The sequence below is a fragment of the Calonectris borealis genome, chromosome 2, assembly GCF_964195595.1.
Source record: "Calonectris borealis chromosome 2, bCalBor7.hap1.2, whole genome shotgun sequence".
Taxonomy (NCBI): Eukaryota; Metazoa; Chordata; class Aves; order Procellariiformes; family Procellariidae; genus Calonectris; species Calonectris borealis.
In genome coordinates, this window is record NC_134313.1 from 101,122,171 (window position 1) to 101,578,601 (window position 456,431).

At 40.3% G+C, this 456,431-nt stretch overlaps 11 protein-coding genes and 2 long non-coding RNA genes across 26 annotated transcripts; 5 read left to right on the forward strand and 8 right to left on the reverse strand.

Annotated features, from left to right (window-relative positions):
• Positions 1-1,002: 1,002 nt before the first annotated feature.
• On the reverse strand, positions 1,003-15,665 carry CD83 (CD83 molecule). The gene is made up of 5 exons (XM_075140709.1): positions 15,568-15,665; positions 15,309-15,439; positions 4,863-5,079; positions 4,646-4,749; positions 1,003-2,829 (listed from the first exon to the last, which is right to left on the reverse strand). The coding sequence occupies exons 1-5, from the start codon at positions 15,608-15,610 to the stop codon at positions 2,671-2,673; spliced, it is 654 nt and encodes a 217-aa protein (XP_074996810.1). The 5' UTR covers positions 15,611-15,665; the 3' UTR covers positions 1,003-2,670.
• Positions 15,666-69,879: 54,214 nt separating this feature from the next.
• Positions 69,880-71,934, forward strand: RNF182 (ring finger protein 182). Its single transcript, XM_075140710.1, has one exon. It carries the CDS (start codon positions 69,880-69,882, stop codon positions 70,615-70,617), a length of 738 nt encoding a protein of 245 aa, XP_074996811.1. The 3' UTR covers positions 70,618-71,934.
• Positions 71,935-104,329: 32,395 nt separating this feature from the next.
• On the forward strand, positions 104,330-121,973 carry MCUR1 (mitochondrial calcium uniporter regulator 1). Of its 6 annotated transcripts, none has more exons than XM_075142790.1 (9): positions 104,330-104,589; positions 105,632-105,745; positions 107,224-107,327; positions 110,143-110,244; positions 111,936-111,977; positions 114,238-114,309; positions 117,867-117,920; positions 119,039-119,153; positions 120,454-121,973. In XM_075142790.1, the coding sequence occupies exons 1-9, from the start codon at positions 104,475-104,477 to the stop codon at positions 120,507-120,509; spliced, it is 774 nt and encodes a 257-aa protein (XP_074998891.1). In that variant the 5' UTR covers positions 104,330-104,474; the 3' UTR covers positions 120,510-121,973. The 6 variants fall into 6 exon arrangements, 5 of the variants coding, with proteins under 5 accessions (XP_074998891.1, XP_074998886.1, XP_074998887.1 ...); XR_012672514.1 differs by lacking the exon at positions 120,454-121,973 and adding an exon at positions 115,434-117,205 and having other exon boundaries at positions 104,348-104,760; positions 119,039-119,155; XM_075142785.1 differs by having other exon boundaries at positions 104,348-104,760.
• Positions 121,974-125,066: 3,093 nt separating this feature from the next.
• On the forward strand, positions 125,067-146,302 carry LOC142079129 (uncharacterized). The gene is made up of 6 exons (XR_012672515.1): positions 125,067-125,210; positions 126,403-126,574; positions 130,023-130,134; positions 140,910-141,088; positions 142,784-144,042; positions 144,729-146,302. It is a non-coding gene; the product is annotated as an uncharacterized LOC142079129 (long non-coding RNA).
• Positions 142,360-155,457, reverse strand: LOC142079130 (uncharacterized). 2 transcript variants are annotated; one of them, XR_012672516.1, is made up of 6 exons: positions 155,377-155,457; positions 152,761-153,186; positions 152,529-152,639; positions 147,730-149,390; positions 146,716-146,874; positions 142,360-143,524 (listed from the first exon to the last, which is right to left on the reverse strand). It is a non-coding gene; the product is annotated as an uncharacterized LOC142079130 (long non-coding RNA). The 2 variants fall into 2 exon arrangements; XR_012672517.1 differs by lacking the exon at positions 152,529-152,639 and having other exon boundaries at positions 152,901-153,186.
• A 384-nt stretch (positions 155,458-155,841) lies between these two features.
• On the forward strand, positions 155,842-197,846 carry RANBP9 (RAN binding protein 9). The gene is made up of 15 exons (XM_075142792.1): positions 155,842-156,414; positions 164,981-165,092; positions 177,513-177,565; positions 179,595-179,762; positions 182,883-182,905; positions 184,908-185,092; positions 185,864-185,976; positions 187,299-187,407; positions 188,823-189,013; positions 190,798-190,945; positions 192,647-192,768; positions 194,786-194,937; positions 195,651-195,762; positions 196,200-196,344; positions 197,652-197,846. The coding sequence occupies exons 1-14, from the start codon at positions 155,958-155,960 to the stop codon at positions 196,328-196,330; spliced, it is 2,076 nt and encodes a 691-aa protein (XP_074998893.1). The 5' UTR covers positions 155,842-155,957; the 3' UTR covers positions 196,331-196,344; positions 197,652-197,846.
• Positions 197,622-201,664, reverse strand: NOL7 (nucleolar protein 7). The gene is made up of 8 exons (XM_075142795.1): positions 201,459-201,664; positions 201,281-201,341; positions 201,134-201,192; positions 200,931-200,962; positions 199,783-199,864; positions 198,976-199,097; positions 198,818-198,895; positions 197,622-198,011 (listed from the first exon to the last, which is right to left on the reverse strand). The coding sequence occupies exons 1-8, from the start codon at positions 201,629-201,631 to the stop codon at positions 197,938-197,940; spliced, it is 681 nt and encodes a 226-aa protein (XP_074998896.1). The 5' UTR covers positions 201,632-201,664; the 3' UTR covers positions 197,622-197,937.
• Positions 201,665-201,796: 132 nt separating this feature from the next.
• Positions 201,797-212,126, reverse strand: SIRT5 (sirtuin 5). Of its 2 annotated transcripts, XM_075142793.1 has the most exons (9): positions 212,053-212,126; positions 211,552-211,690; positions 208,898-209,031; positions 207,093-207,318; positions 205,425-205,512; positions 204,423-204,476; positions 203,370-203,493; positions 202,439-202,554; positions 201,798-202,053 (listed from the first exon to the last, which is right to left on the reverse strand). In XM_075142793.1, the coding sequence occupies exons 2-9, from the start codon at positions 211,664-211,666 to the stop codon at positions 201,978-201,980; spliced, it is 933 nt and encodes a 310-aa protein (XP_074998894.1). In that variant the 5' UTR covers positions 211,667-211,690; positions 212,053-212,126; the 3' UTR covers positions 201,798-201,977. The 2 variants fall into 2 exon arrangements, with proteins under 2 accessions (XP_074998895.1, XP_074998894.1); XM_075142794.1 differs by lacking the exons at positions 208,898-209,031; positions 212,053-212,126 and having other exon boundaries at positions 201,797-202,053; positions 211,552-211,635.
• Positions 212,127-214,885: 2,759 nt separating this feature from the next.
• Positions 214,886-333,118, reverse strand: KIF13A (kinesin family member 13A). Its single transcript, XM_075142791.1, has 40 exons — positions 332,541-333,118; positions 332,120-332,210; positions 288,395-288,407; positions 280,965-281,025; positions 270,603-270,695; positions 269,914-270,094; positions 268,804-268,891; positions 267,349-267,483; positions 266,698-266,810; positions 261,383-261,494; positions 260,770-260,982; positions 259,024-259,134; positions 257,760-257,894; positions 256,417-256,547; positions 254,538-254,624; positions 254,264-254,430; positions 248,607-248,817; positions 243,089-243,251; positions 242,287-242,427; positions 240,463-240,612; positions 239,779-239,943; positions 238,963-239,136; positions 238,259-238,410; positions 238,010-238,142; positions 237,740-237,886; positions 236,719-236,757; positions 235,299-235,398; positions 235,081-235,207; positions 233,994-234,049; positions 232,811-232,935; positions 231,624-231,800; positions 230,269-230,361; positions 229,260-229,412; positions 228,776-228,853; positions 228,181-228,228; positions 227,631-227,742; positions 226,536-226,687; positions 225,890-225,994; positions 217,385-218,489; positions 214,886-216,483 (listed from the first exon to the last, which is right to left on the reverse strand). The coding sequence occupies exons 1-40, from the start codon at positions 332,593-332,595 to the stop codon at positions 216,197-216,199; spliced, it is 5,979 nt and encodes a 1,992-aa protein (XP_074998892.1). The 5' UTR covers positions 332,596-333,118; the 3' UTR covers positions 214,886-216,196.
• A 16,621-nt stretch (positions 333,119-349,739) lies between these two features.
• On the reverse strand, positions 349,740-351,657 carry NHLRC1 (NHL repeat containing E3 ubiquitin protein ligase 1; the record flags this gene model as incomplete). Its single annotated transcript, XM_075140840.1, has 1 exon — positions 349,740-351,657. A coding segment is annotated over one exon (1,215 nt), but the record flags the coding sequence as incomplete, so codon positions are not given.
• Positions 351,658-352,871: 1,214 nt separating this feature from the next.
• Positions 352,872-362,571, reverse strand: TPMT (thiopurine S-methyltransferase). 3 transcript variants are annotated; one of them, XM_075142804.1, is made up of 9 exons: positions 361,974-362,571; positions 359,896-360,057; positions 358,992-359,084; positions 357,756-357,888; positions 357,219-357,271; positions 355,701-355,775; positions 354,864-354,949; positions 353,809-353,853; positions 352,872-353,016 (listed from the first exon to the last, which is right to left on the reverse strand). In XM_075142804.1, the coding sequence occupies exons 2-9, from the start codon at positions 360,033-360,035 to the stop codon at positions 352,901-352,903; spliced, it is 741 nt and encodes a 246-aa protein (XP_074998905.1). In that variant the 5' UTR covers positions 360,036-360,057; positions 361,974-362,571; the 3' UTR covers positions 352,872-352,900. The 3 variants fall into 3 exon arrangements, with proteins under 3 accessions (XP_074998905.1, XP_074998904.1, XP_074998906.1); XM_075142803.1 differs by lacking the exon at positions 361,974-362,571 and adding an exon at positions 360,586-360,672; XM_075142805.1 differs by lacking the exons at positions 355,701-355,775; positions 361,974-362,571 and adding an exon at positions 360,586-360,658 and having other exon boundaries at positions 352,880-353,016.
• On the forward strand, positions 360,670-390,918 carry KDM1B (lysine demethylase 1B). Of its 2 annotated transcripts, XM_075142796.1 has the most exons (23): positions 360,670-360,756; positions 360,946-361,012; positions 363,632-363,734; positions 364,563-364,687; positions 366,547-366,636; positions 367,398-367,509; positions 368,228-368,344; positions 369,352-369,390; positions 370,491-370,695; positions 371,801-371,985; positions 372,845-373,021; positions 373,941-374,015; positions 375,396-375,533; positions 377,027-377,198; positions 378,209-378,336; positions 379,771-379,902; positions 380,300-380,374; positions 381,290-381,406; positions 382,255-382,380; positions 383,894-384,016; positions 386,020-386,172; positions 386,761-386,844; positions 388,680-390,918. In XM_075142796.1, the coding sequence occupies exons 1-22, from the start codon at positions 360,726-360,728 to the stop codon at positions 386,842-386,844; spliced, it is 2,574 nt and encodes an 857-aa protein (XP_074998897.1). In that variant the 5' UTR covers positions 360,670-360,725; the 3' UTR covers positions 388,680-390,918. The 2 variants fall into 2 exon arrangements, with proteins under 2 accessions (XP_074998897.1, XP_074998899.1); XM_075142798.1 differs by having other exon boundaries at positions 360,712-360,752; positions 386,761-390,918.
• DEK (DEK proto-oncogene) lies at positions 362,597-414,121 on the reverse strand. 4 transcript variants are annotated; one of them, XM_075142799.1, is made up of 13 exons: positions 413,825-414,119; positions 411,757-411,903; positions 409,913-410,014; positions 409,303-409,412; positions 406,528-406,622; positions 403,597-403,717; positions 402,239-402,421; positions 399,386-399,518; positions 396,961-397,109; positions 395,700-395,768; positions 391,142-391,233; positions 384,978-385,418; positions 362,597-362,662 (listed from the first exon to the last, which is right to left on the reverse strand). In XM_075142799.1, the coding sequence occupies exons 2-12, from the start codon at positions 411,890-411,892 to the stop codon at positions 385,358-385,360; spliced, it is 1,251 nt and encodes a 416-aa protein (XP_074998900.1). In that variant the 5' UTR covers positions 411,893-411,903; positions 413,825-414,119; the 3' UTR covers positions 362,597-362,662; positions 384,978-385,357. The 4 variants fall into 4 exon arrangements, with proteins under 4 accessions (XP_074998900.1, XP_074998901.1, XP_074998902.1 ...); XM_075142800.1 differs by lacking the exon at positions 391,142-391,233 and having other exon boundaries at positions 362,599-362,662; positions 413,825-414,116; XM_075142801.1 differs by lacking the exons at positions 362,597-362,662; positions 384,978-385,418; positions 391,142-391,233 and adding an exon at positions 393,124-394,771 and having other exon boundaries at positions 413,825-414,114.
• Positions 414,122-456,431: the final 42,310 nt, after the last annotated feature.

The window sequence follows — 456,431 nt, forward strand, 5'->3', positions numbered from 1 at the left end:
TTTATCCTTCAGTTGTCTGGTTCTCATTCATAATATTTCTAGCTAATGTTAGTTTTTGGCCTACAATGCCACAACAGTTTCTTTACATCCTTTACACCCCAGATGTGCAGGCACCTTCATCACTTTAGGACGTTGCCTGTTTCTCTCAGCTCTGCGATTCAGTCAAGCATCTTGGCATAAGACTTTCTCACTGCTTACCCCTTCTGAACTCTTTAATGCATTTAAGTGGCCTTGAACATGATCACTTCTACTGCACAGCTGGGCCTACAGCAAATCCCCAGAATCAACCAGCCTGAAACTTCTGAGCCTGAAATTTGACTCCCAGTGCTGTTGCGTCAGGCCCAATCTTCTGTACTGCAGACAGTTTGGCTCGGGGAAAAAATAATGGGCATAGTTGTTTACACAAAGTCCCCTTTTTTGTTCTGTCCTATCTGATCTGATCCTATTTATACATCTGAAGAAATAATTTTGATTTAAAAGTGTTTCAGCCCTGGCTGCTGATTAATTATCAACCCCTTCCAACTGATTTTTCCCTTCCTTCCTCCTGTCCGCTTTCCTAAAAAAAAATTTAGTAATAGTAAAAGAATAAACAAAAAACTATGACTGCCAGATATTACGCCTTTCTGACCAAATGGAGGAACTCGATGTACCCTAGGTCAGTTATTATACATGCACGTTTAGTTCGTATTATTGCCACCTAAATGCACAGGTCACCTGTGATGGTATGCCATGTTTAAAAGTGACCATGGGCAGACTGAAACACCCTTGTATTTTCCTTAATGACTTGCTTGTCAGTAGGAAGCAAGTCTTTAGAATGTACTTTGGACAGAAAGTGAAATTTTGAGGAAAATCTAAATTATCTGAGTTCCTTAGAAATGCATAAAATTATCCATTGCTTAATCAATTATACACACATACATGCCCTCTTCCGCAGAAGAGGCTGGATCAGGCATCTACATTATTTCACGTAATTATGTCAGTTGTAAAATAAAATGCAATTGATACGGAGTATTTCTGGGTTTATTTGCCATATGTGGCACACAAAAACAAATGGTAGGTTACCTCTGAATTTTTATTTCAAGTATGTTACACTCATTTATATGTAAAAATTGATTATAAAGAAGCAAATGTGGCATTAATTTACCATGCTCTAAGTAAATTGCATATCCCTTGTAACCATTCTTCTGGTCAGGAGCTCCTCGGACTCCATCAATGGAGACATCTACCCTGCTCACTGCTACTGAGTCATGCACAGTGCTTTCCTCCCATCAGCACTTCAAAATTAGTCAAAGGATTACAGAAAGTGTATCCATGTCACAGCCTGGAATTCCAAACTGCATTAAAAATCCTAATGTTGCAGTTTAACTCTTGAAGGAATTTTTTTTTTTTTTTAGATTTCGTTCTTCAGTGCTTGCAAATTCTCATGTTTTGGCTCAAATTCTCATGTTGTGGCACAAACACCCACAGTCACTCTAGACTTCTCTTGTTTCACCTTCTGCACCAGCAGCCTGATAAGGGAGGTTCCTTGACTTCAGACATGAGAATCTGTCTTGCTTTCCTTGTCCAAGAGGACAAGCCTTCTCTCCCTTATATTGTGTGCCTGCGTTCAGCTTTTCTCATGTCCTTGTTTCACAAATACTACACACTGTCAACACCAAAAGCAGGTGGTCATATGCCCCATCTTCCATTCCTATGTCTCACAGCTGACTTACTACATCCCAAAGATACAGAAAGTTGATTTCTTCCAAGTCATAGCTTTGGTCATCACTTGTGTAACTTGACTGTCATGGTGTTGCATACATTTGGCTTCATGTTTTATAAACCACAAAATAAGTCATCTTTACATGCCCTTAATATCACAGGCTGCTTCATTCTTACTTTCGTTGCTTTAAGGTTAACAGTCTCGTTGAAACTTCCTATGGATTGACCCATGGATTCCTACGGAGATGCCTCTGGGAAATTACTGATGTTACGCAAATGCATCCCTACTTCTCTTGCAGAGATAGAAAGTTCCTTTTGGTCCAGAAAGATTTTCAGAATATTTTCTCCCTTCTTAGATTTCAGCCCGCCTGTCACTCTCAGATTTAAAAATGAATGTTGATTTGATTCATCCAGGACAAGAGCATGACGTTACCTCTTCAGCTTACTTGAACATCAAGTTACATCCCGCTTGCAGCAAAGGAACTCCATCCAGAATCAGGCTCAGAGCACGGAGCAGAGGCAGCCCCGCACACTTATCTTTCCATACAGCAGCACCTGTTGTGTTTGCTTTTGAAAGATGAGAGCTATTAGTTTACTGAAGAGCTTAATCCCCCGGCTTTGTGCTGCTGTGGCCTCCCTATAAGTTGTATCACAGGCATGTTCGTGCTCAGAACAAGAGGGCTGCACAGCAGAGTGAAAAAAAGTTGATGCCAGCTTCATAACAGCATCGTAACACCGTTGTATAGCTGTAATGGTATTTCTTAGCCGCCTAACTCCCAAAAGTTACTGTAGTGCATAACAGTGCGTTTCCAAAGGCTTGTCCAGCGCAAGCAGATCACTGACAGGTTACCTATACTGTCAGGCTGGTCTGAAGAGGCCATATATCAGCGTTTATTTCCTCTCCGTACCACTCGGCCATCCAGCTCGTGTCGTGTTTACTGATGAGCCCATGGTGCCGTCAACATCAACTTAGACAGAACTTGAAGTAAGCTCATTTTTGCAAGTGCTGTTGCTGTTTAAATCCTGGAAAGTTGTCATTTCATGTACATTGATGAGGGTGAGCATGTGTTTCATATCTGCTGTGTTTTTTTGATAATTGGAAGACAGACTCTCTTTTCTTAGACATGTCTAAAAGAGAAAACACAAAGGAAAGCTTAAAACTGAGAATTCCTATGAAAGGCAATTTTTGTTAACGTTTGAAAGTTTTGCTTTTTCTCCTTGCTAACCATAGCTCATTATGCCTTCTCCATTTGTTTGTCACCAGAAGCACCCAGTACAAAGAGAAGCTGCTGCTTCTTGCTCAATGAAGGAGCTTTATGGGACAAAAGCCTTCGTCACAAAAGGAAATTTATATTTAATTCAAGTTTTCATAGGAACAGGCCTTGCATCAAGCTCTTGCAAGTGTGTTTCCACCTGCCTTCCATGCAGGCCAGTGCCTGAAATATTTTCATCAAGTTGTCAAAGTAAAGTCCCAGTCCTGCCAACCAGTCTTAAACTTAATGTCGCTGTTGAGTTTAGTAGAGATAAGGCACAATCAGCTCCACTAAAGGAGAGGACGAGGCAACCTGTAAGAACTTAACAGGCATTTTGAATAATGAAGCTCACTTGTGAGATCAGGGCAACATTAAATTTTGATGAAAGCTAGGTTGATATTTGAGACTGGACCTCACCCAAGAGTAAGATACATGTAATTCCACCAGAGTGGTTATCTTCACTACACGGCTCTGCTTTTTTTTAACTGCACCACTAAAACTGGGACTTTTTTTTACGTATGGGAAGGAGAGGTTTCTGTAGAGATCTGAAATTCTTTCAGGACACTGAGCAGAACAGGGGCATCTGTCTCTTCTGAGTGATATCCTTGCTTTCATACTTTCATCCTAACAAATTCCTACAAGATTTATCTTGTCAAACTTCAGTCTGAATGGCACAAATTACTGGCAGGATTGTCAATCTAAAAAAGAGACAGGCATAAATTTAATTGCTCCCTGAAGATACATGAAAAGCTACATTTAGCTGCAGCTAATTAGATATTCTCCAATCAACAGTTATGATTCATCTGCTGAGGAGCAAAACAAGAAGGCAAATATGAAATAGGCAGCAAAAGTTAAATTTGACCTCCCAAAATGCTGGGGTTGGTTTTGTTTTTAATTAGAAATGCAGCCAGTGTTGCACTGTACTGAGACCCAAGGCTCAGGCTGCCTTTAAGCCAGGAGGCGCAGACCTCCTGGTTTTTCTGCCCGAGGGGGTGACTTCACCACTACCGCAGAAAAAACATACTTTTGCTTCTGTGAACTGAGCTTCCTAAATACCTCCTCTCCCCACCTTTCCCAGAACTACCTGCCAGCATTAAGGGTATGGATAAAAACCCGAGGAGCTTCTTTTCCAAGGATTTTTAAATGTTTACCAAGAAAGACGGAGCTTCACAAAAATGCCCGTCTGAAATGAGGTTGTCACCAATTTACAGGTCTGGAAACTGAGGCAAAAAATAGGTGGACTTGAACTTGTCCATCATGCTGCCACACAAAGCAATGCCATAGGTGGGGAGGGATCCCAGGGGCCTGTGCCTCCATCTCAGGCAAATGCTGTTCCCAAGTACCAAACCAGAAGAGCTGTTGATGTGCCCTTAAACTGAAGAGCAGCTTGCACTCAGAGTAACTGGAAGCAGAAATGGGCAACGGGGTGCAGGAAAACAACTGTCTGGTTTGAGTCAGATCAGGGTGCAGTGAAATGTTTTATCTCTTTGGGACTCCATCCTGTGTTCCCCGTGCACCTGAGTTTCCTCTGACTTTGAAAATACTGTGTGAGTATTTAAAGGATCTGACCATAAATTAAGTATGAACACCAACTTCTGACCACTGTGTTAAAGTGGTGCTAACAGAGAAAATGAGTGGGGGGTTTTTTGTTGGTTTTGGTTGGTTTGTTTATGAGAAAGGGAATTACTTACACAGGTAAAAAAGATGAGCAGCAAGTAAAAAATCCCAAGGCAAGTCAGCATGAAAAGCTCGGCTTTGTATTTTTTTAATTTTTCATCTTCTATTCCAGGGCAACCTAAAATGTAAAGCAAAGTGTTACATTGTGCTGGTGTTTGTAAAGTATTTTTAAACTGTTGCCTTCATGAAATGCCACGCGGAGCATGGGACAGTCAAGAGTCTCTACTGTACCTGTTACTTTTAATGTGACTGTGCCACTCAGATTGCGTTCTCCACTCTGTTCCCCCAAAGTGCACTTATATGTCCCACTGTTTCGGCTGGTCGCGTTTTTGATCCTCAGTGAAAAGAAGGTGTCGTTGGAGAGCTCCAGGGACCCCCCAAGTTCTTTTGGATAATGAGATTCCACATCAAGGACTTTCCATGCTATTCCTTCGCCATCTCCAGCCATCTGGAAAACACAAATGTATTTCTCGTCTTGGGTAACAGTGTCATCCTGAGTTTTAGGGGAAAGAGAGTTTTAAAGCCAGCTTACGGCTGAAAATGCAGAGGCTTAAGAGAGGCAGGGGAGGAACCTCAAAGGCGTCTAATATGTTCATGCTCCAATCAAAAAGTACTTGCTTTTTTGCTTAAATAGACACTATATTTATAGATAGATATTATAGAGCTATTCTGCAATAGCTTCTTAATCTGCCTCACCTGGACACAATCCTGGAAGAGATGTAACATGATGAAAGGCAGCAGTAGAGTTTGCTCTCAAAGTGTCTACCCAGAGGCCCCAAAAGAGTTCAGAGAGCGACCGTCCAAGGGGATGGAGCTGAGGCAGCAAGAGGCAGCCCTACCCAGCCGCTTAGTGGTGGCTCTGGGGACCAGAGGTCCCCAGCAGAGCGTGGCAGCAGGCAGGTAGGCTCCACCGCTGCCTGCGCTCGCCCTGCCAGCACACTTTCTGCTATGCGGTGGTGGGAATTAAAACTGCCTACCGGCAGACGTGCCGCGGCGCGCCGGCTCTGCCAGCGCGGGCTGGCATCCTCCCAGCGACCCCGCAGCCCAGAGCTCCTTGTGGGAACGCAGCCCTGGAAACTGCGCTTCCCTGTGCCAGTTTCTGTGCAGCTGACCCCTGAAACCACCGTGCCTCGCTGGAGGAATGGGGGTTTCCCCCCTCCCTCCCCTCCCCTTTTTGTTGGAACCAAAGAACAAAAAATTGCTCCGACTCTTTTAGATTCAGTTGCGTGAAGGTCACAAGCAGGTTCTGGTGCACTTGGGGAGCATTTGTATGTTGAATTTCTTAATTGTAACCAGAAGAGCTACATTCCTTGGCATTGCTGAGAGGCTGCTGGAGGAATGAAGTGTATTCCCAGAACAGTTTGTACTGCAGGGCGATAGGATGCACTGAAAATGACAATTGGCTGGGAACCACAAAGAAGAGAGAAATCACTAACTTGATTTGAAAGGTGGGAGAAGGGTTTGAATTAGCCCGTGTCCATTCTTATTCATCGATGTTGCTCCCTGGGTTTCGAGGCAGTGTGCCCTCCATGAAGGTTTCCCGAGTAATGAATTCAGTCTTTCTGTGGACCAGCAGAGCCAGAGCCACCTCATACAGTCCAGGGCTCAGCTTTTCAGCCAAACATATAACTAATGTAAACCAAGGCTTTTTTATTATTATTATTTTATTTTAATAGACACATTTTGAGGTTGCATGTTGGTGCTTACTTTCTATCAGCTACTGCATCAGAGTATAACAGTTTTACACTGTAAGTTATTAAAATTAACACAATTTTCTCATACTGAGGCTATGAGTATCTGGTTTCCCTTTCATGCACTTGCATGAGGAAAGTGTACTCGGGAGTTTGGAGAGAAATGTGGGCCTGATGCTCCATTATACTTTGCTACTTTTGCAGTCCTAAAATGGTGGGCTGCAGCCCTAAAACAAGCTGCAATTTGGGGAACTGTTCAGGAACTGGGGAATCAGACTAAAGCACAAGATTTTCATAATTGTAAAGATCCTTTCTCAGAAAGGTTTGGGTTTTTTTAGTGCATCAACTGAAACACAGAGCAGTAATTCCCTGGGGCTTTCCACACTTTACCCAGCAAGAGGGAAGAAAGTACCTTCTTCCTCTTAATCCCCCAGTAAATGTACTCCAGCTTCTCATTCTTACTATGCTCAGCCCCAGGCAGCTATGAGACAAGCAGTATCTATGGCAGTTTTCAGGCTGTAGGGACTTCACTCTGCGACAGGGATTTAGGTATTTTCAGGCCCTGCACATTGTCAGAGATGTGGCCGGAGGAATTCCAATACCCAGGCTGGGCTCAGCTCTGGTTACAAGTGGGTCAATAGCAGTTAAGTGGATAGAGTTGACCTCCCTCAGATCTAATTTTTGCCACTCTCCCTTCCCTTACCAACCCCTTCCTCAGTGAAATTTAAAACTGCCCACAGGGCAGTAAAGAGAACCAGCCTGGCTGCCCTTCACATTGCCCTAAAATGCAGATAGGAGGTCGGAGCTACACACAGAAAATTAGTTTTGTTTTTTTCTTTGTTTTTTAATTCACTGGCAGCATAAATAATTGCTGTCTTGGGTGGTAAATGGTGCTGTGATTCTTGTGGCTGAGACCTGGGAATCAGAAAACACTTTGATCTTTCTGTATGCAATTGTAATCATCACTGCTAATATAAGGGAGAAATAAATTAAGTCCATGTATCCTATGCCTGGCCATGCACTTATTCCCAGTGAGATTTTTGGTAAATTATTTAACTTCCGTGTTTTATGGGGACACTGAAGGATAGGATTGTTTATTGCCTCCAAAGCTTTTCGAGGTGCTCAGTTGCTGTCACAAGTACAGTGATGGTGACCCTGGAGACAAGCAAGTCCGAACTTTGCCTTGCGTAGACCTGGTCTGTGTAAGGCAAAGCACTGTCCGTGAAGCTGCACGAACAGCCTTTCCCCAAAACAGAAGAAAAAGTTACTTTATGGCCTAATCTGGCTCCCTCCCTTGGGGAGAAACCAATCGCGATCTGGATGGGGGTCGCCAGCCTTTGCATTTGGGGAGGAGGAGGAGGAACGGTTCATGTGGGGGGGTTTAATTCGGGGTTTGCATGCCTCTCTTTCTCCATTAAATCTCCCCTTTACTGAAGAGCAAAGGCAGGCGCGGCAGTCCGTGGTGGTGCTGGTGTGCCCAGCAGCCTCCCTACATCCTTTAGGCTACAGAGACATCTGGTGGCATTTTTCCAGCCTCTACACGCAGCGCATCCATCTCTACTCAGAGGTCACAGCAACCCTTTCTCTGATGCCTGAACCAAACCTTTTTCCACCACAATCTTATCTCCTATTATCTTATCAAAAAACAACAACCCCTCCCTTTTTAAATTCTCTAAGTAGCGAGGAAACATCTGAGCAAATTTGCAGAGTGTGTCCCCATATCCCAGCCGTGCAAAAGGAAGTCCATGAGATGTTTGGTAAGGTCATCATTCTGCCTCTTGCTCTATTCAAGCTAACCTTTTTTCCCCCCAAACCTAATTAAAATTATGAAAATGCCACTTTGTTTGCCACCTCCTGTGAATTACTTGGCAGACTCTCACTAGACAGATCATTTCGCAGCGCAAGCTCCTATGATAATCCAGTGCTAATTCATGCCAAGTCTCCTCCAGGTGATACCACAGCCCAAGGTAAATGCTAGGGGTTTTACCTAATTAATTCCACACAAGCTTAGAGGAATCGAAGCGAGTGCTGTTGGTGGCAGCAATCCACTCGTGTAGGGACCATCCTCTTCTTTAATCAGCAACAAAATATTTTCCGCCTGCGTTTTGTTTGCGTTTCATTTCCCTTCCACCTCGCTGGTGAGCAAGCTGCAGCACGCCGGCTCCCCCTGCTCCCCACCTCCAAAGGGAGGAGAAAAGGGAGATGGTCTTTTCCCGCTCCCACGTTTGCTGTTAATGGCTTTACCAAAATTCAAAAGGCAAATCATGACTCGTGCGGGGACCGGTAGAAATGCTGCTGAATCTATTTGCATAAAAAGGGTCTCGTTGCCATGCTGGCTGCTGGGGGTTACTGAAGCAAGAATTTTGCTGGGAAACGGGGACCTGCAGGCTGGCAGCATCATTCCACCTATCTGCATAAAGCTACCCATTAAGAAAATTAAACAACAAAAGAAATGTGGGTTTATGTTTATTGTCACATATACATTGGCCAGCAGCAATGTCTGTGACAGGCTTTTTCAGAAATCAGCTGGGCAGCTAAGTCTGTTGTTTTCCATCACCTCCATAGCAATGAGAGGAAATGCTACTCCCAGGGGCCGATACTGTCCAACACCTTCATTAACGACCTGGACACTGGGACAGAGCATGTGCTCAGCAAGTTTGCAGATGACACGAAGCTGGGAGGAGTGGCTGATACGCCAGAGGGTCGTGCTGCCATCCAGAGGGACCTCGACAGGCTGGGGACATGGGCTGAGAGGAACTTCATGAAGTTCAGCAAATGGAAATGCCAAATCCTGCCCCTGGGGAGGAATAACCCCAGGCACCACAACAGGCTGGGACCAACCTGCTGGAAAGACCGTGGTGTCCTGGTGGACACCAAGTTGACCATGAGCCAGCAATGAGCCCTTGTGGCAAAGGCGGCCACAGCCTCCTGGGCTGCACTCGGCAGAACATTTCCAGCAGATGTAGGGAGGTGGTCCTTCCCCTCTGCTCAGCACTGGTGAGACACACCTGGAGTGCTGCATCCAGTGCTGGGCTTCCCACTACAAGAGAGATATGGACTTACCGGAGAGAGTCCAGCCAAGGGCCACAAAGACGATTAAAGATTTGGAGCCTCTGACATATGAGAAGAGGCTGAAAGAGGTGGAACTGTTCAGCTTGGAGGAGACAAGGCTCAGGGGCATCTTATCAATATATACCTGATTGCCAGGGGGATAAAGAAGCTGAAACCGGACTTTTCTCAGTGGCCTCCAGAGACAAGACAAGAGGCAATGGGCACAAACTGAAATTCAGGAAATTCCATTTAAACAGAAGAAAAACCTTTTTTACAGTGGGGGTGGTTGAACACTGGAATGGGCTGCCCAGAGAGGGTGGGGGTCTCCATCCTTGGAGATATTCAAAACCCAACTGAACACAGCCCTGAGCAACCAGCTCTAGTTGCCTTATTTTAGTGAGTTTAATTGAAAGTTATTCTAGTTCCCAAAAGCTTGGTAACACTTGGTCTAAAGAGGTTGCGATTTTCCCACATGTATTCTCTAATCAATTGACTGATTCCTGTTAAGTTTCTCCTAGCTTGGAGCTTTTTGGTAAGAATAGTGGTGGTGATACAGTGGACGTTAAAATGGGATAGGTTTGACTGAAAATACCGCTGAGCTGATACATTTCTGTTCTCTAACTGGATGAATTATGAGAAATAGGTAGAATAATTAGGCCTCCAAAATTTAAGTGCTCTTCAGCAAATACTTCTTTTTCAGAGAACTAAAAACAAGGTGGAAGAAGGAGGAGGAACACTTTTGTCCGTCCTCACTGGCTGGGTTTTAGTTGCAGTTTTGAAAACTGCTACAGCATTACATGATAGGGCCACTAAACAACGGCAATTCACGCATGCTGTAGTACTTACACCCAACTAATCAATTAAAACTTAATTTTATCATGTACATGTGAGAGCAAGCAGTTGTTAAGTTAACTCGTGTTCTCTGCTCTCATTAAATACCTTTTCTCATCGAACTTTTCCCAGACTAAGGCAGTATGTTGGCTCCCAGGTAAATCAAAGTGCCAATATAATCCACTTTTCCCATAAAAGCGAATTTTTATTTCAGACAAAATGGTTCAGGTCCAAAACTGATGTCAATTTAAAGGTGGAATGTATTAACATTAATTTATTTTCTTCTGAGGGTGGGATGATTGTAAAAGTGGTTTTGTTTAAAATTATACCAGGAATAATGGCCAAGTTGAAATTTCTGACTGCTAAAGAGATCTAAAAACTATATACAGCCAGAAGGAATTTATTTTCCGAAGCAAAATATCTAGAATTCTGGCAATGCACGATAGCCAACGTATAATGAATCACAACTGAGCTGAAACCGCTTAATAGGTGTATTTTTCAGCACAAAAGCACTTTCACATTTGATTAGTGCTGAAGGTGCATCCATATGGTTCCTATACAGTGTCATGTAGATATTCCAATGTTAAATTTGAAAAAACCAGACATAAATTGTGGGCACGTGTGAGTGAACTCTGTGCTTTAGAGGGGAAACAAAAAAGAAGAAAAGAAAAACCAAAACCCAACCCCAAAACAACAGCAAAGGAACTGCATGTGACACGAGCCAGCTGGAAAAGCCCTCTGACTCAGTCCCACAGCCTCTTCATTGTTTCTTTTTTAGCTAAGGGCACCCAGCGCTAGCTTATGTCAGGCAAAAGAATTGTTTTGGTCATGAAATCATTTCCACTGCTCCCTTCCTGTCTGAATCATCAATGTGTTGGAGCTACTTGGAGCTGAATAGACGTCTGAGGAGCGTTTGACTGCATTTCTTCAGGTATGTTAGAAATTAGACTGAAGTAATTTAGCAACTATTTACCTATGCTAATAGATAATAGGCATGCACATTTAGCAAAAGTCACTTCCTTTGAAGGAAGATGCGATTAATACTTTTCAATTATTTTGTAGTATGACTTTCCCCTCTAATTCTGCCACAATTTTACATTTTTCAAGGAAGTGTTATAAAGTTAACAATCTTCTCTCCACTGAAGTACAGCCTTCTTTCCTCTTCCCCAAGATTTATTTTAGATTAAGACTTTTCTGGCTATCACATGAACAAAATAACGAAATATCCACTGGGACTTCATTTGTGTGTGTTTAAAGTTGGTTTTCAAACTGGATATAAAGTGATAATTATGAGGTTTTATGAAGTGGTTCTCATTTTTAATGTACTACACAAAGAGAAACTGTTCAGTTTTCAATAGCCCTACGAGGCAGAAAGGTAAGTGACGTTTCACTACCCAGATTCTCATTTTGTAGGTGGGCCATAGAGATTCAAACCAATATTTCCATACACAATTCCCAGTGCCTGGGTGCTTATGCAAAAATAACCTAGTTTTCAGTTCTCACTTGGCAAACTTCCACACTGCTTATATATGGTTTTATGGCATGTCGGTTGCCCAGCACTCCTAAAAATGATCTCCTTTAAAGGATACCATCATTATGAAAACTTTTCCCTAATTTTCTCACAGCAATGTAGTGAATGGGATGAGAGCTGCACCAGGCTGGAAGAGGACTTAGTGCTCTACCTTCTCCCCAGCGCGTTAGGCCTGCCTACTTCAAGTATCTCTAAGTAAAAATCATTTTGTCTGAGCTGACTGACTGTGGTCCTGATTCTGCACAGAACTACATACACTACTTACACGTGCAACTTCATGCATGTAAATAACGTAATTAGCTCCAAGGATACTGGGTGCACGACAGGTTAAACACACGCATGCCTTTTTGCAGTACGAGACATTAGCAAAAGTGAAGGAACTGTTGAATGCAATCCTTCATTTTCACATCCAGTTGGATTTTGACACCAGAATATTAACTCCGTTATTACAATTACAAGAAACAATTATTTCTGCATACAAAACTGAAAAAGCAAGTACTTCTAAATAGTATCCTTTTTTTTTTTTAAGCAGATCATAGCAAACTATTTAAAAGTACCCCTTAATCGGTCAGAGCATGCAGAGGTACCAGTAGGAAGGAGGGGGTTGTTCGCCGAGTGTTCACCCTGCACAAACAGCTGCATGTGCAGCACCGTAACGTTGTCGCCATCATTTTTTTAAAGCAGCAGAAGCAAAGGTTAATTGCTTGCATTTACTGCACAGTTCAAAGTGACCTCATACAAAACATTTAGCCTAACAGTTGCTTGAACTTTACAGTCTGAAATTTCATACCATTTGTTGGAATTAGCTTTTAATTAGCCCTTTGGGGGTATACGTGGTGTTTATTGATTAATCCTTCAGTAGTTGTTTTTTAAATAACAGATTAATTGTCTATGTTGGGTAACCCAGTCACGCTCTGCCATTCCCCCACCCTCTTTTTGCAGCGTTGGGTGGGAACAGCAGCACGCAGCCACGGCGAGGAGAGGAGAGGAGAGGAGAGGAGAGGAGAGGAGAGGAGAAGAGAGGAGAGGAGAGGAGAGGAGAGGAGAGGAGAGGAGAGGAGAGGAGAGGAGAGGAGAGGAGAGGAGAGGAGAGGAGAGAGCTTCAAGCTGCTGCCTATTTAGCTAGCCCCACAAGTAGAAGAAGTATTGCTTCTTCAGCACAAAACACTGAGCCTAAATTACTTTTTCCTGCCGAGATTCAGGCTTTTTAGCTTTGGTGCTGTGCTTTTCCTAATATGGCTGTGACTGTGGCTTGGGCTAGCATCAGCAAGACGGGCATTAACTGCTTGTCCCCACTTCCCATCTCTCTCCTGGGATGAGTAACCAGAAGACTGCAGTACCACGGCTGGTGCCATCAGCCCCTGAGGATGGTGGCAAGAGCTGAAGATAGCTAGATTTTGTTACTTCTTGTCGTTTCGGCAGTGCCAGCAGAGAAAAAAAGCATGAGGTTCTGTCATGCTGGGCACTGGAAAAACAGTCTTTTCCTGAGCGAAACGGATGAAGCAGGAAGAGTAAGGAGACCACGGAGGGAGAGGAGATCGGCGGGACAGGGCAGGGGAGGTGCAGTGGCAGTCTGGGCTGTAACAGCCCGACTGCTGCAAAGCCCGACAAGCAGCAGGAGTAAGGGCTGCCGAGGAAGGGGCACACACAAAAGCATCATCAAATATCACCCTCCCCTGCATGTGCAGCCGTTTTGTGCCCAGGGGGAACTGTAAAGAGCTACGAGACAACACAGAATTGGGTCTACAGGGTTTTCTTACACTCTTTCATCAGGGCAATGGCTTTTGGCTCCTGTTTGCTGCCTGGCCTTCCCAGCTGCCACTGAACTCAGAAGGACATGCTTCTGGAGCATCCCCACACTTCAGCCTGCTGAAACTGTTTTCATTTTTGTTGACTTCCAACACTGGTTTGGGGGACAATTTTCAGGGATCCAGTCAACCTCTCTGTTTATTCCTCCCCCACCCCCTACCACTTTTGCTCAACTCCTCCAGGTCCACCAGACTGCATGGTTTGCCTGCAATGAGCTCCCTGCCCTGCCTAGACTCTATGGGAAACATGGGGTCTTAAATAATTAGCACGTATCTGTATGGAAAATATCCTTATCCAGTTTTTGAAACAGAAAGCAAAAAAGCATAAGTTAACACCTATCCTGGCTCCCATAGTAATGTTCAACCAAATGCATTATTCTCTCCTCTCGGTCTCCCACCTGCACTTAGTTCAACATTTTGGAGAAAGGAGACTATAGATGCTGCACTTGCTGATGGGCTGGTAGCCAGATGTTCGAAATAGCTTTTTCAGAGCTAGGTACCTTTGGGTTGCACTTGTCGTCTAGTCAGCAGGCAGCTGCTCATTGTTGTACCAGCACTGAAACTCAGATGCATTGCAAGTTTCCACCACAGAAGCCCTATATAATAACACTGTTTTTTGGTTTACTGTAGGGAATAATTTTAAAACTGTATCTGACCAAACTGCTGGGGAAGCCAAGGCTGTGGCTTTATGTTCTGGCAGAGATAAATTAACAGGTTTTGCCCACCAAAAATAGGGGTTTTTCCCTTCCGCTGCTCTCCCATCACATGGGAAAGTAATTCAACTCCGTAACCCACAAAATCTTTATTTGCAGATTGATTTTCCACTATTACAACAAGCAACAGCGAGTTGACTTAACAGGCAACCAGAGGACCACCAGGACTGACCCATGGTAAGCACCAGGAGTGCATGCCTGGGAGTGAGGAATGGGGGAGAACAAAACCTTCCTTTTTTTCCTGTTAATTTGGCTCACACCATAAGCTGAAACTATGCACTGAGATGCAAATACACGGTGCCATACAGCAAGTCAACAGCCACTTCTTCAACCGCTGTGCAACTCTGCCTCTCTTTCTATGAGACATTTCATCTTGAAAGTGTTGAAAAGGACTTACTGCTCGTTAGCCAATTGATCCTTGTAGCCTTCCTGCAAATAGGTGATCAGCAGGGCTCTCCTGCTTTGGAGATGGGAATTCTGAACTTGGGCAGCCAAGATTAGAGCTTTACTTCGTGACTGCAAAGAGATAACTCAGAATTTCTAGCTCTCCATCAGCCTTCTGCATACCCTGCCCTTATGCCCACCTCCACTAGCCAAATCTTCCTAAAGAATAGCAAGTACTTGTTTAGTTCTTCTATTTCAAAGAAAAAATCAGCTCCTGTTCGGGGGGAGATTAACCAAGGCACAACATCACTGATGTTGCAAGGTTTAAATAAAATTTTTGCTTGGAAGTAAAGTCCTGGAAAGACTCCTCTTTGAAGTGGTATATGTACATGGGGCATCACCTGAATTATGATCCCTGGAAGCCAGTGATAGTTAGACAGAAAAGCAGACCAAGAGCAATTCAGGGATCACGCTCAAATAGTGTGTCTACAATGACATGGAAAATGCCTGTTCTCCATGACCAGCTCAAATGCTTTCATTGCTGCCTTATCTCTGCTGCACTGAGAGGTAGATGCCTCTTCATAAAATAACCCTTTTTGTACAAGACAAGCCAGTATCAGGTAGGAAAGCAAAGCAGACTGCTCAGGTAACTTGGGCTTTTTTCTTACTTTATACCAAGATGCTGTCTGGTAGGTGATTGAGGAGTCCCGAAGAACTTTACAGGGCAGCAGCGCTTCTTCAGCACATCTCACAGCAACATCTGGGACCACCACAGAAGCTCCACCGATCAAGCACCAAACTGCAAAGCACAGGTACACATCACCTTTAAAAGAGATTGCCTAGGTAATCCTCCCTGTCTTCCCAAAACATATCCCCTCAAAATAAATGTGAAAGTCCAGAATGAAAAAGGCAAGGCTCCCCTCTTACCATTCCACAGGATGATGAGCAGAGCGTAGACTACCGAAGACATGGCTTTTGCTGCTTCAAATCACAGAGCAGCAACAGCGTGCCTCTTTGCAGGGCGGACTGTGAGAGCAGAGTGAAACTGCTACTGCTTCCAGAGTGGTATTTCTGGAGGCAGACTGGGGAATCCCCCGGACGCTTATCTTGAAGTTCCCCGTCACAGGGAAAATCCCTACGTGTAGGAGCCAGTGCTCCTCCCATTAAATCTGTTAGGTCACTCCCATTTCTGCACTGCCTGCACTGGTAGCACCTCACCTCCCTTTTTTTCTTCTCTTTTTTTCCCCCTCTGTGTTGATCTGAAGAGAAGTAAGGTTGATCGTGGGGCACTGTGGGTCGGTGTGAAGAGCATCAAAATCAGCACTGAAAGACTCTCTCTCTTGAGTGACAAAATGCAGGCAAAAGGGTTTGTCAGCCTCCCAAAATCCCCTCTCAACCTTCTCTCTGCAACAGAACAGTGTCTGTGCAAAGGTTGGCCACATGAAGCGACATTTCTGAAACCACATTTAAGCCCTCAGGTCGTAACACCACGAGGACACTGTGACGTGGGTCTAAGGGCTAAGCAGGAATTTACAGCATGGCTGAGCAATACAAACTATATTTCTGTAGTGTTACACGTGTAACTCCCCATGTAGGCACTCATGATGTAGAAGCAGCATCTCTTCTTAGTGTATTTTGTCATTTTCAAGACAAGCAAGGGCAGCTGGAGTGACACAATTCTACCAAATTTATGCTGGAAAATTTCCTCATGAAAAAAATATCAAGGCAGCTCCCAGAAGAGGGATCATTTGGACATCCCCTGTAGATATCTGAAAAAGAAAAAAAAAAAAGAAAAAAAGTCCTTTCCTTGTAATCTGTAAGAGCTGTTTCCCCCTGGAGAATTTTTGAGGAAGTCTGAGGTTGATCATAGAAGCATTTACAAATCATGAAACTCAGAAAGTTGCTGACATGTTATTTTTGGAAAACAGTTCTGGCTGCTGTCTTTAGGCTACTGAGATCACAATGGAGAGAAGCCATTTAGGAGGGTTTTTTTTCGAGTTTTGATGGGTGAAGAGTGTATGGTCAGCCCCTTTTGAAAACCAGGTTCCTGGAAGCCACATCAGGCTGGGCACCCTAAAGCCAAATCACCTCTAGAAATTTTTGTGAGGAGAAGTCCTCGGCATGCAACAGTCCAACTCAGGCGGGCAAACGCCGTGGGTAGGTAACACTTTCGGAAACTCCAGTCTGTTCTGTGGGGGAAGTCAGAGAGCAATTTCACTGGGGCCTCACTGTTGAAATAGGCTACTTATTTTTAAAGCTTTTTGCTTCTATCTTCATTGACCGACATAGTAAATATTACAGGCTCTAAGCTTTATTTTTCTCTTAGTGTTTTCCGTTTTCAAGGACCTCAATCCATTACTTAGAAGATAGGTACAAGTAAAATGTAAATCCCAGTGGATCTCTCTAGAGGGAGAGAAAATCCTGAACTCTCACTTCTTTCTCCTGTGTGAAATAAGAGAGTCCTTGAGAAGACAGAAGTGAGGGGAGGTTGCTGAAGGAAATCTTGGAGAGAAGAGGGCTCCAGTTAATATATTTCACATCTGTTCTTCACTAAAATGATGGCTCTCCTGCCCCTATGAGTCAGTCACACATCAAGCCCACCTCCAAGAAGGGCACTCAGCTTTCACCCAAGTGCCTCTTTTTGTGAGTCCTGCAGAGCTATGTATTTACCCTTCATAAACCCGTCAAGAGGCAAAAACCTTCTCTACGTCCCTTTTCATTGTGGGGAAACTGGTTTCCCAGGGAGCAAACCACAGTAAGCTCCTGCCCCTGCTGCGGGTCAGCCCACAGCAATCTTTCCCAAAGCGGCTGACCAGATGTAGTCTGGAGGGGCTGTGGCACGCCTAAGACCAAGCTCACAAGTTTGCCCACACAGAAGTGCACCGAAGGTAAGCATAAAGGGTCAGGCTTCAGTTCGATCTGGGAAACGACATGCCACACACGCTTGCCAAGGTGATGTTAAACAACATTCTTCCTCAGTTAGTTAAAATACAGGAGTTAGGACTCTTAAAAACACAGGGTTTTTCCCTCTAAGACAGGCATAGCTTCAAGCAAAACAGCCCTTTTCCTCCAGAAGTATTCGCAAGCTCAGCTGCTGTTCCACAGCACAGTATGTGAAGCAAGAGGGCAAGATATGAAAAACAAAAACTGAAACTCCCTTTGCTGGGGGAGGAGAAATCATTTTGCTTTTAAACTTTCCCTGGTTGGGATTTTTTCTTTAGGGAAACTTTGAACCGGGCTGTACTTTCCATCATAACTTTTAATACCCTTTATATGGTTTCAAAGAGAAAGCCTATTATCTCCAGAGCCCTGGAAGCTGCTTCGAGTTTCACTCCAGTCCTGAGCAGTGGAAGCAATGGGAGCTCAGCGGGACGGCTTCGGGTGTGGGAGTGAAGAGGCAGTGATTGCCTGCCAGCCTTCTCCGTGAGAAACAGATCCACATCATTGCAGGGCCCTCTGGAACCGCAAGAGCTGCACGGTTATGTGAGTAAGTGGAAGTTTATAGTTAAGCGTGTTGTTCTGTGGACCTAATGAGACCTCCTTTCCTACAGGTGTGTCCTATTGCTTCTCCCTCTCCTTCCCTTCCCTGTACCACTCGCTACACCAACCGTAAGCCCTCGATCTCACTGAGCAAGGAGCACCATCTGCTTTGGTGAGTCCAGAGCCGCACGTGATGACTGACATTAGCAAGCAGCGTGTAAAACGGCTGCGTTCTGCCTACCTTTCCCTTAGCAAGGGCACTCATTTGGATCTCCATTTTTGACCCAGCTGCTGATTTTCATGCATTTCATAGGCACTTAATTCTCTTTGAGCCCTGATCCCTCTGTCAGTTTGATAGAAAGCAGGTTCAGAACATACCGGCTGATAGACAGCCAGATGGCATGATCACAGAAATTTCATTCTCTGTGGGAAATGAGGCTATAAGCACAAGGATGTGGGATGGATTCATGGGTTAAGGTGAAAAAGTCAAGACTGTATATTTTTTGCAGTGTTGATGGAGCCTTGAGAATGCTGTTCATGGAATCATATCCTTTTTCCTTGAACCAGGTAGTACTGGCTCCCTCAGATACTCAGGTAGTGGATTTTTCTTATTTTTTATTCCAGTGTGTGGCTGCAAAAGATACGTAAGATTCTTTCTTATTTCATGTATTTGCCCCTGAGTGCCAGCGTTCATCAGGAAGCACAGAATTTAAAAAAACCCAAAACCTTAGGTCTCTACAAGGAGTACAGAGCTCTCCACAATGAAGAATCAAAGGTTAAGACAGAGGTGTCAAAACAGCATTTAGCATTTCTGGCAAGGCACAGATTTTTCTGTATTGGGATATGATTAACAAATATCCATTGTTCCACTGCATTTAGGTTCCTGCTTTGAACAAGGTCCATCCATGTGCCTCGTGTACTGTGAAGCCGCTGGCGAGGGGGGTGTGTTTATTTATTTTTATTATTATTGATCTCCTGTGCAGCAATAAAAACTGTCTGCTTCAGTTCAACTGACAAAACCAGGAAGGCTTTTGTTTTATGTTTTAATAGACAACCGTTTTTTAAATAATATACTGTGTGCAATGTGGCACTGTCAGCTGAAGGAACAGTGACAGAAGAATCCACAGCCACAAATGCAGAGTAGTCATGTATTTTGAGGGGCCCAGCAGAGCTGCAATCACAGCATTTACTTTCCTGTCATGCTAGGATCTTGACAGTCACCACACCAACAATTAAAAGCAATCGAGAGTTTCCAGATTGCAGCTAATGAGAGGTACATAGATTACTCACAAACTGGAGTTAGGAAAGTTTAAGGACAAAGTTCTCTTCTCTGCCCCTTCATAGCAGATGTTGGGTCAGGGTCTGCCTTTGCTGTTTAAACAGTGGCAATCCAGCAATACTGAGAAACCAATTAATTATAAACAAACAGCCACTCCTCTAAAACGCCTGGACTTTGGAGTGAGCTGTTTGAGATGGGCCAGTGCTGTTTGTCAAAGTAGTGATTAAGCATACTCATGTAGAAATTGAAGTGTGACCCAAAATACAGACTCAAAACTGAGGTATCCAAAATCAGAAGCCTCTTTAGAAACTGTTGGCCTGGAGTTTAGAAATTGCCTTTAAGCAAACGGGAGCAAGAACTTATCCCATGTCTACACATGTGACTGTAAGAATTGGAATAAGGCTGTACTGAAGCTCCAGCTAGTCCAGCATCTTGTCTCCAACAGCAGGCAGGGAGCTATCAGGTAGCCAAGCAGACCAAGGTGCTGCATTCAAACTGCAGCGTCTGCTGGAGGTGCGCATTGAAATCTCATTTTTAACAGGTCCCCGGTTCCTCTTTTATCATCAGCATGCTGGATGGTGCTGGCATCACCAGGACTAGGGACATCTTGGACCGTACTTTGCAGATTTCAGTGGACTCTCCATTGCTCACCCTCCATGTGGGGTTGTTCACGCTGCCTTCTCCAGAAGGTAAGGACCAGATTATTGCCTGTTGTCTCTACTGAATTCTGCAACAGTACTACCCACATAGTCCCAGCCTTGCAGACCTCTTTCTTGGACCTTGCATCTCCTTACCACACCTGGCCAGGCACTGTTTTAGTAGAGATATAACGTTCAGCTGGTCTGCCCCCAAATCATGCTGTGGAAATACTCCTCCTGGTGCTCCTCTCTCTTTTTCTCTTGCCTATACATCCTCCCCAGACACGCATGTTATGGGACTTCTTACATTGGAAGAGAATGAAGGATCTGAGTAGATCACTTTGTACTCCTAGCTGATCCCGTGGCCCACCAGGAATCTAAGTCAGGAAATCCTCCTGGGAGCAGCCTGTGCTAACAGCAGGTCTCACAGGGTGCCCTGACCATTGTGTGCCATCTGAGGACCCGACCATGCACACAGACCAACTGTGCCCAAGCTGCAGCTCCTCTCCTGGTGCCTTCAAGACCTCTTGTGTGGGGTGGGTTTTTTTATACCTTCCCCGTCTGAGGTCCCACTGAGTCATGGGACTTCCTGATCAACTTCCCCCACCATCCCCAGCAACAGAAAGAGGAAGCTGGTGACGGGGTCCTGGTGACTGCGGGGCCTATATCCATTCCCTTTTCCTCTCAGGTCTCCCAGCACGGCATCAGTGGGCACTGTCCACTGGCTCCTCAGATGTCTTCAGGGTGGTGTGCCCCGCATCCACCTCTGGTTCCCTATCTACACATTCCTGACTCTTTGACCTTGATCTTCCTCTCTTCTCTTTGTTGTCCCCCGTGATCATTTGGCTTTCGCCAGGTCTTTCAAAGAGCAAAAGATCAGTGCAGGCATATACTGACACTTCAACACAAAACTTGTCTAACCTGAAAAGAGTTAAGGCAACTCGCCCCTACTATGTGCAATAACTTTGTGCCTTCACCAAATTGTCTTCTCACCATATGCCCTCTTTTCCAGTTCATTTATAAATAGGTTAAACAGCAGGAGCCCAGGAACAAAACCCCCTCAAACATCACTGGAGACCTCCCTCAGATGTGAACACTGGCCATTTATCCTCCTCTTTTAATAGGTTATTCACATGAAGACTTTTTCTCTTGTCCCATGGTGCCTTAATTTCTTTCAGAGACGTTACTGATGGACCTTTATGTCTTTGGAAATTGTTGCTGGGATTCTATATGGCTGACCTTGTTGTGGTTTTCATTTAACTTGCCAGAGTTTATGATCCTTTCTATTTTCCATTCTTGGACACAACTTCTGTTTTCTGAAGAAAGTCGTCTGCTTCTAATAAATTCCTTTATCCTGCTGTTAGCCATGTCAGCTTTCCTTTTGGTCTTTCCAAAGCCTTTGTCCATACACAGAGATTTAGAGCAAATGTACTCCTACACGTTATGTTTAAATAGTCACCATGCAAACATTTTAGCCTTCAGGCATCCATTTTAGTTTCTTCTTAAGGAGGTTTCTTGTTCCTATGTAATTCTATTGTAGTTGGGGTTTTTTTGGCTTTTGTTCCCTAAGCAAGAATGTTGAGCAGGGGCATTTTGAACCAGGTTCTGCGTGTTGCTCAATGCTAATATAAAAGTTTCTTCTTCTTTTGTAGGCTCTTTCATGCAGCAACACTATTTTCTTTTTCTGCAGCATCAATCCCTGATGTGACATTTGCCCAATATGCAGGTGGGAAATTGATATCTGCCGTTACTGTTGAATTTCTTGCCCTGTCAGCAACTCTGATCTCCCTCAGCATGTAATAGATACAGACATTTGATCTAACCCTGATATAGCATATTTCTGACTTAGGCCAAGAATGTCAGGCTACATAGGTTTTGAGCTGCTTGGAAACACAACTAGCTTGTTACTTTGATTTGGCACAAAGCTTTCTCTAATACATGTTACCTCTTCTCTATTGCTGCTGCCTCTTCTGTCTTTTTTTATACTTTGTACCCTGATTCTAGAGCATCTGATCAATTGCCTTCTTCCCACTTCTTCCCAAGTTTCTGATATACATAGTATGAGATCACCCCTGCTTAAAGGCAGGCATTTTTGTTTCCCCATCTTGTTTGCTAGACTTCTAGAATTTTTAAAGCAGCATCTTTTCTTTTTCTCTCTCTATACTATGGGATTCTTTTTGTTTGATTATTCTTCATTCTTTCTTTCTACATTTCACCAAATTATTGTTATTCACTGGAGGATAAAATTTGCCTGACTTCCTGCTCTGAATACGTGCCATCCTGAATCATGTTTTAGCACTTGTCAGCTTCTCCCATCCTTCAATTTAAAAAAATCTAACACGTTTTTAAATGCCATCACTGGTTTCATTTTAGTTTACCTGAATCTGACTACATAAGTTCTGAAAGTTTTCCCATTTTCTAACAAGTTCAAATCCTTTGTCTTCAAGCATTTCCTAGCCACTTGTGGAGAATTTGTCTGTGTTTCTCTCAGTTCAGCCCTGCATTCAGCCCTGGAGGCATTCCAGCTGAAGCTACTGTGGAGCTCCTGGCCTCCAGCTTACCATCTGACCGCATGCATTTTGCGTCCAGAAACCCTGTCCTCCTTTCCCGAGGTCGTTGCTCCATACACTGTGTCCAAAGGCTCCCTCAAGCCTTCCCCAAGCGCCTGCCCAGGTATTCCACACTATCCAGCAAGCAGGTATTGCATCCAGCAGTCTAATCACCGTGCAGTCCTTTCTGGTATCACAAAACTGCATGGATGTATGCCTGATAGAGCATCAGTGTCCCTCTACCACTGTATCTTCCTGAAAACTGGGATCTGAAGAGTAATCTCAGTGCAAAAGCGTATGTGGCCTCAAGCTGTGAGATCTGCCCCCTGCTCAGGATAATACTTCCAGCCACAAAGCCTTCCCCCACCTCAGCAGCATGGAGGCTATACAAGCCCGGAGGTAAGACTGCTCAGTGATGATCCTAAAGAGACTGTCAGTGCATCTGTCTGTTACCCTGACATCTTTTAGTTCAGGTGTCATGGCCTCAAGGACTAGGATGTTGGGCTAATTGCTCTGGATACACATAGTCGTTACCTATGAACTGAGTAGATAATGATTTATAGTGCTCGGTGGAGCAAACTGAGGACTCCTTGCCCGCTCACTCACTATTTAAATAGCCAGCTGCTGCTTTAGTTTGCTTATCATTAGGAGGGCTCTGATGGGCTCTATCCCCAGCTCCAGGCACAGGTCCCTGAAGGAGGATCCATTCAGATACATAAAACAAGGAGACAGGCAAACTTCCCCTCTGGCAGATCACCCAGCACCGCCCCTTCGGACCTGCTGCGATCCCACAGTGAGTCTTTGGTTTCTCTCTTACTCCTTGTCACTCACATCCAGAGAGCGGAAAGTGAGAACAAAAAGCACAGTATAAGCGATGCTGAAATAAATAGCCATTGGTAACTATATGTATGTTACGTTGCTTTGCCCTCAGGTACGCTTTGGATCTTCCTTTTTTTAGATTGAAAGGACATTTTACAAACATTTCAGTTCAGCTGCCCTGAGCAGAGGCATTCCACAGGAGTCAAAAATGGTGACATGGAAACAAGAGACCTTATACTAAAAGCACTGTTGGGGTTGAAATATGTTCAGTCTTTTTGGTTACATTTCTTCTACATACTGACATTTGGTCCTTCATTCTTCTTTAGCTTTCAAAGCAAAGATCTACTGCCTGAGAGCTCCACAGTTGTGGAAGATAACAAGACCCAGGAGGCAACAGCAAAACGGAGAGCAGCAACACCCAAAGGACTGTGAAGCACCAGCTGTGTAATCACCACTGGAACAGCAGCTTCATGGGAGGTAGCCTAGGACGGAGCCCAGCCTGCCTGGAGACGAGGGACCAGGACAACTAGACAAGGGAGCACGCTCATCTCAGTTCCCATAAAGTGCCTGGGAACCACTTTCTTAAAAACAGTAGGATACCGGGCTCTCCCAGACCTCAGCTCCCACAGCCTCCCTCAGTCCTTCAGCCCAGGGCTCTGCACACGAGCTGTTGTCAGCAAAACCTCTGGTAACCATGCTGATGCACATGAGAGATGGAAAGGGGAACCACTGTTTCTCGAGGGGGAGGCTGAGGAAACAGGTGACGCATGGTGGGAGGATGAGCAGTGAGAAATGGAGAAATGAAAAATAGAAAGTTTTCGCTAGAGCTGTGACAAATATAGCTTTTCTAAGTGTAATGGAACTAGACGGCAGAGTGGGCAGAGACAACTTGGTGGCCTTTTAAAAGAGGAAGGAGTGACAAATATGTGAAGATACTAAACTGACCTATGCCCTGAGGGCCCTGACTCTCAAGCTCTGGGGGTTCATGCTGAGGTTGTTTTAAGAAGCTGCTGGTCCAAGTTGCCCACCCATTGCCAGAGGTTATTGCCGCATCACTCACTTGTCAGAAACAGCGGTATGCCCACACCATAGGCACCAAACTGATACATTGACGTAAACTGAGGTGACTGTGGCTAATTCAGTTCACTAGAATGTGGACTGTGGTGGCCAAGGGATCTCCTTCTTGATCCCTATCAGGTTTAGTTGAATAGGTGACCAGCTGAGGTCAGAAACCTCCTGAACCATCACAGCCTAATCTGACAAGCACCAAGACTTGCCAAGAGAGCACCAGGAAAGCCTTGATACCATTTTAGCCAATTTGCTTGTCTTTAGACCTCCTTTTCTCTGCTTTTCACAAACTCCTTTGTTGCCCTAGTTTGCAGAAGGCGTTGGAGAAGGTTTTCAAAAGCCCTGCAAGCTTGTTCTTTTGGTCTGTTGTCTTTCCTCTAGGGAGCTGAGTGCCAGACCGAGTAGCACAGGTGGGATGTAATCCCTTGACATGGTTCAGAGAAGAGCACTGGTGGTTTTATAGCATGGCTGTCAGGCTGCAGTGAGGGCCGGGGAGAAATTCCAGGGTGGCAGGGCAGGACCTGGCAGCCAGGGTAGCCTGGGCAGAGGCAGCCCCAGCTGCTCCATGGGGATGGGGATGGGCCCATGGCCAGGCAGGACAGGGCTGTGAGGAGCCCTGGAGCCCAGGAGACCAGCCCTGCTGTGGTATCAGTGGGGCAGGGATTCACAGCCCCGGCGGGCTGAAATGGGGTCCTGGGCTCTGACCAGGGTGGGGGTGGGGCCCTGGGGAGTTGAAATGGGGTCCTGGTCCCTGCTCTGGGAGGGTGGGGGGAGCCTCAGGGCAGCCCGGGCAGGGACAGGCAGGGCAGGGCCCTGACAATGTCATTGACCAAGACTGACACTTTTGATCATCTCTGTTCATATTAAGGAACTACAGAGAAAAACCTACTCCAGCAAATGAGTTGCAAAACTAAGCTTAATCCACTGTGACCAAAATCCATTATTGTTACCTGGGTCATGTGCTCTGATAACCACAGTGCAAATTACCACTGCAGAGCCAAAAAGATGCCAGCCTTATACTTGGTGCCAGCTTTGCACTGCTTCTAGAGATTTGGTTTAGCTCTGACTACAGTGATCCCTGCACGTGCTAGGAAGAGTTGCTAATAAATGGCAAGTAGCCCCAGGAGAATCACAACTAACGGCTCCTGCTCAGTTAGATAATCAACCATTTAATAAAGGGTGAGCTTCTACCTCTTCCCTTCCATGGGGAGCATTAATGCAGTATTTTTCCCCTCCTTAGCCACTTATTTCCACAAAACTGGTAGGAATTTAATATTTTTGAAACCACTCTTCCTCTACTAATCTTAGTTGAAATTGCCCAATGGATTAAAAAGTTATTAGGAATAGCTAGGTTGTTGTATGGATGTTGACAGAGACAGACGCAAAGCATTATTGTATTAAGAAAGCACTCAAGTTTATAGCAACACAGATTTTTAAATCACATTAACATCCAGCAGATAGCTTCTAGTATGAGGATTATGTTTCATTTCTACACAAGTCTGCCTCACTAACAGCCTGAGAAGCTAAAGGAGCTCAGAAAGAAGTGGCCATTGCTTAGACTTCATGCCTTGATGGTCTTCTCTGGGAAGGAGTGATTGCACGGTCAGAACTTGGCAGGAGGGCTTGCATAAATACTCTGCAGAGACTAAAAGTTTTGCTTTGCACATCCAGTTCCAGATCTTTCAAAGCTGCAGTTATCATCTTTCTCCCCTCCAACATTTTATAAATTAAACCCCCTCTCACTCTGTCCACTTCCCATGTTAGCCTTTCCCTTCTTGTACCTTGAGACTTGAAGGAGCGGAGATTGCTGCTCTTACTGATGCTGAGCTTCTCAATAGCTAAAAAGCCTTATTGCTTCATGTAAGTATTTGTTTTTCAGGGAAGTTCAAGCTTTAGATATAAACATTTGTGAGTAATTTCTCCTTAGGACTATTTAAAATATAGACATCTACATTTTATATTGATTTGAGCTTTGGTTTACTTGTTCATGTATTTTTGAAAAAGAACAGATGCTGCTTGAATGTTTCCTATAAGGCAGATTAAACACACTCTAGAGAGCACACCTGAGCCAAAGGTCAACCTTTTGCAGCAAGCCAGCCAGCGACATGGTTTCTCACGTTTGGTAATGAGGGCTTATAAAGTAGACTGTAAAGAAATTATTTTTATTTATTTTTATTTAAACTTTTACAAACTATTGAAATATATGTTTTGAAAATTTTTGCTTTAGTGGCCTGCAGAGGATAGCATCTGGTTTTCTACCTACAGTATTATTTAATTTGGAAAATTCCAAGTCTTCCAATAAATTGGTCTGGCAGCTTTCACTGCCAGAATTACAAGTTGAGTTGTTTCCACTACCAGCCATGCCTACAGTTCTGCCCGGCTGAGAAGTATATTTCTCGCAAGACTTGAGCTTCTTTCCAATTAAAGTCTGAAATGGCTTTGTCGTATCTGTGGGCCACTGTACTCGTATTGTAAAGCACCTCATTTAACTAATCTTACTGCCATTGGCCTTAAAATGATGGTGTTCATGCCCAGGACAAGCACCCTGTTTCTTCTATGGGAGGCTTGGTTACTTCAGAGAATTGTGCCAATTATGTCAGGGAAAAATCATTTCTTCAAAACTCTCCATGCTGGCCCTAAGCAGAGTAGTAAAAACATGTTGGTGAAATAAAAGCTGTGATCTGTCACCACGTATGGCTAGGAGGAATTATTGAAAAGTTCATTGTGTTCCCTCCTCACCCTCTGAATCGGTCTGAGTATTACAGCTTAGTCTATGTATTTCAAAAGCAGAAGATAAATCGATGTTGCATAAGCGTTCAAAATGCCAAAGCCACCCAAACAAGCAGTGGATGTGTCATCTGTTTGTGATGATGTCTACTTACAGATTATTCTGTAAGCTGTATCTTAAGCTAAAACTCTAGTTTGTTCATTTTCAGAAAGGGACTGGGCAGCTTTTGGGGGAATGAAGGAGAAAGTAATACTTTTTTCAGGAAGAGCTTTTTATTGCTATTCATCCAAAGACAGAGCAACTGTTAGTTGGTCAGTTTGAGTGTTTTTCTTAAATTAAGGTGGGGAATAACAAGTCACAGGAAGCCTGGCCATGTTTCCAGGAGAGAACAGAGCATTTGTCTCCTGTCTACCTAAAGTGGCCAACCAAAATGGCAACTTCCCTCAGCAAAAAAGCAGAATTATATGAATTTAAAAATACCACAAACATTTCAGTACATAGCTACATATGCCGTGGAGACTGAGACATTTCCTACTGACAGTGGAAGCAGAATGTTTATATTATAAATCATTCTTGATGGCTCTGAATGATAAATGTCAAAAACAAGTGATCCTAGAGGGAAATCTATTCTAGCAGACTTCTAAATCTGCTCTGAAAAGCATATTCAGCCTGAAGAAATTGGTGGAACTGATATTTTTCAGAAGCCCTTGCTTTTCTCCTTTCATCTACAGTTTCTAAATACAGATCTGTAATATTTTTCCCATGCATTTGGAAGATTTGAGTTTCTCCTGAGATGACTTCCTAACTTTTTCAACTACCACTTCACCCTCATTTCTTACCTGTCCTGATATTTCACTTTTCTGAAGTTTTGAATCAAGGAATTATCTTTGTGAAATGTCTGCTCAAGCAGTTATAGATTACAAAAGGTGATATTTGGGGCTCTTTATCTTGTAGAGATGGGACATGAGAGGGACCAGGCAGTCAATGAAAAGGGCCTAAGTATCTCTAATCTCCTTTACTCTCCTTTATTCTCTGCCATAGGAATAGTTGCACTTCAGAATAAGTATTACAGAGAAATTTTTTTTTCTTTCTTTTCTGAAGATTTCACTAGTTGTAGTTGCTCTAGGATTCCCCAAGATGATATTTGAGTATAAATAATTTCTAAATTTTTATTAAAAATTGATGCAAGAGAGAGCAGTGAGAACAATATTGGGATCTTAGTCTAAATTCTGCTCAGTTTCTGGTTTTCAGTTACTCTGGGTATAAAATGTGAAAAAATATGGAAGTGGATAAACTGATTTTGTTTCAGAAGTGTTTTATTGTCCAGTGTAGAAGTGGATACTCCACCTACACAAAAGAAGAGCTGTGAATCCACACCAATTGCTGAATCTTCACTGGGATTTTATTTTCCACCAGTTTTCATTTCTACATTTCATTTCCTTCCTGGTTCTCTCTGCCGCGTATCCAAATCACTGTGTGAGCAAAAGCAACGATGCGGGAGCTGTGTCGTTTGAAGAAAGAAAAGGGGAGATGGGGTGGGGGCCCTAGATCCAGGTTATCCACCAGTAAAGCACCCCAGCAGCCACAGCTCAGCCTTGGCACCGCGCCGCACGCACCCGAGTTTGTTGGGTTAGTTGAAGAGGCCAGAGCTGTGCTTCCACCGCCGAAGGTCAAGATCACTAATGGATGCAAGTGGTCCCTCTGCAGACCCTAATGAAAGTAAGGCTACAGGTTGCCTTGCGTTCTCCAGGAATTCACATAGAGGTAGATGGAAATGTGCCTTTGGTCTTTTTGTAGTGGAAAAACCGGCGCTAAGTGACAGGGTGGGAGATGTCTGGGTATGTTGGAGGATTCCTTTTTCTTTAAGTGGAGAGGAAAAAAAGACATGCAGAATTTCTAATTTGATGAACTGACTCTAGGTGGCAACAACACGCTGCGTAGCCTTACCAGAGGCTAGTCAGGCAAAGACTATTCAATGCTGCTTACACAGAGGCAAAAAAAATTATGGCATTTTCAGTACTGCTTCTAGAAAATTTTCCAGCTGATTGCACCAGCTGCACATTGCTAGAAACATTTCCAGATTCTGTCAGTTTTCATTGTAATAGAGGACCTGGTTTTCAACACCTATTTTGAATAAGATGCTGCCTCTTTCATTTTGTAGACATAATACTGCAGGTGTGCAGAGGAAAATTAGCAAACTATTCTCTTTTGGTTATCCTGCTTGGACGGGCAATCTCAGGAAGCGTGTGTATAATCCTTTTTTGTAATTTGTAATGATGCCCGTAAAAGTGCACAGGTGGGTATGTACACTTGCAGCTCTGCAGCATTCACTCAACAATGCCACTTCATCACCTCATCAAAAAAACAGCCACACAGATACCTACCAAATGCTTGCCACATCTTCTGTGTAAAACACTGTCTTATCTGCCAGGAGATTCGTAATGCCCTATTTCATTCCCTCTTCACTACGTATCCAGTTTCCTGGGCTTAGCAGTAGATAAGCAAACGCTTGCATGATATAAAAATTTTTACAAGTATGATGAACTGCAGTGTTTTCGCATTTTTCTCAAAAGTCAGTTTCACTGTTAACTTCACTGACCCTTGAAATATTTAAATCTGTTATTGATGTGTTCATAGGCATAGGGAGAAAGCAGAGAAAAAAATACTAGTTTTGATTACCCGTTGCAGCAAAGAACTGTAACCATACTATATACTAATAATGACCACAGAAAATCTTTCAAGTGTGATGACATCATATTTGTAGCAAGGCCAAAGTGTCTGATGGTATCTACAGGATATAATAAACTTCTTTATTACTCTGTCAAAGTGACAAAGCTGTGAAACCCTGTGATTAAATCAGCTGTTTTGTATAATTGACCCATTCACCTGCATGTTGTCAATTAATCTCCTCTGGGGCTATTTCCAGTATTTCAAACCTCTAAGCTGCTTTCAAAGAGAAGAACTGTCCTTTAAAATTTAAAAATGTATCACCTGGAAGCAATTTCTTCCTTTCTTACTGAAATGCAGAATTTCCCTTTAAATGATACTGAATCAGGTTTCCAGATTTACAGTATTCTAAATCATTATCTTATAATCCGCTATAAAATTGGTAGACTGATTTTTTAAATAAATATGTATAAATGAATCAGGATTTATTCCTACTAGGAATATAAAAACCCCATTTTGGGGATGAGAGTGCCCCAAAAAGGAAAAATAGAATTCACTACCCCTTTAAGGTACTTTGTGTCAAGGTACTTTGTGTAATGCTTATTTATATTAGTTTTTCTTCCTTTCAATCAAGCAGTAGTTTTACTATACATTTTTCAAAAAGTGGGGACACGATGGCAAAAGTAATGGAAACACAGTTGAAAAAATTGGTTGTATCTATGACATGTTGTCCAAATACATATCGTAATATATTGTTCTTCAAGTTTCCTTGTGCTAAAAAGACACATCTGTGTAAAAACAATGCTGCTTATCATGGTGGGTGTTTTCAGTTGTATTCCGAGACACCCACACTTCGTATCGAGGTCCTAGGACCCTTACTCAGAGGCATGTATACCACCCCAGGAGCTGAGGTGTGACAGGTGAGTACACCAGCACTGAAGACTCATTTTGGACAGGCCCTGAGATCCTTCTCAACTTGTCTTCCGCACAGGACACTCTTGATAAAGTATCATCATATATAGCTACCAGAACACCGGTCCCGTACTATCCGCGGTAACCCTCAAATACAAAAAGTGACACTTTCATTACAACTACTGTGGCTATTTTCAGGAGTCATTCACCTTGTGGCATCTGAGGTAGACACGGCTTCTCACATCTGTTTGTCGCCCCACAGGTGTCCCATGTGTCACCTCTGCTTTCAGATGCTAGCAGCCCTCATTTCCCTCATATGCCCTGCATGCTCATAATTTTCTTTCTGCTTCCCATACGAGGTGTCCCATTGTCCCCATTCTCACGCCAGAGTAGGCTCACATCACTCTCTCCTTAGAGGTGGTATTTTCGTGTCACTTTCTGCATCTTTTCCCAAAAAGCTTAGCCTGCACTAACCATCCCTGCACCATTTTTTCACCTACTCGGGCTTGTCCCATCAGGCTGCCACCTGGTTCTGTTCCCTTCCTCCCCTCTCCATACCGCTGTTTCTGTAGATCCTTTCACACGTTGCTTAAGCTGTGGTTTTCTCTTTCTCCTTCATGCCAGATCTGTGTTGCACTGCGGGACTCCATACTAGAAATCCACACTTCCTCCATGCCAGAAGCTTTGTGTGCCCCTTCCAATTTTTGTCCCTTCTCGTATTTCTTAATCCTTTCCTTTCTTTTTTTTCCTCTTTTAAGGTGTCAACATTTTGGACACAACTGTGTTACAGCGCCAAAAAAAAATGAGTAATGTCTTGAGACTAACGTGTTTTTCTGCCATCAACTGGCTCTTTGATCACAGGATTTTAGCAAGTGCATTGCAAATGCTAGCTGTCCCTACTGCAAATGTGGGGAAACGCATTGCTTGCTGAGAGCCCAGTGGGTTTCCAGATACAGCTGGGTAGGACATATGCTAGCAGCTTACCACGGTCTTATCCAGTATTGACATGGGCAAAATCAATGTGACTACAGGCAGCGAGAATTAAAGTTGTAGGGACTGTTAGCTGCTAAATCATGTGTTCTTTAACTCTTCAGTATAAAACTCCGTGGGGGTCTGTATCACCATTCTTTACCCTTTGGGCATCCCTCCACCCTAGTTTTCATCCATGTCAATGAAGTTTTTCCCACTGATGATTGAAATATTTCCTGAAACTTCTGAATCGATCCAGTAATCAAAAGCTACCACATCACACCTAAGCTTAAAGTGCCATGAAGTTGTAAAAAATAGCCTTGTCTGTTCAATCAGCCAGTGAAACATGAAAACCGTAAGTGACATGTCAGATGCCAAGTTATGTTTTAAGATGAGGCATCATGTAATAAAAATAGTTTTCAGAATATTCTGTTATTCATTTTGGGGTTTTTTTTTTTTCTCAAATAGGGTCAGACATTACTTTGTACAGATTAAAGCATCTTATTTTCTAGACAAAACTCACTCACGTTTGCAATGAAACAGTTTGCTGCTGTTTGGGTGCAATATGAAATGTCATTCTTTACAGTATTACCAGCAGTTCCAGAAAATCAATAAGGGAAACAATACAACATTCAAAACAAAACCAAATGTCCATGTTCCCCATAAGTGTAGATTCCGTATTTTTGACCCACCTAAAGGAAGTCACTCCATGCCCTGTTTATACTCCAGAGCTGTATCCATTTCAAACTAAGTTTCATTCGGCAAAATAGTTATCACATTTTCAAGAGCTCTACCTTCTACCAGGTTTACTCAACTTTTCTTTGGCAAAGCACCACCATCATGGAATAGAATAGCTGTCGGTGGCAATGGCACAAGCTCCAGAAGGAGGTCTTTGGCTGTTTGCACGTGATTCTCTTTCAAACAGCTACTCTGTATTTCCTTCCATACTACAAGTCTCCACTGTGATTTACAATTTTAAATACTACCCTAGTTATTACAGATGAGTTGGAAAGTAAAGCCTCTCTATAGTCGATCTACACTATACTCTCTCCACAAGCTGTAGAAGAGTGAAGTTCTAAACCAACCTTATTAGACTTTTATTGATTATACAAATAAGAACAGATTTTACATTTTGTGCTTATCAGGTAAATCTGGAAATGATGAAAAGTGGAGTAAAGGAAGACTCCAAATTAAATGTAGACTGTACCAGTTGACTTCTTTCATTGACAAATTCTATTTCAAAACTGTATTTTTTTTTTCCTAACCAAAGCCTACCTCTCTCAAACTCTTCCTTTGTCCTCAAATTCACTTCAAATCCCAGAGTTACTGCCTCTTCAAAAATTTTGTTCTGTGTTCACTTTTCACTTTGGTTCTCTAATTGACTTTTACCATAAGACAATTTAAGGACTTTTCTTCCACAAGGCAAGCAATATTTAACATAAGAGTTAAATTTATTATATGCAAAACTGCTTTTAGAACAGTAATCGTTAATTAATGACAAATCATTGATTCAGATATTGAAATTAATATTGGGGCTTACAGATCTTAGTGATGCAGGAACATTTATTCAACATTATTCTGCCTGCAGTGGCCTTCTTACTATATGCATCATTAACTCCTTTATGTGCAGTTAACCAAGGAACAAGAAAAGAATATATTCAAAGAAAAGCGGAAGTTGACAGGAAAAGCTGTAGTGCCTTACTTCAACTTCTCGAGTTTAGTTTTTTAAACCTAAAAGCTGCAGGTTTGGGGTTTTTTGGTTTCATTTTTTTAAACCTTAAGAAGCAGCAAACTCTGATTAGACAGGCTGTAAGCATTAGGGCTTCTGATATTCTTTCACAATGTAATTAACATTACCCTAGAAACTCCTTTGTATCACACAGAATATGTATTTCCTCTAGGAAGTAGTATACCTCAAGAAAACTAAGACACTAGCACATAATGTGAATTCTACCAATTTCATGCCACTGATAGACACAGAGTCACATCCCAGGGAAAGTTCAGCTCCCATTAGACTGGTATTTTCTTCCTTACTGTTGTTTGGGGCAGGGGTTGCAGGTGTAAAGGTTCATGAACATTTTTATGGAAATTCATCCCGGGTTAAAAAAAAACAGAAAAAAACATTATATAGGTAGTGTTGATGGCAAATGACTACTGAAATGCAATTGTTACATTTTTCTGCAGTTGCTTTAGCTGTGCCATCATGTTTTGTGATGTGGATGGGAAATGCAAAGGGAAACAGCCACTGCTGGTACCAAATTACTGCGCAGACTCCAGCTGTGAGCCAGTAATTGGTTTTTTTTTGTGTGAGGCAAGAAAAGATGAGCACATTTTGAATCTGTTAAAGTGTAGTACAGGTTGGTCAAACTACGTGAACAATCTCAGGCTGGTTTAACGCACAAATAGCGTGGAAAAATGATGATTCCTGTGAACGGAACAGATAGCTTCAGCCAGAGGACTTGTTTGGGTGATGTAGCTTACAAAAGAGTGAGACGGTAATAGGTGTAGTAGTGCTCTGCACTACTGGCATCATAATTCACCATCAAATTTAAGCATGATTCAAGTTTATATATAAGTAATGGTGTGTGAGGTATAAGTAGTTTTCAGCTGGCTGAACATCTTGAGATATGTGTGGTCTTGTCACATTATTATCTTTCCCAAGACTTATGAAGTCCCTACTTTTTTTGCCAGGCACATTTAGTATGTTGTACTGAATTCCCACTATATGAAAAATGTATATACAAAATGGGTTAAGCTAATTTATTATGGCCAAAAGTAAGAATAATAATAATTTTTTAAAAATCCTAATGCCTCTTTTAAGATTTTAGAGTTTTGTATGACTAATGACTGGAAGGCTTGAGGTGAAAATTTCAAAAGTGACTCATTGACTGGGGATTGTGACATATTAAAAGACTAGAAATAGCTTGTCTCCAAAGTACCTAGCTTCTGTTGGTTTTCACCTAGTAAGTTTGCATCTATTTGAAGAAGCATTAACGGTCACATATTCAACCTACTCCTGAGCTGGGTTAAGTATGAACCACACAGCGGGTCACTAGCTTCAGTAGTCGAGAGGTTTTCAGACAGGGATCAGCTGGTGCTTGGCAGGACTACTTAGAGCACGGACTACGCCTGTCACATGGATGTGTCTTTAGATACCTGAGTCCCTAAAGGCCAGATTTGCAAAGGAGTTTAAAACGGAGGGTTTGCAATTCCCCAGCAACGTAGTCCTTGGTGATCTGTGGAAAGAGAAACACCCAGTGCTGTCCAATTGGAGAGGATGTTCGCTCAGGCACAAATGGGTGTCTGTGGTGGGGGGGCGTGGAGGAGAAAGTGAATCTGCACATCAGATGAGTACCAGTAGCATCTGTTGTCATATCTTCTCCCCCTAATCACCAGCAGCAGACGCCTCAGAAGTTTAAAGAAATTCAATAATTTGCCCAAAGAGGAGTTTCTGTTAATGCTCCTTTCCCTCTCGCTCATTCTATCTCTGGCTTAATGACAGGCTTATGCGCTGAAATATAAAGGTTTCAATCCCTTCACACGTTTTATACAATCTAATCCGTTTTTTTAAACTTTACCTCATGTAACAGTGAATGCTTTCACTCTAATAGCTAATATTTCCTCTCATCACTTTCAAATTTATATCTTTTTAATTCCACTGGATGAACTCTTGTTCTTAAATTATGAAAAAAAGGTGACTAGAAATGCAGGATTTATCTTCTTTGTGCCATTCATTATTTTTTGTAAAGCTCTATCATGTCCTTTCTTCTTGCCATCCCTAAACAGGTCTAATCTTTTCCATTTCTCCAGATACAAAATTTTCTCTCTCAGCCTCTAATCATTTTCATTGCCTGTCTCCAGATACTCTCTGTATCTGCTATATCTATTTTGCAGTCGAGTTCCCAGAACTGAACAAAGTATTCAAGATGTAACAAATAACCCATCTCTGGGAATTACAGTATTTCCAGTCTGATTTTTTCTTTCCCACTAGCATTTTGTTCAACGCTGCTGTCCACCGAGCTTTCCACAGTAATGCCAGGATCTTTTTTTCTAAGCAGTTGCACTCAATTAAGATCCCAGTAGGTTGTGTGAATAACACAAAATACACCATCCAGAGTTATACTTTCCTAGCATTAATCCCTTTGGCCACTGTGGTGTTTATTCAGCTACTTAGGCCAGGCTTCTCTTCACTATCTCTGAGGCTCTTCTACAGTAAGCAAAATTAAATAATGGTATGTGTTTTGTATGTTGCCACATCATTTTACCCCTTTCCAGATCAATAATATTTTTAACGTGCCCTTTTAACACGTGTTTCCTTGAGATGCCATCCTGTCACAGGAGGCCTGTAAGTGTATACACGTGGGATATATCTACGCTGCAGTGAGTACAAACACGGTCAAGCATGTCTGTAATGGTATAGCACCGCACTTCAACTCATATATTGCCTGTTTCTCAGCAGGCTGCTTCACTGCCTTGTTTTGAGTAACTGTGGTATCTCAGCACGGCACTACACGGTGAAGGGCAGGCATGAGCCTGGTTACGTTGAAGTATCAACCACATAGTAGCAATATTTGCTTTCTGACAGCTTTGAATGCTCAGCAGTGCTTTCTCTCCCACCAGAAGTTTGAATAGGAGCCTTTATAAACCTCTGATAATTATTTTGTTAAACGATCAGCTGCAAGTTTGAATTGATACATACTCGATTTTCCTTATGCCAGTGTCTCCCCAACGTGGTAAAAAAAAGGTACAGAAATAAAAAGGCTGGGAATCCAAGAGTGTACCCCAGATACCATGGATCTGGTAACTACAGTGCTCCCTCTCAAGCCCTCCTCCCTTCAACAACCTTTTCGTGTCCTTCACCCCTAAAAACCACTTCCAGCCACTGCCACTGCTGTGGTGGCTCTACCCAGCCGGAGGCGCCTGTGAGAAGCAGCTGGCAGAGCTGGGGAGGGCCGGTGCCCATTTGGCACTCCGGTCCCTTTTGTACTGCTGTAGCTTTGTCTCTGCAGGACATCCAGAAACCTCAAGCAAAGGTTTAAAATACACGTTTCTGCCCAAGGGGGGGAAAAAAAAAAAAAGAAAAAAAAAAAGAGGATATGTCTGAGGAAACGCAATTGAAAGATAGCCCTGGGGAAAGCATATTTTCCTTTTACAAAGCCAGAATCTAGGAGTTCATCCCCTATTTTAGCATATTCATGTTTTATTGCTTCCTTCAATTATCATTTCAACTCATTTTCCGGGTTCCGAAAGGACTGCTAGCCTATAGACGCAGAAAAATGGTTTTGCGCTGTCTCCTGACAGAATTATTATTACAATTATTACATTATTTAAAATTTATATTACACATATCTAAAAGGCTGCAATTAAATTAGGCCCCACTGCGCTCGCCACTACCCAAATGTGTAACTGATGGCATTCCAGGCCCTCAGGAAAAACATTTAATTCTAAGGTAAACTCCTCGGGGCAGAAATTACCTACATTTTTGTTCTGTGGGAAAACAGTGCCTGGCGCTGGTGCAGCCTAGAGGCTGCACCACAATCCTAATAATAACAGTAGTAGTGATAATTAATATTAGTATTAAATACTGTTACTAAAATTTTACCACAGCTTACCCCCCTCTTTTGTTTTAATATGACATGCTAAAAATGTGTTTCATTCCTTCAGTTGAAGCATTCCTTATTTAATGTTTCAGTGCTGTGCTAAGGATACTTTGCTCTGCTTACAGGGAACAAATAATCAGATAGGATAAGTGTTTGGTGGGATGAATGGTGTTTGGAGTAAGGACAAATGGCAAAAGAGAGGGGACACCATCAAAAGCTGTTCTCCTGCTCCACGTGAATGTTAACACTTGTTTAATGTTCCACGATGGACTCCTTCAGTACACTGAGTTACTGGAAAAAATCCTGCACACTGAGAAAGACGCACATGTCACTGCTGAGTCAGAAGCTGACAATGGTCATATCAGCACACGATTTTTTAAATGTTCTTTTTTTTTTGTCACCCTCACCTAAGGAAGTATATGTACCCCAAAAAATGTTGCCAGAAGGCATTCCAGTTCTAGATTTTAGAAGTCTTGTCCTTAACCCAAACTGGGAGAAATAGGGACAAAACGTCAAAACACAAAGGCAGGCTAGCTTAGTGTTAAAATGTTACAAAATGCAATGCTGATTTAATACTGATTTGTTACCGCAATGCGAGAGTTTAATATCTTTTATGTTTCATTCCCCTCACTATAACTGTAGAAATATTGTGACTGCAAACAGCCCGAGCACCAACTTGGCACATTTGCAGTTAGTGCCCTACTTTGTAAATGTTATTACAAAAGTTAGGATCCAAATGACATTAGGCTAGTTAAAATTAAATACATCTCAAGCATTTCAAGCAGAGCTTTAAAGAAAAAAACAGTAAAACACTTTACAAGCACTAGAACGGTGAACTGGCTAAGGCTCTGTCCTAAAGATAGAGGTGATACCCATCTACAAAAATGGCTCATCTCTGTCAGTAAAATATCATCGTAACCTTGACAGGAAAAGTAATCTAGAAGGCACAAATATCTGCACAATACTAAGACACATCTGATTGTGCCTGCCTGCGAGTCATTTAAGATATCACCCAATTGTCTCAACTGCACCTTCTGGAAATGCTATTCTTCACCTTCAGCCTAGAGAGGGAAACGTGTTCAGAAGTCTGTCTGTAAAACTGCATTGAAGATTAAAAGCCCCAGGAACACAGGAAATAATATCAGTACTCAGGTGCTTTTTATCAGTGAAGACTAGATAGTAAGTCTTTCCTATCATTTTTCTAGCCCTTCTTGCACTTCCACCCAGGAGAAAGCGTTATGAAATTCTTTTGTAAGAAAAATGAATAGGCATCATAGCAACAGCATTGTGTTTCTTGCTGTCAAAACAATGACCATTTCTTTTTGCAACATTTGTGTCACTAAACTCCCTCTTTTCTAAATACATCTTAAGTTAAAAAGCATCCTCACTCTTCCAAAAAGTTTTAGAATATGAATTGCTTTCCAGCTTTCAGTTTCTTTAAAGAACTATATTTATTAAGAATATTGTTCTCCATTTGACTAAAAGGATGAAAACATTCTTTTATATACCAGAAAAATGAGAATTTCTCTTATGCTGTAAGATCCAGCATGTGGCAGATCTTTCACTTCTCTAATGATACTCTTCCAACCTCAGAGCAAGCGAATTCTCTATGAGGTAAAACAAAAAAGTTAATTCAGCTCTGCTATGCTCTGACTGGATTTCTCTTTTTTTAACTCTAGAATTACTATTTAGCATGCAAATTAGATAGATAAATACATGGTGACCCCCTGTCTTTCATATCCAACCTTCTGTCTCCCTCATTGGTGCCATCATTGTCATTTGGCTGTATTACGGTCTGCCAGCAGTTCTGCTGTAAGCCACGTTGTTTTGTGAAGAGCTCCTGCGGGGGGTCTTTCTTGTCTTTGGCAAATTCTTCCTAAAGAGTATTTTCTGCAGTGTGCCAGGAGCTCTTGGCACAGACTTGTCAGCTCACAGTGACTTGCAGTGCCGATACTTAATAGTCATCCCCTGTAGCTTAGCAGTGGCAGTAGCTGAGACGGATAATGCAGCCTCTGAGTTGCGCCTTGCACGTTGCGTTTCTTCTGCTTGGCAAACTTGGAAGGCCAATTTAATCAATATAAACCAGGGAAAGAGAAAAGGAGAGATCCATCTTGCATTTTGAAGGTTGTTTTATCAACTTTACTACTATTGAGAGAGAGAATAAGAATGTTTCAGGGAGAGAAATTAGAAGAGAACACATTCAACAAACCAATACCACTGAGCCTTCAGTGGACGAGGAGGAAAGAAGAAAGGAGGGACTGCCTCAGCTTTTGTCAGTTGTGCCAATCAGGAGAAGGACGTGAAGATGGGCATCCGTGACAAGCCGTAGGCTGTTGCTGTAGGAAAACATGCCATCCCCCAGACTCAGGATAACACAAGGGAGACCCTGAATCTCCTAAGCGTCAGGACGCAACGGTATCTCCCACCCACCTGGCCGCTTTACCCTGGTCCATTCTCAACCTTTCCCTCCTCTTCCTTCCCACCACCCGCATTTCCCTTCCCATTTGCTGCCTGCACAGCACCCAGGACAACGGGCCCTACTCCTCCTTGTCCCTTAGGGCCTGCTGCATCAAACAAAATGCACTGCAGCAGGCAAAAAACGCGCCCTTGGATCTCGCTTCAGCGACCACGAGCTGCTGTCCAGAGGGGTCCCAGCAGCAAGTTCCCACACGAAAGCAGTTCCTCACCAGAGGACGTGGAGCTAAATCACTTCTACAAAATGAAACGCTGCTGCTAAAAAAGTTTGGTCCTGGGTTTGTGGGTTTTTTTTGTGGTGATGCTCCAGGACCAAACGGGCTGCAAAAGCAGGGGGGCAGGAGTAGGAGTCCAGGTCAACCCCCGCCATTTCGTGGTGTGGGCACTCCCCCACCACGCTGCCCTGAGGTCCGCTCTCAGAGCGGGCGAGCTAGGGAGTGAGTGGAGTGTATCCCTGTGCGTGTTTTGGGGGGAAGTCTCCCTGAGGAGGCGGCGGCGATGGGCGGCCCCGGGCTCTGAGCGGAGGGCCCGGGGAAGCGGGTTGAGGTGAGGGCGGCGAGGCCGGGCTGGGCGGTGCCGGGGGCTGGCTGCAGGCGGAGGAGGAGGAGGAGGAAGAGGCCGGGATATTCCTGAATGAACGGCTCCCTCCTCACCCCACACCTCCGCCCGGCTCCCGGCTCCCGGCTCCCTCCCGCCACTCGCCGGTGTCGCTTCGAGGCGCAGCCAGTTTCTATAGCGACGGCGCTGCTCCGCGGCTCTTCCGAGTAGTAACAAAGCCGGCTGCCCGCTGCCGGGCCGGGGCTGAGGGGGGACGAGGCTCCCTCTCCCGAAGACACGCCGCCCGCCTGCGGCGCCCCAGAGAGGTACGGAGCGAGGGGCTCCCCGGCGGCCGCCGCCCGCCCCCGCCGCGGCTGGGTGATCGCCATGCGGCTGCGGCGCCCCCGGCCAGGCGGCGGGGCTCGGGGACCTGCCGCCGGGTGTCGGCCGCGGGAGAGGCTCCCCCGCGGGCCAGGCAGCGGCGGGCGTCGCCTGAGGCGCGGCCCGGGGCGGCTGGGGGGCGGCGGGCGTCGCCTGAGGGGCGGCGGCGGGCGGGTTGAGAGGGGGACGCGTCCGTGCCTCCGTGCGCGTCCGTGGCAACTGACGGAAAGCGGGGAGCGGTGCCGCGGGTACGCCCGAGGCGGCCCCTTTCCGAGTTCGCCTCGGCAGGGCCGGGGGCACAGGGGCGGTTCAGCTCCCGGAGAACTCGCCGGGTGGGCCCGGCGGGTCAGCTCGCCTCACCCTCCGGCCGGCGGCGTTAGGGCTGCGCTGGCGGGGGAACGGTACGGGCGGGCTCCGCGCCCTGGGCTGCAACCGGTGGGCTCGGCTTTCCCTCTCCGCCGGGGACAGCGCTTCCCCTCGTCAATTAAGATTACCCTTGGTAATGATAATTTTATTATCATTATTGTTGTTGTTGTTTATAAAAATATTTCCCCCCTGGAAATTTTGGGGTTACAAAGTGTAGTTTGTTCAGCTTTATAAAGTAATGTTGAATAGGATGATAGCTTTAAAATGCGCTACTTATTAAAAAAAAAAAAATTCTAAAGCATTGGTATTGAAGAGTAATCAAGAAATTACTGCTTGTTTTTCGGAGTAAGTGCACCAAAAGGTTTTATGCGAAATGAGTCTGTAGCTTTCAGAGTCAGCCTAGCTCATTAGAAGACGGAGCTAAGATAAGATGGTAGAGATGATAAAACATAACACGTTTGCTTATCTCGGGCAACCAAGGTTAGTCAAGAATTAGCCACCCTCAGCTCTTGAGATACTGGTGTCAGGGGGTCGATGGGAAGGTCATTAGCAGGACAGTTGCCTGGGCATCGTTTGTAGTGGCTGTGTGAATAACGTCTGAATCGTAGTGGCTGTATGAATAACCATGTATTTCAGCAGAAGTTTAAAATTCAGGGCAACTTTCCAATAACAGAACGGCTGACCTTGCATGATGAGGTCCTAAGGAGCAGCCATTACGGTTTGTTGCTGAGTGATTTTGGAAATAAACTAGTTGATGGGCTAGGGCAAAATTGTTCTGTGACATGTATGCAGCCAGCAGGATGCTCTAGATGGGAATCTTCTTGGATGTGAACAGGAAAAAAAAGGGAAGTAGTATGTGAGATGAGAAGAGTGTGGCTATCATCGTTATTGAGTGGGTGGACAATTTTAAGTAATATGTAATCTAAATATCAGATTATTTGAGATTTAAAACACTATACGTAAGGTAATATCAGGGTATCAGAACCCAAAGGCTAAGTATTGACTGGAAGAAGTTTGAAAGGTATATAAGAATAGTGACTGTTAAATGAAAAGTGGAGCTACCAATACCGTTTAAGTAAACAATGTGAAAACATTTTATAGGTTGGAAAGAGAAGATACAGATCTCTTCAGCAATCATGAATACAAGTGGCATATAAAATGGAGACAGGCTTCTCTTGCAAGAGATGTATAACTGAAATTAAGTTTTAAATGAGGGTTAATCAAGGTTAAATATTTCTCAATATACAATTTAAATGAGAATATCATAGCAATAGATGCAGTGGAATTCAGATCTAGTTTGTTAAAAACAACAACAACAAAAAAAGTGGAATTTCTTACTTATGTTGGTTGCAGTGTTTTGCCCAGTGTTTAAAAGTGTTTGTCCTTCGCTTCTTTCAGAAGTGTCACAACAGTTGTTTTGTTGAAAAAGTTATAACCTTCTGAACGACCTCTCTTTTTCATGCAACACTGAAAAGCAAACCCTTGAGTTTACTAAATGTGTAAAAATGGAGACCTCAGATTAGTTTAGCGTGATGGAAAATAGTATTTCAAGACCATACTCTGGGCTATCTGAAATTGAATGCACCTAGCAGGAAATAAAAGGTCAGCTGTGTATAATAAAGACCTGGGGACTTCTATTTCCTTAGCTGCATGGCAGAGAATGAGAAACATCAGAACTCAATATGAACTTGCCCTAAAAGCTAAAGGGATAGGCAAAATATTTATGGTTACGCTGCCATGTGACATTTCAGTCCTGAAATTGTTCCATGTGAAACACTTGATGAGGTTTATCAGAGGAAAAAACAACATAGCAGTTGAGGCAGTACCAGGAAAGCACAAGATAGCTGGCTGTAAATATGTCCCATAATATAGCCTGACATGTATAAGGGCTTCTAATGGCCTAAACAGTTCTAGCACTTAGATCACAGCTTCTCAGACTGTCATTTCACACCTTTCTGATGCTTCTCAGTCCAGACTAGGTTTATAGGAAGCCTATTCTCAAATTGTCATGAAAGCATCCTCTAAAGCTATGCACTCTGTACAGTGATATAAGGCCACTGCAGGAGTCTGCTTGCCAATATTCCTCTTGCTTTAATCAGTCTGAGTTTAACACATTTGTCTATATCCTAGGTTTGATGACTCTGTGTTAAATGTGTTTCTGGAGATGTATGTGTGCTTGCTGTAGCCAACCACCTGCTGTCTAGAGGTTGTGATTTCAGTCCTTCCAGCAAGGTTGCTAAGGAGTGTTAGGGATCCTTGGAGAGCAAACCTCGGGAAATTCTCCTGTGGCCTTTGCACGCGTTGTGTGCTGAGGCGCTTCCTATCCAATGTAAACTGCTGTTCTGACAGTAATATAGTATGGGCAGATGTGTACCTTAGAGTAGTGTAACATGATAGTTGTGACTTTCTAGTATAAAGAAAACATTTGCAAGTGTGAGAGTGCTGTAGAAAGCTGCAAAAAGCTCAGGCCTCCTGAAAACATACCTTAGGTTTCAAATTCATTTGCAAAGACACATAAAGAAGTACAAGATATGCAGCTTTTAACCTACTACAGCTCTACAATTTTTTAAACTCAATCCTCTGTGGTTTCATTCAGCTTGGTTTTCCTGCAGAGATGATGCAGCACAGCAGTTTAGGCACAATAAATGCCATAATTAAGTATACCTTTCCTTTTCCCATTTTATCTTTTTCACTGTAGACAAACAAATCCAATTTTTCAGATCTGATGGTGGCTTACAGCTAAATTATTTTGAAATGCGGGGATGTTCATGTGAGGGCTTAACTTTGGTAAATTTCCAAATAGATGGAAGTCTTTATTAACTCTCCAGACAAACATTCAGTAAAAGTTTAAATTACACAGCAGCAATTTAAGACTAGTCCAGATAGTGTGAAAACCTGACATGCTCCAGCATCTCTAAAGTGTTGAGCAGAGACTTGAAATTCATTAAGGGTTTGCTTGATGTCTCTTGCCATTTCCAGGAAATTTAGCCAAAGTGTAACAAAGTTGTGGTTCTCTGAAAGACTCGGGTTCACAAGTGTTTTGTAGATACGTATTGCATGTTGAAAGTAGCATCTATAAAGATTATTACTGCTGGTGCTGCCATGTTCGGAAACTGGGGGAGGGGTGGGGATGGACTGTCTTATCTCTCAGCTTTCCTGCCTCAAGTAGGAGTTGCCGAAGTTATTAGGAGAAATGGCAGCCTGGCAGAAAGAAAGGGGTGTGACAATCTGGGCTTGAGAATAGCTGTAGGGAAACCTGAAAAAACCTGAAGGTGTATGGGACTGCAGGGAGGAACAAGGTGGGGGTTGATGTGCAGCCCGTGGTGGAGACGTAGCCCTGGAGTCAAGGGGCTCAGTAGGAGAGAGTTACCTGGGACCGGTGTGAGGAGTTAGGTTGAGATGGGGCTGGGACTAGGACAGGCTGGTGGAGACCCGGCCAGGAAAATCTGTAGGTATTAGACTGTGTGCTCCAGTTCCTCCCAGTGGATGGCCCAGTTAGGGGCTGAAGGCTTCTTTTAGGCCCCCTTTTGTAAGCCTTCAAGGCTTCATCAGCAATATCTGTGGCAAAAGGTGTTGGTCAGGAAACTCAAACCTTTCCATAATAGTTTCAGGGCAGGTGGTGTTCCAGGCAGGGGAACTCATCTTGGCAGGCAGTTCATGGCAAAGAAAGAAAACTCCTGTTTCAGATGATAGATGGATAGCCAGTCTGTAAATATCAGGCAGGAGATGTGCTCCTGTGAACAGAAAGGAAATATTCCCCCCTTGGTGACTCACAAGCAGTGACCTGATCAGAGTCTGCTTGAAAAAGCATCTGACCTTGAAGCTTCTACTGTGGAATAGCTTTATGTGAAAGTGTGGCTTGACTTCTGAGGAGCTACCCTGCAGAAGCTATTTGCCTCCTAATACACAATGGGGGACCTGGAGTATCTCCACAGTCGTATTCTGTGGTGGAAACAAACCTACTCAAACCTCAAGCTGATACTGGCCTTTCACTCTTTAAACATTTCCTACAAATAACTCTCAAAAAAGCTTGAAAAGGCCTGCCGGTGCTTCTACCACTATTGAAAATATTTAACTTATTTAACTAGAATTTTATAAACACCTTAAACAGAACTTTTGGGTAGCGTTTGAATTGCCCTTTGTCCAGGTGGAGTGTTGTATAACATGCATGTGTAATGAGGGCTTTTATCCTCCTGTATCTTTTTCGGTTCACAGAATTACACTCATATGCTGTTAAAGTGACAGCCAAATGAAAACCAATGAAGAAAGAAACAGCGCTGTGTTTGGTGCTAGGTTTAAATAGTGTACAATGAGTAAGTTGTGAGGCCACAAATTAAACAATGAGAATAAAACAAAGCATTCACTAAATAACCACCGACTATTCCACATGCTCAATGAAGCTTCCTGTGGAAGAAAATGATGTGTGACTGTGTGACTAAAACTGTATTGTAATACATATATACAATAGAAAGCTGAAGTTTTGTAACTCTCTTGTACTTTGCTTTGCTTTCAGTATATTACAGATATTTTACTGTGTCCACTAAATCAAAGAGCGCTTTTGTACCTGATGCTTTATTCCTGTAATCAAGTTGCCTCTCATTCTCTGATAAACTAAACAGATTGAGCTCTTTAAAGCCTTCACTGGAAGGAGTTTATTCAGCTCCTGAATAAATTTTTTTTGACTGATCTCACTGTTTCTGTGAGAAACTGTCCAATTGTTCAATATCCTTCATAGAATGAGAACATCAGAACTGTACAAAATATCTTAGTTTGACACTCACCAAAGCATAACTGCTAATGGTATCTAGAGGTAAAAACCAGCTGTGTTTTCCTCCTCACCCATCCCATGTTGCTAAATCCATGTTGCTAAGATCTCATACTCAGTGACTTGTCCTCTGTGACTTCTATATTCTTTCAGATTATTTGTTTTCCATTAGGTACTTCCCCATTCTCAAGGACTGGTTTGATAATTCGAGACTCTGTGTCTGGTCGTATTCAGATGCATTCTGTTTGAATGAGCCTGGTTTGCCAAATAATCCTGTCCTCTTAATTATTTACTGTTCTGCCAAATCTTTGTGCAATCCATACAATTTATCAGAAGTTATTTTGTATTTCCTTCAAGTCCACTGGTGAAAACACTTACTAGCCTAGTCCTCAGCCTCCCTCTTTAAAACATGCCTATTTGATGACCCCTTCTGGCAGGCATTAGTGGAAAAATGTCTGTAAATTTTTAATCTACATGCTTCATTCACAGTGTGAGTTAGGTGCCCAGCTTTTGGGAATAGTCATACTTTTCTCTGTAGCAATCTGATACAATAACAATGCAACTAGAAAGTATTTTAATGTTAAAGATTGTTAATTCCTCATTTTGTTTGTATCACTTGAGCAAAGTTGTTGTTAGGTGGAAGCATGCTCTGCGTGTTTGAATATTCTAATGTTTTTCTCCTTTCTGTTCCCTCCATGGAAGACCTGAAGTTGTCTTATCCTCCCTGGAGGTCTCTGAGATAAGTCTTTGATGCTTGTGCTATTAAGTTCAAGGTCAATACCTTGAATAACGCTTGTTAAATAAATGGAAATTAAATATGATCTTATTAGCCAGATCTATCTAAAAAGACCAAAAAGGAGAGCGCCTTCTGACTGTATAGCTTATGTTATTCTTCATTGGCCATTAGGTGGTATTTTACACTTGAAAAGAAAGGCATGGGTACCTGCTCATTTAAAGATCAGCTAACAATGAAAAATTTAATTTCCGTCCCTCTCTGTCTTCTAAAAATTAGGACCAGGTATCTATCCAGTAAGAGAAAAACTGCCCTCTTTATACTGTAAGTTTCTCTTAGCCTGAAATATTAACACCTTAATTGTAAAATACCATGTCTTCCACAGGACGAAGAGAGAACAGAGAACATACCAACAATGAATCATCTGTTTTTGTTATCAGTCATTCAGACACTTCGGTGATGGATGGATGAATAGATCGAGCCCAGAGCTGTAAGTCAGCTTGGCAGCTGGCAGGTAAGTCCCTGGAAGCTCACCAAAATGCTTTCTCAAGCATCATATCTCTATTTTACATGTTGTATTTTGCCAAATCATATCCCGGAATATAAAGTATCTTCTTAAGACAATAGGATCACACTTAAGCATACATCTACTTTCAGTGGAACTTAAGCATGTACATACTTGTATGTGTGCTCAAGTAGCGATCTGAAGAAGGATGCTTTCTTGGATGGGAAAAAAGAGAGACAGCTCTTACAAGACCTAGAGCGAGGCAGAGCTGAAAATTAATGGTGTGCAGGTGATGTAAAAATGAAGTAATAATATTGCATATCGATGTATCCCACAAAAATCCCAAATGAACTAAGTTTCCAGTAAATCTTATGTCATCTGTCTCTTAAGAATAAATGAAACTCTCTTACATGACTGCTTTGCCCGACCATACCATCTGACAGGCAAGTTAAAGCATTTTATAACCCTGGAATGGAGAAACATGGAGTGCGATGGTGTCTTCCTACCTTCCCCTGGTATATCTCCCAAGATAGCCTGTCCCACAGTAGTGTGCTGTGCTTATGGATCTGGCAACATTTGTATTATGAAGCTTCTTTTTATGAATTTGTTGTAACATGGCCAAAACATTTGCTTCATGCTGAAGTATGTTTTTTAGGGACTGAGGATAATTTTCAGTGTGTTCAGTAATGCATGTTGACATAGTCTTAAAATATGAATTCTCATTGACTTTGGGACAGGGAGGAGGGAGGCATGTCACAATAACATGTAGAAAGAAACTTTTTGGGGTTCTTTTTAACGCAGTTTTGTTATTCAGATATGGCTATGACTAAGTTGAACAGCCTTCTGAACTTTGTTCCCTGTTAAAAATTGTCATGTGCCTATTTTTCTGTTACAGTAAAGAAATTATTCATAAAAAGAAATGTCAGTAGTGCCAGTCTTGTAATTTGTTTTCAGTTTTAATAACATTAATATGATGCTTGACTCACTGTTTGTCATGTATATAGATAGATCATATAGTGTGTGTGTATTTGAAATTCTGTAGGTCTCTTGAGAGGATAACAGCTTTTCTGTAGTTCTAGTCCACACACACACACACACACACACACACACGTGTGCACACACATATTTATATATTCTACCCTCTCAAGAGAGCGATAATATTTTAAATTATGCAAATATGCACACATGTATGTTTATATTTGCCAGATAGACCAAGGCTGTAAATTGACATCAGAGATACACGTGTGGAAATTGCCTACATACAGTGCTGTAAATTACCATACAAACAAGTTCATCCCTGTCACCTTTTGTTTGCCTGTTGTTCAAGGAAGAGAAACAATTTCACACAATATGATCAGTAAAGAGCAGCTGTGAACATAATTCTATGCAGGTGTCCAAAAAAGAAGTATCTATCCACTGACTGTAAAATAGTAACTTGGAAAAAACAATCCTGCTGCATATTTGATGCCTCTTCCTTTTTACTGCTTCACTCTGCACCTCTTTCAATAGCAGTGTTGTGTCTTTATGCTTAGTTTTGTCACAGCTTTTTTTCATTTATGGTCTTATCTGTATGGGTACAGAAAAGCCAACCTCATTGGAACACAGATTTTTTTTTAAAAGGTGTTTCAAAGAGTTATCCTAGATGTTTTATTTTGCTGCTAACACACTAGCAATGTTAACCAAGAGCAAAAACAAGCATGAAATAATGTTATGACAAATAATAACTCCTGGGAAACAAAAAAAAATGTACAGTGATCAGCACATGACTGTGTGTATTGAAAAGTAAAGTTAATATTACTCCATTACTTCTGGCCCAGAACTCTTTTGATCATGTTTGAAGAGTTACATTTGTCTTGGGACGTTTGGAGAATTGGAGGAGGAGGCTTGAACCAGCATTTGCTTTGATGTTTGCATATCCATAAAATTAAAATTCAAGTGTGTATGTGTGTGTTATAATAATGCACATAGCTGATGGATTAGATTCATTATTTGTTAAAACGTTAGCAATATCTTTGATGGACAGGGTGCAATACAGCCTTTGCTGTGCGGAATTTAGCGTCTAAACAGACAGAAGTGCAGCGGGAAGGATGTGTCAGAAAATTCCAGAGAAAGAGATTAATATTATTTGGCATAACTTTTTAGTTGAAATGGATTGGAATGGTTTGCTGGACTTTGTGTGGGTTTTTGTTTGGTTTGGTTTGGTTTTTTTACGGTAGGAGAGATGAAAGATACGGGTTTTTGGGGAAGAAATATGAATTAGGAGTGGGATTTCTGGACTGGCGTGTGGATGAGAATGAATTTCTATCCTGACAGTATGCCTGTTAAAATACCTAACTTTGCACTACCAGTACACACTGCAATGTTTAGATCAAATTTTCTAGAGAATACACTGAAGGAGTGTGGAGCACTCAGATAATAGACAAAGTCTGAAAGACTTGTAGAAAAAAAATCAAACTGAACCCATATATCGCAAGATCATATTGTTCTGAGAGAAGAAACAAATCTTGGGAAAGCAATTTCATCAGCATTCATAGCACTAAGCAGTGGCACAGTTCCTGTGAAGCCTGCTCCAGAAATGACGTCATTTTTCCACCGTGACATACTCGGCCACTCAGACTGGCACACAAATACTGCGCAGCTGCCCCACACAAACCCCGTTGCATATCTCTAGCAAAAGAAAGACTCTAGTCAGAGATATGAATGGTTATTCACCCATCTGCAAACAGAAATGCAGTGTGCCAGGCAGCAAACAGCAAGCATCATACATTCACTGATGAGCGAAGTTATAATGGGAAAACCACAGGGAATTGTGTTGATAGGAAATGGGCAAAGATTGGGGGTCTGTTCCGTTAAACCCTCTGGTTCCAGCGAGGACACTGACAAAGCTCACTTCGCGTGTGCAGCTCCAGATGTCCATGAACCTTTTTTTCCCCAATTTTTCTTTCACATAAGCAAAGAATGGCACTGCCACTGACGCACCAGAGATGGTCCTTGGTCTTCTGGAAGTCTGAGAGGAAGGGAACTGAAGCGGTATAGCACTGCTCTGCCTCTCCGCAGTGCCAGCTGCCCTGGAAAGGTTAAAAGTTGTGGGCTTTGCATTCCTGCAGCTGGCTTTTAGGCTCTGGGATATAACAGGCAAGATATGCACAGGTCACACCAGTCTTAGAGTTTCTCTCAATTACATTTGGAACCAAAAAGGGACATTGTTAAGGAATAGAAGAGCATAGAGACATCTTTGATCCCCTGCCTAGACTGAGTGAATTAGCTAAATGATGAATATCTAGCATTGTGCAATCATTATTGTTCATCATTGTGACAGTCCGGAAAGAGCAAACATAATAATTAATACGAGGCAATGTGATAATGGCATTGTGTCCCAGCTTTAAATTGTTTAAACCAAGCTTCTGTTTTATTTAAATAACTCCCTGATAATTCTGTTAAATCTTCAGTCTTGAATCAGCATTTAAAATAGAGACATCTTGTGTCCTCTGGCTGAAGTGGGCTTAGAGGTGGGGAATGGGGAATGTCTGTGTTTGTATGTGTGTGTTACTCTTTCTCCCTCCATCAATATCCCTTTAGAGTACTGTCCTGGTTTCGGCTGATTATAGAGCACAGCTATGACTGAATATTTTTCTTGAAATGTCAGATAAAATCATCTAGCTAAATATTTTTGTACACATATGGTCCTTGTAGATGAAAACATGAATTTATCAATGTAATGTTCAAAGAAATATATTGAGCTACTTTTCTTTTGCATTTTCAGAAATGCAGTGTTTTATTCCAGTTGAACAACAGTCACTAGCAACAGTATTCTATCTGATGTAGCTTCTTTTATGAGGAGATAGTAACGCTCATTTTCAATGTGAAAATTGCGATTTCAGTTTTTATCCTGAAGTATCACATATCTCTGTATTTTCCCCAATATATAGTAATGTGTTTAGAAGCATGGAAGCGTAGTGTGTGAGGCAACACACTCCTTCCTCTGTAACCCTTCCTGGAAAATGCACTGTATGTTAGACCTGCTTTTGAAAATCAGAGTCATCAAAAAAGTAATATATTACAAAGAAAATTATCTGAAAATGTGACCATTCATGTAAAAATATATACATATAAAATTTATCTTTATTTGATAGTGCAGTTCATACATGAATCAAGTAAAAGTAATCAACGGTCAGTCTTGTTTGTATGTTTCTTTTAATGTTTGTTCACAGCGCCATGAATGTGTAATGAATAGAAGCCCATGGATGAAGACAGGCATACGGAAATTGCCTTAAGTGTCTTTGCAAAAACTGAGGACACTCCCTTAATGGCCAGCCTCATGTTAGAGATAGAGGGGAGATTGCCACCCTCAGGGATGACTAGACCCCAAGCTATGACCCAGCTGGCAACTCCATATAGGTAAGGAGTAAAATGTCATCTGCCAAACAGACTCAGGAGAATTTCACAAATCTTATAGCAACAGCCAACATTTCCAAGCAGGTATACTCTTCGTTAGGGATTACAGAAGGTGAGGGGGTATTAAGCTAGCTTTGTTTCTCCAGAGCAGCACTGTGATCTGTACTGACCATAGGAGGTAGATGTCAATGCTTGTCAAACTTCTCATATACTCTACTCAACTTACTGTCCCTTGTGTGGCTGTGAAGACCTTCCTCATCATTTTGTGTTTGCTTTGTGTGTGGGGTAGCAATGTGCATGGTATGAGAGGTTGCCTTGGATCTGCCCCCTGAATTAGTGAAAAAGCCAAGTGGGATATGAGTGAATTCTTCACCGTGAGTCAGGCTTTAAAACAGGTGCCCAGAGGGGGTGTGGACCTTCCATCATCACTGGAGACATTCAAAACTAAAATGGACAAGGCCCTGAGCAAATATAACTTCAGACCTGTCTCTACTTTTGTTGAGAATCGCAATGGGAACCTTGATTGGTGTGAATGGGAAGGGCTATGAGAATGGCTGTTGATGGCACCCAGATTAGGAGGTCATCAAGATAACAGCACACATCTACCTGCAGCTTCTCAGGACACCCGCATCAGGAGACAGCTCAGTGAGGAAATCCTGATGACTCACAGAGGTGGGACAGGATGAAGAGATTGTTTGCTGTTGGTGCAACAGAAGACAACAGAAAGACCCATCCAGCAGCAGTACATGGTTGCCAACCTAAAAAGAAACCAGAAGTTAGGATGAGGACTGGATAGCTGGCATCCCTTGTCCGCCATGTCATTGCAAGGAATGTATCTCCATTATGAATGCTGGACAGACTATTTGGTTATATGTGCCTTGGTGCTTGTGAGTACATGGGTTAGAGTGAGATCAGTACCCTCCCGTTCTGTTAAGATCTCAGATTGAACTCTGTTAAACTGTTGGTACACAGAGTTGCAATATTGTTTTCTAGATTTTTCAGGAAGTGAGGTTTGGACCAGAGGTTCTTACCAATCTAAATTCTGTGATTCTGTCACTTGAATGCAGGAATTAGTGGGGTATGTTCTGTGGTCTCAAACTGCACAGGACGTAAGATTACTATCGTTTTATAGTCCTTTCTTAAATCTTACATTTTTGTCTTCATTTATTCCAACTACCCACATCCTCAGAGGTAAGGATTAAAGTTTTTTGTTTTCTTTTTTAAAAATGGATTTGCGTCACCCAGGTACAAGGAAAAAAAAAAAATGAAGCATTTTCAGAGCATAAAAGTTAGTTTCATATACCCAAGAAAGGTTATTTTGACCATCTGTTAAATAATCTTGCACTTGAAAAAATGCCATTCAGTGTATCTTTTTGATCAGAAGGCTGTAAACCTCTGGACTTCAGGGAGCTGGGATTGAAATGTCATCTCAGTTATTGACTGAGACAGGATCAATCACAAACAATGAGGATTATGTATCCATTTAAAAAAAATTCAGTGCCCAGACTGAACTCCCCAATTTGCAGACCTTGTCTTGTAATGTTCTTCACTGTGCTGAGCTGACTGTATGAGGCTGGAGCCACAAATAATCTCTCTCATTCATGTCTACTGTAATGTTGCTGTATATATAGAATGAAGGCATGTTACTCAAAATCATGCATGTCTGTCCACTGCAGACCAGTAGTTGTGCTTGTTGGTTTGCTTGTTGTCTGAGAAAATACTCCCTCTTCAAAAACACTAAAGGATCTGCTATGAAGCCCATCATCCTTGTCCAGCCTTTACCCTCAACAGAATTTCCTGTTAAAAGAACCAAGCCATTTGTCATGTTGGTGGTCTGACAACTCGGAGTAAATGTTGTGAATGCATCTCTTCCCTGCATCACTCTCCTCCCTCCCCCAATCTCTCCTGTTGTTTGTGTTTTCTTTTTTTTTAATAGCTACTAACACTTGTGATTGCGCTTGATAGTGAGAGAATTTGGTTATACAACAAAACAAAACAGTTTTCACCTGAATTTTGCTTTAGCTGGTTCTCTAACATTTCACTGTAGCTATTTTACTGGTATATCCAGTATCAAAATGAATTCCACGTTTTGTTCCTACATCCTCTCCTGCTTTATCATTCTGTTACTATTTATGATGTTCATTCTCATCAGCGTGGTGGGCAACAGAAGCTATATCTCATTTCTCCATTTCTTCTCATATTCAGATTAGTACCAGATTTTCCTATCATTTATTCTTGTATAACACACAAAATTTTCCTCACCTTCTACCTCTGCCTATGCCTTAATACTTTCTTACTTTGATTCCTGTAATTTGTAACATATAACATGTAACCTACTCTTTCCTAGCTGATTTGACACTTGCATTGCTTCCTTTCCCCTTATCTGAACCCCTTGTATCTTTTTTGGCCATCTTCCTAAAACATATCATTCTGCATCTTTGAAACTCCCCACAAATTCACCTTGTGTATCAACTCAGACTTGTTTTTATTACATTCAAACCTTCTCCCCCTGTATGTGCTTTCTTCTGTGTTCCTTAGCATGCCAATTTAGAAACTTTTTCCTAAATTTTCTTCACTTGCACTTACTTCCCTCTGTCCATGCTATAAATAAATAGATTAAACATACCACTGCCCTCTCTTTTCTCTGTTTCAAAACTGTCTTCTGTAAGGATCCCAAGAATCTGAGATAGCAATCTTGTAAATTGTATTCTGTGCTCAGTTACACTCATGCAACATCAGTAACTCAATTGAGCTCAGTGGCTTTGCACAGGTATAAGCAAGAGTAAGATTTACTGCAGAGTGCTTAGAAAAGGTAGTGGGCATTTACTTTGAAGGTCCTTTTTTGTTCCATTTAAATCTAGTGCTTAATGACGTTGTTATTAAGTGTCACTGCAAGATGTCTTACAGTCTTTAAAGACAATAATAATGCATAGTGCTTAGCTTCCTTTTCTGAGAAATCTTATCAAGTGAAATGATTAAGGATTGCTGTTGATAGTGGAGTAGGATCTAAAGTTCCTTCAGAGCCCCTGGTGTAATAAGCCAGTGGTTCCACCTGGTATGTTCACAGAATATGAGACACATCTGAGGCTGTAATGTCTCATTTGGACATGATACCAAGTCTGTGTGAGTGTATCAAATACTTCATTCACATAACGTTTGATCAGCAAGTCCTTCAGACTTGATATCCTGCCAGTGGGGCTGCCACAATTCATGTATTCACAAACACTGTCCTTGAGATCTTGTCTGCTCCTTTCTGCACAACCCAGTGTATTAAAAGAAGTTTATCTTTTTGGGTAGGGACAGTATCCTGCAGTTTTTATGAATTACTAGATTGCCATCATAGTTCTTTACTGATGATGTTCCCTGGTTGGAGTTACATATTATGAAGCACAGTAGTTTCCAAGATTTAATAATGTGACAATTAAACACAAATATATTTTTTTCCGTAACAGACCCAAGGAGAAATTTATGGTTGGTTGTGTCAGTATCCTAGTCAATTCAATCTGACTTTTGCCTTAGCAGGGATTACAGATTTAGGAACTGAATAAATGAGGCAGTAACAAATTTTAGAAACATCAAAAAGGTTTTTATTCTGAAACAGGAACCAAGAAAAGCATACAGTATTCTTCTGGTGCTTAATTCTACCAGCTTTCTCCCTGTTACTCCAATAAATAGGAACTTTGCCTGAGACAGGCCTGCATGTATGTCCTAAGAAAATGTTTGCATCCAAGATTTAATTTCTGCTGTCATTTTCCAAGCTAATCTCGGTGAGATGATTTGATGAACGAATCCCTCAAGTTAAGTTTTTCTTAACACATCTTTAGAACTACAGGCTATCATAAGGAAAGCAACAGGAAGACTTTTTCCCCAAACAAAGGGCTTTTTTAAAACAAAACCCGATGTGTTTTGTTCACATTATATTTGCAGGCGTTGCATCTCGTTTGGTTGAATCACTCTTGATTTACACAAGAGGATCTAGTTTACAGTATCTTTGTCTAATGAATTATCAATATGCCCTATTGCCATTTTGCTAATCAAAAGGCTTTTAACCACTCTGGCCTAAAAGTAAAGAATACTTTTATTGCTGTACTATACCATAAATTGCATCACTGAAAATGCTGTCTAGAGCTTTTTATTTTACGCAGTTGAGTGGGATCATTGAAAGCTAGAGGTTTGGGCATAGACAGCATGATATTCTATCACCTTTTGCTGTAGAAAAGGAATGCTTCATTAACAAGGCAAAATTGCCACTAGGACTGGCTTAAGTAAGTCAGAAATTTCAGTCTGAATCATTCAGTCAAAAGAATTTCACCAAGGGGTAGGCATGTTCTGGCAGTCCTTTCACAGATACTCTCATTCAGTCCAGTGAGACTACAGAGAATGGCTCTCATTTACCTGAATACACACAGTGTATTTGGTACAAGAAAGCAGCTTTGTCTTTAGAAATCAATCTTGGATGTATATGTAGAATTTTTTGTTTGTTTGTTTAAAGCCGTAACTGTGTCCTGGTTTTGGCTGGGATAGAGTTAATTTTCTTCCTAGTAGCTGGTATAGTGCTGTGTTTTGGATTTAGCATGAGAAGAATGTGATAACACACTGATGTTTTAGTTGTTGCTAAGCAGTGCTTATGCTGAGTCAAGGACTTTTCCCATGCTCTGCCAGCAAGGAGGTGCACAAGAAGCTGGGAGGGAGCATAGCCAGGACAGCTGACCCAAACTGGGCAAAGGGATATTCCATGCCATATAACGTCATGCTCAGTATATAAGCTGGGGGGAGTTGGCCGGGGGGCAGTGATCACTGCTCGGGGACGGGCTGGGCATCAGTCAGCGGGTGGTGAGCGGTTGCATCGCTTGTGGTTTTTTTTTCCCTGGGTTTTGTTCCTCTCGCTCTCTCTCATTTTAATTTTCATTGTAATTTATTATTATTTTTATTATTTTATTCTATTTCAAGTATTAAACTGTTCTTACCTCAACTCACAACTTTTCTTACTTTTGCTCTTCCAATTCTCTCCCCCATCCCATCGGGGGGGAGGGTGAGCGAGCGGCTGTGTGGTGCTTAGTTGCCGACTGGGGTTAAACCACGACAAACTGTGAGCATGTTCAACTAATTCTGCAAACTTCTGTTTCAATTCCATGCTTACAGTTTGGTCATTTGACTTGATCTGGTATGTAAAGCTGTGGTTGTTGCTGCGTGATGGGCTTTTTTGACCAGACCAGTCATTTGGTCTGGTGAATCCACTTAACATAAAATTCACTATCTGAGCAGCTGCTTCTCCCTCAATCCACCTTTGTCTAATGATCTGTCCACATAGCAGTGTTCTGTGAAGGCCCTTCAGAAACAGGAGTCTCTCAGGGGAAAAATCACAAAAGTTAAGATTTTTTCAAACCTTCTACTGCAAGCCTTGTTGCTTCAAACATGCAAGACATTAATGGGCATGACAAAACTTTAGAAGGCATCTGTATGGAGGAACACAGCCAGACATGATGTGAATAGCAACATTTGCATAAAGTTTTGACTAAGTGGAGATGAAAGTCTCCATTTTCTGTGGTTACTGATCCTCTGAGATACCTAGTTCAAACTGAGACGTATCTCAGTTTGGAAACTCTGAGAATGAAAGGTAAAACTTTTACTGTCTTCTAGGATATCTCCTATCACATTTCAAAATGCAGTCTTCTGTAGCTTAACACCGTACAGTGACTGGTTACAGATAGGGAAGATATTGGCACAGGCTGTAGACAAACCTCAGCATATTAGCACAGGATGATGGAGTGGCAAAGGGCACATAAGTTTGGCTGAATCTCCTACGAACCAGCTTAACTTAGCTCATCCAGAACTACATGTTGTTGTAGCTAGGTTGCTTCCAGTACCAGATCTGGCTCGATTATATCAATGCTGCACTGCAAAGTGTAGATGTACTCACTGTTGCAAAATATATCCACCACGATTAATGGGAAATGCCCTTCAGGGTGCACTTTCTGAGAGAGCCCTCCAGAAGCAGAGAAGGACAAATATGAGCTCAGAAGTCCTCAAGGAATACTGTAATCATTTGACTCTGCAGAAGAGACTAGAACTGGATTTTATTGAATTTCACAGAGAGCTCCTTCTGTCAAGAAGCCAAGCCCAAGGAAAAAGGTATATTTTAACTTGTTACAAATTATGTGGTCTGTGTTTGCAGAGATGTGAAAAAGTCATAGATTCACAGTGGATGCTATGCTGCCTTTTGCACTGATTATTAGTGCAATACTTGTAACTTTGTTAGCCTGCTAGACCACAGTTTATAAAGAACACTATGCTGTACTGGTGCTTCAAGCGTGGAGCTTTCCATGGAAAAGTAATAGCATAAGTAAAAACCGATGCTTCTTAGCTTCCGAATAGATAGTACAATTCTATAATCTCTTTTTCTAGATCTTCAGTTCTTTGCAAATTGTATGCATTCAGCACACTGGAAATGAAGCCATAGTGAAATATGTGTTATCCTCTAATGTCTAGTAAATAAGGTCACTTACTAACTCATCTTTCTAGTATCCCTTTTTGGAAAAGAGACTTAAGTAGTAGACCGTTCAGAAGCCTTCTATTCACTTGCTTAAGTAAAAGCAGAGCAGAGGAGATTCATTATTTAAAATATTTTAAAGAAAACTGTCATTTAAAACATCTGGTATTTTAAGATTCTTTTGGTTATATTTCTGTTCTATCAAAAAAAATTTTCTTAGTTAGTAAAAGGCAAGAAATGTTTTTCATTTCCTGCTTTATTCCATAAGCCTCAGCCAAGCTGCTCATTTGTGGTACTGTATAGAAAACCTGATATCCTCGGGAATACTCACTGAAAAGCTGCTGTGTTGATGTTGGGATTTATATTACATTAAGTGAAATCCAAAAATTGTTAGTGTTCTATTTTCTATTTTTTCTAGTCTTGTACAATATGTTGCAAAACACTTAAACTAAAATCCCCATTCATTATTACCAGTTAAGAAGATACTAATACCTGGTCTCAGTTATTAATTTACAGTAAACCAGATAAATAGGCAAGTGTAATGACTCTCTATGGATTTTATTGCTTCTTAAGCCTTTAAAATTTCCTTTTATGTTCTTTCTAGCTGGTTTTGGGGTTTTTGGGTTTGGGTTTTTTTTCTAATTAGTTTAATAGACAAGCCGTGTTTCTGAATATGTCTTGATTACTTCCAAAATTTCTGAAGCAATGCTTTCCTTTCCTGGATTTTGTATTTTAAATATGCTCAACTGGCACACTTCAAACATTTTGTTCTAGTTTAGCTTTTCAACTGTTACAGCTACAAATGACATAAAAATGCTGTAGCTGCTTAAAGCAAAGACAATTTCATACCGTGCATTGAGTTCGTGAGACTTGACCGGTGTAACTCTTTTGGATGATGGAAAATTTGGAAAGTCCAGGTTGTCCTTGCCCCAAAATAGAATTAGGCAACTCTTGCTGAAACACATTTTCCAACTGCTTTCCAGATTCATATTGATTAGATTTAACTTGATTGGATTAGCTGCCATTGTGGCAGTATATTTCTATCAGAAACACATGTGGGGGAGATACACTCTATACTTAACTGCACTTGGTACATGCTATGGATAAATTGCCTGCTTGTTTCTGCTCCTCTCATCCAGTCTGAAGGGCATCCCCGTCTGAACATGCTCCCAGAAGTAGCACTAGTCTCAGGGCAACCCCTGGTGGCCATGGTGCCTTCAGAAATACCCAGAGGATATCCTATTTCAGCTTATCCTCAGCAGATTCCTGTGTATTTTAGGACTGATGTAGGATGGGATGACATATACATAGTAAGTAGAGCCGATTTTTCTTTTGACCGCTGAGGAAAATTTGACCCAAAGTCTGACGACTGGTGAGGGCTACCTCTTCAAAGCTAATTCTCAAGGAGACATTGAGACTACCAATGGAGAGGATTTCTCTTGGGAAAGCAGTCGTACCAAACTGATTCCTTACAGAGTGTAGTCTCTGTATTATTGCTGTATATAGAGTCTCAGCCCCTGAGGATTCTGTCCTTTGCTTGAAGTACTCCATCCAGTAGCACTAAAACTCTCACTGACAGTTCACAATGGGCAAAAAAAAATCACATTTCACTGCTAAATAACATGTTAAAAACAGAGCAATTAATATCAGTCTCCCCGAAGTTTAGGTCCTTTATAAGCATTAATCTGAGTTAAGCAAATGTCGCCATCAGAACACTCCAGCGATTCTGGGTCTAGTGGTGTAGCACCTTATGGAGCTCTGATGGTTCCAGATCATTCACAGTAGTTATAAAGATACCTCCAGACTAGTACTTAAAGCTGCTCTTGTTTAAGAGGATTCCTGTATTCCTTAACGGCATAAAATAAAAGCTGTGCATATCATTTGACACAAATTAATTTAACTCCTTTCATCTATTTTTTAAATATATGCAATTTTATTTCATGTACCCGTGTCTAGAATGAAGGGTTTGCATGCAGTAACTGTTCTTTGTAGTTTTGTAGTTATTTGCATGCAGCAGCCATGCAACTGTGAAGCCCTGCTAGACAGAAGTAGAGTTGCTGTGATGCTTCTTGTGGAGTTATTGTAATGCTGCTTCATTTTCAGCAGAAGCACTCAGATAAAAAAAAATAAAAATTAACCATTAACAGATAACTTTCTTCTGTATTTTCTTAAGACCATAGAGGTCATAGATTGTAATTCGCTTATAGTTAGTATAAAAACCTAACAAGATGGTTTTCTTTTTTATTGTTTGAGGGATCTTTCATTGCCAAAGAAAAATAATTCTGAAAGTTAGCCTAAAAATAAGGCTGTTTGGTGCAGGGTAATAATAACAAGTGCTTGAAAAAAAAATATGCAGTTAAAAATGAATTCTAAAATTATTTCCCTTGTATATAAATCAGGCCAAATGGACTTTTTCCTGCAAATATTTTGTAAGAGGGCAATACACGTTACAGTCAAAGTTAATGTCTCCTCATTGACACTTGTCTGTTGGGATCATTCAGTTCCCATGAATGCAGTTGAAGACATACAACTTAGCTTTACCGCATGTCAACAAGATCTAGTAATATTATTTTTCATCACATCTGGGTTTTTTTGTGTTTACTCTTTTTTAAGTACATCAATAAGATTTTTAAACAAAATTTTTCTTAGTTACATCATTGCAATTCTGCTCATATATAATAATGTCCAGTGAGGAAGGAATATATGCCAACTATTGCTATATTGCCAAAATAAAAATAATTTTGATCCCAGCAGTAACTATTTTTAGATGTGTGCTTTAAGTGAACTAAATTAAATACTAATATACAGTTTAGTATATCCAGGTTAAAGTATTGTTTCCTCAGACCCCTTCCTTTTCTTTTCAAGCTGTTGGGACTATCTGCAACATCGGCTAGATTAGATTTTGGTTGCCAGCTTTTCAAAAAGGGTATGCTGGTGGAAGACCAGGACTGGAAAAGTTGTTTATAAGTGGAAATCTGTATTGGATTTGGATTATTTTCACATATGGTTTTCAAACATTCTGTGACTGAAGTAACTGCAGTTGTTTTTTACTATTTTCCTTTCCGCACAGGATAAACACAAATTCTGAGCAGTAGTTAAAGCAGAAAACAAGAAAACGTTGTTACCAAATATATGTAAACAATACATAAACTTCAGTATCAGTACTGCCCTGTATAATCCTCCACCCCTTTTATTTTCTGTTTGCACTAACCTTGAACTATTGAGATAAAACAGACAATACAGTAAAATCTTTATACATAGTCATGTCCTCAAAAATGTCTGAAAGAGAATGAACCAAGTTAAACATACTTAAGTATTAGATGGATCACTCCTAATGACAATAGAAAAAGCAAGAAGTACAGCTTCATTTCTAGTCTATTCTGGGATTATTTTCAGATCCATTAGGACAAAGCCAATGCAACACTTACTTTCTGTTTAAATCTTATTTTGAAGGTTAATTGGAACTTATTATAATGCATTAAAATGATTCCCCTGTGTGAAGAGTAATTTCTTACTGAATGATGTAATCAAGATTAATTTTCTATAATTTTGTCTCACCTGGTCCCTCCCAAATTATATAAAATAGAAAATACATACAAGGAAAAAGAATTCTGGGGATCTTACATTTTGTGTATGTCACTTAATATCTTCCAGTACAACAGTCATTTTTATTAAAAAAGAAAAAGTTATTTGCTTGTATTTCTGGACTTATTTTGATTACTTACATTCAAGCATACAATAGTGAGCAAAACAAGGAGGTAAATTTCTATGGTATTATCTTCATGTATTCTGACACTTAATACAAAATCATATTGGCTTTTAATAATGCCTAATTTAAAGATAAATGCTAGATGTATCTGTAGGTCATATGATTAAACATTTATGCCTATATTAAGAAACACTGGGAAGCTTTTTATTTATTTATCATTCTGTATCTTTTCAAGACATATTCTAGAATCAATGTCCTGACAGTCTGTTCAATTCTCAGAAGAGCTTCTAAAGGACACAAACACTAAAGCAATGAAACAGAACTCCATCTTATTTGAGAAAGCTGCCAAAAACCACCCCTAGTACCAAAGAGGAGAATGTCTAACCTTTCGCTAAAATAATAGTAAGGTCATGAGTTCTATCGTGAAATATATATTCTTACTGGAGTAGATCATTTCTTGATTTCAGAGTCATAAAGGAAAAGCCATTGGCAGTGAGAAAGCAGTACAAGAGAAAATGCTAAAAACAGCCCAAGTAAGCAGGTTGTGAAAAAATTAAAAATCATTTTAAAAGGAACAAATTCTGTTTAACTAATGTATTTCCAAAATTAAAAGTTACCATTTTAGATACAGATTTCAAGCCATCTCTTTTTACTTATCGAGTTAGTGTAATTAATAGTCTGTTTAAATCAAGACAGCTATTAGAAATCAGATCCTTTGTCCTTTATTAGTTTTATTCTTAAAACAGCTACAAAGCAACCCACAGCCGTATGTCACATTAAATAGTCATTTAGCATATTGCTATATAAATAGCTCATGAATTATATATGAGGGAAAAATCCTTCTTAAGAAATATTGGAAGAGATTTTGCTTGTGTCTACAAGCCTAACTAATAAAACATGTTTTTCTACATCATAGTCAGTTTTAAGATTCATATCAATACTGTAGTAGCCTCTAGCTAAAGAAAGTCATTGAGGATAGTAGGGTTTCAATAAAGCATTCATACCATTTTCCACTACTACCTGACACATAATGTGAGTTATTGGAATAACAAAAAAGTATTGCAAATAATATTGTTAAGAGGAAATGGAGTCTGGTGATATTGAATATGCACATGCAAAGGATGTAGAAAGTACCCTCAGAGCCATGTCACAATATTGAATAAAGTGAACCCTGTGTTAGATGAAAATATCCCTGCTTACTTACCAGGGGGGGAAATAATAATAAAAAAAGAACATTAACTGTTGATTTTTTTTTTTAATATAAGATGGCACATTAATATTACATGACTTCTCATACTAAATGATCAGAGACCCATGAACTCCGCTTTGAATATGAAAAGCTATGATTTTCTGTATTTTGTATTTTTGTGATAGTATTGTAGGGGATTGAGAGAGATCAGGCAAGGACTGTAAATATTGTAACAATAACTTCTGATAAAACTACTTCTATTTGATACTAGTCCCTTGTGAAGCAGTCAATAACACACAAATGTTTGCTGTGTATGTTGCAGGGTTTCTCTTCCGTGCATAGTTACTTGAGAAATAACCTCATTACCTATCCCACTGAAAACCATGTTTTTGTGAAAAGAATTGAGGCATTTTTCATAGCAGTTTATACAGCTGACCATAAACCGAGCATGGATCAGTACGCCACATTCTGCAACTCTTCTGCAAAGTCTCACATTGATTAGAGTCGACAGGGAAATGCCCATTGTTAAAACCCATCCAATGTTAGCAGAAATGTGGCATGAAACAGGTTGAACATGTAATAGCTGCTGGCACTTTGAACGTAGTCTATTCAAATGTCAGATTAGTAAAGCGGTTTGGGGGGTTTTTTGCATTGTGCTTAGCACAAGCTGGAAAAATCTAGTGCGATGGTCATTTCCTGCTGAGTCAGAATGCAGCAAAGCTGCGCGACTGTGAATGCCGTGGTCCACAGGAGATGGTTGCTTTCTGGTCTGGTCTAGAGAAGAGACTGCAGTTTGTTTGGAAAAGTAGAAGTGATCAAAGAGCTTCTATGAGATATGTGGAGGAAAGTATTTTGATACGTTTTTGAAACTCTTCTTTCAAAGCACAGTTTATCTCTTTAGCTGCTTTGCTTTTGGGGTTTTTTTTGAGTGAATTGCTAATATTTGTGAATATGTGGTTGCTAGAAGAGATAGCACTTCAGTGTCTTTAGCGCATAATATTGAAAGAGGCTTAAAATCAACAACAGACCTCTAGAGATAACTCTAGATTATTTTACAGAAATAATTTTAGTAAATGGGATTCACCCAATATATTTATCTAAACAGAAATCTTAACATATGGGTATTTCCATCCAAACTAGAGAAGTTGGACGACTACTTCTCTTTCAGAGAAAACAGACTGAAACGTCTCCTAGCTGTATTCCTGCTCTACTAATTTTGTTTCCCTCCTTTCCACCAGTTTTTGCCCGTGTGGAGAAGAATAGGCATTTCTTGTGTTCCCTGCAAGTGAACCTTTGCAAGTTCTTTTTCTTGGAAAGTAAGTTTCTCTGTGTTTATTTATCTCTATATTTTTTTTTCCTTCTCTTATTCCCTAAATACCCTTGGCTTGCATTTAGAGGAAACTTCAAAAACCTTTGAAAATATCGCATGTTGGGTAGCTCCATGGATGATATCTTATGGAAGTTAATTACTGACCTCATGTATTGTTTTAGCTTATATGTGAAGTATTGGCAAATTCTCTTCACAGAAAAAAAAGTGTGAGATGAATGATAAAAGGTTGGTTTGATAAACTGGGCAAGGATGGTCTTTCATTAGGGAGGAGAAGCACAAATTTCCCATCTACTTTGCCCTGTCAGCATGACTGAGCTCCAATATTGAGAGTTTCATCTACAACTAATTGCTTCTAGCCCCTCATAAGAACACTTTGTCTATGCAGTGTTTGATAGATGAGTGCAAAGAGGGCTGTAACATGTTGTACAACCCATTCACCTTTCTTTCCACGCCTGGGATGAAAGCCTGCAATCTGCAGTCTGCAACCCAGCAGTGATTAGTAGAAAACTGATTAGTAGAAAACAGACAGTGGCCTGTTCAGGCTGGAGTAGTCCATTGCAGTCTGTCTGGCCATGCCTGGGGTCACATGCAAGAGCTTGCTATTATTTATTCAGTTTGGTTCTGTGGGTGGCCTCCTCTTGCTCTCAAGGGAGGATATTCCCTCTGCTTCTGGGTGTACCCTCCAGCAGTCAGCTGGAGCACTGTGGGGACTCTGGCAATCTTCTGCCATCCAGAAGATGCCTCTCTGTCTTCAGCTTTTCTCCCTTTCTAGTAAAAGGGTCAGGTAGAGGAGTCTGCGAGGTACAGGACAGGTGGCACCAGGAAGGGGAAGGGAGGGAGTCAGAGCTCAAGCAGCAGCAGGAACGTGACGTGAACAGGATTCACTCCTGCAGTGCTTTGACAGAACTCTTACAAAAGACAAGTGCTTGTCATAGTATAACAGATGTGCTTGTTCTTGGATAAACTGCAGTGGATGCTGTTATCATTGTATGTGTCTAGTAGTTTATATTTTGTTCAGAAAGCAGCTATGCACTACATAATAGACACAGGAATGAAAAGTTCTGCAATTGGATTATGTTGATCCCATCAGATAGGTTCAGTGGAAGACAGAATAGCAGAAGGTGTCTAGGCTTTCTTGTAAAAAGGAATTCATATATTAAATGAAAGAACTATCATCTAGGAGAGATGTTTAGCTACATAAGCAATTGTCAGCCTGATTCCTTATTCAGTAAGACAAAGCTTCTCAAACAGACCACATAAAGTGAGTTCAGGATACTGAAACATAGAATCATAGAATAATTTGGGTTGGAAGGAATCTCTAGCAAGGGTCCAGTCCCCTTTGCTCAAAGCAGGGCCAAATTCCGATGTAGAGTGGCCTGACCAGGGTTGTATCCAGTCAAGTTTTCAATATCTGTAAGGTTGGACATTTCATTTCCACCTCTCTTGGCACCTATTCCACCTTTTGAAATTTTTTTTTTCCTAATACCTAATTGAAATTTCCCTAGTTACAACTTGTGTCTGTTGGTATCAAACAAGCAGGTGAGACACCTCTATCTAAAAATAAATAAGCTCAAGTGGAAAACTGGACATAAGGAGTAGTTTAAAGTCATGAAAAATATCAGAATTAATAAAAATAAACACGGTGCTTTAAAAATAGACATGGGACCTCACTTTGATCTCAGGTCAATAGCAATTTTGTACTTGAAGTGAAAGAGGTTAGACTCATAGGATTTGCACTCAGGAGTTTTTACTTGACTGCCCTCTGGATGTCAAGGTCAGAAAGAACATGCAGATTGCAGCCCAATTTTTAAAAAAGCCTAAACATTAATGAAGTATTGGAACATATAATAGGGACATACCTTCTCATGGCATCTAAAAAAGTGGCTCAAAGAGAAGAGCACAAAGTGCGAACACACAGACACAATCCCTTTTTTCTACATAGTATTGCAGCTTCTCTTGTGTTCAACACACAGCAAGCAGAGGTATGTGAATTGCCACCTTTTTGGTGGGGAACCAGGATTCAGAGGGGCAGCATTAATCTATTCCCTACTTTAATTCCTTATTCTGCCTGCTTCCAGTAAATACCCACCTGAGAGACATGCAAAAGACAAGCTAGAAAATCTTTGACATAGAGTAGAAGTTGCTTGAAGGAGTAGCTGGCCATATTTCTCAAGAAATGTCTCCTTTTCTCAAGAAATAGGGCTGATTTGAAGTCAAATTTCTTTAAAATCCTCAGTTTTCTTATATTTTTAATAAGTCTCTGATCAGAGAACTTTTAGTATAGGTGGTGTATATAATAGGGGAGCATTAATTAAGCTCAAAAAGGTGTCAGTTCTCAGCAGAGAAAAAATGAGCAGGAAAGTGGGTATTGAGATGGGATAATAGAAAATTCCCTAAGAAATCAGGAGAGCAAAAAAGACAGAGGAAGCATCTAAAACCACCATAGAGCTGAGAAGGTAAAAAATGTATGAATAGCATTAATAGGAATTAGTGATTAAATTTTAATTTTGAAAGGAAAAGATGTATAAATGAAGAACAGTAGTAAGCAGTAATCACACTAGAACACATAAGGAGAAATTCAACATCTAAACTTAGCCAAAGAAAAAACAATCAATGATGTTTTATTACTGGTGGATGTGTTTTGAAGAGGCTCTGTGAAGGGAGAAAGATAATGAAAGTAGCTCTTTCTTGTATAGTACATGAAAAAAAAGTTTGAAAATAATTTGTAGAGTAGCTCATGACAGAAACTACAATAGGAGGATCATTGTGTTCTGGAAATGAAGCTAATGGTCCCAGTTTAGCAACTGGAACATTGCTAGTCCCAGGGACTTGTTACTCCTTGTACTAATGCTAAATTTGGCCACTTAGAGGGGATAGAATCAGGAAAGTTTGAAAACTGATTCAAGCAGAAGTGATCCACGTCTGAATAGAACTGGTTGGAAAGTGGGCTGTTTTTTGTGAAAACCTGGAAATATTCATTAGAAAGATAAATACTAAAATACAAAGATTTTCTAGTTGGGAGTTTTCAGAGAAAGGTCGCAATTTTCCATGAGAAGAATTTTTCCATTTTCTGGAATATTTTTGGTTAATCAGAAATCTAGTTTTATGTCATAGGACAACATTTGCCAGCCTTAGCAGTGAAGCATGAACATGTTAGTAATCCTAATTCACCTCAGGTACAGAAGATGAATGATACTCAAGATGTAAAAGTTCAAAACCGTCGCTTGTTTTGTTTGGCTTCTTAACTTTTCAGCAGTGCTTTGCCTTCCTGTAGGCTGGCATTTCACTTTTTTAGGTCCATTTTGTGGTTTCTTCATCCTTTGGAAAGTTAGCATCTCCTGACATTTATATATGCCTAAAAGTCATCTAGAAGATGATATCTGGAATGAAATAAAAAGAGTAGTAGAAATGAATAAGGAAGCACACAATGTAATGAAGGATAAAGGATAGGTTATAATATCTGTAAAACATGTATTTTTTGTCTCTTTTAAGATGTTTAGCTTGTACACTCTGAAAATTATGGATCAACCTTCTCATGTTTGCCTTGCCTAATGGAACACACCACAAATATAGTCACAGTACAAATAATAAAAATAACAGTTAGGCAGAGATGAAAACTTTTAAAGCACTAAAGAAATAAGTTGGAAAAGGCAAGAAAATTGAATGGGGAGGGAGCCATGTCTGTTTTAAATTCTTAGAGAAATGGGTTTTTTTCTTCACTATTTTCATTACTGCATTGACTGAAGTATTACATCTTTGTTTTAAAATCCAGAAGATGAGTTTTAGAAATTATGTTACTTATAGAAGCTATATTGTGCAGAAAGTTAAGAGAGAGAATGGAAAATCATTAAGGTAGGAACAAGAGGCCCATGAAAGAGACTTTACTGTACCTGATGATTGGCAGGTAAAATGTATTGACAGAAAGAGCACATTGCTTAAAAGAGAGAACTTCCTGCCTTGTTCTCAAAAAAAGGACAAAGATCTGAATGCTAGGAGTGAGTAAAAACTTCCCAAGGAAAAGGGAAAGGAATCAAACATTTACTAAAACTAATAGTCAAGATACAAGTTTATTGAAATAGGCCACTTTTTTCATATTCCGTGTGCCTGATATTTATTGATAATGCAAAAGGCAGCTGGACACAAGTGCTGACCCCCATCATTTGACTCTGAAGCAAGTTCCTTGCTTCACTCTAGCAGTGAAGGGTGAGTTTGAAAGCCTGCAAAATGCAATGCCGCACCCATCTCTGTGAGCAAGCATATGCCTGAATCTGGAAGAAGTTTTTATCTTCTGGCAGATAGAGCTGGTTTTGTAAATGCTGGTAATTATTGGTCCCCAGAGTACATAGTCCTGGTTAATGTTTTGTTTATAATACATGGACTGTTTCCTGAAGTTGTGAAAATGCACGGTTACCGAATATGACCATACATTCATTTAAGCGAGGCTGATGGGTCTGGTGGCAAAAGTGCTGCGCGGAATGGGAATGCAGCAGCACAAGCATGCCAGGGGCCTCTCCTTAGCTGAGGTGTGAAACAGCTGTCGCAGCCATGAAACACTTGAAAGACAGTGCATCTGGTGAATGCCCTTGAGGGATGCATTAGCCTTCACCCTGGCATCCACACATTAAAGGACACATTTGTTGCAAGCTAAAGAAACCTCATTTTTGTCATCTGTGTTTGGCAGCTAGGTGGAGACAGAGAAATGAGCTGTTCCACAAGTAGCAAAATTAATAAAGCCTGATCTGTTCCAAATTTGACCTAGGTCCGCACATAACTCTTTACAATAACCTCAGCCCTCTTCCATACCCACTCCATTCCCCAAAACTCTATTTCCCTAGAGTATCACCAGCTCCCCCCTGTGTTTCCCGCCTCTCTGGCTGAGCAATAGGCAGCATGCTGCCTGTTCAGAGCAGAGGCTGGGTGGGTGTGTGCTGGCTGACCATTGCCTTCCAGGATAAATGGTAGCTATTATAAATACCTCTCCCTCTCCTCTACCCAACTAGTAGTGAATAGTGTTCACTACTTTTTTAGAAACTTAGTTATCTTCAGTACTGCTGCCCCTCTGGCGATTTGTTTGAAATGGGACAGGAGGTTCACAAGTTACCGAGAAAGACGAAAAGCTCCAGGGGTCAGGTCTCATTTCCTTAGGAAACCAGGGTTTAAACAAACGGTCACAGATCAGTGATTAGATTGCAGCTTCTGCTGAGAACTTCATGGGCTGAGCCAGTCAAAGTTACAAGTCTAAAACAAATGCATGCAGCGTGATACTCAGTTTTATCAGCATGACTGCTATATAGGCCCCATATGCCAGAGAAAAAAACTACCTTAGAGGTATTTTTAGCAAAGAAAGCTAAGCTTGTAAAAAGTGGAACTTGCATATTTCACCTGCTACAGCTTTTTCTTTCCTTTTCTTCCAGAAAAATTCCACGTCATCTTTTTCAGATGGATGCCTGGCTCAGAGTAAAGGACGTGCAGTGCACAACCCCTAGCAGAAGCTGAAAATGGATGATGCCTACTGATGCTTTTCGACAACATCATCTCCTCTTTTCCTGTTTGAGATGGGTGATATGATCGTCAGGAAAAAGTTCTAAAATAAGCCTGAGTGACCTCTTCGTCCCTTGACTCCTGTTTCCGCAAGTCTAAAAACCATCAGAAGAAATGACCAGTCAACTACCAGAGGAGTCTGTGGAGACCCAAAGCTCTGATGAGCTTGAGTGCAAGATCTGTTACAACCGCTATAACCTGCGACAGAGAAAACCGAAAGTGCTGGAGTGTTGTCACAGAGTATGTGCCAAATGCCTTTGCAAGATCATAGACTTCGGTGATTCCCCGCAAGGAGTCATAGTATGCCCATTTTGCAGGTTTGAAACATGCCTGCCAGACGATGAGGTTAGTAGTCTTCCTGATGACAACAACATCCTTCTGAATTTAGCTTGTGGGGGAAAGGGAAAGAAGTGCCTACCAGACAACCCAACAGAACTGTTGCTGACTCCCAAAAGATTGGCATCTCTGGTTAGCCCTTCTCACACCTCTTCTAATTGTCTGGTTATAACAATCATGGAAGTACAAAGAGAAAGTCCCCAGACTCTGAACTCAACCCCTGTGGTGGAATTTTACAGGCCTACGAGTTTTGACTCTGTTGCAACCGTGTCCCACAACTGGACGGTGTGGAACTGCACATCTTTGCTCTTCCAGACCTCAATTCGGGTACTAGTGTGGTTGCTAGGGTTGCTGTACTTTAGTTCCTTGCCTTTAGGGATTTATTTACTGGTATCTAAGAAAGTCACCCTTGGGGTTGTCTTTGTAAGCCTTGTTCCTTCGAGCCTTGTTATTCTCATGGTTTATGGCTTTTGCCAGTGTGTTTGCCATGAAGTTCTAGACTGCATGTCATCTTGATAACAAATACAGTAAAGTAAGATGTATTGCCACATGTGTAGCATAGTTGATTTATCCTGTCTTTGTATTCTTATTTATTCTTATTGTTCTCCATCCCACTAAGTAGAAGCAGTGGCCATAGTTATATGGTCCTTTTTTTCTACTTGATTTGATTTCCACCCCCCCTCCTTTTTTTAAGCTAAATAATGGAAATAAAATTTACATGCTGATTTTAGAAAGGGATAAAGCAAAATTGCCAAACTTGGTGCCTGCTGCTGCTGCCACTATTCAAATGAGTAGCCCTTTGCTTTCTATTGGCTTGATCATGTCAGTCAAGGCTGCAGGATCCACCCTAGAAGAAATTAGTATAATAGGCACCTTCCAGGTCAAAGTACAGCATCTCTTCATCCAAAGCATCTCATGCTTTGGAATATCTGTTATTTATCATTCATGATCATTTATAGCAAATGAAATAACTTTGTTAGTTAATATTATAAGAAGAGTAAGACAAGCTACCATTGCTTTTTTCAATTCTTGTTATAGCAAAAATATTTGTGGGAGGCCAATGGTTACAGATATTTTGCATTCTGCGACATGAGGAATCTTCTTTTCACCATGCTAAAAACATGTCTCCAAAACACTTTGCCCAAACAGAAGCCCACTTTACTTGTCATATAGTTGCAGTTCCCTCCGAGATACTTCTGCTAGTGAGTACTTCCAGGGACCCAGCCACACGTTTGCTCTTTTCTAGGTGCACTTATTTCAATGTGCATACACCTTAGGCTTCCCTTTGAGGGTTCAGAGCTCTGCAGACTTCTCTAACTATGTTTTGTTATGCTTACCCTCCCTCCCGCATTTCCACCACCATACCATTAGTCCTCCTAACAAATTGCCTGACCAACTTCATGCACATCTACCTTGTGGTAGTTACACTGGAGAATTTGGCTTATGTGACTTTAACTATCGGGATAGACTTTTATTCCCAACCATTAGGAAATGGACCTTCCATCAACTAATACAAATTTCAGAAAATATCTGAAACGGTTAACTGGGTGGTTTTTTTTTTTGCTTTCTGAGTTCACAGAATGAGCATTGTAAGGAGGTACTATGACTTTGGGAAGGTTTCTGTTTAACGCGTAGTCCTTCAAAATGTTTGATACTCTGAGCTTCCTCTGTCACCATTGTGAGTTGATGACACTCTAGATGTGGCAATTAGCATGTCTTGATTAGTTGAGTTCAGAGGAATTACTGATGATTTATCATTCCACAAATAGAATCAGGCCCTGTAAGGCTTGCTTGTATGTTGCATGATTTAGGCTAGTTTTTGAACTACTGGAAGAGCACAAAAAGAAGAAATATTTAAAGTTTATGTGTATAACTAGGTCTAGTAAACACCACAGTTGCAAACTCATTTTCCTGTGCACAGCAGGGTAAAAACTGAGAAGGGGGAGTTGAGCAGTGCAAGCATGGTTTTTACGTCAGGCACAAGATTTAGTAATTTCAAGGCAGTGTAAGAGGGAGAGGAGTTTGTTGCATGAAGACTGAATGTATGGCCTAACACTATATTCTTAGAGCAAACTGACTTTGGTAAGAATGAAACATGCCGATGGGAAAAGCAGAGCGTAAGTGGTTGTTGGGTCTGTCAAGAGGATTTGAAGTCAAGCTGATCCAATTTTTGTAGATGGCACAGGTGGTATCTACAGTTTCATTCCTATTGCAAACATAGGGAAAAATGTGGAAATGCAAAGGTCCTGCTTTTCTTGACACTCATTTTATAATAGTGCATATATATGTGTGTGTATGTTCATATAGACACATATGTAAGAAGAAAACTTACAGCGAAATTATAGTTTTCAAGTGTATGGAGTTATGGAGCTATGTACTGAATGATTAAAGGAAATGTTTCAGACTTTTCTGTAACAAGTTTATAACAATAATAACTAAAATTTTCAGGATTCCTAGAAATGACTACTCCTAAGTAATTGTTTTTAATGTTTGTGGTAAAGCACATATAGTTAGAAGAGGTATCATCTCCAGTTCTGGTATACTGCAAGGTTTGACTCATCTATGAACTCATAAATTTTAAGTATCCAACAATAATCATGTCAAAAAGCAAGAAAAATAGAAACCTATGTGGTTTTATAGTACTTCATAACTTTGGGAAGAGATGTATTTGTAGTGTTAGGGATTTACATGTTTTAGGATTTGTTCACTTTGTCTGAATATAGTGTCTCTAATAAAGGGCTGGCTAATAGAGGAAGTAGGTTTTGCAAATGTGTGACATACATGTATTACCTCTGCACAACATGTCTACAGTGCTACCTGTTGTCTTTTCCTTTTGATTTTCAGTTGATTAAGATTATTTTAGCTCCAGCACCGGGTATTTTGTACTCTGTTTTAAAACAGAGCCTAGTCTTGCCAGGATTAAAGTGGTGTCAGTTACACATCACAGCACAAATAAGTACACCTGTTATTATACTTCACTACTTTTAAGACTGCCAGCCCGTTAAATTTATGCTGTTATTTTAGACTGTGCTGCAACACTAATCCACTGAAAAATGCAAGCGTGCAAAAACATATTGATTGTATAGCTTATTCTGCTGCTCAGCCAGAGCATGTTATTACAGCTTTGGTCTCATAAAATTCCTATATGACTTATAATATGGCCACTGAGAATTGCTAGGAGGTCTAAATCTCTGTTATTTGTGGAGAAGGTATTTGCTGTGTGACTGAGACTAGAAGAACTTCACATATTACTCTTTCATTATTTTTGTTCTCCACCATCCTTAAGACTTAGAACTGAAAACTCTCGTGTCCTCCACAGTGGAATAACTGCGCTGAAGGCAGTGTAAATGGGGCTAGAATCAAGTCCTGCATACCTGCCTGCCTGCATTTCCTTCCCTTTCTGTGACTTTCTTCTCTCCTTGGAGAGTAATGGCTCCCGTGGTCGTAAAATACTGCCTGCACACCGAGGCAATTCCCTTTCAGTAGGATTTTATTCCTGCTTTGCCCAGACACGTGACTCAACCGGGTACAAAGTGTTATAAATTGGTTACTACAGGATTAATTTAGTCCCAATGAGATTTTTTTGGTTTTGATTCCTGCTTATCCTATGGATGCGGACTGTATCCTCCCCGGCTGCTGGTTTACAGCGTGATATAGTGGTATCCCCTGAGGGCTGGGGCAGGATGATGCAGTCGTAGTTGCTGGGCGCAACTGGAAATGACTGTTCCGAAGTAATTGTTTTTAACCCAGGATGTGCTGAGCGGGACCGTCCTCTGAGCGGGACCCAGCGAGGGATGAAGCTCTCCTGCAAGCGCGGCCTGAGCCCAGAGCCTAAAGGGCAATTAACAGAGAGGGGGTTATGTGGAAAGCAGGGCCTGTGGGTCCATAAACAGGACGTGGGGCCTCGGGGCTGGGGGTGGGCTGCGGCTGAGGAGCTGAGCGAAGCAGAGAGGGGTCTGGGTCTGGGACAAAGGGGCTGTGTTTTAAATAAGGAGTTTGGTGTAGAGCTGCTGCGAATAGAGCTTAATGTTTTTCATACTGACCCTTTTGGGTTTTAAAATTCATTTGGTAATTGAAGGTCATTTGCTACTGCTACCACAGTTGAGTATTTTTACTTTCCAGATGGCAAAGTACTGAACTTTACAATTTAAAGAGATCCTTAGATTTGGGCATACTCCCTCTATTATGTTAACTCTTTAAAGCTGCGATCTTTCAAACAGGATTGACCAAATTAAGGGCTGATGTCTTTGATTTAGCCGCATTGTGAGCTTTGTCCTACTATATTGATTATAAGCCTGCAAAACTGTATAGGCTAATATAAAACACTTAAAACAGGCGAACTCTTGTCCTGATAACACTGTTGGCAAACTTCAGGGTTGCCAGCATTTTACAATGTATCCAAGAATAGACGCTCTTCCCGATGGACTTTATTACCTGAAGATACAGGCAAGTCCAACAGCACACAGCCAAATAGGCAAGTGCAGTACAGGAAAACACAGCTTTCCAGCTACGTGGCTACACGTCACTTCAACCGGAGGAAGGGGAACTGAGGAGGTTCGCAGGAAGGTGGATGATGTTGCATTTGGGGGACTTCCTTGTTATTAGGGTACAGAGCCATTGGTTTTCCTAGTTCTAACCAGTTCCAGGGGTAGATTCAACTCACTTTTCCCCATTACTTTCCTGTCCCCTCTGCTGGGTCAAGGCTACATGGAACTGTGGGTAAACAGTATTTTGAAATAAAACAACCTTTTCTGCTACACTGAGTTTGCAGCTCAGTCCAGCAAAACAAGATTAATACTGAAAAGGTGGCAAATTGCAGTCGGGATGCGAGAGTGAACAGGGTGCAGAGGTGAAATGACAGCAGGTTGTTAAAATAGTTTTGATGTCAAAGCAAGGAAAACGTGGCTACATCCTACCTTGTCTTGGCTGGCTCAAAACTAGTGAGAGGCTGTCCCAAGCCTGAGGACCACCGTGACTCAACACCCTCCCCTGCATTACAGGGGACAGTTCACTTCAGTTGTGCAGCTTGATTTCTTGTACAGCAGTTGTACATCATGGTTTCATCTTCCTGCGTGGATGATGGGTGTAGTGAAAGGTCCACAGTGTTCCGCTCTTAAACAGGCTCCTAAGGTTTCTCAGGGGTTTCTTTCTGGATTTCTTCATGTTTCTACAAAAGCCAGACAGTGCGCTTTATTTTAAATAGAGCAGTGCCTTCAAGGATAAAAAAAAAAATGGGGGGAAGAAGAAGAACTGAGAATTTTGAAATCATTTTAAGATATCCAAAGCGATGGAAAGAGACTGTTCTGAGAGTCTACTTTTACTTTCATACTAGCAGATTAGATGTTATCCTTTGAGTGACATCAGTAAATATTTAGTGCTGGAGATCCCTGAGGGAGTTTATAAGTCTGCCAGACCTTAGGCACAAAGCCCATACTCCAGTGCTTTTCTGTAAAGCACCATTCTGCCTTTTGCATCAGCTCCCCTTGTCAAAAGTCGAACCGTCACAGTTTATAAAGAGTTCTGGCACAGAGAATAAATCCCCAGTCTGGGGACGGTAAATCATCTTTTTAGAGACGTGTGTGGCAGTAGCAAAGCTTTCAGTGCTAGACGTTAAACAAAGAAGTCATCTTGCAGTCTGAATTGCTAGCATAAATTACAGTTTAAATCAAGTTTCATTGTGTTGGGCAACACTACAACTACAAATCCTTTTATTGTATTTCTCTCTCTTTCTTGTGTTATACAAATGTGGTTTGCATTTTTTAAAAATGTATTAAATCATAGATGGGTAGAAAAAAGCCTAATAAGTCATTTTATCCATTTTGTCTGCCCCTGTAGAGATGAATTTGTCTATTCTGGTTTTAAATATCTCAAGTGATGAGGCCTCCACCTCTTCCTACAAGGGACTTTTCAGCCATTTAGTAGGCATCTTGGTTAGGAAACGTTTTCTTCGTACTGATCCCAATTTTTTCTTCTGCATAATGTAATCCCTTTATTCTGCGCCCACTGTTTTGTCTTTTATGAAATCTGGGAAATGTATCATATTTGTCCATTTCATCCCATAGCTGAATAATTCATAATCCTTGTTGTTCAAGTAATGCAAGAGATAAGCAACCAGTTGCTGAACAGCTAATACTCCACTGAGATGGTGTGCCATGTACCAGTAGACATAGTTACTGGCAAGGCCTGGCTGACACTTCTTTCTGCATTAGGGAGTGAAAATGTCAAGTGGAACTGAAGAAACACGTCTTCCCAAGCGCATGCGTGGCAATATTACTGAAATTTCAAGAGGTGCTGAGGCAAACAGCCTACTTCTTTAGATAGAGCTTTTCTTTCTAAAAGTGGATGATTTTAATAAAAGTACGCTTTTAAAAAGCATTTAAATGTCCTTTTCATAAGCAAACCTCTATGTGAGAACAACACTATGTCAAAACTCTTAACTTGTTGAGAGACAAGGCTGGATTGATTGCCACTCACTGCAGAGCAGTTTTTGCTGACAGCTTAGCTCAGAAGAAAAATTTAATCCAGCGTTAAAGAGAAGAGTTTGAAAAGATGCCTTCGCAACTGTGTCGCTGGAATCAGATCTGTGCATGAAAAAATGACTCATCTCTTGACAACAGAGACAGTGCATTGCCGATTTAATTACAACGTATTAGATAATCTTCTGCCTATCTCAAATGACAAGAAGGAGCAGTGTGACTACGGAAACCCTAGGTGGACAGATGGACTTCATATGATTTTGCGTTCAAAAGATACTTTAAAAAGCGGTACTATGCTTTATAAGAGAATGCTGAGCCTGGGAAAGGTGGACGGTCTGCTGGTTCAAGAAGGGTCTCTCTAACAGTGAGTGGTGGTGGGTGCATGTAAAAAAATACATGAACGGCCCACGCGGACGGTGAGCTTCCAATATACCTCCTCATTTACAGCAATCTGCAGTTTGGACACCTCTTGAGATGGAGGTTATGTCTGTATCTGTGGGTTTGATTCTTGCCTATGTCCTTTAAATGTTGTTTTTTAACCCATTTATAGTCTCGGCATCTATAAAATCCCACAGCAGCGAGTTCTGTAATTTAATTATATACTTTGTGGAAAAGGTCTGCTTTGTCTTAAAAACTCCTAAGATACTAGTTACGTGTCCCCTACTTTTTCTGAGAGGAAAATCAGTTCCGAGGTGTGATTGCACATTGTTTCCTCCGCACCTCTGAGAACTTCATCTTTCTCTAGAAATATTAACGTCTGGATTTTATCCCTCATGCTTCTCCTCAGCCGCCTCTTTTCCAAGCTGAAGATCCTAGTCAATTTGATCTCTCCTTAGATGGTAGCCTTTCCGTGCCTGACACCACCCATTGCACTTCCCTGAACCTTTTCTACTGCTACTTCTTTTTTGCGTTGAGGTGGGGCGAAGCACTCGGAAATACATTCTAATTAGTGTCAGTAAGTTGTGTGACGATGTAAGACATCTGTACTCCCACAGCCGCTGAAATCACTTTGTCACTGGTATCACTCCTGACAGCACATCTGAGGTGTTACACTTGACTGTTGTTAGTTTATATATCATGCATTATATGGAGGGCAAAAACATGTGCGTTGATAAACTTGCTAACATGTATTTATCCCATTCTAATCTGTCTGCTTAAATTGTCCAGTTCACCTGGGTGCAGGAGATGGTAGATTCCAGGAGAATATTTAATTTAATCTTGGCATAGACTCTACACATTTTAGCTCTATGAAGCACGTGGCCTGACATTGCTGGACTGAGCAGCTACTCATCAGCAAGCGCTGTAAGATGCCTTCTCTCTCGGCCGTAGCGCTGCGCCTACCTCACCCACTTGCTGTGCCCAGCCCAAACTACAGCCTAGAGCTTTTCATTGCAATAATACTTTTTTTTTTTTACGTCTTTTACTTAATCTTTTATTTCCTCAAGGCTTATGGCCTTTTTCATGTTCTCCTTTCTTCTTTCCAAGAAGAGGAGATGCTGGCAGATAAAAATAATAATAATAACGCTGTTTAGAGGGTGAGCCCTTTACATTTGCTCCTTCACATTGCCAGTTAGGGGTCTCTGCCTTCAGCTCCCAGGGATGTAAGCAGGGGGCTCAGCAGCTCGCTGCCCCGGGCCCCAGCGAAGGCTCCTCGCAGCCTCTGGAGGACTTCTTCACGTTGATGCTCTTTACATCAATGTTCCATCTTCGCTCCTGCTTTTTCTTAGAAAAACTGAGTGACTGTAAAAAGGCATTATTATTGCATTAAAACTAGATAGGGCTCATTTCCTCTCAGCAAAGAATAAAATTCTGGGGCCGAAACTCAGGAATTCTGTGGAGCTTCCAGGGTCAGCTGCAAATCTCTGATGACTTTTTTGTTAGTTTTGGTAATGAAACATGCTAAATAAAACCAGGTCAGTGAGGCTGTGTAAATCATGCAGATACTTAATGAAACTTCGCAAGTAGGTTTTAAAAGTGTGGAAAAAAAGTTTTTAAAAAAAAAAAAGAAAAAGAAAAAAGAGGCTTAATCACACTCTAGGGCTTGGGTGGAGAGGGCAAACAGCTGGATGTAACTTGACAAGACAAGAGATTGCAAAAATGATGTACGAAGACAGGTAGAATGTGAAAAATATGTGTGCCAGATCCAGTGAATTATTGACACATTGTAGTGTGTACTTCTTGATCCAAGAAACTGAAAAAAACAAAAGGTTTAAGCATATATGGCTTTACTTTATACTTTGTCTCCTAAAATCCACTGGTTTCAAATTCCAGATCAGCTTGAGGCTTACCAAATGTAACGTGAGTTTTATGAGAGGAGTTTGACTGCTGTAACTTTGCCTTCTATAGTTGTCTTTTTTAGTTTTATGAAGAAAAGTCATAGTGTGGGGACTTCTTTTTGTTTGTTTTTATTTCAGGAGTGGAACAATGAAATACAACGTAATCTGGCAGACACAGAAACTATAACATGGTAACAAATGGCAGAAGTAAAACTATTCCTGTCTGAAATAATGAAGTACTAATGTAAAAGCAATTGTTTCACTCAATAAAAATTTAATTTTTCAGTAAAGATTTGTCATGATAAGCATATTTCTTAATGCCTGGATTTGGAGGTCTTTCAGATTTCATTCCTGTTATTCCTCGGAACAGTTTAAAAAATAGACTGACGGTGAGTATGTGATAGTATTTCACAGTATTTTAACCAAACAGGACAAAACATTTCTGTTTACTGCATGAGAATGTAAAGTATTTTGTGAAAAGGAAGATTGCAAAAAATTAAAAAAAAAAGCTAGGCAGATTTCTAGATGATCACTCAACCACGTCTTTTTAAGATAAAGGGACAGCATGTATGAGGGAGCGTTCCAGGTAGCAGCCAGAAGGTAATTTGGAGCATGCATTTTGCATTGGATTCCTACATTTGCTGACCTTGCCCACTGGCTGTTATGAAAAACACAGGGCTAATTCCAGGCTTAGAGAGGGATGTTCTTGCCTGGAAACCCTTAGTACAGGCATCTCTAAAACCTGAGCCCACCAGTGTTTGCTTCTTCCGAAGGCTGCAAGCTGCAGGTTGTCCCTCATGTTATCAGAGAGGCGGCAGCGGAGCCTGGTCACGGGTGTCGTGGGCGTGATCTGCACACACGTGCGCGCGGGGAAGTGCAGCTGCCCGGCCAAGGCGTGCTCCCCCAGCATGAGTTACTCCTTCTTTTAGCAGGACTACAAGGAGCGAGTGTGTTGTGTAACTGCTGGCTTCAGGCACAGCTGGACCATACAGGCGCACAACTCACAGGGTTGCAATATGTAATCTTGTAGTAGTGGGTAGAATAGGAAGATTTATTCATATTAGCCAGTAGGTAGCCACTGGTGTAACTTGCATTTTGAATGGATGAGACTTTGGTATAGGGATGGTTGGATATAAAACTCATGCAGTGGCTTCTTTATTTTTTAAATTGCAAAACCTCACCCGCCATGCTTTGCTTCCTTTTTCTCTATTAAACTGAGGAATGGCCCAGAACCAGTACGCTTTCTGATTTCCAGATCTCATCAGCCTCTAAGCTGGTAGATATTTGAACCCTAAGTTGTGGGCTAAACCCACTCTTAGCTGAGAGTAAACCATCCTTGGAAAAAGGTGGAGGTGTACTATCTTTCCCCCTCTCTAGTGTAGAAATAAAAGCTCAAATTAAAATTTAGGCATTTGTTTTTACCACAGGAAATTCAAACATGAAGTTTCTTTTCAGCTTCATTTTTACCACACCAGAATTTCAGATATTTCCTTTGTTTCTTCCCAACACAGCCCAATGCATAGGTTTAGGAAATCAAGTGCAGTACATAAGCAAATGAGAGAGAGCGTGATCTTCGCTTGGAAGTTCTTTGTTTGTTGAACTGTACTGATAAAAGCAGCATTAAAACAACTTTGGGAGAAGAGGCAGCTTTGTTAGGTATCCAAATTGCTGAGCTTTTAGCATCGCTGGAACCTCCAAAGAGGAAAACAAATGAAGTTTAGACCCAGATTCTTGAACGTTAGAGCTAAAAGCTCTCCCCCTCTTTAAATACAGAAAATATCAGGAGCTGCTTACACATCACAAAGGGATGCCAACCTGTTCCTCTTGCCATTGACAAATTGGATCCCCAGTCAATCCCCTCTCATTCAAAAGGCAAATTATTCAGTGGTTAGTTCTGGTAGAGCCATTGGTGTTTTGACCTAGGACTGAGCCTCTGGTAGGAGCAGGGGAACGTGCCTCGGCATCACCTGGTTGTACGCCCCGATAGCAGCCGGGTGGGGAGGACCGGGAAGGCTGCGCCTCCCAGGCCTTGAACCATGACGACATTTAGAGATGCTTCTTGAAAGATGTTACCTGCCGGCTGTGCCTGCTTGCCTGAAACGTGAATTATGGCTGTCTCCTGGAGCCAAGGAGATAACAGCTGAGCCATTCGGTGCCAGACACCTCTGGGAAATCCTATAGAGCAATCTGAGCTGGCCTCAAAGGGAGAATTGGGAGGAAGAGCCTTGTAGGTATCACGGGCTGTACTTTTTACACAGCAGCAAGGGAAGAAGCCCTGTTCCCATTAACGTGAAGAGGAACGGAGCATTTCATTCCCAGCACAGCACTGCGTGCGTTTACCCGGTGTAAGTGGCTCGCGTTGCATGAAGCGTTCTCCCCTGCTGCAGCACTGTGTGCTGGTGGTGTAGCACTAACCTGCAGTCACGAGATCGGGCTCGATGAGAGCTTTCTCCTTAAGAGGCCACATTGCCTGCTGCAGCTTTATCTTCTTCTGTGCTGCACAACTATTAAAGCTGTAGGGCAGTTGCACTCGGGCATCGGCGGCCCCAGCAGCCGCCCGTCCTCTCCCCCGTGCCCTGCACATGCCTGGCACCAAGCGAGCAGCTCCTCCCGGCCCTCCCCGCCACCAGCCCCTTAGCTCTCCTTCCCTGTCCTCCCGCCGGCCACCAGCCCCTTAGCTCTCCTTCCCTGTCCTCCCCCCGGCCACCAGCCCCGTAGCTCCCCTTCCCTGTCCTCCCGCCGGCCACCAGCCCCTTAGCTCTCCTTCCCTGTCCTCCCCCCGGCCACCAGCCCCGTAGCTCCCCTTCCCTGTCCTCCCGCCGGCCACCAGCCCCTTAGCTCTCCTTCCCTGTCCTCCCGCCGGCCACCAGCCCCTTAGCTCCCCTTCCCTGTCCTCCCCCCGGCCACCAGCCCCTTAGCTCCCCTTCCCTGTCCTCCCGCTGGCCACCAGCCCCTTAGCTCCCCTTCCCTGTCCTCCCGCCGGCCACCAGCCCCTTAGCTCCCCTTCCCTGTCCTCCCGCCGGCCACCAGCCCCTTAGCTCCCCTTCCCTGTCCTCCCGCCGGCCACCAGCCCCGTAGCTCCCCTTCCCTGTCCTCCCGCCGGCCACCAGCCCCGTAGCTCCCCTTCCCTGTCCTCCCGCCGGCCACCAGCCCCGTAGCTCCCCTTCCCTGTCCTCCCGCCGGCCACCAGCCCCGTAGCTCCCCTTCCCTGTCCTCCCGCCGGCCACCAGCCCCGTAGCTCCCCTTCCCTGTCCCGCCCCGGCTCCCTCTGCTGCCCCTGCCTGCCTCGCTGCTGGGTTCCTTAAGGAAATGTTGCAGCCAGGTTCCGCTCCTGCCGTTCAACTTCTTGTATTGCTTTTATGTATTTCCTTATGGTTCTGCACAAGGCTCAACCCCCAAATCGCTAGACGAAATACTATACTTAGACTAATTCAAACAGAATACTTGACACAATTAATTTAGACTTTGCCTTTCCCTGCTTGTAGAGCACTGTCACAGAGGTTGCTGTTTCCTGAAAATAATTCGTTTCTTGTTTATTTCTTTAAATTGATATCTCTGAAGATTTTCCTCAGTGGAGTGATGACAGATGCTTGCAATTTGAACAGTGTTGTGGATTGCAATCGCTCAAAAAAGCTGGGGTGGTGTATCTTCGGTAGCGTGTGGCACAAATGCTTGCAATGCCTAAACATTTGTGCATAGAGTTTAGATTTGTTTAAGGATGTGTAGGACTGGGGCAAATTTATCTGAAATGTGAGTGATTATTCTTAGAGAAAAAAAAATTGCAATTTTGACACAGTTGGAGTCCCCAGGTTTCTGGACACCATAAAGTAAGAAGAGTAAGGTATGCATCCCATGCCACCTCTGCGGCTGGCTGTCCCAGCAGCCTGTACCACAAGCGCTGCTCTTCCTCGTGAGCTCACCTCCAGACTACACGACGAACTCTCTCAAACCTCCCTGCATGCTGGTCAGTGGTGGTTTCTAAACCAGGGTAGAGCAAACAGGATAACGTGGATGTTGTTGCTCCAGCGCTTCGCTACTTGGGAAGAGTAGGGCAGCGTCTGCAGGGAAGCAAAGGGAAATGGGGGAGTGGGAGCAGGGGTCCCCAGAGGGGACAGTGATGTGTAATGAGCAGGGAAGGCTGCAGGGTGGGGAGGCAAAACTGGGAGGCTAATGTAAACTCAAGACCCGTCTTGAACTGGAAAGTCTTCTGGAAAGACTCTTTTTGCATCAGTCTTCCTTAAGGAAAGGTTGGCTGTGAGCAAACGGCTCGTAAAATTAATACCAGTGACAGGTAAAATGGGGCAAGAAAAAGTGAGGCGATCATTGGTTAGCTTGCAGGCTTTCCAGTCAGGCATGTCAGATGAGCTTTTCCTAGGCTAAAGATCCTGCTAAAGCTGTCTCAGACCTACCAGCGGTCCTCTTCAAAAATTCAGGAAGGATGGGAGAAATACCAGGAAGAAGGAAAAAAACCCAGGTATGTATGCTTCCTTTTTTAAAGATGGAGTGGGTAGGAGCAGGGAATTACTGACTCATCAGCTGTCTGCAGCTCTCTGCGGTTCCCCTGATCAAGCCACTTGAATGCATGAAGGTCTCAAGGAGTAAGGGAGCAACTTTATCAAGAGCAAATCCTGGCAAGCTAATTTCCTTCTACAGCAAGGTAATGGGTCTTGCCATTAAGGGAGAAACAGTAAATGTCCTACATCTGGGATATTGGTACAGTTTTTGGTACTACCTCATATGAAAAGAAATATATATAATCTCATAAACAAAGAAGACAAATGTGGGAAACTACTGAAGGGTAGCAAAGCTAGATATTTATACTCAAGATCCTCAAAGGATGACTAACCAAATGGAGATCAGAATGGGTACTGAGCAGGGTTACCCAGAGTAATATCCCGGTCCAGGTCAGGATCCAATATTTGCATTAACCAGCCTGGCATTCAGGATGTACATATTGAAGGTGGACGCAGGGCTACCCAGTGCTCCCACCACAATTTTGTCTCTGAATTATTGAAAAATTCCATATTCTTTATGGTAAAGGAAAAAGCCAAGGTGAAGGTAAAAGCATAAATGGAAAAATCTACTAGAAAAAATGTACTGTAGGAGTTGCATGCCTCTGAAAAATCACCTAAGATTTATTTAATAACCAATTGTTTCAGCAGTAAGAGAAATTTCCTATTGACAAGGGTTTTCTTCAACTGCTGCCAAGACAAATCAAACAATGTTTACTTTGGTGCCTTTGTCTGACAGAGAAGGATTGTTTCTGGCAAGTACTTTACGTTGTATTAAGAAATCAGTCAAAACAAACAAGAATGTGAAAATTACATTTTGAAAGTCATTTAAAGCCACCATACAGAGTCTCAAACATTAAAGGACACAGTGAGGGCAGATGTGGTTGGTTTGAAAAAAGTATATTTATAAGGATGGCAATATATTTCCCTCTTTTAAGTTCCTGATATGAGTGACATTCTTCTGGATCCATGGGTCTATTATTTTTTGCATGGGGAATACAGCTCAGTCTTTACAATGGACAACGAGTGCTTCCCCCTGCCCCCAGTACGGACATCCCAACCAGTAATGTGCTTGTGCAAAAAATATTGATAGGTACCTTATCTGCAGGCAAGTCACAATTCACTCCTCTATTTCCACTATCGAATACCAGAGGGAACAGAGAAAAGCAAAAACTGCATATCAAACCAGTGTTGTTAGTGTATTCAAAATCCTTTTGAGTTACCAATTTATCTACTGTGAGTAGCAAACAGTAAGTTAAAAATACTTCAGGTGTGTAATTTTTTCTTTCAACTTTACATAGTCCTTTTAACATACAACTGTTGAAAGAGACTTTCATGAGTATTTTTTCTTCCAGTTGCTTTATTGTACGACTTCGCCTTTGACTTCCCCAAGCTGACAAAAGCTTCAGTAGTTCAGCGTGCCAGAAGCTCCTGCTATTAGTCCCACTACAGCACCTTAATTGCAAACCAGAGATGATAGCTTATGTTCAATGAGCGGAGATACAGGCAGGACCGGTGATCCCTCTGAGTTCTGTTATAGCGTGAAGCCTTCCAGGGAACACTGCAGGGTAACATGGAGAGAATAAAAATCAAAACTAGCATATCAAAAGTGCAGGTATGGGTACCAAAACCACTCCGGTCCCCATCATTGCAGGACTCCCAAATAGAGAAACGCTCCCCAGACCAGTGCGGGGCATAGGGCTTCCTCAAGCGTGGAAAGCTGCACGCTCCCTCTGCTCTCAGGCACACCACCACGCCAAGTCCTGCCTTCCAGTAGTACGTGCAGTGCCTGGTGTTACTGAAGTTGCTGATGGGTTTTTCTCATTTCTTTTCTCTGGGTGGGGGAATGAATGTATCAGATGCCTGCTACATCTAACAGGTGAAAATGAAAACCCACCAGCATGCTCTTAAAACATAAGCATAACATATAAGATTACGAGAAAGTTAAAGATGACAAGTCAAAGAAATGCATCTTGCAGCTGCAGCAGCAAATGGTGAAATACAAAGGCGGTGGATGGGAAGATGCCTTCCCAGATCAGCTTCTTAGATCCCAGAAGGAGGCGCGGGAGAGGGTCTGCTTCCCACCCGGATGAGTCTTGCTCTGGGAAACTTCCATGGTGCTGGAAAAGGGACCTCAACAAACCGGTCTTGGGTAAACTTCCAGTTAGCATAAACCATGGAGTGCATGAATGGTAAATCTGGAAATCCAACATTCAGGATAGTATTTTAGGGAAGGCAGCTGAGGGTTGCAGGAAGGTAAAATTTAGATTCCTGAGGGTTCCTGCTGTATTAGCACAGACCCGTCACAACCTAAGGAGGTTTCCCAAGCACCGATGGCTGCCTCCCCACCTGCATCAGGCGGGTCTCTCAATGGAGAGACGACACAGGTACGATCGGCTGAAGCCAGGTCATTGCCCACCAGAATGGGGCAACCTCTGAGCCAGCAGCAGCGGAAAACAGTAAGTACAAAAGCTGCAGCATAATGCAGCAACGCACACGTACAAGTGCTGCGATGCAAAATGATGCGATTTAGGACCAGTGACTTGTACACTACGAGCTGTTAATCAGTGAAGGCAGCACTGTAGCTGCACGATCCTCCCTGAAAGCTTCACACTGCCCAGTCTCATGGGATCTGTCCTACTCAGGTATTCCTCTCCCATGAGCCGATCCCACACAAGAGCTGAACCTTACTGATAACGGGGATCCACGTATACAATAAATGGTTTTCCTTCTGCTGCCAGCGCTTTAGCCCATGCTGTCTGGCCAGCTCACCCTGAAACTGCGAAGAGAAATGGAAAAGAGAGGGAGACAGATTTGGGTCTTCATGGAGATAGATTTGCGTCCTGTGAGTCTTCACCGGTGAGTTCTCCAGCAGCGGGGATGCAGTTTCTCCTTGTTGAGCACCGCTTTTATCTTTCTAAATTACTTCACTGAATCTGTCCGCATGCCCTGCCACTTCTCTCAGGCAAAACGGTAGTGTGCATTGGTCAGCAGTATTGAAAGCCCACAGCGGGATCTAGAAAAGGGTTGGAAATGAATATCGCTCTTGATGGGAAGAATCCCTCAGAGTCAGCATTTCCCTCTGGAATATTTGTTTGAATTTGGGTTTTGCACAGTCTACTACATTAGATAAGCCTGCAGTTGGCCTCCAGCTGTCTTTGCTTTGATGAGCTTCTCTCTCGCTTCAAATTTATTGTCCAGCTTATACAAGCACAGTGCTCCTCTGTTAAGATTGGTATCCCTTGCCATGGTTTTTTAAATGCAATTAATTAAGAGTTCCATAAAAGGTGTGAAATTCACAACCTTGCAGACACCAGATCAGCCCTGAATCTTCATAGTAATCTCCTCCCCATAGGGCCTGACCACTCGTGAATACGAATTGTCTTCCTTTTATCGGATCTGGTTTGGAGAGAAGTGTGGTTTACATTATAACATTCCTGTAAGTGAGGTGACTCTAACTTGCCGTGATTGGAAGGGTTTAAAATGAGGATTATATCCTTCTGGCTCTAAGTCAGGAAAATATTTGGGTGTGCTGCTGTAAGAAATGTGTTCTTAGCACATGCTACTGTCAAGCATATGTTTAGAGAGAGGTGAGTTTAAGCAGCAGCTTAAGATCTGTCTTGAACTGGGACACAGTAGATAACATTAATCTGGCCAAATTTCCCTACTGGCGTCTAGTTTATCTAAGCCATTTGAACCACTAGTAGAAGGGAGAAAACACATAATATTAAAACCTTGCCAGCAATGGTGTTTGTACATACTCTAAATGTGTCCTCTGTTGCCTTTTGTTCGTGTTTGTAACACTGAACTGTTAATTACAGTTTTGTGTAATCTTGAACTAGTAATCACAGTTTGGTGTAATCTAACTCTTTAAACTGATTTTTTTTTTATTTTATTTTACTAAACTCTCTGATGTTGCATAAGCTTTTCATTAGTACTAGTCGCTGTTGACATCAAAATTAGCAAGTAAATTTAGCACAATACACTAATGTGCAAATAGAATGCTTCTTAATGAATCTTTGGGGGATTTTTTAGATCATCCCTTTTTTCCCCCTTAAGACTACAACAGCAATACGAAGCATCTTTACCTTCCACAGGTACTAACTGCCATCTTACAGCTTTCTGCTGTGTTTCTGCAGTGGCACAATACAATCTTCACAGTTCAAGCAATAAAACGATTAAGTAAACTGTCATAATATTACAACCAGATAAATCTATCTACCTGGCCACAGTTTGTTTGCCTTTTATAATTCATCATCAAATTTTATATGGAACGTGTAAAAACAAAATGCTTTTGACAAGAGATGATCTTGGAGTCTTTTATTAACGTGGATAATGGTAACAGAAGAGGTGTAAATCATCGATGTACTGCTGCTCATTACGGAGATCTTTAAAGATAGTAATAGACACGTTTACAGCACTTTGCATTGTCTAATTCAGCTCCAATAGAAATCAACCCATAGATTTCTGTGACATTCTGTCTTAGGTGCTTAGAATGAAAATGATAGAGAATGAGGATCTGAACAAAAGGCAGTTGCCTAACCTCTCCGAGTCCTGAAAGCCTATAGATTGCAGGTTATTATAGTGCCTAAATGATAGGGATATTTTTGATAAAAAGTTTCCTCTACCTCACTGAAGGGTCACAGATCAAAAAGCAGAGGCTGGAGCACAGGTGATAAAAGCCAATTTAGTCTGTCTGCTTTACTTTATTTTTATGTCTTTGCTTTTTCAAAACAGGTTCTAATTGTTTCTTGAAATGCTCCTGCCTTTAGCTCAATACTTCTGAATTCAGTTTATTTTTAAGAATTTGGTTTGGTTCTTTCACCAGCAAACTCCCGGGATTAAAACAATGCAAGATGCAACAGTGGCTCTTTCTATCTAGAACACATAATCAATGTAATTCTTAGAGCAAGGAGAAGATTGTATTTTCCTTTCTAACACAAATGAGAGAATAATAAACAGGAAAAACACATCAAGCCAGAAGTGAATAAGAAAGGCAGTTTGAGCTGGGTGTTCTTCTGTATTTGCAGCTCCCTCACGAGTGAAGAGGAGGAGATTCATGTTTCCAACAGCAGATTCTGGTCCCGTTTTAATGTACTATTTATAGCAGTTATCACAAATGTTTATAAACACTGATCGCGCAGATTGGTTCAATGACAAAATACAGGATTCAAAGGTACAGGTACTACTGAAATAAATCACAGTGTGTCTGAAGTACATGCATATGTCACTTGGAAGTACTGACTGCAAGATTTCAGTCATTCGGCAAGTTTCTGTGCTCTGTAGCATCTTTGGAGTTGCAGTAGTGTAACTGAGATGAGGTTATGGTTTCTCTTCAGCACTAGGGAGAAAGCCACTGCTGCCACTAACTTAATTTTATTTCATCAGCTTCAGTTTCTTTGTGATGCCAATATTCCTCACCCGCTGACCACCTTCTCAGGAGCTAGACTGATTCTGCCTGCAAGCAGAGCACACACACAGGTTTTCAGGGCCATTAATTATTCAGTGTAAACCGCCAGATGAAAAAACTTGGTATCGATGCACCCTCCGAGAAGACAGCTCATCGGAGTGGTGTGAACCATTCCCAGACACTCTTCCAAGATGGGTTAGTTTGGAGGCAACTTCATCTTGCATTTCAGATTCCCAGTTCTTCTACCTTTATTTTTTTTTTAATTACTGTCTTTTAAAAATCTTACTGAAATAAATCATATTGAAGAGAACCCAAAGTCAACAGAAACTTTCACAGTAACAGAGATGGGACTCATAGGAGGACCTGAGCTCTGCCGGGAGAGGCAGTGCGTGGTGAAAGAGCTGGAACAGAAACACTCTTACCCAAGGAAACGACTGTTAGGAGAAACCAGGGGCGTTATCTCACAACCCTGTGTAAGAAGATGAAATCAAACTCACATAAACAACTGACAAAAAAAAAAAAACACGAGGAAGATGCTACTGATAGGCATGAATTTGAACCGTGGTTATCTGCAGAGCTAACAAAAGCCTCGTTTCTCAAATGGAAAAGAGGAAATGTTTCATATAAAGACCACAGAAAAATCTGTGCAATTAGCTTCTGTGCACAGATGCTACTCAATTGAATTCAAATTAGGGAGTAACAACTCCTGTGCTTGCTAGGATTCATCTGAATTTGAAGTATAAAATTCAAATGTAGATGATCAAACAACGGTATGATTTATCTGTTAGATGTATCGAAAGAACTCAGCCTGGGCCTTGAATGCACACATGGCTTTAAGCCACTTAATGCAACATGGTACTTCTGCTCTCTTTGATCACTTCTTCCTCTTTTTTTCATTTTTTAAGATTTCTATTTGTGTCTTGAGCAATGTACACTACTCCTTCATAAGGGGGATTGCTCAAATCCCAAGTTCTCCTTTATTTCTGATTTCATTGTGTGAATGGGTTACTCAACTCCTTCCCATTCTGGATGAAGAGGGGCAGCGTTCACACTCCTGCTGTCTACTCCAGCTGGCACTTGAGCACCCCATGAGCCAAGCCTTAAACTCTCCCCTCCTGCTCTGCTTTCAACTCGCCAGTCTCAGAAATGGCCACACATCTTCCATAGGGAGGTGAGCCACTTTGATTTCTACTGACTTGACAACTCAGCTTCTTCTCACAAGATTTTGCCTTGGAACAATTCTGGGTATAGAAAGGCATTATGAATGTATTCGTGTTGCAAACTGTTCTTTCTGAGACATCTGCAGAAAGTACTTTTTAAACTTTGTAAGTCTAAAGCTGTATTTCTGACGTGTAGAAAAGAATCGTGTTTTCCCCCTAAGTATTTGATTCTCTGTGTAAAAAATGCTGCTCCTTTTTTTTGATAGTTTTAACGGACAAATACCTTTTCCTCCTGATAATTATTCATTGTCAATAGAACTTCCTAGTGCATTGGAGAAGATGAGAAAACAAACATATACCAGATGTTAGTCACACTATTTAATGCATTTTTGGAAGGTACTTGGATATTGTGGTGATGACTGCAGTACAAAAACCTATGCAGAACAGAAACTAGCAACCAAGAAGCTTTCCAGCTGAAATGAAAATAGGATTACATTGTCCAACTGTGCAGCTCTGGTATTCTATTTTCTTGTACGTAATCTGATAGGCTTTGCATTATTCTCCAGAATACTTCATTGGGACAAATTCATTCTTAGTGTAACTCCATTGACTTTAATAGACTTGTACAAGAGCTTAGTTTGGTCTATTGTATGTCAGATGTTTTATGCAGGCAGCATCATTCCTAGGAGAAGATTACTTAAGGATAAAAATGTTATCTACATTTCAAGTCATGGTCCATCTTCCAGCTGAGACCCAAGAGAGCAAAATAAAAATGTCAACAAATTACAAATTGGCAGTCACCCAGGAAAAGAAGTTAAAATGCTTTTTAAAATAGTAAATTTTTTTTCCATAGTTCCTTGAGAAACATTTTTATGATGTTGGAGGGAAAGCTGTTTCGTGGGGGTTTTTTGTTTATCCCATATTTAATTCATTTCTATCTTCATGATTAAAAAGCTTCAGTCAGCTACAGAGACTAATTACGCTATGCTATAACAAGGATTACTGAACTGTAATTATTATTTATTCAAACCAGTGGAAGAATTACTGAGGTTTACGTTAAAGACAACAGAAGACAATGGAGGAAGAAGCAAAGGAGGCCAGTAGTGATTTCAACTGCATATTGTCATCCACCCCAGCAGTACAAAAGTAGCCATCTAACTGACACCCTGAAATAGGGGCCTGCTGATATTTGCCCGTGAGTCATTCATTTCAACCATATTTTTAAACACGACCTCTTTTTAAAGAAATATCCTTGGGAAAAAATTATATGTAGGCTATGAACACTAGTATTACTAGCTGGTTGATGAAAGAAAGTGCCAGGAAAAAGCTACGGAGATATATTTGCCTGGTATTTTCACTGTATTTAAAATGTGGGGTTTTTTGCTCATTCTCTGAAAGACTCCAGACTGCTTGATTGCTGCAAATGCCCACGGCTTTTCATCTGCAGTTTTAACCCACCAGTTATTTCCAAGCTGCACTTCTAGCATTCAAACAACAATTCCAGCTGCATTTTAATTTCACTGAAAAGTTTCAACACTCCCGAAATGAAACAGTGCCCACCTGAACCGCTGTTCTGCCCAAGGGCCTCATTCCCCTCACCCCCTTCCCTCCGCACACGCTCCAGCTAACGAACTTGTCAGGGCTGGTGCAATCTACAGGCAAATTCTGGTATAGTACCAGGGTTTAATCTAGGCAAAGATCCTGATCTAGAGAGAAACTAGCTGATGCAGAACATCAGTATTAACAGCCCAGATTTGTCTTGCTCTGATCTAGAATGAAATGCTTCGATTCAGTTGAACAAAAAAGTTTTGATTCTGGTCAATCCAAAAATATTTCCATTTTACCCAATTGAGTGAAAATTGAGATTTTGTGGAAACTGTCTTTGCATTTAGCTGTACTCTCTGGAAACGGGGTCTGACACCACTTAGGACTTTAGGTGCTAGTAATGAAAAGAGAAGAGGCAGCCATTTAAAGCTGCAGCTCCCTTTCTAGTCCTTCCTTGCTCTCCAGCCTCCCAGCTCCCAGACTTGTGTCTCTGCCCCTCCGTTAATGTGTTTCCCCCAAACTCAGGGGAGGTAAGGAAAGCAGGGCACAGGGAGGGGGGGAGGTTATTTTCCAGCAGGTACATCCTAGCTGGGTGGCTGTGGGAGCCAATGGCAGGTGTGATTTTGTCATTTTAACAACGCATGTGTGTTGCCAAGGGATAATCAATATGTAAAATCACCTTATAGAGATTTTTTTTGCCTTTTGATACAGAAGAGATGTGCTTATTTTCCTCCTTTGCAGCCTCAGGTCATATGCCTTTCTCTAACTTCATGTTGCGTACATGAGGAAGGGCACGTGGCAGGGCACCATCGCAGCCTGGAAGGATATCAAAATAGACCTGAGGTGCAGACATGGCCAGGGCATGGATGCATGAATAAAGGTTCAACGTATAAGACCCTGAAGTCTCCTGCACTCCTGCAAATTTGAGAGCTGTCACTTGCCACAGGGATCCATGAGCTAAATCCTTTTCTCTTAATGAAAGCACAGCTGTCACTTTTGGACTAGTGAAGCCCAAATACTGCTCATCTGCATCACCACCACTATGAGATTTGAGAGATGAGTCCATTTGCCTTTACCTCCACAAATATGTGTCCATATAGTCCATTTATTGGAACTATGCAGTGTCTTCAATACTAGCCTCACAATCCGTAATGATTTCCTTGCTCCCAGCAGTGTGTCACCTTCAGCTCAAACCTGAAGGTATAGGTGATAAAAGTTAATGTCCAGATGGATGATATGTATTGAAAACACAATTTCCTATTGTTGGTTTCATATAATGTGTCTGATTTTTTGTGTCTGAGTTCCAAAATGCTGCAACAAAGATGCAGTTTTGCTACATAATCTTCTTATTTGTTTTCTAAATCTTTCATTCAGATTTATGCAGATGTTCAGTCTGCAGCTATGCAAAATTTCAGATGGTTGTAGACATAGAAAACATGATCGCAAGTGTTTACATAAGCAAAATCCCTCAGCAATGCTGACTTGAAAACCTGAGCTGACTGTCCCCGCTTCATCTCTGCATAGTCGGCTGATTAGCATTTGGTTTTTAACTTACCTCTTCAAAGTACAGCAAGTGTACAGCTTGGTTCTTCTGAAGCATTTATGAGTTTATACACAGTAGCTGAAATGGAACTTCAGATGTCATCACACCGATCCCATCTGTCCTTGAGCCTGCGTAAAAAGAAAGTGCTGATACACACTTCCACGCTCAGAAAAATGCTGCTGGGTCCTACTGGCAGACATTGCTCTGTTTCGATCACTGCTGTTATAAAAGCCCCTTGGAGCAAAGGCATCCTTTTCATTTTTGTGTGGTACTTAGCATCATAATGTCCTGGTCTGTGAGTAGGACCCTGAGATGCAATGGGAATAGAAATAATATCATAATAAAGGCACTTGGAAAATTCTGCTTAGCTGGCTTTCTCTTGCAGGAATTTGGCTTTGCTCTTAATGAGGTCATGTGAAAGGAGCATTTATTTATTTATTCATTATTTTTGCATATGTACGAAAGGGTTCTGGAAGTGCACCCTCAGCACCTTTTACACAGCTACAAATTATCTTTATAAAAATAACACTAAACCAAAGTGCGGAGCAGCCACTCAAAATAAGTAGTTAAAAATACTCTTGGCAAATGAAAAGCTGGGATGACATTTCTGTACCAGTGAGATTCTGCCCCCATCAGAGTCATGTTCAGGGAAAAATGAGGATCTTTATACTGAATCCACAAGAGTGAACAGAGATGAGCTCTTTCAGACTGTGAGAACTCGATGAGTTCCAGAGTCTGAAGGCCAGACGTAAACTCTGTGAAAGAACTTGGGATTTCAAGCGACTTTCTTGGCACAGCAAAGAGGGGTGGTATCAGTGTGTATGAGATTCCCTATATTGCTCTTCCGTGTTCCTATCAATCAATAAATTATATTTACTCTTCCAGCTATTCGTGTCTCCAATATTATATCAAAAGACTCACACTGGATATGAGATATTGAGATCATTTTCCCATCAACAGCTCTGTATGAAAGTAAAGATTCAGCAAAAATTTTTGGGTCGTTACTAGGTTAGGGTCTCTCCCAAGACAGAAATTATGGCTATCTGTTCCTGTTGCACTTCAAAGTGTTTCTTTGGATTACAGTTATATGAAAAATCTAAATACTTTATGGAATTAGTTCTGCTGAAAGTTTTAAAATCATCTTCTGGGTGATGTTCTTTGTGAACACAGCATTGTACTCTGGAAAGATGTAACGGCTTAGTCATTCAGGCTGATTAGTTTTGTCAGGCACTGCAAATTGAGTGATACTCCTTAGGAGTGGTATTTAGGGCTTTTTTGTTTTGTTTTAGGTATAAAGTACCTTTTTACCTTGTTTTTTTTTAAAAAAATGCATCCACATCTGTCTCACTTACTGGTGTGATTCATAAGATGTCATGAGCTTCAATAAGGATGTGCTCAGCCTGGCTTTCAGAGGAGATGCTCAGCAGGACAACCCAGGCAGAGCCGTTGCTGATGCCAGAGACCCCACTGCATCCCCTCAAGGTCAGCACTGAACAGTTGTGGGTACCACCAGCAGGTATGGTATGGGAGGTGGGGCAACAGGAGCTGGGAGCACTTCACAGCTCCGAAAATCCCACACCTGGAACCTGCGCCGGTACCGAACCAGTGCCCAGAAATGGCATCAAGTCCCATTTCAATGGTAAGAAGGGTGAGTCCAAAGTTTAAAGAACTGAACTGAGGTTTATGAGGTTTAAAGGCTGGGTTTGGCATTCCTTCAGGAGAAAAGCATATAAAGCAAAAAATTTCAAACTTCTTCAGCCATTCACAGTAACCTTAACAAAAGCGAGATAACTTAAACATACAATGAGTTTCTACTTGCCCGGCTGAATTGCAGGGACTTGTCCTTATTAACAAAAATATATCCAAAAAACAGTCACTGACTATAACTTAGGGGCTTTATATCTGTAATATGAGAATTATAATAATATTGCCATTTCTCACAGTGGTGCCAAAAAGAGCATTCATTAATGTTTAGCAGGCAGAGTACATCTCTACATAATAATCTCAATTAAAAGTCTTCAGTGTGTATCAACTAATACAAAACTCTTCCAAAAGCCAGAGCACCTCTCCTCTTCTGATGGCCAAGTCACAACTGAAGTAATTTCATCTTCTTAAATTCTGTTATTTCATTTGGGCACACTGGCAGCATTTCACATCAATTAGGTACTCATTTCAGCAGCTGTACCTTACCTAAATATATTTACATGAATGTACAGACTACTTTTGTAAGATTTTTACAAAATCAACTAGCTTGAGCCTTTCAGCAACAACATGGATATTCTGCATGGTTTCTGCCAGTTCTAGAAAAGGAATTTTCTGCTGACAAGCAATTAGTTTTCTTCTATTATTAAAATTATTCAATGGCATTTTTGCCATCTGTTATGATGTGTACTTTTCTTAAATGCAACAAAATTTGACACTTAAAGAACAGTGCGGGGGAGAAAGGTTTCTACACAAGCAGGACCCATCTCAAAAAACCACAAGAAACTAGGCACCCAGAACTGTAATCTTTTTTCATATATTGCCAAAAATGCAATGTCTTTCACAGATAATTATGGTGGTCCCCAAATTACCTTACTGATGCAAAATCTTTTATTGGACTGCCTTCTTCTATCTGGAAACCTTACGAAATGCTATAAGCTAGACCATTGTTCATTAACAAAAGGAAACCTGTTACATTCTTCTTCCAGCCACGGTATTCATTTATAATCACTTGGGGGTAAAGGGGAGAAGCTGTGTTCTCTGCGAGATGTGCATTTCATTTAAAAAGGAATTGCGGTCTAGTGAAATCTTAAAAAAACGGAGGTTGGTAATATCCTTTCTCTTTCTGAATAGTTAAGCAGTTATCTATCACAATTTAAAGATGCTTCCTTCCAGGTCTTTCGGCTTCACAATATTTATTTTTGGAAAGCTCTAGGTGAGGTTGACATGTTAATGCTTTTCCAATTAAATGGGCATTGCTTTCATGTCATTTTTATGGTTATAAAGTTAATTGTATCTCGGTCCTCCTGTGAGTCACTCCAAGTGTACCCCAGCAGGGATCACTCTGCATGTCAGCTGTAGAGGTGAAAGTCCCCTATTTTTAGATGAGTCTACAGTGCTCTGCAGAGCAACCAGCCTCAGCCCAGATGCTCAGTCAGTTTCTGGCATTTATGTCATCCCCCTGGGGAGTCTATGACGAGATCTCATATTTAAGTGATGATTAGAAGAAACAAAGCATTAGATAACATCTAAGATTTTTTAAAGTAGCTTATGCTTGTGTCTGTCTTGCCTATGCACCACCACTTGGAAGGACTGTCTTCTCTGAGCCCTTGTTAGGTCTGTGTGACTTCTTCACAGGTAACTGACTGTTTCTGAAAGTACACCACAGACCTCCTCAGAGTTTTTCAGATTTTGTAGAGTCATTGGTTATTCCTAGACAAGTAATACCTTCAGGCTCAGAAGGTGTTTGATTGTATGTCCTCAAGGCCATTGGGTTGGCAGTGTCTTTATGGCTTTTCAGTGTCAGTTAACAGGCAGCTGCCTATAAGCTAAAGTTTTCTGAATTGAAACATTGCAGTTGTACAGAAAATATCTCCACAACCAGCTTGGTCAACCTACAGTTCCTATGGAGTGTTACACAAAAGAGAAACCCTTCGCCTCCAGGCTACAGAGTTTGCATTATTTCCCATGGAAGGAAAAAGAATCATTTGGATCAAACAAGAGGTTACATTTAACAGTATCCTACAAGATACTAAAAATTAGCAACCACAAAGCCTTGGGTCCAGAGCCAGCCTCTCATCTAGATGTACTAAAGACATCTGCCACTACTGGAGGCTGCTAGGAGGCAGGTTAGAGTTAAGTTAAGGTCAGCAATTTCCTAAACTGCAACTACAGTCAAAGATATTGATTCATGCCAAGAGGAAAAAAAAAACACACAGCAGTTATGGGAAAGGAAACATGGTTGTTTATCCTTCCTTGCTTACATTTTTGTAAACAAGATGATTGTAATGTGAGTTTTTCTCCCGATTCATGTTGGCAAATTTTCCTCCCCCTCACTACAGCCTTAAAAGGCTTTGAACACTGATTGGTGTTGACAGAGAACAACAGTGTTATATACAATATGTCAGATGTCCCTACAACTCAGACTCCGATGGCAGACACTTAGGACTTTTGCATCCTTGTCTTGAGGTATATACATTACTTTCAGTTTTAAGCATCTTAAATCCTTAGAGGGAATAAGAAACAAAGGGGGTTTACCATTAATATTGCATTAAACCAATAACATGAGATTAAATCCAGCAAAACAGACTCCAAAGATCTAATAGAAGATAATTCTAGGAGGGAAACGTCTGGAAGGAGCAGCAGTGAAAGAAACAAACTAATGGTGTTGAAGGCCTGTTTTGAGAGTAAACAGCCAGTTTGAGCTATTTTGCACAGAGCATGCCACAGGTTTGCCCTACTCCCCAAAACCGACTTTCTGGCTGAAGTGGAAATGTGACTTTTGTGCAGAATAATGAAGTCAGCATGCACTGAAAAATCTTTCTCCCCATCTCATGAAGAAATCTCAAGGGGTGAGGCCTAGAGCGTTGGCAGTCATTAGGAGATAAAAAGAGGAGTGTCTCCAACACTAACTGGGCCTCTGCAAGTTCAGGCAGAACCTGGCAATCTCCTGGAGGTCAGGAGATCCTGGCCATCCCAATGGGGCCCAAATGTCCCTCTGCCTTAGCTGAGAAAGGAGGACCAGGAGGACCTCCCTCAACCTCTTTCTCCTAAGCGTGCCCATCTGAGGGAGATGTAGGCACCGACATGCAACCTCTCAAAGCACATCTTAGCTGGCGCACCTGCCTTCTCCTCAGCTGGAAGGCAACTGGAAAAAAAAGAAACAGGACTGGAAAGGCTGCAGGAACCTTTAAGAAAACCTAGAGACCTGACGAGCCTGATAAAAATTATCTATGTTGGTGCAATGACCAGCATGAAGTGCCTGTGTGACTGACTGAATAATATTGTTTCCAGTTCTCATATCTTAGAGGAAAAAAAAGAAATGTTTAGTTTCCTCTAAACTTTCCTCTATGCTTTGCTTCAGCATAGTCCTCCGAAATAAAAAAAGTACAAGCTGCAGAATAATGCAGATGAAATTGTATCTCTTGCCTTTATAATTTCTGGATATTTTCTGTAGAGAAATTTTTACATTCTTATGTGTATACTATATCTGCATAATTCCCAATTGCATGGCTAGGTCCTCATAAAGGCAGTGCTAACTTCAACAGCCCTGAACCTCAACATAAGGACCTTGTTACATTGCCTTCGTGACTATGTGGTGCAATTAATACTGGCTGCATGTGCTAGGTTTGATTCTGACGTGCTGCACTGAAATGATGACAGAGAGCCACAGATATGAGCAAATACTAAGAGCTGAAGTTAACATTCTCTGTTGTCAGGTGAGTATAGTAGTAGACAGCATTTTTACCATGGCTGAATAGAAAAAAGCTGGCATGGTATCCAACCACATCTCCATGCAGGTTAGATGGCTCCAAAGACTACTTCTACATCCCACTTGTCAGAGCCACAAAGTCATCTCTCGCCTCCACGTCCCCAGTGAAGGAACGCACAGTGGAGAAACAGGCTTCCTCTCCTCTGCTTCTGCAATGGCTTCAGCATCTATGGCAACATGGGTGAGTCTACCCCAAAGAGATAGGGGAGAGGATATCACAGGCAAAGTGACTGAGAACTGGCGCAGGGCTTATGTCGTCATTAGTTTTGCATCTATTTTTATGGTTTTGTTTTGGATTTTTTTTTCCTGTGCGTGAAGCTCCCTCAGACATGCCCCTTATCACAAAGGAAGATTCTGCATAATTAATTCTCATCATAACGGTCCCACTTCCTAATTAATTTATTCATTCTCTTGCTGTATAACTGTTTCTCTACTTAACTGACTGACTTTGGTAACAGTTCTCTGCATAATTGATTCATATGGCTGTTGATTCTCCCCATTTTTATTTAATACCAGAAATGATTTGCTGTATAACTGCTTCATTGCTTATCTCATTATCTACACAATTGCTTGGTATCATAATTGATTCACTGCTTAACTGTCCCACAGGATAATGAAGAGCAAGTAACGGCCATCCACTTTTCACCTCCATTTCCCTTCCCTACATCAGCCTCTTCCTTTCTTTACATGACAACCCGAAGCTTTCCTGACACCCATTTTACTCCCTCAGCCCATTTCAAAATGACACTGCTATCACCAGTCCCCTGGCCCCTATTCTGATGCCTCCAGCCCCCTTTAGTGTCCTTCCCCGTCCCAGCTGCATCACACAGAGCCTGCCAAGCGTCAGCTCCGTCTCTCTTGTATATTCACAATGCCGTCTCCGTATTTTAAACTTTTATGCTCATCCCTTCTGTGCTCCTTTCACCCCTTAGGTTCATGTCTGTCCCCTCCATGGACGTTTTTGCCTACTGACTCTTGTAATCTTTCGCACATTGATGCCTGGAACACCCCCCCGGACTACTCCAGAAAGCCTTTACTCTGCCTCCACGCCCTCTGCACTGCATACAATGGCTGCCACGCCAGAGGCCACTACAGTATTACTACCCCTCATATGGTAGTGGTAAAACTTTAAAACGGCTGGCAACACACCCGGATTGCTTATGTGTCCTCGCACATACCATCACACTGCTCCTGATCCTAATTCTCTTCACAACATATTATGTCCTTCTTAAAAAGCACACATAGGCTGGTGACTTTGACTTGTATATTTGCACTGCCCTGCCTGCGATACCTGGGGAACAATGTAAATAATAAATGCATTTCCAGAAAATTAAAAAGCCAATGCACAACCATCCTTAGCTTCTTTCCTTCCTGTAGAGATGACCCCAAAACTCCAATCTACTCCTCCCCTTTCCTGTTGCTTGGAAATTTGTTCCGAAATTCAGAAATTTTGTTCCAAATCTTCCGTCAGTATGAGTCAGATCTCCAAGGAGTGATTAAAAAGCCACAAGGAAAGTCCTGCCTGACAACCCCACTGCAGGACTTCTTTAGGAAAGAAATAAGACCACGGTTGTGAGGAAATGAAATTCTTGTTTGCAACTTACATGATTCCCTATGTGTAAAGATAAAGAGAAAATAAGGAACTCTTACGGACAATATCCTCCCTTACTTCTGTCTTCCTGCATACAGCAATCAGGAGCAGCTGCTGCTGCTCTATTGTGCCATGAGAATGATTCTTCCTGCCTTTATTCAGTCAAAGGTGGTGAATACATCAATATTTTGTATACAAGGTAATTCTTGGGTTGGCGGGAAGGGATATTGGTCCAAACTGTTCTCCACTGTAAGGCACTCCGTTTTGATAGCTTTAAACACAGATCATATTTATCTGTCCATCTTACAGGTAAAACATGTCTGATGAGAACATAGCAGGATTTAATATTCTAATATAAATGCCATTTCTTATTGCTATCAACCATAGCACTTGAATAAATATTATACTTCCTTCCTTCAAGAAATCACAGTGGGGTTGTTTCTGACAGTTGAACCAGCTTCCACGGAGACACGTTCTGCTGGTGGTTCCTGCAGGGAGCTTGGTGCATGACCCCATTTTAAGATCCCTGAAGTGCCTGTTTAGCAACTTAGGGGACCAGGTCAACTGGTTTAAACCTTGTCTGGGTCCTTTGAACTGGAGTGGCACTGACAGCCAGCACTATTAGCAGTTACTGCCATCTATGGGTAGGATCATTTTAGCTTTATTCCTCAGTGATTGTTTCTTCGTTACAAATAATACCCGTTCTCATACATAAACAAATATAATGGAAGAAATGACACAGTCATTATTGATTTCTCCACTAAAAAGGAAACGAAATAACAGAGGAAGGACTTCACCTACGCATCCACCTGAAAAGAATGGGAGAAGATTTTGAACACTTAAAATTATTATCTGCCGTAGATGAGGAAAACAATGACATCGCTTTATTTTCCTTCTTCAGCATGTTGGGTGCCACCTTCGCTTTAATACCACTGAAACACACTCATCCCTGATATAACAGCATTGAAATGACTCCAAATGCACCTTATCATTTGCATATTCATTTGAATGCTGTTATAGCCTTTTTTTTTTTAAGTCCCTTCAAAGTGGGAAAGCATCCATGCACTGGTGACTCTCATTCTTTTCCAGCCTGGGAGTTTTGTAGCTTTTCCCATTTAGAATTAAGAGCAGTTTGGGGTTTCATCACCCCTGATAGCTGTTAATCCCCCTCAACTCTATACAGTCACTGTGTTAAAACATTTGAAATAAGTAACAGGACTATTCAATGCTATTTTGGATTGCACCTGTGGTCTTTTTAGCTCATCAGTCTTTCTCTGACACTGGCTCATCCCAGATGCTTGAGGGGGAAAGTGAAAAACCTCCACTGTGGAAAATTAATGCAAGGGCACAGGAACCAGTCCCTTGCTATTATAGGTAACTGGATCGTAAAATCCCTTTCACAAGCTAACCACATCCATCTAAAAACTGATTTCAGTTTGTGATCCTTCTTCATTCCTGTTGGAAGCTTTTCACAAGGACTGTTCTGTTGAGTAAAAACCTTTTAATTTCCAATCTACATTTATTTATGGCCACTTTACACCAAATGTTCCTTTATCAGTAATGTTCTTTCACATAAACAGTGGTTCTTTTTTCTTTCTCTGCCTATTTTTACACTCCTATTTTGTTTACAGATGGAAACAAGGTCCCCTCTCAAGCTTTGTTTTGCTAAGCTAAACAAGCCAATCTCTTTTTAATCACCTGCGACAGAAAAGACTCTTTATTCCCCTTAATTATCCTGTTGACACTAGGTTGCCAGTTTGAATATGAATTAATCTTTCCTGTATTGGAGTGACCAGAACTGTAGTTTGTATTTGAAATGACATTATACTGAAAGGTCAATGAAACTTTCCATGTGAACCACTGAAAATACCCTACTTGATACACCTTAAGGTTACATTTGCTTTCCTTGCAGCTGTAGCACATTGGTGGGTCAACGATACCTCTCAGAGCTCATTTCCTCTTCAGTTTTCACCTAAAAGTACAGCAGATATTGTTATTAGTCCTTATTTTGCACTTCGCATTACTTCACTATCTCCGTTACCCCAGTTTTTAAGGTCGTCCACCACTTCTTAATCCTTCTCTACAGATTTCATTGTTACAACCAAGGGGATTATAACTCCGTAGATCAGCGAACACTGTGCGCCTGCAGGGACAAAGTTTTCAGGACACTAAGCATGTAACCTTCAGTGCTTGTTTCAGTTATAGTCTCTAAGTAGGACCTAACGACTTCCATGGGGCAACAGCCAGATTAAAGCCAAGCATTAAGCAACCTAGAATCACGAGATAGCAGAAAGTTGTTCGTCCTGTCCTCTCCCGGCTTGCGACTACACTGCTTATGGCGCTTCGTGCAGGAATTAGTCCCTGACGCCCAGTTAGCAAAACGGATGGCTCTGAAGCTACTGCAGCCTGCTGAAGCTGCCTCCAGAGCTCAGTGAATCTGCCTGCTGGTTAGTATATAGCAATCTTCAAAACGGAGAAGAAACAGGGGATCTGGAAGATGACATTGGAAAGGGAAAAAAATGAACGAGTGGACCTCTGACACAAACAGAGAAAGTTGTGCCAGGAGACCTCTGTAGCTAGCGGTAGTGACTTTGCTTCCCTTAGAGAAGATGAAAATGGGCACTGATAGCCAGCACATGCGGGTGTATTTGACCCCGAATGGGCTGACTCCAGTTGCAATTGCAGCCTCCATCTGTACAGCACTTCTTGCATACATTATCTGCCATCATATCCACGTGCAGAAATCAACTGCAAAATGCAAACCAGCAGCTGATATAAAAGGAGATACTTCAGTAGTCACAATTTTGCCTTTCAATTGCTGTAGTGAGTGCAAGGCTTTGAAAGGGATCATTGAAGAATGAGTATCAAAGAAAATACACTGCACCAATTTCTGAATCATCTGTAGATGAAAAGACAACTGCCTGCATACTCACAAATGTCAGGAATTACTGCCGTGTTAATGCCAGGCAATGTGGATACGACAGCCAAGAAGATGCAATGCACGTCAGGCAAGTTTCTCCTTTTCCTCACAGTGAAAACAAACACGGCAGTGCAAGTGAGCCCACTCGTACAGGGCAAGTGGTTTGAGAAACAGCTATTCGTGTAGGTCTGCGAGTATAGTAATATCTTTCTGATATACGAAATAACCTTTACAGTTTATTTTGTAATAACAGCGATGGCTTCTAGCTTTAGAGGTTCTGCTTTATCATCACAGCAGCTGGAAGGAATTGCTGCTACAGACGCTGGCCTTCTGTACACGCATTGTCTCAGCTGCGGTGACAAGCTCTGCTGCTGTGGCACTGCTACGTGCCATGGTGGTTCACCTGCCTTTGCATTTATATAGATACATCTGAATGATTCCATCTTCATGCTGATATACTGTAATTATTGATTCTGGTAAGAAGAAGAAAAGGTGCTGCATGCTTTTTGTGAACATGTACGCAGCAGAAAAATAGACTTGCTCTGAAATAAGTGCTGCCTGGAGAAAATGACAATGGGCCGAGCCGATTTCGTCTCATATTAATTCCCTACAAATATTAAGCACTTTTGTTTTAGAAACAGAGCAGGTAAAGAAAAAGTACACCCGTATTTTCAGCAGAACTGCAAGCATAGCAGACTTTACCCACCCTAATGGTTACAGCAATTATTTAACGACTAAAGCTCCAGACCCTTAGATCCACCGAGTTGCCTAATTCTGCACATTACTTGGTTAGTAACTTTGAAACCCAACATCTCAGCATCATTACAGAATGACAGCTATGTCTGAAATGCACTTTTTTCCACTAAACGTCTATCTTCGCCCAGAACGAAGAAAAACGTTATTCAGGAAGGGGCCCGAGGTCGGACAGCCGGCACCGGACCGTGCCCGTCCTGCCGCACCGGGGTAAACCTCCCTCCCAAAATACTCTCTTTTTTCACTTAAATAAAGGATGGAAATAGCAGTGCCGCCGCTGCGCGACGCCTGGCAGAGCCTGTGCCACCAACGGCTAACTCCCGGCACCCCAGCACGCCAGGGCCGCCGCCCATGTGGGCCGGGAGGTGCCGATGCCCTCGGTCCCCGGCCCCGGCCCCCGCCGCCCGCCTCCGCCCCGCCCCGCCCCGCCCCGCCCCGCCCCGCCCCGCCCCCGCAGGCACCGCCTCGCAGCCGGCCCGCCCGCGCCGTTCTTCTCGCTGCGACCGCCGCGTGAGCCATAAAATCAACCGCCACCGCTCACGGCGTCACCCGCGTGTTTTGCCACGTGCCGGAGGCGGAAGTGAGACGCCGCCTGTAGCGGAAGAGTAGGCGCCGGGGCGGCGCGTGCTCAGCAATGGCATTCCAGTAGCGGCGGCGGTACCCGCGGTTTCCCTCCTTCCCCCCTCTTCCTTCGTCGGGACCGGGTGGCGCGGCCATGGCCAGGGGTCAGGCGGCCGCCGCCACGGCTGTGAGCGGCGGGAGGCGGGCGCTGCTGCTGCTGCGGCCGCGCGGCGCGGACGGCGCCCTCCCGCCCGCCGCCGCCGCCTCAGGTGACCGCCGCGCGCCCCCCTCCCCCGCGCGCCGCTGCCTCGGCGACTGGCAGCGCCCGGCCGCGCCGCCGGGCTCCGGGACGGCCGTTACGGCCGTTAACGGCAGCGCGGGGTGGGGAAGGCGCGTCGGCGGGACCGGCAGGGAGAGTCGCCGCCGCTGCGGGGAGCGGGGTGAGAGCTGGGAGGGGGAGCGTGGCGCGGAGAGACGCGAGAGTGGGTGAGGGGGTCGGTACCCCTGCCCCCGTCACCTCACCCGCCCCCGGGAGTCCAGTGGCGTGGGGGCCTGCAAGGGCCTGTCAGCAGCAGCTTTGTGACCTGGCCGTAGGGCCAGTCCTAATAAGGACTGTTTCCCCTCCCCCCCCCCCGAAGGCTTAAATTGGTTACCCTTTATTGATCTTTAAGTAAGACAGCTAAGGCATTGTTGTATTTTCTGCCCACCCAAATGTTTTAAAATATAATGTCTTTGAAGACAGAGAATTCTGCCTCCTGACAGTTTACCTCATGTTGCATCTTACATTCTTTCTGTCAGCTAGTTTATGCACTGGTATTAAATTTCCCTGAATGCATGATTTCTGTAGTACTGATATTTGGGGAATGTGTTAGTAATTCTTCTAATAGCAATTTAGTGTCTAAAGGGCAACAATGAAGGTTTGCTTCTCTAATAAAGAATGGAAAGAGTCTGTGGATTTAGTCCTCAAAGCTACAAACTGCTCACAACTTCCACATTTTATGCTGGTAACTGTAAAGGACCAATTTTAAGACCCAGACACTTGGTAGGATTTTTCCAGGACAGGATATTCTTGGAGAGCATCTCGGAAGTGCAGCAGTAGCATTGTATTCTGTTTTAAAGCTCTTGTGCATAGCACTTGTTAGTCAGATACCTTTTCAGTTTCAAGCAAGCTGCGATAATCTCAATGCACAATCTAATATTTTGTCATAAATGGCACATATTTGGGGTAGTAAGGAAACTCCTGGAAAGCAAACATATTGGTTAAATATTCTTTCTTAAAAATAACATATGTTTTGTTTATCTTTTTTTCAGATGTAAGCAGTTCTGCACCATCATCTTTACAAAGCACAGGGAATATTTCCTTATTGGGAAATAGGAAGCTTTTTTTTGACACTCATGCGCTGGTATGCCTCTTGGAAGAAAATGGTAATTTGCTAGAAATGGGTAGCTATTTCTAATGTGATTTCATGGGTGATATTTTAGTTTACAAAGTTTGTTACTTGCTTCTCCTTGACATGTGATGTTACAGCTTCGTTTTTATGGATTTTTTTTTTTTTCATATACTGGCTAAGGACATGTAAGTTTTTTCTAATTCCAAAAGGAGACAGTGAGCTTATATAACTTTGATTGGAATAATTTACTATCGTATTGGTAATTAAAAAATGCTAAAGAGAAATTAGATTTTAAGAATTGAAAGCAAAAAACAGTTGTCAAGGTAGTGATTTAAAATGTATTAACTGGATTCCTACATATTTAGTATATAGCATCTTGAGTATGCAACAATGCGTTGTAATAGGATTGAATATGGACTACTATGTAAAATGTAGTTTTTAGGATATAATGTAGAATACTATATAAAATATGGCTGCTCTTATGCTAAAACATAGATAAGGGAATTGATTATTTTGGATTCATGCTAATGTTGCCGAGGTGGGGAAGGTACCTTAAGGTGAAGTGCAGTACAGCTGAATTGACTTCTGACAGCTCTCCATCCCTGAAAAGAGGAGGTCCCGGTCTCTTTTCCCTGCCATGTGGCTTCATCTCTTTCCATGTGCCAACCTAATTCTCAGAAAACTCTGTAGCTCTTTTGCTTGGTTAGTATTTGGAGACGCTAGTTTAATGAGCTCACAGAGCAGAGCACCAGGACACACACAAACTGGCAGGAGGAGGGATAGGAAAAGAGAGAGGAGGGCTATCTCTTCCTTTTGGTGGTGGCAAACTATTACATGAGCTCAGCTATTGAAAGCGACTCACTCTCAGACCACATGTGTGCTTTCTAACACTTCACTGCTGCTAGTTAGTTTGAAACAATCATGCTTTTGCAAGTATTTCTAAATCTTGTTCATGACATTTTTACTCCTACATTTTGAAAGTGGAAAAGCTGACAAGTATTTCTAGGTACAATGTTTTACGATAGTTTCCAATATATTCAGTTTAAAAGGTTTTTAATAGGGACTCAGAGGCTGGTAGGCCTAAAATCAGAGTGGTTAGCTCTGTTTTCAGTTGTTGAGTTTTGTACATCTTCAGTGGTTCTGAGGATTTATAGTATACTGAAAGTATACCCTGCTTTTCAGGATCAGAATTCTTACTCATAGAAATAACCATGTGTGAGAGATGACATTCCATAATACTTCTAGAAAATTTCCAGGAAAATATCCTGCTGATACTGTAATAGTGCTGTACTACAGAAGCAACTATACTGTGTCAGAGACATAATTTTGGGGTGGAGGAACTTGGATGTACTGACTGGTTGTGCTCTTTTGTTAGTGCTGGATCAAGAGGATTATGTTTATCTTTCATAACGGACATTTGTTTTAACTTGGTGCTGATTAGCAACTGGCATTTCTGTAAACTGTCCAGATTTAGGTCTCTCTCTGAATGTTGTTGCATTTCGTTTTGCTTAGGGTTCACTACTCAGCAGTCGGAGGTCATTGTATCTGCATTAGTGAAAATTATGAACACCAACCTGGATATGATTTACAAGGATATGGTCACCAAAGTGCAGCAGGTTAGCTCAAAGACGACGGTGAGGCTGAAGTAAATCAAAACCTAGTATGCTGCTAATGCAATATATGTTGCTATTTATTACTGTTAGACACTGTATTTTAGAAGTTTGAAGGTGAAGCACAAACATCCCTCTTTATTGGCTAGTGAATCGTCTTGAGTTTATCAAATACTTATCAAAGTGTTGTGGTGGACCTTGAGATTTAGGTACTGTGAGCTGGTACACAAACCACAGGTAGTTTTTGGGTTTCAACCTTATTGTAGCATGAAATAGAATTACTGAGGTGGCTTTTAGACAGACATAGGAGGTATTAATGCATGGATTTGAATAGTTACAGCTCCTTCATATATTCTTTTGTAGACTTGTAACAAGGAAGTACAGATTCCCTCAGTGATTTACCACCCTGTTATGTTGTACCTTTTTATTTATCTCTTTGTGTCACAATGACATCTATATTGGATTAGAATTGAGCTGAATTTCTTATATTATATAATGTTTTTAGGGCATGATTGGTGTGGTTGTATACATTGGTAACATATAGGAACATGTATAGTTTGGATGCTGATCTTGAAATCTATCTCCTTTTCCTTTGATGCATACATTGTTCATGGTATCCTCTAAATCTAGCCAGCATATACATTTTGGTGCGAGGAGGTTAAAAAAAACTTGCTTGGAAATAGACTGATAATGCTGAATATCCACAGAGATCCTTCCTGGCTACCAGGAAATTGCGTACAACTGAGCTGAATAGTTAGCTTTGACTTGTAAGGGAATGATTGTTTTAATGAATAATTGTGTCTGGAGGCAATGGTTCTTGTTCTAATACTGGCTGTGATTTTTTTGGAGGCCCTTTGTCAGGTCATACAAAGGGAGATCCATGTAAGGAATTGGACATGACAGTGTTGAATATTGCCACGTTGAGCTCTTAGGCATCTGGCTCCAGAAATGAAACCGAAATTCAGAGTAAGACATGATTCACTGCATGTGGAACTTAAGCATCTTTGAATGGGATTCACAATATCTGGTATGCTGGAATTCCCTGACACGTAAGCTAATAGACAACGCTGACAAGAAGCATAGCTGAAGTACAACCTCTTGGGCTGCTCTGCGAGGCTGGGATTCATGGCCCCGAGTCACCTTCTGAACACAGGCTTTAACTTATTTCATAGTAATAAGGCTGCTGTCTTAAAACGTGAGAAAACAGCAGCTGCTGTCTCCGTAGTATAATAGTCTTGGCAATAGGGCATCTCGTTAAGAAGCGGAATACCTGGATTTTGCACCACCTTCCATTCAGGGAGACTTCAGCTCATCTTTCCTACCACCTAGATTCCAGGCAAAGCAGATGTGGGTGAGCTTCCTCCCCCTGTGGTGAACTTGTTCCACAGTCAATCAGAGAATGCTATGTTAAAGGGACCCTTTCTCCCATGGTTGGTTATATTTCACAGTAAGCAGTCATTGCATCTCTGCCTCCTTCTATGCTTAGCTTTTTTTGAATGAAAACAGACAGGTTTTTCTTTGTTGCTCCTGATGGTAGATGTTTTCTGAGACTGACTGGTAGATTCCACCTTCAGGTGACTTTCTGTCATTAAGATTGAAATACGCAGGTTTGTATGGCATGCTAAGATAGAAGCAGCTCAGGAGGTGTGTATGCCATGAACTCTGGGCAATATGATAGAACCTGTAGTTCCTTATAGTCTTTGAATACATAAGAGCTTATGCAAAAAGAGAATGATGAGTTGGAAGAGGATTTGAAAAGTTGTGGATGTAGCTATCGCCGTTAGGCCCTGGTTTGGGTATGTAAAAGATGAAATATTAACTGGTTAGATAAAACCTTGGAGGGAGTGGAAAATATGTGTGTGGGTATGTATAGAGATGATGAAGAGAGAGAATATGGAAGAGTCTGTTTTCTGTTTTACTGAGCTCAGTGAAGAGGGGAGAGAACAAAAGCAAGCTGGAGACATCAGGGAGTAAGAGAGGAGGTTTCCATGGCAATACTCTTTCTGTAGACTTTTTGTAACATATCTAGTACACTGAGACATTTTTTTCAGTGTTGTGGTCAGATAGCCTGGTGTGGCGTCTCCAGATGCCACTTAAACATATAGCACTGTAAGTTAGAATAGCATTTCCTGATGAAAGTGGAGTTAGAGTGCTGTGTCAGATTTGTCGGGCTCTTAGTCCAGAATCAAAAGCAAGGGACTACTTATTAGGGGGAGATCTTCAGCGAAGAGGAGGCAGTCCCTGTTTGCATGTGTGGATAGTGTAGGATCTAGAACAACGTCTACAGACTTTTCCATCCTTGAAGGTTGCAGAGAATTCTTGTTTGCCTTCTGTCAACTCAGTATAACAGACTGAGAAGAGCAATTAAAAGTATAAGTATAGTGCATGATTCTGAGTAGTGAAGCAGAGTGAGCCCCCTTGCAGGGGGAGGTAAAAAAGGAGGTAATTACAAAAGAGTATGGTTGCACTGAGGAGTTTTGGTCTGAAAGGCAGCTTTCCTCATTTAGCTCAGAGACCCATCTTCTCTCCCTAATGCTTAAGAATTTGAAGATTTGGAAGAAACTATTTCCTAGGCTATTAATTGAATTGTTCTGATCTGTGTTAGCACTACTAATTTTGTCAAACTTTACCATCGTTTGAGCCTAACTTGCTTATTCTGTCACTTAATTTATCTTACTTTCTGAAACTCAGATAATCGGTCTGAAATTGCTGAATTAAAAATTTCAGGGTACCAAAATAGCCTATCGTATTTGTAGGCATAGATGAGAAAAAGCGTTATAGTTACAGTATGTTCTGAGGGTTTTTTTCCCCTCTTTTAAAGGAAATTGCACTTCAGCAAGTAATGTCCCATATTGGTGGTGTGAAAAAGGACATGATTATTTTGGAAAAAAGTGAATTTTCAGCACTTCGTTCAGAAAATGAGGTAAAAATCACTATCTTGGAAAGTGCTATTCTAGCACTTGCTTATTTTTTCTAACGATGTAAAAACGCATCTTGTACCCAAGAGGTTGGCTGTGGGACCACTATGGTTTAACATCTTCATTAATGACCTTGTTGATGGGGCAGAGTGCACCCTCAGCAAGTCTGCAGATGATACAAAGCTGGGAGCAGTGGCTGATACACCAGGCAGTTGTGCTGCCATTCAGAGGGACATCAACAAGCTGGGGAAATGGGATGACAGGAATCTCAGGAAGTTGAACAAATAGAAATGCCATGTCCTGCCCCTGGGGAGGAATAGCCCTGTGCACCAGGACAGGCTGGGGGCTGACCAGCTGGAAAGCAGCTTGGCAGAAGAGATCCTGAGGGTCCTGGTGGACGCCAAGTTGACTGTGAGCCAGCGATGTGCCCTTGTGGCAAAGAAGGCCAACAGCCTCGTTGGCAGTGTTAGGAAGGCTGCCAGTGGGTGAAGGGAGGTGATCCTTCCCCTCTGCCTGGCACTGGTGAGACTTCATCTGGAGTGCTGGGTCCAGTGCTGGGCTCCCCAGTGCAAGGGAGACGTGGACATGCCAGACATAGTCCGACAAACGTCCACAAAGATCAGTAAGGGACTGGAGCACCTGACATATGAGGAAGGACGGTGAGAGCTGGGACTGTTTAGCCTGGAGAAGAGAAGGCTCAGTGGGGATCTCATCAATGTATACAAATATTTGAAGGGAGGGGATAAAGAAGACCGAGACAGGCTCTTTCCTGGTGTTGTCCTGTGGCAGAGCAATAGTTAATTGGCACAGACCGAAACGCGGGAAATTCTATTTAGGCATAAGAAAACACTTTTTACTGTAAGGGTGGTAGAACACTGGAATAGGATACCCAGAGAGGCTGTGGAGTCCCTATCCTGGAGATATTCAGAACCCAACTGGACATGGCCCTGAGCAACCTGCTCTAGTTGCCCCTGCTTTGAGCAGGGGATAGGACTGGATGATCTCCAGAGAGAAGATGCTACAGCTATACCCATTTCATGTATCTTTTGAAAGAGGTAAAGTAATAGAATAATTTGAGTTAGAAAGAGCCTCTAGAGAACATTAGGTAGTTGCAGGCTGCAGTATCATTGCCATTTAGCCATCTCTTCTTAAAGCTGAACAAACCCAGCTCTGTCTCCTTCTCATCCCCCCACCCCTAACATAGTGTGCTCCAGCCCCCCATCATCTTCATGGCCCTCCCTGGACTTGCTCCAGTATGTCAGCATCTGTCTTCCACCAGGGAGCCTAAAGCTGGACACTGCACTTCCAGTGCAGGCTCACAAGTGCTAAATATGGGGAAATAATCACTTCCCTTGGCCTGCTGGGTTTATTCTTGCTCATACCATTCTATGCATTTGGCCACTTCTACTGCTGTGGGACATTGCCAGCTTCTGTCTTGTGCTGTTATTTGGAAGCGCACAGCATTGAGTAAACATGCATGTGTATACACATGCATATATCTATACATATATGCATATACACATGCATATATCTATACACATACTGAGGACGTAGAGTTAAACCACACTCATTTTGCCTTCTTTTTCACATTATGGATTATAGTCATTGTTACTGATCATGCAAATTCATTAGTATTTCTAGATTATGTGTGTTTATATATACTAATAAAGTGTACAATTTTTTTCTACTCTCCCAGAAAATAAAACTTGAACTCCAGCAGATAAAGAAGCAAGTCATGGTAAGATACCATACCCATATAATTAAGAGTTAACACCTGTCTAGTTTGCTTTAAATAAAAAATAATTGTTGCTTTCAAGACTATTTTAAAAGCTGTGCTTAATTGTTGTGATATATAGGATACTGAGATTGCAGTTGATGGTATGCTGTGGGCTGCAGCAAAAACAATTCCATGCATACTTCATTTATGGTGACAGAGAACTGTGAATGGTACAAGAGTTGAAGAAAAATGTAACTGAAGATTTTTTTACTTGCATGTCCTTAATTTAGATTCAGAAAGTGGCTAACTGCCATGTCATGGTTACGGCTGAGTGAATTTCTGCATTTAGGGCTGCCTGTTACATGTAAAAATGCAACAGTTTGGGTTTTTTTTTTGTTGGGTGGTGGTTTTTTGGTGGTGTGGTTTTTTTTTGTCTGAAGACATATCTGTTAGCTGTCCAGAATTTAAAATAGCTTTTAAATTACTTCTTTAGGCCATTACGTTTGGGACCATTATGTTATGTTTGGTCCCATTTGTTTGGGAGCAAATGACCTTTGCAAGAAAACAGACTCTCTGGAGAAAACGTAGCTCTGTTAATGATCATACAGATTGTTATCCTTATCAGGTTTAAGCATCAGTGCTGTGTTTCTGTTCTTTATGGTTTGCCTGTGTTGAATAACACTCCAAACATCAAAACTACCATCAAAAACAAGATTGTCTCAAAATCTATTATTTCAATGGGTGTGGAGTTATAAGCAGCCTTTGCACAGAAACAAACATTCTTGCAACAGTGATTAAGATTGGAAACTGGGAAATATTAACTGTTTTTTGGAGAGTATGGTCATCTGACTTGAGAACTGCTGTTTCCTGCTGTGATGTCCTTCTTAGCTGGAAAGATGGAGCATTCTTCTTTCTGTCAGGTTTATCCATGAAACTGGCAGAATATTGGACTTGTTGAGCTAGCTGACAATGTGGTCAAACTCAGCCTAGTGCCTCATTGCCATTTCTGTCCTATTCTTTTCAATTTCTTTTTGCACTGTCATCTCCAAAAGGAGAACATAAATTTCTCAAGGCTAATTCTGAATGTTTTATATTGTGTTATGAAATGCTTAATGCATCTGGGTTTTCAGAATACCATTTTAAAATACATTTGGCATCTGATTTTTGAATTGTAACTTATTTTATGGTTTTAGTTGCATATAAAGTTAGTGTAATCCACTGGTAGAGTGGATCTGAGGATCAAGGATCTGAGTCATCTTTTCTTAAAAGCTAGATGTCTTTAAATTTTACTTTTAACTCTAAATATAAAATAACTTGCCCTTGTGAGAATTACGTTTGCTCATACTTGTTCCTCTAAAAGACAAGAAGACACAATGTTATAAAAGTTTAAGAAAAATTTATTTCTAATTTTTTGATTCATTAAACCAGTTAAAGTTCAAAAATTGAAACATAGCAATTGAGTCTAATTATTATTCATACTAACTTAATGAACTCTTGACTAGTTGACATTGGCCTACTTGAGAGATGCTTACTTGTTTTTAATAGTAGAATCTCCCAGAGCATCAGCAATCTTTTGCTTCTCCCACACATTCATCTGATTGGCAGTTTGCCTCATGACAAACTGTCAGCTGGCTGGAATTCCTGCCAGGAGGTTGCATTAAAATGGCAGCTGTCACTGAGAAAAGCAGGAATCACTTACAGCTATTGATGAAGTAAAGTGCAAGTGTACAACTTATGGTCCTTTAAAAAAGTTAGATGTTTAAAAATATAATAAATATTTCCAGACTTCTGAAATGTCTGTAGCTTTTTCTGAAAGCCCTAGATGTAGTCTTTAAAAACAGATTTTCTTTTACATTGGAAGGTTAGAAGCTGCTTTTTAAGTCATCTTGTGGATCAAGATTGCTTCATGGAGGAAGTCCAACTTACATGTGTACCTAGGCATGGATTTCTAGAAATCAGAGAGGGTTATGGGATATATGAAACATTCCCAGCATTTGTAGAAGGATGTGCTCTCAATTAACTGCTGTTCTCAGTGTTCTGGTTTTAAAAGCAATTGTTGTTTTTTGATTCTGAGATCCAATTCATACTATAGAACATGAGTATTTCCCGGGGGAAGAATAGGAATACTTAGACTATTGAAAGTTTTTGAAAGTATATTAATTGGAGAGAAGCTTGATTCCTGAGATATGTAAAGAAAGGCACAATATATTTGTCTAATTTTTTCTGCTTATGATTAAACAGAAAATCTTGCTTGCTGCTTTATCAATTTTTTTCCCATTAGGATGAAATTACCAAAGTTCGTGCAGATAACAAGTTAAACCTAAACCTAGAGAAGAGCAGAGTAAAAGAATTGGTAAGTTTTGGTTACTTTCTTCTAGAAACATCTAAACAGTGAGTAATCTCCAAATTTGGGTAGGAGCATCTTACCCAAAAAGCATTTCCATATTAATTTATAGTATCATTCAGCTTCAAGATGGTATTGATCCAAGTTACTCATCCTTATGCTGTACAAGGTGCCGCCATGTTTGGTTTTGTATGTCTATCTATTTTGATTTGTTTTAATATCAAGATTAACATATTACACTTAAATTTATTAGATATTTAATCTAAATATGCTGACTAGCTGCCTAGAGGTTCTCTATGTTCTTACTGTATCTCTTTCTCTATTTTCACACTTAATTAAGTTTACACATTTCATTAAATTTATCATCATTGAAGATGTTTCATTTCCCTATAGCTAGAGAATTTATCATGTAGCTAGTTTGTTAGGAAATACCTATTGTGAAAATACTTGTAATTTATTTTTATTTTTTTTAAATGTAACTGGTACTGGTTCAGATTGTTTTGAACTTTGAAATATCTGGTAGAACTGAATTGATGTGATCTTAAATTAAATAACGTAGATGAAGAAGTAGATTAACAAGTTTTTGCGTTACATGTAGCACTCTAAATACAGTTCTGTTCCCGTAGATTTTTTTTTTAATAGCTTTTAGGATCTCAAAGAAATTGGATCTTCTAAATGGAAAGATCTTTTAATGACATTTTTCTATTAATTTTATTTCTTATTCAGTCCTTTTTCACAAGTGTGTAATGAAGACTTAATATTTATCTCCAGTCTAGGCAATAAGAACTGTTCAAGTAGATATCATTTATCTTCTGTATGTGCCCCCTTGAAACTTTTCACAATGATTAGTTTAGGTAACAGCTGTGTCAGCTATTTAGTATAATGACTAACAGTCTGTTATCCCATCAAGGGATATCCCGTCAAGGTAGACGCTTGAATAAAGTACAACTTGAGCAGGTAGAATTCTTGTTTAAAGGTTAATACTTTATGCTAATGTTTTAAAAAAGTATCATATGAAGTGTATTAACTGCGTAGATCGTAAGCTTTGCAATACTTTGGGCTTAGAAAACCTATTTAAAACCACTTCACCAGTGATAAATTAGGCACTAGTGTTTTCTTGTATATTTATGTAGGATCCTGGAATCTGGACTCTGTCTGTTGCTCAGAACACTACATTATTTTTACTGCCTCCAAGGAAAAGCAAACTGTGCATGTCAACTTTCTCTTAAGAAAGTCGACCAACTTTGTAGTCTGTTGTGCAACTATAATTTCATAGTTTCTATGAAAATTGCTCTTTTTTTTCCTCCCCCCACTCCCCCACTTTAACTGCCAGCTCTGCCATGCATGAACAGAAAAGGAAAAAGGCAGATGAATGGGGAGCAGGTTGTAGCATATATGCTGAGTTGGGGGTGAGACGTAATCCAGTGTTTTCTATAGTAGGCAGAGCATCATTTACTTGGATTCTAAATGTGACTTAGGACTGAATATCTAGCTTACTGAGAATAAAACTCAGGATAATTGAAGGTTACTGTGCATTCTTACTAAGTTACTATTCAGAAGAGAAATATCCGAAGTTTAAATTGATTTAACTTGAAGCACTAAGTAAAATGTTCTTATCCTTTAGTTTTGCTTGGAATAAGTACCAAAGGAGAATTTCTTAATTTGTCAACACTGCTGTGGGCAGTCTTTAACGTTTCAAACTCTAAATGCTTTATCTTTTAATTAGTTGAATGCAACTTTACATTTCTTGGAGAATCCTACGTCCCTTAGTGCACATCTGTTTATGCTGTGATTTATATCTGCAATGATGTGGATGTGATTTAGAAACTCAAGTATGGTACAAAATTCCATATGTATTCATGTGTTCATGCATCACAGTGCCTTTAAGCTTGCTGTTAAAAATCTCAAGATGCATCTGACAAAACTGAATTTTTTCTGCACTGTGAAAAACATGGACTTAAGGGGAAATCTCCCTGTTGAATTTCAGGGAGGGGGTTTAACCTTTTCTTTCCTCCTTTTTTTTTATGCACTGATGTTATTACAGATGTGTGGTGATGCCTTCCAGTAAAAGGGTGTATTTCACTGTCTTAAACCTAAGTTTAAAATCATTGCGTCTGACCTAGAGAGTTCTAGCCACAAAGCAAAACTTTAACCCAATACAAACATCAAGAAAGAAGCTTGTAGAATAGAAATTATTCAGAAAATGTGTATTTGGCTAACAGCATCTACTTAAAGTAAAGCAGACAAACTATTTCAATCCATAAAATTGTTTATTTTAAGTGTCACGGTTCTTCTGATAGCGATGATCACTTTATTAATGTGAGGTCAAATTCTTACGTGAAATTTCACCTCAAACGTAATTTTAATTAGATTCTTTTATAAATATTCTGCCATCTTACCACTTTCAAAAATATGTATTTATATAAAATGTCTGAATTTCTTTTTTTGTCCTTCTCTTCATTTTGCAGAATCTAGTGACTGTTTCATTAATTGTAGACATGCTGTTATTTGTCTTTGTTATATAATTTTCCACATTTGTAGCAGCCTGCTATCTCTTAACTTCATCTTTAGGTCAGTCAAAAGTCCAAACGGAGCTCTGGATCCTTAAGGAGGGTTTTTCAGTGCTGAGGCATTTATGTAGATTAATCTGAGTTTAATGTTAAAGTGGAATAAGCTTCCAGAGTGGAGGGAAAATAAAGCAACTTTCCTCATGGGAATGTCAACAGATGAGGTTATTGCTGTGTAACTGAGGGTGCCTGATGACCTTAATACTCTGCGCTATAGACTGGCCGTTTAGCAGCGGTCTATGAGTAATTGAATTGCTCCAGTAGTGGGACAGGAACCATTATAGATGTCAAGGTAAATCACGCCTGTTCATGAGTCAGAAAGGTAACCTGCCTTAAAGGTATGCTTCTTTAATTTGGATTTAACTTTCCTTGAACCCAAATAGCTATAACTTAAAAATAAGCCACCATTTCCGATGTTCCACAAATTAATGGCTTAACGTGAGATACAAATGTTCTATATTTAACAAATATATCATGAAATGATGGTCAGAACAATACAAATGCTGAGCGCATGCAATGCTGGCTAAACATTTCTTTGATAGCTGAGTTTGATATGGTGTTTTAAAACTGTACTCCCCTTCCTGAAGAAAGTAGATGGTTCAGTCTTGATTGTGCTTGTATGCTTGATGGATTAGTTAACTGTTCCAGAATTATTTACTGTTTAGAGTCATAGGTCTTTGTTTTTCAGAAATGCAAATCTGTCAACCTTACTTCCAACTGCTTATTAATATGTACATTTTTTGCAGAAGATGAGTGTCTGACGTACTTGTTGCACTTTACAGTTCGGAGGTGTGGATGAACACCTGTCTAAATTGTGCTTTTTCCGAAGGACAGCAATTATCCAACAATACTGTCTCCCAAGTGTTGTCAGACAATAATCTTGTGCAGATTCAGTGTTCTACAGTTCTTTGGAAACAAAGAAATGTGCTTTTAAGTGTGAGGAAGAAGTTTAATGACAATATCATGTTTATCTTTTTTTTTCCCCCCCTTTCCCTCTAGTACTCACTTAATGAAAGAAAACTACTTGAAATGAGGACAGAAATAGTGGAATTGGTAAGAACTTGGTAGCTGATTATAAAGCAGCAAATCTTTTTGTACTTGTGTTATAGACCTGGTATTTTTTTTGGAGTTGTTCATGTCTTTAGGCACTTTAATGTACAAAATGTCGTTGTGCTTTATTATTTCCCTGTGTATTTTCGTATTGGTACAGATAACTGAAGTGTCAATAGAATAAAAAGGCTTTCATATATACATGCAGAAGGTCTAATAATATATATAAACTGTTCAGTGGTCACTCTGTTTTGAAACTTCATGCATATAGTATTTTCTCTAGATGGAATTCTACTCTTAATGTTAGTTTGTGAAATTAATTTCCACACACACCCCCCACTCAGTGAGACTGAAACACATTGCTAGATTGATTTAGCTTCATTTTAGAGGAGGTTTTTACCAAGCACTTCCTCTTCCTTTTGTTTCCTTTCTGTAGTATAGGGAATTATCCCTAGGAAGATGTGTAGCAGTAAATCATTAACTGATTCACAATGTTTCAGAGGTGCTGATTTAAAAATATCAGCAACTCAGCAGCTGTTGTTCTCAGTTTACAAGTTTGATCTTTCAGTCTTTTCTGTGTAATAATTCTATCCCATGTCTTTCACAGAAGTCCTGTCTTCTGTCATAATCAGATTCTGAATTTGTCTGTAGCTGTTCTTGTGGTAGAATTCATTACAAGGTGAAGACATGCTTTTTTACATCAGAAGACCAATTCTCGGTTTTTCTAATGATCCATAAATCTTGATGCTCTGATATGTTTTTGTCACAAGAGACTCTTAGACTTCTCAATAGCTCTTATAATTGAACAGTGACTTTAATATCGGTGAGCCAAACAACAGATTGAAGTTCATGTTTATGCTACTAGATTGAGATAAGAAGGCATCCAGTTCTGCCACTTCCTAGATTACGTGTTAAGGAACGTGTAATCATATAAATTTCCTGAGTTCACCAAATTATTCAATTCCTTGGATATAATCAGATAGGAAGGAACTTGTTCTCTTTGAATTCAAATTAACGTACATTTAAGGAGGAACCAAAAATACAACTTCAAGGGATGGGTTACATTTCTAAATAAACTAGAAACTTTTCAAATTGCATTATTTTGTTGCTTTGTTTTTTAGCATGCGCAACAAGATCGAGCTCTGACCCAAACAGACAGAAAAATAGACACAGAAGTTGCAGATCTGAAAACAATGCTCGAATCGCACAAACTTGATAATATTAAGTACTTAGCAGGTAAGGAATCTGATGGTTGTCTCTGATGGTGAAACTGTTAAACATTGTTAAATGTTTGGCTAACTCTTGATTGAGTGTATTCATAAAGGCCCTGATTAAAAAAAAAAAAACTTTAGATAGTCTCAGTCAGGATTAGCAGCCTTATCTCTGTACTTAAGCCAGATAAAGTTTCCTATGATTTGCAACTTTATTTTGCCTGGGCTATGACTGTATGACTTTTTAGTTTTTTCCCCTGCTTTATGCTGTAATAATAATGTGTATGAGAAATCTAAAAGACTGCCTGTTAACAAGGGCCAAAAAGTTCTTGTATGCCTGACTTAATTTATAAAAGCAGCCTGCTGCATGCATTTCTAGGATTTCTTCATCTGTCTGATGGACATCTATATGCAAAATGGAACATTTCAGCTTTTCTAACTGTTCAGTGCCACATGTTCTTTAAACTTTCATTTTTCAGGCATGTACATTAGAAAAATACTATATGTGTGTGTGCCTACATTATTGCCCTAGGTAACTAATATTTTGACATTTTTCTACTGAGTGTGCACTGCTATTAAATGAGCAGGTTTGCAGTAGAAAATTATTCTTCTGATTTAGATTTTCTGATTATTCTTTCACAATGGATTTTGTCACAAGTACAATCGTTTAGGTCTATTCATAGTACTGTACTTCAGGCATATCCTTTAGAGAGAACCATTACTGGAAAATAAAAGGCAATTTATTAAAATGAGAGGAATTCTTTTCCCCACCATCCCTACTCAAAAACATGTTGAACTCTGCATGGAAAAAAAAATGATTTTCATTGTGTTTGAAGTGGTCCTGTTGCAAAGTGACAAAAATCTTTTGCGTGTATATCTAGAAACCAAAAGTTGATGTCATTTAGATAAAAATTTAAAAAAAAGCAAACTGATAAGCCTCGTTAAAGATAGCTTTCATTTATTTGTTTGCTGAATACTTGACTGTGATTTAATAATCCTGTTATTCATTTCCTCACTTTACAATTTTAACTTGCCATATTGATCTTTTTTGGAATGGTAAGCAACTAAGGGTTTTTCAGCCTTTTGATAGTTTTCTAGCCCAGTTTTCCTGCATTCTTTTTTTCCTTCCTTCTTATTTGTCATTTTTGTGCCCTTCCACCTTGAAATTTTGTTGTAAATTTATGAACTTATTTTCTTAATGGGGAAGGGGTGGTGGTTACACTTCTAGTATTGTAGTAAGACGTGTACATAGCTTTCTGAAGAAATGTTCCAAGAGCTAATGATTTGTTGTCTCCATTTTCCTCCCCATTTTTATTTTCTTTTAGGTTCAGTATTTACATGCCTTACTGTAGCACTGGGATTTTATCGTTTATGGATATAATAAAACATCAGTTTAAAGGGCCTTATATTGTCTTGGTTTCTGGAAAAAAAGAAGTTTTATCTTTGCCTGGACTTTAACCAAGTCTTGACTGTGGTGGGTTTTTTTTTGTAAAGCAGACTGTATTGAGAATGTAACCAAAGACGTGCCTAGAAACAAACTGTACACATATCATGCATATTTTGAAACTTACCTCTGATGAAAGCATGCTATACATATTTCTGCCATTTCCCTCCATTCCGAACTGCAGTACACCTTGCTGCCACAAAGTGTGATATAAGCAAAGACTAGCATTCATACCGATCGTATGGGGCTGCATGCTGTAGAGAAGAATCTATGGAATTATGTTCCATTGCCTATTCAGACATGCTTGCCAGAGTCAGTTGCACGTATCAGACTGAAGTCTTGATTATTAATGTAAAACTGAAACTACACGTTTTGTGGCTTGGAGGCACTCTTGTATAAGTAGAATTTGTGTTAACTGAATCATGTTTAATTCCCTCCTTCTAACACTTGTTCATACAGTGTACATACTATCAAATATTTAGTTTGCTATTTTTATAGCATTACAGTTATCAGCTTGTTTTCCAGATGGCCGTCCAATCAGTCATCTTTCATGGAAGAGTACTGTGTAATGATAGCAGTGTTTGCTGCTAGTTTTGTTTGTAATATATTTGTAGAGATTTTTGTGACTAACTTGCCTTTGGTACATGTAAGTATCTGATACTCATTCCATATGCTAATTGTTAACTTTACCACTGTAACTGGAAGTTTGAAATGCAGCAAAATACTCTAGTTGTGTTAACTTATGGTTAAGTGATACAGTGTCTCCGGTGCTGCCCTCTTGATGGAGGGGAATCGATGCTTCTAGAAAGGAAAGAGATTTTTAAATAGTGGTTATGAAGCAGCGTCTTAGGCGAGGGAACTGCGATACCAACAGTCTTATGGGTTTTTTGTTGTTTTACTTAAAAAAAAAAAATAATTGCTGTTGGTTCTTCAACTGTGGAACTTTGATAGTGATTATAATAATGAAAGCAGTAATAGAGACCTGCAAGGATGTTTAATCCAGTTCTGAGCAAGTCCATGTGAACTAGTAAGTGCAACTGAAAGCAGTGAAGGAAGGCGTCCAGCGTATCCAGATATCTATCATTCTTGCACTGATGAAAAGGCTGCTTTAGTAGCAGAGCTGCCATCTGTGTTCCTTCAGTTAAGGGAAATTTCCCCTTCTTGCTTGCTCTTAGGAAGAGAAAACAATCTATGCACTGGTAATAAATGCTGTTAGAGCACAATCAGGCTTTGCTTAATGAAAGTAAAGCTGTTTGGCTACTTTGTGCCTGTACTGTAATAAACATTTAACTTTTTTGGTGGTTGGGAGTGCCAACTTTGATCACGTGCAAGTGTGGAGGAAGAGATGCATGCCTGTAACAATACTATACCTGAAATAAAGAATTTTGAATATTTCATAGAGCATGCTGAGTTTTCATTATAAATGCAACTTTTTAATTTGAATTTAATCTCTTTGTTTGAAGGTAAGTCACTGCTAACAGGACTTTTAAGCTAAGAATTAGCAAAGTTGACAGCCCTCTAACACACTGAAGAGAAAAGAACAGTCAATAATGTAAGGAAAACTATTATTGCAGAATAACAGCCCCTTTAAATTGAATTAATCTATATTCAACGTCTTCACTCTTTTGTTTAAAAAATATTTTTTGTACTAACTTATAGGACTTGACACTTTCTCAAATTAGACAAGCAATAATTTAACGTTTGGAATGACTTCAGTGTTGGTTCCTATCTTCCCAGGACAGATGATTCTATATATGTCTATGTAATCAGTACATCTTTGCCTGTATGCCTGAGCATCTGATAAATAGTCGCTAAAATAATTATTTAGAACTAATTTTAAATATAGGATCTATCCTGCTAAAAATAGATACTATGCAAATAAATTTCTTTTCAGGGCAGGTGGAGGGAGGAAGTGAAAGATTATAGAGCAGCATTGTCCTGGAATTAGCAAAGTGTCAGGAAAGCTAGCATTTCTTGGTGAGTGTTCTAAACAAGGAATAAAGTTAGTATGTCCTTCAGGAAAAGGACACTATAAATAGAACATTATTATTTCCTAGCCCATAAAGTCTTGAAGTGTGACGTAAAAGCTTGTTACTCCTATCCTATGTGCATATATGCAAAATCTTCTCCCATTTCCTCTGATTTTAAAGATCAGTTTAGCAATCTTTCTAACACAGTCCTGTCATGTGTACCACATGTATTTATTGGCATTCCAAAAAGAGAGAAAATCTCTCCATATATTTCCAAACACAAATTCTTTCAAAGAGAGATTTAAACTCAAAGAATGAACCTTTTGGTGCAGCAAGAAGCAAATACATCAGGACATGCTACTAAATATCTCTTGAAAAGCAACAGTTGAGTGTCAAATGATTGCTAAATTCATAAATAGGAGACCAAGTTGGCAATTCTCCAAATTTTTTTCTGTAAGACTCACTCTGTATAATGCTGTATATTGTCTTTAATTTGAATAGGTAGCAATTTTAAATGTACAGAAATACTTTTCAGGTCTCTAGCTTCAGATTTTGATTTTTAACTTGCAGAGCTCATTCAAAAGATACAAGTGAAAAATAAATGAGACTGTTTCACCTTAAAACCACTTCAGCTGTGGAAAAAATGCAGTAGCTGGCCCTTAATTCAGAAATGTATCTGTTCATTTCCTGCCTGGCAGGAAAAAAGTATAAAAGAAAAAATTCAATCTAGAAATGTTAGATCTCTCAGGCTCTCTCTTTAAGTTAGTTTGCAAGAATAGAGGATGCAGCTAAAGCTGAGCTCCAGCTCTGATTTGCTTTCAGGAAGAGCCCCTCTCTGCTGAGGGTATGTAAGAGTAGCAGTCTGCCTATGTTAAAACTAGTTGTGAGTTTTCCCTGTGAACTTTCATGTTCACACAGCAAAGGCTCCTCCGTAAGGGAGCCGTCTCCTTTTCATGGCATGTATTAGCTAAATTGTTTGCTTCAAGTATTTTATTACTGTTAAATCACATGCTGTCTAGCCCTTTCTCTGTTGGAAGTGTTGGTTGCATCATTCATTTCCCAGAATGTTGTAGAGTTGTATTTAAAACCACGAGCTGACAAATGGAAACATATTTTTAATGTAGGTATGAAATCTGCTTCAATTTTTCTAACAACAAATGTTTTGGTTTACTAAAAAAAGACTTATTCTAGTTGTGAATATTCACTTAACTGACCTTTTCACAAATGGTGAAGTCCTAGCTCCGTGGAGCTATTAACAGTTCCTATTGACTTTGGAGAAGGCGTGCTTTTACCTTGTAGATATTTTGAGTCATGCTGCTTTGGTGGACTTTTCTCTTCTTACTCTTGCTACCATCTGTAGACCTCCCACAGGAAAACTGGTGGGGTTTTTTGTGGGTTTTTGGGTTTTTTTAATCAGCAAAGTTAGCTAAATTCCTGTGACTAGTTCCTTTGAACTACTGGTTGCAAGGTGTGAGCAAGACTTAGTTTAGCATCTCCCACTGAGTTTTCAGGAATCAAGTAAACTGCCTTTATTATAATTTCTGCAAGAAAATTCAATATTTAACAAAACTGCTATGTAAAGTCTCTTTTCAATGAGTAAGTACACTATAAAATTGATATTTTAAATGTTTTAATATATTGGGAAAAGTTGTATTCAGAAAATAAGTATTGATTAGTTTGACAATGGTGGTTTCTTTTTAATCATTTTTTTCCTTCAGTATCTGTAGCTTGAATTTATAGGGCTTTTTGTTGTGGGGTGGGGTTTTTTTTATGGGAGGCTTTTGTTGTTTTTTAGAGTAAAGCTTTCTGTATAAGCAATTCGTTTTCTTCAGCCCCTGAAGAGACAGTTCATTTGCAATCAAATATTGCATGGAATATTGGGGTTTGCTTTAATCAGAAACAAGTGCATATACTCTTTGAGATGGGAGCCTGCTGTGTCTTTGTCAGGAAAGCTCCCTTTGGCTTAAAACATGTTTTTTACCCTTTTACAAAACATTTTAAAGCAGTAGTGTTGATTCTTTATTTTCCACTTAAATTCTGCGTCAGAGCAATTACCTCTTATCCTTAACATGCAGTTTTGTAACTAGATAAAGATCATAGAGGGAAGATATCAGTGTTTGCATAGTGTTCCTTTGAAATCTGTCCATTCCAAGAAAGAAGATTCCAGTTTTCTTGGGAGGATGCCCAGGTGGAATAAAAAACAAAATACTGGAAATGAGTAACAAAGTATTGCGGCAAGTATCAGTCTTGGGCCAATGTTTATCCCCGTAGTGAGGCACGTTAATGTGTTGTAATATTTCAAATACCCTACCTCCCTTTGCTGTTCTGATATGCACCCTATCAAACCCTTAGAAGTTTATTCAGTTCCCCGTTGTATTCTGAAATTGTCTCAGCTTGATTCGAGCCATGAGTAATACTACTCATGCACAGTCTCTCCTTGTTGCACGAGTAAAAATGTAGTGAGGAAAAAAAAGAAGGGTGGTGTGTTGTGGTTTTGGTTGTGTGTTTTTTTTTTTTTCCTGCAGGTGGGTGGCACGTGTTCTCTGAGAACTTTGAACAGAACTACATGGTACATGAACAGAATAAAGGCATACTTAGAGCAGGCAATTGTATTTGGTCAAACCAAGCTTCTATACAGGGCTCCAGCGTTTGCTCCAGAACTGATAGGGTGAGTAATAGTTGTGTTGGCAGGGGGTGGGAAGGGAAGCAGGGCAGGTTTCTCAGCATGAAGGGTAAAACTCAGAGTTTATACTGTTTATACTTTCATCTCCAGCATGCTTTGGTCCTTCTCCATTATCAGAAATCTTGCAGTCCTCTTACGTAGGACTGTCAGCAATGCATGTTACTCCATGAATAGGCAACTATTAAATATGTCACTTTTGTGATTTTGTCCAAAATAATTTGTATCACTCCCAGTCATTCTCCTGTTTTTACCCAGGATCTATTTTCTTGTTGGAAAGGTGTACTATTGTTACATATTTACAAAGTTCTCCCAGTGATGCAAGAAATTAATAAATACAAAGGCCACTTCAGAAGCTCCCTTTAAAGACTACTTTCCACAGCTAGATCCAGATATTGGCTGGAGATTTTGATAATCTTTTATATCTTGGCTTTCAGAGAAGTCAATTCTAATGCCTTGTGATTCAAATGCAGATTTCCCGTGTGTTCCTTAGACGCCAGCTAGGCCAAGGCACTAACCGCCTTCTTGTCTGAGCTACTGAACTCTTCACTGCGCTTTTAAGACCAAATAAAGCTACAGGCATGAGCCTATACTAAAAAATTAACTACTGCTGATGCACAGATGAGACTGAGCATATCTAGTGTGGATGCTGCATGTGGGTTTTACATTTTTCATTCAGTATTTTTTTTCATGTAGTTAGTTACCTTGTCTCACATTGATGTATTCACATTGCAGTACCATTCAGAAGTACTGGGTTCTGGGAAGCTTTTAAGAAGGAGCTGGAATTCTATGAAAGTTGAGGGGAAAAAAGTGCAAAATAAGGCTCACGCTTCCACAAGTCCATAGGAAAATTCTTGCAGAGATTTAGTATTTTTGTTTCTTCTGAAAAGGAGCCTTGTTTAAAAATTAAGCTTTTTTTTAGAAGCTTCTGAGTTTATTTTTTTTTTATTCTCCTCGCTATGTTCCAGTCTATACATTGCAGCATGCTCCTCTGTGTGACTTGTTTCATTTTTAATGAAAATTAAAAATTGGGGATACCCATGACCACAGCTCTCAAAAAAACTATGCTAAGCTATTACTCTTTTTGCTATTCAGTAAAAATGCATCCAAGACTTCAGAAAAGTTAACAGTATATTGTCTGCTAAGCTGTTAAGTGGTTAATTTGTCTTGCTTGAAACAGAGTCCCGGTTTGCCATAAGGTGTCAGACCACGCCTGACAAGTTATAAATTTGATGATTCATAAAGTGCGGTTAACAGGGGGGTTGGGAATGTCAAAGGAAGCTAATCCTGTTTGATAGAGAAAACAGTGGTAGTCATCAGCTAACAAAGCAAAAATGTGCTCACCGTGAAAGGTAAATGTTTAATAGAAACCTCGTCGCCATTTACATAAATGCCCATGTTTTGAAAGATATTTTCTTTTTCTACTGTTACCTAACAGGAAAAAAAATGCATGGTTCTGTACTTGGGCACTCCTAGCTCATTTTCCTTTGCAGTTCCTAACTTCAGATATTCAATATGTCATTTAATCAATACATTTTTGGCCATTTGTACTTTCAACATTGTTTTCAAGCTGCTTTCCCCCCCCACCCCTAAGGTTGTAGAGAGATTTGGAGGAGGGTAGGGTTCGTTTTCAGTTTGTTCTTAATGAGGGATTTAATGTATTTCTTAATGAAACAGTGTTTAATGCATTAAAATATGACCAAAGGCTCTCTTGCAAGCCCTTACTTGTTCACTGAAGTTAAAAGCTTATTTATATGAAGGTTTCATGATCAATCTTCTGATTGATGCTTGTTTAAGTTTTTGTACAAATTGTATTTCAAGTAGCAATTTAAATATTTTTGTACACTAGTCGTGTATCACACATTCAGCAAAACCACAAGACCTTGAGGTACTCAAATATCTCTGAATAAAACAAGCCACAGGATCATGTATAAACAGATACAAATGGGGGGGGGGGGGGGATTGCAAGGTGCTAGAAAACTGTGTACTGTATAAATATCTAAGATACCAAATAGATAAGACTGTAGCAACAGTGAAAGAAAACATAGCAAAGCCGGTTACTTCAGTCCATAAAGGAAGGTTAAGGCATGCAGTTCCTCTTTGCTCCTGGACAAAACCCAGCAATGGAGACAGGCGGTTGGTTAACAACTGCCTTTGCAGCATGTGTAGCTGCCTGTTCCTTTAACTGGTGGTAGCGGTGTGTTAATCCAGAAAATGGAGGCTTATTTTCTGTGCTTTTCTGTTGTCCTGGGATGAAATGCTTTATTGCAAATACGTGAAGTTTTATATAAGCTGAATTAGGCTTAGTGGGAAAATCATAACTTAAATGCAAGTGGTGGGGGTTGGTTTTTTTAGATCTCTGTGTATGTTGCTCTAACGTACTGTGTTTGAGTCCTGATTGCAAACTACCAAAGGATGATTGTTCCTTGATAATTACCCTTACTGAAGTAACAGGGGGGCTGGGTGATGTGGTGATAACTCTAAGTCTGAAGGAGCTGTAGTGATGTTCATGAGATGGAATTACTGTAGAGAGATGGCCAAAACCAAGAAAAGTAAGTTGCTTCTTGAAGCACTGCAAAAGAGAGGGGAAATACTTGAAATATATAATGAAAGGGAAAAGCTCAAGAAGTGGTAACGTTAAAGAGGGCCTATGAGCGATAGCAGGTAGCAAGTTAGTTGCTAAGTTACGAGGCAATTTTGGACAGCAGCTATGGTAGGCAAGGATGGTTTAACGGGTCTGTGCCGAAGTTCCCATGTTCAGAGATTATATGGAAGCATTATGTCAGCGTCAAATCATTGCACGCAGAGTACAGCGACTCTGTTGCTGGGAAAGATATCTGCGCTGCCGGAGAAAGGAGCTGCCTTGCTTTCTGCTCCACGTAGGGCTGGGGGAGGGGGGAGTCCCAGCCTTTGACTCGCTCTGTCCCACTCTCAGATGAGTCCTCCAAATTCCAGCTCCTACTGGGATAATTATACAGGGAAATCCAGCTTTTAAGAGCAGAGGGGTAGTTCCTGCCTATTTTTCATAGCACTTCCTACCAGGGCTGCAAGCACTTAAAAATTCTGCCCTCTCAGAAGAGATCGCAGCCTGCCGGCGGATAGGAAACAATGGGCCCTTGGCATAATTTTTTCTGCAGTGGGGATGAAATAGGACTGTTGAATGATAAAAAGAGACTCTAATCTTTTGCTGGGATCCCAAGGGCTGAAGGGCTTTTTTCCCAGAATGGATTCTAGCCTTTCCAAAGACAAAGAATGGTGAATTCAGTAATGAGTCCCTAGCTAGCCAGCATAATAGATTCGCTCTATTTAAACCTTGTCCCAAGAGGCCTGTATGTGGGTTGCTTTTTTTTATTTGTGGTCTATGCTACTATAGAGCTCAGATCAATAAAACTGCTCATCAAATATGTAACTAGCATTTGTGATGGAGATTGATAAATATGGCTAAGTACAGCTAGGTATTACACAGACTTTGTTTCTTGCACTGATGCATAGGCTGTTGCCAGAATCTTGATTTCATTCTTTTTGGGATGTGATCAGTGTTAGTTAACTAGACAGACTTAAGAAGCCACATTTGATCTTTATGACAATTATGATTCTCTGACCTCTTTCCCTAGTACATCCAACTTAATTGACCGTGGATTGTTACCTCCAGTAGTATGGGGTGCTTTTCAAATAATATAAAAGAAAGAATACTTGGAGATGTAAAAGGAAAATTGCATGAAAAGAAGTATAGTTTTACCACGGGTAGATTGTGGCAGGCTAATTTGGCAGCTTGCTTTGGTAATAACTGTGTAACAGACTTTGTAGGCAAAAGAAACACAATAGATGTAATAGATCGTGACTTCAGGTTCACATAATCTAACTTGAAGAAGATACAAAGATAATGCTGTTAAGAAGTAACCTTATGATGGGAAGACAAAAAGAGTTCCGTTTGCTGGTGTTCAAGAAAGACCAATTCAAACTACAAGTGTTCTGGAGACAGGTTACTAAGATGTTCAGAAACTTGCTTTATTTAGCCTAACAAATGAAAACTGAAGCTAAGCTGACTCTGGGTGTGCTCTCAAGGGTACTATGTTAGTAGCAAACACAAGAAAAAGGAAAGAATTATTTAAGGTGAAGGACACAGACTTGCCATAAGTACACTTAGGATGGAAATTATAAAGATGTTCCTGACCACCAGAGAATTTAGGATTTGGAACAGTGATCCAGTAGAAGCAGCAAGAAGAAATCTGGTTGGAAGACTAGCATGAACCAACATGTTCACATTCTACTGTGTGGTGCTTATGTTAGGAAAGACAGGACTCTGTAGGGAACTTACCTCTGTTTTAGGTTTATATAAACACTGGGGGAAATGCTTTTTACTTTTTTGGCTAGCTGGAAACTTTTACCAGAGTTGTAACTACAACATTATATCCATTGGTTCAAGTGTCAGGTCTATGCCAGCATTTTTTTACAATAATTTCAGTAGATCAAAAAACACATGTCATGCCCTAGTGTTCAATGAATATGAAAAATGTGATTTTTAAAGTTTTTTGGTTTGGGGTTTTTTTTTCAGTCTTCTAATCGCCTGCCAATGCATCTGAGATAATTTACTGTAAAACTCAAGACAGCACTAATGGGCTACTCCCCTCAATATAGCATGAGTTTGAAAGGGGAAACATCTAGATTCTGAAGTGCACTAAGCCTTATTTTCATCTTCAAATAATCTTTTAAATTTCTTTAAAGATATTTTTAATATACGTGAACATCTAATTATAGCTAAAGATAATTTGCACTTCAATTATCCTCCCTTCCTGCTAGGTCCTCGGCAGATGAACAATCCCAGGAAAAGTCTTTGCCATGGGTGCTCTCTACCTCACTACACCTTAATGGATCTTCTGTCCTGCTCCTAGAAGTCCAAAGGTGAAAAAGGGTAAGTGTCTGTATATATGTGTGCGCACGTGCAGGGAGGGCAAGGAAGAACACATCTGCCCTGTTTTACAGTCACTGTGCCCAGCCCTGGTGTTTATGCACACAGTTACGTCTGTACACACAGTCCTGGTATGCACAAAGGAGTTTCTCACACTGTTATGAAAGCCATTTCTTAGAGTGCCAAAATCCTAGGCCCACAAGTAATTTGGTGGTTTTACAGTCTTCTCGACCTACTTCTACGATCTGCACCTTCCCTTCCCTACTCAGCCCCAAACTGCAAAAGCCAACTCATTTCATCACAGCCTTAGCTCCCCTCCAGTCTGGGTACCTCCCAGAGCTACCTCTGCTGCTCCTCACTGTCCTGGGCCTGCAAGACCTCTGGCTGGAGGTCTGGAGCAGTATTTCAACAGCTGGCGTCAGCCCAACTGAGACCGATAGGAAGTTGCAGCCATTTTGAGGGGAAACGGATAAAATGGAAACCTTTCCTGGTATCTTGATGGCACAAGTAACCTCTGCTCCTTTTCCGTTCACCAACTCCAACAGCTGGTCATCATCCAGTTCTCAGATGTTGCAACGCTGCACTGCAAGCCTCTGTTTTCTCATGCTTTGTTCTGTAGCCCCACGCTGCTGGCAATGCTGTGTTTCGCCTTTGAAATGACACACATCTGCTGTTCCCGAAGCGCTGTATCGTGCCCTCCTCAGCCAATGGAAGAGCTGCCGTAACTGAGATGTTAAGGTGTGATGGGGAGAGGAAATTAAGTGATTTGAGAGATGCAAGCTTTCAACTTGCCTGTCCTCAGTCATTTACTTCTTTGTTTCGGTTTGCTGGGGAGAAATAGATAAGGCCCTTTAAAGAAGGTTCTTAATTGGCAGCTTGGTAAAGCGACAGTGGGAGTCTGTATTGAAGAAACTGGAATAAACAACAAAACCAAAACATAAGGTCATGATTCAAGCAAATATGCCAGAGGGAGCACTCAGAGCAGACGATGTTTATTGCTCAATGTAGTCTAAAGTCCAGGCAGCGTGCGGACGCAGTCCAATGGAGCTCTCCTAAAGCTGGGAATGGAGAGGTGCACAGGGAGCAGACCTCAAAGGAGGCAGCATGTTTTCCTTTGGAAAGGGGCAATAATGATGGTGCAGCAGACTGAAAATATTTAACCATATAAAAGGTCTCAGTGTTAGCAGCAGCAATAGAAGCTTTTTGCACATTTCTTTATTAAAAAAATAAATCAGACATTAACTTTTAGCATGAGATAGCAGGTCAGTCACCATTTCTTACACAAACTATTGCAGCTGAAAGTGATTGTGGGAAAACTTCCTAATTAACCCTGTTGGTTTTGTGTTTTTTAAGAAGAGAAAAGTAGCTGAACTTCTGAATCTAGTTTCTTGTGGAAACAAAGCTTACGCAATCAGTGTTTGTCCTGTACCTAATAATTTTGTAACCCTGTGGCAAATCAGATTTTGATGAAAGTTGGAAGAGTGATAATGTTAGACATAATTTTCTTTTAAACATTTCATAAAATCTGGCAGCAGGATAAGGGACAGAGAGTCAGGTTACTGCCTTGACTGAAGAAAAGGCAAGAGGATCTCAGCCATTATATGTTGCTTGCCAGCCAGCTGGCCAGTCAGCACACACGTGCCGACAGCGAGCATTTTTATAGCTCCAGACTAGTCCCAGAGTTTGTTGTCTCTTGGTAGCGACAGTGTCATCGGAGAGCTGGGATTATTGTGGTGAAGGAGAAAAAGATGTGGGACAAAGGACACAAATCCATAGGAAATCAGGCTTCATTAGTTCTGCTGCTCAGGAACCACATGTTTGTCTAACAATAGCTTTCTGCCCAAGCACCTACGTCAGAACCAGATTAGATTTCTATTTGCATACCTCCTTACCTTTCTCAGGAATGCCTCCGGCATAAAACTCCTCAATTTCTTTCTTCCTGAAGGCATGGGTCTTTCCTGGAGTGTAACTGTAAAAGTTGCATCTTATTTCTTAATAGATTTATTACTTTGTTTACTTAAAGTCAGATGAACTGGGTTTAATAACAACGTCAAATGTTTGCTGCTTTTTTTAATCCTCTTGGCTCTTCAGAAACAACATGACAGAGAGAGCAATTGAGCTGGATGCAATTCCATGTTGTGCACACACACTGAGAGCAGAACCTGAAGACAGTATTGTTGTGCAATGTAAACAAGGCATAAATTTATCCTACAGAACCCTCGTAGCTGATGATCTGAGAGGGAAAGAATCCAATGGATTTCTGAAGCATAGGATGAGCCTGTAGCACTGACAGGAAGAACAGGATTTTTTTGTTTTCTTGTAAACTGAGCATATTTTATATGTACTTGTTGAAATAATAAGCATGGAAAAAAGAAAAACCACAAGAAAACTTTACAGCCACTGTTCAGAGGAATGCTGTAGTATCCAAGGGAGTTTTTAATCTGCAAGGAGAGAAAATAGGAGCTGTGCTCTTCTTTCTGTCTTATGTAGTCTAAGGTCTGTATTATGCTCATTACAATGATATCAGTGCTTCTAAATTAAAGTAGCAATGCCCAGATTCCACAGGGATGTGTGTCACAGAAATGCATGTGCTAGTAATTAAAACAGAATTTTCAAGTATTGCTTCGGATTCAGACAAGAACCTTTTTTATGCAGTTGTGTAAGAAAAAAAGGAAGCTAGAGCCAAACTGGGAGGGCAGCATTAATTCGTGACACAGCCACTGACACAACGTGAGACCTTGCACGTTATTGTTGCGGCTAGCCACACCGAAGAAAAGAAGTGTTCTCAAATACTAGGTAGCATTTCAGAAGCTCAGCTTTTATGGAAGTCCATCCAAACCCCAGCTGAATGTTCCCACTGCTAACCACTTTGAAAATACACTCCAAAGAATAACTAGTCACCTAGAAAGAAAATGAGATACAATTACAATGAAACAGATATTACTTTATTAGATCCTACCACTCGTCTACTCAGTATCCAGCCATGAGTATTGTGCCTTTTCAGAAAGGGGCAAGTATTTGATGTTTCAGGGGGAAAAAAAAGGCTCAAAGAGCCAAATAAGCTGCACTGCACTTCGTGGGGGTAGGGGATAGTCCTTCCTGATCCCCCCATGGACAATGGGTTTGTGAAAAGAAATACAGAGCAATTACCCTAATCACAGTCTTAGCAAATACGATTAATGATCAAACAGTTTTCCAACATTTTGGCAAATCCTGTCTTAGTGTTATTTGCCTTGAATTCCTCCCACTGCAATAAGCTGTGTAAGTTGACAAAATGCAAATGCAAAAAGCCTACCTTTTGTGTCCCGGGGTGCTATAACTTGATTATATCCAACCTACTCTTTAGTAGCTGACCTAATTTCTTTTGTTGTTGTAATTTTATAAGGAAGTTTTTACAGGCTCTTTGTACACGATCTTTGTCCAAGGTATCTTGGACAAAAAAAGAGATGAAAAATAGTCTTTTGTTCCTGGTACATTGTTGCTTTAATTTAGTTGGGTGTGTCTGGTAGAGGAACCGAGGAGCCTAATTTTAAGACTTTCTGATTTTGTTCACCTTGCGTTTATGTGTTCTGAGGCTAAAATAAAGCTTGTGTTGCACATGTACGATGGCTAATGAATTAGCTCCAGTCATCAGCTTAACTGCTAAGAAATTTTACACTGGGTCAAACCTAACATATCGGTACACTTACAATCTAGCAGCTCAGATCTACTTTCAAAACAAACACCTCAAATGTGTTATTAAAAGGCTAAAATACACCCACTGGCAAGGCCTGCATCCCAATAATGTGGCCGCGTGAGTCCTAGGCTGAGTCAAGAGGATCCTGCTAAAAGCAACACTTTGCCCAGTGCGGTGGCAAAGGGGATGGGATTTGTCTCACACAATTTTTGCAGTAACTTGCTATAGTCTGTCGATGTTTGCTCAGTCGCACCTAGTCAAACTGGTTTACATTGTTTCCTGCCTCATCATTTGTAAGTACTCCTTTCTTTTTTCTTTTTTCTTTTTTTTTTGAACTTGCTGATGCTCACAATTGTGCTAGCATTGTTATTAGAAGGTATCAAGGTGGAAAAAATAGTGGGCTTCAGAGGCCTTGTCCAGATGTCAGATTTAACTGCTCATTTAAGCAATTAATACATATGATTGAGTGTAGCGCAGTGCTTCAGAGGCTTCCCAGCCCTTCCCTGCGTGGTTCAAGTAACTTTGTTTTGTCATGGCATGTGCCTAGTGAGAAATCAGAAAGTGGTTTTTGAATGGCAGGAGCTGAAACCTTCCCCCCTGCTCACAAGGGGAGAAAGGCTGACTTGCAGCACTTTTTAATCCAGGAATGCAAACTCTGGGGAGATTAAGTCTCTTGAATAGCTGTGACAGCAGTCCTAATTTAGAGTAAAGCATTCTGGGACTAAATAAATGGCACACCAGAGAGAGAAGGAGATCTGGAAGGAGCCTGCAGAAACTATGGATGAGTAACCTAGGTTATTGTGCTAATGAGATTATGTTTTGATTTGAGGTCTACTCCTGGAGGGAGAGACTGAGTCACTTTGTCTTGGCCTGTGTCATGGGGAGGGGGAGGCCAGGATTTATTTTTAATGACCAAAATAGCTGTACAGCTGCCAGGGAGTGCCTTGGTTCCCTGGGCCCCCACCTCACAGCTATCTGGGAGAGTTACAGGGAACTTTTCCTTTTAGCCTCCTCTATGCCACCAGCCACCATTCTCCAGCCAAGCCTCTCCAGACCTGCCTCACGTCCAGGCATCGCCCCACATGCCCTCCAGGCTTTTTAGTTTCTCCACTGATGTTTGGTGAGATTGCTTTCCCCCCCGGGGTCCAGCCTGGAAAGTGGCTGACAGCAGGGGGTCCCCCTGCCTCCCACCCCACTTTCTCTGGGCTGGGGCTTCCTTCCCCGTAGCTGGGGCCTCCCGGAGCCCCCCGGTACTTGGGAACCTCTCTGTGCCGGGACCCCCCTTCTCTGGGGAGCGCAGCTTTCTGCTCCCTGCAGGCATTGCAATGCTATCAGCCCCCGCTGAGGCAGTGTTTGATTTCCCTGTTTTATCTTCAAGCACCAAGTAGAGCATTTCATATCTATAAAAATGTGTATATTATATATCCTGTTACACTGATACAATGTACAATGAGAATAGGCTGGTGTAAGTCCCTTTTATACACCTTATCAGCTTCCCTAATAGGGAATTCATGGTGTTTTAATTATATTGATGTAGTTGCAGCAATACAGAGTTCTCTGTGTAAAAACAGGATGAGAAAAATCCCCTAGGTAAGAGAAATTTTGCTGGCCAGTTTTAGAAAAACCTTCACACGCATAACTTTTGTTTCAGGTGTCCTACTATTTTCTGTACATGAGAGAAGCTCTTGTTTATAATGGGCTGATTAGTCATTTGACAAGTAAGCGTGTTTACTCATAAAGCAACCTATCTAGCTTCATGCGTGACTAAACTGAGTAACTACATAATTATATTTCCATAACTCAGGCCTTCTCTGCTGCGCCCCTTTCCTTGCGTAGGTTTGTTTTATTCTCTCCTGTCTGTCATGTCCATCATTGAGATTATGTACTCCGCTAGCACAAAGCGCAGCGCCCAAGGCGGTGTTTGATCGCAGGTATGTTCTGTATTGATACATTTTACAGCTCACTTGTTCTGCTCAGAATTCAGAGGTGATATTGATTTAAAAATTTGAAGGAGAGAAAACTCATCTTCAAGAGTATCCAAACTTGTATTCAGCCTTACTCATTGCTTTGAGTATTAGGCAGAAGTGTCACTAGAGTTTTTACGGGACTGGTTATCCCCCACAAATATGAGCATTCATATGGCTTATAGTAGAGGTGGCAGAGCTACATCTAGAGTATCAGGCTCTAGGGCTCCAAACCTGCAAAATTGCTCTGTTTAGATTGGCATTAACAGAGCTACATACAACAGCACTGTTCAGAGGATGAAGCTCTAAATTAGAAAGCGCTAGGCAGAAATTCAACCAGACTATGGAATTGCTGGACTGGGCAAAAAAGCTGTTAGCCTGGTAAGTCAGGCTCATCCATTTTCTTCTTTTCTCAGTGCAGTGCAAACACAATTTCTTTCCCACATATTGCCCTTAAAAATATTATAATATTTGTTTCAGTGCAGTTAATAGATTATTTCCTATATTTGTGATTGCTTGACTTTCATCAACTTCTGTTTATTTGTTCATTGTACTTTTTAATCCCTCAGTGGAGAAAAAAACCCCCAACAACTAAAAACATTTTTTTTTTGTTTTATCAAATTGTTCTTTAATCACTGTTGGGCATTTTTTTCTTTCTTTTAGGCTGCTAAATTAGGAGTTAACTCCAGTTTCTTAGTTAGTTTCTTCAAGTTTACCTGAAAGCGGCAGGGTGGAGGGGGAAGACAGCTTGCCCAAGTTTTATGATTTGTAGTACAGGTATTCAAGCAGAATGAAAAGAAGTATGAAACAAGGAGTGTCAACAAATTTCACAAGGATTAATGTTTGCATCACCGATAAAGCAGAAGAAGAAATGCATGGCATGATAAGTAAAAGTGATCAGAAGAGGGTGTGACTGTGAAGGAGGGAGAGAATGAAAAGTTGAATGATGGTAAAAGAGGGAGTCAGGGGAAGGATTTAAACAGGTGAGAAAACAGGCAAGAACAATTGTACTGACTTTTGGTTTGTAATAGGGGGGAAGGTGCAATTACGGATATCTCCCATATGGATATAGGGGAGATGAAAAGGGAGGGAACATACAAGAGTGGAAAGTTTGCAAAGCTTGAACATGGTCTGGCTGCCTTGGGGTAGGACTGGCTTTGATTAGTCCAAGCAACAGGGTAGGAGAAAAGGAAGGACAACGCTTATAAACAGAGCAGAGGGATTGGAGCAGCACTTCAGGGGGCTCTTCAGAAGTTCGGCAGCAGCCATGGGAAAGTCGAATTGGCAAAGACACTTCCCCGAGAAGGCATAGTGGCTAAAATGTAGGACTGGATGGATGAAGAGACCAAGATAAATGCACTCATCACTGACGCAGAATGCTGCCAACATGACTGGGTGCTGATCCACGGGGAGAGGCAGAAAAGAGAAAGCCTGCTGAGATTTGCATGGCGAATAGGAATGGAAAAGGAAGCCTCAGCTGTGAAAAGGGAGAGGTGAGGATGCAGTTGTGAAAGCCAAGGAGAGAAAGTGTTGAGAGAAAAGATAAAGTTGGCAGAGAGATGGCAAAAGTAAGAGACAGGGATCAGTGAAGATATAAATAAAGACAACGTCATTTAAGGAAGCAGAAGTCACGAGACAAATTTCAGTCGTGCAATGAGAGAAGATAGCAGAATGTCAGAAATGCAAGACAGTAGAAAAGAGGCTTGGAAGTACATGCTGTATGTGAGTCGTGGTATTAGTCTTGGTGAGAGATGAGCCAAGGAAATGGGGAAATGTTGTGAATATTGAGAATAACAGTGTGCAGGCTAGAGGAAAGTTAGTGGAGGCTCTGAAGGACAGAGGAACAAGAGAGAGAGAAGTGTTAAGGGCGTGTGAAAGAGAAATTATGTGAGTCTTAATATCTTTAGGAATTGGTCTACGCAGTCTTGCACTGTAAAAGAGAGTTTACAGGAGAAAGAGCTTACCAGCATGGGTGGGGAAGATGTTTTCAGAGACTTTTCTTTCCACTGTCTGAAACTTGATGGATGTACATACGTCCTTTAGCGTCAAAGCTGGTTTTCAGACAAACCAGCAAAATGGAAGGGAAGAATTAACCATAAGGAGAGAGAGTTAAGGGAAAGGAGAGAAAGATTTTGGTAGAGGAATATGGAACTAGCTAATTAGCCTAATTGGCATCATCTGTCATTTCCTACAGCATCACAAATTCTCAGTATCCACTGTACTGAAAGTCTGTGTAATGAAAAGTGGGATTCAGGTCACTTGACAGACAGGCAGAGTACCTGCTGATTTCTAAGTTTATGCCTGCGTCTCTTTTGTCAAGGATGAGAAGCAGGGAAAGAAAAACCAGTTTTCAAAGTCAGGGTCAGCAGAGACAAGCACATCATTTGCATTTCACTTTATTAATGTGGGTTAGCTCAGCAGGCGAAGTCTAGCATACTGATAAATGATTTCATAATGGGAAAAATAGGGTCAGTGACTGCAAATCATTTTTCCCCCTAAAGTAGATGAGGCACTGTTGGATGGGGGGAATTGGGGGGGTCATATTTCATTTCAGTCGGGAAGTACAGATGTAGGCTGGACCAAAAGGGCTCTGAATATTTCACCAAGGAAAAATTATGATGAAAAAGAGGTGGAGCTAGGCCCTGCAATTATCACACAGTCCTGCTCTCAGGGGGTGATGGCTAGCTCCTGCTGTATCGGGTCCACGTGTTCTCCCACTGTGTTTAATCTGAGCAGCTCACAGAGTTGGCTCTATCCTTGGTTTCTTGCACAGAAACCCTCTGTTACCCCTCTGTGGAAATGAGACCTTTTATAGCTTGGCTCCTACAAGCTCCTGAAACATAATTGCCCCTCCCTTTACCCTATGCTCCCCATTAGCTCAAGCACAGGTTTTGTTCCTCCCTTCCTATAAAGTAACACTGAGTTACTGAGTACACAGCATGTCTTCATGGACATATGGTTGTGGAGGCAATTGGGCACCTGCGTTTGAGGAGTGCTAGCATTGATCATGCCCTACTGACACAGCTCCAGGAATATACAGATCTGTGCAAAACAACCAGTGTCTATGTGTTTTTCCTTGCCTGAATCTTCTGAGCTTTCTTTGGACTGGGGTCAGAGACTTTGAAGCCTTCTGCTCTCCTCCAAGTCACAGGAAACTTCTTTAGTTGCGAGTTGGATCTCACAGCTAAACCGACGTGCTATGAAAGGGCAATTGTCTTTTCTGTTCCCCTGCTTAAGCTTTCTGTGCCTCCGAGTGCACCCCCAGCCTGTCAGGCCCACGGTGGGCTGACAGCTCAGCTCACCTGATCCAATAATTACTCTCTGCCAAAAGGGGCGATCCCACTCCACCTCCTTCCTCGCCGCGCACCTCTGCAGCTTCCCTTCCTGTGGCACCGGAGCTCATCTTGTCTCACAGCCAGGACTTCAAGGGCCCTAAACTAGCTGACAACTAGCTCCGCCAAAGAAGGTGAGCAGTATTTTTGCTGGATTAGCTGGTGAGCCATCCCACCACAGGATCCCATGAGCACAGCCTGGGGAGGCAGGACTGCCCTGTTTGGTGTCAGAGAGCTGTCAGAGGGGCTTGGCTGCATCATCACGCCATACCCCACAGCACTGGAGAATCCACCACGCTCAATGCTGGTCCGTGCTCCACACCTGGGGACATTCTTCCATTCCTCACTCCTGACCATCGGGCAACCTCGGTGGGACTGATTCAGCCTCCAGCTATCTGACTTTCCAAAGATTTTTAGTAACTTTCCAAAGAGTTTTAGTAACTCTCAGCTTTCTTGTCTCCGGAAATTGTGTGACACGGGCCTGACAGGTCAGCTCCGCATCCACTGAGACTTTTGGTAACTCAGCAATTTCTTACCTTAAATCAGAATACGAAAATTACACACAGGCACAGTCCCCAAATTGTCACAGTTAGGCATGATGAAGCACCTACAAATTGACCCAGAGCATGTTACTTTTTTCCTGATTTTATTGGCTCTGGTACCAGAACCACAGGACAGGGATAAGCAGGTACTGAATTGAGATGAATTTATGCCTATTTTGAGACTGACATGTTCCAGTTTCCAGCACTATTATTAAAATGCAAATATGTAAGCTATGCCATATTTTGTATTCTGATTTATTACTGTAAATGAAGTGAGGGATTTTTTTTTATCCTTTGAACAAAGTTCCCTCAGAAAACTTTTGGCACTCTCTACTCTGGCTTGCAGTGACCTTACATTGATACATTTTGTGTGTGTGTGTCTTCCTTTTTTCTTTTCCTTCATGCTTTATCTGTTGGCACAGAGCTAAATCCAAATTTCAGCAACTCATTCCCAGGGCTAAACAGCCAACCGACTGTCTTTTAACTGTTATTTTTTAATTTTGTGGACCCTGGCTCTGTAATCTCAGACAAGAAAAGTTAAAAGCAGGGCAGCATTGCTGCTCTAGTCCTTTGCAATATATTTATATCTTGCATGAACATAACCAATTTTTCTTAGATCCAACATATATCTAAGCTAGAAAATCTGATGGAATGTTTGAGAAATGAGAACAACTATTTTGTCTTCAAACCTGGTAATTAAAAACTCACTATTGTGCTACAATACCTGTAACACACAACACAACTACTTCTGTAATCCTTTGATTTTTTTTTTTTTTTGTCTAAACTTTAAATAGTAGAATAAGATTTTCTGGGTAAATAAATGTGCGTATAGAAACCTTGCATTGTTACATAGGTTTCTAAACACAGCACTGAATGTTCATTTTGAAAGGAAAATAGGCAACTATTCTTTAATTCCCACCTTTTAGCTCTCTTTACTTAGAGAAATACTTGTATCTCTAAAGAATGGAGCCTCCTCTTCTTCATCACTGTGTCCTGCAGGAAACCTTGGGCTATGGCGCCTTTGCAGCATGGCAAAGTGGACGTATTTCAGACCAATACAGAAATTTGTTCAGTAACTAATTGTACGTGACTAAATGTGTGTGTTTTTTTTTCCCCAGGACAACAGGAATGTTTAAATAGTGGTCTGCAGAGGAACTGCTGCACATCTTACTGCCTGTGGCCACCTCAGCGGATGCTATGCCGATGTGGTCCAGAGGCAAAAAATGAAAGGTGACCCTTAAAATGACTTCTCTCTCACTTGCAGGAGGGCCCGCGCTTACTGCAGCAGCGCAGGCAGCTTTGAATGAATCACAGGATTCCAAGAATTAGCGACAAACCTCATCACGTGGGCAACCTGCAGCACAGGAGCTGCCAGAACAATGCGGTGACTGAGGAGGCTAATGTGATCCCTGGACGTAGAATACCTTCTGTAGGAGTAAAGAGGTGATATTACGGTAACATGAAGGGAATAGTGTGTCTTGTTCTGGTGCCCACGCTTGAGAAAAATGATGTTGACAATTTAGGCTTCACAAAGGAGCAATAAGAGTTACATGATATCTAAGCAAAGCTGATTTATGGTAAGAGACTTACGATCAGTCTCTTTAGTTTATTGAAAAGAAGACTAAGAGGGAACCGGATGACAAACAGTAGGCACTGCAGGTTCTTGACTGCAAGTGGCTCTGTCATCCTATGGACAAAGACAGAGCCACATCCCATGGCAGGAAGTGAGAGCTAGAAATAAGGTGGATAGAGTAGTTCAGGGTGAAGATTAATTAATTTCATCACAGTATTGTGCTTGGATCATATTCTGGCTTAACAGCCACAGGAGCCCTTTTAATTACTATGGCAAAGGTGTCATGAAATGTGTGCATGAATAATTGAGATTATATGCTACATAAATAGGGCCAAATGCAACTAGCCGAGATCAGAGAACTCAAAAGGGCTGACTGGGACATCTGCATTTGAATAGTTCTTAAGGGAGGATTGTGCAAATCAAGGACTGTTTTGCTGCTATGGGCAATTCCAGGAGACGCTGGTTATGGCCTTCCCAAAAGCGTGATTATCCTGTATTCCTTCCTGTGCCATCTCTGCCACGTTAGCCTCTAAAACAATAAGTCCTCCATCTTCAAATTCCTCCTCCTCAGGCCTGGATTCAGGGGTCATACATGTATTTAAGGAAAAATACTCCTATGCTTCTCTCCTATTGAAATCAGTGGGTTTTCAGGCTGTCTGAAGACAAATGTAGAGTTCAGCCTTCTCTGAATCCAGGCAAGTAGCCTCCTAATTATGTCTAGGTAAAGAGCCAGTAGGGATCTTTCTTTCATTTCTTTGACTTTCACACCAGTTTATTTCACGTTGTCTCTTTAGACGCTAAGTGCTTTAAAGCGCAAACTGTCACTTCTATGGATGTAGTGTTTAGCACAGCTGAAGCCTGTCTTGATTGGGAATTCTAGATGCAGCTTGAATGCAGATAATATAGAAATTTATAATAAGGCTTGAGTTAATGCTTAGTCTCCTGTGCCGTATAGTTTGACATCAGCGCTGCTTTATCACTGCAAGCATTTACAAAAGCTACACTCTTTCTGAGAAGACTCATCAAATGCTGTTGTAGAAGGATTTTGTGCTTTGTCTCATAGCAAATATTTCCAGAACTGGACTGTTTCTTTTCCACAAATTAAGACCACACGCATTTCATGTGCTCAAAGAAGAGCAAAAGAAATCAACATTTGCTAAACAGAAATTAATCTGAATCTAGCTAAGAAGTGGGAGAAAAAAAGACTTTTTAGCATACACGGGCAGTCGCTAGGTCCTTGGGTAACTGCCTGCCTCAGCTCTCTGTACATAGCTCTAGTTGCTAGCAGATCCTGGTTGAAATTCAAATCAGTTTCAGCATTGCTGCTGTCTCTTCTAATTGACTCTGTCGATACACTCAGCTAGTGGGAGGGACAGAGGAGCAAAGCAGGCAGAAAGGACCAAATGATTTCTAACACATGCTAGGCTATTCAGCAAAACGTTATGGACACGGGGGCCTGACACTGCACAAGCGTCGGGATTCCCCGTGCCCTGCCACGGAGCACTGTCAGAAAACAGAGAGCAATTTTCTTTTTTTTTTCTTTTTTTTTTTTTTTTTAATGTTAGAACCATTAGGCCCAGACAGCGGTTGAAAACCACAGTTCAGTTGGCGATGAGCGCTATGCAGCAGCGGAAGCGCGTGGAAAAATTCTGGCTGACTCATCCATAATTCATCTGGCGTCCCGGGGAACGTGCGCACTGGAGCGGGATCCCTGCCACTCCTGCAAGGGGAGACGTGGGCAGCAACCAGCCCTCTTCCACACAGGTAACCCCGCAACCCCCAGGCTTGCTGCAGGGCCGTCCCACTGCCTCTGAGAGGGACTGGTCTCCCTGCTGCAGCACAGGGCAGGGGAGCATAGCCCTGGGAGACTTAACGACTTGCGCTTCATGACGATGCTGCTGTGGGGTAGGGTCAGTGAGGGAGCTGGCCTCATACCCTGACATAACACGTGCAATGATTTGAGGAATCCATCCCAGCCCGTTCAGTCTTCGGATCTTCATACCTGTGTGCGTGTGACGTAAACTCTGCTTTGAGTGACTCTGCTCTTGGCGTACAACCTCCTGCTGGGCTGCGTTTCCAAGGGCTCCTGGCGAAGGGCTGGCCAGGTGTTATTAAACCTTAATGATCTGGGTTCACACTGAACCCAAAAGGTTGACGGCTGCAACCCAGGGCAAAGTAGTTTTCAGCCTGACCTTCAGCTTGGAGGTAGCTAAGCAACATATTCCACGTTGAGGGATTTCAGTCACCTGATGAGGTTATTTTAAAGGTATGACTGGCCTGAAGAGACAAGTAGAAAGTCTTGGAGGCTGTTTGAAAGAAAAACAGAAGAAACAGGATGCATATCAGAGACTGTCTGTGATTTCCAATTGTATGCAATAGCCTAAATTCAGAGGAGTTTGCAAGAGAATCTTATGGAAAAGACTGGTGATAAGTAGTGAGGAAAAAATTACATAGACAAATGAAAGTAGATGTTAATTACTTTATCTTCATCCGTGCATTTCTTCTACTGCCCAGGGCTGACTCCTTCAGGACTGACTGCTTCCACTGATTTTCTGAAGGGATGAATGAAGTTCAGAGTACTCAAAATACCCGCACTGCAAAATAAGCTTGCAGGAAATCTGTCTATCAACCATTAGTCTGAGGACTGTGTGGTCAGCCACGCAGCCTAGGCAAAGCGAAGAGCATGTATACACGGTAGTGCCCAAACACAAGGGCCTAGGGATGTCCAGCTGGATTGTGGCTGCCCCAGGACACCTGTAGATCAAGAGGGCTGTACACCATAATGCTTGCTGCAGTGGTCAACTTCCACCTGAACGCTGTGTTGGTGAGAGCATGGAATAACTTGACAAAACAAGATTCAGAACTCATTAGCTAGCACACACAGGTCAAAACCATCAGTTACATTCAGAGTCTGCAAATGTATATCTATTCTACTTCCAGAAGCTGTGTTTCAGGAAATTATCTTCTCAGGGCTGTAGTCATTGTCGCTACCCTCAATCATTTAAAAAAAAAAAAAAGATATGACAGAGAGACATAATGTAGCATGTTTTAATAATAAAAATTTTGCCTTGCCAAAGCAAAGTTTCTTTACAACATAATGTTTAATCTCACATATACTTCCATGGTTATTTTCTTGTCTTAAATCTAATTACTTCCCAGTATTTCAGTTTGTTGTATCTATTTTCATCTCATGTTCTGCCACTGTTCCCGAGAGTACGCTCCATTGCACAATTCTCTGTATTATTCATTTTGAGGCAGCTTCTGGGATAAAGAATTAGTCCTGGAATTTATCCACAGTTTTGACACTGGCCAGCTGGGTGACTTCTGGCCAAGTCACTGCACCTTTTCACCACCGTTTTCCCAGCAGTAAGAGTGGGGTAATAACCCTTCCTTTTTGCAAGCACATGGAGATCTGCAGATGAAGTGCTAAATAGTTCATAGTCCCTGTTTACAGCAACAATTTCACTGATGTAGTAGACTTACATACTGAATATTTTTTTTTTCCTACAGATTAAAACCTGAAGACCAGCACATGTCAAAGTGCTTATTAACCTCTAACAGAACTGGCAAAAACAGACAATCACTCAATGTTTCTTTTCCTCAGCCTGTTTAAAAGAGGCACAATAGTAATAGAGACAAGCTTTTAAACTAGATGTTTGTGACCTATTTGGAACATGTACAATCAGTGCAGGCTTTGCTCATTGGTTCTGATTTTTTTCTTAAGGCAGCCTCCGAGGGAATAAATGCAACATTTCTTATGCCTGTGACTATGTGCACCCTCGTCCAGCCAGGCAGGGTGCTGCTTGAATTGCAGCAGCCCCAGGACTTGGTAGGGAAGAACTGCCTGAATTTGAGAGGAAGGCCTCACTGTGACGCTTGCTTTTTGGTCCTGCCTGAGAGTTCACTGAACTCCACACAGAAGGTCTGTCAAGTTAGGAAAGTTTCCTATAGTCTCTGCCTCTTCAAAAAATACCCAACAGCCAGATTAAATCTGTCTTGCAGTGACTTTCATGTCCTCAGATAGAGGAGTCTCTAAAGAGACGCAAGCGCAACAGCCAATTGTGCTAGAGATGCACGAGTTCATTTTAAAAGATGTTTCCTGTTTCACCCTTATACATGATCTTCTATTAAAAAAATAAATTCAAATTAGTACTAAATACATTTTCTTGAATAGCATCAACTATGGAAAAGGTTCTTTCAACTCCATAACATGTATAAACATGATACTGTAGTAATCTTGTACAGTAGTGTATCTTATCTCTGATGGTCACATTTGGAGTTCAACTATATATGAATAAAAATCCCCCCAAAAGGGGGATCAGTCAGATTACTACTGGCTTGCCTTTTCTTTATTACCTCAGGTTTATTTCCTCAGTTACACACTGCATAGTTCAAACATTGCATCCCCCTTAGTAGCGAACATCTCCATTCCCGTCCAGATACGGGGCCCTGGCTTTGATACCTGATAAGCTATGGACAAATGTGAAGCTCGACTTACCAGTGAGAATCCAAGAGAGTTGGAAATCCTGCTAGCACAAGTGAGATTGGAGGACTAGGACTAAGACTTTTGGTTTGGAGCTGCTAGTCAGAGATTTTTGCAGTATTAGAGTCGATACTTTGTCCATCATCTGAGCCCCAACAAACAGAGGCAAAACTGTGCAGTGCCTAATATTTTAATATGTATTTTAAGGGTATCATCTTGCAATGCCAAATTCAAGAATTTGTCTCATGCATCCGTTGATTTTGTAACTAAAGCACTGCTGGTCAAATTGTTTTCCTTACTGTTTCATAATTGTGGGAGGAAAACATGTAAGTAGATTGGAATTGTGCGCCACAACAATGAATGTAACTCTCATTTAAGGCACAGGATATGAGAGAGAGGAATCGAACTGGAGCCAGCTAAGGACAGCTCTTCTACCAGGCACTCAAGTTTCCCTAGGAGGCTTTTATCCAACCCTTCAAACTTAGTTGGGATATTTCTTCCAGTAGAGCTACACCTGTAGCGTAGGCAGGGTGCAGACATTTTACCACAGTCAAACCATATGCAGCTTGGTTACACTTTGCTATGTTCTTGGCAGCACTGAAGGAGCATGAGTTAGTGAAATTTTTTTCGTGTATGTGTTTGTAAAAGGCACGGTACTGGATGTTCAACATCACTGAGAAGCCAATATACTGTGGTAATGACCTTCAGGATGTGGAAGAGAATGTTATATCACTTAATGATAAGTAAATAAATAGAATAACAATTCAGGCCTTGTTAATTTGACAATGTCTTTAAATTCAATACAGTAGTAGATACCTGGCCCCTTCCTGCCATGCTTTTTAAGTTCTGCACTAAGCATTGGAGGCTAGATATTATACCTGTACAGTATGTCCTTTCTTCTCAGTTAAAAATTAAAGTAAAAGGTCATTCTTGAACAGGCTTAGAAACTATACATGGTTTTGATAAAATACAGGGCTAATTCTAGTTGTATACAACCCTTCCTCCTCTTCCTACCTTCTCCTGCTTTTAGGACCCATATTAAAAGGAAGAAGAGTTGTCTTTCAGGCATCGTTGATGTCCATCTTCAGTACCACCTCTTGAAAAGATGTTGCTGGATATGTCATCGTTAGCATTCATTTCTTCAGAAATGTAGAGAACCCTGGGTTGCCAGAGCTAGAAAACATAAGCTCAGCTAACCATCACTTGGCACTTCCTGCTGGCCAATTTTTAACTACTGCTGTCACACACATTTGTTACCAGCCGTTCATTAACGAGGAATGATTAGTTCCTTGTTACAGCAGGGAGGTGTCCTAAACTTTTCCTGCACTGTTGCCCCAGCAATGTTTGCTGATTTTGTTTTCCAGTTCAGATCAATCATGCCTGAGCCAATACCAAGCTGTAAGCACATACCTGACCAAGAAACATTTAAAAGGTTTGTGTGGCTGCATTTATATTCTCTGTGGGTAGACGTGGTCATAATACTTCCTTTTCCTGCATTTTTCACCGTGATTCAATATTCCTTCTGTACATAAGACTGTGCCACTTTAATTATGGATCGTGCTTCCATTTAAATTGATAGAGAATTTGTATTAAAAGTTTGAAAGAGAAGTTGCTATCTTCTCTGCTATTAATAGTATTACTGCTTTATATAACTACATGATTCTCATACAGTGGATAAATTATAACAGACAAATAAGCATCTCTGCCCACAAGGAACTTTTACTTCTGCATAAGAAGAGATGAAAGGATACAGAGCAGGAAAGTTCAATGCAGGAAACAGACTGAGGTTTGGAGGGTGGAGAGAAAATGCTGCAAAGAAGCAGCAAGTCTGCAAAAGGTCAAATCTTAGCCTAGAGATGAGGAGCAGTCAACAGAATTAGGGCCAGCATTAATGTCTCATACTACGTACAGCAATTCCTGGATTAGCGGTGAAAATTGAGATGTCAGTAACCAAAGCGAAGAGGCTATTTTTCCTCTGAAGTGTTTAATTTTGCAAGTGTATTTCCTCTTGCCCAAGCTCTGTCTCACCTCTTCCTATGAGCCAGGGATGACATGTCACTGAGTCACATCTCACTTCAGCTGCACCGCATCTTCAGCAGCTTTTGGTCCCACCTCTTCAGCATTTTGCCAGTGCTACCTCCTGTTCTCCTTGCTCAGACATAAAGCTCAGGCAGGGAAGTGGGACGGCAAGCCAGCGCATACCCACTGCTGCCCTTCCTGCTGGGCCACCTGCGTGCCAGGTTGGGCTGCACACACAGCTTGGCTTTGTGCCGACCAGGCGTGTCAGGAGGCTGCTTGGCGGCACCTAACAGCTCATATGGGACCCACAGGGGCCGGGTGAAGATCCTTGTGCTGAATTGCATCAAATAAAGGAATTCATGCTGCAGGCAGAGGCTTTGGAGAGCAAAAGCATGCTTTGAACAATATGCTGTCTCTAGAAGCCAAACATGTACTAAAAGAAATCACTAAAAGCAAACAAAACCCCCACAAATTGTACTAAAATGGCATAGATTTAAATTTCCCATACACATATTTAAATTTCCCATACGTCAACAACATAACATATTCATTAGAAGAAATAAGGAGTCTCTAACACAACGACATAACATATTTACTAGAAGAAATAAGGAGTCTCTAACAAGCAAGTTTATCCTAGAACTCCTAACCACAGACCATTAAAATTAAGCAAACTACTTGTTTATCGAAACCTTCCTTTAATTACCAAGAACTAGCCAAGTGTGACAAATCCATGACAACACTGAATTGTTAGTTTCCTGCAATCTTCATGTTTAAAAATAAATTCCTCTCTACCATGAGACTTAACCTACTAGGGCCTGAGAGTACAGACAGCATTTGCCTATTAACAAGCGTTATTATACATTAATTACCTTAAGAAACAGAAAAGTGAACTGAAGTTAGCAATATACAGTGGGGAGCTTTTTGAGATGGAAAAGATTTGCACTCCACACTTTTCCTCAACCTTTCTCAAAATATATCAAATCCGTATATACAGATTACTCTTTGTTCCTCTGCAAAGCTGTAATATGGGGAAGAATGCTGCCAGGTCAAATTAGGTGTTGCCGATTTTCATTATTTCATTGCAAATCCTTCAATACTTTTTTCAGCTGCCAAAGTCAAGGGACTGCAATAAGAATCCCAGCTTTTGTATTTTTTAAGCAAGTTTTTAATTCTTCTGTATGGCAAAAGCTTGTAAATATGAAAGGAAGGTCTCCTAAAAGCTCAGAAAACAGATGGCAAATAACCAACCACCTACCCATCCTCTCTAAATGTCTTATTTTTAAGAAAATGGGCTTTTAAGCCAACTTCATTTGTGGGTGGGCATTGACTCACGAGTTTTGAACACTTACTGTGGCAATTCAAATCTGGATCAAAACTTAAATTTTCTGTTTCAAAAAGCACGGTTGAAAATTTTTTTAAAGCAACAGAAATGCTTGTATTCCATTTAGTTTTCAGACTATCCAAATTAAATTTTCAAACCACTCAAGCATTCCCTTACATTGTTACTAGTCAAAACTCAAGAGAAACCTGTTAGCGTATCAGTTGCAGGAGGTTTTAAGAAGAGTTTAAGCAAGTGCCTGTCAGGAATGCTCATGGAATAGCTGGTTCAGCCATGGAAGGGAGATGACGTCAGATAGATAACCTCTCAGTCTTTCTCAGCATTTTGATTCCTAGAAAGGAAAACTGACTTTATTATTAAGACACTTCCAAGGGGAGCAGTACCATGCAGCTGTAACAAAATCAGTGACAATACTGCAGCTTTTATATAGTAAAGATGTTCATTTCATACTCTATAGCCTCACACAGGTAAGTTCATAACGTAGGTTAAAAGAAGTTGCCAAGTAGATAAGATTCAGTCATTTTTAAGCTGATCAAACAATATTGTTGATGACAGAGGTTAGCATAGGCGTGGCTTGGCAAACAACAATAATTGCTGATCATAATAATATGTACTAGAACAGGAAGCTACTCTTCCTCCAAGCTTCTGAGCATAGACATTGCAATCATGACAGCATATATAATGGCAAGTTAATCTTAAAAACAATCACCTGCGAAACAATCACCTGCAAAATCATGACCTTGTTTGAAATATTTTAATTGCTTTGTCATGCAAGTATTCTCCAAGGTTACCATGACTGAACAAAGTCAGAAAAATATTTTGCATTTTGTGAGATGATGTGCTTTGTAGATGCATGTTTTTGTACTCTTAAAATAGAAGGAGGCAACTGCCTGTACATCCTACAGGCTTCTGGTATATTTAATATATTCCATAAATCATAACATAATGATCAGTCCTGTACAGTAAAATACTACTATCTAACAAGGGCAACAGATTTTCAGGATTTCAGATTTCAGCAGATATTTGGGATTTCATACTGACTGGTCTCCCTGGAAAGGATTTGAAAGAGGCAAACTACAGATTGGCAGTAGGACTGGGAGCAGCTACAATAACTAAAAATTATTAAAACTCAGTGTTTTCACCTGACAGTTTCACGTTCCTCAAGTCCACTTAAAATCTACTTCTGCCATTAAGATTAGCATGTGGAACATTTGAATTTGTAGGTATGAGAGATGCAGAGAAGAAAAAAATAGTTTCTCATATGTAAACATCTATTTTACTGAAGAGCCAAGTGAGCTAAAGAAAAAAGCACAACGAAACTCCATTTGCGTGCAATTCCTGAAGCCTTACTCATCTCACTTCCTGATTCTCCTTTTTGGCCTCCTTTCCCTTTGGGCCCTCCCACCTCTATAAACACCATAACAATAATTATCTCGTCAGTGGAGAATTAAACATTCTTGACATCCTAACATCTAACAAGTACAGGACATTTCACAAAGGCCTAGCCTAGCTTTCAAGAAGTGGGTCAGCTTGACACATCCCATGTGTTTCTGAAAGCCTGCAGTCTTTGAGCCTGCTCATCTATGGTAATGGGCACCCTACCAATGCACGGACTGGAAACAAAATGCTGCCTGGTTTGCCAGGGGTACTTTAAAATGTTTACCGAAAGTGCGTAACTTGTAAATTTCCATCCTAAACATCATCTAAGAGGATGTCCTATGGTGCCCAGCCCACAGCAGTTTCCAAACTCGGCAGTTTTGTGACCCACCTGCCCCTCGTTAGTTAAAAGGGTTAAATTGGAACTCTTCCAGCCACTCACAGGAGTCAGGCTGCCGATGCACCCAGCCAGGGCAAGGGGAAAAGGAGCACAGTGTGCTTCCGTCCGTTAGTCCAAGGAGGCTGGATGATTAGCTCTTTTCTTCTTTCATTTCATCTTTTCCTGTCCTTCAACCTCACTTCACTTGGTTACATACCGCATCGGGATTTTTTAGTCCAGGCTGATCTGGCCAAACAAACTTTTTTACTGTAGAAATTCTGGCCACTGTGATTTTTTTTCAGTCAGTCTTCAATGGCTTTTCTTATATTTCAACATTTAAAACATGCCAACTTGCTTCCACCCTCAGCAGAAATTCACGATGACTCAGAAATGGATCTCGACCCGCTAGCTAAGAATCACTTCTCTAATAGTGTTATGGTTTGATATCTGTTTTCACAAAAGGAATAAACCAACGTGTCTCCTCATATTTTCTATCCTGCTCCCGCATAAATTTGTCTTTGAATAAAACACATTCTATTCAGCTTGGAGGGCATTTTATTTCTGTGCTCATTTTGACATTTCAGTTAGAATACGATGCTTGTACAGTAGCCCAGACAGTGGAGACTATAAAATCTTCTATTTATGATCTATCCCAATGAACAGATTTTCAGTTGTCCTTAAACTGCCTTTTAATACTCAGCAAAAAAACGCCACCCTATGCAGAAAATGATCAAAAATAATTCTTCAGTGTGGAAAGAGGATATGGTAAAGAGCTATGAATAATACTTTGGAAGAAAAGCATGAAGTTAACTATGAATAAGCTTTAAACTCATTAACAAAATGCAACGAAATTAAAAGAAATTGGACTATAGAGATTAAATTTGGTGAGATTTTGTACAAAGAGTGGATCATACTTCTATAAAACTTGGGGTCCCCATAGATCACGGTGCCCATGTACATATCAGAAAGGTAAGAACAGAATAGAGAACAAGCCTGCTCCCGCTGTGTATACACGCTGGTGTTCAAGTACCAAAACTAAACAGATATATATCTATACCTGTCCCTATATATTGTTTTTCATATATATATATATACACACACACACACATTTATAAAAAAATACCACAACCAAAGATTTGGCAAACGAGAGATTTGTAATCACTCTTGGTCTAAGATAGGCACAGGTATAGTTGACTCATACAACAAAATTATTTCTATTAGCGGATTGCTCAGTTTTATAAAAGCAGAAGCACTGTGTTATATGTGAGCAGCAATATAGTAATACTGTAAATTGCAACTTGATTACCATTTGATTCAACCAAGTTAATAGCTGATGATGGCCTATAATTCATATGTGATTCATTTTGGCAAGTCTTTCATTTGTCAGTTCATCAAGCCTATCCTATATATGAGCAATTAAATTAGCAGGAAAAAAAATAGTCCAAATAGCAAAGGGCTCAGCAAAAAAATCTCCGGGTAGTTTGAAGAGGTCTATCCTTAACACTGTTGAAATATCATAGCCTACTTCTTTGTGGTTTTCTTTTCTTATTAGGACCAGTAATTCAGCACAGTAGGTACAACAATAAATAACACACTGCTGATTTCCAAGCAGCTTCTTGAAGCAGGGAAAATTAATTCCAAAACAGTTACAAAGAAACCATGCATTGGAAAAACTTAACCAGAACTACTAAAAAAAGAACAGCAAACAGTTACCATCACTACAAACAGGAGATAGTACATTTCAGAGAGAAAGTGGCCGGAAATTTGTCAGGCTGGCAGCCGAAGCACACATACTAAGTTCATGTGTGACTGGGAGGCTCGGTCCTACAGAGGAGACAAAGGACACGCACAGAAATAGACTCATAAGGAGAATCCTGCCTCTGTGTCTTGATGACAGCCAGAATGCTATCGGCATCACTGGCACAGATGGCCATAGCCCACTTACCCACTCTTAATGAAAACACAGAGAGCAGCCAACACACAGGATCCAGGAGTTAAATTAACCTCAGCAATGTCGAGGCCATGCAGAACGCGCCGTTGTGAGAAGAGGATGTGCTTGTGCAATCAGGAGAGCTTTATTCTTACCGATGCTGTCTGGAGGGCGTCAGTCAGGGGCTGCTCTCCCCTGTCCTCTGGCTCTAGGTTCCCCGAGGAGAGCCGACAGGCATACCGACAGTGAGCTGATGGCCATGCAGCACGTCTGCCTGGAGGACCTGGGTCCTGGAGTGACCGAGGGAACTGATCACCTGCACTCACATTAAAACCCATGTCCGACATGTTGACACCATGTTGATATGTCCAACGGGAGGCCAAAAAAATACCCTCGCTTGCTGGAATGCTTGGATTGCATTTTATTTGGTTGAAACGGTCACTACAAGTAAACATAAATAAAAAACAAGCATACAGAAGAAAATCTCTGCATATGGAGTTAGGCCTAACTAGGCTTTTCGGCAAAGCAAAATAATTTCTGATTGATCTATCTATTGAAATTCTTTGAAAGTGTCAAAAAAACCCCACCTGAAAACCAAAGAGATTTCGGTGGACTAGTTTACAGTTTACAGTGTTTCAAAAGGCCTTTGACTAAATCCTTAAGCCAGAGACAACTCAAGCAGCTAAGTAATCACTGGGCGAGGAGAAAATTACTATCATGGCTCAAAAACTGGAGATGGAAAACAAAGAGCAGAATTCAACAGTGAGTGTCTGTGATGGCGGAAGGTTAACGACCGGCAGCTTCAGGGCTCTGTAGCAAGTCTCGTATTGTTGCTGTATTTACCACTGATCTAGAAAGAGGACTGTATTGTGAGATATTAAAATTTGCAGCTGTCACAATTATTTCAGTTAACCAAGACAAGAGGGGACTGTGATGATGAGGAAGTCCTAAAGAAATAGAATGGATCATGTAACGGTGAATTAAGTTCAATATTGAAAATGCAAAATAATGCATGTTAGAAAGGAACATGAGTACCGCTTCTAAATCTGACAAGTTCCAATTCATTTACATCAACTGAAAAGCAGAAACTGGGCATTTCTGTAAATATGTGTGCTCTCTCTAATCCTCACAAAGCTGTAGTCAGAAAACAAATAAGCTAATAGAACACAGGAGGAATAAATAACGTACTGGTTAATACTGAGTATTAGAATGCCTCTACATAAAGGAATTTATTTTCTCCTCTGGCGTAGTCTATGGTATATCCTGCCTCAGAAAAAGCAGTGTGGATGAGTCTGTCTGCAGGCATTTTTGGGAGAAAAGGCGTTTATAAAAACCAATGGATTTGGATTATTTATCCTAGGAAGGTGGTACATGACAGGATAAAAGCAATCAGGGTAGGGAATAATGTCAAGAATTAAGCTCGGAAACACCTGCTCTCCTGTCCTACTGTACAAGAAACAGGAAGTTGACGGTGGCAATCTCAAAATGGGTGACATGAAGTATTTTTGCACAAATGCTAAGTGAGCCACGACTCAGGAAGTAGCTATGGCAAAAAAATTTCTTGAAATTCAAAAAAGAGTTAAGACACATCTACACTTATGAACATAACAAATATAGCCCCCAAAGTTTATGTTAGCCAAATACCGTAATTTTTTTAAAATTTAACTCTAAACTACTAAGCTTCATGGTTTACAACAACCTCTAGATATTAGAAAGCAAACTTAGATCTAATGGGAGATAGCATACTAGTGCCAGGGTAATTGACCCTCGGGCACAATTCAGCATGTGTTTTGACATCCATCCTAGGCATTTCTACTCTTGTATAGTTTGCAGCTCCTTTTGATAGGGCATTTTTAGATAATTGCATTTTTTCCAGCCATGGATGCTACTAGACATCATGGAGCAGTCTCATGTGACAGGATATTTTGGTGACTACAGGCAAGAAATGTGTAGCTGCTTACAAGCCTTTGTGAGCGTCACACCTGCATTACGTCACCAGCCATTTCACACAGGTGAAGCATCACTAACCTCCTCTATTTCCTGCTTCTGTACCTGTTCTCCAGCATGCTGGCAGCTGGAAATGGTTTGTGAAGCGCCCAACGTTTCAGGCTCTGGACCTAACTGTAAAATCCCCTTCCTTCTTCCAATGTTTTCGAAGTCATGCTTGCCTGCCTGTAGATGTTTCACTGCTGCCATGTGAAAATATCAGTGCAGGCAATCGCTTACTAATCAATGACATTAAGTATAGGCAAAAATATCCCTCAAAGCACAAAACAAAGGAGGAAAAAAACCCCCGAACAAACCCCCCAGGAAAACTGTCTGCTCCTGCTGTCCTCATCAGCCGAGACATTCACAAGCTTTCCCGCCTCCTGTGGGCCGCCCTGCTCCCGCTGGCACTTCCCCTTGCCCCCGTGCCCTAGCGCGGCCCGCAGGGCCGGACGCGAGGGCGGGCAGCAGAGACGGGCCGGGCCTGACAGGAGGCACCTTCCCAGCCACCCCAGGCGCGAGACCAGCCTGTCGCCATCTATTTTCTCCACCGATGGCGACACAAGCTGCTGCTACTGCTGCCACCGCCGCCGCGACGCCCCTCCAACCCCCCCCTCCCCGTTCCCTCAGCGCTTCACCACCTACCCGCCGCCACCGCCCTCGCGCCTCGGCGGGCGCCCCCCGCCCAACCGCCCAGCCTCGCGCCCGCCGACGGGCGGAGGCTCCGCCTCCTCTCCCCGCCCTCGCGCCGTCGCGAGCGCGGGAGGAGGGGGCGGGAGGGGCAGGGACCCGGGCTCAGCTGACTCGGGGACGCACGGCGGCGCCTCGCGCCGGGGCTGGACAGAGCGCGCGCGCGCGCGCGCCAGCCGGGAGGCGGGGAGCCAGCCCTGCCGCGGCGCCTGGCGCGCGCTCTCCGCCCGCCTCGCTTCCGCCCGGCGCCGCTGCTCTCCCCGCCTCACTCGCTCCCTCGGCCCGGCCCGGCCCGGCCCGGCTCCGCCGCACCCCGCTCCCATCGGGTAGCCCCGCGGGCCGCCGCCGTCGTCATCGCCCCCCCCCCCACCCCGCCCCCTTCCGAGACGCTCCGGTTGGGGGTGACCCGCCGGCCAGAGCCGCCGGCGGCCGCCTCGCTCCGCAGCGCCCGGGCCTGCCCGTCGCTCCGCCCCGGGCCCGTCCGGTGACAGTCGCGATCGCGGGAGGTGGCGGCGGAGGAGGAGGCCGGAGCCGGGATGTCCGGGCAACAGCAGCCGCCGCCGCCGCCGCCGCAACTCCCCTTGGCGGCCGCCGCACCCCCGCCGGCGCCGGGGATCCCCTCTGCCGCCCCCGGCCCCGCACCGGCCGCCGCGCTCCTGCTCCACCCGCCGCCGCCGCCGCCGGCCACCGCTGCGCCGCCGCCACCCGCCGCCGCCGGCAGCGGGCCCGCGGCGACGGGGGGCGGCGGTACCGGCGCGGCGCTGGGCCTGTCGGCGGGGAGCAGCAGCAGCAGCAGCGGCAGTAGTGCCCCGGCGCCGTTCCCGCACGGCGACCCGGCCCTGAACGAGCAGGAGAAGGAACTGAAGCGGCGGCTGAAGAGGCTCTACCCGGCCGTGGACGAGCAGGAGACGCCGTTGCCCCGCTCCTGGAGCCCGAAGGACAAATTCAGTTACATCGGCCTCTCCCAGAACAACCTGCGGGTGCACTACAAAGGTGAGGGCCGGCCCGGGCCGGGCCGCCGCGACCCCCCCCTGCCCCGGCGGAGCGCGGGGGCCCTCCCTGGGCCGGGGGGCTGCGGGCCGGGGAGCAGCGGCCCGACCCCTCCGTCAGGCAGTGGGCACAGGAGTAACAATAACAGGAAATAACACACGCTCCTGTCCCTCTTTCTTCTCCTTCTGTGTTCTCTGATCCCCTGAATTGCCCGCAGCGTGGAGAGCAGGGTCTTGTTTTTCCTTATTTTAGCTTTATTTTCTCTCCTTTCCCCTCCCCCCGTCTCTGTCGCGGTCCGGGGGGGCGAGGGGGGGCAAGGGGCCGCCCTCGCCTCCTTATGCTTCTGGAGTGGGCATTATGTAAACTCTGAGACTTCCTCCGTGGATTCAGGTATCACCAGAAGGTTTGGGTCTGAGGCAGGAGAATAAAGGAGAATCGGCATGACGTGTCCTGTTTATGGTAATGAGCGAGAAAAGAAGTGGCTTGCTTTTTTTTTCCTCTCGAGAAGAGCAAGGGTTAAATGGAGTTAAGAGCAGCAAGCGTTAAGCTATTAAACACGGAAATGACGGGAGGGGAAAGAACAGAGAAAAACACGGTTTATTTTTAAACTGTGAAAAATGGAATTAAAGTCACTGGTAATAGTCTTGCCTAACTATTGTAGAGACTACAGAGTGATTTGAGGGAAGGAATGACAATAGGTCTTACATTAATAAAGGTGACTTTATAACTTTCTGCCTAGACGTTTCATAGTTAAAGTTACTGATTTTCAAAGAAAATGTAAAAATCAGAGTATGCCTTTGTATAAATCAGCAAGAGGCAATAGAAGAAAAACTTGCGTTGTTTGTTATGAGATGTCATAAAACCTGGAAACATAAGTGTACACTCCGACCTGAAAAAACACAGACACATCTGGTGTTCTAGGCCCAAGTCCTAAAGTAGAAGTGGTGTGGATTCAAAACCACTTCTGAGTTGGCTGTGAAGAACTGGATCTTTTGTCAGTCTGTAGTCAAATGAACGTAATGGGAGGGGAAAAAACCAACCTTGCAATTACCCTTTCTCAGAGTTTACAGTGGAGAAATTCAAGTGAAATCTCGATAAACATGTTACTGTTTAATCGGAGGAGGAAAACGGCAGCACAAACACATGGCACGATCTGGCTGCCATGAAAGGATTAAATGTACTCTCAGAGACTTTTTTTTTTAATAGAGAGGCTTTATTATTGCATACAAAATACTCTGTTAAAAATGCTAAGTTTAATACACCATACAAAGAAAATAAAGGAGGTTGACGAATATAGAGCAGGTTTCTGGGAGGCACTGAGTGATTTAAGGACATGTTTTAATACTCAACTCTGAATTTCCTGGCTTTTGTTCAGTGTTTTATGACCTTATATTTTTAGAAGCATTTTGTATTTTCTGGTGCTTAGTGGCTGCGGGTTGTTTTTTTTCTCATAAGATGATCATAGCTTTATGGCGATCAAGTCCTTCTGCTGGTTAGTTTTGTTTTGACCAATTCTTTTTGCTCATGAACTAGAATTTAGAGATGAAACCTGTGTCAGTGTAATTGTAGAAGTATATTTTCAAGCTTTCTTTGCGCTATCCCTGTTTTTCCTCACTTCTCTCCTTTGCCTTAGTGTTTAAAAAAAGAAATTCATTACCTCAAAGAAATTACAAGAGGCTCAGCATGTTTCTGAAGTGTAGGTAACATAGGAGATACTGTGGATACTCTAACAGAAGTCATAAAGCACAGTTAGTAGGTTATAATAATAAAATACCTTTACTCTAGCTCTTAAACAATAGTAAGTGATGAAGGTTGAAGAGTTCCTAGATTAGCCCAGAGGACTGTGAAAACGAGAGGTGCCAATATAACATGTATACACTTTTCTTTCTCCTAACTGCAAATGGAAGTGAATGGCCTCTTAAGTGGCCCATCTTTTCTTCCTGGTAATTTAATGAAGGTGGCTATTAGGGCAGCCCTATGATATGTTACCAGCCTGGCACCTGGAGTTGCTAACTGGGCTAAGCGATGAATGGTATCAGGGCATTCCTGCCTCAGAACTGGGGGAAAAAACCCAAGCCACTAAAACATCTGCTGCCTTTTCTCCCTCCTGGATCCTTCAGCCCTAAGAATACAATAAAAGGGAAGAAAATGAGGAGGTTCAGTGAGGAGAATAAGGGAAGATAGCAAGTAAGAATGTGCTTAGCACTGTGAAATGTTGTTTCTACAAATCAGTTGCAAATAGAGGTTTCAAAAGAAAGCATTCAAAGTATCTTCTTGTGGAATATTGGCTCTTTCAGTGCTTCTGAAGCTATCTAAGTAGTTCTGGAAGAACGGTAGACGTTTTTGTTGAAAGGAAATTTGAATCGCACATTAAGCATGGATAAAGATCTGTTGTATTCTTGACCGAAATACTCAGGGAAGAGAGAGAAGACAGATCGGTCCAAAGAAGCCAGTAATGAAAAGCAATTCTTACTATTTTCTATTACTGTAGTATAGGTACTTTCTACACTTAAGCTTCCTCTGTTGCCTCCGTAGATTTCTGGCTATAGAACTGTTTTTCTGGAGTAATTACCTCCTGTCTGTGACTGATAGGAGGCAGAAAGTGGTAACATCAGTGCTTTCCCTCTACCCTGGATGTGTTGCGGATACTTGCCTCTGAAAAAAATGGTGTGGGGGGGAGGAAACAATCAGAACAGAAGCTTTCAAAGTCATTTTTTCATATAACTAGCTTCATAATTTTAATGTGCTGATGTATTGTGAGCAGTGATATTTTTGTTTCATTGGTTTGTGAGAGGAATGATGGTCCTCTCTATGTAATTTTGAAAATTCCTTTCATTTTCTTGCATACCAATGCACAACTTGTATGGAAACATGAGCTGCAGTACATGTCTCTTTCTACCCATTGCAGCTGTGATGCTTTGTGTACTGCATTTCTGGACCTGAAGCTTTTTGCAAGCATCCTAGAGAGTGCTTAAAAATCAAAGCTGCCACAAAACCAGGCATTGATCAAGCAGTGGAGGTTTAAAGAAAGGAGTACAGTCTAGCATCAGGATAACAGCTCTTTAAATTTTGTTGGGGGTCAACAAAACCTGAGGGTCAATGCTCTTTTGTGTTATCTCTCAGAATCATAGTGTTACTTAAAAAAGAGAAGGAAAACGTACATGGGGAGGTGGTTGAAGGGAAGATGCATTGACTGCTGTGTCGTTTACCAGAACAGGCTGATTTCTTTCTGCAGTGAGCTATTCTGTTATACTTTTAGAAATTCTGACTCTTGATCAGAAAGCTTTGTCAAAATCTGGGTATGAAGTACATATGCGTTGGCATCAGTGATATTGTAATATATTAAAGACTATCCCCAAGGGTATTTCTGTTTTTTAGATGGACAGACGTACATTTGTGTTGCTGCCAGTTAGCTGTGCAAGCTGATAGAAAGCTAACACTGTTCTAGTGATTGTTGTTCATGGTATATCTATGTAAGGGAGACATAAAAAACAGTATCAGAAAAAAAATTACATGATTTCACTTAATTGTAATATTAATAGCTCTGAGCTGTAGGTGAGTAGTAGAGAAAGCATAAGGGTTCAGACAACTGTATGCTACATGTAAAGCAATTACCGCACAAAGCTATTACGGTAAGACATCTTTAAAAATATTCCTACATATTTCTAAAATATTCAGAATTAACACATGGATCTTGTTGAAAAACAGAGATTTTATAAATGCTGTATGTAATATGAACGTTCCACTAGACAGACAAGTTCAGTTTCCAGCAGATAATAATCTATGCTATGTGGTATAAGGAGATAAAAATACATACTCAATGCATATTGTAACCATGAAAGAAACTACATACAGAATTAGGTAAACAGACTAAATCATTAGTGCTAAAATCATGGAAAGTCCTATAGTAACTTCACTTAAGTTAGCCTTGTGACAATTGTCCAAAAAAAGCTGAGGAAAGTTATGCAATTTTGAGTAAGCTGCCATTGCGTGAACTTTTTCTAATGTATCACAGGCCAGGAAATCTTAGCCAGACATTTATTTACAATGCAGTTGCCTTTGAACTGTCTCTAGTGCCAAACTTAAAAAAAAAAAAAAAAATCTATTTTGGTTTTTCAGTGCAAACTATGCATCCCAATTTCTATAATAAACAGAAGAGGATTCTATACTAATAGTTCTTTGTTGTCATTCAGTGATACAAGGATGGTGTCAATTTTTCTGGCAGAAAATACTTGAAGTGCATTCAGTGCACTACAGTATGCCTGTTTTGGACACCTTTGTAGCTCTGAGTTGTCCTGCTTTTTTAAACTGGGGAAAAAGTTGAAGTAAAATCAGTAATTTGCACACATCTTTTTTTTCTTGTCTCAGTGAAACTTTCCTAATGAATTCAACAGAAGATTAGGCCTTGATTATTTTATTTTTGGCAGTGTGAGCAAGTCATTGAACCACCTGTTGGAAATAACTGCAGTTCAGCTTATGTAAACTTCATTTAAGGATTTAAACTGTATAAACACACTTACTTTTGTCTAGGTAGACACTCCCATAGACTTCTTTTGGATTATTTGGTGCATATGCATTACATACTTATATTTAGGTTCAAAGATTATATTTTTGAAAGCTGAAATGGCTTCTCCAAATATGGTTTTATCTGAATTGGCTTTTTTCAGGTAGATGGAATTTAAATTTAGATTAATTTCAATTTAATTTCGCTAAAGGACTGATGATACTACTTTTAGTAAAAAAAAATCAGTGTGAATGCTTAAAGAATAAACTAAAGCTTTACTCCTTAAGCATCGTTGACTCATGATTGTTAAACACTTCTAATGAAAGCCCAATCGAAAACAATTCTGGTAATTGAACTTACCTATGATCTGGTTTACAGTGTAATGTTCAAGCTTTGTACACCTATTTTCCCTTCTCTGCCCTAGTGCATCTGTTTGCAGAACTCTCTTTTTAATACTGAAAATGATTAATTTTTAGTGTTAAATAATACATACTTTAAAAGTATTCTTTTAAATACTTTAACTATAGCTTGCAACAATGAAAGAGGTCTGTTTTAGGGAACATAGGGCAATGTTCATATGATCTACTTCAGGCGTTTGGAACCTCCAATTCAGAAGTTCAGAGTTGGGTGTCAAAGTTCCTTTTTATTCACAAGCAAGGAAGTGGGGATTCAGGTTACCAAAGAATGTGGCAGCAGTATATAATGTCAAGCTAATGGGCCACTCAGCTTGGTATCCCATCAGTGACAGTGGCCATAAGTGAGTGCCTACGGAAAAGTCTAAAAACATGTTGGGCATATATGGTATATCTTTGTTTTACCCTCTCAGTTTCCAGCCATTTTAAGCTGAAGGACATCCTGAGCTAAAGGCAGTTTCTCAGTTAATTTCTGTTCTGTTGCCCGGCGTCCACTTAAACACTAGCATCTATAACATCCTTTGGTAAGAAATTTTGCAGTTCAACTACCTGCTCTGTAAAGAGCCTCTTTCTTGTTTTAAAGCTGGCTGATAACTAGTATCTCTTGACTCTTCATGTAATTCAATGTAGCTTGGTGGTACTGAAAGTCTCAACTAGCGTGTTGAGACAATGTAGAGGTATTTGGAATATTTGAAAGTAGTTAACTTCCGGATGCTGTTGAATTTGCTGTTAGAAATAATAACTGTATGTAACTAAAATAAAAGCAGTAGTAAAATGGGATTCATAGGAGATTATATTAAAAGGACAGCAGTTCTAAATTTAGGGTGTCTTCTGTTTTAATGCGATGAAAGTAGTTTTGGGCACTGACTTCCCCAAGCACGTTGCTTCACCACATGAAATGTTTGGCAATGCTGGTAAGGTATCCTGTTACTTCTGCCCCTGTGTCAACCTCTTATTTGCAATGTGACAGCTGTGTGTGGCTGTGTTGTGAACTGGATCAGGGAACTCATCTGCTGCTTAAAAAAATCTGGTAGGTTTCTTAAAACCCAATCAGCTAATCAATCTGGTTTGTGGTATGTCCTTGCAAATAGCTGCCTGGATTGGGGAGGGGGTGGGAGAAGGGGACTAGTTTCAGGAAGAGGTGCTAAGAATACCTTAAACTGGTATTGTTTCCAAACACTTAGATTGTGATTTCACAAAACAAAGTCTGCTGGGTAATAGATGTACATTTTCAATAATATTTGGCTAGTTCCTACTACTTTAGTCTTCTATGTGGAAGACTTGCCCAAATAAGGAGGCTGACTCAGAATGAAACTACACAGATTGTCAAGTGCATAGAGTAACCAAGGGAACTTCTTTGCAGTCTATTTTAAAAAACCTAAGGACATTTAAAAAGAAAGTATCTTTCCTTCCCTCCTCCGCTCCGCTCCCCCCCCCCCCCCCAATGCATCATTTAATCAGAGATATCTGAATTTAAGGGATCTCTCAGGAGTTTAATGTTCTGCCCGTAAAGTTTTGGGTGCCTTTTAGCTGAAGTATTTCTGCATACTTAGAATGATAATCTAATTTATAGTAGCTAAATAGTGAGCTATCAGCACTTGAAAACCAAGCAAACCTATGGAAGCTCTAAGGTTATGTATTTGGTTATTACCTTGGTTGACACAGCCTGAGGAAATAACTTAAAAGTAATGAACAATAAAACATGCATGCTGTCTGGTGTATGGAGGAGTAAATTACTGTTTTTTCCTCATGTGAGACTTCTGAAAACAACATGCAGAGATAGGTAATACGCTTAATATTGTAAAACCTGTGAGGTGATCAAAGGATCTTTATATAAAATGTTTAGTAGTGACATATGGAAGTGACCAATGCATTTGCACCCAGAAAAGTAAGATAGTTGTCTTAAGGCAGTAACACACAGAGTTGAACTAGTGTAGGTTAAACTTAATCTCACTGAGTGAAGAATTCGTGCTGTGCTAGCAAAGTTTTGGATACAAATGCGGCCGTGGGGAAATGGAGAGTTCTCCTTGGTTGAGTATATGCCATTTGGTAAGAGATGGTTGGTGCTAGCTCTACAGGCAGATAAGCGTTTACTGTTTTATCAACATTTACACTAGAGGGCTCTCTGGACAGAGGTTCAGTAGTGCAGGTCAGCTGTGTCTGATCTTTCTGGCTGGCTATGGGTTACTTTCCTGCAGTTTCTTCCTTGCTGTATGACCTGACTTGCTGCACATGAGACATGATTAATCTGTGCCTGAGCAATAATTCCAGTGTTAATGCCACTGGAAGAAGTGTGTATTTTTTTTTTTGGCATACGCAGATGCCGCAGTTGCTATGCAGGTGCAGTAGGCCTCCCTGTCTGGACTGGAGATGACAGCTGGAATGCTGCAGCCCAAGTGATTTGTACAACACACTCAAAACAGTCATCTCTCTTCATCATGCCTGAGATCCACACGGAGAGTGGGCATGGGATCTGCGTGAATTATTCTTATGGCAACGACAGTCTGTTCCTGGTTGCCATCTTATTGAAATACCTCTTGGCAGGATCCAATATACTTGCCACCTTGCGTTCTCTTTTTTTTTTACCTTTGGTTTTTTACCTTTGGTTTTTTACCTTTGGTTTTTTACCTTTGGTTTTTTACCTTTGGTTTTTACCTTGGTTTTTACCTTGGTTTTTACCTTGGTTTTGCTCTTTTTTTTGGCGCGCTCTTTTGCGCGCTCTTTTGCGCTCTCTTTTTTTTTTACTTTTTTTTTTACCCTTTTTTTTTTTGTTCACTCTATGTCCTGTGATGCTGTGTGTGACTTTCACACAATAATTGAGGGATTTTGGTCTGTTTGGGAGAGATTGAGCTTGCTTGAACAGGTTGCTGCTAAAACAAGTCATCTGGCCAAAAGCCTGCTTCCAGGTTGCCTTTGGAGCAAAGGGCTGTGAAGAGGGTGACACACTCAAGAGAGTTAGTCTTAGTGGAGTGCAAGTGGCTCTCCGGTTTAGGTTGAAAATCCCTAGAGTAGACAAGAGCTGGCATTGGGCATTCTTGTGACAGAGCTGATACATAGTGAGCCTTATTTAAAAAAAAAAAAAAGGGATAGGAGCTGCATTAGCTCAGTTGCAGGCTGTAACACTTAATGCTGTCCTGAAATAACATTCAAAACATGGAAATGAATTATGAGTCGTACGTTCTATATAATGACTGATGTTTATTCTGAAGGACATTAGAATTAAAGTATCTTAAATAACTTGAAGATTCAGAAGCACGAAGCATTAGGTTAAATGCTGTTATATCATGTTTCAGTCTATCCCTGTGCACTTGAGAAATCACACAGTTCTTTCAAACCCAGGTGGGCTTTTGTCAATTATGTTACTTACTCTGGTGAAAGTTTTTTCTAGCTTCCCTTCAAATAGTTGTAGAACCTTTTAGAGTAGTATATCCAGAACTTCTAATAGCATGCTTAGTTGCAGTACAGGTGCCTACAATGAAAACTTAATGTTGGAAGAAAATATTCTAGCATAAAAATGAGGCTGATTAGAATATTGTATATTGTTTGTTCATTACGTAAGCCTTCTGTTCTGAGTAGTTGGTGTGTATACCTTTGAGTCATCTTCTGCAATCTAACATACATTTTTGTTGTTTTGAATGCAATTGTTTTTCAGGTCATGGAAAAACTCCAAAAGATGCTGCTTCTGTTCGAGCTACACATCCTATACCTGCAGCCTGTGGCATATACTATTTCGAAGTTAAAATTGTCAGTAAGGGAAGAGATGGGTAAGCATTGAGTGCATTATTAATTAATTATTACTTGAAATACTGTCTCGCATCATCTTTCTTTCAGTCAACAGATGTCTTAGGTATCAAAACTATTTTCATATTTTACCACTTTTTATATAGCTTAATTCCTTATTAACGAGAAGTTGCACTCTGATACTTGGTTTTTTTAGGGGAGTTGATTGTGGTATTTATTGTCCACAAATCAGTGTACACAATAAATACCATAACAGCATCTTCTCATTTTCTCTTGACAGAGAAGTTAGGGTTTGAATGACCATAGTTTGACCCTGCTCTTACCTTTAAAGGTGTTGGTTTTTGACTATATGGCTTTACAGACTTTCACGTAATTTTTACGAAGTCTTTAGGGTGTGCAGCAGACCAGCTTACCTCCTCAGTGCAGTCTTTTCATGGATGTCGTATCAATTTTAAAACAGAAAGTTATTCTTAAGGCTACCTGTTGGTGAACAGTAATAAGAATAAAGGGGGGTGTTCTGAATAGATATGCTGGCAACTTGTCACCCTATGGAAAGAACAAGAGCTGATGAGTGAGTGCAGCTATTGCTTCCCAGAATCCATCTGAATTATGAATCTGTTGAAGCACAGGTGATACCATGCTTTTAAGTCTTCTGAGGCAGATAGAGTCTCACCTGGGAAAGTCCTGAAGTGCTGATGAAATCTTTGCTAGACCACTTTAATTCCTTTTCATCTTTCACTGCTTTTGGTAGAGGATGTGTTTTGATCCTGAGACACTGATCATGTTGCCTATGTAGGACTACATAAGCAATGCCTTTTTCCAATATGCTGTAGTATATACTGTGGTTCTACTTCAAGGTTCTAGTCAAGATTGAATGTCCTTGTCCTAGGTACTGTACAAGCATGTTGCAGATGCTTATGTCCTGTTGTGAAAATAAATCTTCTGAGAAAAAACTATGTCGTAGCTCTTTGGATGAAATTCAGTACTTTTGTCTTTTCTTTATCTGTCTTGCTGTAGTTTCTATCTTTCATTTTCCCAGTGTTCTGTAAGCCTTCTGTAAGTCAGAAACAGTATTCAAACTTTTTTGTTTTGCTTATAGTATTGTATAGAGATATTCTGAAAGAATAGCCTCTCAGTACTGCTGCTGCCTTGTAGGGGCATTTAGGAGTTTGTTATCGGTTCTGTTCCCAAAAGTTATCCCTGGGAGGTTTCTGTGCTATGAAAAATTTATGTCTGTAGTTGCTTTTGTCACACTAATTATTTTTAAGACCTAATTATTTTTAAATCGAGATGATAGAAATTAGTGTTTCAAGTAACATTTTGCTATCAATTTTAGGAACACCTTTTGTGGGTTTTTTACTCCTTAAACATTTTTAAAAAATTGCCCTGCTGCCATCGGTTGACGAGAGATTCTGATTTTGATTTGCTGCTGAAGCACATGCCTCTTTCTGAAATGTATTTCTGCCTGCTTAGTTTGGAAGCCAGCTTTTTTGAAGTGATGGATTTCAAAAAGTGTCCGTGTGTGTGGATGTCATTTTACACAGCTCCTCTAACACTTTCCCTTAGACCTCCTTCTAATTTCTAATTCAGTAGGCCACTCAGGGCAAAAGTAAAAAACACCTTTGAGTAAAGTGTTTCAAGGTTTTGTCATTTAAATGGTTACTTTTTTTTAAATAAACTCAGCTTAACAGTATTTAGTCCACGTACTATGTTATATGGGCAAGCCTAACAGCATTCTTGCTTGTGTGCTCTACTTAGCATTACTTGCCTCAAATAATCAAAAAACTTTACTAAAAACCTTGGAGATTTATTTGTTGTGCAACTGTAGCACTTGATGGCACTGCTTCTGGAATATGAGCTTGTGTATCTCAAAGTTGCTGGGTGACCACAAAGACTATTCTCCTCCTCTGAAGGCGCACAGCTCTTTTTAGTAGGCATGGATGTGGCATGACTTCCAGTATGGCTTGTCGTAGCTGTCTGTGTGCAAGAACAGCATTGGTTTTGTCACACTAATGACCTAGGTCATTAAATTATCTACGTATTTGGGGGGTAACAGTCTTGAGTAGGAATTTGAAGGTGCATAATATGTTAATTTTGCAGATATTCATGATGATCTACTTCTAGGCATTATGGACACGTTGAAGAAAGCATGAAAGCAGGCTTACTAGGAAGTAAGAAATGGGTATAGAGGTTGGTGTTGCAGAGCAGATGAAGAGTGAAGTTGCTTTTTGATACCTCAATGAGGGCTGATAGGGCCATGCAGCAACTGATGGTAACAGATGAGAAAAAGGGAAGTGAGAATTAAGGTTAATAAAAGTAATAAGGTTGAAATATCATTAAAACAAAAACTGTCTTAGTATTTGTACAGTGTTTGGCATGAAGAGTCCTAAGATCTTTTATGTACTGCTACAGTACAGATATGTGAAATAATTATCTTAAATATTTTAAAATTCTTGTTAAAAGTGCTAACTGGCTGTCATGTTGCTCTGTAAATATTTTCTGTTGTTGTTTATTTCTTCAGTTTTCTTCCTTAATTTCGTGTCTCCTTTTGCAGTCTGAGGACCTCTATTTATTTACATTCTCCTTTTATACTCTCTTTTGCTTTGTTTTGTTTGGCTTCATGTGGAACATTGTGGACAGTGATGTGAGTGATTGGAGATGATAACAGTAGATGAGTAATGGGTGTATGTATGGGGAACAGTACCAAGGTGATGATTAGAAAACATGGTAGGAAGGAGAGTATTAACTGCAAGAAATTACATCTGCATCTCTATGGAAATCTCCGGTTAATTTAAAAATAAATAAATATGTGTGTCAGTTAACACAAAGTATTGCAGCAAGTACTGTCAAAAATTCTGATGTAGTTGGGAAACTAAACATAGTTTTAGCTTTAAATTAAACCTTTGTAAGCTCTTAATGCAGCCCTCATTTGTAAATTGATCTATCAGAGAACCAGAAGTAATGTACGTCGTTTTTGTTCTGTAATTTCTTAATACAATACTCAAGGGAGTGAGATAGGCATGGTGTGCCTTTTGCATACAACTCTATTTTTAGTTTGATCTAAATTTCTAGAATAAGAGCTTAACTAAAGCAAACTACATTAGTGGTCTAGGATGGGAATGAACAAGAGTGTGCTAAGTCCTATGGACCTGTTCTTGTGATTTGGAGATGTAAGCCTTAGTCTCTAAATCTGTTGTAATGCTATACTGTCCCCTCACTTTCCAAAAATGACCACCATGGTGGCCATTCTCTTATCTAGGTAAGTATATCTAAATGAGACTTTTTCCGGTCTCTCTCAAATCTTGATTTCAGTTTTCTTGTGCTGCTTTTTACTGAGTTCAGTTGTGCTAGTCTTCTACATATTTAGGTCCTCTCGCTTTGTGTAAAGCAGTAATGCATCTACCTTACAGCCCCACAGTTAGTATTTTATTTCAGATACCAGTTAATGTTTCCTTCTTTTAGACAACTAAAGATACTTGCATGATACAGTCATAGTTTATGTAAACTACAAGTCCGATACCTTTGTGCTGTTGCTGTGGGCATCCTTCTTTAATGGTGAAGAGTTGTCTATAATCTCTCTCAGTTGAGAGTCTGTGAGCTTTGCTGTAACCTTAGGTTGCACTCTTTGGCATTTCATACTGGGTGTAAGCATACTCCGGCTCCACTTTCCAAGGGGCTGTCTCAAGGGTATCCACTGGCTACCTGGCTTTCAGAAGCAAACTACCTTCCATTATTTACTTTATAAATATCTTATGTGTGTGTGATTTACTGAGTGATCATCCATTTCTATATGAATTTCAGTCTTAGGCTTGTTGGTTCTTGTAATGAATCTCTTCATTTCCAGTCAGGGCAATGGTTTTTGAATGTTTGCAATTCTTACTCTAAACCGTAGTTTGAAGACTTTGTGGTGATTTGGCCATGAGGAGAAGCAGTCTCTGAGCACGCACTGAGTTCACTTCCCTTGCCCCAGTTTGTGACTGTTTGTCTCAGCTTCATGGTAAACCTGACTGGGTAGCTCATTCTCCAACAGTTGACCACAAGAGTGAATTAGTTTTCAGCCAGGTTCGTTCCCCAGTATGGCTGTTTGTATCGCTTCATGAGTAGCTATGGTAGCACAAGAGAGGGGAATTTGGGGCAGAAATGAGCATCTGGGCCCAGGAGGGTAGGAATGCTACTTTTGGTCATGGTACCAGCTTATGCCTACTTAATTTTAGTTTAAATACAGCTTTTTGGTTTTTTTAAATCTTTGACCAGGAGAGACTTTTTGTCTGTTTCTTTCCCGGAGAAAATGCCTTTATTTACCCTTGGTGTCTTGAATTTCTGTCCATTCTTTACCTTATTCATTGATTTGTAAATACAATTACTAGCAATGGGCAATGCCATTTACTTCTAGACAGTTTTTAGTGCTTTTAGAACAGCTGAGGAAGATGTGTGCTTAAGAAGAAATCCTCTAAGCAGATGTGCTTTCTTTTTTTTTTTTTTTTTTTAAAAGAAGAATGAAAACAAGAATTGGAAGTGGTAAGCCATCTAGAAGAACAAATGAAAACTAAGTTTAGAAAGGCTTTAGTCTTTTAGCACGTAGCATTTAGCTTACACTTCTGTCAGCATGGTTGTTTAGTCTGTGGTGTGGTTGTACTGATGCAGATCTTCATGGGCATGCTTTATATTGCATGTGTAAGTTCTGCTAAATATTCTGCACTAAAATAAAATGTTACTACAGCAACTCACGCAAGTAATCAGTATGCTTTTTTGGTAAAGCAGTGTTAATAAGGCTTTAGGCACCTGTTGGATTATGGCTGTTTTTTAACACTGGCCATACAAGCAGTCATCTGTTGTTTTTGCAGTGACTTGTAGTATGTGTTATGTATGCAATGAAGTGGGTGCAGAAATAAAAAAAGAAAAATGATCCAAAACAAAAATACCATGAGAATTAAGTTTGAATTTTCATTACACCCATGCCTGTGGCTTAGCCTGAGCTGGTTTAGTGCGTTTGAGTGATGTTTGTGAAATACAAATGCTTTGTTGTCTTCTAGAGCATGTATGGTGTAACTCTTTAAACAGAAACCATTTTTATTGCAAATTGTATCTGTTGCAGTAAGTTGGCTTTTCCTTTAGCATCCAGTATACCCATTTTCTTGTTCATAACAAAAGCGTAAACCAATAAACAAAATACAGAAGATGGCCAGTTGCTGTTTTGTTTGTATTTGTTTTGTACACTGCTAATCTAATGTAAAAACTTTGTGCAGTCTTAAGACCTATTTTTATAGTTTTGGTATGTCCTCAGCAGTTATTTGTTACAACAACATGCAAACTTCACTCAGTCTCTATTTACATATAAGGATGTCTTGCGGCGTTATTACGCAAGATTCTATAGAGTATAGAATAGAATAGAGTATAGAGTAGAATCTGATAAAGTTTGAAGTAGCTTTCTTGCATTAGTGTCTTCATTTGAATTGCAGCAGCTGCAAGAAAAGATTAGATCATGAATCAGCAAATGTATCTTTTCTTAAACTGTAGCAGTAATTAATTTTTTACCTGAATGTATGAGACCAGACATTTGACAGAAATGAACAGCAACTAAATATGTAAGAGGATTATTTGAGGTTTGTGTTTAACTGGTTAGAAATACGTGGAAGTGGAACAAGAGAGTTTTATTTCTTTGTTGATGTTTTCTAAAAATGAAGATTTCTAATTTTAAAACAAAATCAAGAGAATATATTTAATTTCTTGGTCCCTGCTTCTTGCAAAACCTTCTTATGAGGTTCATTCGCATAAATACATAGATGATAATCTCACTGCAGTCTGGACTTACGTTATATTATTGTCTATGCAACTATTCTTTTCTGACAGTATGGTCCCCAAAAAGGCTTTAGTGCCTAAGGAGAAGTGTCACAAGACGAAATTGTGCAACCTCAGGAAGTGAGAGGGATGTTAGTAAATAAGAATCTTTCTAGGAACATTATAGGAATCACAAGCAAAATGTTACAGGAATAACAGTTTCAAGCACTAGGCAAGATGACTGCCTGACTTGTTTTTTTCCTCTCTGTGTAGAACTGGATTAATCTGAAACCTGGGTTTATCATGTTCAAAATACTGTTTCCTTGGAAACATTCCATAAAATTAAACTTGTTTTCAATTTGAAATGAAAGACTCAAACTGTCTATGGCATATTTTGAAACATTTAAATAGAGAAAAATTTAACAGCTCATTTCTTATTGTGATTGTGCAGACAATAAGAATCTTGGATTAGCATATTCCTACAAAATTTTAATGCAGAGTAACTGTATTAAAGCTGAAATTATAGATACCTTTTTAGTGTGTTGTATTTCTGACCTTACAGAATCTTGGATTAGCATATTCCTACAAAATTTTAATGCAGAGTAACTGTATTAAAGCTGAAATTATAGATACCTTTTTAGTGTGTTGTATTTCTGACCTTACAGTGTAGTGTCAGTAAAGACAGTGTAGAAAACTATAGAAGAACATTATTCAAGCTTTTTACATCCTTGTAAGCCAGTTGTGAAGGTCCTTTAGAAAATCACTTATCTTAAAATTCTTACATATGTTGCAGTTTTTTCTGCTCGTACCCTTTTCTAAGATACAAACTTCATAATAAAACAAACTGCACCTGTTGTATAGCCTATATTTTTTTTCAGAGTGTTAATTCTACTTAGTATCAATGCATTCGAAACATTAGGATGTTTTCAGTTGCCTTATTTATGGGTGTAAACATCTGTTAGTGCTTGGACTTAGGTTCCTTACAGTTATTATGGCAACTTAGGTTTTAACACCGTATGGTTGAAGTTGCTTTCTTTAAATGTATAGCATGTAGGTGATAAGATACCAGGTTGATTATTTACTTTCATCATCACCAAAAGAGCTTGGATTTTGAAGCATGATGTAGCAGTTCCCCAGGTTATACTGTCTTTAATCGAACATGTAGGCACAGTGAAAGTCAGAAGGAATTTTACTTTTTGCAGAGAGCAGGTTGCTAATGAAATCTCTGTAGTAGGGAGGCTATTACGGTTTTTTTCATTACTTAAAGATATGCTGGGTTATTTTACTTGTCTTTACAAATACAGTATGGAATATTTGTTGTTTGTTTTGTTTTTTAACTAGAGAAGTGGTCACTTAAATTTATCTTTAGCCACTAATAAGCTTTCTGAGGTACCTGTGATTTGGTATAGTTTTTGAGATTCTGTATTCCTCTTTATGAAATGGGCAGGATAGGATATAATTAAGCTGAATTCTGATTATTATCAACTTCCATATTGAAAGATCTTCCATACACCTTCAATACAGTGTCTAAAAGATCTAACAGAACAGTTTCAAATAAAAATAAGAATTGTGTATCTTTTGTATGAACTGCTGGGGTTTTTTCTTTTTGCTTATGTTTTAGCAGTCTCCAGTAGTGTATCATCTCTTACTGCTGTTTTTTCCTTCTATTTGGTTCTGGTTTTTTTTATTTCTCACACTTAGTCTATTCAGGCATCCAAGTAGAAACTTCAGTAGAAACTTTAGGCTCCAGCAAAAGTGTCAATTTAGCTCTTTGACTGGAAAGATGCTTGAGGAGAGAGTAGTTATTGTGAGCTTGCTGCTTCTTACACATTCACTGCAGAGAAGCCTAGGCTTTTCAGTCTCTGTTAGTGGAACAAAATAGGTATCATAGTCCCTGTATTTTTGACATTGACTTTTCTTTCGCTTTGTGGCAAAAAGTTGAATCTTGAGCAAATTTTAAACTCTGCAGTTTTGTACTATTCCTAAAAATTTCTATATGACTTGCAGTTGTGAAATGTAAACTAGAAGATGTGCTGAGATACTAAAATGGTAATCTATATCTTTAATGAACTGGAACAGGAATAAATACAATTTGAAATGAAAAATCAAGAGTATGTAAGATGCGCTTGCTTTCTTGGTCTTTAATACCAATTTGGCTGCACTTTAAATCACTTTTCAGCCATAGTCTGTTATTTCAATCTTTCATGCGTTGATTTGATGTATTCCATGAGTGGTTTTACATGTTGTTTGTGATTTTATGAGCTCTTGTAAGACTTGAGCACTTTAATGAGGTGATGAGTAGCAACCGGAGGGACCGAAATGCTGAGAGAGAGGGACTTGTTAGTAAAAAGGGTCCCAGGCCACTTCCTTCCATTTGCCTAGGTAGGTGATCCTCCCACTGCAGCAGCCAGGGATGTTTGTGGGTGTGGAGCTGAGATGGAGGCACCGTTCCGACGGAAGTGATGAGGGAGGCGGCATCAGAACCACACCATTATTCCCTCTCTCCAGTCTCTTAAACCACGCTGTGTCATGTCTGTTTTTAGAAGGTGCTACATGTCGGAGTGAGCGTGCTGCTTCCTGGTGTTGACATCTCTGTTTCCCCAGCGCTGCTGTTATGGTGAGACATAGTCTAGGTGGACCTGTTCTTCCCGTCTGTGGCTATCTCCTAGAACAAACCCATTCATGTGACAGGACAGCAGGAAGCGCATCATGAACTGACTGAGAACAGTCTGGGCCTGCATTGCACCTGGGTGCTAGCATGTCTGCTTGTTGTGCTGCCCTGCATTTTTGTCGTGGACTAAGGGAGGAAAACTTAAATGCATAGCTGTGCCACTGTTCTTCTTCTGATTCTGAGATGCGTGGTATGTGAACCTTAAGGAAGCAAACAGGAGGACAATTTATGTAATTCCTCCCGCTGAAGCAAGTCTTTTTGCAGACAATGACGCTGGATCTAAATATTGGCTAAGCTTCTTTAAAAACCAAACAAAAAAGTCTTTTTAAGCCTATGAAGCTTACAGGTGCCAGGAAAAGAAAAAAAATTTACATGTAGTGGTTTGGCATAAATACAACTCCTGTTGATGAATTTTAGAGCATCTGAAGCCTATCTGTCATTGTACTGCTTTCCCCCTCAATTTATAGTGTGCTGTATCTAGTTGAACATGAGATTAGCTATCCATCAACTATAACGAATAATAAATTAGCTTAATTGATGAGCCTTTAATTTCACTCACTTCCACACCATAAATTGTAGACATTCCTTTTTCCTTTTGAAAGATGTCTATAGTAAATGCATTAATTATTTGAAATGTTTTAATCTAATTTTACTTGAGTTTCTATTAATACCAAGACTCCTGGATGAAATGCTATTAACATTCCAAGTAGTTGTAAGTGAATCCCAGGGAAAAATATATACTGTTAAACATGACCAGGTGACCCGCCTAGTGGATGAGGGAAAGGCAGTGGATGTGGTCTACTTGGACTTCAGTAAGGCCTTTGACACTGTCTCCCACAGCATTCTCCTAGAGAAGCTGGCGGCTCACGGCCTAGACAGGTGCACTCTTCGCTGGGTAAAAAACTGGCTGGCCGGCTGAGCCCAGAGAGCTGTGGTCAACGGAGTTAAATCCAGTTGGCGGCCGGTCACGAGCGGTGTTCCCCAGGGCTCAGTACTGGGGCCGGTCCTGTTCAATATCTTTATCAATGATCTGGACGAGGGGATCGAGTGCTCCCTCAGTCAGTTTGCAGACGACACCAAGCTGGGCGGGAGTGTTGATCTGCTGGAGGGTAGGAAGGCTCTGCAGAGGGACCTGGACAGGCTGGATCGATGGGCCGAGGCCAATGTATGAGGTTCAACAAGGCCAAGTGCCGGGTCCTGCACTTGGGTCACAACAACCCCAGGCAACGCTACAGGCTTGGGGAAGAGTGGCTGGAAAGCTGCCCAGAGGAAAAGGACCTGGGGGTGCTGGTTGACAGCCGGCTGAACATGAGCCGGCAGTGTGCCCAGGTGGCCAAGAAGGCCAACGGCATCCTGGCCTGTATCAGAAATAGTGTGGCCAGCAGGAGGAGGGAGGTGATCGTGCCCCTGTACTCGGCACTGGTGAGGCTGCACCTCGAATACTGTGTTCAGTTTTGGGCCCCTCACTACAAGAAGGACATGGAGGTGCTGGAGCGTGTCCAGAGAAGGGCAACGAAGCTGGTGAAGGGCCTGGAGCACAAGCCTTATGAGGAGCGGCTGAGGGAACTGAGGTTGTTTAGCCTGGAGAAGAGGAGGCTGAGGGGAGACCTTATCGCGCTCTACAACTACCTGAAAGGAGGTTGTAGCGAGGTGGGTGTTGGTCTCTTCTGCCAAGTAACTAGTGATAGGACAAGAGGAAATGGCCTCAAGTTGCACCAAGGGAGGTTTAGATTGAACATTAGGAGAAATTTCTTTACTGAAAGAGTGATCAGGCCTTGGAACAGGCTGCCCAGGGAAGTGGTGGTGTCACCATCCCTGGAGGTATTTAAAAGACGTGTAGATGAGGCCCTTAGGGACATGGTGTAGTGGGCATGGTGTGTTGGGTTGACGGTTGGACTCGATGATCTTAGAGGTCTTTTCCAACCTGTATGATTCTGTGATTCTATGTCTTCTTACTGAGATGGTGTCAGTGCTTAGTGCCTTCTAGTCATTGCCAGTAGGTAAAGAATCCTTGTTCCCAGCTGTGGTAAATACAGTGGGTCCGTTACAATTGTTACTGAGTTAAAGAGGAGCCTCAGAAGATATGATATCTGAGGGAGAAAAAATACGTGATACCAAAATGTTACCTAGATGATGATTTTCTATCTAGCGTTTTACATTTTTGTATAACCTTAATCTTGTTTCTCTAAGAATACTGAAATGAAACTTTGATTGGGATGAAGGGTTTTTTAATATGACTCAAGTTGAAAGGTTTTTTGCAGTCGGTGGAGTTCTTTAAATTATCTGAAAGTATTTTTAAAAATAAATTTCCTTTAATTAATTCTCCTTTAACAGGAGACTTTACAATAACAGATATTCAGTCTTTACATGAGAATCCTTCATGCATCAAACTCTAGACTATGCTAATAACAATTCTGCCTTTATTATTTAAGACAAAATCAAGGGTTTTCCACTTGTTGCTTTCATTTATAATTGTTTCGTTGACTCTGCTGCTGCAGTGGTGCCTCAGTAATGTAATTAGCAATGCAGCAAAGACTAATCCTTTTGTTTGTTGCCATTTGCTTCAGCTCTTCAGTATCTCTAAATCTAATATCTGCTATATATGGTTCTGAGGTTCCATTTCATGCTGGTATGTTGGAGGGTGAGGAAGATGGTATCATACATTAGAAATTATCAGAGGAGGGCTTTGTAAATAGCAAACGTAGAAGCAGGTAAGGTAACTGTTGGAAGTGATCAATAGAAAAAGCAGAAAGCCCAGTATACAATGAAGCATATGACTTCTGAGATTTGCTGCTCAGTTTCATTCTATGTGAAATGTATTTAAAATAGCAGATTAACCTGTACTTTCTAGTAGAATAGTTGCTTAAAAATTGCATTTTATGAGGTGGGAATACAAAGGTCACATTTGTTGACTTAAACTCTTTTCAAATTGGCATGGGTGAATATTTTTTTTTTCATACAGTTTATTATTTCATGACAAATTTATGTTAACTAATTTGAACTAGTGTCAAAACGATTTGAATGTTTTGATAAAACTAGGGAATGTTTGGATGCTTTCTTTAGATGATGTGGGGGGTTTGGTTTATTTTGGGCAGGGGGGAATTGGTGAAAGCCTAGCTTTTCACTATGCTGTTTTTCTTTTTGGATTCCTGTCGTCTTGGTCATGAAATGACCTTTGCTTAAAAAACAGAAGCAAAATTGATTTTACTAACCTCAAATAGTGTGATTTGGGGGTGTGGAGATTATTCATTTCAACTTTCCAGTATGTGCTGTTAAATTGTTAACAATTGTACTGGACACTGACTTTATTAAAACTGCCTCTTGTAAAACTGACTTTTGGACTTCATTGACCTAGCCGTAACTTGTTTAGACTTAAGATTACTGGTTAGTAGAGTAAAAATATTTTTGCTCTTTAGTTTGCCAACAGATTGCCAACAGCTAAGTAACATTGCTGGTAAATTTTGCAAGATAGCATTCTGCTCTAGGATCCAGGCCTTCAATGTTTTAGTGTGATCTTTTCATAAGTGCTGTGCAAGAATGCATTTTGCTGCTGAAATAATGCAGAGTTTTGCATGTATTTTGTAAAATTACTCATTCCAGATTGTCTGCAAAACATGATTAGATATGTTGAAGATGATGAAATTGGTATGTGTATAGCTTTACCCCTACTTTCAAAATAAGGCATGGCCTTTGGCTTTCTTCGTTCATGCTTTAAACTTTATGGCTAGTATCAGTATTCTCCATTGATAACCTGGGATGCCTAAAAATGAAGAACGTTGTCCTTACCTCCTGCAGGGACAGAATCTGTCTGTATTAAACCATATACGCTAGGAATTATTTTTCAGCTCCCTTGCTGTTATGCCACTATTAAATGACTTCTCAGCAGCTTAATTGGTATATGATTAATCATCACAGTGTTTCTCTGCAATATCCCACATATATTTGTGTTTTTGTAGGAGGCAGATCAATTTCTTTTGTTCTTTCATTTTTACAGTTACATGGGAATTGGGCTTTCGGCACAGGGTGTGAACATGAACAGACTACCAGGTATGTTTCAGTATTTATTACGTTTGATAAGTTACTTACATTGGTTAATTGTGTTTTTTAAAATATGCTTGACCTTGATGGGAAGGTTCTGGTAAGCAACAGTGTGTAGCATGACATCTCTGTGTTGTGTCTGTTATCTGAATTATGTGAAGCTTGCAGCTAAAAAGTTTAGCTTTTACTGTACATTTGCTCCTGTACTACTTCCCTCAACTCTTAGTGTTATTTATAACACTATACAGATACTTTTTGGCAAACAAATACGTTTTAAAATTTTCGCCATGTTTCCTGATAAAAATGAAGCTATAGATTTCCTTGCTCTGTAAACTGAATTTCTAGCAATAAAGATGAGATACTATGATAAAAACTTTGTCAAACATGGAGTGAGCTCTCCTGCTGTCAGTTTCTGTACTGTTACCTTTCCAATCTTAATAGTAAGGATGTGAGGCATAGTTTTAATTTTTGACTGTTCCATTGACCTGCATGATCAGGGACACTTCTCTTGTTAACAATTGTCTGCTGTATCTCTGTATAGTATTTAAAGAAGTTCTTTGTGTGTGTGTACATGTTGGTTTTTTAAGAGATCTTTAAATGTTATTAAAAAAACCAAACCCAAAACCCCCTGATTTTTTTAAATTGTTACTATTAGCCAAGTATAAAATCATGTTGAATTGACCTTAGAGTATCTGTATTCTCTTTTGCATTATTACTTTCACACCCGAATGTTCTGGTAGAGATCCTTATGATGATGGCAGGTCCCAGTTACACTGTGAGCCCAACTAAGAGTGATGAATTATTAGTGGGTGGCATTAAGTTTATTCTGAGTATGATTTAGGATGCATTGCAAATAATTATCAAAGATACTACTAATCAATGTAACTGCAGTAATTTGGGGTATTAATTTATTGAGAGATGCTTAATGTGGTGCCAGCTGAAGCTACTGATCATACAGATTAAGGGCCTAAGTATGGAAAATACTTTCAAATTAACCTGTTAGGCAGCAGCTTGACAAAAGAAGAATAAACCCACAACCTTTTACTCCTTAAAAATAATTTGAGTTGTCAGTATAAATTACTGTAGTCAGAATGTCATATATATATATGAAATTTGGTGATTTGTGTTAAAGATCATGCTTTATGTTGTTTTGCGTCAGCATTTAATAGATCTGTTAGGAAGATTTTGTGGTGCCTGAAAGTTTACTCCTTTTCTATGTGTTTTGTTTAGTATTGAATTGCAGAGAGTGTGGACAGGTATTTTTAAATGAGCTCAGACTAAAATTGCTTGCTGTGAATTTCATTGAGTAGTGTAACAATATGAAGCTTCTTAACTGGTTCTGCAGCTTCTTCACCTGCAGAATTAGCACCATATTTGCATACATAATGATTTGCCTGCTGGCTGTGACTTTCATGTGTATTGATAATTTTTTTTTCCTTTTTAAATTTTTTTTTATTTTATTTTTTATCTTTAGGGGCAGCAAAGCTAGTGACATTGTAGTCTGGAGATTCTGCTATAATGCAGAGACTGCTTGCTGCTGAATAGTCATTGAGAATAATCAGGAGTAAAAATGTGTTTCCCCAGAGATGCATGTTTGGGTTTTAGCCAGGAAGAATTTGATTATGACATATGGTAGCAATAGTTTTACAAGATGAAAGGGAGAACAGGAGAATCTTCACTGCTTTATTGAGACATGTCAGATCTGCTTATAGCTTTTCAAATTTCAACATTGTAGCTGATTATATTTTTGGTGTTGATAATTTTGTGTGTTTACTTAAAGAGAAAAATGTGTTATCTGAATTTGCATTACTTGTTATGTACTACAAATGGAATTACCTGTTCAGCCATTTTGATAAAAGAAGTTGTCATTTTTTAAAATGAAACAGATTTGTTGGTTAGATAAGAAATCTTAGAAAGCAGAAAGCTGAGCATAATAATTAACCGTATTAACCTGGTTAGAATCTACTAACTTTGCATAGTCTTTCCATTATTTCATAATAAAGGAAACGAATAAATTGCAAATGCTTTTGTTCTCTAGGTTGGGATAAACATTCATATGGTTACCATGGAGATGATGGACATTCGTTCTGTTCCTCTGGAACTGGACAACCCTACGGCCCAACGTTTACTACGGGTGATGTCATTGGTTGTTGTGTCAACCTTATCAATAATACCTGCTTCTACACAAAGAATGGACACAGCTTGGGTATGGAGAAACGTTATCTTTAATGATAACATTATGTCTGTAAGTCTGTTGTAAATCTGAAACTCTCTTCATGTCAGGAGCAAAGTGTTTGAATAGTTCTTTCGATAGTCTCATAATCTATGAATTAATTAAAGAATTGGGAAGAATAATTTCTTGTGTGCCACTTGCACTAACATTCCTTGTGAATTTGGAAGGATTTGTCATAGCATCTCATTCCACAGGACCTGCATTTATGAACCCTGCCACTAAATCCACAAATAATACTTGATGTTTATAAGGTAATAGATAATAAGAGACTTGGAGAAATGGAAAATGGATATAGCTAAAATTTATTGCTGCTGTACGGGGGACACCTAGCCTTCACTAAAACCTTACATTGGATGGGTGTTATTTTGAACATATGTTGGAGAACAGTGTCTTTTGGATTCCCAGTCTGGAGTCATGCATAGTTGGGCTAAAGCCATGAATTATACAAGTTGTGCTAAAATTAAGTCCATTAAATTCTTGTGGTAAATTGTAGTATTATGCAATGCTGCAAGACGATTTTTGAGTTTGAAGATGTCAGGAGGGGTAGAGTTAAAATTTTTGATGCAATATATATAATAACATAGTTACTTAATGCAATTTAATGAGCAAAGATAGCAGAGTGTAAAGAAAGAAGAAAAAAAAAATCTACTTCCTACATTAAGGAGAGAGCAAGGGCTTGGGAAGAGATCTTGGAATTGTGCTGAGGGGAGTAGGAAGTTTCAAGGGATAAAGCTTAGAAAGGAGAAATAAGGTTTTTGTCATGGGTAGAAATGTGATAAGGAAAAGAGTCTAGCTTGAAATGAAATAAGAGGTTATTGAGAGGGACTATTGAAGTCGCTGTTCTATTTTCTCACATTGCCAAACATGAGGAAGGTTTAAAAAGTAGTAAGGGGAAGGCCATGGTTTAAATTCTTCTTGTCTCTCAGAAGACTGCCTGTTTTGTTTGCTCAGGCCCTGAGCAAACAGATCTAACTTTGGAGTTTTCCTGCCCCTACTCAGAGCATGGCTTAGACGCCTCCAGAGGTCAATTCCAAGTAATCACTGCTGTGATTCTATTCTATCATGATTTAATGTTTCTTCTAAATTCTTCTAAATTGAATGAGCCTATATATCTGGACTTAATACCTTGACGCCTGCGGCAGTGGGACGCTTGAACCATGCACTGTGTAGTTGGGTTTTTTTTGGCCCTGTTTCAGGATATATGTTAAAATGGAAGATAACAGCCTCATGTTCTGTTTACCCTAATCTTTAACTGAGTCAAAGCTGAGAAGGGTAGTCTTACCTTACTCCGTTTTGGAACTAGTAACAGTGTGCCTGCAGGTAAGTTGGACTACCCTTACTGTCACATGCATGGAAGAGCTAAGAAGGGAGGAGCAGAACCTTCTCTTTCAGTGGAAGTCTTAAAGCAGACTGGATTAGGCCAACTGTGAAACAACACTCCAAGTGATTAGAATCTGTTTAAAGAGGAGAACAGAATGGCATAGGTGAGGAGAGGCTAGTAAAATGTCATCTGTCATAGTCAGTCTAACAAACACTTTACAAATTTCAGAAGGAAACCTGACAGCTGTTCTGCTGTCGTGGGCTTTGCTAGCTTGAATTTCTGACAGAGGAAAATTCATTCTGTGTTTAGGGGAAAAAAGAAATTAGAAATTTTGGCTGTCTTGCTGAGTTGTTGTTGCTGCTCGTTGTCCAGAATTCCTATACGATCGTGACTTGGAGGACACTTATGTTTGTCCTCTGGGCCACAGATGCAGTCTAGAGTATTGGAAATCTCTGGATCAGCCTGGGATTTGATGCTACGAAAAGGGCTAAGCAATTATTTCTGCACGTGTGAAATCCTGGGTTGAAAAAAAAAAACAAAACCACCACCACCCCACCCCCCCCCAAAAAAAGAAAACAAACAACCAAAACAAACAAACAATACCTACATGTCACTCAGTCATCATTTATCATTTAGCTATCTTGCCTACTGGCATGGTTATTTTGGAAAAGGGTGAGCTGGATGTCCAAATATGCCAAACAGAGAAAGTTAGGGTGTGAACAAGTAATAAATAAAATGATAGCTTTGAGATGTGATGGGAGGAAACAGATTCACTCTGTGTTATTCTTTTGTGTCAAAGATGCGCGTAAGGAATCCAAATGCTGTTGAGATTTGAAATCTTGATGAAGTATGGAGATGGAAAGCAGGGGTGGATTTTAGGACAAAAGGTTGAAAGCTTTGTTTTAAATTTGAAAAGGCAGTGATACAAAATAAATAAGAGTTTGAAGGGATAAGTGGATTTGAATCATTATGCACTTTAAAAAAAAAATTTGAAGAAATACTTGCAACAGTAAAGGAAATTATGAAATACTGTTATCATTTGGCTGTCAGAAGGAGAATAAGAGATTTCCTGATACTTATTTTTTAACTGAAAGCTTTCTCCTCATCCCACCCCTCCAAATTGTGTGAAGTTCCTGAAGTCTGTAGAGGTCAGATTTTTGTCTAATCCTGAGACAGCAAAATCATTGCCTTGGTCTTATGGGTAGATGGATGCTTGTAATTTTATAACAAGATATTAAGCTATTCGGTTTGAAAACCAAGACTCCCTGGCATGGGTTAGAATGAAACATTTACCAGACTGGTCTGGAGTATTATAGGCATGTGCTGCTCATGTAAAGATAATGCGTACTTACTAAGAAAAGTAATAGCAAACAAGAAAAGACACTGTTAAATCCTGGTGTCGCAGCATCGAGACATGAAAGTAAAAAAAAATCTTGAGATATTCTTATTTTTCCTCCTAATTTTAATCTATAGCCAGAATTCTCATACTTTCTAATCTGCATAGCTGTATGATGTTTGCTAAATCTTATGCTCTATTTTGAAAAATTGAGGGCAAATTGAGGACTTTCAAATGACAATTACTTTTTGCCAAACATTGCCCTTTATTACTCAAGTACCTCAGTTGTGCCTAAGCATCATGGGTGTCACCATACTTAACTACTTATTTCTGGGACGGTTTGGGTGAGTTTTCTGAACATATAATGGTACACTTAAGAAAATGAGGCTAGAATCGAGACACATGGAAATTAACCTTAATTTTCTCTTCATTACAGGCATCGCTTTCACAGATTTACCGGTAAGATAAGTGCATTTTCAAACAGCTTTCCTTCGTATTATAAACAGATGTTTCAGATGTAACTTGCATTTACCTTATGCTTCTTGGAATACAATGACAAATCTTCTTAACCAATTTAATATCAGATACTTCTCACCATTTCAGTGGTGATTTATTAATTGAAGCAAAAAGTTTTTTGGTTTTGCACCGATCCTTACAGGTTGTTTTCAGGTTTTTAACACACAGTTCTAATGGAAGTTTAGCAGAAAATAATACATACAAGTAGTTATTACATACTTTGTTTGACACATGCAGGCCTTGCATCCAAAGTCAAAGCTATATTAAACACCAACACGGTGCATGTGTGTACAGCTGTGTATCCTATGCAGAAAGGCTGGCTGCCTTGACATGGTCACTGTAACTCATGCTTGATGCCTAATTTTCAAAATCTTTCTCTATACAGTTCACTCCATAAGATCAAACATATCAAAGTAATTTTTTTAAAGAAAGCTGCAGATATCTTAAGTCTTCTAGCTTTTCAGGCAATTAAATTGTTTCCTTAAAATCATTATAAATGTGTTCCCTATGCCACTGGTACAGGCATGATACTGCACTTATTTTGGTTTTTTTCTCATCCACTTCATTTCTGATTTAATCTGATTAGGGTGCAGTGTGTGATGCACTTCCATCTGGTCAGCTACTCCATTTGCTGTGGCCTTAGGAGGCAAGGACAGATATTAAGGAAAAATGAAGTCAGTAACTCAGGGCACCTCTCAGCCCCGCCACAGGGTTGGGTACTTTGTGTAGGAAGCCACTGCCACTGTCCCGGACCTGTGGGATGCCAGTGGGGCTCCTTGTAGCACACGGTACCAGCACAGGAAAACTGACACTATAATCTGAAGCTTGAAGCTGGACCCCTCCTCATTAGAATCAATTGTTTTCATCTCATTAAAAGATTTGACGCTTGTGCTTTGTTGATTAGTCTAGACTAGGTAATGCTATGAGCAAGGTTTATTTAAAAAAGGGGGCGGGGGAAGTGGAAATGGGTGCAAGATCGGCTTGGGCATGGTTTTAACAACCAGAGTATTTTTCTTTAATTTCACTGGGCTTCAGTGTTCCTACTGACCTGCATGTTGATAGCATCTTACTGATAGCTTTAATTTATTTAGCATATGGTTCTGTAGATCAGCATACCATTATACCATACTAGCATTGATTGCAATGTAAATATGATGTAGGTATATTTATAAATAAAAAAAACCCAGCAACAAAACCCCACCCACCCAAAACCCCAACTGATTGCATTGCCATTGCTGAGATGCTAGTTGCATTTAAGTAAATTACTTTAATCCCAACAGGCAGATTTTACTTTTCTCATATTTGGCATATTTCAAATTTGCATGGAGACTTAATCTCTAAGCAGAAGATGAAACTGAGACAATAAATGCTTTAAGGTCTTTTTCTAGATACAAGTCCAGGAATTCACAAGAACTTCAATGCACTGTTACAGTTCTTTTTAGGCACTACACTTGGACTTTGAGGCTAATGAGTTCTCTATCCTGTCAGTTCTTACCACTAAAATTCAGCGATGTTTTAAGTATTTCACCCCAAAAGGAAAATGGCCCACTTTGTAAGTTTAATTTTTGTTCTCTCTTTAAAAGCAACTTTAATCCTGGTCTTTAAAAATCATTAAAAAATTAGTATTTAATATTTTGTAAAATTGAAACCAAAAGTTGTAAACTTTAGCACAGTTTAAAAAGTGCATTTTCTGACTAGAAAGAGAATGATCAGTAAGGCTTTCTTATTTCAAAATAAAAAAATTATGACCACTGGGAATAAAATTAATCAGTCATTGTATTGCTGGATTGGTAGAAGTTGCTTTAACTGCTGGACAGATGATCCAGAGGTACTTGCTTCTTCACACTACTAGTAGCAGTGGGGATATTACTACAGAGATGGAAAAAAAAAAGTAAGTGGGGAATTTAGAGTAAGAGGAGAAAACTAATTTAAAAATTTCTTGCAGCCAAACTTGTACCCTACAGTAGGGCTTCAAACACCAGGAGAGGTTGTGGATGCTAATTTTGGACAACACCCATTTGTATTTGATATTGAAGACTATATGCGAGAATGGAGAACCAAAATTCAAGCACAGATTGACAGATTTCCAATAGGAGATCGGGAAGGAGAGTGGCAAACAATGATTCAGAAGTAAGACTTTTAATATTGTTCATTTAAAAAAAAAAGTTAATAATTGCATGATTTCAGAGATGTTTAAACATTGTACCTATTGTCTTGTGCAAAAAATTACAGATAATAGTAAAAACTAGCACAAACAGTTTTGTTAACATAACAAGTTTGATAAACGTATAAAATTGAGCATGAACAGATGTTTGGGCAAGAGTTATCTACATCATTAATGATGAGTGTAAGCCGTCCATTCCGATTTGACCTATCTAATGTGGATTGGGGAGTTTAGAAAAATTGCCATGGTTGTAATGGGCGGTTTCAATACTTGGGGCTCTGCAGATTTCCGTTCGCGTTTTCAGACTTGGGCGTGCCAGGTTAAGTTGTGGCTCGTTAGTGTCTCACTTGGAAAAATGGTGGTTGAGGCGTTGCATTTTTTATTTCTTCAGTGAAAACAAAAAATTAGCATGTAGAAATTTCCACTTCAGTGTATGTAATGAGCAAAAAAAGAAACTTAATTAGCAGGTAATATTTTAATTGAGTCTACCTTTGGGTGATGAATCATTTTTATTAAAATTCATCATAATAAAATGATATATTGATTTTTTAATTGTTTTTATGTGCAGTGTTTTGGAGAAGATGCTGGCTCTTAACTGAATTACTTTTGCCTGACTTGTACAGAAATTTCTGAATATCAAGTAGAATTCTTTAATTCAGTCTGTTTTTTTCAGAAGTTTTTGGTTTCTTACCTGTATTTAATGAGTGTTTCTGGGTTTTGTTTTTGTTTATTTTCAGAATGGTATCATCTTACTTAGTTCACCATGGATACTGTGCAACAGCAGAGGCATTCGCCAGATCCACAGACCAGACTGTGCTAGAAGAATTAGCTTCCATTAAAAATAGACAAAGTAAGGCTGGAAAGCATGTTACATCCTTTTTTTCCTCCCTTAAACAAATACTACATAAAACTTTCTCTTAAGCATCATTGTAGAATTTCCTTTCAACACTACTCCATAGTACAGTTCGTTGCTGTCATGTAAAGTTACATACGTAAGAACAGCTGGTCAAGATGAACTTCCGCACTAACACTTTGGAACTTGTTTGGTGTAGCGGAATGCGGTAAATTGCCTGTTGTCTTTCTCTTGAGTGGAAAATTGTGATCTGTCTTAAACAAATGTGTGTAATGTCTCTAAACGAGTGTTTGTGAGAGCTAATGATCAGTCACAAACAGGAATATAAAACTTAGTCTTGACAAACATTTAGACTTTTAACTGTGAAAAGGGGCAGAATTTGGAGAATGCTTTGTAAGTTAAATCAAATTTGAGTTTTCCTGCTTACAGATGTGAGGGGGAAGAGGACAAGGAGAACTAACAGCAGTTCAGTTCTAACTTGTTGTGGCAGTGCTGTTTGGCAGCCTGATTAAACAGTGCCTTCCCCCTTCATTTAAATCCCTGCTGTATGACCACAAGCATTTGTGTGACTGCATGACATACCACATGGGGAAACTGCTCTGGTTGAAAAATAACCCATTCGTTGGGCTGTTTTTCATTTGGATCAATTTCTCTGTTGGTGGATAGAGCTGTGAGGCTGTTTGCGACTTGTGCCCGGTTACAGCAACAGAAGCATCAACTAAAGCAGGGACTGTTGTGGAAAGGTTTAGTCAACTGTAACCTGACTGGAAGTACATGTTGTAGGTGAGAGAGACTAAATTTTGTTTTCCTTAGTCAAAATTGAACCTGTGGGAGCGGGATGCAATTTGGATGTTCTTGGGTGACGATAGTTTGGTATGTGCTTATTTATAAAGGTGTGAAAATGAGAACTAAACTGCAGAAGAGTGTCTGCAACCTTAATCTAGCTCGAAATGTGCAATCTGAGTACAAAGCAGTTGTATGCTGGCAATAAATACAAATACTGAGTACTCATTTAGGTATATGTAGGTGGAGTGCAGTTCTTAAATTTTCCTATTGAACATTTTAAGGAAGCATGATCTTTCTTTATTTTTTTCTAAGAGGAAAAAACCTTGTTGATTGATGGTTGCAGTGTCTTTTAATCGTTAATTTACATGTATTAATCCGTAAGCTGTCCATTTAACTGATGTTGGTTTTGGTGAACAGAAATTCAGAAATTGGTTTTGGCAGGATGAATGGAGAACCCATTGAAACAACATAACAGCTGTATCCAAGTTTACTAGAAAAAAATCCTAATCTCTTATTTGTTTTTTGGTGAACAGGAATTCAGAAATTGGTTTTAGCAGGAAGAATGGGAGAAGCCATTGAAACAACACAACAGTTGTATCCAAGTTTACTAGAAAGAAATCCTAATCTCTTATTTGCATTAAAGTGAGTCTTCAAATTATACAGATGTGTGTTTATAGATGGCACAGTACCTTCTGAGACAAGACAGTTACTCATTTAAAGCTTTCACAGAAATTTAAACAAAGTTAAGCAGCATTTTTTAGAAAATGTGTGTAGTTCACTTTTTTATGCTATATTATTTGCTACATGTTTAACTAGGTTTTGTCATCAAGGTCCTGTTTTGCAGCATAATTCACATCTCACTGTAGACTTGTTCTCTAGAACTAAGTTTTGTATTTTTTTAAATCAATTTTAATCAGTTTGGGTGTCAAGTAAAACTTCAAATGTAATCTGATACAGTATCATATTCAAGAAGGTTAAGAGTCGTGTTGGCATAAGTTGGTCTGTTCCTCCAAATGGGTGACTGACTTAAAAGACCAGTTTAAATGAGCTGCTTCACTCCATGTCACTTTACTAGAAACCTCTTGCTAATACTGTGGAAATTCTGTAATCCCAAAGAGTTCTCTTGGCTTCCCAGGCACACAGTAGTCACCTTCATTCTGGCATTTTTACTTGCCAGCTGCGCTGATCCTCCAGAATTTTGTATCACGTTGTAGTGTTTGAATGCGGAAAAAAATCTGTTATCTCCTATAAGAACAAAGCACTTCAATTTTTATGTTCAGTTAAGTAACTTGGAATGTGTTTGAAGTCTGTCAAGCTCAAGTGCTGAACAGAATTCACGTGATAGTACTGCAGACTTATTACAGAATTCACAAAATGCAAACATTTTGATGAAAGACTTCACTCGATAACGTCAACTGTATGTTATCTTTTTTCTCAATCTGTCTGTCTAAATTTTGCCTGTGCTATTGAGGCTATCCAGGCCTAAAACATAAAGCAGTAGTTCTGAGCTTCCTTAGAGTCCATAGTAAAACCTCCTTGTCTAAAATAAAATTGACAAAGAGCAACAGTCTCTAAAGGGAAGGTTTGTATATGAGCTTGCTTTTCAAACTGTTTTCTAGTGCAAATGTTTAATGTTAAGAGTTACCGTTTAATGCTTACTGTTCCAGACAGTCAAACTATGTTCTCATTTACTTTGAGAGAAATGACAGACATGACAACGTAACGACATACCCTTCTCAAGAAATAACCTTGCCCCTGCCAATAAAGCAAAACCATTAAAACAAGAAAATATAGTTTAGTTCTCTAAACTTTGAGGACTTATTGACAAAGTCTGTCCTGGAAGGGTAATATTCCTCTTCTCCTCCCTCACGAATTTTGTAATTGTGTATTTTTGGCTGAATACTCCAAAGCTTATTGATGATTGGGTTACTGACATCCAGCATTTTCTTGAGTCAGACTTCTTGTATATTTAACACTAAAATTAACTCGTTGCTGTCGTTGGTAAATTGAAATGTGTAAATTGTTTTATTAGCTTAACTTTTTTGCCTTTTGTTTAGGGTGCGCCAGTTTATAGAGATGGTGAATGGTACAGACAGTGAAGTGCGGTGTTTGGGAGGCCACAGTCCAAAATCTCAAGATAGTTACCCTGTTAGCCCACGATCATTCAGTAGTCCTAGCATGAGTCCCAGCCATGGAATGAATATTCACAATTTGGCAACAGGCAAAGGGAGCAGCACACACTTTTCTGGTAAGTTGATGTGGAGGATATACCATATAGATTTGGATATACCACACCATGTAGACTTTTTTTACATTTATGTATTGGGAAAAGTTACAAATACTCGCAGACTGACAATTTGTTTTATTTAAAAGTTGATACTGGATGCTTTGTAAAAAAGTATAGTTTTAACGATAAAAATACATGATTCTCAGTCACTGGGGAAATGGAAAGTGTAGAAATAGAATCAAATCTTCTTTGCATGTGCCCTTGGTTTTACTAAGGGTTTGCAAAGTAGGTTGCCACTGATTTCTAAGAAATGCTTGCTTCCGGGAGATGGAAGGGTTCTGACACAAATTTCTGTTGTCCTTTCGGTGCTAATTTATGGCTTGGGCAAGGTGGTTTAAATCCAGTAAGTGGTGTATACGATCCATTTCCTATGGTGTTTATGGAGTAGTAGGAACAGCTGCTCTTGTGTAGGAAATACCAGAAGCTAGGTGGTGGACTTAAGTAAAAGACTTTCTGCTGGCAGCCAAATTTCAGTCTGCACAGTTGAAACAGTTCTGAGAGCATCTAGGTGGTGGTAAAGCTTCAGTGGGAAGCCACGAGTGTTCAGAGCAGCCCCGTGCCTATGGGGGGGATCCCTGTGCCTTCCGAAGCACCCCTGCGGAGAAGTTGGGCATGTTAAAATGGTACGTTATTGTGTCATCTTTGAACCCAAGACTCTTACGGTAGCAGAGGCCATCAGCTTTCACTTCTGCTTCATTCTTAAATCCAAACTGGAGCTGATTGGGGACCTTTTTTTTTTTCTTTTTTCTCTCAGTGGGATTGAGTAGGAAGCCAGTGTGGCCTGACCACCAGAATACTTGCTGCCCTTGGAAAGGCAGCAGCTTCGCTTTTCTTCCTTCTGTGTCGAGACAGTGCTATCACGTGTGGGAGTGGAGGTCCACTCAGATTTTCTGTTTGTTCTTCCGGTGGTTATTGGGATGTATTGTAGGAAGTACCTCTAACTTTCTAATTTTGAAAATAGAGGCACCACTTAATAAGCAAGTTGATGAATGTATTATTAGAATGGCGGTTTGGGATTTCCTGAATGGCGGCAACTGTATTGTTTATAATAAGCCCTTTCCTGTGACCTGTTTCTATATTAGAAGATATGAGGGAGCTCCAGCTTTTGGGCTTGATAGAACTGGCAATTATATGTTTGCTTCAAATCGTAGGTTTTTTATTATATTTTGGAAGGGTAAGAAGAGATTTTAGCCAGACATCATAATTTCACAGCATGGTGTAATTTTATTTAGCAAAGCACAATATTAACAGTTAAAATAATTATATGGGGAAGGAGGGAGGTTGTATTTAAGTGTAGCAATATGTAAAGTATTTTCAGTGCTGAATTTTACTGCATGTTTATCAAGAGAATTATGTGATTAAGAATTAGTAAGATGCATGTCTGCTTCCATTCATAATGATAACAGTGGCCTAGAAAAGATTTTCAGATCTTTCAGAAACAATGTATCAGTTCTAAAAAATTATTCTAAGCTGATGCAGTTTTCTGGTTTACTGGTGTATAAGTACAACTGAAAAACCTTCTCATGTGTGTGTTAGTATTTGTTAAATAATGCTTAACTTCTGCACTGTAGAAGCCTTAGAGGTTCAAATACCTGAAACATGGAGGCTAAGTATTTGGGTTTATTTGTCTGGCAAATCCAGCGTTTACTGACCAGGAACAATTGAGCTATACTTATTTCACTTGTATAAATCGGTACTTACAAATAAATTTGTAGATGATTACAATTATTAAAACTTTCTTTCAGGGTTTGAAAGTAGTTGCAGTAATGGAGTAATATCAAATAAAGCGCATCAATCTTACTGTCACAGTAAACACATGACCACCAGCTTGAATGTACCAGAGCTCAACAACATAAATGTATCAAGATCACAGCAGGTTAACAGCTATTCCAGGTGAATAAACTTCAGATGCTTCTAACTTACACTAAGGCTTGTGTTGTCCACGTGCTTGTATTGCAGAGAAGAGTTTTCAGTGGGTTGTGATGTGATTTTTTTTCAAGGACAGTTAAAACATGTAGTGTAAGGGGCCAACAGCCTGTGATCACTCTAGTGCGCTGTGGTTTTGGTTTAACTTCTCAAGCTCAACAGAATGATTTCTCCTGTTTGGTTAAAGAAATGCAATGGTCAAAAACAAATTACCTTGCTTATAGCTATTTATGGTCAGTTTTGAAGTTGTAGAGTGAAGATTAACTAGCTCTCTGGCACTTGGGATTTTAATTCAAGCCACTGACATTGATTTAAGCTTATTGCATGTAGGTAATGAAAAGTTTTCCAGATACTCTCCATTTGTGGCAGTATCTGCAAAGTAAACACAATTGAGATGCATATGAAATGTGGACTCCCTTCCGTTGCATACACAAGAATTGTTTGCCTACTCCAATCACTGTCACTTGCGCAAACACATTCAATTCAGAGAATGAAAATAGAAGTATTAACCGGGGTTAATATGGTTATTCATAACCAGTAATATTAAGATCTGGGTTACACAGATGCAGCAGAACCTAATTTAATGTGAAATACAACAGTACTCGGCCACATTGTCCGAGATGGATTCCCAAAACTATGATGTGATGATGTGGTGGTGATAACAAAGAGTATTTCAGTTGGATAGTGATGATTGGGGGGAAAAAAGTAAGAGTAACAATTTACTTTTTAACTTCATGATTTGTATTTGCATCAGCAATTGCCTTTGCCAAAAAGCCTGGCAGTGTCCAGGCAACTTCGAGATTTTTCTCGAAGGAGGAAGACAGTTCCTTGGCTGCAGTGTTGCCCAGTTAGAGAGGCCTTTTGGTTTCCTTCCTCAAAGGAAGCTGAGTATTTATGGTTGCTTAGAAGCAAGATACTAAACTTTTAAATTGAATCTTTTTGGTCTTGAGAGAGGTTTTAGGCTGTCATTCTCCATGATGAAATAAAACAGATTAGGGTGTAACTGTCAGCAAAGCGCAGTCCCCAGAGCCATGCTGGCGTTTTCTAAAAGTGCTTCTGTGACCTGCTGCGAGCAAAGTGTGGTGGAGTGTTGTATGCTCTGGATTTGCCTCTGAGTATCTCTTCAGTGTCTTGGTTTACTCAGTATTTGCTTTGGGTTTTTCTTCTTTTTCCCTGTCATTCCACTGAGAGTAAATGAGAGATCAAGGCTTTTTTGAAAAAATTATTTACCTAAATATGATATTCTCAAAGTAGGCTGTATATTAAGTTAACTGTGTCTTTAAAAAAAAAGAAGTGGGAATAGTATATTTTCTCAATGCATTTTCTCCAGCTCTGTGTATGTACAGATATATAAAGAAGGTAAGAACTTTTGGTGTGTATTTAGAAAGTGTTATACTACTTACTCCTGAATAATGGTGGACACGTTTAATTTTTCAGCATCTGAAAATGTTACTTTACTGAATGCTAATGTTAGTTGAGAGAGCGTTAAAATTTCCCTGGTGCTCTGGTATCACCAGTTGCTATGGAAAAACCTGTGGTCTAACTTGGCAATATTTAAAAGCAGCTTTTCAGTAGCCAAGATGAGGAAGTACTGTGCTGAAGTTGTGAAGAAGATAACCCTAAGTACTTTCATATGAGTAAAACTTTTATTTGTTACTCTCTTTTCAGCAATGATGTAGACATGGAAACAGATCACTACTCCAATGGGGTTGCAGAGACTTCATCCAATGGCTTCCTAAATGGTAGTTCTAAACATGATCACGAAATGGAAGAATGTGACACAGAAATGGGTCTGCAGTGATATTTCTTACATTTTTATTAAGTGATGGCAACAAGGTTATGTTTTTACTTGCAATGCTTCCCAACTTGAAAATTAGGGATATTTGCTCAAATCTTTTTTTTGTTTGTTTGTTTGTTTTGCTGTTGTTAGATGCAAATCTTATAACCACTGATTTAGGTGGTCCAATGTCAGTGTGAGAACAGGGGAAATTGGTAACTCATGGATATTGAAACTAGCATCAATTTCTAAGGAAGTACCTTTGAGAAGAAACATCCTATTGTGTAGCACGCCTGGGTTAGGGTTGGCAGATTGCTTCTCCCTCTTCCCCGAGTCCTCTTACCACTTATGGTTCTCATGGCATTTTTGCACTCGACAGTAAGAGTAGAAATTCCAAATCACTTGTATTGAAGAATGCAAAATGCTAATATTAAATGCACAAGAAAAGAACTATATTTGGGAACTGAGATTAAAAAAAAAAGTTTTCCACCAAAAAAAATCCTGTTTTACATAGTTGTCTAAAAAATAACTTTGTTTTACTTAACCTGCTTTATACTCAGTCATACCTGTTGACGTTAGTAACAAACGAGTATTTAAATACCCTCTGATTGCCAGCACACCGTATAAAGATACCATTTATTCTGTCAGTTACGGTGCTAACTGTCCCTGTCCAGTAAAGGCAGTCATATCACTTAAGTGTATGCAGGCTGGAGCTTAGACAAGGGTTGCTATTGCTGGCCGTGTCTGAAGAAAGGGAGGAATCCAGCCCAGCCATTTCTGCAGTTGCGGAACTGTCTTCTCAAACAATTGATTTAACCAGACATTAATTAATAGGTAGTTTAAATGAAATGTGAAACTCATCATCGCTGATGACATCGCTGACATAGCTGGTAAACTTTCAGAATGCAGTGGTACTTAGAGATGCCTACGAACGCTTCACAGTTCTGAGGGCGTGTGCTGCTGCTGATCAGGCAGCTTTGCTGGTAAATACTAGGTAACTGTTGAAAGGCAAATACAATTCTGTTACAGCTCTGGAGGGGGGAGATGCAAATTTCCAGGCTGTTTCTCTGCATTATGCTCTGAAACTGGATAACAACAAGGCGTCATTTCTGTGACAGAAAAAACAAAACACTTCTTTACTCTCTTGCAGCCTTTTCCACAGAGGCTTGCTGTGACAGACATGAAGCAGCTGCACAGGGCGCAGAGTTGTTTTGGGTTTTTTTTAACGTAGTTGTTTTCTGCCTTTGGAAAGTGATGTCCTAGACTGGGCTGCAGCTAGCAACGAACAACAGTGCTTGAAGACTTGTGGTGCTTCACCTTTGTAAAAAAGAAATGTGGCTCCTCAACCTACATTGTTTATTCCCCACAGTTTGAGTTTGGTGGTTTTTTTGGTGGTTTTCTGCTTTTTGAAATATGTATATATTCTCCTTAGAGCTGTGTATGTAATGTTAAGTAGGCAGATTTTTTCCCGGAGGTGATATGCTCACATCTTAAAAAAAAAAAAAAAAAAAGTGAACTGGCCACTTACAAATCCTTGTTTGAAATAGTGGTCAAAATACATCACTAGATAGCAATGTTAAAATCAGAAAGAAGAATGGTTTCATAATTAAAATGTTCAAAACTTGATTCCATTAATGAAAAAAGGCAAGGAATAGACAAATGTTTTTGGTTTTTTTTTTTTCCACCAGTTGCTTTAGTTGTAAATTTAAAAAAAGCAGAACTTTCAGAGAAGCCAAGGGTTGATTTACGATTTTGGTTTGTAGTCTAGTTATTTTGCAATGGTTGATTTTAAACTAAACAGCATGTGTAGACAGCCTTTGCCATTAGTTACCTAAGTCTCTCAATGCTCGTAAAGGAGCAATTCAAGAGCGCTCGGTGTAGGAGTACGTTATGCCAAGGTCTCTGGCCCGATGCGCTTTCTCTCTGAGAAGGCAGATGTCTTTTGAGTGAAATCAGTGCAGATTCTCTAGATCCATAGACTGTTATTGTCAGCTCTGTTAGTGGTGATGATGACGGTATCATTTTTGCAGAAGTAGATTCAAGTCAGTTAAGACGTCAGCTATGTGGTGGCAGCCAAGCGGCTATTGAAAGGATGATCCATTTTGGAAGAGAATTGCAAGCAATGAGTGAGCAACTAAGAAGAGAATGTGGCAAAAACACAGCGAATAAGAAAATGCTCAAGGTATGTTTAATCTGGAAATTGTGGTGTTAAGGTGAATAACTGTACGGCCCAGCATAAACTTTCCACAGCATGCGGCATTGCAATACTGTTCTGCTTTAACTTCTGTGATTTTTCTTTTGTTTGTTTGAGAGCAGTATTCTATTCAGCTGTGGTGTAGCACTGTCTCCTGTCTTGTCTGTGTAGCACATTCACAGGGAAGATAATTTCATACTGTAATACAATTAAAACCAGAGAAGAATTTAGCACTTCCCTCTATCTCATTTCTGACCATGTAGCTTGGCCTCTTGAATCAAAGTGCCGTTTTCAGCTCTAATGATAAATGAACCGCCAGAAAGAGGATTGATACAGATGCCTGAAATCGGCTCTCTTTGTTACTCTGTGTGTTAATTGGTTTACCTTGATTTGCGACTGCTCTGGAAAAGAATTCCCCCGCCAAAGACTGGCTGCGTGCAATTTTCAGTCTGTTTTCTCTTTCCCCATCACTTACTAAAATCCTGTTAACTTTTGTCTTTCTGTGGGGAAAAACACTGCTTGCTCAAAATGGAGCAAGTCCTCCATTAAGGAAAGTTACAATTTCTTTTTATCCTTTCATATTGATGAAGGACACTGACAAGCACCTTTGTGATTCTGAATCCAAATAGGTGAAGAAAATAGCCCTCGTTTTCACTAGTAGAGTATAGCTGTCAGATGTAATACAAGTCATCTTTCCGCAGGATGCATTCAGTTTACTTGCGTATTCAGACCCCTGGAGCAGCCCTGTAGGGAAGCAGCTTGACCCGATACAAAGAGAACCTGTGTGCTCTGTACTGAATAGTGCAATACTAGGTAAGTAAGGCCCGGTGGTTTTCACGCGTGGCACAGCATGCCTTCCGTGCCAGACAGGTAGCACTGCTGCTCGCAGGCGTTGTTGCTGGACTCAGTCGTGGGCTGGCTGAGGGATTAACGAAGCATAGCAGTGTTCTGGTATGCTCTTTCAGTAAGAGAGAGGGGTAGTTTTCGGGGCATATTAGTGTAACAGATGTAATTGTTGTCGTGGTGGTGGTGGTGTTCAAAGCAAAAGTGGGCCTGCTCAATAATGGTGCTATGCAGGGAATTTGAAAATGTCCCTTTGTTGCTCCTGCTCTGTCTTGCTGCAAGAGCAAACTTTGCAAGTAAACACGAATTTTGAAATGAATGACTTAAGCAAGCTTAAAAGGCAAGTTTTCAGTGCATTACTATGAAATTAATGGGGTATTTTAAGTGCCACTGTGATTCTTTTTCAGAGACTCACAATCTGCCAAAGCAACCACCGCTTGCCCTAGCAATGGGACAAGCGTCACAGTGTCTGGGATTGATGGCTCGATCAGGAATTGGATCCTGCGCATTCGCCACAGTGGAAGACTACCTACACTAGCTATGCATCTGAAGGTCTGAAAGGTGGTGTGGCATACTCAACATGGAAAGTAGACCAGCTCTGCTGACTGGAATTTGGAATTTTAATTATGTACTAAGGACAAGTCTGTCGCTTTATGTTGCTTCCTAGTTTACAGCATGATGCAAATGATTTCTAACTTAGTGTTAGGAGAAAATTTCCATCTTTAAACCTCTTAGACAACTAAGAGTTGAAAGTATCACTGATAATGCCAGACATGCAAATTGACAAGTATCAATCCTTTAAACGATTGTCCAAAACAAACCAAAAATCCTGCTACCTTGTGGTGGGACGGAAGACTAGAAAAGATGGATGTATTAGCATGTGGGTGATGTAAACGTCAAGCAGGATGACTTGCCAACCTCCACCCCCATTGTTACATAGTTCAATCAGTGTAATTTGCAAAATGCATAAACACCTGATGGTTTGGATATATAGTGTTGATGGGAAGAAATGATATTTTTTAATGTGTACTGTAAAACTTGAATTACTCAGGAGCTGAGTGAATATGTTTGTTGCTACTTACAATCCCAACCTGTTGATCTTAGTAGTTTTTTGTTTTAACATGGTCTTTTCAACTTTGTTTCCTTGTTTAACTACGGACAGCTTCTGTTGTGTAGACTCACCAGTTTAACTGTTGTATTATAACAGTATTACATGTCAACACAGTGTGGTTATGACCTATTTATATAAAAACCAAATATTTAGTCAATTTACAGTCTTAATTTAATCTTTGTACACCTTGCATTTTTAAAGTGCTTAAATAGTACTATATTGCAATAAAATGTAGTGATATCATAATTAACCAGCCATTAAAAACTTACTTCTACATACACGGTAGCATGGACTCGTATGCTACGTTTTCTTGGTTCTAGAGTTCCATCCTAGAACAGTGGTTCTCACATAAACCCACGAATGCAGAACAGCGGCTCAATGGTCAAACTGGGGGTGCCACTTCCCGGCATCAGAGCGCAGCAGCGGTTGGGCTGTCAGAAGTTAAAGGTTTAACTGTGTTCTTGCCATGAAGCAAGTCTAGCTAGCAGGGCAAAGTCAAGGTGCCAATGGAAGCTTATTCGGTACTCCCTGAAGTGAAGATGGGGGGAAAAAACCTTATTCCTTGAAAGTAATCATCAGTCTGGACAGTAGTGTCCCTGCTTTGTGAACTGACTTAACAATTCTGGTATTAGGATACAGCCTCTCTTTAGCGATGCAAATAACTGAGAAAGCAGGAATAGTTGAGTGTTGTAAGAAACACAGCATCCAGAACAGTGAGTACAACATTGTTCATCTTTATTCTCTGCAGAGGAGCTGCCTCATGGAGTAGCACCAGCTCTACAAGCCTGCTCATAACACCAGCTGTTCTGTCATGGCCCTGGCCCAGCTGCTTCTTGCCTTCCCTGACCACCCCTGCAAGGGGGAGGGAAGAGAACAGGGAAGTCAGTTCAGGCACAGCTTTGTGAAGGTTAGTGCTTTCTGGTGGCTGGAGCTGAAAGCAGAGTGATGATGAAGTGGGGAAAAAACATCTTTGTTGTGTCAAGAGACTAACTTTCAGTAAAAGTCTTTAGTAGCATCTTGTGAAAAAGCTGTCTTCATACTCTATTCTTAATCTGTGTTGAGAGCCAGCGTTTTTTAAACCTTGTTGCTCTTTGCTTTTTTTCTTGCCCTTAAAAAAAAAAAAACAAAACAAACAGAAAAGCTGTTAGTTACCATTTTCTTTGCCCATCCACTGGAGAAGCAGCAATCCATTGATTACTGCAGCATTTCAGAACAGAACAACTGACTGGAAAGCTGATAAACTTCCTATCATAGTTCACATACAACAGCTGGCTTCTGCTGCTGGAGGTACCAACTTGTGCCAATCTATCTCCTTGAGCAGGAGGGCGGGGGGGCAGCAGTGCTTTCACTTCTGAAGCACAACTGAAAAGCAGGCTGCCTGCTAAGCATCAGCAACTTTTGCCTTCGGTGTTCGTGAGCCTCACAGACTCTGCTTGTGTCACTCAGTGGCAGAGTGTGGCTACAGCCGATGCATGTGTGAGTCTGTCCCCATTCACTTCTGTAAGGTCATTTTTTTATGAGGAGAAATAGGTGCTATTTCCGTGTGCTCACACAGTTCTGGGACCTTGGCATCCCTGCTTTAAGTTTTACACATATCTGAAGTGGCTTCCAACAGCTGACAGTTTGCAGGCTGAAATAACAATTAGTAACGTATTTATTCCAACACGTAAATATGGCTCTAGGCCCAGATGCTGTTTCTTAATGTAACAAAAATGAGGTGATTTTTTTCAAGTACTGTCCTATACATCCTGCCCAGCAGAGCACTGACTACACCCGTGCAGGCTGTAGCACCCTGTTGTCCTTCCCTTACTGTTGGGTTCTTTGAGTTAGAAGGGAGCAAGATACAGCCCTCCAACATGGGAAAGTTTGCTTTTATTTTTTTAAGTAGTACCTACTTTGACTTTTTATACTCACCCCAAGATTTGTCCACAAACTGAACTGCAGCTTTTTTAACTGGGTTTTTCTTATTTTCAAGGGAAAAAAATTCATTTGCTGAAATGGAGATGAGTGTGAGTTACTAAGCTTAACACAGACAAATCTAGATGCAGACTTGCCTAAGGAAAACTGCTTACCCTGTGCCCGGTTGGTGTCTGGTCCATAGAGATGAGTGTTTAAAAAGTCTTTGGCGAGCTGTTGGTGGAGGCCTGTTAAACTCTGATCTTTTAAGCACAGAGCCGTATAGTTTCCTGTTGACCTAGTTAAATAGAGAGATTTAAATCCCTGTAGCGTAGTTACAGAACCTAGAACAATAGACTAGTCAATGCTTTGCTGCTTGAGCACAACAGCAGCCGGTGCTGGATTCTGATGCTCAGCCAACCTTTGTAGCAGTATTAAAAAGAAAAAATTGGACCAAGGCTCTCAACCTGTCATCACATGCCTTTATGTGCCCCAAGCAGTTCCTTGGGAGCCTTGAACTAGTCCTACCAGAAGCTAGTGCAATTCCTCTGTAGGGACATCAGTGCCAAACAAAAAAAGGGGAAAAAAAAGAAAAAAAGACTGAAATGCAGGAATTCAGTGCTCGGCAACCAGTCCTGTAGCAGCAAATAACAGAACGTCTACTACTGTTCTTATGACTGCCCAGTTTTCTCATAGCAGTTATATATACATAATATATAAAAATTATTTGTATTCTAGATTTTTTTATATATACGTATGTGTATATATTTTACAAGTATACTGTATCAGAACCATATTAAAGGCGCTGTTAACACATAAATAGCGCTTTCAATCAGAGGAAGAGCAGGGGGAACATCAAGCGAAGAAGAGCGCACAGCCATACAGTGACAGAACAGCTGCTGCGGAGCCCGCTCTCCAGGCAGGCAGAAGCAGCGCTGCCGCCACAGGGGACAGACACCCTGGGTCTTCTTCCCGCAGCCTACCTGGCACCCTTTCTTTGCTTGTCTGTCTTCACCTGCCTTTGGCCTTGCCTCTGCTTTGCAGCCCCACCTCCACAGCCTTCACCTGAAGTAGAAAACAGAAAAAACTTCCCAAACATTATGAATCAAGAGCTATAAGTGAAAGAGGAACAGGAATGAAACAACAATTAGGCTGTGAAAAGAAAAAATGTCTTTTGTAACAACTCCAACAAGCATTTTTCAGAAGCTGTAAGAGCTAGAAAGCCCTGCCCTCACAGAAGGGCTGTGAGAGGGAGGGGAGGAAGCACGCCTCAGGGGAGCCACCCGAAGTACCGCTAGCCAGCTTTCCCCCTCCTTAGCATCAATACCACACAACAGGATTCATCACAGGACAAAAATCCAGTGCAACACAACAGCTACGAGTAATGCACAAAGGGGAGTCCAGCCTCGGCTCCATTCTCACCATTAAATAAGTACTAGGGAGACTGAGTATTCAAAGCATCATCCTGAGCTCATCTCTTGTTCATGCCAACAGATTTTTTTAAAACAATAATAAAAGGAAGAAAAAGTAGCAGTTACACCACGCAGCTATATAATTATGTGAGGTATAGATGAGAGAATTGTTTAAAAAAAACCAAACATTTTTGTTTGTAAAGTACTTTGAAGTACAGATGAAGAGGGCTAGAAAACAGCAGTCATGGATACTCTAGATTCTTGATTTTCTAGTTCAGAATTTAAAAAAAAGTTACCTAATTTTTTACAGATGCTATTAAATCATATTATGAGATGTAAAGTATCAAGGTGATTAACAACTCTATCCAGGAATAGTCTTTATAACTTGAACAAATGCTAAGTATTAATCTCCCTCTGGTAATCCTTGCTTTTTCTATTATAACACCTGCCCATTATTTCCTTAAACACCTCGAGCTATTTTAACTGAAATCATTGTAGAGCAAACAACTTTTGTAAAAGGCACGGGAATCAGATTAAATACTTGAGATTTTTCCTCAGATATTTTTCCTTGACAACAGACCATCTGTCCAGTCCATTCAAGTTTGAGACTTTCAAAAGGTCTCCGTACCAGAGCGCTACCCCACTGCAGCTCTAGCACAGGAATGAAATCCTGAGGCACCAGGAAGAGCACCGTGCTAGCAAAACGAGCCGTAGCATACCTTGGTTAGCTGCTGCAGCCTGCCCATCGGCTCTGCGGAGTAAGGAGAAGACAACGGGTTACTCTTCCAATTCACACTCCCTTCGTTTACTGAAAGGCTGCTAAAGCTCCCGTTTCCACTCCGGCCTCCCAACGCCAGGACCCGACGGGGCCGCACCGCGCTCACCCAAACACCCACCCACCCGCCTCGCGACGCCCCCTCACCCTACGGGCGGCGCGGCGGCCAGCTCCTGCAGCACGGCCTCGGGAAGCAGCTTCCGTTTCTGCGGGGGAGAGGGCAGTTAGCGGGGCGGGGGCGCTGCCCGCCCGGCCCCGGGTGCGGACGCGGGGAGGGGGCGAAGGCCGCCGTACCTTCTGCTCCGTGAACAGCTCCTGCCGCCGCCGCCGCTTCTCCTTCAGCAGCTCCCGGTGCCTGCAGGGAGGCGGGAGGCGCCGTCAGGGCGGCCGCGCGGGGCGGGGGAACGACACGCGACGGGGAACGGCTCGCGCGCGAGTGGCCGTTAGGGTAGGTGGAGGGTGGTGTCCGTACCTCCGGGCCGCCTCCCCCACCAGCTTCCGTTCGGTCTCGGCCGCCTCCCTCGCCACGCCAAAGGTCACCTCCTCCGGGGCCTCGTCCGCCTCGTCCTCCGAGGAGGGAGGGCTGAGGAGCGCGGCGGGCGGCCCGCGCTTGCCCGCGCCCGCCGCCTTCTGCCGCCGCGCCATCGCCGTCGCCCCCGCGGCACCCGCCTGACCCCCGCCCCGGAAGCGCTCCCTGCCTTCCGCGGAGAGCCGCATGCGCCCCCCGCCGCGGGGAGCGAGCGCGGCCGCGAGCCACGCCCCCTCGCGCCCAACCGTTTGTAACCGCCCTCCCGCCCCGCGCGCGCAGACAGACGAGGCCCGGGAAGCGGCGGCCGTTTATTGCCGTGGGGAGCAGGGGAGGGGACAGTCCGGCGAGACCCGCCGCCTCCTCTCACCCACCCCCTCCCCAGCCCCTGCGCCCCCGCCGCGCTGGGTCCCGCCGGGCGCCAGGCCGGGCTGCGGCGCTCCCCCGCCGGCCGCTGCGAGGTGCTCAGGAGATGATCTCGGTCTGGTGGCGGGCCAGCGCCGGCGGCAGAGTGGTCCCGCAGGGGCCCGGGAAGTGAAACCTGGAAGGAAGCAACCCGGTGAAAGGGCGGGCAACGACCAGCGCACGCTGCTTTTTTCTGGCAGTGCCCGAGTGCGTTTGACACGGAAGTAGCTAGTTAGTCCTGCTACCGAGAGAGGGGGGATTAGGTCACCTAGGACCTAAGGACAGGCTTCAGCTTCACGCTTAGGAAAAATATAGTTGTGTCTTCAGTGTAAGTTAATTCCACCAAGAAAGAACAATCATCTTTTCTTACTTACTAAAGGAAAATAATATTTCTTAGACATTAGGGAAGAAACTAGATCATGTTTGTTAAAAAATTTTCTAAGCATTTCGGCAATCCAATGGAAAAGATAATGAAGATGGAGGAGACTAAAGCTTGCTAGTTTAAGACCAAACAGCTTTACCTGAATCTATTTGTAGCAGGAGTGGCTTCCATGTTAAATTCTGCAACTGGCACTCCTCTGGCGGATACCTGAGGGGCAAACATAGCAGCAGGATACACCACAGAGGAGGTCCCAACCTGCAGGGACAGGGCAAAAATCACGAGTGTAGCAGGCCCATAGTTAAACACAATGCCAAACCAACCCACACGGTAAGGACCCTTCTCAGAACACTGGATCTGCAAAACCACTGAAGCGTGGAAGATCCCTACAGAAATGAAACCAAATGAATATCTGTATTTAGTGTCACTGCATAGGTAGCTATTTAACATAGCGTAAGAAGCAGGAATTGTTTCTCTGATGCAACCCAAAGAAGCCTGTTTGGGGATTGTAACTGTAGATGAACAAAAATATCGCAGAAACAAAATGGCAGACTTTGCTTTCAGGAAAAAAAAACCACAAGATGTCCCTTCTGTTACTTGAGATTGTTTTCTGAAGGGTACACAATATTCTCAGCAAATGTTTTGGTCAGCAATATAAAACCTACGCGGCATGTAAACAACCTCACAAACAAAGCAGCACATGATAACAGCTAGCTACATTCTTACAACTTTTTGTAACTTTTTTTCTTTAAACTGACCATCAAATAATCCTGTTTTTCACTGTTCGAGAAATTGAAATATTAGCTAACCTCTAACACCTGTCTACACTAAATGAGACTGCAGATGCCAGCTGAGCAAGATGCACACGTACTGAACCTGTTAACTTCTGAGTAGTATACCTAAATTCTCAAACTTCATGGTCTTTTAATGTTTTACCCTTGACACTAGAGAGTTCCTCCGGGGCTTTTAGCTCCCTCAGGAAGTGCAGATGCACCTCCTTTACCCAGGAGGTGCAACCTCTTTAGCGTGGCTTCCCTGCGGTTACGAAGCTAGGTAACAAAAGTGTCACTCACTACCAAGCAGAGGTCGCATATCTCAAGCTCCTTCTCAACCTCTGTGAGAATGTCGGGATCCAGCGTTTCACCAAACCACACAACGTGGGGACGGAGGAGCCCATTGCAGCCGTCCTCCTCACACCTGTTTAAAAATGACAAAGGGACAGCGTTATGCTCCTGACGTGGACGTTTCAACCTGCAAAACAGCAAAGCAGTTTTTCATTCTCATTTGGACATGTCTTATCTGCCCTCGCTCTTTCTTCCTTCTTTTCCACAGTGCTCCCCACACCCTCCTCTACCACGTGCTGGACAGAAGGCAGCTGATGCCGTGCTACACACGTGTTGGAAGTACACACATGCTGCCTGGTCACATAGAACGGGTTGCAGAACAGTTGTTCAACTCAGATACTTAATTGTGTCTTTCCTTTATTCAGCTCCTGAAACGCAGGAAGCACAGTATGTGCTACAGACCTCTGCCTTCATCAACTTTAACAAACTGGCCAACAGGTTTTTAAGGAGAAAGTGAACTGAAAGACAGAAGCATTGCATTAGCCTCTTTTCCTTAGGAACCAGATGAAAAATACAGTGGCTTCTTGCATCTGCAACTAGCTAAGGCAAAGCTTCAGCCGTTACAAGAAAGCACTGTGGCATATTTAATGCCTGCAAGGAGCTACGCAGTGGCTGTACCCCAGCACAGTATTCCAGACCGACTAATAGTAGGTAGCACCTGCAAAGTAACAAAACCTTTACTGTTTCTTACTGCAATTCTCCTACTACTCCACTTACTACAAACCCTATGAATTTAGGCACGTTTCAGCTTGATGCTCAAGTACACAAGCACGCGATCCCTTTAGCATCACAGTAAACTTCTAGCACACGCTCCTGTTGTCTGCTGTCCCCCGTAATGCCAGGTTTAGATTTAGACTCAGTTCTCTGGGGCAAAGTCCCACGTCTTTTTCTCCCATAGAATGTTTCCGTGTCCTTCCAAAACTATGTGAACAGTAACGTAAGCCTTTGAGATGTGCAAAGCATGAAGAGGTAACAGCAAAAAACAAAGCAGTCCATACGTACTGAGGAAGGTCTTCAACTGGAATTGTGGCATCTTCCGTTTCAGGATCTGGAGCCCTGAATTACAAAATTCAATCATCCAAAATGCACTTTATATATTCATAAAAACTTAGTATTCTCTAAAGCACACTCTCCAATCAAGGAATCTTTGCAACTTCAGCCAACTTCAACACCTGCTACAACCCTAAAACACCACACAGAGGGCAGGCAGGCATTTGTCCAGAATTATCCCAGAGCTAAGCAGCTGTAATAAGCTGGTCAAAGTGTCCGTCAAAGGCACAACAAATATTTATAGCTACCTAAAGATCTGGTGAAATGCAAAGGGAAAAAACCCTAAAAATCTATGAGCGTATGCCTGTCCCGTCCCCCCGCTCCCTTTTTTTTAATGGTGAACGAAAGAGGATGGCTAGACAAAGGAGACTGAAGGATTCTTCTGCAACTTTTTATGTTGCAGAAATCCTAGGAGCTGATGCTTCCCTCCTGATTGTTTCACACATCTGTATTTTGAGACCTGTAATCATGAGAATCTTATTGATGAGTTGAAGGACAAAAGCTACTGGGTGCTCAAGAGACGCAGAAGAGGACAATCCATCTATCAAGTGATGACAGTCCAATTTAAGGAATAAGCATCTGATTTAATAAAAAAACCTGGAAGGTGAAGAGGATGGGAGTAAACACACAATTCTCAAAGAGTACAATTAGTTGATGTCCAATATGAGAGTTTCAGACCATCTGAAATTGTTCTAATTAAAACGTATATAATGTTGTGCTAACTTAGAGGTTAACTGTTATTCATTCACAGGACTTACGGTATCACGGGCTCTCACTGAAGTTACGAAACAGTATACTCAGGTTTCAAAACAGTTGTGTAAAATTCAAGCATTAATACTACTAAAGGAAAATGAGGTGTTTGGCTGAAACTCCTGTATGCTCCTAAAATGGTTCCTTTTCTATTGAACAGCAGGCAAAGTAGAAAACAGAGCGTTTACAAGGCAGACGTATTACCCTTTCCCGGCCAATGCAGGGCATATTGGACTCTTGTAATTCGCAGCCACGTTTCCACAGTTGGTGCATCGAGTTTTAAATAAACTACCTGAAATGCACAAAGAGAAAACATTAGGGATCAAGCGATTGCTCTGAGGCATGGCTGCACAAGCAAGTGGTTGTGTTTATCCCGGACGGCCTTTATTTGACTTTGAAGACTATACCTTGTGGGTAACTTACTACATGAACGTAACAGCCAAGTGTTGAGAGCTGGCAGCATTATGAACGAGACGCTATTTACGCAGCGCGTACACACGCTTTTGTTCAGCAACCCGAGGTGACCAGCGTCATAGTTAAGCACTGACCGGGCCCAGCAAAGACAGACACAGCCCTTTCAGCTGCAAGACCGCAGTGAACAACAGCAACAGTCCCTCTAAGCTATGATTTGTCACCTTGTTCTACCTCACACATGAGCAATACACAGCCTCACAACAGTATTTCAGAGGAAAATCATTATTTAAGGTATTACTGAGGGATATGATTTCTGCTTATTGTTTCTCCCCTTAAAATAGAAACGTTTTCTAAAAAAAAAAAAAAAAAAAGGTATTTAATGCTGTTTTGTTTTATGCAAACTCCCCAACCCCAAGGCTTTTGTAGAGTTACTAACGTGCTGTAGAGATGCGCAATATTACCAACAGTTTAAAATTGTTTCTATTTTGTAAAGAATAAGGATAATCAAAATTAAACTACACCCAAGGCTTTACCCTTGGATCCACAACTGCAAAACAATTTGTGCAGGTTTCCTGTGTCCAGATCACAAAGCAGCGGTGGGAAAATTTAAACCTTTTGTGATACTTAACTCTTAAGAAACATCATAGTGCTGCAGAACCAGGATGGGACTTTGTCCTGGGAGACCTTCACTCTGTGGCAGGGCCTGCGGGGTGGAGGAAGGAGGAGTGGGGCACCTCAAAGGATGGAGAAGGGCCTCCTCACCCTCGTTCTCTCCACCCCTGTATATTTCCTCAGATCCTCAGATTCCTGACCCCCGTGCACTGCACCGGCGTTGTGCTCCTCTGGCACTTTGCGGCAGCGAGGAATGTCCCAACTACAGGGAAGAAAAAGGGAGTGCCACTGGGTGTAGGAGAGAAAGGTAAGAGAATCTCAGCTGTTTCCAGCCCCTGCTTCCTCCTGTAGCCGAGGATGGCACAGGTGGGTCTTTGACGGACAGGACAGGACCAAGGGAAAGCGTCAGGTAGCAGAGCTGAAAGCACCAGGGCTGGCGAGACCAGTCTTGCCAATACACCTTTTATTGGCAGCAATACCAGTGTGGCACCACCACTACCACAGAGCAGAAGTCCTCAATGGATTCCTTCCTCCTTTTCTAAGCGAAACCAGCCAAGTGTCCCTACCCACACGTATTCAAGCGGATGTGAGGCAAAACTGAGCAAGTGGGAAGGGAGAACCAGTTCCTGTGTACTGCCAGAAGCCATTAAAAAATAAAGATGACAAATAAAGGGAGGCTATGAAGTACCCGAAACAACTTCCAAAAGAGAACAGGGTGACATTCTGAATAACTTCATGCAAGTTATTATCATTTTAACGACAAATTTCTTTTCTCCCAGTACTTATCCCGCTCTCTCTTCCCTCCAGTTTTGCCGGCCTGTAGCAGACAGGTAAGCTGATTCTTACCATGAATTTCTAAGAGGTGCTTTGTGCCTGCCTTTCTGTGTAGTTCATCAATATTCTGAGTAATGACCACAACGCTCCTTCCTTGCTTGCTCAGTCGCCTTTCGCACTCCGCAATGGCGATATGCGCAGGATTTGGGTGTTTGCTCAACATCACTTCCCGGCGGTAATGGTAAAATTCCCATACACGAGAAGGGTTTCGCGCAAAAGCCTCTGGCGTAGCCAGCTCCTGGAAAAGACAAAACCACTCATTCTACCAACAAAAGGGCAAGAAAATCCCCTCCCCAGGTGAAGCCCGCTAGCATACGGCCACTTACATTGCTACCAGCGTAACAGATAATCAAAAGCAGGTTATTTATAACCAGATGCAGTTGACAGGAATATACTTCAATAGCCCTTACGAGGACGACAGGTCAAAGTATCTTATTAAATGAGGAAATAACTGATACCAGTAGTGTGGTACATGGTTTTACATAGTACACTCAAACCTTATTCTGTGCTGGTCGACCAAACCATTAGGAGTTTAGTATGGCACAAAGGAAGATGAGATACTTCAATGCACACAATTTTTGGCATTCAAAACTCTCTTTTCCACAGCAGCCATAAAACTCAGCATCATGTGGATGTATTTCCTTTGCTAGCAATTTCTTTTCTGCCTTAATTTAAGTGTAACACAAGCCAAATTTTACAGCCATCATCAAAACCAAAGTCTAACATCTTGTCTTTTATGTGCCACTAAAATCTACGCTATATTTTGCCTTATCTTTTCTAAAAACAAGGAGCAGCTCAGTCTAATGCTTCAGTGCACAATTCTACTGATACAAAAACACTGAATGCAAGCTTTCTGGTGCAGAAGGACCAGGCATTCACACACACGCATGCTTTATTTGAACTGATAACCACTGAAAGGAAAAATGCATCTTTAGAGTCAAACCATCTGAAAAACTCATCTCTCTGACCCCTTTTTAACCTCATCAGATCTTTCATGAATGCTGTCATTAAAAACCATAAAGAAAGCAAACGCGATTGCAGTGTTCGGGGTAGCAGTTACTGGCAGTATGACAGTTACTTGAAACATCCGCAGCACCACGCATGATCAGGTTTACGAGGCACCTACACAACTCGCTCGTTTTGGTGCTCGCCGCTGCACCACTCCACCCCGCAGCGTCTGCTTCCACCTCCTCTCCCACCCCAGCGGCTCCCAGCGCTGGCGAGATCACACCGGCAAGAGAGACAGAGCTTGTGGGAGGGTTAGAGACTGTGAGGAACCCTGCCCCTAAACAAAAAAAAAACATCCTAAAACATTTTTAAAGAGTATTATGAGAAACCAAGATTAAAAGAGAACAACTACTTGGTATTGTTGGTTCTGTCCTTTGTTATTTTCATAAAAGGTTCTTAAGAGTTTAAAACAGGAAAGGCCCCAGGACGTAGGAAAAGAGTGAAGGTGTCAAACTTTTAAAAAGCTTTGTTCCTAAAAATAATAATTCTCAGTTTTAAGTCCCTTCAGCAAAGCTGCAAGGCAGCAAGAAATCAAGGACAGTAGAAAGTCGCAGAGCTGCCTGCAAAAACATTGTTTTTCCCAAACAACTGATAAACCGAACAACGGAAGAGAAGTTGCAGCTGCACAAAGCAGCCTCCCCAGGGCATGGGGAAGAGCTGCAGACACAACCGTAGGGACAGCTCTGTCCCCACTATATCGCCACGGGAGCCTCCACCCCTAAGGCACCCAGCTGCTTCTGACTCTTCACGCTCACCTACCCGACGGACCGAGAATCGCGGCTGCGCTGACACCTGCCACCAGTTCGTACCTGGGCTTGCCACTTTCTCCAGAAACCTCCAGCCCCTCTGAAGGTAGGAACTCCACTCTCCGCACTAACACCGGCTCCCGTGATAATGGCGATATGCTTCGCTTTGGCAAACACTTCTCGAAAATCAGCCATATCTATGCGCGGGGAGGAAAAAAAACAGCTGTTCAAACACTTACACTTTCTTATAAGAGGCCATACATACAATGCTGGCAAACTTACGCATCCAGAAATGGCTTCCACATATACCTCCCACGACTTCAACTTCAGAATACTAATTTGTTTCTGAGTTTTTGTATATTGGAATTTGAAGGGCAATTCCCGGAGATCCTCAAAAGTGCATATGAACAAGCCCCATGGGGCAACATGTATTAAACTATGAATATACTCAATATTTGAAAGACAGAGCCTTAAACTAAAACCCCACACTAGATGCTACCACAGTAACAACTGCTGCCACCACCACCCAGGAACAGTTTGCTTCCTAATTGTAAGGTAAGATCCTGAGATGAAAAAAATTTACATTTAGTTACAAAGTATCACCTTCAAAATCAAGGTAATTTGGGAAAACACATTTCCTTCTGAGGCATCTTACCCATTTTCTAGGTTTGCAATTGTATTTTTTATGTTTGAATGTATATTCCCTCTGTTTTTCCCTGCACGGTAAAGTAACTTGAGAAAAAGATGGGAAATTTCCTTTGCATTTTTCTAAAAACAACATTAAAAAGGAACAGGTTAGCTGAAGAGAGCAAAAAAAAAATCTCTTCCAGTTTACTTCAGATACTAATTTTAAAGCAACGTATTTAGAATCACAGAACGGCTGAGGTCAGAAGGGACCTCTGGAGATCATTTAGTCCAACCCCCCCTGCTCAAGCAGGGTCAGCCAGAGCAGATTATCCAGGACTGTGTCCAGTTGGGTGGGTTTTGAGTATCTCCAAGGACTGAGACTCCACCACCTCCCTCTGCACAACCCATTCCAGTGATTGACCACCTTCACAGTAAAAAAGTGTTTTCTTGTGTTCAGATAGAATCTCACGTGTTTTAATTTGCACCCATTGCCTCATGTCCTGTCACGGGGCACCACTGAGAAGAGTCTGCCTTGTCTTCATTCCCTCCCATCAGGTATTTTTATGCACTGATAAGATGCTCCTGAGCCTGGTCTCCTCCAGGCTGAACAGTCCCGGCTTTCCCAGCCTCTCCTCCTATGTCAGATGCTTCAAGCTATTAATCATCTTTGTGGCCCTTCGCTGGACTCTCTCCAGTAAGTCCACATGTCTCTCGTACTGGGGAGCCCAGCACTGGACCCAGCACTCCAGGTGTGTCTCACCAGTGCTGAGCAAAGCGGAAGGACCACCTCCCTCCATCTGCTGGAGATGGTCTGCTAAGTGCAGCCCAGGGCACCCATTAGCCTTTGTTGCCACAAGAGCTCATTGCTGGCTCACGGTCAACTTGGTGTCCACCAGGTCTCTCAGGGCCTCTTTTGCCAAGCTGCTTTCCAGCTGGTCAGCCCCAGCCCATCCCAGTGCATGGGGCTATTCCTCCCCAGGGGCAGGACTTGGCACTTCCACTTGCTGAACTTCATGAGGGTCCTATCAGCCCGTTTCTCCAGCCTATCGAGGTCCCCCTGGATGGCAGCACTACCTTCTGGCGTATCAGCCACTCCTCCCAGCTTTGTGTCACCTAGAAACTTGCTGAGGGTACGCTCTGCCCCATCATCCAGATCATTAATGAAGGTGTTAAACAATATCGGCCCCAGTATTGACTCCTACAATACACCACTAGCGACTGGCCTCCAGCTGGACTTTGAGCTGCTGATCACAACCCTGATCTTCATAATTCACTATGTGGTTCCTTTTTTTTTTTTTTAAACCAAAGGCAAGTAAGTTTTTACAAGGGAGATAGTCACTAGAGAACTCCCAAGACCCACAGCACGAGCGCCACAGAGCTGGGCAGAGAACACTACGATTCTGATGCCCCGTCTGCTGTTGTAAACCAAACCTCACAGAGCCCGTGAATGTGTAAATATCACCCAGAAGTCCTCCTAGTCCAGACCCCCGTCTCTCACAGCAGCCAAACGCTGATGCTCAAGACGGCAGAAAAAACAAGTGCACCTTGGCTACCCAGCTGTTAGGGATTTTCCTATTACACCTGTGAAGTTCTGTGCGCGGTTTTCAAATTAAAACACATCCTCAAATTAAAAAGCAAAACCAAAAAAACCCCAGACAAACAAAAAGAGGATATTTACTATTACGAGACTGAACAAGGTTCCTGGGGTTACCCAATACCCCGCTCCCGAGCCGGTACAAATGCTCGAGGCCCTCCATAATTCTTTTACAAAGAAATGAGGAGTAAGTTTTATTACCCATTAGGACTATGAAAAGGAAATGCAATTAATTAGCATACGTTTATGTGCCTAAATTGTAAATACTAAAAAAAATCACCAGGCAACCACAGTGACTGCAACTGTGTGAGGGTTTTTGGTCTTTCTATCCATAGAAGATAAATTTTAGCAGCTGAAAAAAAAAAATCAACTTCACACTCTTCTAAACATTTTGAATTAAACTATAGATTCTGTCTATTACATGAAACCTTCCAGAACTTCAAATCTAGCTTAAACACCTGTCCGGGGTGCTAAAGAAAACAAAAGGATGTCTTACCTGAACTAGGACGAGCCATTTCCAAGCAAAACTTCTGTTTCTTTGAGGAAGCAGCCTTAAGTCCACAATATGCTTGGGAAACCAACCTTCTAGCGGTAAATCGAAAGAGACTCATCAGCGTCACTCGGAAGTACGTTACCTGAGAAGAAATAAAGGAAGCACAAGCGGCCCGCTTAAGGGAACGTATTTCACGCAAAAGCAACCCCCAGGATACGACCGTCAAATTTTAAGAAGGGAAAAACAAGCCGACAGCCGCTTCACTGGGCAGGGTTCGCGGCGGGACGAAGCTGCGGCACCAAATCCCCGGCGGGCAGCAAAGCGTACGTGCAGCTGCCCGCCTGCAGAAGGGCGAAGGGGAACCGCGCCGGCGGACGGAGCCGCGCCGGGGGGGAGGCGGCGGCGGCGGACGCCACCGCCGCCGCCTCCCCCTCGGCGCGGCTCCCCGTCCCCCGCGGAGGCCCCGGAGCCGCCGGTTCGCGTCCCGCCATGGTGGGGACTTACCTCAGCAGCGGGGACCGGTGACGGCCGCGGCTGTGCGGCGCTGAGGCCGAGGCCGTGCGGGGCCGCACGTCCCGCCCCGGGCTTGCGGCGGGGCCGGCCCTCGCTCCGCTCCGCCCTCGCCTTTCGCTGTTAAGAGCTCGCAGAGTTCCCGGCCGGCACCGGGTGCGTGAGCAGAGGCTGCAGCTGGTGTTAAGGCAGGAGGGGATGGTGAAGGCCGAGACGTCTCACGTAATGCCAGAACGAACACGTATTAGATTAAATAATCTAAGGAACGGGTTGCCCGGAGAAGTGGTAGGTGCCCCATCCCTGGAAACATTCAAGGTCAGGTTGGACGGGGCTCTGAGCAACCCGATCTAGTTGAAGATGTCCCTGCCCATAGCAGGGGAGACTCGATGACCTTTAAAGGTCCCTTCCAACCCAAACTGTTCTATGATTCTATAAATTACACCCAAGTAGGTCTGAAAAGTTGGATGCTTTTCTGGCATCATCAGTTCGAGGTCCACCCTCAGACATTCGCAGTTTACATGTTCACCGAAGAAACTCCTGTACGCTGCTATGCTAACAGGACTTGGACGTTCATAGCGTTAAAAAAACCGTCCTGACAGCTTACTCAGAGTTTCCACGAGGAAAGCTGTTTTCAGCTTGTTTTTCCACAGAAACAAGACAGCAACTGCTTGCATCCAGCCTCTTCCTCTCCACCCTTCCCCGACAACTTTAAATCTCTTTAATCCTTTCCAGTCAAGCTGAGATTTCACTCATTTTTTTTCCAGCTCAACAGATGAAGAGGTCCCTAAAACGTGTACCTGAACATGGGAAAGACTGCAAGGCGAGTCCCACCATACCTCAGAAGTGCTCTTTAAAGTCCACCAGCTGCTGACCAGCCCACGCAGGCAGGGAGCGGCTCCGGCCTTGGAGCATGGGGAGTTACAGGAGGGAAGCACGGGGGACAGGCAACACCAAGGCGGGGGGAGAATACGCAGAGGTTGCTCCCAGGGGCTTACAGCCCACGTTTCATTCATTACGCTGCTTCATGGCACTTCTAATATTCTGCCTCCAGTCGCAAACATGAAGGAAGCCTTTTATGGGGGAACATTTGAGAAAGCCAGCAGTACTGCTTAAACACTCTGCTTTTGCTTGCCGGACTGTAAGAGCTGTTTTCTGAGCGCTCTGGCTGGATCTCCATAAAGGCATGTACGCTTGAAAAAAACAACACATAATAAATTCAGAGAACAAGATACAGGCCAGTGTGATCTCACTCACCACTAGCTCCCCTGATGGTCAAAATCAGATAATTCTATCTGGACTGGGGAAACCACCGAGATGACAGGCATGTTCTGGCGCCTCAGCCGAATGAGGGATTGGCTCTGCCCTACGTTATTCAGTATTATGACCGGGGTTGGTTTGTTTTTTTAAATCATGGTCTTAGTATGGATTGTACATCCTGCTTATTAAGCAGTGTATTTTAGATGCTGGTTAAGGTAATATTTTTAAAAAAAAAAAAAAAGCAATTTGCAGTTGGACTATTGCCACAACATTATTTCACTGATTACAAAGTTCAAGACAGCAACTGCTTTTACCCAGTCTCTTCCTCTCCACCCGTCCCCAACAACTTTAAATCTCTTCAGTCCTTTTCAGTCAAGCTGAGATTTCACTCATTGTGAAAGTTTTTTTTCACTCAAAGTTCAAACATTACTAATAGAAAAACTACCGTGTTTATGTACCAGAGTTTGAAGAGCACATCAATTAAAATCCTTGCATTTCCACATTAGCTCATCATAGTCGTTAGATATCCTCCTCTTAACTTTAAATTAATCCAGGGCAGGGCATGTTAACATGTGAGGTTTGCAAAAGTACAGGTCTGTCAATAATAACAGAAGTCATGACAGCACAGGTTATGCGAAATATATACAGCACAAAATGAGGTTGGCTTGTTTAGGTTTCTCTGGCATGTACAGATTGTATACCTCAAGAAGCAAAATTATTCTGGTGTTTCTTAAGCAATCATGCATTCTGTATTCTCAAAGGTCTGAAACCATGAAGAGCCTAGTTCGGCTGATACTAACCTGGTGTAAATACTGCATCTTTGCCACAGGAAAATGGCCACATTAGCTTTCAGAATTGCTTGTAGTGGCCTTGGACAAATATGTTTATGCAAATGTGTGCACACAAACACCTATGAGAGTGTATTTTCTAAAAAGCATTATAAAAAGATTAAAGTAACATCTAAAATTAACTTGAAGACTGTGGTACCTAGCAGTGTTCTAGGATCACCTGTGCCTGATAAAATACTTCTGCATCAAGCGTTTTTTCTATTATGGTAATTTCCTCCAGCAGCAGTATCATTAACGTCCACTCAGGTGGACACCAGAATGAAATGTTCTGCAAAGATATTCATTCCACCAAAATCAATTAACACGCAAGAATCCTGTCTCAGAGGAGCCAAAAGCTATGTCAAGGGCAAGGACATTGAGCTTTGCAGCCCCTGCTTTCATCACCCCCAGCACATTACCCTCCCGCTGCCAACTGTGTTGTACTCAGCTGAGGCATTTACATATTTAGCAATGAGTCTGTCTTGTCTGTCTTCCAGGAACTCGTCCCATCTCCCCTTGACCCACATAACACCATTCTCTGGCAGGAGCTCCCCAGCTCCGCTCCCCCGCCTGTGAGGGAAGGGGAAAGCAGCAGGTGAGGAACGTGTATCCACAGGGGCTGCTATTCTCCTCTTAACGCTGCACGAACGGGTCAGTGTTAAAACAGGTTAATACCATCCGGTCTTCCACTCCAACCATACTGTCCTCGGGCATTTTTACAAAGTACTTTGCATTGAGCACCGTCAGCTAGAAACAGCTTACTATTTGACCATGAAACCATGAATTGTACCAAATACAAGCAAAACATTTTTTTTTAAATCCCAAGTAAACAGTCTGTATTCTAACACACAATAGGTCTGTACCAATTAAATACAGTATGGCAGTATATAAATTACAGTTCTTTACAGTAAATAGTAAAATACGAGAGTCCGCTTACTGTACACAACAATCAAAGAAAGAACAGCAGCTTTTCAGTAAGGTCCCAGGTATCTCAATCATTCATTTGCTAAGAAACAAAGAAGAACAGATACAGCAGGCCATTCACTTCACTCATTTTTTACCATGTTACTTTACAAATATCCAGAACGCTTGTACAGGCATCTACAGTATCTACATGTGGAACAACCTTCTTAGGAATTCATGAGCACCAGACATAAATCCCTCCATCATTCCCATTATTAAAATAAACTTTACAGATTAAAATTACTTTAGCAGGTTCTATTTCATCTTGATAATAACCAGCAAGTAACAAGTGCAAAGTTTGCAGTCATGATCCATTTACTGCTTCTTTGTTTCCCCATTTCCCCCCCACACCCAAAAAACCAACCCCTTCCCTAAACCCCAAAACGTTGTCCTCTCACGCCCTTGCAGTAATACTGTTTCTGCAGTCAAACTGCCCGGCTGGCTTATGTTAACATATGAAATGCCAGACGTATAGCTTCAGGCATTGTTAGTCATTTCAATCCAATGCCAAGTCAGCACAGTGGCAGGCCTCTAGGAAGACAAAAAATACGAAGCAGTTGGATATTTCAGTGTGCTTAAACACGGAACATAAGGCTGCACGGTGCCCAGTGACTAAAGGAAACATCGCACCAAGTTATCAGTTAAAACATTTACAATAGAAAGATATAAACAGCAAATGTGTCAGTCTAAAACAAGTTCTTTGGTAATTAAGAACAGCAAACCGTAGCTTTTTTTTTTCCCAAATATGGATTTACATCCTGGTTTTTCCACAATAAAATATTTTTCGTTGTTTAAAATATATCTCCCCAGTTGTGGCGTAACAAATAGTCCAGTACCTCAGTTATCTACAGATCAGCTTTAACTGTATTTTAGTGTGCAGCCATATCTGCCCACTGGCAGACAAACTATAGATACACATTCATATATATATATATAATATATATATATTATTTATAAAAAATTAGAGGATTAAGTCAAGGGCTCTAGAGAATACATATTCCGTATGGACAGATTAAAATGTACAATAGCTTCAAAAATCCATAAAGTTTTCTACACAGTGATGCGTGTAGTAAGTGCAAAAATACTGCAATTTAGTTAATCCAAGATTTCCTGTTTTCCTGTTTCCTAGAAAAAGCAGAAGCCGCTGCATCTCCTGAATGGCAGAGGACTTCTCCTCCTGTTTTAGGAGCGGATGATGAGCCTTGAAGCACAGAACTTTTCCGTTTCTCTGAAGTGGAAGATGCCTGAGACCGTGAAGTGCTACTCCATTTCCTTGTAGAAGCTGGCGCTTTGCTGAGGCGCCCAGGACGAACAAAGACACCGTGTCGTGGTTTGCAGTGGAAGTACTCTCTGCCTTTTACAGTTCCGTCATGCTTCCCTTCAACGAAAATAAATGCATAGAATTAATTGTTGGTACTTTCGTTAGCACACACAATTGTACCGTTGAAGTGTAAGTATCTTTGGCTATCTCTCAAATAGCCAAGATTGTTAATGCTGAGTGATGAAGCCAGATGCATACCATACACCAGGGAGAACAAAACCTGGAAAGGTGGGCTTGAAATGTGACCAAAAAGATTATTTCCTAAAATATTACTTTGTTAACTAACAGTTTAAAAAGTCAAACATTTGTTCATTTTACAAAATAAACTATCCTCAAAACCAATTGCTTACAAAGCTTAAAACTTAGCTGCCAGAGAAATTTCTAGTATCAGTGTTAATATCTATTGAACTACTAAAAACGTAATCTTTTTAAAAGATCTGAAGCATTTCTGCAGGAGACTCTTAACACTTGCAGAGCATTGACTTTTTCTGACCCCACCGAATTGAAGTTAAAGAAAACCTGTGCCCTATAATTAAGCTTTCCCCAGCGGGGAGAAAAAAAAAAAAAGAATCTCTGACAGCTACAGACAGCAAACCTATTTGACAAGTGATGTCCATTGTTAGTACTGCCCATGAACACGGATGTTGATTTTAAAAAAATCTGCCAATTTTAGGCTTTGCTTGTTTTTCTGATCTATAAAAACAGATGGGTACCAACGGGAACTACCACAATATGCAAAAGCATTATTCTGCATAAATCAAGAAGAACAGGGCTTTAAGACAGTTAAAAATGAATCACAGCATCCCATAAACAGAAAGCCTAGAACTGGGTGTGTCAGATACCAAGCTTACATGAAATTGGAGGTACTTCCCAGGACTGAACGGCACATGATTGTAGTGCAACTTTAAAAATAGATGATGCTAGCTGCATAGATAACCCAGAGCATATTTAGTCTTACCCAGCTGAACATTTAGTTCAACTCCAACCCAGATTCCAGCTGAAAAATCCACCGTTCCAACGTATCTCACCGTGCCCATCTTATTACTTCCAACACAGACTTGTTCACCCACGGCCACCCAGCTAGGCAAGACGTGGGCTTGATCTGCAGAAGCACCTTCTTCACAATCGGAACCATCCAAGTGGTCCTTCCCAATAAAATCGTCTACGGAAGCATCAGGATAAGTCTCACGGTCTGAAGTCTCTTTTACCAGTGCAGAACAAAAAGGGCTTTCCACAGCGTCCGCAAGCTGTTTGCCCGCTGCTGCTGCAGAGCTCAGCTGGCCCAGGCACGTGCTCCGCTCCTTGTCAGTGCCTCGGGACAACTCTGAGGCGCTCACTCCATTAGAGGACACAAGGGAACACGACTGCGGAGCTGTCGAATGGTCAAAGTCCTTTCCATCTTCGACGCCCATGAACTCTGTAAAGGAGTGATCTTCCAGAATGTCCGTTGTGTGCTCAACTGTTGCTTCGCGTGCTGAAAATTCAATTGTACAACAGGTATTTTTGCCATCTGAGGAACTTAAAGCTGAAAATGATCCAGCTCTGGGTAACTGCTGAGAGTCTCTGTCAGTGGCATCAAGGGACAGTGGTACTTGTTCCATTAAGGCACTGTTTTCTTTCAGTGGTAACACGGGTAACTTTTCTCTCACTAACTCCTTTTCTGACTCTCGACATTCCTTGTTCGAAGATGATCTTAAATCATGTGCAAGAGATGATCCCGAGGGATCACTAGAGTCCAGCTCCTTCGTGTGACTGGCTAGCTGGTCTGTGCTATCACTACAGGGAACAAGCATGTCAGACAGAGTAGCGTTAGAGGCACTGTGGGAGAAGTAGCCACTAGTAATACTGCTAGTGGTGGGGCTGCGGGATACCTCTTTCTCAAGAACACGTGAACTCATGAAGTCTGATTTAGAAGAAAACCATTCCCTGTTCTCCAGGCTAGCATTGTAAACACTGAAGTCAGCAAACTCCTCTGGTACGTAAGGCCGGAAATTTTGAAAACTTTGTGGACTTATAAGCTTCTTATTAATGGCCTCCAACTCACTGTCTTCCTCCTCGGAGTCCTGCAAAAGAAGAGAGAGTTGCATAGGATTAGGAACCTACGACAATGAAGTTTTCAAAACAAACTAACCTTCCTTGACTTTTTCCTTTCTGAACATGGAGAAAAATGTACCCTTAATAGTCTTTAATTCAAGAATGGGAGACACCTCTGAAAAGAGCTGCTGGAAACATACCCTGTCTACACTGAGCTATTCAATTTTTAGAAAATAAAGATAAATTCTAAATAGTTCTGAAAATATAAAGCATAATGTTTGGCATAAGGAAAGCTCACAACATGAAAAAGTTCTGTTTACATATTTTCATCATACTCACTTTTCTAAAGCCATGTATTATAAACTTTTTTCCCTATGATTTAGACTAATTAAACCTATTAAAGGTGTTCTATAGACCACCTAACAAGATAAACATAAATATGAATGGAAGAGGCCTTACAGGGTCTCCACTGCAATACTGATTATTAAAAACTATCCCGCACAATGGGATTTTCTATTAATCTGATACCAGTCAGGCTAAATAATTTTGCTTACCCCTACCTATCACACCTGAACATGTTCACGATGTTTGAAAATAAAGCTAAAAGGATCAAATATCACAGCGAACCTTCAAGGAAGCATTTGCATGCATACATGTACATGTTTGGAGGGAAATAAGTGACATTAATCAACATGGCAGAATTTGGAGGTACCTCCCCAAGTTTGCCTTTGATAACGAGTGGTGATGCACTGTGACCAGCCCACAAACGTGGCTTTCACAGAGCCCATCTGAAGCTGAGGACTTCAGTCTGTCAAGATGCACCTGAGAAAAACCCCAGCAACATGGTTGGGCTACTCCCCCAATATAAAATACTGCACGCAGGACTCCACATGGATGCTTTTTTAAGTACTTAATTTTTCATATAAATATATGTATATATATACACATGTATCTACGTGTACACACACATATCTATTAAAAATGGTTAGTTTACAGGAAATTCCTACTAGAAAGAAGAATATTTTCAGAAAAAAATGAAAACTGCTGAAGTACTTAAAAGTTTAGAGGAACTCAAGCACCAATTATTTCTCAATTCCTTTATCTGCATCATTGATTTCAACTACTGATCAAGGTAGATCCTGTGTGGTATCTAAAGTAGATCAATGCTTTCAGATACCTGCCGTGAATCACCGGTGGAAAAAGAAAAGAACAATACTTAACCAGATGACCAATGCATTGAGAACCAATACATCAAGGTTAAGATAAAAGTCCTCTTGAAAATGTTTCCTATACTTCATAATAGCCAAGACTGCTCAAATAACTTTGTACAACAAAGCTTCAAATACATAGACAGCAAACAGGTTTGTTCAGTTTGCACGTCAGAATAATCACAGAATTGTTTAGGTTGGAAGGCACCTCTTGAGGTCATTTAGTCCAACCCCCCCTGCTGAAGCAGGGTCAGCCAGAACAGATTGTCCAGGACTGTGTCCAGTTGGATGGGTTTTGAGATCTCCAAGGATGGAGACTCTACAACCTCTCCGCACAACCCATTCCAGTGTTTGACCACCCTCACAGTAAAAAAGTGTTTTCTTGTGTTCAGATAGAATCTCACGTGTTTTAATTTGCGTCCATTGCCTCATGTCCTGTCACAGGGCACCACTGAGAAGAGTCTGCCTTGTCTTCATTCCCTCCCATCAGGTATTTTTATGCACTGATAAGATGCTCCTGAGCCTGGTCTCCTCCAGGCTGAACAGTCCCGGCTCTCCCAGCCTCTCCTCGTATGTCAGATGCTTCAAGCTATTAATCATCTTTGTAGCCCTGCACTGGACTCACTTCAGTAATTCCGTATTTTTCTTGTACTGGGGGGCCCAGAACCAGACACAATACTCCAGATATGGCCTCACTACTGCTGAGGAGAGAGCAAGGATCACCTCCTTCAACCTGCTGGCAATGTCCAGTATGCTGTGGGTCTTCTCTGCCGCAAGGGTGCATTGCTGGCTCATGGCCAGCTTGTTGTCCACAAGGACCGCAAGGTACTTCTAGGCAAAGCTGCTCTCCAGCCAGTCAGCCCCCAATACGTACTGGTGCTGGCGTTATTCCTCTCCAGATGCAAGACATTGCCTTTCCCCCTTGTTGAACTTCATGAGATTCCTCTCTGCCCAGTTCTCCAACTTGTCGAGGTTCCTCTGAATAGTTGCACAACCCTCTGGTGTTTCAGCCACTTCTTCCAGTCTTGTACCACCTGCAAACTTGCTGAAGGTGCGCTCTGTCCAATCATCCAGGTCATTAATGAAGGTGTTGAACAGTACTGGCCCCAGTATTGAGCCCTGGAGTACACCGCTTGTTACCGGCCTCCAACAGGACTTTGCACCTCTGATCACAACCCTCTGGGCCCAAGTCGTTCAGCCAGTTTTCAATCCACTTCAGTGTCCATCTATCTAACCTGTACTTTGTCAGCCCATCTATGATGATGTTATAGGAGATAGTGTCAAAAGCTTTACTAAAGCCAAGGTAAACAACATCCTCTCATCCACCAAGCTATTCACTTTATTGTAGAAGGCAACTGAGGTTGGTCAAGCATGATATCCCCTTTGTAAATCCATCCTGACTACTCCCAATCACTTTCTTGTCCTTCATGGGTTTGGAAATGCTTTCTAGGAGGATTTTCTCTGTCAAATTCCCAAAGACAGAAGTGAGGCTGACCAGTCTGGTTAGCTAAATCTTTATTCTTTGTCCCTGAAGACAGGAATGATATTTGCTCTCTTCCAGTCTTCAGGTACCTCTCCCAATTGCTATGACATTCAAAGATAATTGAGAATGGCCTTACAATAACATCAGCCAGCTCCCTCAGCACTCGTGGATATGCTTACTTAAACAAACATGCATTTTTTTTTAAACGCTCCCCAACCTGGTGATCCCCTACCAAGGGTAAGTCTTCTTTGTTCCACGCTTTCCCTTGGGTCTCGGGGGCTTGGGATTCCTGAAGGCTAGTTTTATAGATGAAAATTGAAATAAAGGCAGCACTGAACTTGCTGGCCTTCTCCAAGTCATTTGTGACCAGTTCCCCTGCCCCATTCAGCAGTGCAATTAACTAAAACATCCTCGTAGGTATATATTAGGAAACACATGCTTATGTGACAAGATCTTTCTCCTAACCTGGAGGTGTTTTTTTTCCCAGTTTTTGTTTGTTTGATTTTTTTCAAAAAAAGAACTGTAAAGATGTTCTAAATGACTTCACTTTTCTTTTATCCTGTATTTTTTGAAGTGATCTCTACTCGCTATGGCCCTTATCTGTAACAAGGTTTCATTTTCATTCCTACCATGTTCAAGCTCGTAGCAGATATAATTTAGTCATATTACCCACGCAGAATGGCCTGTTAGCTGAATCAAGATTTCCAGTAACATTAAATTTTTGTTGGCAGAGCAATCAGTATCTGAAGAAGACGCCTCTACTTGTCTAAGTATATCTGACAAATCCAACCAGATTTCAGATTATTAACATTTGCTCAAGTAAAAGCTTGGCATCCTTTGCTTACTAGTTTTTACAGCTCTGATTCAGAGCTATTTCTCATACAGAATTTGGATGAAGGCTTTATTTTGAAATTATTTATTTCTCTGCAGAGGAGTGATAGTGTTACGAAATGTCACATAAGACTATTGAAAATTACTTACATTATTGAAAATCATGTTCTTTACATCTGAAATCTACAGGTAGTCCCTTTAAAAGTAAAGGGCAAAATTCATATCCACTTTACTGAGACTATGAATACGCTTCCAAGCACAAAAGCATTATGCAAAGCATCTTTTTTGCATATTGAAGTATACCTGTTGCTCGTCTCTGAAGGACCTTTTCTCAATTATTCTGCTTACTCCTTCCTTTTCACCCTTATTACTTATGCAAAAGTAAGTTTTGCTCTATGTAGAACCTTGTAGTTTATTGTTTTTAAAATATTACAAACTCTAGCGTTTATCAAATACAGTGGGTTTAAGATATTACATGAACTCCAAACCGATAAGCATTTCATGAAGGAAGTATTTCTAGTCGATACTAGCTAAACATCCACTTGAAGGCAAAAGGCATTTTTATAACCGAGTTCTTTGTTTCTCTTTTGAATCCTGCAAGATTCCTCATTTGATTGAAAAAAATCTTACTACACACAGAGTCCTTGTTCAGAATCAGACTGGGTAAGAGGCGTTGTAACTGAGAAATGGCTCTACAGACACACAGTCATTGGTGACTTGATTAGGAAAAGTCAAACAAGTAACCACATTGCCAGCTGGGTGTCGTTTCAGGGTTATCTAACATTGTAAATACAAAAGCTAAGGTACAGAGAAGCAGTAGAAGCAGTCTTATTACTAGAACATGGGTTGTGAAGAATGCTGCAAATAGGTGATGAGACATCACCTTGTGACAGACAAAAGGTGCCCCTTGTGGGGACAAGAAATATTTCCTTTCAAAGGTCCTCTTGAGCTTCCTGATTGGGAAATACCAGAAACAAAGCAATTTCAGGGTTCTTCAAATTCCTGTGGATGTAGGATGTGGGGAAAAAAGAAGGAAGCCGCCTTGTACTACTCAGGCTATTGGTAGAAATAAAGATAAAATCCTTAAAAAATTGGTAAAGAAACTGCTGCTACTTCCCTGGGAACTAACAGGAAGACTATAATGAAAAACAGATTTAAGAACTGATAACAGTAAGAATGTGCCAAGCAAGAACTAAGGAGACAAGACTATACATCAAGATTTAGCAACAGAAGCAAAGTAAGCAAGAACACAGAGCAGCTTCCCCACACCTACTTTGTAACAAACATACTGTGTAGTTAAAAGTTAAAGTATCTGCGTTTTCAAATCCCTAAATTACACCTCTCAAGTAACCTCAAAGATGCTAGTTCTCATTTTACCAATTTAAAAATCAGTAATCCTTATTTAGTGGTTACACCACTGGTGCTTCAATTTTCATCGCCCGCTAGGAGGATTTGCTCTTAGCCAAACCCCCCTTAGACGTGTTAATTACAGGCAGTATTCAAATACACTCAATATCAAAACATTTAATCTGACCTTAACATATTCCACTGTATTCGCATATTATATAGAACATGCCCTTATGTCATGTTGTTTTGAAATAGTTACAATATTAAACGCCTGTGGAAGCACTGTCTGAAATTTTAGGTTGAATGCTCTATTTCAGGCCAACTGAATAAAAATATTTTTTGTTAACTGCCTTCTTTTCTTTCCTTCCTTTGACAGATGTGTTTTGAATATTCAAGAGAAGTTAAGAACAGATCCCAGAGAAACAGGAGAAAAAGGCCAAACATCATTCTTATGCCTACTTAGATGCAGAACATTAACCTAGTTAATATTACTAGTTTCTAATATTACTAGTTGTATGTTTAGTTTCTTTACTTCTATGGCATTTTTTACATGCTGTAAGATGCAAGTGAGCATCACACCTGAAGAGACTCCAATCATCCAGTGATTAGTTAGGAGTATGAGGCTCTGTACCGTGGAGCGATCATTTACAGTATTGATTAATAATGTGAAAATTTCACTTCAAATCAGATAGAGAGGAGCAGACAGCTGAAGTTTCATGTGGAGCTGTGACGCTGCCCTAGTGTAATCTCTGAACTCACTCTGAGAGCACTATTCAATCCAAATGTGTGAAATATATACTCCAGCCTAGTTAAAATATAGACTTGCTGCCGCTCTGAAAAATGCGGAGTAGCCTTGGCAGCCTACATCTTACAAAGGCTTTAGGAAGGCCTAAAGTGATAAAAAAACCCCAGAAGCCATACTTTGATGAACCCAACACCATACGCTGGCAGGGCTATGGCAAAGTAGCCATCTCCACCTCCTCTATTAGTGGCTGCTAGTTCTTTGCCTGCCTCCCTGGTATCCACTCTAGTGTCTATAAGGTAATCAGACAGGGGAGTAGATCCAAATGAAATACAACTCCATGGTAATCTAGCCATCAGCTGGATGGATCAATTCCCTTGATCTGACTTACTATGCAACCAAACAAAAAGCTATGTTGACGCAAGGGAACAGTCAGTGCAAGGGTAGGAGCAAGCAGCTGAGAACTGAAAGAACAGCTCTTTCCAGGGCCCTGTTGGCTACAGCAGGTTTACAGCGTTCAATGAATTAGTTCCATTCTAATTGGAAAAGCCTGGTGCAGGATGTTGCCCTTTCCCAGCTTCTGCTTATCTTTGGAAAGCAGCACAGGCAAATGCCTGGGTTAATTCAGGGCATGCATGGGGTGGGACGCTGTTTTTACTCAAGGGATTAAAACTGCCCTGAAGTTGCTATGGAAGATTTTGCAACAATTTAATTTCCAAGGGATCTTCCACTAGAAGATTTTGTCTTCCAAACACCTTCATGCTATTTGTATCAGTGACTCAGTGTGAGTCAGCATGTCAGCTACCTTATGGAAAATTAACATCATTGAGAATAAAACAGCTGCTACCCAGAACCAGCAGCCAAGCTTCAAATACATACACCAAACACTCAGGATACTTTGGTATAACAACCTACAAAATAGCATTAGAAATCCAGAACAGATTTTTTTAATGGCTTGGCTATATGGTAGGAATGAAAATAACTGTTGAATAGGAAGAATCCATCACTAGTGCTCTGTGGTAAGAGAGGCCTATAACACTTTTGGGGAATAATATGAAGGCTCTGAATTTTAAATCTAAAGCTCTGATTAAAGCAAGTATTTACAGCCACGTTCCACAGCCCAAGAACCGAGTCCATCATACAGCAGAAATGATGATACACCTTTTGTTGAAGCAGCAGTGAGAAAAGGATTTGGCAAGTGAAGATTAAAATAAAAGCCCTCCACCTCAGTTCACCACCTGAATTATGATGAAGACAGGCTGCAGGTTAATTAAGAGCGGCAATCTTATTTTAGTCATATTACCTCCACACCAGGCTATGAGAAGCTTTTTATAGTGTACCCACACCTAAGTGCACAGTTACTTACACCAAATGGGATCGCTCCATTTACTCTGGGGTATAGTCACAAAATCTGGGTAACATACAAGGTATATTAGAGTGACAACAACACGGTTCACCAAACCACCCTTTACTTCATCATTTGTGCCCTGTAAAAACTAAAGCCTCCCCTCTCTCGCCCACCCCACAAGACAAATCATACATGAATATTAAAAAAAAACAACAAAAAAAATCCCACCCCAAAACAAAACAAAAAAAACCAGAATGCAAAAACCCAGCTGAATTAGTTCCAATGACAGATTGCGTTTGTAAGCCAGGCAAGCAACTGTTCATCATAACCATTAGTTACAACCAATCACAAGTGATTATATCCACATTACACCTTTTTTCTGCTGACATAGCGTAAGTGCTTTAAGCCCACCACCAAATGGCCCTAAGCCCACCACCAGGCCTCATAACAGAAACTGGTACAAAACTTACAATCTTTTCCTCACATATGCTATGGCTTTCTACAGGCATGCTGCTGGCATTACTTCCTGAAGGCACAACACAGCCAGCACAATGCACCTGAGATGAAGGCATGCTCTGCAAAGGTTAAGACACACAACACATCACGCAAACCACAACTCTGACCACAGCGCTAAATGCATGCAAGTTAGAAAGGCGTTAACACATGATGAAAGTGAAACACCCATGCTGGCCATATATACATCAAAATTCAAGTTAATAGGTAGAGAAACTCATGCGCTCCTCCCAATAGAGTTTTAGGTTGAGGAATAAAGGTTAGAACTATAACTTCCCTAGAACACTGTTTCACAGAACTACATTTTATCTATGAAAAAATACACCAACATCTTGCTGGAGAAAAAAAATGCAGGCTATTGTTACTTTAAAATAGAACAGAAGTACCCTGTAAAGGAGAATACTTACCAAGAAGTGAAAAAACCCCCCAGTGTTTCAGGTAAAAAACAAACACCAGAACCCCACCACATATAAAGAACAGCCTGATTAATTCTACCAGAGAATTACAAAATCCTATTGCAACAGATGCATGCTGCAAACAATTTGCCAAGTACACAAAATCACTCCATCTCCTTTAAAAAAACAGGTGGTTTTCAAAGATTACCTCTTGACTAAGCAGAGGTCGGCTTTCAAGTGGGGTCTTCCTTTTATGTTCCTCCTTCACTGGCATTAAGGGCTTGAAAAACTTTGGTGGCTGAGGAGAAAATGCTTTAAAAGGGCTGGCCATTAAAGCATGGGAATTCTCTGCTACAGCACCTAGGTAAAAAAGCAAAAATACTGTATTTCAGTTCTTCATATCATGACTGCAAGAGCATAATTCAAAATAACTGAAGGTTAAGCCATGCATTTGGCAAGTTGCTGGCTATAGAAAAACATTAATATTTTAGTATTCAACCACTGGCCCAGGCATGAGATAACACAGAGCTCAATAAGGGGAGATTATGCCCCTCTGAGAAGTCTGGAAACAGAAGGAAAGCAGAGAATAGCAGTATCTGCCCCCTCCATTCTGTAGCTCCAATATTTCTCCTTTTCATCTCAGTCATAAAAACAGTGGGAAGTGTCCTTGAAACTGGAACTGACAGCTCTTTGCTTCCTGAGCCTCACCTAACCTCTGCCCACAACACCGCAATTCTGCCCTGGAACCAAGCCAGCGATCCTGCACAACCAGGATGATCAAAAAGGACATTATAGGCAAGGAAGCAATGAATAAGCTCTCAGTCCCACTTTATTGCAGAAGTATCTCTACCTGTATTGCCTGATCAAGAAGAGAGTGTTACAATTTGACCTGAAGAAAATAAGGCACCTGTGATACACTGACATGGCACAGCAAATATCCAAATCACGTGAAGAACCTGCAAAAGGACCCTTCCCACTTTAACAAAAGCATCTTTATTTTCAAATTCATAAAATAACAGCAGCTCCTTTTTTTTTTTTTTTTTCCTTCTACTGTTTTGATTCATGTTTAGCTTGTTGTTCTGCTCTCCTCTTGGTTTTTTTGGGCACCCCCAACTTCCCACCCTTTCCTGAATGTCTTCATGCATTTCTCCCTTTCTCCCCTACTTGCAGATTATGTTTAGCTGCTAAAGCAAGAAACTGGAAAATGCATTTAGTAGGAAAAGAGCACTAAGAATTTAATCTTCAGTTTAATGCAGTAATTAAAAAACCACACTGTCATTATGTATATACTTTAAAGTCTCACCACTGCCATCTTTGCTCTTTCGAGGCGACTCCCTGGGCAAAGTACCATAGCATGATATATCTTGGTAACTGGAAGAACAGTCAGATATATCTAGGTGACTTTCGGACCAACCCTAAGAAACAAAAATACACAAATATGCATGCTGATACAGGCAAACATGGAAAAATTAATAGGTAAACTCCAAGGGAGTTTGTTTTTTTTTTAAAAACAAACTGAAGGAATGTCAAGTTACTGACTTAAGACAATTTTCAGTCTACACAAATGGAATGTTTAGAAGCTAATTAGCTTTTCAGTGAAGTATATTAAGTTTTGCTGTAACTTCCCCCTTCTTAAATATCAGTTTCTACAATTCTAATATGAAGAGCAGAGAAGGACAAGAACGTTTAATTCAAAATAATACGTAATTAGTGCAGCATTTTGAATATATATTATGTAAACACACCGTTAAAAATACTGTTCTATTTTTTTTTTCAATTCTCAAATACATTTTGCTTCAAAGAGGGGGAAAAAAATCTGAGAATGTGCGCTGTTTGTTGTCACATTTACATACCTTATCATCTTCATCACAGGCAGAAAGATCTAGTCGGCTACAGGATACCTACAGAACACCAACAGGCAGAATGACAAAATGCCTATCTTTTATTTATAAAATATAATGCCTTGAGGAAACACTATGATCATTTAGTCCTAAGAACTTTTCCGTTATCTCTTTTCAGATAAGATTATTTGTAAGGATAGCTACGTTTGTGCTACGAGTGGGTGATAGGAGAACACATAAAATGCACACAAAATGGAAACTATCCCGTACTCTATAAGAAAAGTTAAAGGGACTTTGAAGTAAAAGTAATCTGAATCAGGGCCGTCATCATCCTAAACTACTTCCAAAACGAATATCCTTATAAAAGGAGAAGCGTTTTGACCAACCCTCCCACTTCCCTGTCAACTTTTTTATTCTCCTAGGATGGACAGTTGTGGGGAGGGATTTCGAGTGACTCATTTTCATTCATGACACCTTTCCTACAGGTTGGTTAGTCCTGGCTCAGAATAATCATTACCATATCACATTGTGCAAGCATTACATCAGCACACAAACAGCACCCCCCTGCCCATTAGTACTAATTTACCAGAGGATAAAGGGTCCTTACGTTGTGGACGTTTGGAGTGCTGATGCTTCTGCGGATGTTCCTCGCTTTGGTGGAGAGTGCCTCTTTGACTGTGACTGCCTGCGTAAAGAAAAGAACACGCTAAAAACAATGCCATGGTCTCCTCATGAGAAATGACCACGCAGGATAGAAACTTTTTTCAGTGTGGCTAATAAAACAGGGCTTCCGTTTACAAATCTTAACTTGCACACACAACCACCAAAATTTGTATCTGAAATTCATTCTTCGGCCTTTGCCTGTTCAGGTTCTGCGTACTACACCACTGCCAGCTATAGTTATTAGACCCATCACTATTGGAATTCTGTATTTCACAGAAGTAACTTAGTCTTACATTTATCCATCCAATGTTCTCTAAAAAAAAGGAAACTAAAAAACAACCAACACTTAATATTTTTAAAATATCGATCATCTCTACTTGAATTCTCACAATCCAGTTCAAAAGGTGCAAGAAGTGCCTTCTCCTTGCCTGTCTTAGTCGTTCAAGGCTCAAAATGTTCTCCACTTGCAGCACACCACGTGTGTATTTTTCAATGTACGTTTCACCATCGGATGTGCCCTCGTTCTCACTCCTTGCGGCCATCAGTGCTAAGGTCTCACGATCCTCAATTTCTTCTGTAGCCTAAATTACAAGTTACACTATTGAAGTTTTTAAAAATTAAAGCCTATTAAAAATTAAAATGTATTAACTCACTTTTTTACACCATCTCAATCCAGAAATTAATTTGAATCGATAATCCTTAACTTAATCAGTAATCCTAATTATAATCAATGATCCAGGACTTTTCAATACAGATGGAAATGATGCTGAACTAAGAAGAGGTCGTGTTTGGGAGAAGTTTTGCACATTTGCTGTAGTCAGTGTATTTCTAGAAATAATGCATATATAATCTGAAATCGCGTATGTTAAGGATTAACTAATGACAACTTCCTAGGCAAGTAAATGCAACTTCTTTCCAAATCTTAGATACCCTGTGTGATTTCCCTAGAGTTTAGATTTTAAGTACTACCACACAAAAGTGACAATTACATGGCGACAAGGCTACTTAAACTTTCATTTGTCCAGTTTGTTTACCTTTAAAATAAATTTGGCAGTAGATTTACAATTTGTACAAGTTTTTTTTATAAAAGGCAATTTATATTCCTGCGAACTCATTTTCCCAGCTCTTCTGTTTTCACTGTCCTGAACATCTCTCTGAGTATCCTCTATATTCTCTCTGTAGACACTAAAATGATTTCAAAAATAGCTCTACTACAAGAACTCAGTTAAACACAGTAGAAGAGAAAATAAAACCCCTACAATTTTCAACTGTTTACAGATAAACATGATCTCAACACTGATATACAGGATATACACTTTGGCAAGCTGCATCCTCTTAGCAAAGCAGGACATGTTACTTCCCAATCAGTATCACCTACTGCAGTAGGTCATTCTGTTCCTTTCAGTGAATTTACCAGAGAAATATGGTATAATTTACCTTTGGTATATTGGATACTATTTCATAGGTCACTCCACAGGCATAATACATATTTTTCAAGGATATTCTCCTTTTCAGGCTCTGGGTAAAACTCTAGAAACAAAGTAATTTTCAATTATTGTTTTGACAATGATTATTTATGACATTCTTAGACATAAAAAGTTGCAATGCAAAAATTTATTTTACCACAAAAGCACATTTTTCAGGATCGTAAGTTCCTTTTTAGCACTAATAATCCTTTAAGTACGCTTTAGAGCCCTGCGCTCAGTATACAATGCTACTAAGTTCAATCAGTAACATTTTCCTCCCATTTTGCATTAATGTTCTATCATTGTGTAGTAACTTGTAACTGAGAAACTGTGGCTGTAAGAAGTGTCTAATGTACAGATACCAACATTTCTTATTTTGTCAGCCACCTGTTCAACAGGTAGAGAATTCCTTTTGCAATAGCAAAACATAACTCTGCTTTCTAGCCATAACTGAAATAGCAACCAGAGTTTCCACTGTTGTATCACAAGCTTAGCGTGCGCTTCATTGTCAGGTTAGTTAGACTTGACATCACTAACTATAAACTTAACTTTCGCCTAATAAGACATTTAGACAAACAAAACTAGCAAAGGACAATACCAAAAATACAAAAAGGCATGGAATTCATGCTTAGTAAGTTCCTTAGTAGTACAACAGCTGTTTTGTGCTCCTCCCCACATTGCACTGCAAAAATTGAAGCAATTCTGAAATATGCTCTTGGTCTCAATCATCTGGGAAACAGAAAGGAACATGATTTCAGAGAGCAGCTCATGGTCTAAACCTGTGAAGCAGCAAAGCAAGGAGAACAGCAACCACTCTTGTCGCCAAAGTATCCAAGATCCTCACATAACAGCAGGTAGAGAATGTATACATTTGGGTAGCGGTAGGAAACAAGCCTAGTTTGTCATTAACAGAGAAAGTAGCAAAGAGAAAGAAAAAAGACATTGTGTTTACACTGAACATTTGAAGGAGCCAAAGATGCTTTCAGGAATAGAGTGGTTACAGTGCCCCTATATTAGATAAGCTACTGCAAACTTCGTTGAGTCAAACAACATTTTGAGTTGTATAGATAAGAAGTTAAACTCCTTTTTTATTACAAAAGTAGCACCTGTTACACTCTGAACCAAATCAGGTCGAAAAATGGACAGTTCAAAGTGATACACCAGAAGTGCACAGCTTCACTTCAACCTATAATAATCTATTTTTCATTTAAGAATTGGAGGGACCAAACTTACACAAAATGAAGCAAGCTGCTAAGAAAACACATTCATAAAACTAAGGATATCAAACAAAATTAGTAATAATGAAATAATACATTAACTTCTTACCTGCTTGTTATAAATATTGGCTGCAATCCTTTTGCGTAATACCAGTTCCATTGCAGCAGGATGGCTGAGCTGCACAGTAGTCTTCACTATCAAGTAAATTCTCTCATTTTGAGGAGTTACCCTATTCAGGTGCACTGAATCATGGACAGAAGAGTCCCATGCAGCAGTGGCTGAAACCTATGCAGACAAAGGAAATGGAGGAAGGAAAGTGAAATCAAAGACTCAATTACTCTAACAAAAGGCATAATTCGCAGTGATTTAACATGAAGCTAAGCAATTCTTTAATGAAAGAAAAATAAGCATCATTGAACAAAATGGGGTCAAACTTCCTTTTCATAGTGAGGAATTTATCAGAAGCATAAAAGAGGTGTTAAGATATTGGGGAACACAATCGTGAGCACAATCCCTGCACTGTGCAAACGCTGCTTCAGAAGGAAGTCTTCACACGGAGGCAGAGAGGAAAGCAGAAGCAAGACTGTATGAAGGAATACAAATCCTATTGCAACTGTATTAAAAGTTTATCAAGTTTAAAGGCATATCTTCAGTCTGTATTGGATTAGGTTATAAAGGCCTATACAGAATAAACATGCTCCCATCCCGCAGAATGTCTTTTTCCTTCCCCCTGCCTCCTCCCCAACTTCGGCATCCCGTTTATTCTGGAAATGGTCTCTTAAGCAATGGCCTGAGTTGGCACACAAGGTGGAAAAAGCAAGTTAAGAAATTCCAAAATGGATTCAGAACTATTCATTTCCAACAATTCCCAAACTTTATATTTAAAAAAATAACTGTGTACTACAAAGGAAAAAGTTTTATTTAAACATTAAGCTTTGCCTAGCGTGCACTATAAATGAAGTAGTTTTCTCTGAAGAATCAAGAGCCTGCAAGAGGAATGATGAAAGGGTGAGGAAAGAAGGGATTTTGAGTAAGGCAGCTGAATTACTCTTTTACCAAGAAGAGCTAAGACTTGTCACCGCCGAATTAAGGAAGAAGGGCTAACAAGTCATCATCCTCTTAAATTTTAAACGAATAGGCCAGAAAATAAAGGCAGCACTAGATATAGATGGTACTTCTAAGACAAAAATATAATAATAATAGTGTTTAAATACATACAAGTAGAAAATAAAACAGACGAAGAAAGCGCTAACATGAGCTGCAGTTGTCAAAAAGGAGGCTTGCTAACAATTTACCTCATCATCACTGTGTTTTATGATCGGCAGATAAAAGAATGGACTCCCATGCTCCTTTGGTAGTATTGAGTTAACTCCTGATGCATGGGGACCTGTAAGTTGTTCATTGGCACTGAGGTCATCAGCTAATGAAACAAATGTGCAAAGAACGAAATAGTTTTATACCAAAGGATATTAATATATAGAGGCAAAGCTGTAATACAAAGTTGTAATAAAGTCCTACCCATATTTCATAATACATTTAATCCTAATTAATCTTATTACTACGCAATATTTTGAAGACAATTTCAGCATACAAAAGAAGGGAAGTAAAACCAGGCTAAAATTCAGCCTGAACACATTCTCACATAACCTAAACGGAATTCAAAACTATTTCTAGGTATTCATAACATTAACTTACCCAGCCAGAAAATTTCTGATTTATCCACCTGTCAGCCTAACCAGTTTATCTCTTAGTTAAATCACTTCTGACGTATCAGGGAATCTTTAAATTCAGAAAAGCAGTTCTGGCTACATTAGGCTTTTAGCTAAACAAAAAAAAGTTGTGCAATGATCCATCAATCTGTTTAAATATCCTGTTTGATCTTCTGTCTGCTAATCTCTGCTGATAATGAAAAAACAAATAAAAACATTTCTTGTGAGCATAAAGGAAAGAGCGTATATCGTTTTCAAAAAGCAGCTTTCTAAAGCAGCTATTAATGTCTTGCCTGTATAAACATCTCTAGTAGCCCACTGAAGTGCTGGATGCGACAAGGCCTGTGGATCCTCCTCTGCTTTATGTCCAAGTTAATATTTACAGACTTGTTTCCTAAACAGTCCTTAAATGTGGTGCTAACTCTGATCTCTTGTTGCTCACAGTGTATCTGTGTCCTAAGAATATATATCAATAGTCGTCTCACATGTAAAACTAAATACCTTCAAGGAAAGAACGTTTAGATTCTCTAACAAAACACTCATTGTAGTCCTAACACACTCTTTATTAAACCAGCTGTTTAAGCCTCTACAGATAATTATTCCAACATATGGAACCAGAACAAAAATAATTTTACAAGCCATACCAGACAGTGCCATTGCCAGGACTTGTTTTGATTTCTTAGACATTTCAGATTCATTCTTCCATTTATCAATTTATTGATCCAAACTAATTTCTCCCCCCGTTTCTTAATCTGCCATTACAACATACCATTCAAATCAAGGAAGAGGACAGGTATATGTGTTTCCATTCCTGCAGGTGGAATCCTGAAACAAAACAAACTACCGTCAACAAGGAAGGCAAACATATATCTAAGCTAATTTGGACAAACAGATCTCCGTGCAAGATTCATACTAACTGTAACCAATGACTAAACCTGTCAACATTTTGATGGCTAATTTGAATGCCTATGTTGCACAGACAATGTTTTGTTTATCTGCACATGCAGCTATATGTAGCACTTTACCAAAACTTAATTCACACCACACAGCACATTTCAGTTGCTGTGAGGATGACAAGTTTTAAACATCCTGTTCTGTTTCTTACAAAGTTAACTGGTTGTAGTCATCTCATACATAAAGGTTAGCAACCTTTCAAACAACTGGACATGTAACTACTGGCAAGGCATAGTCTTTATATCAATAAATACACTTTTCACTGTATGACCACAGCACACTTCAGGTGGGTAAAGGAAAAAAATGGCGAGGAAAGATTATCACTACATCATTCACCCAATGAAGAAGAGACATTAGGTATTATCAGACACATCAATGTACACCTGATTAGAGCTGTATTTCTTGTCCACACTTTGCCAAATCTAATATGTTGCGTTCCTCATTTTTTGCATGTCAGTTCCAATGATCTTAGTTAAAATACAAATTTAAATGAAATTAAATGAGAAAAGAGAACATATCCTTTAAAATCAGAATTTCTTACCTTCCCACCCCTTATCAATGAAATTATCACGTGTTCTATTTTTGAACCACTCCTTTTTTGAAAAGAGTCAAACTACAGGATAACTCTCTCAAAATTTTAAACAAGTGTAAAATACTACATTAAATTCAAAGGTGATTTTGAAACCTTGAAAGCTATTTCAAAGCTACTTTATATGATATGTTAACTAAGCAAGCCTTTCTTACATTCAAACCAGCACCTGACCTTCTATAGCCTTCTGTCAGCTGAGTGTAATTGGTAGCATTGCAGGAGAAAGTAGAAAGCTCTAAAACATCCTCAGATTTTTACCTTGTAGTGTTCATGTAGAAAAAGCTAACCACCAGAATGGTTTTTCTGAACATACCAATTTGCGGGGGCACCAGGAATTCCACTGCCTGGTGCTGGAACAAACACCGCATTCCTCTCTTCTGTCAGCCCTACCCACTGTTCAACCAGCCGGGCTTCTCGTTCTAGATCATCCTCAGACTTTTCTACAGTGAAAGAGATCAGTATTATATATGAGAAACATTTTTTGTGGTATAGGGAATAAAGTACTTATGACAGGGACTTTAAGCTTCAAACCTTGTTTATTGCTGATCTTTTGAATCTGCTCATCCAAGTATTCTCTGCGTTTTGTCAATGCATCGGACCACCTTTCTCGTACAGAGTTTAAATCTTCTTCCTAACATGGAAAGAGAAAAGAAAGTTATTAGGCTATGTGGTTAAGATTAAAGGGCAGTGAATTTTGTGATAATTTCATCAGAATTGATATTAAACAGCTTGCATGATGCAGAAAACTTTTTTCCCCGAATGACATGCACACTGATTAAGTACCTCATCACCCATGAATGGAAGCTTATTTGCTTCCAAGTCTTAAATTCCAGCAGGAGGAAAAGAAAATGTGACTGCCTCAGTTGCTGAACAGAATTATACACCATAGGCTAATTACTCACTGAAGTGGCAATCAAACTTTTTAACAGCATATGGAATAGGAAAAACTGGTATCATCAGTTGATCATAAGTTCTCCTGAAGATTAGATAGGTCAGTACACCCTCAAACCTGCACAAAATTCCATTGCTAGCAGCTGCTATCAGTGCAATTAAAAGATTTCTCATGCAAACAAAACCCATCATGCAATCATGCTTTGTGGTATCACAGAAAATCTGGTTTGTTCTTCTCTGTGATAAGTCAGGAAGCGCATAAACAGCCCGCAAGAAGTTAGTACCTAACTGGTATCTTTGAGGTTGCTGTAAAACCTAATACATTATCTTAAGGGATGTCAGCATTCTCACCTAACTGGTTTTACTTCTGTAAAGCTGCCTACTAGAAATAAGACTTCCGTGTAGAGATCTGTAATGGGTTTTACTTTTTTAGGCACTTCCTCTTTTGCCCTTCGTCACCTTTTAAATGATTCTTCTGTTATGCTTTCTAAACTGTGACTGTCCTATATTTACTTATCACACAAAAAGCCAGGCTCAAGGTTTGTTTTTGTGTAGATAAAAAAATTGCTTCAGTGAAGCTTCTGTATTCCCCACACTCGCATGCTCCCCTCTCTCTCCCACTAGCACTTCAGAAAACTGCACAACTTAAAAGGTTACGATGTTTTCTTTAGAAAACAAACAAAAAACCCTATGCTGTATAACTTGGTAGGGAAAGATGCCTGCAACTGCAGGTGGTTGTTCTTTTCCTATGATATTCACTGGAAACTGTTTTCATTCTAACTTAAAGTTTCTAGGCTTTTATTCACATAGCAATTCATGTAGCCAGTTAGGAGAGCTGACTGCTGAGTACTAGAGAAGAGAGCACACTGCAAGAGTATAAAGTCACAAGGTAAACTGAAATAGCAGTGTTTCAGAGCCCAGGTAGCCTCTTAAATGCACAGCATATATATATTTCAAAGCCGCTTTTGCTTGCTCCAGTATGCTTGTTCATTTGAAAGTTGCTGGCTATTAGCATTAGCTGTGCCCCATGCCACAGGATTGACAGCAACAGCAGCAATACCTGGTAACTATCCATATCACCACCATCATCCTCCTCCTTCTGGTAGGAGAAAATAAATTTTGTAAAACACAAAAGAACATGCATTTCTCTCAACAGAAACTCACAGAAATACCCCAAAACATGAACACAAACATTTCTGCCACAAACTTGTAAAATGTTAAAATTACAACATTCAAATAACCAAAGTCTTATTAATAGGTAGAAACAGATTTTTTTTCATTACAGACTATAGCATCTTATCCATGATTTGAGTATTAGTGAATATATTTATTAAAAAATTATCAGAGAATATAGTGCCAGAAAAAGGACTGAGCAAGCATATCACCAATCTTCACGTTTTACACTTTCATCTGTATTTAAGGCTATAATTACTTGTGGTTCTGAATGCAACCCTTCACCTCGATTCCCTGGGTGGCCCATTCCACTTATTCTTTGCCACTGCTGTTAAAAGCATGCTTTATTTCCAATATGAATTTGTCCAGTATCAGTCTGAAGCCATTTAAACTTCCTAAGAACTTTTTCTCCTAAATGAAAATAGTCCTTTCACATTTAGTGATAGCTATTTCTGATTCTAATCAAATAACAGCTCAGTTCTTTTTGAAAAGATAAACAGTATTTTCACTATAAGACATTTTCTCTATTCATTTTCTTTTTTTTTTTTTTCCTGCTTTTCTCCTCCTCAACTTTCACCATCTTTGTAAAGGTGGGAAGCTAATGGAGCTAGGAATCTACTATTAATCACACAAAGGTAAAAACAACTTCCATATTGCTGCTGTTTTCTGTATACTCAAATACCATAGTTGGCTCTTTATCAGTTATACATCAAGTTATAAGCAAAAAAAGAAGCAGATTTAGCATCACATGCTCACATTATACATATTAGCCTCAAACACATGTAAAACTGCAAAATTACATATCATGTATCAGTGTGCTAAGGTCCTTATGGAACTACGTTGGGCTGGTTCTAGAACAAAACAAAACCAAAAAAATAAATCAAGGCATGAAAAAGTAACTGTCTTACCTGGTAGCTGTCCAAGCCCCTTTGCAGTTTGGTTGATCTGGCAGTCACACCACCTATAGAGACTGAAAGAATTGCTTCTACCATGAGAGGCAACGTTCCCGAATGTTGTACGGGTTTCACTGTCACCTGAACTCTGCGAGAATGACCCTGAACAGGTAATTGAGAGATAGAAAGAAAGATAGAGAGGGAGAGAGAAAAACAGAGAGAAACTAAGAATAAAATTAAGAATCAATTTAAGCACGAATAAGACGACAGGGAAAAGATATGTACCTGCCTGAGCTGGAAAATCCCCCCCGTGTTTACATCTTTTGCCTGATGGAGTTCAACTGCAGTATATTCTCCCATCTCATTCAATTCTTGTATGGAAATCCACATTTCTATTCTTCGAGTTACTTCGTTCCACCTAAAAAGACATTCCCACGAAAACTAATGGTTGCCTCACCAAACTATATTTTGTGCACAAGTATTACAAAGCCTTTGGGAAGCTGATGGAAACATTCATGTGTAATTTATTTGTACCTGTCTCTCAGTGTCCTAGTTTTAGCATGAAGAGAATCAACTTCCCAAACAGAGCTGCCGTTGCCAGTACATCTGTGACCCCACACCTCAATAGCGAGAGCTCCTTCTGAAATGAACTCCAAAAACTCCTCAGTGACATTCACCACATAGTCCTGGCAATGAGAAAAATAAAGCACATCCAATCAAATGAAATAATTGTATCTCCTCAACTAGTTTGTAAGGACACACCAAAAAACTAACTACCTGCATGGTAAAACCATACAGTTCGGATCATAAAGCTCGACTCTGGTCAAGAAAGTTGTGAAACATATCATGTCAGCAATTCCTGCTTCTAAATACTGCATTTCATGCTTTGAAAACTTCCATAAAAACGATGTCACAGCTCCAATGATCTTTTTTAAGTTACTGAGCTTACCAAACAAGTATATCCTAAGATGTCATTATATAAACTATAGTTCCCCCCATGCATTACAGATGACATCTGAATTTAAAAGACCGCTAATTAAAAGATTTTTTCATTTTGCTGCATTTTGAAGAGGTGATGAAGTGAAACGTTATGGCACTCTAAAGTATAGTCAAAAGTTGTTCGTTAAATGACTTGATTCCTTCCTTCTTCCCCCAGTGAAACAAGGCTCAAATTCTAAACAGCTTATCTCAAACATACCATCCTTCCAGTAACACTATTTCATAATAAAAATAGTTACCTTACAGTGAGAGAAGGTCACTGTAAAATGAGCATCCTTGCTCTGAGGTGAAGGCACATCTGGATCTACCACTGGTGCCGCCACTGTTGACTCACATTGATCCCAAAATGTATATTGACAAAAGACAAAGTTGGAGAGATTAGGTGGCAGGCCAGTTGCTTCTTTTATTTTTACCTGAGGAGACAAAACAGATGTTCTCATAAATATAATTGTTTCTACTTCAGTTGTAAATTGTTCAAAAACTAAATATTTAATCCAAAAGTAGCCAACACAAATTTTTAAAGGACACCTCCAATTGCCTTCTAAGGATGTCCCTATTTAGGAAATCTATGTTTTGGATATACAGAAATGCAGATGCAAGGAAAGCAGTTACATGCATCTAACTAGCCCACCCATGTACATGTTTTCTTTGAGGAAGCTAATAAGCTCAAGTGGAGAATGAAGCACTTCATCACAGAAGAAATGAAATCCAGACACCACCCATAGATATTACATTAGATGATCAAACAAACCATAGGAGATAGTTACACAGAAAAACTGTTTCTCCTCCTGCGTCTGCCAAGAAGGACAATCCTTGTAACATGAGTATTTATGATGTAGACCTGCATATACTAGAAACTAATGCGAATTAATTCAGCCACTGGCAACCACAGCCAGTTAGACTGACCTACAATGAACCGGAACAAGAAAAGTCTCTCTTTTCTCTTTGAGAATTTTAAGCAAGCAATAGCCTACATAGCTTAGTAATTTACATCAGACCGACTACATAGTTACAAAGGCCTGAAACTGTTAACTTCATCATGTGTTCTCACTTACCCTGCAGGAGAGCTTTTTTGCTCTATGAATAATTTCTCCATTGTTATCCATGACTTCCAGACTCCCACTCTCACTGGAGTTCTCAGATGAGTCATCTCCTTCTACTACACGTTCTGGGACAGACCCAGTGACTCGCATTACTTCAACATGCAACCGACCTGCAACCTAAGGCAAAGCAAATACTAAGAACCTGTGCACAAGGGACTTAAAGCCATTAAGATGGTAAACATATAGCTCTAGGAGTTGTGCAAAAACAGAACTGAACAGCTCTCAACCACCAAATGAAAAGCAACAATGTCAAAAAAGAGGAGAAAGGAATTTAAAAAAAAAAAAATTGTATGCGGAATTACCAGCCTTTTTAATTCACACACAACAGAAAAGGCATACAGTGTCATGACTACGTCAGAAGCTTGATATGCTGGGTTTTGCTCAGTTACCTACATTGACACTAGGAATTTTATTCTACTATTTTAGTAGCTGGACAATTGTAAACAATTAAACAGAAAACATACATAGCAATTTGCAAAACACTTATTCACGGGGAAACAAGACACTAAGCATCATTTGCTTGTTAAAAAAATGGGTGCACATGAAGTCTCCCCGCAAAAAGCCAGGTTACCCCCGCAGGTACGAGTGCATAGGTATGCCCAGCCCGCTATACATTAGGGCACGATTTGGCTTTACCTCCCCCTGCTGGCTGATGATGGGCACAGCGTACTGCAGCTTAACGTCATAGAAAAGGCACTCCAAAAACACATTTGCGACGCCAATTAAGTTGTGATTCTCTTGCGCTTCGTAAAAAGGATCACCTCTTTTGCCAATGAGCTTCCTTATCTGTTTTAAAGATCATAAAAGTTATGTCAAAACCTGTAAGCATGGGAACACAAAAATCGAATAACCATATAGTATAAGATCACAGCACAAAAATTAAGTCACTACCAATCTTTTCTGTTCCTTCCTGTTACACAAGTAAAAAGAGACTAGAGGCATATCACAAATCTGAAATGAAATCTTTGAGATGAGACATTATACAATCCTTTCTTTACTATGGGATATAGTAATATGATGACCTACATTTTTTAGTGTTGTCAAGACAAAGCAGATGAGCAAGCACAGTAGCCATTGATTTCAAGGAATTTCACCTTACTTTTCTGCTCTGTTTACAATTTTTAAACAAGAGGAGAAATCATCCCCAGGTTGAATAGCTGGTCTGGCTGCTGGGTACCGCTACAAGGGCAAAAGGGACGATGCAGAATGATTCCCACTTAAGCCTACAAGTGTTCTTATGACTCCCACAGCGCTGAGATCACATCTGCAGCATTTTCTACGCCAGTACCCCATACACAGCCACAAAGAATTCATGCAGATTCCTAGCACAATATACTCTCCTCAGTGGACTTGTTAGCTCCTTCCCTTCTACTCCTCCTTTGTCTTCAACACATGCATTTGACCTACGTGTTTCTATGTAGCACATAGAACACATGCATTATGGACGACATAGGTCATGGCAAGGACAATTCTGGCTCAGGCAGACATAATATATTCAAAGGATGTGCTATCAATTCTTACTAAAGTCAGCAGCAAAATCATCGTTGTCTTCAATGGGCACAGATGAAGTGCTTGACCTCCCCTGTGTTATGATTTTAGAGATTCCCATTGTCCCGTCCAAGGCATGTAACAAAGGCACAACAGCTGTTCAAACATATTTGAGAATGATTCTTGATACAAGTAATTTAGGTGTTCCCTATCAGCCACAAGACAGCAAGATATACTTCCTATGCACTTCCACCGGGATACTTAGAGGACGTCTTTTGGAACACCAAATCTCACATCTATCTCTTGCCAGTAAACAAGCAAGCTTTTGACAAGTCTCACAATTATTTCTCAAGGCTGACCTACCACTTAAATTCTCAGGAAACACCACTTAGTTTTGATGGAGATACTGATGTAGACTAAGTATCTTCAATTGATTTCTTCATTGCTTTAAGGTTGGGGGATATACAAATGAAATTACAGAATATTTCACATTTTAAGATAAAGTTCTACCCCACTAACGTGTTCTGCACTTTGACTGTATCTAAGCAGCATCCTTGCTCACTTTGATACTGATCACAATTTAATAATTTTATTTCTAATGCAGTTTGCTGCTTCCATTCAGAGCTGGTGCCTATCTGCATCGCACCTATATTATACTAGGTAAACACAGGCTCTTAGTGGTATCATGAGTCACTACCTCAGCACAATTATATCTGATCTCAGCACACTTACATCTGAGAATACAAGCGAGGATAAGACATAGCTTGTGTTTTATTCTGCATTTTGAATGGGCATTTTGAATATTTAGTACTATTCAGAATTGTGGGGGTTTTTTTGTTGTTTTTTTTTTAAACCACATTATTGTACCCTTTCCTATATGAAGTCATTGCACTTTATCTGTACAACATATTAAAAAGGGTTAAAAGAAAACAAACTCAATCTCTGATCCCTTTCAGAAAATATATACAATACCTCAGGAATTTTCTCCTTCCACTCTTGATAGAGGTCTCTCATGTCAATCAATTTGTTCTCTAGTTTCTCAATAGTCCACACTTGAGTACCTTTTCCTTTTCTTCTCACTTGAATAGCAGGCTCACTTACTATTGCACCCCTCTAAATCAGAGGAAAAAATAATCACTGCAGGAAAGGTGCATGTAAGTAGTTTAACTCTTCACTCAAATTGCATTCCTAAAAAGGAATAAAATACAGAACATACAGCTTCCCTCTGCATGTCAGCCATACTACCTCTGTCCTCAAACACAGCATACCCTGTAGGTCTCTGAGGATCCAGACTACTTTGTCCTTCTCAGGCAACTACCATTCACACAGGAACATTAACACTCCCAGTCAAATCACTTATGACAAGCATATTATCCTAATTGCTATCGTTATATTTACAGCAGCACTACAACTACAAAACCCTTAAGACAAAGAAATTGTAGGCATCTGTAACAAAAAATGGTAATTTTTGCAAACATAACTAAATGCAGGTTTTACAGCAACAGAACACAAATGTCTGTTCACAAACTGCATGCGCATATGGTGATCGTACACTTGAAAGAATAGCAAAAGCCATACCTAATGCTATGTTCCCATTTTTACTTATAATTACTTACTTTCAATATACTAAAGTCAGGTAGCACCCATATTTTGCCTATGCATAATCTAACAAAAGTAACATTTTATTGCCTCAAGTTAGATGAATGTTATATATGTCTACATGTTTTAGATTAACCATAAAACTACATTTTCCGACATTCTTTGCTGTCATTACCTTTTTGTTGGCACTGAGGTTTTCAGCAGGGATCTGAAGTGTTACTTGATAATCTGTTAGTTTACTCATTTCTTCTGCTAAGAAGTTGGCTTCTCTCACCAGTGTATTTGCCTTTACTATCTGCTCTCGAAGTTTAGCCAGGCTCTGTCGAAACAATTCATCCCTGTGGTGCAGTAGGTAACATGAAAAATACACAGAAACCTATTTCTATTATTGGAAAGCTGCAAATAGAGGTGCTAACAAAGACTTTTCTGAAACAAGTTGAAGAAGAAATGCTGTATAGCATTATGTCAGCAAACACAAAACAGTGTCAGACAATTTTATTGAGGAAAAGCAGTGATCACATATTAAACAAACATATTACTGTCGAGATAAGTCTAGCACAGTAATGCCCAAATAAAAGGGCACAGTACTATGGGAGCTGTTACAGTGATGATTTGTTAAAAGCCCTAGGGACATTCCTAATTTTTAAGAAATGAAATAATTGCAGTTGTCTTTGTCTTTCATCTGGAGTCCTGTTCCACAGAAACTACCAGTCCCAACATGTGAGACTTCATCTAGATAAAACCCACTTTTCTTCAGATCGTGATGTTGGAACCTGCAATCACTGCAGGCCACAGCTTTACATCACAGCTAGGGGCTCTGCAGTGCTATAGACCCCCAGACCTCCCTCCATACACTTAAGCCATCTCAAGTGTACACATTAAAAAAAAAAAAAATCCTATACACTCAAAGTACCTTTTAAGTAATAGACGAATGAGCACAGGTTAAAGCTTGCGCACTCTGTACAGTTAACAGTCTCTGGAAAAATTCCAAAAAGGTTTCTAAGGCCTGCCTGAGCAAATCTGTTCTAATATAACACCTGGCAAACCTGCTACGACACATACTATACCTCTACCCGTGATACTAAGATATGCTCTCACCTGGGATTCTCGTCTTTAATACTTTTAAAAGTATCGTGATTATCCTCTGAGCAAATGCGAAGTCCCCCTTTCTGCCTTTCTTTGTAATCCCAACAGCACTTACTGTGTCTCATCATCTTCATAAAACTCATGATCAGACTTCAGATATTTCAATGACCAGCACTCCTCTGTACGATTTTTTAGCTTTTCTAAGTCCTACTGAAATACAGTACACGTTCTGCACATACAATTTCTACAAAATATATTACATTATGGACAAGCATAGGAGGAACAAGTAAATGGGCCTTGCTGTGAATATAGGCAAAGTTTGCCTATTTGCCTTTATTCAGATAAGCTTTGATCTTTTGTATGTCTTTATAGTACAAACCACAAACAACTGTTAGTATGCCTTTCAGACCCCAACAGAATTCTTCTTTAGTGGCTATCTTTTTGCTAAATATCCCGAAGAACAGCCTGGGTAATTCAAATTGCATTCTGCTGGTTCCCTGATACCATACTAAAGTGGTAAACGACCAGCAGTGTTAGAAGCAGCCTTCAACATGCTGAAACATCTCTCCCTGCTATCTGGCCTAAGTTTGCAACAGTGGTGGGTTTTGTTGGATCTTAAATAGCTGCTACTGTCCGCAGATTTTTAGTCCACTTCCTCCATATCTGCTCCCAGCATTATATGGAAAATTCCTTTCCATCTGCCTCTTGCTTCTGTTATCCAGGCCATCAAGATTAAATGAGCAATTCCAGACCATGGGAGTGACACATTCCACAGACAGCTATAATTTTGGATTCACCCAGAAAATGAAGGTAGAGTCAAGAATTACTCACTAAATAGTACTTAATACTGAGAGTGTCTTACACCTGCAACCACTGTGAGGCAGCTGCCTAGCTTAAGAAACAGAAGGCAGCTTTGATCTGCAAGTTCTGTAAGAGCCATGGGATTCAGCTACAGCCAGTCACTTCCTTGATCCAGGAAACTGGCATCTGGCAAGCTTTTTGGGGAGGCTCCCACACCAATCTTGTCCTAGCTAGATTCTTGAGAAAGGAATGGTTTAAGACTATAAGGGGGACTTATGAGTAACTCAACCAATTATTATGAGTAGTGCTCATTCCAGTTGTGTTTTTCTGTGTATAGCTGTGCCAGCACCCTTCCAGAAACTTCAGCAAAAAAAAAATGTTTCAGATAGGATTTCTTAATTCTTACTATACAAAACATATGACAAGCTCTACCAGGATATTAACCAAAGCAAATACCCACTGAACATGAAATCCTGAAACAATCGTTTAAGCCATAACTAGGGAAACTTACATCTGACACTCATGAGGTGTCATTGCAAGTCTCGGGATTCGTAATGCCAGATACTGCCCGGAGGAAAAGGACCTGGGGGTGCTGATTGACAGCCGGCTGAACATGAGCCGGCAGTGTGCCCAGGTGGCCAAGAAGGCCAACGGCATCCTGGCCTGTATTAGGAATAGTGTGGCCAGCAGGACTAGGGAGGTGATCGTGCCCCTGTACTCGGCACTAGTGAGGCCGCACCTCGAATACTGTGTTCAGTTCTGGGCCCCTCACTACAAGAAGGACATGGAGGTGCTGGAGCGTGTCCAGAGAAGGGCAACGAAGCTGGTGAAGGGCCTGGAGCACAAGTCTTATGAGGAGCGGCTGAGGGAACTGGGGTTGTTTAGTCTGGAGAAGAGGAGGCTGAGGGGAGACCTCATTGTGCTCTACAACTACCTGAAAGGAGGTTGTAGCGAGGTGGGTGTTGGTCTCTTCTCCCAAGTAACATGCGATAGGACGAGAGGAAATGGCCTCAAGTTGCGCCAAGGGAGGTTTAGATTGGATATTAGGAGAAATTTCTTTACTGAAAGAGTGATCAGGCCTTGGAACAGGCTGCCCAGGGAAGTGGTGGAGTCACCATCCCTGGAAGTATTTAAAAGACATGTAGATGAGGCCCTTAGGGACATGGTGTAGTGGGCATGGTGTGTTGGGTTGACGGTTGGACACGATGATCTTAGAGGTCTTTTCCAATCTTAATGATTCTATGATTCTATACAGAATATGCTGAACTAAACCTCTGGTCCAGCACATCACCACTGCCCCCTCGCCCCAACAAATTAAGTTTGTTCAAAGTTACAATGGGTTAACTTTACGCCAACAGGTTTTAAGGCCAGGTCAGGTATCACCTGTCCTGACATAGTCAGCATAAAGCCATGCATAATAAACTGCACAATGTGTTCTAGCTGATCTGACAGATACAACCACGTGCCTACATCTGATACCTATCAAATTCATTTTGCTGGCTGACGCAGTAGAGCTCAGCTTCATTTGCAATGGCAACAGAGCAACAGCTAAAACTGCACTAATCCTATCCCATGCAATCCAGGCACTTGGCTCTTTCGCACATTCTTGACATCCAGTTTTCCCATTTTTTCCTGCGTTTCTTGCCCTCTGGCCAGTTGGCTGGTAAACACCTTCTCAGCACCATGTTGCCATGCTTTTACAACAGAAATCCCTCAAAGATTTTTTTCTGGTTTCTTATTTAAGAAGATTCCAATTTTTTGCCCTTTTTTTCCGAAGCCCAAACCTCTTCTAGAACTATAAATAAATAAAAAGTATACCTAAGAGGATCTTCTGGAGGACAGAAAACTGATAATTAGTTCTTCCAGAAACTGCTTATTCAATGGCAGTGCCACCAAAACTTTATCAGACTCCTTACTGATTGCTACAAAGAGCATTCATTCTTCTCTTTTTTACAATGCAGCAAAGTACAGTCTTCGAGTAGTTCAACAGTTACATAGAGTAAAGCATTCACCCATGAAATCCAGAGGCAAAAATGTTTGTTCAAAGCACAGCTCATCCTAAGAAACGTCTAACAACTGAGAAGAGAAGGCTGGCAGAACACTTAGCCTTGATACCACTCCAGATTCTCATTTTTATGTCATTACATGGTTGTGGTGGCTGGTTAATTTTAAATTGATGAATTACAATTTTTTCTTCTCAAGTCTTAAGGACGGGCAAGAAGTTTTTTGCTACTTCCTTTTCCCTTCTGTTGCATCTTTTTAGAGGTATGGCTCCCCTTGCCAGTAAGCCCAGTTCTCATCTCTGCTACTGAAGTGGGTTATCAATGATTTCTTGATGGCCTTGCTGTGCTAGAAGCAGTTCTGAATAGCAATGATTCCAACCAGCATGTTTCTTACTTTGCACTCCTTCTGCAGCCCTAAAAGAGCATGCAAATCCCAACCATGATTCTGCAATGCTTTACATTCAGTTCCCAATGATTCTGTTTTTAGCTCTTACAGGGGCAAAAAATTATTTTAATTAAAGTTGAAACACAGCATTACTTCTCTCTATACTTGCCATGGAAAACATTCTAGTCATCGCTGGTCAACAGTTTGTTATTTGTTTAGTTTTTTTTCCCAGGCCAAACTGGGCAGAAAGTACAAAACAAAACCTTGCACAAAAAATAAACCAAGATCTGTTCTGTTCTAACACTCTGAATTTGAAAGCTGCCACATAATCTTGGCTATCTTTGTTTAGATTCCTCTTGTACATGGATTTTTTTTTTTTTAAATGGTGGAGAATAAAGCAAAAATAATCAAAAGAGGAAAAAGCAATCAAACTCACTACATATAGGAAAAAGGCTGAGCGAATAATGAAGCTTCTGGTTTAAAAGAAAATAGAATAAAAGAAACTTACAAGAAACCTGTCAGTACATGTAGTCATTCTTCCTGCTGAATTAATCCAATGACAGAATACTCATTCATATGCCGAAAACTTAAATCATCTCAGTTGCTGCCCCTAGAACTTCTCTCTATGGAGCTGACATCTTTCTCTCCCCAATGATACTAAGAGCAAGCTTCTCGCATTGTCAAGATGCAAACACGCACTTAAACTCTGCTCACATCTTCCTAGTCCGCTTTTTAAACTCCCCCTGCAAATCTCATGACAATCTTTCACCAAGGCTCCGTTCAGGTGCCATGCTATTCCTTTGTAAAGATGCCTTTTCACCTCATGGCAAGCCTTTTACTTCCTAAACAGCTCAAACATACTCTATTTGACTATTCTGCAGTTCTCTAATACACAGCAATCCTCTTCTAAAGGTGGGCTTACTTTTAGAAACACATACATACAACATCTAAGGACTCCCATTTTCTGTATTTTTTATGGTTTTAGATTGTGAAATACCGTGCTCTCATTGTATACCCTCAATACGCCTTAGTGGACTCAGTCCAAGTTGACAAATTTACCTCTGCACTATCCTTTCCTTTCTTTCCAGAAGTAACTTAAACAATAGTTGCTAAACTAAATATTTCAGAAGCACTTCTCTAGTTAAAAAAAAAAAAAAAACCAATAAAAATGCTATAACGTGGATCAATAAAAGCTAAATTCTTGTTTCATTTGTGTGTTAAATCAAACAGGCAGTTCTTGTACGCACATTACACATCAGAACCTAGTCCTAAATGAAATGCTAACAGTGCTGGCAGATCTTGTACTGCATGTCAACCCTACCAAAAAATATTGTAAGTTTCTGACAGATGGTTCAAGCCCCATGTTCCACCCTTTGTAGTTCTTATTAGTCCCTTTGTTTTAACTCCAGTATCCTCACCTCTCTTCTGTCCAGAGATTTACTTTCTGCTGTGCAGTCTGAGCAGTGTAGGAGAGTCTGTCGCTGCCATGCTGATGCTGTCTTTCTGGAGAGAGCTGCTGCCGCAACAGCTCTAACTCACGTTCATACATCAGCCGCTGCTCCTCAAGAGCACTCCTCTTCTCTTCCAAGTACTGTTTCTCCAAGATCTGGACCACATTTTGTACTGGGTCTAAAAAGAAGCGGGGAGGGTTGGGGGGGGGAGGAAGAGAAAAGAAACGCAGAAAAGTGAGAAAATGCCATTTCAGCGTTACAGAACACTCACTATTTATTTGGTAACAGCAATCAACATATCCCAGAGTCTTTGCAAACACAAGATGGCCATTGTCCCCCAAAACAAAAGCCAAAATAATAAATATTGCATTAAATAAATAAATCCAAACAAGGAAAAAAATATATGGCATGCAAAGAGGCTAGACCAATGGTTAAGACCCTCGTCTACTGCATACTTCAATACTGTGAAGTTATAGTATGTTCCAGAATCCCAGTAGGAAAAAAACCAAATTGTCTGACTAGTCACGCATCGCATTGCACCAATGCGCTTCACAGCACTAAAGCAGACAAAGCACCTACTGGAGGAGACTTCTGCATTTAGCTTTACAAACTGCATTCCATCTCAGTATCAACCCAGAACAAATGTCCATTTGGATGCTCTATCTTGAAAAAACAACTGCTTCTGTCAATCAGCTATGGTTAAAGCTAAACTGCATTCAAATTAAAGAAATATTACTCTGTCCATTCCTGGTTTTAGGTCCAATGCTGGACTGTGCCTCTGGAAGGGCAATTCAATGGAATAAGCTCCTTCTATATACTACCAGTATATATACGCTTCATGTACATACATCTGAAAGCTTAAATACAGCAAAAAAGTGGTTTGCAAGATGCCCAAGCTAGATGAATATCTGAGTGACAGCACATCACCTAACAAATGGCCGATTGTGTACATCAAAAGGGGAAGGGAGAGGAGTTCCATAGTTGAAGTGGTGGATTGTTAGGGGAAGCACATTGCCAGGATTTTCAAATTCAAAAAATTTCAGCTTTAAAATAATTGTTTGTGATATCTCTTCCATTTTGCAAATACAAAAAAAAGAGCTGCTGTGACGTTTAAGGATGCCAGTCTGTCACAAGGGAGGGAGAAAAATAAACCTAGATTTAATTACACTGTCCCACTTTGGAACTAGAGGTGTGCTTCTCAAAAAAAAAACCCAAAACAAAACACCAGAAAACGCATCGGTGTGATTTAGTTATCAACCATCTTGCCCTCAGTACCAAAATCCAGTCCTTGTAAGATTTCGTACAAGTTTTCCTGACACTACAATGCTACATGAAACAAAATTTGGGTTACTATAGCACGCAACAGAGGATTCACATGAAAGGTTCTGTGGGGTTCTCATCATTGGTAGTGTACGTTGGTCACCATTACACGTACATACACTCTCCCAAAGATCACATCCCCTGTATCTTTGCAAACCACGTAGCATTACTGTATTTAGTAATCTATAACAACTTAGTACTAAAACTACTGAGACCAATTTTGCTAAAGATAAACTAGTTCACTGTCTGCGATTTTAACATACATGGCCATTGAGGCAAGTCACTTCATAAAACAAATCCTTCCTATAAATGTCAGAGACGCAAACAGGATCTCCAGGGTTCTGTTGTTAGAGTGGGTTTGTGTTTGCCTCTCAGCATCCTTTTTTGAAATATTAAGATGGATGTAAAGCACATCTTTATTTTCAGCAGACACTACTGCAAGTTGCTACTGTGGCCCTACACTTATCCACGGAAGAAATCACTGGCTTCACACAAAGGCATCATAAAATACCACCACAATGGTAATTATAAAGCACAAAGTTAAAAATCAGTCAGTCTAAATAGCAACCAAATAGCAAAACAGTGATGCATAAAAGTGTCTTAAAATAACCAGAAATATTACTTTTTAGTACATGACATTCTCAGAAAGACAGTTAGCTATTTTTAGCTTTTAAACAGACAGTGCAACGAAAACAATTGACTGAACCAAGTTCTAATATTCTAGACTACAAATCAAGCTATTAATGTTGATCTGCATCATCATTATCCTCCTAACTCCTCCAGATAATACCAGAATTACTTTCACATGCATAGGTTTTACTGCATAATCCCTAAAACAGTTTTAGTTATGTGTAAGAATGGTTGAGAAATCAGGTATTACGCAGAAGATAGAGAAGAGGCATGGAAGAAATTAAAAGCCCTCTATTGTGTTTGTAAACACAGGAAATGAATCTAAGGCTGACTCATTAAGACGAGACTTTCCTAAACTGCTCAAAGACCAGCTCCGAGTTCAGGGAGCAGATTTCCTTAATAAAAGTGATCTTTTCAGCCACCTAGATTTACAGGATCACAACCACCACAGGATCAAATTATACCATGGAAAATATTTGGAACAAGATGCAAGAACCTAGTCTAAAAATTCCCAATTTCAACAAAATTCGCTACGGTTTGGGGAAAGAAAAAGGTGGGTTATGCTTGTATTGAAATGCAAAAGGTAAATTTACACTTTTAGGAAAGTTTTCAATTTAACTTTTGAAAGATTTTACACCAAAAACCGCAAGCCTTTCACAGTGAAAAAGCAAAATATGGTGTGAATTATAAACCATATAGTTAAAAAAAGATGAAAAAATAAACAGTCAAGTTTTTCACAATTCAAAAGAACTACAATAGTGTTTAAGTTAGATTTAAACACCACGTTCCACAATTTTGGATTTCTCATGCAAAGTCAAATAAATTAGGGAAGATTCTACCCAGTGCCTGCCAAATGCACAGCAAATTCCATACAGTGTTAAAAGTCCCAAGTCCCAATCCTTTACATATTTATATGACAAGAGTTCAATGGCCCTGAAAAGACCATTCATATGGAGTTAATCCTCTGCAAAATGTTTGAATATTAACATTGAACCAGAAGAATGTACTTTTTCCATAGGATGAACAGCATTTATTACCTTGCTGCAATGTCACTTAATTCACATCTGGAATCTGTTAATCCAGTAACAACATTGCTGAATAAGTTCCTTAAGATTTCATATAAGTGCATTTTTCTAAGTCAGCTAGAAGAAGGTTATGACACAGGCTGCTTTGCTAAATTTCATCAAAATCCCCACCCTGAGCTGTAACAGCTTTGTTTGCTTAAATGAGAAGCTGCGTAAACTAATCACATCGTTTACTTAATTACTGCACCATATACAAGAATAAAGTAAACGTCTTTGCTGCATTCTGTGTTTGACCAGCATCACAAACTAGCAGTACAAAGCTGATCTGATAGAATCCCCCAAAGAAAGTGAACATGCTGAAGGGAGGAACGAATCTGGGTGTTTTCTTCACAGCTGTTTTCAAAGTTACACATTTTCCTCAGAGCTCCTCTGGAGCCGGATGCAATATGTGACACTGTTGTACTGGTTACATGTGATAAAAACAAATGTGTTTGTGTCCTGGAGAAGCTAGGCTATTTATTTAAAGAGGGTTACTGTTCTCAAAATAGATCAAGGGGGAAAAAAAAAACAAAACAAAGGAAAACCAAAAACTCTAGCTTTGGGCTATATCAAACCACTGATGTGAAAGAAAAATCCCAAACCTATACATGCCTATAAAATAACTACCTAATAAAATTTTTAAGATACCTCTTTATCCCCCCCCTAGGGCTTCTCCACAGAATGCGGATAATAGAATTAGCTGTCTTCAGTTATTTAGTTATTTCTTCTTCTTTACCCATATTTTTTTTTTTCATTTTAAGGAAGAATAAATAAATTGTATTGCAACAAAGCTGCTTTACTTCTTACCCAACAAAATGGAAGCCTGTCAGAAAATACTGTATTTTAGCTATACCATTGAGAAGAACAGAACCTGGAAGCGCTACTGGGCTTTCAATCAAAAGACCAGCCTATGATCCTCAGAGTCACTAGTTTTGTCAGGGTTTTATTGTCACTTACTACTCCAACTTAGTTAAGCAACACCTACGTGGGAGGGAGCAGAAGAGACAAGAAACAGAATAATTGGGTTATGATGCCTCTGAAACTGTGCGACACGTATGACTGCTAACATTTGCTGTGCATTAGGGAGGAAAGAGCTCTAATGGAACAGCAAGGTCTGTACTGTTCTTGAGTAAAGACACAGAAAACAACACAGAAGACAAAAATTGGCCCAGACCACAATCAAAAAAGTCTATTGAACTAAAAAGTAAAGACACTTGAAACACTGTGAAGAATCATTTCCATCAGATAGATAACTACACATGAAAACCAAAAAACGTAACCCTCCGTTCAAAGAACGCTGACTCATTGTAGACTGCTACAGTTTAGTCAAAACCCTGGTTAGTGACACGCAGATCAAGCATCAATTAATGCTTTCAAATTTCTCCAGCAGTCTCATGCATGAGCCAATCGAGTTCAAAACCTTTGTCCCAGTTTTGGCACAGATACGGGATGGTTTGAGGCCTTAAGACAGGCAACAGAATCTTCACAAGGGATGACAACACTGAAGACCACCAGGATGGCAGATTCATCTGAAATTCATCTCCTGGTATGAGTGAACCACAATGAGAATATTTCTGTTATCAAACAGTAATTTCACATCAACTTAAATGACCTGACCCTGTAACTCACTCACACAACCAAACCCATTAAAATCAAACTGCGGAAAAACCTGCAAACTATTGCTAGAGCATCAACCATCATGCTGCACTCAACGGCAAAACAGAGAAAGTTAAACAGGAGACCAAGAAAAAAGTAAATGTTGTATTTCAACAAGTAAACCACAGCAAACAATGGAAATACTGCAAAGATATGAAGAAAGGAGAACAGAAAGCAATGAAACATCATTTACTGTATCGTCTTGGTCAGCGACCAAAAACCAAGGTATTTGCCTCTCAAATTTTGTGTATTAAAAAACCTGTACAAAGCATTCAGTAGTTTACCAAGTTTTTCAGCATTTCTTCATACCATATTAATATGATATGAACTATGACTTGCCTTCTGGAAACCATGAAAACACTATATTGTTTTATGTATACCATACCATTATTTTATATATACTGTATTTTATTATACTGTCCAAAAAAAGGCATCACAATAGGTTATAACAAAGATCAAATAAAATATTGAGAGTGATCAAGCATTAAAAACCATGCTAGCTGACATTTGACTATTGGTTTGTTATCATTTCAGTGTTTTCCTACTAAGGTTAAAATGGTGTCAGTAGTATTTGATACAAAAGGAAGGATGAAACTAACGGAGCCGTACCTGGAGCACCCTTTTGTCTGCAGTAACTTGCAAAAGCAAGAGGTTAGTAGGACTTAGATGATGATTTGACATGTTAACAACTCAGCTGCACTATAAAGGACAGCAGATATACAGACAAAATTGTGTGTCAGGGCACAAACCAACTACTAATTTGTGTTTGTGTCTGTATTTATACCAAGCTGCATATGTGTGTGTATATATATAAGCGCCTAACATTGTTTCTGTAAAATACCTTTTTCTGAAAATGCTCCAAAGGCCCCTGGAGCAAATGTACCACTTGCTTTACCCAGAAATTAAGTTCCATGCTGAATTTGTTAGATAATCCGAAAGAACCAGCTGCCTTACCATTACTATTCAGTGTCTTCATAATAACTTCCATTTGTGCAAACTCATAGTTGTAGTCTGGTTCTGAAGAAGCTTCACTAGCTGCGTCCAGATCATGCTCTCCTAACGAATTTTCTTTCTCAAGGTCTTTCAGCCAATCTCGTCGTTTCCTCTTTGGTAAGTTGATTCTGTGTAAAAATTGAAATTTAGTTTCTAAAAAGTTTATGCAGAACAGTGGAAGACAAAAAAAATAGGCTGAATGTAAAGAGGCTGGAATGTAAATATCAACTATTACCTAAAAAAGTGGTTGTTTCCCCATAATATTCTATCTCCATGCCATAACTGAGTGACAGAACATACCAGTGCACCATTTACACAGGATCTGAAAGAAGAAAATACAACTTCAGTAAAATCCTAAAAATAAAAGGTTGAAAAGTAACAACAAGATCTACTGCTTCTCCCATCTACAGACAGGGATTTGTATCATACAATGCACAAATCTGCTAGGTTCTCACTAAAGAATCAACAGGAAAGTTACTGGTCTGATTTCTACTGTCGGAATTAAACACAAAGCACCCCTCCAGCTTTCACTGATGCATCTCTTCAGTAAACATACAGACAAAGTTGCTTTTAGTTGCACAGTTTTCTTTAAATGCCCATTTCTCAAACTGGGTCACTGCCTGTTTCTTATAAACAGTCTGTAAACTTGGTTGCATGCAAATCCTACTGATAAAGCTCTCCAAGATAAAAGTTAGTCAACACAGTTGTAAAACATACTGTTAACGTACTCGGCATTCAAGCATAAGAAAAGACCTTTAGATCCAAGTTTCATTCTTTCAACAAATGGAGTCTCTATTATTAACAAGGGTCTACTTTTGTGAACATCTGGTATACTGCTATATTTGCATTTAGGTTTCTTTGTATTTAAGTTTCAATCACAAAATGGAAAAAACGGAGCTGTTGAACTTTTGCATATGTGAGTCACAAAGCAGAACATTTTATTTGAAATGGAATAAAAACTTAAGTAAAATGAAAAAAGCCTTTTTAGATGCAGTGTTCTGTATTTAGCTGTCTCTCTCAAGTAAGTCAACACAAACACATAAGCATTTGATTTAAAACCAGATTTTTATTTTATCTTTTTTCAATGAAATTCTGGTAACTAAATTTCTGTTGACACTAGTATCTTAAGAACAGCTACTTAAGCATTGCAGATCAGGCACGAGTAAAACAAAGTATGTTTTTTCCACTGACATGTGCCTTTGTTCTTGCCAGTCAAAATGACTGATTTCCAGTATAGTAACTTTATCACCACATTTTTGAATCCCATCTGTTTGAAATTTTGTACTGTAGGCTGCAGAAGAAAAATGCAAATGCTAAGAGGTATTTTACTGAAGGCAGAACGAAAGAGATCAGATTTTTTAGAAGGTGTCTCTCAAACTTTTGTTCTTCATTCTAATACTAATCTATAAATTATTTAGATATTCAGATTTCAGTCAAGCAGCATGACTATTAACTAGGACAAAGGTACTGCTTATCACACGCCATTGGAGATGAAGCGACAAAGACATTTACAGTTCTACCCAAGAAGCCACAGTGCCCCCCAAAATGAAAAATAATTAAAATACAGAAGTAGAAACAAAAGGAGAAACGTGACTTCACACTGTATTTTACTAGACACAGCAGTAATTAAATATTTACAAAAGAATTTAAAGATCTTCAGATCTTTAAAACACCTCTTCCTCACAAAATACTGACCTTTACAACAGGAACTACTCACGAGGCACTATTTATCCTCCCCCATCAGGACACAGCCTACTATCCCATAGCACAGGTTGGGATAGCCAGCAGCATCTCAGTGATCCTGTTACCACCCAAGATTCAGACAAGCAATGGTCCCTCATTCCTACCAAATACCTTCTTGAGATGATTTATTCTGAGCCAAACCACTGATAGCCTGTTATGCTGCAGAGTGGGTGGGTGTATACACGTGTGGGGAAATCTCAGTTTTATCGCCAAATTTCACTTCTAAGTATGTTTTAAGTCACCTATACTGAAGCTACTCATGGATGAGAATGTAAGATACTTCTGACTATGTAAAACAAAAATGCATGCACGTTATCTTCTGGTAAAGAAAAGCAAACACTTCACTGGAAAGTGCTGCTGATCTTCCTTACCTTGCATTTTCTTTTGGTGTGAGTGTAACTTCTCCATCTAAAGCAATATCAATCTCACAGTGTTCTGGTTGGATTCCTATACCAAAGAGCTGTATATCCTGAGAGGTATCTGCACCAACTCTTGTGTGATCCTAGAAAATAAGCTGTTACTAAGAGACAAGCAAACTATCACTGTTTATATAACTGAGAAAATATTAGCTGAGGCACTGAGAACGCACAATCTATGTGCTCTCCTTTGCTAAGCACTTCTATAGAGCAGAAATAGTGCCACAGCAGATTTGAAGACTGTAAAGAAGTCACACACAAACTGTTCTTCTGCTGTGCACTTTATCTTCATACGGTTTTAGATAAAGCAGTTTTTAGATAAAGGAGTTGACACACAAATTCTGATTTAAAAATATTCTCAGATTATGTTTGCATACAAGCAATAATGCAAATAGTGAAGAAAACCAGCCATGTCATATAGGCATATATAAAAGAGGACAACATGGATAGTAAAACAAGGTGCAAAGAGACGGCTGCTTTTCAGAAAATAGCTATATAGCAACTCAACTAAACATACTAATCTCTACATAATTTCAAGTCGTATTGTAAATTCTGCTGAAATACTTTACTGTTGTTAGAGAAGTTGTGCTTTATCTGCTACTGTTCAAATACAGAAGCCCTATCTCAGCCACTAAAGCAGAAAAGTAACTATAAAAATAGACAGGATAGTCTTTCATATCTTATTGACAAGGAGCTCACGTTTCCTTACAAACTTACTAGGTTTGTATTTGACACTGTTTCACTCTGACACGAGACTGTGCTAAACAGAATGGTATGAAAGCTAGCGGCACTAGGAAAATACATTTCTGTAAATTTTTAACAGTGCTTTTTTTCCCCCCCCCTTTCTCTTTTTCTTAAGCTTTTCTGTCATCGAAGACTATGTTTACTCTTACCGATTACTGCTAAACATCATCTCTTTATGATTAACTCATTGAATATTTAAAGCAATCCTCAGTTCACTAACAAAAAGAAGCATCTAACATGAGGCTGTCGCTTCAAGTTCAGTCTAAAAGGCAATTCTATTCACATACTGTCTGGAAAAGCTAGAATTTATCTCAGCATTGGCACACACTGAGCACTTCTCCCACTGTTGGCAATCAGGAGATCAATTAGGAAAACAATGAAGCTGAACTGCAAAGGGAGAACAAAAGCCTAAACAGTAGGAGGAGGCCTATCCTATTTTGCTGCAACTAGTCTTAAAAATCTAAATACATTCTGAATAACAAATTGAGCCAGAAATTCAAAACGACAAACAGGTGTCCTTTCATTCTGTGTGAACATCCTGTTCACATTCTTACCTTTAAATAGTAAACCAAAAGCTCATTGAGTGCAGGGTCTGCATTCAGGTTCACCAGGTAACACTTGTCATCCCCAACCTTGATACCTGAAGACTCAAGGGAAATTCCCATGCTCTCCAGCTGCCTTTGCCTCTCCTGCAAGCAAAAAAATAGGTTAATCTTGCCTGTTGCAATATGTAGAGACAAGTACAGCAAGTAAATGAAAGGAGAGCAACTAAAGTTGAGGATGCACGTGCTGAACATGCATTCTGCATATCGCTACCAGAAACAGAACTTAAGACATTGGTCAAGTACTATATGTTTAATAGAATTTATTTTTACATACCAACAATAAAAAGTTAGATCTAATCCTCAAACACCTGTTTCCCCAAAGCAGCACTTGCTTACCTAAGCAGCCCTCTTAATTTTATTAGAGATACTCATAAGTAACATAACACGGCTTTGAACCTCTATGTTAGTTAAAAACGAGTCTCAGTTGCAATTACTTCAAAGATAATCACAGTCATAGATAATTTAGAAAATAGCATGCCGGCAGTTTAGGTTTATTCTTTTGCAGTATTATTAATTCAGCTAAAGCATCTACTCAATCACACATCTTTTGCTTTGCTACAGTTTGGGGGTTGGGGTTTTTTGTTTGGCTGGTTGGATTTGGTTTGGTTTTTCCCTCCCACCTTTTTTTTTTTATTTAAACAGTGGTTGCACCAAAGCATGCTTCTCAAACATTAGGACTAGAAAGGGAAACCACCAATATTCATTCTCCATTCTAGATGGTGGAAACGATGGAAAAGTACACTGGAACCCAGAAGTTTTATTTTAAGAATAATGAACAAACATTAGTGAATACATGTATACATTTTCCTTCTATGGTTAAGAAGTCACTAAAAGCAAAAGCAACAAATATTGCCCAAAATTCTGATCCTTTTGTAATTCTTCATTTTCTTAGTCACTTCAGGGGAAACACATACAAGATCCCACTGTGGTCTTATAAATAAATGAGCTGCCCAAACATATTTTGATGTTTTATTTTAAAATCAAGTATTAGCTTTTATCAATGATATCATCACAGAGCTACATTTATCCTAATGAAATTTACCCTTAAAAAAACAAAAAACAAAACAAACAGAAACCATGGGGAAAGACAAAAATCCAGAGGAATTCTAAATAGCTGGTGGAGAAGACAGCACAGTCCACTAAAGCTCATGAAATTCAGCTGACTTGCACTATATAAGTATTTGGCCTTTCCTCCTCAAAATTTCTGAAATACCTGTGCAATTTCTTCTGTTTTCCTTAGCTTTTCTTCCCAGGTGACTGTTAGCTCTTTTATTAGTTTTTCAGATTCTTCCAATTTTTCCTTCAATTCTGGTGCCTTCATGGCCTAAAAGATAGAAATTAGCAAAAACGTTCAGCTACTCTTCCCACTGTAACATCTGCTTGCACAGGGAAACTGAACACCACAACATAATATGAAATGAAACAAGTATAGATTTCAACTACATCCCCAGGTTTTTCATGGCAGAAGATAAAGAAACAGGTCATTTGCAAAGGAAGAGGACAGAATCAATCTATAATGAGTCCAGATCTGAAATAGCTGAAGATTGACATAGCTCCAGAGGCTAATGGAACCAACAAAATCTCTGGGCCTGGCCACTCAAGCTTCAGTGTCTGTATAAAAATATCTGAATATTTAAAAACTTTAAGTCTTAGCTATCTGAAGTTCAACTGCAAAGTCTTTCTTCCAACACTAGTTTCAAACACAAATTCCTCTTGATATTTAGCCTTCCATTCTATCTTGGTTTCGTAAGAGTTCCTAGAGTTGCATTAAAGCTTTCAGACTGACCCTGTTGATTACCTTCGAAGGAAGGCATGCTCTGGAGCTAACACAGGCTTCTCATTTCACAATAGGAAACAAAAGCAAAGGGCTTGAATACGTCCAGTGCCAAGTAACAGTTCAACCGGCCTATAACTCTATATAACAGTTTTTAACAGAAGGTATAAGAGAAAAAACTTTTTAAAAAAATTAGTAAGACTTTGGACACCTTCCTACTGATTGTGTTCAGGCCCAGTCCACCAACATAATTAAGAACATGTTACAATAATATTTTCTGATTTTAAATATGGGATTATAACAGATTTTTATTTATGAAAAAAAGTGAATAGCTCCTTTTTCTTAAAGCAGATTTTCCCATTCCAGCCTGTAAGGAACTGTTCATACAAGGAACACTATTCCTTAAATAAACGTGAAGTTTAAACACCACCCAAATCACAAATTTACCTTCAGACACACTTCTGTTTTTTTTCCACCAGTATTTTGTGCCTTGCCTGAAAAGATCAAAAATGTTTTCCTACAGTGCAGTCCCTAATTTCTCCAGCTATCACCAAGTAAACTATCCTACCTTGATACTTTACTCTCCAATTAGAAGTATAAATCTAAGATAAGCAGCAATCTCACAGTGTTAACTGTTAAGGCAGTAAAGCAAATTGCTGATGGTTTTGGTGTTGCAGTTTTGACAATTTTTTATAGATTTTCACAAATGTCAAGGAGAGAAACATCCCACATATTTTGTGGTCCAATACCAGATTTACAACTTTTCACACTTTTCCATTTGACATCATAAAATTATATAGTTCACCAATGCAAAAAAAATTTCTGCTAATAAGTCTACAGAATGAAGTTGTACTCTAGCTCTTATCTGTGCTGCATCAATTATTGCTCGACATGAAGTTCTTCAAGAACAGTCTATTCTGGCAAGGGTCACTATCAGTACATCGTTGTCCTCATTTAAAAGTTATTAAAAATATGCAAACATTATGTTGGATTTATTTCAGGAAACAAGGTTAATTATTTAAAAACAAACAAACAAACCAACCCCAAAACAAAACACCAAAAAAAACCCACGCTAGACTCTTCCTTTCCTCATTTTGTAAGACTTAAAAAGAAAGCTAGTCTTCCAGCCAGAGTTTGACATTTCCTTGGGAAACTCAGTTTACATTGTACTGTGAATAATGTTACCTCAGCTTGTGAGAGCTGTTCTTTCAGTTTTTCAACTTCTTCACGTAATTCTCTGATGACCCTAGCATTTGGATCTTCATTCACCACAGCATGATTAACTATCCTTTTGGCTCTGTCTGCATATCTCAGAGTAGAGAGTGTTTCTTCATAGTTGTCTGCTGCTGGACTAATTGTGGCTATCATGGCAGTTTGGCTGTTTCCTCCCAAGTTGTCCTGTAGAGTGCACCCACAGAAAGTTTGAGGGTTAAAAATTGTTCTGAGACTATACAATGTCTTTACAAAGATATTTAAAATACAAAGCTGACTATTTAGATGCTGAAAGGTACTCTGGATGTAAACCAACCAGTACGATCCATGAACATTTCTAGCCACCTCCACAAGCTTTGATTCCACTATAATTGAAAATAGCCAAATAGGACTTTACGTAGAATTAACACAAGATATACTTAGCTGTCCATATTACTTGGAACAACTTATAGCTATGAGAGCTCCTTAGGTCATTTCTTTAAAAAAAAAAGATGAGAAGCCCACGCACACAGAGGAATGCTACAATGATCCTACAAACTATTAAGCTGACATCTTGTGAACAGGGTGAACGGAAAATATTAATTACCTTGAGAAGCCAAGTGAGTACAGAGTCTCTGTAAGGCACAAACTTGTTTTTCCCCTTCCCTGCTGCTTGGTCAGCAAGTGATGATATAACCAAGCCCAGCGTTGAAAGTGATCTATAAATGCAACACAATAGAACAGATTTAACACATATTCCAAATATAGATTTAATAAAACACAGAAAAGGGGATTTGCTAAAGAGTTTAATTTATGCTCTGCAGAACTTCACTTCATCCAATTTTTAAAATTTCAGAATAACTTAAGTTAGAAATGACCACAGGAGATCAGCTAGCCCATTGCCCTGCTCCAAACAGGCAATGTATTTATTGAAGTTACGTATCTGGAAGAAAAAAAAAATTACATCTACAGTGTTTCATCTCATCTGGTACTAAGACCAAGTACCAGGAAGACTAAGTTGAAATATTCAGATATTTAAAATAGTTTGAAAAGTGCAAAGCAGACTGCTTCAGTACATGAAGAATCACTGCCTTTGATTAGACATCTACCTTTTCTCAGAGACTAAAAATCTTTCTATCTTGGACACTGCCTCATGACACTGTTACGAGTCAGTGTTGGCAGCACAGTAAGAATCCCGTCTCTAGAAACAACGTTCTAAGAGCACTGGCTCAACAACAGACTAAAACTGAACAATTCTTTAGCCATAAGGAGGCACCCTCAAGACAAAGCCAGCTATGGCCAGGAGAACTAGTCTGCCTGGTGAACCAGTAACTAATCAGCCATCACACGACAATGGAAAACTGATCACCAGAAGAGACCGATTAGGAGGTCTCTTGACAAACAGGTTGACTTATAATTGAGGTGGAGCATCGCTAGCTTCTTGTGGGGGGAGTAGACCAAAGAATCTCCCAGTTACAAAAATGTTGCACAAGCATGAAAGAGAAAAGCCCCCAAATTGCTTAGCAGACAGCCACATCCCAAACACCACTCTAGAATCATGAAGAAAATACAGGTAACTCATTCATTTTGATACATGTACCACTTCTACCAACAGGGATAACTGTATTAGCAACCTGTGCAAAGCAAATGTACATTATATTATCCAATTGTTATACAACCCTGTGTAAATTTTAAGTGACATCGGGACTCTTGGGGTGAGTATGTTTAAGATAATGAGCTGGTTCAGGAGCCTGAGAACATTAAACAGATGCCTAAAGGGTTTTAAAACAGACAGCGCTGAAGCCCAAGAGCATACTCGTCTGTCATACTCATGCCCAATTATCCAGCTACTCTTTATAACTACTAAGGAAAACTTCAGCAGCGTTGCAATTACATAGTCAAATAAATCTTTAATTGTACTGTTCCACTCCATCCTTTTGAGTTTTCTTTTCCAAGAAGTAGTACTATTTTAGTTGACAGGCAGTGTTTGCACAATATTTGTAACAGAGCCTTAGTGCTGCTTGAAACTACCAGTGCTTCAGAAATAACATTTAGAAAATGACAAAAAAGTTGCAGAAGAATAATTCAAGGAAGACATCTAAGGGAAGATAACAAGAACCATTACATGTGTCACAAAAGATGTCCCCTATTGCATACAGCACAAAGTGGTATGAAGAAATAGCATAGACCTGAAAGCAAAATTAAAAGAAAAAGAAATTTAAGGAGAGGCTAGGCAATCTAATCTCCCAAGAGTGCACTCTATTTTGCAATTTGTCTATAGGATAACTTTCCAATTCACCTCTGAAAAAGTCACAGCAAAAAGGAGAGTTAGTTTTAGTTTGTGACCTAAACAAAAGCCTAACAACCTCTGAAAGCTTGTGGGGGGAAAATGGGGGAGGGAGAATTGGTTCTTGCCTCCAATCTCTGGTCTCCACAGACAGAGATGACAGCGTGCTAAACATGCGAGAACAAACAGTAGGATGCTGTGTGCTGCTCCGTAGCAACCTTCCACAGCACAACTGAAAAGCACCACCAGTATATTCCCAATGGAGTCCACTTTCAAGGAGCGTAAAGACAAAAAAAATCACTCTGGCCTATCTTCCTCCGATTCCTCTTTCCCTCTTTAAATGACGGGAAATGTGAAAACCGAAGACAAAAACTGAGGGAGGGGGAAGAAAAGGACAGTCAGAATGGAGATAGGAAGAACAAGGATTCAAAAAGGCCTCTCACTGAAAACTATTTCACAACAGGGCTCCAACACCAATTTGAGTTATGGGCACTACATTTTAATAATAAACAGGAAATTATAAGCTACGGTTTATTAACACAGGATTAAAAGATGTGATAATACTTCTGCTCCTTATAAATGCTGGTTTTATTTTAAGACTGTTAACATCTGCAATAAAAGCCAAACTGGAGTCATTTATGTATTCTGCTTGAGATTTCATAATACAAAGCTGTTTAAAGACTTTAAGGAAAGCAGTAAAAGAAATGGCTGCCCAACAAAGTAATTACAGGACTCATCATCGGCTGCTTTGCTTCATGCTAAATGATGCATCAGAGATCCGTCATTACTTTGATCCTATCTCACACTACTCATACAATGAATCAACCAGAAGGCCTGAGCCCGTAGTGCATGGCAGACTGAGGCAGTTCAGAAGCAGCAGAGTGAACTTACGTGGTGCAAGAGCATGGGAAAGTGCCATTTCTGCACACTTTCTGTTCTCCTTGTCCCTATTCCTCAGGCACGACAGGCTGCCCTTGCCAGCGGGCGGAGGGAAGCTCACATGCTCCCCACCACTGGCCTGAGTCAGCAGCCTTCGAAGGGAAGTTCCTCACCGCAGGGAACAGCTCTGTCCCTGAATGACACCCATTCAAGCTACTTCTGTACCATTTACAATCAAATTCTTCCATGAGCAGAATCCACCTTTCTCTTAGTTAACTCTGAATAGAAAAAACCTCCCTAAAATCAGCTTGGAGCCAGACCTCCCAACCCATTCCTCTCTCCCCTCCCCGCTGACATTTTAAAGGCTTCTTTTTGCATTCTCAAGTTAAAATGACAACAGCTATGATTTTACTAATCAGAGTTAAAATTGCAGACTGCTCACAGAAAGTATTTTTCTTAGCCACTAATTGACAGCTTATTTATTCTGCTTCCTCCTACTATTGTATTCTAGAAATTCTTTGACTACAGCACAAAGTTGTCAAGCACCTGCATTTCTACGCTGGGTATGGGAACTAGCATGTCCTGGGGAGGAACAAGCACATCCAGCTTTCCTGTGAGGTACGGCAAGTCCCCCAAAAACCTCAATAATAAAGAGCAGACACCCAGCACCTTCATCAAGGCAACTCTGCATCAGCTCTGAGAAAAATCAGAAGTAACCTTTATTAGAACTTTATGAAGACGTTAACAAAATGACACAACTCTCCGTTGTTTCAGTGTGTGGGAGAGCGATCCATCGCCTCCCCTCTGCAACATGCTGTCCCGAGATAGGAAAGAGTGTTTACAACAGAATGAGTTGCGGGACGGAAGCAGCAGCTGCCAGAACCCTAGCCAGGTTTCATGCAGAAAACAAAGAGCAGAGAAACCTGCAGAGACTGGCTGAATGTCACACTACGCAGTTTTGATATGCACAGCTGAGTGTACATTTTCCTTGTCTTGTAAATACATAAACAGGTATGTTATTTCCACATTCTTCTTCAAGGCAATAAAACACAGCTCAAGCAGCAAATTTATTTGACAGGTAATTTCAGGAGCTCCATTTTTGATCTCATTAAACATAGCGCATGGTACCAATGTAAGTTACTGCTTTTTTATAAAAGAAGAAAAAAATAATTTAAAAAGGAGCCAACATGGTAAGGTATATGGTTTAAGTATTCTGTATTACTCCAGAAAAGATTATTGCCTTTCCCTAGTAAGTAAGGTGCATCACACCCAAAAGAAGATCGTACACAATGTTCTCTGAAGAATTAGTCTACTAAAACACGTATACCGATTTTGAGGCTCCGAGTAAAAGTCAGACTTCATTAAAGCTCCAAGTAACAGCAAAAGTCTAACCGAAGACACCAAGCACAGCACTAAGAATTCTCTTGCCTATCAGTTCCAAAAGTGATTGCAAATAGAGAATGCTTAACAAATGGACTAAGTAATATAGATTTATACCATATAAAAATTTAATTGATGGGAAAATGTAGAGCTGTCCCCTTTTGTTTTTAAAACATCTTTTAAAGAAAAGTTTGGTGCTTGCTTCTGAAGTCATGTATTGTCAAAGAGGTTCAGCATGGGCAAAACAATCTTCCCTTACTGCATCAATGCCGTAAAAGTTTAAAACTGAGTAAACATCCTAATAGAAAAAAAAGGAAGTCTTTCTGTTATCTATAGCTACACTTGCAATTTGTTAATAGCTGTTGGGAGAGTTGGCATTTGAATTCTTCCCCAAGAATTAGAAAGAAACATTTAACCTCACCTTTGTTTATGCAAAATACAAATACAGTTTCTAGTAAAACCAATCTGAATTTAACTGGTAACCTGTGGGGTAAAGGTACAATGCCTGCCATTAGGCAAACAGAGCCACAGCATTTTGTTTCACAAGGACTACGCCAGCGTGGCTGCCAATATGATGCATTAAACACAAAGTAGATTAGAAATTAAGCTAGAAAAAGCAAACATGTTCAAACTCTAAAAAGAGGTAATTTAAAATCATTTTAAGCATGAATGCTGTTCAAACACACTTTGTGCTGTCACTGTTAACTTAAAATACCAAACCACTTTGTAACATTTTAAAATTAAATGGAAAAAGCAGTAGCTTTTAATGTAACAGTTAAACTCTTTCTTTCCCAGGAAAATTAGTGTATTTAAGACAGCGGTAATAGTGCGTTAAATTCTTGCTTTTGGGCAATAACACAGTAATTACGGTAAAAAAGTGCCTTGAAACTTGTCACTGCTTGAGTAAAAATGCCCAAGGCAATGCTAAACTAACACAGGTTCATTCTGATCTGGTTTTCTTAAACTGTGAATTATACTCTTACATATTTTAATACATGTTGGAACAAAGCCATTCAACTCTGCAACTTTGCATTCTTCCTTGAGCAGATGATGAGACAAACACATGAGCCTGGGGACAGGGTGTATAAATGAATCACAAAAGGTATATGCTTAATTAAAGAGCGCTGCTGTCACTTTTTCCAGATAAAATTCATATAGCCCTCATCTGAGTCAAGTATGAATCAGGGTCCCTACTCCAATGTAAAGAAACACATGGTGTTCAGCACAGAACAGCTGGAAGAGCCATATCGAGCTGCTTCTGACGAGGTCTATCATTTGAACTGACTTGTGACAAGCACACCAAGAGAAGAGGCCAAGGAAACAACAGTCATTCTTACAAGGTTAAGCTTTGCAACCTGCGTATGCCAACATCTTACTTGTTTATGTTGCTGCCTTCCTTCAGACGTTCTCCTGCAGCTCCCGTTTTGGAAACTCTCTCGCTCCCAGCCAAATCCACCAGACTGACCTTGCTGACCTTTTCTCCAGAATTCTGCGCAGGTGTGACATGGAAGAACAACAGCTAAGAAACACCGGCCCAAAATGCTAACCCGTCTTACACTGGCACAATGAAACACTGTTCTTCGTAATAATGTGGGTTAAAGTACCAAATTCAAGATATGAGAGAAAAAGGAATTGTCAGAGTTTTTATAGCTCTTTGAGAGTCGCTCATATATTTTATAGTAAAGGGCTGAAGCACTAATGAACCAGAATCAGCTGTGTGGTAATATCAATAACCTTACTGGCAGAGTAGCCCATTAAAACATACCAACTTCAGCAACAGTTAAGACCTAAGACAGGTTTCATGGTGGCAATATAATCTTAAAAAGATCCAACTGTTTGCTTTAACTGGTGTTCTTTCTCAGTCTTCCAGGGTTCTCTCAATCTTACAGTCTTGCCAATATTACTTTGATTACTAGACCCCATGGCATTAAAGGTAGAAGCACAGCTAAACAGATAATGTATGTGGAAGAGGAGGGAAGAAGAAGAATTCACCACAACCTCATAAATTAATCAACAGAAATACATACACCAGAATGCAGGTCATAAAGTGTCTGAGTCACTATAATATTGAACACAGCATGAGAGCGGCTGCTTTCTTCATTCATGTTGGTTGCAGCAACTGTTCGTGATTTGTTTCCCTCTGACATCAGTGACTCAATATCCTAAAGCAAGAAGAGTAAAAAATGATGCTAGGATAAAACCAAGTATTGTGCTTGCTGAACAAAATCTCCATCCAGATGGAAGGGTGTGTACATGTAGGAGAGAGGAAGAAGGGAACGTAGAAGTAATGAGAAAATTCTTTGAACATTTTGAGATTTATTGGTACAGAGGGTATATAATTTCACAGAACAATGTTAAATCACAACCCTGTTTTAAGTGCTGCGCTTAAAAGCCCAGCAACTACATTCAATGCACCTTCTTTTCATCTGCTGCTGAAGTATGTTGGCAAAATCCACATTACAAATCATATTGTTTAATGCCAGTAATCAGGCCAGCACAGATCTACTTACACAAGTGAACACAATGCATCTTTTTACTGAATTGCACTAATACTATCTTCATTTAATTGGCTCAAGGGTTTACGTCACTTGGAGCCTGTACCTTCCCACATATGTAAAAACAAAGACAACTATGCCGAGTCTTATATATGTGCTTGCTGAGTCTTCCAAGACAGTTTCATAAAAGTCATCAGCCAAAAACTAGGTATGAATAAAATTTCCCAGAATTTGAACAAAGAAGGTGTGCTTTCAAAGTAGGCAATTAACCATAAAAGCTGCAAAAGCAGTTTTTGTAACCCTATAATATGCACAGATGCTTCAGAAAAAATAAAAATCCCCATAAAAAAGCAAAATAGTTCCCACGTACTACACAAAGAATGAATATTTTTTAAAAACCAACATTTTCAAATCAGCTTCCTCATAAAAAGAAAGGCCTATGGAATTCATACAGCTGCACCGCTTTAATTATTTCCATTGTAGCTATAGTAGTTCATTGGCTTCTACAATACTTATTTATTTGAATATGTTTTGGTAACTCAAGTGGGCTCAGATGCTCTCATGATTTAAATTATGAATTACATAAGCCATGTTGTAGCTCCTCATGCTATATACCTGTGTAAAATAAGAGGTCGTATTCAACAACAAAATCAAAGGAATTCATGCTGGAAGACTAATACTTTTATTTTGGAAGCCTCGTATTTCCTGTGTCAAGGAAACATTGTGTTCTTGGTGTATACTATATGCATTGAAAACTGCAAAATAAAGAGATACCACTATTACATTTTTAACCAACATAAAGCCAAATCCAATGCTTTTACGTGAAATAAATACTCCTGAAGCATTAGAGAAGATCTTTTGATTGCCAGAGACCATAAACACTCAAGAATCAAAATGTTTGGATAGACACTAGTTTATCTCTTATAAGATTTCTACTGCTTATGTACATAGGTGTTATTTATAAACTTATCATTGGTTTAGATTTACCTCAAAGTTCGTAACAGCCAGCTGAGACAGGCCATCTACATACGGTCCCAACACTTTGTGCTCTCGAACCTTAAGGGACTGCCGACTCCTATGGAATAAAGTAGACTTCATGCACAATCCACTAGTGTGAACTTTATTGAAAAACAAAAATTGTAGTATGAAATGATAAGAATCTTCCATATAGCAGAAGTCAATTTACGTCTTTTAATTGTAACAGAAGGAAAAAAGTCTTCCAGAATTCTTTTTAACTCAAATTAACAATAAAGACTCAAACCGGTTTTAATCTATATACATGAATTATTTTTAATGCATCCTCCTACCCCAGTATTTGTGGCTGGAACAAAACCTGAAATGCCTTATTTGGCAGAAAGAATGACGAGAAAAAAGGAAACCAAAAAACCTCCCCCATCCCCCCAGCAATTTGCTAAAGCTTCAATTCTTCTTGCATTTTCTATACTTTATTGACATATCAAGTCTCAAATCTACCATTTTAACTAACTTTCTTACTTCTTCACCTAGTGCAATTATGTTCAAGAATCAAAATATACACCACATACATCAACGCTCAGCTGAAACAAACCTACCAGACTACCTCTTGTCTAGACATCTCCAAGCCTGAGAGCCTAACCAGTATTTTTGTGTAGACAAAATGGAAGAAAGAGTGCCATGAGTATATTCTGAGGTGTTACCCTTCCACATTCAAGAAGTTCAACATCTAAACCTGGAGAACCAAGTTGTAAATAAACTTCAAACTCATTCTAGCTGATGAAAATTCTTACCTGAATACAGTCTGGATCATATAGCAAAAATACCCCAGAATTTACTTGTACATAGTCTTGCTTTCTGGTGGTAAACTACTTCATACAGTATTTGTTTGCATCATTATGATGGTATCCTAAGATTTAAACTGATCCACGCCAGTTACTACTTCATGTACAAGCTTTACATGGATATTCTCTTCCTTCTGGTGTTTGGTATCTAATCCTTTCTAAGGAAGTTCTAAAACATACATTCTGAAAAAACCTTCTCAAGGACCTCCAAAAGCGGTTTCTACTTTTATAGCTTCAGACAAAAATAAGGAAGGCTGTGGAGGAAAGTGAAGCTACTCACCCTTTTGGGTCAAGCAGATCTCTGACTTTCTCATTGTAGATTTCCATATAGGACACTTCGACTTTAAAAGTATGAAATTCATTTTCTTCCACAGAGATTCTCTGAAATAAAGCACAACAGAGCCGTGGGATCAGACCCAGCTGCTCTGCATTGCCCATCATTGAAAAGGATTTTCCTGAACCTAAAGGAAAAAATGAGAAGAAAATGCTTTAGAACGTAGTTTCTGAGCTACTTATTTGTTCATGAAGCACGTTTTAATTATCGTTTTATTCCTCCAGAAGCACGTATCAGAACAACATGACATGCTATTCCAGACAAGACAGCTTACTCTTTGGACTACAGGGGACAGGTAAACAAAAAGAGAAATTATCTTAAAGGTTTCTTTCAGCAGAGCCATTACTTGGGACCCCTTTGAACACACTTAAACACAAAAAACTGAATGAGCCTTTGGTATGAACTAGTCCTTTCAGGCTTTGAAAGCAGCCCCAACAGGTAGTAACTAGGAACATATTTACACAGCAGCTTTAAGAACTTTACATTGTCACTGGCTGTGCTAAATGTTTGACATTTAACATTATGATATTTCAAAATACATTTTTTAAATGTTATCTAGATTAATATTTATGTTTTGTTCTTCCCACTTCCCATATGCACAAAAGTGTTCTTCCCCTTTAGCACAGGAGACTCACCTGTCTGTCCATAGGCAAAAATACAAGCGTTATATCCCTGAAAGGCCTTTTCAAGAATTCCTTCTCCAAGGCACTTGAACACCACTTCTTGACCTAGAAAATAATTATTTTTAAGCTTATTTTAAATTGAATAACAGACTAAAATTTAATAAAAACAAGGAAAAAAAAGTTTGCAAATTATTTTTTACTATTGAGTGCATTGATGAACAAACAAATGATTTCATGTACAACTGAGTGACAAGTTCAAAACTGTTGCCTGAAACTAGTATAACAGCTACCTCTGTATTTAAATATACTGCTGATTTTCCTGTGAAGGAAGCAGTTCTTCGAAAGGTGTCATATAAGTTGAATGCTTAAAAAATAACATAGATGTCTAAATTTTGTATTATTTAAGTGTAAATTTTGCCATTAATATATATTCTTTAATCACAAACTATACCCAAAACAGTTCTGTAACAGAATTGCAATGAAACCCATTAGTGAGCTAGGATATTAGATGTACAACAAATATCATGCTAGAAATAGTAGTAGTTGTTCTCTTGGGAACAGGCCTCAAGTTTCACCATAAGCTATTATGATTCACCCCATGGCAAGGTGATGCTGGAACCGAGATAAAAGCATTCCAATGACACTCGGGCAGGAAATGCATATTAGGAGGCTGCGAGACTTCAACAGAGCTGTATGAGGATATATTCTGTCAAATCCATAGGTTGAAACATCAACTGTGGAATTTCATAGTCTGAAAATTGTCTCCCTGTGCCAGGCAGATTTTAGATGCGCTTCAATCTTTTAGGTGTAGAAGATGAAAATGGGTATAGTGGGTGGGTTTTTTTAATAGGAAAGCCCAGAATTTGTACACCACAAAGAGGGTCAATGGGTTGTCTGCTTTGAGTTCTGATCAGAGAATTACACCAGCTGTGTGTATATCCAAAACAAGCAGAGCTGAGCTAAGGATAGTATTTATACACCTTCTGGTGGTTGATTTTAAACTTACATTCACTGCCTGGTGACTTTCTGAAGAGCTGTGAGCAGCTGCATCTCTCATTTAAGTAACTTAGTTTCAGCAGTTATCAGTTATAAGACATTACTTTGTACAGTGGATGCAATAGTGACTTCCATAGTTCTCAAAATATAACATACTGGCATAAAAAAAAAAAATCTAGCTATGCATTTATACACTGCATGAGAATATTTACACTCCATGATCCTTGAGTACTTCGTAGTCCAGAAAATTCCTGCAGAATGATTGTGGAATGATTTACAGGCATGTAAACAGGACTAAAAAGTACTACATTACTTTTATTTTCTTTTAACTTTAACCTAATTTCTCTTCTGCTGTAAAGGAAAAACTAGTGCAGCAATGCCCTATCAAATGGTCTTCGTGTATCTTGAATTCTAACCAGTTGAATTGAACCAGTTGAATTTCTAAAATTCCAAAGTGGTACTGCTCCTTTGATTAACACAGTTCAGAACTGCTGAATACAGGAATTAAAACCAGAGGAGAATCTGCTGTACTCCTTCCCCATGCACATTCATTCAATTCTCATTCGACTTAGGATCATTTGGTCATTTTATGATATCTACGTTGAGAAAGCGCTGTTCAACAACATGGAAATAGCTATAGAGAATGTTAAACTACTGAAGAATGAATGAAGAAAATATATCTGTGGAAGATTTTAATAAGAATGTACAATACACAAAAATTTGCTTTCCAACCAGCTTCTGAGGGCCCATTTTGAAGTTACCAAGTATCAAAGAGGCAGGGAGCCACTTAACTATCTTGCTGAGCAAGAATGCAAAATCAAGCAAAGATTGAAGCCGAGTATAATTATTAAGAGAAAAAAGCATATATATTCCACAATGATTGTGAGTGGAGAATAAAACCTTTTGTCAGAGAAGGAAAAAACTTTTATTACCCACTTCTGACCAGCAATAAAACAGTAATCTCCTCCATGTTTCCCACAAAAAAAGAGATAATCAAAATGTTATAAAACGGTGCACAGTCACGATAACCATAAGATGACCTACAGAATCTCTTACTGCTAAATACCAGGAAAGGAACCCAGTTCGAATCTCACAGGCAAAGCTGGATTTTTTTTTTTCCCAGAAGGGATTTAATTTTCAAATGGTCAACACTAAAACTGAAAGCCAATCAGACACTGATACATAATTCTAAAATAGTGGTTTTATTACAGTTTTTAAGAGCTCAGCAATACAAACATAAACAAATGGGTCATTAAAGAGCGATGTTTATAGTAACCAGTCAAATTATCATGGAAGAAAATAAAATTTGTTTTTAAGTGCACTCATAGAAAAGAACACAAGATATTAAACTTCAATTATGGGTATTTTATTCATTTGCTAAGTAATGCACTGTTGAGGGTAGCAGCATATCAACCATGAGATTTTGATATTTTTCATTAAGCAACCTTACTGCTTCCCACATGAATCTTATTAGTGGCTTTGCAAACTGATTACAAAATCTGTATTATACAGAATTATGTCTACGTGCACTTACGGTCAAAAGAAATAATGCGGTTCCATTGTCTACATTACTGCATTTTTGTTTTGCTGAATAAATGTATACTGCCTGCAATTAATACTTTTGCTTATTTACAGGACTTTTCTTCTACAGATACCTAGTGTTTAAAGAGGTAAGGAGGGGTTTTAACTCAATTCTAACAATTTACAGAAAAAGGGAGAAATACAGGGGGGAAAAAAAAAAAAAATGTATTTAGTTAACAGAAAGATTTCCCCTACACCAAGCTTTATTGTCTTTAAGACAGGGATTCCCAAACTTCCAGCTGGCTAAGACCATATAGCCTCTTACAGAGGCAACTAAAGGCCAGACGCTGAAACACCCGTCCCTTCTCCCATCTTCTCCTCAGAACATGGGCAGGCCTTAGGTGACTGACGGACATGCAGTCAGTCAATCTGGGGAAAGCATACCCAAGGCCATCAGGGAGCCCAGGATGAGCATACGAGCTGCTAATTCTCACAGGCCAGGATCTCCTGTCTGTTCATCCCTTCCAGGAAAAAGGAGCAAAGTGTGGCGAATTTTTCTTGCAGACCACAGTCTAAATAAAACTTGTTTCCTTTACCTTAAGGAGCAAGACTGTTAACCTGGAATCACGCAGTGAGAAAGATTATCAGGCAACGTTGCTGGATGCTCTATAACTCTAGTTACAGCGCATGTGGCAGCGCTCCTAATGCTGCAAGGTGGGAACCCTGTTAACCCAGTGTTAGGGACGCTCTGCTCATCGAAACCTGAGAAGCACTGGTGGATGCCCACTCGGTTCTGGAGACGTACTGGAAAGCAATGTCAAGACAATATGGAAACCTTTTCCACTTTCACCGGACAGCTGTAACTGTATTCATACTTCAAGACATTATCTGTGCATTTCGACAAGCGCAACTGCAAGCCTGATGCCAACAGCAGAAACATCTAAGAAAGACCAAATGAATAAGTCTCAATCCCTCTGAAGGCCACTTCCAGCAGGAGACTAACCCAAGAATCTTTCCATCAGCTTTTAGGACTGAATATTTTCACATGTTCAGCACTCTAACATGCTCTGACGTTCTTCCGTGAATACATAAACCGAGATAATTAACATTTCTTTTTTAGCAATAACCATACTAAAGATACTGAAGATTTCAGCATTCAAAATGGTATCTATGACTTACCTGAAAGCTAAAAACAAATCCATCCTCCTCTCAGATTTACATTTTTAATCTACGTATACTCCTGGAACTTTCAAATGCCATGCTTGTGCTATTACCATGCATCAAGGGCGTTTAGAATGGCACTTTGAAGTTAAAAAGTTTTTTCACATGTTCTCTACCTACTGAAATGGCTGGGTATTTCAATGGCAAAAATATAAAACAAAATAAAGGTAGCAAAGTATTGAAGTGCATGTTAATAGTGGCTATTAAATTATTAACAATTCTAAAATAAAACCTTCACATTATCTACGCACAGAGCTGCATGTGAAAATCTTAGTTGGAATCTCTGAGCCAGCATAAATTACTAGAACATTTAAATTCGGAAAGATAATTAAAAAGTCCCTGAAAATAGAAAGATAAATACATATCCTGACATGCAAGAATACAACACACATCATTTTCAGAATGAGATATTTAAGTATTCTCTCTTATATCTTTATGCTCTTTCCCCTTCTCTTCCACCAAATCATCCCCTTACAGTTTCTGAAGCCCCAATCGGGAGATCCGATTTGACAGTGTTCCCAGGGAAACCTACACGTTGCAGAGGAACCCTAGGACGTGTTCTCACACTCTGCAAAATAAAGCTATTTACAAATAAAGTTTAAACATTCTCAAGTTCGCTATGCTGGTGACAACAGACAGAAGAGAAGAGAGGGAAGAAAAGGGAGGGGAGGAAAAAGGGCCACACCCTTTCCAACAAAACTCCCTTTTAAAAAGGCAGTTAACAGTTATTGTCCTTCCTAAGATCTGCTCATTTAGTGACAAACACATTCAAGATGTACTGTAACAAAAATTAGTTTCAGTGTCTGGTTTTTAGATGTCTAGAATTTCTAGTTCACAACAACTCGTCGAACTGAAATAGGATAACTGTCTCATATTAGCACAGATTCATTCAGCCAGGTCATGACTCAACGTTCCGACACATTGCTTCTGTTACTGAACCCCCCCCTTACACGGCAAAAATGGCTAGAACCAAATAACAACTTGTTACGTACAACGCTGAAAAGTCAAGTTTCTTTATGGCTTAATTTCTAACCCAGAACATTTTAATACGCAAATCTTGTCGGCAATAAATTGCAGTTGGTTCCATGTTCTAATAGTTAAAATAAAACTCGATCTGCAGAGATCAAGAATTATTAAAAGCTCTGCTAGGTAACGGTTTCAAAAGAATCTCTCTAAAATTGGAAAAAAGATGCCTATGGTTCACCTTAACAAGAACCTAAAAGCACAACAGCTAGCATCATCTGACTATTGCAGCCTAACACTACAGTATTGACAAAGCACTGGAGTCTTTAATGTTCAAAGCTTTAATCCACCAAAAGGTCTCAAATGCTTAAAATTAGATGCCGTAACGTCTACATTTGAAGTGTCTGACCCGTACTAAAATCATACTGAATAACTAAGTTTCCCCAAAAAAGTACAGGTCAGGTGTCAGCTGTGTGACACAAAAGTCCTACATACTATGTAGAGTCTCCTCTAAAAAAAAGAAAAAGTCAAGGGAACAGTAAGACAGGGATAGGCTTCTCCCACAAAACAGCTTAAATGGGTAGGCCTGAACTACAAACAGACAGACACTCCTGTCTGCTCAAAATCCACAACTTACAATCTTTCACGAGGGTAGAAGTGTATAGTTCTTTAAGCCACTTGCCCGACTTGTTTCCTTTTAAAACAACCGCTGGAAGAGCAGTAGTCAGCACATATCTACATTTCATATAAAATTATAGCTTAGCCCTAAGTCAGGTGTTTAGCCTCTCAGGACAACGCAGCCTGCAGAAACACAGATCTGAAATTTCAGGCCAAACGTGATGCAGCTTAGGGAGTTTAAGAAAAATCCACAGTCAGGTCAATACAGCGTGGGGTCCTTGGAATGGACCTGCCTAAGTGCTACTGTAATTATTTATACCATCTCTTGAATCCTTCCCAAACTGAAGGGTTTCCTTCCTTCCTCTTAAAAACCCACTTCACTGCACACTTCAATAAGCTCTTACTGTTGTCTAGGCTTGTAAAAAGAATTCTTTGTTCTCGTCTCTGAGAATTTCTCTGTGTCCTCCCCTTCACCAAAATGCCGAGCTGCTACTTGTGTCTGTGAGCTTTTCAAGGCAAGCAGGTGTGTCTTTACCCACAAACTGACTCTTGACCCATTCATGTCAACAAACAAATGGTAATTAGAAGCTATTTTGCATATTCTCAAAATACCTCTCCTATAGCCTACCAGGTAGAGTTCATCCCTTTTCCAGATCAAGGCAAACTCATTCTGTCCTATAACCAAATTCCCCTCCCTCCTCAAAAATCTATTTCATTGACCCATTTTGGTTTTTTTTTTTTTTCCTTCCAGATAAGAGGTTCATATACTCACCAAATACCCAACTATGTCTTTCAGAATTAAATAGTCAGAAAAAAGGCTGAGGAGCTAGCATGTGATGATCAGCACAAACCCAGAGGTTAGCAGCCCTTCCTTGCTTGGAACAATGTAGCCACAAATTGTTCGGAAACACACAGCCTCAGAATTTGGAGTAATCCTCTACCTGTTAACTGGTTGGATTAAAACAAAAACCACTAACATAAACACTTCATTTTCAGTTTTAAGAGCAATTCGGAGGGGGTTCTGCATTTTGCAATCTCTAAGCTCGGATGTCAAGTTACTAAGGAGTCTCCATCTCCTACAGTATCTGAAACCAAAGCACCACTTTCACAAAGATCTTGTGAAAGAGCTTACTCCTCTTCTGTGCTCCAGACTCCCTCCTGTCTTCATGAGAGATACAGTCCTGCAAGGACAGCTGCAAAGATGCCCTCTCTAGATGTTTTTCCTCACATGAAGGTAATCTTCACTATTTATGTTAGTGATATTTAGAACCCAATTTCCACTTCAGTGGAAAAAAAATGGCTAAAAAAGCAATTCTGCTACCAACAGCCTACTTCTGTACCATGATCATTTAAAAAAAAAAAAAGATAGTTTAGTGCTTTGTGCATATGGAGTTACTGAAATGTAAGTTAGAACCTAAATACACAGCATTAGGTCTTCACAGCAATCCCCTTGTTTTCAAATGCTGGAAAGAGAAGGTAACTTTCAAGCTGGAATAAGATCCCTTGTACTACCTGAATATGAGTTCAGAAAGAAAATTAGTACATACAAAATAAGCCTTAGCTTCAGTCAAAAGAAGGTTAAGATACACTAAACTCATTCTGTGAGGTAAGAGAAAAAGATGGCTAATCCCATTTCAGGGTCAGCTCTGCTCCCCCACAGCCTGAGAATTGTTACCAATTACCCACGCGATTAAGTTTATGCAAACAAGAATCGTGCTCTTGTGCAAACAATATTAGTAAGTGCTGGTAATACTGAAGATCAATCAGCAAAGTGAAAAATAAAACCAGCCCATAATCATGTGTGATAGCTTTAAGGATCCTGTAACAAAGGTGCATTTCCAGGAGAGCACAAACTTTGATTTTGTTGACATTAAAAAAAAAAAAACCCACAATATGAAAGAGTTATCCACCTAAGTTAACACGGAATTCAGATGTCTGTTGTCTGTGGCGCACATCATTCTGTGGGTTTTCCGATATCCCACGTCAATTGACAAAATCTTTAATATAGTAAGGTATAAAAACAATAGATCTAGTCAATATAATGCAAGATGAGCATGTTTTGGTTTTGCACAGAGAGCGATTACTGATAAGGTAGCCTAGTACTTGAGAATCTCTTGTTAAACCTTCCACTGTCACATCTTCCACTGTATTTTTGTGATGCAGATAAAAGGGTTTTTCAAGTAATTAAATCTGTCTCACGTATCTCTTTCATTTCAAGAATGTTACTTAAGCTTGAAGCTCATGTATTACTTATATTTACAAGCACTCTGGACTTGCCTTTCAAGATTTATACGTGTTTCCTTTTAATTGTGCAAGTAATCAATGCTCTTGCCAATGACGTTAAACTTACGCATCCACATACAGTTACTTCGCACAGGGAGTATTTAATACGTCTGTCAAGCTTCCAGATCAGCACCCCTTCTGTAGTCCAGCGTCTAACCAAGAAATTACAGTTTAGCTCAAAAACTCAGCCTGTCAGGTGGCTTGTTTGGAGTCTTAAGCTTGTTAATTCTGTAAGTCTCTGGTACAATCTCTGGACATAGACAACAGGTATATTTGCAAGGTGCCTAGAACAACAGAGGTTTGTTCCATGAAGCAAAGGAATTATTAAAAAACCCAACCAAAACCAGCTATGGTATTTTTTTGTTTAGCACAGTAATTTAGGCCAAGCTGTGAAAAAGACTTAAGGCACCTTAATACTACAAATATATAAAAACTGAAATCTTGCCATTTCGGCATTTGGTTTCTTGGCTCTAAAACAAGAAACGCTACTGTAGTACAGGATAGTATCAGTTCATGCACAAGCAACTGAACAAGCCAACAACCTAGTAACTTAGGCCTGAAACAGATTATTTTTTTTTTTTACTTTTATTTTGATATTCTGCCAAATTCATTATGTTCTAGAACATGAAGGCTGGAAGTTACAAAACTTCAAGACCATACCAAAAAAAAAAAAAAAATTCAGTGAAAGCACTGTTTTTTATATGCAAGTCTTGAAGCTTACATTCTTATCATATTTCTGAAAAAAACCCAAGGAAAACAGTTTTGTGGGGTTTTTTCCAGGCAGGAACATTTTCTGGAATGGGCAAAACACCACCTTATAGCTTTCCGGCCAGTAGGAAAATGCAAGAGATGCAGGCAGCAGCTTTCTAGAGTCCAGTCCAACAAGAGGTTCATCTGCATACCGATAATAAAACTTAAGTACTCAGGTAAGAAGAATTCAATGACAACTTCTGAAAGAGGCTAGAGAAATCTAGTTTTGACTCAAATGAAAAATAAATACACCTAGAAACCCACAGAATTCATCTGGAGATGGATTAAACTGAGACAGAAACAAGTTTAACTCGTTAGGGGTGTTTCTCTAGTTTATGAGACCCCACCTGGAATACTGTATTCAGCTCTGGGCCCCAACATAAGGAGGACATGGACCTGTTGGAGTGAGTCCAGACAAGGGCCACAAAGACGATCAGAGGGCTGGAGCACCTCTCCTATCAAGACAGGCTGAGAGAGTTTGGGTTGTTCAGTCCAGAGAAGAGAAGGCTCTGGGGAGACCTTATAACCTCCTGTACCTGAAGGGGGCCTACAAGAAAGCTGGAGAGGAACTTTTTACAAGGGCATGTAGTGATAGGACAAGGGTAATGGCTTTAAACTGAGAGAGATGAGATTTAGATTAGATGTAAGGAAGAAATTCTTCACTATGATGGTGGTGAGGCACTGGAACAGGTTGCCCAGAGAAGTTGTGGATGCCCCATCCCTGGAAGCGTTCAAGGCCAGGTTGGATGGGGCTTTGAGCAACCTGGTCTAGTAGAAGGTGTCCCTGCCCATGGCAGGGAGCTTGGAACGAGACGATCTTTAAGGTCCCTTCCAACCCAAACCACTCTATGACTCTATGATCGCTTCTCTACAAGTGGGTTAGCACCATGGTGCACCCAATAGGTGCAGCTCCCATCTGCACACTCGAGGCATATGGTATCATCACCTCCTTCCTTTAAAAGGAAACGGAGGCATGCAGGCACGCAAGGAGGTGCTGCGTGCTCCAATGGCTCTACCAGCCTGAACTATGCATGCTGGGCAGTGCACCTGTTCAGTGCAAACACAGTTACTGAAAGATGAACCGTCACAGAACTTTTTTCCTGAAGAAACCTATCTTTGCTCAGGCAAGTAAGAAATACAGCAGAATCTATGATCAAGTGCAACCTCTAAGATTTGGGATTTGATACAGGAGGCTACAGCAGATATATTTTAACACAAGTATATGACAGTTCATTTATTAGACCATTGATCTCAAACTTTGAGCTAGTTAACCCTATCGACCTTCAAGATTTCTTATGGGCCACAAAACTTCATAATATGAATATCTAAAATGAACGCTATTTTTTGTTCTCCTTTCCATGGACCACAGCCTTGAAATCCCAATGTTCAGAGCTGTCTCTATCAAAATAAGTCCTCTTATAAAGTATGAATATGCTAATACACAAATCTGGTTATGAGAAAACTAACAACTGGGATTACAATCTTGCCTGGATTATCCAGCTTTTGGGAGGAAGGAGTCACAAAGCTGATCCCTCAAAAACATTAGGGATCTGAACGATCAGACTATGAATGACTTGAAGGACCTGAATAACCACACCATCTGAGGCAAACATGCTTTATTCCTCTCCCGTGCACAGGAACGCAAAGCACTGAAAACACACACATTCATCACTAGCATTAGTCAGAAGTAATTTCTGATGCAGAACTGAAATCTCTTTTAAGTGACAGAAATAATCCTCACAAAAGACTCTTCCAGAGGATAAAAAAAGAACACTGTAGCTTAGATGCTTAAAAGCATCCCTCCTGAGCAGTGTACCAGGCACCTTAAAGCTTGCATTCCTTCTAAACCGAGGTGCTAAAACTCAGATAACTCAATCCCTGTAAAAATGAGAAGTCTGCCTCTCTGAAGAAGTCACTTGAGCATCACAGTACAAAATGCAAAAAACCTCTACAAAATGAAAGTCCAAGCTCTCATATGTTCTCAAATTATTTACACTGTCAACTGTATGGAAAACAGTTTACCTGCATATTTTGTGGTGTTTGATTCATCCATGGACCAGAAGCAGTGATCAAAGGCAAACACCTGTAGAAGCACATAAAAAGAAAAATTAGGAACTCTGGCTACAAGACATTTCTCTTAAAGCAGTACAAATCCATGACTTTCTAGTTGCAGTTAGGCTCTACTGTTTCTATGAATCCTAAATCAGAACTGTAAAAAGGCTTCATCAGCAGGAATACTTTTGGGAAATCTTGAGAGTTGCAGAACTGCAATACTTCTTTTCTATCTGTATTATACACAATACAAAAGAGCGCTTACTCTATCCCTTAATACAGACTTCAAAACACAGCCAAAACCTAATAATTAGCTCCACTCTTCTCCAGGCACTAACGCTGACAAAAGTTTCTGCCAACAGTAATGAAACAGCACCGGAAGGACTCAATATACAGAACTTGGCGTGATGACTATTTAGGAGACATCAATACAAGACGCACAAAAGTTTTACCATGGGTTGGACTTCTAATGCTCAAAGAAGAGCATTACTACTTACAAGCCTTAAGGAGCAAATAAATAGTATCAGATTACCTGCCTAAACTAAGAGTACAGTACTGGATCTCAGTTGAGGAAGCTCAAAAACTACAAATAGAAAATGTATCTCTATTAGACAAACAAGCTATCAGAGCCTGCTCTAATTAAAAGACTTAATATCACTTCAGTCAAGAGTTCCAGCTGGGTAGAAATCGAATGAGATTCAGTATTGTGCTCAGTGGGCTTGTGGACCTGGAACAGTGTCCTGTAAAACCACTTAACATGCTGGGATTTGATCCAAGTTACTTTTTCTGCACATCTGAGAACATCATGATACAGACATTTAACACTGTTGTTTTGACAGCTTTATATTGCCACAAACACAGCTTAAGCTACAGTGTATTTTCCACATTTTACCATGGTAAACTGACTGTGGATGAGTAAATGATATAGATTCTATCTATTTTTTTTTCTTTTGGGATCCCAAGAGGTGGGGAAAAAATCCAAACAACCTTCTTTATTAAAACTTTGCCTGGGCCAAGATTTTCTTTGCCTGGTCTTCCAACAGCTGATCTCCTTAGTGAGACAAATCATGCATCAATGTAAAACAAGAACCACACGCTTGATTAGCAGAAACACCAAATTCCCTGCGAGACAAACCCTGAAGTAAGGAAAAAGATGGATCATTTCCTTTTGGCTTTTGGGGATGAAGAACATCTTGGATTCCCTGCTATTGCAGAATTATTATGCAATCTAACCTACAGATATATTGTAACCTAATTCTTCCCAAAATGACTGTTGCTGCAAATATTTCAGAAGGATAAAACTAGGCAGCACAATAACCTCACCTCCTTCCCTTTCCCCCAACTTAATGCAAAACACATCAAATGGCCTGAGAGAAGACTCGATACTGAGACAACACTTAGTGCACAAGCGTGAAATGAGTTCAGGAATTCCCTTCTGAAGAGAAAACAAACAAAACCCCCCATAATAATAATCTGACAGGGAAGTCTGAGTCACTTACTGCAGCAGAAATCGAAAGACAACTTCATGAGTCAGGACATTCCCTGCTGTGACTGAGTCAAAGGCGTAGTTTTGCCACTGAACTGCAAGCAAAATGCAGCAGTTACCTCACCTTATCTTCTCCACATAAGTAGGGGGCATTTTAAATTACTTTTAAAATTACTTGCATTTGTTCATTGTGCTTCAAATCTAAGCATAACGAACTCTCTGTCATCATTAAGAACGCTGTAACCCTTTTCCTAATTTTACAACCCAAGAAATAGTGTTTTCTCACATTCCACTTCTACTAAAATTTTCCTTGTGGGACTTGGTAACAATACCTAATCTCTCTACAATCAAATGGCAAGCAGTTCAATTACAAGAGAAAATGCAATTGTAAGGATCCAAATCTCCCAGATGCCCATTCTTTCCCCTTGAAACTGAGTATTTTCTGCAGTGGATCACACAGCCCAGTTCAGAAAGGTTACCCAGCTACACATACTGATCTGTAATGACTTAAATGTCAATACAGCAGTACTGTAGGCCAATTTAATCTATTGTTCTACACATTTTCCCCTTTCTTAACATGGAAAATCATGACAGGATTATTCAATGACTCATAATTTAAACAATGATCTTGCAAAGAGACTTTAAAAACTAAAATATGTGCTTGAAGCCAAGTGTTTCTCGTACAAAAGCAGTTTTTATTTGGATTTCTTTTTTAAAAAGTAAAAAGTGGTCAAACTGATTTTTAAAAGCTCCAAAATGATTATGCAATAGGAAGAGAAAAATTCTGTCTTAAAACAAATGTAAATATAGCTTTTTAGTATGTTTTCATACTAATCATAAAAAGCCAGGACATGGACTTAGGCTATTTATAAAATCTGTTCTGGAAAACTGCCAAATCCTTCTAACAGAAGTAACAAGATTGCTTTTAAAAAAAAAAAAAAAAAAAGTCAGGCCAAAAAAGGTGGAAACTGCTGGGGCATGCACTATCTGCAAAACACGTAGAGCAACTGCAGTAAAACTCCTTTCTCCATTAAAACAGGTGGGCAAAACGATCGGTGGTGACGAAACAGGAACCTTGAGCATTCCCGGCAATGATAATTTAAGGAAGCGCCCAACCAAAGCAATTTTCAGGACAACTCAGACCTTTGGGAAAACAGATTCCAAATGCAAGAATTAACAGAGTAAGAAATAAGGCATACAAGAGCAAGAAACTTGGTCCCAATCAGTGAGGCTCTTCTGCACATACATAGCGAAAGCATTTTATCGAAATGCCTGTAGGACAGTGTCCTACCTGAAGAGTGATCCTCTTGACCATCTTTTCTGTACAAAGATGACTCGTTAGTTTATATTTTCCTGACCTCCAGTGCAGGAACTGCAGGACATGCAGTCCCAAGAAGCGTACGCAAGCATATTTGGGGTCAAGATACAGAACCTATGCTATGATGAAGGAGAAAAAAACCCTTTAAGTCTCATCTAAGGTGCTCCCTTCCTTCTCTCATCTTCACTGATTATTTTTTTCTTGAAAAGAAAAATGGTGGGTATTACTTTTTCTTTTGATAGGAGTATGCAGAATAATGATTTTTTTTTCGTATTAATTTTTTCTCCCCAAGATCCATTTCCCTGAAGAAGGTATTAAACACTCTGTAAATATGACTATCAAATTATCAGAAGTTCTGTTAATGCTAAAGCCTCAGATTCAACGGCCAATACTCAAACTGGGCATTACTGGGCACCTAAAATGCCTTTTTAGCTTTTTGAAGAACACTCAAAAGCAAAAATCTTTACCAACTTATATCAAAACTGTATCAACCAACTATATCAAAACTACCATTGAAACATATTTGAATAGAGAGATCTGTGACACACAAACAGAACTTTTTAAACTTCAAGCACCCTCTGGGAATTAGTTTTTAACTACATTTTGGAAAATCTATTCCATTTAGGTGTTTTAACATTAAAAGAAAAAAAGACAAATATTTTTTGTTTGAAACTCAAAGTTTAATATTGCTACCTGTATCTCCACTAAGATTTCCTGAACTTTCAGTTATTCTTCTAGGCATTTTGAGTAAGTCTCTGTGACTATAATGGACGAGTATTTCCACTTTCCTACTGCTCTGATGTCAATTCCATAGCCACTGTACCAGGAAGCTTAATGTATTTTCAGAAGGTAAGCAAAATGGGAAAACCACAAAAGACAGGTATACACCTGCTTCAAGCATCTACACAGGTTGTCATTCAACCACAAGCAGACATAGGTTCACACAGGTGTTGGCCAGTTCTCACAACCAGACCCAAAATTATTACGGGATTTTAAGTTACAGAGGGAACTAACAAACAAGCCTTAAAACTTTCTTATTTTTGCAAGATTCTGTACCTCATACTTCATCCTAGAATCTAAAAGAGAAAGCTAGATAAAAGGAAGCTGCCAAGAACCTGCCACACTAGGGTAGTAGCTTCTAAACCAAAAATTTTGAGTGGAACTAAGAGACCAACAGGGTGGGGTTTTTCCCAGCTCTATTATTCCAGTGTTTGACACTGCATAGTATTTTCAGTCTGAGCGGTATGACAGTTGGAAAAAAGTTTGGCCATCGCGTTTTAGACATCTAGAAATAGCCAAGTAACTGCCACAGCCACAAGTAATGGAACACAACTCACCAGGACAGCTCTTGCACAATTGGAAGTCCATAGTAAAAATATATATATGAGCTTGAGTATGTACTCATTGTGTATTCATTGTAAGAATTTTAACTCACAAACATTACAGCACAAACACATAAAAACGGAAAGTTAGGAGAAAGAATTAGCCAGGAAGCACTAGATCGTGGTATTACTCTACCCAGAGTCACCACAAGCGTGCACATTACCCTGGTAACAGAGTTACATAGACCATTTCTAGTTAGAGAGAATGATACTCGGAGTGTTAATAACTGTTAAAAGTTAAACACAAGACTTGTTCTGGTAACCACAAAGTTTAAGTAAATAAAAGATAAGGCACTTTGATTCAGATTTCTTCAGCAAACATCTACAGCAGTTTAAGACAGCTGAGGGTTAGTATTTTGCTAATGAGGCAGCTAGAAGTTATGGCTTCTACAGCAAAACAAACAGTGGTGCAGGTCCACACATCCACCACGTCAGTGAAAAATCTGAAGTTTTATCTCAAATTCACCTGTACCAGTGGCATAAAATGAGATTGCAGATTTTAAACTAGAAGGACCATTGTGCCTGACTGCCACACAGCAGTAACTTCTCACAGAATTAAGAAAAGACAGCCAAGGGGTATTCACATTTTGAACAGCCAAAACAATATTCTGCAGAACTCGTTTTTATTAAAGCCCCTAATCAATAGCTTGAAGAATTAATAATTTTAAGGGTTATTTTTTACGCATGCAAGTATACTTACGTGAACTACTTACAGGTAATGAGTACCATATCCAACATTAACTGCTTGCCAGATTAAGCCAAATGACATAATTAGTTCAGAAGAGAGCCTAATTTCACATTCATTATCAGTTGTTTTGAAGCCTAATCCTCAGTATAGACTAGATAGAGTCTGGGGTTTACAGCATTTAGCAATGCATTACCCAGACTGAACATAAGCCCTAACATATACTGTCTCTGCATCTATACAATATTGTAAATGCATAGTAACATATTTAATAGCCATTTCCATCTGACCGCCAATTAATCAGAGCTACCTGGTTGCTAAAAAGAAAAGCAAGGGAGAATTGAGGAAGGGAAATTTTCATTCACTAGGCACTGTTCCTACATCCCTGTTACAACTGCTGATGGAGGTAAGTGATAAAGGAGATACATTAGGAAATGGCAAACAGTCTACACCGATAAGCTTAGTGTAAATGGAAGCCATTAAAGAACTGAAAAAGAAAGTTCACACTGTGTGAAAAACACAAGACCTCCCACAGGCCTAAAGAAGTACGGACAGAAAATCTGAAGGCTGCCTAGGGCACAGCTCACAAATATCAGTTCAAAACAACCGTTCTACCTTTGTCACAGTTACACTAGAAGCCCAAGATTAGTAATATACTTAAGCGCGACACCTGTAGAAATAGCAAAACACCCTAATATCCTTATGTAACTTTCCTACCACAGCTTCTGAGCTACCAAGTTGAACTGGGATCATAATTCATCCACAGCTGATGATAAAATAGCTCATTAAAGTAAAGATAAAGAAACTTCCAATATTTATGAAATTTCCTATTTAAACAAATCCTAATTTGAAGATGATCAACTACGTGCAGTACCCTAAAAACTGTGTAAATCAGGAAACGTCCAAATCTCATATCGCATCTTTACAAACTCACAAAGCCTATTTCCACTGATGGTGAGAACCTTCTTCTGTCTCAAACTGATAAACATTTCACACAACATCTTAAGTTTCAGCATTATAGCTCAAGGATGTTAATTATACCATCTAATTATACCTAACAATAACGTGGCATATATGCACAAGCATGCAGCTGTTATGTTTTTGTCAAAGAAATGCGATGCCATAATTAAGCTTTTACAAAATGTCAAGAATAACTTTATCTGCCTATAATGGAACATAAATGATATACTACAGAAAACGAAGGCTCTTGTAAAAAGTTTTTGTGAAATTACAAAAACAAAAAAAAAGGGTTTTTGCCTTTTTAAAAAGTTCTTAACAATGATCAAACTTTTTTGTATTAGATATATTAACTGGGATTGATAGAAGAACTTAAGTGCTTTCCAAAAAACCAAGAAACTAAAAACCAGGTCCAGGAAAAAAATAAGTTAGTAGAGCACATAATTTTAAACTGTAATATCAGTGTTATTCATTTTCATTTGCTGTGATCTTAAATTACATATTTTTGTTTGTTTTTTCAAATATGATTATTTCAATTCACGTTAAAACAGCTTGTTCCATTCTTTCCTGACTATTGGGAATAATACGTATCACTGAGAAGATGTTTTCTTCTCAGACTTAAAAAATTAATCAAAACAATAAATACTTAGATTTTATATATATATGCACACGCACATATAGATATCCATATAAGGCAGATATATAGATCAATATCCATCCCAATTTCTATTCCCAGAAGGCCTACAGAATGCTCTCCTACACCTGCAGAAGTCACATCAGATTTGCATACACTATTTCTTGAAGATCTACAAATCAAAGAGAATAATGTAAAAGAAAACCTCATTCAGAGCTAACTACAGTTTTCTGCTGTAAAAAGTACCATCCAACAGAAACAGAAAGGATAAAATTATCATTAAATTGCTGAAGCATAATACCAATACAGAGTGCTTGTCAGCATATGCTGACAAGATGTCATTCACACAGTCCTTTTACCTTATCGCTACCAGCCCTGTACCGGTACTGTATTGGTCATCCCAGTAAGGCTCCTTCTCTATCCAACAGATACGTAACACTCATTCTCCCTCCCTGCATTACAAACAACACGAAGAATCTTTTCTAGGTAAATTCCAGTGCACTTTGGCCACTTTTACACAAATTATTAATTCCTAAAGATCGTCAATTACAAAAAGAACCGTTTGTTTCTTACTAGGTATATTTTGTCACCTTTTAAATACAATATTTTAAGTTTTAAGCAGAATTGTATGCAATGAAATGTTTTACACACAATACTTATTTACTCTTCCACATGTTTTTATGAATGCATTAAAATCATGGCTTGTCCTGGTCACAGCTTTAACAAGTCATGTGCCTTGCCTGCATGTCAGTTGGATTAAAATGTATTCTTCTGGAATTATGAAGTCTTCAACTTAGAAGTATGAGGAATAGATTTTTTTAAATGTATTTTCCTTTATCAAAGTTGTATTGATCACATAGTACGGGAACACGACCAATATTTCTGCATTGCTCAATATTTTCAAGCAGGTACAAATGCAAAAGAGACAAAATACTTACCTTAGGTGGTTTTCTAGACGATTGGCAAAAAAAAAAAAATCAGCAACGACGATGAGAAGTACGAATACACCATTCACATAAAGGGAAGGGAGCAAAAAAAAGAAAAGAAACAAAGTCAGTGTACATCATTACCATAATCTGAACTTTTTTGTAATCCACAATGTATTTAAGAATAATCAGATCAGAAGATATTTATATGACATACCACAGCTTTTTAACCTGTAATTACTTAATTAGTTACACAGCCCCACATTAAAAAGAAAGGAAAATGTCAGATTCTTTATAAGTATAAAAATCTTAACAGCACTGAGGTCCAGAAGGAAGACAAGCATCTGTTTTCTTTGTCATGGAAGACAAAACACAGCTCATCTTTTGTTGCAAACCAACTGAGCCTGCAAACTGGCAGACAAAGGTGACAGGGTGAAGCCCCACTGACTTCAGCAGTGCTAACATGCAAGACCAAGGTAAGAGTCAAACAATTGTTTCTTGAAGAGATTATAGAAATGGGAAGAAAAATAAACCTGTGTTTTCCCTAGTCACAGAAAGCCTACACAGAGCATAGGAAGCCAACACAAAAACACCATCACCCTTCACATACAACTCCAATGAGTGCTGTCAGAAACAAAGCAGACGACCAACCCCCAAACTAAAGACACCAGCTCAGAGTACTTCAACTTGTCCTTAAATGCTTTTATGCTTATGCTGGCAGTCATATGGCCACATAGTAAATTAAATCAGTTTGGGGTTTTTTGCTGGGATTGGTTTCAAGTGAGATCGCTGCCCTGTCTCACTGTGCAGCCCCTGTGCTTGCTAATGCCAATGCAAGAGAGGAGGTGAAAATATGGTGCAGAATTAGACTGACTTAGGCCATTCATGAAAACTACCACCTTAGGCATACTGTTTAAATTATGTTTTGAAATAAGCCTGAAGTGATACACAGAAGAAATTTTGACTTGCTCTTCACATGGAGGAAAAAAGCATATAAATGTGGATGAAGAAGAAAAAAAACACACAACCAGAAAGGTCTACAGACAAAACAGCACAAGTAGAGAACGTAGTAAGGTTTATAAAATAAGGATATGGATGAAGGGTCTCTATCTACCCAGCAAGACACACTACACAAAATTCAAAGATATGAAGAGGCTACAGTCTCAGTGCAGAAACACATGCGACCGAGCCATGTTTTCATCGACCAGACTACATATACTAACTCCACCAAGTCGGGGGGGGCGGGAACCAACGCTTTGAGCAGTTTTCTTAGCAACCCACAATACGAGAGCTCAGCAAAAAAAGCTGAAGAGAAGCAAATCCACAAACACATCTTACGCAATCTTTTCTGCCTACTCTCAGCTCGTACCTTAGATGAAACATCTGCCTAAACCAGAAGTTACATAGCTGGTACACGGTACTGGTATAATGCAAACACACTTTGCCCCTGAGCCAAACCACTCATTGCAGCCTTATCCTTTCATTAACGGTGGCTACACAGGCTCAGCTCATAGCTAACTCATGTTCAGGTGGCTCGGAACTTGTGCAGAATGCACGCTTATCTAACTGAAAAATACATTTAGCTATACCTTGAATATTTTTCTCTTTAATCAATTTTCAGATATGATGAAAGTCCAACATAATCAGCTTGTCTAGCTAGAGTTCCAGCACCAGCCCTGAACTTCCAATTCCTACTTGGAAGAGAAGTTCCTATCGACGGAAGTCATCCAAGGTTTTTTTTGAAAGCTTTTAAATACACTCATATCTTGAAAAATAATTCCAGAATACATCAGCTTTCCTAGGGAATTCCCGATAGACTGCTGTACAGGTTCAGCAGAAGTCCTAAACAGTTTGAACAATTGAAGTAAACACTAACAGAAAGTTTATCAACTGTTTTTTTTTCTGAGATCATTCTTATAAGCCCCAATTGGAAAAGGTACAGAACATCACTGAAGTAAACAAATGGTTTGACATGTTTTTTTTAAGATATTTACTTAAGCAATGCAAGCCACTACCTTTTAGGAAGTTTCCTCTTATTTTCCTCTAATGACCATTTTAAGAAAAGCATAATAGTGACTTTTTAAACCACTGGTGGACAGCAGAGCTTCCCAGCTGGAAGCAAGATGTCCATCACTGATCTCCTGGATTTCAAAGCACAAGGAGCTGCAGCTTCCTACCCTATGTCACATCCTACTGCTCCAAACTCTTTGGCTGTTAAGACCAAACTAGCAACTCCACAAATCACCTGCTAGCATCACCAGCAGCAACACAATTAAGGGCCTCTGGAATAAGTCAGCTATATAGTCTCACAGGATAGATTTTTTTAAGCTGTTTGGGAATTCCAGCTAACCAACTCACTGTAACCATTATCCTGGCAGTGATTCAGATGGAGACACTCCGAAATACTTTCTTCAATCAAAGGACTCAGACTAATAAATAATGAACTGTTTACAGTTTACCAGAAATGACATCTGTAGCAGCTTAAAGATGTGCTATAAAACCTGCATTAGCCTCAATCAATTTTTCACGTAAGTTTTTGGTTTAGTTTAGTTTTTTTAAATATGTGCTTCATGGTCTCTTTCCTTTCCCAGAAACCAGCAGCTTTCAGCTTCATAAATAACTGGATTCGTGTCAATTTTTAGCGAACACTGACCATACAAACATGGTCATTCAGTGTCACAGCTGGGGCTGAAGGGGGTACACAGACAGAGGATCACAGAGATACAACAATTAGAATTTTTTTTCCCAGAATTTTTAATTCTATGTTTAATCATTCATGGTGTAAATGACAATGTGCAGGTATACCTTTTGAATGACAACAAAATCTCCTCTAAAGTGGACAGCTAGTACACTTCAGGAAATTATCACAGAGTTACCTAATCTTGTAATGTACCTGCACAACAGCAGATTTTGGTTTAACCTGACGAATGGCATCTTCCATCTGCACACTCAGATGGAAGACTGACTTTTCTCACATGCCTAGAACTCAAAGTAAATTCCACCAAGAGCCTGAAAAATATTCTCACAGGTCAGAGGAAAAGTATGAATTTCAATGACCACAAAGCCCACTGAGCTTCTGAACTTCCTCCTGCCTTTGTCCTTAAACCACCATGACTTTAGTAAAATATCACTAGAATGATTTTCTAACTTTACTGAGCAGTATGTCTGCTGAGGTCTACTCCTAGAATCTACTCAGGCTTTATCTTTCACAACAATATTAAGCCTCTCCTGTTCTGCTTCGCTAACGCACACCAAGATCACAGAGTGCATAGCTACCTCAAACTTTTATCTAGGTGGAGAACAACAATTTCTAGAAAGCTTTGTGCTAATGCAAACAGGTTTTTTTCCTGTGGCTCTTGCTAAAACTAAACCCAAAATGCTTCTCACATTTGTTAAGAGAATTAATTCACAAAATGTCAGTTCTAATGTTCTGCACCAGTACATGAATGAGAAGTCTTCCTGACTGCATCCACATTTTCTCTCTACCACCTGCTCACTGCCTGTGACAGCACACGATAAGAGAAGCACACTTTGCTAGTAGTTTCACAGCAAAGGCTGTTTCTTCTTTTTCTTTTTTTAACTACCTACACTATTTCACAGGAGTCTCCCTTTGTCATATGAAAAGTTGATATAAACTGGCATTACATATCTGACTAGAAAACTAGTCCCATGCAATAGGAAACAACAGAAGACACTCTTGCACCATGACCATCCAGAAGTACACAATACTGTCATCTTAAAGATCATTTTCAGAACTACACCTGTTTTTTGTCCCTTAGCAAGTGTTGTCAGCATTCCCAACCAAATGTCACTTCTACCAGAAGGAAATACACCAAAAAACTTGAAAGAATTGTTTTTTTCTCCCCATTCCATATAATGGGGTTTCAACACCCCACCCACCCCAGTCAAGAATGTCACCTTCAGTAAGGACAAGGTACGTTTAAAAATGAGAACGTAGGTGTAAAAACCAGGTACTCCACACTGAAGGAGACAGAGGAACAAGGCATCTTTGAAAAACAGGTCTTTGATTCTTTGGAACACCACCCACACAGCCCAATTCATCTCCAATTCGGCTGTGCTAAGAAGCCAAGTAGGTCACAATTGTACTATAATTATTTCAAATTTTGGGAAGTATTTGGTGGATTCTTTTCCTTTCTCACAATTAGTTAATGAAGATGAAGCAATCATAACCAGCTATGTTAAGTAACCACACACAGTATCTATAGCAGATGATGAATAAACCACATGGCTTTGCAGCTTGCTCTTCTAAGCTCACTACACCAGAAATCATCATTTAAGACACTGCAATACTTTTTTGCTCTCGTCACATGTGCAACCACAGCAAATTCATGGGACTCACTGTTTTCCCAAATATATAATTAAGTGTTTACATGTAGTGGCTACATAGTCATCAATGTATTCCTCAGGATCACTGGTCAAAAGAATTATAACAAGCAATTTCCAATATACTAGAAATGGGAGAGGAAGTCTTCATGTTTTTATATGATGAGTTGAAAAAAGCATCTTCCTTCTTTCCTCTGTAAGCATAAAGATCAGGAAATTGAAAAGATCATCCTAATAGATAAAAAGAGTATTTTCTACATTTATTTTTGAGCTCTCTTTAACAGCATTTGATAGCCTTCCCAGCTACATCAAGTCACAACAGGTTATCGAACTTGATATGCTTTTATGCAAGGATGTAGCTTTGTGCTCCTCCTCTCTTTGATTTCAGCATCATTTCTTCTGTCACCACTGCTCCAGCATCTCTGGAATCTAAAGGCCAGCTGTTCAAAACAAATACTATAGTATTTTTTGAGTGTTTTTAAATTTTGATTTGTTTTTTAAATCAGGGTGCCTTACAACTCAGGCTGAGAATATCACCAGCAGTGTGTGTTTGCCTCATTCAAAGGCAGAGTGCAAGGGAACAAACCAGTGGTAGGACCATCATAATGAGTGTGTCTTGCCTTACTCCATCGAAGTAACTGCATTGTTTGTTTATCCACGTATATAAGGCTTTCAGAGTGGCTGCAGCAGAGACAGCAGACATTCAGCACTCCTAACTGCAAACAATGCAAATTATGTAGAAGCAAAGAGATTATGTTTCTCCTATCTTTCGCAGCTCTACGACCCTTCCTTGTCTCATGGTTTATCACTGCAGGCTGTTACTTGCAGGCTTGATACCAAGCATCTTAAAAAGCATGCCTATATATTATTAATGGACACTGTACTACTTAACAAAAGCAATTATCTAGAAAAAGATCGCAGTTTGCCATACTAACAGTTTCAGATGATCACGCACTGCAAACTACTGGCAGTACACCATTTTCCCTACAAAGAACACAGAAAAAGGACATTTGTTTGCCCATTTCCCCCTTCCATTTTCTAAATGCAGAAGAAGATCAAAGGAAATTGCAGGGGCAATGCCCTGAAGGGGAACAGCGTCCTACCTTCGTGCTTGGCTGGGGCACCTCCTGCAGAGCTCACTAATGAAGCTGGCATCGCAATTCAATACTAGGATTCCTGGAAGAGTTACTTTACATACTGTATGAGCACATACATATACAAATATAGATAATTAGTTATTTTATATTCTTGCATAAGGTGTGCAGCACATGCCCTGTATCTGTTTAATCCTCCTACCCAGCAAAAGTCTGTTCTATAGACAAAACAATCCTTTGAAGAAGAGCAAGAGAAAAACATTTTAACAAGTAAAGCAATTTGAGAAAGTGCCTGCATAATAAGGTAGTAGCTGATCATAATCAGAAACACCACCGGAATCAGATGCATACTGCAAAAATATGTTGCACTCTCACGCTCTATGGAAACACTGTATCAAGAAGCTGTGCTACTCACTGCAAACCTACCACATGGAAAGAGAGAGAGGTCAGACACTGAAATCAGAATGACAAATACTGCAGCGCAAGTTAAACAAAATAGACATTACAGTAGCAGAGTCACTTCCATGACGCAAAAGAAACCTAGAAAATGCCTGGATATTTCACCATAACAGGTTCCATTCCAAGAACGTAAGTTTATTCACTATAGCAGTGATGAACTACCAAAGAAACAAAAAAAGGCACCACAGGTTATGAAACCAACACAAGCTGGTTATTTATTATTAAAATAAGTTAAAGGCATTATATTCTGTCATTTACAAGATGGAAAACAGAAAGTGACAACTGCCCTGGAACTCCACTAGTCCCTAACTTACCTTCACTCCCCAAGTTCTGACTATTTTTACTGCCCAAGGCATTATTATTCCAATGCCAGCAATTTGTTAATGTGAAGTTCAAGTGGTTCTAATCTTTACACAGAAGCCTTGGTGTTCATGTAAAAACAATTTCTACGGACAGCCTCAAAAAGGTCGATACCTGTTCTACGTGCAACAGCACGCCATCTTGCAAACAGCAATCGGCTTAGGAGAACAGTCATCACCCATAAGCAGAAAGATTAATCTATCACTTTGCTATAAAGTTCACTACAAAAAATTCTCTGTCTACCCTGACACATAAAATAAGCTTTTAAAAAAAAAAAGTTATCCCATTTCAGTTAATTTGCTTAGTTTCACTGAAAAGGCAAAAACTGACCAAAATTGTCATTCTGCTCTGCAATAAAAGAGCTCTAACTCAATTCTGACTGCTGACACCCTGCCCAGAACCTACCACGTTAAATAACTACTTTCTGCTAATCTTTAATCATACTCAAAGCTTATCCAAGACTGTAGTTATTGTAATAAAAACCTGCTACACCTATCAGAAGTACAGGATAACCACAATCACAAGTATATTAAGCTTGTTCTTATTAACATCGAATTAGCCCCGTAACAAAATGGCAAAGGAATGCAATTCTACCTAATGATTCCTACTAGTAGTAGTTACTTCACCAAGTAGTCCTGACCCTTTTAAAACTGATTCTTTTTCCCTCCTTTTCAATAAAACTGAACGTGAAAGCAGTTAAATGAGGAGATTTTTACTAACTAATCAGGTTCAGAGGGATGAGGAAAAGAGAGAGGGGAAAAAGAATACGATCTCAGAATCCAAGATCTGTTAGCTCCGAAGACGAGGCTCAAATGAATGACTCTTAGCCTGAATGCAATGAAACTGCTGTCAGGGCAAACATAGTATATTTCTGGAAAGTATGTGGAAACATACGCTAGAAGTGTTAATAAAATTACCATGGCATTTATTAGGCACCCATTATTCTTATTCTGTTGCATTTATTACTAGCACTCTTGAGAAAAACACCCCAAGCATTAACTGGCATTTCAACTCCATGCACAGACTGTACTGTGACTCTCACACCCAACCAACCAGTCACTTGGGTTAGCTACTCCCAGCTCTTAACTACCTCGCGAGTCTTCAATGTCAATGGAAAACATTCCCTTTCAAAGCTACCGCTCCTTAGAAATTCCTTCAGAAATGCTGCCTGTAAGAACCATCAAAACACTAGGCTGAAGATATATCCCTTCTACAGGCAGTGCTCAAAGCTATCTGAAAAATACACTCTTATTTATCACTATATACAGTATTTGTTGCAAGAGATCACCTTCAAAGGCATGTGAAGGAAGTTTGCTAAGCAAGGTAGCATTTCATAAATTAAATTCCTCTGTTAGTTCCTAATTTAATTCATAAATTAAATTCCTTTGTTAGATTGCCTGTTCAAAATTCAAGCATTACAATTTGCCACAAAGAAATGGTCAGCAATTAGCAGCTTCGCTGACGAGGATCAAGACAGAAGATCTCTCATCAGTGGAAAGACTATGTACTGGAAAGAACTAAACCATAGGTGTTAACTGAGTAACTGGATCTGAACCTTGGTTGTAACACTTTACTTTCCTCAGTAAATGGAAAAAAAAGAAAAAAAAAAAGATCACTATTTTTGCTGGGAGATAAGCATTTCCTTTCTTAGTCAATCAGGACAAGAATACAGTTGAGAAGTTTCTGAAGATACGAGTGCAACAGTCCTGACCATGTATTCAGGCTGGACAACAGACAAGAACCCCCGAGTCTCACTGTCACATTCCTTTACCACAACAGCAAAAATTATCATTCAAATTTCATCTACTTTATGTTACTAATGAGATTTCAAGAGAGATGCTAATTGGGCTTGACACTTCATCCTTTCACACAGCTCTGCAAATGTATGTCAGCATTCTTTAAATGTAACTGTAGTATGAAAAAGTTGTCTGAGACTCAGCAAAATTCACAAATTACTGTTTTTGTTTTATCCTAGCATGCATTTTTAGTGACATGAATATTAAACGAACTAATCAGAAAGAAAATACTGTTCATTAATTTGTATTCAAAATTAAAATTTTCCCCAGGTTTGATGACAATACACATTAGCATAGCAATTTCCATCACTTCACTGAAAAGATCTTGCAGAAGAGAGTCTATGTCAGCTGGCTGCAACACCAGCTGTTTGGTGACTTTGAGATTACATTACTTGCTTTAACAGACAGTGTTAACAACTGCTACCATTTGCCAGAAAGTGGATGCCATGCAGAGAAAGATGATGATGATTCATGGGATAAAAAAGGTTTATTGTGTGGAACAATATACCAAGAATGTAAACTCATATCAACTCTACATAAATAGACAAAGTGAATAAGGTCTCCTGAGTTGTTGCAGGACCAACACCTCAGTGTTGGAAGTACTGAGGAGACTTTATTCTTGTATAGCACTCATACAAGTGAGATCTCCAGAAATCTCTTCACTGATCTCTACAAAGCTTAGGCAGCATTCTCGTTAGCTCTAGTAACCTAGCGTGCCATGAAATGAACCAAAAAGTTACCCAAAGGCTAGAAAAATTCTTCACAGTGCGTGCTCCAAGTTTATCAGTTAACAAAAAGGGAACAACTGCCAAGGCAGCTAACAATCTTCACAAGAGAAGACACTAAGCACCAAGTTACTGAACCTGGCAGGGAAAGGCACAACCTGAACTCATTTCTAGAATCTGAGAACAGATAATTTCCAGCAGAGAAGGGTGGCAACTGCAATGGCACTCACAAATTTTCCATCTGAGGGCTTCAGACAGAGGTTAGATGCCTTTCTGGTAGGCACCAGCAACATAAACAAGTTACTGGGCTGAATACCTTGTCAGAGAACACAGGCTATACAACAGGGGAGGTGAGACCAACAAAATTTAACAGGCTCCCCCTTCCCCAGTGAGCTGTGAATCTGTAACAATTTTTATAAACATTATGTTACTTTGAGCCACAAACATTTCCTTTTTTTACAGCAAAGCTTGCAGGCAAGAGCTCTCTAGCAGGCATTATGTTCTGTATGTAATAACATGCACTTGGTAGTAACGACAACCACCTCCTCGCCACGTACCATACGGTAAGACATAAATAAGAGGAGCAACAAACGCTCCAGATTTCTATGCAACCACTACATCTAGTACTGTGAAAAAATAAACAAGATCCCTAAATTTTCCTGGACTGAAAAATGAAGAACACACCTGTGGTGGGTTGACCCTGGCAGGACGTCAGGTACCCACCAAAAGCTGCTCTATCACTGCCCTCCTCAGCTGGATGGGGGAGAGAAAATATAACAAAAGGCTTGCGGGTCGAGATAAGCACAGGGAGAGATCATTCACTAATTACCATCATCCTTAGGTGATGTGTTCCCCACACCAACCCATATACCTCAGTTTCATAGAAAGAAATTTTCAACATGAAATATAAAATTTGTGGCAGCCCAGAAACCTTCAGTGGGGTTTCACACCTGTTTTTTATGCCTGAAATTTCTTCATGTCTCCAAAAAGATACAGTCAGTCTGCTGTGCAGAATATTTATTCATTGTGCCCATCAAGTGATGTTATCAGGCAAGGACTGGCATCCAGGTTTCACCTATTGATTTTCAGTGAACAAGCTTGGACAGTACTACTTTAACATCACAGTAGCAATTTTTACTTTGCTCTCGCAGATAAATAGGATTTAATTTAATCTCTATTTTCTTTAGTTCTAAGCAGATGGTCACACTCATTACTAAGAAAGTGACACTTCTGTACAGCTCCAGTGCAAATGAAATACTTAAAGACAAACTCTGAAAGAAAACTCAGTAAGAGCCAGAAGGCATAACGTACAAATTCAAATAATTCTTCACAAAAAACCCAAAAAGTTTGCATGTGCAAGTCAGAAATATCATAAATGGTTAAAACGGACAAAGCTGATTTACTGCTGACTTTACATAGAGACTCTATCTATAAAGTTAAGGGAAGACAGATACAGCTTTAAAGTGCCTCAGTGGAGAATGAGTTCATAGCTAAATGCAAGTGATTGTAGTGTATCATTCAAACTCAGAAGAGGGGCATAATATATAATTATTTGTTTTGTTACAATAGACTTCATTTTTACAAAACACACCAAACAGTTGGCCTCTGTCCCATAGAAATGGCAATTTTTTTGAGAACAAACAGCAATGCTACAGTGTAAGTCACAAGTAAAATTCCAGATAAAGTATTGCAAGCAGTTCTCAATATAAGAAATGTTGATTTCAAAGAGTAAACATGGACACATGAATCACAGGATCACAAGCACAGCTAGAATGCAGTTTTAGTGAGCATTACAAGATAGTGTAAAAGAAGTCATCTCAGACTTCTTAGACATTGATAGTTTTAAGAAAGTCTAGAAAGAGGTCACAATATTATGGTGCACAAGTCATTAATGTGATCAAAGAATTACCTAAGAACAGAAATGGATTTTCAGTATGTCCTGAAAAGACAGAAACAAAAAATGAGTTATGTCTATTCTTACAGCTAAAAAGTGAGATCACTTTTGCCAATATACATTAACTGGCTGAATAAAGCAATGAAACATAGCGCAAGGATCTCCAGGTCATACAGTCTACGGCATTGTTGCCTGTGACAGTTGTAAATTCTTTTGAGATGGAGTCTGAACAATTCAAAGTCAGTTATGTTGTTCTGCCTCATGGAAGGCTATTAATTCTCCTGCTGTCCAGAAAGCTTTCCCGATTTGTGATATTGAAGAAATTTAATCTCATTTATTTTTTCTTGTACCAACATTGTCCTGTAATTTAACACTTCAATCTAACACAGCTTTCTACATATGCTCTCACGTGTTACGCTTCCCTCCTAGTTCTAAGTACACTTTTACATAGGTTCTGCAATCCTCTAGCCATCTTAACTTCAAATCAGTTTGAATTCGTATTTCTTAAAACACAGTGAATCTGAAATATAGAGAATATTCCAAAAGAGGTTCTACCAAGCGTCTTTTAGAATGGCATAGTTCCTATGTGGTATTTATACTGCATTGGTTATGAAGTAACATTTGCATTTAAATAGTTTGGAAAATATGAACATTCTTAGAAACAAAAATATTTTTGCATAAAAAGCATAACTCTCTTTAGCCTTTGCTATATTCCTACAGTACTCTTGAAGAACCTTTGCCTAGGTCTTCTGTGGATTGCAGAGGGAAGAATTATGACAAATTTCAGTTTGCATTATGGATCAGAAAGAAAGGAGGAGGCAAGAACCATAGAAATCTCTTAATTTTTGAAAGCTGAAGAACTACTTTAGCTAGCAAATTCTTTCTGAGAACGTCTCAGAAAAAGAAAGGAAAACTTTGAAAGCAGAGATTGTATCTTTAATGAGGCTGCAGGTGAAATAGTTTTATCTCTGCAGGGGATGGGGGAGGAGGAAAAACAGGTAGGGTTTCAAGTATGCACACTCTGTTTCAGGTCTGAGGCAGAATGAGTAAGCTTCAGACTAACAGACATTGGCAACAGTTGCCCTAAGAATACCTCACTGTAATTGTTCAAGAGGCAAAGCCAGTTTAAGAAGTTTCTGCTCTTCTCCAGCTTCCTGTTCCCAGCTCCGTGCCACAGTTTGTCACATTTGGCTGTGCCTCTGCCAGATAAATGTGGGGCGAGGGGCATCGGAGTGTCAGGGGGGAGTGTTAGTTTGCTTTGCCATTCTTTATTTTAAAAATTATCTTGACTGATTTAGCTTACAGAACCAGAAACGAGCTGCACCAATGCAGCCAATGCACACAGTAAACGTCAACATGCAACTGGGAACAGGAACCCAGGGAGAGAGAGGTGAGCTTGTTCTGATTGCTAGCCCACTGGCATATCACAAAAGGGGCAGATCCTGCCTCTGACAGTCATCAGACCCTTTAATCAAGCCACCTGACAAATGCAACAGAAAACTCAGCAGCAGCCTAGCGCAGCTGCAGGACACAGGCAGTGAGAAACTTCAGACAGAATTAACTGGTATGTTTGAACTTAATGGCCTTCGATGATTTTTCTCCCATATTAATTTACAGAACCATTTTTTTTAATCACATGGACTTTTAAAAGTGACACCACCCTGTGACAAAGTCTGCAGTCTAATTATGGGCATAGCTTTGTATTTGTTCTGAAAGCATCTCCTGATAATTTAAGGTAAAGTCCCACAGTTCTTGAAAGATAACAGGCAGTAAATCATCCCTCCTACTGTTCATGGATGTACAGATCTCCAACCATATCCCTTTCCCCTCCCCAGCTGTCTTCTCCCAGACCAAAGACTTCTCACTTACTTATTGGTTCCTCATGTAAAAAGTGCTCTGTAAGAAGCTCCCCACTCTTACTGCCATTCTCTACTTCTTCCTAGTTCCACCACAGCTTTTTGAGACAAGAGGGCCAGAATGAAACACAGCAGTCAAGATCACTTTGCAGTGACACAGAGACACGAAGCTTCCTCCCTCCTTGCCTGCTCTTTCCCAACATGCTTTCCCACTAGGTCGTAACCATCCCTTGCCGTTTTTCACCCATTTGCGGGGTACTAAGCTGATGTTTCCCTTGAACAAGCGTAACTCCAAGATGATTCTCCTGAGAACAGGGAGTCCAGAAACCACCACTGAGTACGTAAGGTCAGAAGAGCTTTGCGTTACACAGCTAGTTTCATGTACCCTTTCATCAGCCAGCCACAACCCACCTGAAGGTCCTCCCACAACCTTCTGTGGCTGGCACACTAATAGCAGCAGCACAGTGCTGCCAATATATTCTGTCATACCAGTATTCACCCCTTTTCCAGTGCATTTGTAAAAGAAGAAATACCAGACCAAGTAGAGATCTCTTCAGGACTCCACACGAGACGTGCAGGGGTGGGGGAGAAGATTTTAGTTGTACACGGGGCTCATCCCTACTGAGTCTGTGATTTTTATTAACCAAGAGAAATCAAAAGTCACAGTCCGTGGGTTGTGACTGGCTTCTTGTCCTCCAAAACACTTCAAGCACAAACATTAGTGCCTTGTTAGCTTAAAATCACTCACTGGAACCTGTAAAATTATTTTGAGTCTTGAATTTTCCAGAAGTCTTTTTACAAAGAAGCTAAGGAAACTTGCAGAAAGAATATGTCCCTTCCAAAGGGAACAACAAATCATGTGTGAGACCTTAGCTAAACTATCCACCCAATACCATTCACATAGGAATTGCTGAAAAGCACTGTAGAAAATAATTAAGTCTGACTCTTAAAAATGCTATCAATACTTTTGCTAGACACTAATTTTTAAACTAAATTAACAGTGTTGATAAGTTAACTGCAGAACCCCTTGATCAGCTTTCTCCAATTATCTGAAATGATGATGCCATTACTAACACACCATTGTTTCAGAAGAAAAAGCTGCAGATTAAAAACTGCAGCAATTTGAAAAAAGGCGATACAAAAGTCCAAAACCAAAATGACAGAACTGCGTTGTGAAATACAGCAAAAATATCTTTCCACCTTAAGACCTGTCTGCACAATAAAATCTAAAACTTGGGACATAAAGCAATATTCAGGGGTTTTTTTGTTTTTGTTTTTGTTGTTGTTTTTTTTTTTTTAATATGTTGCAAACAGATTTGTGACATCATCCAATTCAGAAGCTGCATCCAAGAAATAATACTCCAGGAAAAAAGCAAGACTAGAGACAGTATTTTTGCCTCATAATCTAAAGGACTAAAAATATTTGCTTTATTGTTAGTTGTCTTCTCAATAGGTTGCAATGGAAAATTTTATGGGCATCTTAGCTTTTCTATCCCTCACATTCTAAATACTGAGGATCAAGATAAATCTAACACACAAAAGCTTCCTTCAGACACAGACACAGCTTTCCATCTACATTACTATACTATAAACTATCAATTTTGGGATTTCAATTCTGTTTCTACTTAATGTACCTTGTGCTACCTCCCACAAAAACGCATGTTCTCTGCATGTCTTACTGAAGACACCTGTACACCTGAAGACACTCCTCTGTGCAACACCTGTAGCTAACTAATCAACAAAAAAGCAGAAAAGCAATTATTTCATATTTAATGTGTCTTTCCTAATCTAAATCCCCTCTTTCTAGGCAATAGAATCTGCCCCTAACAGACACAACCAAAACTCAAAAGATCAATATAACATTTCCTTTAGTTATACATCAGCTGTATAAAAATTACTGTTGAGCTAAGCCAAAAATAAGTTAACTGCACAAAATAAGGATACATAAAAATGGTAACCTTTTAATAGAAACCTAGCTTTTCCAAATGGCACTTTTTCAGACTAATCTGTATCAAGGTATTTAGAGTAAGTACTTCAGCTACTATGAGAACAGTAACTCTTGACTCTTGGGCAGTTACAAATAGAGATAATTTTTGTAGAGCACTGCAGGAAGCATCAAGAACTTTCTAAATCCTCTTTCATTCAAAAAGTTCTCTGGGAGATAACACTGCATACATCAAATCAAATGCAACCCCAGCTTGTCAAACTGAAAAATCATTAGTACCATTCTACCTCCTTTGGGGGGGCGGGGAGGGAGAGGGGGAAAGCCTCCTTTGTACACCCAGAAGTCTCATCAAATCCTCTCCTGACTTTGTTTTGTTACTGGGGATCCCACACTCAAATCCCCTTCTAAAATGAATTCAGTCTTTATTTCAAGCATAATGAATAAATTCTTCAACCTTTTGGGCAAGGGAAGGGAAGAATAGGAGGACAAGTGGAAGAAAAAGATTCTTCTAAAGTGACAATCAGTGGTCATTTCTCCATGTACCATAGTGGTAGACAGCAGAAGCGGATAGCGCTCGTTATCTCCAACTTTTACCTCACAGGATCTAGTTGGAGCAGCATGAGCACTAGTGAGCAAAGGTCCCCACATAGGCAGCTGAAGGTAGAAAGGGCCACAGATGCATCAACAGCTCCTCAACTGAAATCTCGACGCAAGACCCCACAGTGACAGCACTGTGGACTCACGCTCTGCACAAGCATAGCTACCACCTTTTCTGTCCCCCAGGTGTGCTACTTCAGAGGGCTACCTTTCTCTTTGTTAAGAGAAGACACATGCAAAGAGCAACCATAAAATAGTCTCTTCAAAGTCTGCATTGACAAGCAAGGCCGTCACAGCAGTGTGATGCTGAGCGAACGGGAATGGAGCATCAAGATGCTGCTCTGTGCATCTGTAGTCAGGAGAAATCTTCACAAAGGCAAGTGTAAAAGCCTGTGCCTTATTATGAAAAAAATTCTTTCTTCAAGTATCACATTTGCTGTTGTCCTAACACAGTTTGTTCACTGTTGTAACAATACACCGCTCTAAGAATATTATGGGTGAGATTCTACTCATAACCAGTGGGAAAATACATCTTTTGTGTGACTGAAAATTTAAAAAGAATATTATTAGTAAATGTGTATTTTTTTTTAAATTTGGGTGACCTTTTGAAGCTGCTTTTGGAGCTTTATAAAAACAACTAGAAGAGACGATAGGAGATTCCACAAAAACATCCAACGCCTCCCTTACAGTGCTTGTTACTGAGATTAACTTGGCAATAAAGACAAATTCTTTAAAACAGAAAGCAAATGCTCAAGATCCAAAAGCTTACCACTAAGATTTCTTAAAATTTAAACTAAACTTAAGGAGGACCAGGTTCATTTGCTTGCAAAGCCAAAGTTTAAATGCACAGAAGTACCCTTTGCTATACATAGCTGCTTCTTCACCCCTTCCTGGGTTGTAAATCAAGCTGGTGAAATGATATTAGAGAATAAAACTGAAGGTTAGTAAACACAGAAGATACAAAATTCAGGCCTGAATACAAGACAAACACAGGGAAGGCCTTACCTCACTTAACCAACCGGAGATCAACATCCTGAAGTGAAAAGTAAGCAATTCAAACCATTTTAGAAAGGAAGGCAAAAAAGTGACAGGATAGGTAGAAGAGAGTCAGAAAAAGCCCATTAAGCAGCTGACAAAAAAAATTTGGTTTTCACCTTTTTGCCTTGACATATTTTATTACAACTACACATAAGTGGTACTCTTTTCCTGCCAGCTTGATTATTTTCTGCTCCTCCTTTTCTACTCTTCTCAAATGAAGTTTGTTGTTTGGTGGGTTTTTTTTAAATCACTGTGCTAAAGAACCGGAGGGAACCTAAGCTAATAAAACTAAAGAATGCTTTGAAACAAAATGCGTACCTATTGCCAACATTAATTTTGGCCTGTATTTTCAACAGGGTCTCGCTAACTGAGCTCCAAACCATTTGTGCCTTGGACATTTTGGATTGAACTCCGCTGTACTAGAGTGACCTCACATACACACTGCAACACTTAAGTTTCAGTTTTCTGTCTATTCTTTGATCATTTTTCCATGGATACTTTTCCGATCCTGTTTTAACTTCCATGTGTTTTAATATTTGTTGTAGCAACATGATAATGAAATATACAAGTCATCACAATCACATAGCTCTTTCAAAAATATGAAGACAGCATTTATACCACTTGCAGAGGAGGTACATCTTCAACCTCAAAGCCAAGCTTTATGTTAGGCACTAGGTATATGGCTTGGAAATAGATTTGTATAACGGAAATACTGAGAAGCTCTTTGCCATAGCATTGCTGGCAATATAAATACTCAAGATTACAAACAGTATTATCATGTGAGCATTCCAGGCCAGCCTATAAATAGCAATTCAGAAAGAACTGTCCTCTCACAACTAAGGTGCCTCAGTACAATGTGTATCTGCTAAAAATATCAACTTAAATATGTTCAGTGACAGCATGCAATGAAAACAGGTCTATCTACATTTTGTGAATTAAATAGCTATTTACACACCCTATTTCATTTATTAAACTGATGATAATTCACAGGACTGCGGTGATGGACTTTTGATTGAAAAAATGTACACTTTGCATGTGAGTGTTATCAGTATTTGATTTACCCAGGAATATGCGTATTCGCAATACTTTCCCTTGATAATGAAGTTGTACTTCAGAGCTTCTTCAGAAACAGCATGACTAAGTGGTTGTCTTCATATTGTGATCAGAATTTATGATTCAGAAATTAACTTAGGATTGCAGCAACAAAAGCAATAAGACACATAATATTATGCAAAAATTCTTAGAGATAAGGTGCTCGTCTACATCTACCTACAGAGATTATAAAAAATACACATTCAGAGAAAATGGTTGCTTTGTACAAGAAAATACTGGTTTGATGCTGTTAATTATTTTTCCAGAAAGAACAACTGAACAACAGATTCATATTAATGGTTACGCCACATATTTATACAATAGAGGGAGTGGACACATTCCTCAGGTAGCAGATCAGTAGTACGCAAGGTTTCAGAAACAATCAGAACTTCCTGAGAGATAATGGAAAAGATAATTCATGTATTACTCAGGATAGGCTTACTCATTTTGCTTTGTCAAAAAAGGAAGGCGTTAGACACTGTTAGGGAAGAAAATGACAATTTACTTGAAAGTATTCATGACTTCAAAGTTTATCAATGGCTGCAAATGTCCATTTTAGCAATTCATACAGATATAGCCAAAGAAAAAACTACTCTTGGGTCTCTGCAGCATGGCTCACCCCACTTACTTTCTATACTTCAGCCACTTCCGTTACGCTATCCCATAGGTCAACTACTTCATTTGCTGTAACAAACCAGTAACAACAAAAAAGTAAGTCAAATGAATGAAGGAGGAGAAAAAAAAAAGATGGATTTAAACATGTGTCCCAAACTCATTACCTTAATTTGTGGTGGCACCTATCAAGCTGTTCCTGGGAACAATATGACTGAAATCAGTTCTCCTTGTATGCATGTCCCTCAGCTTTGTCATTATCTTTAAAAGCCTTCCTTCATGGAAATGTATATGCCAAGTCTTTCTAAACTTTTGGAGACCTATTTCTGATTTCACCTCCGTACAGAAGCAGGAGTAGCAAGGAGTGCTCCGAATGACGATGCAGATGAATGCACACTCCTCAGTGGCAGCAGGCAGCCCCCTTTATGTAAGGCCCAGAACAAGGACAGGCTGCCACAGCTCAGAAACTAGTTCTGGAGAGATTCCCAGCAAAGCACCAGCACGTGACCAGTAGCACACCATGCTATTACAGAAACCAGTGAGTAATCCAGACCTGCAGCTGAGGATCAGCGAGGGTTAATGAACTGGACATCCAACCAGCACTGCACACGCACCATCATGCCAGGGAGCGGTGGCACCCCTGTGGAGCTACTGATGTCCCTGTGCTCTCCTCCCTCTCACCTCCAAGCAAGAATCAATGATCTGACTCCCAACCATTATACATTTTTGATTGCAAGCTGTACGGGTAGAATAATTTGCTGTTTAGAAAACTAGAGACTGGGTAACCTTCAGCAAGAAGCTTCTAGAGAGTTAATGGGAAAAAAAAGACAGGGGGGCAGGTCTAGGAAACCATAATTCTGTATTCCACTTTTTCAGTCATTAATACGTTTTCTTTATTTACCATACAGCGTTAAAGATTTAAATTTACCAGACAAGCTATTAAGTGTGAACTGAGGAAAAAAACCACAAGTAACCATGAAAGACACAAAAATCCCTTTAGATCAGTAACAATGCTGAACCAATGCCAAATAATTTTGCAGCATCCTGGCACATTTTTATAATCTTCTGTTTAGTTGCAGTTACAGACCTGCTTCAGAAACTCAAATATTATATAGATACTAGAGATAAACAGAAAATAATCCCAGATATAATTGGAAACTAAAGCATTCTTAGTGTTTAAAGACAATTAATTAAGTCTCTGTGAGGAAGAAAGATGTAAGTGTAAATACTAATTGATTCTTTTTTGACAGGTCCATGCACAGCTTTTAAGAGTCTAAAACAGCTATCCTTGTAACTACATCAGTCAATTACAGATTCTATTTAAAGGAAATAAATAATAGCAATTTCAAATTATAGATTTTATTCCTGACTAGCAGAACAGATCTGTGTCCTGTTACCAAAAAGTGCTCTGAAATACAGAGAATGTATGTGAGACAGTTTCAGTTTCCAAGTTGCATGTTGAAACAGGAATGTGCTCCTTTGTTCTATTTTTTTTTCCCCTCATTTAATCATAATGAAGTCACTTGTGACATTGCAATGGTTTCCAGAGCAACAGTCCAGTCAGATGTGCTGAACAGAAGATAAGGGTGTGCGCAGGAGAGCTCTGTAACCCACTAGTGATCTTGATGGAAAATTCAGCATAAATTTGTTTAGGCCAAAGAAGCAACTGGATCTGTCCTCTTCTATATGTAAGGATAGAGAGTTTCATATAATGGGATCAGACTTTAGATTAACATTAAAGAAATACAAGGTGAGAGAATGTTTTTTCCCAAAATATCTGAAAAGGATGTGTAAATCATCTAGTCTGTTGCACAGGGAAAATACATAATGTATCAAACAAAGCAGAAAAAGCTACTGTAACACAGCACTTAGAGTTGCAATAACGTGAATGATAAACCAATGGCTGGCTAGACTCATCATCCTTCAGTATTTGGCTACCAGATTTCCCAAGAACTTAAAGACATAATGCTTTACGAATCCAGAGCAGAAAGGGTAAGGTCTAACTAATAACCCTAGATCAAGCCAGGTGTATATACAAACCAGACACTATCAGAAACATGAGAAACAGAGGATTGTGCCCTGAAAGGCAGGAACTTAAGCATGAGAAATGCAGCCTGAATTCATCCAGAGATATACTTAGTCCCCTATCTATAGACAAATCACCTTCAGGGGTTTCACGAGGTGTCTGCAATCTTTCAAAACAGAGAGCTTGAAATATCATGGGTTAACCGACTCATGTGTCTGTGTCCTGGGGCATGTTACATATATATACTACATATTAATGATTAACCCACAGCACAAACAACACAAAAACTGCACAGTCAGCATCGTTTAAATATGTGAGGCACAGGAGAGGACCTTTTCTTTCTTATACTGCAGTAATACCTTGCAGATGATTAATATTTTTCCAAATGATTTTCCGCAGAAAAACAGTGATGGAAATACGCTGTAATAATCTCCATCAAAGCATGCGCCCTCCTCCTGAAGGAACACCCCCAAACAAGCATTTGAAGGAACCATTATCAGCAAAAGCAATTGTTTCCTTATTGGCATCATCTAACTATTGGCATGAAAGCTAACCAGGAATCCTGCTTCAAAAGCAGTCCTCCAGACCTTCTGTTCCCATGAAAGCCTCATAATTCAGGTCAAACACAACACTGAATTACGGTAAAAGGGAAGCTCAGTGGAAATGGAGCGAAGCTCCAAAGTCCTGATTAAGACCTGTATAAACAAGTGATGCAACTCAAGTTTATTTACTATGCTAATCAACGGCCAGAAAAAAGAGATTGTTAATTTCTCTGTTTAAAAGGTAGAGAAATAAACAACAGATAAGGAAAATACCTAACTTCTGAATATTACAACGAGCAAGGACACACAACATTATTTCTGCTTCTAATGGTACTTCTACCCTATTGTGCAGTCTTCCAATGTAGACAGATGCCTCTCTACAAAACCACTGGATTACAAACAGGCATGAAATTTCATGTGCTGTATCAGGTCCCAAACCAGCATGAACTTTAAATTAAGTCACATTTTATCAATTTCATGTTTTGGGATAAATAGCTACAATAAACAAGTGACAGCACCCTTGGTAAACTCAGTATCTTGGTCACTAATTTTCCGAAAAAGGAATAAAATCCATCCAATGCTAGTCCTAGAGAGTAGTTTAGTATCTATAAAGTAAACCTATCGTTGCTGCAATATGAGTAGCTAGCTCCTAATTAAGCTTTCAGAGGGGCATATAAGCAAATGACTGCAAAAGCAATTTTGGAAATGTATGTTTTAATTTGGGGAGGCAGTAGCAGGGAAAAAGAATACAGGAAGATCTGAGTGAAGCTGTCATTTCCAACTAACTGAGCAGCTTAAATGTAGATTTTTACAAACCTAAAATCTCTCTAAGCTTGTTTTCCAAAAAAAAAAATTACATGGCCCATTTACAGAGCTGTCTCAAAACATTTTTTTTTTAGAGGTCTCCTCATCATCCAATAGCAACTCTCTTCCAGAAACACATCTCACACATGAAGAAAAAGGAAAAAAAAAAGAAAAAAAAAAATCACACATGAAAAAGTGTACTCTATACACTGACTATCCTTTAGCAATCTGTGAGTCCCCATTATACTTTCATGGTCAGATCTGGGTTGTCCCCCAGGAAGCCATAGTGAAATATACCCCAGACTTCCCTGAATTAAAGATTACTGTTCTCACACACCTCGCCTCGGTACCAAAACCTGGCACAGCCTGGAACATAAAACCAAAGTTAGAATTTAATTCCTTCACACTAACTCTCCTCCAGAAGGGAGGCACAACATGGCAACATTAGACAGAGCCTTGGGTGTCCCTGTTACCCAACAGCAGCAGACGCACCTGTACCCAGCCTACCTTCACTCTTCTTTCACTGCCAACAGCAACACTAGATTATTAACAATGGGAGAATTGCTAAGAATTCTCAAACACCTCAACCTTAGAAATACTCTTCCAAGATGTCATCCAAACCATTAACACCTTATGTGAACAACTGTAATCCAAAGCCATATCAAATATATATGCTGACTCCATTTTACCTGTAGGGTTGCATAAGGTGCTAGAGCTTCTGAATGCTGCTCTACAGCGAGGGAAGGCTCGGGGACTCTTTGGCAGGGAACAATGAAAAAGCCCATCTTTGCTCTCCAAGTCTTGCTCAATTGTTTCCTTTACCCACGTCCTGCAAAGAGCTCCACAGTCAAAGCAACTATATAATGGTTTCTTCTCCTCCGTGCCGTAACTGAAAAAACAGTTAAGTCTGGAAGGTTTTTTTTTAAATGAGTTACTACTGTTCCTATGCTAGTCACTTTTATATATCTTTACTATTCACTTCATTACTCACTTTTCAAGGACAACAGAAAAGAATCTTTTCTGCACAGCTTTCTCAACACCAAGTACAGAAAATTATTTGAATTGACGGTATTATCTGTGGATCTAACACAATGCTGAACAAAAATACTTAAGGTGCTAAATAGAACAAAGATACAAAACACGGAATACAAAACCCCAAAACTTAGTAAAGCATGACTAAAAAGGCCTACTTTCTCATGTCTTAGAGTGGGAGAAAAAAGAAATGGAATAAACTTCAAAAAAAACCAACACACAAGCAGATGCATTTCTTCAGAGACCACCATTTCAAATGCTTTTGCATTCAGGGAAAGCCAAAACAGACAAGTTACTTTCATGAACATTTTTTTTTTTTTGCAAATCAATTCCTGGAGAGCTTTTAAAAGCCGTTTATTTTTCATTACTGCAAATTACTTCCATAATCTCAGAAAATTGTGATAAGGGATTTGCAGCAATTTTCCCCTCCCAACAGAAACCAGTGCCTTCTGACCTAATTCCAACTAAATCACCTCACTTAAGCTTCAATTTGTACCAGAGGATTTTTTTCTTCCAATGCTAAACATTGACCATTTTGTTTGCAACCTCCTGCAGTCCCTATGTGAGACGTTGCCTCTATTCTCCACCTCTGCCACGAGCTGAGGAAAAAGAAAACATTTCCCAACAATTCAGTCTCCATTTTTTCCTCCAAATCCGGACACGGATGATTCTAATTTACTGTAACTGCACATACACACCATCCGATCCATTACACCTCGTCCCTTTACAAACGCTTCACTTCTCTGTCTTCGGGAAGTAAGTTTATTATTTATTAAAAAGGTGCTTTTTCTTAACATCAAGGTTGTCCATAATAATGAAGTTCACAGAAATGTAACATTGTTTGCTTCAGGACTTGGTCTTGCAGATACTCAATACGTCTTAATAGTAGCAAATGCGTTATTTGGGGTTTCTATTTAACTCTCCTCCATGTTTACAACAGAGCAGCCGTTTATCTTTGCCCAGTGATGGAAACTATTACTGCCATCTGTATTGACTCCAGCTGGTATAAGACTAATACAAAATTCCGTTAGCTGCTTTGAGCTGCTTATTCAGCCGGCAATAATAAAAGTCAAGATCATTAACATCAGCCTCGCATAGCAAAGTTTCTGCTTATCTCAAAGAAGTGACTATGCACCTCCGAGAACCTTTTCACCATTTAAAAAAAAAAAAAAAAAGACCACTCTATTTACTTGGCACCTACTTTTAATAACAATCTTACAAAGCATTACAATTACTTTTTTTTTTTTCCAAATGTGTCTATCAACTGGGCTAAAATTACTTAAAAAAAAAGAAAAGCTGCTACATCAAGGCAATATGCTGTTTCAGTTTACAAACGGAAATAAATTTGTAAAATCAGAGGCATCCATAATGCTTCAAGAAACAGCCAGAGAATGAGCACCTCTGAGGCAAGTGTTCAGGAAATAGTTTTTCTCTCTCTCAAGCAATATTTAATTGAATACTGATTAAGATTTTACATGTCCTTTTATATTTCAAACAGACAAGAGACAAACTACTGGAGAACACTCAAGCGATCCGTCATCTTAAATATGCACTGGGGAATTTTCTGCTCCCCTGCTTGCAAATTGAGGAATTCTGGGACTATGATCTGGGAGACTCTAAAAATGAAATTTAACCACAATTTTAGTGGGCTTTCCATCCCCCCTTCTCCCTGATGTCACAGCAATGTTACTGTAGGCATCAGTAAGCACCAAAACCAAGGAAACACAACTTGAACAGTTTGAGTACGTGCAACTTTTTGGTAATTTATCTTATTTATTAAATGCACACGTGCAGTAGAAATACTCTTCTTCCTCATCTACACATTTTGTAACAAACCCTCTTGACACAACTCATAATCCATAATGCTCGTCTATCTTTTGTCCTTCTACAGCTTCTGTCCAAAGCAGTACTTGTCTCAGAGCTGTCAACCTTCTTCTGTCTGCACGAGGCTTCAATTTTCCATATTTCCAAGTCATTTCGTATTCTTATCTTTCAGTAAACTGTTGAGCCCAAATACACAGGGCAGACAAATACCAAAGCAAAAGCTGTTGTTAAAAGGAGGCGGTCCTAGCTGATAGACATGGACAATGAAAAAAGGTTAATTAACCATCTTATATTTGATGGTTACCAAAATGTGCTATCACATACTTCCTCACAAACCTATTAAATCCCATTTTGTGACTAAGATGAAACTGTTCACTTTTTAATTTTCATACTATACTCCTCTTGATTTGCCAATACCCACTCCACCCACACCTGAGACACTGTATTAAAGAAAGAAAAGGTTGGAGGTGTAGTTCTTAGTGCAAGCTTTGAAGACAAAAGACATTTTCTGTGACACAAGAAACTCAGAGGATGGCAACCACCATCCCAGCTTTGTCCACGGCAGCAGGAGGTCAAAGCCTTCTAAATTTCAGAAAGGAGGCTGACTTCTCTCACTTACCAGATAATCCAGAAAGAGGAGAAGCATGAGATGGTCAAAGGCAAAAGGAAAGACTTACCTTGTTTCCTCAAGTTTGCAGCTACATTCTTTCTTTCCTTTAGCAGTTTCTACCAATAATTAAGTAACTGTGCACTTCTGCCCCCCTTCACTGGACTTGAGCTTTTAGCTATTAGTCTTTGGTACATTAAGAAACCTTCTGTTCCTGGTATAATACGTCTGTGAAGTTATTAATTTACCATTAGCAAAACTGAAATACCTATTTTATTAATATTATTTAATTAAAACATTTTATAAGTATCACAGTTGAAAAAAAAAGAATTTAAATGCTACAAAGCACCTCTTCTTCAAGAGGAGGACTACTTAACACTGAAATTAAGTCTCAGGGCAAACAGCTGAAGGGGAGTAACTTCTGATATCACTTCAGCTGATGTGCAAAGCACTACCTGATCACACTGAGTTCAAGGTCAGTTGTTCATCGAGTCTAAGTCAGTTGTCTACAGTTTTGCTCACTTTTCTGCTGAAAAAGCCTGAAACCTTCAGTCCTCAGTAAGTTATGCAGCATTTAGTTTTAGGAAGCTAGAAGTAAGAAGGTGCATAGGAGAGATTTAGCTACTATGCCAAAGTAATCTGACCTCTCATCAACTCAAAGGAATTCACCAGCACTGCACCTCACATGGACTGACTACTTGGAAAAAGGTACAATTCAGAAGGAATAGGTAATGCTTTTGCTAATAAATGAATGCTGTCTTTTAACTTTCTTAATGTATTTCTATTTAGTAACCTGTATCTCATGCATCAAGTTAGGTTTGTCAGCATTTTGCTCCCCTTCACAACCCATAGAAGCAATTGGAATATATATTAGGAAAGTGAAAACTTTCCTAAAAGTGGTAAAGACACTAATCATGTGTTTACCAGCAGTAAAGATCTTTCAGCCTTTGAAAATATGCCATGAACCGAAAGCAAGGGTCAGATTGTGTCCTTTTTATTAAATGAAAGTTAAACTAACATTGATTCTTCTCTATCTTAATTTTTTAAAGGTTTTCCTTTTCCTATTATGAAATCAGAATGGTTTTACTAGTTATTAATACACCGACAATTATAAGACAGTACAGTTAAATGCAGGGATTTTTTGTGGCTAGGTTTAAGAATCTATTGATAAATATACTAATGAGCCATCTCATCTTATTTTCTAACTTCCAATTATCTCAAACATTTACTTATAAGCTACTACATCAAACTGATAAATTTGCACTGAAATTAAGGACTGACCTCTCACATGGTGATCCATTGCAATGCCTTCTACAAATGCATCTTCCCCACCCCTCTAAAATATTGCTACTAACACCACAAACAAATGTCAGGTAAAACTTATGTGATTGAGGGCTCTTTCTACATGCCTTACCAACATAGGTGCAGTGCAGTCTGAAAACCAGTAGTGTACCTTATTTTCTAGGTACGGAAATATCACTACCAGAGGAATGAAGCTTGCCAGCTTTCATTCGGAGATTCCTCAATGCTCAACTTAAATGACCATGCTCCCCAAACTGATACACAATAACCTGAGCAACTCTAAGAAAGAAAGAGCAGCTTTGATATAAAGTCATTATGTCAGCTACAACAGATTTTTATAACACACCAATACAAAATGTGATCAGTCAATAAAAGAGCAAAGCTGAGTTTTTAACAATGGAGAACTCCAATAAAACAGAATCTAATATTAAATCTCTGTATCATGATTTGGGGAGCTGTCATGATAATCTTATTAAAATAGTAAGCTGCATTGACTACAGACATCCAAAACCAGCCAATAGAAATGAGTGAGGAGGAAGAAGGCTCCCTTTTAGACAAATTTAAAGATTTAACACTATGCAAACCTAGTGCTCAGTGCATAAACTGCCTTCAAAGAATATTTCCTTCACAGATACTATCTCTGCATAGTTTATTATATGTTGTATAGTAATGGTTGTAAGGTTAATACTGCACAGGAGCAATTGGAATATATATTAGGAAATATATCTCAATACTTTGAATAAGCTCAGACATAATGAAGTTACCAAGAATCAGGTGAGTGACAGTAGCTGCAAACAACGATTGCAAGATAGCAAAGTTTGCCTGGCCCACAGACACTTAAGACAGCTCACATCACTTACATGAAATTGTTGCTTTTGATTGTTTTTTCTTTTACTTTTTGCTACTTGCTCCTTTTGGCAAGCTTTAGATTTTAAGTTTAGCATTGATGCACAAAATAGCTTGGAGGCCCAGGCTTCCTTCCAGTCATGTATAAATTAAAAAGCTACAGCCGTATAATTAAAATTAGCTGTTATCTATTCCCCAAAAAAGGTGTTATTTTATTAACATATTTCAGTAAGAAGAGAGTCAGGAAAAAACCTTATTGGATAGGCGATGCGTGCCTACCGGACAAGTCTCCTGAAGCAATTTGTGAACTGAATTCATTCTTGAGAGAATACAGTATTTTACCTTTGCAGGTTCCTAAAAAAGAATTAAGTAGATGGGATATGTTCTCCCTTATATTCTTGCAATATGTTTGGAGGGGCTGCAAGATGAAATGTTGGTCATTTCATTGCCACTTTAACCAATTATTTTAAGCCCTTCGAAATGCCATATTTTGTATTTCAAGGTTATGTGAAAGATATTCCAGTGTGTAAGGTATAAACGATTAGGACAATTTTGAACACATTTTTTGTTAAATTCCAGCACCCACTCACATCTTGATCATATCTTGAATACTCTAGTGTTCAACATGAAAAAGCATCCACAATACGTTTTTCTTCCTCAGAAACAGAACTTCAGGTCAGATCTGCCATATGGAGAATTATTAGACTACAATAGACATTTGAATCATCTTACCTCTCAAAAAGAAAACCCACAGATCATAATCTGATTTGCCCCATTAATTACTTGTAATTGATGGTTTCTTTACTGAATAAAGACAGCTGGAACACTTTGTTCAAGGAAATGGGGAACATAATGAAAAATATCCTTCTGACAGCAAGAACATGGTCAGAACTGATTATTCTTCACCTGCCTTTGAGTTCACCAGAAAACTGAGTGTTCAGAAAAGGCTATTCTAGAAAGGGATAGAAAATAGGAGCTATCTGATGCCTCTACTTCAAAAACATTACATCAAATATTAAAAAAAGAAAAAAAGCCCTGTTTTACAATCTTTTGAAATCGAAACTTGTATACAACCTACAGAGATGTGTAACTCACTATGACATTTGCTTACTAAAATCTCTGGATTCTTCTTTTTGGTTTTTGACCTGTAAAGTTAACAACTCTGAAAAGAAGTATTTAAGGTTTTGAAGCCTTTGATACCAGAAACGGTTTAAAATGTAACTTTAAGAAAAGCATTAAAAAAAATCAATTCTAATTTTCAACTCAAGCCTGTCCCATTCCCCAAAAACCCGGCATTTCTCACAAGCATGTCCAGCCCAACTACTTCTGTAACTCCTTTCACATGCTTCACCAAACCTCTGCTCATCAATTTATTCCATGTATTGCTCTGCATAAAAGCACAGTAATGTGCTTGAAATAGGCACCTAGCAAATTAGCTTAAAGATAATTTTGCTCTGAAAACTGTCTACCTGAGATCAACAACTTCTCTCTCCACAGAACTTGCCCAGTGAATTTGCAGCGACATGCTGACTTTGGTAGCAAAATTACTATTCTCACACTCAAAGCCGCTATGAGAAACGTTGACAGGTCTACTCCTTTCCAACACAACAACAGATGTTAAGCTCCAAGAGACACTGTGATGGATAATACAGACACAATTAACTGACAACAGGGAATAAGGAGATTAAGCATCTAGCCTCTAAAATTCCAGAGGGCTATAATTATTAACAAAAATTTGATTTTGCATCTTTTCAGGTCTTATCAGAGTTTAAAGGCCATACTGACGAACTAAGCAACTTTGCTACCAAATCCTTGAGACAGTTTAGTCGAAGAGCATCATAATCACCTTCCCAAACAGACTTCCTACACTATGTAACTCTTACATTTACTGATGGCAGACATCACCACACAGGAATCTTTACAAAATACACAGGCGGAGACATCCTGAACTCTGACTAGCAGCCTGCACAGCGTACCACTGTAAGAAAACAGTTGTTTCCTTAAACCATTTGTTTCTCTCCAGATACACTTTTACATTTAAACCACAACGTGTTCAAACAACACGCAGTATTCTCAATGGAATTTTACTCCAATAGCCCAAAGTCTATCTACAGCTCAAGTATTTTAAAGATATAATAATCCTTCTGTCTTGAAAAATTGTTCATTCTTATTTAAGTCCTCCCTAAATCTTTTTCCTCTCCTTGGCTTGCAGCCAACAGTATTAGCTCTTCAAAAAGGTTTTTTGAGCTGTGATCTCAGACTGCAGAGCTAGATTTATATCCACAATTCATTTTATGAAGGTTTGTTTACAGAGAGTAGAACACTACTGTATTATTACACTGAAAGGTAGAAGTTGTTTGAAATATCTTCCCACTGCCATTACCTGTCAGAATTTTATCCATGTTGCAGGTTTATTGTGCAGACAAAAAGCAGACACTGAGTCCAGCCAGGCTTTTATTAGCTCAGGCACAAAACAAAGCAAAAGAGTAGCAAAGAGACAAGCCAACGTCTAAAAATAGAGAAGGTGCATGGACACTTTCACGTGGTGGAGAGGTACCTGATTACGTACAAAATGAGCACCCTGCCCAGCCTGGATACAGCGAGCAAAGGAGCAAAGTTAAGGGAGGGAGAGTTTGAGAACATGAGAGTCTGTATCACCCTGCAGAAATTCACTGGGGTCTAGCTGAGTGTTTTAGCTCCCAGCATGCCATTCAGCAGCAGCATGCTAAGCACAGTTGCACTGTGAAAAAAGGAAAATTATTCCCTTATAAGATTTGTCTTAATGCAGCAGAAAAAAACGCCAACCAAACTAGAAAACATGGTCATCTTACAATGAAATCAAGCTGCCAGCCCTGGCAAGTTTCAGAACAGGAGAGAGGTATTTAGCAATTAGCACACAGAAACATAAATACAAAGCAGTTGATAATAACCACTGTCAGTGACTACTACAAGGTAAGGTACTCAAAGGACTGAGGCATAGAAAGCAAAGGAGCTGAGACACAAGCAACACACACATGCTACCACACCAACTGCAGACAATTAAATGTAATCAAAGCTTCCAATTTAGAATAAGCAGCAGAGTGCTGCCGGGAGTTGCTAACAGCACTCAATCTCTTTATTCTGACACACCATCATTTCTGGAGAGAACACTTTAAATAGTATCTTTAAAGAGCATGGGAGAATGCAGGTAGAAGGTCAGGAGGAAGAAAGGTAGAGGAAGAAGAAAGTTAAATTTGAGAAGAACAGAGAAAGGCATAAACTTTATCTATGGATATGCCTGCACAGAAATGATGGGCTTTAGTATAAAGATTAGCTGTGTATGTTTAAGGAGCCTGCATGCTGATAAGCCAACCTTGGCTACTGGGCCCAGACATCTGCATGCTAACCCAGAGACTGCAGTAGAGTCTGTGGCCCGTGCTGGTATCTATTCAGAGGCAGTTAAGAAGGGAGATCTAGGTTTCTGCACTGGGATAAGAAGTGTGCACAAGTCATCCTGTACTGCAGTTACACAATGGAAAGCCTCTTTCAGAGAGAGAACAGTGAAAAACACTTTTCCTGGTACTGCAAATACCCATGCTTTAAATTTAACATTCAGCTCAATCAGTAAGGTCAATAGGTGTATTTAAATCAAACTCAGAGTTTTACCCCACTTTACTGAAAAGTATTTTAACTACTTTGTTTCTAATATTTAATGAAGTACTTTAAATTTGATTTAAAATGTTCATACACAGCTTTATAGATCCATTTAGTACCATCCCTGTTGTGATCTGCAGTCAGCTCTACTACTCACGATGAGCATAGGCTGAAACACTCTTGACAACAGAAAATCCCAGATAACAGAGTGTACTCTCAGGAGCATGTTGCAGACACTCAAACACTAAATCAACACTGTGGAGTCAATCAGTTATCTCTATACAGCCAATCCCTGCACTCTGAGTTTTAGGAGACCTCCCATCAGCTTGGCCATTACCTGAACATGTGCTTCTCATCCCACACTGCATGTGAACTAGTGAAACAGTAGTGGATGCCCACACCCACCTATTTTTGCCCTCTCTTATCCCTGGCATTGCTCTTGACTCCACCGCTGCCACCTCCTCCCATTTCCAAGTTCACAAAGACAGCCACAAACACCAGGTACAGGACAGACAGCACAAGCTAACAAAGCCTTGCTAGACATCCAGTATTTACACTGTGCAAGCAGGCTGTGGGAATCCAGCATTGAGACCTCTGATCTGACTCTGCATGGGAGGAGGTGAGGCCCTGCAAAGCTTATCAGCTAAACTTCCACGACACCGAGATGCAATTCTTCTGTTTCCAGAGCTGCAACTCAGCTAATTATCTCTGCCATAAATAACCCACAGCCTAAATGATCTACGTAGAGATCTGTCTGCATAGCGAACAGAGTTACACAAAACAAACTAGAAGAAATAAAGTAGAATTACATGTGGTCTCTCAAAAAGTTGACAAAAATCCTTAGAAGAGAATGAGAAGAAGAAAGATTCAGAACAAGTAGATCAGCCTGAAACACCATGAAAAGTCATATGAAAGGGTATACAGGTTCTGAACTCTGATAAGGATTACATTAATTAATGATTCAAGAAGGCAAATAGTACTGAGGTCAGCAGTTTTTGGTTGGTAATATTAGGATAACAATGTGAAGGAGCAAAGTAGGTGAGCAGCAATACTGCAAAATTCAGGTTTAAGAAATACAGAATTAAGTTCAAAATTATTCAAAAAGTTTATCACATTGATTTTTCAGTGTACCTTTCCCACTTCGACCATCACCACTAATATTTTAAATAAAAGTCAGCAGCAGCACTCAATTCTCAACAATTTTCAATGTAACAAGGAGTCAACTGTTTCCTTTTTGCTTAAACAGCCATTCCACTCCAAAAATGGCTAAGAGTCATGTTGTTTGATTAGTAACTCCAGACCAGTTCAATTTATTTTCATCTACTACACCTGCAAACTGAGACAAGAAAGTAAAAGAGCATGAGTAGAAGGACCTGCTACAAGAGAAGCTGCAGCTAAGGCAAGCTTCCCATTTCAAATACTCTTAGATTAACAGTACTGGGGCAAAGAAGTGACCTGCCTCATACGCAGAAATAGCTATAAGGAAAGAACCAAAAAAAAAAAAAAAAGTAGTAACGTGATTTTTAAAAGAATCCTGAATTATCCAGTCTAGATCTTTAAGAGAAAAACAACAACAAAAACCAAACAGCACCCTTTGCTCCTTCTATTTAGAGCAAAATTCTGTAAGGAATCTATAACTTGCCTTCTATTTTGGATGCAAAGTAGAATGATAATTATAAAAGCATTTCAAGTGCTAGGCTTTTCCACTATTATTTGCAAAAAAGTGCAAGTTTCCTAGTCTAATCAAACACTCACCTTGAGCTCACCAAACTCTGACATTGCTCATTACAGCTACCAGTCAACAGATTGTCAGACTCTTATCACTCCTAAATGTTTCTTGAAAATAGGAAAATGAGCTAATTTAGTTTTTCTTTTCCTACGTAACAACTGCACGTCATCATTAGTATTTCTATTTTCTCTCATTTATATACGCTGCTGATGAAAAATTCCTCCCTCAAAATTCAGTTCTGCAATTCCATTTCATAACATCTCATTTCAAAGTCCACAGATAAAGACCTAGCATTTACTCTCCCTTTTTAAACACAGCAAAAGCGACCAGGCAAGAGGTCACTTATGTGAGTGACTCACTCGCCTCCGTCTTTTCTGAACCATGACGAAGATGCAGATACCTTGAGAAAAACATAAGCATTTAAACTGTGAGATCTTCCAGAAGTCATCCTACAACACCCTTCCTGACAAAGGATGACAGATTAAGATCAAGTTGGCTTGGACAGATTTTTATAACATTCATTTTACACCTTGGTCATGTGAGTGCAAGAGTATTCTCAAAGTCTATTTGATCTATCTTGCACATAAGCTATTAATTTCTTCCTTATTCAGGCAAGAAATTCTCAAATAGCAACCAATAATATGGGTCAGACCATGCACCAGAAGAACCATAACTCAGAAGAGCACTGCAGAAACTAAGGGCATTCAGCCAGCCCAACACTGCAAATCTCCATTTCTGGGTTTAAACTAGCACAAAGTTGCAAGATGCCATTCAGAAATTTCAAATAAAGGTACACCACATTCCTTGAAGCATATGCAAAGCTTCTTATCTGTGAGTGTAAATGGCAGTAAGAATAGATTACACTAAGAGCACAAAGCTTGCGCACCATTAGTATTTCTGAAAAAAAGCTTCCCATTGCCACATTCACATCTGCAAAACAGAAACTTCAAAAACTACTTGAGAGGATGCAGTCTGTCCCAAAGAGCAATTAAACAAGAGAGGAGAGATTAGACTGATGTCTATCTAGGTTCAGTACTCATCCACTATGCCCTGCTGAGCACTTGAAAACAGAACTGGCAAGAGCTAACTTCTAACTTTTACCATGGGGAAGTCAGACATCTCCCTCCTTCAGTACACAGTACCTCTGACAGTAAGGGAGAATCCAACCATGGAATTGGGATGCTGAGCGGGACAGAACATCTACTGAATTTATTAAAAAAATTCAAGATATTGTTCCATTGAAAGAGACCTTAGGAGAACACTTAAATGTTGCATCTTCATACACACTCTCATCATCCTTTTGATGGACACACAAGTGTTTCGAAGTGGATTATGTCACAGCCAATTTACAGATTCTCAATCGTGACAGATGTTTAATATAATGAACAGTAAAAATTCACCATTAAAATATATGTTAGAACTATGCAATGAGAATTAGGAATATGTCATGAACTTAGCTGCAATATTATAAACACCTCAAACAATAAACATACTAAGGACTTGGAAGCTCTTAACAAGGAAACTACAAGGCAAGTGTTCAATGGTCTGTTTACAAGAACTGATTTTCCTTTTTGTTTTCAACTTGGATCTCAACCAGAACACACATGAAGACTGTTAGTACCACCCCAGAGAATGCCAGTTTCTTATACACATTTTCAGTAGGATAGAAAAAAGCTTATTGGATGCTCTTGGGTTTTGTTGTTTGCTTGTTTTGTTTTCCTCCAGCATGTACTTTGAGGAGTTTCACCATGTTGTTGGGCATCCATTTCTCTCTTTTGCCTTTCGTTATCCTCCAGTCCTGTTCCCCAAGTATCCTTTCCCTATATTCGCGTTTCCTTGTGTGTCAGTTTCTCTGCAGACACTGAAGCAGCATTTCTCAAGGGCACTCCAATCAAGAATCAGGTACAAGGATTAGATTAACACCAGAGGAAGAATGAGAACTATTCAAAACTTTCTTCTTTTTAAATGTAATGGGCAGTACGGAAAATACCAGATTGTTTTCTAGATGGTTTGTTTCAGAATAGTATATCCACTGTAGTCAAGCTCCAAAACAGCAAAACCTGAGTGCTGGGATGATGTTCCATCATACACTTCCACCACCACCTTCAGAACCACCTTTTTTATCCCAATACAATACAACAGCAAAGCACAGGAAGACTGCAAATGGTTTCTGCTCTTACTCCCTGTGAAGTTCAGATAAGTGCAAAGCTCTCTTTAAAAAATATACTCAAACTCAACTACTTCTTGCTGAGCATTCAGAGGATACATAAGTAACGTATTAATGTCTTCAGCTGCATACAGTGAATATAGAAACATTTCTTTATTTTACCAAATGGCCGATTTCTGTTTCAGCCTGATTTCGTTAGATAAAATTATCTGAAAACACATTTCAAGTCTAAAGCAAATTTAGAAACATCTCAAAATAGGGAATGACAACATGGTATGACAGGAAGGAAAAAATTCCAAAAAATATCAAAATGCTTTGGCCTTGCATCATTCAGGGAGGTGGCACTACTGAGCCAAAACAAGTCTGGAGCACTGCAGACTTACATCACATTGCATACATAAAAACTCACATCGACAGATGCTGACAAAGAAACTTTCCAAAGCAGACCAGGACGCTGCTCATTCAGGGCCATAAAGCACCTTTGCCAGTAGAAAACTTCCACCAGCTCTGTGCCTCCACTAGAATGCTCTGTTGACTTATCTTTAGCAAAAGCTCATCTACTGTAAAACAAGCCTTGGCTTTTGAATTACAAAGTAAAATTAAATTTGAAGTAAAAATTCAAAAAAATAAGAACTCCGAAGTATTAAAAATCACATTGCAGCCAGTGCCAGTCACTGTACAAATCCATTCATTTTGCAGATAAACTTCCCCTTCCACCTCACCCAATCCTTTTTTGCTTCAACTGTGAAAGAATCAAATTTGTGAAAGGCCTTCTCAGCTACACTGCACATGATTTTAATCATAAAGTCAGATAAAAAGTGGAAACCATGCGGGAAGAAATATCAAGTACTGCAGTTTCTTATCTAAGTTCTGCTGTTCCTTGTCATCATATAAGAAATATTAAGCAAAACAGACAGCTCCACATACTTGTATTTAATATTAGAAAAATTATTCCAGTAGCTCAAGAGACAGATTCAAAATTTTGAAGCCTTACACTAGAAGAAAATTTAATCTTGCCTGGAGGCTTTTGAACACTACTTACTTGAGATTGGCATTTATGTTTAAAAAGAGACTGTGGAATAAACTAAGAAAATGTAAGCTTAATAAATAAGATATCATGTACATTTTTTCATTTTATTTGCAAATCTAAAAATATTTAAGGGTTGACAGTTTCAGCAATATGTTTTTAAAACAAAGCATCAAATTACTTTATAGAAAGTTTACAGTTAACAATGCATCCTGGTAGTTTTTTAAACACATTGAACAGTATCTTCATAAACACATACAGAGATAAGCATGCCATTCCAGCCACAGCAGCTGCTTTGATTCATGCTTATGAAATGCTTAAAATTCTTGGAATATACATACACTGCAAAAAGAAATGCAGTGACGCCACAAATCTCAAAGTAAGCCAGTACTAGCCTACTATCTATGCTAAACTAAACATGTTTAGTATATCTATGCTATACGAAACGTGAAAAGGTAGCAGCATGGGCTTGGTGTGGGTTCGCATCTAGAAAACAGACCGTAAGTACATACCCCGTTGCTAGTGCACAGTCAGCCTCTTCGACGCATCTTCAGCATCATCATTAACCATGCTAGTTACCATGCGCTAACGCAAGCACACAGCAATGTTTCAGACACCTTTCTACCGCTGTGCTGACTGATATAGCTCAAAAAAAGTACTGTACCATTAATAAGCACCAAAATATATTCATGGCTTAATCTGTCAAAAGAGCAATTGTGGTCTGAATCTTTGTCCTGAGTTATAACACTTAAATAGCAAATAAGTTACTATAGGATGATAAATCATTAGTGACTTCATTGGGGGCTGTTACCATATAGATTCCCCTATGGTGATCTATGTGAAGTGAAATGGAACATTCAGATTATCTCCTAGTGAAAAAGTTGCACCTTACAAGTCACTAACTTCACATTATCCGAGGAAGATGTAGGTGTATTTGGTAAGCATGTACGTGCTTGATGATGTCTCTATTTAGGATGTAACAAAATGCCAAATAAAGGTTGCAGATGAGCACTAAGGCATGTATTAGTTCAGGATATGGTTATGAATTTCATCAGATGTTTTGATGACTGAGGGTTGGGTTTTTTTAATTATTATTTTTAGATTAAAAGGCAACAATCAAAAATAAAGGCCAGAACTGCAGAGGTTAACTAACACTAACCAAGCACAACAGCATCAGGAAGCCATTCATTCCCCTTTCCCCAAAAATGAGAAATGACATAAAGGGACACCCTCCCATGGCATTGAAAACAGCTTGTGTAATTCCTATTCTCCACCAACATGGATATCCTGAGCTCATGCCACTGATTTTCAACTCCCGTCAGCAATGCATTTTTCTGATTGACCTTCACACAGCAAATTTTCAATCTGCCTGTTGTTAACTGACTGAGCTCCTCCCTCAGCTCCCAGTGAACGCCCATCGCACGCCACGGAAGGATCGTAAAGACACACACAAGCAACTCAAGCTCCAGCAGACCTCAAACTGATGACTGATTTCATATCAACATAAAAAGTCAGCTACTGACTGAACAAGCATATATCCCTTCTACTGTCTCTTGTAAAAAGACATACAGCAGCATCACTTCCAGGCAACAGCACGACGGTTTTAGTTAACTTGGTGCTTCGGGTCTCAAGTTAACTTGATACCAACTCCTGTGGTGCGCATCATTGCATAGCAGGGACCTCTTCTTTGTAGGCTGCACTTACTGAAGACGTAAAATTCACTGTCTCCAGCCAACACTTTCACACTTCCTTCCACACTTTGCCGTCAGTAACAGACATCCTCACAAAATACAAGGAACCAAGCAATCGGAGAAGTTACACAGTTAAACAACAGCATCTGCACAGCATTGCTGCAGCAGCTGGCATTTCGCTATAGCAGGCAGTAATTGTTTCCATTAATAGATTCAAACCATGCCCAGGGAGGGCCAAATAAGCAAAGACACTGTACTACTTTCACCATTAAGGACAGTCTGTCCATGCAAGAGACACCGGCAGCATAGCCAGAGGCAGCTACCGCTACTGCTATTCAATTTGCACCCAACTGTAGAGGAATGAAGGACTTCAAATCTGATAATGTCTCAAACACAACAGCAACAAGTCCGTTTGTCAATGTAAAGATTTAGCTCTAATGTTATTAATTAGTACCACCACATTGACTCCCTGGACAACAGATACCTGCCTGTGCATGCTGCACCGCAGGCCTGAGACCAAGAAGGGATTCACTTTATCCCCAGAACTTTGTACCAAGATTTGCACCCCAGCTCTGTGTGATATACAGACCCACACAGCAGGCCAGCTCTGCGCTGCTTCTCTCTGAGCTCAGGTTCTGCAGAACAGGGACTTCTTAAGCACTTCCTGAAGTATTTTTAATCTAGCCCACCCCTGGGTCACTACAATGTTTACAAGTATCATTTAACTTCAGATTTTTAAACTATTAAATTACAGTGAATCTAATTAGAAGTCTGAAATCTTACTATGTGCACATTTAATACACCTACCAGATGCACAACAGAGCAAAGATAATCTTGTTTTCAAAACAAGAAAGCTGTCTCTACTATTTATACTAAGGGAGGTGAAAATAAAACTTCTCCTTTAGTCCTGATCTCCCCAGAGAAAAAGCCAAAAAATTTTCCATTTTAAAAGAGCTGCACATTTTTTAAATTCATAATTCATTTCAATAAACAACATACACAAGGTGTATTGACTAGTAATCCAGATCTCAAAAAACACCTCTGGTTGCAGTAATAGGCAAGTGCCTGCGTACCTGCCCCTTCTAAACACAGAAGCTAAGCGTGTCTAAAGGCCTACTAATCTTTTTAGCAAATCTTTTCATGTTCCACAGTGTGGGCATTTCTAACATCATAAAACAGAAAAACTGGACAAGTTCAAAGCTGAACCTCGTTTTACTGTGTTCTACTCAGAAATATTTGAACATAATACTCAGTAGTCCAAAAGCAAAGAATGGCTACAAAGCAATGATTGCCTAAACACGGTAATACCATCCACAGTTTTCCTTCTCCAAACACTTTACCTATTTTTGTTCTGAAGTACTGCCAGCGAACTACTACTAGCTGCTTACCCACAATCCCAACAGCATCCAACAGTAGTTTCCTCTAGCAATGCCATTTAAAGACCAAAGCACAAGGTCCTAACAGCTGTCTGGATCTTATAAACATAGTAAAATAATGGATGTTGCATTCGCTCACGGTTCAGGCTACCTTAGGAAGAACCAAGAGCCATGCCACAAACTTGTAATCCAAAATACTGCGTGTTTCATTTCGTTTCAAATTACATGGAATTTAAGAACAGCTATTTCAAGGAATTGCATCTAGTGTCCCATCTGAGGCATGAATGAATTAAAGCAATGCAAAAATAGCTTTGAAATGCTATTTTCCAACCACACATTTCATAATCCAAATACACCTCTTCTGCAGAGGCTCAAAGCTAACAGTTCACATCCTGAACATTGATGTCTAACAGGAAAGTTAACAGAAGAGGTCAAAGTCAGATTACTTTTACAATTTCCTGCAGACAAAGATAAAAGTTGCTGCCTGCTATTATTTTATGATCTACCTCAGACAGGTGATAATTTGAAGTATACACATCAAAGACATGATCTCGTTTCTGTATTCCTTCAGATACAGAAAAAGTCCATTTTAGCTGTCCTATTTCAGCTTCCACAAGTTTCAGTTTGAAAAAGTGACCATTACCAGAAACACACATCCTTTCCCTACAACAGCACTCTTCTCTCATCTTCTCTCATGCTATTCAAAGCAACATATCAAAAAAGATAAAGTCCCACAACCACCACATGAAGGACTATGTACTAAATACCATCCAAAATCATATTTTCTCCAAGGCAGGGGGAGCAACAGCTGTTTTCTGCAAACAAGAGTTTTAGGACAGGCTGCCTAGGGATGAAATCTGTGCTTCAGATATTCATGTTTGAAAGTATCATGACCTACAAAAACTAGATAGACATGCATTTGTTCCTAGCTATTTATTTTATTAAAGACCTTAAACCTACTCAAAAAAGCCCCCATACATTCTAGAATCTTCAGTAATTTAGAGCTATAAGAAGAGTTTTACCTAAGTAGAATTTGGCCTTGGTGCCACTTGTCCATTATCAAAATGCAGATGGAAGATGACAGAGCAAGCAAGTCGTAAAATGTTTTTTAAAAAAAGAGTTAAGCCAGTCAAGAAAGATACTTTCAGAGAAAAGTGGTAATTTTAAGTTCAGCTCCACACACTGGTTATTTCTTTCTTATTTTCTGCCCCTAGATTTTTAATAAGGCAAAGTTTGCACAAGGCTACTGTGCTCTAATGGAATAAATTGCCCAATAGATGAATTTTTGTTGCAGTCAAAACTACAGTTGAAATAGTATTTCAGTTCTACTGTCTCCATAGTTCCTTGTTTATTTCTGTCAAGACAAATATTTTGCTTACTAAAGGAAAAATCATGTCATGAAGAACTGTTGTCAGGGAACTAAAATAAAACTCTTCTTTTCAGATCCTATGCATTAAAAAGCTGAAAGGAAAAGTTGGAGGAAAGCATATTTTAACAATCAAAAGCAGAGGAGGAACCGGGCAAAACCTAATTTGTCCTACTAAAAAATAACATCCCTAATGTAAAGTCAAATCTTTCATAAACTATAGAGAGGTGTGAAATTCCCATTGTAAAAAATTACTCAAATATTTTGAAAGATTGTCTGTAACTCCATATTCTAATTATCTCATAGTTACATTTTAATACTGTACCTTATTGCCAACAACCAAATACAAACATTTATAGCAAAACAGCAGGATGTATACAATTGGCTTTGAAACATAATACCCATTTCTAAAAGACTAAGTTAGAACAATTTCTTCAGGAAGAGTGTACTTTGAGAAAGGAAATTCAGATTCCCAGGTGAAGACAGAAAAAAATCAGAGGGTTCCCAGAAAGACACGATGTTCTTCCGGGGAAGAAAGGGAAATCTATATTGGTTTTGGGGAGGAAATGGATGAGAGACAGGAGAGGTAACTAAAACGACACACAAGCACATTTAGGCAGATATAAAGGAAACTACTGCTACTAATAATAGTAAAACAAGGGTTAAAGGTATGAAGTTGAACAACCAACTTACAAAAACTTTGCCAGCACCGGAGATTATACCTGATACCAGCTAATGGAAACCGTTCCTTTCTGAACTCTGTCTCCTATTATTTCAGTCGATAAAGATTTTCCTGTGCCTTTCAGACTCAAACTGTTCTGTTTTACTATGTTCTGGTTTTCCTCCTTTGTTAGTTTAGAACACTAAAAGTCGTGTGTCTGTGGGCAACAGCAGGCCTGTTGCTTATAAAAAGACAGAACACTTGTATTTAATAACAGTTACTATTTTGTAGCTGTGTTTGTTAAGGTGTGTATGCTGTGCGGTCTAGTAGTTAGAAGATGGAGTCAGAACCCTGTTCTAATTTATGGTTATAACTTATTGCTTTACCTCTAATACAATAGTGGAAGTTGGACAAATGACAGCACTGCCAGAGATTTTAGGCTTTTTTCACCACTTGTAAAACTATCATTACTTGCCCATCTAAAATGCTTCAGAAATATCCTTAATAAAACCTAGAGATTGATTAACAGCATGCATCTGAACTTAGATTTAATTAAAAACCTCCTATTCAAAAACAAGAATAGGCAAATCTAGTAAAATTTTATTTCCCTAACCTTTCCAAGAGCAAATTTTATAATATTGTAATTATTAAAGAGCTATCTAATTTTACTTTAGAAAATTCTGTCAATACCTTTAAAATTATGACTGAGAGAACAAAGCAAATAAAAAGCATGGTCCTGAATTCCACCTCCACCCCCCCACACCCTGTAGTCCCTTGGCCTCAGCTCAATTAAGAAAAGCAGCCCTAGAAACCAAATTTGCTTTAGAAGGCTACTTATTCTTATTCCAAAGTGCAGTACAAACTTGTACTTCCATTCAGCTAGAAAAGGGAAATTTCCATATAAAAAGATAAAATGTAAAAAGGGAAAGGTTAAGACTAAACAGAATATTAAAATAATGCAATATAGTAGAGAAAGACCAATTAATCACCCTAACAAGTGAAATCATTTTTGTAATGACATGGTTGCTCTGAAAGAAAAATCCAGTTGAGCTGTATAAAAACAAGCTACACAAAACCAAAAATCCATTTGACATCTCTAACCCTGCCAAGGCATCAATCCAAGCACAAGCAGCAACTACTCAGCAATTCAGAGCCAGTTTATACAGACATTTTATGGTGGGTACACATAGAAGAACAGAATTCATTCTTCATCATGAGAAATTAAACTATTTATCTTGAGTAAAAAATAGAAATCAACAGTTTAGCACTGAAGAAAATGTAAAGATCTTTACAAGGCACTAGAAAGTCTATTAGGCATCTCAACAGGTTACATACAACATCTGCCATTTAGAAGGTACCCAAACTATACGTTTGCACTAGCGTGAGTTACTTCTGATCAGTATTTCTCACTGATATTTCCAATCCATTCACATCAGGCAGTTGCTTCAAATGCCTAAGTCACACATGTAACAGCCGGCCAAATTCCAGCCTCACACTGGGCTGCAAGCAGGACAGCTATCACCTGCCAACACAGCTGCTGACAGTGAGGTCTCACACAAGCGTCGCAGCTCACCCATAAGGCTCTTGGTGCAGAACCAGAAGCCAATTCCAACCAAGGAAGAGAATTTATACATATTACAGGTATTAAAGCCAGATAAACACAAGCCACACAAGCTCTCAAAAGACAGAGAGTCACTGCACAGTCTCACTGAATACCTGCAGGCCAATGTGCACAATAAGCATAATTCACACATTACAGGCTCTTTATTAAACCATCTGGCCCTTAGGCTCTTTAGTCTATTGAAATAATGATTTTTAAATCTTACTTCTGTTCTTGCTGTGTAAACTCTATTTGTATTTCATGTTTTATACCTGTCAAATCCACTCACTTTAAAGAGTTAATGTTATTCTTATTATGGCAGTTGTGATGGAGGCCATATATATGCTTCAATAAACAGGAGGGAAAAAACCCCATACTTTCTAAAATAGAATAGTCTCAAGAAAAACAAGATTTCCATTTTACAGATGGGATGCTAAGACCCACAGAGGCAGCATGACTCGTAGAAGATCACACAAAGATCTGTGAAAGGGGCAGGAAACAAGCACAGATCTTTCAAGACCCAGAGCACGTTAGCCACAACAATGGTTCTGAAGACAATGCAAATTGGATTTAAATTAAACTGGTGTTTACAGCTATATTCCAGTATGTGGATTAACGTGAGAAGCACCTTCACATCTTGGATGTGTAAAAATAGAAAAGATCTCAAGATTTTCTCTTGGAAAACTATAAAAGCATGACATACTGCCTTTGGAAAAAAAAACATTCTCACACCACACTTCATAACTACTATGAACTCAATCAAAAATATTCTTAATAAAACCTTGAGTAGTAGGAACGTGTTCAGATTAAAATCTCTATAACCATGCAAATGATTTCACACTCCTTGTCGTTAAATACATTTAACAGATCAACTTAAGTTGAGCAGTCAACAGGTAACTGAAGAGATAAGCATACAACGTAATTATTCCCCCTGCACCTCCCTGTCTTTCCCCACACTCCCTCAAAGGAAAGAAATCTTTTCCTGTTCTGATCTATTTTTACAGTCTAGTGCATTGGTATTTTGGATTATTTCCAAGGGTATTCTTTACTGGGGCATCACAACTAAATGCCAGATTTCAAAATTATTTTAGCATATTCTCATAGGCTACTTCACAGAACAACACTGAATTAATAAAGGATCTAGCAATTACAGCCTCTTCAAATGCAACTACGTTAAAATCCAGTAAACAAACTTAAAAAAAAAAAACATCACTAGCATAAAATTCAGATTCTGCTTCTTGTGCCCCCAAAGGTTACATCAAGTTATTAGCAGCCTGCACTCAAGGGAAATTTCTGAAAACAGCACGCACAGTCAGTTTAAGTCACCTGATCAACAGCTTATTTTTTGAGCAGTTAATCAAGAATCATCTTTTAAACCTGGGAGGCCAACAGGGATCTCCTGTCCCCACATCCCAATTTGGGTACCTCCGACTCCACTCAGGAAGCCAGGAGAAGAAGGTCTGGTCCTTACTTCCCAGGGACGCAAGCCCAACGCAGCAATCCCTGGCTGGAGCTCACCTTCGCCCGCTTTCCCCTGCCCGCTCCCCCTCACCGCAGCCCCTGGAAGGCACCGAGCAAGAACTTCAGGACCCCGCCGCTCCCCTAACAAAGCCCGGCGAAGCGTCTGCGAGGGTGAGGCAGAGGAACCGGGGCTGGGTCTTTATTTGGGGCACGGGCGACTTGGGTTTTTACCTTTCTCCCTGCTTGGTGTTGGAAGGCGGAGGGTGAAGCACAGTCTGGTTCCCTTCCATCTCCACGATACACTTGGTATTCAGGTCCAGCTCTGCAAGGCGACACGGCGGGGGGCTGTACCCAGGGCGAGAGCACCCCCCCCTTCTCCTCGCACGCCGGGGCAGCTCGACCCCCGCCGGTTCCCCCTCGGCGGGGGCAGGCGCTCAGGCATGCCTGTGCGAGGGAGTGAGGGGCGGCGGCGGCGGCGGCGGGGGGTCTGTGTGAGGGGGGTTACTCTCCCGCCAGCCCTGGGGAGAAGCCGGGAGCGCGGGGGGACGCCGCGCCCGCCTCAGGCGCGCCCTGGTGCCGCCCCCTCCCCACACCCCCACGCCCCCCGCCTCTGCAGCCTCCGCGCCCCGAGACCCCGCCGCCCGCCGGTTACCTCTCCTGTTCATCGGCCGGACCCTGACGGCAACTTTCACCTTGGTGTCCGACATCTTCCCCCCCTCCCGGGAGCGGCGGGCGGCCCCGCTCAGCGGCAGCGGCGGCTCGCGGCCTCGCAGCGCCGCGCACAGCGACACGGCGGAGCGCCAACGTCCATGCCGGGGCGAGGGCGGGGGGCCGGGGCAGGCGGGGAAGGCGAGAGGAGGCGAGGGAGGGAGGGAGAGGAGGAGGGTCCGGCGCCGGGGAGGGCGGTGGTGGCGCAGCCCCAGTCGCCTCCCTTCTCAGCCGCGGTCCACACCGGCTCTGGCGCTGGCTGCCGACGGCCTCGTTTGCATAACCGCTGCTGCCGCCGCCGCCGCGCCTGCCGCCTCCTCCCCGCCAATCCCAGCCGCCATCTTCCGCCTCCTCCCGCCGCGCCGCCGGGATTGCGGCGCCCAGGCAAGCGGCGAGGGGGCAGGGAAACGCCGTAGCGCCGGAAAGGAACGGAAACACCCGAACGCCTTCGGAACGGGGCGGGGGGGAGGGGAGGGGAGGGGAGAACGCCCCACCTTCCTCGGACGGTCGCTTCCGCCGAGTGAGCATGCGCGATAGGCCGCGCCTTGCAGTGGCCAGAAGGGCGGGAAGGTGGCGCTGCCGCCCTCGCCTGCGCATGCGTAAAGAGCGCGGGGGAAGCGGGGCCTTGGACTTTGCGCGGACCTAGGGATGGTGGCTGCTGGGGGTACGGGGCTGCGAGGGGCCGGGCCCCTGCCCCTGCCCCTGCTCGTGCCGTCAGGGCCTTCTTGAGAGCCGCCGCCGTGGTTTGTGCAGACGTACACTGTCACCACAAACCCACTGGCTTGTTGGACGGCACACCAAGTTTCCTTGTGGCAAGGAAAGGCCACAAAGAAAAGCCCAGAAACTGCCTCGAACTAAATGTCATGGCGCTAAGGGATTTTTTTTGACAAAAGATGCGCAATGCTCGATTAGAAAATAACGACCTGCCTGGCGCAGTCCTGGCACTGGCGCAGGAGACCTGGGTGTTGCGCGTTACGGAGGCTTGGAAGTGGTGCTGCACCTCGAGGTGATGGAGCGACGAGCCCTGCCCCAGCCCCAGCCTGTGCATCACCTCCTTGGAAAAGGGCTGCCTGCAAAGCGCTGCGGCCGCTCATACTGTACTGCTTTTCCAGGCAGTGACAGGCCACCGTTGACAAGTGCCTGCCCAAACACTTCAGGACAGAGTTGTGTCCATCTACCAGCGGCAAGTTTAACGTTGGGGGAAAGCGTTACAAACAGCAGCGCATTATCCCAGCAACCACAAGCAGCAAGGATGGCTGAGCTTCCAGTGGACAAGCCAAGAAAGATTTTTTTAGTTAAAACTGCAGTAGGCTTATGATCTCAGGATAGCCTTCTTTTTGAAGTGTCCTGTTAAAACTTTGGTTTCTCCCAGAAGTGTTTCCTTAGCTTCAGTAAAACATCTTCCAAAGAATCAATCCTTATCGTTGATGCAGCTAAGTGGCAGGAATCCCAGTGCAAAATAGCAATATCTGTAACATTTTCTTTACAGAAAAGACAGGCCCAAACCCAAATGGGATTATTCTGTCTACTCTGGAACTAAACCACTGTAGGGACAATGGGCTAAACAACAAATGATGGATAGCTGCACTGAGAAAGAGCAGACCCTTCAGAGGTGAAAACAACGGATGGAGCTTAGGAGATCGACCACCCCTGGCTGCCAGCACACCAGCCAGAAGAGCCCTGCAAAGTGACAGAGGAATGTCTCAGGAGGAGGCCCAGCTGCTCCGAACGGCCACGGCTTGCAGGAATGCTGAAAGGAAATGAGAGACGCATTTAGTACGGCAAAAGAGAAACGTTACCAAATAGAGCCGGGCATCTGGAGAACGTCACTAGCAGAAGCTGGTGCACGTGGATTTCTTGCCTGTGGAAGCAGGCATAAGAAATGACGTTCGTTATGAAATGCATCGTAAGCATGTGGCTCAACGAGTAAAGAAAGGGAACGATGTTGAAATGAGACACCCTACTTATGACTGTAGACTGTAAGAACCCAGATCAAAGTAAGCACTGGCTCAAGATAAGGCATGAAGTCTGAAATGGCTGTGCAGAAACAGAGTTGTTCAGTGAAACTTGGACGCTATTGGGAAAGAGAAGACAGCCAACAGATGGAAGGGAAAATATTCCCTTCCATCTCGATTTTCCACCTCTTAGTGGAAAAACTACATCATTGCAAGATTAAATAAAAACAATTATATTAGCTGAAGAGAAAGTAAAGGGAGTCTTTATGAGGTTGACTATGATTTTGCCTATGGGAAGAGTCTTGGGAAGAAATTTTCACTAATGTCTGGAATAGGCTTGTGAATTATATTCCACCATCTGCAGGTACAGAAAGCCATCCATGCAAAAGCATTTGAAAAGGGAGATGCGACCTAGTTTGTTCTAATACAGACTGAAGCTGTTCTCTTCTTGTGAAGTCCTGATTTTTTCTGGTGTTAGGTAATTGGGAGAAGGTGCTGGTTCCACCAAGTTTTTCTGTCCTCTTGAGGAAGGGCTTTTGGCAACATCTGTACCACAACCTGACAACATCTATTAGGCAGCATGCATGTAGCAGAATATGTTTCTGGTCTCCCCTAAACCTTTGGCATTACAGCAGAATAGGAAGAGAGTTACGTTATAGGGGTCTCATGAGATCGTTAGGTAGCCCAAAGAGCAATCTTACAGCTACCATATGGAACCCTTTACATCTCTGTCTTTGCTCCCGGTAGCAACTGTGGATGAATGTCTCTCACCCGTCAGCATTTGTTAGCTCGATCAGTTTACATGCCCCGTGGGAACTGGCGAGGGATACTGATGGGTCGTTCAACCATCAGAATTAGCTACTAGCTATCCCAGACATGCTGATGGATGGGTGGGCAATGAGAAATGACAGCTTTCTGCTTCAGCAATGCGAAAAGATGAGAGCCAGAGAAAGTGGAGGCTGATGGTGGGTGAGGGGAACAGGGATGGGAACACGGGGACAAAATCATCTGAAGCCATCCTTCCCTGATTTCCTTTTCCTGTCCCTGCTTTCCTCCACCCCCTATTTTGTTCTGGTTCTGCAGTCAACAGGAATTTTGCAGCTTCACTAGGGCCAGGATTGAATCTTTGTCTCTTGCTTTCCATCCGTTTCATTTTTGTTTCTTCCCTTTCAGCATTTTCATACATTTGTCTATCGCTCCACAGTTCAGCAAAGCGCATGAAGAAAGTATCAAGCTTACTTTTGTCTGGTGGGAAGTTCCAACTGCTCCTCATCTTCCCAAGGCATAACACAGATAATGTGATTTGACATGAAGGCATGCCCATGTCTTCCCATATATTCCGAGCAGGAGGACCGATTGCTCTACTTCATGACATGGAAACGGGGGAGCGACGCTGTGCACCCAGAGTTGATGCCTGAAGCCCCGCCGGTAGGGCAGAGTGTTCCACTGACCTCCTTTCTTTGGCAAAGGGCAGAGAGAACTGTCACGGTGCCTGCCAAGAATATCCATCTTGTCAGCAGCGTCCCCAGCACGTATCTTGCTGTGCCTGACTGGTGCACGCTGTCACTGGCACGTCTAACTTCATCTCGTGTCACAGGAGCTGGAGAAGAGGAGGAGCTGGCAGCAGTGAGAGCATGGGAAGCAAAGCAGTGTTTTTCTTTCAGTGTTGAAAGTGTCAAAAGAAAGACTGATTTTACAGCACCCAAAGTCCAAAAGATGCTTACAATGAAGGTTTTTACTACCAAATTTAACGCAAGGCCAGATTGACCGAAGATTGACCAAAATTAGTTTTCTTTGGGTTTCCAAATTTTTACTGAGCGTTTTTTTTAATTAAAATTAACAGAGAAAACAAAACTTTATTTTCAACCCAAACATATTACATCATCATCTGGTCTGAGAGAAGGAGGTAAAATGAACAAATAATGAAACCAACAGATATTTTTAAGGTTAATAATCTAATATATTACACTTATGTTAGGAAAAAGCATAGGAAGAAATCATAGCTGTTACAAAATAATTGATAAATATTCCACTGATGTTGGTGAAAAAGAAGAGTGGATAATAATTTGTTTTTTTAAAATAGCATTTAGCATATAGGAAGGAGGCCTGGACATTCTAAAAGGGAGATATATTTCATATCGGAGGGGTGGGATAAAATACGACTTTGTATTTGTGACAGGACACAAATTAGTGTGCTGTTACACACACAAACTTGTATTTTTCATTGAATAACATCCATTTAGAGAGCACCTAGGGAAGCAAGTGCCTGCCCATAATTGTACACTGGGAACCAAATTTCTGTCTCACACACATTACTGGGCTTTGCGAGTAACCCCACTGGACAGGTACGTTGAATTTACAACAGAGTACATGAGAGCAGGATTTTACCCAGTGCCCTCAGCCAGATTTTCAGGCTGCTTTTCCATTTCCTTTTTGCTCCAAATTCAAGCTGGACGTTAGTCAGGCTGGATGTTTGCCACCTCTGTCTTATCAGAGATCTGTTTTGACTCTCTGTAAAGCTATGCTGGAGGCATGAAAATCGTCCTCTGTCTAGCGTATTTATGGCAACACTCTGGGCCCAGAAAGGGGCTGTGGTGACAGATGCTCTTCTGACACTCAGAAAGAAAAGAAGTCGTTTTAATTGCCAATGTTAGGAATAAATACAGAATATATGCACCTAAACATTATCCTGCCTGAGAGACGCTGCTCAAAGATACATGAGGTGGCTGACAGTTATGTATTTAGACTCCTGCGTAGTGCATTGCTTTTAACAGGCACTACAGTTTAAACCTACCTCAGCTCCGGAACAGAGTTGGCTTACAGGCTCTTTCAGTGGTGAATAGACTAAATCTGTTCTTAAGAGCTAATTTACATATGTTTTGAATGACCTGTTTGGCTTTACCTGGATGGGTTCCTAACCTCTGCTAGGACCCTACCTTTGCCTCCACACCCACCTTGGGTGCCTGAGAGTAGATCACACTCTGGGATCAGAGGTGAACAATTGCAGCGAATGTCCCCGACACAGGCACAGTCATGTCTCCATCAAACTGAAATGTCCCCCCTGCGGGGGGAAAAAATACCAAATGCAATTTCACTGTTCAGATCTGACATTTTGTGCCTCTGATACAATATTGCAATAGTGTTTCAGAAACTTCAGCCCAGTATTCAGTACAGTGGATGAGACTAACTCGTCTGTGAAAGGAGCTGCTCAATTCTAGCTACGTTTAATTACATGACCATTCTGCAGAGAACAATTCCTTTGCTCCACTCGCTGAAGAAGAGGGGGCAGGGAGCTCTGTTCCACATCTCCTGTCACTTAGTAGGAAGAAATAGTTTCCAAGTACTGTGGGAACTTTAATGGTCATTGTTAACTACAGATGAAAAGTCATGTTAATAGAAATAAATTAGCTTAGAAGCAGACTAATGCAGCTATAGCCAGGAAACTGATGGGATGCAAAGAAGGGGAAAAAAGTAGCAAGAATAATTCTTTATAATGCGCAGATATATTTCCCTATACTCTGGAAGTCTGACTGAAATTTTTACTGAATCCAAAGTGAACCTTTCTGTCATCTCAGGAGGGACTTGGTTTCTGGCAAGGAATTTAACATCCCTGTAATCCTAACCTCAGATACAGGCAATAGTTCTGTCCTCCTCCGACAGTTAGTTGTGTGCTGTGTAGCTCACATTCCTTAGCTGTCAGGAAAAGAAATGATACACTGATGGGTTTATTTACATTTTTGTTGCTATTGATGTTAATTATCTGTATGCCATCCTTTTTCACCTCAGGAAGCACTCCACCCCTGACACAAAGACCTTCCCAAGTTTGTTAATACTGGGGAGAGCAGGGCTGTGGGTATTCAGCCTGGATTCACAACCAAGTGATATCATGACGAAAGCGTATGTAGTTGGGGCTTATCACTTGAGTTATTTCCAGCAGTGAAAGAGGAGGTACGGATGACACTGTAAAAAGCATTGCTGGAAAAAGCATTGCACCTGGAAAACTCACTATAGCACTTAGGGAAGAGGAGTTCAAACTGGAACAGACCCACAAAAGGGTTACTGGGAAGACTGGGAAGTGGTGAATATTATCAAACAAGAGCAGACTGGAAAAGTTCAGTTTGTTTAGTCTAGCAAAATGAAGACTGAGAGGGGATATGGCTGTTTATGCTTCCTTTCAAGCCAGTTAAAAGCATGGTGCTACTCAAGTTCAAGGAAAACACTAGCACAAGAACAAATGAGTGTAAACTGTCTTTCATGCAGCCCTTTTATTCTGGGCTGCATTATGAGGAGGGCTGCCAGCAGGCTAAGGGAGGTGATCCTTCCCCTCTTCTTAGCACTGGTGAGGCCACATCTGGAATACTGTGTCCAGTTCTGGGCTCTCCAGTAGAAAACAGACACAGACTTCCTGGAGTGAGGCCAGTGCAGGGCCACAAATATGATTAAGGGACTGGAGCATCTCTCCTATGAGGAAAGGCTGAGAGAGCTGGGGCTATTCAGCCTGGAGAAGAGAAGGCTCGGGGGGGACCTCATCAATGTATATAAATACCTGAAGGGTAGGTGTAAAGAAGACAGAGCCAGCTCTTTTCAGTGGTGCCCGGTGACAGGACCAGAGGCAATGGGCACACACTGGAACACAGGAGGTTCCCTCTGAACATCAGGAAACACTTTTTCACTGTGAGAGTGACCAAGCACTGGCACAAGTTGCCCAGAGAGGTGGTGGAGCCTCCATCCTTGTAGATGCTCAAAAGCCATCTGGACATGGTCCTGTGCAACTGCCTCTAGGTGGCCCTGCTTGAGCAGGGGGGGGTGGACCAGGTGACCTCCAGAGGTCCCTGCCAACCTCAGCCCTTCTGTGATTCTGTCTTGGAAAACACTCGGGCTGGAAATGAGTTGACTCCTACCCCCAGAGGAATGAATGGCCTCTTACACAGAAGACCGGAGGACTAAACCTAGCTAATTTTAAGAGTGAGTTTGATTGTATTAGATGCCACGATAGCAGGGAACCTGTCCTGCTGACCCTACCAGACACATGCCACTACACAGTCTTCAAACATCATGGTGATGGTAATAGTTTATGGTAGTGGAAAGGGAAGGAAAAGGAAACAGTTTTTTACTGTTAAAAAAGTAAGATCACCGTGTCCCAAAGGAACCGACATCACCTACCTGTGGTTAATATAACTATTAAGTTATGAAAAGGGATTGGTGTTAAATTAGTAGAGATTTATAATTTTTCCTTTTTTATCCTCTTCTATATATTAGTAGAAATCAGATGCTTCTCCTAAGAAACAACACACTGTCACAGCTGGTTTGTAACGTTATTTACAATTTAAATCACTAGGCAGGTCCCAGCAAACTGAAGGAAAGGACAACCCTCCTGTTATTCCCCCTACCCAGAAAGCTCTCACCCCTTTTCATCTTTATGATAAGGAATGTCTGGTATGCGAGCGTCACTCCAGCACATCCCTGCAGTTCTCTTGTGACTATGAATCCCAGATTGAGACTAAGGGCACATGTGAGCAGGGAGCTGGCTCATGAACACTGTCCGGAGCATCACTACTTATTATGCATTTGCTAAGTGCAGGTGTGTGTCTTACCACAGGTAGAAAAAGTGAGTCTGCAGTCTCCAAGTCTCTTCAGTTAGCAATCAGATACTACACGCCGTCTGTCTTAACATACAGCAATGCTCAGGCTCTGTTTTCAGAGGCGTGTTTTTTGCTCAGTAGGGATGAATGGGAAAGCTGTAAATATAAACGGCCTGATTAGTGGCAGCAGCCTCTTGGAACAGAAGTGCAGCATTCCTATTAACCCTTTTGCACGTAGTCAAAAACCCCTTGTTAGTTTACTTTCTGCTTTCAGAGAGAAGCTGAACTTTGCTGGCTACCCTGCGTGAGACTTGGAACCTGGGCTTTGCCGCTGGGAGGAGGAGGAGGGTGGGGAGGGCGGAGTGCATCCACCAAGCTTGCTTACTAAGTAAGCTGAGCTAGTAACCATGCTGGCCAAGCCAAAATTTCTCCTTACGCAATTACTTTTTAGTGATGCCTGCAAACACACGCTCTAGCCAAACGTCTTTCTAAAGTGTAGAGAAGAAAAGAAGCTATTGCTTGAAATAGATTAGAAAGGAGAAAAGTAAGCATTGGGAGGTCAGCATGTAAGGAAGCTGAGTGAGAGCCTTGAGAGAGGCTGTGGAATTGCATTTGTTAAAACATACGAAAGTCAGCTCAGCACACATCTTGGATCTGTTCTGCCGTCTATTGAAGTCAACAGGAAGATTCACATTAAGTTCAACAGGTTTCATCAGTTCCTGTATAAAGTGGAAACAAGTGCTGAAGGTGCTAATTAAGGTGCATAACAAGACTCAGGATCTTTTATTTAGAAAACAAAACACCCAATTACTCCCCCTCCCAGTTCTTCCCAGCCTGAAGAAAACATACCAAATATAATCATCTCATAATCAACAACAACAACAAATTATCAGCAACATCATTTTTAGATTGAAGACTGTAAAATAGTGCAACCACTGGGTGTCCTTTGTTGCCATGTCACTTCAGATTTCATCCTCTTTGATTCACGGCAAAAAGGCTTGCTCTTTACAGGTGAAAAAATTAGAGGAACAGACGGCCTATGCAGGCTTCCAAGCTTCTTGTAGTTTGTCTACACCAGCACTTGACAGGGAAACTCAGACCAGTTATAGGAGTCATCCACAAAATCCAATACGGGAGGACCTCTGGATCACTGGGACCAGTCTGCTGCTATTGCAGAGAACCACAAAAAAAGGCAGTGACTTGCAAGTTAGTGACTTCTGATTTAGTTTTTCCCACAGTCACTACTACAAACAGAGCTGCACAGGGACAGCCGGGGTAGAAGAGTTCCTAGAACTATTAGTCCACACACAGTTTAAGTTGTACAGTTCTTCACCCTTTTCTCTCCTGTAATAAAGCTTGCATGCCTGTCTCCCAAACGCATTCCCTGATTGACTTAAGTCCTTTCCCACCGTTCATATTGTGATCTGACGTTTCCTCCCTTTAATCTGACAGTAAAGATGAAAGGTTGTTTTAGAAAAGAAACGCGGCAAAACCAAAACATGGACAGAACCTCTGGGGGAATTAATCCTTCTGAAACGGAAGTGGAGTGAACACCCTTACACACCAGACAGTGACTAAACAATGGCTAATGAGAAATACAGTTCTGGAAGACACTTCCAGGGACTAAACAACTAACTGGGAAGAATGGGCGAGGGCTGTGCAAAAGGCACAAATTGGAACAACATGGTTGCATTTCAGAAATCAAAAATTTAGGCTATTGTCAAGAAAAAAGGCCTGAGATTCAAGTTCAACACAAGTGAGAGGGTGAAAGTCCATCGCTCGATACTGATGTTTGAAAATAATTCAGTTGCATGGCTTTTATTTCTCCAGTGAAAGAGATACAAGAAAGAGAAGATTTTCTTCTGCCTTCAAGGTACACTTTTTCTAAGTGGGTGATTTTGGTTTTTATCTCAGTAACACCGACACAGTGGAAATACGAGAAGAATAATATCAGCTGCATTTTAATGATAACACCATGCAAATACTGAACAGCTTTATGAACATCACAAAATAAATGATAAATAGACCCGTAGCTCTAATCCTGGGCCTGGGGCAACTTCAATTTCACTTTGCCATACTAGGGAAAAAAGGGTGCACTTTTCACCTGGTCTTTAGAAGCCGGCATTCCTCCATCTGAAATGAAACAAAAAGTGCCTAACTATCCTGCAACCTTAGAAATCCTTTCGCATAGTCTTCTTGGGACCTAGAACCTACCACCATGAAAACACCATAACTTTCCTAAACTGTTGGCTAAGACCAATAACCTCCTTTTCAGGATCTACAAGAACAGTCCAGGTATAAGGTCTCCACTGATGCCAGTCCAGAGTGAGTCTTGCCCATGTTGCTGGTTACCGAGCAACTGCACGTCCCAAAAGGGAGGTGTTGTACCAATCCACTTAGTCTGATGGACTCTTAGGAACCAGGCAAGGATTCAGTATATTACAAAGAAATAAATAAGAAAAGGCTAAACCATTACATTAAATTTGTTTCACAAAAGATTTCTGATGTTGAAAAAAAGTCATAATTAGTTATAATATATTCTAAACATGGGCAGGGCTTTAGGCACATAAAAAAACCCCAAAGCAGCATTCCCAGAAATTGTCATAATAAAGTCTGCTGCAAAGACTTCTCCAGGGCAAACCTCTGCACTAGCCTGAGTCTACCTGACTTCAAGCCCAGTCCTGCAGCGTTCATATATGAGGACAATTCCATTTGCAGTACTCATGACTGCACAGATAAACTATTTATGACAGAGCAAGTCTCAACTCAAACAAGTCACTTTAAGGAATAATAAGAATAGAAGAAGACTAATACACGTATTTGAAATACTTCTGGCTCCATAATATCATGCTGTAAGTTGAGTGGAAGTTAGTGCAGAACTCACTGAAGAGCCCTATTTCCTACCTAATTAAGGTCAATGACAAATAAGGGAGCCAGGCACATCCTTTTCATATGAAGATGATTATAATTTTTTAATACTTAATCTGACTCTTTTTGATAGATTTCTTACAAAGCATATCTTTAATGACATTGTATTTCTTCTCACGTTAGCTCCTTAGTCCGTGATAGTAAAAGACACAATTGTTCTTTGTTTCTTACTTTCAATACAGGTCAGTAGTTACTAAATACTGGTTAATACTGGTTAAATTCCATAGTCCTTATTATTTGGGAAATCATGCTAGGCGAGCATTAATGCTTTCATATGGGTTTTATCTTTTATCTATTTATATTGGAACAAAAAACAGTAAATGAGTTACCTCCGGTGATTATGTAGGTGTGATAGTTCTTTCAAGATCATCATCTTTGTATTAGAAGTTTTAAAAGCAAGCTTTCATACAGGACATCTTTTTTCTTTTTTTTTTTTTACATCTTCACAGTTTTCTCAAAATAAATTCTTTCATTTTCTCAGCTATAATTTTATCTCTCTAATCCTATATCCTGCTTAAAATTGCCTACCCTTTATTCATTACAAAGCATATAACTATATTTAGAGTATTTAAAATGGTTTACAGAATCTTCTGACTAGCAATATTTTCCTGATTTAAAAAACAATATATTCCATGAAAGCAGAATTTGTTCTCACCTCAACTCACTGCCCATATAGTGGTCACCTGTGACCAAAGAACAAAAATTGCCTACATTAAGAGGGATCTTTAGAAAAATGCTATATATGTATTTATTCAATTATAGGGAGCATACTTCCCTAAAATGCTTAGTTTGCTCCAAATCTTCCTTTCCCACAGATTTTTGCTACAAGTACAGAGCTGAAAGTAACAGATAGCTCTCCTAAGGATTACAATCTGAAAAGTGCCTAATTGTGGCTGGGAAATCTGTTCAAATGTAGGTTATTCCCCTGCCAGAGGTCAATACTAATCAAGAGGCAATGGCCCTTATCGTCTTGTCCATTTTCCAGGCCGAAATGCTTCACCTCTTAAGAATGCATTCCCTTTACTGGAACGATGGGTGTGCTCTGTGCTCCGACTTGGTGGAGTTCACCCTCTGCTTAAGCCACCGACAGCTTTCATTAATTTTTTCTCCTTTTCAGAATCAATCTCTTCTCCTCCTTTCTATCCTCAACATGAAATAAGTAACTTGATCGCTGCAATGGAGCTTCACAGCAGTACACCTCCTTACTGATGTCATGGTTTAACCCCAGCCAGCAACTAAGCACCACACAGCCACTCGCTCACTCCCCCCCGGTGGGATGGGGGAGAGAATCGGAACGGTAAAAGTGAGAAAACTCGTGGGTTGAGATAAAGGCAGTTTAACAGGTAAAGCAAAACCCACGCACGCCAGCAAAGCAAAACAAGGAATTCATTCACTACTTCCCGTCAGCAGGCAGGTGTTCAGCCATCTCCAGGAAAGCAGGGCTCCATCACGCGTAATGGTTACTTGGGAAGACAAACGCCATCACTCCGAACATCCCCCCCTTCCTTCTTCCCCCAGCTTTATATGCTGAGCGTGAGGTCATGTGGTATGGAACATCCCTTTGGTCAGTTGGGGTCAGCTGTCCCGGCTGTGTCCCCTCCCAGCTTCTTGTGCACCCCCAGCCTGCTCGCTGGAGTGGTGTGAGAAGCAGAAAAGGCCTTGACTCTGCGTAAGCACTGCTCAGCAATAACAAAAACATCCCTGTGTTATTCAGCACAAATCCAAAACACAGCCCCATACTAGCTACTATGAAGAAATTTAACTCTATCCCAGCCAAAACCAGCACAGGCAGACCACTTCAAAACTCTGAAACCATGCACCTTTGTGGAGCACACTGGAAGAAATTATCTAGGAATACATTGTGGTTTAGAAAAGTATTAATTTCCATGATTTGTAGGAAACACCAAAGGAATTAGTAACAAGAAGATCATCAGTAAAATGTCGAAACTTCTTCCAAAATCAGGAAGGCAACTCCCAGACAAGAGAATAATTAAACACAGACTTTCCCTGCTTTATTAAGGCACCAGCCTTCTCATGGGAAGTCTGAGATCTAGTCTCAAGTCTGCCAAAGGCTTCCCTTGATTCTCAGCTCTCCTGTCTGCAGCTGCAGGGCCAGGACATTTATATGATGTTTGCCTCAAAGAGAGGTTGGAGCACCAAGTTCAAAAACATTTGTAAATCTCTTGGAAAGCAGTGGTGAGAAAAAGGCATAAGTGCAATGCATCATCTGCTCACTGAGAACCTCTCCAGTATTAGATAGCTCTGAAGCTGTCCAGGAGAATCAGACAGGTTATACTAAGGAAGCACTCTAGAGAAAGCCTGTATGTTCCTGTGGCAGTATCAAATATAAACATATTATTAGCACATTTAGTTGAGATAACAACGTTGAAAATGTAATGTGGAACGAAGGCCCGCTTCAATGGAGGAACACAGAACTGCTAAGTATTCCTTCCCCTGGACTGACGTATGAACCCACAGCAGTACGTGGCAAAGGGAGAAGTGGGTGGGTCTTTGGTTTAATGTATTTCAAGTTTAAAAATTTACATGTTTTGTACATTTGGAATGTTTATATGCAGGTAATGATAATAATTCCCCATCGCATTCAGTAGCATAAAGGGTTTGTTGAAGAGGAATCAAGCAGACAGTACATGTTCTCAGCTCATCTCCAGTGGGCTGAGCCAACCTTCTGCCCAGCGATGGTTGGGCATTGCATGGAGAGGCGGACCGATACCTTATTTCAGGCCTGCCTGGCCTGTTCCTCTTTACAGCCAATGACTGCATAAGTGATATAACGGATTTTGAATTATTTCGGTAATTTCAAACTCTGTACGTACCTACTTCAGACAGTAATCTCTACTTTGTTTTCAGAGCCTCGTTTGTGCCTTCGTGCTTGCTCTGCAGCCTTCGCATCAAGTTAAAACAAGTAGGCAAGGTCGGGAGAAGGCCCCCCTGTTGCTGGGGGCTATACATGCCACCTGGAAGATCCTCCATTCAGGTGGAAGCACTTTTGGACACAGCTGGCCAAACCAGGAGAGCCCGCTGCATCAGATGAGCTGGCAACTCAAACAGCAATTGCTGGGGCTGGGGCTGGACAGGGCTGATCAAGAAATTGCGTGATAGACTTGACAAGAAGATTACAAAAGGCAATCTCTTTTACAAGTCATTTCCCACCAGACTTTTCTAGAGTAGGACACTGGATGCTATACAGAGGCTTCTGGTGTACTTATAGGGGAACTGAATGTAACAAGGGAAGAAAAACCTATTAACAGTGAATTTAAACTGTCTACACAGGGGCTAGGCCTCAGGCGCTTGCTGCTTTCTGAATGGTCTGTCACTTCTCCTGAGATGTCTGAATGAAGTGTGAGGTTTAGAACTGTTTGCAAAATCCGTATATTTTTGTTTTAGTTATATTATACTCCTGTGGAGGCAAGCTGTGACTCACAGGTGACTTGTAAATTATAAGGATGGGCCTCTGAGAAGAGTCAGGGAAAAAAACCAAACACTGAAGAGGAAGAAATGAAGGCAAATTCCTCCTGTGCAGGATGCAACAGCACTATAACCTATGGTCCCAGGGGAGAAAGCTGCTTTTTTACCTTTGTCAAGCCTTCCAGAAAGGAAAGGTCTCCTGTATACAAGGCCATCATTTTGATGGACCCTGCTCTATAAAACCCGTAGTGGTTTGGGGTCTGGACATTACAGGAGGCCCCTTCTTCACCTGAAATCAGTCCATGTTAAAAAAATGCTATGATGGTGTTACATCCACACTTCGTGAAAATATAAACATGAAACTGATGTGCACAGCAATGTGGCTGGAGGGAAGGGACAGATGGTCAAACGGACAATGGCCAAAATTAAGTAAATTTTACCTTTTTTTTTTCTTTATTTCTTTCTCCTTTTTATTCATCAATCAGAAAAATTGATTATATTCTTTATCTAAAATTATTTTGTTCACAAGCAGAACAAAAAATATATATGTTACAGGACACAGTTTCAATACACATTTCTGAAACTCCCCTGCCTCCTTTATTCCTAAACACTGTAAACATACCCTGGTATATTTATATGCAACGACAGATCAGTGCTTAAAAATAAACCAAATAGAAATTGCAGTGTGTGTGTGCACAGCAGACATACTAATCTATAGTAGGGGCTGAAGAGGTGACATTAGGGGAATACTATCCATTGCATTTGTTTGGTTTTAATCCAAATTGTTAAAACATGAGGTGCAGAGGGTTATGCAAAGTTTAGTTTAGGTTATTTTTTTTTTTAAATAAATGCAATGGTAATTATCACTGAAGCGACTACACACAGTCGCCATATTACATTCTAGATGAAATGGCCAGCGCTCTTTTCCAAGGGTAAGCACACATCTAGCTATCCCCATTTTGAGCATATCCAGTCAGACCCCAAAAGTATCACCTACCTAGTTACAGGTGTCCCTTACCCTTTGCCATCCCTCTCTCAAAATCCAAGTTTTTGTTCTGTTGAACTCTGTGACTAAATTGCAACAGATCTGCAGACAGACAGGAGCAGTACGCATCCCCTGGACCTTTGAAAAGCAGATAGCATTATGGTATCATCCTGAAGGCAACAGGTATCTGCAGTAGCTATAGGGGAAATGTGCATATATGCATAAAGGAAGAGGCAAGAGTAAGTAAAAATGTCAAAGGCTTTTTAGTTTGTTATCAACATATTGGTGGATCTCTGTCTCCCATTATCTCTTAAATTCTCTTGTGTGACGAAAGATTTCAGGTTTATTGCTGCATTTTCCCTTACACGCTGAAGGACTCAGAATTTTTAATTAGTGGTTTTATACAGTTCTTCATGGCTTCTCAATTTAGGCACCTGCATCAAATGTTTTAAGACAGAATGTAATGGTTTCTTTGATGCAGTGTTGTACAATGCTAAGCACCAAGCTTTATAGCAAAAGGAAAACAGATGCATCATTCACAGAAAAAATCTAGATTTGCTTGCAGTAGGTAAAGCAGAGACCGCAGGAGGTGGCACACAGCAAACTAGATAGAATAAAGGCACAAAGTTTATTTTGCTTACAAACCCAAACATCAAGTGATTTCTAGTCATGTATCAAAGGAGATAGAAGCAGAATGGGCAACAACAGGAGTTTTTGTGGATTTTAAAACAGCATGAGTCAAATCCTTAAAAATCAGCATTTCAGCTGCTGGAAAGTTGCCTACATGGCAGTAGGCGCTAGGAAATTTCCCCATCCATGAGCTCAGTAGCAAAAACAAGCTCCTGGTGCACACAAAGGTTTGAGGAGATGAAAGCTCACAGCCCACGGTTCAGAGGAAGGGTCCAGGTCCCACAAGTGCTATTGCGATAACTATTATGTATGCATACAGCATTGATGGTATTGCATGCATTTTGAAACACAGCAGTTCCCCAAAGGAAGTGTTATCTAATTGTTTTTATATCCCTCAGGCAGACGTCTCCTTGGCACGTAGAAAGGAATATATAATCCAGGGGGCTACTTCTCTGACTAAATTTCCTTCCTGACCCCTCAAGAGGGCTCCTGCTCAGGGCCGTACACCTCCTACTGCAGAATAGCCATGAAGTATTTCTGGTCCTACCAAAGGCGCTTACTTTGTGGCCTGGCAGTAGAGAAGGCTGGAAAAGACCAAATGTGCAGGTCCATTATTTTTCAATAGCAAAAAATGACCCTACAACAACTTTAATAGGATATCTCCAAATGAAAGAAGAAACCATCTACAAGGCAACCGCAATAGAGAAATTGGACTGTAACAGAGAAGCCCATGATAAAAAGATATGAGGAGTTTTCACTAAATTATTCAATATAGGAGTAAGCAAATCACACTTTATTGGCAGGTCACTGTTCAATTAACCTTTACAAATAGCTGCATTTAATAATTTGTTTTGTTTATATGAATGTTAACATAAGACAGAATAATACATTGTCTGAATTAAAGGGCTAAAACCACTCCAGTTTAAAGTAAGTATTTGATAAATCACTGGTAAATACATGTCGTTATTAAATGCCCTAAAGTCAGACCAAAAGCCGGACTAAAAATTTACTGATAGATCGCCTGTGAATTTCAAATTATGTTAGTTAATACTCATTATTTCAGTGACTAAATAAAAGAAATGTCCCCAAAAGCTTTATGCCATTTTAACCTACTTGCCTCTACCTCAGATAGCATTTACATCTAACTTCCTTTTAATGCTGAACTGCCTAAATAATTATTTTAGCAGCAGGTAAATGCCTAGAAATGCAGCAGTGACTTCCAGTGAGGGTGTTAAATCCTTCTCAAAATAATTCAGATATACCTTAATTTCCACTGTGCAATAAGGCAACAGAACTCATCTGCACAGTAAAACTGTTTTCAGGGAAATATAAACTGGAGTAAACCTGCTGTGTATTCACAATCAACAAAACCTCATTTGGAAGTTAAGAAAAAAATGAGGCTTACATCCCCCTTTCTCTATTACTTCTTACCAACATTTCAATTTTCAGTTGAATCTTGGAGTTTGGAGTGCAAAAGTACCATATTAATGACAAGACAGAGGCAGGCAGTATTGGAAGCCTCCCAAGCGTAGCTGTGTTAGCAACACAGCCAATTCAATTTTATATATGCAGAAGTATTTGTGGTCTAAACACAGATACTTCACGGGCTTTTAGGGAAAGCTGCTCGTGCTGGTAAAGACACAGGCTTGTGCATTATACAGGAAGACCAAGTGCTCCAGTACAACTCTAATAAAGGTGGGAATAAACTAGTACAGAGAAGAGTGATCCCAGAAATGCGTTTCCCCAGTATGGAAAAAATAGGCTTTGAGCACCAATTCACTTCACATAACTCACTAATCAGTGGTGGCTCCTCCATCGCAATGATCGTAGCTGGATCTGCACTGAAGCTTCCATTTCTCCTATTCTTTCATCAAGCCAGTCTCCTTTCTCGTGCAGAAATCCTGGAAACAGAAACCACTCTGTCACTTTCATGAGCGTAGCTATGCTCACCGAAGAATAATGAGAACTAGGTGCTGGGAAACGTCAACAAACGATGCATCACTTTCTCTCCCAGGTTCCGTTCTTTGATTACTCCATTCCAAATGTTGTTATTACTTGTCAAAAAGTACCAAAAACGTTTGGTTGTCAAGGTATGGAATAGTTTTAAAATGCCAAAATATTTCTTTGGTTGATTCGTTGTTGACTACAGCCTGCAATGGCCAGGTCTTCTCCCACGGATAGGCAAGAGATTTGATGTAAGTTTTACAGGAAGCACAGCATATTGGTCAAAGAGGGCAATTTTAAAGTCCAGAAAATGCCTCCTCCCTACTCACACCAGAACTTTGCTTGCTTTAGGGCCAAAAGCAGCTTGAACCTATAGCAGTAAGCATCCAAACCCATTCAGGTGGAGCTATATATTTTTATTGAATGATCACCGCTGTCTAAAACGGCGAGGGAATTGTTTGCCATGTAAGTCAGTCCTACAGGATAAGAAAGCCCGTGGCTAATTAGAGGGTTAAAGATGGGAAACTCCTCAGGTTTCCCCAAGCATATTACGGCCTGGCTACAGACATCCGTTACTATAACGCGGCCCTCTTTGTCAAAGGCCACAGCTGTAGTATATATTTTAGAGGGGAAAACGAGGTTCAGACCGAAGCTATCCATCTGGCCGATGAGATCCATCTCTGCACTGAATATCTTCACTCGGGTGCTGCTGTTGTTCGGTCCTTGAGCTTTCAGGTGCTCTATTACCACGATAGCACCCGAGGTCTGGGAGACTGCAACCCCTCTTGGGCTGATGAGCTGAGACCGGATCATCTGACACTTCTTTAATTTCCCCTTCCTGAAGTCGGCTGTCAAGCGGTAGAGAGCGCCTGCCTCCGAGTCCGTCAGGATTACTTCACTCTCAGGGGTGGCATCCAAGCCCCAGGGCAAACAGAAACCTTCCCGGACAGCCAGGACCCCCCTTCCCTCAAAATCAAAGGCCTTCACGGAGCAGTCCCCGCCATCGGTGACCACCACGTGCCCGTCCGACGTGACCGTCACATCAAGCGGGTACTTGATATCGTTGCCCGCGTCCCCCCGCTCCCCGAACCGGTGCAGGCAGGATCCGCTGGGCCCAAAGACGTGGATCCTCTTCTTGCCGTCGTGTGCCACAGCCAGGCGCCCCGACCTCCGGCAGGCCGCCACCCCGGTGGGGTTGACCAGCGACCCCCAGCCCCCCAGGGACAGCCGGAGCCCGAGGCCCGCGGGGACCGGCCCGGCCGCCCCTCCGCCTCCGCTCCTCCCCAAGGCCGAGAGGACGCTGCCGCCGGCGGGGCCCAGGACCTCCAGCAGCTGCAGCAGCGGCAGGCAGTCGCTGGTCTCGGCGAAGCCGCAGGCCCGCCGGCAGAAGGGACACTCCAACCGCCGGCGTTCGGGGCCACACAGGGCCCCCACGCAGCCCCGGCAGAGAACGTGCCCGCAGGCGAGGTTCCGCGGCCGCCGCTGCCCGCCGGGACCGTACCGCTCGAAGCACACCCGGCACTCCAGCAGGCTCAGCTCCGCCTCCTCCTCCTCCGGCGCCGCCGCCGCCGCCATCCCCGCTGCGCTGAGGCGAGGCGGCGGCTGAGGCGGCCGGGCGGGCTGAGGCGGCCGGGCGCCCCCTGCGGGCGAGCTGGGGCGCTGCGGCGCGGCCCGGGGGCGGAGCGGCGCTGCCGGCGGGCGGGTGCTGGCGGCCGCCAGCACCCGCCGGCCGGCAGCGCCGCTCCGCCCCCGGGCCGCCTTCCCCTCCTCCTTTCTTCTGTCAACCCGGCCTTGAAGCACCGGTAGCTACAAGCAATATCGAGAGTTGCAACGGGCTGTAGCTCTGCTAAAATCATCAGACCCCCTTGCAGGTCCAAGACTACAACGCTCTAGAAAGCCCCATGGCTTTTACTCGTCTTCTGGTCTCGGTGAATTATAATACACCACATCGCAATCGTTCCTTTCCAGCGTTTTTTAAAATAAGGGGAGAAGGCCAGGGCAAGAAAGGGTTTTGAGAGCCCCAAATTTTGTAATTTTTAAGAACTGCAGTAGTATCTATAGTGATAGAAGACACACCAAGGAAGGTTTGTGTTCAGATGACCATGCAGCAGCTCTGCAGGCTTTCTTTGAAGCCTCTCACCCTACAAGCCCTGTGCCGGTTCGCCTGCTCATAGCTGTGCTCTTAAAGGAGGGAACAGCACACTCGCGAGCAACCGCAGGGCCATTTTCTCCCCGTGCTTTCTCATTTATTGTCATCCGGTTCGCTTCCCTCCTCTCTTTCCTGCTCGATGATAGTTCCCCCTTGGCGGCTGCTTGCGTTCTTGCCCGCTCGCTGCCAGCTCGTCACTTGACTTGTAATCACGACTAACGGGGACGGAGAGAAGCAACTTGCGCCAGCTTCCCGCCTCTCTCGCCCAGCTGCCCGGTCTGGCGCGAGGCCAGCGTCGCAGGAAACAGCATTTGACCAGCAGCCGCTGTTGCTCCTGGGGCTGCCGGCCGACGAGGCCAACCTGTGGAGCGCCGGGCAGACAGCATTGACTGGCAACAGCCAAAAAGGAACAGGAACATTTCTTTCTCCCAGCTCTGATGATTTGAATTGATACGGAAGAGAAAGATATACCTTAAAAATGCTTCTTTGTGCACAGAGTTTAAGAAAAGCTATGCGCATCTCTAGACAGTGAAGGCAGCCATGTAGGAGAGCTGACTTCGTAAGCAAAATGGACAATTTTTGTTCCACAGGCATTTTTCTGTATGCTGAAGCCTGCTTTAAGAGTGCCGCAAAACATGTCTCATTTCAAAAGGTGAGATAAAAATAAAAGCAAGATGGGAGGTAAGTTATTTTAATTAATTTTAATCAAGCTACAAACTTTAGTATATATAGCACCTCCAGAAAATAATCTAGTCCCCATTGCCTGTGTTTGTCTGAGAAGTCATCGACTTTTTGAAGACACTTAATTTCACAGTGGTTGCCTGAAAAGGAGGAAAGAGTAATAAATTACTGAATGATTAGTCACTGAAAAATGCAAGCTATTGGGGGGTGGGGAGTGGGAATAAATGTTATCCACAGATTTCCTTACAGTCCCTAACGCAGTGGCATAAATGCACTGGGGAAAACTTATCTGTCTCTTTTGCATTGGGATGCAACTGTCCATGCCAATGACTCACTGCACACAGACACTGCAGGGGTCTCAGAAAGAGAGAAATTTAAAAGTGCAATATCAAAGCATATCAGGAGGAACTTTTAAAATTAAATTCCCGCCATAATTCCGAATTTCATTATTTTGATGGATTTGAGTTGTACATTTAGCATTTTCTTTGCGTGGCACGTTACTTTTCTTCTTTGGCTATAAAAGTACAGCAGAAACTATAGAACTGGTATGCAAAGGCCTCATATTAAAACCAGATAGCTGGTGATGAGGTGCAGAGAAAGACAAAATGGTCAGACGGGACTAAGACTGCAGCTACAAGATCACTGAGTGCAGTAGGAATCCTGGGAGAATGAAAAGATGCCAAGGGGAGGAAAGAGACAGTATCTGTCTCTTGGGTTTTCTTTGTATCTTTTGAAGAGCTGTGAATTTTCCTTGACAGCAAAATCCCTGTGGCTAAATGGTATTTATTTTCCCTGTTATTCTTCCATGACTCCACCCCATAGATAAGAAGCAAATGACTCTTCACCACTTGTCACAGGGCGAGGTAGAAGCATATAAACACATTTATGTGTTTTGGAAAAAATTCCTAAGAGTTAGCTGGAATATTGCTTACCAAACAAGCTTTTAATTTCAGATTCGGGAACATAAAACGGTGGGCCTGAAAGAAAACGGGTGAAGCTAATCAGAGAGAAGACACGGGAAGGAGACAAACATTTACACTGCAGCAGGAGAGCCAGCCCCATCACTCACAGCGCAATCGGGCCCCAGTGTGTAGCACCATCTGCAGGAACCAGAAAACACCATATCCAAGAACATGTGGCACCTTGGTGGGCCACCAAACAGCTTCAGGTGTGGCTGCTGCATCTTCTCCAGGCTGCAGCCTGGGTAGCCACATTGTCAGAAGTCATGAACATGCCGTGGATACAACCACTCTCAGTGCGCTGTGTGAATCTGGCCAAGAATCTCTTTACACTACAATGGCATAATTAAAGCTAAAAGCTGAATAATGTGAGAGGGAGAGCAATGAATTAAACTATTGTTGCTTATGATAACAAGACCTATTTTTCAGGGATAATTACGCTGAAGAACTCAAAAGCAGCAAGAAATCTCTTTCTTTTGAGAGTTAATAATTAACAAATAAAAAAATCTTTTAAAATACCTCAGACTTCAGTATTTAATAAAAGTTATAATAGGAAAAAATACTTCATGATTTTACAGAATTCCACCTCTTCCAAGCATATTCAGACCATGGTAGTGGCTGGGAGAGAGGCACAAGATGGGCAACACGTTGGGTTGCAAGTATTGGGTAAACAGGGCGAAGCCAATGTTCTTGGGAGTGCTTCAAGCTCCCTAGGCCAGACAGGATGTTACTCTAAGCATTCACTCTTCCAGCTTCATTGTCATAGCCACACGTCCAGTTTTGTTTCTTTAATATACCATGTCTGTCCTCCACTTACCCTTAGCATGTCTGAATGCTAGAGAGAAAGCAAATTTAGTCTCAAGCTTGGGCAACATCTAAAATTTTTAACATGCAGTTGTATTGGTATGATCAGCTGACAAAGCTATGCCAATAAAAAACCTGGGAATGATACTAATATATCTACCACATCTACATATAATTTGTATTAAAGATGCAAAATCAAAACATGAACAGCGCAAAGTTCTCACCTTTGTGTTTGTTTGGATCATATGAAACCGTAACGAGGAGATAAGAAGAATTTTTCTCCATTAGGGTGATCATCAAACTGACATAGCTAAAAGGAGAAAGTTATACTTTATTGTTTTGGAACTGTACAAACATTCAAGCACAGCATTCAAAATATTCAACAAAAGAGGTAACGTATTTCTAGGCAGAGACAGCTTGAACTGAACTGCACAGAAACTAAGCAAAGCTTAGCTTGAGTCTCATGAGCGTGAAATTCATGCTACACATTAAACACCTCAAACAGGTTACTATTTACTCCTGTAAACAAGCATTTACCTTTTTTTGCATATTCATCTCAAAACTAACAGACAAAACATAGTATTCATCTGCCACAGTCTAGAATACAGTACACAATACAGTAGTGATCTTTTAAAATTATTGTGAATTCAAGATTGTGTATCTAATGAAAAAATCCTGGGGGTAGGATCAAACTACATTTGGGTTGGCTATAGGCAAGAACAAAAAATTGGAATAAAGGGAAGTGAGGGGAAAAAGAACAAAGAGAGGAGAAGCAGATGGGGTGAAAAGGAAATAATAAAATTCAGATGAGACTTGCAGCTCTGCTTCTGCTGGGTTGCAACAAACCACATATTTTCCCACCAAGAGGCAGGGTGGCTTCCTGAAGGAAGCTCACCAAACTAGAGTACAGCACTTTGCAACTGCAGCTGATGCTTGCAGTAGAGAAGAACTTGTGTAGTTTACTCCTTTTAATGAAAGGGGACTCATCGACAAGTGGCAGGAGGAAAAACGTGTCACTGCATACATTAGAGAAAAGACAATAACAAAGCAAATTTACTAACCGTTGTCTGTCACATGGATTCACAGCTACTAGAGCTCCTCTGTCCCAAACCCCATCAAACTTGCCAACTATTGAGCTATAGGGAGATGAGGAAAAGGCTTAAAAATACTAAAAAGGCTCCGGCCAGATACTCCTGTGAAGTCACAAGGACTCTCCAGCTAGCTGTGCAGATTCCCCACTACCTTTTTGTTACGGTCCAGCATTTTCATGATCCAAACCAATATGATCTGAGTCCCAAGAAACCCCCCTCATACATGGCCCTGCTGCTATAGCAAAGAGGTGCTGGAATTGCTCAGCATCTCCCCATTATTAGGGCGTGCTGAGACAAGGCGGGGAGGAGGGAAAGTAGCTTCGACACATTTGGGCTACAACTCTGGGGTTTTGGCAATCATACCCTGCCATGACCCTTGAGGCAGCACTAACATGCACTCAGCACATCGATAGTTTTTGGCCACCTTCTAAAACCCATGCGTGATTTCAAACACTGGTTAAGGAAGGTGCCTCGTTGCTTGAGTATCATTGAACTCAGCACACCCAGCAATTTTAGAAACCTCAATTCCCAGCTACATGCCCAGGACAGTTAGCTTCAGCTTGCAATTTGTTTAATGTTAGAAAAGCTAAGTTACACTGCTGCTTGCCTCAGTCTACCACTGCCACAGACATTATTTTTACTCCTGGATATGCTGGCAGATGGCTTCAGTGACACTTGAGCAGAAGGTCAGGTGCAAAGCCACCACAAAATCTGAGAAGCGACGTTTGAGGCCACAAAGCACAATGGGTTGAAACATTTTTCAGGAGTCGGGAGTATGGACTGTATTAAAGTATTTTGCATTTTCTGTTGTGTCTTTTAACTAAGAAGTAAGGACATTTTAGCACCAAAAATCCTTCAGAAGACGACAGTAAGTCGAGCCATGTTTCTCAAAACATTTGCAGAGTCAGTGTTTGACAATATATTATGTAGTCACATACACTGGAGTGATGTAATGTACTTTAAGCCCATCGAGAAAAGTACGTTAAGTAAAGCATGGGACACATATAATCAATGGGTACAGCTTACCTATGCATATGTTAATCAGTAGTTTGGGGAAAAAATATATTTAGTACTTAGTTAAAAAAAAAGCTGTCTAAGACGACACCTCTGGGTATATCCTCTTTACTTTTACTAAGCTACTCTGAGTAAGGGATTGTGCTAGGGTTTTGCTTCGTAGAATCTATCAAGAATATTAATTTGTTTTCACTGTAAAAGCAAACATGTTTTTCTATAACTTTCACAGGACAGCTTAGAACAAGAAGCCCATTTAAAGATATTTAGTTGGCATCTTTAACTAATGGTCAGCAACAGAGTTAGTTTTTGTTAGAGATTGGCTATTCACATTTCTCATACAAGTTAGTAAGAGTTTTCTTGGGAGGACCTGTTCCAAATTTTTATGGCTGATTCAAATAAAATAATGACAATATTATGACAGTATTAATACATGTTTGATTATACAGAATTGTAAAACACACTATGTATTCCTACCTGGACAAATCATAAATACTGCAGCAGTAGAGAGAAATGTTCCCAGAGGTACTCTACAATAAAAAACAAAGGAAACAATACTTATCAGCAAACTATCTTTAAATATACACTTATAAGTGTATATATTTATACTTTATAGCTTAAAATATACACATATACTATTTTAAAATATACACTTAGGTGTAATGGGGAAAAACTGTGAGAAACATTTTTAGTTTTTCTTTACTGAGGTATCTCTCCTGATCCCCTCCAGAGAGGTTGTAATCTGTCAAGGCACGCAACCGTCCAATTTTAAAATACATTTACTTTACATTCAGGTGCTTCAATGTCGTAAGAAGAGAAGGTCAAAGTAATAAGCTCAAAAGAAGAACTTCTCAGTCCAAAGTTACAACTCGGAGCTTCCTTTCAGACCTCTTCAGGAGAGGTGAATGATTACCAGTATGACAGAGGCATAAAAGCAGAATGACTTGTTTGCTCAGTTATGCCTGCATTGCATGATTAACCACACCAGATCATTCGACAACGCAGGAAACATACCTGCAACTTTTTTGCTCCTGAAATCTCTGGGACTGGCTCCTCGCAATAAGGCAGACTGTGTTCTGCAAAAAATTGCTTCAGCGCTTGCTCGCTGACTTCCACACCGACAACACTGTGTCCCACGTCCGCCAGCCTGCACACAGCAGAGAGAGGTCCCAAGTTTACGTGAGGCCCACAGGTTGGGCCATTACCGAATGTGTATCTCCCATGCAGCATTTACGCATAAGGGAAACCCTGGGTTTAGGATGCACTGGTATGTCTAATCCTGACTTTCTGGAGCGTTCACATTTCATTGAACAACCCCCCCTCCACGATCTGAGCTTACATTAGCACCACTTGGCATACAGCTGATGAGGACCTACAGGCTTTATTTAGATTCAATGGATTGTTCATTTATTTCTACGAACTCAAGGCAAACAGAGATGATTACAGAGAGAAACCGTCCATTTTGGTTTACAGAATACGTTCTGCTCTGAACTGCAGTGGCTGAGGCACGCTGTCCACCCAGCTGCCTCTGCAGCTTGGCAGTAACGTTCGGCTCCGATGAAGGCAGCAGGGTGTGGTAACCTCTCCGCTGCTGCAGCTCAGCGCAACAGCAACGTGCATCAGAGCCTGCAGTCAGCCTAGTAAGTAGTTACCATGATAAAACCTGGTAACTGGGACTGACTTGATTCCTTGCGGATGCAGTTCAATCAGGGATTTTTGGTTTGCGTCCCCTCCCTCCAAGAAAAAACACTGGCTTACACCGCCCCTAATTATAAATATAACCCAGCCAAAAAAGTAAAATAATAAATTTAAAAAAGAGGAAGTTATATTTAGCCCAAATCACTTAAGTTCCCAGTGTGACATGCCACATAGTCCCATAAAAACATGCTTTGGTACAACCAACTTCATTGCAGGCAATTTAAGCTGGCATTGCCACCAAAAGAAGCAGTGGTAAGGGCACAGCTTCAGTCACTCTGTCCGTCACAAATCCAGCATTCCCCAAGCTGAACCTGGGACAACCAGGAGGACTTTCAGGTTAGTCCTTATCCATCCCATTTATGCCACTATACAAAACACCAGCAAATGAAACCAAACTTCCTCCTCCCTTCAGCCTCCAGTGACGCTGCTTTCCTACCAGTGGAGATGCGGCACATTTCCCTTGGGCAATATAAGGTCGGGAATTCCCCTTCTCCCTCCCTCCCTCCCTCCCCACATCAAATAAGATTTTTGCTTTTATAATCCATGCTTTACCATTTCATCTCTACTGCTTTACCACAAAGTGGGAAAAATATCCTCAGTCCACTCCTGCCATTTAAAAGAACATCCAGATACTTCCGTAGAAGCCTGCAGAAGAACAGACATGTTTTACTTAACACTGCGACTATTTGTGTTGGCACATTAAAAGCCAAGTGCTACACGCTATGCCAGGTAACACACAAACTCCATGATGGAACATAGATTCTTCCTGAACATAGTTCAACCTGCTTCGTACCATTAGAAATGAAAACATAAAATAAAAACATACACTTTCCATTTACCTAGAAAGAAAGTAAATTTAATTTCTGTTAGAAAAGAACACGTTTCTCTTGGTTCTGTTTTCTGTTTGTTTGTCTTTTCAAGTAAACAAACCAACCAACCCACCTCTAAGGGGGCCACAATAGACAACTTAAGCAGAATTATTATTAAACTCCTGTATCAATCAATCAAATAACTTATACAGGTCTTAAATGTAACTGTCATTGGTTGCAAGACTATATAATCAGGTTTGCTCCCTTAGGTCCCTGTCTTGCAGTGCACAATAATTGCTCCAATTCCCTCTGCATATTGTTTTAGGCCCCAGTTTCATAAGTTACAAACAGCAATGCAGAGCTTCTGCATTAGAAAATTTAAGATTCTTCGTCAAGCTATCCAAGCTTTATAGTTTAAAACGTGATTAAAGAGTAAAAGTTCTAAATTCAATGCAATCCCTTCTTTTCTCTGCCCTTTTTTTGACAAATGTAGGTCACAAAAATATTTATTTTACTTTCAAGCTGTGTCAAATAATTTTCCTTTTGTAAATGCTCCATTTTCTGTTAAGAGTTTTTTTGAATGAGTCAAATCATTCATCTCACAGCATTTCTTTAAAGAGCTTAGGCAGAAGAGCGAAGTCACATACGGATGCCCTTGTTCCTTGTGAAACCCAATGTTACTCATTTCCCATCTCTGCAGCCATTCCTCCTCAGTCACCACTCTGTCTTTCTGTGACCCAATATCACTGCTTTCCAGGACCCCGGCTGCATCTGCTGAGCTGTCCATCGTCCCCAAGGAGTGCTAGGAGCTGTGAAAAAAGAGAGAAAAATTACCCCCACATCAATGAATAGTTTGGAACTGGCTCTTACTTCCTAGAATCAAATAAAAAATTAGCACCCTTTAAGAGATTATAATTTGGCGACTATTTAAATGTAGCTGGGTTGAACACGACAGAGCATACTCTTGCTATCGGGGGCTTCGGCTAGACTTTTTTCCCCGGAGTGAAGCCTGCTCAGATGCACCCAGTTAAAGACTACGGAAAGCCTGTGACCTCCCGTTTCGCACACAGCTGGAAGCCACCCAGAGGCTGCCCGGCCCCATTGCCCCGGGGGCGGGGGGGCCGGGGGGTGACCGCGGGCCCGAGCCGGGGGCCGGTAAGTAAATAGGTAGATGCCGACACTTCTCTCTCTCTCTCACGTGAAAGCCCTGGGCAGACGGCGGGGGCGAGAAGCCGCTCGGGGCGAAGGGGACCCGGAAGGGCCCGGCGGGGCTCAGCACCCCCCTCACCACCCCCCTGGCCGCCCCCTGCCCGGGTGGCGGCGGCGGCGGCGGGTACCTGCGCGGCGGCGGGTCCCGCGGGGGGCTGCAGGGACGGGGCGGTGCCTCCCCGCCCTCCCCCTCGCTACGCACCGCGGAGAGCGGAAGCGGCGGCAGGAGGAGGCGGGCTGAGGGTGCACGGCACCGGGGAGGAGGAGGATGGCGGTGGGGATGGCGGCGGCGGCGGTGAGTGACCCCTTTGCCCCGGCTGCAGCGCCCGCCGGGGGGACGCCTGCTCCCCTCCCCTCCCCTCCCCGGGCGGCGGGGCAGGTGCGAGCGCTGCCCCCGTCCTCACCTCCCCGCTTCTCCCGTCCTTCCCCCTTCTCTCTCTCTCCCTCCCTTCCTTCCCCCTTCTCCTCCCTTTTCTCCCCCGCTGCAGCTCTAGCAGGAGGCGGCGCGGACACGCGTGGATGTGGTCTCCGGCCCCCGAGTGACCCGGCCCCGAGGTGAGTGCCAGGCGGCTCCGCCGCGCCGGCCGCAGCGCCTCCCCCCGCCGCCGGCCGGCACCCCCGGGGACCTCCCCCGGGGCGCCCCCGACTCCCCTCCGGTGGCACCCCTCTCCTGGGGACTCCCCCTTGGGACCCCCCCGCTCCCGGCCGCCGGCTGTCACAGCCGCGGCGCTGGGCGCTGCCGGGTATTGGCCCGGGAACCGCGATTCCCCGCGGCTGCCGGTCCGGGGCGGGGGCGGGCGGCTGTCAGCCTCGGCCGGCCAGGCGCCGGCGCTTTGCTCGAGGGGGAGTTTTAAAGGTGTGCGCAGGTCGTGGTCCTGCCTCCCCTTCTTCATCGGGCTGCGCTCGTTTCCTCTCTCTGTGTCGGCGTGTGTGTGTGTGGCTGCTTTTTTTTCCCCCCCCTCCCCCAAAGACAAACTTGCTGTCAACTGTACAGGTGAACCCCACAAAGCTTTCCCATATAGGCCACGCATTGCAGATGGATGAAATCTTATAGCATGTGACAGCGTATTACGAATATCTCTCTCTCTCCTTTTAAAGGGTTTATTTTCTCAGCCAATACGATCATGTTTACAGGATGCAGAGTCATATAAAGCTTAGTAAAGTAAGCAACGTTTGCTTGTTCTTTAAAAAGCTGTGGCGTTTTGGGGAGATGTTTTTTGTTTTGGGAGGGGAGGTGGGAACAAAGTGGCATACAACTGGAAGCAATGGCCTTGCTTACAGTTATATGCATAAGCTGGTCTCTTTTTCTTTCTCTCTTTCTCCCCACCTCCCTCTTCCCCCTCCCGTAGTGCTTATAGCAAAAATATGTGATTCCATACGACTGGCCTCTGCCCTTCAAAGTGGGAGGCCTCTCTGAATCTTAAATATTTTTACCAAACTTCTTAGTGAATGATAACTGCTGCTTTTTCTTTTTCTAACCCCATATACACAACAAAACAGCTGCACGTCCTTTTACCTTCTTGGATAAAAGGCCTTGCAGCAGCAGACTGTGGTCACCTGGTAGTCACCAAAACGAGTCGCCTGGTGCCTTGCTCAGTGCTCAGGTAGTCCATAGCCTCCGACTGTAAAGGCAACACCACGTAAGAACGATTATCTAGCGTCAGAAGCTAAGGTGGTACAGAGAGATACTGTTGCGCCACTGATCCAGAAGGAAAGCTCCAGGGGGAAAAAGCCACCATTTGCTGGGGCGTTGCACCGCAGTTTAGGGAAATCTCATGTAAATGAAACTGGTTGGTTTTCCTTTCTCTACTCTCCAACCTCATCCACCCCCATACAGTGGTAAGTGATGGTTTGGTTTTTTTTTTTAGATAATAAAGATTGACTTAATTATTTTTTTCCTTCCTCTAATCAGTTATAATTGGGGGGGGTTGCATAAAAAAAGAAAGTTATTTTTGTATTGGGTTGTCTGAACTAATTTTTCACTTATGTGGATATCATCGTGTGATTTCCCTTCCCCTCCCAAATCAATTTCTTCTATCTTGAGAGGAGAATAAAGCACCAATTTACTTGATTCGCATAAGCTTCATTTTAAACTTTGTAAAAATGCCCATTCTCTCCTCCTGTTACCTTTACTTTTAGCAGAATTTCTGAATGAAGCTACTGCTACCGTGTCCTTCACTGTCAGGTGAACAAGGAAGATGCAGCCTGGAACAAAGAGAATTGAGAAGTCTCAAATATTTTAAAAAAATACATAATTACAAACTGATCCCTACTACAACAAGATACAGTGCAGTATAAGGGTTTTATTTCCACTTCCTTTCTATATGTGGTGGAGCACATTTAGATTTAATTCTTCCTCTAGGCTCTATTTATTTGTGTTTTACTCCCTGTGAAAAGAATGCCTTTGATAATATCATTTTAAATATGCTTTCATATTTCTGTGGCATACTTTCTCACATTCCATGCTTTCCAGCTTACATGATAAACTGTGGTCTTTTCCACGTTCCCACCGATGTAGTCAGAGACGGCTATAGAGCTCTCTTGTGGCGTAAGCCTTTTCTACTCTCCTATATAATGCTTAACAACAAAGTTTGTAATATTCTGATCACCTACAATTGCAATGCAACTGCAGTTTAGACTTTAAATTCTGATGTACTTTCACAGGAGGGCGTGCAAGTGTTGGAACTGGTTGTTCACCTGGTATTAAACATCTCTTCAGTATGCTGTTTGGAAAAGTGCTTTACAGTGCAAATCTCTTGCTACCAATAAATCAGCACTTAGCAGGACGAGCGTTACTCGGAGTGGTATTTCAATGCTTGCATTATGAGCTGATGTCTATTCGCTTTGCCAACCCAAATTCCAGCCCAGGTCTTCACGTAATGCAAATCAGATTATTGAAATCCAGGCTATGCTGATCTGGAACAGCCTGTCAAGATGTACTCAAGGATCTAATCTTAACTCCGAATTTAGTTTAAAATAGTAGTATTGTTCCTTTCCCGTAATGCCTCATTCTCATTTTCCTCCTGAATTAATTGTCAAGCTAAACAGATTCTTACCTAGGTAACACTGACAAAAGTAGTATTATGAGTGGCTGTACTGCCCAGGTGATTACACAGCTCTGCAAAGTCAAGTAATATATTTTTGTTTCTTGACTACTGCCTACTTTTTTTGCAGATCTAATAATACAATGTCAACTGGAAGGGTACGAACGAAAAAAAAGGCATGTTCTTCAGACCAGTCTCCAGACAACCTTCCTCTGAGGAGTTCTGGAAGACAGGTATTTATAATAATTGAAAAACACGTGGGTTCGTACTCTGGTATTTTTTATTTTCTGTTGACATTTATAAAGAAAGCGGGCTTCATTGTGGATAAGTTAGGACTTAGAGTACTTATCGAGAAAGAGGGAGGATTAGTTAATTCTGTGAATAAGTAGGTAAAGTGTCTCATTTGTGAACAATATTCAGAAGAGACAAATGCTCAATATAACCTGTAAATACTTGATATGTTAAAAATACAATCACAGATTTCTGTAAGCCAGACAAAGCTGTCTGCCCATCCAGACAGAGGCCTAAAACAACACAATACACAGTACTTCTGAGGCCCAGAAGAGACGTTTGGCATACAGCTTTGTGTCTGGAGTCCAAAAAAAGCCCCAAGCCTAGCCTAATATTTTATCTGAGGCGCAGATAAGATTGCCACTAATTAATATCAGTAAGTATGTGAAGAAGAGATTTTCTTTTTCTGAAGGAGAAATAGAATGAACGCATGAGGCTTGACTCATTAGCATGTGATGGAGCTTAAAATATGATTTAAACTGGAAGCTTTGCTTATAATTTCTTCAATGGCATCAGTTAGACTAAGGCAAGACATTTTTAGCTTTAAATGATATTTCCAGCCTTACTGGTTTTTTTTTTTTTGGGTAGAAAAACTGACCTACTTTGACAGCTGTTTCATGCTGCAGCTATTTCACAATGGATACAAAAATTTTCATTAGTACCATTTTAACCATTTGATGCCACCCACAAGCTGCAAAACTGTCTGAATGCCATTTTGTAGAAGATGCATTTGTGTCATTTCTGCTCAGATTTCAGCTATTCTTTATTAGGTGAAGAAGAAAGCGGCTGAAGCAGCAGATGATGATGATGAAGCGTCAGAGAAGAAATATAGAAAGTGTGAAAAAGCTGGATGCACTGCAACATGTCCCGTTTGCTTTGCCAGTGCAGCTGAAAGGTTTGTTTCTTTTTGTTTGCATTTTCCATGGACTTTTCTAAACTTGCAGCTGAAGTTTAGGATCCTAACTATATTCTGAAAAATCCCTTCGTTTCTAAACGTAGAGGGAGAATCCAAAGGTAGTAATATGAGTCTTAAGATGCCAGGAAAGTGTCACAAGTTATTCTGGTTGTGGATAACTTTCTGCTGTGCAAGTTGCTAATTCAGATATAGAATATCTTTAGAATACACTTATTTACGTTATTAATGGTGTCTTCTGGAACACGCCTTGCTTCTGTGAAACTGAGAGCGTATTAGTGTAATCTGAGGAAGCTAAACTTGCTTTCAAGATGGAAAATGAAACTATCATTTACTGCAGAAAGTCTTTATCACTCTTTCGTTGGAGTGCTTTGCAGTCAGAGGTGAGATTCTGACCTTGAAATTTTAGGTCTTGGGAATCAGTTGTACTTATTTGAACTCTTTCTCTCGAGTCGTTCATGGCTTTCTGTGTACTTGAGCAAATTCTTTTGCATTCTGACCCTGGCGGTACTGAATGCATGATACTGGCAAGGTGTATCTATAAGAAGCAACATGTTAGACCTCATTAGGCAGTAGGCAGACTGCAATTATATAGCATTCCTCCCTCCTTGGTTAATTGAGACAAACTTTCCTTGTTTTATTTATTTTCCAATGATATAAAATAATTCAGTGCTTCATTTAGTCATCTATGTGGATTGTTCTTTGGTGGCAGGAGGTCAATGTATTCTGGATGTTGTCACAGGAAAGCCAAGCGTTTTGGCAGTTGCATAAGAGACTTGTGGGGAAATGAGCACTTGAGAGATCAGCATTGGTGATATTACGCCTTTTATTTAGGAAACAATAGATACTGCTGAGTCATCTTTTTGAATTGTTATTTTAATATTTTGATTTCCACCCCTCCCACCCTCCCAAGTACATACTTTCAAGGTTATTTATTTGAGATGAGATCATTTCATGGCTAGCTATTTCAGTTAGTAGCTTAGGTCACTGCTTTTTACCTCATGTGTTTTACCTCGTGCATTTATCTTGAACCATTTCATTGAGTTTAATGAGAGTTTTCGAAGTGAAGAGCGATTGCTTTGTCTGATGAATATGATCTTTGCTAATGGGTATTTCTTTCTGAGATTAATAAAGAATAAATGCCCAGAATGTGTAACTGCTTCCTCAGGATTTTCTCTCATTGGGTTAAAATCGAAGCCAACTCGGTCACGTGAAAAAAATAGGCAACATCTGTTTTGTGTTCAGATTTGCCTCTATAGTTTTGTCAGTTGTTCTGGGGACAGGATGTTGTAATGATTTATGAATCAACTGATCACACATACAAGAAAAATACTAATTTAAATGATCTCTCCCACCCCTGCACTAATATCAGAACAAAATGGAACAAAGTAAGGGAACTGTAAGTTCCCGTGGAGAGGGACTTTGTCTTCTTACAGATTTGCAAAACGCTTAGTGTGTAACAGCACATATTGTAAGAGCAAATGTATTTCATGTTCAGGAAACGTCTGCTTAAAGGGTATTAAAGACAGGCTTAGTTGACCATTGTTAGCGGGAGGTTGCTGGAAGCCAGACCAACTATAAAACTGCACATTGTGTACATTTTGCCTCCTTTGCATCTGGTGTTACTTAGTTTGGAAACTGGAAATGTTTGAGACAATTGAAACGATCTTATTGTTATTTGTATGACTGTAGTGCCTTGTGCAAGTCAGCCTTTATGAATGTAACATAAAGCCCTGGTTTGTCTTGAATATTTTGTTCACGTTCTAGAATGTGCTACTGTCAATAGAAAGATTTTTTTCTAAATGTATCGTAAAACTCTTTCTATGTCTCCTGCATTACAGATGTGCTAAAAATGGGTATACGTCTAGATGGTATCATCTCTCCTGTGGGGAACACTTCTGCAATGAATGTTTTGACCACTATTACCGAAGGTAGATTTGCCAATTAAAGTTGTGCCTTTTCAGTGCGTATTAAAATTTGGCAGATGTTACAACTGTTGAAACATCATGTACATAAACATAATACAAAGACTTGCCCTCTGTGCTTGCTTTATTCAAAGTGAGGCTTAGATATTGGTGCTAAAACTGCAGGTGTTGTATGGACTAATCATCAACTTAAACATAGCAGTGTGAACAGAACTGGTTAGTTTAGGCAGGCTGGTTTGTGTATACGGTTATTCTGAAGCTTTTGTCTTTTTTAAAACGGCATCAAAGAATTTTAAATTATGAGAACAGTTTTAAGTAAATCTGTTTTCCTTTATAAAGCAAATTCACTTTACCATGTGAGCTCAGGAGACCTTGCCTCTCTGTAACATCAAATCAGTGAGCAGATCTAACTCTTGCAGCTCAGTGACTGTGAAGACTCACAGAGTGCTTTCAGCTCCAAGCTCCTTCCCATTTGAGTGGGAGTTGAGTCCAGCTCTACTAAGACTTTTGGGTGCTTATGTGCTCAGCAGTACCTGTGACTCAGTCCAGGCCTTAGATACTGGGAAGTGTGCTCATGATCAAGAGGACATAATGGTCGGGATGCAATTTATTGCTATCGTAAGAACCATGACTATCTCCTTTTTTAATAGGAAAAAAGAGGACTCTCTACAGCCTTATTTCTCTTTAATTTTAGAATAACTGCTGTTGCTTGAAATGAACTAGATATTCAATTTTCTGACTGCTTGCTGTCTTCTCTTTCTTCTTAGCCATAAAGATGGTTATGAGAAATATACGGCCTGGAAAAGGATTTGGACAAGTAATGGTAAAAGTGAGCCCAGTCCAAAAGCCTTCATGGCTGATCAACAGCTTCCTTACTGGGTAAGATGGAGGGTGATTTATTTAATAGGGTATATTTCAATCTGATGTTCTGATGTGAGTTTCTGATATTGTATGTTCAAGCAGCAGGTCAGCTGAGTTTTTGTGGAGGTTTTCTAGTATTAGAGGACTGTGGAAAAGCTCAAGATAATAGTTCTGATCAGCTCCTCCATTGTTGGAGACCTTCTCCACACCTCACAAAGAACAACTTTCTGTTTTTTTCAGTGAAGTAGCAGCTAAGACGTGTGATGTTCAGGTAGAATAAGACTTGGCGGGGAAGAGGGAGCGTGCCAGCTATAGGAAAGTATGAGTGTGAAAGACTTCCAAAACAGATTTTGTATTTCCCTGATAAAGAGAGCAGAAGAAGAGAGACTGGAATGGAAGGAAGTTTGTTGTTGGGGGGGGGAGGGGGGGGTGTTGTTGTTTTGAACAATGTGATTTTGCAGTAATGCTTGCAAAACCCACTGAAGACCATAGTAGTTGGGTGTTGAATAATTTTGGAGTTAGGTTCTGTGAAACCTAATTCAGTCTTACATGAGATGGGCGCAAGGTTTCTGTATACCAAATGTCTTACTTATAGATTACATGAGAACGAATTTAACAGCTATATTTGACAACTTCCTCACATCTCCTTGCTTTCTAATTAGTTAGCTATGCTTCATCAATCTTATTTGTAATCAGGCAGCAACAAGTAAAAACATGTTTGTTTTTTGACTTGTAGGTGCAGTGCACAAAGCCAGACTGTGGTAAATGGCGTCAGCTGACAAAGGAAATCCAGCTGACACCACAGATAGCAAAAACCTACAGATGTGGTATGAAACTGAACAATTCCACCAAGGTAACACAGAAGAGTTTTGCTCATATTGAAGCTAATAAGTTGATACTTCTTGTTTGCAGACATTAATTTCTTCTTGTTTGCTGCTTAATGTTTCTAATGTCAAAATGATTGTCTAATGGGATGGGGAGCTGCATGGTGACAGGCCTACATGCTGTTTGGACTTTTAGTTTCCCGAGTGGAAACGTCAAGAAAGATGCATCTGGAATATCTTTGTCTGCACAGTCAATTGTAAAATCCTGCATTCTGCAGCTATGGAAAGATTATCAAAATGTACAAAACAGACATATAGCAAAATGTTTATTTTAGTTTTGTTTGGCCATACTTCGTTATTGAGGAAAGCATTTGAAAAGCTCAATGAGCTTTTATTGATTTCTAGCAAGTCCGTCATGGGGCTTTACATGAAAACTTTCAGCTTTGGCATGAAGATAACTCCTGAAATTTGGAAGAGTCCTTATAGTGCCATAGTATCTATATAATTAAAAACATAAAATGAAAATACTGACCATGTGAAAATCAGAAGGGTCAGCATTTAATCTTGAAACTTTGTGATAAAGATACTCTTAAAATAAATGAGAAACCTTTTATATAGTCTAGACTGGAAGAGTCTCTCTGGAAAATGTGGGATATTTCCAGAATTTTTCTATAAAATTCCCTTTTTTTTTTCCCCCCCTTCATTTGTTTGTTTCAGTGTTCCACTCCATTTTGTGGAATAGAATGTATATTTTAATGTCTGATCAGTAGAAACTAACTTAACAAATGAGAAACATTTTCTGGGGTGTTTTTGCTTTATGGCGTGTTGTGTTTTTTAACTATGCATTTCTCTACTACTCTCTACTATTTATTTTTGCTAACGTTATCATCTCTGCTACAGAAGGCTAACACTAACACATTTTTGGTTTGTTTTTTTAAGTTTAAAGAACTATGCCATAGACAAATTACTTTGTTTTATATTTAATTTTTGTTGTACAGCTTAAGAATAGCTCTGATACCATTCACTTTTCTTTCAGACTGAGGGCTCAGACCAGTGTTCCATGCCTGAGGACTTGGTGAGTAGTGGCTGTTCCTCCTCATTTGTCCTAGAATATGAAAGCAATCTTAAAGCACGGCGTATTTCTTTCCTTTTCTTGGTCCTTTGGCCAATTATGGCGCTATTTATGCATTTTGCTCAGGAAACTCAGACACTATTTGCAACAGAGCCTAGGGCCTTCTACTTTCTCATCTTTTTCCTCTTTTCCCTTACCATACCAATTAGCTTTCAGGTGGTTCGTGGTGTCTTTGAGTTGTGGCCTGTGATTCAAGGTTTAGTCCTAAGTCTCATTTTTGATCAGGCAAATTCAGTTGGCAGCTTTCAAATAAAATTCCCCATTCCTAAAATTTCCCTGTCTTTCAGGTGGTTTCTATCTTTAGTCAAGCTAGTCTCCTCTTTTTGAAGACTATGAGAGAACATCAAAACATGTTTTCTCTCTCCTCTCCTTCATAATACAAAACTAGACCTAATGTATGCTGGTGTTTCAATGGGTTTATGGTCATGTAACCCTGCATTTCAGATTTAGTATGATCTGATGTTCGATAAGCCAATGTTGACAAGTGTACCTGAGGTACCTCTATCCCAGGAAACATGTTCAAGCTTATTGTTGACTCTTGTAGAAGCTTTGTGGTTTTGTTCCCTTAATGCATGTTTGATTTGTAAATTAAGGCTGAATCATTAGCGTTTGTTAGGGTTTTAGAAGGTCTTCGATGGGGATAGCAGAATCTAAATTAAATTGATCAGTTAGTGTAGACTTTTCTATGTTCAGATTTCTGGATGCATAAACGACTGTAAATGTTATATAAAGGGCCTGATAAGGCATAGATGTGTTGTCATGGCATGTCTCATCTGTTTGCTTTCCACGTGGGTGTGGAGTTTGTGAAGTTTCAGCTCCATTTCTGAGGAAGAGATGAATGCTACAGGTTTTCTGTGTCAGGCTGAGGAAGGGGAAAGAGGGAGAGAAAATGTCTTTATGACGTGCAATTCTGAGATTGGTACTGCTAGTGCTTTTTGGTCTCAGTTTTGGAGGGAGGGGGGGAACTGGTTCATTTTCCAACGTTTTCAAAGTACTGACGTGTTCTCTTCTCCCCTCTTTCCTTCACTTCTCCGCTTGGCCAGAGAGTGGCTGAAGTTTCAGACCATTGGTGGTACTCCATGCTCATACTCCCTCCTTTGCTGAAAGACAGTGTGGCAGCTCCCTTTCTAGCTGCATATTATCCAGACTGCGTGGGCATGAGTCCATCCTGTACCAGCACTAATCGGTTACCTGGTGAATCCAACCTTGTGAAGTTAGAGCACTTAAAGAGCGTGCCTAATTTGACTGGTAAGGGCCATCCGCAGGGCTCTGTTGCTTAAATAGGTGTGATAAATTTTGTCTTATAACTGAGTTTATAAGGCACATAATGCTCCTGATGCAGAAATACTGGTTCTGTTCTCAGCACTAACACACACTCTCTGTGTGACTGCCTCTGTACTTCTTTGATGCAATTTACTCATTTGTAAGATAAAGGTAATACATTTCGTATGGCATTTCTTTAGGGAGTAAGCACAGACTGCATAGGCTTTTAGTTTACCACCTGTCATTTGTTTATAAAAATGGGAAATTAACATGCAGGTTCTTAAAGATTGTTTGCGGTCTTAAGGAAATGAAGATTTATCAAAACAAAACATGATTCTGCTAGTTTTGATACTGTGTTTCTTTGGGGCTTTGGAGAAAAGGATTTGATTTCTTAAGGCACTCAGATTCTGGTTAGGTTAATTTTTTTGCTAATGACAGCTCTGAGACTGACAGCCTGGGAGTGCGGCTCTGCAGAATAGGTCAGGTACGGAGAAAGATAATTCAGGATTCCCATAATCATCTCAGAGAGAGTGCTTTGAGGGAAGTTCAGCTTCTGTGTTATCTTAGCAGGCTTTGCTCTAGATAGGTGCTGAAAATAATCTGTTCGTCTGTTCAACAGATATTTATCTGCTTAACAAACAGAAAACTTCATTACACAGAGCTACCGATACTGCACGTGGAAGATGATTACTTTTAGTTACTACCTACTCTGGGCAGTATTAGGAGTTGAAGATGGAAGAGGTTCAGAGGACTGCATGAACCTGTACAGCCATGCTAGACCTTAGACTTGTGTTTAGATCCTGTTCCTTGTTGGACTCATCATGGCATCTGAGGGCACATACTGTTTCTCTGACAAAACTGAAGCTCTGATAGGTCCACGACGTACCCATCAGGTAGCAGGACAATAATTAATACTGCACAGCCTAGAGGGTAGGAGAGGGGAGAGCAATATAAATGAAATCGTTCTGAAGGTGACTAGAAAGCTTCGTTACTTGTTTATCTGTGTGAGGTCAATGGATCATCTTAGAGGGAAAAGGATGCAATGAAGATAAGATGGAATATGACTAGTTCTTGGTGTGTCTTTATTCAGTTGCAGGCATGAACAAGTATTTCCAGCCTTTTTACCAGCCCAACGAGTGTGGGAAGGCACTTTGTGTGAGGCCAGATGTCATGGAACTGGATGAGCTCTATGAGTTCCCAGAATATTCACGAGACCCTACCATGTACTTGGCTTTGAGAAACCTGATTTTGGCTCTGTGGTACACAAACTGCAAGGTAAGAGATGCTAATAGTTTTTTGTTTACAGTAATAGCTACTTTTTTGGGATGTGGGCTCTCTTCTTGGGGATTGGACTTTCTTCTTAGATATCTCCTTATGGACCAGAAAAATTACTCCCACCCTTTTGAAAATATATTCCAAGACTGGCTGTTTTTTTGGGTTTTGTTGGGGGTTTTTTTGAGTTTTAATGCCTAGGAGCTTCTTTTGCAGTGAAATACAAAAGTTTTAGAAGTATTAAAACTCTACTGAGTCTGCCCAGCTATTAACTTTTAAAGGGATGCTTGAACATTTCTAAACAGTGTTTGTGGGTGCTTTATGATTTTTTTTTTTTTTTCATATGACTGTTGGACAGGGAAATGATTGTCTTTTTACTTATGCTAACTCTATGACTTCAGTGGAATTGCTGGAATTTCACATGCTGAAGCTTTCAGATACTGATGTCTGTATTTATGTGAAAGTTTTGGATATTAATCTATTTTTTATTTGGAATGCCATTTTGGAATGGATTTTACTGGAATGTCATCGTGAGTGTGGCCACCAGGTAGATTCATTTTGCAATCAGGCATGCATTTGAATACCATTCCTGTACTAATGGAGCACACCATGGAGTTTCCAACAGTATCTTGTAGACTCATTTGCTTTTATTCCATGTTAATCTAGCTTAATAAATTGTTACCTTATTGTGTAAAACTGTCTAGCAAGAAACTTCCACAAAACTTGCTTTTAAAATGCTCTCAGAAACCTGATTCATGATTAATTTTTACCATCTGGTTTACAGTTTAAATATAATGTAAGCGCATGAAAAAATTGAATATTAGATAATAAACACTTTCTATTCTTTGTTTCTCCTTTGCAGGAGGCTCTTACCCCTCAAAAATGTATCCATCATATCATTGTTCGGGGGCTTGTGCGTATTCGTTGTGTACAGGAAATGGAGAGGATACTTTATTTTATGACAAGGAAAGGGCTAATTAATACAGGGATTTTATCTGTCAGTCCTGACCAGTATCTTCTTCCTAAAGAATACCACAATGTAAGTTGCTGTAATAATCCCTACGTTATTCGTGCTATAAAACTACATGGCACGTCGTATTTTTTTTGGCTCTGGATTTTTGCTCATTACCTGTGATTCCAACCGTTTATGTAAAAATTACATCTAAAAGCAAACACGTTGCATGTTTTTCACGGTTCTCATCTGACTTCAATGGTTATGGAAACTACAGATATGGGACTCTTCCTTTGTTCCTACTAAAATCTATGGAATTCAGTCCTATGGATTTGTGCTTCCTATGAACTTTTCAGATGGACAGGAACTGCGTGAAAAATACACAATACACTTAGGTTCTTCTCATGGCTTAACCCTGTAATACACCTCTGCTTCCAGAGGTGAGGAAACTCCTATTCCATATTGGTTTGCAAGAACTATGATTAAAGGGTACATACTTATGACTAGCGATTTGCTTGACAGCACACAGAAACTTATCAAATTAATGTATGCTGTAATGGAATATCTCCTAGAAATTGTAAGTTGATTTATGTTTGGAAAGTGTATTTGTATATGTTTTTAATTTAGAAAGTAGTTTTTACTGGTCAACCCAATTTGTGATTGAAATCATTACAAGGCAAGTATGTTTCTTGTCTAACAACTTCAGTTAGATTGTGTTACTTGACTGATAACTTCAGCTGTTTCTGTTAAAAGAAAATGAGACATCTGCTTTTAAAGTGCTTAAAAATTGTAACTATTTTTAAAGCTACAATTGATTTTTTCTCTATATTAAATGCACTATCGTCTTTAAAAGTTACCACTGATTACTTTAGAGGACAAGAGAGCCTAGACTTCTGAAACCTACAGGTATTTTTAACTTTAGTAAGAAAAAAAATAGGTGTGCAATGATAATTTCTATTTTAGTTCTAACTATTTTTATTTATTTAAATCTTTTATTATTTTTTAGAAATCTGTCATTATTGTTGGGGCTGGTGCAGCAGGATTAGCAGCAGCCCGACAACTGCACAACTTTGGAATTAAGGTAAAAAACTTTAGAGTACATTACTTGAAAAATCAGCCTTCCTCTGCTTTGAAAGTGTTGATCAAAATGAAAAAAACCCATTCTTGTTACAAACATTTGTGTGCAGGGCATCGTAATTAATTTGTAAAATCTGGGGGGTTATTGAGTAAATCTGCTGTTCAAAACCAGCATTTTTTTATCTAAAATTCAACAAAGCATGTGGTGAGTATTTTACATAGACTTGGTTTGGGAGGATAGGGAAGATATGGATATTCATGTCCAAATAATGGGACTGTAGATAATGATGGCTGTTTAAATGAGGTGAAATTTTCTTTCCTTTGTGCACTTTACTGTATGTACTTGTTGCTTATTAAAAACAAGCAAACCACATGTATTTCCATTTTCCCTCATATTTATTATTCATTGTCAGAGTGGTCTCACAATATTTAGATGTTGACATGACTTTACACATCAGAATATTCGTATGAAAATCTATGGGATTCTTTACACATGAAGTGTTTGCAGGGCTGATGTTTAAGGAAATGAATGAGCATCTGACTTTCTGGATTTATATGTTTATATGTTCATATATGTATATATTTATACGAAAACCTGAATCCTATAGCCCCATTATCTCATTCTTTGGTTGCTAAATAGCAAATTGCAGTGCAGCCTTTTTGTACATCAAGTCCTGTGGAAAGCTATCCTGCAGTAAAATATGTAAATATCAACTGGTAGGAACTTTTTAAAAAATATATAAAATATATTATATATATTTTTATATATATACACGCACTGTTGCTTTCTACTGTTCTGGAGAGATGGAGTTTCTCTAAAAAGACTTTCTCTAAAAATAAAAAGATAATATAAGTAAGTAAGGGTAAACATAGTCAGTCAGACATCCATCTAGTCCAGTATCCTGTGTCTGTCTGTGACAAGTAGCGGATGCTGAAGGAGGTATGTAGGAATGGTGGAAATACATACGAATGGGGTTTTCTTGGAATATCCCAGGAATAAATTTCTCCGAAAGGTATATGGACTTCCTCAGGTGGACAGTGCACCCAGATCATTGTGTTTAATAGCCTGTAGCATGCCTTAAACTCCAATTTTGAGATTTCCTGAATAGGTCTTCAGCTTTTTTAAAAAGAAGGCTTGTTTTTGTTAGAGTTGTTTCTTAAAGTAACAGTTATTTCATATGTGTATATCCCAAAGGGTAACCTTTAAAAGACAATTTAAATGCATAAATTAACTATATCCACAAATGAAAAATTGTTAAGATCTTTAGCATTGCTGGATTGCTTGGGGTTTTTTTTTGTTTTGTTTTCCCCTTTGCTCTGGAGTTGAACAGATATGTTTAATATAATCAAATCTTACAATTTACTAAGCTGCATTGTCTCATAGGTCATTGTCTTAGAAGCTAAAGACAGAATTGGTGGCCGAGTGTGGGATGATAAGACATTCAAAGGAGTCACTGTTGGAAGAGGTGCACAAATCGTCAATGGATGTGTCAACAACCCAATGGCACTAATGTGTGAGCAAGTGGGTTCCCTGCAGTGGTCATGCATTATCACTAGTGAAAAATTGTCGTTTAAGCCAGGTTCAGGTGGCTGGGTAAGGGTGGGAGTCCTTTTTCATGACATGATTAAAACACTGTTCTGCATTCTAAGTAAACTCTGTGTTGCTATTATATCTTTGATAACAGCTGGGGACAGAGAAGGGCTACAGAATGGTTTCGGGCACGTTATGTAAAGAAAAACAAGGTGGCTCCAGCTTTAGAACCAGAGGAAACCACTTTTTTTCCCCTTTTCTGGAGATAGTAATGTAAAAGGTCCCCGGCAGACTTCCTTCCAAGCTGAGAAAGCCTTTACTGTGGGAGGCTATTGCTGTGTTGTTATAATACATAGTTCTATGACAGACTTGCCTTTGCTCAGCCTCTATATTTCTAGTTCAATTCCACACAAGTTAAGATGAGTATGTATAACAACTACTGACGCAAATACACTGCAGTTCCATTTATTTATTTATTTATTTATTGGTTTGGTTTTTTGGGGGCAGAAAGCTGAATTTCTCCAAGTGGAACTTGGGTATGGATTTTGTTCAGAGAGGCATGCAAATCCAGCCCATGTTGTTTTAACTGTTTAGTGCTCTATTGTGTCATGAAGAAATTTTTTTTTTTTTTAAAAATCATGTTTTAGTTATGAGGTGAAGAGCAATGACTTCTGAATACACATTGGGTGCCCATCCCTTTGTGGTCATTTGATGTCAACTTTAATTCAAAGTACCTCTGTATCTTGAGAAGAGATCTGCAGTGGTGACCAACAGCCTAGAGAGGTGTGAGGATATGTGAAAAACCCTGGAGCGCACCCTAAGTAACAAGGCCCTAGGAAGAAGTTAGAGGTCTATTTCTGCCATTTTCTCTAGGCTGACTCTGTAGAACATAAAATTGTCTTTATTGTGACTTAGCTGTGTTGTATGTTTGATACAAGTTGGACAAGCAGAGCGAAATACTAGGTTTAACTCCAAATAATTTCTTTCTTTGCTTGTTCGTTAATGAAGTTGGCGGTAACTGGCAAGCAACATCCTGTCAATTCCTGAATGCAGGGAACTGTTTGGGCATCAGGCACCAGAAGGTTGTAGAAAAGAACTGATTTTAAGGGCGATTTAGAGAATAAAGTGAGGTAGAAATGAAGGAGACTGGTTCATCATGTTTGATTACCAGACCCAGCATCTCTGTAGCAGACCCTGGCCTGACAGGAAAATTGGAGATGAGGTTTCTGGGAATCCCCGATAAAGAAAAGAATGGAAGAGTGGGGAACAACAATTTGTGGACAATTAATGGATAGAAGGGTTGTTGGTATTCCAGTTCTAGGACAAGATTTTGAATTAATCTGACTAATTATTTAAAGTCTTGGATGTTTTTTAAGTGGCATCACTTAAATCTGAGGGATTCATCTTACTTTAAATGACTCTGAGCAGGCTAGGCACTGTAGTTTTTCTATACTTAAAAAGCAATAAAATGTCTTTTTCTTAAGCTTGGCATTAAAATGCACAAACTAGGGGAGAAATGTGACTTGATCCAGGAAGGCGGAAGGATAACAGATCCCACTATTGATAAACGTATGGACTTTCATTTCAATGCCATCCTAGATGTCGTCTCTGAGTGGAGAAAAGATAAAACCCAACATCAAGATGTTCCTCTTGGTGGTAAGTGGGAGATGTATTGCAAAGTGAAGATGTTGGCTGTGTTCATAAAGTTTTAGATTGGCTTTTACATCGGACATTTTTAGAAGTATATGGCTGTACATCTGACCTTAAATCCAACAGTGATAACCTGGCTCTATGGAGGACAAAGGGAGATTGACTATTGTATACACACAGACCAAAATGTCACTTGTAACTTTTAAGGAAGCCTAATTTGAAGGATTTTATAATACTGTATGACTTCTGATATAGTATCTTGTTTTCATGAGGTAGCTTTTTCAGTATAACTAGTGGCACTGGCAGTTCAAAAGACTTGCTTCCTGCTGAAGCAGGCCATAGCTAGCCATAACTCATACTTTTTGACTAATCTGTCTAAAAAAGAGCCTGATCAAAGCCTTCTGCTGGCAAGAATAGTCCCATCTCCATTGGTAACGCCTCCCACCACACTTACAGCATGCAAGCACATTCAGCAACAAAAAATAACTTGCTCAGAAATGTCTGCCTCCCGAATCTTTTCAGCCTGGATTCTGTAGCTCCTATGTTCTTCAGTGAACTGTGGATCAAATTTCTCAGCTATTTTGGTTTTGTAAAAATTAAGCAGGATTTATTTGCAAGGATTCTGCATTAACTTGAAGTGTATTTTCCTTGAAAAATCTTCGACTGTATATTGATGATAGCTAAACAATTAATTTCTCTCAATTGGCTAGCCTATCTGTGCTGTTGCATAGTGTGTTTCTTTTTTTTCTTTTAAATCATTTTAACCTCTTTTTTTCCTGAAGCTATCTATGTTTCCTTTTTGAAGAAGATGATTTTACTAGGGAAACCTATGATTAAACAACACAGTTGTATCACCGGAAAGGTCTTGTGTTTTTTTTTCTATGAGAAGAAAAACGTCTTAGTGCAACTTAGCAATAAGCTTGAAAATCTTGTGATCCAGAGAATAGCATATTGAAATGCAGTAGGACTTCTGATGAATCGTGATATATTCTTATTTTAAACATGTTCTTTCACAGAAAAAATACAAGAGATCTATAAAGCCTTTATTCAGGAGTCTGGTATCCAGTTCAGTGAGCTGGAAGAAAAAGTACTACAGTTCCATCTCAGTAATTTGGAGTATGCCTGTGGCAGCAATCTCTCTCAGGTGAGTTTTGACAGCTGTGTTCTGAAGTGGTTGAGCTTCACAGAAAATAGGGTTGGAAGTAACATTGAGAAGTCATCTGATCCATCCCATGGCCCCAAAGGAAGAATCGGCTATCCCTAAACTGTTCCTACATCCCTAACCTGTTCTTTAAAAGCACTGAGACACAGACTCCAGCACTGCCTTAGGTAACCTGATGGAGTTCCTGACATGCTTGCAGCAACATCCTCTTTAACGTAGAAGTTCAGAGTAGATGGTGCAGTGGAGTAGGGCATTTTGCTGAGATGCTGGGTGGTAGGATTCACAGGAGTGTTACTCTTCCTCAGATGTTGTGTGTGACTTCTGCTTCTCAGTTCTGTGTTTAAAAACTGAGGTATTTCTCTACCTTGCTAGGTATCTTGAGAATAAATGCATTTAACTTCTGAAGTGTTCCAACACCCTGACGGTGGGCCCCAGTTCACCACTCCTAGGTATTCTGTTGACTATGTGATACTTGGCTTTCCTCGCGACTTCAGTTTTAACCAAGCAGGTTCAGGAAATACCAAAGCATGATGTTGTTTGTAGTGCATTATTTACTCAGTCCTGTTGCTTGGGTTAGAGATGGTTAGGGTCAACTGTACTATGGTAGTGGGACAGCTGACTGGTATGTGCAGATGCACAAATCTGATCTGAACTGAGAAGCACATAAGATCTGCAAGACAATGCTATACCAGGGCAGTCAATGGAAACATATTTTGATATGTCAAGCTTTCACACTTCATGAGCACCCAGGGGAAATAAGAAGGATGTTAAAAACTATCTTACCTTCAATTTTAAAATCAAAATATGAAGTAAATGCACCTGCAGTGATAGGAATTGGCATTTGAATAGCAATTTGAGAATTGCTTCAGATTTTTCACTGCTAAGTGGCAATTGCTTAGTACAGATATCACTATTATACTAACTAGGAGTTTGCAGGGGTGGGAGGAGGTCAATGAAAGATATTATGGAAGAACCTCCACAGTGACAGAAAAATTCCATTGAGATTTTTTTGTATCTTATTTTCCTCTTCATGTTGGGAAATAAAATATTTCCATTTTATTTGAAGTCTGTAAAATCTGACTTCTTTGCTAGAGACAGAAAACTGAAATAAATACGCTACAATCCACCTGAATTTTTGTACTACTTTCCTTGTTTTCTCTACCAAGCAGAACGATAAATTACCAGCTAGTGACCAACCCATACTATGACATTTCTTAATCCAGCAATTCATATGCTGTATAGTGGCCTTAGGTAAATAAGCCGTTTGCTTTTGTCAGCATTGCCACACATTCTGGTGATACACTTTTTTTTTCCACTTGTGAAGGGAATTAGGGTGGCTTCTTCTAAACTGTGGGACTTTTGCTAGTACCCATGTCACCTCACCAGTAGAGACAGCTAGTTATGTTCTGTCCACAGGTATCTGCACGCTCATGGGACCACAATGAATTTTTTGCCCAGTTTGCTGGAGATCACACTCTACTAACTGTGGGATATTCTACTGTGATTGATAAATTGGCAGAAGGGCTGGACATCCGGCTGAATTTCCCAGTGAGTCTGGAAAACGTTGATGCAGTGCCTGTCTTGGATTGCTTTGAAGCACCAAATCATATCTTTGTATTCTTTGGGACCAGGCAAATCTGTACCTGTGATTATTTTGACTTGTCTTTAAGAAAAGAGAGGACAATTTCAGTGTCTCTGGAAATACTCTTTGAGGACTATCAGTACTTAAATATTACGATATGATGAGTTTATATGTTAGAATCATGATGCTTTTTCTTTTTCAGCTTCCATGGAGGCTATTTTTTTTTCTTTCAATATTTCTCTGGAAATCTGTATTCTTCAATTTCTAGTTTGCAGACTGGTGCTATATTAGCTATTCTTGTCTGAATTTGCATTGCATATGTAGATTTTGTAGTATAACCTTCTTCAATTTGTCTTTCAATAGGTACAGAGTATTGACTATTCTGGTGAAGAAGTACAGGTCACTACTGCAGATGGAACAGTGTGGACAACACAAAAGGTACCAAATATGCTTCAAGATTAAGGATTTCAGGGAACAAAAGAACAGTATTGACCACAGTACATGTCCTTTTTGTCTTCCCTTCCCCCCCAGAAGACTATTTAGTCCCATTTCTCCCCACTCGAAGATGAAAACTTGTATATTCTAGTGACCTGTATTTGGATGTCCTAAAGCCTATTTTTCGTTGAGCATGCTTGAGTTTTGAGTACTAGTTAATTTGAAGAACTAAGCACTATAAAGGTAGTACTAAAATGTGAAGCAAATAGATTTTTATCTGGTCTTGGAAGTGACGGTTATGTTTTCTGGTTCCATTCCCTGCTCAGCTTTACCCCATTTAGCATGTGAATCTGCCCTGTGAAAATTTTTCCCTTTGGTATGCAGGGCTTGACAACCCATATTTCTCAGTCTCCCTTATTCCCTGGATTCCCACCTGCTTCACGCTGCGTAATTTAGCTTTTAGTAATTTAAAATGATACATAGCTTGATCAAGATTGGATTGACATCAACAGTGTTACTGAGCATATTTTAAAGAGAAGGGATGTGTGAAGGAAGAAAAAACCAACCAAAACAATGAGCATCTTCTCTCCTTTCAAAAAGAGAGTTTTGGTAATCTGAAAGCCATTCACTATAATTTAGGGGAGGTATTAAAATTAGTAGCATGGTTAGCCACTCTGATACAAGCAATTCAACAGACTACAACTTAAAACCAGTGAACTGCAGGATCTGTTCTCACCTGAATGTAAGGCATGTGTTTCCCATTAATGGGGGAGTAAAACCAGACACTAATCTAGAGATGTCTGGTGAGTATTATGCTGCATCCTACAAGAATAATCCAAGATAGTTAAGAGGATGCTGTGAGGCTTAAGTGCAGTATTCAGCTTTTGCTACTGTTGTGATTGTAATTATTTCTTTCAGGTATTAGTGACTGTACCACTGGCCCTTCTTCAGAAAAATGCCATTCAGTTTAATCCTCCACTGTCAGAAAAAAAAATTAAAGCCATTAATAGTTTGGGAGCAGGAGTCATTGAGAAGGTAAGTAATTTCAGATTATATTTCATTTTCTTTTCATAGAAACATTGGCTGCTTTGTCCCTGTTGCTTTTGCTGCGTATTAATCAGGATTTATCATGCATTTGGTTTTCCTTGTATACAGTAGCCCAGAAGAGCAAAATGCTATCAGGGATCCCATGCATTTCTGTTTCTTAGATTTCCCAATTAATAGATTTTTTTAAAGAAATTGTTTTCAGAATCACTTCACAGCTTAAATGTTTTGTGCCTAATTTTGAGCAAGCCTTCATGATGGTCTTAGATCTTCCAAAATTCTAATAATATGCTTATTCCAGGTCCTTTCAACCTAATAAATACATAAATTGTTTCAGAAGAATACTGAAAGTTCTGTATTTGACCGCTGCAAAATCTCCTCCCAGTGCAAAAAGACAGCCTCTCGTGAAAAGATCCCTAGTAAGATATGTGCTTAGAACAAAACAGTATCAGAAGTAATGCCAGAAACAGGATTATAACAATGTTGAAATTTAAAGGCAATGGTTAGAAACCCCCCCACAGGATGGGGATCACTAAGTTCTACATTAGGTTTGTAAACATTTTGCTGAATTTCTTGAGCATTTTCCATAGTGAATTCCATTGTGAATTTGATACTGTCTGTGCATTTGCAATTTGCGAGATTAGCGGGTTTTTTTCCCTTCCCTGTCCCCCTTGGAGAACAGGCCCATATATTCTCTGTTGAGACCCTCTTATAGAACTGAGTATCTCTAATGGAGTGGAAAAGGGAAAAAGAATTAGAACATCATATACCATATCCAGTTATGAATTTCGTGGTATGAAATGCTTTAATTCCATCTCTCTCTCTCACTCTCTCTCTAGATTGCCTTGCAGTTTCCTTATAGATTTTGGGACAGTAAAATTCAAGGAGCTGATTTTTTTGGTCATGTTCCACCCAATTCCAGCCAACGTGGGCTCTTTAGTGTTTTCTATGACATGGATCCAGAGGTATCATATGCTAGCTATCATATGCATTTTCTGTTAGCCCTTCAGAAATTCCGTTTGGAATCTAGGTGCAATAATTACTGAAAAATGAAAGTTTTCTTCTTTCCCCCACCCCCACAACTGTTAGAAGAATTGGAAGCAGTGTTATTTATCAAGAGAAAGCTGATTGATACTTCATTGTAATAAATGGGAATGTTTTCCTACATTTGGATACAAAATAATATACAAGCAAGTTAATGCTTTTATTCTCAAACTGTCTTGAAAACAAGTTTGGAATACCTGACTATAGATGTACCAATATGGGAAAAAGTCTACCAGTCACTTCCAGTTTAGGACTTCTGTTCCCTTATTTAAATCAGCTAAAAATCCTGTTAAAAAGATCATGCTGGCTTATTAACGCTTCATGGCTTGCACTAGCCTGAATAACTATGTGGAGTGGCAGAAGAAAAGACAAAAACTAGGTTTTGAATGAAACTGAGGTCTGTAGGGTCCCAAACTCATGAATTTCAAAACAAATTCAAACCAGTGCATTGACATCATGTTTCTCTTCCCCGCCAGTTCCAAGCAGACACGTTATACATTTATATCATACCTTTTCATGCTTTTACACTGCTACTTGCTACTTGGCAGCAATTAAAAGGCCATTTTGTAACCTTATAGCTTACGCCAAAAGGAAACTATCCTGTGAAGATTGTGCTGTTACTACACTATCTGTACCTGTATGTACCTATATGACTTTCCTTAAAGAAGTTTTCTCTTCAATACTTTTAAGCTCATTCTACCTGTGGTTCAGTGTGCTGGTGCTGTGCAGAGACACTTAGATATAATCCTTAATTTGCTTGATAGCTATTCTCTGCTAACTATCAAGTTTAGTAACAGAAGACTTGCTTTATATAAGCAAGAGAGGGAGAGTTGTTTTAAAGGAGTTGAGAACCTGTGTGCTACTCTATAGTCACCACTTCATCTTTGAAACTTCTGCAGGGTAGCAGATTTCTTGAAGTGGAAGGAAACATCAGTAGAACTGAGCTTTCATTTCTTGGGCCAAAATCTGCTGGTAAGAACTTAGTATTGGCCTAATTCAAAACATATCTAACTAGTATTTAAATAGATTCTTTTTGTTGCCACCTTTTGAAATTGGAGTACAGTTGAGGTGGCATTTTGGCACGGAACTGGAGCTTAAGAGGTCTGTCACAAACAACACTATAAATGTCAAATCTTTTGGTGTAGCCTTTAAATAGGCAGATAGGAAGTTTTCAGTTAATTCAGCAAGCTGTAAAAGGGCTGACCGTAACACAGATCTGTGAACAAGACATCAAAGGATGTTAGTAATTTGAGCATAAATACTGTAGAATATGCACCCTTTATTCTAAGGAATCAAACCCACTTTCCTCTAGAACAAAAGTTGCTTTCCAGCTGAAAGTCTCTTTGTCAATACCAATTAAAAGGGACTCTTCAAGAAATACTTAAAAACTTAGTAATTTCTAAATGATCTCATATATTAATGTCTTGTTTTTAGGGCAAACAAAGCATTTTAATGTCAGTGGTCACTGGAGATGCTGTGACAACCATTAAGAATTTAGATGATAAACAAGTACTGCAGCAGTGTATGACTGTACTTCGAGAGCTGTTTAAGGAGCAGGTAAGAGAAGCCTCTTTTCTTAAGAGATGAATTAACTTGCCAACAGAGGTAAAGCTTTCGATTGTGCTACTTCATGATATATAAGAAAACCTTTGACATTTTAAACTATTTTTCTTTTCGTCTCAGTTTGAGAGAATATGTGTTTTTAGCGTATCTCAAGAGAAGCAATGTTTGGTCTTGTGTGAAGAATGTGAATTGAAGTATCTTAGATCTGTCTGAAGGAAAATGATAATGGGTTGAAAAACAGAAATGAACTATCATTCTTTAAAGTGCTTTTAGAAAGGAAAATTAATTAAAATCAGTACTTTAGGCAGGTAACATAAATACACTTCTTACTTAGCTGTCACTTTTTCCAAACTTTTTTTTTTTGGTCATCACTGCTTCCAATACATCATAAAAGCTTTAAGCTAGATGAATTTGATTGTGATTCCCCCTCCCTCCGTGTAAAAAACAACTGAAAATAAAATACCCCCACCACCATCCCCCAAACCAAACCAAACCAAACCAAACCAAACCAATCCCTTACTCTTCTAGTAAGAAACAACCCTTCCTGAGCTGTCTTGGGATGGAGGTACAGGCAAAATGATCTATCAAGGGCCCTACATCCTGACGGTAAAAAAAACATTAGATAAAAATTTCTACCTTTTTTCTTCCCCCAGCTCATCATCCAGATAAAAACTAATAGGAAAATCAGAGAAAACTGGGGCAAGCAGAAGACTACCACTCAGCAATGTTATTTGCATTCCACTCTACACAGTAATGCCTTAGTTAAATTACTTAGAGCTATTAGATCCCAAGGAATGTTCATGGGTGACCTCTCAAGATTTACTGATGGTTCAGATGTTAGGAATAATGATCTTGGAAAAACTTCAGCATCTGAAAGCCTGACTTTTCCTAGAAAACATACTTTTGGTAATGGCTTTACAGTTACCAGAATCATGTGCAATGTAAGTCCACATACCTGCTATTTTGATCTCATGAGAACGTTGAGGTAACACACAGGTCTTTGGTTTTGGTGCCACTCTAGTCTAGAAGAGTGATTTTCATGTCTGTCTCCGTGGTTTATAGCAGTATGTGAATTTCAGTCATCTGTCCACAGTGCAGCGGGATTTTCAAAGACAAGATGGCTTCCAGGGGTGTACCAGAACTTCTTCTGGGATGTCCATGGAACTCGCCATACTCGGCTAGCCATTGTCGTGATTGCTTGAGCTTTAGTCTCTCATGTGCTGCCTGATTGGAATAGTCTGTTTGTTGATACCAGATGTTGTGTAAGGGGCAACCAGGGGTGCTTCTGTATACTTGTCGCAAGCCCCTCAAGAGTTAAGACCCAGCTGTAGTTGACTAAGCCTTCATACAATTGTTATCCAGGCTCTTTTTGGTAGAATTGTATGGAATTTGCATGCTGCAACGTGACAAAGAATACACAGTATTACGGTCATGGCTTAGCTACAGACACTCTGACTTTCTGTTTTTTGTCTTCTCCTTGAACCTAGTTTTCAGGCCAGCTCATTTTCTGATCTTAGATAAGTAATGTTATTTCTCCATTGGAATAAAATTATCTCCAAAATGAAGATTACATTTTCAGATTTAACAAGCTAGAAGCAGCATCACGCCTTACCAATATGGAAAGTGCTCACATTACACATACAAACATGTTGAATGATGTTGATATTGGCATTTTATCTGTTTGCAAGAGTATATATGTATTTCGAGGAAAATTTTGTTTTCTCATGTGTAGTTCTAGGTATATGACAATATCCAGATTTGTTGCATTCAAAACAGTGCAACTGTGATGTTCAGACATCAGGCAAGTCTAGCAAACAAAATTATCTTTGTGGTTAGTAGTATAATAAAGAAAACTGGAATCTAATTCTGGAATGTGATCTAATCGGTGTTGTAATAATACTACATTCTCTAAAGATTACAAGAAACTGTTTATGAGAAAAAGCTATGCAATTATGAGCTTTTCTTTGCAGTGCGTAACTTTTATTTTGATTATGCAGGAGGTTCCTGACCCAGTGAAGTTTTTTGTTACTCGATGGAGCAAAGACCCTTGGCTCCAGATGGCATATAGTTTTGTAAAAACAGGTGGCAGTGGTGAAGCTTATGACATTATAGCTGAAGACATACAAGGAAAAATTTTTTTTGCTGGTGAGGTAAGTGTTGTTACTGTTGATTAAGGTTATTGGGGAGCTATTTATGAAAAATCGTCTTTTGCTAACCAACACCATTAATCTAGAGCTAGCATATAAATATTTTGTTACACAAATATGCTAACGTTTCTTGATTTTTGACACAGAACGCTCTTTATTCATATTGTTATTGGGCATGGAAAGTCTGCCAAATATTTCAGGTCCGGAGTGAACTGCATAACCAATAAGTGCAGAAGATGACAAGACTATACAATCCACTTCTATTTTTAGTCAAACTGTCTTTCTGTTACTCCATTTGTGGGTAACATAACAAATGCGTGCTGCTGATGGTATAGGTGCATCTATACTGGAACAGAACTTATCTGCCCCACTAAAGTGCAGGTGGCAAAACAGACTACTAATTTTGCTAGTTGACTTACTTGCAAATTTTGAAGTTGCTAAAAATCTTAAATATTTTCTCCTAAATCCCAAGAAGTTTTCCATGGCTTTTAAAAATGTTGGTAACTGATCTTATAAACTGAAATTCTATCTGTTCTAATAGTTTTAGAAACAATTCACTTTTTTCTTTTTTTTTTTTTTCTTTTAATACAGGCCACAAATAGGCACTTTCCTCAGACCGTTACAGGAGCTTACTTGAGTGGGGTTCGAGAAGCGAGCAAAATAGCAGCATTCTAAGTACTGAAATTTTGTGTTTATAGATATATTTTTAATTGTTTTCTGTGGGTAAAACTATCTTCAAGTTTCCTATTTGCTGCCTTTTTCCTAAGTGGTACTTAAATAGTATACGGTACCTGAAGATAAAATCTTCATCTTCCTTTTCCTCTTTCTCCCCCACCCCCCTTTTAAGCCCTGATGATACATATTGTTGGGGTGCAAGAGTGACATTGGAGTCCCTGGCCACAGCTCAACTAACAGAACTTTTGTTGAGAGTCCTCTTCTGTATGGCTCAAGTCATGCTATTGTAAACCTTCATTTCAGAAGGTCAGATTAAAACAAGACTAAGATAACATACAGCATTAAAAATGCTGGCAGTTAGTAATGATAATGGGAATTTTCCACTAACTGTGCTTCTCAGGTTGATTATGCTCATAGGAGTTCAAACTTGCTCCCAAAAGCCTGAATAGCCTAGACAAATTCTAGAATTATTGTAGGAAGGAACTCAACTATCATTCTTTCCACTTGCAATCAGTAACCTTTTCTATAATACTTTTGATATTCTTAGCCTCCACTAAGTGGGCTTTGGAATATCAAGTTTGTTCCTTTAAATCAGATGGCTGGAACAGTTTACAGTGCAATCATAGAAAGGTTATTGTAGCTAATAAAAACTTGAAAAATTAACTTTTACATTACTTTAAAAAACCTTGAAATATTCTCTCTGCTACTTATGCAGAGAAATTCTTGTTACAATAATAGGCTAAGTTGAGATTTGCTTAGTGCTTCTGATCATGTAGAAACAGGACAGCTTAAAAATACTATATTTCTATGATTATTTTGAAAACAAACTTCCAAATTCATTTGGGCTCAGTAGAGGAACTACCTGCTGATATGAGTGCACAGTGCGGGGTGAAGGACTGTAAGTTCCTAACGGCTCATTCAGCTTTTATATTTAAAAAATAAGTGAAGATGAATGAGGAAAAAAAAATATTAACACTTTTATGAAGGGCTGAAACAAGGTGGCTTGCACTTTGACTTGAAGTTTTTTTTTCTTTTGTTATTAAAGTATTATTAAAAACAACTTGAGGGAGTAATTCAGTAAGGGCTAAGCATCTATTTAATAGCTTTTCCATGGGACAGGGAAGAAAATAGGATGTTTTTCAATAGAAATAAGACTGACACAACCAGGATATCTGTTGTAATACTGTTCCACTAAAACGGTATTAATGAAAAAAAAATGAAAACCAACTTTTGGATCTCTTCCCCCACACTTTCCCTATAACTTTACTGCATAGACCTCATGATTTCTGAAAGGAAAGTAAGCACTTATTCTTTTCCCGCCTCATTCTCATGCATAGGCTCTTTTCTTTTTTTAGTCTCTTCATTTAAGAATGACACAGCAAACGTTTTTTGAGTTACAGTGCTTATTTCCATAAAGCTGTATCCTTGGAAAAAAATCAACAAGCAACCTTAAGAAAAATCCTACTGAATAAATGCAATTCTTCTTTTTAAATACCTAATATTTTGTTTTTAGAATAGCTATGATATTGTTAAATACCTTTATTTAATCTCTAATTTACAAGGTGAAGATGTTTATATAACTAGATGTTTTTCAGATATATATTCTGTTCTGCTTCTTAAAGCTGAATTATATGGATTAATAGGAAAAGTGTAACTGTTCATAATTTTCCTCTACATAAATGCTAGTATGTACAGTTTTAAAGTATTTCCAAGTATTAAATTGTAATTTAAAGGCTATAAGAAGCAAGACAAAATCCTCTGATGATAAAAGATAATCAGACATCAGATTTTGCTTTTGGTAATCATTTGCACTTTGTTAATTTCATATATTACAGGCCAACTTATAGCAAAACTAGGAGAGATTGAGAGCTGCATATGTTTGAGTTCGAAGTTTCTTTCCCAGTTTATCATACATGACAAAATTATTAGGAGAGGAGCTTCTGAAGGTGGGAAAAAAGCTTATTACTACAAGCCCAAAAAATTATATTCAGTGGCTGCTTCAGCTGACCTTGGTCAAAACTTCAGTCAGCTTAATAACAACATATAAACACATCACGTTTTAGGTAGGAACTGTCTGCAAAGTTGTGCTCAGCATCCATTTCTGCAGTCCAGTTTGTGTGAACATGCTTGATTTTTAGGCATATGATTCCATCCTGTTAATTTGTACTTGGGTTTTTAAATCTATCTGCAACTCTGCAGGTAGATAAATGCTATATTCTAGAGAATAGAGATGGACATGAACAAATACTGTCACATTTGGCTTTAGCTGCTGCACACTTCTTACAGCATTAAAAAAGGATAACAAATGATAAATTTACCAATGGCCTAGTCTATTCATTATTTGTATATTATTTTGGTGCCAAGGCACTTAAACTGTGTTGTGCTGCACTTAAGTTTGAGGAGTAAATAAAGTAAGTATGTTCCATTTTAATTTACGTTCATTTGAAATGTATAAGAACATCAGGCTGGTTCTGAGACTTCATTCTTTAATTAATGTTCCCCAAAAATTTTTTTAATACCTATGTTAAAATTTATTTCAAGCATGTATGTGTTTTATTTCTTTTGTGTTTAATTTATTCCCTGCAAATAAAGAACTGGGGAATGTTTTCTTTGAGTAGATTTGTTTAAATGTTGTCAAAAATATTTGAATGCAGAGCATGATCTGTTACACTTCAACTCTTCTGTGTGACTGTGTTATGGCAGCAGAATAAAACTGGAAAGTATCCACAGGATGCTCATGTTTTGTTTTGGTTTGTTTTTTTTTTTTCTTTAAATTTAACTATTGGCTAAGCCTACTTTTTTGTTACATTTGATATTGATTTAAGATTTCATTTTAGTATATGGAAGAGGAAATTTAAGCCAATTAATGATAATTGTTTAAAAGCACTGCCCATAATTTTAAGATAGCCAGAAAAATCACCAGAGAACCACTTAATGCTTTTCACTGGGTATGAACACTTTGCAGGATCATGGTCGCAAAAGGTTACTACTAACACAGATCACTATAGCCATATGCAAGCCTGACTACATACCCAAAACATTTAAAATACAAACAATGACAAATTCTGACACCACTTATCTATGTTGTTCTTCTTGAATGGGGGGTTAGATGTTCATTTAGTGCAAGTAAGTCTGACTGCAGGCAACTTAAAAAAAAAATTCCTACTCCCTTTGAAAGTTTATTTCAACCAGTAACACATGTAGGTCTGAAAGCATTACTGTGTGGAAGATTCGCTGCTTTCTCCTCACCCTGTCATACTTGATTAGCAGTTCAAAGTTTGTATCCCGAGGACGTGCTTTGTTCTCCTAATGCTAACTCCCTGCAGGAAATTATTTTTGTTATACCTGACACTGGTCTTGAAAAATGTTAACTTCATTCTAAGAATAACAATCTTTAAAATGGAAACAAAATACTAAGGCTGCTTTTAAAATAAAGTCAGTAGATTTCATCACACTCCCCCAAAGAATGACAGTCCTTCAAGAAAATAGTTGGTGTGAGGGAATTTTTTTTTCCTTTTAGACCAGCTGTCTAAAACTTGTATCAGAAAAAAACATGAAGTAGCAAGTCTACGAATGAGTGAAGCCCAGTGAACGGGGTCAGGTGAAAAGGCAGGGCAAGTTATGTAATACTGCCATCCTCTTATCCCCAGGACCTCTGGAGATCATCTGGTTTAAGCCCCTACTCGGAACAGGGCCAACGTGGAGCTGGTCGCTCAGGGCCCTGCCAGGTTGAGATCTGAACATCTTCCACAACTGCTCCAGGCCCCGCTTCTGTGTGAGCACCCTCATGGTGAAGCTTTTCTTCCCCTAACGTGTAATTGCCATTTCCCTGGTGGCTCTTTGTGCCTGTTGCCTCCTGTCCTCTCGCTATGTACCTCCAAGCAGAGCCTGGCCCTGGCTTCCCCATACTCTCCCATCTGGTAGTTGCAGACTGCAGTACGATACCCCTTTATCCGTCTCTTCTTAAGGCTGAGCAAGCCCAGCTGTCTCTGCCTCCCCTCTGACATTGTGTGCTCCAGGCCCCTGGCCATCTTGGTGACCCTCCACTGGACTCGCTCCAGTATGTCCATGCCTGTCTTGCACCAGGGAGCCCAAAGCTGGACACAGCCCTCCCAAGGCAGATTCACAAGTGCTGAAACTGCCCTCAACCTGCTGGTGACAGCCCAGAGTGCTGTCAGTGTTCCTCGTCACAAGGGCACACTGCTAAATAGGGTTCAACTCACTGTCTGCGAGAACCATCTGCCCCTACCCAGGTCCTTTTCTGGAAAGCTGCATAGAAAGAAACCAGTGTCCCCACCTGCACTGTTGTACGGGGTTATTCCATCCCAGAAGCAGCATGCTGAATTTGCTTTTGTTCACCTTTATGAGGTTCCTGTCAGCCCATTTCTCCTGCAAGTCAAGGTCCATCTGAATAAACTTTTAGACCTACAACTTCCAGCTACTTGCTTTAATAAATATTTCTGAATTGAAAGGCAGGAGAGACATTTCTTTAAAAAAGCAAAATAACATACTTGTCAGCATTCAAGATATTTCTTAACTTTTTTCAGCAAGTGAAACATTGATTTTACTAAATTTCGTATTGCAAGTTTTCAGACAGTATTCTGGTGTCTTACCGATTTTCCATGGTTCTCCCTAAATAATGGATACTAAAATAACAACTACCACCACCAGAAGTCATTTCAGGAATGCTTTCATCTAGCTCAGTCAAAGCTATTTGATTATAATCAACTTTCTGATTGGAAACAGGCATAATTAGATCTACCCAAGTGGTCCTGAGCCACCCTCTCTCTGATAGAGCAACAGAGCTAATAAACCTTATTGGAATCCCCATGCTGACTGCCAGGGGCATTATTTGGCCAGGTTACGCACTGGGCTCCAAAAGGGTTATGTTTAAGTCCAGCTTAGCAGTGGCTAATCTACACCCAGACATTCAGGGGTCTTGCTTTGTCATGTGCCTTGTAACAGGATAATGCAGAAAGAACACAGATGCTGTAAGCAGCCCGCTCAGCTCCAAGAAGGCTATTAGTCTAGAGCTTCTGGAAGAAAGTGTGTCTTCCTAATTTCATCTTGGTTAGACATGCCTGAGCAGTATACCATGGGTTACCACATAACTCCAACTCAGCTATTTTCCTAAAGACATGTAACCTCTCGTCACTCAAAATTTCTGCTCTTCCCTTTCCCCACCTAGCCCTCTCCATCTTCCTTCTCCTACATGGCCCATACACTGTTAGCTCAAGTGCCAAGCTCACTCACAAGAACAGTTGTTTATATAAGCAAGTCATTCAGGTTAATTTGTGTGGTTTTGCAGATCACTGACCAAAATAATGAATACCAAAGACGTAACTGAACAGAGGAACCAATATAGTGGTCTGTAGGAATTATGCTGTAAGCAATCAAATCAAGATGTTAGGACTATTTTCCTAGAATGCAATAGTCCGGATATAACCTTAAGCGTCATGAAGGTACACGCCTGAACACTTCATTCAGTTACCTTTTATCCAGTTAGCCAATTTCTATTTTTTATGAGCATCTTTATACAGGATTTAGAGCCCTGATCAGCTGTGTTTCTAATCCAGTAGCATCAGGATAAGCCGGACATTTTATTTACCTTTTAGTATTGTCTTGCAGCCTTTCCCCCAGTTGTAGAAAGAACTGGAATCTTGTATCAGCTGCAGCCAGACTGGTATGGATTAGCAGGGAAACAGCTCAGACATTTCTTCTCTGTTGAGGACTACACTGACTTGTAGTTAAGAGATTTAAACAAAGTATTTGAAGGATGCTGAGTTCATTTCCATTCCATCTGTGCAATTCCAAAATGGCAAGTAATGCGTATATACAATCAACAGAAGTACACTATCCTTTTCTAAGTTTTTGTTAGAATTTACACTATAAAAAATGTTTATACTTGGGAGTCACTCATCTTAAAAACACTTCCTGACCCACATAATTAAAACTGACTGGTATATTTACATAAAAATCACAAGGCAGTTCAAGTATTTGTAGAAAATCCATCCAAAAACCCAACAAAACTTGACACAAGTAACTTGCTGCTTTTAAGCAGGACTTGGAAACTTTTGATGTTTTTAATTGCAAATTAAAAAGTGTTCTTTATGCCAAGATAGTTCAGAGAAAAAAAACAAAACCAAACCAACCTCACAGAAGAGATAAAATCTTATCCTGGTGCAAGGACATACATTTCAGCAGTAGTATCTTTAAAGCAGAGAAGCCTGCTGAATCAGGCTTGAATAGTTTGTACCAGATGAGAGAAAGACAACAATCTTGTTTCTGTATAGATTTTTTTTTACTATACATTTAAGCAAATGTTAGATCATCAAAATTCATTTACATTTTTGTGAAAGACATTTATTGAATACAAAACCCCCCCATTACATTCAGCCCTATTATAAATGATTATACGCAAAGAAATTCGAAAACTCTGTGAAGATTAATAGTCTAACTGGCTGAACATTTTCAGAATTAAGATCATTTATGAATCCTTATTTCTCAACTGTACATAATAAAATTCAAAAAAATATGCTTTGTCCTTCCAGCAATACTACAGTCAGAGGGATTCCGTGCCCATGGCGTTAATGGCAGCCCACACTTCGGTTTCATGATTTTAAGTGTAGGACTTCCCATATTAGCCACAAGGGTTATGGAGAACAGAAACCTAAACAACAAAAATTTATGCCAAGAGTTCACTTTGATCCAAAAAGCTGTAGGCCAAAGTTCAAGACTGCAGGCTTAAAAGTACCATTGTCCATGTCGAGGCACCAAGGCTCAGGTTCAGAAAGGCTTTCCCATACAGAAAAGAGCTTAACCACACACGTCAGCGCTGCCCGATTTGGAAGGCCCACTGTGGGCTTCCACAGCTATCGAGCCTCCCAGCTGTACACCTTGGATACCCACTTCTGAGATGCTAGGCTGACAAGTCAAGACACTAAAGATTTTTTGCAAAGTGAACTTTAGAAATTTTCCTATAGCCTTTGAAGGGAGATTTTATTTAATATGTCATTGAAACAAAGGTATCTGTAGTCTTCTGTACAAAGTTAAACACTGAAAAGCTTAAGTATAAAACTACAGTTTAGTTTCTGTACAAGGTAAGATGGGACAAACATTGTAAAACCTCAACTTGTTTGTAGCTTCTTGAAACTTCTGCATACCACTTCTCATCACAGCCTCACTGCTGAACACTGACATTTCATGTCATAAATCCTAAGATAACAAGATTAAAAAACTGATTTGCACAAAAGAAATCTGAAATAACTTTATATACACAACAGAAAGCCTTTTAAAAGTACAAAAATAACATCTATATGCCAATTAGATACCATGCTTGGACAGTTCTCTCAGTGCCTACACATGCAAGACAGTAACCTAGATTTAGAGTAATTCTGCATCTGTAGAACGTATCTGAATATAAAAGACATTAACATGTGACTAACTCTTGTTATTTTCAGAATGGATATGTATTCAAAATATCTTTATAACCAATACTGCAATATTCCAGTCTCTGCATGTATATGTGCAGATAAGCAGCTTTCATCTTACTTGATTTTAAAATCTCCTGCAAGCTAGTAACCCACACTAAAAAGCTACTATGGTTCTAGTGAATCTAGTTATACAAAGCAATTCAAAATGTACAAAAACTATAAAAAAGGAAACATTTATTGCCATGCATGAAACTTAAGTATGTTCAACTAAAAACTGCATCAAATGCAGTTTTGTTTTGTTAAAAAAAAAAAAAGAGATACACAAAGCAATTTACATCAACACTCTTAACATTAGATCAGCAGAATCAGCTCTGACTAAATACCACAAGGGTAAGACACATTCCTTTTGCTGGTGCCTATCAGATCTTCAAATCCATGGGAACATAAAACCAGGAATCTTCATTTCCCACAGTCAAATCAGATCATGAAATCAACTGAAATGAGAAGTGTATTAGTTTTCTCCTTTCTCTCAATCCAATTATATACAGCCTCTCCTTTTGCATCAGACTATCAAGAAAATACACTCTACTTTTGCTATCACAAAAAAACAAAGAACATCCCTTCAGCAGACAAATTGCTCTCTTATGCCTTTGCTGATAGTGTAGGCACAGCACATGGATGCAACTATTTCTAGATAGCCATATATCAACATCTGCAAATCAAGCCACAAGAGAAAGAAAAGTTACTTTACTGACTCCACTACGTGAAGCTCACTCCTCTAGTTCCATTTTTAGTTTTGGGGCAAGCAAAAGTAATTGAACTTGAAAATTGTCTTACAAATTACCAACCACAGACTGGACAATAAACCCTTTGTCATGAGTACATCAGATCACGCCTAATCTTCAGTGCAGCAAACTCAAAGGCAACATTATAACTGTGCTACCAGGAGCACATACAGAGAAAAGCTATTTTATCCTCTTTTGCCTTCTCTCATTGCCAAAGCTTGCAGGTCTGCAGAACTTATACAACCTCATGCATTGTTACCTACGAATGTATGGGGTCAGTGCATGAATTATAGTGCACCTTGCAGCCAAGGCTGTAATTTAAAGCAAATGCATAGCTTTCAGAGAGTAAAAGTCATCAAAAATGACGATAGCTTTAGTTTTAGTTCTGCTTACCAAAGAAATTCATAAGAGTGGTAGTGGCATGCTAAGAAAATAGTCGGAAGCAATTATTTTTGAAAGAGGGATACCAAAAGGAAAAAAAAAATCAGAGCCAGAGTTCAGGTTTATCAGAGCACTAAACTTCCAATCTATACAGGAGGCTATAAAAACTAGCCTAACAGGATGCCATGCCACTTTCTAGTAGGCTGAAGAAAGAAAAACCCAACCCAGAATGTTTTCTAAATGATAAAGTCTTTACCTCTTTGACTGTTTTTTTAATGAAGTCTTTCCTGTCAGATAAATCATAACTAGGATAGTTTTCATACACCTAAAAAAAAAAAAAAAAAAAAGTAAAAAACCAAACCAAACCTCAAATTACTTTCATTCAATGTATTGTATGAATAGAAGGAGCTTAAATGAAATTAGGGCAAAAATTGGTGTCACTGACTAAACTAGTACTATAAATTTTTCACATCAACAAATTGGAACGCCTAGCTTGCTGTGTCAGACAAATAAGAATTCTCCAACCTTTGTCTTTCATGCTCTCTAAGTAGTCAGATACCCTTGCATTAGTATAGGAAGCTAAAACAAATATCAAATCCCAAGGCTTATTATTATTAGTAATAAATAAAATTGTGATCCTTTCAGGAATCAACACATTTGAGTACTATTCTACAACTATTCTTTCGTTAACTGAGTGGGAGAGGACCGAACAAACAAAAAACAGATGCCAACACTGACAACCAATGCAGAATATTTTATTTCAGTATACCAAATTTCAGAATTCTAGAATGACTATACATGACAAAAAGTTTGTACAGAACATACACATACAGTTTTCTCATAAGAATAACTTCTGGTTTCATTTTCTCAAAACAACTTCTTGCAAGTACCAGGAAAACAAACGTGAGTTAACGGACTGTAGAAAATGTCAAGGTAACAGTATTGTCTGTGTTTTGGACACTTTTTCCCACCTTTCCCTTTTCCGGCCACATGGTCCCTTCCTGGCACCTGTCCTGACAATTAATGGATTCCTTGTTGAACTGATTCAACTCACTAACTCAGCTGAGAACTCCTCATTTTTTGGTGACAGGTGAGAATTGAATGGACTCATATGAGAACATATGAAGAATGAGAGCAAGGTGAGCAGGAGAAATGTACAGAGAGCAGGACATAGCCCTCCCCTTTTGACAGTAGCAAGCTGCTGCACCGTTTCAACATCTCAAATACTTTCACTTTAATACAATGGCAGTTGTTTTGGAGGTAATACTGCTACTTTCCATGTAGCTAATTTTTCTTTGGAGATTTCCCTTGTAATGTTGGGTATCAGTGTTGCATATCTTAAGATTAAAGCTCTCCTTGTTATAGCTGTTGGCAAATAAATAAATCAATCAACGCAAAACTACTTTGTTTCTGAACCATTGTGCAGAGTGCAAGCCTCCATTTCTGAAATGATGGCAAAAGTCAGTTCACAGACAACCCACTGCGTAAAAAGAGATTGCAAAATCATATTTGCTTACCTCCTTGCAAATTTGTTTCATTGTGACCTCCTCCAAGTTTGCATTGGCCAACAAGTTCTTGACAGTTTCCTTAAGTTCTTCATCTGTGGGTGGTTTCTTCAGCTTTTTAATTAAAGGTTCATCATCTGAACTATCCTCAGACTCACTTTCTAAATACGAAGAATAATTTGAATTGTAATAAAACATTTTCAATTTGTCTGCTTTCTTCCTCCAAAACAGAAGCCATCAGAACTTTTCCCAAATATCTGATGCAAATGTTGTTCCTTAAAATAGACATCTTGCCAGATCATCCATTTAAAACCAATGCTAATGCTATCAGTACTACATTCGTTTATGAATCTGCATCATTGTTGATGAACTCTCAGTTTACGAATCAATATGTACTCTAGAAAGTATGGGACAGATTAAATTAATCTAGCAACAAAAAAGGTTTATTATAGCAATTCTAAATGGAGGTATTATGGCCCTAAAAAAAGTACGTATTTGCTTTAAAAAGAAGTTTGGATTTTTCTTCCCCCAGCAGCGCTGCCACTAGAATCTTGTAATTTTGCAATGCTGTGTTACTGAACACGCTATCAGAAATACCATGACAACAAATAAAGAGAATCATAAAGGAAGTGAAGAGGCACAGGACACTCCTACAATCCTTTCCAGCAGAAAAAAAAATTAGACTGAACGACTCCAACATCCACTCAGTTCCTCTACTGCCAACAAGACAAAATTCAGAGCAGATGCCAAACAATCTAGATAATGAGCTTACAGAAAAACCTACTTAACATTTTCATTTTTTTTTACTGCGAACATACACTCAAAACAGAAATGCAGGACTAAAGAAGAATTATGAATATATTACATAACATATATGCAAAACACATGTAACTTTTTTTAACATATATACATTATAAATATATATGTTGATGACAAAATAAAGTACACACACACACAGAGTCAGCCACGTTAGTACTGCCAGCAGCCAATCTGAAAATACCTTGAGTTCAGCACAGGCCAGTTTACTCTGCTGAGAAATGAGGCTATGAAAGAAGTTCAGCATAAATCTATGCCTAAGAGTTTAACCATTCCTTTTCTTAATACACTGACAAGCAGGGTAATTATCTGAACTGACATCTGTGCTATAGCACACATATGCTGATCCTGGCATTAAGTGAAGTATGTCTGCAGTATGGATATATGCTGCATTAATAACTCATACTACAATTGTGACAGAGACATGGCTGTTATCTCAGAGTGCCAGAGAATTTAAGGTGGGAAAGGACCTCTGGAGATCATCTGGTTTAAGCCCCTACTCGGAACAGGGCCAACATGGAGCTGGTCGCTCAGGGCCCTGCCAGGTTGAGATCTGAACATCTTCCACAACTGCTCCAGGCCCCGCTTCTGTGTGAGCACCCTCATGGTGAAGCTTTTCTTCCCCTAACGTGTAATTGCCATTTCCCTGGTGACTCTTTGTGCCTGTTGCCTCCTGTCCTCTCGCTATGCACCTCCAAGCAGAGCCTGGCCCTGGCTTCCCCATACTCTCCCATCTGGTAGTTGCAGACTGCAGTACGATACCCCTTTATCCGTCTCTTCTTAAGGCTGAGCAAGCCCAGCTGTCTCTGCCTCCCCTCCGACATTGTGTGCTCCAGGCCCCTGGCCATCTTGGTGACCCTCCACTGGACTCGCTCCAGTATGTCCATGCCTGTCTTGCACCAGGGAGCCCAAAGCTGGACACAGCCCTCCCAAGGCAGGTTCACAAGTGCTGAAACTGCCCTCAACCTGCTGGTGACAGCCCAGAGTGCTGTCAGTGTTCCTCGTCACAAGGGCACACTGCTGAATAGGGTTCAACTCACTGTCTACGAGAACCATCTGCCCCTACCCAGGTCCTTTTCTGGAAAGCTGCGTAGAAAGAAACCACTGTCCCACCTGCACTGCTGCAATCTTTACACAGGTATTAAGGAACTCAATGTATGTATACCTTTTATGCATATCATCAGATATGAGAAAACCAACAGCAACAGGACGCATGTAGAACCCATATCTATGTTAACAAAAAACACATCAAGCTGCTGAACAAAAGACATACACAGTGAGAGATACACTACTGGATCAATTATAAGATTCATGTGAATTCACTATAGAGGCACCAACAGAATTTTGCTAACATTCTTCCAGCAGAAGGGAGAACTAAGGTGATATTTCAGTTTACGTGCAAATAAAAAGTATATATATGTACACAACAGAAATTACATAAACCAAGAACTTTTTTTTTTCATTACTGTTGCAAGGAAAGAAATATCAAGTAGCAAGCCAACAATTCCAACAATTCACCAAATTTTATTTTCTTTCACAATTAGGTGCAAAAGCTTGCTTTCTAATAAGCATACCAGTTAAGCTACAAGACAACGTATGATGAAAGATTTAAAGCATTTACCTTTTCTAGAACTGTTCTGATTTTTTTTAGTAGTGCTGCTATCTGCCTTCTTGACATTTGCACCTTTCACAGCTTTCTTGGTTTTGGAAGTCATCTTTTTAGATTTTTCTCTTTTAGATGCTTTTCTAGGGGGCTATAAAGAAGAAAAACAGAAGATTAAAGTGATGGTTTCTACCCAAACAATCCATACCCCTTTTCCACAATGGAAGTTATCCTTTCTGTCAATACAAACTAAATCAGCAAATTTAATTACTATATTGTACTAGCAATTTCTACCCCTGTACCATAGGGGGAATATGTCCACAAAGAGTATTCCTACATTCTTTTAAAATTTCACATCGTCTTTCTATGTGGACTCTTAAGCTCAAACAGTTAGAACTTTTTGATGATACTAGTAGTTTGGTTGTGCTACAGCTTTCCATTCATAATTACTTATAATTAGCTTACAAAATAACTTTTAAGGTATTCCTTTAAAAAAGGACATGGTATGTTGTATTCAATTACTTCTAGATACTATAGCTCTCTAAGACTACACACAGCTAATTCTTTTTGCACTAGTTGAGGAGAACTACATTAGCTAATCCATAATTTGGCCAATTATTGTGATCAGTAAACCCCCAAAAATATTGCATTAAGTTAACATCAACAGAAGAAATTCGGAACATAAATACATACAGTATAACACATATCAGTGCACTGCATTTTTGGCACAAATTAAATGTGTGCTTAACACACAAAATCTTTAGATAGTACTTCTGACAAGGCTGAAAACTTTCCTCACAGAAACAAACATGGAACATTGACAGGAATAAACCATACTTCAGTGAAAGAACATCATGAAACAAAACAAATTAACTAACAGTATTTACTAAATTCGTAATTCTAATTTATATTTAAAACGGCAGTGTAGTCAGCTGAGCAAACTATCACATCTAAACAATTAAGATTAGTTCATAAAACTTTTAACTACTTCTCCCATTAGTACCTGGTGCAACTCATGAAACTAGTATTTAATAAACCAGATTATATTTATTTATATTGGCTTGCTCAGTTATAATTACAGTTGCTCTGCAGTGTTAAATGAAAGATAAAGACTTTCACTGTTGAAATTCAGAATCGAGGATCATCCCATTTCTAAATAAATGTTTGTAATTTCTAACTTTTCAGCTTTTGAGTTTCTGCTAACGCTCCATCACCAGCTACAAAGTCAGAAGTTAAACCCGGCACTCACATTTCAGTTTTTTATAAAATTATGCTCCCCAGCACACAAAAATATTTCAGATATCTTTTGCTTCCAGGTAACTGTAAGACTTTTTGTTTGTTTGTATTGTTTAAAGAAAGAGTTGCAATCAAGAGAGACTTGTAACTCTGAGGACAATCTATTCCAGCCACTCCACACCCAAGATTCCAACAGAGCTGGGGCAACAAAGCAGACACGCTGCCTAGATCCTTCCACCTGTAGTATGTTAAAGGGTGTCATAAACCTAACTTTTTTTGCTAAATGCTGAAATCTCAAAGCTGTACAAATGCAGACGTTTTCCATTTCACCATTTCCTATATTCAAACTAATTTGACATACTAGTGATTTTGCAATAATTAAGCTTTTACTCCATGCAAGTTAACTTCAGGTTTCTGAAGACTTGAGTCTACTCAGCTATTGCCTGGCAGACATATCTAACTCCCACCTTCTGAAAGAAGGCAAAGAAGACCCAGTTAGATCAATGGAGTTATGGTGAGGTTTTTTTGTTTGTTGGAGCTTTTTTTGTTTGTTTGGGGTTTTTTTGTTGGTTGGTGGGGTTTTTTTTTAAATAACTGAGTTCTTGAAAAATTTTCTAAAAGACAACTCCTGCCTCTGAAAGTGATATTCCCCTTCTCGCAGTAGGAAGACTGTATTGCTGAAGAGATGAACAAATATAAAATTAACTTTTAGTATTTCAGCCCTCTTTCAATTTGCCATCTGTGGGGAAAGAAAAAGGCAAACTAAGAATTAAGTTAGTTCCATGGAGGCATTCATTTCTTTTTTTCCAGGCTTCAGGCATATGGACAAATCAGTCTACACTTTGTACACAAATCAGCTGTACGCTTGTACTGGCCCTCCATGTTTTGCATCTATTCTCTGAATAAGTACAGGACTGAAAGGGAATGCATAGGGAAAGGTATTTTGCATTTAAATACAAAGTTCATCTCATTTCCCTCTTAGTACTCAAGGCTAAAAGAAGTTTCAAAGAAAACAGAGAAGAACAGAAAATACAGTGAGATGAGAACACTTTGGAGATTGCAGGGATCTTTGTAAGGCTGCTTACTATGTTGCTCACTTTATCTTTGCGATCCAAGACACAGAACCCTAAGAGAGAGATTAGGACATAAAATCCAGGAGAAATATGGAACCAAGATCCAAAAACAATGCAGCCAGGGACCTCTACTGAATTCAAAGTTGAGTCCTAGGTATCCAATCAAACCCTACACAGAAAAAAGAGATAGACATTGGGAATTTTTATGAAATTACATTAATAAAGTCACCACAAGCTGATACAAGAAATACAATTATGTTTGAAATCCTGGCTGCCCCAAAATGCCATATTGCAAATGGTTTTATAAGGTGCATATATACATCCAAGAATCAGAACCTTCGCCTCTTATTGATTCTCTAACTTTAATGCACTAAGATATTATGAAAATCGCTCATAAATTGCAGATGTGTTCCCTTTTCTTTCAAACGATTCATTCAGTTAAACATCACTTACCCTCCAACTCTGTGTATTCCAAGAATTACCAACCGATAACCACATAATGACAAACTGCAGACAAATGTTTTTAGCCCTATGTTGAAAAACAAAAAACAAACCTCATTACCTCATCTTCACTTTCTTTTTCTTCTGAAGAGTCATCCTTTTCCTTCTTTTCATCTTCTTCACTACTGGATTCATCTGACAAGATCTCTGGGCACTTGGTGCGTTTTGCTTTTCTTGTTGTTCCAGCGCTACTGCGTTCTTTTTTGCCACCTTTGCTTGGTGTTTTTTTGGACTTCGGCAACGGCTGAGAGACAGGGACATGTGTTATGCAAGTAGGAACACAAAAGTGAATTTTAAAAATATAAACTCCTTCAAATCACATGAAAGAACAGTAAACAAATATAGAGGTCTCTAAATCTTGATAACAAAAATCAGGACTATTTTTATGTACTACACTTAAGCCATAACATTTCGCGGCAAGCAGAAATTCGTTCACAGAGATGGAGCTGAGTAACATGAAATTTCAGTTCTAAGCTAAGCACCCCTTCCACTCCACTAACCAAACAAATATTCAAAGGTTGGGGGTTAGGGAAGGAAAGCAAGAAAGAACAATCTAGAAGGAACCTTTTACCTACCTGTGCCCTCCCAGCCCATAAAGGCAAGTTTTTTCTTCTGGTAACAAATTAGCTGACAACTCTTCAGAAGACTTAAAGGCAGGAATTCAGTCATGTCTTATGCAAAACTGCATTTTGTTGTCACTCAAGTACCAATGTCCCTAAAGCAGCATGCAGACTCCTTGTTCACATCACTTACCAGTGTTTGCTGGGAATAAATTTAATTTCCTGAGCAACAGTAACTATTTAAGTATTGCTTTTAGATTAAAAACTGGAAGTCCAAGAAGGTTAATAATAGATTTAGTAGTCTTGGCAGCTGAATCTAGTGCACTAGCATATACTAGTTAAAGAAAGTTTCCTTGCAATAAATTCCATTTTGTGATGACCAAACGTGATCACATACACTTATCAACTTGTAGCATACCCAGGTAACATCTGACAGCTTATTTTCCTGTCCTTTCATGTTTTATTTCCCTGCTCTGACACCTTTTTTTTTTTCCTTTTTCTTTCCTGCTCACATATTATGTCTATTCCCCTCCATTCACCCACAAAGCAGAAGCTATTTATGGTATTTGGGTATGGCTATCTCTAATTAGCTTCATGTGTTGACCACACACACTTTTGTGTGCTAACAGTGTGTAATGGGTGCACTTACATGTAAGCATATAGTTTCTATCCAAGTCCTCACCTCATTATGTATGCCTGCAGGAGAAGAGCTACTCTCTTTCAAGAAGCCATTACTACTTCAGGAAGTTAGAACAGCAATGTATCACTGCTGGTAACAAGCAAATAATAAGGAATAGAGACAGCTGCATTTTTCATCAGAACAGAGCTATAAAACCAAGCATAACAACCTGCATCTCACCTTGCCTGAAGATTTTGGGTGCATTAAGAAGTTTAAGATTCTGGTTACCAGCTCACTATTAACTCCTGATCTTTCCAAGTCGAGAACTTCACAGATACTTTTCAACATTGCATTTCTAAATCTGGAGGGGGGAAGGAAAAAAAAAAGATTCAGTTTCACATCCTAAACAATCGGTCAACATTTGACTGCTAGAAGCTGCTAGCTGGCGTGCGTCTGCAAGCTGAGAATAGATATGAATATATGCACTTAACTACGTTTCCAGTCTTATCTATAGTTAAGCAAAGAACCACCACCATATTACATAAAACAAAATAAAACAAAATTCCCAAATCCGCATGTCTGTAAATTAGGACATATAAAAACAGTTACAAAATCTTAATAAAAAAATCTTCCCCAGAATCTCTCCTAGTCTACCACATTGGAAAGAATCAATCTTGGAAAGTTAATCCAGTGGATACAAGACTTGAACTCTAAGAGGGGAGGCGGCTTCCCTTTATTTTCTCTGGTTCCTCACCCCTTTACAGAAGTATCTCTGATGAAGATACAAGGTTAAGAGAAACTCTGACATCCACCCCCTTTACTCCCAAGAGGATCTTGAACCAATTGTCCCACTTTATCATTTGTCCCACCGGTATTGAAAAAAGTAGAAAGAGTGAGTCAAATCCTGTGAGGATACGACATCAGAATGCAAGCTTAGTGAGATTTAAAAACAAAAAACAAAACCCAAACCACCCACAATAAAAAACCAACCCCTACTTATTCTACCTGTTACCTTCCTTCAAATGCTTATGCTTTCCTCTTCACACATTTTGTACAATGCTGCCTGAAAAGTGGATTTCATTGTCTGACCATTTTTCACAAGTTTAATAGCTATTTCAGGTAATCAAAGTCAAAGGAAACTTATTTTTCATTGTTTATTTAAAAAGTCAGTGCAACTATTTCATGGTGGCCTGCAACTTCTCTAAAGTAGCATTTAATTTCAGACTGTCCCTTTAAACTCATAGACTTTTAAGGGGGCAGAACAACTTTGTTCTCCCATGTTTTAGGGCATGGGAACAGGAAATCTGAACTGGTTTGCTGCACCTCCCTGCCTCAAAGTATAGTTCATCCACCATCCTTCCAAGGATGAAGTAAAATCTTTCAATCATTTTTCTAGACAAGGTTATAAAAAAATTTGTGCAATCTTAACATGCGGGGAGCCCTCCTGTTTAGCTTTTGAGGATACACAGAATACATGTAAGGTATTCCTGCAGAATCAAAAGTCAGTCTCCTACATTTTCAAAGACAATAATACTATAGAGTTAAAACCACGTAATTTGTAAACAGATTTAAAAACTGCATAGTATCAAAGTTTCTGTTTCAAACCTTCAAGCCCTTGTATACAGAATTTAGAATTTTATGGTTCTATTGCTGCTTTAACTAAAATTCCTTATTACTTGTGTTACACATGGCATTTGTCCTTGTATTTTAACTTAGGTTAGAAATAATACATACAAAGAATAAATATCACCTCCCAAATCCTTTCATATTTTTAATGCTTTGAAGGTACAGCTGCAGGTAATAGCAAACATAATGAACTAAGTATTAAAATGCAGTTCAAGTGTGGAATAAACAAGTGCACACAAGTTTTGAGTCAGTAACTTCCATAGCAAGTAGTTTTGACTTACAAAATCCAAGAACTCTAACCCACACAGCAACCTCAACCCTCATTCTTTTTAGTTTATAACCTGAACAGTAAGATTCTGCAAAATAAATTTTGTCCTTTGTTCATCTGCTTCAATGCTGTTAAAACATGATCGTGTGCAAGTGTACAGTGTGGGCAGAAATCAACCACGTAGTCAGAATAAATTAATAATCTAATCAGCCGCGTTTCATACATAGCTATGAAGAGCAGCAGAACTTACCACACTAACACAAGCACACAGGGCTCAGTACCTTGATATGAGTGACAATGCAACCAGTTTTCAGAATATTTGTTGAAGACTGAAGAGTAACAAAACTTAACTAGCAGGTCTTTCATATGGAAAATATGAAAAAAATGTGCAAAAATACTTTATTTTGTGACCTTTTGCAGATAAGGAGAAACATTATTCAATTAAACCCGTCGGAAATGTTCAGAACTCCCATCCTGAGACAGAGTTTGTCTTGTAGATTCACATGTATTTGACAAACTCTATTCCTAGAAAACTGCATATCTGAGGAAGGAAGATTTGCAAATTCCAAATTCTGGAAGCCTTCCCACTATCAACAAACTGACACTAAAAAAAAAAAAAAATTTAGAATCAATTGTGTAGAAGTTATTAGTTCTTTCATTTGTTACAACTAGCTGAACAAATATCAAGGGCATCTTTAAACCCTTTCAGTCCAGTCAAAACCAAGCTGCAGCAGCTTCTCCTGTTAATAGAGAAGCAGCTTATGTGGGGAGACAGTAAAAAAGAAAAAAAAAAAAAGAAAGAAAAAAAGATTTGTTAGACTAGTTGCTAAAGCAATTCTAGGAATAAGGCTGTATGTTTAACATACGCTAAGCAGAAATGGCCTTGATTCTGAAGGAGGAAGGTTTTGAGGCATAGAAGGATGCAAGTTTGCATCATGAATAGAGCACAATGTATTCACAACACTATGCTTGTCCTGGGGAAATAAAGCTTTCCTTTCACTTGGCAGGAGAATCTGCAAGTTAGCATGCAATAGTTAAATCTGGGACTGTAGGAATCATGAATAAAATGTTCACAATTTAACTCTTTTTAATACATTTCAAGTTGTCCTAAGAGATCAGTTTGTGTGATCAAAATGAGCTCAGTAAAAGATCATAGACCTCTAGGAAACAGCCACTCAACTTACAGCTTAAATTTAATCTGAGGTAAAATTTTGAAAATGAAAAGGAGTGTGTATAGCATGAGTCAAGCTATGATAAGTAGTAATAGACATCATTACTTTTTTAACATTTCTTCCTTCTTTTTATATTGGTCACTTCCTTTTTCAAATGGGAACCCGCTGAACTGACCCACATTCTTCTTTAGAGAAGCAACCTAGAACAGAAAACGCAGATTACTTTCCATTGCAAGTAGTTTAAAAGATTTCATCCAATTACATCTGTTAACTTTTCATACAAGAAAAATCTATTCTAGCAGTTAGCTGTTAACAAAAAGTTACACCCTTTAAGTTATAACCTACATGGTTTATGCCTTTATTTATCTCACGACAGCCAAACTACAGCAATTAAGTTCTTGTGATGTTGGCACTTTTAATTCTTTTTAATAACTTACCAGGTAAAATCACCTGCCATTCCAAGCTTGTCTAGAACGTACTGCATGGTTATTTACACGTTTGCACAACTATGACCATGTGAAGCCTGTTGCATGCTTTGTACCACATAATTTGTTATAGAATAGTGCATTTTATTTTTACTATATAATCTGCTAAAGCAGATTTGCTTTATTTGCTTTTTTAAAGTCGTACACGGGACCATGATTGTACTTTTGAACCTGTTCTTTAGCACGACCAATTTTTGCATTTACATACCATACAATTTACAACTTTTACCATTACACCTGCAACTTTCATCGTGACAGCCATTGTAACGGGAAATTGCTCCCATCAAGATCCCAAATATATTAAGTTCTTTGTTTCCACTCCATCTCCTTTTACCAAAAAATAAGTTAAAAACCATCCCCAAATATTTTATTCCTCTGAGATATTAATACACTATCAAGAATAATTTGAACTCGCGTTCAATAGTTCCACAAATTTTGTTCCTGCTGTTTCTCCATTAATTTATAATTTTACGAAAGCTAAGCTCCTTTTCCAAAGGTAATTATCTTTGTCCAGCACGTAAAGAAAATTTGCAGATGGTATTGGTATGTTTTATTAAAAACATTAACGATGATCCAAAGCACATATAGAATGTGCATACAAGACAACACCATCTGATCTTCGCTGTATTAAACAGCATTCTGAACTCCTAACAATTTTGATTAAGTATAGTTTTGGATGAAACCATACTGATATATTTCCAAACTGAATGTATTTTGAAGCAAATAAATATATTCTCATATCTTTGGACTCAAACCACTGGGGCGCTGCAGCAATCCAGCTGGACTCTCCAACAAGCCTATGTCCAAAAGACTAAATGTTGGAGAGCAGAGCAAAGGGGGGTGGAACTGCAACCAAATAAGTGGTGTGGGAGGGAAGGGCGAGAGCTGTACTTCAGTAGCAGCTGTGTCTAATTAGTATGGCTTAGGAGTGTTAAATATCAATTTACAGTTATCTCATTTGCACATAATTATGAAACTGCGAATAGTCGTGTGTCTATTAGTTGATTAGACTATTTATTAGTAATTGATTTAATAATCAATAATAACAGTATCATTCAGTTGTTAGTTTCTTAGTAGTGTGTTGCATAATCAATAAACAATACAATCTCTTAAAACAGTTATGTCTCAGATCTGCAATCTAAAGTGGGGAAAGATGGACTCTGAGGTAATGGTATCCCAGTACCTCCACCCAAAGACGGTAGAAAAGTGTTACTGGTTTCATGAAGGGAAGATAAATGCAGTGTGACAACTTCCATGGTAAAGCTAGTTAAATCAGAAAGCTATATGGTTGTGTAATTGTACCTTTCCTATCAAACAATTAAATTCTACTGCAGGACAATCCAAAAGTTTGCAAAATTCTGTAGGCACCGAGTCAGAAATTCTCTAATCTGGTTTATTGCCATACTGAATAAATAGTATAATTCACAGAAGTAGGTTTTAATGAATACATACTGTTCTTTTTCTGAATACTTGAGGCAACAGATATTTCTTTGCCATTTAAACAAGCACTGCATTTGCAGCAGTAGTCTGAGATGTTACAGCTAGCATGCATCTGTACTAGTACTATGCAGTTCCTGGTTTCTGTGCTAGCTGTTCAAGTTTCCAAAATACAAAGAGATTAAAAACAAATTCCTATAAATATTGTAAGTGTATTGAAATAGTAAAATTTAATCTACATCCATTTTATCTCAATTAGTGAGGAAAATGGGTCATATTTACTCTGAAATTTAAGGCATGGTCACTGATAAATAAAGGGCTCCAGTAAAGATTTCCTATTATATTTTCTTTAAGTTTCACCCTTAAATACAAAAGCGAGCATGTCAGTTTTTGACTAATATTTTAATTGTCTCAGATAAATACAAAAATCACTATTAGGATTTTACATATAATGTAGTTTTACTTTCTACTGCTTTGTGCAAACTAAAGGAGAAAATGACTAGGCAAGTAGCAATGTATTAAAACCCATTAACAGGTTTCCAACATAAAAGAAATAGAAGTACTACAAAAAAGCTATGTTGAACAAAATAACTACATGGAGTATTTTGACTGTAACGCGCATGTCAGCAACATTTAGCATGTGAACCATAAATTATTTCCAACTCATCCTCATAAGGTAAACCACCCCTCCTCCATTAAAAAAAAAAAAATCTATATTCAAGTAGACTTATGATTCAGTACACCTTTCCATAGCATTTTTATAGGGAGAGTAGTTTATAGAAATTAGAAAAGTTATGGGCTTGCTCAGCTGGTCCTGCAATATTCATTTTCTAAGTAGTTTGTAATAAGTGACATTTAAGAAGTGGATCCGTATGTGCAAATCTAAAAAACTATACTACAAACATTTTCGCTATGCATGAGAATTAACAGATATACAAGATTGACTTTAAGTTCTTACAGTGCCTGGCCTGTTGTAGAGGAGTTTGTGGAGGTTCCTAAGTTCATCTGTCTTCTTTTTACTCAGAAAGAATTGTATCCTTTCAATTTCACAGAGTTTTTGTCCTTTTCCTGAAACAGTTAAAATCAATGATGCAATTCACCACGTTCATATTATGTGTTTATAACTTCAAATATCTACTATTGTTTAAAAGAGCAAAGAAGTTAATTCAGAATAGCATCAGACATCATAATAGGTCAAATATTAAGCAGGCCTTTTCTTATCAATTAGGCATCCTGACAGTCTCTATCTTCCTTACTTGATACCACCTAGACCAGAGCACAAGGACCTGGCATTACTTTTTATTCTGGCTGCTCCTGCCTTTGTTAGTGGTGGCTAAGTACTGTAGATCCTATTCCAGGTAAGGTTAAACATTATATAACTTTTATGGTTTAAATTGATGCGACAGAATAAAAGAGGGTTTTCAGATAATTGTAATAGCCTTGTATTTTAAAATGGATCATGACTCTTAAGTTAGGTCTCATCTACAACAAATTAATAATCTGATCATTTAAGAGGTTTCATTATCATTACCAACACTCACAATTCTTATGTGAAAGGACAAGCTTACCTGGTGTAATTGTAAAAGGTTCCTTTTGCAATGAGGACACTTGCATGGTCAGTCGGTCTACCTTCTTTTTCTCCCTCTTTCCTTCAACAATGAGACTCTTCTCTGCAAAAGACAGCTTCCTTAAACACGGTATTTTTCATTACATGAGCAGATTCAGCTGTAGTGACAGGCAGTACAACACTGAATCTTTGAAATGGCAAACCAAAAAGGGATAATGATATAACCAGGTATTATGACACTTTCAAACCTTTAGCTAATAGGTCAATGGGATTCTACGGAGCAGTATATTGGAGTCTCTAGTTCTTAACCACAATCCTGCATCCAACTTCACCTTGAAGACAAGACTGGGCATTTCCTAAAGGGAACTTCACCCCACGATGGAGATTGCAGCGCTATGCATTTTCAGAAACCCATCCTTCCCTCCCTTCACTGCCTTTCTGAGCTACAGAACTGACATTGTTTCCATAGTCTCCTTCTGGGATGCCCCAACCCCTACACACACAGCTCCACTTTAGCTCTCTCAGGGGGAACACTACCACCAGATGGGCAAAGGGAGAATCCAGTATGGCTGCAGACACTTTCCCTTCCCACTACCGGACTGGGGGACCCACACATATCAGCAGGAGAGGCAGAAGCACAAGCACAGTGGGAATGTACATGTCACGGGGCTACGCAGGGCGGCACTCTGCGTGGCACAATATGAGTGTCATGAATACTACAAGAATACTATGCCCAGTAATTCTCGGAATTACTTAGTAATGAATACATTTAGATTGTTTTATACATTGCACATCACTACTTTAGTGATACCATGTCAGTAGAAAAACCCAAAGCTCCACCTAAACATTTCATACTAAAATACTTGACTATCAAACTATCCTTAACACTGAACAGATGGGCTATCCTGGCTTTAACATCTGAAAGCAGCTTCAAAATCTGTATGAACATAATCAAAACTGGATATGTATCTGATGAAAACAGAGCAAAACATACACGTATGTACACAAGAAACAGTTGTTTCTAAAAATTTAATTCTAATTACTCTAGTTTCCCAAACAGCATAATCTCTTTTCTTTCTACTGCCTTTCCTAAAGACAAACTTCAGCTCTTTTAAGGATCCAAGACCATCAGTGACTTAGTTTTCCCTGTGCCATACTGCAGCTCTATTTCCATGGGTGCTTTCATTTGCAGAACAGGTGCCTAGAGATTTCACGATGGAAATTAACATTTCTGCATAGTAGTTCCTTCATCACATCTTGTATTCCTTGGCTAGCCTCTTCGATTACATGCCACAACACAAAACCTGCCTTGCTTCCTCAACCTACATCGCCACAATTTCTATTGATAAAATTAGTCAAATGGAATATTCCCCCTCCAATGTAATTAAATTTTGGTACCCAGTAAATTAATTCACAGTAGTTAAGCAAAGACATCTGTATTGTTTTCAAAGCACAGATTTTTGAAGTTTCTTTTTTCTGAAAACATGGATCACTTCAGCGTGTTACTGGCAAAAAAGGATTCTTTTTTGGATATGCATTTTTATACAAATAATTTGATAAAGGATGCTACTTCTTACAATCATCTAGTAGTTTATAAAACAACAACAAAAAAACCCCGGCATAGGAATGCTGGCAATTCCTTCAATCTTTCCTGAGGAACATCTGTATCACTGTTTCTAGTGTTGCCTGTTATAGTCTACTGGGAAGTGATTTATGACCCATGAGATAGATGTACCATGGAATCGCCTGAACAATAATTGTACAATTAGCCGAGATCACAGGAGACTGCATTCAGTAAGCTTGGCATTTTTTAAAGGACAACTTATTCAGTGGAAAAACACGAACCCTTTTCTTCCTCCTCCTCTTCTTCCTCTTCTTCCTCTTCATCACTTTCCTCAGCTTTGTTTTCAGTTTCAGGTTGTTTCTCATCTGCTTTTTCAGACGACATTGTATCTTCTTTTGATGAAACAACGGAAGACATGGTGTATGCTTCTGTAAAAAGCAGAAGTCATCATCAATATAGCATTATACATGAAAAATACAGGAGTCCTGCTCTATAAAAAAATCTCCTTGTATGGTAGAAGTAATGTCATAGCACTCGTATTGTCATTGTTCACATTCTTTAAGACACTGAAGTATTCTGCATACACACAGTACATAAAATTTTTCAGGAGGAGCTGCCATCCATTCTACAACTAGCCTGGTTAAGAACAGTTTAAAAGGTTATTAGTTCTTTCCACACACAAGTCTTCAGGCTTGCTTTGTGAAGCATTTGGAAACACCCACTCAAGCAGCTGATGCTGTTATCTATTAAGAACTGTAATGTTTTCAGATATCACAATTTTAGTGCACCATATTATAAACCGAATAGTTATTTCTGATCACGGTTAACTATGCATACAAGTTTCCTAATAAGTTAAACAAGCTACATATTTAGATGGGAAACGGAAACAGAAAAAAAAAAAAAAATAAAAATTACGAGCAATTCGGAAAAAATGAACACTGCTTTCAGAATTTAAATAGCTGCAACATCTCAGGGCTTGAAAATGCTTTTTGTTTTTAATCTGCAGATCTACAACAAAAAAGAATAGATGCTTCATACTTAGCATATTTAAGAGGAGTCTTTTCGTAGCATTTGAAGTGGCTTAAACGTTAACTTTAAAAATAAAATATCTCACTTTGGCAAGTACCATTTCCCTACTAACAGAGAATGTCTATCTAACAAAGGAAGATAACCGTATCTGTTCATTTTAGAAAAATCCTAGCTTTCGAAATCTTTCACTGTTTACAGATCTGGAACAAAATACAGCATCAGTTGTATAAGCCCTTGTGGAAAAAATATCACATGATTAACCATTTTCTTTTTCCGATATTAAAGCCAGTATTATCTGCAAGAGATCAGACTCAATAAACAACAATGAAATCAACTGCTTATATACAATATCAGCAGATGCCAGAGAACAGCAGCACTCCAAATGACAGAAAAAATATGAGTTATAGTACCAATAGTCAGGGAAAAAAGAAAGTTTACTACTCTTTGCTAAATCACTGGGGGCAGGGGGAAATATCTTTCAGGATATTACTACCAGTATTTCATTTGACGCAGAAAAGTAATCCAACTTGTTCATGATATCACACTCTGAATTTTACTTGGCCGCACAAGTGAAAAACCAAGGGAAGTACTACATGTTGTCTTCCCTTCCCCTTCCAATGGGAGCAGAAGCGGAATAGGAAAGTAAGAGACTTTTTAGCTTTTCAGCAACCAGGTCCGACTTGCTTACGGAAAAAGGATACTGGGATCCACCTTTAGGAAGACTTAAGTCGGGGGTATTTTCAGCCGGGAGAGGGTATCTCGCAAGCCGCCCCGAGAAGGATACTCGCGCACAACAGCACTTCCCACCCTCGTCCAGGACTTCTCAGACACCAACTCGCCACCTGTCCCCTTCCCGACTTGCGAGCCAGAGGCCGGGGAAAGAGACGACGATGGGTAGCGCCCGGAGGAGCCGGCGGCCAAGGAGAAGGGCGGCGGAGGCAGCGGCGAGCCGCCATCCCTCTCCCCGAACCAGGAGGCAGCGAGACCGTTCCGCCCCCCTCCCGCCGCCGGGCCGTAGGGCAGGACAGAGCGCCCAGGAAACGCCTCAGGCGGAAAACACAGCCCGCTGCCCCGCGGAGGCCTGGGAGGGAGGCGGCCCCCGCGGCGCCGGTGAGTCGGTGACAGGCGTCCCAGGCACAGGCGTCCCCCCGGCGGGACAGGAGCCCGGCGGCGCAGCGGCCGCGTTTCATTTCCCCTCGTCACCCCCCTCATTGGGCCGCCCCGTCCGGGCCCAGCCCGGCCCGGCCGCGGCGAGGTGGGAGGAGGGAGAGGCGGGATGGCGCTCTCGGGCGCCGTTATGGCCATGGCGGTAGGACCCACCTCAGCTCGAGCCCCGGTTTCTGGCTCCTTCCTCGGGCGCGGCTGCGGCAGCAACGGCAGCTGGAGGCGACAGTTACCGGAGGGGGGAGAGGGCGGGGGGAGAGGGCGGGGCCGGGCGCCCCGGCGCACAGTGACACACACACACCCCCCGAGGCGCGCGCTCCGCGTCCCGCGGTCGGTCACACTCTCTCTCCCGGAATCAACAAGGTTTTCAAAATGGCGGGTTCTCGGACGGGGAGAAGGAAGCGGGAAGGCGGCGGCCAATCAGCGCCCGCAGCCCGGCCGGCGCGGGGAGGCGGCCGCAGGGGAGGGGAGGGTGCGCGCGCAGGGAGGGCTGTTGTGGTGGGGTGTGTGGATGTGCGTAACGTGCGCCCGCCCGCCAGTGCCGCCTGCGGTGACGTCAGGCCGCGCGCGGCGGGGGGAGGCAGTGCGCGCCTCCGCGAGGGGTGTTGCCAACGCGGAGGAGGGGAGGGGAGCGAGGGACGGGGAGGCGTGAGGGGCCGGCGCGCCCCGCCGCCCTTCTCGCCGCCACCGGCGCTTTGTCGGCCCGTGGCTCTCCGCGGGGACTGGTTCAAAGCGCCCTTTGCCTCCCGTGCACCCTTGCGGTCCTTCCGCCTTCGTTCCCCTGCGGGCGGGAAGGGCCTGGCGGTCCCGCTTTACTGTAACGGCCGCGTCTCCCTCCCGCTGCGGGTGCCGCGGTGCTGACAGGAAGAAAACGGCCGTTGAAGTAGGAGCCGGGCTTGAAGAGTGAGGTCTCGTCCTTACCCCTGTAAAATGTGGGGGTCACAGGTGGCCCCCAAAAGAGCAAAGGCCCGGTCCTGCTCCCCGTGCTGTGGCCTGCCAGAGTTTAAGACATAATCTTCAAACCAGAGAGGAGGCCTGGCTGGGCTTAAGGGGCCTTCAGCAGGAGTCAGGAGTGCTCAGAATATATGTTGGCGAAGGAAGTAGCCCAAACTAGCCAGTGCCGATGACTGCCTAGGAGCCACATTGTAGTGACAGCAGCTTTTTGGCTAGTGTGAGTAGCTGTAGGTAAGAGCTGTAGGCCCTTCCTTTGGGAGGGACCAGGTAAAGGGGTAAGAAGAGAGAGAAAATGAGAAAAATGTCACACCGATGTGAGTTGTTAATCTTAGGCATGTGTAAAGCATAGTCATGTAGAATTGGTAATAAAACTAGGAAATACGTGTAATATAAATACTACAAAATAATAGAATCTGGAATAGGAAAATACTTAGGAAATACTACAATTCATATACTGTGTACAAAAGGGAAGTCGGGAGTTTATATTAATCACTGCCCAATTTAGGCAAGAGATGCAGATTCCTTTTTTTTAAAGTCTTTAAAGCTGGTGCAATCACAGATGGTGGTGGTCTTAAAAGGGAAAATGTGAATTATTTACCAACAATACATAATTAGACAAGCCTGAAGTTAACACACAAGGAGACAAAAATATCTCATCATTAAGCCATGGGCAACACAAATGGCACAAGACAGATGTTCGAAGACAACAGACTACTTTCTATAAGATGAATAGGTTTGGATTAGTTCAGAATCGTGATGGAAGACATCCAAAGGCTGTGCTTCAGGTTGTGATGATAAACTACACCGTCATTTTTTAAAGAGGGATGTGTTTACCCAATGGAGATGATTTACCTAATTAAACTATCTGTGTTAATGTCCTACACATATCACATTAGAGCTGCATCTTGAGGAGAAATAGAAGATAATGGCTTCATTGATCCTTTTAGTGAAGACTTACCACTTTAGTAGCAGGCAGACCCTTAAACAGAGTGAATCCAGTATTTTAGGAACTCAGTGCAGGTAAATTGCATTTTGTCACAGGTTTCTTCTGGCAGAACTTCAACAGCTATAATAACTAACTTTTCTTGATTCTATTTTTTGAAACCTTCTCTGCCCTTCATAGTATCTTTTTGCTTTTTAAGTTTATGGAGTAGTTTCAGTATGCTGTTAACAGTTTAATAATTGGTTGTTGCATCTCCCACACAAGATTGAGACAATATGGATTAAAAAGACTTAGAAAAAATCTGCAAAGCTAGGATTTGGGAGAAGGAGGGGGCAAAATTGAAAAAATTTCAGATATGTGTTAAAGGGAAATTGCTAAATTCAAGAAAAGAGACCGAAACTGGTTTATCTTCTCATTTTTACTATAAGAATGCTCGTTCTCAATACACTGCCTTGGGATGCTTCACTGCATCAACACTTCTATATTGCTGCCTTTTCTCCACCCAACCTGATGAAGTTAACTTAATGATACAGTTTCAGCTGAGAGTTGAAAGACCTGGATGAGATAATTATATTGGTATAGAATGTTAGCATTACCTGAGGTGTTTACACAGTGTAGTGAAAGGTACTAAACGCAACTTAAAAACCTTTGTTCTGGAAGAAGGCTAAATTGGAAAGGGGTAAGTGATTCTAAGAGGTTCTTAGAGTTAATCCAAGGGCTGCCTACTATAACTTGCTCTTCTTACTCTATCACGGAGAGGCTGCTTTTCTACTGCCATAGTCCCAATGTTAAGGACAGTCTCTTAGTTTTGATGGCTAGCTCCATCTGCAAACACCAGTTCCATAAAACATAGTTGTCCTGCAGGTACCTTGGGCTTTCTTTTAGATATCGAAGGGTATGTTTCTTAGACATCATCATAACTCAATAGAATTAAATGGTGAAAAATGGTTTGAAGGAGCTGTGAAAAGAAGTAGCTGACATGTTTGAAGATACATTACAAGCTTGTATTGTATGCCAGAGTACACCAGGCAGCGCAATTTTAAACACAGTTACCAGCCTCTGTTAATTAATATAAACAGCTCTCTTCAGTTAGTTCAGAGCAGCTTGCAATAGCAAGTAATGTTGACTGGCTTTCAGTATAGAGCATGTGGCAGTTTTTGAGAAGCTTTTGGGAATAGAAGTGTAGGCTTCTCAGAGTATACAAAGTTCCCCAGGATTGCGTTTATTTTGTTTCCAAAGTGACTGGTTACTGCACTGTCCTGCCATCAACACAGAAACTAGCAGATTTCTGCTAGTGGGCAAAATTACAGAAAAGGTCATCTGTAGATTGCAGAGAAAGTGCCCTGCATCAAAGTAAGTACTTAGTAACTCTCATTAGGAATTTTATCCATAGAGTAAAATACCACAGCAACAAATTATGGGATGCTACTTTTTAATAATGTAGGTACTGTTGCTTTGTGTTCTTGTATGAGTCATATAAATATATGTACACACTTCAGTTTCTCTGTAACAGTCATGTGACTACATATTTCCTAGAAATGTCAAATTGGCTTGTCTATGAAATGCTGAGAAAAGTCTATGTAAATACCAAGTACATCTTTATTAACGTTAGAAGCATTATATGGCTTTTGAATCTAAGGGTTATATAATTGCTACTGAAAGCAGGAATCTAAATATGAACTGATAATTGAGCTTATTAACACAATGTACAAGACAAGAGAAACGTGAAAACTATTTCAGCAGTACATAGTTAAGTTATGGTGTGATTAATAACATATGCTGGGTATCTCCAAGTGTTCACTGCATATTTGTGCAAAATGTTTTACATGTGTTGACTGATAAGAATACCTGATTTGCAAAGTGTTTCCTAAGGGGGTCCTGCTCACTTCTGACATCCTGCGTTCCCCTTTTCATTCCCCATCTAAGTGTTTCAGGATTAGCAGACTATTGCATCATCCACACTCGTCATCTGTTTCTTACCCTTAAGAAGCTTAAAGAGTTGTCCTTGTAAACACAAATTCTCGCAAACATGAAATAAATAATTGGTATGAATCGGTCTAAGCAGTTTCACCACATTTTAGAAATCTCTATATGGACCATATTTCAGGGTAAGTATATGCAAAGATTCAACAAAATTGTAAAGTAGTAAGAAACATCGGAGATAGACAATGAATCAAAATAGTACATAAAGTCACATTTTCCACCTGTCTGTGAATGACAACACTGTACTCTGTCAGACTGAGCTCCGTGTTGGGATTTCTGTTGCCATGAAGTTAAATCTTACTCTGCAGGGTTCGAAAATTACTGCTTTGTGTGTGTTTAATAACATCTACAACTGTACGTTCAGTCAAGGCATGCACAGCTGTTAGGTGTTCTATGAAGTATTTAGATCTAGTACTATGTCTAGTATTTAGATCTACAGGTACAGTCTGTACAACTCTGAACATGACACGCGTGTAGCTCTGTGGGCTCTCCTGCATCCCTCCCCTGGCACTGAGGACAGGGGTGGTAGAAGGGCTTTTACCTCAGAGCCCTCGCTGTTTAGCACCGTTAGCAGGACGGTTTCCCTGGTGAAGTACTGCAAGGACAGGCTCTGACCCACAGTGAACACTCACTCAGTTACTGGTCTGCTGCTGCTTTTGGGAGAGCTCTGCCATGAATGGTGCATGTATGCGCCGCGTAACGATGTAAGTGTTATGTAACTCGCACTTCGGAAAAAGAAACACTGTCCATTCATTTACGCTGTAAGGTCTGCGGCTGTAAATCTCTACTTGACAGGTCTATAGGTTTTGGAACAGTTGGTAATTTACAATGACACGTTTTCAAACTCATTGTAAATGGAAAATATTTCCAGGGGTATTACTACTTTGCACCAAGACAAGTTTGCACGTCGCTCATCATCAGTTTGGGCTGCAAAGGGAAACGGGTGGTTTTCCACATGCGTTGCGTGGAGGTAGTGGCAACCCATGTTTAAAAAAAACAACACCCAAACAACCAAAACCGAGAAAAATGAAAACTTTGTAGTTTTCTAATAATTTACGGTGATCTTGGTAATAATTTGTCGACATGACATGATATAATCTGACATTTTCCAGAAGACAAGAGGCTTTTCTCTTCGGAGCAGGATTCCTCCCCCCCAACCATCCGGTAGCCGCGGGACTCGCCCGGCACCGAGCCCCTCCACCGCCGCGCTCGCGAAATGTGAAATGAATTTGCCCTTTGTAAGCGGCGGCGGCGGCGGCAGCGGCGGCGGCAGCGCCAGCGCCGCCTGGAGTCGCACGCCCGGGCGCGCCGCCGGCAGCGGCCTCGGCGGCGGGGGCACCCCCCGCCCCGGCTCTGCTCGGGGCTGCCGGTTTCTCCGCTCTCCACCCGCAGCGGCGGGGCGGGCGCGCAGGGGGCACCGGCCCCGGCGCCCCACTCGCCGGCAGCCTCCTGGACCGGGAGGCAGATGCGTGAGGGGGAGGAGAACAGCGAGGGAAGGAGGAGGCGAGCGCGGACCGGGGGTTCGCAGCGGCTCCCCTGGCCGCCTTCCCGCCAGTTACCGCCCCCGCTGACCCACCCGCGCCGCATCCAGGGGAAGACCGCCGCCAGGCTTAGCACATCGCGGCCCCGGCCGTGGGCGGCGAGGGGCAAAGGTAGGGAACCGCGTGCGGGCGCCGAAAGTCGGCGTGCGGCGGCAGGGGCTGCGCAGGCTGCCCTGCGCTCCGCGTCCCGAGCGGCCGCCGCGCTCCCAGCGCTGCCGGCCCGCGTTTCCTCGGGGGGCCCGGGGCAACCCCTGGGCACCGACGGGCACCTGCAAAAGGGAGGGAGGGAGAGAGAGGGCTGAGCCCGCTTCCCTCCTTGCCCGAAGCCAGGCAGGCGGGCTTCTGCACCCCCGCCTCTCAGGTGAACAGGGACATGTGTATTAATTGCGTTATCTTCTGCAAAAGAGGTGAACTTTTCTCAGCTTTGGAATTTCCGTGCGATTTCCTTTCGACTCTGGGAGCTTGTGAGTGCAGGTTTGCTCCAGGGCTAACGTAGTGGCGCAGTGTTATTCAGTGGGGGGGTTCATTTTACATACTTAAAAGTAATATTCTGAAGCCTAATTTTTAGTTTTTTTAGATAACATTCATTTAAGGATGTACTCTCTGTAATTTTAACAGGCCTTTTAAGGTATTTTCCACATACCTTTTCTCTAGGTATGCTTTGCTTCGTGAGGTGCGAGTGCAACTCTACAAAAGCTTCTAAGCCTTGAAGAGACTACTACTGTGAACAACCTTTCACTTTTCAGATTTGAGTCCTTAGTATTTATTCTGAAATACATAAACTAGTACAGAAATAAATATTAAAGACTCCAAGTACTCACATAGTTGAAACAGTTGCATTTATTATGTAGAAAAAGAAATCCCAGCTAAAGTTGCTTAAAGTTTTATACATCTGCCTGTTATAGTCAAGCTACTTTAAAATTCCAGGGCCTGTCATGTGAATTCTGTATGAATCATGTCTTATTTTTAAATGAATGGAATTTCACACTGAAAATATTCATGGCATATTAAAGCAATATCCATGGCCTGGCTTAGACTAACAAAATCCAGAAAGTTCAGCATGGAAGCAAGGCATTTATCCTCATTTCACCTCTGTATCCTGGGTTTCTAGACACTACTACTCACAAATTATGTAGTTATTCATTGTTTGACCCTTCCAGGGATTTAGGTTTAGTGAAGTGAGTAAATGTCAGGTGGCCGAGTTCTGTTCCAAATTACTTCAGACTTTACACCATGGTAACTCTATTTGTTTCAGAGCTGTTCTTCTAGATTTACCTGACTGTAACTGGATACTGAATTTGTTCAATAACTTCTGTCATATTTTATGACTTTTGTCAGCTCAAGCCAGGCTTCTAATACAGGATTTGTATGTAAATTGGATAATGCACAATTTAACCGATTGTCCTCTTTAATAGGACTTGCAGAATTGGAAATATAGATGTAACACATGTTTTTATTAGAGGCAAGAAACCACAATGCTGTTTTGTGTGGCTAAAAGCTATAAGCATTCAGTTCTGATGACCTTTTTAGTGGAAATTCTGGTATGACAGAACTAAAAGCTTTAGGGAAACTTATTTTATGTGTACACACGTAAACAGCCTTGCAAAGTCAAGATGAGAAGGACTTTTAAAATTAAAAAAAAAGTCTTAAAGAATTCCAGTAATGACATTCTGAAATAGAGACAACTTAAATATAGGAAGCTCATATTTTCCCCTCTGGTGGCTGGACCTCAGAGGCTTCACAGATTTCTGCATCTAGCCCACCCCTTAGTGTGAGGTGGGCTTCACCATGGTCTAGGACCCCAAGGAAAGTTACAGGAGGCCTGTAGAGAGCTGCAGGGGTTTAGCTTGGGACAGAGGATTTACTGTTTCCTAAGTCAGGTTCTTGGTTTAATCCTGTTCTATGTTAATGCGTCTTTAGGGGGCATTTAGGTAAAGTTTGTTTGCAGTGTAAGAACCTAGAAAGACATATTTTAAATTATTAAAGTCTGTAAAGGGAAAATGCCCCATCTTTTTTATTATACAGAAATTTGATATCTAAGTATGAGTGATTAGAAATGGATTGGCAAAAACTTACTTAAATATTGTCACACTACTAAGTGGAAGCAAATTTGATAATGCTTATTTGAAGTATCACTTTTGATAGCCGTATCCTTGTTTCGGAGAAAACATATGGCTTAAGGCCTAATTTTGAATGTGAGACTCAAAGAACTGTTTGTCCTATGAAGGGGAAAGTTAAGGTAAATATTCTGAAGTCTCTGCTGAGCTGCAGCCTAATCTAGACGTTATACAAAGGTAAGAAGTCTGTAATTTTTAATTCCGTCACTACATTTCTTCACCATGTTTCTTTTTCATTTGTCATTTTTCCAAGTAAATTTCAATTCGTTCCTCTCATTTAAAGTTTGGAGCATGATAGATTTGCACTGACATGCATGCATTACATAATTCCAAGAGGTATCCATATACAATAACGGTTAAGAACAAGCGTAAAAGGGAGAATACATTTAGGCTGAGAGGACTGAATCACTCACCACTTCTTCCAATGGATGTAGCTGGCTGAAGAAGCCCATCATTTTGAAATGTGCCATCGTATAGTGCATTCAAATGATGTGTAAAGGTTTGAAAGCTGTGAAACTAATCATTCCTGATGAGCAGCTGTGGACATGGTGATAAAAATTTCTTCCTTAAAAGAGGTTAAAATAAAGACTGCACCTTGGTAATTACCAGATAAAGCAATCTCGCTTGCAAGAATTATAATACGTAAGAGAAAAGTCCACCTGATGTTTTAACATGAGGAAGATTTTGCTCACAACACGCAGGAGTGAAATGCAAGGGCATTCATTACTTTGATACGGTATAAAGGAACGAAGATGCTGGCATAGAAGTGATTAGAGATACTGCCATGCAAAAGGGAAGGTGGCTGGATATTTACTGGGAAGGCTGCAGTCAGTTCTGCAGGATTTGAGTTCTCCCTAATTTTACTCCTAGGACTTCAGCCATTCTTTGAGGAGGAAGACACTGATTTAAACTCACTGATCTTGAACAGCTGCTCAACCTTTTTTTAGTTTTCTGTACAGAAGAGAAGCTTGTAGTTGTAAATTTTATTGCTCCTTTAAACAGAAAGACTTTTTCATATTTCAGTCTTTTTCTCATGACCATAACAGAAATAGACCCTGAAGTCTTCCTAGTATGAAGTAGTGTATTTAGATGTGTTGATGGATTTTAGAAAACATTTGCTCAAGATTTAAGTGTGTTTTACCAAATATTGCTTAAATTTTCATCTTTGAAAAAGTGGAAAGACATTTTGAGTATAGAACTAGAAGACAAGTTTCCAGTCCTGTGTCTATGGATCTAAGTCACCTCCTGCATCATCAAAGACAAATTAGTGGAGGTTTCTGTACCTGGGTTTTGTAGGTATAATATGGAGAAAATAATTACAGGGATATTCTGAAGCTTGCTTAAAAAAATAAAACACTGTGTGATGCCTAGTGAATGGAAGCTATAGAAGTTCTTAAAATGTTTAGTGGAATTGTATATAGTTTTTTCAGTAATTCCTATGAAGTTGGGCTAAAAATACCCAAACAGGAGAGTATCCACTTATATGGAAATCAGTACTTTAGTTATCCTATTTATTTTGCAGACAGTATAAAGACACTATTTTACTTGATGTAATTCTAAAAATTAGATTGCTCTGTAAAACACTTTGGTTATGGCAATCCCAGAACAAGTCAAAATGATCGCAAGGATGTCACAGAAGGCAGAATTTGAGTACTCAGTTGCCTGAGGATGAGTGATACGACTTCTGAAATGTGGACATTAGAAATAGACTTTCCAGGAATAACATCACATCCCTACCCACACGCATCTGTGGGTAGTTGGTTGAGCTTTTTCAGAAAATTCACAGGCTTCATAGTTAATATTCATCCCTCGATTACATATATAACAGTGTAAATACTTAGTGACAGAAGAGATCATAAACTAGTTGGAAACTTTTTTTTTCTTTGTCTCACCTTTTCCTCTATCCCATCGTTTTCTGTCCCATATATGTGTGTATATATATATATATACACACACCAAGTAGTCTCTCTAAGTGAAACAACCTCCAAGACGCCAAATTTGGGCTAGCTGCTCAGGTAAAGTCAGTTGTTGGGTTTTTTTTTTGTTTTGGTTTGGTTTTTTTATGACTTAGTAAAATGAGGAATAACATAGTATGCATATCATTTAATAGCAGAACTGGAAATAGGCTACAGGTCTGCCGATTTCCATCTCTACTGACTGGACAGTGGAAAAAAAAAATGGAAATTTACAACATCTTTCCTAAAAGTCAGTAGAAAAGAGCAGAGTAAACTGATCGAACTGTACAGAGCCACAGGACCTTTAATCGCTAATGGGCATAGCTTATCTGGAAATGGTTATGATACCCGTTCTGTCTCCTGCAGTGGTTTTGCTGTCTGTGGAGCAGCAGCCTCGCTACGCTTTACGGCTTGACAAGTTAAGGTGAAACACCAGGTTGTGATCTGTGGCAGACAGCTGTAGGACAGAAAACCAAACATATGTTGTACAAACATATATCCAGTATAAGCGATCTCATTGATGACTTTTCACTTCTAAATATTCTCTTCTATGTTTGCGAACACATATGTGTTTTATTACGCATGTTTTGCTGGCATGAAAAATGTGACAAAATTATTTGCTTCAATTTCTGAGAGTGACTTTAGAACTTACACTGTTTGTGCTTTTCAGGATTTCAGCAAAAAACTACCAAACAACTGTTACTGTAGATGTCCTATTGTCAGGGCAAAGAGGTGTTAGTGAGAGTAAAGTATTCACAGGCGTGATATCTCCTGTATCCTCACTCCACATTTTTAGGTACCTTGTAAGCAGATTTTAAGTAAGACCTTGAAATGCGAAATAAACTTTTAAACTGGTATTTTTCAATGTGTTGGTAGGCCTTTGTTGAACAACTGTCTCACTTAAATCTTATTAATGATCCAGTATACACAGAGAGGTGTGTTACTCCCAATAATTTTAAAGGATTTAAGAATTAGTAAAATAGATCTTGGGTTTGTTCATATTCTACAAAAGTTTCTGGAGTGTTTCAGATATTACTCTTTCCAGCTTTTATAAAAGTAATTTCACAAGACACTTCAAACTCTTTTTCTGGTTACAGAACTTTTGCTGTTGCAAGTATTTGTTGTACTTCTTCAGCTTACAAGAAGGTGATACAGCATATGAAATTTCAAAATAAATATCCTACCTTCTCCAAGTAATTATTTTATAAATAAACTGAAACACTCTAATTTTGGAAAAAATGTTAACTGTCAAACTTGGCAAAATCCTGTGATTCTGTGAAATTATCTACTGCTTTTTGGAACAAAACATGCATAGTTGTGTGGACAAAAGTGTCCTTGTGGAATAGAATACATTCTTATGCTTTTTAAGCATTTGTTCCTGATACTGAAGATTAATATATGAAAATCAGACAGAAGTAGAGAGCACACAATATAATGCCTGTGCCTTGAATTCAGTTGAGTTTAGTTGAAATAAATTATGTTCTTGTTATAATAGGTGGTACTCTGTAGTAGCCTGCTAAATTGAAAGTTACATAAGAATTTTCACCATCGTCTTGTGTCTGAATGTTGTCTTTACATACTCGTAACTTAATGAAATTTTCTTCTTTCCTACCGAAATTTTTATGTTTGGTTTTAGTCCAGAGGTTGACTTTCCTGGAAAGCTTATGGGAAAATCCTTTGCCTGATTTTGATTAAAAAAAAATTTTATATATGTGTATATATATACACTTTTCCCATTTGAAATGTAACTGGAGAAAGAGGCTGCTGTTGTGTAAACACAACTATATAATTTGATAGTTTTAGCCTGGCCATTTCTCATTGAGTGTTTAATTACTTTTCAAATAAAAGATTGAACAAATATTTAAAAAAACTGGTGTCTGTTTCTAGTTTATTCTTAGTTGCTTTATGCTGTTTTTTTTCTGAAAGACTTGTACCCTGGTTGCTACCACGTGGTGAGGCTCGTACTGCTGTGCTTTTAAACTGCTGTAAACTAGCATGAATTAATACATATTATGTTTGCCGCTACCTTTGGTGGGGATGAGGCTTCCTGGGATGCTTAGTTAGGCCTTAAGGGAGCTATTATACCCACTATGTAAAGCAGCTTTTATTATTGATGAGAATTGGTGGTGGATTGCAGCATTGATTACAAGATCCTTGATCACACATGAGCTCTGTAACCTGAACACTCTGGTAAGTTGGAAGAAGTAGTTGCCTCTCACCTCTCAGAAGTAAGTCCTGAAATCACAATGCTATAAATACCTTTGAGAGTGGTTACCTGATTTGGCTACCAAAATAAAGATGGAATATTCACATACCTAAAGGCCTCTACAGTTATTTGCAGGATTGTAGACTTTAATAATGTAACATAGCTGATACCTCTCTAAGAGGTTTTAAAGCTTTATAGAAAATTGTAATATGTAATATTATTAGATCTGCTTGTTCTATAAAACTTCCTATTTTGGTCTTGAAAAGTAAACATGTCCTAAACGTTAAAAATTTGCTTAATTTTGGTTAAAATTGGGTATAAGATCTGTCATGTCCTAAAGCCTGCTAAAGTCCTTCCACTGTTTTAAAGGAGTCCTGAATGAAGACACTCTCGGAAAAGTCTTTTTTTCTCACAGTAAATTGCGACCTGATGTATCCCATCATTGAAGCCAGCTGGGGGAGTATGCAGGTTGAGTGATTGAATTGCAGAGAGTTTCTGTGTGTCGCTTCTGACATGTAAATGTCAGTTCAGTTTGTAAGTTTAAGCCTTTGTCTAATCCGCTCTGGGCTTTGCTGGGACGGAATACAGGTACTGAAAAGTAAAGCAGGATCTAGCATTAACCACAGAAGTTAAGACTTATTAAAAACAAATGCCATGGCTCTCATCAGAGTAGGAATTTAGTTATGTCATGGCTATTTCTCCTTTAACATGTGTAGGTATGTAATTTTCTTTTTTTCTGGTGTGCTTAAGAGGTGACTTACCAAGGAAGAATTTGGCCTGCAGTATGCATCAGAATGATCAATAATACAGGGGTGGTATAGTATATGTTTTTTCTCAGAAATCTGAGTGCTTTTAGATGACATCTGTTTTGTGTGTCTAATTGCTTATGCAATTATCCTTTAGAAAATGCGTTCATCTTGAGTTTTCACTAAAAGTTTTGCTTGTCTTTTCAGAGTAGTTTCTACTTTTAAACTGTATTAAAAAAAAAAAAGATATGTGACCTTACTTGGCACAGAAGGTCACATATCTTGGCTTTCCATCTGCTTAAGCAATTCAGTTGAAAAATGAGCTAAGCAACAGAGCCATTTTTGTCATTTTTGTGAGTGCCTTACAAAAATACTTGCTTGAAATGCTTTTACTTCACACTTCTTCACAGCTACCTTCCTGCCCAGTGCTGAACACAGCCCTCTGTCTTCACTGCATTTTGTGCCTCAGGAAAAATAAGTAGCAGTGTCTGGGCTTGCATATATAGGAACATTTCAGAAAAAATATTCCACATTAACTGCTTGGACATTCTGGAATATTAATTTGAGCTAACTTCAAAAGTGTATTGATTAAATCACATTCAAATCTGTTACGGATACTTTTATTTGGAAGTGACTTTTGTTTGTTTAGCTGACTTCTAAAGTGAATTAAACAAAAGCATTTTACAGTCACTTTTAAACTCTATTTATGGTTTAACTAATACATTTTAAAAGCTTATTCAGATTAATCTTCTGAAAGTTCTGGGTAATAAACCCTGCTAAGTTTTGGTAGGGTGAATGATGAGGTTACGATGTCTAGTCCTCTGTTCTGCTCCTCTCCTTAGGCTACTGGACAAAGAGTGGCAGAACAACATGTACGCTTGCTGTGCAGCCCGGGTAGTTCACAAATGGTACGTTGTGCAAACTTAGGTTCAGAGAAAGCAAATACAGTGGACTGTGAACTGGGGAGTCATGAAGCCCAGACAGATTGCTTACTGTGCTCAGCAGTGGCCATCCTTGGCAGAAGGTAAGGCAGGCAGCGAAAAGGGGTAACATCTCCAGTGTTCCCTAACATCTTCAGTTGCAGGATTTGGCAGGACTTGTGTCAGCAGCATGAGCGTCTCTGTGTAAATGAGCTTTCTGTCTACAAACTGTGGAGTGGGAGTGTGCTTTCTCCTGGAAATCTGCAAGAAGCGAAGGCATTAAGTTAAACTGTTTAGTCGTTTGGTTTTTTTTTTAAAGTTTCTGTTTTCCTGATACTGAAGGTGTGTCTTCCAAGATAGTTGCCGTGGAGTAAGGCAGGATGTACACGAAACCCGTTGCTCCACAGTGGCTGCTGTTTTGGGTATTATTGAATATTCTTGTTGAATGTGAAGTAGTTCATTATCCTGGAGTGTTCAACTCATTACACATGGAAGGAGTTATTGAGCATTTGAATTTGCGCTGTAAATTTATACCCTCAATTAATACAGAGTAGCTTCTTTGTGTAGATAAGCTGTAAGAGTCCTTTTTCATTCACGCAAGGCCATGTATCCTTGAATATCTTTCCACACTCCTCCAGCAGTACAAAAATCTGCTTCTCATGCTGTGGACACCCCTGATGCCAAAGATACTCATGCAGTGAGGCCATCCTGCAGAAACTGTGTGCAAGAGGAAATTTTGAATGCAGTTAGCGGTGGGATAAGGCGCTCTTCCTTCTCTGGAATTATGATTAAATTCTGTACAGATTGATTTGGATGAACATGTGGAATCTTTCTCATTTATGTGGTTCTGGCTAGGAACACTGACTACTTTTCAAACTTGGTGTGTGGTAATGCATATTAAACTCCTTTATAACCTTTAAGCAGTTATGCATCACTTTCTTCTTTTGTAATTTAGTCCCAATAATCTGGAATTTTCCTGGTAGTAACCTGCAAAACGCCCAAAAATTTGCCCTCTTGAACATTCCCGATGCTTCCCGAACTAAATACTCCCTTTTGACTAACGAAACAGATCACATTCTTTGGCATGGACTCTGCTCCTGACCTCAGAAAAACAGTCTTGAAAATGAATTCAAACAGTTCAGAGCAGTTGGAAACAGCTTTTTGGAAGTGCTACTAGGTGTTGGTTTCTAGTTGCTGTGAGGATACGTGGTTTTGTGCCTGACGTCCTTCTGTCAAGGCTAGTATAAGTATTGTTCGTAGACTTGTAATGATTTATATTCTGTATTTTGCTCATGTAAATGAAATGTTTCATCCTTACAGTATATTAGGACTTTTAAAACTTTTTTTTTTAAAATGCCTTTTTTTTCCCTACTTGCATTTTGTCTCTGCCTTTGCGACCTGTGAACTGGCCCATTTTGCCTTTCTGTGTTGCATTTTATTCTGTCAAATATTATATAATAGGTAAGCTTGTATGTATTTGTTTATGCCAGTTGGCATTTTCACATACATTTGAAAAAGTCCAAGAAAACTTAAGTGTTTCAGGATATTTTAAAATGCGAATGTATAGGTTATTTTAGAAATGAATTAACTGATGTTTATTAATAGCTGATGAGGAGAGAGGTAAAGGGACAAATGTTGCATGTACAGTTATTGTACATTCATATGGCAATAGATTTCCAGATGCTTCCAGTGTACAATAAGATGAGGGTGGAAAGAAAAAAAAACAGATAAAGTAAAATCATTTGTTTTATGTAGTAAATAGTAATGGACTAGGAAAAAACAGATAGAGAGAAATAAAATGTTTGGTGTTATTTAGTAAATAGTATTGGACTAGGAAGAGGACTTCTATTTCTTTATTGCAAAAGTGATGCTGCCTTAGTGGGACCATTCAGCTAGCTTATTCATTAAACTGTCAGAAGAAAAAGAATAATAATATGAAATGGTCTTCGCGGAGTGGAAGGAAACCATAAGCCCCACTAAAACACAAGAAAGTTTCACATCTGCTGGGGTGTTCACCCACGGCAGTGGGGCACTGGTGAAGGTTTACAGAGAGCGAAGGCGCCGGTCCATGCCCGTTTGCCTCAGGAGGTGGATGGAGCTCCTCTCCTTCCTTACCTCCACCCCGCGTCCTTGGAGGAATCGCGCTCGTCCTCGATTTTGCATTGAAGTTTGTAAGGCTGTGCTTCACTGGAGGGGGTGTCCCTGTCCTCCCCCTGCCCACCCACCGCGAGTCGCTGCCTTCTTTTATGCTGCTGCTAGCATTCATTAGCGGGGTGATTAGCTGGGTAATAGGCACGGTCCAGTTGGAAAGGGATAGGGTTTTTTGTCATTGTAGGATTAAGGCTCTGATCAGCTCCCAGACCTTGCCCTACACCGGTGCTATTGTGGCACAAGTGAGAAGCTAGGACCATCTTTTTTGGGGGGGGGGGCAACATAAAATTAGGTCAGTTTTAGCTTAGAACTATGCCCTGAGCACATGGCTGGACATGATCTGGTACAACTGCAGCTCCCACAGGAAGAAGTAGATTTCTATTACATTTCTGTACCTATTCACACACTTCCTCTGTTCCTGGGGCAAAAGAAGTCCGGTAAACTGGTCTGATGGAAAACTGATCTTTCTTTTTTGGAGACTGGCAGAAGAATGACGTAAGTTTTCTGTCAGATGAGCTTGCTGGACTGTCTTACTTTGTGGCCGCAGAGTTCTTAGGTCTGGTGGAGAGGAAGCTAAGGAAGGGAGGGGTGAGGGGAAGGAGGCAAACAGGAGCTTTTCTTTCAGGGGAAGCCCACAGTTGCACCATATTGGAAGATGCTGGAGACATTCTGTTACATCACATCTAAATATTTAAAATAACAAAATACAGTATGAGTTAAGTTTCAGTTCAGTGGTGCTTTTCTTTCTTTCCTCACAGTTCTAACTACTTGCTTTTGGATCAACAAGTTTTCTTTGACGTGACGGGAAAATGTAATAAGAATCAGAATTATTTTGTTACTAACAAAACAAAATACTGTGTTTAACGCTTTTATTTATTTTGAACACTTCCCTTTTTTAGCTCTGTTATGAAATGTTTCTTTTTTTTTTTAATTGTCTATAAAGTCAATCTTAATCAAGGGATTTTGCAGTATCCACAGAGATTAGGTGACTGTGGGTTTAAAACCAAATATAAAGTAGTATGAAAAATAGTTCTACATTTTATTTATTGAATAAAACATGAGATTTTGACACAGTCAAAATGGGTATATTAGAATTGTGATTTCTTTTATTTTGCTATTTAAAATGTCTCTTAAAAATTGGAAATCATACTTAGTTGTTTTGACATTTGAATACGTTTATTTTATGTCATAGATTATTTCCCACCAGCCTGCGGAGTGCGTTAATTTGCAAAAGCTGTAAAAGGCAGGCATTAAAAAAAGTCATAGACTGTGCAGCGTGCCCTTCAGCACTGATTACACGCTCATTACCTCCTAGTCCCCTCGTTTGGTTTGTATCCTTGTCCTCAGAAGACACATGCGCGTCCTACTTTGTCCTGAGTTGCTGCCTAGGAGTTAAGGGAGCTCTGCTGGTCCTCTTGTCTTCCATCAGCTCGGGAGATCCCACTAGTATACGAGGGTGCACAGGAGCGAATTAAAGGGTATGTTGCAGGGAGAAGCTGGGCTGGTACAACGTATAGAGTGACGGAGAGCATGCATGTGTGATACCCGTGGGATAGCAGGAGGGAACTAAGGCCCTGAGGGCCCCCTCATTCAGAATATTGGTGTCTGTGGATTTACTGAGCTCCTGCCTCTCTGTGTCCATCTGGGTGAGTGCCACTGAGCAGTGATCTGTCATTTGCCAATTCATTATGGGTTCTTTCCCTTTGGCCCTCTGACAGAAGAGCTTGGGATATGAAGCTGTTAGTTCAAGCTCAACTCAGCCAACCTGGTAACATTAACAACTAGGGAAAGTGTTCTGAGAAAACAGTGAATTGTTTGTTCACTAATATTGAGTTTAGGACTACTACTTATACAGTGTACTAGTGTCAGTATAGAAAGAGTCAATATCCTTTTATTTTCTACCACTTTCTAGTATGGTATTTCTGTAGTACTGAAGGTGAAACGAGCACTAGTTTTTCTCAGTGTATGGTTGCAATCAGAAGCTGAGGGGTCTCAGCTGGGGTGCAGTGAAAAGGGAACTGCTAGAAGGAAAGAAAACTCCATGCCATATTAGCCAGAGATATTAAAGTACGCAGTGAAGCACTGTGGAGCTGGACAACTTTCCAGAGCAGTTGCTTTTTTTCCCTACTTTTTAATTAAACTTTGAGCAAATATTTAAATGTATATCACACTATTAAAAGTTCCCAAATCCTATTGCTCTCCTATTTATGTTAATTTTAAGAGAAAACTTGTTGGTTTTAATGTATGGACCTTTGACTTCTAGCACTTTTTTTTCTTCTTTATGATGTCATTGGTAAATGTGTGCTTTGAAGGCGTGAACATAAAGGTTTGAGTGTATTTTTGTAGGAAGGACAAGTATAGATACAAGACTGATTAATAACTGAATAAAACCAGGCTTAATAATATTATTTAAAGATTAGAGATTTCTGTGCCCAGTATTGCTTATCGTGTCTGTCCTGGTTCCGGCTGGGACAGAGTTAACTTTCTGTGTTTTGGGTTTGGTGTGAAAGGAGCGTTGGTGGCCCATTGACGCTTTGGCTGTTGCTGGGTTGCACCGGGAGGGGGGAGCACAGCCGGGGTGGTGGACCCAGCTGGCCAATGGGGTATTCTACACCATGTGACATCATGCTCAGTATAAAAACCGGGGGGGGGGGGGGGGGAAGAGGGGGGGCTCGCCCCCGTTCCTGACACGCGCTGGGTGAGCAGTTGCATTGTGCATCTCCTGCTTTGTATATTCTGTTATTGTTGTTGCTCTCATTGTTATTATTACTGTTCTACTTCATTTTATTTCAATTATTAAACTGTTTTTATCTCAACCCACGACTTTTCGTACTTGTGCCCTCCCGATTCTCTCCCCCATCCCACCGGGGGGGGTGTGGGGGGTGTGAGTGAGCAGCTGCGTGGGGTTTATTTGCTGGCTGGGGTTAAACCACGACAGTGTCATATATTGCCATGAGGGACAACGCTCTAAAAGCAAGGAATTAAACCTGCAGACTTCAGGTCTGAAGTCTGTGAACAGCTGGAGGCCCCCCTGGGTGTGTGCTCAGAAGGGCACTGCTGGACCAGGAGAGCAGCCATCGCTTAGAGGTGGGCGCTCCCTCTGCCTCTGAAGGTCCAAGGCTTTGGCTGCCAGTTTTCTGGCACTATTATTGTCTGCTCTGAAGTGCTGAATTTTAATGTCACTTACACCACTCTAATTCCGTATCATCCCGCCAGTTTCCTGTGTGAGGTCCGTGAAGGACTAGTGGCCGCTATCTCTAAAGCCTCCATAACCAGAAGTGAACGTTGTGTACCAGGGCTACAAACCGGTTTTGCCAGGCAGGCTGATGGCAGTAGCATATACTGCCATTGAGCAGCAACTCTGCTTTGATCTGGGTTGCACAGAATTTGAAGTAGCTTCAGCTTCAACTGGGAGTTCAGTTCACACCTGCTCTTATAAAAAGACTCGACTTCACGTGAAACAGTCATAACATTTTAATGTGTGAGTGAATTCACCTGAAACAGGTTGGAAGAATCTTTGGCAAGTATTTAAATCTCCTCCTCTTTTGGCATGTAAGGTTTAGGGACATTTGAAGAGATCAATGTAAAATCTTACGAGATCCATAAACCTTTTTGATTGCAGAAGGAAAATGCGTTGATTTCTGAAATCTCTCTTGAGAAGTCGAAAAGAAAAATAGGTTATTAATCAAAGATTGGTGTATGAAATAGAAGGTATGAAGTTACATCTTGCAAATTATTTCCGTTCAATGCACTTTTAAAAGATAAAGGCAGAAGTACTTGTAACCTTTTTAACTACAGAATTACAGTTCTCTTTAAAGCATTTGCAAAAGATGCATATTCATGTTACAGTTTTGACTTTTCAGATGAAGAAAATATGCTTGCTTACTTGAGTTGCCCTCTGCAAAGTCACCTCTCAACAGGGATCTGTAGTGCATGTGTTTTTCCTTACCTTGATCTTTTTCTTCAGGAGGAGAGGAAAGAATTGAATAAATTGGGTGTATAATATTGTGTCTTTCTCGGGGGATAGACTAGTTGATAGTTTTGGGCTATGTCAGGGTGAAAATGAAACCTGTTTGTGACAAATGACTTGACAGCAGCTGTCAAACATGATTTCAAGTCATGGGAAGTATTTGAAAACGTTCCTGTCAAATAATGGCATGCTCAGTTCGTTCCTGACCTTGGAAATTATTGCTTGTTTTAACAAAATACTTAACAAAATTTAAATATTCTGGCATCTATAGCCTCTATGAAGTAGGACCAGTAGGGTTCTTTAAAATTAATCTATATTATCGGTAATGTAATAAAACAATCCAATCCCCTGTGTCAGAGCATCATAATTAATTTGCTCTAGTGTCAGTCTGCTTTCTTTCATGCTGCTTTTTCATTTTCTAATAGAGGTTACAGGAAGAGGGAAGTCGTAACAGGACACTGAGAATGTAACTCTAATTTACACGGAAACATATAATAATAGTAAAGTAGCAGTGAATTTCCTTTGGGAAAACAAGGTTTTCTTCTTTGGTACTGTTGTTCTTCATAAAATCATATGTGCTTTGACTTTGTGGTTAATGACCTCAATAGAGTAATTTCATAGACTTAAAATCACTGCAGGATTTTATGTATTTTCCTTTCACTTATTATCCCTTGATAATTTTATTGATACTGATGGGAAACATAAATTTCATCTACATTTAGATAACAAACTTATGCTAATGCTAGGAAGCTATAAACAGTTCTAAAGCTTTTGTACAAATGCTCTGTAACTGAAGTCAGTGAATTGACATTTTCATTCCATATTTAAAATAATTCACGCTTTTTGTCCTTACAGTAACTGCAACACAAAAATATCCTTTCAAATCCCTGAAGTAAGAATCTTGTAAATAAACATGTGGGAGTTAAGACTGTGTCTCATATTCTGTATTATTCCTAATGGAAGAGTGGGCAAGTAGTTACTAAATGGCTTTTCATATGTGTAACCTGCTTAATAGAGCTCAGATGAAGGCTGATGTTATGCTTCCTAATCCCATTATTTTAGCAGTGTTTCTGATTGTACATAATATATCATGAGACTACAGCAAATCTAAAGGGACTCCGGAATGACAGTCTTGTGCATCTTGAGGATGAATATCAGTCTTGTCAGAGGGGATGTTTTTGCTATCAAACTTCATTCTCAAAACTTCTGCACAGGCTTTCTAAAAATCAAGAAGTTACAGAAATCTAATATTATTTATACAAGTATTTAATATATTTGATTTCATTTCACTGCAGGGTGACATTTCTTGTTCTTTTTCAATTGCAACCATGCAGTGGATATAAAAAGCATATGAATTATGAAAGAAGCAGGAATAAAATGTCAAATTACTTTCTTTGGTATTTACTGCATTATCTCCCTAAAGAAAAAGCGTTGGTGTAGATGAAGAATTGCCTCTCTTGCCGAGAACAAGTATCCTACAGGAAAAAATGGTTGAGAATCTTGGTTAAATTCACCTTAAAGAGCTGCATCAGAGCTAATTAAACTGATGTGGAAGTACCAGTGTAACCACTCGGTCCATACAAATTATGCTTTTATAGCTTAAAGAACATAGAAGTTTTGTCTCTGCTGTTGCATTATCCTTTAGGCACATACATTCCATACTCCTGCCATAGGTATTAGAGGTACCATGTCCTGGACAATTTTGAATGCATAGTGGTGTCTAGGAGAATTGTAAGAGCTGAAGTAAACTAATAATCTCCTAAGAAAGTTTCAGGTCTCCAATAGTGGCAGTGTTGTATCCAACCTTTTGCCTTTGCCAAGGCCAAAGGCTCAGTCTGTGCTTCTGTAAACACAAGATAGATAGATCTTCAGATAAACTGTATGTGTGTGTGGGTTGGGGTTTTTTTTGTGTGTTTGTTTTTTGGGGGGGTGTGGTGTGGTTTTTTGTTTGTTTGTTTGTTTGTTTTGGTTTTTTTGAAAGGTGCCTGAAGAGTTTGGGCATGGAATTTCACGATACTGGTTGGACAATGTAAAGAAGAACTCTCTGGCATGTGTTTGTAAGTACACAAGTAGTTTCTTAAATGCTAAGTGCAGAGAATATGTTTTTCTTTCAGGTCTGGATCATGACTACAGTCGACGAAATAAAGTTTCTAAGGCATAACCAAGAGTAGCTTGCTGATGTTAGGATGAGAAAAGGAAATTAGTTACAATTTTGTTCTAACTTCTTTCTGATATTACAGCTGCTTGGAAAAGAACCAGTTTCCCCTTAAAAAAGGGCATGGTAATCATTCTGTGATAGCTGGCAACCACCCTTCATTGGGAAATCCATAGTGCTTGTTACTGGTGTGGGCTGGAAGATTCAATAATAAGTACTGTACTGATAAACATTTTTAGGAACATGAACTCAAGATGTTGGAGATTACAGAGTGGATCGAACTAGACTGCTTTATCTATGAGAAGTTATACTCACCCTGCGTTGTCTAATTCTTGGGAGTCCATTTACAGGAAGGATTGTTAATCCATGCAAAGGCAATGAAGAGGCAGTTCTCTTACATTGCATCATGGAGACTATGACTGTGTAGGGTTGTGGACTGTTTCATGTTCAGATAGGCACTGTCCCTTTCTTTAGCTCAGACAAGGCCTGGATGCAGTCTTGCATCAGAAGATGTAAGGCCATTCCAGAGAGGAAAGTAAGCATAGACCTTAAGGGGTAGGACTTGTTCAGAAAGCTAAAAGCTTTAGGTCAAGATTTTCTGAGAACTTAGTTCGTTCTTAGCGTCCATTTCAATAAGGTGTTTCCCTGGCCCATCAGTTCACTCAAAAAAACCTGTAAGGATTGATTGCTTCTGAAAAACTGGTTCACCTCCTCAACTTAGTGCCCTCAGGTGAAACACTGCTGCTTCTGTGTGAATCTCACAATAAAAGATGTACAAAAGAGTACAAGCCTGCCTAGCTCCTGCTGCTTGTATGGGGTAGCAGGCACCCTGAAGGTCCACCTTCATAAACTCTTCCACACTTAGCACCTTGGGACGGGTGTTTCATGGCTGGGGGGGGAGAGCAAGCTGAAGAGACTTAGGAAAGAGGTATCTGTGACTACTGGGTTTGCAAGCAGTTGGTCTGGTCCTATCCTGTCTTTACTTCCTTCATCCTCTGGGCTACCCTCCTTAAAGAGGCAATCAGGCCATGTCTGAGAGAGTCACTATTAATAATCCGCAAGCTCCTATCTGTGCCATCCCAGAAGGCCCCTTCCTCGCAACAGAAATACTTGTTTCCTCATTGGTCTGAACCTTCCAAATAGTTGATACTAGTTTGGTCCAGGAGGTCCTGACTGAGGTGATCACTGTATGCAGTAGATGTGCGTTTTTGGAACAAGCCCTATCCTAGAGCTCTCTTGCGCTGTTTCCAAAGCCAGAACCTCTACAGGCCCACTCTTGAGTCGAAGTAGAAGCTTGACTATTAAAGCAAAGGAAGCAATGGAGAGGCTGTAGAAGGCTCGAAGACGCTCCATTTAGGAGTGCATTGACCTGTATTCACTGCAAGTCAGCTGAATTAGATCTCGAGCTTGATTTCAAAGCTGATAGGAAAGGTGAGAATGAGGCATTCCCTCTGTTGGTGGAGCTGTACAGTGTTTAAAGCTAAATACTATTTTGTGGCTTGAAGGGTAGGTATCTCTCGGATGGAGATAGAGGTGGAGCTCGGAGAGCCTTTCATTTGTATTTTAAGACGTTTCTAGCTGTCCAGAGAGAAATGAGGACCTGGAAGTGCCGGTTCATGAGAAACGGCAGCAGGGACTTGTGTATCACCTACGACTGGTGCAAGGCAAGGAGGGGAGGCATGATCAGATGTCAGGACGCTGGTGGTGGAGCCTGTGGGATGGTGTGCCATCAAATGAGATGATTACGCCCTTTCTCTTTACCTATGAGTTCTGGCTTCAGCTTTGTGCTAGCACTGGCCCTTGTGTGGCCACGTGATAGACAGACTATGGGCCTGATCTGACAGGTGGTTGATTTTCAGCAGGAAAATTCCCTGATCTCATTGGTCCCATGGAAAGTGTCTGTGGCAGCAGGCGAGAGCAAGAGGATCCAGATGTTCAGTAACTAAGACGGAATACCCACCAGAGGGAGACTTATCGTGGGGAAAATAGCTCAGGTGGGAGGTTTGATGTATTTTAGGGTGTAACACAATACTTCAGGAAGTGTGTCTGTGGCGTGGAGATGCAACAAAGATAGATGATGCCAATTATTATTACCCAACTTAAAGCACTGCTCTGATAAGGTGTATATCTGAGATTGTTCTTTCTTTGTGTCCGGAATATGTGTCACTCCACAGGTACACATGGTGTGTGTCTATCAGTAGACTCCCTGTGGACAAAATGTAGGAGTATTTTGTACTATTTTACGGATGGCACAGATTTGTCTGTCTTGCAGCTCTTTTCAATGGAGGAATGGGTTAAAATCTTTTCTCAGCTGGTGGATAGGGAACCTGAAGGCATAGTCTCTCTATATGCTTTTTCTGCAGCCTGTGGTAGTGCTGGGGCATGTCGTGGAGTGGTTCATAGCTTATCTCCACAGGCAATTTTGTTGGTCCAGCTGAGGGAGTGGGGCATGTGAATGAGTAAGAAATCTTAAGCTGATACTGCCTTTTTTCCACAACATGGTTTTTGCAATTCATTGCTTAAACTGGAACGGGGCGGTCCTTCAAGAACTGAACTGAACAGAACCCCTATAGAAAAATACCTCTTTGGAGACATTTGCAGCATGACCCATTAGTCACTGACTTTCAGTAGTTGTGACTGAATGAGAGCGCTAGTTCATTTTGAAGACTGAAGGCTCTTTTTCTATACATAAATAAATATATATCAATGAATATTATTAATGGTTGGCTGAAATGTTGTTTAAGCTCATTAATCCTTTAAAATTATACAGAAAGTAATATAGAAATATTCTCCTGGTATTCTCCAGTTTTAATTATGGAATTTAAATTATTTTCTTCTTGTAGATGTATCACCCAGTGCCTAAAATTTGCTTTCTTTCTGCTAGCTAGAGGTATTTGGTAGAGCTAATAGGTAGAGCAAGTTCCTTAGTCATTTGAAATAATTTATTATGCCTGCGGTAGGTGAACACTAGAGGGCTCTTTAGACTAATGCAAAATAATAGTGTCATGTTTATAATTGAGGACTAGTCTGAGGCATTTTGTTATTTGAATTAAATAATCAAAACCACTGTTTTCATTAGAATAGTGTAAGGCTTTCCTTTTCACAAAAAAATAAATCAGTGTCTTTGAAAGAAGAGAAGTATAGCTTGTTATTATGTAGCAAGTATTTGAGTTTTTGAGAAGTGGGGCCTTTGTATGTAGTCATCTAACTGGTTTAAATTTTTATGAATTTTTCTGATTAGCAGTCAAAATTTTTTTCACGTTCCCATTCCAAGTGGTTTATTTTAAGATAACTACATGGTTTATATTTCTTTCTGCTTGTCTGTCCACCTGTAAGTTTCTTTCCTTATGTGGTAGTTAATTTATAGTAGCCCTTATATTATGAAGCCCAAATCTGCATTGCATTGTACTATACATGATCACTGTTAGCAAAGGTGAGTGTAAAATGTAGGTATGCTTCTTTGGAAGTGTTTTTCGATTGCTTTATACTTGCTTTTCAAAAAAGGGTCAAACATTACACATTTCGTGGATGTCAAGAATGATTCTTAGCTGGTGTAAATTTCTAGTGCAGCCTGGAAAGGCTTTGTCATCTTATACCGACTGAAATTCAGACCCAGTGTGTTCATTCCAGTGTTAAATGATACCATTTATGGGGGGGGGGGGGAAGCTGAAAAACCTGCTCTATGTTGATGGGAAAAAACGTAAAATAGTACTACTATAAGCTGTAGGGGGAACAGTGATCTCATTGTCTCAGTTTACACAGTCTTTGTAATCAGATATATTTTTTCATACATCCTCTTGATTTTTCCTTATAAAGTGCTTCTTGTTCATAATTTGTTCTAGTGTTTTTCAATGACACTGTGGTGTTGTAGAAGATAATTCATATTAGAGAAAGGGAGAGACATTAGAAATTGAATTAGTTATTATGGTACCCAATTTACATCACTCTAGGCAGCATAATTTTATATTGTCAGAGGTAAGCCTGAAATTATGCACCAAAATTAATACAACTGTGCTTTGAAATTTAGAGCTTTTATATACACATGAATGTACACACGCATTTTGAGAAGAGTTTGTAGAGAACAATGCGTAGGTTGCTTGTTTAGAAAAATGAAGGGCATATTTTTCCCTATGGCAAGTCAATCATTGAAGAAGCAAATGAGACTTGAAAGGTAGGTTGAGAGATAGTTGGTTCGTGGCACCAATGTCCTAGAAACCAGTGGAGATTTTTCTGTGTTAAATAATATTGGCAGCAGCAGAGTAATTTTACTTGAGAGACTTTCTGTGGCTGTCAAACACTCCCCATTTTGTTGGATTTTCCTGGCCCTGCTGTACTGTTTCCAGTCATAGGTATCTGCAACTTATTTTTAGCCCTTGATGTGGTTGTTCTGTACAACACATTCAGCCTCCAAGTGGAATTTTTGGAAGTAAAGAAATGTAATGGTGTAGTGGGCACAAGAGTAGGAGATCTATTTGAACTGTTTCAAGATTGGAGAGAGATATTTCCATTTGGCTTTTCTTTCAGATTCCTGGGACTTGGTGACTCAAAATATCCAGTATCCAAAAGGAGGCTATGAATTTACAAGGAAGAATTAAACAAGTCAGGGAAAATTCTGGCTGATGGTGAGTGAAGTGTTAACTGACCAGAACAGCCTGCAAAGAGAGCAGGGAAAGAACATCGTTGGTCCATTTTATAATTGTCTCTCCTCCAAGTCCCATCAAGCTCATATTATTGTTCTTACATGCCAGAAGCTCCTGAGGGAAGTTGGAGAGAAGGAATGTATGGAGAAAGATACCTAAGGGTGATGAGAGGGGAATTAGGGTGCTTTGCCTGCCAGGGAGAGAGGTGGGGAAAGAGGATAGAGTTTTGAAAAGCAATAGGCAGAAGGGTCTGCTGTACGGAGGTCAGACTGGGAGGAGGAGGGTGGGAGGTTAGGGGGGGAAGAGGAGAAGAAAACCTGCTACGGGCCCAAATCATGCCTGACGGCTCCTAAACCTTCTCCCCCACTCAGAACCCTGTAGCTCTGTGCTGGCACCCACTCCCTAGGGATATTTGGGAGTCCCTCCAGACCTCTTCCAGGTCCTCACCCTTACCCCCCTGCAGTCCAATAACTTCACCACCTGCCATAACCCCCCTCCTAGCACCTCCACCCTGCCTATACCCCCGCTCTGCTGCTGTTCCCAAGTTGCATATTGCTGGCCCAGGGAAGAGGACAAAATTACTTAATTTCTTCTCATCCTCAGGCCACTAACATTTAGTTTTGCCTGTCTTGCTGAGGAGCCTTGAAGTGATTCCATGGAGGATAGCATGGCTCTCTTTCCCTAAACACTGCTGATGTTATACCTGACAATTACCAGAATCAAAGTAATTTCAGTTTTCTTTGAGGATAAATGCACGGTCTGCGTTGAGTGTGTATGTGTAGGTCAGTTTGCTGCACACAAAATGAATTGGAGCTATGGACATTAGACTTCATTAAAATGTCTTCTTGACACTATATGACCAAAGACACTATTCCGCCTAAGACACGTCCGGCTGCTATATTTCTACTTTTCATCACTGATGAAGCACGATGCATGTGGTGACTTAGATTAGAAAATGACAGGCTTGGATCTGTCTCAGCTGCTGCTTCTAGCTATCATAGAACCAAAATAGCATAGGCTGCAGCACAGTTCATAAAGCTTGCAAAACACACTTGGCTAGTGAAAATCCCAGCCAGGTATCAAATACTTTGGCAAGGAGAAGGTTTCTTTGATATAATCAGCAGTTTATCCCATGAATGCAGCCCAGGATTTAAGAATGAGCCTGTGTTGGCACTAAGGTGAACAAACTGAATGCTCAGTGAAAAGAATATATTTAAAAATTATTTCAGTCTTCTGTGTCATGGTTCCATTTGACTAGGCTGTGTTTAAATACAAAATAGAATACAAAATATTGTGATTTTGGAAAGCTTGAGCTCACTTGTTAACTCTACTTAGTTCTTGCTAGTGTGAATTTATATGTACTTCTTAATTGAAATAGTGTGTTTTAATATTTTTCAGCTTTTGCAATTCTAGGTCTCAGAGCAAGATTCACATAATTGCAGAGAATTGCAATGGGAGGAAGTTAAATTGTGCCAAATAGAGTCAGGAAAGATTAATGTATTTCATGTTATTAGAAGATAAAGGCTTATGTTTAGAAGAGTCAAGTAATTCTAAAATGTTAAATTGTCTGAGGATAAATTAGGAGCTACTACAGTTAGTTATCATTAAGATTGATGCAGGACTGATGGAGAGTATTTTTGTTCTGCATAAATTCTGAAACAAAAACTGGTTCTAGACAAGGAACATTCAACAACATTTCTGTTTAAAATATTTTGAAAAAATAATTAAATGTGTAATTTTGACATTTTGTAAATAAAAAAAAAATTACGCCAAGTTTAATCATCAACAACAAACAAAGAATGAGAAGCACATTCAGAGCTCTGTCTTTCTGATGAAAGAAATTCAATTGGGGGTCTTAACAAATGTGGAGAATCCTCTTTCATGTATAGTATTATTTGCCTTAATGCCTTTTTTCATTTAGAACAAGTTGTATTAATATTGTCCTTCAAAGGCATGGCTTTTTCTAGAGGAAAAGGTGATGTGTTCCTGGATTGTAAAGAGGGGGAGAAAGAAAGGGAAGGGAAGAAAGCGCTGTGTAAGCAGCGTGTTCATGTTAGGCCCTGACTTCTGCCAGTAGAAACTGGTGGTAACGGCCCAAAACCAGTTCCCGTTACTTTGCTATATGCCAATAGGGGTGGAAATGCTAGAGAGGTCTGTGGTTCTGTGGGTTTGATTAAGTTTATGAAATCCACAGATATCTACTAAGCCATATAAACAGCAGTAATTAGTGCTAATCCCTTTTCACAGAAATGCAGCTTATTGATAATCTAAGAAAGTGGGTGTTGGCCACTATAATCACAGCTAAATACTTTTTTTTTATATATATATATTTTTTTTTTTTTATTTATTGTCTCTATCCATTATCTAAATTTGATGGTTCCTGGTTTTCAGCTGAGTAGTTCAGCTGGAAGTGGGAAATTTTATGTGGGTGGTGGTAAAAAAAAAAAACCTTTAGTCCAATGCAAAGCATACAGGCCCGCTCTCTAAACCCAGTATATCCATGATTGTGTCCCTATTTTTCCGCTCCTGCCTTTTATTTAATTTTCAAGGGACAGCCTTTCCAAAGGTTCCCAAAGACAGGCTGGATCATGTAGGCGCGCCCCCAGCTCTCCATGTCGGTTTTGCCCAGAGTCCATACTTTTTCAGATTGCGTGTTTCCTCCACAGAGCAAATTTTGCTTTAGGCTCCATGACACAGTTTAAAAATACAAATGCAAAACCTATTTGACTGCTATTGAGACCTCTCTCATAACACAGCAGCCAAAACCATGTTAAATCTCTCGCTGATATCACCCTGATCTCTCACAACTAGAGGAAACTGAAAAACTTGCCACAAGCCCATCTTTTTTTGAGAAATTGCATAGTGCATCCTGTTCTTTCATGCCGAGGCCTTTCTTTAGGGGGAAGATAGGGCTGAGGACCTCAGTCTGAGGCAGCAGCACTAATATTTTTAGATGGCTTCTTAAAGGCTTCAGTAAAATGCATAAAACTCAGCAACACACTGGTTATTTTCTCTGTTTTGAGTTAACTCTGTAAATAAACTTCCAAAAGTGGAAGTTGCGCAATGAAAAATAATTATACCAGGACATTTTTGAAAGATGAACTTTCTGATAACTCGGTCAGGCTGATGTGTTTCCTGAAAAGGAACGCCAAGCAGCATCCCAGTAGCCTTTGGAAGAGACTACATTTTTAGCTTCTGAAGAAAACACGGTGTGTGCAACCACCCTATCTATTCCTTTGTCCGTCCATCTTCCATCCATCTTCCCTCTAATGATGTTGGGTCTTACTGCCCAACTTACAGCAGTTTCTGCCAGACTGGAGGAGGCAGAGGTCAGGTCTAATTCATTCTGTTCAGGTGCCGCTGGTCACCCCTCAGTGCAGAGGTAGCACTAGGCTGGCAGGATCTGGGTGGAAGAGGGAGGTTGAGGGTGGTGACTCTAGGAAGGGGGAAGGCATGGAGAGGAGATGGTGGAGGAATGCTGTGGGAGGACACTTGGAAGGAGAAAGCTGTGTGTGTGATGGAGAAGTTCAGGTATTGTGTGAGTAATGACTGCCGTGAGGGAGCCTGGGGGGATACAGCGGAATAGTAGCTATGTTGCACCATGGGTGCTAAATGTAGGACGTAATTCCGTAGGAAACCAGGCTTCATTAGTCCTGCTGCTCCCAGGGTGACTTACAGAATGATAGGCATGCTTCTACGTATAGTTGCATTCTTAAGATACTAACAAAACTTCCAGTGAACGGCTCAATGACTGAGTGCTTTGTTTTGTTCCAAAGATACATTTTCATTTCCACAGAAAATGGAATTATTGAGGGCCTGCTGTGGATAGAAAGCCTGTAATTTATCGGGGAGCAGCACTGGTAGGCATATCTAATCTGCCTAGTCCATTGGCATTAGCATTGAATAGACAAAACATTGAAAGCATACCTAAGCCCACTGGTGATGTAAAAGCGCCTACAGCTAAATAGATTTTTTTGTTTCTTGAGATTTATAGCTCACATATGTGTGCTATAAAACAAACTAAATTCAACTGAATAGTATTACTGTAACTCAGTTAAAGCTTTCTATTGACAGTATAAATCATGAGGGCAAAGCTAGATTCCCTTTTATGTGCCTTTAGAATATTGATATAAAAATATAGCTTTCTGTGTTCATATTTCTTCACAACAGTTTAAAAGAAAGCACAGGCAGTAGTTTTACTGAAAGGGAACTTTAAAATCAAGACCGGTATGTAGTTGCATCAAGAGGAAATTTCAAAATCAAGCCTGGTATGCACCTGTGAAGAGCCGCAGTTCCACAGGGGATGGAAGAATCATCTTTGGTCCTTGTATGCAACTCCTCTGCTGGTTCCTGCCAAATGAATTCAAAAGGATACTTTTCTCTAACAATCACAAATGTAGTTGTTTAACAACATTATACTGCACATTGTAATATAGGGGAAGAGAGGAAGCAAAATAAAAGGAAGGCAGAAGGAGGGGTGAATGAGGCTTAGTGAGCAAGCTACAATCAGTCTGGCAAAAAAAAAGGTAAACTGTGGTTTGGTGCACTGTTTGGTGCTCGGGATCGCAAAGGCATTTATCCCGCAAGTGAGCAGTTGGGAATGCCAGTAACTTCCTCCTCCAGCAGTGTCTATCTGATTTCAGTTAACAAAGATCCTCATGAACCTGTTTGGTGGAGTCTGAAGCGATAATGTGTTAAACTCCGCGATAGCTGGGCCCAGTTGCACATCTTGTCAGACATTATACCCCTTTTACACACCAGTGTGTTTTTCTTCAGTCTCCTGATGCCAGACACTATCCACAACATCTCTTAATTTGCACTCTCTCTTTAATGTTTTCTTGTTTGTTACTGTGGTAGCTTTGACCAGGTAGTCTCCTATTTTATGGACTATTCCCCTTTCAAGTTAGGGTAAATATTAAATATGAACAGTGTTTTAAAGTATTCAGTATTTATTTTGTTCTTGAAGAGCCACTGAATAACTGGTCAGAGCTGGTTTTCAGGTGACCTTAGCATGTTCATTTAGCACTTTGCTCGGCAGCTTTTTGAAGGAGATGGGGTACAGGAGCAGAGGGCTCTTTATCACTTTTTTTTTCCCCCCCTTGGGAAGCCTGTTGGAAATTCCCACACTGTGCTAGCATGCATTAGTGATTTTGCCTTTACAGAAGTTGAAAAACTCATTAGCAACCATCAGATTTGTTTTGCGCGTGATATTAAGACAAATAATGCAATTGTATGATTGCAGTACATAGCATGTACTTGACTAAAGGTTGTCTAACCCTCCAAATGTTGGTAACGTGCTGTGTGAGCCTTTTGACTTTCAGGCTAGACCCTGCTGTCAGCTGTTGGTAGTTTTACTGTAGTTTTATCTAACATGGGGCAGTTTTCCTGAGAGGAAGTCTACAAATGTAGGACAGCCCAGAAAAGGCTGAAGAGCTGCAGAGAGCATGCATGGACCGATCTGGTGTTCTTGTAGGGGTGTCAGTATGGTGGGAAGGGACTGGGGACAAAAAAAAAAAAAAAAGAAGAAAGAGGAGAGCTTGTTCGGTTGGGGCTGGCTGGGAAAAAGATAAATTGTTCTCATTTAGAAAGAGGAGGTGGAAATGGAGGAGGAGCTGTGGAGCCTGTGACACTTCTCAAAGGCAAAAAGTTTTCCCAGAGTCTAAAAACATGGCAAGGCAATGCTCAAGAGGAGATCTGAGCTTTAGGGGCACGGATTACCCTTCTGGACACTTAGGTTTCAGTTGCTCTGCCAGGTAGTGTTGAAAATCTGCCACTTGACTGAAGGCAGGCTTTGATTAAGGCAGCGTTCATGACGATTAAATGGCTCAAATGGAGTTTGAAAAGGAGAAACGTGTCTAGCCAAAGACTGGGGTAGTTGATCCCTTGCTGGTTGTGTTAGCAGGGTTTGGGACTTCGTATCTGAGGACAGGTGGAGCTTTGTGTGACCCTGCAAGGAAGCTGCATCAGGGGATCAGTAACCCGTCTGCTTGGCCGTTGCCAACCCCAGCGACAGACAGACAGACGCTTTCTAGAGCGTCCTTCTATGTCTGTGTTTCAGGAAGCTGATCCACACAGAGCGGTTCTTCCAGAATGGCCTGTGGAGCACTGCTTGATTTCATGGCATTTAAACACTCTGCTTTGTTTCTAGCTTCTAACCAAGAGCTAATCCCTCCTAGAATAGTTTCTTCATGTCATTTTTCAGGACGATCAGTTACTGAAGCTCCAATTACAAATGCCAGGGAAAGTTCCTCTCAGTTGTGAGTGTCAGCAAAATGGCTTCTTTTATTAAGGTGGCTCACACTGTGGAGGACGTCTACACGGCAAAATACAAACCCTGCCAGAAACACCTCCGCAGTGAGGTGTTGGCAATATCTGTGTCATGATTAAGCAATCAGAGCACCCCACTGATTACTAAAACAGGTTCTTCACAGACCTGTCTGAAACAGTGAGGATTTTTGAGGGGGAGAGGGCAAATGGAGAAAGGGTTGGTGGCTGAACTGAGAAAAGGTGAAAAGGGGGAAAAAAAATCTCCCAATAATTATGTTTCAGTTAATGCCATGCAGGAGCCGTCAGCTTTGTGATAAAATAAGGTGACTGAAAAATGCTGGAGATCAACTGATGCTGAAGTGTTTCATGTGGCTCTCGGGTCCGGAAGAGTCTTCTGCCCGATTAATAAAATCTGCTTGAAAAAGCTTTTTTTTTTTTTTTAAGGGACAAAATGAGCAATCTGGAAACGGTGAAAGGAAATGTGTGGTTTTGGTTGTTAGTGTTTCTCAGGCATTAGGTGTTACCATCAACCATCCTGTGGTGGTGGCTGTGGCTGTTCAGCTGTGGCTGTTCAGTTCCTACGCTGGCTGTAGCTCGTGCCCGGTGCCCTCTCTCCCATAGCCCTCCAGCAGGGAGGATTGCTGCTTCCCCTCTCCGCTTTTCAGGTCCTCCACAACTCATTGCTGCTCCCTTGTCTTCTGCCAACGATGTCAGCCTTGCTCAAGTTGTTATGATCTTTTATGTGGCCCCTTCTGTAAAAGAAGCACCTCGCCTTATTATTCATAAGGGAAACATCTTCTCTTCCTTCAGCTTCTTCTATGACTTCTATCTGTGGCTAGCCAACAGTGATGACTAGTTAATATTGGTCAAGAATTGCAGTTATTTATTTTCTCGATGAAGCAGAAAGCAGGCTGAAGAAGAAATGTCAAATGTTCTGAATCATTTCATTGTGTACAAAGGTAGCTTGTATCTTCTTCCAGTCACACTTTTGCTGCCTTAATTTTCTTTTCTTGTTGTTTCACAACTCTTCCTTGTTCCCTCTGATTGCAACTCAGGCTGTGAGCTCTTTCTGACAATGCAGCTTCCTGCGTGTTTGGGTGATGCCTTGCAGGGCGACCACAGTTTGAAGTAGGGTGCAGAAAATCCATAAGATCAAATGTGATGATACCAGGCTACTTAATTTAGCTCATGGTCTCACAAAATACGGCCTCTTATCATTACTTGCATTTTAATAGTAGAAATGTTAGCAGTTAGGAATTGTCAAATAGGTGTTACCTAAAGGAGTTACCTTCTGATAATCCTGTGCACACGTTAATGACAAGCATAAAAATACCATGGTCATGCATATTACATTTCCAGTAAAACAGGAACTCAGATGTATATACTAACAGAAAAACTGTTGGTTCAACACATTTCACAAAGAAAGCCTTTAAGGCAAAAACAAGATCAAACACACTGGAGCATGTTACATATTTCTACAAATACAAAAAAATCATAAACTACTGCCATATTCACAGTGGGATATTTGGGATTTTGCTGACTGAGTGAAATAACTATTCTGAAGAAAAGGTGAAAAGATTTAGACTTTCAGAGTAGATTTAGCCAGGTTTCAGCCAGGTAGCACAGGGATGACCCGTCAGGAGGTTTTAGGAACTGCCTGCCAAAGTCTTTGTGTTGTTGAGATAACAGGACATACATGGCATACTTTGAAGAGTCAAAGGAAGACAGTGGGAAGTTGGAAGGAAGAACTCAGGGAGAGATTCAGAAATGAGAGGTATCAGTGGCCCCTCATGATCCCATGGCTGCTCTGCAGGCATTTAGTATTCATTTAGTATTCAATCAGTTAGAGTGTGTATGGCGTTTCTCTATTCTACCTTAGCTAAGGCAAGATTGATTGAAATACGCCACATGTAGACACTTTGTATTGTTTGAAGGATCATTGGTATTACCTTCCAAAAAAATATAATCCAGTTCATCAGATCAGTGATGTTCACTAGAAAACTTTTTTTTGTAGTGACTAACTTCTCATTCTATTAATTCACTTCAGATTTCCCTGTTGAACATTTATGTTTCTCTGCTTTGTGCTTAAATCCATCTAACCTGGAAATGCAAAACACTTTACAGTCTGTAACAAAGTATACAAGACACCTAGGGCACAAATAAGTAAAGTTTTTTTTGTGGTGTTACAGATGATAAAATTAGTGCATTTTTCCAAGGTCAGAGGATGTTTGTGGCGAAGCCTAGAAAAAAAATCTAGATCTTGTATCTGTGCTGCAGGTATTTTTTGTTAAGGAGGTGGAAAGTCTATTGCAGAAGTCCTGAAGTTGGCTTCCCGTGGTCAAAACCAGAACGTCGAATGAAAACTTTTCCTCTTTGCTTCTCACTGTGTATAATGAAATAGAAAGGTAATCATAAAACATAAACGTTGTACTTAGTCACAAGTCTGAAGAGTACCTGGTAGAGTGCTCTGACTTTTGCTCCGATTTTGTGAAATCACCAGTCTAGTCTTTAAAGGTTTGAGCTGAGTTAAGTCTTCTGCTGAACCTAATTTCTTAGGGAAATAGAGCTTATGTGGATTACACTATTTGTCTGCTGGTACACTTGACAACTTTTTGAGCCTTGGATGTAAAAAGGCAGGCAGTGCTCCACTCTTGTACATTTTCTGGTAGCATCCAGTCAGAAAACCAGCATTTTATATGAGGCTTACTAATCAGCATGCATGTGGGTCAATGCAAGTCATAACTTGCCCCTGGTTGAGGGGCGCATTGTAAGCGATATCGGGGAGCGGGGGCGTTATTGTTCTGGTAGTGTTAAGGCACAGAAATCCTTAGAAATCAGGCTTCATTAGCTGTGCTGCTCACCCATTTCTTCACATGCAAGTTTGGAGCATAAAATCTACCTAATTAATAAATCTTCATTCCTGAGGAAAACCATAGTTTACAATACCTTTACCTGAGGAAAGTAATTTTCTCATTGACTTTTCTTCAGCAACATGCCTGGAAACACTTCTACAACAATCAAAGCCTTCATTATTCTAAATTCATCAGCATTCTGTAATCTTCCCATAGAATTTTCAACTGAAAAAATAAAATTGTTTGGCAATTGATGGTACAGAGACAGCACTGATCTCGGTCATCCGTTTGGGGACACTCTAACGCGAGGGAATCTTAACCTTGATACAAGGCCAGTAACACACTTTGGGTGGTGTGGACAGAGTGATGGATGGGCCTCTTGGCCCATAATAGTATCCAAACTCAAAACATCATGATACGTGGAGTGTTGCACATTCGGGTTATCACTAAATGACAAAAGATTTATTGTGCACTTGTTGCCAGTTGAAGGAAGCTAAAGTAACCTCTGTGTTTCCTGGACAGACAATCAAAGAGCTAAAGCTGATTCTTGGAATTTTTCCTTCACCATCACTATGTCCATTCACGCCATACTCTGCTGTGTTTAGTGGAAATTAACTGTAGCAGAACATCCATCTAATTTCCTGTAAAACATTAATTTTATTTATTCTTCCTACATGTTTTTCGGTTCCCTCCTCCCCCTCCTAATTCCATTCACAACAGAAGAAATGACACAAAAGATCAACTGTTGGCTTTATGTAAAATACTGCATCAAAATAGTGAGTCACTGGAAAAAGATTTCCCACTGTCAACACACACACAAATACCCACTCAGGTCAAAAAACCAAAAGTGTTATCAATAAGGACAAAGGAAGTTGTTATTTTAGTTTTTAAACAGTCTTGATTCATGCTTCCTGTCATTTTGCTTGGGGGGAGAGAAACGACTATTCCTAAAAAAAACAGTTAAACAGAACTGCCAGAAACTCTTCAAATCCTTAAGCCAATATGATCAGGAATAAAACCATAGTGGAAATAAGTTATCTTCTGCTCTCCAAATTCTGTTCCCATGTACAAAGTTTGGGTGCTACATATCACATCATGATCTGATAATTTTTTTAACCCAAAGACAAGAAGCCGTTATTGTAAACCCTGTTTCTGTGGCATGTTCTGATGATCATCATATTTCAAAAGGATCTCAGGTGGAACTTCTTGGTTCTTACCAAGTTCTGCTGGATAATTTCTCTGAGGTGTGCTCAGTAGGAAGCAGCGTATTTGTTCCAGCTTCACCAGCCCAGAGAGGTGCTTCCTGCCGCTTTTGCAGCTGAAGCCTGCGGCAGCTTCCTCCCTGGGACACCCAGAGACTGGCGAGACGTTTGTCATCACCAACAGGGATGCTGGAGATACTACATGTCTGGATTCCGCCGCTGAGTTTTCTCTGTGCAAGGCTACTGGGAAATGCTGTTTGTCATCTTTATGGTTCCGTTGCTCAAAAAGCCATGAAGTTATACAAAGCTAAAAGGTTATTTTAAAGCTGGTCTTAGAAAGGAAAAAAAAATAATTAGCAAAATTGAAATAGCTTTTCCTTTTCTTGTATGTTTTTCGTGCAATGTTAGAAATATTCTGTGTGTATGATTTTTCCTCCCTTTCACTTGCTTTTTCTTCAGTGTAGCAGATGTACTCTATGCATGAGCTAAAAGCAGGGAGAGAGACAGGAGAGTGTTATGCTCAGTCTCTTCATGCTGTTAATTTAATATTCAAGAGAGTCAAATTGTTTGCCTGCCTTTGGCCCCTGTTCCTCCTTAAACTTTATGTTCTCTCATACCTTCTTGGCACACTTCAAGATCCTGGAAGTTTCTTCCCATCTGCCTCCGGCAGGTGGGAGCTGACCTAACTTTGGTCATATGGGAAGTGAGACTTTTTCCATGCAAGTAGGCCAGTTGTTTCTACTCTAAAGCCTCCTTTTCTTCTTCCACAATGCAGCATTTCCACTTCCTGTGACTTAGGAAATTGCCTTTTCCCCAGATTTGTAAATCGCAATCATGTAGACAGTTATCCAAAGGATAATGTATGGAGAAATTTAGGTCTTTACTCGTGGGCAGAGTTCACTGAGCATGTTTTCTTCATCTTGAATTCATATACCCTGATCACAGAAAGACAGAACTCATGGAATCTATACAGATTCAGAGTTCACACTTCAAAGCTTTGTTTATATCATACAGTGCAAAGTGATTCTCTGTGGGAACAAATTTATTGATAAATTTTGCCCCTGACTAGTTTGTTTTGTCATATCCCAGGAAATACATATGTATGTATAGAATAAAAAGTTGGAGGATATACCTAAATCTGTTCAAATTTCTTCCTGACAAGTATCGGGGAGTTAAGTGGAGCCAGTGGATTTTCACAGATGAAGTCAAGCTTAACAAAAAGATTAATTCACTTGTCATTTCTTCAATGACCACAGATAGTAGTGAAGCAGAAAACACTATTTGCTTGGATTTTAGCAGTGTTTGGAAAAGCAAAGGTTTTGGTATGCCTCTTGCCCTTCTGCCCAGGCTCAGTCTCATAAAACTCATGTTTCTTTTCCTAGAGATTCTCTCTGCCCAAATGGGTACACCTAGTTTTATAAGAGACTTTTAAAAAATTACTAGGTAAAAGCACATATTTTTGATAAACTTACCTGGCACTTGAATGTAACAGACATAAAAATAAACAACATGAAGTTAAAAACACCTCAAATTATTTCAGTGCGACCGAATAAATCCTTACGTCACTTGCAGCAAGCAAGCAATCTGCTTGTTTTTGAGTTCCCACTATGCTAATTTGGGGATTGTTGAATTTAACAGCCACTTGCTAGGTGGTGTGTGTTAAAGATGTCCTTTCAAGGAGATTATTGTAAGTGCTGTCTTCTCTGCTCTGAGCAGAGGAGGGGAAAAAAGTTTTATCGCTATCGTAACAAGGGACCCGAATGTGGAGCAATCCTGGCTTTTGTTACTACAGCTGTGATATGATAAGGTGACTGCCAGCAAACAGTTGCATGCGTTTTAAGATGTCACTGCTTCTCATCTGGGAAGTGCTATTGTGTCCTGGTTGGATGCTGCCATTGCAAAGGTGCCCAGCCTAAAACAGCAGGGAGAAGATAGGTTCGCTCAAACAGCCCTACTGTGGCGCACTGAGAGGCTGAAATCCTTAAAAACTCTATTAGTTGAGATTATCTAACCACATAATTAAATTCTATAGGGAGAAAAGTAGATCTGGACAAACCTTTTCACATCTGTTCTCACTGTAAATGGGTGAGAAACTAGGATAGAGAAAGGGGACTATAAAGATGAGGGGAATGGTGTGAGGAACCCTCCCTGGAAGTCGAGTAAGGAGAATGATGCTGGGAGAGAGGGACAAGTTCTTGATTTTCCTATATGGAAAACCAGTTCCAGCATTTCCTTGTGTAACCAGTCCATTGGAGTAACCCCTCTCAACTTAGAAACCATTCCTCACCCTAAATTAATCAAAGGGTAAGTCTGCGTCATACCTAAATACTAAAGAAAAGGTATGAATCAAAGGTATGCTTTAGCTCCACACCTTGGAGCCTGTCAGATGTCTGTGGAAGTCCTGTTGTTGGCTTTTAGAGCCATAAAATTAGGTGCCTCAGCTCTATCTCATCTCTGACCTGCCCATCCCTGACTCCAGAAGGTATAGGTAGAACAACAAGGTCTGGGCTGAAATGTATTATTAAGCCCCCCCATTCGAGCCGTCTTTTAAGCCTCTAGATAGAGCCTCACTAGGCTAAGGCAAAGCCATCACCTATGAGACTGGCTTGGGTTGGAAGGAATAAAGCTGTCTCTTTCAAAGAAAGGGCAGTTAAGAGCTGGAGGCAGGACAGAAGAAGCAGTAGAAACGGAGAAGTGAAAACAGCATGCACATTTTTTTCTCATGACAAGGACAGGTTGGTGACCTCCTCTGTTACAGAGGAAGCTTCCTGTGCGGGCTGCCAGGATGGTTTTGCCCTCTCAATTTTTAAACTGATGGTGATTCCGATGTCTTGAATCACTGCAATGCTAGGTACGTTACCAAAACACTTGGTTAAAAGTCAACAGGTTGTGTCACTTTGGGCAAACAGTCAAAAGGAAACAAAAATCTGTGCATAATTGAAAGTCTATGCCATGCTCTGAAGCTAGCTGTGAGCACAGTTAATAGAAAATAAATTCGTTTAACCAAGCCTTAAGTTTTTCCCATGCAATCTTTATATACTCTTGTTAAAAATGTTTGCTTACTTTAAAAGGGAGCAGGAGAAGAGGACAACTTTAGTGTCTTCTCTTTCATGTATATAATATGGTCCCCTCGATGCTACGTTATAAATTACTCTTCTCGCAGCTAGAAATTCTCACCTGTTACCTGATCCTCAGACGAACTGAGGATCTGTATGTGTTATGTGAATGTTAGAGCAAGGCAAGCTGTTTGGTTTTATTTTACTTTTTTCCAGCAGTTCATGAGGTGGTGCTGGTTTGGGGGAAGCTACGTGTGCTGTCCAGCTGGAGGACTGGACCTGCTTGCAGAGGGTGGCCTCTGGGCCCGAGAGGTGTCCTGCGTCCTCTGCTGCCATCTCTCTAGAAGTAGTGCCGTCACGTCGCTGACGTGCCAGCTCTTCTGGCCATCCGGAGGGTTTCTGTCTGCGCTCACAGGGACGCGACTGCTTTGCGAACTGATGACTGGCGCGTCTCATGTCGTAGGAGAAGGTCAAGGGGAAGGGTGACGGTGACCTCTCTCTTCCCTGCGTCTGAGTGCAAAGAGGTGGCCGAGGATGGGCCCTAGGCTGAGGGTGTTGCGCTGGCTGCTCCCGGGCTGGATGTTTGCCGTTCAGTGGCAATTCATCAGCGTTTCATTTACGGCAGACTCGTAACAACCCAGCTTGTCTTCTTTTCAGAAGCTGGTCCGTCACGCGCTTAGTGAACGGGCAGGAGCTAGCAGCAGTTAAACATTTATGTAGAGCTGTTGCAGAGCCGTTCAGCTGCTGGTGGCAAAACGCCCGCCCTGGCGGCACTACCAACAGAGCTCTGCACCAGCAGGACTTCCCGAGGGGGCAAATACACGTCCTCTTAGTGCCCGCAAGTCCCAAGAAGACAAATTACGCCGAAACTCCAGTAATGTACTATCAAAGCCATCGGCTTTGATTTTTAAGCCGAGACATCTGAGCACCCCAAACACAGCTATCCCACGGGGGTAGCAGGCTGTCTTCTCACTGTTTTCTAGGGAGGCTGTACGTTTCTTTCCTCTAGCGCTGTTCTGTATGGATCAAATACCAAAAGCTAGTTTCCAGTATGTCAGGAAGTACTTCAAAGTAAAACCCCAGGAAAAAATGTCTGTAGAGAAAAAATACGGAGTATTATGGAAGCCATATGATCATGTTTTGTTTGGAGATGGTCTGCTGTGCCAACAAATTTTAATGAATATTGCATTTTGCCTTATTCATAGAGCAGGATGAGTGTAAGTCACCTATCACTTCTCCATGTCTGAGACAAATCCACGCGTTTTGAGATCATAATGATTATAAATGTTCAGTAGACAATGTGCCATCCCACTCACTTTTTTACTGTAAAATAAAAAGCTCTTTAGATTTGTACCTACTATTCTTTCAGAACAATTTAACTTGATTTATTTTGTTCCAATACAAAACACCTTATAATAAAGTTTTAGTATGTCTTAGCTAAAGGGAATAATGAAGATTTCAAGCCTGCTTTGTCAGCGAGTGACTTGCATACCAAGTCAGAATTGTAGAACAATAGGGTTATTTAAACAGGAAAAGATGTGATCCTGATTTTCTTGTAGCTATTCTGAGTAAAGCTTGTCTGCATGCAAAATATTACATAGCTCTGTATTTTTTGCACTGACATCTGATTTCTAGCATTGCTTCTGTGATTATATAAATACATATATTGAATAGAGATTCTTTTTTTAAATTATTAGATTTATGAAGGTAGCACAAATGACTTTTGATGGTGGAATCCCCCTTTGAAATAGTTTCCATTGAAGAAAACTATTGTTAGCCCGTGACATCAGAGGTGTCATACTTGCAATTTCACATAATATATGTATACTCACTGTGCAAAAACCCTTTCTGTTTTGTTTTCAGCTTTGGTTATGTTACACATTAGTATCTATTTTTCTTGTGAAACTGTCTGTCTTGCATATATAAATACTTTTTTATTTTTTTGCATGGGAAAATGGATAATTTGCATGTACAGTAAGTGAAGTGAATAAAGACACATTTTTCTTAGGCTATGGTTTTAGAAAACTTGTTACAAAACCTGTTTTTATTTTACACCTATGGATAGCCATTATTTTTCAGGATATTTGTTTTTTATTAGTTGAAAAATGTAAATCAGGGTAGTGAAAATTTCTTTTTTTCCCTCACAGTCTAATCCTAGTTCTTTATGTAGAATTATAGTGAAACTGTTAGTTATAAACTAACTCGATGTTTTCACTTGCTGTTAATGGTATTCTGTTTGTGAGAGACCTTTTCCGTGGTCATGCTATTACTTTTTTACCCACCTACCTCATAAATTAATTAGTAATTTTAGTTAATGCCAGAGTGGCTTAGTCATTTTGTAAGTAGCTGCAAGGATGACAGAGCAACATTAGTAATTAACTATGCCAACCTTTATTCTTATTCTGGCTAGTAACTCAACTAAAAATTCACTGTGATGTTGCATTCTGGCATGTATGATCTCAGAGGCTCAAGCCATTCCCCCAGTCCTGGAGTTATAAAAGTGTCAGTTAAGTGTCCAAAAAATTAATTGGACCCTCTCAGTTTTGTGCTTTGTATCACTGTTATTGAAGAGGAAAACAAATGGGGAGGGCTTAGCTTGTGCCTTGACTGGCATCGCATGACGTTCCGAACTTGTACTTTTTATTTTTTTGTTGACTTAAAATGGAAATCAATCAGTCTGGGTCAAGAGGTTCAGGGATTTGAGCTGGGTAGCAATTTTAGCATGGCTCATAACACATCACAAAATTAGCTGCCAAGAAGATGTGCTTCTGTGAAACTCTGAAGTACCTGGGCTCGAGGTATAGCTGGAAGAGAAATCGTTTTGACAGAAGAGCTCATAACAGTCTAGCTCACGCCTTCTGGTGATGGCAGTGGAAAGAATCATCAGTATTGATCATCTCAAGTCCTTATAGCCTGAGCTCTTGCACAGTGACACGTCACCTTCAGCTCCTCTTTGCTGTGGAGATCCTGGATAAGCACAGAAAGAGAGGCGAATGCAGAAGTGAAGACGGAAGCAGGGGAATAGCCAGCTGTCCACAGAGCATCAGTAAGTGATTGTCCTGCGTGTAAATCCGGGGACCACAGTTTAGGATTTGATACTCTAGA

Excerpts from the sequence above, each read along its gene's own strand:
- CD83 (XM_075140709.1), bottom strand. The coding sequence starts at position 15,610 with ATGTCTTCGGTAGTCTACGCTCTGCTCATCATCCTGTGGAATG. Across the intron at positions 15,440-15,567 it reads GCTCATCATCCTGTGGAATG|TTTGGTGCTTGATCGGTGGA; the intron begins GTAAGAGGGGAG and ends TGTGCTTTGCAG. Across the intron at positions 5,080-15,308 it reads AGACAGCATCTTGGTATAAA|ATGGCTGGAGATGGCGAAGG; the intron begins GTAAGAAAAAAG and ends TGTGTTTTCCAG.
- KDM1B (XM_075142796.1), top strand. The coding sequence starts at position 360,726 with ATGGCGGTGGGGATGGCGGCGGCGGCGGTGA. Across the intron at positions 366,637-367,397 it reads TTTGACCACTATTACCGAAG|CCATAAAGATGGTTATGAGA; the intron begins GTAGATTTGCCA and ends CTTTCTTCTTAG. Across the intron at positions 386,173-386,760 it reads AAATTTTTTTTGCTGGTGAG|GCCACAAATAGGCACTTTCC; the intron begins GTAAGTGTTGTT and ends CTTTTAATACAG.
- DEK (XM_075142799.1), bottom strand. The coding sequence starts at position 411,892 with ATGTCTTCCGTTGTTTCATCAAAAGAAGATACAATGTCGTCTGAAAAA. Across the intron at positions 409,413-409,912 it reads ACCTTTTACAATTACACCAG|GAAAAGGACAAAAACTCTGT; the intron begins GTAAGCTTGTCC and ends TAACTGTTTCAG. Across the intron at positions 395,769-396,960 it reads TGAAACAAATTTGCAAGGAG|GTGTATGAAAACTATCCTAG; the intron begins GTAAGCAAATAT and ends TTTTTTTTTTAG.
- SIRT5 (XM_075142793.1), bottom strand. The coding sequence starts at position 211,666 with ATGAGTCTCTTTCGATTTACCGCTAGAAGGTTGGTTTCCCAAGCATAT. Across the intron at positions 207,319-208,897 it reads GGAGAAAGTGGCAAGCCCAG|GAGCTGGCTACGCCAGAGGC; the intron begins GTACGAACTGGT and ends TGTCTTTTCCAG. Across the intron at positions 204,477-205,424 it reads CCTGCATTGGCCGGGAAAGG|GGCTCCAGATCCTGAAACGG; the intron begins GTAATACGTCTG and ends TTTGTAATTCAG.
- RNF182 (XM_075140710.1), top strand. The coding sequence starts at position 69,880 with ATGACCAGTCAACTACCAGAGGAGTCTGTGGAGACCCAAAGCTCTGAT.
- NOL7 (XM_075142795.1), bottom strand. The coding sequence starts at position 201,631 with ATGGCGCGGCGGCAGAAGGCGGCGGGCGCGGGCAAGCGCGGGCCGCCC. Across the intron at positions 201,342-201,458 it reads GTGGGGGAGGCGGCCCGGAG|GCACCGGGAGCTGCTGAAGG; the intron begins GTACGGACACCA and ends GCCTCCCTGCAG. Across the intron at positions 200,963-201,133 it reads GCCGCCGCGCCGCCCGTAGG|AGCCGATGGGCAGGCTGCAG; the intron begins GTGAGGGGGCGT and ends CTTACTCCGCAG.
- KIF13A (XM_075142791.1), bottom strand. The coding sequence starts at position 332,595 with ATGTCGGACACCAAGGTGAAAGTTGCCGTCAGGGTCCGGCCGATGAAC. Across the intron at positions 237,887-238,009 it reads GGATTTTCCAGCTCAGGCAG|GGTCATTCTCGCAGAGTTCA; the intron begins GTACATATCTTT and ends TTACCTGTTCAG. Across the intron at positions 229,413-230,268 it reads TAGTATCCAATATACCAAAG|GCTACAGAAGAAATTGAGGA; the intron begins GTAAATTATACC and ends CTTGTAATTTAG.
- MCUR1 (XM_075142785.1), top strand. The coding sequence starts at position 104,475 with ATGGCCAGGGGTCAGGCGGCCGCCGCCACGGCTGTGAGCGGCGGGAGG. Across the intron at positions 105,746-107,223 it reads ATGCCTCTTGGAAGAAAATG|GGTTCACTACTCAGCAGTCG; the intron begins GTAATTTGCTAG and ends CGTTTTGCTTAG. Across the intron at positions 107,328-110,142 it reads TGGTCACCAAAGTGCAGCAG|GAAATTGCACTTCAGCAAGT; the intron begins GTTAGCTCAAAG and ends CCTCTTTTAAAG.
- RANBP9 (XM_075142792.1), top strand. The coding sequence starts at position 155,958 with ATGTCCGGGCAACAGCAGCCGCCGCCGCCGCCGCCGCAACTCCCCTTG. Across the intron at positions 190,946-192,646 it reads CAGGTTAACAGCTATTCCAG|CAATGATGTAGACATGGAAA; the intron begins GTGAATAAACTT and ends CTCTCTTTTCAG. Across the intron at positions 194,938-195,650 it reads CGAATAAGAAAATGCTCAAG|GATGCATTCAGTTTACTTGC; the intron begins GTATGTTTAATC and ends ATCTTTCCGCAG.
- TPMT (XM_075142804.1), bottom strand. The coding sequence starts at position 360,035 with ATGGACAGCTCAGCAGATGCAGCCGGGGTCCTGGAAAGCAGTGATATT. Across the intron at positions 355,776-357,218 it reads AGTATTTATGATTTGTCCAG|CTCAATAGTTGGCAAGTTTG; the intron begins GTAGGAATACAT and ends ATCTCCCTATAG. Across the intron at positions 353,017-353,808 it reads TGAAATTAAAAGCTTGTTTG|GCAACCACTGTGAAATTAAG; the intron begins GTAAGCAATATT and ends CCTCCTTTTCAG.